Source organism: Rhinatrema bivittatum, chromosome 4, assembly GCF_901001135.1.
Source record: "Rhinatrema bivittatum chromosome 4, aRhiBiv1.1, whole genome shotgun sequence".
Lineage (NCBI taxonomy): Eukaryota > Metazoa > Chordata > Amphibia > Gymnophiona > Rhinatrematidae > Rhinatrema > Rhinatrema bivittatum.
In genome coordinates this window covers 277,040,643-277,549,943 of record NC_042618.1, presented here as the reverse complement: position 1 = coordinate 277,549,943, position 509,301 = coordinate 277,040,643, and the positions used below count along the sequence as shown (strand labels likewise).

The following is a 509,301-nucleotide window of genomic DNA, read 5'->3' as shown; positions in this document are numbered from 1 at the left end:
AATTAATTTGCCTCGCTCTCCTATGGTGATACTTAATGGTCCCTCCAAAAGTCAAGTTTTCCTGAGATGATATCTGCAGCTTCCTACCTCAGAATAGTGCCCTGGTCTGGGAGCTGGTTTTCCAGCATGGACTTAGTTGTAGAGAGACAAACAGCTGAGAGGCTGGCGGGTGCAGTAAGCAGAGCGTGGTGGTGAAAGCCTTTGCCATTTCACACTGCAGCTGGAGACAATCTCTGTATTCGGCTGGGATGGGCTGAGCTCAGGTAAAGAGTATATATATATTAAAAAAAAAAGAAAAAAATTAATTATCCCAGGACAAGCAGGCTGCTAGTCCTCACATATGGGTGACATCATTGATGGAGCCCTATTGTGGAAAACTTTCTGTCAAAGTTTCTAGAAACTTTTGACTGGCCCTGTGAGGCCACTGAGCATGCCCAGCATGCCATGACATTCTCTGCCACAGGGGTCTCTCTTCAGTCTTCGTTTTTTCACGCTGCTGTAGGCATCGCGGAGCAGGAGCCTTGTGAGAATTTCTCACAGTGTTTTTGCTGACTAAAAGTCATTTTTTCTCAAATATATTCTCCCACATGGGATCTCTCTCTCTCAGGTTTCCACTGGCTGGTGAGTAATCTTGTCTCGTTTTTACTCTCTGAGTAAAAAATTTTTTCTCTCACACTTTCTTCTCATCGACGGCTGTTGACATTAAAATGGCTACGGGATTTAAAAAGTGTCTCATCTGTAATCGGACAATGTCCTTTACAGACCCACACCTTGAGTGTGTTCTTTGGGGGAAAACATGATGTCACAACCTGCACTAAATGTGCAGAAATGACTCCGAAGGGACGAAAAGCCCGCCAAGAGAAGATGGGGCATCTATTCCATCTGCAACTTTTGCCATCTCCCTCTACCTCGACTAAATTGTCTCCGGCCGGAGTTTCAAAAAGAATAATTTTGAAAAAACATCGTCCAGAAGGGTCGGGGGACCATCCATCGCCGATGTCATCGATAGCATTGACGAAGTCAGTGATAGAACACCATTCAAAGCACCGACATCGATATACATCGATGCTTGCGGCGCTTCTTTTCCCAGAAGAACCGATCGCGAAAAGGCCAAGAACTCAGGAAACACCAGTACCTTTGATGCCGGGGCCTTTACCCCATGAAGACGTACCAGTAGTCGAACCTCCACAGGGCCCTGTGGAAATTCCTTCGACACCTACACCGCCATCGCATACAGCTGCTCTGCCTGCACCAGTTGTTACGCAGGAATTGTCAGATTTCATCAGACAAACAGTGCTTCAGGCCTTAAAAGAACAGACGTCGATGCCGGTGCCTCCACCGATGCCTGTTCCCGAACCGATGACGGTACTAGTACCGATGTCGGGGATTACACCGAAGCTGTTGCCCGCACCGATGCAGACAACCCCGTCGATGCTGGTGCCTGCACCATTGCCGACAACCCCGTCAATGCCAGTGCCTGCGTCGATGCTGGCACCGCAACCCAAGTCGATGCTGAGACGACCATCAATGCCAGCGCCGATTCCATCTTCGATATCGGAATCGATGCCGATGTTACCTGGGGCTCCAGGACATCCTGAGCTAGCGCTTTACCAGCTTCTCATGAAAAGATTCGATGAAGTAGTTGGTGCTCTTCCATCTATACCACAAGAAGAGGTTCCTGGACAGATTCCCTTTGATGACTCGCAACCAGGTCCATCAGGAGTTCTTCGTCCACCAAGATCCTCACCCATATCTCCTCATCAAGATGATCAGTACGATACTTGGGATGAGGGACAGACAGACACTTCCTATGAAGATTTTGTCGGATCCTTCACCACCAGACCAAAGGAAAAAATTTCCACCAGAGGATTTATCATTTACAAATTTTGTCCATGATATGGCGGACACCATACCCTTCACATTGGTGACGGAGGAGGATTCTAGGCAACAAACATTGGAGGTTCTCCAATTTGTGGATCCTCCAAAACAAGTAGTAGCCATACCTGTTCACCAAGTCCTCCTGGACTTACAGCATCGACTTTGGGAGCACCCATGCTCAGTACCTGCTGTCAATAAAAGAACGGACACTACTTATTTAGTACATTCTGTTCCTGGCTACCAAAAGTCACAGCTTCCACACCAATCAGTGGTTGTGGAATCAGCACAAAAGAAATCAAAAAGAATAAGGCCGCATTCCTCCACTCCCCTAGGAAAGGATCATAGATTCTTAGATTCTGTGGGAAGGAAGATAAGAACATAAGAAAATGCCATACTGGGTCAGACCAAGGGTCCATCAAGCCCAGCATCCTGTTTCCAACAGTGGCCAATCCAGGCCATAAGAACCTGGCAAGTACCCAAAAACTAAGTCTATTCCATGTAACCATTGCTAATGGCAGTGGCTATTCTCTAAGTGAACTTAATAGCAGGTAATGGACTTCTCCTCCAAGAACTTATCCAATCCTTTTTTAAACACAGCTATACTAACTGCACTAACCACATCCTCTGGCAACAAATTCCGGAGTTTAATTGTGCGTTGAGTAAAAAAGAACTTTCTCCGATTAGTTTTAAATGTGCCCCATGCTAACTTCATGGAGTGCCCCCTAGTCTTTCTACTATCCGAAAGAGTAAATAACCGATTCACATCTACCCATTCTAGACCTCTCATGATTTTAAACACCTCTATCATATCCCCCCTCAGTCGTCTCTTCTCCAAGCTGAAAAGTCCTAACCTCTTTAGTCTTTCCTCATAGGGGAGTTGTTCCATTCCCCTTATCATTTTGGTAACCCTTCTCTGTACCTTCTCCATCGCAATTATATCTTTTTTGAGATGCGGCGACCAGAATTGTACACAATATTCAAGGTGCGGTCTCACCATACAGAGGCATTATGACATTCCCTTTCTAATAATTCCCAACATTCTGTTTGCTTTTTTGACTGCCGTAGCACACTATACCGACGATTTCAATGTGTTATCCACTATGACACCTAGATCTCTTTCTTGGGTTGTAGCACCTAATATGGAACCCAACATTGTGTAATTATAGCATGGGTTATTTTTCCCTATATGCATCACCTTGCATTTGGATGCCTATTTTTCCCTATATGCATCACCTTGCATTTGGATGCCTAATTTTCCAGTCTCACAAGGTCTTCCTGCAATTTATCACAATCTGCTTGTGATTTAACTACTCTGAACAATTTTGTGTCATCTGCAAATTTGATTATCTCACTCGTCGTATTTCTTTCCAGATCATTTATAAATATATTGAAAAGTAAGGGTCCCAATACAGATCCCTGAGGCACTCCACTGTCCACTCCCTTCCACTGAGAAAATTGCCCATTTAATCCTACTCTCTGTTTCCTGTTTTTTAGCCAGTTTGCAATCCACGAAAGGACATCGCCACCTATCCCATGACTTTTTACTTTTCCTAGAAGCCTCTCATGAGGAACTTTGTCAAACGCCTTCTGAAAATCCAAGTATACTATATCTACCGGTTCACCTTTATCCACATGTTTATTAACTCCTTCAAAAAAAGTGAAGCAGATTTGTGAGGAAAGACTTGCCCTGGGTAAAGCCATGCTGACTTTGTTCCATTAAACCATGTCTTTCTATATGTTCTGTGATTTTGATGTTTAGAACACTTTCCACTATTTTTCCTGACACTGAAGTCAGGCTAACCGGTCTGTAGTTTCCCAGATCGCCCCTGGAGCCCTTTGCTATCCTCCAGTCTTCAGGTACAATGGATGATTTTAATGATAAGTTACAAAATTTAACCAATTTTTACCAAGGAGCCATCTTAAATACCAGGATTTCATCTTATCAATTACACATGACTCAATATCAAAGAAATCTGTGGAAACAGATGCAAGACTTTATTACATCATTACCACAGCAATATTAGGAAGCAGCCCAAGCAATTATCCACAAAGGGCTTGAAGCTGGCAAGCATGAAGTCTGAGCTGCTTATGACGGATTTGAAACAGCCTCCAGAGTAGCAGCCTCTGAAATAAGTGCAAGACGTTGGGCATGGCTAAAAGCCTCGGACCTCAGGCCTGAAGTCCAAGAAAAATTGGTTGACTTACCATGTCTGGGTGATAACCTCTTTGGTTCCAAAGTGCAAGATGCAGTTGCACTTTTAAAAAAACATACAGAAACCCTGCACCAACTTTCATCAATTCAGCAGGATTTTGCTGCCCAGTCATCTCGTCTGCCTCCCAGAAAGGAATATAGATGACCTTTCTATAGACAGAGGCGTTATTACCCTCCAACATCAAGAGGCAGATCTTCTAGGCCGCAGCAAAGAGCTCAGTCCAGACAGCCTAGGGCAGCTAGGCCTCAACCTCCACCGCAGACGGGACCAGCTGCAGGCTTTTGAGGTTCTTCCCAGAGACCAAAGCCATCTCTCCAATCCTCATCCAGAGCTTCTGTTAGGATGCTGAGTATCCTCCTTTTACAACCATTGGTTACAAATAACAACAGACCAATGGGTACTCGCAATAATATCTCGAGGCTACCAACTCAATTTCCTCTCAATTCCAAGAGATTCTCCTCCGAGACCTCTTCCTCTAACCGAAAATCACATAATTCAGTTGCAAGTAGAATTATCCACTCTTCTGAGAGCCAGGGCTGTAGAGCCGGTGCCCCAGACTCAGCAGGGCAGAGGATTCTACTCCTGATATTTCCTCATTCCAAAGAAAACAGGAAGCCATCCTAGACCTCAGAAATCTCAACAAATTTCTGAAGAAAGAATAGTTCAGGATGGTTTCTCTAGGCACAATGCTTCCACTTCTTCAAACAGGAGACTGGCTTTGTTCTCTGGATCTACAAGACGCTTACGCTCACATTTCAATATTCCCTCTTCACCACAAGTATCTGCGCTTCATGGGGGGTCATCAACATTTCCAGTACAGAGTACTACCATTCGGACTTGCCTCAGCTCCCAGAGTATTCACCAAATGTCTGGCAGTAATAGCAGCACACTTGCACAAGGAAAGTCTCTCATGTTTTCCCCTATCTAGATGACTGGCTCATCAGAAGGCAATCTCAACAAGGAGCTCTGGCTTCCCTCAATCGAACAATTACTCTACTTCACTCCATGGGCTTTCTCATCAATTATCAAAAGTCCCATCGCACTCCATCTCACCTGCTTCAATTCATAGGAGCAGAATTGAACACCATCCTCTCAAAAGCTTTTCTACCCGAGGATCGGGCAGAAACACTTTCCCTACTGGCAAACTCGATTCACTCAAGGAAACAAACAACAGCTCATCAGTTTCTAACCTTACTAGGTCACATGGCCTCTACAGTACATGTCAATCCTAAGGCACGGCTCGCCATGAGAGTAACTCAATGGACATTAAGATCACAATGGATCCAAGCCATTCAACCACTGTATTCTCCAATTCATGTAACCTACCACCTACGTTCATCTCTACTTTGGTGGGCGAACAAGGGCAACTTGCGCAAGGGCCTACCCTTCCAACATCCAGTCCCACAGATAACCTTAACTATAGATGCATCCACCTTAGGTTGGGGAGCTCACATAAACAATCTCCAAACCCAGGGTACTTGGAAAAAACTTGAAGCAACATTTCAAATCAATTTCCTGGAACTTCGAGCTATACATTATGCGCTGCATGCGTTCAAGGACTGCCTTACACACAAGACTGTTCTAATCCAAACGGACAACACAGTAGCCATGTGCTACATCAACAAACAGGGAAGTACGGGCTCGTATCTCCTTTGTCAAGAAGCTGCATAGATTTGGGACTGGGCCCTGATGCACTCAATGTTTCTCCAGGCCACTTATCTGGTAGGCATTCACAACGTAGTGGCGGATCGACTCAGTCGCCAGTTCCAACCACACGAATGGTCCCTGGATCCCTTAGTAGCGACCAGGATATTTCAACATTGGGGACAACCAACAATAGACCTCTTTGCATCACCCCTGAATCAGAAAGTGGACAAATTCTGCACAGACAGAATCACCAACTAGCCAAGGATGCCTTTGCTTGCCCTTGGAACTCAGGTCTTCTATACGCGTATCCTCCGATACCGCTCATAACCAAAACTCTAGTGAAGCTACAACAGGACAAGGAGTCCATGATACTCATAGCCCCTTATTGGCCTCGACAAGTATGGTTTCCCACATTTTTAGACCTCTTGATCAGAGAACCAATTCGCCTGGGTGTAGCTCCCACTCCCATAACTCAGGCTCAGGGTCGGTTGCGCCATCCCAACCTTCAATCCCTATCCCTGACAGCATGGATGTTGGAAGCTTGATTTTACAACCACTCAATCTTTCAACTAATGTATCTCAAGTGCTTATAGCTTCACGTAAACCTTCAACACGAAGGAATTATTCTTCGAAATGGAAAAGATTTGCTGTGTGGTGCATGTAATAAAGCATTGACCCTTTCTCCTGCCCCACACCTTCTCTACTAGACTACTTATGGCAACTTTTAGATTCTGGTCTCCAGACATTATCTGTAAGAGTTCATTTAAGTGCAATCTCAGCTTACCATAACAAGATGGGAGATGCACCAATATCTCTACATCCTCTTGTCAGTAGATTTATGAGAGGTTTAATTCACCAATTCGGCCACCAGTCACAGAATGGGACCTGAATTTGGTTTTAACAAGACTCATGCATTCTCCTTTTGAACCCATGAATTCCTGTGATCCTAAATTTCTCACATGGAAGACTATCTTCCTTATAGCCATTACCTTGGCTAGAAGGGTTAGTGAATTACAAGCACTTGTCACATACTCACCCTATACAAAATTCCTACATGACAGAGTGGTTCTCCGAACACATCCAAAATTGCTTCCCAAAGTAGTTACGGAATTCCACTTGAACCAATCCATAGTTTTGCCCACATTCTTTCCAAGGCCTCATTCTCACCACGGAGAACGGGCCTTACATACCATGGACTGTAAGTGTGCGCTAGCATTCTACTTAGACCGCACTGCAATCCACAGGAAATCCACTCAGCTCTTTGTATCTTATGATCCAAACAAACCGGGAAAAGCAGTGGGTAAACATACTCTATCCAATTGGCTAGCAGATTGCCTACAGTTTTGCTATGAAAAAGCAGGCCTTCCTCTCCAAGGGCGAGTAAAAGCGCATTCAGTGAGAGCAATGTCAACCTCAGTAGCACACTATCGTTCAGTGCCAATTCTTGACACATGTAAAGCAGCAACATGGAGTTCTCTTCACACCTTTGCAGCTCATTACTGTTTGCAAAATGGCGCCGGCCATACTGTTTGCAAAATGGCGCCGGCCATATTGCAAAATGGCGCCGGCCGTACGGCAACACGATTCGAGTGCAGGAGGTCGTTCCCGGACCCCCGCTGGACTTTTGGCAGGTAGGTCAGGAGGCCCCCTCAAGCTGGCCAAAAGTCCCTGGGGGTCCAGTGGGGGTCCGGGAGCGATCTCCTACGCTCGTGATGTCGGGGGACAGGAAGCAAAATGGCGCCGGCGCCATTTCTATCAACGCATCCGTGGCCCGAGAGTGGAAGATCACAATGGGACCCCCCCACTGGACCCCAGGTAATTTAAGACATTTTGGGGGGGTGAGGGATTTATTTTAAAGGGTCGGGGTGGGTTTTAGGGATGTTTTAGTGTGCCGGTTTTCCCGCCCTCCCCCTTCCCCCGATTTACGATTTTTTACGATAAATCGGGGGAATTCCTATTAAATATCGCCTCTAACGATTTTTGATGATTTAAAATATATCGGACGATATTTTAAATCGTCAAAAAACGATTCACATCCCTACTAATCACCCATATGTGAGGACTAGCATCCTGCTTGTCCTGGGATAAAGCAAAATTGCTTACCTTGTAATAGGTGTTATCCCAGGACAGCAGGATGTAGTCCTCACGAAACCCACCCACCACCCCGCGGAGATGGGTCCGATACGTTTTATTATTTTATTTTTTGCTAATGCATATTGCTACATATGAGACTAAAGAGAGACCCCTGTGGCAGAGAGTATCATGGCATGCTGGGCATGCTCAGTGGCCTCACAGGGCCAATCAAATGTAGAAACTGACAGAAAGTTTTCCGCAATAGGGCTCCATCAATGATGTCAACCATATGTGAGGACTGCATCCTGCTGTCCTGGGATAACACCTATTACAAGGTAAGTGATTTTGCTTTTTAGGACCTCCATCCCCCTTCTGGTCACCGAGCTTGGCACACCGAGCAGACGACTGTTCCCATCTCCGGAAGAGCTTGGGGAGTCGTGGCAGCTTGGGTTGAGCAGCCTTTTTGGCTAGGCCCCACTCTCAGATTTTGCTTAGATGCCGCTTGATAGGTCATGGTAGCTTTTCTGTGCATAAGGCTGCCACGAATCAGTGCCTGACGGTTCGCGCTTGCGTGCCTGGGTGTGTGCTCAGGTGGGAGCTTAATGGGGTGCTCTGGTGGGTACCTACCTGAACTACATATTGGGCACCTATATTTTGGGCGTCCATTGAATATGATTATTGGACAGAGCTCGTTTTTGGGTGCCCTGTTCTGGCAGCCATGCAGCAGGGCACACGGTTTTCAGACACTTTTGGGAGCATACTGATAGCAGGAGTTTATCCATGGCGCTGGTAGCAAAGAAGCCTAAGCACCTTACCCTTTGTGCAGCTTGCCATATTCGGGCATCACAGTCTGGCATCCTCTCTAATTTGTGTCTCCGACTGATTTTGCTAAGTCTGGTCCTTCCCAGCATGATGCGGGAATGGAACATGAGGGGGAACTGGGATCTCCCACACATTGAAAATGCTGGGGATGCCATGTGTTCATTCCATGTCTAAGCCAATGAAAAATCCCATTTTAATTTCTTTGCATAATGTATAATTTTTCTTCCCCATTATGGATGCTATTCAAGAATTGATTGATCTTGATTGGGGCACACTGAAGCTAATTTTAAAGGGGGATGAGCCTGGATCAGACTGCGAGAGAGCAGTTGCGCTTTCTGAAAGTGGATGCGCTTGTGTGTGCCATCTCCAAGCGAACAACTATCCCTGTAGAAGGGTGAGCAGCATTGAAGGATGCGCAAGGTAGGACAATTAAGGCTATTCTTAAGCAGGCCTTTGAGGCAATGGCAATGAATTTGCAGAAAAGCCTCTTATTGCTCCATGGTGGCTCACACTTCTTTGCTGCTCTGGCAAGAAGTCAATGAATCTGGTTTGAATTCCAGGGCAGTGATGGAACTGGCAGCTGCATTTTTGGCAGATGCAGGCTGCAACCTGGTCCGGACTTCTGCCAAAGGGGTGGCTTCAGTAATAGCAGCCAGGCATCAGCTATGGCTGAGGAATTGGTCAGCCAATACAATTTCAAAGTCAGATCTTATGAAATTACCCTTTAATGGATCACTCTTGTTTGGCAATGAGTTGGAAAAAATGACCAATAAGTGGTGTAAGTCCCAGGTTCCTCAGTTACCAGATGATAAGAAGCAGGCGCTGCATTCTTTTGGCACGAAAGATCATGCTAGGGGTTTCAAACGCTGTAGACCGTACAGAACAGCAGCTTAGAGGGCTCAATGTCTGTTCTTTTGTCTCAGGTGGCGCAGATGAGATGCAGGCTACAGGGGCAGTCCCCCCCCCCCTCCCAAATCTCTCAAAGAAGGTTTGCCAGACCCACCCCTTGGGAACAGGAGATAGGGGATTACCTCTCTGTTTTTATTGGAGGTGGGTCGAGATCACATCAAACCAGTGGGTTCTGGAGGTGATAAGAGATGGCTATGCTCTGGAGTTTCTCATTGTTCCTCAGGATGTTTTCATGGTGTTTTCCTGCAGCTTTCTGCAGAAGAGGCAGGCAGTGGAGTGTACGTGGTCAAGACTCCTCAGCCTGTAGGCTGTGGTCACAGTGCCCATATCACAAGAAAATATGGGCCAATATTCCATTTATTTTGTTTTATCCAAGAAGGAGAGTTCCTTTCGCCCCATCCTGGATCTCAGGGGAGTCAACTCATTTCAGCAAGGAAACTTTTCGCTCAGTGATAATTAGGGATGTGCATCTGTTTTCCATGGATTTGTAATCCACAACTTATTTTTTGCTATCTGTTAAATACGTGGGGAGGCGAAACGCATCGCGACTCCCCACGTATTAAACAGATTTCTGTTTTATTCGGCCTCCTAAATACAAATGTAAACCCCCCACCCTCCTGACCTCCCCAAGACTTACCAAAACTCCCTGGAGGTCCAGCAGGGAGTCCGGAAGCCATTCCTTGCACTCTCACACCCTCGGTGCTGGTTTCATCATGGCGCCGATAGCCTGTGTCACAGGGGCTACCGGTGCCATTGGTCAGCCCCTGTCACATGGTCACCGGCACCATCTTGTGCTCCTACCATGTGATAGGGGCTGACCAATGGCACCGGTAGCCCCTGTGACATAGTATGGGCAAAGGCTATCGGCGCCATTTTGAGTCCTGGCATCGGACGGCAGGTCGCTCTGGGACCCCCGTTGGACCCACAGGAACTTTTGGCCAGCTTGGGGGGGGCCTCCTGACCCCCACAAGACTTGCCATGACACACAAGGTGAGGGCAAAGGCGATCGGCGCCATTTTGAGACTCAAAATCGCCGTCCGATGCCAATACTCAAAATGGCGCCGATCGCCGTCATAGTGAGGGCAAAGGCGATTGGCGCCATTTTGAGTATTGGCATCGGACAGCCGGCGTGCAAGGAGGTCGCTCCTGGACCCCCGCTGGACTTTTGGCAAGTCTTGTGGGGGTCAGGAGGCCCCCCCCAAGCTGGCCAAAAGTCCCTGTGGGTCCAACGGGGGTCCCAGGGCGACCTGCCGTCCGACGCCAGGACTCAAAATGGCGCCGATAGCCTTTGCCCATACTATGTCACAGGGGCTACCGGTGCCATTGGTCAGCCCCTGTCACATGGTAGGAGCACAAGATGGTGCCGGTGACCATGTGACAGGGACTGACCAATGGCACCGGTAGCCCCTGTGACACAGGGGCTACCGGTGCCCGCTGGACGACCAGGGAGTTTTGGTAAGTCTTGGGGGGGTCAGGAGGGTGGGGGGTTGTAGTTAATTTTAATGGGGCAATAATTTAACTCGCTGTAATAACGTATTTACAGATCGACAACTTATGGAATTCTCCATACTTCCGCATGAAACGGAATTGACCCCCCATGAATACGTATCACGTACGCAATGAAAACTTTTTGGCTGCACATCCCTAGTGATAATGGCAGTATAGGCGGGGGAGTTTCTTATGGCTCTGGATTTGTCAGAGGCATACCTACATATTCCCATTTGGCTGGAGCATCAACGGTTTCTATGTTTCGCTGTTTGGGGGTAAAATTATCAGTTTCAAGCGCTACCCTTTGGTGTGGCCACCACACCCAGAATCTTCCCCAAGGTCATGGTGGAGGTAGTGGCAGTGTTGAGAGAGGATGGCAATCTAGTCCACCCATACTTAGACAATTGGCTAATTCAGGCCAAGACCATGAAAGAGAGGCTTCAGGTCTCACACAAGGTGATCTCTTTGCTACAGGAACTAGGTTGGGTGATGAATTTGGCTAAGAGCAAGCTGCAGCCAGCCCAATCACTGGAATATCTCAGTGTTCATTTCAACATGAAGCAAGGCAGGGTGTTCTTGGCAGAGATCCACATTCAGAAACTGATGGCGCAGATGTGACTATTGACAGAAACAATACACCCGATGGTGTGGACTTATCTACAGGTGCTCGGGTTGATGGCAGCAACCCTGGAGGTATTTTCTTGGGCAAGGGCACATATGTGTCCTCTTCAGCACACACTGCTGGCTCATGGGAGTCCACAGAGTCAGAACTACTAAATACGGCTTCACTTACCAGTGCAGATCACCATCCAAATTGCAGTGGTGGTTGCAAGCGGATCATCTAAGGCAGTGGTTCTCAACCTTTTTCCCATCGTGACACACCTGACAGACCACGCTCACATGTGTGACACCCTGCTCATTACAATTTACGACAGAAATAAAAAATAAAGGTCCAGTATTATGTTTATTGTTAAAAATGAAACAAGAAAAAGATATGTATTCTGTCTGAACAGAAATCGTATAAACAGTAAACATCCCACACCAAAACAGCACCAATTTCCAGCACTTAACAGTAACCACCTTACCTAAGAAAAGGCAACACTGAAAATATTATACCAGGCCTTAAGACACCAAAATATCTCCTATTAGGAAAACGGACCAAGTCCAGCAGAAAACCTCACCTGAATCACATGTGCTGACCCTCACCTAACAAAGAATAAAGAGACCAAAACGCATAACTAGAAGCATGCAGACAAAAATTGAATTGGAAACTGCAGCAAGCCAGAGTCTCTGTATGCAGTGCAACAAAGGAAAAAAAAGAAACATCACCCATCCTTATAAAACAAATCAAGAAATATAAAATCAGTAGCAGTAAAACCATACTAACAAAAAAAAACCGATTTCAAAACAGCGGATGAATGGAATATCCAATAATTAAAAACTCATAAAAAATTTCTAGATACCAATAAAATATTTCAAAATAGCAGACACAAAGACCCAGTAATGAAAAATAATAAGGATACAAACAATGTTTTTGCTCTGCATACCTGGGAACGTTTGATATCCAGGTGCCCTAAGATTGTTTTGAATTAGCAGGAGGAGGGATGGTTTGCTTGCAACTTTCTCCTCTCTCTCTCTCTCTCATATTTGCTCTCAATTGCTCACATATACATGTGCTTTTTCTCTCTCACTTATATAGGTTCTTAATTACACATTTACACATATGTTGTCTATCTTTTCAGGCTTACAATCACATACATGCTGAATTTTTTTTCTCACACACAGACTCTCATTCACATGCTTACAAACATGCTCTCTCTCTCTCATTTACACACATGCTCTCAATCACATACTCACACGCTCCCTCACCTAAACCAGCTCTCAATTACGCACAGACACACATGCTCTCTTTCACATGTACAGGCTCTCAATCATTCACATACATACTCTCACTCACACACACATAGGATCTCAAACACACATGCTTGCTCATTCACTCACTCTCCCCGCCTACCCCGAACTAGCAGCAGCCTCCTCCACTTCTAACCCTAAAGACAGCAGCAACCTACTTCATTTTCAGCCCTCACAGAGAAAGGAGTCCCATCGGCCACAGGGGTTGACGACGTTCTTTGTTTTTCTCCGAGCCGCGCAGCTCATTCCTCAGGCTGGGCCTCTCTTCTTTTCTTCGGGTCGATCCTGCCTGCACTAGCATGGACTCTTCTTCCCACTCACGCACCCGCTGCTCACCACTTCCTCTTCTGGGCCACGGGGGGGGGGGGGGGGGGGGGAAGAAGAGAGCATGTTGGTGCCGCTGACGCCAGCTGTCCTGCCATGTTACGCCCGGGCTATCAGCATTTTAAGCCTGGGCGGAGGACCTATTTTGCTCGGGACGGGGAACAGCTGGGTCAGCGGGGGAATGGGAAGTGTGGCGACACACCGGTTGAGAACCACTGATCTAAGGAATGGTGTTTTCCTATGAATACCAGATTGGTTAGTACTCACAAAGGATGCAAGCCTCCACGGTTGGAGGGCTCACTGTAAGGAGTTGACAGCACAGGGGCGCTGGAGTACAGAAGAGACTCTCTGGAGTATCAATCAGCTGGAAGTCCATGCCATTCGGTTGGCATGCATATGATTTGTCGACTGCTTGCAGGGTCGCGTGGTCTGAATAATGTCAAACAATGCAACAACAATAGCTTACATCAATCTCCAGGGAGGTACCAAGAGCCAGCAAGTGTTGCAGGAAATAGCCTAACTCATGGAATGGGTGGAAGTAAATCTTCTGGAGATCTCAGCCTCATGCATTGTAGAAAAAGGCAATGGAAGAGCAGACTTTCTCAGCAGAGTCTGGATCCAGGAGAATGGGAATTGTCCACTATGAGCTGGAAGTGTTCCAGCTCATAGTGGAATGCTGAGGCTTCCCGTTTCTAGAATTACTGGTGACATAACACAATGCAAAGGTCCCTCACTTCTTCAGTCGCAGGAGAGATCTAAAGTCCTTGGTCATCAATTCCCTAGAGCAGGAGTGGCTGGAAGGCAAGCTTCTATATGCCTTTCCCCCGAGGCCCATTTTGGGCAGAATGAGTCGAGAGTCACACAGGGATAGTGCTTCTGGTGGTGCAAGATTAGCCCAGGAAGCCTTGGTATGCAGATCTGCGAAGACTCCTGGTGGACTCTCCTCTCCAATTACCTGTCCACAGGGATCTGCTAGAACAGGAGCCTATCCTTCACAAAGATCCAACTCGGTTTTGTCTTATGGTATGGCCCTTGAGAGGGCTCGGTTGCTGAAATGTAGATACGCTACTGCTGTGATTGCCACTTTGCTTCAAGCGCAAAAATTCTCCACTTCCTTAGCTTATGCTCGGGTTTGGCAAGTATTTGAGGCTTGGAGTGAGGAATGAGGAGGTTCATCCTCATTCGGTTAAGATCCAGCTCATTTTGGATTTTTTGCAGAATGGGTTGATTAAGGGGTTGGCCCTTAATTTCTTGAGGGTAAAGGTGGCAGCTCTTTCCTATTTCCAAGGTCAGGTGAATGGTGAACCCTTGTCGGCTCATCTGGATGTGGCCTGATTCTTAAAAGGAGTGAAGCATCTTCATCCTTCTTTGTGGTTTCCGTTGCCTTGTGGAGTCTTAATCTGGTTTTGGATTTTTTTTGGCAGGTCCCACCTTTTGACCACCGTGTAGCCTCTCTTGAGGTTACTTACTTTGAAGATGGTGTTTCCTGTGGCAATTTATTCTGTGCATAGAGTTTCCAAACTGCAGGCCTTGTTTTGCCAGGAACCGTTTCTGTGAGTGACACTGGGGATGATATAGCTGCGAACTGTCCCATCTTTTTTGCCAAAGGTGATCTCGGATTTTCAATTTAATCAATTTCCCTGCCGTCTCTGGACAGGGAGAGTTAGGAGAGAGATGCAGATGAATATCACCTATTATGGACTTTGGATGTTAAGAGGTATTTGGAGGTTTCTAAATCTCTCAGGAAGACGACCGGCTGTTTATACTCTATGGTAGGAGTAAACAGGGTGAGCTGGCATCACAGGCTACAGTAGCTCGCTGGATTAAGAAGGTAATCACAGCCTTGTATGTGGATGCTGAGCAGCCATTGTCTAGTCAGGTGAGGGCTGATTCCACTAGAACTCAGGCAGTGTCATGGGCAGAGATTGGATTGTCTCCCATCAAAATTTGCTGAGCTGCACCGTGGTCCTCCTTACACACCTTTTCCAGGCATTACTATCTGGATGTGCAGGCCCGGGAGGATGCGGCCTTCGCACATGTGGTGTTGATTGGACTGTGGGCAGCCTCCCACCCAGTTCGGGAGTAGCTTTGGTACATCCCACTGGTGTGGATTAACCTGTCTGAATGCTAAGAAAGGAGACATTACTACTTACCTGATCATTTCTTTTTCTTTAATGAGGACAAGTTAATCCACCTTCCTGTCCTTGGCTCTGGATGGTGATGATATCTTCCTGAGTAGCCGCATTTCCGGGGATTACTAATAAGTGTTAGATCCAGTCCCTAGGTTAATATTATACTTTTTGTCTAAGTTCAGTGTTTTCTTGTTAACTGAGTGCTTTAATGGTTGTCTGTTAATAGTTATGTTCATGTATTGTTTAGTTGTCCACAGTTGGCTTTTGCAGAGAATACTGGCGGGCTGTTGGCAGTGCAGAAATATATACTGTGATATTCAGCTTTGCTCAGTTTCCATCTCCTGGTAGAGGTGCATAACCCACTGGTGTGGATTAACATGTCCTCATTAAAGAAAAGGAAATTATCAGATAGTATTTCTCCTTTTTTTTTAGTTTCCAAAGTCAGAAAGATCTTAATACCAAAATATTTATTGAATGATTGATAGAACTGATAACAGCTGTGATGAACTCTGTCAAAGGTCACTGTAGAGGAAGATGTGACTGCCCTCAGGTAGCAGAAACCAGCAGCAGGAGCAAAAGGAAGCAAGGTGAAAAGAGCAATGATTCTAAAAACCTGCAGTGGATCCAGGAGAGCTGCAAGCTTGTCCAGACCAATTCCAAACTGAACTTTCAGCAGGGTCTCCCAGGGAGTCCAAGGGGCAAAAGACCAATAGGAAGAAGTAAAAGAACATAGAGAGAGGAGGATCAAACAGGAACAGATACAATCAGATGCTCAGCAACATTTAAACAATAACCAATAAGGAGGATTAGCTCTACAACATGAAGAGAACTTAAGTTAAGCAATGACAAATTGATGCAGGCAGCAGTATAATAAATATATATTTATTCATTTATAAAATTTATATGCCACTGATCCACAAATCTCAGTGGGTTACAAACCACATGCAGAACTGAACAGTCATATTTGATTTTAATCAAATGCAACCAGATAACTATAAAACTCAACCCACTATGTTTCAAAATATCCAGTTACATTTTTATAGTTATCCAGTTGTGTGTTGGATAACTTCCCACTTAAGTAACACTGCTTATGCCAACAAACAAAAAGAAAAGCTGCAAATGGCTGCAGCTCAATCCTCCGCCTCCCAAAAATGCAAATAGTGCCCTGCCAGGTTACTCATTCCCCACCCTCAAATCCTCTCAAATCCACAATCTTGACCCAGTCCACAGATCATACATTTAAATATGCTGCGGAGGTAGAACACTGCCCAATTGGGATCATAGATACCATTATTTTAAACTTCACGTAATCAAAGAACTGTCAAAGTAAGCAAATGGTCGATAAAGTTCAAGCATTTTCACGAGACTTAAGGAGCATTGTCTCAGTGACTGCTCTGATGAATAACTTAGCAATTTTCATCAATGAAAGTGTTCAACTTCTAAAGAGGACTATCTTTGGGAATACTCTCGCACTTGGTAATACACTTGATTTCTTTGGCATGAACTTCTTGTTGTATGCAACATAAGGTAACATTTCTTAGTGTTCGATTAGGTGAATCAAGAACCAGTGGGTTATGCACCTCTACCAGCAGATGGAGACAGTGTAAAGTTGAAATCATGGTATATATACCCCTGCAGTGACAGCCCGCCAGTATTCTCCATCTCCAGCTGATGGTGGATGTGCATTTCCTTATTAGGACTGCTTAAATATAAAAGGATTTTTTCAAAGAAGAACAGAGAAATTATTTGCCCCAGTCTTCTGTGGTGATACTTTATGGTCCCTCCCTCAGTTGCGAATTCCTGAGGTAATTTCTTTGGATCCTTCCTTCAGATGAGGGTCCAGTAGCTGAAAGGCAAGCAGTTGCAGGAGGCCAAGCACAGTGATGAAGGTCTTTATGCTCTCCCCCTGCAGCCAGAGACCGATCTTGAACTCAGCCATTTCATTTTTTCATTTATTAAAATGTATTAATCGCTTAACGAAAATTTGTAAATCACTTACACCAATGTTCCATTCACAAATTAAAACATATAATACAAATAAAATACAAATATTAGATCAACAAAAACTTGTTCTATTGCAGCAAACAGTCACAGGAAGTCTTACTTGATGCATTAAGGGGAGGCTAATTTCAGTAAGTAATTTTTAAAATACATTTGGAGGAGCTAGGATGAGATGAGCTCAGGTAAAGGAGTAAATTAAAAAAAAATAGAAGAATGGGATTTAAGTAGGTGCTCTTATGCACGCAACCAGGTACACAACCTAGACGCACCACCTGCGCGCACAGCCAAGTGCACAAGCACAAACTGATGGAACTGAAGAGGACAGGCTTGCGTGCCGAAAAATGCACAAAAATGCTGCCATGGCCTACCACGTGGCGAACAAGACAAGCCTAAGAGCAGGGCTAGCCAAAAAAAGGCTGCTCATCCTTCTTCTCTCAACCTCAAGGCTTCTCCAGCACGAGAGGTCATACTAGAGGTTTTGAAAGTTTTCGACCCTACAGAGGATCGATTTTTCAGCGGGCTCGTCCTTTGGGTAGATTTCAGTCCTTGCATCCCAGGCAGCCTAGACGGGGCACTGGCTGTTTCTTAAGTGCAGTTTATTTATAGTGAAACTAAACAGTGTAAAACAAAACAAACAAATTAGGCAGCTCATCTAGACTTCAGGCAAGTCACAACTGTTAAACATAGTTCTTAAACAATGTCACTCTCAAACCTCAAATGTATCAGGTCTTAGGATACGGTGGGTTTCTGTCTGTTCCCCGGGGCCAGCTTAACCATTTTAGACTCTGAGGTCTTATATTCTGGTGAAGAGTTCCTCCCTTTACCCAGGATTCCCTGTGGATCTGAACCTTAAAGAGGACTGGGTGAGACTGCTGTGCCCAGTCCCTCAAGGTGGACTGAGGGAGTTTTCTGTATACTCCCTCACAAACAGGCCGATACAGTAAAGTCCGCGGGAGAGCGGGCATTTGCCCGCTCTCCCAGCGTGCGCACAGGCCACTCTCCTGTGCGCGTGATTTAGTATTCAAATTAGGGTCAGTGGTAAAAAGAGGTGCTAGGGACCTAGTGCCTCTTTTTGGACAGGAGCGGCTGCTGTCAGCAGGTTTGACAGCCAACGCTCAATGTTGCCAGCGTCGGTTCTCAAACCCGCTGACAGCCACGGGTTTGGAAACCGGACGCCGGCAAAATTGAGCGTCCGGTTTTCAACCCGCAAGCCGACTTCAAATTTTTTTTTTAACTTTTTGTAACTTTCAGGACCTCCGACTTAATATCGCCATGATATTAAGTCGGAGGGTGCACAGAAAAACAGTTTTTACTGCTTTTCTGTGCACTTTCCTGGTGCCCGGAGAAATTAGCGCCTACCCAAAGGTAGGCGCTAATTTCTGAAAGTAAAATGTGTGGCTTAGCTGCACATTTTCCTTTCTGAATCGCGCGGGAGTACCTAATAGGGCCATCAACATGCATTTGCATGTTGCGGGCGCTATTAGGTTCGGGGGGGTTGGACGCACGTTTTCGACCCCTTACTGAATAAGGGGTAATGCTAGCACATCGAAAACGTGCGTCTAATCGCAGGTGGAGCGCACTGTATTGTATCGGCCTGAAAGGGATCTGTCTGGATCCCCTACTCTATAGTTTGCTGTGGAGAGGGAAGCAGGAGGTGCAAGTGTAGTGCATGACACCTTTATGTATAGATATGGTTTTTCATGTTATTCCTTTTAGTTGATTTTCCATCTCGAGGGTGATTTTCACTGGTCACATCTGAAATGTCATTTGATGCACCAAACTTGAAACTCAGATCGTTTTTTCTCACTGTTTGATCCTGGTTAAACCTAGAGAAAACTGTAAATGAAAGAAAGGCAACATAATTCTTTACTTTATATCTAGAGTCTAGAGAAACTAGATTGCTATTTGGCAATTTTTGCACAATTGGCTTCACTCCACAAGCAGTTTCCAGAGAGCTGAAGCCTCGGAGCTATGGATCAGCTGTGGCTGCTTCCAGTTCCAAGATCAAATCTCCAAGTTCTTGTAATTTATGGTATCTCTGAGATTAATGGGAAGTTATCAATTCTTCGGAGAAGAGCATCTTTGATTACTTCAAGACTGCAATAATACTGTTCAATTCCTCTCCATATCATTGCCAGGACTGCTGAGGCATGTTCTATGTGCACAGACATTAACCTATTCACACACTTCTGAGGACTCGCTCCCCCACCATTTATTTATTTATTTTATTTCTTTTATATACCGTCAATCTGGAACAATCTCAATGGTGTACACTCAATTATAATAATACAATAAAACAAATTTCTAAAAGTTAATCATAGTAACACATTATTTGCTACATAATAAAATAATTCAAATAAAATACAAGAATTTAACTAATATAGGAAAAATAAGCTTAAACTTAAAAAAATTAAAAATCAAATCAAATCAAAGAACATAATAAAACACATAAGCCAGATATTATAGCTTTAAGTGCAAAGACAACCAGAATAAGGGATTATTGTTCGCACAGTCATATTGATTATTGCTCTGCTGTCAGCTCATGTGCATTTTTAAATAGTAGAGTTTTCAGTTGTTTTTTTTTTTTAAAGTATTAAAGTCCATTTCATCAATTGTCATGATGTTCAGATCTCTGAAGATGTTTCTTCACTTGTGGTGATGTTCAGATCTCTGAAGATGTTTTTCAGTGTTGATCTCCATGATCTGTCATTTTCACAATGGTCGTTAAACTTGGTGAGTCTTGAATTGACAAGCTCATGATAGGCCATTTACTTGGCCAGGTCTGATCTGTCTGATACTTCAGTTTTCAGGTAATGAAGTACTTGCGGGGCACTGTTGTGTGGCATGTCATTGGATTCCATTCTCACTGCATCAGTTCTCAGCATTGACATAGTGAGAGGTTGATCATGTTCATATCCTGTGGGGGACATGTGGCATATGTTCTTGCAGATGGCACACTCTTAGCAATGACTTAGTCCCAATCCATATAGGATGTTAGGATGTAGGTCTGAACAAAATGTCTCCTTGATCATGTGGACTTGGATTGTGAGCCAGTAGTAGTGCTTCCCTGAGCATACAAACTTGTGGATTGCTTTGGTGGCCATCAACATCAATGGTACACTATGCATTGAGCTGGTCTCGGCTATGTACAGAGAGTCTACTTCATAGATAAGCTGAGTCTCAACATCTGTCATTTCCTTTGGCTATGTCTGCGAGAATGAGCTGACATGCTCAAAGGCAAGTTTAAAGCATACGCTCTAGTAAGTCAAACAGGATCCTATGAGAGAACCTGATCAATCTGGATCACTCAGCTTTCTTATTTATTTATTTATTTATTTATTTATTTAAAAGTTTTTCTATACCACCGATACAAACAAAAATGCAGATCTAAGCCGTTTACAGTTAAAAAACATACATAATCAGCAGAATAGAACTAAAAATAAGCAAAGGCATACAAATAAAAACATAATACATAAAGCACAATCAATATACACTGTGGGGGCAGAATGAAGGATAAGGGGGGATAAGTTTAACTTCTTGAGATTGATATGGGAGAATACTCATGTTTGGGAGTCAGGGAAGGCTAGAGAAAATAGATACGTTTTTACAGCTTTCTGTCCTGCAACAGCTTCAAGGCTCTTAGCTTGGGCTTCTGCAGCATCAACCGTACTCTCTTGATGAAGCATGTCTATATCTGCATCCAGCTTGGCCTTCCTATGTGTGGTTGCTTCTTCGATTCTGGCTCTAGCTAACTTTATAGCAGCCTTTGTTTTCTGAAGGAAGCATGTACCCCTGCAGTTTCTACTTTGGCTCATGCCCTGGTGGTAGCCACAGTGAGGACAGATTTGAGTGGACTGATTTAGTGATCTTGAAGACATTTGGAAAAGCTAGCATGTTGGGAGACAATTTCCTTTAAGTTCTAAATTTTCTGCTGTATTTGTGTACTCACGCAGATCTCTTTCTTCAATATTCTTTTCTGTATTTAGTCTTGTAAGAAATGCAAGGTATCTGCATTTGATAACCATTTATAACTGCACTTGAATTGGTTTATAGCTTGTTGAATTTCTTATATAGAAGCACAAACAAGCGTATGTGTATCAGATTGCAACACTTTCTAATTTCTCTAGTGCTTTTGCTATAAAGACATGCTTCTGTATGTATACAAGAAGCTGCAGTGAGAACTGACAGGACAGATACATTTGCATTTTCACTGAGCAGGTATTCTATTGGACCAGCTCTATTCATGCTTTAGGTAATGATAAGCTGTGGCTGTATCAGGTTACAGCTCACATACAGGCCGATACAGTACAGTGCGCTCTGGCGAAGTGCTCTGTTAACCCGCATTTGGACGCGCGTTTGACGTGCTAGCTTTACCCCTTATTCAGTAAGGGGTAATAGCATGACGAAAACACACATCCAACCCCCCCAAGACTAATAGTGCCCGCAACATGCAAATGCATGTTGATGGCCCTATTAGTCATTCCCGCGCGATACAGTAAGTAAAATGTGCAGCCAAGCCGCACATTTTACTTTAAGAAATTAGCGCCTACCCAAAGGTAGGCATTAATTTCTGCCAGCGCCGGGGAAGTGCACAGAAAAGCAGTAAAAACTGCTTTTCTGTATACCCTTCGACTTAATATCATGGCAATATTAAGTCGGAGGTCCCAAAAGTTTAAAAAAAAGTTAAAAATAAAAAAATAATTTAAAATCAGCTCGTGGGTTGAAAACCGGACGCTCAATTTTGCCGGTGTCCGGTTTCCGAACTCGTGGCTGTCAGCGGGCTCGAGAACAGATGCCAGCAAAATTGAGCGTCAGCTGTCAAACCCGCTGACAGCTGCCGCTCCTGTCCAAAAAGAGGCGCTAGGGACACGCTAGTGTCCCTAGCGCCTCTTTTTACCACGGGCCCTAATTTAAATAAATTAATTTACTGAATCGCATGCACAGGAGAGTGGCCTGTGCGTGCGCGCGCTCGCCCGCTCTCCTGCGATTTTTACTGTATCGGCCCGATATTTAACACTTCTCTTCGAGGTACTGATATAATCAGAGATGGGAGAGAGGATATGAAAGTGCTTCCAAGCTGAGCAATGGATTTGCACAGCAGAAATGTCTTTTGGATACAGAGAAGAAGTTATACATAAGTCTATACTTTACTCTGAAGACAAGTGTGTACAACCAGACCTCCAGTAATCCTTGATTAAGACCTTCTTTAAATTCATGCTGTTTTCACTGTTCTGTGCTTAGCTCCTGATGTCCTAGTGTGGGAGCCTATACAGAAAGTTAAACCTCTTCTTTTTTAGCTTCCAAAGTCAGAGTGAACTCAGATCTTAATACTAAAATATAGGGACAGTAACTTTAAAACAAGCACACAGGCACCCATATACGCCTAAATTTTATATAGTCTGTGTAAATGCATGCACATTATTTAAAATATGCCTAGCACACGTTTGTGTGTTGCTAAATTTAAATTGTCTGTGATCATCGTATGAAACAGGTTGCAAAATGTTTGCCAAAATGTCAAACTTTAGTCTCAAGACGACTAGAGCTTAAGAGAAGAAGGCTTGAGTCACCCCGATACCAAAATAAAAGTTCTTCAACTTTTTCCTCACACTCCCACAGAGAGAAAGCAGAGTTGTTTACCTGTAACAGGTGTTCTCAGAGGACAGCAGGATGTTAGTCCTCACACATGGGTGACATAATTGGCTGGAGCCAAGCATGGAACTTTGATCTCAAAGAATCTAAAACTTTCAACATGTCCTGCTGACAGGGCTGGAGGAACCACTAGGTGAGCTAAGCCTGTGCCTAGGGTGCCGAGATTTAGGGGGCGCCGTGGCAGGCAGCAGAATTTTGAAAGGGCAAAAAGTGCCCTTTCAAAATTCTGCCAGCCCCCGACTCGCCCTACCTCCCCCCCCGACGCCCCCCCTGGTGGTCCAGCGGAGGACCCAGGAGCGATCTGCCACTCCCGGGGCCTCGGCTGCCACTAAGCAAAATAGCGCCAGTGACCTTTAGCCCCTACCATGTGACAGGGATCAACCAATGGCACCGGTAGCCCCTGTCACATGGTAGGGGCTGAAGGCCACCAGCGCCATTTTTGTTAGTGGCAGCCGAGGCCCTGGGAGCAGCAGATCACTCCCGAGCCCTCCGCTGGACCACCAGGGGGGCGTCGGGAGGGTGGCACTGGGGGGGCAGAGCGAGTTGGGGGCTGGCTGTCTGCCGCGGTGCCCCCTAAGTCTTGGCATCTGGTCTCTGGTTGCGCCGATCTTCCTTTCTTCGGCCACGTGATCAGCTAGACCGGCTGCGCCGATCTTCTTTGTGTGTGTGTGTGTGTGTGTGTGTGTGTGATGTATATGTGAGAAAGGAATGGTGCTTCTGTGTGTGTGTGTATATGTGAGAAAGGAATGGTGCTTCTGTGTGTGTGTGTGTGTGTGTGTGTGTGTGTGTATGCGATATGTATGTGAGAAAAGAATCTGCCAGTTTAAAAAAAAATGAAATGTGATAATACATATACCTCAACTTTTGTGCTGGTGGTGCAACTTTTGAAAAGTTGGATGAAAGATGAAATTACTGAATTTTAAGGATCCCTCTTCTGGAAAATAAAATTTAAGAAAGTGGGTAGAGGCAAATACTAAAGCAAAAAAAAAAATTAAAGTATTTAAAATGTTCATCTCAGCAAAATCATAAATTTAAGATACTGATGCCAGGTGGGGTTTGGGGTTTTTTTGGAAGCATAAATTAAGCATGAAGACTAGAATAGTTCCAATCTGAAATGGTTTTGCTTTTTTTTTTTTAAGCCTTTAGAAAATGCATATTTTTAAATGACTAAGACTGGAATCTTCCCATTTAAAAGGGAAGTTGACTAAGGATGTCTTTCTGTTCCATATCTCCCACATGAATAATCATATGACTGATAGTTTGAAGAAAGACACTTGCTTTATTGCCTGAAAGCGTAAAACAAGAGAAGCTGTACGGTGTGGGTGGCTGTCCCTTGGGAGGACAGAACCTGAAGGAAGGGTGTCATTTCGCCTTCTGTTAGGAATGTGGTTTTCTTATTGAACGGTTGGGAGCATCACTTTCACTTTTAGTAAAAGTGGAAAATGCTGCAAGTCTGAAAGCAAGGTGCTTCTGTGAGAGTAATGTGTATGTGAGACAGGGAGGGTGCTTCTGTATGTGTGTGTGGTATATATGTGAGACAGGGAGGGTGCTTCTGTATGTGTGTGGTGTATATGTGAGTCAGAGAGGATGCTTGTGTGTGTCAATGTGCGTGTGTGTGAGAGAGATGGAGCATGTTTTTGGCTGGCAAATCGTTTTCGTACGGAAAATGGCGCCGGCCATACGCGTATGGCCGGCGCCATTTTCCATACGGAAAATGGCGCCGGCAGGAGATCGACTGCAGGAGGTCGTTCAGCGAGGCGCCGGAACCCTCGCTGAACGACCTCCTGCAGTCGATCTCCTGCCGGCGCCATTTTCCGTACGGAAACGATTCGCGGCGGGAAATCGCTCCCTGACCCCCGCTGGACCTCCAGGAACTTTTGGCCAGCTTGTGGGGGGCCTCCTGACCCCCACGAGACTTGCCAAAAGTCCAGTGGGGGTCCGGAAGGACCTCCTGCCGTCCAATCTTTTTCGTCTATGGCCGCCGCCATTTTTCGGCGCCATTTTGGAAAATGGCGCCGGCTGAAGACGACAAGATTCAGAGCAGGAGCCCGTTCCGGACCGCTGCCGTTCCGGACCGCCGCTGGACCCGCAGGTTATTTAAGTTATTTGGGGGGGGGTTCGGGAGGGTGGGGGATTTAATTTAAAGGGTCGGGGGTGGGTTTTAGGGGGTTTTAGTGTGCCGGCTCACGATTCTAACGATTTATAACGATAAATCGTTAGAATCTGTATTGTATTGTGTTCCATAACGGTTTAAGACGATATTAAAATTATCGGACGATAATTTTAATCGTCCTAAAACGATTCACATCCCTAGAGAGCATTGTGTGATTGGGAGAGACTGATCAGGGAGATGACTAGTATGTGTGTGCTTGTGTGTATGAGAGAGAGAGAGAGACTGGTTGGGGAGATGATTGGTATGTGAGAGACAGAAACTGGTCCTGAGGGTGTGACTTGTGTGTGTGTGTGTGACGAGTGAGTGAGTGAGTCTGTGTGTGTGTGAGAGAGAAGAGACTGGTTGTGGTCCCTAAGGACAGCTTCAGCAGCTACTGCTGTTTCTGGTGTGGCCTGCAAGGGAAAGGAGTAGGAGAACTGCTGGAGAGGGTAAGTAAAGGTGGCTTTTTAAGTTCATTTTTCTTGATTGACTACCATTTTAATTATTGGGTAGTATGTGATGTGTCTGCTGTTTGAAATATTTTATTGGTGTTTGGTAAAGCTTTCAAAATTTGCATGAGTCTTTAATTATTGGATATTCTATTCATCAGCTGTTCTGAAATTATTTTATTTTGTATGATTTTATAATTATGATTAATGATTTATATATCTTGATTTTATTGATTTGTTTCACGAAGAATGGTGAAATTTTTGTTTTTCCGTTGTTACACTATATAGAGTCTGGCGTTTACAGTTCAGTTTTTGTCTGCACCTTTCTATTTATACTTTATGTGGTTTTATTCTGTATTTGGTGAGGGTCTGTTTCTGCTCTGTGTGTGTGACCATGATGAGAGATTCTGCTAGCATAGAGTGTCTGTATAGGGATCTATAGCAAACGGGTTTGTTTTGTTTCCTCAGTAGGTGGTGTATTGGTATTCTAGGACCCAGTGTAATATTTACCCTTGCTTTTTCACAGTTAGGGTTATTGTTGTTTGAGTCCTTGGTGTTATTACTGTTATGTTACGATGGGATTGCAGTATAGATTTTGAGTGTCTTTTTTGTGGGGTTTTGTGTTAGTTCACAATGTGCCTGGCAGTGGAAGGTGTTTGTGCTGCTGTTACTGTGAGGTGACACCAGAATTTGAAAATATCTTTTAGTATGATGAGCTGTAAGGGAAACATCGGACTTTTTTATTAACACTTTTTTTTTATAACCAGTTTTAAAGCAGGATCCATGCTATAGATGTGGGTGTGATGAAGAAATGTCATTTTGGCCCCCCCCCCCCCCCAATAATTCTTCTGTCTAGAGACACCACTGATTTTCTGTGACCTTAAGCATTAGTACAAGAAGGATTAAGGGGGGATGCTGGAGAGGCACACAAATGCATTGGCCCCCGGGCGCTGGAGAACCTTGGTGCACCACTGGGTGCAAGCCATATGGGGCCGCAAGCGGTGGCAAAGAGGAGTGGAGATTTGGCAGGCCGCGAGCAGTGCCCAAACTGCTCGTGACCCAGAAAACCACATAGTCGGCGGGCGTGATCAAGAATGAGGTAGGAGTCGGGGCCGAGACCAGGGGGTGGTGGTGCGACCCGGGGGGTGAAAGGGAGAAGGCTCGCCTAGGGAGCAAAATCCCCTTGCACCGGCCCTGCCTGCTGAGCATGTGCAGCTGTAGTCATCATCCTGCCCCCTAGGCAGAATCCCTCAGTCCATAATATAGCTAATTCATGGAGAAATCAACTCCCAGGGGAGGCAGGTGGGTTTCATGAGGACTAACATTCTTCTGTCCTTGGAGAACAACTGTTACAGGTAAACAACTCTGCTTTCTCCGAGGACTACCATCCTGGTAGTCCTCACACATGGGTGAATCCCAAGCTATAGGTTCTCTGAGCAGAACAAAGCATGAAACCTCCCCGTGCTGAAAGCACCACCTCTCTCCCTTTTGCCTGTGAGGCAGCCTACCCACAAAGGGGTCTAGGCGGGAAAAGAGTTGGGTTCTACAAAGAGAAAATTATTGAAAAGACAGACAAAACCCCGATGCATAGCAGGGGACTGGGATGTGAAGGTAGGCTTCGGAGAGGTCCAAGGAGGTTAAGAACTCTCCCGATTGTACTGCCATTATTACGGAGCGAAGAGTTTCCATGTGGAAGTATAGTACCCGCAGATGGCGGTTGACATTCTTGAGATCCAAGATGGGCTGGAAAGATCATTCCTTCTTGGGAACAATAAAATAGATGGAATAGCACCCCGTATTTTGTTGGGGCATGGGAAATGGAGTTATTGCCTTCAGACTGAGTAGCGGAGGTCCGGAACCCTCGCTGAACGACCTCCTGCAGTCAATCTCCTGCCGGCGCCATTTTCCGTACGGAAAACGATTCACGGCAGGAGATCGCTCCCGGACGCCCGCTGGACCCCCAGAGACTTTTGGCCAGCTTGGGGGGGGCCTCCTGACCCCCACAAGACTTGCCAAAAGTCCAGCGGGGGTCCGGAAGCGACCTCCTGCGGGCGAATCGTGTTGGTCTATGGCCGCCGCCATTTTGCGGCGGCCATTTTGCAAAATAGCGCCGGCTGAAGACAACACGTTTCAACAGCAGGAGCCCGTTTCGGACCGCCGCTGGACTCCAGGGTACTTTAAGGCATTTGGGGGGGTTCGGGAGGGGGGGATATAATTTAAAGGGTCGGGGGTGGGTTTTAGGGGGATTTAGGGTGCCGGTTTTCGGCCCGTTTCGGACCGCCACTGGACCCCAGGGTAATTTAAGGCATTTGGGGGGGGGTTCGGGAGGGTGGGGGATTTAATTTAAAGGGTCGGGGGTGGGTTTTAGGGGGTTTTAGTGTGCCGGTTTTCCTGCCCTCCCCCTTCCCCCGATTTACGATTTTTTGACGATAAATCGGGGGAATTGGTATTGTATCGTGGCCCTAACGATTTTTGACGATTTAAAATATATCGGACGATATTTTAAATTGTCAAAAAATGATTCACATCCCTAGTACATAACCGATTCACATCTACTCATTCAAGACCTCTCATGATCTTAAAGACCTCTATCATATCTCCCCTCAGCCGTCTCTTCTCCAAGCTGAACAGCCCTACCCTCTTCAGCCTTTCCTCATAGGGGAGCTGTTCATCCCCTTTATCATTTTGGTTGCCCTTCTCTGTACCTTCTCCATTGCAACTATATCTTTTTTGAGATGCAGCGACCAGAATTGTACACAGTATTCAAGGTGCGGTCTTCACCATGGAGCGATACAGAGACATTATGACATTTTCCGTTTTCTTAACCATTCCCTTCCTAATAATTTCTAACATTCGGTTTGCTTTTTTGACCCCTGCAGCACAATTTTAAAGTATTATCCACTATGATGCCTGGATCATTTTCCTGGGTGGTAGTTCCTAATATGGAACCTAACATTGATTAACTACAGCAAGGGTTATTTTTCCCTATGTGTAATACCTTGCACTTGTCCAGGGGGAGTTGGAGTAGGGGCCCCAGAGGTGCCATCTTGTGGGGAAGCCATCTTGGAGATGCATAGATCCGGGGAGTTATCGTCATTAGTTCTGGAACCATCTCCTGACAGTAAGGGACCAGGCTTTGGTTCCCCCTGGGCTTCTTTGCAATGTTGACACAGCAGGACTCCAATTCAGGCTGCGCAGCTCTTATGTGGCAGGCTGTGCAAAGAGTGCCTTCTAGCCTTCTTGGGCGCCGGTGTCATTGCCTCCAGTTTCAATGCGTGCGTGTAGCTGTGTGCGCATCTGTATTGGACGCATGCAAGTTAGACACATCAGCTGACTTGCCTGCCCCATGCGTACCGCTGGTCGAGAAGGGAAGATGGCACCAACGACTCCCGAAGATCTCCACGTGTGAGGACCCTTGCACCGGATTGGGGCCTAGCCTAACCATGGCTGCTCAACCCGATCAGTGCTGCCTTTTAACCTCGCTGGAAGAAGAATTCAGTATGGCAATCTGAGCTCTGGAGACCGAAGACCTGAATTTAAAGATTTTTTTCTTACCTGGTTTTGGCGCTTACCGATCGTGTGCCGGATGGTCTCCAGCTGCGGGGGGAGAGGGAATTACCTTCACCGCCGCACTCGGTTCTGCACCCGCTGCCTTTCAGTCACCCTGAGGGCTAAGTCCACGCCAAGAACTGGCTACCGGACTAAGGGACACCTCTGAGGGATATCGGAGATCACCTCAGGAATTCTCCGCAGGAGAGCGTGGCTCGATTTTCTTTAAGGTAAATTTTGTTTCTTCTTTGCTGTAATTCTTAACACTATTCTAGTGTGTGGGATAGGGTCTGCATCTGCTAGGAGACAGAGAGATACTGAAGAGCTGAGGCTACTGCAGGGGTATATCTAGAGTGACGTCAGCTTTGAAATTTGACTCTGTCTCCCATCTGCTAGCAGAAGAGCACAATACCCACTGGTCCTGAGTCCATCTGGCTACAAGCTAGGAAAAATGACTTACTCAAGGTCACAAGAAGTAGCAGTGAGATGTTTAGCCATTCCCATTACTTCAGCTTACGGCTTTAGAGTAGTATCTTTCTGTGCTTGAAAATGATAGTCTGCCAAAAACCACGCTAAAGATAGCAATGACAGCAATGTGATCACGATTTGTAAGCTTCTCCCCTTTCTGCTGAAAAGAGAACATACCTCTTCCTTTTCACTACTGTACTTGATTTTCTAACACTTTTCTCTGATGTATCCATAAGACTTACTATCATGTTTAAAAAGACTTACTATCATGTTTAAAAAGGAGATAGAGCAGCTTTTAAACTAGAACTTACTATCATGTTTAAAAAGACTTACTATCATGTTTAAAAAGGAGATAGAGCAGCTTTTAAACTAGAACAAAGGGGAAAGCCGACAGTCACTCAGCAGCGCATGGTTCGGAGAGATGTATCTTTAAAGGATACTAATGATGCATTAGAATTAGGGCATCCCGACAGTGAGGTTCCAATAATTAGAAAAGTAGTCCAAGTGCCTGTAACTAAAAACTCACCTGAGCTAAAAAATTCTAACTTATCCCTATCAAATAAAAAGCAGAATAAAAATACAAACAAAAAACAAACTTTGAAATGTTTGTATGCTAATGCCAGAAGTCTAAGAAGTAAGATGGGAGAATTAGAATGTATAGCAGTAAATGATGACATAGACTTAATTGGCATCTCAGAGACATGGTGGAAAGAGGATAACCAATGGGACAGTGCTATACCGGGGTACAAATTATATCGCAATGACAGAGAGGAGCAGTCGGGAGGAGGTGTGGCGCTTTATGTCCGGGATGGCATAGAGTCCAACAGGATAAACATCCTGCATGAGACTAAATACAAAATTGAATCTTTATGGGTAGAAATCCCTTGTGTATCAGGGAAGACTACAGTGACAGGGGTATACTACCGTCCACCTGGTCAAGATGGTGAGATGGACAGTGAAATGCTAAGAGAAATTAGGGAAGCTAACCAAATTGGTAGTGCAGTAATAATGGGAGACTTCAATTACCCCAATATAGACTGGGTAAATGTATCATCGGGTCACGCTAGAGAGATAACGTTCCTGGATGGAATAAATGATAGCTTTATGGAGCAATTGGTTCAGGAACCGACGAGAGAGGGAGCAATTTTAGGTCTAATTCTCAGTGGAGCACAGGACTTGGTGAGAGAGGTAACGGTGGTGGGGCCGCTTGGCAATAGTGATCATAATATGATCAAATTTGATTTAATGACTGGAAAAGGAACAGTGTGCAAATCCAAGGCTCTCGTGCTAAACTTTCAAAAGGGAAACTTTGATAAAATGAGAAAAATTGTTAGAAAAAAACTGAAAGGAGCAGCTACAAAAGTAAAAAATGTCCAAGAGGCGTGGTCATTGTTAAAAAATACCATTCTAGAAGCACAGTCCAGATGTATTCCACACATTAAGAAAGGTGGAAAGAAGGCAAAACGATTACCGGCATGGTTAAAAGGGGAGGTGAAAGAAGCTATTTTAGCCAAAAGATCTTCATTCAAAAATTGGAAGAAGGATCCAACAGAAGAAAATAGGATAAAGCATAAACATTGGCAAGTTAAATGTAAGACATTGATAAGACAGGCTAAGAGAGAATTTGAAAAGAAGTTGGCTGCAGAGGCAAAAACTCACAGTAAAAACTTTTTTAAATATATCCGAAGCAGAAAGCCTGTGAGGGAGTCAGTTGGACCGTTAGATGATCGAGGGGTTAAAGGGGCACTTAGAGAAGATAAGGCCATCGCGGAAAGATTAAATGATTTCTTTGCTTCGGTGTTTACTGAAGAGGATGTTGGGGAGGTACCCGTAATGGAGAAGGTTTTCATGGGTAATGATTCAGATGGACTGAATCAAATCACGGTGAACCTAGAAGATGTGGTAGGCCTGATTGACAAACTGAAGAGTAGTAAATCACCTGGACCGGATGGTATACACCCCAGAGTTCTGAAGGAACTAAAAAATGAAATTTCAGACCTATTAGTAAAAATTTGTAACTTATCATTAAAATCATCCATTGTACCTGAAGACTGGAGGATAGCAAATGTAACCCCAATATTTAAAAAGGGCTCCAGGGGCGATCCGGGAAACTACAGACCGGTTAGCCTGACTTCAGTGCCAGGAAAAATAGTGGAAAGTGTTCTAAACATCAAAATCACAGAACATATAGAAAGACATGGTTTAATGGAACAAAGTCAGCATGGCTTTACCCAGGGCAAGTCTTGCCTCACAAATCTGCTTCACTTTTTTGAAGGAGTTAATAAACATGTGGATAAAGGTGAACCGGTAGATATAGTATACTTGGATTTTCAGAAGGCGTTTGACAAAGTTCCTCATGAGAGGCTTCTAGGAAAAGTAAAAAGTCATGGGATAGGTGGCGATGTCCTTTCGTGGATTGCAAACTGGCTAAAAGACAGGAAACAGAGAGTAGGATTAAATGGGCAATTTTCTCAGTGGAAGGGAGTGGACAGTGGAGTGCCTCAGGGATCTGTATTGGGACCCTTACTGTTCAATATATTTATAAATGATCTGGAAAGAAATACGACGAGTGAGATAATCAAATTTGCAGATGACACAAAATTGTGCAGAGTAGTTAAATCACAAGCAGATTGTGATAAATTGCAGGAAGACCTTGTGAGACTGGAAAATTGGGCATCCAAATGGCAGATGAAATTTAATGTGGATAAGTGCAAGGTGATGCATATAGGGAAAAATAACCCATGCTATAATTACACGATGTTGGGTTCCATATTAGGTGCTACAACCCAAGAAAGAGATCTAGGTGTCATAGTGGATAACACATTGAAATCGTCGGTTCAGTGTGCTGCGGCAGTCAAAAAAGCAAACAGAATGTTGGGAATTATTAGAAAAGGAATGATGAATAAAACGGAAAATGTCATAATGCCTCTGTATCGCTCCATGGTGAGACCGCACCTTGAATACTGTGTACAATTCTGGTCGCCGCATCTCAAAAAAGATATAATTGCGATGGAGAAGGTACAGAGAAGGGCTACCAAAATGATAAGGGGAATGGAACAACTCCCCTATGAGGAAAGACTAAAGAGGTTAGGACTTTTCAGCTTGGAGAAGAGACGACTGAGGGGGGATATGATAGAGGTGTTTAAAATCATGAGAGGTCTAGAACGGGTAGATGTGAATCGGTTATTTACTCTTTCGGATAGTAGAAGGACTAGGGGACACTCCATGAAGTTAGCATGGGGCACATTTAAAACTAATCGGAGAAAGTTCTTTTTACTCAACGCACAATTAAACTCTGGAATTTGTTGCCAGAGAATGTGGTTCGTGCAGTTAGTATAGCTGTGTTTAAAAAAGGATTGGATAAGTTCTTGGAGGAGAAGTCCATTACCTGCTATTAAGTTCACTTAGAGAATAGCCACTGCCATTAGCAATGGTTACATGGAATAGACTTAGTTTTTGGGTACTTGCCAGGTTCTTATGGCCTGGATTGGCCACTGTTGGAAACAGGATGCTGGGCTTGATGGACCCTTGGTCTGACCCAGTATGGCATTTTCTTATGTTCTTATGTTTGCCCCAACACTAGCATCAAGTTTTGCACATATACAACTATAGTCTATATGCTCTTGAACATTTTTTTTTTACGTTTTGTATATCAAATGCATCAGGCTTGTGTTTAGAAACACGATGACAGAAAAAGACATTATGGCCCATCTAGTCTGCCCGTCCACCCAATTAATTTAGCTTTATAATTCTCAACACTCCCTTAGAGATCACATGTATTTATCCCATGCTTTCTTAAATTCAGATATCTTTTAAATTAATTTATTTCCATTCATCAATGCACTGTGCTCCACATCTTTCAGGGCCAAAAATGTTTTATTGGGGGACAAAGTACATATGTATCTTAAGAACAAAACTGAAATCCAGTTGGATATGTTTCCACCCTTCTGAGTCAATACTTAGTGGATGCACCTTTGGCAGCTATTACAGCTGCAAGTCTGTTGGGAGACATCTCAACCAACTTTGCATACCTAGCTTTGTCAATATTAGACTATTCTTCTTTCAAGAATGTTCAAGATCTGTCACGTTCCTTGGAAAGCATTAATGAACAGCAATCTTCAAGTCATGCCATAGATTTTTGATTAGATTGATGTCAGAGCTCTGATTGGGCCACTCCAGGACATTTACCCTTTTGTTCCTTAGCCACTTCAGCGCTATGCTGAAATATGAACGTCTGTCCCATTTTCAACTTTCCCACAGAGGGCAACAGGTTTTCCTAAATTTTTCTATTCTTTTCTCCATTCATTGTCCCTTCCTGACAAATACCCCATTTCTCATAACATGATGCTCTTACTACCATACTTCACAGTAAGGATGGTGTTCTCTGGAAGATGTGCTGTTTGGGTTTGCACCAAACTTAACCCTTTGCATTCAGGCCATAAAATTCTATTTTAGTTTTAGCAGACCAAAAAACTTGTCACATGACTACAGTACCCAGAGTGTTCCTTTGTATATTTCAAATGGGATTTAATATGGGTTTTCTTTCTTACCACTCTACCATACAGACCAGTTTTGAGGAGTGCTTGGGATATTATTGTCGCATGCACACTATGACCAGTCTTGGCTATGGAGGCATATAGCTTTTTCACAGGAGCTACCGGTGCCATTGGTCGGCCCCTGTCACATGGTAGGAGCAATGGACGACTGGTGCCACCTTTTTTTTTTTTTTGTTACCTGCCTTTGTCTTTTTCCTTTTTGGTTTTCTTGTTCCCTCTTTGTCTTCAACATGGCCTCTGTCTCTGATACTGCTCCTCCTGCTTTCACTGCCCCCTCTCGCCTCTTGGGAGTGGCGGAGAGCGTGCTCGCTCCTTTTTCGCCCTCCCAGGCGGAAGTGGCGAACCCTCCCGCTCCCGCGCCTGCTCGCTTGCTCCCCTCACCCCACCCTTCCTCGGGGGCCGATGCTCCTCCCCCCTCCGATCCATCTCAGGCGGCAGCACCGCAGGAGGGTGCGCCTCGGCACGCCGTCCCCGCCCACCCCTCTCGTCTCTTAGGGGTGGCGGCCAGTGTGCTGGCCCCGTTTTCGCCTTCCAGGGCGGAGATGGGGAAGCCTCCTGCCCCCGTGCCTGCCCGCCCCTCCTCAGAGGTTGGAGCTCCGCCCCTTCCCGTCCCCCCCCCTTCCGGCGAAAAGGAGGCCGCCTCGCGAGTCATCACCGCCACCCCCTCTCGTCTTATGGGGGAGGCGGCGTGCGTCCTTGCTCCACTGTTGCCTCCCCGGGTAGAGGGGGACGGCCCTCCTGCCCCCGCCGCCACCGGTTCCCACCCCCCGCCCCGTCCCTCTCCGGAGGTTGACGTTCCTTCCCCTGCCCCCTCGGGCGTCGGCCGCAGGCGCGACACCCGCCGGCAAGAGGGCGAGGAAGGTGAAGCACATCGCCTCGCCCCTACCCTCTTCTGGAGGCTCCCTGGCGGCCACACCTACCCCCTTCCCCTTCACCCCCATTAGCGAGCTCGTGGCGGAGGACGGGACCTTCGTCGCCCCCCTCCCCTCTTGGGCAAAAGGCAACCCGTTTCGTCCCCCGCGGGTCGAACCCGTTGCTCTTCCTCCTCCTCCTCCTCCCCTGCCGCAGAGGGCGGCGAGCGTCACCTCGCGGCAAGCCAAGGCGGCTGCTGCCGCGCCCGCTGCGTCCGCCGCCCTTCCTGCGGCGCCCTTTCCTCTCCCCCTCGCCACCGAGGCGATGGCCGGGGCGGTTCCTCCGCCCCGGCCATCGCCTCGACCGACCCTACAACCTCTGGGGGCCCCGCGACGCCTCCGCCAGCCACCCCCCCTCCCCGTCCCATGGCAGCGCAGGCCAGCTACGCCGCCGTCGCCGCGGCAAAGGCATCGAGCGCCGGAGGGCGTCCCGCCCTGTCGTTGGATCCTTATTCCTCGGTGGTGGCGGCGGGCTCCACTGGCATCATCATGCGGCACAGCCTGCGCTGCCAAGAGCTGGTCACCTCCGACCCCCTCCGCTTTTCGGCCGCCCTGGCCAAGCTGGTCGGGCCCACGGAGGTCGTGGCGGCGGGGAGAATGTACGGGAAGGTCGTGCTGTTCGTCCGGTCCCTCACCTCGGTGCACAAAGCCGTGGTCGAGGGGCTGGTCGTCGAGGGGGTGTACCACGCGGTGGAGCCCATTGTGGGGCAAGGGACGCGGGTAGTGTTTTCCAACGTCCCGCCCCACATCCCGGACGCCCTCCTCCAGCTCCAATTCGGTGTCCTGGGGGGCCTTCACCACCCCCGTCAAGGCCATCCCGGCGGGACACCGGGAGCGGGAGCTGCGGCACGTGTCTTCCTACCGTCGGCAGGCGTGGATACGTCTGTCGGCGGAGGTGATGTGGGCCGAGGGGTGGCGTTTTGTCACTTTTCAGGGGGTGCCTTTTAAAATCTATTGGTCGGCGGAGGGCTCTCCGGGCCAGCATGGCTGCAGGCTGGGGCATTCTTTCCGGGAGTGCCCCGGCCACCTCTCCCAGCTTTCAGGGCGGGAGAGGGCGGCGGCGCGACCCTCCGCCACTGACGCACCCCCTGATGCTGCCACCCCTCGTAGGGCCGAAGCCGCGGCTCCCCCGAGGGCGTCCACCCGGGGCGGGACCACGACGCCCGTGTCTGCCCCTACCCGAGACCGACAGGGCTCCACCGCCACCGCGGCATCCGCCGTTACCATCGCCGCACCCCCTCAGCCGGCCGCCGCCGACGTTCTCCCCGTCGCGGACCTGACGGGCCCGACCCCGAGGCCCTTCTCCCCATGACTGTGCCGCTCTCCTCCAGGCAGCGGCGCAAGAGGGAGAGGGCCCGCGCCAGGGCCGAGAGGGCGGCTGCCCCTTCAGACGGGGGTCTCCATGTACCATCTGGTGACCAGCAAGGGGTCGCCGATCCCCCGGTCCCTCCCGCGGTCGCCCCCGGGCCGCGGCCCACTGCTGTTATCATCCCGGAGCCCCCTGTCAAGGGGAGCTCTGAGGCCCCGGTTATTATCATAGATCAGGGAGAGGACAAGGCGAGGAGGATGAGGACAAGGCGAGGAGGATGAGGACGAGGCGAGGGGGACGGCCCCATAGATAGGGACTTAGGGCCAGCCCCCGCCTCCGACTCCGCACCTCCCCCATCTCCCGCCTGTTTCGTGGAGGTGGGCGACCGCGAGGATGACGAGGCGGCCTCGTCTCTCCCTCTGGTCAGCGAGGACTGCGTGAGCTTGCTGGAGGAGATGGAGGTGTCGCCCACGCCTCCTCTGCCCGCTTCCCAGTCGGAGCGCGCCGGCGCCGCCGCTCTTTTGACCAAGAAGCGGAGGAGGCTCACGCGGGGAGAGGCCCCGGGTGACGGTCCTTGGGCCGCCCCCTCCTCGGACGAGGAGGGACTCGACCCGGGAGCGAAGCCGGCCCTCTCCCTGTCACCCCCGACAGCTAGCTTAGCGGAACCCCGCCCTGCCCGCGAGGTGCCCCCTCCTTCTCTCCCGAGTCCATCGCCAGTCGACGAAGCGGTTGTCGTCGCCGCAGAGGCCGTGGGCGAGGGGGACGGACCCTCGGAGCCTCGGCCTGGTCTTCCGGGCGGGGAGCTAGAGTCGGCCCCGGGGATTAGCCCCGAGGCCCCAGAAAGCGGGGGTCTCCCCAGATGGCGGGGAAAACACCGGGGACCCGTCGGGCGGGATCCAGGTGGGATCCGAGGGTGAGGGACAGGTAGTATCATCCCCGCCCTTCCCCGTGGGAGGTATTTCGACTGCCTCCCCGGAGACCCGCCCTTCCCAGTCGCCGGTACAAGAACCCCTGCCACCGCCGCCTCCGCCCCCTCCTGGCAAGCGGTAGGCGGGTGAGTCTCCACCGCTGCCGCCCCCTCATGATCAGCAGGAGGCGGGTGAGCCCCCTCCGCCGCTGCTGCCCCCGGCCGGGGAGCCCCCTCCGCCGACCCCCACCGAACCTGACGTCTCCATCGTGGTCCCCCCTCCCGTCCAGACGGAGGGGGACGGCTCGGTGGGCGAGGCGGAGGAACCTCGGACCGTGGAGGTGTTGCCCCCTGAACCCCCTCCTATTGCCCTTCCTACCCCGGCTCCGCAGGTGGTGGGGCCGGTCAAGCTTCCGCCTCCGGAAGGGGCCCCGTCTTGGCGGGGTCCCGACCGGGCCGCAGGGCCCTCCGGCCTGCCCCTGACGGAGCTTCTGTCTGGCCTTCTCCACCCCCTTCCTCCCTCCCCTTCCTCTCCCCCTCTCTCTGAACTGGAGGAGGGGGAGGTCCTCTCCCTTCTGCCTCCGTCCCCTTCTCCCCCTTCGGAACGGGTCGCCCTCGGGCCCACTCTGTCGAGTTCCTTTCCCGTTCCCCAGACCCCTCTCCCTTCCGTTCCTATCTCTCCCCTCCCTTCCACTCCCCTCCCTTCCGTTCCTCCCCCTCTCGCTCCCCTCCTCTCTCCCATCCCCTCCCTTCTTTCTTTAGTTCGCCCTCCCTATCCCTCTTTCCCTGCCCCGGGTGGCCTGGCACCCGTCAGTGCGGGCCAACGCCCTGCGGGGGGTGGGAGGGAGGGTGAGCGCGGTCGTTCTTCCTCCTCCCGGAGGAACCGCCGGAAGAGCTCTCGTTCCCGGAGGGCTTGTTCCGAAGTTCGTGGGAACAGGTCCCGGTCTCCTCCGGGGCCGGGACTTGGGGGATCTGACGACGCAAGGGGGAGGGGGAGAGGGGCGAGTGCGAGTGGGCGAGCGGCCGAGGAAAGAGGGCCGTGCGTTGACATGGGACGCGCCGGCCTCTCGACCCCCGCTCTCCCCCACAGACGGCTCTGACTCCTTCCGCGATGGAGGTAGGTCTGCGCTCACGACCCAGTCGGGGAGGGGGACGTGGGGCAGGCGGCTGTACCGCTCCTCGGCCGCCCCCCCCACCCCGGCGAGGAGAGATCTTCATCGGTCATGACCGCTCGTGCGCGCTTCGGCCGGCTCTGTGACGGGGCCGGTCATGCGCGTGTTCCCTGAAACCCCCTCTTGACAGAGAATGGCTTTCACGTTCTGCACCTTTAACGCCAACAGCTGCCAGACTGGGTTCCGCAAGCACTGGGTACTTTCCGCCCTCAAGCGCGGCGGGTACTCGGTGACTTTTTTTTACAGGAAACCCATACCACTCCGGCCGCCGAAGCGTCCTGGCGACTGGAGTGGGACGGCGAGATGGCCTTCAGTCACAACTCGGGAGTGGCTGGCGGGGTGGCCGTCTTGATTTCGCGGGTCTCGCAGACGGAGGTGCTGAGTGCCGAGGCTGTCGTGCCGGGCAAGATACTGCACGTGAGGCTAGGCTTAGAGGGAAGCTGCACGGTGAATTGCGTTAACGTGTATGCCCCTTGCGGCTCGGCCGAACAAACGGGATTCTTTCGCCAGTTGTCCAACCTCTTGGACTCGCTGGACCCCGATGAAGAAGTGGTGCTCGGGGGAGACTTTAACATCACCCTCGGCCCGCTCGATCGTGGGGGTGCACGCAAGTTCTCCGGCGCGCAGGCGACCCTTCGGGAGGCCGTCATGCGCGGCGGTTTGGCAGATGTCTGGCGTGAGCAGCACCCGGACGCCTGCTCCGGCTTCACCTTCGTGAGGGTGGTCGGAGAGCGTGTGTGTCACTCCCGCATCGACCAGTGGTATCTGTCCCGTTGGCTGATGCACCGGGCCACGGAGTGTACGATGGAGCCGGCCGCCCTCTCAGATCACCACATGGTGGTCCTGAGGGTCGTGCTCAGCCCCGCGCAGCCCAGGTCGACCCACTGGCACTTCAACAACTCGCTCCTAGAAGACGACGAGTTGGTGGCGGCAGTGCGGGAGTTCTGGGTGGACTGGCGCCGCCGGGAGGCGGACTTTGCTTCTCTCGCTCAGTGGTGGGACGTGGGCAAGGTCCGTCTCTGGGTTCTCTGTCAAGAACGCGCCAGGGGCGTCAACACCGAAGAGCGCCTTGCCATCCGTCGCCTCTCGAGAGAGGTGATGGAGTTGGAAGGGCGCCTCGGCGACGCTCGGGGACCAGGAGGCGAACCGGCTGTGATTCTCGAGTATGAGGAGAAGAAGTTGGCCCTGCGCCACCTCGAAGAGTGGCGAGGACGCGGGGCCTACGCGAGGTCGCGTGTCCAGATCCTGCGGGAGATGGACTGCGGCACACCCTTCTTCTATGGCCTGGAGAAGCGGAGGGGTAACCGGAAGCAGATAGCGTGCCTGCTGGCTGCCAACGGGACCCCCTTCGACGAGCCGAGTGAGATCAGGGTGGCGGTCCGACCTCGTCGAGGCTCTGGGCCGCTTGCCGAGAGGGAAGTCCCCCAGCATCGACGGGCTCACCGCCGAGTTCGTCTCTTTCTTTTTTGACGTCTTAGGGCCAGATCTCCTGCGGGTCCTAAACGAAGCCCTCGAGACGGGGTGCCTGCCCCTTTCTTGTAGGCGAGCGGTGCTCACCCTCCTGCCCAAGAAGGGGGACCCGCGCTGCCTCAAGAACTGGCGCCCCGTCTCCCTGCTCTGCATGGATTATAAGATTCTGGCCAAGGCGCTCTCCCTGCGGCTAGCTTCCGTGCTGACGGAGGTGATTCACCCCAACCAGACCTACACGATCCCCGGACGTACTATTTTTGATAACATCTTTTTGGTCCGGGATCTGATTCATCACGCCCGTAGGTCTGGTCTGTCGGCGGCCTTTTTGTCCCTCGATCAGGAGAAGGCCTTCGACAGGGTAAATCACGATTATCTCATGGGTACTTTGCGAGCATTCAGTTTCGGACCCGGGTTCGTGGGGGACCTCCGCCTCTTGTACTCGAGAGCGGAGTGTCTGGTTAAAGTCAACTGGTCCCTGGCGGCGCCCCTGGCATTCAGGCGGGGAGTGCGTCAGGGGTGTCCCCTCTCGGGTCAACTCTACGCGCTGGCCATCGAGCCGTTCCTGTGTCTTCTGCGCAGGCGGCTTGTCGGTCTGGTGCTGCGAGAGCCCGAGTTGCGGGTCACCCTTTCGGCCTATGCCGACGACGTGCTCCTGGCGGTACAGGACCCGCTTGACCTACAGAGGGTGAGTGACTGCCAGCAGGTCTATTCCGCAGCCTCATCCGCTAAGGTCAACTGGGATAAAGGCTCCGGCCTCTTGGTAGGGCCGCAGGGGGTGGACGCCCATCTCCCTGCCCTGTCGTGGGGCAGGGAGACCCTTAAGTATCTCGGCGTCCACCTGTCCGTCGCGGATGCCACCGCCTCCGTTAACTGGAGCGAGCTTGGAGAGAAGCTTGAAGCTCGCCTCGGGGCGTGGATGGGTCTGCTGCGTCTGGTGTCATTCCGGGGTCGGGCCTTGGTCGTGAATCAGCTGCTGGTGAGCATGCTGTACCACCGCCTCACCGCCTTGAGTCCGCCCCCGGAGTTCCTTGCTCATGCTCAAAGGAAACTGCTGGACTTCTTTTGGGGCGGTGGGAAGCACTGGGTCTCTGCCGGGGTCCTGGCTCTCCCGTCGGGAGAGGGCGGTCACGGGCTAGTGTGCCTGAGAAGTCAGGTGCACACCTTCCGTCTACAGGCCCTGCAGAGATACCTGTACGCGGACCCCGCTCCGCGATGGCGACCCATTTTTTGCGCCAGACGGGCAACCTGCAGTACGACTGGCAGCTGTTGGTCCTCGACCCGAGCAGCTTCACCCCCAAGAGGCTCTCGCGGCTGCCGGGATTCTACCGAGAGATGCTGAAGGCTTGGATCCTGCTGGGACTGACCAGGGGGTTGCTGAGCAAGCCGGGCGAACTCCTGGGGGAGCCCCTCCTGCATAACCGCGCTCTTGGTTTGGTGGGGCTGGAGGAGAACATCGGCCTGCGACGCTACCTGGTCGGCGCCCAGGTGACCAAGGTCAGGGACATGCTAGATGCCCCGCCTCAAGTCGTCGGCCACATTCTCAAGTTTGTGCCCGACACTCTCCGTCTTCTAGCGAGAGTCGTGAGCGAGGCGGGCCCGCTGCAGCCCGGGGCTCCCCGCCCGACTGCATCCCCCGGCTCCCCGGTGCTGATTATAGGGCCTAGGTTTGCCGAGGATGGCGGGCCCCCTCGAAGAGCTGACGTTCCTCCTTGCGCCCCCAGTCTTAGCAGGCTGTGGGAAATGCCCGTAGCGGTCCTGGGTCCTGGGCCGGCTGGTGCTACATACCATGCATCGCCTCGCCCTCGCTCCGAGGCCCGACATTCCCTGGCGAGAGGTGTTGCCGCCGAGGAGCGGGGACAGGAGCGGGCCTCGCTGGGGATCGTTCTATTCTGGAGCTGATCCCCGGCTACGAAGGTGACCGCTCCTGGAGGTTGGTGCATGGGGCCGTGGCCACCGGTCGGTTCAAGGCGCGGGTTTTCCAGGAGGATCCCTCCTGTCCTTTCGGCTGCGGGCAGGAGGAGGACCTTTTCCACCTGGGGCTTCAGTGCCCCAGGCTCACCCCCTTCCTGTCCTTTTTGAAAGGTTTATTTTTGGGGTTTTGGTTACATTTCACCCCGCACTACCTCATTTACGGTCGCGCACTGAGGAGGGGGCCTCTGCGCCAAAGGGACGCCTTGGTCAACTATCTCCTGTCCGCTGCCAGATCCTCAGTCTGGCGGTCGCGGCAGGAGATGTTGACCGGGGGCCGGTCCCCGGGGTGCGAGGTCCTCTTCCGTTCGACGGTGCGCGCCCAGCTGAAAGCGGAGCACTTCTGTGCCTTGTCCGCCGGGCGGGTAGAGGAGTTTACCCGCCGGTGGGCAGTGGACGGAGTGCTCTGCTCCCCTCCCTCCCCTTTTTGAGTTAATCCCTTTGATTTGAGTTTTTTCCGTTATAGTTCTGTTTTGTTTTTGTGCACTTTTTGGGTGTCCCTTTTCCCCTTTGTTTTTATACCTTTCCTCCCCTCACCCCCCCGCTAAGGATCAAAGCGGTGGGGGTGAGGGGGCCCCTTCCCTTCCCCCCCCTCCCTTCCTTGGTCCCGCTCAGGATCCCTTCCCTTTTTTAATCGGCGACCCCTCCCCTTCCCTGCCCCATCCCCCGCCCCTCATGGCGGATCATTTGCGGGCCCCCTACCCCTGAGGTCATCGAACATCCCCCTTCCCCTTCCTTCCCCCCCTCTCTTTTTTCACAGGGTACGGCAGTCCTTCGCCAATTGGCGGCATCGGCGTAGACTGCCGCCCTGTGTCCCCCTCCCCCCCCCTGGAATGCCATCGGTATGGGCAGGTGTATCCTGCACGGTGGGCCTTGCCAGCAGGGGCTTAAGTGGCACTTGGAGGCAGGTAAGTGGATGCACACTCTGTTTGGACATGAGTAGTCCTGGGTTTTAGGCCACAAGTTTTCTTGTGGCCCTTTGTTAAGGTCTCCCCTTTCCCCTTTCCCTGCTCTTCTATTTATATTAGTCTCAGGCGCCTCTCTATGGGGCGCCTGAGAACTGTTTTCCTTTTTATTTATAGACTTCCCCTTTTTTGTTTCTTTTCGGGGGCAGAGTGGTCTTGCGGCCACTCTCGCCTCCTCTCTAGTCTTAATAGTCCCTCCCCTCCCCTTTTATTTTTATTAGTCCCAGGCGCCCTCCCCAGAGAACGCCTGGGAATTTGTGGCTCCCTTCCCTTTGTTTTTCTTTTTTCGGGGACAGAGTGGTCTTACGGCCACTCCTGCCTCCACCCTAGTCTTAATTAGTCTCCCTCCCCTCCCTTATTATTTCTATTAGTCCCAGGCACCCTCTCTAGGGGGTGCCTGGGAATTGGTGTCTTCATATTTTGTTTACGGTTCTTTTCTTTTTGTTGTTTCTTTTGGGGGCGAAGCAGTCTTAGGACCACTCCTGCCTCCTCTCTAGTCTTTTATGGTCCCCCTTCCCTCCCTTACTGTTTGTTTTTGTCTCAGGCACCTTCTTTCGGGGGTGCCTGGGAACCGTTGTTTCTTAATTTTGTTATCGTCTCTTGTTTTGTTATCAAACTACCCTTCTTTTGTTTGTCTTTTTCGGGGGGGGGGGGGGAGTGGCCTTTGGCCACTCCCACCTCCTCCTCGCTATGCCTTAAATAGGAACTAGGAAGTCCAAACAGCCAAGCAAGCTAGGCCTCCCAGGCCCTGGAGCAAATCCTGGATGGAACACAGGCGAGGCCCTGGCTTCGAAGCGGCCTCCAGTGGAAGGTGAGATACCACCTGTAGCGCAGCCACAGGGGGGATCGTAACAGTAAGGTTGGAAACAGAGGGTAGGTCAAATAGAGAAAATTCATTAGTGGAGTACCACGGGATTGGTATTGGGACTCGTGCTGTTTAACATTCATAAATGATCTGGAAAAGGTAAAGGTGAGGGAAGTGATGAAATTTATAGATGACACAAAATAATTCAAAGTGTTAAAACAGAAGCAAATGGTGAGGAACTATAGAAGGATCTTGTGAGACTAGAGATTGGGCAACTAAACGGAAGATGAAATTTTATGTGTAAAAGTGAAAAGTGATGCACATAGAGAAACATAATCCCACCTAAAGGGACACAATGCTGGGTTCTGTATTGGGAGTCACAACCCAGGAAAAGGACCTTGGAGTCCTTGTGGACATATGTTAAAATCTGCTCAGTGTGCAGTGGCAGTCAAAAAAGCAAATAGAATATTAGGAATGATCCAACAAAGAATGGAGACTAAAATGGAAAATATATTGCCTCTGTATTGAGCCATGGTTAGACCACTTCTTGAGTTCTGTGTGCCATTTTGGTTGCCCATCTCAAGAAAGACATAGCAGAATTATAAAAGGTGCAGAAGGCGGCAACAAAAATGATAAAGGGGATGGAACATCTCTCCTAAGATGAGAGGCTATGCAGGCTAGGACCCTTCAGCTTGGAAAAGAGATGGCTGAGAGGGGACACGATAGAAATTATAAAATTATGAGTGGAATGGGTAAATAAAGGATACTTCTTTATCCTTTCAAATATTAAAACAAGGGGACACGCCATGAAACTAACAACCAGAAGATTCAAAACAGATTGCAAAAAGTACTTTTTCACATAGTCAAGCTGTGGAATCTGTAGAGAACATGAACAAGGTGACTAGCATAGTGGAGTTTAAAAGGTTTGGCAAGTTCCTGGAGGACTATTCCATACCACATTATTAGCCAGATAGACTAAAGTTAGCTATTATTTCTGGGTGTAACAGGAATTAGATCTACTTTATAGTATCTGCTAGGTATTTGCAACCTGGATTGGCCACTGTCGGAGACAGGATGCTGGGCTCGATGGAACTTGGTCTGACCGCAGCATGGCATGTTCTTACGGAATAAGCGAGCTCTATGGCATAAGCTTAGAAACAACACTACCATACCATGGATTAATGCCATTTTTTTATGCCCCTCAAAAAACCTCAAGGTCTGCACAGCAGGGCATGCTGGAAGTTCTATCTATCTGACACATCTATTTTGCTGAAATGGGAGAAAGGGCTTTCTCATTTTCCATTATCAAAGAAATGGAACTAGTTACCTATTTCAACTGGAATGTTAACAGAGATGGAGGTGTTTAAACAAACAAAAAACAAACTTTAAAAAAAGGGCATCCCATGTGTAAGTTTGCACCCTTTGCCCAACACCAGTATTGTTCCTGACGACCTTTTTTCCACTGCCCCACCTTCCTTTTTTTCCTTGCCCATATCCCTCTTTCATCCTATCCTATTCCCAGCACTAGTATCCTCCTGTCTCAACCTACTCCCCTCACTCTCTACTCCTCCAGTACCTTCTCTGCCTCTCATTCTCTCTCCAACATCACCCATTCTTCTGGCTCTCATACTCCTTCATCCCCTCATCACCTTTTTCTCTCTCAAAACCTCTCTCACCCCTACACTCCTTTCACATCTCTGGCTCTCAGTCTCCCTCTATTGGCCACCTCCCAATCACTTCTGGTTCTATAACCCTCCTTTTGCTTTACCTCTGGGTCTGTCATTCTTCCTCCCCCTTATAATACTATTGCTCTGCCACCTGTCTTGCCCCTTCATCTCTTCACCAAGCATTCAAGAAGGCACTATAAACCTTGTTAAATTGTGCCTTTAAAATAGATTCTTAAGCTCTTGAAAGTGAGGATTACAGATCTCAGGCACCTACAGTAAATTCACTGGTTTTGACATCATAAATGTTTGTATGTCCTGATTTTATGAATATTTTTTCTGTTCCCCTCTACGAGCATTGGAGTGTGTGGATTACAAATCTTTTAAATTAAAAAAAACAAAAACAAAAAAACCCTCTCTGCTCCACCCTAACCCTGATATCATTTCTGATTTTTACCACCCGCCATACTCTCTAGCATTCTTTCACATGCATCCTCTCCCTCTGGTTTTTGCACATCACCCTATTATTTTTGCCCCAGTTCTTTTGAACCCCTTCTATCCCCAGGTTTAGTGCTCCCATTCTCCTCTCCCACTTAAGCTTTCATACAACCCCCCCCCCCCACACACACACACACACATCCCAGCCCTCTGTTCACAGTGTTTCCCCCAACCCTACGTCTCTTCACACCTGCTGCATAACAAGTGGCAGCATAGATCTTGGGGGAAATAAGGTGCCAGAAAAGCAAGTCTGCTTACCACAAACAATGTTTTCTGTAGACAGCAGGGTGAATTAGCCATGCTGCCTGGGAATATCCTCCGGTCCTCTAGGTGGCAGAGCTCCTCAAAGCACACAACCTTCTGTGTGCTTGCGTTTGTCCTCTCCCACGTGGCTCCCAGCCTGCCTCAGTCTGTTATCCAAGCTTGCACTGCACAGTTAGGAGACTATCCGGGGAGGCAGGTGGGTTAGCATGGCTAATTGACTCTATCTACGGAAAACAATGTTTAAGGTAAGCAAGCTTGCTTTTTCCCCCTGCAGATAAGCAGGCTGAATTAGCCATGCTGCCTGGGGAGTCCCCAGCTAGAAGGCTGCGTGGCCACATGGTCCCCAGACGTTGTGCACAGTCCATTCCGGTCCTTGTAGGAGGTGCGCTCAACCTGATACTCAGGTGCGGACACGGTCTCTTTAGTTGATCCTACCAGAAGGATGGCTCGACCCACCACAGCATCTGCAGCTGTCTGCTGGATGAGGCAGTAGTGTGAAGTAAAATTATGCAGTGACAACCACGTGTCGGCTTTGCATATGTCCTGGTTGAGCACCTTGCTTAAGTGGGCGATGGAGACTGCCATTGCTCTGACTTGGTGGGCCTTTGAGGTAGACAGGGTTTCCGCTCTTCTGTTGTAACAGAACAGAATGCATTGAGAGATCCAAGATGATTGGAGACAGGGAGTCCCCGGGCGTTTGGGTTGAAGGAGACAGAGTTGGGAGGCCCTGGACTCCAAATGTATGCACCATTTGTAGTAAGCTAAGGTGCACTTGCAATCCAACGTGTGAAGCCGTCTTTCCGTTTCGGATTTGTGCAGCTTCAGGAAGAAGGTTGGTATGGTGATTGTCTGGTTGAGGTGGAATGCTACCACTTTGGGGAGGAAGGATGGATGAGTTCTTAATGTCACCTTATCATGGTGGAACTCCAGGTATGGTGAATAGTGGACCAATGCTTGCAGTTCATTGACCCTCCTTGCTGAGGTGAGGGTGACCAGGAAGAGGACTTTCCAGGAGAGACCTCATGTGACTGCTGTCCAGAGGTTCAGAGTGTAGGAGCATCAACTGTTCTTGAACTAGGTTGAGATCCCACAGAACTGGTGGCTTCTGAACCGGTGGACACAGCCATAGAATGCCCTTCATGAATCTAGAGATGAGCGGGTGGCATGACACTGGGAAGCCATCATGAGGGAGGTGGTAAGCTGTGATAGCACGGACATGTATTCTGACAAATGCAGTTGCCAGTCCTGCCTGGTATAGAGTGGAGGTATTCCAGCAGGCATTCCGGAGGGCAGGAGAAAGGGCCTAACTCCGTGCTCTCCGCACCATTTCAAATATCTGATCCACTTGGCTTGGTAGTTTTTTCTGGTAGAGTACTTCCTGGAGGACACCAGTACATCTTGGATTGGTAGTGGTATGTTTAGATATGTTATTACTGACCTTTCAATCTCCACACTGTCAGATGGAGGAAGGAGCACATGGGATGAAGAAGGGACCCTCTGTCCTGTGACAGCAGGTTCCGAGCATGCCCGATGGGCACTGGCTGCCTGAATGATAGACAGACTAGGTAGGCATACCATGGTTGTCTGGGCCACGCCAGAGCTATATGAATGAGATCAGCTCTGTCCGTGATGCACCTTCTGAATAGTCCTTGATATGAGCAGGATGGGGGGAAAGGTGTATAGCAGTCCCTTCATCCTCGAGATGAGGAAAGCATCCTGTGCTAGGCGGTGCTTGCTGGGGTAGACTGAACAGAACGCGGACACTTTCCTGTTGTTTTCCATGGTGAAGAGATCTATGGAGGGGTGGCCCCATGCTTGAAAGAGGCGGTCTGCCACTTCCTGGTTGAGTTCCTATTTGTGGGAATGTAAAATCCTGCTGAGTCTGTCTGCTCTTATGTTCCCTATATCGGGGAGATAAGTCACTTGGAATGCAATGGACTCCCCTTCTGCCCACTCCAAGATGCATATGGCTTCTTGGCAGAGCCTCCATGAACCGGACCACCATTCCTTGTTTTTGTAAAACATCGCCACCTGGTTGTCTGTGTGAACCATGACTGTCTTCCCCCGGAAAGTGTCCCTGAATGTGTGCAAGGCATATCTGATCGCTCGCAGTTCAAACAGGTTTATTTGCTGCGTTCTTTCCCATTCTGACTATTGGCCTTGGGTTTGAAACTGATCTGTGTAGGCTCCCTAGCCTTTACTTGAGGCATCCGTGGTCAGGATGACCTGATGAGCCAGCTGTCAGAGGGGCATTCCCATGAACAGTGTTGTAGGGTGCAGCCACCACTGGAGTTAGCTTTTCATGCTCATGGTGACCTTTAGCTGTCATAACAGGGGGGTGCAGATGCTGTGTCCACTGTGTTTTTAGGCCCCACTGAAGTCAGCACCACATATGTAGGCACGTGCGTGGCACCACATACACTGACACTGCCATGTGCTCCAGGATGGTCAATACTTGTCAGGCTGGGGTGTGTGTATCAGCCAGCAGTTGTGTAGCCAGGGTTCGCAGGCCATGACCCCTGGATTCCGGCAGGGACACCTTGCCTGCTTTCGTGTCAATTTCTGCCCCAATAAACTGAAGGGTTTGTGTTGGCTGTAGGTTGGACTTTTCGTAGTTGATAAGCAAGCCCAACTCTTCCAGGCATCGTATGGTGATTCGCAGGCTATGTTGCAAGGAGGATGGGTCAGGGGAACCAGTAACCAGTCAAGGTAAGGAAACAGTTGTATCCCTTGTTTCCTGAGATGGGCCACAACCACTGCTAGGCACTTGGTGAAGACTCTTGAGGACGACGACAGTCAAAATGGGAGTACTTTGTATTGGAAATGGTGTCCATTGACCTGGAAGCAGAGGTACTGCCAACAGGTACAGTGGATGGGAATGTGGGCATAAACATCCCTTAGGTCTAGTGCACTCATTGGACTGTAAAAAGGGTAGGATAGACTTGAGGGATGTCATCTTGCACTTTTCCTTGCAAATGAATCTGTTGAGCATCCATAAGTCCAGGATGGGGCGAAGTCCTCCCAATTTCTTGGGGATGAGGAAGTATGGGGAATAAAATCCCTGATTCCACAGGAGACGGGAAGTTGGCAGATGCAGCCCTGGTGAAGCAGTGTGGAGATCTCCTCAAGGGCATTCCCACTGTGCGCTCCATCCCCCTGTATCCGATTGAGATGTGGGAGGGTCAGTGTTGTCTTGAAATTCAGGGTGTAGCCCTCCTTGATGATCTGAAGTACCCAGCTTTTGGTTGTAATTCCCTCCCAGAGTTGATAAAAATGGGAGAGTCTTCCTCCCACCATTAGTGGTGGAGATGATTTGGGTGTTCCTAAAATCCCTGCTGGGTCTTGGAGTTGGTTGGGTCCATGGGGTCACACGGCTGGCGTGAGTTGCGTTGTCGACCACGGCTTTGTGTTTGCTGTGTTCCCCTGGGTGGTTGGTACAACTGTGGGTAAAAGGAGGGGTAAGGTCTGCCCGTATACGATTGAGTGTGTGTTCTACAGGGGTCAGCATATTATCTTCTTCTGGACGATTGCTCTCGGAGAAATAAGGGGACTGCACCGCAATGTTCTCTTCTTTTAGCTGGACTAGTGTCTCCTGTAGCTTATCCAGGAAACAGGGGAGGTCGGCGAGCTTCTCATGCACATTCTAATAGCACTCACCCGTAGCCACGCCAAACGTCTGACAGTGATAGCTCTCAAGGAGATTCTGGCTTAGGTATCAAATGCCTCATAAATGGTGCGAAGCAGGTGGCATAGACCTTCCTCCATCGCATGCAGCTGGGCTGGTGGGTTGCCATCCGGGTCAGCGCTAATCACCACAGGCTTCAGGGATTGAAGTCACTCGTACAAGTACTGGGTGATATAAAACTGGTGCTGCTGTATCTTGGCATTCAGCATCGCAGCCTGGAAAGACCATCTTCCGAAGCTGTCCAAATACTTGTTGTCCCTCCCTGGAGGGGTATTGGATTGCAGCTGTGATTTCCTCGCCCTCTTCATGGCTGACTCCACCACGATGGAAACGTGGGGAAGCTGGACCATGCTATAAAAATGGTGATGTGTGCATCTGGAATTTCAGGACTGCTTTGTGGGATGTTGCTGGCCCTGACAAAGGGAACTGCCATGCTCTGATCATTAGATCATCCAGGACCATGTGCGAGGGCAACGCAATTCGCTCTGCCAGTGTCTCGAATATCTTAAGTATCCCCAGGACTTCCGCCTGGGGATCCGGCACGTCCTGGTTTCTATATTGAGGACACTCCCCACTAACCTGTCGAAGAACCAGGTGATGTACAGGAAGACTTATGTGGCAACCTTGGACCACGTCTAAAATTAAATAAGTCATGTATGTGGGAAATCCATAGACAAAAGTTTGTTATATAGTACACCTCGATGATTCGTGTGCTCCTTTTGAAGGGTCTTAGATATTTATTTTTTATTGTTTAATATAGTCAATTTTAAGTGAGTTGAGGCATGTTTGCAGTTTTATACTTTTTAGAGTATGCATCTCTAATGTTTATCATTTTAACTACTGTAGCTTTCATATTTCAGATGAGATGTGCATCAGACATATTGGTAAAGATTTTTGTTTTTCTAAGGTAATATTGTGCTGTCATTTTTTTGTACTTGTGTACTGCTTTTACACTTATTTTTTTTAGAGAGTTGGCTTGTAATATTTTATTTATTTATTTTTATTATTTTTATATACATCACACCGGTTTACATTCAGGTACTGTAGGCATTTCTCTATCCCCAGAGGGCTTACAATCTAAGTTTTTGTAGGCAATGTAGGGTAAAGTGACTTGCCCAAGGTCACAAGGAGTGACAGCGGGACTTGAACCTTGGTCTCCTGGTTCATAGTCCACTGCTCTAACCACTAGGCTATTCCTCCTACCATTATTACACTCTTAATAAAAAAAATTTTGGGTTTTTTTTGCACATTTTACAGACTTTGATTAATCTCTATGATTTGAGATTACAATCATATATGCTCGAGATATCACATACATTTTTCTATACATATCATTTGATCTGTTTGTCAAGTTTAGTTTTGTTTTCAATTTATATGTTCCATTTTTCATGTCTCATTTTATATGCTCCAATTTATATGTATCATTTAATTTGAATATGATTTTATGATTTATTTTTGTATGTCGTGTATATTTGTGTATTGTAGCCCCTGAGCAAGCCCCATTGTGTGGGCGAAACTTGGCCTGAGTCAGGCTGTATATTGGATGAACGAGTCTCCTTAATAAAGATTCTAAACGGACATTATTTGGCATTCAAGTTTTGTGTAAACCGATACGATGTGCAAACGGTTGTCGGTATATAAAAAATGCAAAATAAATAAATAAATCTAATCCACTTTGTTGCTTCAACAGCTTTCTTAGATCGCCTGCCCTCTTGCTTTATTGGACCATCACTGTTGAGGACAATGTCCTATTCACCCTGGAAGGACATATTGAGCTTTAATGATGGACATCTAAATGAATTGTTACCTGATGAACCATTCTTTAAAGAAGATGATAATAATGGATTTGTGGACTTTCTTAAGAAATGGGAAGACACGATTAATGTAAGCAAAAGCCTTGTAAGACGCAATCTTCATGCATCAACACTACCGGATTACTGTAGATATAAGAGGATACCAAGAGATCTACGTGTCAACAAACCGCCTAACATGTTTAAAGAAGATACTGAATTTATGATTGCATGGGAAGCAATTTTAAATAAATGTTCATTAGACTTGATGATTTTAATTATCAAGACTTCAAGAAAGAGAGAAGAAACTTTGAAGAGCAAATTAGATGAACAACTTGAATATTTGGAAAAGCATGATTTATGTTTTAATATAATTCATGAGGATTATAAGAAAAATCTAGATAGTTTTACACGTGAATTAAAAAGCATCAAATTTGAAAAATTCAAACATGACAAATGACTATAAAAATCATAGGGTATATAATTGGCATTGGCAAAATAAAACTGCATACAATGCTAAAAGTCTTTTCCACGTACAAAAGCCAATAATGAGTTGTTTAATGATAATCCAATAATTAATGAGAATAAGAAAGATAAAAGAATACATGATAGGCCAGAGCTAGGCAGGAACGCTAAAAGGACACGTAGCAATACAGACAGATATAGACCCTTCGGCATCTTTATTTTCCGATACTGTGAAAGATGATAGAAACAATGTTAAAAGTAGACCTATGACAAGGGCATATGAAGTTAACAATTTGTGGAGAAAAAATTCAGTTAAGGAAGGATTGCTGTATGATAAACAAGAAAGTCCTTTTTTGAAGGGTCACGGAGCAATGCGAGGGAGAGGGAAAGGGAGAGGCAGAGCTTATTACCACCAACAAGACAACCAATATCACAATCATTACCGGGTGTTTCAGAATTGGCAGTAGAACAGATTAAGCACAATAATAGCATTGTTAACATTTCATCACATAAACTTACAGAATATGAGGAAAAAGCTCTACAAAAAGGATTTTCCTTCATTCCTACTCCTGCTTATAACACTTTTAAGACACGAATTGAGTTATTTAAATTTACAAGGAAACTTAAGATTATAGATGCTTTTTCTTACAAAATATCCATTAACCAGGATATATCTATAGTCAAGAGACCAAGTAAATGGATTCCAGAGAACATCACTACTCCAACCATCCAAACATATGAGAGTATGATTTTACGAGCTCTAGAAGAATTAGAATTAAAACAGACCACCAAACAGAAATATTTTAATATGACACATCATGAAAGGATGGCACTTGACAATCTGGGTAAAGACCGAAAAATCATAATTAAATCAGCAGATAAAGGCGGTAGTATTGTAATCATGGACAAGGCGAAATACATTCAAGAAATCGACCGCCAATTATCTGATTGTAATTTTTATAAAAAAAACTAAAAAAGGATCCTACTGCCGAAATCAAAAGTAATATTGATAATGTTCTATCTATAGCAAAGGATGGTGGATATTTGACCAATAATGAATACAATTTTTGTAACAGTTAAATGTCCAATTTTACCAACTATATATGTTCTCCCAAAAATCCATAACTCCATCACTAACCCTCCCGGTAGACCAATTATCTCTGCCAATGGCTCGTTACTTGAACCCCTTTCTATTTTTGATACTTTTTTAAAATCAGAGATTAAAAAGATTCCATCTTTTATTCGTGATTCCACTCATTTTATCGCTTTTTTAAATGATTTTAAGGATTTTAATGAAGAAATTTTAATGGTAACATTGGACATAGAATCATTATACACCAATACACCTCAAGATGCAGCTTTGGATATTATTACTCGACAACTTTTAGTACGGGATATACACATGCGCATACCCAATAAATTTTTATTAGAATTGGCAGAAATTGTTTTAAAAAATAATTTTTTTGTTTTTAACCAGCGATACTTTTTACTAATAAAGGGTGTTGCCATGGGTTCGCCCATAGCACCGTCAGTTGCAAATTTGTATGTAGATAGATTTGATGAATTATTTTTAATGGAACATTTGTTTAAAGACAATATTCTCTTCTGGAAACATAGAAACATAGAAATGACGGCAGAAGACGACCAAACAGCCCATCCAGTCTGCCCAGCAAGCTACGCACTTTATCCATTTTTTTTAATTTCCCTTTTTCTCTCTCCCACCTGTTACTATTGGCTTCCAGTACCCTCCAGCCCTAATTCCCCTCCACCCCACCACAATTTCCCTCCACCCCATCACCAATGTAGAGAGCAGCGCTGTATCTGCATCCAAGTGAACATCCAGCTCAATTAGGGGTAGCAATCGCTGTAACAAGCAGGCCACACCCTTGCTCCATACTCTTACCCACCCCTGGTTTTTTTTTTTTGTTTGTTTTTGTTGTTGATGTTTGTTTTTTTTGAGATGGCAGCCATCCATCCTTCCGCTCCGTGAAGGTAGAACTCCAACCACTGGCATCCCGCTCCGTGAATGCCTCTGTGGCTACTGCCGCTCCGTGCAGTGTTTTGCTGCCTCCTCCTCTGCTACATAGATGACATTTTTATTATCTGGAAGGGTGGTTTAGACATTTTAAATTCATTTTATAATTGAATTAACACTTTGGATCATAATTTGAAGTTTTGTATGAATTTTAATAGTAATCAGATTCCTTTTTTAGATGTTTTAGTTTCTTTTAAAAATGGACTTTTTACTACAGATATTTATCGCAAGCCAACTGATACGAATAAACTTTTACACTATTCTAGTTGCCATAACAAATCTTTACAAAACAATTTACCATATTCACAGTTTTTAAGACTGAGAAAGTTGTGGTAGTGACGAAGATTACCTTTCAGGCAAGATCAAAGGAAATGAGTAAAAGATTTCTTGAAAAATCATACCCTAAAAGACATATTGTAGCAGGGTTTTGCTAAAGCATCTTTAGTAGATAGGAAAGATTTATTAACAAAGAAAAGAAATCCACAGATTGTATTGTGTGTCCAATCACTTATACAAACATGTCATTCCATATTACTAATATTCTCAAGAAGCATTGGTCCATTTTACAACTCTTACCCTGTTTTAAAAATAGGAATCTAATGATAGCCAAGAAAAGAGAAAAGAATATAAGAACATAAGAAATTGCCATGCTGGGTCAGACCAAGGGTCCATCAAGCCCAGCATCCTGTTTCCAACAGAGGCCAAACCAGGCCACAAGAACCTGGCAATTACCCAAACACTAAGAAGATCCCATGCTACTGATGCAATTAATAGCAGTGGCTATTCCCTAAGTAAAATTGATTAATAGCCATTAATGGACTTCTCCTCCAAGAACTTATCCAAACCTTTTTTGAACCCAGCTACACTAACTGCACTAACCACATCCTCTGGTAACAAATTCCAGAGCTTTATTGTGCGTTTAGTGAAAAAGAACTTTCTCCGATCAGTCTTAAATGTGCTACTTGCTAACTTCATGGAATGCCCCCTAGTCCTTCTATTATTCGAAAGTGAAAATAACCGAGTCACATCTACTCGTTCAAGACCTCTCATGATCTTAAAGACCTCTATCATATCCCCCCTCAGCCGTCTCTTCTCCAAGCTGAACAGCCCATAACCTCTTCAGCCTTCCTCATAGGAAGCTGTTCCATCCCCTTTATCATTGTTGGTTGCCCTTCTCTGTACCTTCTCCATCGCAACTATATCTTTTTTGAAATGCTGCAACCAGAATTGTACACAGTATTCAAGGTGTGGTCTCACCATGGAGCGATATAGAGGCATTATGACATTTTCCGTTCTATTAACCATTCCTTCCTAATAATTCCTAACATTCTATTTGCTTTTTTGACTGCTGCAGCACACTGAGCTGACAATTTTAAAGTATTATCCACTATGATGCCTAGATCTTTTTCCTGGGTGGTAGCTCCTAATATGGAACCTAACATCTTGTAACTACAGCAAGGGTTATTTTTCCTATATGCAACATCTTGCACTTGTCCACATTAAATTTCATCTGCCATTTGGATGCCCAATCTTCAAGCCTTGCAAGGTCCTCCTGCAATGTATCACAGTCTGCTTGTGATTTAACTACTCTGAATAATTTTGTATCATCTGCAAATTTGATAACCTCACTTGTATTCCTTTCCAGATCATTTATATATATATTGTAGGGATGTGAATCGTTTTAGGACGATTAAAATTATCATCCGATAATTTTAATATCGTCTTAAACCGTTATGGAACACAATACAATAGAGATTCTAACGATTTATCGTTATAAATCGTTAGAATCGTGAGCCGGCACACTAAAACCCCCTAAAACCCACCCCCGACCCTTTAAATTAAATCCCCCACCCTCCCGAACCCCCCCCCCCAAATGACTTAAATAACCTGCGGGTCAGCGGCGGTCCGGAACGGCAGCGGTCCGGAACGGGCTCCTGCTACTGATCTTGTTGTCTTCAGCCGGCGCCATTTTTCCAAAATGGCGCCGAAAAATGGCGGCGGCCATAGACGAACACGATTGGACGGCAGGAGGGTCCTTCCGGACCCCCGCTGGACTTTTGGCAAGTCTTGTGGGGGTCAGGAGGCCCCCCCCAAGCTGGCCAAAAGTTCCTGGAGGTCCAGCGGGGGTCAGGGAGCGATTTCCCGCCGCGAATCGTTTTCGTACGGAAAATGGCGCCGGCAGGAGATCGACTGCAGGAGGTCGTTCAGCGAGGCGCTGGAACCCTCGCTGAACGACCTCCTGCAGTCGATCTCCTGCCGGCGCCATTTTCCGTACGAAAAACGATTCGCGGCGGGAAATCGCTCCCTAACCCCGCTGGACCTCCAGGAACTTTGGCCAGCTTGGGGGGGGCCTCCTGACCCCCACAAGACTTGCCAAAAGTCCAGCGGGGGTCCGGAAGGACCTCCTGCCGTCCAATCGTGTCGTCTATGGCCGCCGGCCATTTTTCGGCGCCATTTTCGAAAATGGCGCCGGCTGAAGACAACAAGATTCAGTAGCAGGAGCCGTTCCGGACCGCTGCCGTTCCGGACCGCCGCTGACCCGCAGGTTATTTAAGTCATTGGGGGGGGGGGTTCGGGAGGGTGTGGGATTTAATTTAAAGGTCGGGGTGGGTTTTAGGGGGTTTTAATGTGCCGGTTTTGCGATTTTACGTTTTTTTCGATATTTCAACGATTTTCACGATTTTTCACGATATTTTTACCCCCCCAAATGGCAAACAATACGATTCCCTCCCCTCCCTCCCATCCGAAATCGATCGTTAAGACGATCGAGGACAACGATTCACATCTCTAATATATTGAAAAGCACCGGTCCAAGTACAGATCCCTGAGGCACTCCACTGTTTACCCTTTTCCACTGAGAAAATTGACCATTTAATCCTACTCTCTGGTTCCTATCTTTTAACCAGCTTGTAATCCACGAAAGGACAATCGCCTCCTATCCCATGACTTTTTAGTTTTCGTAGAAGCCTCTCATGAGGGACTTTGTCAAACGCCTTCTGAAAATCCAAATACACTACATCTACCGGTTCACCTTTATCCACATGTTTATTAACTCCTTCAAAAAATGAAGCCGATTTGTTAGGCAAGACTTCCCTTGGGTAAATCTATGTTGACTATGTTCCATTAATCATGTCTTTCTACATGCTTTAACAATTTTGTTCTTGAGAATAGTTTCCACTATTTTTCCTGGCACTGAAGTCAGGCTTCACTGGTCTATAGTTACCCGGATCGCCCCTGGAGCCTTTTTTAAATATTGGGGTTACATTGGCCACCCTCCAGTCTTCAGGTACAATTGATGATTTTAATGATAGGTTATAAATTTTAACTAATAGATCAGAAATTTCATTTTTGAGTTCCTTCAGAATCCTAGGATGCATACCATCCGGTCCAGGTGATTTGCTACTCTTTAGTTTGTCAATTTGGCCTACTACATCTTCCAGGTTCACAGTGATTTCATTCAGTTTGTCTGACTCATCACCCCCCTGAAAAACCATCTCCGGAACTGGTATCTCCCCAACATCCTCATTAGTAAACACGGAGGCAAAGAATTCATTTAGTCTTTCTGCAATGACCTTTTCTTCCCTAAGAGCCCCTTTAACCCCCTCTGTCATCTAATGGTCCAACCGACTCCCTCACAGGTTTCTTGCTTTGGATATATTTTAAAAAGTTTTTATTATGAGTTTTTGCCTCTATGGCCAATTTCATTTCAAATTCTCTCTTCGCCTGTCTTATCAATGTTTTACACTTAGCTTGACAATGCTTATGTTTTATCCTATTTTCTTCAGATGGATCCTTCTTCCAATTTTTGAAGGATTTTTTTTGGCTAAAATAGCCTCTTTCACCTCACCTTTTAACCATGACGGTAATCGTTTTGCCTTCCTTCCACCTTTCTTAATGCGCGGAATACATATGGACTGCGCCTCTAGGATTGTATTTTTAAACAATGTCCATGCCTGTTGAACACTTTTAACCTTTGCAGCTGCACCTTTCAGTTTTTTTCTAACTATTTTTCTCATTTTATCAAAGTTTCCCTTTTTAAAATTTAGTGTTAGAGCTGCAGATTTACTTATTGTCCCCCTTCCAGTTATTAGTTTAAATTTGATCATGTTATGATCACTGTTGCCAAGTGGCCCCACCACCGTTACTTCTTTCACCAAATCTTGCGTTCCACTAAGAATTAAATCTAAAACAGCTCCCTCTCTTGTTGGTTCCTGAACCAATTGCTCCATGAAGCAATCATTTATTACATCCAGGAACTTTATGTCTCTAGCAAGTCCTGATGTTACATTTACCCAGTCAATATTGGGGTAATTGAAATCTCCCATTATTATTGCACTGCCAAATTGGTTTGCTTCCCTGATTTCTCTTAGCATTTCATCATCTGTCTGACCATTTTGTCCAGGTGAACGGTAGTATACTCCTATCACTATACTCTTACCCAACACACATGGGATTTCTACCCATATAGATTCTACTGAGCCTTTAGTCTCTTGTATGATCTTTATCCTGTTGGACTCTATACCCTCCCGGACATAAAGTGCCACACCCCCACCAAGTTGATCCTCCCTATCATTGCGATATAATTTGTACCCTGATATAGCACTGTTCCATTGGTTATCCTCCTTCCACCAAGTCTCTGTGATGCCAATTATGTCAATCTCATCATTTGCTGCTATACACTCTAACTCTCCCATCTTACTACTTAGACTTCTGGCATTGGCATACAGACATTTCAAAGTGTGTTTTTTGCTTGTTTTAACAACCTGCTTTTCAGTTGTTTGGGATAATTCAGAAAAATAAATTGTTTCCTCATCCACCTTACCCATAAATAAAAGTATTGATATAAGACCTCCTGGTCATTGACTATGTGGGTATTGCTCTGTATGTCCTGTAAATTTAAAAATTAATAGTGTTCCAGATTCCAGGTACAAATAGGGAATTCAAACTGAAATCCTTTACCAATTGTAAAAGCATTGGTGTGGTATATTTGGTTAAGTGTCCCTGCAACAAATTTTATATTGGTAAAACCATCAGACAGTTTAATAAACACATTATTGAACAGAAAAGTAACAAACAGAAAAGCAGAGTCAAAGCCTTTAGTATTCCATGCACTATAGATGAATCATAAATTTACTGATTTTAAATTTTGTGTGTTACACCAACTAGTTCTTAATGCACGAGGAGGAGATTTAGATAAATTGCTACTCCAATTGTAACAAAGGTATATTTTCGAATTTAATACTATGGAATCTAATGGTCTTAACCTAGAAGTGGATTACTCTGTTTTTCTGTAATATACATGCTGCTTTAATATGATGGTTTGATTGATCATTCAGTAATCATTAGTCTGGTGTTATATATATATATATATATATATATATATATATATATCTGACGTTAGTTATTTTTATCTTCAATGTTTTTACAGTTGTTAGGTTTAGTTAATATATTAACGTTAGATTTGATGTAAGATTTTACCTATATTTCACTTTTATTAGTTTTATGTTTTTATTTTTATTTTCTTATTTATTAGTCTGGTGTGCATACCATTTAATATGGTATGTTTTATTGTACATATAATCTTTCTTTAATTAGTGCAATATTTCTCAACAGTTTTTTTAACATTTTCTTATGCTATTTTCAATGCTAATCTGTTGATATCGGGAGTATATATAATTTGGCTTTTATAGACATAGTGGTTTTTTTTATCTTATGCCCTTTTTTTAAAGTATACATTTCTATGAGCGATCCATGTTTCAATTGTTTGCCCGGAGGTCGAGCTGTCACATACGGGTGCTAGCTAGTCACATCCTCTTCATTGACTCTTAATGATTTTGGCACGGTTTTGTGCAATTTAAATACAGATCCATAGCGATTTTTGTTTTTAGTTTTTACTTCAAGTACAGATTTTATTATAGTTTCACTTTGTTAATTTATTTTATATATATTTTTATGAGTAATCTTGGTTTTAAACAGCAGCCCAATGTTAGAGCTGTCACATATGGGTACTGGCTGGACACCCCCCCATCACTGATTCACAAAGTTTTTGGCGTGGTTTTCAGCGTTTTAAAGGCTACACCATTAATCACATTCACGCTTACGTTTAGGAAGGAGACCCAAATGCTGCTCGAATGTATGGACAGTAAGTCTTAAAGCCTCACTTTTATGGATTTTATTGTTTTTAGAGCCACGATTATTTTTCCTGTCTTTGTATCGGCAACTAGATACCTTGGACCGCGTCTAAAATTAAATAAGTCATGTATGTGGGAAATCCATAGACAAAGCTTTGTTATATAGTACACCTCGATGATTCTTGTCATTATGATATTCTGTACTACACTGTGCTCCTTTGAAGGGTCTTAGATATTTATTTATTTATTTTTATTTTTTATTTCTGAATTTTCAATAAGAATTCATTAATAATTCATCACAGGCATACAGGTCATGATATTCCTCATAATTATACAGTAATTATTTACTAAAGTAATAATTTTACTCATTCACTGTTTTTTCTTAAAGCATTCCAAGGATAAGGAATTTAACATTAGCGATTTCTAAAGAATAACTTCTCAAAGAGGAAAGTTTACACTTTCACTACGAATTCAGAGATTAACAACTTAACCCTTAATTATTGCCCTATTAACCATTTCCCATCTTTGGGGGATGGGCTTCCAGGAAAGATTGCAATTGGGATATATCATGAAACACATATTTCTGTTCCTGATATTTTAACTCGCATCTGCAAGGATATTTCAATATAAAAGTAGCCCCCCTTAGTATGATCTCTGATTTCAGCTTTAGAAATTCTTTCCTTTTTAACTGAGTGGTCCTTGTCCATGAAATCTCTCAAGAAGACGCCTGAGAAATAACCGGAGTACAGTATCTCTCTCTGTTGAAAACAGAAAAGATACAAAACACTATTGTAAAAGCTGAAATAGTTAATGGGAAAAAATTGGAATTTCTTGAAAATTCATTAAAATACTCTAATTTGAGGGTATTGAATTTTCCCTTTCAAAAATTAATTACAGCTACTGAAATGTTCAAGGAATATATGCAATTTGTGTTAAAAATTCCTCAACAATCTTTACCAGCTTTAGCAAAAGCATACTATATACCCCTAAGATAGTATGAGTATGAGAGAAAAGTATGAGAGAAAGTATGAGAGAAAGTATGAGAGAAAAAATGAGTGAAGCTTGCTGGGCAGACTGGATGGGCCATTTGGTCTTCTTCTGCCGTCATTTCTATGTTTCTATGTTTCTATAAGAAATAAGAAAGATCAAGAGGGTAATTTACAATCAGAGGAGTCAATAAATTTAACAGGAGTATTAGAAACTTCAATTGATACTGATATATCTACTAGGTGTAACCTCTTAGATATTTATTTTTTATTGTTTAATATAGCCAATTTTAAGTGAGTTGAGGCATGTTTGCAGTTTTATACCTTTTAGAGTGTGCATCTCTAATGTTTATCATTTTAACTACTGTAGCATTCATATTTCAGATTAGATGTGCAGACATATTGGTAAAGATTTTTGTTTTTCTAAGGTAATATTGCACTGTCATTCTTTTGTACTTGTGTACTGCTTTTACACTTATTTTTTGGGGGGGGGGGGTTTTGCACATTTTACAGTGATTAATCTCTATGATTTGAAAATACAATCATATGCTCAAGAGATATCACATACAGGTATAATCATAATTTTTTCTGTACACACCATTTGATATGTTTGTCGAGTTCAGTTTTGTTTTCAATTTATATGTTCCATTTTTCATGTCTCATTTTATATGTTCAAACAAAACCAAAAAAAGAACCCAAAAAAGTCTTATCCGTCAAAATCAAACACAACAAAAAGACCCTATAGTATTGTAAGACAATGCTGTGCAATCATTTAAATTGAAATATGCCGCATCAGCAAGCCAGAAGACGGCAGTCATAAAACTTGCCGTCCGGACTACTCGTCATTGTTAAAAAATACCATTCTAGAAGCACAGTCCAGATGTATTCCACACATTAAGAAAGGTGGAAAGAAGGCAAAACGATTACCGGCATGGTTAAAAGGGGAGGTGAAAGAAGCTATTTTAGCCAAAAGATCTTCATTCAAAAATTGGAAGAAGGATCCAACAGAAGAAAATAGGATAAAGCATAAACATTGGCAAGTTAAATGTAAGACATTGATAAGACAGGCTAAGAGAGAATTTGAAAAGAAGTTGGCTGTAGAGGCAAAAACTCACAGTAAACACTTTTTTAAATATATCCAAAGCAGAAAGCCTGTGAGGGAGTCAGTTGGACCGTTAGATGATCGAGGGGTTAAAGGGGCACTTAGAGAAGATAAGGCCATCGCGGAAAGATTAAATGATTTCTTTGCTTCGGTGTTTACTGAAGAGGATGTTGGGGAGGTACCCGTAATGGAGAAGGTTTTCATGGGTAATGATTCAGATGGACTGAATCAAATCACGGTGTGAACCTAGAAGATGTGGTAGGCCTGATTGACAAACTGAAGAGTAGTAAATCACCTGGACCGGATGGTATACACCCCAGAGTTCTGAAGGAACTAAAAAATGAAATTTCAGACCTATTAGTAAAAATTTGTAACTTATCATTAAAATCATCCATTGTACCTGAAGACTGGAGGATAGCAAATGTAACCCCAATATTTAAAAAGGGCTCCAGGGGCGATCCGGGAAACTACAGACCGGTTAGCCTGACTTCAGTGCCAGGAAAAATAGTGGAAAGTGTTCTAAACATCAAAATCACAGAACATATAGAAGACATGGTTTAATGGAACAAAGTCAGCATGGCTTTACCCAGGGCAAGTCTTGCTCACAAATCTGCTTCACTTTTTTGAAGGAGTTAATAAACATGTGGATAAGGTGAACCGGTAGATATAGTATACTTGGATTTTCAGAAGGCGTTTGACAAAGTTCCCTCATGAGAGGCTTCTAGGAAAAGTAAAAAGTCATGGGATAGGTGGCGATGTCCTTTCGTGGATTGCAAACTGGCTAAAAGACAGGAAACAGAGAGTAGGATTAAATGGGCAATTTTCTCAGTGGAAGGGAGTGGACAGTGGAGTGCCTCAGGGATCTGTATTGGGACCCTTACTGTTCAATATATTTATAAATGATCTGGAAAGAAATACGACGAGTGAGATAATCAAATTTGCAGATGACACAAAATTGTGCAGAGTAGTTAAATCACAAGCAGATTGTGATAAATTGCAGGAAGACCTTGTGAGACTGGAAAATTGGGCATCCAAATGGCAGATGAAATTTAATGTGGATAAGTGCAAGGTGATGCATATAGGGAAAAATAACCCATGCTATAATTACACGATGTTGGGTTTCCATATTAGGTGCTACAACCCAAGAAAGAGATCTAGGTGTCATAGTGGATAACACATTTGAAATCGTCGGTTCAGTGTGCTGCGGCAGTCCAAAAAAGCAAACAGAATGTTGGGAATTATTTAGAAAAGGAATGATGAATAAACGGAAAATGTCATAATGCCTCTGTATCGCTCCATGGTGAGACCGCACCTTGAATACTGTGTACATTCTGGTCCGACGCATCTCAAAAAAGATATAATTGCGATGGAGAAGGTACAGAGAAGGGCTACCAAAATGATAAGGGGAATGGAAACAACTCCCCTATGAGGAAAGACTAAAGAGGTTAGGACTTTTCAGCTTGGAGAAGAGACGACTGAGGGGGGATATGATAGAGGTGTTTAAAATCATGAGAGGTCTAGAACGGGTAGATGTGAATGGGTTATTTACTCTTTCGGATAGTAGAAGGACTAGGGGACACTCCATGAAGTTAGCATGGGGCACATTTTAAAACTAATCGGAGAAAGTTCTTTTTACTCAACGCACAATTAAACTCTGGAATTTGTTGCCAGAGAATGTGGTTCGTGCAGTTAGTATAGCTGTGTTTAAAAAAGGATTGGATAAGTTCTTGGAGGAGAAGTCCATTACCTGCTATTAAGTTCACTTAGGGGCGGATTTTCAGAGCCCTGCTCGCGTAAATCCGCCCAAAACCGGGCGGATTTACGCGAGCAGGGCCCTGCGCGCCGGGAAGCCTATTTTACATAGGCCTCCCGGCGCGCGCAGAGCCCCCGGGTCTCGCGTAAGTCACCGGGGTTCTCGGAGGGGGGTCGTGTCGTGGGGGCGTGTCGGGGGCGGGGCCCGTCGCCGCGGCGTTCCGGGGGCGTGTCGGCAGCGTTTTGGGGGCGGGTACGGGGCGTGGCTACGGCCCGGGGGCGTGGCCGTGCCCTCCGTACCCGCCCCCAGGTCGCGGCCCGGCGCGCAGCAGGCCCGCTGGCGCGCGGGGATTTACGTCTCCCTCCGGGAGGCGTAAATCCCCCGACAAAGGTAAGGGGGGGGTGTAGACAGGGCCGGGTGGGTGGGTTAGGTAGGGGAAGGGAGGGTAAGGTGAGGGGAGGGCAAAGGAAAGTTCCCTCCGAGGCCGCTCCGATTTCGGAGCGGCCTTGGGAGGGGAACGGGGGGGAGGCAGTGCGGCTCGGCGCGCGCAGGCTATACAAAATCGATTAGCCTTGCGCGCGCCGATCCGGATTTTAGTGGATACGCGCGGCTCCGCGCGTATCTACTAAAATCCAGCTTACTTTTGCTTGAGTCTGATGCGCAAGCAAAAGTAGGCTGATCGCGCTTCTTTTAAAATCTACCCCTTAGAGAATAGCCACTGCCATTAGCAATGGTTACATGGAATAGACTTAGTTTTTGGGTACTTGCCAGGTTCTTATGGCCTGGATTGGCCACTGTTGGAAACAGGATGCTGGGCTTGATGGACCCTTGGTCTGACCCAGTATGGCATTTTCTTATGTTCTTATGTTCTTATGTCACTTGCGGCTGTGACAAGTAGTCCGGACGGCAAGTGACGAGTAGTCGGACTGTGACAGCTGTGACGAGTAGTCCGGACGGCAAGTTTTATGACTGCCGTCGTCTGGCTTGCTGATGCGGCATATTTCAATTTAAATGATTGCACAGCATTGTCTTACAATACTATAGGGTCTTTTTGTTGTGTTTGGTTTCATTTTATATGTTACCATTTATATGTTAACAATTCACCAAAAAAGACTGAAAACTCTAATATCAATTAGTGTACACCTAGTATAAGTGCTGAAATAACTTTTTCAAATTTTTTAAATTTTTCAAATTTTGTGTGAAACCGCATCAGCAAGCCTGACGACGGCCGTGATGCCACTTGCCGTCCGGACCTCTCGTCATGTGCGGTAGTTGATACTTTTATACTGTCCAAATTTGTTTAAACATTATACACACGAGCAAAATTCACTCACAGAGATTGGCTATTTTTACCAAAACCGATAGAAGAGACAGAGGTGCTCACTTGCGTTTTACCATTCTCATCAATGACTTCTGTCATGAAACGTATCATATCTCAAAATTGGCATCTATTACAGCTGTACGATGAATTTCAAGACATCCCCACGCTTTGCCTTCACGAGAAATTCTAGTTTTAAGGACTTATTAGTTCATTCGGACACTAAGATCCCTTCCGCCAGGGTTCAGATAGGCGCACACACTCCATGGGAGCATGCACTGTATGCCATGTGATGATAGACACATCTTCCCTGTACTTTTCTAAAGTTGATTTCACTTGGACTCTCAGGCAGTTTACAACTTGTCGTTCTTCGGCCTGATATATTTAATACAATGTCCGTGCAATCTTTGGTACGTGGGAAAGACTCAACGAGCCTTGAAAACCAGGCTAATCGAACATCGATCCTGCATCACCACTGGTAAATTGACTGCCCCATTAACATCCCATTGTCTTCAACAACATCATAATTTTGATGAATAAAATCTGTAGTATTGGAGCAATTGTCCCCCAGTTGGCGAGGAGGAGACTTTAACACGCGGTTACTACGCGCTGAACAACGTTGGATACATCGTTTAAATACAGTGGAGCCACACGGCCTGAATTCAGCATTAGAGTATCAAGTTTTCCTATAATTTAACAACAGTGACCCACTTCTAATTACTTGAATGCATCTTTGACCTTGCCACAATCATTCTTAATAACGTCATCACGTTAGTTTTCCGTCTATAGCTCTTTTTCACAGCTGTTTTGAGATCCTTCAATTGACGTTTTGACGTCACAACGTGCTGAAAATCACGGGCTTTTTAAAAGGAAGAGTTTTTCAGCGTTATTCTGTCCCGCCGAAATTTGTAGACAGGAGAGACGGAATCGTCCGGGATAAAGGTTGGCCAGTTGTGACACCTAAGCTAAGTACTTTTTAAGATACAATTCTTTATATGTTAAGATTTCATTATTTTCTTTATACAGCATCTGTTCCAAGATATCGCAATTGACTCCTGAAGAAGCGGATACCGATCGCGAAACACCGGCCGCTGTCGGGCTAATGAATTGTTATAGGAGAACAGATAATGTTTAAACAAATTTGGACAGTATAAAAGTATCAACTACCGCACATGACGAGAGGTCCGGACGGCAAGTGGCATCACGGCCGTCGTCAGGCTTGCTGATGCGGTTTCACACAAAATTTGAAAAATTTAAAAAAATTTGAAAAAGTTATTTCAGCACTTATACTAGGTGTACACTAATTGATATTAGAGTTTTCAGTCTTTTTTGGTGAATTGTTTACGGTGACAAGACTGTCTTGGGTTCTTTTGTTTACCATTTATATGTTACCATTTAATTCGAATATGATTTTATGATTTATTTTTGTATGTCCTGTATATTTGTGTATTGTAGTCCCTGAGGCAACCCCATTGTTGCCTCAGGGCAACCCCATTGTTGGGTGAAACTCGGCCTGAGTCGGGCTTTATATTGAATGAACGAGTCTCATAGAAACATATGTAGATAGATTTGATGAATTATTTTTAACGGAACATTTGTTTAAAGACAATATTCTCTTCTGGAAACATAGAAACATAGAAATGACGGCAGAAGAAGACCAAACGGCCCATCTAGCCTGCCCAGCAAGCTACGCACTTTATCCATTTTTTTCCCCTTTTTTTTTCTCCCACCTGTTACTATTGGCTTCCAGTACCCTCCAGCCCTAATTCCCCTCCACCCCCACCACCAATTTAGAGAGCAGCGCCGTATCTGCATCCAAGTGAACATCCAGCTCAATTAGGGGTAGCAACTGCTGTAACAAGCAGGCCACACCCTTACCCCATACACTTACCCACCCCTGTTTTTATTTTTTTGTTTGTTTTTTGGTTTTTTGGGTTTTTTTGGAGATAGCAGCCCTCCATCCTTCCGCTTCGTGAAGGTGGAACACCAACTACTGGCCGCTGGCATCCCGCTCCGTGAATGCCTCTGTGGCTACTGCCGCTTCGTGCAGTGTTTGAATGCCTCTGTGGCTACTGCCGCGTCCGTGCAGTGTTTTGCTGCCTCCTCTTTATTCACGCCCTCTAGACTTGATGGATCCACAGTGTTTATTCCCATGCCCCTTTGAAGTCGTTCACAGTTTTAGACTTTACCACTTCCTCCGGAGGGCATTCCAGGCATCCACCACCCTTCCGTGAAGAAATACTTCCTGATATTGGTTCTTAGTCTTCCTCCCTGGAGCCTCAGCTCGTGACCTCTGGTTCTGCTGATTTTTTTCTGACGGAAAAGGTTTGTCGTTGTCTTTGGATCATTAAAGTTTTTCAAGTATCTGAAAGTCTGAATCATATCACCCCTGCTCCTCCTTTCCTCCAGGGAGTACATATTTAGATTGTTCAATCTCTCCTAGTATGTCATCTGATGAAGACCCTCCACCTTCCTGGTCGCCCTTCTCTGTACCGCCCTCCATCTTGTCCTTGTCTCTTTGTAGATACGGTCTCCAGAACTGAACACAGTACTCCAGGTGAGGCCTCACCAAGGACCTGTACAAGGAGATAATCACTTCCCTTTTCTTACTCGATATTCCTCTCTCTATGCAGCCCAGCATTCTTCTGGCTTTTGCTATCGCCTTGTCGCATTGTTTCGCAGACTCCATATCGTTAGACACTATCACCCCAAGGTCTCTCTCCTGCTCCGTGCACATCAGCCCTTCTCCCCCCCATCAAATACAGTTCATTCGGATTTCCACTCCCCATATGCATGACTCTGCACTTCTTGGCATTGAATCTCAGCTGCCATATCTTTGACCACTCTTCAGCTTCCTTAATCCCGTCTCATTCTCTCCACTCTCTTCCACTCTGTTGCAGATTTTAGTGTCATCCGCAAAAAGACAAACCTTACCTTCTATCCCGTCCGCAATGTCGCTCACAAATATATTGAACAGGACCGGTCCCAACACCGATCCTTGTGGTACACCACTTAAACCTCCCTCTCTTCAGAGAGAGCTCCATTTACCATCACACATTGTCTTCTGTCCGTCAACCAGTTTGCAATCCAGGTCACCACCTCGGCACTCACTCCCAAGCTTCTCATTATATTCACCAGTCTCCTGTGTGGGACCGTATGAAAGCTTTGCTGAAATCCAAGTAGATGACAACGAGTGCTCTTCCTTGATCCAATTCCTTGGTTACCCAGTCAAAAAAGTCAATCAGATTTGTCTGACAGGATCTTCCCCTGGTGAATCCATGCTGCCTCTGGTCCAGCAATTCTCCCGAATGTAGATAGTTCACTATTCTCTCTTTCAACAGTGACTCCATTACTTTTCCCTCCACTGAAGTGAGGCTAACCGGTCTGTACTTACCAGCCTCCTCTCTGTTCCCACTCTTGTGAAGCGGAACCACCACAGCTCTTCTCCAATCACTTGGCACCACTCCGTTTCTAGGGATCTATTGACAGGTCACACAGCGGACCCGCCAGCACATCTCTGAGCTCCCTCAGTATCCTGGGATGAACCTCAATCAGGTCCCATGGCTTTGTCTACTTTCAGTTTCCCCAGCTCTTCCCATACATTTTCTACTGTAAATGGAGTTACATCTACTCCACTCCCCTCCAGTATCTTGTTAACTAGGGACGGTCCTTCTCCAGGGTCCTCCTTCGTGAACACAGAACAGAAGTATTCGTTTAATATTTCTGCCATTTCTTTCGTCTCTCTCCACACATTGATCCTTTCCACCTTTCAATTTCACTATACTACTTTGAACTTTTCTCTTTTCACTGATGTATCTGAAAAATGTTTTGTCACCTCTCTTTACTTCCTTGGCAATCCTCTCTTCTCCTTGACTTTTTGCTCTCTTGATTAATTTCTTCTTCGTCTCCCTCAGTTCTACCAGATATTCTTCTTTGTGCTCCTCTCTTTGGGATCTTTGTATTTCTTGAAAGCTGTTCTTTTAGCCTTTATTTTGTCAGCACCTCCTTTGAGAACCAGATAGGTTTCATTTTTTCTTTTGCTTTTCTTTACTTTTCTAACATATAGATTAGTTGACTTGGCAATTTGCTCCTTTTAAATTGGTCCACTGTTGATCCACATCTCTCATATTCTCCCAGCCTTTTAGTTCTTCCTCCAGGTACTTCCCCATTTCATCAAAGTTTGTGTTTTGAACTGCAGAACTCGGGTTTTTGTGCTTCTTTTCCCTATCTTTTTTGTGATATTAAACCATACTGTTTGATGATCACTTGTGCTGAGGTGGGCGCCCACCTGGACATCAGAGATGTTATCTCCATTAGTGAGCCACTAAGTGAAGTATTGCTCCTTCTCTTGTGGGTTCCATAACATTTGTTTGAACAAAGCTACTTGCAGGGCATCCACTATTTCTCCTACTATTTATTAGATTCGGCAGATTGGGGATTCTCCAGTCTACATCTGCATATTAAAGTCTCCAACGATCACCACTTCTCCCTTCTTTCCTATCCTGTGGATGTCATTAACCAGATCTCTGTCCAGCTCATCTTTTTGGTTTGGAGGCCTTAAACCACTCCAATAAAAATGGATGTCCCATCTTTTTTTAGGTTGGCCCATAGTGCTTCTTCATTGCCCCCATCTTCCTTGCAGCTCTGATGCTTGGATATTGTTTTCTGACGTAAAGAGCCACTCCTCCCCCTTTCCTGTCCTCTCTGTCTTTCCCTTAACAAGTTATAGCCTGGTATTGCCGTATCCCAGTCATGAGATTCCGTAACCACGTTTCCGTGACAGCAACAACATCCAAGTCCGCCTCCACCATTAGGGCTTGCAGATCTGGGATTTTATTGCCCAAACTACGAGCATTTGTGCTCATAGCTTTGCCAGCTTTCTTCATTCAAGGTTACTGCTGTTTCTGGACTCCTTTTGTGACCTCTTTAGTTGAGTTTTGTATATCCCCTTTTCCCTTGCTTTTGTGCAAGGGAAAGGATTAGTGCCTCTGATGGCAGAGTCAATCCATCACAGTGAGCCTTTTCCTTTGGTTTCTGATCTGGAATTTCTGTATGCATTGGGTTTTTTTCTCTCTTTCAGATAACATTTCAATCTTTCCTCAAAGAACTTCTTCAGTTATTTAATACAGAGAAGGCATTTTGTACTTGTTGCACTTGATACAGTGTGTGTCTCCCGGATCACAAGTCTAATTCTAACCCGAGCCCACTGTAATACTGTTTTTTAAGCTTCTCAATGCTCTGTGTGAGGGGGGGCGAGGAGGGGGGGGGGTAGAGTTGTGGGCTGTACAGCTGTCAATAATGGGTGTCTGTGGGTCACCGGTCTTATCCTATCTGAAGCCCACAGTAAATCTCTTTTCCTTGACTTTTGGTTATTCAGTGGTAATGGGAAATTAATTTCTGAATAATGTACCGTGGCTGAGACTTTCTTTATTGAAGCTAATTCAGCTTTACCTTCAGCCAGCTCCTTTTCCAAGGTAAAGAGTGGTGAACAAATGGGGCAAGCCTAAGTTTCCATATGATTACCCTCAATATAAAGGCTCCACAACAGTTGCATTGGATAGACCTCATTATGGTAATTTGTCTGATGAATAGCAAATTATGGAAATACTAATTTACCTTGTTGCCATTTATGAATTTAGGCAGGTTATATAAGAAATACAGACCTAGTGGTGGGTGGGCAGAGGGTAGGTGGGAGGGAGTCAAACAGGTAAAACAGACTACAGCACTCCCAAATTCTATTTCAGTTGTGGCTTCTTTTTAACAGACAGTGCACTAGTTTTGGCAAATATAATGCCCTACTTCTAAGCACAGATAACAACCAAAAATGGACTTAACTTTAGCAGAAAAGGCTCTGGCTCATGAAGATCCCAGCTCCAAAGTGATTCAGTTCCCAAAGCACATGAGACTCTGGCTACTTTAAATCCAATTATTGCCTCCCCCACAAACACTGGGCTGAGGAGGAGGAAGGGTCTGCTTTGAACTAATGGCTGGCACAGGTAAAACAGACTACAGCACTCCCAAATTCTATTTCAGTTGTGCTTTCTTTTAACAGAACAGTGCACTAGTTTTGGCAAATATAATGCCCTACGTCTAAGCACAGACAACAACCAAAAATGGACTTAACTTTAGCAGAAAAGGCTCTGCCTGGCTCATGAAGATCCCAGCTCCAAAGTGATTCAGTTCCCAAAGCACATGAGACTCTGGCTACTTTAAATCCAATTATTGCTCCCCCACAAACATTTAAAGATTCTAAACGGACATTATTTGGCACCTAATCCACTTGTTGCCTCAGAAGCTTCCTGAATACATCTCGAGGGGGGGCTCAGTACCGGTCGGGGTCGGTGTCCTTACTCAGTGAAGGTGGAGCCCTATGCGGGGGGGGGGGGGGGGGGGGGGGGGCAGGGAGGGGAATGCTCTCCCTGCCCATGATGTTGATCCAGCAATGACAAAAACTGTGTCAGTATTTGCGAGATATGTGTCATCACCTGGGAGGTAAGGCTCCCCGTGTCTAGGGAGGGTTCCCTTGGTGGCATTACCTCCCAGAGGTGTTATGGCCATCGGCAGTGGTGGTCATGAGCGGTGCCTGCCGCGGCGGTCTGCAGCCGGGACCAAGTACTAACCCGTGGTATCAGGTTAGAACCGAAGGCCCTGCTGGAGCAGGCAGGGCCCCTTTGGGCGCTCTTCCACGGCCATGGCCGCTGCTGAGGCCAGCCGCTGGGCTCTAAACGGCTGGATGACTCCTCCCCCTTCTGTCTACTAAAGAAGCTGAGCGCGCGGCTGAAGAGAGATTTAAAGGGGCCACAACAGGTGTGTCGTGGCTCCTTCCCAAGACTCCTCCCTCGCCTTGGGTATTTAAGGCAAAGGTCTGCTCCTCAGACCTTGCCTTGGTATTGAGGCTTCTGGTTGTTCAGTCTCCGTACTGGTGTTCCTGGTTCCTGACCTTCATTCCTGTTTCTGTTCTTCTCCCTCGGATTGATTCTTGGCTTCTGACCCTTGGACCGGCTGTCGTTCTTCACTTGGCTTGACCCTGGACTGGCTGAGGACCCTTCTCCTGGCTTGCCTTCTGGACTGGCTGTGGACCATTCTCCTGCATTGCTTCTGGAACGGATTCAACTCTTCTCCTGGCTTCGACCCTCGGAACGGCTCCTAACCACTCTTCGGCTTCTACTCCTAGACTGACTCAATCTGCTGGAGGCACAAAACCTATGCAGTTGGGTCGTGGACCTCTCTCTCCAGAGGAAAGGCAAAGGCGATGGAGACAGGCCTTTGTTTATATTGTGGAGGGTCGGGTCATCTCATTGCGCGTTGTCCTACACGTCCGGGAAACTACCAAGCCTAGGCTCTTTTGGGGGAGTAACCCTAGGCATCACTACTTCCGGCTCCCCCACTCACTCTGCAGAGAACTCTGCTTCTAGAAGACCACAAATTTTCTACATTGGGCGTTAGTAGATTTCCGGGGCTGGAGGAGTTTCATCCTGCAAGATGTGGTAGAACAACTGTATATTCCTACCCGCCTGTGTCCAAGACCATTAATCATATCTTCCATCCACGGAGACCCTCTGCCAGGGAGAATTACTCATCACACGATTCCCTTGGATTGCCATATTGCACCGAATCATACCGAAAGCATCACCTTTTATATTATCCAGAAAGCCATTCATCCAGTTGTTCTTGGGTAGGGATGTGAATCGTTTTTCAACGATTAAAATTATCGTCTGATAATGTTAATAATCGTCTTAAATCGTTATAGAACACAATACAATAGAAATTCTAACGATTTATCGTTAAAAAATCGTTAAATCGTGTTAGTGCGCACTAACTCCCGTTAGTGCGGCACTAACAGAAAATGATACAATTGACACTTTCCAGGTCACTGAAAGGTCAGTTAGGGAATGAATATGTATTCCTATTGGCTGGCTGCCCTCTTATCTATTGATGTTACCAAGGTTCCACTGAAGTGATGGTTGGGGGGATGGGAAATGGAACTGGAAACTCACGAACACCAACAGAAAATGAAACAAAGTGTTGACACTTCCCAGGTCAGTAAAGGTCACTTAGGAATGAATATGTATTCCTATTGGCTGCTGTGGCTCTTATCTATTGATGTTACCAAGGTTCCCACTGAGGTAATGGTTGGGGGGATGTGAAATGGAAACAGTTGGAAGCTTGACAAAAAAAGTAGTGTGATGATCAGCACTCACATGACTAGAACTTGTTTGTTTATTATTTTGTTAGCAGGCACGTGAAATGCTAGTGCATGTTGAATTTGCCAATCACTGTGCATTTTAGAAAGGTGGTCCTGGCTGGAACTGTACACAGTTCAATATATATAATTGATTGTTGGTAAGTGTATTTTTAAGTAGCCACACTGGCACCAGTATGTTTACTTTCCTCCTACTTAACTCACTAGCTCAGCTTTGTAAGAAGGGCTTCTCTGCTTGTGTGTTGCTTTTGTTGGTGTGAGGAGAGCAGAAACTCAGATCTTTATTCAATCTACTACAGTCATCTCTTATATTAACCTACTCAATTTTTTTTAATGATTTGTTATATCACTGAATTAATAATTCATTATTATTAGGTGGTGGTGAATGGTCACTGGTGTCCAGGCTAGTGTCACTGGTGAGGCTAGTGGCAGTTTAGCAGAATTATAATTTATTTTTATTAGTACTGCAGCATTAATATATTCAAGCCTAGGTAGGCAGCCAGTGCACTACTCCAGCAGTCACCTCATTGCTTCCTGTGCATTGCATTATGCGCACACACTGACTCCAGCTTGGGTGGGGACAAGGCAGGTCTCCTTTACTGCACACACTGACTCCAGTTTGGGGATAAGGCAGGTCTCTAGAGATGTGAATCTCCATTTGCGCAAAATGGCGCCGCCCGTAGACAACACGATTCGACTGCAGGAGGTCGTTCCGGACCCCCGCTGGGCTTTTGGCAAGTCTTGTGGGGGTCAGGAGGCCCCCCCAAGCTGGCCAAAAGTCCCTGGGGGTCCAGCGGGGGTCCGGGAGCGATCTCCTGCCGCGAATCGTTTTTTTGTAAGGAAAATGGCGCCGGCCATAGCGGGGTGGGTTTTAGGGTTGCTTTAGTGTGCCGGTTTCCCCGCCCTCCCCCCCACTGGACCCCAGGTAATTTAAGGCACTTTGGGGGGGTTCGGGAGGGTGGGGGATTTATTTTAAAGGGTCGGGGTGGGTTTTAGGGTTGCTTAGTGTGCCGGTTTCCCCCCGCCCTCCCCCCCACTGGACCCCCAGGTAATTTAAGACACATAGGGGGGGTTCGGGAGGGTGGGGGATTTATTTTAAAGGGTCGGGGTGGGTTTTAGGGTTGCTTTAGTGTGCCGGTTTCCCCGCCCTACCCCCCACTGGACCCCAGGTAATTTAAGGCACTTTGGGGGGGGGTTCGGGAGGGTGGGGGATTTATTTTAAGGGTCGGGGTGGGTTTTAGGGTTGCTTTAGTGTGCCGGTTTCCTCCCCGCCCTCCCCCCCACTGGACCCCAGGTAGTTTAAGGCACTTTGGGGGGGGTTGCGGGAGGGTGGGGGGATTTATTTTAAAGGGTCGGGGTGAGTTTAGGGTTGCTTTAGTGTGCCGGTTTCCTCGCCCTCCCCCCCCCACTGGACCCCAGGTAATTTAAGGCACTTTGGGGGGTTCAGGAGGGTGGGGGATTTATTTTAAAGGGTCGGGGTGGGTTTTAGGGTTGCTTTAGTGTGCCGGTTTCCCCACCCTCCCCCTTCCCCCGATTTACGATTTTTTGACGATAAATCGGGGGGAATTGTTATTGTATCGCGGCTCTAACGATTTTTGGACGATTTAAAAATATTGGACGATATTTTAAATCATCAAAAAACGATTCACATCCCTACGAGGTCTCCTTTACTGCACACACTGACTCAGCTTGGGGACAAGGCAGGTCTCCTTTACAGCACACACTGACTCCAGCTTGTGGAAAAGGCAGGTCTCCTTTACTGCAGACACTGACTCCAGCTTGGTGAAAAGGAGGTCTCCTTTATATATATATTCTTATCAATCAATCAGTGGACTGTATTAGCTGCAGCTGGTGATTGATTAAATAATACTGAAATATCAGTCTAACTACTAAACTAGTGTGTCGTCTTACACTAGCCAGCCACTACCCCTGTGTTGGTGCTGGACTTGCACGTGAGCCTTAAATTTATAAATAAATTGTTTGTGTTAGTAGTGCAAGTATAAGTAAATATAATAGTATGGGGTAGCCTAGTGTCATTGGCTAGTGGCTGGCTACTAGCCACGCCAGTGAGCCACTAGTCAGATTACTAATCACACAGTGACCTGTCACTGACTGACGAAGTCACTCACTAACTGTATTTAAACCCTTCTTTATATCTTATCTATTAGGTGCTGCTCAGTACACTGCTGTGCCAGCTTACTTCTTGGTACTGGACTGGACTTGCAGCCATAACGTTTTAAAAATGTTTGCTGGTAAGAAGAAGAGTGCTACTGGAAAGAAATTCCAGTCATTAGGAAAAAAACTGCGATTTGATGATACCCCTTCTACTTCAGCGAATGTAAGGAGCAAGGTAACTTGCAGGACAAGGAAGGAGCAAAATCTGGAAAGGTGAAAGTGAAATTTGTGCAGCAGCAGCAAAGTTTATTGATGGATGAAGTGCTACAGAAAGTGCTGAATAGAGAATCAGAGGACTCTGAGTCTGAGGAGGAGGATGACGATGATATTCAGGATGGAGGAGAAGAACACCACCAATGACAAGTGATAGTAGTGATGATGAATCAGATGATGGTAGTTCGATTGTGAAAAAAACCACTGTCAGTGCCAGTAGTATCCTCTCTATTCATAAACCAGTTGAAAATTTGCAGGTTACTACAACAACAACTTCTGCTACTTCTACTCCTAGTACTTCTACTCCTACTCTGATGACAACACTGACAAGGAAATGTCCAGCCTAGAGTAAGGGACAGTAGAAAAGCATCAAAGGTTTGGAATCATTTTAATGTTACTGATGATTGGAGATGTGCTCAATGTATCCATTGTAAAAGGATGGTGAGCCGTGGAAGAACTCTTGGACATCTTACTACCACCAACATGAAATATCACCTGGAAAGAGAACATAGAGCACTGTTGCTTGCAGAAGAAGCTGCAGGGAAGCCACAGAAAGGAAATTACTTCAGAAGATTGTGTGTATGTGAAGCAGAAGCAGTCTTCTCCTTCTCCTCATTACCACGGCAGCACAGCGGCAAGCTACTGTTGAGCAAGATGGGGTGGTGTCCTTCGTCCATTTCACAGACTAGGAAGCAAGTAGTATCCAAAGTGTTGACAACGACAAATTGCTGTAATGATTGCTGTGATGATCAGCCACTGCAGATTGTAGAGAATGATGGATTTAAGCAGCTGATGCATCTTGTAGCCCCTGAGTACAAAATTCCTTCAAGAACTACATTTACCCGTCAGGTGATTCCTTCCCTGTACTCACAATGTCGTGCTGAAATGCAGATTGTGATGGCAAGGGCAAAGGGAAGGAGCATACATCTCACCACTGATCTTTGGACTAGTAAGAATGCAACACATGCATATTTGTCTCTACAAGCAACATTGGTGGCAGCTGGATGAGGCATTAACTGACAGCACAAGCACAAGCAGTGGCAGTAAGCACCAGCAGCTCCAAAAAACTTCTCTCCAGGATACCGGTGGGCTTTACTGCATGCTCAAGTGCTAGACAAGAGACATACTTCTGAAATATCTACAGACAATTCAGGGGATGATGGAAGGATGGAAAGGGCTACTTAGAAGCAATGATATGGAATGTTTAAATGATATATCATTACTGACAATGCTGCCAATATGAGTAAGGCTCTGGGGATGGTGGATTCAAAGGCATCCGATGCTTTGCACATACACTGCACCTGGTAGTGAGGGATGCGTTGGGGCTAGGTGCCAGGAAGTGCAAGGTACTAGTCGTCAGCCCTGAAGCGGTTTGATTGAAAAGTGCCGCAAATAACTGGGCATTTCAATCGCAGTGTGAAAAGTGGGAAGGAACTCAGAGAAAAAAACAAAAAGCATTTAGGGCAACCATTGCATAACCTTGTTCAGGATGTGCCTACCAGATGGAATTCCACCTATCTTATGTTGGAAGGTTGTCCTGAACAACAGACACCTCTGCATGATTTGGCAATGGAATCTGAAAATTGGATTGGAAAATCCACTTGGATGTCAGGACTGACAAACATTGCACAGATGGTGTATGGTCCTCAAGCCTTTCAAAGAATATACTGATGAACTGAATGCCAGCTACAGCCACGTTAGGTGATATCATTCCTGTAATATATGATCTGGAGCAGGTATTACAGGAATTCTGCATCAGACAGATTTGTCGAAGGAAGTGTTGCAGCTTGTGAGATGCTTAAAAGAGCAAGTACGGAAAAGGTTGAAACTCTAATGGAAAAGGATAGCTATATGTTAGCTACTATGTGTGACCCACGTGTGAAAGGCAATGTTGCTCTCAAGTGCAATACTCTTGCATCCTGGACAAATAAGTTGATTCAAATGGTTGAAAAGATTTCAACTCCTCCCACGCCATCCTGCTCAGCTGCTTCCAGTTCCACCAGCTGCTTCCCTCCCATGATGACAACCCATTTCTCCTCCCAAATTTCATGAAACTGGTGCTATTTCAAAAGCAAGAGCAAGATGTGTCAGATTTGAGACTGGTGGTGCTGCTAACCAGCAGCAATACCTGCAAAGATAAGGTTGCCAGAAATTCATGTGAAGAATTTTCTCTCTGAGCCAGTTCAGAGCATGGAGTCAGATCCTCTGAGATATTGGGCAGAAAAAGCTACAATTGTGGCCTTATCTTACCATTAGTAGCACAACACTTTCTTTCCTGCCCACCCACCAGTGTGCAAAGTGAAAGAGTATTTCATTGACAGGGAACATTGTGAGTCCACACGTGCACGTTTGAATCCAGACTTAGTTGAGGAATTGGTTTTCATCAAAATGAACCTTCTGCTGCTTGATAATGTGAAAATTTGCTGTGACTGGGAGGAGGAGTGAGTCTCTTGTCTAGGATGGGGATGCAAGGTCGTTTGGGAACACAGCAGGATGGAGCATTCAGCATAAGCACTGCCTCATGATAGAACTGCCCCTGCCTCTTCACCGTCAGGTGTCTGCTGTGCTGTTATCATCTATCTGTCAGCTTGATGAATAAGGACTTTGTACGTGCAAGAAGAAACCTAAGTTTTTGTGTCTATCAAACTGTGTGCGCTTATTTAGCAGCTGTTTAGAAACAGGCAGTTTAAAGTACTTTTGAGTTTTGACACATTCGTCTCTCTAAGCAGTTAATGTATATGTGATAGGGCATTGGTTTATTTATTCAGCTGAGACAGTTTATAGCTCAGCTTACCAAACCGGTCCTGGGGATTCACAACAGCCAGTTGGATTTTAGAATATCCACAAAGAATTATGCATGAGATTACATTTACATATCATGGGGACTCAGTTATACTGCAATTTAATCATCTGCTAAAATCCGGCTTGAGTGAGATGTGTTATTTATTGGAAAACCCTGGTTTATAGGGACCAATTTGTCTCACTCTCTAGAAATAAGCCTGACCCACCTAAGTTAGTGCCTAAATCAAAACCATCTCCAGTTGTGTCATGAGTTACTTAACCTCCCTGTGGTCAGTAAAAGGTTCTCTGGCCGAGATTTAATTATTTCTCCCTGTGGAGCAGATACATGTTAAGTTGAATTTTCAAGTTGCAGTAATAAAAAAACAGCATTACGTGTGTATAAATAGCATATACTTCTTTATATAGTACAACATGAGTAAATCTACATGTGTGAAAACAAAAGGGATGGGTCTAGTGTTCCCAAGTGGAGGCCAACATTTATGTATGTTATGTCGCTATTTTATAAGAGATTTACTGTACTGTGTAGATTTGGGCAGCTTTATATTTTACTCTCGCTTCTTTATCTGGAGTAAGTGATAGTATAAGTCTTAACGTCAAATCATGACTAGGTTCGTGGTCTGGGAGAAAATGGGGGAAGCTGAGGCTGATCTTGATGAGTTGCAGATGGACTGGAGTGGAAAACTGAAAGACTATTGATAACACTGGTAATTTTATTGCTGTGTGCATGTTAGAAATCTCTTGACTATAAATCCCAATTTATAATAATTTTAATAATTGAGTCCACTAATATTTCTCAAATTAAAAACATTTTATTAACTACAAAACTATAACGAAAATTAAATAATAACTGTTATAAAAATATAACTTTACAATGACAAAATACAAAAAAAAAATGATGTGTTAGCACCCAGTACTCAAGGATGTGGAGAAGAGAATGGCAACCCGAGAGGAGGATCCTGCTCTGGAGCAGAGGGCAGTGGCATCTCCTCCTCACGAGGCATCTCATGAGGAGGAGATACCTGTGCCCTCCGCTCCTGAAAGGCCTCCTCCATGGCTGACAGCCTCCTCTCCACATCCTTGACATCTGCCCTGAGGCTGTTTTACACTCCCTGCAGGATCTCCTTCAGTATGCCAAACTGCGCATGTGCAGTGCATACGCAGCTTGGAGGAGATCCTGCAGGGAGTAAAGCAGCAGTGCTGGTGCTGGTGCTGCTGGGCCCGGCTGTGGCTGCCTCCATCCTTTGGGCACTGGCAGTGGCACTGGTGCTTGTGGCTGCCTCTTCTTGCCCTGTAAAGAAATGTAAAAAATTCTACAGAAGATATAGAACAGGGGTGGGCAGTTATGGTTCCTCGAGGGCCACAAACCAGTATTGTACGCACCAGCAAGTTTTATAATATTAAAATACATTCATAAACCCCTTAGTTTACTAAATTGCAGGGTTTTGGAAAAATGAGTTTATAGTCTACAACATCGGAGAGGGAGAGTGGAGGGATATCATTCTAGATAATTAGAGATAATATTATATAATATATAGCATAACATACATCTATCCCACCCTATATAACTGACTGATCACAAACAATAATTTTGAATTTCTCATGCCTCAGACAGATACTAGACAAACTACTACTACTAGTCTACAACATACGTACTGGCCCTGTGGCCCAAATACAAGTCATTAAGCCCGTACACACGTGCTACATTAAAAAAAAAATGTTTTTCAGTTCATTTTTAACATGCACTCTTCTACAGTTCTTCTTCCTCACTCATCCTCTTTCTCCCACTGCCTCCCTCCCCTCTCACAGTGACTAATACCACCCTTCCCTCAGTCTCACATTCATCCCCCCATTCACATTTGCAGCATGTTGGTCAAAGGTCAGGGCTCAATTATCTAATAATATAATACCTGCCCACCAGTGACGTTCCCTCCGTCCTCCTCTGCTGCAGCTACTGGGCCCAGGAAGCCCCGCCTCGTCCCTGCTGGTGTGTGGTTCTGTACGAAGACACAGATCAAATTTCGAGAACAACAGTTAAAATTTAAAAAAAAGGAATTGGAACTGACACAAACAATATTAAACACAAATTCCATTACAATTAATTGAATATATTTGTGTACTTGTGTAGTATTCTCAAACAACCTACCAGGCGAAGGACGCGCTAAAGTCAGGCGGACCTCCCTCTCAAGCCAATCACCCCGCGTGAAGTCTCAGATGCCGACCTGAGAATTAGAGGTAGAAAGGAAATAGAATAACATTAATTGATTAATAATTATTACAAACACAACCATGCCCTACTAGGTTATTTTTTATGCAATATAAAATTCAGTAATAAAAAAATACTTAGCTATTTTTAATGTGGCATTCAAAATTCCCAAATACAAATCCCATCATTTCAAAATGATAAATAAATATAAATAAATATAAATACACCACTAACCATTATCTCTCACCTTTCTTCTCTTGAGATCTTCGATCTCACGCGGGTAAGAGGCCTCCGGCAGAACTCCTCCTGGAGAGCCACCCAGGCTGCAGACTCCCTTTGAAGGTTAGGCCTGCTGCCTGAGGGGGGTGTAGAGATGCCTCCTCATCCGGAGGAGTAGCCGGCTAAGGAGGTCCACATCTGCCTGTGTGAACCGTGGCTTCCTGGACCTAGCATCACGATCTGCCTTTTGAGGAGGACTGTTGGGCTGACTCCCTATCATGATCCATCTACAATGAGAAAATAAAAAGAAGATGAAAAAAAAGTAAGTTCAGAGCTCAGAATGCAAAGGGCTGAAGTATCCCACCCTTCACATCCCCCACTGCTGGTATATGGGAGAGAAGAAGGGGAAGGGGAGGGGGGGGGGAGGTGAAGGGGCAAGCAGCCCCACTCCCTGGGAGGGATGGAAGGGAGAGACAGGCCCCACTCCCTGGGAGGGATGGGAAGGGAGAGACAGCCCCTGAATGCAGGGGCTGTCCTCTCCTTCCCATCCCTCCCCTCCCCCCCCCCCCACCACTCACCCACACAACACTGGCTGGGACATGGGGGAGGGGAGGAGTCAGGGTCAGGCAGCTCCCCCCTGTCTGTGAAGCCAGCCTCTCACTAATAATGCCGGGAGGGAGCTGTCTCCGCCTTCACCCCCCCACATTCACTGTGCTCAAGTTTGCAGTTTCCTGTGTTAAACTAAATGTCTTTTTTTCACTACAATAGCATAAAATAAAATGAAGTACTTGTTGTATTAAACTAGGAAACTTTACATAAATTGAAATTAAGTACTTCTCTATTTATTTACTTTAGTGAAACATCACATTAAATAAAGAAACTTGCCACCTGAGCTCAAAACATAACATACTATAAGAAAAACTAAACAAAAAAGTTTATTATTAATTGATTATACTTACAGTGGTGTTCAATTTACAGAGCACTGTCTGTTACACAGTGGGTGTGGGAGGTACTACTGCACTACTGACTGAGTGCTTGCTGTTACACTTTCCTGCTGCACTTTCCTTCTGGCTGGGCTACTGCATGCTTCTCTGTTATCAAAATGGCGAGGGGGAAACAGCACTGAGCATGTGCGACTGGCTGGGACATGGGGAGGGGAGGATCAGGGTCAGGCACTGTGTGCAGGAAGATCACAACACCCCCTGGTATCAGGGTTAGGGCACTGTTGTGCAGGAAGATCACAACACCCCTGGTATCAGGGTTAGGGCACTGTGTGCAGGAAGATCACAACACTCCTGGGTATTAATAGGGATAGGGCACTGTGTGTACAGTGAAGATCACAACACCCCTGGTGCCAGGGTTAGGGCACTGTGTGCAGGAAGATCACAACACCTCCTGGTGCCAGGGTTAAAGCACTGTGTGCAGGAAGATCACAACACTCCTGGTATTAATAGGGATAGGGCACTGTGTGTACATGAAGATCACACACACCCTGGTGCCAGGGTTAGGGCACTGGTGCAGGGAAGATCACAACACCCCTGGTGCCAGGGTTAGGGCACTGTGTGCAGGAAGATCACAAACTCCTGGTATTAATAGGGATAGGGCACTGTGTGTACTGAAAGATCACAAACACCCCTGGTGCCAGGTTAGGGCACTGTGTGCAGGAAGATCACAACACCACTGGTATCAGGGTTAGGGCACTGTGTGCAGGAAGATCACAACACTCCTGGTATTAATAGGGATAGGGGCACTGTGTGCAGGAAGATCACAACACCCCTGGTGCCAGGGTTAGGGCACTGTTGTTGCAGGAAGATACAACACTCCTGTATTAATAGTGGATAGGGCACTGTGTGCAGGAAGATCACAACACCCCCTGGTGCCAGGGTTTAGGGCACTGTGTGCAGGAAGATCACAACAACTCTCTGGTATTAATAGGGATAGGGCACTGTGTGTACATGAAGATCACAAACACCCCTGGTGCCAGGGTTAGGGCACTGTGTGCAGGAAGATCACAACACCCCTGGTATCAGGGTTAGGGCACTGTGTGCAGGAAGATCACAACACTCCTGTATTAATAGGGATAGGGCACTGTGTGCAGGAAGATCACAACACCCCTGGTGCCAGGGTTAGGGCACTGTGTGCAGGAAGATCACAACACCCTGGTATTAATAGGTATAGGGCACTGTGGTGTACATGAAGATCACAAACACCCCTGGTGCCAGGGTTAGGGCACTGTGTGCAGGAAGATCACAACACTCCTGGTATTAATAGGGATAGGGCACTGTGTGCATGAAGATCACAACACCCCTGGTGCCAGGGTTAGGGCACTGTGTGTACATGAAGATCACAACAACACCTCCTGGGTGCCAGGGTTAGGGCACTGTGTGCAGGAAGATCACAACACCACTGGTATCAGGGTTAGGGCACTGTGTGCAGGAAGATCACAACACTCCTGGTATTAATAGGGATAGGGCACTGTGTGTACATGAAGATCACAACACCCCTGGTGCCATGGGTTAGGGCACTGTGTGCAGGAAGATCACAACACCCCTGGTATCAGGGTTAGGGCACAAGTTCTAGTCACATTGACTGATCACATTACTTTTTTTTTGTCAAGCTACCAACTGTTTCCATTTCCCATCCCCCATATAACTGTCAGTGGGAACCTTGGTAACATGAATAAATAAGAGGGCAGCCAATAGGAATACATATTCATTTCCTAAACTGACCTTAACTGACCTGAAAAGTGTCAAATTGTATCAATTTCTGTTAGTGCGCACTAACTCCCGTTAGTGCGCACTAATCGGAAAAAACGATTTTTAACGATTTTTCAACGAAATAATCGTGCCAAACACGATTTTCTTCTCCTGCCACACGATTTCAATCGTTAAGACGATATGGCACACGATTCACATCCCTATTCTTGGGATTCCTTGGTGCAACGTCACAACCCACAGTTCGACTGGACATCACTAAGACTGGTCCGTTGGGGTCCAACCTGCCATGAAACCTGCATTAAAAAATCTAATGCCTCTAGTACCCTTATCTGCACCACTCGTCTGGAGGGCCTTCCTTCCCAATATGAACAATTCACCGATGTCTTCTCTAAGAAGGCCGCAGATATGTTGCCGCCGCACTGACAATTTGATTGTATTATTAACCTGGTTCCTGGAACTACCCCACCGCATGGTAGGGTTTATCTGCTATCTGCATTGGAGACTCGTGCTATGACTGAATATATCCAAGATAATCTACAGAAGGGATTCATTTGACGATCCAAATCTCCAGCAGGAGCTGGGTTTTGCTTTGTTGGGAAAAAGATGGTATGTTACGGCCCTGTATTGATTATCGTGGGCTCAATGCGATCACCATCAAGGACCAATACCCTCTACCGCTGATAGCGGAACTGTTTGACCGCCTTCAGGGAGCCAGAGTGTTCTCTAAACTGGATCTTCGAGGAGCATATAATCTAATCAGGATTCGGGAAGGGGACGAGTGGAAGACTGCTTTTAACCACCAGAGATGGTCATTATGAATATCTTGTTATGCCTTTCGGATTGACTAATGCTCCTGCAGTATTCCAGCATCTCATTAATGAAATATTCCGAGATCTACTTTATGTGTGCGTAGTAGTCTACCTCGATGACATTTGATTTTTTCTCCAATCTACAGACACATCGGCAACATGTTGTTCAGGTATTACAACGCTTAAGAGAGAACTGCTTATATGCCAAGATCGAAATATGCATTTTTGAACAGGAATCCTTACCTTTTCTAGGGTACATCATTTCCAAGCATGGGTTCCAGATGGACTCTTCCAGATTAAAGTGTATCCAAGAATGGCCCCAGCCTAAAGGATTACGTGCACTGCAGCATTTCCTTGGATTCGCAAACTACTATCGTAGTTTTATTAAGAACTTTTCTAAATTGGCTGCACCTCTTACAGCTCTCACCCATAAGGGAACAAAACATCAAGGCTGAATTGGCTTTTGAAGCACTTAAAAACTCTTTCCTCCAACAACCCTGTCTTCGGCATCCCGATCCCGAACGTCCATTTATCGTGGAGGTGGACACATCTGCTGAAGGAGTAGGAGCTGTTTTAAGCCAAAATGACATGTCCAGGACATCTCATCCCCTGCTCATATTTTTCAAAAAATCTTTCTTCAGCGGAATGTAACTACTCCATCGGGGAAAAGAGCTGCTTGCCATAAAAACTGGCCTTTGAGGAATGGCGGCAGTGGCTGGGAAGGAACTCAATACCATATAACGGTATATACAGACCATAAAAATTTGGTATATCTACAGCAAGCTCAATGTTTGAACCCACGACAAGCTCGATGGGCACTTTTTTACATGTTTTCACTTCAAACTTCAATATCGCCCAGCGAACAAGAATGTTAAGGGCAGAATGCCTTATCCCGATCCTTTCTTCGGATGACACTGAGGAACCCATTCAACACATTATAGATCCGGCTTGCATCATGCTCACTGCAACCTTCACTGTTCCACCTGGTAAAACAGTGGTACCTAAGAGACTACGTAACAAAGTGCTGGCCTGGGGGCACGATTCTCAGCTAGCCGGGCACCCAGGAAGAGCCCGGACTCAGACTCTTCTTCAACAGTACTATTGGTGGCCTGGAATGTGCAAAGACATACAAGCATATGTGGCTTCTTGTCCAACCTGTGCCCAACATAAGATTCCTACGGGGAAAACTCAAGGACTTTGACAACCATTACCCCGGCTCCCTCGAAGCCTTGGACACACATCTCCACAGACTTTATTGTGGACCTTCCGCCATCGGAGGGTAACACAGTAATATGGGTAGTAGTGGACCGGTTTTCAAAAATGGCCCACTTTACCCCACTGCCCTCCCTCCCATCGGCTCCTCATTTGGCTCAACTGTTTATCATATTTTCAGACTTCACGGCCTACCACAGCACATTGTTTCTGACCGTGGTCCTCAGTTCACAGCAAGTTACTGGCATAGTCTCTGTAAAAAATTTCATACCTCATTAGACTTTACCACCGCGTTTCATCCGCAAGCCAATGGCCAGGCTGAACGTACGAATCGTACCCTAAAACAATTTTCTGTGAATATACGTCAAACTCTCGTCAAGACGATTGTTCGACTCTTCTCTCGTGGGCTGAATTCTCCCATAATTCTCTCGCATGTACTTCTACGGGGGCCTCTCCTTTTCGGATTGTATTTGGATGGCAACCCAGGCCGCCCTTGCCTTTGCCGTTACCGGTTCCATCCCCAGCAGCCCAGCTCACTGCTACACAACTAAGACGACTCTGGATTCATACCCAACTCATGCTTCGTAAAGCGGCTCATACCGCCAAGACATTTGCTGACAGACATCGGCGACTGGCTCCATGGTTCCGTCTGGGAGAAAAGGTGTGGCTTAGCAACCAGGCACATCCCTTTGAGAGTTCCTTCCATGCGACTGGCTCCCCATTATATTCGACCCATTTCCAGTGCTACGACAGCTTGCCCCAGTAACCTAGAAACGTCTGCCGACCTCATTGAGAATTCACAATTCCTTCCACACGGCGCTTTTGAAGCCTTTGGTCCTCACCTGGCCTACTCGGAAGGTTCATGAAGCACTTCAGCTCAGGGCGGAGGAGGACACTTTATATCAAGTGCGTGAGGTACTAGATGTTCGGAAACGAGGCAACACATGGGAATACCTCCTGGCGTGGGAAGGATTTGGATCTGAGGAGAGTTCGTGGGAGCCTGCTAAGAACATCCTGGATAGAACTCTTCTCAAGAACTTTCACAATGAACATCCAGGTAAACCCAAGCCTTCTAGAGGGAGGCCTAAAGGAGGGGGTACTGTTATGGCCATCAGCTGCAGTGGGCCGTGACTGGGGCCCACTGTCATGGCCGCCGGCCGTGGCGGTCTGCGGCCGGGACCAAGTACTTACCCGGGTTAGCATTGAGGCCCCTGCTGGAGCAGGGGCCTCAATGCTAACCCAATGCATGGCCGCTGCTGAGGCCGGCCGCTGGGCTCTGCACAGCCGGGACGACTCCTTCCCCTTCTGTCTACTAAAGAGCAGCGCATGCGGCTGAAGAGAGATTTAAAGGGGCCCACGACAGGAAGTGTTGTGGCTCCTTCCCAAGACTCCTCCCTTGCCTTGGGTATTTAAGGCAAAGTCTGCTCCTCAGACCTTGCCTTGGTATTGAGGCTTCTGGTTGTTCAGTCTCCGTACTGGTGTTCCTGGTTCCTGACCTTCATTCCTGATCTACGTTCCTGTTTCTGTTTTTCTCCCTCGTTGGATTGATTCTTGGCTTCTGACCCTTGAACTGGCTGCCGTTCTTCGCTTGGCTTGACCCTGGACTGGCTGCGGACCCTTCTCCTGGCTTGCTTCTGGACTGGCTGCGGACCATTCTCCTGCATTGCTTCTGGAACGGATTCGACTTTTCTCCTGGCTTCGACCCTTGGAATGGCTCCTGACCACTCTTCGGCTTCTATTCCTAAACTGACTCGACCTGCTGGAGGCGCCAGCCGTCTGGAATTCACGACCTGCAGGAGGCGCCTGCATCCAGACCAATCTTCAGTCTTCAAGAAGTTCTTAAGTCCCAGTGGCCGGGTTCCTACAGGCTCCTCCTGGGAGAACCATGAGCTTCCAGGGCGAAGTCTTCATTCGACTGCTGAACCTTCAAGCCTTGCCCTCCGATGGTAGGGACCAGAGAGAGTTTACTCTCTTTGGTAACTCTAACTTACCTCGGAACAGGGGTCCACCTCCGGATTTGTAACAGAGGGCCTCCAGTAAAATATCCAAGTTTGGGCCTCTGGGCCGTATAGGCGTCTGTTCTACACGGGGCCCGCTTGTGTCTTTTTTCCAAGAGTTCTTGAAGATGTGACTCTTCTTGCTTGCGCCTCAATGCTGAAGACAGGTCGGAGAAGACCCTGGATGACTGGGAAGATCCCATCGACCCGAGAACTAACATTGGTTCCATGTCTAAGAATACGAGCTCAGATAAGGAACAGGGGCCCTATGAAATTAGGAGATTGGGCAGCTGAATGGCAGATATTTAATGTGGAAAGATAATTGCAATTACAGGTACACATTGCTGGGTTCTGTATTGGGAGTCAACACCCAGGAAAGACCTTGGAATTCTAATGGACAATACTTTGAAATCCTCAGCTCAGTGTATGTGATGGCTGTAAAAAAAACAAACCAGAATGTTAGGAATGATCAGAAAAGGAATGGAGAATAAAACGGAAATGGAGAAATTACTTACCTAATAATTTTGTTTTTCTTAGTGTAGACAGATGGACTCAGGACCAATGGTTTATGTGCTCCCCTGCTAGCAGATGGAGACGAAGTCGGGTTTCAAAGTTGACATCACCCTAGATATACCCCTGCAGTGATCTCAGCCTTTCAGTATTCTCTTCAAAAAGCCTTTGTGGACATATTGAAGAACTTGATTAGAATTTGGATAAGACTTGATTAAAACTGGAGACCGCAACTGTACTCAACCAACATAAGTGCTGAATCCCAGTAATATTATAGATGCCCTGAACTAGGGGTAGGGCAACGGCTTACCCGTAATCACATGGAATCTAGGTCCACCTCATGGCCGATTCCTTGGCGCCTCTCCTGGGCAGTCATGGGCAGGATGCTGAGTCCATCTGTCTACACTAAGGAAAATGAAATTATCAGGTAAGTAATTTCTCCATTTCCTAGAGGGGTAGCCAGATGGACTCAGGACCAATGGGATGTACAAAAGCTACACCCGAACAGGGTGGTAGGCTGCCCGTGGTCCGGTTAGCACTGCCCTTGCAAAGGCTGCATCCTCCAGGCCTGGTAGACTGAACAGTGGTCTGAAGGAAAGCCCTACCAGAATAGTCCAATGCTAGATTGAGGTTCCATAGGGGGACGGCAACTTTAAGGGTGGTTGTAGATGTTTAACCCCTTTTAGGAAATGGGCCAACTGGTTTCGCTCACCTCGGCCCTGAAGCAGGAGAGGGCTGCCACCAGGACCTTCAGGGAGTTGAGGGACAGTCCTGTAAAAATTCCAGGATCTTGGCCGTTCGCGGGGGCACCCTGTGCTCCCCGCACCAGGCCTTAAATATTCTCCATATCCGTATGTACGTCAGGGACGTTGAAAACTTCTGCGCGCGGAGTAATGTGGCAATTACGTCTGCTGAATATCCGTGCTTCATCAGGCGAGCCCTCTCAAGGGCCAGACAGTAAGAGAGATCGAGCTGGATCTTTGTGAACAATCGGGCCTGCTGGAGAAGATCCCTGTGCGGGGGGAGGCAAAAGGGGGCTCTCCAAGAGAAGCCTCTGCATGTCTGCATACCACGGGTGCCTGGGCCACCAGAAGGACTAGTCCTCTGTGGTGTTCAATCTTGTGCATGATCTTGCCCAGTAGAGGCCACAAGGGGAAGGCGTACAGTAAGTCCTCCTCTGGCCAGGTCTGGACAAATGCATCGATCCCTTGGGAGCGCCGATCTCACCTGCGACTGAAGAATAGCGAAACCTTTGCATTGTGAGATGTAGTCAGTAGGTTGAATGTTGGAAGGCCCCAGCAATCTACTAGGAGCTGGATTGATCTGGTCAACAGTGTCAATTCCCCCGGGTCCAGGCTTTCCCTACTGAGAATGTCTGCTCTGATGTTGTCTTTTCCTGTGATATGGGAGGCAGAGATCCCTTGCAGTTGTTTAACTCTGCCCATTCCTATAAGGTCTATTTCCAGAGACACTTGGTGGCTTTTGGTTCCTCCCTGGTGGTTGATGTAGGCTACCATTCTTGCATTGTCCGAGATCACACGGACAATGCTTGCCCCTGGAGCCTGTGGCTGAACTGCAGGCATGCTAATCTGACCACCCACGTTTCCAGGCAGTTTATGTTCCAGTTTGCCTCTTCCTCGGTCCATCACCCCTGGATTGTCAGTTCCTAACAGTGAACTCCCCATCCCCAGAAGCTCGTTTCCATCGTGAGGACTATCCAGCTTGGTGGGGAGAGGCTTACACCCTTGCTTAGGTGAACTTCCTGTAGCCAACACTGGAGTCGAGAGCATACTTCCATTGGTATGTGGAGGTGAATCAAGTAGTCTTGGGACTGTGGGTTCCAGCGTGACAGAAGGTAGTGCTGGAGAGGCCGCATGTGTGCCCTCGCCCACAGTATTACTTCCAGAGTAGATGCCATGAGGCCGAGGACCTTGAGATAGTCCCACACCCTGGGGGTCATTGTGTTCATCAATTGACGTACTTGGTCTATCACTTTCCTTCTCCTTGAGGAAGGGAGGAAGACCTTGTCCTGCTTGGTGTCGAATCAGGTTCCCAAGTATTTTTTTTTAAATTTTTTATTTATGCATTTCAATATTATAACATCCACATTATAATTGTATATAGATATGGTAATACAACCTTAATAAACCATATTTTCATATATCAGGTAATTGAGAAAACAATATCTGTTTCATTTTAAGGAAATCAGGGGAGAGCTAATTTTAAATGAGCAAAATATAGGAAACAGAGAAACAACTATTAAGGAGATTAACAAAAATCCCTTAACATAGCAATCAGAGACTACAGCCGATTTCTTCACTATACTCTTAGCCAGTTTCTGTGTTCACTAGGGGATGAGATTCCAGAAATACCTGGAGTTGGGAAACCTCAAAGAAAACAGGTGCCCAGGTATTCTATGGACTGGAAGGGTTTGAAGCTGCTCTTGTCCATGTTCATGACCCATCTGAGTTCCTGTAGGAGAGAGCTGACCCTGCTGGTCACATGGAGGCTTTCTTCTATCGACTTTGCCTGGATTAGCCAGTCGTCCAAGTAAGGGTGTACCAGGATCCCTTCTTTCCTCAGTGCTGCCGCTTCAACTACCATAATTTTGGAGAATGTTCTAGTGGCGTTACCAGGCCGAAGGGCAATGCCAGGAACTGGTAATGGCAGCCTAGTACTGCAAAGCGCAGAAAACGCTGTTGGTCTTGATGCATTGGAATATGAAGGTAGGCCTCCAAGAGGTCCAGGGAGGTCAAGAACTCTACTGGTTGCACTGCCATTATGATGGAGCAAAGAGTTTCCATGCAGAAGTGAACTATCCGCAGTTGACAGTTGATGCTTTTGAGATCCAGGATGGGTCGGAAAGAACCCTCTTTCTTAGGTATGATGGAAATAGATGGAATAACGCCCTGATTTACTTGGGGTGTAGGTACTGGATTTATAGCCTTCAGACTGAGGAGCCTTATCAGTGTGGATTCCACTTCCAGTTTCTTGTGCTGGGAGTGGCAAGGTGACATCATGAACTTGTCCCAAGGAATACTGCAAAATTCCAGAGCATAACCTTCTCGTATGATGTCCAGCACCCATTTGTCTGACGTGATCTTGACCCACCACTGATAGAAGAGGGATAGTCCGCCCCCTGTCTCCTCGTCCCGGGGAGTTCAGGTTGAACCTGAGCCCAAATCTATTCCTCTTTTTGGTTGTCTGTTCCAAAAGGACAGAGACCTTCCAGAGGGCCAAGGTGACTGAAATGACAAGTTTCTATAGAGCCAGAAGTGCTGGGAACCCCTGGTCTGACCCCTCATGCGTTAAGGGGCACTGTGACCTCTTTTTCTTATCTTCCGGTAGCTGGGGAACTAGAGATTTGCCCTACTTACTGGCGAGTTTCTCCAGTTCGCTTCCGAATAGGAGGGAACCCTTAAAGGGCATCTTTGTGAGGTTCGCCTTAGAAGTTGCATTCGCTAACCAGTTTCCCAGCCATAGTTGCCTTCTTGCCACTACCACAGAGGCTACTCCTCTGGCCGAGGTACACATCAGATCCGAGCTTGCATCCACCAGGAAGGCTACAGCGGGTTCGATCACCTCTTCGATGTGTGCCCCTGAGCAATCTGCCTCTCTCGAGGGGAGCAGACATGAGCGAACCACTAGAGCACAACAGGAAGAGATTTGCAGTGACACTGCTGTCGCGTCAAAGGCTTGCTTAAGGATGGATTCCAACCGCCTATCATGAGTATCTTTCAAGGCCGCTCCTTCCTCTACAGGGATAGTTGTTTGCTTTGAGGTGGTGCAGACCAGGGCCTCCGCTTTCGGAAAATGCAGGCGTTCCCTGACCGCTGGGTCCAGAGTGTACAAGGCCTCCAAGGGATGACCTCCTTTAAAACTTGCCTCCGGGGCTTCCCATTCCAGGTCAACCAACTCCTGGATGGCTTCCAGCATCAGGAAATAGCAAGAGGCATTCTGCAGAGACACCAGGATGGAGTTCTTTTTTGGTTCTGACATAGGGTCCGTGCCTGGAAATCCCAGAGTTTTCAGGGTCTGGGAGACTAAAGCTGGTAATTCAGGAGAGTGAATGGAGAAAGAGATATAAAGTTACCTTTTTTACCCAGCAGCTGTTTGAGTCCGGGGATGAGCTCCCTCGCTTGCCCCGATGGTAATCAGCAGCAGCCAAGAACTGTGACATCAAGGGGTGGGACCCGAAAGCGGCCCATTGCCAGCTTGCGGTTCGCAGCAGAGCCGGCACACGGCTTGCCGGGCTTTGCCTGGCTTCGTCTGCAGTATCCTTTTCAACTGGATAATTTACACTTACACTATCATATAAAAGGTAAATTCTGGATAAATAGTGTGGCTCCCTCCTAAAGTCAACAGAGACTTGGTTTGGCAAGATGGCTGCATAGTTTGAGGTGGAGCAGCGTTACTTCTAGCATTTGGGTTAAACGATTATCGTTAATGAACATGCCTGCAAAACGGAAAGGGAAGGTGTGGGTTTATCCTTCCCGCCCATTACTTTCACCCATACAACAGGAGATTAGCCGTTTTATGATCTCACCTGCACTAAAGAACATAGGCACCGAGGATACTGATGTGCTGGGCAGTCAGGGAGGACAGCCTGTGCCGGCAGAAGAGGCTTCCCTAAGCCCTAACATCGGACTACCACCAGCACAGAGAACTAGCGAGAGAAGTCCCGGAGGTGCTTCGTTGGAGGTCATCAGCTCCAGTCCCGAGGCGGGAGTTTTTCAAACCCGCAATAACAGACTGGGTGAGGAAGGAGCTATTGATGCTGCTAGTTTGACTCCAGAGAGGGAAGTAGGAGGACTGGTGTCATTGATTCCCCCAAATGGGGAGGAGGAACAACTAGCCAGTGGTAAGTTTTTGGGACCCCTCGTTCGTCCTGCTGTGGTAACATTAGACATTTTGTGGGAAATGATGGCTGGGTTGATGGTAAATATTAAAAGGCTGGAAGGAAAAGTGGATTTAGGAGAGGTCACGTGGGGAGATGTGCTGAGGAGGATGTGTTTCTCCACAGCTCCGGGCACCCCACCGCTCAACCCACAGGCATCAGGTAACACCGGCACTACAGCCACCTATTGCTAACCTCCCCCAAGAGTGGCATGTCTATCGTCACATACATGCAAAAATCGCCACAATTGATGGTTTCTCGGAGCGTTAGGAAAGAGAAAGATAAGGACAAGGATAAGGCCGCGGAGCCCAAGATGGCGGCAGCGCCCAGTGACAACAACCCTTCCTCGGCATGCACACTTACAGTGGAGATCCTACGAGACACTATTGCCGGAACTCTAGATGAGAAACTAGCAGGCATTTATACTCAGCTATCGGAGGTAAGTGCTGCCTTAAATGAGTTAAGCCCACGGATAGAACACGTAAAAGGAAGAGTGTCTCTGGTGGAGGACGAAATGGCAGCGGTTGAAGCAAAAATTTTAGCCCATGATAAATTGTTTACCAAATGCCAGGAAAAATTAGACGACCTGGAAAATAGATCGAGGAGGGCAAACCTCCGATTCCTGGGACTACCAGAATCGGTAGATGAAAAAGGCATGGGAGCCTTCATGGAGGGGTGGATACCGGAAGCGGTGGGCCTCCCGGAGCTGTCTGGCGTGTTAATGTTGGAGCGAGCTCATAGAGTGGGGCCACGCCGTCCGATGGATCAACACCCGCGGATAGCAATTGCGAAGATATTCAATTACGCACATAAGCAGAAAATATGGATGGCTTTTCGGTCCAAAAAGGAACTTTTATACTGCGACCACCATGTGAGAATTACTCAAGATTACTCGGTGCGGGTTTCGCAACTCTGACGGCACTTCTTGGCCACGTGCACACGCTTAGTGGAAAAGCGTATAAAATTCAGTTTACAATACCCCACGATTCTGAAGTTGTGGCATGCCGGCAAAATGTACACCTTCAATGCTCCTGAAGAGGCTCAGACGTTGTTACAGGCGGAATCAATTTGAATGGCTATGGCCGAAGTTCTTGTGCTGCATGGAAACACAGCTGGACTATTTACAGTTTCCCTGTGTTGGCTGCTGCGACCCGTCCACATTGAACTGTGGATCTTCGACTGTTTATAGAAACCGTAGCGGGAGGTATCGCTGGCCCAAGCGGAGTGGGCTGCAGCAGGGTATCCCCGATTTTCTCAACCACGTTTGCACCACGGAGGAACAGTACCGTCTTTGATCAGCACAGATGTATCGGGCCTAATGTTTGGCGCAGGAGATTCACCCAGAGCCTCCAGACTTTCTTACCGGAGTGCAAGTACTAGGGGTTTGCCTTCTTGGGGGGTAAAATCACCCCATAGCTACTGCCTCGAGTGTACCGGACATAGCGCAGCTGAGGTTTTTTGAAGCATGCCGATGTCGGAACTTAAGAGAAGTGTTTAAAGCCGACATTAACTCTGTTCATACCAGTTTCACATGTTTTAAGTTGCTGGGGCGGGGTGCCCGTACACCCCACTCATGATCCTCACTCCCGCTTGTAGATGAGTGGGAGGTGTTTGTCAATTAATAAGGGATTGGGGTTCAAGGGATAAGGGGGATGGGGGGAGGGCGGGGGGTAGCAGAAAAGTGGGTAGTAATTTCCCTCATTCTGTTTATAGCTTTCGATTCTTGAGCATTCCATGGTGTTGGTAAAGTGTTTGTATCATTTGCTGGTGTATCTCACAATATGACTCCTTTTTATCTTTTAGAAGGGGCGGGGGAGTGAAAAAAGGGAACGCTAGGCTGGGATCTTCTCTTTCTCGTGATTTTCACCCTGATTTCACACAGTACTTCACAAATTGTAATGTCTAAACTCATCTTGGAACATAAATGGCTTGGGAACCCCGATAAAGATGAAAAAGGTGTTATTTATTTATTTATTTATTTAAGGTTTTTCTATACCGGCATTCATGATAAGATCATATCATGCCGGTTTACATATAACAGGGGGTGCAAAAACTGTTCTTTTAACAAGTGCAACGGAAGCAAAAGTTACAATAAAACAAGGTTGTAGAACTGGGAGAGGAAGGAAATAAGGATAGTAGCGTAAAAATTTACAGAGGTAACTTATTTACATTGTGCAGTGATGTCTCTTTATGGATATTAACATTGTGCAGTGAGGTCTCTCAATGGATATTTGACTCCGGAAAGGCTTGCCTGAATAGCCATTTGAGGTGTTGTCCCACCTCAAACGCTTACACGCTGATATAGCATGTATCCAAGAAATGCATCTCACTGACTCTGAGAGTAAGAAGCTCCACAGAGAATGGGTGGGTACCTGTGTGTATGCCACCGCGGCCCACCGGAAAGCCGGGGTTGCAATACTGATTAATAAATCTGCTAACTTTCAAGTTTCAAAAACTATCCCTGACCAGGGGGGGTCGTTTTAATCCTCCTGATTGGGGTATGGAATGGGAAACCTGTCACCATTTGTAACGTATATGCCCCAAACGATAATAATCACATGTTTTTTGTGAACCTGAGTAACTTACTTCACACACATACCCAAAGCACACTCTATGTCTTAGGGGATCTCAACTGTGTACACGATATCTCCCTAGACAAAAGCCCCCCCCCCCCCAATTGCAACTATCGGGAAGGAAAAAAAGAGTAGCAGCTTATCTATGCCGTCACCTTGACTTACTGGATGTGTGGCCTGCACTACATTCCACTGAAAGAGATTATACTCACATCTTGAGATCTCATGGCACGTTGTCCCGCATTGATTACATTCTAACTTCCCAAGACAATTTTTTCAAAGTCACTTCTGCAAGCATCGAAACACAAGCTATATCGGATCACTCCCCGATCTCCATTGCAATAAACTCCCGGACATCTGCACATGGCACTCGTCTATGGAGGTTCCCTGTTTTTCTCAAAGACGATGCATGTTTTCAGGCTTTTCTGAGAGACAAATGGAAAGATTACACTACAAATAATCAACAACATGTCGATCAACCCCATCTTTTCTGGGATACTGAAAAGGCGGTACTCAGAGGTGAAATCATAGCCTATATTCATGCTCGCAATAAACAGTTAAATAAGAACATTTTGCACCTTGAGGAAAAGCTTAGACACGCAAAATGAGCACTAATACACCAAAACTCTAACAGAAATAGAACTGATTTTTACAGTGTGCTGGGCCGATTGAACACTCTTAGATTTCAGAGCCCAGTGCTACGTACAAAAGGGACAACGAAACTTATTCAGATTTGGTAATAAACCCAGTCGTTTGTTAGCAAATTTGACAAAAGCCCACAGACCGAAGATGTTTATTGCCCATCTAAAGACGAATTCAGGGGGGTTAACCACCAACGAAACAGAGATTAGCGAAGTTTTTCAACAGTTTTACAACACTCTGTATACCCCTGAATCCTCGGAGGCCAGTGCAGAGGAGGAGTTTTTCTTTCAAGACCTAAACCTTCCCACTCTCACGGCCTCGCAACTCGATTTTTTGAACCGACCTATCTAGTCCTATGAGGTTACACAAGTTGTCTCGTCCGCTCAATCCGGCAAATCCCCCGGCCCCGACAGGCTTCCATATTATTTTTATAAAATACTACTCCAGTACAGCGGGACACCACTGACAAAGTACTTCACAGAGGGCCTAAAACAACAACACTTTCCCACCCCCTTTAAAGAGGCACACATTATCGTTCTCCCTAAGCCGGGGAAAGATCTGTCGGACCCCTCTTCTTACAGACCCATATCGTTGCTAAACTGCGATCAAAAAATTCTAGCAAAGGTCCTTGCTGAATGACTGTCCGTATTTCTCCCGCACCTGATCTCTCCACATCAGGCAGGTTTTGTCCTGGGACGTAAGCCTCAGGCGAATATTATTAAACTGCTCACTGCCATGACTATTTGCCAAACTCAAGACATCCCAGCTTTGGCTATTGGGTTCGACTCAGAGAAGGCTTTCGACCGCATGGCGTGGCCTTACCTCTTCTCAGTCTTGCAATGGTATGGCCTCCGAGGCGACTTTTTCAATATATTGCCTTGCTTTATGAGAACCCAATCTCAAGCATTCTAGCTAATGGTTGTTTATCAGGTGAGGTAAAAATTCAGAGGGGTGTCCGTCAAGGGTGCCCACTGTCCCCCTTGTTATACATACTGTCGATTGACCCTTTACTGCGGAAAATTGATGCATGCAGAGCGGTGAAAGGCTTTGGTGGCCCAAACCATATTTTCAAAATAGCTGCCTTCGCGGATGATTTGTTGGTGTTCGTCACCCAACCCCAGCGATCACTGCCAGTGGTTCTAGATATCAAACATCCTATATCCTACTTATTGTAATTTAACTCTTTATCTAAGTATCTAACCACGCCTTTCTTTTGTAAATATCTCCTTCCTTTCTTCTCCCTTTACATTGTATCATATTTCCTCCCTCCTTTTGTTAAACTGATGCATATTTGTAATTTAATTGAGGAATCTATCTGTTAGAAATATTATGTTCTCGTTCTTTATTGTATATTAGGTTCAAGTTTCTCTTTAAAGCGCAGTTTGCTACATGTTGTTTTTTGTAAACCAATGAGATGTTCCCAATGTTCATCGGTATATAAAATCCTTTAAATAAATAAAATAAATAAACAAACATGATTTTGGCCTTTTCGCAGAGCTTAGGATCAACCCGGACAAATCTGAAGTCATCGACGTCACAGGGAAATTACAGGCCACCTGGCAGGGGACTTTTCCCCTCAGATGGGTGGTGGACAACCTCAAATACCTAGGCATACGTATACCGCTGAGAGTGAACAACCTATATAAAGCTAACATACGGCCACTCCTGACTCAAACCCTAACCTCCCTATGTGGGTGGACGCTACTTCCCTTATCGCTGTTGGGATGCATACAACTTTTTAAGATGATCCTTCTCCCCAAGTGGATATATGTTCTTCAGATGGCGCCCCTCTGGCTCACAAAACGAGACCACAATACAATACGTCAAGCCCTGCTGTGTTTCTTGTGGCATGGAAAGAAAGCCCTGTTATCCCTGGAAATTCTCACCCATCCTCCAGAATGGGGAGGTCTGGGTTGCCCGGATCTATCAATGTATAATCTAGCATGCATTATGCGATATGTGAAGGATTGGCTTTTCTCCACAGCAACATTCTCCCCACATAAATATCTACTAGAATGGTATGGCGTGACCTCCTTAAACCCCCTTTTACAACTTGATACCCACATGCTCCCCTCACACATCAAACCACAGGAATTACTCCTGATCGAGGGGTTAAAGGGGCACTTAGAGAAGATAAGGCCATCGCAGAAAGATTAAAAGATTTCTTTGCTTCGGTGTTTACTGAAGAGGATGTTGGGGAGGTACCCATACTAGAGAAGGTTTTCTTGGGCAATGATTCAGATGGACTGAATCAAATCATGGTGAACCTAGAAGATGTGGTAGACCTGATTGACAAACTGAAGTGTAGTAAATCACCTGGACCGGATGGTATACACCCCAGAGATCTGAAGGAACCAAAAAAATGAAATTTTAGACCTATTAGTAAAAATTTGTAACCTATCATTAAAATCATCCATTGTACCTGAAGACTGGAGGATAGCTAATGTAACCCCAATATTTAAAAAGGGCTCCAGGGGCGATCCGGGAAACTACAGACCAGTTAGCCTGACTTCAGCGCCAGGAAAAATAGTGGAAAGTGTTCTAAACATCGAAATCACAGAACATATAGAAAGACATAGTTTAATGGAACAAAGTCAGCATGGCTTTACCCAAGGCAAGTCTTGCCTCACAAATCTGCTTCACTTTTTTGAAGGAGTTAATAAACATGTGGATAAAGGTGAACTGGTAGATGTAGTATACTTGGATTTTCAGAAGGTGTTTGACAAAGTTCCTCAGGAGAGGCTTCTAGGAAAAGTAAAAAGTCATGGGATAGGTGGTGATGTTTTTCGTGAATTGCAAACTGGCTAAAAGACAGGAAACAGAGTAGGATTAAATGGACAATTTTCTCAGTGGAAGAGAGTGGGCAGTGGAGTGCCTCAGGGATCTGTATTGGGACCCTTACTTTTCAATATATTTATAAATGATCTGGAAAGAAATATGACGAGTGAGATAATCAAATTTGCAGATGATACAAAATTGTTCAGAGTAGTTAAATCGCAAGCAGATTGTGATAAATTGCAGGAAGACCTTGTAAGACTGGAAAATTGGGCATCGAAATGGCAGATGAAATTTAATGTGGATAAGTGCAAGGTGATGCATATAGGGAAAAATAACCCATGCTATAGTTACACAATGTTGGGTTGTAGCACCTAATATGGAACCTAAGAAAGAGATCTAGGCGTCATAGTGAATAACACATTGAAATCGTCGGTTCAGTGTGCTGCGGCAGTCAAAAAAGCAAACAGAATGTTGGGAATTATTAGAAAGGGAATGGTGAATAAAACGGAAAATGTCATATTGCCTCTGTATCGCTCCATGGTGAGACCGCATCTCGAATACTGTGTACAATTCTGGTCGCTGCATCTCAAAAAAGATATAATTGCGATGGAGAAGGTACAGAGAAGGGCTACCAAAATGATAAGGGGAATGGAACAACTCCCCTATGAGGAAAGACTAAAGAGGTTAGAACTTTTCAGCTTGGAGAGCTGAGGGGGGATATGATAGAGGTGTTTAAAATCATGAGAGGTCTAGAATGGGTAGATGTGAATCGGTTATTTACTCTTTCGGATAATAGAAAGACTAGGGGGCACTCCATGAAGTTAGCATGTGGCACATTTAAAACTAATCATAGAAAGTTCTTTTTTACTCAACGCACAATTAAACTCTGGAATTTGTTGCCAGGTTAGTGCAGTTAGTATAGCTGTGTTTAGAAAAGGATTGGATAAGTTCTTGGATGAGAAGTCCATTACCTGCTATTAATTAAGTTGACTTAGAAAATAGCCACTGCTCTTACTAGCAACGGTAACATGGAATAGACTTAGTTTTTGGGTACTTGCCAGGTTCTTATGGCCTGGATTGGCCACTGTTGGAAACAGGATGCTGGGCTTGATGGACCCTTGGTCTGACCCAGTATGGCATGTTCTTATGTAGGCAAGCTTGGAAAATGTACTGAACAGCTTAACTTCGTTCCTCTCCATTGCAGGGCACTCTTTGTTCACCCTGGGGAAAGGGGGGAGGGTCTTTCATCGCTGGGGAGGTAAAGGGCTCACATTTATTTTGGACCTATACGATAAGGTGACTGGGACATTACTTCCTTTTAATGTACATCAACAGCGTTTTACACTACCTGACATAATATGCATACTCCCAGGTTACACACTTTATAAAGTCAATGAAACCCCTTCTTGATGAGACCCCAGAGGTTCAAAAAAGTAAGCGATATTGTACAAGTGAGAACGCTTAAGAAACCTACCATCTCCCACTATTATAAAGAGATTAGGGACCTAGCAGAACCCCAGACCTTGAATGTACTCTATGTAAAATGGACGGCTTGAGCTCTTTTTTCGCTCACATTTACTGAATTTAAGGAATGTTTTAAGGAATTGATTGTCATATCGGAGAATGTTATTATGCGTGAAACGCAATACAAATTTCTTTGGCAAACCTATATTGCACCCATATGGGCCAAACAAATGAAACTTATGCAGTTCTCCCAATGCCCTAAGTGTGCCAACGAGGATGGCACCTATTTCCACAATTTTTGGGACCGTGGAGTAATTTCCCATTTCTGGGGGCAAGTGCACAAGGCATATTCTACCTTTTTACAAAAAACCCTACCCCTCGACCCTAACCTTTGGCTCTTTGGGTTAGACACCACATCCCAATTATACTTATCTACCCCAGAGAGACTGTTTGTCCTGAAGGCCGGTCTCGTGGGAAAGAATCATACTGGCAAATTGGCTGCAACCCCAATGTCCCAACCACAACCATTGGTTCAAAAGAATGGTTCACCTCTGCACGATGGAGTACATTTCCTTATGAAAGACATGCCAGAGGTTTGTATAAATTTCTCAAATTTGGGCTCCCTTTACAGCATATTTGGACCCAAAAATTGGAAAATATTTGGACTCATGATGCCCGACTCCAGGTTCAACTGGCAGAAAACGAGGACACAAGCTTCTGCTCACCGCCCAGAACTAGTCACCTCGGATATTTCGACCGACTCTCACCAACACTAACCACTGGACTAATTTTGTAGTCATTACTTTGTGTTGCTTCACGGACTTTGGGAAAAGGGGGGGGGGAGGGTAAGGGGGGAGAAGAGGTAAAACACAGAGTGAACTGCTGTTTCTTGTTTGACTTGTTATATTACCCTGAAAAATTAATAAATACAAATTTAAAAAAAATAGCAGATTTAATAAATGCTAGGAATCAACAAGATTTCCTTCAAACACAAAAGCAAATAAAAGATCCTCTGGATAGAATTAAAGGTCTTGAAGAACAGGAAAAATCTCAAGAATTTAATGTGGCTGTGGTTAAGGATAGAGAAATATTATCAAGAAGAATAGAATCTCTCGAAAATAATACCAAGCGCTTCAATTTAAGATTTCTTAACTTCTCCAGAATAGTTGGGGAAGTACCGTTAATTACTGTTAAGAAATTTCTAATAGAAATGCTTGGTTTTACATTGGGAGATTCTCCAGTGGTGAATATTTCCTTCCTAAACCCAGGAATTTAAACAATAGGTCAGAAATGATGTTTCAGGGAGATCTTACAAATTTTTAAGATTCCACCGCACAGGTTATTGATTGGGGAACTTTATTAGTTACTTTTTCTTCTATAAATGATATAAATCAAATAATGAAAAAGTATTTCAATAAATATCCCATTACGTATTTGGAAAAAGCTGTTAAGATATTCCCAGATTTAGCAATATCCACACAGGTGTAATGAAAAATGTTTACCACAGGACAGGACAACAGAAACAGTGTATTTCTCATAACCAAAAGCCTTTATTTCTTATGCGCATAAGGAAGTCAGCTCCTAAGTTTGAGAGACTGATTTGATTAGATATTCAATTGGTTAGCCTTAAATACAGTTTTTCCCTAGTAATTAGAACAACACTCCTTTGATGTAAGGTCACAAGGTGAAAAGAAACATTTGCTTACATCTGATATTCCAAAGAGTCCTGAGAAACTAACTAACCTTGAAGACATGCAGCTTTTATGATTCTTCATTGTGGGCCTAAGACTACAAAGAGATACATTATTTCTTCTGTTATCTAAGCATGAGACAGAAGGCCTCAAAAATTCAAGCAGTGCCTCTTGGAGTTCCACTAAATAGATGCTGCCTCCTGGACTTCCACTAAACAGATGCCTACCATAAATTTTATTATCACAGTCCATCCTTTAGGTCCAGGGGGCAATGCTTGCCTTAAAGTCTTACTATATTTTGACTCATATGGGCCGATACAGTAAAGTCCGCTGGAGAGTGGGCGAACGCCCGCGCTCCCGGCGCGCGCAGAGGCCACTCTGCTGTGCGCACGATTCACTATTCAAATTAGGCCTGGTGGTAAAAACAGGCAAAAGAAGGCACTAGGGACACTAGCGTACCCCTAGCACCTCCTTTTAGACCAGACCGGTGGCTGTCAGCGGGTTTGACAGCCGACACTCAATTTTGCCAGCATCTGTTCTTGAGCCTGCTGACAGCCACAGGCTCAGAAACCGGACGCCAGCAAAATTGAACGTCCAGTTTTCGACCCAACAGCCGCGGGCAGATTTCAAATTTTTAAATTTTTTTTTTACTTTTGGAAACTTTCGGGACCTCCAACTTAATATCGCCATGATATTAAGTCGGAGGGTGCACAGAAAAGCAGTAAAAACTTTCCCGGTGCCCGAAGAAATTAGCACCTACCTTTGGGTAGGCGCTAATTTCTGAAAGCAAAATGTGCGGCTTGGCTGCACATTTGTTTTCTGAATCGCGCGGGAATATGTAATAGGGCCATCAACATGCATTTGCATGTTGCGGGCGCTATTAGGTTCGGGGGGTTGGACGCGCGTTTTCGGCCCCTTATTGAATAAGGGGTAATGCTAGCGCGTCGAAAACGCGTGTCCAATAGAGAGTTAACAGTGCACTCTATTGGACGATAGTGCATAACCTATTAAATTCCTCATCTGAGGATGCATTCCGGGGCCTTGCAAATGTTGCTGAGACCATTATCTGAGGAATACTTTTTTTTTTTTCCACATAACATGACAATGCATTGAACGGATACACATAAAATAAGAAGAAATATTATTCCTAAACCAAAGACATCCGATGAGGGGTTTTCTGTGTCAGTAAAATGAGGAAGGTAGGACAATAAAGTATCTATAGCCTGCATGTGATTTCTAATACTACCATCATTATTAATATAGGAACAACAAGAAGAATTAATAAATTGGCAAACCCATCCTTTGTCAGCAAGCAACATATCTAGTGCCATATGATTATCTAAAATTACTTCATTAAGAGACTTGATCTCTAGTTGCATTAGTCCCATAATCTTCATTGTCTCGTTCATTGTGACTTCCACAGTGGCAGAAAGATTTTTTTAAAGCACTTTCAAGTTCAAAAATTCCTAAACCATGAAAAAACAGACCTCAAAATACGATGAAAGGATCCCTGTCCATCTGGAAATCGAATAGTGACTTGCTCCTTCTTTTAGGGGCAAATCAGTTCTGACACTGTTTGTTGAGAGCAAACAATGTATCCAAAGCAAAACTGAGCAGTAATATTAAAGGAAATAGTTTTTACTGCTCCCCACGGAGCAAAGAACCATAGTCCTCAGGTATCAGACTGATAGTCTACTGTCATTCTCTTTTACCTCAGAGGTGGTGAAGTAGATTTTTGATATGTTCCCTCCGGTAATAACAGGAAGGCCCAACACGGAACAGCCTTGCACTTCAATATAAGCCTTGGCAAGCAGAAACATGGGAGAAGGGGTGTACTCATCATGAGTATAATTCCCAGTACACCTGAGGGTGTGTCCATAACCAGTAGGGCAGGTTCCCCGAATCCTTTTCTCAGCCTCCATAGGGCAAATCGCATGGACTGACTGGCTGCTCTTGCTGCGGTCACAATGAGGTAGAGTCCTGTTAAAGCATGGAGGATACCTGGGGCATTTATGCTTATAGTCCCTGCAGTATAAAGGATGTGCCCCGGGGAGAGCCACCACCTTGTTGTAGACCTTGTACAGATGAACAGTCATGTTTAGTTCATGGTCAAAACATTCATGCACAAAGCTCCATCATGCAGACAGCTGATATTTCACCACATAATAGTAACCCCTTTTGTAGGTGACTGTCATCGTATCGGTGCAGTTTGCCCAGGGTGTGGCACCCTCCAGTTGAAAATACCACACTGGCTGTTTGGTGCACAGGGGTAGGGCATAAGGGTTAGCGTGGGTAAGAGAGACAGCAGTAGGTGCAATATAAGTATCTCAATTAAGGATGGAGGATTCATTAAAAGGTATGGGAACAAACCCAGAGCCATCTGGTTGTAGATGATAATATAGCCAACAATCTGAAAGATTCAGGGATTTCTGCAGTGTTCTAGTATAGGCCAGATAAGTCTGTACATGGGGCCCCAGATAGGGCCATGTTTCTGTGGAGTGCAAATGAATCAGAAGCAAAAGCAGGATTATGTCTGTTCCGGAGTTCTATATTCAGGAGCTTCCTGTAGTACTGTAAGCCTTTTTACAGTGGGAAAGATGTACCCAGGTAGGGTGTCCTTCCAATTTTACTGTAGAATGTGAAGTTAAGAGTACCTGATAGGGTCCCCTCCACCTGGGGGCCAAGGAGTTCTTCCATCAGAAAATCTTCAGAAAAACAAAATCACCTGATTGCACACTCTCAGTAGGCACAGGATCCACTGGAGGAAAAGATGCTCATACTTTCTGCCAGTATGAAGTCAAAACTTTCTGCAACATAAACAAGTAATGGTTTAGATATACCTCCTGGGAGAATATGAGAGCAGTGGAGGGTTTTGGTATTAGACCAATAGCCATTGGTCATCCAGTGACTATCTCAAATGGGGTAAGCCCTGTCTTGGAATGAGGTGATGTCCGCAGGGCCGTTAGTGCTAAAGGGACCCACCCTGAGAAGCAGCAAATCAGTGTTAGTGTGTACTTGTAATTTTGACATAAAGGCAGTTTGATAAAATCAATCTGGATTTGCAAGAAAGGGTGCAGGAGTGATGACCAGGCCCTTGGAGGCCTTGTACAAATTACATTGCATGCACTGAGAACATATGGTGATAACCAGAGTCTTGTCTACTAAGCCAATCCCCATCAGTGATGAAAGAACATGACCATTAATGCTGCAGGAGCTGTATGGGATGCCTGGTGTATAGAAAGTAAAATATCTGGGGCAGTGTATGTTGGGGGGCACGACCTCGCCATTTGGGCCAAATCATATTTAATTTTGTCCCTGATTTTGGATAGTGGCCCCTCCTTTTGCCCACAGCTTCCAATAATCCTTATCCTGCGCCTGCCACTGAATCAAAATGTTTTTAATATTAAAGTCTTTGTTTTCTCTATAGCAAATGGCATCCTGCAATTCCCACTGTATTGTTGGTCAGAACTGCATGCTTGGCTGTCTGATCTGCCAAGTTATTCCCTCTGGCTACAGTTGAGTCTTCCTTGCTATGCCCTGCACATTTAACTACTGCCATCTCAAGAGGCAACAAGATAGCTTCTAGCAAAGCTTTAACAAAGGACCCATTCTTAATCATTTCTCCATTTGCTGTTATAAATCCTCTCATTTTCCATAATGCCCCGTGAGACATAATCCCTTTCCTCTATAACAAGTCCGAGTGGGGGCTTCCAATTCTGCTGTCTATGCTGATCGTGCATGAGTGAGAGATCCTGCTTCCAGCACTTCACACTGGGTACATACAATATATCCAATCTTCAGCAAACCTGTATCATCATGGAGAGCAGAGCTATCTACAAAATAAACTGCGTCCGCATTAAAAAGAGGGATATCTTTTAAGCCTTCCCGGGGCTGTAATTCATACTCCATCAGTACTGCACAATTATGGTCTGGAATCTCTAAGTCAATTATTTCTGATTATAAAGTAGCAGGGGTGAGAGCAGAACAGTGATAAAAGATAATATTCCCTGATTGTAAAAGGAGTTCATACATTGTCATGCGTTCCAATGTGATTACCTGAGTCTTTGCATTATTTAAAACTGTGAACAAAGCGTAATATTTTATTTATAATTGACACATTTGAAGTTTACCTTTTAATACTTGAAGACCTAATGAATGCAGGAAACACATCTCTACTTCAGTATGGCCTAGGCAAAACTGGGTGAGACAATACAAAAAGAACATTAACAAACTAAAGTATCTTAACTTTTTGGGATAACTGTCAGGTGAGGTAGAATGCATGAGACTATAAATGCTGTAAGTCATGGTTAATTCTGAATCCTTATTTTTGTGTGATTAACTCTAATTATAGACACTACATTACCACGCCATAGTTTATTCTTCTAATGCTTCCCATCCTTCTAAATTACTGCACCTATTAATTAATCCTGGGGATACCAAGCATTACTTCCACTGGTTCCATATTCCACATCATCTAAAACCCATTTACCCCAGATATTTTCTCAGCAGCTTATTCTATCTAAAAACACTTTTCCCTCTTTCCGCTTATTTAATTCCTCCATCTGCCTAGAATATAACTTAATTGGGAGTTTATTAAATCTTCATCTCCTTTACTCTTTTCTTTCATATACAAATCACTATAATGACAAATATTGAGAAACGTTTCTAACCATAGTTTATTTTCCAGCCCTGGTCACAAAGAAAAAGGTGTCTGTAAGTTTGGAACCCACATGCTAGTACATGGGTTATGCACTGTTGTGCACAGGCCAGTGAAACTCATGTAATATCAAATCTAAAACCTTTAAAGCATAACAGTGAGTACCAGTTGGGTTTACCCAGCCTGCCTTCTTGCTAAAGGTAGAGCCTGCAGCTTTCCAGTTTCCTTTAAATTCATGCAGCTGCTGCACTGTTTGTAACCCTGCTTTCCTTTGTGCTCTAGTTTGTATACATTCCTTAGTTGCTAATTGACAAGATTGTTTAGTAATCTCTTGTGCTGCAAAGTTTGCAAATGTGAGAGAGGTTCTCCAGTAGCTGAAACAAAGCCTTTACTATTACATTTTCTTAAGTGTTTATTAATAGATGAAAATATATATATAATAGGGATGTGAATCATTTTTGAACGATTAAATTATCATCAGATAATTTTAAAATTGTCCTAATATTAGAGTGCATGATACAATACAAATGCCCTGATTTTATTGTCAGGGGCATTTGTATTGTATCGTTAAATAGGGCACGGGAATATTTGGGTGAGGGCGGAAAACCGGCACACCAAAACAACCCCTAAACCCACACCCCGACCCTTTAAAACCAATTCCTTACCCTCCCCCACCCTCCTGAACCCCCCCAAAATGTTAAATTACCTGGTGGTCCAGTGGGGGGGGGGGGGGGGGGGGGTCCCGGCGCGATCTCCCGCTCTCGGGCCATCGGCGCCATTTTGGCTGCCACTAATTAAAATGGCGCCGATGGCCCGATAAAAAAAAAAAACCACCCGACCCTTTAAAATCGACCCCCCTTAGCCTCCCCCACCCTCCCGACCCTTTGTTTTTAGGGAGGCCCGCGCCGCTAAAAAAAACCCCCATCCGACCCTTTAAATCGACCCCACCCTCCTGACCCCCCCAAAACCTTATTAAATTACCTGGTGGTCCAGGGGGGCCTTGGGGAGAGATTTCCCGTTCCCAGGCATCAGCTGTTCTAAAAAAAAAATGGCGCCGATGCCCCTTTGCCCTTACCATGTGACAGGGTATCCGTGCCATTGGCCGGCCCCTGTCACATGGTAGGAGCACTGGATGGCCGGCGCCATCTTTAAAGATGGCGCCGGCCATTTTTACTCATCAGCCCCTATTATAGAGTATAGTATAAAAGGGGCTGATGAGTAAAGATGGCCGGCGCCATCTTTAAAGATGGCGCCGGCCATCCAGTGCTCCTACCATGTGACAGGGGCCGTCAATGGCACGGATACCCTGTCACATGGCAAGGGCAAAGGGGCATCGGTTGCCATTTATTTTTAGAACAGCTGATGCCTGGGAACGGGAAATCTCCCCCCGAGGCCCCCCTGATCTCTCTCCTCTCCCCGAGGCCCCCCTGGATCTCTCCCCGAGGCCCCCCAGGACCACCAGGTAATTTTAAAAGGTTTTGGGGGGATCGGGAGGGTGGGGTCGATTTAAAGGGTCGGGTGGGTTTGTTTTTTTTTAGCGGCGTGGGCCTCCCTAAAAAAACAAAATTAGCGATGTGAATTGGAATCGGAAACGATTCCAATTCACATATCTTAATGATCAGATTCCCCCCCCCCCAGCCGAATCTGATCGTTAAGACGATCTGGCACACGATTCACATCTCTAATATATAATGTGAAGCAGTGAAAACTGTCAGGGGAACCAGAGCACAATTCATGAATTCTGCTCCCTGTGCAGACATTTCTGATGGTAGTGAGAACTGTTTACATCTAAACACTTGGTCTTCAGAATTATACTGAACAGCAGCAGATCCTGGGTTTGATTTTCTACAGGACCCATCTGTAAACCAAAAATCTCCTTCTGCTAGGGGTTCCTTAGATATAACAACCTTATTAGGTAGGGGCAGCCCAGTTATTCCATTTGGGGAATTGGGTATGCTCCCTCTAGAAGGACCTGAAGAAAATTAAATGTTGAATTAATTGTAACTGTCTAATGGGATACTATAGAAGTCAATAATATGGTTGAATATTTACCAAGACTCATAGATAAAGGAGATGTGGGCATCCCCTAAAAGTATTCTAACTTTATAGGAAATATGTAAATCAATTAAAATCCCTGGTACATGTGCTTGCAATTTACAGATAGCTTCTGCACATGCCACAATCCCTAATTCACATTTTGAAAACCCAAACGTACCAGAGAAATGTCATGAGGGTTATATTGTCATGCTGAGAAGCAGCCGCTGCCCATCCTTCAGACCCATAAACCAATCTCATAACTTAAATCAACAAGAGCCAAACTAGGTGCATTCAATACAAAATGCAATATATCTCCTATGTCTGCTCTAAAATCTTTCAAGTTTATTGTTTACAAACCTGATATCTTATTGACTTCTAACCAAATTCAATGTTAGCCAGCCAGAGAAAGCTGACGAAACCAAACTTTCTGAAAGAATCTACTAAATTAAATCACTTACTGTAACCTTTCCCACAACTTTAATTCCTCATCAGTCTGCTTATATCTTTCAAACAAAAGTCAAGTATACCAGTTCTCCTCCACTGTGTCCTACTGTGCATATGAATCGCCTGGAGCTTTACCCTTCCACCTTCTCTTTACCTGCCAACCCAGTTAACTCTCCAGCTTCCAGTGCCCTTTCAAGTGCTGAAACTGCCATAACAATTGTAATGCATTATACTACAGCAGAAATCAGACATAAATAAAAAAAACAGATTGCAAACTACACTTTCCCAACACTTTCCCTTTTTTTTTTATGTTCCTCTAATAATCCCTCAGCCTTGCAAGCAGGGCAAGGGCTTTAAACCATAGGCTAACTGGCATTGTTGTTAATTCTCCTTGTATAGTTTTTTCCTGTACACAGTTATTAACAAATATACAGACAAATAATTCACAATCACTTTTAATAAGTTCTCCTTAAGTAGAATAGTCTACAATGGGTGTCCCCAAAGTAGATCAAAAGAAATAGTGCATTTGGCCAAAAAGAAATCTTTCAAACCAATCTACCATAGCAGAAATTCTGTTAACTGCCATAACTTTTCTAAAGGTACCTTCAGCTGGAAATACCCCCCTTAGTGGCATGATGCCATTCAAACATATATCAGATTGATTCTGGTCCATAATTTTTCCACATATAATGGGTGGGGGTTTTAATGGTGTTTCTGGTATTTGTTTGTGGGTAAATCTCCCTTCCCCCCCCCAAGTAGCAATCTTTTGTCTGAATACAGACACTCTCCTTTCGTATCACAAACATTCCATGTATTCAAGATTTCCCAAGAAATCAGGATTCCCTTTGATATCCCGTTTACATTTTTATGGTCTACTTTTATTGTATTTTTGTTCCCCTTTTTCTATTACACACATTGTTTTTCTTTACACACATTGTTTTTCTTTACACACATTGTTAATTGTAAACCGGGTTGATGTGATATCTGTCATGAAACTCGGTATAACAAAAATAATAAATAAATAAATAAATAAATATTTTTTTCATTTTCTGTTTTTTTTATACCATAAGCAGGGGTGCACTTCCCATACTTATCCTAGCCTTTTCCTAGGCTATATTCCTAGGGAATTCATCTCCCTGTATCCCAGTCCTAGACTTTCCCAGAGAATTTGTCTCCCTGATTTTGGTCTATCTAGACTGTCCCAGCCTATTTATCTTAGGCTGTATAAACAGGGATTTCACCTCCCTGTATTTCACTGGGCCTGGTATTTTTCCTGGGAGTCTAACTCCCTAAATTCCATTTCCTGGAGCTTTACACCCTGTATTAAGCTGCCGGCTATGTCAGGTACCTTGTAATTCTGAATGCTTTGTAATTCATAGGAACACACAAGTCTCTTTATAATAGTGCAAAAACAATGAGTAAGCACACTTCCCTTAAAGGTCTCAATGTTAGTGCAATACAAATGGTACAGCACAAAAAACAAAGAGAAAAATATTAAAAATACCTTCAAGGATCCTGTGTCCTGTATTCCATTCGAATCAAGAGAAGGGCTTGTCGGGCTGTGCTGTCCTGCTTCAGGTCAGCAGGCATCCTCTATCCAGCTATCCTGCTTCAGGCCAGGCCAGCACTCCCTTCTTTGATTCCCGGAACAATGCACCATCTGTAATGAAAAAAGTTTATCAAAGGACAGGACAACAGAGACAATGTATTTCTCATAACCAAAAGCCTTTATTTCTTATGCGCATAAGGAAGTCAGCTCCTAAGTTTGAGAGACTGACTTGATTAGATATTCAATTGGTTAGCCTTAAATACAGTTTTGCCCTAGTAATTAAAACAACACTCCTTTGATTTAAGGTCACAAGGTGAAAAGAAACATTTGCTTACATCTGACATTCCAAAGAGTCCTGGGAAACTAACTAACCTTGAAGACATGCAGCTTTTATGATTCTTCATTGTGGGCCTAAGACTACAAAGAGATACATTATTTCTTCTGTTATCTAAGTATGAGACAGAAGGCCTCAAAAATTCAAGCAGTGTCTCCTGGAGTTCCACTAAACAGATGCCTACCATAAATTTTATTACCCCACAGGTAAGGTGGAAAGCCTTTTTAGCTTTCCAAGTAGTAATCTCAATGGGTTTCTCCTTTACGCTGCATTTCCCATGTAAGTGTTTGATTAAGAAACAGGATGACTTATATGTTTTCTTTATACCAGACCAGCTAAAAAACTTTGTTGAACAAAGAAGACTACCAACCTCTCCCCCAGTGTCTAATCAGTAAATTTAAATTTTAGTACAGGTTCTATGTTATAAGCCTTTACTTTTGTAATACTAAGGTTATAAGTTCTCCCCGAGATTTCTGCCACCATGTGGAGCGCCCTCATTTTTGTTTGATATGTTAAATGGAATTGGTATTAAGAGACAATGATATAAAATGATATTATACTTACTATATGTAACGATAACAACCATCCATGTTTTTTCGATTGCAAACTGCTAAGTTTGTATTTTTGAAAATTATAAATAAAGAATTTAAAAAAAGGCTGGTAATTCATCTCTGTTAAAAATCAAAGCATGGTCCGGTATGGTTCCAGGCCTGGAGGGATTTCCCTGTCGTCCAAATAATCCCCGTTGTCATCTGTGGTGTCAGGGATACCCTTGGTGAGGCAAAGCATGTCCTGAGGCCTGCTGACAGGGTGAGGCCTTCCCAGCTGGGGTTCCACTCAGGCAGGGGCTGACTGTATCTGAACAAAGGCTTGGAGGTCCTGGAAAAATTCCAGTTAAGAGAAGGCCACCGGGTCCATATTTGGCCCAAGAAGGACTGGGGTAGGCGCCGCTGAAATGCCCTCTCCCAGGGAGGACGCAGCCCCAGAATTGCTCAAGTCTAGGGTACTGCCTGATAAGGTCGTGGCTGACCTATCCTCCAACTGAGATGGGCCAAACTTGGAAAAGTTCTGCGAGTCCAGCCCTCCCTGGGCCTCCTCATAGTGCTGACACAGGCAGGATTCCAAGTCAGACTGTGCAGTCCTAATATGGCAGACAGCGCAAAGGGAGTGTCATCTCAGCTTCTTTGCCGCCGAGGCCATAACTTCTGTAGGTTGTGCGTTTAGCCAGTAGCTGCCTCTTGATCATGGATAAACTTACCTCAGCATGTGTAGAACCAAGTGGCCAGTTGCACGCTAAGGAGTGCGTGCACGTTAGGCGCACAGAGGGACAGCCCACACTGTGCGGAGGAAAATGGTGCCGCATAAACTGTGCGCAAGATGGCGCCGCCATGGATCGCCACGTGGAGAGTCCACAGAGTCGGAAGTGGGGCCTAGCCCATTGGGGGGCTGCTCAACCCATTTGGAAACCCTCTTTCCTCACCCAATTGGGATCTGGAACGATGTCAGTATAGCGTGCCAAGCAAGGAGACCGTAGGAAAGACTTATCGAAGTCATGGGATCGGAGTTCTTTACTTACCTGGTCTCAGCGTTTACCGGCTGAGTACAGAGACAGTCTCCAGCTGCGGGGGGAGAGGGCTCAGGCCTTCACTGCTGCGCTCGGCTTCTGCACCCACTGCCTTTCAGCTGCTTCAGCAGCAAAGTCCACGTTGGGAGCTGGCTACCGGACCAAGGTATACCTCTGAGGGATCTCTGAAATCACCTCAGGAATGCTCAATTAGGGGAGGGACCCTTAGGTAAAAGAGGTTTGGACAAGGTTCCTGGATGAAAAGTTCATAACACATTATTAACCAGGTAGATTAAAGAAAGCTATTGCTATCCCAGGAAGCAAGTAACAGAAATTATATCTACTTCATGAAATCTGCCAGGCACCTGCGACTCAAGACAGGCCAAAGTCTGAGACAGGATGCTTGATAGACCTTGGTCTAACCCAGCATGGCATTTATGTTCAGCTCCTCTTTGAGCTGCCCCCAGCATTCATCTCTCTCTTCAGCTCTCAACATTCACCCATTTACCTGCAACTACCCCAAAAGCATTTACCCCCTTTTGCAACGTTCTGCTTCAGCAGGCATTTACTCTTCTCACCACTTCCTGCATTGCTCTTTCCCCCAATCCCATAAGCATTCACTCCCTTTTTCCTTGGCACAAATCATTCTGACCTGACTGGAGCTCCAGGTGAATCCCTCCTCCTCTCTGCAGTTAGCTGAATTCCAAGTCCTGGGAACACAGTGACCTGCTGGGCTCTGTGCTGTGTTCACTTCAGATACTTGAAAGGTTTTAATGATGCACAAACAAACCTTTTCCGCTGGAAAGAAATCAGTAGAACTAGGGATCACGAAATGAAACTCCAGGGAGGATGGCTCAGAATTAATGTCAAGAAATATTTCTTCACATAGAGGGTGTGGATGCCTGGAATGCCCTTCCGGAGGAGGTGGTGAAGACAAAAACAGTGAAAGATTTCAAAGGGGCATGGGTTAAACACTGTGGATCCATAAAGGCTAGAGGATGGGAATAAAGAAAAGAGTACATGGGGGTAGTTTGCTGGTGTGGTGGTTACTACCCTTCCCAATAAGCCTTCATACTGTTGATACAACTCCATCACTGCTCTCTGCTTCAACGGCAGGGGAAAAAGAGGAAAAGGAGAATCAGACAGCAACCAACAAGGACATTGAATTGTATAGTCTGGAAAAACAAATAAGCATGGGGATAACTTGCTGATGCAGCGGTTACTGCCTTTAACCAATAAGCTTGATACTTTTGATGCAAGTCCAATGTTGCTCTCTGCTTCAACGGCAAGAGGTAACAGCAAAGTCAGGTAACCAACAAGGGACCTGACTTTGGGAAACATAAGTATAGGGGTGACTTGTATGGCGCAGTAGATACTATCATGAGCTGGCTGGTCCTTTTCTGCCATTATTTCTATGTTTCTCCCTTTCAGACAGCAGAACAAAGAACCCTTTACTCCAGACAGGAAAAGGATGAGGACAAGATGGGGAGGGCTGGAGCAAGGAGCTGATTGGAGGTACCTTGCTTTCCTGTCAGCTCCAGCCTTGCCCCGTCCTCCAGTCCTACTGGTTACAGATAAAAGGGGGAAGAGCAAAGCAAAGACAAGGCCTCTGCTCCCTGCTCCAGCCCTTGTCTTCCATTTCCACTGCTATGACAGGAGAGGAGGGACTAGTGCAGAAGAGCTCTGTTCTGTGTGCTTCTTGTTCCCGCCTTTTCCCTCCTATCCTCTGCAGTAGTGCTCAGTTGCCAAGGAAACAGCAGGGCAAGAGCAGATTTAGCTTGGAGAAGAGCCACAAGGTTAATCACCCCTGACCTAAATAGTTAAGTTGTTTAAACTGATGGTGCAAAATGAGGTACATGGTACAATCTGTTTCAATTTTAGATTCTTCCTGTTTTGCAGTTAATCCTTCTTATACTTTCATTGGCAAGGCCTTGATTTTCTGCAGCAATCATAGGGATTAATTCAATAAGGAGACGTGTAATGCTGTAGCCAAAATGTTAAAAAATTGCATCAGTTCAACAGCTTCAGTATTCAATATTTCTATATGCTGCCATCTGAATAGAGGAAGTGGCACAAGAAAAAATGTTTACGTTACTAATTTAAACCTACTAAAAGTGATGTCAAACTTCATTGGATTTCCTTTAAACTTGACGTGGGCTAAAATACTGTCATAACCAACTAAAATTCAAAATCTTCCCCATAATTAATTTCCCATCAGGCAGGATTAAATAAATTTCAGGCTGAGACTTACCAGAGATGATACAATGAGACAAGGATATAATGGTTCTTGATGATATTAGAAACTTCTTCATACTCAAATTGGAGAAATTGCTTACCTGATAATTTTGTTTTCCTTAGTGTAGACAGATGGAAAAGACGACCAGTGGGTTATGCTCCCCTGCCATCAGATGGAAATAGAGCAAACTGACATCACAGTATATATACTCCTGCAGTATCCCCAGTCCACCAATATTCTCTTGAAAAGCAACTGTGGACAGACTAGCAAAAAAGGATTAAAAACAGCCAACCAGAACTGTACTCAACCATCAATGAACACTGAACTCAAGTAAGAACAGAGGTACCCCAATCTAGATGAACACTTACCAGTAATCCCTTGGGATCCGTAGCCCCACAGGAGGACTATTGACACATTCATTCAGCAGCCAAGGGTGGGAAGCTGAGTCTACCTACACTAAGGAAAAGAAAATTATCAGGTAAGTAATTTCTCCATTTCCTAGCATGCAGACAGATAGACTCAGGACCAGTGGGATGTACTAGTACTATTCCCGAACAAGGTGGGCAGCTGTCCATGGTCCAGTCAACATCGCACGTACAAAGATTGCGTCCTCCTGGGCCTGCACATCCAGATGATAATACCTGGAAAAAATATGTAAGGACCACCTCGCAGCTTGGCAGATATCGATGGGAGACAAACTAACCTCCACCTATGATACCGCCTGAGCTCAAGTGGAATGAGCCCTAATCTGAGAAGGCAATGGCTTTTCAGTATCCACATACGCAGCTGTGATCACCTCCTTAATCCAGCGAGCTATTGTAGCTAGCGAAGCGGGAGTGTCCTGCTTCCTACAACCATTAAGGAGAAACAGGCGATCAATCTGTCAGAAAGGTTCAGAAACCTCCAGATACTGGGGGACTCTTAGGAGGAAAGAGGAAGGTGTCGCCGAGAGCCCTCCCTCCCCCGTTCATCCATCTGCGCCAGGGGCCTTTGCAACTGAGGTCACCCAGCTGTTTTCCATCCCGAGCCCTTGCTGCTTGAAGTGCCGGCTGGTGATGTCATCACAATGGGCGACCACGGGCCCTTTATTTTATTTTTTATTTATTAAATTATAACATTTACAAAGAAATGATATAATCAGGAATTCCGGAAATAGCAATCAAACATTACACATTTTTTCCTTTTTCAAACATTGGGATATCTAGCACACATCTAGAAGGAACAGGAGAGCTCTAGTCAAGCATGCATTATTTATTTCTTATACAACCCTTTCTCCTTAAACTACTTTAACTATTCTGAGACTTTTCCCGTAAGAAACGTTCCAAGTGTGAGGGATCAAGGAAAACATACTTATTATTTTGAAACATTATCTGGCGCTTATATGGAAATTTTAGGAAAAAACTAGCTCTTATATCTAGAGCTGATTGCTTATAGGACAAAAAATATTTCCTACATGCCTGAGTTGCATGGGAAACATCGGGAAAGACCTATATCTTTTGCCCACAAAAATTTAAATCTTTATTTTGAAAATTTTTGAAAAGAACAGGTCTTTGTCCTGTTTTAATGAGAAAGAGACTAACAATATTGCTCTAGAGCAGGGGTGGGCAAGTCCAGTCCTCGAGGGCTGCAAACCAGTCGGGTTTTCAGGATATGCATGAAATAGATTTGCATACAACTGAGGCAGTGTGTATGCAGGTCTCTCTCATGCATATTCATTAAGGATATCCTGGAAACCAGACTGGTTTGCAGCCCTCGAGGACCGGAATTGCCCACCCCTGCTCTAGAGGATATATTGTCCATAGAGTCTTCTAAAAAAGTAGAGACCCCAGGACTATCCAATATGTCTATACCACCCTCTTGTACTTGTAACGTTCTTCTTTTAGGAAAATACATTTTAGAAATAATTGGGATTTTCTCTATTTCAAAAGATAATATCTCAACTGCATATTTTTTTAACAATTCAATAGCTGACAATCTAGAAATTGGGAAATTTAATAATGGAGAAATTACTTACCTGATAATTTCATTTTCCTTAGTGTAGACAGATGGACTCAGTACCAATGGGTATAGTGTACTCCTGATAGCAGTTGGAGATGGATCAGATTTCAATCTGTCATCAGCCCTAGTACATATACCCCTGCAGGAAGTACAGCTCTTCAGTATTCTCCTCGAAAAGCATTGTGGATATATGAGTGACTGACTAATTTGATTAACTTGAATAACTTCATAACTTGGTTAAACTTTATAACTTGATTAACTTGATCTGGTTGAATTGGCTATAGCTGGAGACCGCCAGTGCCCTCAACCGGAAAGCGTCGACACCCAGTTGGATGGGTGTTCTAAGTGAAGGAAAGCATGGCTTACCCTTGAACCATTCAAAATTCCATGAGTAATGGCAGCCAAGGGTGGGATGCTGAGTCCATCTGTCTACACTAAGGAAAACAAAATTATCAGGTAAGTAATTTCTCCATTTCCTAGCGTGTAGCAGATGGACTCCGGACCAATGGGATGTATAAAAGCTACTCCCAAATCGGGTGGGAGGCTGCCCGTGACCCACTTAGTACTGCCCTTGCAAATTCCATGTCCTCCCGAGCCTGAACATCCAGGCGGTAAAACCTGGAGAAGGTGTGGATGGAGGACCATGTCACCGCCCTGCTAATCTCGGTGGGTGACAACATCCTGGATTCTGCCCAGGACACTGCCTGGGCTCTAGTAGAATGGGCCTTGACTTGTAGAGGCGGTGGCTTGCCTGCTTCTACGTAGGCCGCCTTGATGACTTCTTTGATCCAGCGGGCTATGGTTGCCCGCGAGGCCGCTTCCCCTTGTCTCTTCCTGCTGTGAAGGATGAACAGGTGGTCAGTTTTTCGTACGGGTTCCAACATTTCCAGGTATCTGGATAGGAGTCTGCCGATGTTGAGGTGGTGTAGACTTCGAGCTTCTTCCAAATTCTTAAACTCATCTGGTGATGGTAGCGAGATGGTTTGGTTGAGATGGAAGTGTGACACCACTTTGGGAAGGAACGAAGGGGACCATGTGTAGCTGGATGGTTCCCGGGGTGAGCTTGAGGAACGGCTCACGACAGGACAGAGCTTGTAGTTCTGAAATGTGGCGAGCTGAACAAACTGCCAGCAGGAATGCTGTCTTCAAAGTCAATAGTCAGAGAGACAGTCCGCAGAGAGGCCTGAAGGAGGCTCCTGCTAGAAATTCCAGGACCAGGTTGAGGTTCCAAAGAGGTACCAGCCACTTTAGGGGTGGGCGGATGTGTTTGACTCCTTTCAGGAAGCATGAAACGTCCTGGTGAGAGGCTATGCTGTCGCTCTCGTTGCCGTAGCATGACAATGCGGCCTTGATGGAGTTGAGGGACAATCCCTTCTGTAGCCCATTCTGTAGGAATTCCAAGATTGCAGGAATTTTAACTGAGCATGGTATGATGTCGTGGTCTTTGCACCAGGCTTCGAATACTCTCCAAATCCTTATGTACTTTGCACCAGGCTTCGAATACTCTCCAAATCCTTATGTACCTTAAAGATGTGGAGAACTTGCGTGCTCGGAGTAGGGTGTCGATTACAGCCCCCAAGTATCTGCTCTTTCTTAGGCGAGCCCTCTCAATGGTCAGGCCGTAAGAGAGAATCGAGCTGGATCCTCGTGGAGGATCGGCCCTTGTTGGAGCAGGTCTCTGTGTGAAGGCAGTGGCAGGGGGGTCCCTGCCAGTAGTCTTCTCATGTCTGCGTACCATGGTCTTCTTGGCCAGTCCGGGGCAACCAGAAGTACTAGTCCCCTGTGTAGCTGTATCTTGTGAATGATTGCGCCTAATAGGGGCCACGGCGGGAAGGTGTATAATAGAGTCCCCTGTGGCCAGGTCTGTACCAGGGCATCGATCCCCTGGGACTGAGGTTCCTGCCTGCGGCTGAAGTACCTGGGTACTTGGGTGTTGGACCGGTTTGCCAGAAGGTGATTGTCTGGTGTTCCCCATGGTTCACAATCAATTGGAACGCTGCAGTCGACAGCTTCCATTCTCCTGGGTCTAGACTTTCTCTGCTGAGGTAGTCCGCCATGATGTTGCCTTTCCCGGCGATGTGGACGGCCGAGATCTCCTGGAGATTTACTTCCGCCCACGAAATTAGGGGGTCTATTTCCAGAGACACCTGTTGGCTTCTGGTTCCCCCCTGATGGTTGATGTAGGCCACTGTTGTGGCATTGTCCGATATTACTCTGACCGCTTTGTCTCGGAGTCTGTGAACAAACCGTAGGCAGGCTAGTCTGACTGCCCTCGCTTCTAGGCGGTTGATGTTCCATCCCAACTCTTCTGCGTTCCACTGCCCTTGGGTGGTTAGCTCCTCGCAGTGCACTCCCCATCCTCGTAGGCTGGCGTCTATGGTGAGCAGGGTCCAGGTTGGTGAAGATAGTTTTGTTCCCTGGCTCAGGTGGCTGACCTGCAGCCACCATCGTAGCTGGATCCGAACTCTGCCCCTGAGTGGTAGGCGAACGGCGTAGTTCTGAGACAGTGGATTCCATCGTAATAGGAGTGAGCGCTGTAGGGGTCTCATGTGAGCTCGCGCCCATGGCACTACCTTCAGTGTGGATGCCATCAGACCAAGGACTTGCAGGTAATCCCATGCTGTGGGTTGAGGTTCGCTCAGCAGGATTTGTAACTGGTTCTTCAGTTTTGATCTCCTTGTGGGAGTCAGGCTGATCTTGTCGTCTTTGGTGTCGAATCTGACTCCTAGGTATTCTAGAGACTGTGAGGGCTGCAGACAACTCTTGTTTGTGTTGACCACCCATCCGAGGCTCTCTGTTGGTTGCCTGGTGACTTTCCTCTGGGGATTTCGCCCTGATCAGCCAGTCGCCTAGGTAAGGGTGTACGGAGGATTCCTTCCTTCCTCAGCGTTGCCGCCACCACCACTATGATCTTGGTGAACGCCCGGGGTGCTGTGGCTAACCTGAAGGGTAGTGCCCGGAACTGGTAGTGACGGTCCAGGATTTTGAAGCATAGGAAGCGCTGATGTTCCTGATGGATCGGAATGTGTAGGTAGGCTTCCGAAAGATCCAGGGATGTGAGAAACTCTCCCGGTTGTATCGCCCTTATTACAGAGCGTAGGATTTCCATGCGGAAACGGGGAATCCTCAGATGGCGGTTGACCGACTTGAGGTCCAGAATGGGCCTGAACGTCCCCTCTTTCTTGGGGATGATAAAAAATGGAATAATGCCCAGTATTTATTTCTTGTGGAGGTACTGGGGTTGTGGCCTCGAGGGCTAGTAGTCTGGTCAGTGTAGTTTCCACTGCCACCCTCTTGGAGGGGTCGTGGCAGGGGGATTCCACGAACTTGTCCGGAGGGGTTCGTAGGAAATCCAGGTAGTATCCCTCTCGAATGATGGTTAGGACCCACTTGTCCGAAATTATCTCGACCCATCTGTGGTAGAATAGGGCTGTCTGCCCCCTATGGCTTCTTCCCTTGGACAGGTTGGCTGAATCTCATTGTGAGGTGTGGCTGGGGCCTGGACCCGAGCTGGTTCCCCTTTTGTTGTGCTTGTTCTGAAGAGCTTTTGTTGTGCTGTAGGGCGGGGCGCTTGATAATTATTTCTGTATGGATTGAAGCCCTGTGAACCTCTGCCCCTGGAGGATAGGGGGAAGGATCACTGGTTTCTCTTGCTTTTGTCCTCTGGCAGCCGTGGTAGTGGGGACTCGCCCCATTTGTCAGCCAGTTTCTCTAGTTCACTGCCGAACAGGAGGGATTCCTTGAAGAGCATCCTTGTGAGTCTTGATTTGGAACACGTGTCGGCCGACCAGCTTCGGAGCCAGAGTTGTCTCCTGGCTGCCACAGCTGATGACACTCCTCTAGCTGTGGTGCGTACCAGGTCGGAAGCAGCATCCTCGAGGAACGATACTGCTGGTTCCATGGCTTCCCCAGGGGTGTTGCTCCTGGTCTGTGATAGGCAGGCATGTGTCACAACAGTGCAGCGGGCCGCTATTTGTAGGGACATAGCGGCGATGTCAAAGGACTGTTTAAGGATGGATTCCAGACATCTGTCTTGCACATCTTTGAGTGCTGCACCTCCCTCCACTGGGATAGTGGTGTGCTTCGAGACCGCGCAGACCATAGCATCCACTTTTGGGCATGTCAGAAGGTCTTTGGCTGACTGTCCAGAGGGTACATGGCTGCCATAACCCGTCCCCCTTTGAATGTGGACTCTGGAGCAGTCCATTCCAGGTCAATTAGCTGTTGAACGGCTTGTAACAGAGGGAAATGGCGGGAGGTCTGACGGAGTCCCTCTAGCAGAGGATTCGTCTTAGGTTCCCCCAAGGCACTTGTGCCCGGGATTGCAAGTTCCTTCAGGCTGCTGGTGACCAGGTCTGGAAGGTCATCCTTGGTGAAGAAGCGTCTCATGGTCCGATGAGGCTCTGTCCCCGGAGGGAGTTCCCCTTCCTCCAGGGACTCTGATTCCTCCACTGTGATGTCCGTGTCCCCGTAAGTGGGGCTTCCAGGTGGTGGATTCACTACCCTGGGCCGAGCGGGGCCCGGAGTGTAGCAGTCCTCTGGTGAAGGCTGTGGCTGTGTTACCGAAGGTGTGCAGGCCTTTGAAAATTCCACCCAGGAGATAGACGCTGGGTCCAAGCTAAGAGGCGCTGTGTCCCCGGGGGGCCCCGTTTGAGGGGGGGTCCCCGCTGGGGTTTGCTAGGTCCGGGGTACTTATTTATTTTATTTATTTATTTATTTATTTTTAATTTTTATATACCGGAATTCCTGTATACAATACAAATCAATCCGGTTTACATGAAACGATAAGTTGCCCTGGTCTGGGAGCTCCGACCGGGGCTTTATACAAGGAACATTGAACAATAACAATAAACCATTAAACGTTTTCGTATTTTAAAAACATTTTAAAATGTTTAAAATACGTTTAAAACGTTTAAAAAACGTTTTCGTATTTTAAAAACATATTGAGGAACTAGCACTCAGGCCCAGAAGGGGCTGGCCCTGGGCTTGATCCCCCAGGGCCTCCTTGCACTGGATACACAGGGCGTCGGCCTCTTCGTGTTGTGTGGCTCTGATGTGGCATGCTGGGCAGAGGCCTTGAGCTTTGAGCTCCTTTTCTGGTGGTGCCATAGGTATAGACGCAGAAATCTCTTGTGCGTCGAATATGTGCACGTGGATGGATGTGTGTGCTGGTGTGCACACAAGTTGTAGTTATGCGCCTGGCCTAGTACACGTGAGTTGCGTGCATAACTTGTGCGTACTGCACTGGTGTAACGTTGTGCGCACAAGTAATGTGGTGCATATGACTCGCCCTATGCGCACGGATCGAAACGGCGGTCAGGGCGGCGAACAGGGCCAAAATGGCGACGGCGACCACCTCAGAGGGTCCCCACATGGGAGAGCCCTTGGCTCTGACCAGGGCCGTGCCCTGCTAGGGCGGATCAACCCGGTGGTACTGGTCCCGGCTGGCGACCTATGCGACTCCTCGAGCTTCGGAGACCAGAGACTTTAAACAAGATTTCTACCTTACCTTGTCTCGGGGCTTCCCGGTTTTGTTCCGGGCGGTCTCCAGCTGCGGGGGGGAGAGGGCAAATACCTTCACTGCCACGCTCGTGGTTGCACTCGCTGCCTCTCAGCCTCGCCCGAGATTGGGGGCTAGGTCCTCGCCGAGGGTCGGCTGCCGTCCGAGGCTCACCTCTGAGGGACCACGGAAATCACCTCGGGAATTCTCAACTGGGGGAGGGACCCGAAGGTATCACCGCAGGAGAGCGGGGCTCACTGTTGAGGTAGGTTTTCTTCTTATTTTGGTTTTCTCAGATAAATTTGGCTCTAACGCTGTGAGAGTGTGCAGGTAGTCCCTAACTGCTATGGAGATGGAAAATACTGAAGAGCTGCACTTCCTGCAGGGGTATATGTACTAGGGCTGATGTCAAATTGAAATCTGATCCGTCTCCAACTGCTATCAGGAGTACACTATACCCATTGGTCCTGAGTCCATCTGCTACACGCTACATGCTAGGAAACTGAAGATTAAATTGCTTCACTTCATTCTCCAACAATTCTATCCTATTATGCAGTATCAAATTATCTTTAATGGATGATATACTAGTAGCCTGCAAATTATTTACTAATGGGTTCAGATTTGCTACTGCCTGTTCTACCTTATTAGTCCTACATTCTAAATCCTCAAATTTTGCTCTGGTTTCCACAGAAAAGGTATGTACTTTAGATATAGAACTAGACAAATTCTTGTCAGTTTTTGCAGATAACCTCCATACATCCAATAATGAAACATTTTCCGGTTCCACATTATTCTCACCCCTTCTTTACCCAATTCAGGAATTATTGTTGGACATAAGACCTTAGTATTACTAGCAATAGCCTCGCCAACCAATGTTATACTCGAATGTAAATTCCCTTCTGCAATACCCTCCACTCCATCAATGTTGGGGATTACTATCACAGAGGAATCTATAACATTTGCCTCTTATATACCTTCCCTTGTTGGTTGTAAGGGGGGTTGTGTGGACCTGGGACTTAAGGAAACCCCCAGTTGGGAGTTGTCTTCTAAATTGTCCCTTGCAGGGGACGCACCCATACACACTATGAAAGTCCATAGGTCCAATCCTTCTTGACACAGGGGTTGTTGGTGAGGAGGTGTAGTTTTCAGATTTCTGTTTTCTTCCCATAATAATTTTCTTACCCAGGAGCGTGCGGCTTCGTGCTGCAGGGCCCTTGATTTTATGCTGACCCGAGGGTGCCTACCAATGACGTCACTTGAGGAACCGCCCACTCGGTTCGGGCCTCCCCTCTCCTCGACCAGGAGTGAGTTTTTATTCCTCTTAAATTGCTTCAGGGCAAAAACTGAAGTAGAGTGCTTCCCAGCACACTGACCACGGTCTCCTCTCCTTGGGCCCTTTAAATCCCACAGTGGAGCGGGATTTAAAGGGAGAGAGAGAGGAGAGGAGAGAGGAAGGTGCCCCCCCCCCCCCCCGTTCATCCAGGGGCCTTTGCAACTGAGGTTACCGAGCTGTTTCCATTTGAGCCCTTGCTGACGTCATCAACGGGTGACCGCGCGGCTTTGTCCAACATTGGCAGCTTGGCTGGGGGGGACTGACTTTTTTTTTTTTTTTTTTTTTTCTGATTCCTGGAACTTTGGTTTTATAGGTAAGAAAAGGAAGGCTAAGATCATCACCTCTTCCCCTGCTTCCCTTGGTAATATCGGCCCAATGGATGCTCACTTTAGCAAACTAGTTACACTGCCACAGGAGGACTGCATAGGGGGCACTGAGTGTCTCTGAGTCCTGGCAATGGCCCTATCCCTCCTCAAACCCCAGGTATTACAGCTGTGGAGTCTTCCCTTGGATTTGAACCTTCGAATTTGAGTGGGGGTTTGTCTGAGTCTTCTCTGGCAAACTATCCTGCAATTGTCCATCCAGCTATACATTTAGTGGGAGTCTCCCTGTGGACATTGGAAGTCTTCAAATGAATGTTGAAGAACCACCCAATGTCACACTGGGTGATTTGTGGAGGATGCTAGTGAAACTGGACTCTAATGTATCCCAGCTTAATACTCATCTCTCTTCTTTGGTTAATATTAATAGATTATCAATTGAACAAAGTAAAAAGATATATGAGCTAGAATCCTCCGTTAAAGTTTTGTCTTCTAAAGTCCAGGTATGCAAAACGTTGAAAATATGCATATTAGTGATAGTTTAGCATTACATGCAGAAATTGAAAAATAGAGAATTTAATGAGATAAAAAAAATCTGCGATTTGTTAATTTCCTATTAACGAAAATTTCACCTTATGAGATGTTTAGAGAATAAGATTCCCCTTGTTTTGAAAATTTTTAATTTTCCTAGTCAGTCTAGTAAAATACCTAGTATACAAGGTGAGATTAATGAGAATAGTCCTGGCATCTCTACTTTTTTTTTTTTTTTTTTTTAGAAGAGTCATTGGATATTATCAACAAGAGGGCTACATTGTTTGTTTCTTTTTCCTTGGAAAGAGATAAAGAATTGATCTTTGAGAAATTTTTTAAAAACAAAGATATGTTATTTTGTGGACAGAAAATTAATATTTTTCCTGATGTCTCCAGACCCACTCAGGCCTGAAGGAGACATTTCCTAACCTTGAAGAGTAGAGTTTTAGTTCTCGGTGTGACTTTTTATTTAAAATTCCCTTGTACATTTTTTTTTTTAATTTTTCTAGGTAAGAAATTTATATTTTCTGACCCAATTCATCTTGAGTCCTTTTTGTTAGATACATCTGAGCTAAATGTCCTTCAATAGCAACTTAATTTAGGACCATAATTGATTTACTTCCTCTCTCCTGTGTTTGTTTTTCCCTTGGATATTTTTCCTCAATTGTCCCCCATCCTTATTGGGTTCCTGTGAAGCAGTAGTAAGTATATTGGTTGGATATTTTCCTTAATTGTGAGTACTGTACCAAGCTTTCTTTTGGATTTCTTTGTGCTTATGAATAAAAAGCTTAAGAAAAAAAAAGAAACCTCCAGATACCGCATGACAATCCGCTTAACAACCAAGGAACACAGGAGGCGATACTCTTCCACATTCCTGACCTTATCCAGGGACAGCAAGGAAATGGACTGATTCAAATGAAACTCCAAAACCACCTTAGGCAAGAAGGAAGAAGCTGCAACACTGCTGGAGTCACCTGAAGGAACAGCTCACAGCAAGACAAGGCCTGCAGGTTAGAAATGTGACGGGCAGAACATATAGCCACTAAGAACACTGTCTTTAATGTCAATAAACACAAGGAAAGGCTGTGCAGCGGTCAAAACATAGGGCCTGCCAAGAAGTCCAGCACAAAATTAAGATTCCACAAGGGAATCAGCAACCAAAGTTGCTTCATCCCTTTCAAGAAACGGGCCACATCAGGATGAGACGATAAGGAGACACCATTCACTGTGCCCCTGAAACATGCAAGAGCCGCAACCTGAACCTTCAACGATTTAAGGGCCAATCCTTTATTCAACCCATCTTGCAAAAAAATCCAGAATAAGCGGGATCTTAAATAAACAAGATGGAACACTACGCTCCTCGCACCAGGTTTCACTCTCCAAACCCGCACATACACCAGAAAAGTGGAGAACTTCTGAGTGCAAAGCAAGGTAGCAATCACCACAGAAGATTATCCATGCTTCAACAGGCAAGACCTCTCAAGGGCGTAAGTCAGGACAGAGATGGAACCCTGTGAAAAACCTGTCCCTGCTGCAACAGATCCCTGTGCGGTGAAAGACGACGGGGTTTCTCTACCAGGAGTCTCCGCAGATCTGCATACTATGAATGCCTGAGCCAATCTAGAGCCACCAGGAGTACGAGCCCTTTTGGTCTTCAATTCTGCAAATGATCCTGCCTATCATGGAGGAAAGACATACAGCAACTTGTTTTCCGGCAAGGCCTGTATGAGTGCATCAAGGCCCCAAGGAGCATGAACTCTCCCGCGACTGAAAAAATGAGGAACCTTCGCATTGTGAGAAGTCGCCAGCAGGTCTAGAGACGGAAGACACCAACGATGCACTAGCAGCTGAAACTCTCCAGACTTTCCTGCTGAAAAAGTCTGCTCTCACATATCTTTTTCTGCGATGTGGGAAAGCAGAGATCATCTGTAGATGTCTTTCTGCTCATTCCATAAGTTGGTCTATTTCCAGCAATACTTGCTGGCTCTTGGTTCATCCCTGGCAATTGATGTAGCCATTGTCGTCGTGTTGTCTGACATCAAGCGGACCTCTAGACCTGTAGTCTGTGGCTGAACTGCAAGCACACCAACCAGATCGCCCGTGCTTCCAGGCAATTGATGCTCCAGAGGGCCTCTTCGGCCGTCCAATTTCCCTGGGCCGCCAGTTCCTGATAATGAGCTCCCCAACCTTGGAGACTCACATCTGTCATGAGAGTCAACTAGTTTGGGGAGGACAAGGACATCCCCCTGCTCAGATGAGCCTCCTGAAATCACCACTGGAGGTGACAACAGATTTCCATCGGCAAGTGGAGGTGAACTGAATAGTCCTGAGACTGCAGGTTCCAACGAGACAGCATTGAGCACTGAAGAGGACACATATGCAACCTTGCCCATGGCACCACTTCCAGGGTTTCCACAATCAAACCGTGCACCTGTAGATAGCACTACACCATTGAGTATCAACTTCTGGATCCGTGCCTCCGGCAGAAAAACCTTGCCCTGCCTTGTGTCGAACCAATCTCCCAGATACTCCAACCACTGAGAAGGTTGGAGACTGCTCTTCGCCAGGTTCACCACCCAACCAGGCTCTCACAGCAAGGAGATCACCTTGTTGATCACCAGGCACCTCTCTTCTGAAGATTTGGCCTGAATCAGCCAGTCTTCCAAGTATGGGTGCACCATGATTCCATCTCTCCTCAACACCATTGCTATGACCACCATAACCTTGGAAAATGTTCTGGAGGTGATGGCTAGATCAAAGGGCAGCACCCAAAATTGATAATGGTGACCCAGCATCACAAAGCGCAGAAAACGTTGGTGCTCCAAACGAAGGGGAATATGAAGGTAGGCCTTGGACAGATTCAGGGAGGTCAAACTCTCCCTATTGCATGGCCATTATCACAGAATATAAGGCTTCCATGCAAAATTGAGTCACCCGCAGATGCCGGTTCACCCTTGAGATCCAGGATGGGACGAAAAGCACCTTCCTTCTTGGAAACAAAATAAATGGAATAGCACTCCGTATTTTCTTGATATGTAGACACAGGAACTACAGCCCTTAGCTGGAGCCTTAGAAACAGACTCCACCGCCTGCTTCTTCTAAGGGGAGTGGCAAGGAGACACCATGAACACGTCCTGAGGAATGCTGCGAAAGTCCAGCAGATATGTGAAAAAAACAAAAAACAAGACCGATGCCTTGGAAAGTGAATTTATTATATTGGATTCAGTTTAGAAAACGTAATGCTCGACTCCAGCTGAGTTTCGCCTTTTCGGCTGCATCAGGGGCTGTAAAAACAACAATTTAATATTTATTAACTACATATATAAAAACCATTCAACCCAAATATATCAAATAAAAACATTTCACAAATAGACGAGGTCAAATTTAGTGTATAAAATCCTTTTGATAAAACAGAAAATTATGCACACACATAAAACAACACAATAAGAAGAAAAGGATCAACATGTCACATGTACATGATAAGAACAGAGAAAAATTTATGCAACACTTTCCAAGGCATCGGTCTTGTTTTTTGTTTTTTTCACATTTATGGCTTCGCTAGACCAACTTCCATTCTGTTTTTAAAGTCCAGCACATATCCTTCCCATATCACTTCCAGGACCCATAGATCCAATGTGATCTCCACCCACCTCTAATTAAAAAAAAAAAAAGAGAGAGATTGCCACTTCCTGAAGGTGGGACAGAAAACCTTCACTGGGAAGCTCAGGAAAATTCGCCACCTGAGCCCGCTCCTCTCTGGGACTGTCAGGAATGAAAGAACAGACCTACCAAAAGGCCAAGTCCTCTGAAATGAGTTCCTGTAGGGACGAAAATGCTTGGAACCCCTGAGACGACCCCTCAAAGAAAAGGGGAACTGCAATTGCTTCGGTAACCGGGCAACTGGAGATTCACCTCATTTACTGGCCAGCTTTTCCAACTCGCTCCCAAAGTGTGAGCATTTAAAGGGCATTTTTGTTAGAAACGCCTGAAGCTGCGTCAGCGGACCAATTCCACAACTATAGTTGACATCTGGCTGCCACCACCGAAGGCACTCCTCTGGCCAAGGTACGAACCAAATCACAGCCTGCGTCTGCTAAAAAGGCAGGCAGCGGGTTCCATAACTACCCTGGAATCATCCACTTCCTGAGAGAGAAGCAGGCAAGAATGTGCCACCAGAGTACAACAGGAAGCAATCTGTAAGGTCATTGCCACTGTGTTAAAAGTCTGCTTAAGAGTGACTCAATCCGTATATCATGCACATCTTTCAAGGCTGCTCCTTCTTCCACAGCGATAGTCGTCTGCTTAGAGATGGCGTAGACCAGCGCACCCACTTTGGGGAAAATGCAAACACTCTCTCACACCTAGATCCAGAGGACACAGGCCTTCCAATGTTCGACCCCCTTTGAAATTTGTCTCCGGGGTGTCTCATTCAAGATTAATCAACTCCTGAATGGCATCCATAACAGGAAAAAAAGCAAGAGGCTTTTCACAATGAAATCAAAATGGGATTCTTCTTCGGCTCTGACATGGAATCTGCTCCAGGCACTCCCAGCATCTTCAAAGACTGGGAAATCAGGGCCAGCAGTTCATCTCTATGAAAAAACTGTAACATGGTCTGATACGGCTCCAAACCAGGAGGAATTTCCCCATCTTCCAAGGAATCAAGGATCTGCCTCTTCATCCGTGCCATCCGGGTCCCTACCAGGAATACCTGTGATGAACCGAGGCATGCCTCGGCGCTTAACCATAGGAGTGGAGGAAGGAGGAGCCACCAGCTGAGGGTCTGACCTCACGAGAGTGGGCGAAGCAGAGGACTGCGCCTGAACAAAGGCCTGCAGACTCTGAAAAAACTCCACACAAGAAAATTCATCAGCTGGATCCAGGCCAAGCCCAGATGATATTGGAGCAGGTCCTACTGAACTGCCATGCCCTGTGGAGTAGCCAGTCAAGGGAGTACCAAGATCTGGCGTACTTCCAGCCAAAGCCGAATCAGACCATGATCAGAATGGAGGATCCAGGCTTAGCAAAATCCGAGGAAGATAACTCTCCCTGAGCATCTTTACAGTGCTGACACATGCTGGAAGACAGGTCAGGCTGAGAAGCCCTAACATGAGAAGCAACGTATAGAGAAAGGTGCTTAGGCTTCTTATTTACCGGCGCCATCAGCAGTGGTAACTGTGCAACCACACGGCTCGCTCTTAAAAAAGTTACATGCACAAATTTTAGGTGTCCTGGAAATAAGCAGGGCAAGGCGCACACAACTTGTGCGCCAAACTGGAGCGTATCACCACATTTAAAAAAGGTTTGGGCACAAAAAGCTGCCTAACGCACTGTGCACACAGACATCCCATAGAGGGCAGAAGAGCATGCACAGAAGCGCGAAAGCGCCACAGTGGCCTACCACACGGCTTGCAGGCAAAAAGACTTACTGTGGGGCCTAGACCACTGGAGTGCTCAAACTGCCAGGCTGCCCAGTTCCCCTAACCCCAACGGAAGCAGGAACAAATGTTGGGACAGCGCGCTGAGCATGGAGAGCGGAGGAAGTCCCAAAACCTCCTGTCTCTGTAGGTAGGTAAAACATTTTTTTTGTAAAAACTTACCCAAGCTCAGCGCTTACCGTCTGAGTATAGAGATGGTCTCTGGCTGCAGAGGGAGAGGGCAACTGATGTCACCGCTGCACTCGGCTTCCTGCACCCGCTGCCTTTCAGCTGGACAAGCAACTACGTCCATGCCAGGAACCAGCTACTGGACCAAAGCACACATCTGAGGGACCATGGAAATCACCTCAGGAATTCTCAACTGGGGCAGGGACCTTTAGGTATCACTGCAGGAGTGTGGGGCTTTCCTCAATTTAAAATTCTCCTTCCAAAATTTACCGCAATTCCCATAGGGAGATGCATTTCTACCATCTGCTGGAGATGGAGAATACTGGTGGGCTGGGGTCACTGTAGGAGTATATATACTATGATGTCAGCTTGCTGTGTCTCCATCTAGTGGCAGGGGAGCATAACCCACTAGCCCTGAGTCCATCTGTCTACATACTAGTAAAATGTAAATTATTTTCATCTGGTAGTTATACTGATTGATCATGCAGTGTTATTACATAAGAGTTATCTGATTAAGAAATCGGAACTACAAGTCAGCTTCCGCTTATTTACATAGAGATATATGATAACTAACATAATGTGCATATGCCAGCATACCTCAATTTAGTGGATCATTTCAGAATGCAGGGAAGGAAATGAAGTACATGTAGACATCCACAATAACAATTTTATTTTATTACATTACAATAAATAGGAGCAGTACAATTCATGACAAAAATAAATGTGACAAATTTCAAATCACCACACAACATACTCCTATAAAACATTAACATGTTAACTTTTTCAATAGTGATCTTTATATAATGTCTAGTATGATGACCAACATTCCTAGTTCAGCACAACCAAATGATGTAACACAACTCAATCAAACTTCATATCTTCCAAAAACAAAAATAAAAAGCACAATGTATAAAATGTGCATTTTTTAGTTTACACTATACAAAAATAGTTAATATACATTCCAGGTAAAGATGTCACATTACGAAACAGTATTAGCGGAGATTGGAAGGACACATTACGAAACAGTTCATTAAGATGTTGGCACTCGAAAGAGAAACAAAATATTTAACATGAAAAATATGACAGTGGAATTAATAATCATATGAAATTTAATGTAGCGTATGTAGCTTTATGTAGACATTAAAAACATTTTCTGGCTCACTTTAACAGTACTAACAATGTTTATGTTGTCAAATGTTTACGGAAGCTAAACTAGCTAGGAGACAGTAATAAAAAAAAAAGTCAATATTTGTTTAGTACCTTATTCATTAAGCCTCTATTTTGTAAAATTCCTGAGTTGCCTAAAAGGATAACTATTTTGAGATTTTAAGCCCATATTTTTTGGGCTGGTTTGCAAATTGGTTTTATCCCATAGACATTTACTCCTGTGCATTCTGTAAAAATTTGGAGGTGTATAAAATTGAAGTCTATAGAGGCTAATTCAGACAATTTTTGGATCAATACAAGGTTTTTTACTTAATTAACCAATCTGACTGGTTGGCTCAGGTTTATCATGTAAATTAAACCTCTTAAATAAGACCAAAATGTGTAGCTGGATTCAATTCACATTTATTATGTACACAGAAAAGAAACTTTTAAGGGAAAATCCTTTACACCAATAGATTAATTGAAAACTATAATGCTAACTTTACATGCTCCACATGCTTTCAAAAGATGACAGACTAACAGACAACTCAAAGGACAAAGTTAAAATGTAATCCCCATTCCAACCCTAAAAAAAAATCCCACAAGATTCCATTATTCTCTACAGGCAGATATCCACTAATCACTTGTAAGAAAGTGACATGTGGAGCTTTTCCATGGGAAATTGGTAAGTTAAGGTATTGAATGAAGTATGTGATGTTTCAGTTGGTAGTCAAAATAAAAAGTGATATGGGATGTATTTGAAAACATTCTAAATACAGATAACATGTTGCTGAAAACCGTTAACACTGGAAAATATGAACAAAAGTGCCAATGACTGCATATTCTGCACAGCAAAACATTTATTTTATTTATTTATTTATTTAACGTTTCTTTTATACCGATGACCGTTTGCACATCGCGTCGGTTTACAGCAAACACAAACCATTGGGCGGAGCCCTTACATAAAACAGAATATAGTGAGCTAGGTAACATATAACAAATGTTTGGGAGGAGCCCTTACATAAAACACACAACCACGGTTAGAAGCCATGGGTATATGATAAGTACTTGAACTATAACAATAACTATATACACAGTTGGTGCGCAGTACAAAATCGATAGGCAAGAGGCGTTCATACCAGGATATCAGTGTAACATTCGTAGAGTAACATTCCTAGTGGGGAATTATGTAATGGGGGGTGTAGTGGAGTAAGCCTGCTGGAAAAGCCAGGTTTTAAGCTTCTTTTTGAAAGCGGGGGTGTAGGTCTCAGTGCGAATATCATGGGGAAGTGAGTTCCATAGCGTGGGGCCGGCAAGGGAGAAGGCTCTGTTCATTGTGGATGTGAGCTTAAAAGATTTGATAGATTGGGCTTGGAGTGTTCCTTGGAGTGCTGGGCGGGTAGGTCTCTTGGAAGTACGGGGTAAAAGGGGAGGGTTAAGCCAGTTGAGGTTGGAATTTAATAGACACTTGTGTATGATCGATAGAGTTTATAAAGAATTCGTGACTGTATGGGGAGCCAGTGTAGTTGCATGAGTGTGGGGGTGATGTGTTCTCTTTTCTTTGTGTTTGACAAAATCCGAGCGGCGGCATTTTGAAGGAGTTGGAGTGGCCTGGTGTGTATTGCAGGAATGCCAAGCAAGAGCGCATTACAATAGTCAACCTTCGACAAGATAATAGCTTGAAGGACCGTACGGAAATCATTGACATGAAGCAAGGGTCTAAGCTTCTTTATTGTTTGCAGTTTATAGTAGCAATCCTTTATGATGGATTTGATGAATGGTTTGAACGAGAGGTGATTATCAATAATAACTCCTAGGTTACGAGTGTGTGACGGGAAGTTGGTGGCAGAGTAGGCAGGAGGGATGTCTGGGAGCGGTTGCTTATTCGATATGACTAACAGCTCGGTTTTGTTGGTGTTAAGTGCTAGGTGCATGTCCTTAAGGAGCTGATTGATAGAGGAGAGACAGGATTCCCAGCTGTGTAGAGCAGTTTGGATGGTGTCTGAGAAGGGGAAGATGATTTGTACATCATCAGCATATATAAAATGCTTAATGTGTAGATTAGAGAGTAGTGTAGTGAGGGGCAGCATGTATATGTTAAACAAAGTAGATGAGAGTGAGGAACCTTGGGGAACACCTTGGGGGAGACTGATGGGATCAGATTCATTGTTGTCGATAGAGACAGTGAAAGTACGATCTTGGAGATATGATTGAATCCAATCAATGGCCTTGCCAGCAATCCCAATATTTCTGAGTATGTTGAGTAGGACATCGTGATTAACAGTGTCAAACGCGGCTGAGATATCAAGTAATGCGATAAGGAAGGATGATCCTGAGTCGATTCCTTTGATAAGGGTATCGTGTAGGGAGAGGAGCAATGTTTCAGTGCTTAAATGCTTCCTGAAACCATATTGTGTTGGAGGGAAGATGTTATTCTGTTCTAGGTGATCGGATAGGCGTGTGTTTACTAGCTTTTCAAGAACTTTAGCTAGGAGGGGTAGGTTGGACACCGGTCTGTAATTAGACAGGGTGGTGGGTTCAAGATTGGCTTTTTTGAGGATGGGTTTCACTATGGCTTGTTTCAGAGGAGTGGGGACGATGCCATGCTCTAGGGAACAATTAAGAATATTTGAAATGGGTTTAGCGATAACATTGTGTATAGAAAGTAGGAGTTTAGAGGGGATAGTTTCAGAGGGGTGAGTGGAGGGTTTCATTTTCTTAAGTATGTTCTCTACTTCGAGGGAGGAAGAGGACTCAAATGATGAAAGGGAGTTGGGGGAGTTGATGATGGGAAGAGAAATATTGAGATTGTTGTGCGAAAATTGTGCTGTGATGGAAGATACCTTGTTTTTAAAAAATTGTGCTAATTCGTTGCAGCGATTTGTGGAGGATATATCTGATTGTTGTGTGTGTATGGGAGAAGTCAAGTTAGCAACCATGGTGAAAAGAGCCTTGGGGTTGTATTGCAGACCGTTTATTTTATTGGCGTAGTATTCCCGTTTGGCATGTTGGATAGCATTTCTATAATCATGCATATGTTGATAGTAGAGAGTTTTGGTAGCGGGGGATTGGAGTTTGCGCCATGACCTTTCCGTGGCTCTGAGTTGGGTTTTGAGATTTCTGAGGGAAGGAGTGTACCAGGGCTTCTTGTTTTTTCTGTAGAGGTTGATAGTTTTCGTTATCAGGGGGCAGTGCTCATTGGCAATGTTGCGTGTGTAGTTAACCCAGGAGGATAATGCATTATCTGGGGATGATAGATCAATTTGCTTGTCTAAGTCTGAGCAAGCTGATGAAATGGTTTCTAAATCGCAGGATTTGCGAAATTTGAGGGAAATGGGCTGCCGGGGCGTGGGCAATGGGCTTTGGGGGAGGGATAGTCTGGTCTCGATAAGAGAGTGATCAGACCAAGGTATTGCTGTACAACGAGGAGGACTGTTCACACTGAAGGGCGAGTTTATAAAGATCAAGTCAAGGGTGTGGCCAGCCTTGTGTGTTGGGGAGTTTACTATCTGTTGGAAGCCCATAGCTTCAAGCGAGGCCAGAAAAGCTTCACAGGCAGGTGATTGTGGTGAGGTGTCCACATGCAAATTGAAATCTCCTAGGAGGATCGTGGGTAGGTCTGGGGAAAGTGAGTTTGCCAAGAATTCAATAAGGGGGGATGAGTCTTTCTCCAGTAGCCCAGGGGGTGTATATATAAGACACAGTTGGAGTAATTTCGACTTGAATAGGCCAATTTCATATTGATGAGGGATGTCGCATTTAAGAGATATAAGTTGGAGGTCCTTTTTTACAGCCAGGAGTAAGCCGCCTCCTCTCTTCTTTTTCCTCGGGATTGAGAAAATATCATAACTATCTATGGGTAGCTGGTTGATAAGGGGAGTGTCATGTTGTTTGAACCAGGTTTCAGTGATCGCGCATATTTCAGGATTCGAATCAGAGAGAATGTCTTGTAGAAGATGGGTTTTCTTTTGTAGAGATTGTGCATTAAAAAGGATGATAGAAATGAGAGATAGGCTGATAGCTTGAGTGCGAGTGATGGTGCGTATAGGTATGAGTCTTCTGTTTTTGAGAGGGGTTTTGTGGAATGTGGTTTGATGCGTGGATATATGAAAGAATAGGGGGGGACTAAATGGGTGGATTAATGTTTGATAAGCTACAGCACAATGCTCGGTAAAAGGAGGCATTGTGGACCAATAGTGTAAGGCTAGTAGTAGGGTAAGGGGCGTACAAGGAAGGAAGCAAGAACAGGATAGCATTCAGGGTCCAACACAAGTACACGTAAAGGTTTGAGTATCGGAAGGGCGCAGTGGCAGCAGTAATACATCACATACAATGCAGATTACATTATCAAATTAGTTACAATGAGTAGTAAGATTAGCACAAAGAGTCTCGTGCAGAGAGCTAAAAGTTTGTATCCTAACTAGTGTAGGGGGAGGGAGGAGGGAATGGGTGCATAGAGGGAAGGTATACTCTACACAGATTTATTCTTAATTATTTCTTACATTCGGAGTGCTTGCAATCGTCACCGGTAATCTTGTTTAAGTTAGTTTTCGTATGGGCTGGTCATCTGGGAAATAGGTTGAAGGCTCTTGCGCTGGTGCAATGCAAAACACGAAGGCGGTTGCAAACGGGTCGCCGCAGCCTGGGCACAATCTTATATTTTATATTCTTCTGGGCTGCCTGAAGGGGCTGCCCGAAGGGGCGCTCAAAGGGGCAGGCCCCTTTGATGCGCTCCTTCGGTGCGCGGCGCCAACGATCGGATGATTTAAAGTGCCTGAGGGCCTCTCCGGGTTGGTTGGGCGTCGCTGGCGTGTCGTCTGTGGGCGTGTACAGCGGCTGGAGGGCCGGCTGGAAGGAGGGCGAAACGGGACCGGATGCTGCATGATCGGCGGCAGACCCTTCGTGGGTGAAGCTGTAAGTTTAAATTATAAGATTTCTTTAAAAAGAAATCTTATAATTATTACAATCTCAGATCCCTATAGTTTCTGTATAGCAATCAGTACTAAGTAGCAGCTTAGAGATTAATAGTGTAAATGAAGCAAAGTGCATTTTATGTATACATCTCTCTAAGTAATATACAGCACTTACATTTGAAGAAATTGGGAAGAAATTATGCAAAGAAATTGAGGAGGAAATACCAGTATCCTTGGAAAGGATGAAAAGGAAGGGCTGAGAGATAAAGAGCCTCTTTTCCTATCTTTAGATTTTGTCCATTTATTACCCTCCCATTTCAATTTCTTAACTGTACTTTCTGCTGTCACCTTTTCTTACTCTCTTCGTTTCCAGTTCCATTTTCTCACACCTTCTCATTGTTAGGATTTTGTCTGCTATGTGGCTTCATCCTACCCTGTTTACTCCTGCAATGATGCCTCCCCACCAGCAGAGGCCTCTAACGAGTCCTGCTTCCAGCTATCTCCTCGTTGCCAGTCTGATTATCCCTGTGGTACAGTCTCCAAGTGCCCTCTGTGAGCTTAGCCACTTGCCTTGCCAAGCTCTACCTCCCTGCCTGCATCACTCCCAAACACCAACTCCATTTAACCCTGTCTTGTCAGAACCTCCTGGCCTTCTCATGGTGATGTGACCTGCCTGTTTCTTGTCTTACTCTGTGGCCTTCCTGCCTATTCCCCTTTGGGCCTACTCTGCCTTAGGGGTAACTTGCAGGTGTGGTGGTTACTACCCTTAACCAACAAGCCTTTATGCTGTTGATGCAACTCCATCATTGCTCTCTGCTTCAATGGCAAAAGGTAACGGGGAGTTGGACTTAAACAGCAGCCAACAAGAGCCCCGACTTTGACAGTCTGGGAAACTGATAATTATAAAGATGGCTTGTATGGCCAGTAGTACTACCATAAGCTTGCTGGGTAGACTGGATGGACCATTTGGTCCTTTTCTGCCATCATTTCTATGCTTCTATGTATCCTCACTGGAGGCCTTTGGGCATACTATCTTATATCCTACCTGGAGGCCTTCGGGCCTATTCTGCCTTGTATCTTGCCTTCAGGCCCCTTGCCAATTTGCCTTTGGGTTTATATGTTCTCTGTTCCGTGTTGCCCTAGTCTGCCTTGTCCAAGTCCTGCCCTAGTCTGCCTTGTCCAAGTCCTGATCTTGTCATGTCCTGCCCAGACCAGCCCTCTTATTCTTGCCTTGCTTAGTCCTTGCCTCAGTCAGTGTTCTTGTCTAGTTCCAAGTCTTGCCCAGTATCTTGCCTTGCCTGCAGGGTCCAAGCCTTTTCAACCAGTTCAAGCTTTGCCTAATCTGGTTCCACCCTTTATGGACGCACTTTCACGTTCTGCAGTTGCAAAGACCTCCTGGCTCCTAGAATCAAACTGGCTAGGCCGAAAACCCCAGCCCTGGTCTTATCCAGAGTCCTGCCTTGCAATCCCATGCGGCTCTGCAGGTGGATTTCCTGGATTCCAGAAACAGTGATACTCATTCTGGACCTCTTTCATTCTTTTCTACTCCATTTCCCAACACTCAAAGAAAAATCTGTTTCTCAGATCTCATTCCTTTACTAATTTTCACAGTGAGGCACCCTTTTATATTTACTTGTTTAATGGGGAAAAGATTAAATCAGAATATGGGTTTCCTCTTACTCTAAGACATTTCTCATTTATTAGGATTAATTCCTTCCTGCTTGCCAGATTACAATACTACACTGTAGCAGATTAAAATTTCCTCAGTTTTCAAAAACTTACTAAATGTTGATCACTTCTGCCTAGTCTAGAACAGCTTAACTGATTTCCTAATGGCTCCCTCTATCATATATATTGAAGAGAAGCAGTGAAGAATGTACTTTATATTCTACAAAACACAAGGCTACTGTATTAAACTGAAATCTGAGAATTTTCTTCATATTGCAAACTCACCCAAGACAAGCTCTGCAATTATAATTGTGTTAAATGTTAAAGAAAAGCAATTTGACCAAAAATTGTCTATTTTAGGCATCCTGATCCCCATTATAAGTAAGATATGGGTATATAGCACAACTTGCAAAAGGGAGGAGGAAAGGCTAGATTCATCTGTCAAAAGTCCCACTCCAACCTATAGAACCCAGCAATAATTTATTTATTTATCTATTTTATTTAATATATATTTCTATACCGGACTTCACGAATAGAATTCACATCAGGCCGGTTTACATGGAACTTAGGGGATAAACAAGTGTAACCTAGAACAAGAAGGCTGAATCAAGCAAAGTTACATAAAACAGGGGCATTGAACTTGGGGGCTAGAGTAGCCAGGAAGAAAGGTAGAGCGGAAATAAGCAACAAATAAATAATATATAACGGGTTATGAGATTGGAAATTATCTCATTCCTTAGGCTGAGTTCGAAGTGGCATTTTGACTAGGGGAAGGCTTGGAGGAAAAGCCACGTCTTCAGTTGTTTTCGAAAGGTATGAAGGCAAGCTTCCAGTCTTAGGTCAGTCGGAAGTCTGTTCCAGAGGACCGGGCCTGCTGTGGAGAAGGAACATTCTTTGGTGGTTTTTAGACAGGTGTATTTTGAAGGTGGGACTTGAAGGGTCCCTTTATAAGCTTCTCTGATGGGTCTTTCGGACGAGTGGTGTTTGAGAGGGTTCTGAAGGTCTAGTGTGAGCTGTTGGTGAATAGATTTGTGGATTATCGTGAGAGCTTTATATAGAATTCTATATTTTATTGGCAGCCAATGCAGGTTTCGAAGGATGGGGGTAATGTGAGCACGGCGGTTGGTATTGGTTAGGATTCTTGCTGCTGCGTTCTGGAGCATTTGTATAGGTAATTCAGGGCTAAGTATCAGCAAGGAAGTAGAAGATACATGTTTTGCCTATAGATAGGTATTTTTTTTCTTACACACTGAAACATAAAATAATTACAACTGGAAGAAAGCCTTATGTATGATATACCAACAAAATGGAGAAATTACTTACGTGATAATTTCGTTTTCCTTAGTGTAGACAGATGGACTCAGGACCAGTGGGTACTGTGCTACTCTGCTAGCAGATGGGAGACGGAGTCAGATTTCAAGCTGACATCATCCTGGGTAGATACATCCCTGCACTGACCTCACTTCCTCAGTATCCTCCTCGAAAAGCCATTGTGGATATATATTTGGCATAACTTGGTTATACTTATTAAACTTGGTTAACTGATTCAACTGATTTCAAAAACTGGAGACCGCCAATGCACTCAACTAAGTCAACGCAGACACCAGACTAATTGTGGGTGTCTTGAACTAAGGGTTGGCAACGGCTTACCCGTATTTGTTTAGTCTCAAGATTCGCTTTCCAGCTCCTCCTTCTCTGGGGGCAGCCGTGGGCGGGATGCTGAGGCCCATCTGTCTACACTAAGGAAAACTAAATTATCAGGTAAGTAATTTCTCCATTTCCTAGCGTGTAGCCAGATGGTCTCAGACCAGTGGGATGTACAAAAGCTACTCCCTGACAGGGCGGGAGGCTGCCTGTGGCCCACTTAGTACTGCCCTTGCGAAGGCTGCATCTTTTCAGGCTTGAACATCCAGGTGGTAGAACCTGGAGAAGGTGTGTATGGAGGACCACGTCGCTGCCCGACAGATTTCGGCAGGCGATAGAAGCTTAGTTTCTGCCCAAGATACTACTTGGGCCCTAGTAGAATGAGCCTTAACCTGTAGTGGTAAGGGCTTCCCTGCCTTTATGTAGGCTGCTTTGATTACTTCCTTGATCCAGTGGGCTATGGTTGCCCGCGAGGCTGCTTCTCTCTGTTTCTTCCCGCTGTGGAGGATGAACAAGCGATCTGTTTTGCGCATCGGTTCCGATCTTTCCAGGCATCATACCAGGATCTACCGACATTTTAGGTGGCGAAGAAAGGCTGAGTCTTCAGGGTCCTTATGTTCATAAGAGATGGTATGGAGATGGCTTGGTTCGATGAAATTCGGAAACCCACTTTTCGGTGGGAAGGAGGGAACGGTGCGCAGCTGTATGGTTCCAGGCGTGAACCTAAGGAAGGGTTCCCAGCAGGATAGTGCCTGTAGTATCGGAGATATGCCAAGCTGAACATATTGCCACCAGGAATACAGTCTTCGATGTTAAGAGGCATAGAGACAGACCGCGTGTTGGACTGAAAGAAGCCCCTGCTAGGAAGTCTAATACCAAATTGAGGTTCCATATGGGGACCGGCCACTTTAGGGGTGGCCGAAGTTGCTTAACTCCTTTTAGGAAACGGGTCAAATCCGGATGAACTGTTAGACGGATACCATTCACTTCAGCTCTGAAGCAGGAGAGGGCGGCTACTTGGACTTGAGTGAGTTCAGAGACAGCCCCTTCAACAAACCGTCCTGTAGGAACTCCAGGATCATGGGGATGGTAGCTGTCCGTGGGAGAGTCCCACGGTCCTCGCACCAGGCTTCGAATATTCTCCAGATCCGTATGTATGTTAGGGATGTGGAAAACTTGCGCGCTTGTGTCAATCAAGGGTTTCGAGTAACCGCGCTTCTTCAGGCAAGTCCTCTCAAGGGCCAAACCTAAGAGAGAATCGAGATGGATCTTCGTGAAGGATTGGGTCCTGCTGGAGAAGGTCCCTGTGTGGAGGATGGCACAGAGGGCTCCCCGCCAGGAGTCTTTGCATGTCTGCGTACCATGGGCATCTTGGCCAATTTGGGGCTACTAGTAGAACTAGTCCCCTGTGGTGTTCTATCTTGTGGATGACCTTGCCCAATAGTGGCCATGGGGGGGAAGGCGTACAGTAAGACTTCCTCTGGCCAGGTCTGGATGAGGGCGTCGATCCCTTGGGAGTATGGCTCTCGTCTGCGGCTGAAAAACCTGGGGACTTGGGGCATTGAGGTAGGTGGCCAGTAGATCCATGGCTGGTAGGCCCCATCGATTCACTACCAGTTGGAAGGCTGTGGTCAACAGCGTCCATTCCCCTGGGTCCAGGCTCTCTCTGCTGAGGAAATCTGCTGAGATGTTGTCTTTTCCTGTGATGTGGGAGGCAGAGATCCCTTGTAGGTTTATCTCCGCCCATGCCATGAGCGGATCTATCACAAGGGACACCTGCTGGCTCCTGGTTCCTCCCTGGTGGTTGATGTAGGCCACCTTTGTGGCACTGTCCGACACTACTCGAATCTCTTTGTCTCGGAGTCTGTGGATGAATTGCAGGCAAGATAGTCTGACTGCTTGAGCTTCCAGGCGGTTTATGTTCCATCCCGCTTCTTCTTTGCTCCATTGTCCCTGGGCCGTCAATTCCTGACAGTGGGCCCCCTCCCTCGTAGGCTTGCATCCGTGGTGAGCAAGATCCAGTTTAGGGGGGATAGGTTTACTCCTCTGCTTAGGTGGTCTTCCTGTAGCCACCACTGAAGCTGAGTCATATCTCTGCTGGTAGTTGGAGGTGAATTGAGTAGTCCTGGGACAGAGGGTTCCAGCGTGAGAGCAAGGACCACTGGAGCAGTCGCATGTGGCCCTTGCCCATGGAACGACCTCCAGGGTTGATGCCATGAGGTCTAGGACTTGAAGATAGTCCCATACTCTGGGGCGCGCATTGGTCATCAATTGTCATAGCTGTTCCATCAGCTTCCTTCTCCTCGGGGAAGGAAGAAAGACTTTGTTCTGTTTGGTGTCGAACCAGGCCCCCAGGTACTCAAGAGACTGGGAAGGCTGCAGGCTGCTCTTGCCCGTGTTCACAACCCGAGCTCCTGCAGTAGGATCTTGATGTTGCTGGTCACCTGCTGGCTCTCTTCTGAAGACTTTGCCCTGTTCAGCCAGTCTTCTAGGTAAGGGTGTACCAAGACTCCTTCCTTCCTTAGTGTTGCTGCCATGACCACCATAATTTTGGAGAATGTTCTGGGGGCGATTGCCAGGCCGAAGGGTAGCGCTCGGAACTGGTAATGGTGACCCAGTATCACAAAGCGTAGAAAACGCTCGTGCTCTTGATGGACTGGAATTTGAAGGTAGGCTTTGGAGAGGACCAGGGAGGTCAGGAACTCCCCTGGTTGTACTGCCATTATTACGGAGCGAAGGGTCTCCAGGCGGAAGTGTAGTATCCGCAGATGACGGTTGACGTGCTTTAGGTCCAAGATGGGCCGAAATGATCCTTCCTTCTTGGGAACGATAAAATAGATGGAATAGCGCCCCGTATTTTGTTGGGGCGCAGGAACCGGAGTTATTGCCTTCAGATTGAGTAATCTTGTCAGAGTGGTTTCCACTGCCAATCTCTTGGTATGGGAGTGGCAAGGTGACATCATAAATTTGTTCCGAGGGATGCTGCAGAACTCCAGGGAGTAACCTTCTCAGATGATGTTTAGCACCCATTTGTCCGACGTGATCTCGACCCATCTTTGGTAACAGAGGTAAAGTTGACCTCTTATTTCCTCTTTCTGTGGATGGATCGGCCCCATCTCATTGGGGGGCATGGCTGGAGCCTGCCCCTCTCTTGGTCTGTTGGTTCCGAAAGGACTGGGCCTTCTGGAAGGACAGGGTGCTTGGAACTGTGAGTTCCTGTAAGGTCCTAAAGCGTTGAGAACCTCTGCCCCTGGAATCTTCGGGCAAGGGGCGCTGGGATCTTTTTTCCCTTGTCTTCTGGTAGGCCCGAGGCAAGGGGGATTCACCCCATTTGCTGGCTAACTTCCAATTCGCTTCCGAATAGGAGAGATCCTTTAAAGGGCATTCTTGTGAGATTCGCTTTAGAGGTCGCGTCAGCAGACAATTTCGCAGCCATAACTGTCTTCTGGCTGCCACTACCGAGGCTACTCCTCTGGCTGAGGTACCACACTAGGTCTGAGCTTGTGTCCATCAGGAAGGCTGCTGCAGGTTCCATCATCTCACAGGTATATGTTCTGAAGTTATTTGCCTCTCCTCTCGAGAAGCAAGCAGGAATGTGCCACCAGTGCAGCAGGAAGCAATCTGCAATGTCACTGCTGTTGTGTCGAGGCCTGCTTAAGGATGGATTCTAATCTTCTGTCCTGAGTGTCCTTCACTGCAGCCCCTCCCTCAAACGGGAATGGTTGTTTCGCTTTGAGATAGCGCAGACCATGGCGTCCACTTTTGGAAAGCGGCAGGCATTCCTTGGCCGCTGGTTCCAGAGGGGTATAAGGTTTTCCAAGGCCCGACCTCCCTTAAAGCTGGCCTCCAGGGCATCTCACTCCAGGTCAATCAGTTCCTGGATGGCTTCCATCATCAGGAAGTAGCATGAGGCTTTATGAAGGGACACCAGAATGGGGTTCTTCTTTAGTTCCGCTTCAGAGTCTGGGAAACAAGGGCTGGTAATTCATCCTTGTGGAAGAACCAAAGCATGGTTCGGTATGGTTCCAGGCCTGGAGGGATTTCTCCTCCTTCCAGGGAGCCATCATCATCATCTGAGGATTCCGGGTCCCTGTCCGGGAGACTCTTAGTTAGGCGAGGCATTCGAGTAAGACTGGGAGGATTTTGTGCTTCTGGCAGGGGTTCAGCCTGTGTTGCAGCTGGGGCTGATTGAGCCTGTACAAAGGCTTGCAGCCCTTGGAAAAATTCTAACCAAGAGAAGGTCCCTGGGTACAGAGTTGCATAGGTCCGGGGAGCTATCGAATGTAGTAGCTCCAGACCCGTTCTCAGACAGTGACAGAATAGGCTTTGGTCCCCCCTGGGCTTCTTCACAAAGCTGACACAGGCAGGACTCTAGTTCAGGCTGCACAGCTTTTATATGGCAGACTGTGCAAAGAGAGTGCCTTCTGGCCTTCTTTACTGCCGGTGCCATTGAGTCTATGTCTACGTGCACGTTTCGCTGCGTGTGAAAATTTTGTGCGCGGCCGTAGTTATATGCACGGTATTTGTGTGCAGCCATAGTTATGCGCACGGAATGCGCTCCGGTGTGTGCACGGCTAATTGTGTGTGTGGCTGTGTTGTGCGCATGGCCCAGTTGTGCGCGCAACTCTATGGGATGCGCACAAGTTATGCGCATCGGCCGCCGGATTGTCCTGCGTGTACCACCGAGGGGAAGGGAAGATGGCGCCGACGACCCCCCGCGTTGTAAGATGGCCCCCCCCCCCCCAAGGGTCTCCACGTGTGTGGACCCTTGCACCGGATCGGTGCCTAGTCTAACCAAGGCTGCTCAACCCGATCGGTGCTCCCTTTTTAACTCACCAGAAGCAGTCGGTACAGTGATCCGAGCTCTGGAGACTGGAGACCTGAATTTAAAATTTCTTTCTTACCTGGTCTCGGCGCTTACCGCTTGTGCATCAGACAGTCTCCAGCTGTGGGGGGAGAGGGTTTTACCTTCACCGCCAGGCTCGGATGTGCACCCGCTGCCTTTCAGCCACTCTGGGGGCTAAGTCCATGCTGGGACTAAGGCACACCTCTGAGGGATATCAGAGATCACCTCAGGAATTCTCAACTGGGGGAGGGACCCTTAGGTATCACCGCAGGAGAGCAGGGCTCGATCTTCTTAAGGTAAATTTATCTTCTTGATGCAATTTTCCTAACACTGTGCTAGTGTGTGGGATAGTGTCCACATCTGCTAGGAGACAGAGTGATACTGAGGAAGTGAGGTCAGTGCAGGGGTGTATATATACACAGGATGAGGTCAGCTTGAAATCTGACTCCGTCTCCCATCTGCTAGCAGAAGAGCACATAACCCACTGGTCTGAGTCCATCTGGTTACACGCTAGGAAATTTTAAATTTTAGCTATATTCATACTACACCTCTGATGTAAACAATGAAACGTTGTGGCAAAAAAGATCTCATAGCTTATCTAGTCTGCTCATCTGCCAAACTAATTTAGATTTACAATTTCCATCACTCCCTCAGAGATTCCCCCATGCTTTCTTGAATCCCTCTACTGGGAGACTGTACCATTCATCCACTACCCTTTCTGTAAAGAAATATTTCCTGTGATTATTCCTGAGACTACTTCCTTTCACCTTCATTCCATGACACCTTGTTGTAGAGCCTCCTGTTCATTGATAGAGGCTCACCTCCTATGCATGGAAACCTTTAAGCTATTTAAATGTCTATATCACCTCCATCTTACCTTTCCTTAAGTTTCTCCCTATACGCCTTAGAATAAAGACCACTGACCATTTTAGTAGCAAATTTCTGAACAAACTGCAACTGATTTTTGAAGGTATGGTCTCCAATGTTTTGAAGGTATGGTCTCCAAAATTGTACACAGTATTCCAAATGAGGTCTCACCAGGGACCGATACAGGGGCAATATATCGCCATACTTTTTTTGCTGACCATTCCTCTCTCTATGCAACCAAGCATCCTTCTGGCTTTGTTGTCACTTTATCCATCTGTTTGGCCATCTTAAGATCATCAGATACAATCACTCCCAGAACCCATTCTTCTTTCAATACTGTATTACTTCCTTTTGCATCCTAAATGCATAACTCTGCACATTTTTTTTTTTAGCATCAAATCTTAGCTGCCAGACCCTACATCATTTCTTGAGCTTTGCTAGATCCCTCCTCATTCTCCATACCTTCCTGGCTGTCTACCTGTTGTAGATTTTGGTATCATAGGCAAAAAGATTAATCTAACAATTCTGCAATGTCACTCAGGAAAATGTTGAAAAGAGCTGGTCCAAGAACCAACCCTGAGGCACACCGCTAGTAGTGCCACCCTGAAGTGAACACCATTTACCACTACCCTTTGTCACCTCTCACTCATCAAGTTTCTAACCCAGTTAGTCACTCTTGGGCCCATACCAAGGACACCCAATTTATTTATAAGGTATGTATGCAGAACTGTATCAAAAGTATTTATGCATATAAAACCTAATTTTATGCATGTAAATTGGCTTTTGAAAATTGCCCAGGAGACTGTATGCGTAAAAGTACATGCGGAAGCGATTTTGTACCTAAACAGGTGCTCCTAGGAGTGGCAAAGCAAGTCTGCTTTGAAAATTCAGTCTGAAGTCATATGGTCTGCTACAAAATTACCCTGTAAATATTATGCCCAGATTTCTTTTTTCATATATTTTTTAAACTTTTTTTGCAATACAAAATTTTGTGAACAGATTTAGGGTCATCAAAGTTTGGAATTGCATTGTTGAAACAAAAAAAAACCTCACTTGTTTCATTTGATATAATTCCATATAAATGATTCTTATATTTGGTCTACTCTATCATCTTCAATTATATTCTTCTATCACTTTAAAACAGAAATGCTTATTTTCCCTGTACGTACCAGGATCAGTCCAGGACACCTGGGTTGTGATTCCGCACCAGTAGATGGAGACAGAGCAAGATCTGTCGGGCTCACCCATATATGGTCACTTGCCTGTCACAGCTCCTCAGTCTTACTCTGTCTCCAGTAGATGGTGCAGGTTTGGTCACAGCCCTGGTTCCCTGGGTTCTTAGCGGTCAGGGTTCTCTTGGGTTAGTTTAAAAAAAAAAAAAAGTTAGAGAGATTTCTGTACTAATCGTTGGATTCCCGCTGGTCCTGCCTCCCAGGGGGTTTGGAAGGTTCTGAGGGGACCATACCCCCCTGGTTGAGGCTGCTGCTAGGGTCGAGGACCCGCCTTGAGTAGTAGCAGCGTCGGGGGTGACACCGGGGAGCCCGGTTCACTCACCCCCGCTGGAACAGAAGTCTCAGGACCGAGGACAGCGGCAGCAAAAAAAAGAAAAAAAAAAGTTTCTTGACTGTTTTAATTTTGCGGCGGCCCTTTTTGTTCCGTGCCGGCTCTCCGTTCCTTCGGGGGGGGGGGGGGGGGGGCTGTTTTGCGCGCGTTCGATTTAATTAAATTTAATTTTTACTTTCCTTCTCACTCGCGCGGCATACCGAGAGGCTCAGTTTGCCGCGCCTGCGGCTCGGCGCGCGCGTCTTTCTCGAGACGGAGTTTGCTCCGTCTGCGTGTCCGGAGGCGAGGGTTCGTCTGGGGTCGCTGTTAGGGCCGGGTCCCGGGCACCGCGATCGCCACCGCGAGTCTTCGGTCGCTGAAGGCCCAGGGGACCCGTTCCCGCTCAGCGCGGGAGTGGCGGCCATTTTAGCTACAGGCAGGGAAACCACGAGGGAGGCAGCCAGAGATGGCGGCTTGCCTCCCGTGCTTTTCCCACAGCAGCGGCCCTCGGGGGGCGCCCCCGGGGGAGGCGGGTCTCCTGCGCACTCCGGTTCCGGGTCTTCCTACTCCTCCGATTTTGCGATTTTATTACGCAAAATTTTAAAATGTAAACGGCGGAGAAAGGCAGGGAAGGCAGGTACAGCGAAGGGATCTGGCAAGCCAGCCAGATCCTGGAAGAGGAAGTCCACGATGGACCCTGATGGGGGCGCCACACGGCGAAGCCGCCCCTTGCGGGGTATCCCGCAGGACACGGACTCCAGCTCTTCTCAGGAAGAGGATGACCCGGCCGAGGAGCCCCTGGGGGGGGGGGGGCTCATGGAGCGGTGGATGAAGGTCCTTCTCAGCCAGGGTCGGGGAAAGGAACCCCGGCCGTCGAGGGGGATGACCCTAAGGTGGTCCGCTTGTTCCGTAGGGAGGAACTGTCCCCGCTTATCCCGGCTATACTCCAGGAGCTGGGGGTGGAGGCCCCTACGGTGGTTCCCAGGCAAGGAGCTAACATGGATCCAGTCCTGCTGGGCCTCACGGGATCAGCGGTAGCTTTCCCGTTCCTCTTTACGGCTTCTGACATCCTGTTCCGTGAGTGGGATACTCCGGAGCTGGGCCTAAAGGTGAGCAAGGCTATGGATAGGCTCTACCCGTTGCCTGAAGAGGCGCTGGAACTTCTCCGACTACCGAAGGTGGATGCGGCGGTGTCCGCCGTGACGAAGAGGTCGACGATTCCTGTTATGGGAGCCACGGCTCTCAAGGACATACAGGACAGGAAGTTGGAGGTACAGCTGAAGAAAATTTTCAAGGTGTCAGCGTTGGGGGTCCATGCAGCCATCTGTAGTAATTTTGCCACGCGGGCCAGCCTGCGCTGGGCGCAGAACCTTCAAGCTAATGCAGGCCTCTCGGATGGGGAGGCCAAGCAAGCTGATCAGCTTGAGGCGGCGATAGCTTATAGTGCTGATGCTCTCCACGATCTCCTTCGTACCTCGGCCAGATCCATGGTCTCGGCAGTGTCGGCCCGTAGGCTCCTTTGGCTCCGTAATTGGGTGGCGGACAGGTCATCCAAGGCCCACCTCGGGGCGCTGCCGTTCAAAGGGAAGTTATTGTTTGGCAAGGAATTGGATGAGTTAATGTTGTCCCTCGGTGAGAATAGGGCGTTCAGACTGCCTGAGGATAGGTCAAGGGCCCGATCCTCCTTTGCTGGCCGTTCCCGCTTCCGCGGCAGCAGGAAATCGCGTCCGCAGAGGGCCGCCGGCTCTTCCTATCGGTCGGGGTCCTCATGTTTGTCTTCTTGGTCTCAGTCCTTTCGAGGGAAATGATTCGGCCGTCAGGGGGGAGCCCCGGGGGGCTCGGGGTCCAAGACCTCCCAATGAGATGTGGTCGATCCATCCCTCGCGGCAACTGCAGTCGTTCGTCCCAAACGTGGGAGCTCGGCTGCAGTTGTTTGCCAAGGAATGGGCCAAGATAACGTCGGACCAGTGGGTTCTCAACATGATAAATCACGGCTACGCGTTAGATTTTGCACGGACCCCAACCGACAAGTTTCTGGTGTCGCCATGCAAGTGCCCCATAAAGAGTGCAGCAGTAAGGGGAACCCTTCAATGCCTGCAATCCTTGGGGGCAATTTCCCCCGTGCCCATCGGGCAGCGAGGCCTTGGCCATTACTCCATTTACTTCATCGTGCCAAAGAAGGACGGCACCGCAAGGCCAATTCTGGATCTGAAAGGGGTAAACAGATGCCTTCGCGTTCCACACTTCAAAATGGAGACAATTCGGTCGGTGATTGCCTCGGTCCGTCCCGGCGAATTCCTGGCCTCCTTAGACCTCACAGAGGCGTACCTTCATATCGGCATCCAGCCGTCCTACCATCGGTTCCTCAGATTCTGTATCCTGGGCAGGCATTATCAGTTCCGGGCTCTTTCCTTCGGGCTAGCCACTGCTCCCTGGACATTCACAAAGGTGATGGTGGTGGTTGCGGCTCAGCTTCGGAGAGAGGGGCTTCTGGTACACCCCTACTTGGACGATTGGCTGATTCGAGCCAAGTCCGAGACTCAATGCCTTCAGGCAGTCAACCGAGTCCTCGCTCTCTTGCAATCCCTGGGATGGGTGGTCAACCTCAACAAGAGTCACCTGGTTCCCACTCAGTCCCTGGAGTACCTGGGGGCCCTGTTCGATACCAAGAGGGGCAAGGTTTTCCTGTCTATGGACAGGGTCCGCAAACTTCAGAGTCAGGTGCGCCGGTTGTTGTCTCTTCGGCTTCCACTGGTCTCCGATTATCTGACGGTGTTGGGTTCTATGGCTTCAACTCTAGCATTGGTCCCTTGGGCCTTTGCTCATCTGTGTCCTTTGCAATCAGCGTTGCTTTCCCGCTGGAAGCCTGTGTCGGAGGAGTTTCATCTACCGCTTCCACTCACGGACCAGGCACGGGTCAGCCTTCTCTGGTGGCTAGAAGCAGACCTCTTGACTTGTGGAGTGTCCCTCCTAGTGCCCAACTGGACGGTGGTGACCACGGATGCCAGTCTTTCTGGCTGGGGAGCGGTCTGTCTGGGCAAGTCGGTGCAGGGCAGGTGGCCCTCGACCCAGACTCAGTGGTCTATCAATCGTCTAGAGCAGTGGTTCTCAACCTTTTTTTGGCCGGGACACACCTGACAAATGGTTCTTATATGCGTGACACACTGAACATGTGACCATCACGGGGCTAAGTGTAAACATGCACTCTGCATCCACAGGAATCTCCTCAACCCTCAGCAATGAGTGCAGAGCAGATCTAGGGCATTACCCGTACAACTCACCATACAAAAAAAAGATATTCTGGTTCTGATGACATCTCAGTAAAAGCAAAACAAACTCCCTTTACTACCAGGCACAATAGCCTTCCTTATGAAAAGACAGTAATTTACCACTAATGCATATCCTATTGAGAAAACACATCAAATAAGATTGATACAAATGCCTACATGCTAGTAAAATACCTCACCTCAGTCACACACCCAGAACTGACCTTCACCAAGTACAGAAAAAACACAAATTATAAATATGGAGACAGAAACTGGAACGGAAAACCAAAAAAGCCACTCTGCATACAGTGCGAACCTGGAGAAATGGAAAGAGAAATATAGCACCTAACAGACTCAGGATTTGCAATAATGCACACAAACTAACCTGCACAAAGTTACACCTGTATTACGGAACACACGCAAACAGTAACAACCCTATCTAAGAAATACAACTATTAAACCAGGCCCTAAACACTAAAACATTTCCTATTGGGAAAACAGAATAAGCCAAGCTGCTACAGAGCCCCACACTGAAATCATTGTAAAGTTATACCAAAAATGTTACAAAGCAGCTGCTGAACAAAATAATATTCAATTAAATACTCATAAAAATTATTAAAACATGTCCAAATATCAATAAAATATTTCAAAACAGCAGACATCGCATAATACCCAATAATTAAAATGGCAGTCAATCAAGAAAAATAAATTTAAAAAGCCACCTTTACTTACCTTCTCCAGCAACTCTCCTACTCCTTTCCCTTCCAAGCCAATAGCACTAACCAGAAGCAGCAAGGGCTGCTGAAGCTCTGTCCTCAATCTTCTTCCTTAGCACCCACAACCAGTCACTCACAACACACACACCCCCAATTAGACCCCACGACCAGTCTCGGTCTCTTTCACACCAGTCATCTTCCTGACCAGTTTCTCTCTCTCACACAGAAACACATCACCTCCCTGACCAGTCTCGCTCTCTCAATCACACTCATGTTCTCTTATATACAAGCTCTCAATCACACACAAAAGCTCTTACACCCATTCACACCAGCTCTCACCCAGGCTTCCATTCACACCCCTACACACAAGCTCTCACCCAAGCACCCATTCACACCCAATGACACAAGCTCTCACCCAGGTACCCATTCACACCCACAGACACAAGCTCTCACCCAAGTACCCATTCACACCCTCCGACACAAGCTCTCCCCCAGGCACCCATTCACACCCTCAGACACAAGCTCTCACCCAGGCACCCATTCACACCCACAGACACAAGCTCTCCCCCAGGCACCCATTCACACCCTCAGACACAAGCTCTCACCCAGGCACCCATTCACACCCTCAGACACAAGCTCTCACCCAGGCCCCCATTCACACACAAGCTCTCACCCAGGCCCCCATTCACACACAAGCTCTCACCCAGGCCCCCATTCACACACAGACACATCAGCTCTCACCAAAAATAACTTCTTCCTTCATTGCAGGGATGGGCTCCGGTTCCGCCGTGGCTTTAATCCGGCGGGCCTTCTTTTTTCGGCGCCACAGGGATGGGCGCCTCAGTCAGAGGTTGGGTTTTCCTCTTCACCGCTACGGGGCTGGGCTCCCGTAGCGGCCTTGCACCGTCGGGGTCGGGTTTTTTCTTCACCGCTACGGGGTTGGGCTCCCGTAGCGGCCTTGCACCGTCGGGGTCGGGTTTTCTCTTCACCGCTATGGGGTTGGGCTTCCGTAGCGGCCTTGCACCGTCGGGGTCGGGTTTTCTCTTCACCGCTACGGGGTTGGGCTCCCGTAGCGGCCTTGCACCGTCGGGGTCGGGTTTTCCTCTTCACCGCTACGGGGCTGGGCTCCCGTAGCGGCCTTGCACCGTCGGGGTCGGGTTTTTTCTTCACCGCTACGGGGTTGGGCTCCCGTAGCGGCCTTGCACCGTCGGGGTCGGGTTTTCTCTTCACCGCTACGGGGTTGGGCTCCCGTAGCGGCCTTGCACCGTCGGGGTCGGGTTTTCTCTTCACCGCTACGGGGTTGGGCTCCCGTAGTGGCCTTGCACCGTCGGGGTTCTACACTGCTATTCCTCCCTCCCCACTCCCGGGCAGTGCCATGCCTGCCTCACCGGCCAATCAAAGGCTTCCTCCCTTCTTCCTACTCCCACTGGCAGGTGGCAGGGAGGAGGCTTCCGATTGGCCTGCGCGGGGGAAGGCAAAATGAAGGAGGCTTCCCATTGGGCAGTGGGGGTAGGAAGAAAGGAGGCTTTCAATTGGACCGCGGGGGCTGGAAAAAGGGAGAAGGAAAGTACAATGGGGCAGTGGGACACCGGGAGACGCGACACACCTGCCGGTGTTTGGCGACACACTAGTGTGTCGCGACACACCGGTTGAGAAGCCCTGGTCTAGAGACCAGGGCAGTACGCCTGGCGCTGCAATCCTTTCTGCCGCTGGTGCGGGGAAAGGCGGTTCGAGTGTTGTCGGACAATGCCACCACCATGTCCTACATCAATCGCCAGGGGGGAACGAGAAGTCCCCTCGTGGCAGAAGAGGCGCAGCTCTTGCTAGTCTGGGCAGAGCGCAACCTCAGCAACCTAGCAGCGTCTTATATTGCCGGGGTCGACAACGTTCAGGCGGATTTTCTCAGCCGTCATCATCTGGATCCCGGAGAGTGGGAGTTGGCGCCGGAGGCTTTTCACCTCATTTGCGAAAAGTGGGGGACGCCTCATATGGACCTCATGGCCACATGGCAGAATACCAAGGCGCCCAGGTTTTACAGCCGTCGGAGAGAGAGAGGGGCCGAAGGCGTCGACGCATTGGTTCTTCCTTGGCCGACGGATGTGTTGTTGTACGTGTTCCCTCCTTGGCCAATGATCGGCAAGATTCTTCGAAGCATAGAGTTGCATCCGGCCAGAGTAATCTTGGTGGCGCCGGAGAGGCCGCGGCGACCGTGGTTCGCAGACCTCATTCAGTTGTCGATAGCGTCTCCCCTTCGTCTCCAGGGGTTGGCGGGTCTCCTTCGTCAACGCCCCGTTTGTTCGGAAGATGCGGATCACTTCTGTCTCGCGGCATGGCTTTTGAGAGGCAGCGCTTGAAGAGGAAAGGTTATTCGGATGCGGTGGTCGCTACGTTGCTGCGGGCCAGAAAGCAGTCTACCTCTATGGCTTATGTTCACGTCTGGGTAGTCTTCGATGACTGGTGAGCGGAGCGCAATTTGGATCCTACCACGGCTCCCGTATCCGATATTCTATCTTTTCTGCAGGCCGGTTTGGCTAAAGGCCTATCGTACAGTACCCTTAGAGTCCAGGTGGCGGCTCTTGGTTGTCTGAGGGGCAAGGGGTACAGAGGCTCCTTGGCTCTGCATCCGGATGTTGCGCGTTTTCTCAGGGGGGCTAAGCATCTCCGTCCTCCATTGCGCCATCCCTGTCCGTCCTGGAATCTCAATTGGGTACTCTCCGCGTTGTGCTCGTCTCCTTTTGAGCCCATTAAACGGGCAACCCTCAAGGATCTCACGTTGAAGGTAGTTTTCCTTGTCGCGATTGCGTCGGCTCGACGTGTCTCGGAGTTGCAGGCGTTGTCCTGTAGGGAACCGTTTTTAAGGATCTCGGACTCTGGAGTCTCCTTACGAACGGTTCCTTCTTTCTTGCCCAAAGTGGTCTCGGCGTTCCACTTAAATCAGTCCATTGAGCTTCCAGCTTTTCACGTCGAGGATACGTCGCAGCCAAAGATGCAGGAGTTGCGGAGGTTGGATGTCCGGAGGGCACTCCTTCGCTATCTGGAGGTCACCAATCCGTTCCGAGTAACGGATCATCTCTTTCTTTTGTTCTCAGGTCCAAAGCGTGGGGGTGCGGCGTCCCGGACTACTATTGCACGATGGCTCAAGAAGGCCATTGGTTCAGCGTACATAGTTCGAGGAAAGGCTGTGCCGGAGGGTCTCCGAGCACATTCGACCCGTTCGCACGCTGCTTCCTGGGCGGAGTCTTCTCAGGTGTCGCCCCAAGAGATTTGCAGGGCGGCTACTTGGAAGTCGTTACATACTTTTACGCGGCACTACCGGCTGGATGTTCAGGACACCGACGCCGGGGGTTTTGGAGAGAGGGTAATCCATGCGGGACTCTCAGCTTCCCACCCTCGGTAAGTTGGCTCTGGTACATCCCAGGTGTCCTGGACTGATCCTGGTACGTACAGGGAAAGGAAAATTAGTTTTTTACCTGATAATTTTCGTTCCTGTAGTACCAAGGATCAGTCCAGGATCCCGCCTGGGCTGTTCTGAAGAAACAGAGAGTCCGCTCGTTTTGATTTCGGTTGCTGTTCTGATTTCTCGTTTGAGAGTTTTGTTCCAGTTGGGGGTTTGGAAATTGCTCCTGTTGGGGATGGGTTATGTAGTTAGTTTACCTGTCCTTTGCTACTTTGACATTACGTAAGACTGATGGGCTGTGACAGGCAAGTGACCATATATGGGTGAGCCCGACAGATCTTGCTCTGTCTCCATCTACTGGTGCGGAGTCACAACCCAGGTGTCCTGGACTGATCCTTGGTACTACAGGAACGAAAATTATCAGGTAAGAAACTAATTTTCCTTTCTTTAAGTGCAATAAATATTCCTAATTTTGAATAGGATCACATCATCATGCTGTACTTCCTCCCCCTACTCTGCAAAAATACTCGAGATAATCTTAATTAGCTTATTTCTTAAGTGGCATATTAAAAGAGTTGCTTACCTGTAAGAGGTATTCTCCAAAGATAGTAGGATGTTATGCTTCACACAAATGGAGCCCGGCATGGAATTTACTATAAAGTTTGAACATGCCCTACTGAGCTAGTTCAGTCTGCTATATCTACACACAGGGCCTCTTCAGCCCATTATTTAGCATATAGTTGGAGAAACCAACTCCAAGGGGAGGCTAGCAGTTTTTTTGAGGACCGACATCTTGCTGTCCTTACAGAACATCTGTTATATGTAAACAATTCTGCGGTCTCTGAGGCAGGCAGGCTGGCAGGCTTCAGATGGGAAATCCCTAGCTACAGACTGCCCCAAATGTAAATAGGGGAAAACCCTGCAAAAAAAGTGCCGACGCACAGAAACGTTTTTTTTTGGTGGCAACAAGCCATTTTGAGATTTGTTTTTTTTTTTAATGGTGGTTGCCTGGAACCAAAATAATGGGCCCAGGGAAGAAAGAAGGAATGGAGTTGGGCTCTGTACCTCAAAGAGACTCCTCAGGACAGATTGGCCAAACTTATTGTAACGTAGGAGTCCCTGTCCAAGCAGCAGTATGATGGAGATATATGTGGAGAGAACTGTCGAAGTTAAAAGGTTTTATTGTATCTCTCTGTTCAATTTAACGTAAAACAGAGCAAGAATAAGGAATGAAACACTATTTCTTAGATAAAACTGGATGTATTAGTTGTTGCAAAACTTGATCCCTGCACTAGGTAAAATACTGAAGTATTCTTAGATAGGCATAATACGACTATGCCAAACTTGAAGAATTGTATAGTAGAAAATAGATATAATGCTGAGTCATCCTTGTTTGTGAAAAAAAAAAAAGTGTGCTGCACAGGTATTTATTTATTTAACACTTTTCTATACCGACCTTCATAGTAAAAACCATATCGGATCGGTTTACATCGAACAAGGGTAAAAACTGTAGCGACAACTAAGTAAATAAACAGATGAAGTAGAAGAAGCAAAGTTACATTCAACAAGGAGTAAGAACTTGGAGGCTTAATCAGCTGGAAAGAGAGGTTAAAGCAGGCAGTAATTATAAATATGATACAATACAGAAGACAGGTTAAAGCATAATGTGCTTAGAAGTATCAGGGTCCATCGTTCAGGCAGAGAATAAGTCCATCGTTCAGGCGATGTAATTGCGAGGAGGGCCTGGGTCTTGCTCACCTGTTAATTTAATCATGATTTAGAATGAGATGATGAAACGAAATTTAAGTAGTGAAATTATGATTAGTTCATCTGAAATATGTTTTTAACCATGATTTTGTAATAGACAGAGAACCTATAAACTTGGTTGTCTGCATTAGTTTTTCAGAAGTACCCTGAGTGTACTTCTCAAGTAATATTACATTAAAGAAAAGTAGTTACTTATACTGTTTTAATGATTTGTCTATTTCTATTTTGGGGTAGCACAGAAGGAAAATGTTTTTAATTTCTACAGAACTTCAGGTTGCAGCCCTGCATATCTCCATGAAGGCCAATCTTAGGTGGGCTACAGATGCTGCCATGGGCTCTGACACCATAAGTGTTGACATGCTCCACCAGATTCAAGCATGCCTGGGTGTAACAGAAGGAAACACAATCTGCCTGCCAATTAGAATGGGAGTGCTTGGCAATGGCAATTCTGGGTTTGTTGGTATCAAACAAACAAAAAGCTGGATCGATTTTCTATAGGCTTCAGTCTGTTCCAGAAAGGCATCCAAGGCTCTCTTGCAGTGCAAATTGTGTAGCATTTGTTTAATTTCGTGGATATGTGGCCTGGGAAATAATGCTGGAAGGACAAAATGACAAGTTAAAATGGAACTCAGACACTACTTTAGGCAGAAAATTTGGATGTGTACACAGAAGTACCCTATTATGAAAAAAGCCTGATATAAAAGGTGGATAAGTTAGAGCTCAGAGATCACAGACATTGGGGCCGATGCAATACAGTGCGCTCACTAATCCCTTTATGCAATAAGGGGATTAGTGCCTCTACAATGCACGTCCAACGCGGAGTGAAATTAATAGCGCTCATCACATGCAAATGCATGTGAATGAGGCTATTAGCTATTCACTCCCAATGCAAAAAAAAAATGTGCGTCTAGGACGCACATTTTAGCGATCAGAAATTAATACCTGCCCAGAGCAGGCGTTAATTGCTGAACGTTCCTAAAACTAGTACAGAAAAGCAGAAAAAACTGCTTTTCTGTACTGCCTCCTACTTAGTATCGTTGGGATATTAAGTAAGAGGAACAACTGTTTAAAAAAAGTAAAAAAAAAAAAAAAAGCACGGCAGTTGGGTGCAGGAAGCGAATGTTCAGTTCACAAGCATTCGGTTCCTGAAGCCCTGGCACATCCATGGGTTAGGAAAACAGATGCTGATAAATTTAGTGTCTATTTTCCAAACCTGACACTGTAAGGAATGAAGAAATCAATATTAAAGTGTCAGGAACTTAATATTAATTTATTCACGCCTTCACTTATTGCCCATTGGTCCTTTTCACTAACAGTTGTCAGTGAAAGGACCAATCCCCTTTCAAGACAGCCTTCTGAAAGTGATTGGTCCTTTCACTGACATGTGACAGTGAAGGGACCAATGGGCAATAAGTGAAGGAGTGAATAAATTAATATTAAGTGCCCAACACTTTAATAGTTACTTATACACTCCGGTGCTGGTAGTCAGGTTGGGAGAATGGATGCTGAATTTATCAGCGTCCATTTTCCTGACCTGTGCATGTGCGCTGGTTAGGAAAAATCGGAGGCTGATAAATTCAGCCTCCATTTTCTTAACTGGCGGACAGCCGCTGACAGCGAACCTTTCTCAGGCGCATGCTGTCAAGGAAGTGCTAGGGGTGCGCAATCGCCCCATGTGCCTCAACAGCACGAGCCCTCATTTAAATATTGCCTGGGGGGGCATGTTAGGAAAGCGGGCGCTGAACACTCAGTGCCTGCTTTCAGCACAACATTTTTGCATCTGCCCCTCTGTGTGCCGAAGTGACCACCACTGAAAATATGACCTTTTACAGCTTTTAGGCTCAAAGGGAGTTTTCATCAACAGGGTTAATGCTACATTGAGGTCCGACGCTAGCAGGAGGATTCAAGTGAATTAAGCCCCATATTAATCAAACAACTAATGGCTGTACAGAGATGGATTTACCTTCTATATGGTGGTGGTATGCACCAGTTGCACTAAGGTGAACCTAACTGAGTTGGTCTTAAAGCATGACTTGGAAAGATGTAGAAGGTAATCAGGCAGTTGTGTGTGGAGCAGGGGAAAGGATTAAGGACTTTTCCCTTACACTAAAAGGCAAACCTCCTCCACTATCAACCACAGAACTTCCCTCATGGAACCCTTTCTGCATACCAGAAGAATACAAGACACATTTTGAGGAAGATTCAGAGGTTGCAGAGCTATCTCTCAACATCTAAGGCCAGGGACCCAATATTGAGATGGAGCAACAGCCCAAATCTTAAGCAATGAGTATTTGGAAACCAAATCTGTCTCGACCAATAGGGAGTTTTGAAAATCCCAGTTTCTCCCGAGTTTTAAAAGGTCTTTGCCATTACAGGAATTGACCCCAAATACCTATGGTACCTGCATGTAATCTGCTTTGAAGTGACTGAAAAGTAGAATATAAATCAAATAAATAATAAATAATAATAATCAAGGCAAAGGCATCTGAGCTAGTTTGCCTTGAGTCCCCCATCTGGAGCAAAAAAGTGGACATTTCTTTTCCAAGGGGACACAAACAGATCTACCATGGTCATATCTACTCGCGGAATATCTTGTTCCCTAATTCTCTGTCCAGAAAACATTCATAGGGCTCCAGGACCCAACTCAGTTTGTCTACCAGGACATGCCTGCTAGGTTTGTTGCTCTGAGGACTATTCCCCCCCAAAAATGGCCCAGTCCCACACCTGGACAGTCTCTTGACACAGGAGGTACGATTCTGTTACTCCCTGCTTGTTGATCGCTACTTGACTGTCCATCTGGATAAGAAACTTTGCTGGCTGAATAGTACCTCTAACATGAGCTTCCCATCCCAGGTTGTATGCATCTATGGCTAGCACAATTTATAATAAAGGAATTTGGAAGGGTATTCCCCTGGACAGGTTGGAATGAATCAGCCACCAGGACAAGCAGAGGGGATCTCTCAGGGTATGGTAGGGATTGCATACCTGAGCAGTTGTGTGGTTAGGCAGACTAAACAAGGTCATTTGGTTCTTTCATGAACTGAGGGTCCGAAGGCTCTTCTCTGTGCCAAGGAAGGAACATGGACTTGTGCCATTAGATCTAACAATATCTACACTTCCCAGGCTGATGCCTGCTGACTTGTTCTTATCCTCTTCACTGTGGATATCAATGTGGGGGGAGGAAGGCTCTCACCCAAATCATGTCTAGCAGCGCTCCAATAAATTCCAATTGAGATGATAGGCTTAAGTGGGGTAGTTTATGATGAACTCTAGCAACACCCAGATGGCTTTGCTCACTGATTCTGTCTTAATTTAGGACAAACTCTTGAACAACCAATACCTCATGTACGTAAACACATGTACTCCCAATTTGCATAGATACACTGCCAATGCCACAAGCCATTTTTTGAATATGTGTAGGGTTCTCAGGCCAGTGGACAAGTTGCCTAACAGTTAGAGCAGTGGGTTACGAACCAGGAAAACCAGGGTTCATATCCCACTGCTGCTCCTTGTGACCTTAGGCAAGTCACTTTACCCTCCATTGCCTCAGGTAGTAGGGAATATCTGCAGCACCTGAATGTAATCTGCTTTGAAGTGCCAAAAACAGAATGTAAATCAAATAAAAAAATAAAAGGCAATATGCAATATTTTGAGATGGTGTTTCCCCACTATGAATCTGAGATACTTTCTTTACCCTGGAAATATCTTTGTGCGTGTCAGCATCCTTCAGATCAGAGAGCCCAGTGAGTCCCCTTTTCGAGTAGGAATCAGGGTGCCCAGGAAAACCATCTTGAATTATCAGTTACTTGTTCAAAGCCCTTAGGGATCAGAAAGTATTTGAAGTAAAATTGCTGCCATCTTTCACTGGTGGAATGGGCTTGACCTCATTGGCATCTAAGAGGGAGGACAGCTTCTTTTGCAGTACTTCCTGATGCTGAGGCACCAACCAAGGGGGTTTGATGGGCAATTTGGAAGAACATTCATAAATGTAATCTATATCCACTTCGAATTATGGTGCGTATCCATGTGTCTGAAGTTATTCTGGGCCAAAAGTTTAGGTAAAAGCTTAGCCTCCCTTTGACAGAAGAGTTTTCTACCATAGTAGAATTGAGGGATTTTTCCTTCTGTTTCTCCCCTCATCAGTTATACTCTTGCCCAGATAAGTGATGGCTGGGTGGCATGCGGAACAATGTGAGTTGGACCCTATTGTGGTGTCAGATCATGCACCTATTCAGCTGTGATTTCATTGTGGGTCTGCTTTAATAAGACAAGGGCGATGGTCCTGAATCTTTAATGTTTTGGTAAAGAACTCCTTTTATAGCTTCAATAACGATTGAACTATTTGGGTACTGAAGCAATGGCACAAGTTGATAAAAGTGTTAACAGACATGAGCATGTTAGTAGCATGTAACTGTACAAGACTGCATTTTTGTATTAACTAGCAGCAATGAATACTCAATTAAAGCCACTCAAGAAAAACATGTTTTTTGCAAGCTATCCATTTGCCACTATCCATATTATAAAAAATATTCACATCAATGAACACTAATCACAACAGATTAAAAATGGAAAAGAAACTTCAAACTGGTCTTGTTTAAGAATGAGTGTCCCACAAGGCTCAGTTTTATCCTCTTCACGTTTCAATATATACATGGCTCCCATATGTAAACTGTTGGTGGGCCTTTGCTATGGTTGTAAAATCTATCCGGATAACATACAATTCTTTGTCTGTATTCAACCATCTGGACTGCAGTGATTAAAAGTATAAGACTTTGCTTGTTGGCAATTCAGAGATAGCTATTCTTCAATAAACTTGAATTAAATGTGTTAAAAACTGACTATTAGTGCAAAAAGTGCATGCTAAGCTGAAATATACCTCCATCACCATTGATGATCTAAACTTCCCTTCTATGCTCATGCATAGAAAAACCAGTGTCAATTGATTCCCACTTCAAATCTGGCTGTTTTAAATGGCCTGAAAAATGCTAAAATGACTTTTGTATGGTGGTGCAGGTATTTAAAATTGCCTTTGATTATTGTAACATTGCCTGCCTGGGCCTTCCTTCCTGCTTTGGTGTTAAACCTATACAGCTATTAATGAATTCTACTGCTCACCTCATTACAGAAAAAGCGAAGAGATCATATTTCTCCTGTGCTGATGGATTTACATTGGCTCCCTGTTGTTCAGCGACTTCAGTACATAGCTTGCATGATTGCTTTAAAATTAATCAGCTCTGATAAATTCCCATGGGCTAATGATCTGGGCTGTTTGCAGTGTTCTAACAACACGCACTGAGATCGCAACAGGGAGGCTTTTGGACATTCCTTCGGCTTGATAGACTTGCTTGGCTGTTATCAGGAGTGTGCTTTTTCCATTGCTGCTCCCAACTATTGGAATTCATTGCCTGAAGAGCTTAGGCAACTGGATTGTCTAAAAACCTTAAATAAATGCTGAAGGTATGTCTTTTTAAGCAGGCATTCTTTTGCAAGCTGCAACTAAAATAGCGTTTTAATAGTCAGCTTTTTCTGGTGGCAAGCTTATTGTACTATAAGTCTATTTAGCACAGCAATACTGTACATTGTTGCTTTATCTTCACATCCTTGCTTTTGTATTAAATTAATTGTTTTAATTTGTATATCATCTTGAGCCTGGTGCAAAGGTGATTTTAAAAATTTTGATAAACAAAACAAACCAACCAACCAGAGCAGGAGTGATTTTAGCAAAAATATCTCTTTAAAATTCAGCTTTTTATATATGTGATAATTGTAATTGATTCAAACAATACTGCAATAGTAAACCATGGATTCTTATGCTATTACAGGAATTTCATGAATACACAAGTATCAGAAATAGGAGCCTTATGCATAATCATTGATCCAATTCTTAATATCCATGTAATCCCAAATTTCTTTTAAGACTTTTACCATTTCCAATTAAAATTCTTTGCATTGTTGATACTTAACCCCTTCAGGTTCAATCCCAGAAAAGGGTAAGTGCTTCAAAAGTAACTGTTCCGCATCAGGAGGCCACTTTACCATATATAAGTCATATCTCTGTAAATAAAAGCCAAGTATGCTACATTGCAAAATATTTTTAATCCCTGTGCTGTACTTGATGTATAAAGATACCAAGTTCTGCAGTGAAGTAAAATGAGATATTAACCTAATGTTACAACATATGGTGAAGTCACCCCGATGCAGAATAGTTATTCTGAAACACAAATCTGTCTGGGTTGAACCTGAAGGGGATAAGTATCAATAGCATGAGATTCATATAATTGTCAGACAATCTTAATTTGTGTTTAGATTTATCTTTCCTTTTGGAATTTTGTTTACAGTACTTACTACTGTAGTAACATTAAAAATATTAAAAGGGAATGATTGTTTGCAAACACAAGAGGCTATGATTCTTGCCATGTGATCATTTATAGTAATAAAAAATATCTATACTAGTCACCATTATGCTTGGAAGTTGTAACCACATCTCTTGAATAAATTTTGCATGGGAAAAAAAGTTACATCTCATCTCAGTTTAAATTATTTTCGCTGAAATATTCCACCTTCAAGAACCCTCAAGAATACCACTCACAAGATTGTAAATCACAAGTGGTATTTTTGAGATTGTGAGCTGTACAGGTTTTGCTCAGTACAGCGAATTAAATTATTTCTTGGTCTATGTTGCAGCTCCATCCCCTCCTCCTGTGGCTCTTATTTGAAGAGGGTAAAGGATTATTAGATGTGTGAGGGAATCAGTCAGATTTGCTGATAATTTGAGTTGCCTTTATGTACTGAATTTATTTTCTACCTTTTGAATTTTTTAAAAATTATATATCTCTAGATAGATATCTAAATGGATTACATATATATATATATATATATATATATATATATATATATATATATATATATATATATATATATATATATATATATCATCTTGCCTTTGATCCTTCTTTTTTCATACTGGCATTATCACTCAAGAATCCAAAGAAAATAAATCTTGGTGGGTGAAGACCTAAGATGCTTTGTTTGGATTCTACAAAGTTCAAACAGTGGTCTTCATACATTTTTCTTTTATTCCCCCATGTGATATCTATTATTATATAAAGCAAACATGTTTCTTACCTACATAAAATTGAGAAATAGACTTATTCCACAATTATCGGGCTACCATGGATTGCATATGCATAAACCTCAAAATGATTATATCTTCATACATAGCTGCATACCTGCATTTTACTACTGGAAAATCTTGGTCAGTTACAATGTGGCTGCTTTGGAAAAATCCTTAAGCATTTTATTTAACCAGCTGTCCTCTAGAGCTGTAGTATTTTTTCATGGGAGACCACAAACGCAGGTTGTCTTAACAGAGATGCTAATTAAACATGTAAACAAATCCATGCAGCTTAAATTTATGTTGACTTCCATTGTCATTGTCCTCAGTTTTCTTTCAGGGCAAAAATGGTACATTTAAGGAGTAATAGTGCAAAAGTACAGTTAAAGATGTAAATATTACATGTTTACATTTATCAAGGAAGATACAAAGCTTTAAAAAACTAGAGATGTGTAAGCAGAATTTATAGGAAGACTACAAACATGTGTGGTGCTCAGTTAGTAAAGTCAGTCCAGCACAGACATTTGATCTGAAATCTTTTATCAGACCACATAAAATGCAGTAGAGTGTAATATACACATAGATCTCCAGAAGTTAACATAAAAGAAAAACTCATTAGCCATGCATGTACCAAAATAATCAATGATGAATCCTAGGTAATTATATTTGTTGTCATGGACATTGCCAGAAACCAACAGTCAAGGAATACTAACACATAAAAGCTATGTTCCTTTTAAGAAGAACTATTATGTACATGGTGCTCTCTGTGCCAGTTGAGGCTGCTGCACCCAGTCCCACTATGTTATGAAACTACTGATAAGAATGGCAATAATTACTTATCCACGGTTATGGAATTCTTTGAGCAACCAGGCAGTTTAGAGGGAGCACCTCTTAAGAAGAATAAATTTCCACTGTTTGTAGAAGCATTCAGATAATTTTTTTTCTGCTTAATGAGAACTCTAGGTAATGCTAAAACAAATGCTAATAATTTAAAGGTGAATTTTAAGACCTGCGCGCGGGAGCAAGTCTGCGTGTTTGCCAGCTTGCGTACATGGACACGGCGATTTAATAGTATACGTGTATTTGGGCACGCATAGTATAAAATCGGTTATTCGCACGTACATGTGTACACGATTTTACATTGATGCGCATATTGCTGCCTCGATTGCATAAGTTTGGGGAATTTTAGTAGATATATGCTTCGTTGCAATTACCTGTTTCCCTAATTTGTTCCCAGTAAAGGAGAGGACTTCCTAAACTCCCTAACTTGCCTTTTTACCCTATTAGCCCTGACCCTTAAAACCCCACTGACTAACCCACTTCTTTTTGTTTCCTGACTTACACGCTTGTCCATAGCAGAAGTAAAGTTGCGCGGATATGGACTTCGGCGCGCGCTAGTGTGCGTAAATATTTACATGCTGGTTTCATTCATATTTCCTGGAATGACCATATCCCACCCAGACCACACACATGCCCCGCCCCTTTAATACAAATTTTTTTTTTTTACTCACGTACCAGAAGATATGCACATAACTAGGCACCTCTTAAAATCCGTGCAGTGCATGCTGGGCCAACATACACACATCTCCTGGCTTTGGCGCACATAGAGCTTTTAAAATTCACCCGTTAGTGTAATGTACAAAAAAGATTATTTTCACAAATGTATGTTGCAGGTAAAACAAAACTATTCACATAATTATACACTTTGTCTTCGACTTCTTTTTTTTCTTTTTACCATCTTTGCTCATCTTTTCTTTGTGTTTTCGTATTTCTCGAACTAATGTGTAAAAGGCATCATCAACTCCCTGTAAAGAAGTAAAAAAATAAATTATATTAAGATCACTTTTTAGAATTTTCGCCTTTTTTTGTACCTTTTTTAAAAAATTTGTTTATTGAGCCAAGAGCAAACAAACGTACAAAAACAATGATCCTAATACATAGCAATGCTAACCGATATGCCATGACAAAAAGTATCCCAAGAATTAACAGTTAGGCTCAATTTGTTTTGCAGTAGTAACATGTACCCCATCATTCATACACTAAAGACATACCTCATTCACACTACCTATTGCCCCTTGTTTATCTTATAGAATAGCAAACAAGAATTTAAAACTCAATTACACAAGGGTGAGCCATTCAAGGTTTTATTCCAAATTTAAAACTGCAGATGTGCCTAGTTAATTTGCAACAGCTACAGCTAAGGGCTTCTCATCTTTAAGAGTATGGCTAGAAACTACAAAAACGGAAAGGGAATGTGGTTTATGGTCTTTGTATATTCATTTGTTACAGGCATGATGTTTTCACTTTTTGCATTTGCAATGTTATAGTTCATGTCCTGTATTCCTTTTTCCAATAAAAATTTATTTAAAAAAAAAAAAAAAGTATGGCTAAATAAACTCTGAGAAAAAGCTGGTATGTCTCAAATAGCTATGCAATGGAATTTTAATATATTTGCTTTAGGTCATTTTTATAGACTCCAAGTGGCAAAAAGCTGTAAGAGCAAAGCAAGTTTGCATACTATATACACATGTTTTTCCGTAGATAGCAGAATGAGTTAACCATGACATGTGGGTGATGTCATCCAGCGGCTCCAAATGGACCTCTCTTTCAGCTAGTAGAGGCCCCCTCAGTTGATTTTAAAACTAACCTAGCGAGGTAGTGGACTCTCCAGGCAGGCAGGTGAGTATTCAGCATGGCTTATTCATCCTGTTCTCTACGGAAAACACATTTGCTTTTTCCATCAATAAGCAGAGCTGAATTAGCCATGCCATATGGGAAGTTCCAAGTGGAGGGTTGCAGTGGAGCATTTACTGAGTACTCAACCTAGACCCCATGGTGGAAAATTTACTATCAGTCTTTGAGAGATTGTCCAGACAATAATGAACTGCAAAGGTGACCATGTTGCAGCTATTGTACATGAGCTGCTGAAACAGCCATGGTTCTGACTTGATGAACCCTGATGGTTATCCATGATCTGTAAGCCTGCTAGAGTGTAGCACTGTGTGATGCAGTCTGCTAGTCAACTGGACAATGTACATTTTTCTGCTATGGCTAGTTTGTTAGGACCATAGGCGATAAAGAACTGAGAAGCCTGACAATGAGGCAGAGTTCTTCTCTTGTAGTATGCCCTTTTACAGTAAAATATGAAGGGTTTTTTTTTTTTTTATCTTCATGAGCATGTGGCCTTGGAAAGAATATAGGTAACATGATAAGAACATAAGAAATTGCCATGCTGGGTCAGACCAAGGGTCCATCAAGCCCAGCATCCTGTTTCCAACAGAGGCCAAACCAGGCCACAAGAACCTGGCAATTACCCAAACACTAAGAAGATCCCATGCTACTGATGCAATTAATAGTAGTTGCTATTCCCTAACGAGCGGATTTTAAAAGCCCTGCTCGCGTAAATCCGCCCGGATTTATGCGAGCAGGGCCCTCGCGCGCCTATTTTGCATAGGCCGCCAGCGTGCGCAGAGCCCCGGGACGCGCGTAAGTCCCGGGGTTTTTTAGGGGGCGTGTCGGGGGCATGGCCGAACGACGCGGCGCTTTGGGGGCGGGACGCGGCGTTTCGGGGGCGGGCCCGGGGGCGTGGTTTCGGCCCGGGGCATTCCGGGGGCGTGGCCGTGCCCTCCGGAACCGCCCCCGGGTCGGATCTCGGCGCGCCAGCAGCCCGCTGGCGCGCGTGGATTTACATCTCCCTCCGGGAGGCGTAAATCCATGGATAAAGGTAGGGGGGGTTTAGATAGGGCCGGGGGGGTGGGTTAGGTAGGGGAAGGGAGGGGAAGGTGAGGGGAGGGCGAAAGAAAGTTCCCTCCGAGGCCGCTCCGATTTTGGAGCGGCGTCGGAGGGAATGGAGGCAGGCTGCGCGGCTCGGCGTGCGCCGGCTGCCCAAAATCGGCAGCCTTGCGTGCGCTGATCCAGGATTTTATAAGATACACGCGTATCTTATAAAATCCAGCGTACTTTTGTTTGCGCCTGATGCGCCAACAAAAGTACGCGATCGCGCTTTTTTTTAAAATTTACCCCTAAGTAAACTTGATTAATAGCAGGTAATGGACTACTCCAAGAACTTATCCAAACCTTTTTTGAACCCAGCTACACTAACCACATCCTCTGGTAACAAATTCCAGAGCTTTATTGTGCGTTGAGTGAAATGATTGCTTTGAAAAGATGATGCTACTTTTGTTAGAAACTTAGGGTGAGTGCAGAGTACTACCCTTCTGTGAAAGGATTGCCTATAAAAAGGATAATGAACCAAGGCCTAAAGTTCATTGACTCTTCTGGCTGATGTGACTACTACAAGGAATATCAGTTTCCATGTTAGAAACTTTAGCACGGTCAAGCCAATGATTCAAATGGCAGCTTCACTGGTTATGCTATAACCACGTTAAAGTCCCATGGAGGTTTAGTATTCCATAAGCCTTTCATGAACTTGAATACTAAGGGATGAATGGCATAGGTTTACACTCAATTTGGGTATGGCAAGCTGCTATGGAACTGAGATATACTCTCACAGATGAGGTAGCAAGACTTGTAGCAGAAAGAATAAGTAACAGTAACAGTAATGCCTCTATATCGCTCCATGGTGAGACCACACCTTGAATACTGTGTACAATTCTGGTCGCCGTATCTCAAAAAAGATATAGTTGCAATGGAGAAGGTACAGAGAAGGGCAACCAAAATGATAAAGGGGATGGAACAGCTCCCCTATGAGGAAAGGCTGAAGAGGTTAGGGCTTTTCAGCTTGGAGAAGAGACGGCTGAGGGGGAATATCATAGAGGTCTTTAAGATCATGAGAGGTCTTGAACGAGTAGATGTGACTCGGTTATTTACACTTTCGAATAATAGAAGGACTAGGGGCATTCCATGAAGTTAGCAAGTAGCACATTTAAGACTAATCGGAGAAAATTCTTTTTCACTCAACGCACAATAAATCTCTGGAATTTGTTGCCAGAGGTTGTGGTTAGTGCAGTTAGTGTAGCTGGGTTCAAAAAAGGTTTGGATAAGTTCTTGGAAGAGAAGTCCATTAACTGCTATTAATCAAGTTTACTTAGGGAGTAGCCACTGCTATTAATTGCATCAGTGCATCAGTAGCATGGGATCTTCTAGGTGTTTGGGTAATTGCCAGGTTCTTGTGGCCTGGTTTGGCCTCTGTTGGAAACAGGATGCTGGGCTTGATGGACCCTTGGTCTGACCCAGCATGGCAATTTCTTATGTTCTTATGTTCTCACTGAACACGGCATGGTTAAAAGGGGAGGTGAAAGAAGCTATTTTAGCCAAAAGATCTTCATTCAAAAATTGGAAGAAGGATCCAACAGAAGAAAATAGGATAAAGCATAAACATTGGCAAGTTAAATGTAAGACATTGATAAGACAGGCTAAGAGAGAATTTGAAAAGAAGTTGGCTGTAGAGGCAAAAACTCACAGTAAAAACTTTTTAAAATATATCCGAAGCAGAAAGCCAGTGAGGGAGTCAGTTGGACCGTTAGATGATCGAGGGGTTAAAGGGGCACTTAGAGAAGATAAGGCCATCGCGGAAAGATTAAATGATTTCTTTGCTACAGTGTTTACTGAAGAGGATGTTGGGGAGGTACCCGTAATGGAGAAGGCTTTCATGGGTAATGATTCAGATGGACTGAATCAAATCACGGTGAACCTAGAAGATGTGGTAGGCCTGATTGACAAACTGAAGAGTAGTAAATCACCTGGACCGGATGGTATACACCCCAGAGTTCTGAAGGAACTAAAAAATGAAATTTCAGACCTATTAGTAAAAATTTGTAACTTATCATTAAAATCATCCATTGTACCTGAAGACTGGAGGATAGCAAATGTAACCCCAATATTTAAAAAGGGCTCCAGGGGCGATCCGGGAAACTACAGACCGGTTAGCCTGACTTCAGTGCCAGGAAAAATAGTGGAAAGTGTTCTAAACATCAAAATCACAGAACATATAGAAAGACATGGTTTAATGGAACAAAGTCAGCATGGCTTTACCCAGGGCAAGTCTTGCCTCACAAATCTGCTTCACTTTTTTGAAGGAGTTAATAAACATGTGGATAAAGGTGAACCGGTAGATATAGTATACTTGGATTTTCAGAAGGCGTTTGACAAAGTTCCTCATGAGAGGCTTCTAGAAAAAGTAAAAAGTCATGGGATGGGTGGCGATGTCCTTTCGTGGATTGCAAACTGGCTAAAAGACAGGAAACAGAGAGTAGGATTAAATGGGCAATTTTCTCAGTGGAAGGGAGTGGACAGTGGAGTGCCTCAGGGATCAGTATTGGGACCCTTACTGTTCAATATATTTATAAATGATCTGGAAAGAAATACGACGAGTGAGATAATCAAATTTGCAGATGACACAAAATTGTTCAGAGTAGTTAAATCACAAGCAGATTGTGATAAATTGCAGGAAGACCTTGTGAGACTGGAAAATTGGGCATCCAAATGGCAGATGAAATTTAATGTGGATAAGTGCAAGGTGATGCATATAGGGAAAAATAACCCATGCTATAATTACACAATGTTGGGTTCCATATTAGGTGCTACAACCCAAGAAAGAGATCTAGGTGTCATAGTGGATAACACACTGAAATCGTCGGTGCAGTGTGCTGTGGCAGTAAAAAAAGCAAACAGAATGTTGGGAATTATTAGAAAAGGAATGGTGAATAAAACGGAAAATGTCATAATGCCTCTGTATCGCTCCATGGTGAGACCGCACCTTGAATACTGTGTACAATTCTGGTCGCCGCATCTCAAAAAAGATATAATTGCGATAGAGAAGGTACAGAGAAGGGCTACCAAAATGATAAGGGGAATGGAACATCTCCCCTGTGAGGAAAGCCTAAAGAGGTTAGGACTTTTCAGCTTGGAGAAGAGACGACTGAGGGGGGATATGATAGAGGTGTTTAAAATCATGAGAGGTCTAGAACGGATAGATGTGAATCGGTTATTTACTCTTTCGGATAGTAGAAAGACTAGGGGGCACTCCATGAAGTTAGCATGTGGCACATTTAAAACTAATCGGAGAAAGTTCTTTTTTACTCAACGCACAATTAAACTCTGGAATTTGTTGCCGGAGAATGTGGTTAGTGCAGTTAGTATAGCTGTGTTTAAAAAAGGATTGGATAAGTTCTTGGAGGAGAAGTCCATTACCTGCTATTAAGTTCACTTAGAGAATAGCCACTGCCATTAGCAATGGTTACATGGAATAGACTTAGTTTTTCTGTACTTGCCAGGTTCTTATGGCCTGGATTGGCCACTGTTGGAAACAGGATGCTGGGCTTGATGGACCCTTGGTCTGACCCAGTATGGCATGTTCTTATGTTCTTATGTTCTTAACATCTCGAGAACAATAACATTTTGTACCCAGCTCAATATGATTTCAGAAAACATCTAAGCATAGAAATCTGATTATTAACCTTGTATGATACAATACTTAGAGGATTTGATAGAGGTCAAAAATTTCTGCTGGTACTATTAGATCTCTCTGTAGCTTTCGATATGGTAGACAATAATATTTTAATTAACAGACTCACAGAAATCGGACTAGCAGATACAACCCTACAATGGTTCTCATCCTAACTAAACAGGTTTTTTTGAAGTAAAAATTCAAAGCCCCACCTCAAAGAAAATAAATTTAGAATCTGGTTTGCCCAAGGGTCTTCATTGTCTGCTACGTTATGTTACCAATCTGCCATCTGTTAGCAGGAATGGGCCTGACCTACTTCATTTATGTTGACAATATTCAGTTTCTGGTACTGATTAATGATTCCATTGAAAAAGAGCTCAAAACAACTTCCATGTACCTATCGGTAATAAAAACCTTACTAAATCACATGAAACTCATACTCAAATGTAAAGAAAACAGAAAAATATTTCCTGGATAGAAAAATGGTTACGGACAAACTCCCGCCTCTCAAAGTTGACGACACCCATACTGAAATTGAATTAACAACTTTCACCAGGGATCTTGGGGTGTTTTTGGCCACTGAACTCAATTTGAAAAAACATATTGCCTTAAAAGTGAAATACGGTTACCATAAATTATATCCTGAGACACCTAAAACCATTACTATCTGTAAATGACTTCAGGACCGTTCTACAACTCTTAACCTTTGCCAACACAGACTACTGTAACTCCATGCTACTCAGCCTGCCTGCCTCTACACTGCGTTCTTTACAGGTTCTACAGAATTCAGCGGCAAGACTATTAACAGGGAAAAAGAAAATTGATCACATTATACCCGTAATGATTTCCCTACACTGGCTCCCAGTAAAATAGCTAATCCAATTTAAAGTACTATGTTTACTGCATAAGATCATTAATGGTGAGCAAACAGACTGGCTAAATGCATCAATCAGGCTACATGTCCCAGAAAGAAATCTTTGTTCTGCCAGTAAGGGCCTATTAATTCTTTCCATAAGAACAGCCCATTTATGCGACGTTCGAAACAGAGCAATTTCCCTAACAGGCCACAACATTTGGAACTCACTACCATTACCCCTACGCACACATCCCAATTCCAAATGATTTAGGTCAAACCTGGCTTTTCACTAAAGCATTTGAGGAATCACTCCAAGACAGGAACTGAAAACTATCAAAGACATACCCCCTTTCCCTATGACCACTAACCAATTTTAGCTTTATTTTAACAAGTTTTAATTTATCTTTTATTGTGAAACCATTGTATTACTATTGTTATTAACAAATTTTTAAATTCTTGTTTTGGAAATAATTGTATCATCTAATGTTGCATTATTTGTAAACTGTTATGATGGTCCAACCGAATGACAGTATATAAAATCAAATAAATAAAAATAGTAAATGACAGCAGATAAAGACCAAAGGTCCATTCAGTCTGCCCAGCAAGTTGCTTTTGGTAATAACTGCTGCTCTGTGCAGCTTACCCCCTTGCCAACTGTAGTGCTTTTATCTTGAGGCTAACCATCTGGAAGCTTAGGGCTTGCCCCATTTGTTCATGAAAAAGGAGTTAACACCTTAAATCTGAATTAGCTACAATAAAAAAGGAATTAGAAACCACCAAGGAACCTTAACCACTTTACAGCATTCAGGATTCTTTCCTCAATTATCACAGAAGATTCAGAACCCAGAAACAAGTGGTTTACAGTGAGCTCAAGTCGGATAAGATATGTGACTCAGACACAGCCCAGATGCCCTCCCCCACTTGCACACAGTATCCAGAAGCCCAAGAATAAATGGTTTCCAATGGGTTCCAGTAGGATAAGACCTGTGATGCACGGACACCAACTCTCTCAAGTGATTCAATTACAAAATGTCTTCTCTGTATTGGAAAATGAAGACGCTCTAACAATTGAGACTGAAATGTATCTGAAAGGAAAGAAGAAATTATGTGCACACAAATTCCATAAGGCAACCAAAAAACATTAAGAGAAAGCTCATTCTGTTGGGGGAGAGTCAGAGGCACTAATTTTCAAAGTGAACACGATAGTGAAATGTGTTCCAGGATCCTCAACTGGTAGAAATGCAAATAGGTTAGGTCAATGCAATCAGTGAATAAAGTAAGGACTCTGAGGCTGACATTATCATCCATCCAGGAAACAATGACCTTGCTAGAAACAGTATCCAAGTGGTACGGAGAAATTTCCAGACTCTGGGGAAGCATATTAGGCACATGGTGAAGACTATTGCCTTTTCAGAAGTATTACGTGTTCATGGAAAGGGGAAGGAGAGCCTAAACTAACTAACTAAATAAATAAACAAATATATATATATATATCTTATGCTGCGGCAGTCAAAAAGGCAAACAGAATGTTGGGAATTAATAGAAAGGGAATGGTGAATAAAACGGAAAATGTCATAATGCCTCTGTATCGTTCCATGGTGAGACCGCACCTTGAATACTGTGTACAATTCTGGTCGCCGCATCTCAAAAAAGATATAATTGCGATGGAGAAGGTACAGAGAAGGGCTACCAAAATGATAAGGGGAATGGAACAGCTCCCCTATGAGGAAAGACTAAAGAGGTTAGGACTTTTCAGCTTGGAGAAGAGACAGCTGAGGGGGGATATGATAGAGGTGTTTAAAATCATGAGAGGTCTAGAACAGGTAGATGTGAATCGGTTATTTACTCTTTCGGATAATAGAAAGACTAGGGGGCACTCCATGAAGTTAGCATGTGGCACATTTAAAACTAATCGGAGAAAGTTCTTTTTTACTCAACGCACAATTAAACTCTGGAATTTGTTGCCAGTGGTTACTGCAGTTAGTATAGATGTGTTTAAAAAAAGATTGGATAAGTTCTTGGAGAAGTCCATTACCTGCTATTAATTAAGTTGACTTAGAAAATAGCCACTGCTATTACTAGCAACGGTAACGTGGAATAGACTTAGTTTTTGGGTACTTGCCAGGTTCTTATGGCCTGGAATGGCCACTGTTGGAAACAGGATGCTGGGCTTGACGGACCCTTGGTCTGACCCAGTATGGCATGTTCTTATGTTCTTATATATATTATATATATTTATATATATAAAACTTCAATGCATGGCTCAAAACCTTGTGTATGGAAGAAAGGTTTGGATATATTGGGGGCTGGGGCCATGAATGTAACAGTAAAAGGTTCTATGTCAAAGATGGCTTATATCTGTTTGTAGCAGAAAAAAGGATCCTAAGTGAAAAATTCAAAAAACATATGCCATAAGGCATTTAAACTACAGGACGGGGGTAGCAGAAAGAAATTGGAATGACACCCGTGACATATCCAAGAGATGGATGAAGAATACAAAATTCAGCTGAATAGAGCAGAAAAGATGTCCAAACAGAACAGCAAGCTGATGGAGAGAAGCTGGAAAGCTATGAGCACAAATGCCCGTAGTCTGGGCAATACAATTCCAGAACTGCAGGCTCTAATGGTGGAAGTGGATTGGGAGATCGTTGCTGTAACAGAGACATGGTTCACGGAGTCTCATGATTGGGATAAGTCTATTCCTGGCTATAACTTATTAAAGAAGGGCAGAGACGACAGGAAAGGGGGAGTAGCAGCACTTTATGTCAAAAATAATATCCAAGCAACTGAAATGCAAGGGTGTGGGGTAGGGAAGAAGCATTGGGGTAGATTTTTAAAAACGGCGCGTTCGCGTACTTTTGTTTGCGCTCCAGGCGCAAACAAAAGTACGCTGGATTTTAGTAGATACGCGCGTAGCCGCGCGTATCTGCTAAAATCCAGGATCGGCGCACGCAAGGCTGCCGATTTTGGGCAGCCGGCGTGCGCCGAGCCGCGCAGCCTGCCTCCGTTCCCTCCGAGGCCGCTCCGAAATCGGAGCGGCCTCGGAGGGAACCCTCTTTCGCCCTCCCCTCACCTTCCCCTCCCTTCCTCTACCTAACCCACCCCCCGGCCCTATCTAACCCCCCCCCACCTTTGTCGATGGATTTACGCCTCCCTCTGGGAGGCGTAAATTCACGTGCGCCGAGACGCAACCCAGGGGCGGTTCTGGAGGGCGCGGCCATGCCCCCGGGCCCGCCCCCGAAACGCCACGTCCCGCCCCCAAAACGCTGCGATCAGCCCCCCCCCCCCCCGACACGCCCCCGACAAAAAACCTCTGGACTTACGCGAGTCCCGGGGCTCTGCGCGCGCCGGCAGGCCTATGGAAAATAGGCGCGCAAGGCCCTGCTCGCGTAAATCCGGGCGGATTTACGCGAGCAGGGCTTTTAAAATCCGCCCCATTATGAGCATAGCTCCCTCTAAGCTAAGCATATGAATGATCGCACATACACTTTCACAGTGTCGCTCACAGGTTTTACGTGGTCACTCACATGCTTATTTTCTTTGTGCTATATACAGAAATGCAAAGCTAATACTGGTGCTGAAAAATTGTTGCTCACACAGAAAAAAATTTGCACACACCTAGTCACTCCTTGGAGGGAACATTGATTTTGGGCTGTTCTTTAAAAAAAAAACAAAACCCCCCCAAAAGGATTGTGCTTCCAGTTACATTGGTGTGGTCTATAGGCCTCTGATTCAATCAGAAGAGCCAGACAGAAAACTGATCAAAGATATCCAAAAAGTAGGAGAAAAAAAAAAAGAGAATTGTTGCTCATTGGAGATTTTAATCTGCCAGATGTAGACTGAAGTATCCCTTCTGCGGAATCTATAAGAAATAGAGAGATAATAGATGCCCTTCAAGGGGCTCTGTGCAAACAAACAGTAATGGAACCCATGATACTTGACCTGGTGCTCACAATGTGCGAGTAAATTCAGATACATATGAAGATACAGAGAAGTCGCAAAAAGATCCAAGTTTTGAATTTCACAAATACAGATTTTGTTGAAATGGGGATGTTCCTGGAGGAAGAATTAGCAGACTGGGAGAAAATGGGTGAGGTGGAACAACAGTGGGACAAATTAAAAGAAGCTATTACAAAGGCAACAAATCTATGTGATAGTAAAGTAAACTAAAGTAACAGGAAAAAAACCCAGATATGATTCTTAAAGGAGGTGGCTGAAAAAATAAAGGCAAAAAGAACAGCATTCAGGAAGTATAAAGGATCCAAAAAGAGGAACACATGGAAGAATACCTGATGAAACTGAGGGAGACAAAAAGAAATCAGGAAAGCAAAAGGTTAAGCAGAAGAAAGGACTGCCAAAGAAGTAAAGCAAGGTGACAAAACATTTTTCAGACATATCAGAGAAAAAAAAAAGACCACCTGAAGTGATATGGTGAAATTGAAAGGTGACAGGGAGTAATGTATGGAGAAAGACGAAGAAAGAGCAGAAATATTAAACAAATACTTCCGTTCAGTGCTCACTAAAGACCCTGAAAAAGGACCCTTGTTGATTAACAAGACCATGGATGGGAGTGGAGTAGATGCAACCCCCATTTACAGAAGAGAATATATGGGAAGAACTAGGATACTGAAGGAGCTTAGAGATGTGCTGTTGGGTTCGCTGAAAGACCTGATCAATAGAGCCCTGGAAAAGGATGATTGGAGAAGAGCAATTGTGGTCCTGCTTCACAAGAGAGGTAGCAGGGAAGAGGCTGGAAGCTACAGGCTGGTTAGCCTCATTTCTGTGGTGGGAAAATTAATAAATACTCTGCTGAAGGAAAGGATAGTGAACTATTTACAATCTGTTGGGTTGCTGGAACCGAGGCAGCATGGATTCACCAGGGGAAGGTCCTTCCAGACAAATCAGACTGATATTTTTGATTGGATGACTAAAGAAATGGATCAAGGAAGAGCGCTCGATGTGATTTACTTGGATTTCAGCAAAGCTTTTGATATGGTTCTGCATAGGAGGCTCGTGAATAAAATGAGAAGCTAGGGAGTGGGTGCCGAAGTGGTGGAGTGGATTACTAACTAGTTTACTGACAAAAGACAATATGTTTTGGTACCCACTCTGATGAGAGAATGTTGCTAAGTGGAGTACTTCAAGGATCGTTTTTGGGACTGGTTCTGATCAAAATTTTCATGAGCAACACTGCGGAGGGGTTAGAAAAGTGCCTTTTTGCGGCTGATACTAAGATTTGCAACAGGGTGGATGCACCTGAAGGATTAGTGAGAATGAAAAGTGATTTAAGAGAACTTGAAGAGTGGTCGAAGAGTCGGCAGCTGCGATTCAATGCCAAGAAGTGCAGAGTCATGCACTGATCTCTAGACTCTAGAATAGTGCACTGATCTCTGCACTGATCTCTGACTCTAGAATAGTGCAGAAATCCAAAAGAGCTGTATGTGATTTGGGAAGGGAGGGAGGAGACTCATCAATGGAGCAGGAAAGGGACCCTTGGGGTTGATTGGGTTTAGTGAGCTGAAGGTGGCAAAGCAATGTGATAAGGCAGCAGCTAAAGCCAGAAAGATTCTGGGCTGCATAGAGAAGAATAACTAGCAGAAAAAGGGAAATGATAATGCCTTTATACAGATCCTTGGTGAGGCCTCACCTAGAGTACTGTGTTCTGTTCTGGGGATCATATCTAAAAAAGGATAGAGAAAGGTCTAGAGGAAAGCAACCAACATGGTAGGGGATCAGTTTCAGAAGACACATGAGGAGAGGCTGAAAGATCTAAATATGTATACCCTGGAGGAGAGGAGGTGCAGGGGAGATATAATACCAGTTGGAGAGTTTGTTTGCCCACTGCAACTCCCAGTTTGTTTTTGTCAAAAGAAACAAAAAGAGTTGGATGGATTTCCTATGGACTGCACTGCTGTCTAGGTAAAATGCAAGTACATGCTTACAATCCAAAGTGTGTAAAACTCTCGCCCTGGTGAGATTGAGGCCTTGGGAAAAAGGTGGGCAAGACTATAGACTGATTCAAGTGGAAGGCAGTAACCACCTTGGGAAGAAATTTAGGGTGAGTTCGCAGGACCACTCGGTCATGTAGGAACCTTGTATAGGGTGAGTATGTGACAAGTGCTTGTAACTCACTCACCCTTCGAACAGATGTAATGGCTACTAGGAAGAGAACTTTCCATGTAAGAAATTTAACATCGCAGGAGTGCAAAGGTTCAAACGGGGAGTGCATGAGCCTTGTAAGTACTACATTTAGGTCCCATTCAGTGACTAGTGGCCATAGAGGGGACTTGAGCTGCATTAGACTCCTCATAAATCTACTCACAAGGGGTTGCGCTGTTACCGGGGCACCCCCAACTCCTTTGTGGTACGCAGAGATAGCACTCAGGTGTACCCTCACCGAGGAAGTCTGGAGACCAGAGTCTGAAAGGTGCCAGAGATAGTCTAATAGAGATGGCGTGGGGCAGGAAAAGGGATCGATATCTTTTTGCGTGCACTATATGGTAAATCTATTCCACTTAAAATGATAGGATTTTCGTATGGAAGGCTTCCGTGAAGCTACAAGCACTTGAGAGACATCAGTTGAAAGGTTGAGTGGTTGGAGGATCAAGCTTTCAATATCCAGGCTGTGAGGGATAGGGTCTGAAGATTCGGATGGCGTAACATGCCTTGGTCCTGAGTTATGAGAGTGGGCGCTGTGCCCAGGCGAATGGGTTCTCTGATCGAGAGGTCGAGAAGCATGGGAAACCATACTTGTCGAGGCCAATATGGGGCTATGAGTATCATTGACCCTTTGTCCTGCTGTAGCTTCACTATAGTTTTGGCTATTAGCGGTATCGGGGGATACGAGTATAGGCCTGTGTTCCAGGGGCGAGAGAAGGCATCCATGGCTAACTGGTTCTGTTGCCTGTGCAGGGAGCAGAATCTGTCCACTTTGTGATTCAGTTCGGATGCAAAGAGGTCTATCATTGGTTGACTCCAGTGTTGGAAGATTCTGGTCGTTACTACAGGATCCAGAGACCACTCGTGGGGATGGAACTGGCGGCTGTGGCGATCTGCTACTATGTTTTGAATGCCTGCCAGATAAGTGGCCCGTAGATACATGGAGTGTGCAAGGGCCCCGTCCCAGATCTGCGCGGCTTCTTGGCAGAGGAGATAAGAGCCTGTGCCTCCCTGTTTGTTCAATTACCACATTGCAACTGTGTTGTCTGTTTGTATGAGAACAGTCTTGTGTGAAAGGCAGTCCTTAAACGCATATAGAGCATAACGTATACCTCAAAGCTCCAGGAAGTTGATCTGAAATGTTGCTTCGAGCTGTGTCCAAGTGCATTGAGTTTGAAGGTTGTTCACATGAGCTCCCCAACCCAAGTTGTATGCGTCTGTGGTTAAAGTCACTTGCGGGACTGGTTGCTGGAAGGGTAGACCTGTTAGCAAGCTGGCTTTGTTTGTCCACCAGAGAAGTGATAAACGTAACTGGTTGGTTACTTGAATCTGGGATGAAAGTGGTTGACTGGCTAGGACCACTGAGATTTCAAAGTCCATTGAGTTATTCTCATGGCCAGTCTGGCCATAGGAGTGACGTGGACCATGGAAGGCATGTGGTCCAGCAACATTAAGAATTGATGGGCTGAGGTCGTATTCTTCGTACGCAGAGAGACAGCTAATCTGGAGAGTGTGTCTGCGTGGTCGTAGGGCAAGAAGGCCTTTGCCACTGTGGTGTCCAAATCTGCTCCGATGAAAGTCAGGAGGTGAGATGGAGTCAGGTGGGATTTTTAGTAGTTGATGAAAAATCTCAACGAGTGCAGGCTGACGAGTGAGCTTGAGAGCGTCGTGAGCTCCTTGCTTGGATTGGCTCTTGATGAACCAGTTGTCCAGGTAAGGAAAGACGTGTATGTGTTTCTTGCACAGATGGGCCGCAGCCACTGCCAGGCACTTTGTAAATACATAGAGAGCCGAGGCAAGCCTGAATGGCAGGACCCAGTATTGAAAGTGTCGATGTCTCACTAGGAAGCGCAGGAATTTGTGGTGATGTGGGAATATGGAAATGTGAGCGTAAGCGTCTTGAAGATCTAGAGAACAGAGCCAATCTCTGTTTTGCAGAAGTGGAAGCATGGTGCCCAAGGACACCATCCTGAATTTTTCTTTTCATAGAAATTTGTTGAGGTTGTGGAGGTCTAAGATGGGGCGGAGGCTGCCTGATTTCTTTGGAATGAGAAAATAGCGGGAGTAGAGCCCTCTGCCCTGCTGTGCTCGGGGAACAGGTTCCATGGCCCTGGTGCCCAGAAGGGTAGACAGTTCTAACTCTAGAATAGTTGTGTGATCTTTTTGCATCCACAGTGTATTGGGCGGTGAATCCGGGGGTAATGTGAGGAAGTTTAGATGGTATCCCTGGATTATGATAGATATAACCCATTGGTCTGCGGTAATGTTGAGCCAATTGGTTATGAAATGATGAATTCGACCTCCTACTGGTAAATATGGTTCTGGATTTATGGAGTGGCTGCTGTTCTCTGGAAAGGTTTCAAAAACCAGATGCTTGGCCTATTTATGAAGGTGGCTGAGACCTGGATGTTTTGGGCTGTCGAGGATGTACTCTCTGAGACGGCCTAACTGTCTGCACACGAGATGTAAGTGGGTAGTATCTGTGTGGGCGATAAAATGGTTTTTTAGGGTCCCTTCTGGTGGATCTTCTCACTGAAGAAGGGGTTTCAGTAGTCATTGTTAATAATTGATGCAGGGTCTCATTGTGGTCTTTCGATTGAGCCACTGTGTCTTGTATCTTGTCACCAAATAGATTTTCACTGGTGCATGGTAAATCGGCAAGTGTCTTGGATTTCAGGTCTCAAGTCAGAAGCTTTTAGCCAGGCCCACCTCCTGGCGCTGATTCCTGTCGCTGACATTCGAGAAGCTGTCTCAAAGGAGTCATAAGCAGCACAAACTTCATGTTTACCCACCTCTAGGCCTTTATGTAATATAGCATTGAGACTGTCTTGCTGCTGTTGAGGAAGAGAGTCAGCTACTTCCTGAACTTGCTTCCATAGATTCCTTTGGTATTGTGTCATGTACAGTTGGTATGCAGCTATTCGTGACACTAGCACAGAACCTTGAAACATTTGCGACCTAAATCGTCCAGGAATTTTTGGATCTTTACCAGGAGGTGAGGAAGAGTGCGGTCGAAGTCTTCTGGATTTCTTTTGTGCAGATTCAACTACCACTGACTGATGGGGCAGTTGTGGTTTTTGGAATCCAGCGATGTGTTGGACCAGATAAGTTGCATCTGTACTTTTATTCACTGGCTGAACAGCACAAGAATGTTCCCAGAGGCGATGCTGTAGATCTACTAGTACCTCGTGTACTGGGATGACTACGACTTCCTTTGGAGCATCAACAAATTGGAGAACTTTCAATGTTTTGTGCCTTGTGTCCTCCTCTGTAATAAGAACAAAGGGAATTGTCTCTGACATCTCCCTAATAAAATTGGCAAAGGAGAGGTCTTCTGGGGGAGATTTTCTCCTTTCCTCTGGAGGAGATGGTTCCGACAAAATATCCTCCGTGGATGCGTCTGTGTCCACTGCTTCCCATGTGTCAGAAAAGGTCGCTAGTCGAGATCCTGAAGGATGGAAGAAGGCTGGTGCTGTAGGACGTATTGGCACCGATGGATCCTTCGATGGCCTCAATTGATGCGCGGTGGCACTGATGGAGGTTTCGGAGTCACCGGGGGCATCAATGGAAGACATGGGCCTCTCTGTCCCGAGAGCCCTGATGGACCAGGCATCGGTTTAGGCATTGGTGAAATGGGACTGGAATCTAAGTCCTCATCGTCTGAAGAGCAGGGAATGGGAATTGGGGCTTTCAGAGGCTGCACGGGTTGCTTTGGCATCGGTGGCACAGGACGTGTTGGAAGGGTACCGATGAGTGTATTGAGTCTGGTTAGCAACAGTGCAAATATCTATGACTCCGGTGTCAGTGCCGGTATGGGGGCCGGTACCGGTGGATGTAGGTCTTGGAAAGCATTGAGCACTGCCTGGTGGATAAAACCATCCAGTTCCTCCCTGAAAGCTGGTGTAGATATCGCAGCTACAGGGGGTGGAAGGCTAGGCATTACTGGCACCACCGCAGGAACCTATGGGGGCTCAGTACCCGGCACAAATGTCGGTGGAGATCGCCTTGGTTGTTTGGGTGAAGAAGCTCCTCTATCCGTGTCCTCTTCACAAGCGGATCAATAGCCAACGAAGCTGATGCAGTGTCGGAACCGGCACCGGGGGTAGACTCGCGTTGGTGCTGCTGTCGGTGCTTCCCTCAGTGCTCGGCCTGGTCTTTCCCCAGTGCTGAGGTAGATGATGTCGATGCCTTTGACGGAGTCGGTGACGGATGGTCACCACTGCCCTGGCGCTTCCGGCGAGGTTTTATGACCAACTTTTTCGATGCTCCTACCAGTGATGATTGGGTGGACGTAGATGGAGTCAGTTTAATTTTAAACAGGGTGTCCATCTTGTCGAGGCGAGCCCGCCTACCCTTCAAAGTCATCTGGGCACAGCACACAGATGTGGGTCAGTAATCGACATGGTTCGGGGGCAATCCGGACATTTTTCGGAAACCTGTTGCCATAATGGCAGAGGTTGAGGCCCAAAAACGGTCGATGGCCTGCTGGTACCGAAAATAAATTGGAGCGGGACCGATCCGGGATAGTAATTTTTTACTCACTGAATGATGTAAAAGGTTTCCCGATGGGAGACCCTATGAGGGAATATTTTTCTGAGGAAATTAAGATTTTTCCATGAGGAAATTTGTGTGAGAATTCTCAGAGCTCCTAACTGCGAGGCAAACTAGAGCACGGAAAAAAAAGAGACTGAAGGGAGACCCCTGTGGCTCGAGGGATCATGGCATGCTGGGCATGCTCTGTGTGCCAATCAAAAGTTCTAGAAACTTTGACAGAAAAGTTTTCTGCGATAGGGCTCCATCCAGTGACGTCACCCACATGTGAGGACTACCATCCTGCTTGTCCTGGGATAAATATTTCTTCATGGAGAGGTTTGTGGATGCCTGAAATGCTCTCCCAGAAGAGGTGGTGAAGATAAAAACAATTAATGAACTCAAATGGGCAATGGACAAACACTGTGGATCCCTAAAGGCATAAAGAAAGGGATGGTGTAACATTTCTTCATTGGGGTAACCTGCACAGCGCAACAGTTACTACTCCAGATCACATAGTGTAACCTGCAATTACTACCCTTAACAGAACACATGGGGGGAAACCTGCACAGAATAGCAGATACTACCATAAACAAATTTCTGGGCAGACTGGATGGACCATCTGGTCTTTATCTGCTATCATTACTATTTTATTATCTTAAGGGTAATATGTGCCGCTCCGTGCAGTATGTAGTTCAGTAAGTCTATGTGAATGGATTTAAGGTGTTGTGATGACACCATGTGAAGAATCTTTTCTATTTAAAATCATATGTTTTTCTATTTGACAGTTTTCTGGCAGCTAGTATAATGTCCCCAAACTTAAGTAGAGAAAAACTGGAAATTAATGAGCGTGCAACATCCAAGATGTCAAGCTGAAAGAGGATAGGTTCAGGATGGAACAAACATCCTCCTTTTTGAGTCAATATTGATGAGTTTGATCCAAAAGGAATCAGAGGACTGATGGACAGCTGTACCAGATATGCGAACCAAACCTGTCTGGGCCATGCTAGAGTTACGAGGATCAGTTGGGCCTGATCTTTGATAACTTTTTGCACCATTCAGGTTATCAGTGGCAGCCCATTAATCAAAATAAGCACGACAACAGTTTTTTCCCCTAGCGATCATGCCCTTAACTCTTTCTTTGCCACACTTGATTACGTTTTTTGTAATTATTCTCATCTACATGTTCGACTTTAATCTGCACATCCAGGGGTCTTTAAAAATTCAAACATTCTGAGATATACACACGGCAGATTTTCAAAGGGGTACGCACGTAACACCCGAAAAGCTGCCTCTTCCACCCCCTGCGCACGCCAGCCCCGGGACGCACGTAAGTCCCGGGGCTTTCCCGGGAGGCGTGTCATGGCCGGTGCGTCATCGGGGGGGGGGGGGGGGGGGCGTGGTTCCGGCCCAGGGGCGTTCCAGGGGCCTGGACTCTGCCTCCGGACCAAAACATGGCGCTCCGGCTCAGGCAAGTGTAACTTTTGAAATAAAGTTGTGTGTGTGTGTTGGGGAAATTAGTTAGGGCCCGGGGGGCAGGTTAGTTAGGGGATGGAAAGGGAAGGTGGGGGGGTGCCGTAAAGAAAGTTCTCTCTGAGGCCGCTCCAATTTTGGAGCGGCCTCGGAGGGAAAGGAAGCAGGCTGCGCGGTTGGCGCGCTCAGGCTGCTGATTTTGTGCAGCCTTGCGCGCGCCGACCCTGGATTTTAAAATATATGTGCGGCTACGTGCGTATCTTTTAAAATCCGTCGTACTTTTGTTTGCGCCGGTTGCGCGTACTTTTTAAAAATCTACCCCACATTGTTTCAGACATATACGTGCTTCTACTACTGCTCCTGTGCTCACATTCAGGCCGATACAGAAAGAAACACGGGAGAGCCGGCATGCGCCGGCTCTCCCGGCGCGGGCACAGGCCAGTGTCCTGTGAGCGTGATCCAGTAAATAAAAATATGCTAATTAGGGCCCGAAGTAAAAGGAGGCGCTAGGGACACTAGTGCGTCCCTAGTGCCTCCTTTTTGACAGGAGTGGCAGCAGTCAGAATTGAGCTTCAAACCCACTGACAGCCGCCGCTCCTTTTACCGCAGGCCCTCATTTAAATACTGGATCGCGCGCCCAGGAGAGTAGCCTGGGCGCGCATTGGGAGAACGGGTGCTTGCCTCGGAGCGCCGGCTCTCCCACCGATTTTACTGTATTGGCCTGTAAGGGCATTACACTCACTTCATCTACTGAAACTGAAAGGTACTCGCAGTGTTCTCAAAAGCTAAATTGATGCTTTCCCAGAAAACCTGGACACTAATCTCTGCGCCGTGTTTCAGCAGTTTCACTCATATGTGCGCCATACATTCAGTTCAACAAAAACTTTAAAAACCAGATTCAGTCACGCTGAATTCTATAAAATAATTATAGAAGACAAAAGTGAGCATGCATTTCCAAATGCAGACATAGCCTTGCATATACTTTTAATATTAATGGTCACAAATTGCACAGCTGAGCGTTCATTTCTTAGATCAAACATATTAAAAATCCCAACAGAACAACTGAACGACAAGACAAGCTAGATGCCTTGTCTTTGCTAAGTATAGCAGTAGATTTGTTATGCTAGATTAGTTTTACGCGCTTGATTAACGACATGGCAATTTTAAAAAATAGAAGAAAACATCATAAAGTATACATACAATTATAAGTAGGCAATAATAGGCATTATTTTGCAACTTTTGATCCAAGTATGTTGAAATAATACGTACCTTCAAGGTTAGAAAGCAATGGAATAAAAGATGCTTTGTTTTGTACAAATAATATTTCTCCATTAGAATATCTTTTTAAAAAAATTGTTCAACATTGATTTCTGTAGAAAAAGGATTTTCAAAATTGAAAAGTATGCTCTTAAGATCATGCAATTTATGTAGAAATAATATCAATCTTATTTTGCCTTACAATCTTTGGGAGAGTGAATAAAAATAATTTACAATACATTTTTGTATTTGCATTTTTCTCCTTATAGCAATTTTAGTAAAAAATGCATTAAAACGTGTTAAAAATTTACATTTTTCTGTTGTCCTAGTTACAAATAAATAATTTGCTTATATTGTTTACTATTTAGTGTTAAATAAAAACAGAAAAACAATGAGTAGTGCAGTCATAGTTAAAGATCTATTATATGCAAATATATTGTAATCACATATAGAAGGCAGAAAATGTTTTTGATATCCCAAAATTCCTTGTTTAAAACCTTAGAAAACTGATATTCACAGATTTTGCTGAAGAAACTAATGGGACTCAGTTACTTATATGACATCTGTGAATATCAGTGTTCTAAGGTTTAAACAAGGAATTTTTGGATATTAAAAACATATCCTACCTTCTATATGTGATTTCTATTGCAACATTTGCATATAATGGATCTTTAACTGTGACTGCTGCACTACTATGTTTTTCTATTGAATACTTTTGTGGTGGAGTTCTTCTCCACTTGTTTCACTGAAAATAAATAAAAATTAAAAAAAAGTTGATATTTAATATAGTTGTGGGGGCTAGCTGGGGGATGGCCTCAAATAAATCTGAATTTTTACTCTTATTTTACCTTCAGTGCTTGAGTCTTAATTTCTTGTCAGTTAAGCAATGGAAGGGCCAAGGGGGCACCACTGTTGGACTGTGCTTAGGGCATTAGTTGGCCTTAATCTGGCCCTGATCAGTAGTATTGGTGGAAAAGCATACATAATATCTGCATTCAAACTGAGCAGAAAACATCCTGACAGGAGCTGAGTTTGCTGGGAAGAGTGGAGCAAACCTTTTCCAGTTTTCTATTTTGCTCTGACGCAAAAAGGTTGATGGCTGGAATTCCCCATAGTTTATCAGCTGTCAATTGCTGTTGGGACCATTCATGTGGTCAAAATACTCTGCTGAGGCAGTTTGCCAACTTGTTGGAGATCACTGGAAGTTAAATCACTTGCAGGACAGCTTGATGACTGCATGCTTACTCCCATAGTTTTATCACTTATTGGCAAAGAGTCCACACCCCTGTACCTCCCTGTTTGTTCATGTAGAGAATAGCTACCTGGTTGTCTGTTTCATTGAAAATACTCTTACCCTGGAGGAAGTAAGCGAAGGTCGTCACGTATGCCTCATTACTCTCAATTTAAGGAGGTTGATTTGGAATAGTTTTTTCATTAATGAACAAATTTCTCAGGTTCAAAAGGGGCTTGTGTGGGCTCCCCAGCCTTTATTAGAGGCATCTGTTGCCAACGTTACTTAGTGAAGAGGTAGCTGAAGGGAGTACTTCTTGAAGAATGAGGACGTCTAGCCACTAGTGTAATTCCCATTTTCATTTCTTTTGAAATCTGCCCTTTGGTTGACAAAGGCTGAGTAAGGTGGTACCACCTGGAACAAAGATCCCACTGCAGAAATCATATATGAAGGCAGGTATATGGAACCACATACATGGATGCTGTCATATGACCAAGAACAACCAATACGTCCCTGGCTGATGACTGGATTTGTGTTCAACAGGTTGTATACTAGGAATTAGAAAGTGTTCGCTTGATCTGTTGGAAGAAAAGCTCCCTCCTGGAGAGAATCTATCCAGGCTCCAATGAATTTTATTTTCTGGCAGGGAATTAGAGAAGATTTTTTGAAATTCACCAGAAATCCTAATGATTGAAGCAGTTGTATTGATTTTTTCAAAGAAATTAACACACCTTCCTGGGAATTTGTCATCACAAGCCAGTCATTCAGGTATGGGAAGACACTGATGCCTTGTTGCAGGTGCACTGCTAGTTCTACTATGCATTTGGTAAATACCCTTGGTGCTGCTGACAGGCCAAAGAGGAGCACACTACTGAGAGTGGAAGGAGTCCACCATGAAGCATAGATAATGTCAGTGGATGGGATGGATGGGAATATAAGCATCCTTCATATTTAGAGCGCATATCCACTCTCCTTTCTGGATTAAGGAAGAGTTAATTTTGAATGTCTCCCAAGGATATGCTTGTCTGGGCATCTTAAATCCAGGATTGGTCTCAATCACCTGGATTTTTGAGGGATGAGGAAGTAAGGGAGTAGAATTCTTGGCCATGGTAATGTGGAGGAACAGGTTCTATAGTCTGCTGTTCAATGAGCAACTTCATGTCCAGGTGGAGTTGCATCAAGTATGACAGATGGATCCAGATTGAAGGGTGACCATTGAGGCAGCATTGAAGCTGGAAGAAAGACAAGAGGTATCCAGACTTCATAATCTTGGGAAACCAACGATCCTTGGTGATCTTGAGCCATTCCTCAAAGAAGTGCTATATTTTCCCACCTACTGTAGAGGATTGTTGCAGGCATTACAGTGTGGTAAAAATCTTGGTCCATGCTTGGCCTGGGCTTGGTAAGCCTCTTTAGGCTGACTGCATTCATGCTGTCTAGGGCATGCTGGAAAGCTGCTGCTGTTGTGGAAGTAAAGGCTGCATCCAGTATCTTTGAAACTGACAGAAGAGGTTTCTCTACAAATACTATTATTTTAAAAAGTAGTAATTGCACCTTGAAGAAGAATGTCATTCTGATTCCGACAACAGGGACCAGACCGCTAAATTTTGTTCTTTTAAGAAACTGACCTTTTTGCCGAAAAGGTGATTACTTTGATCTAGGATCTCCACCAACTTGTCGTGGACATTGTCATGAAGGCTACTGGCTCTCAGCTAAGTCATGCGGCATGCTCAGGTGGACACTGTTGAGATATGTACTGTGGTGTTGAATGCCTTGTAAATAGAGCGAATAAGATGGCATATGCATTCCCCAGCATCTAGGAGTGGTTGAGGGTATGCAACTTTGCTTTTGCCAGATGGAATGAAATTGTATTTAGTTTTCTGAATACAATCATGTAAGTATTTTTAACCATATACAATTGGTGGGCAGAAATCCATGCATTTGAATACCTTCTTACCAAACTGTACAGCAATTTGAGATCTTTTCCTGGTGTAGTATTTGTGTATATTCTTTTCTTTGCTCTTTTAAGAGCTGATTCTACAACACATGATTGATGAGGTAATTGCACTATCCCAAATCCTGGAAATTTCTGTACTCTATATATTAAAGGACTAATTTCCATGTTACTGGAGCAGAGGAAATGGGATTTTCCTATATCCTTGTTTGAATTCTTGTAGGAACAGGGACAGGGACAGCTGCTGTTTCTGCCAGTGTCCAAAATTTGGTCACTGACCAAGCACTTGCCTCAACTTGTCCAGAAATCGGTCATAGGAAAGCTCTTCCAGTGAAGATAAATGCTCTGGAGGCTCTAGGAGGAAGTCAGCAGGGACTCCCATTGACCCCTTTTCAGAGTATAGAGGTGAGAGAACACTAATCCAGGACTTCAGTATAAAGTAGGTGACTCAAAGGAGTATACTCCTGGTTTATATCCTCAGATTGGCTGGACTATGCTTCAAGTGACTGCCATAGACTAGAACCACATGGCAGAGGTTCTAATAAAGTATCTACCTGAACTGAAGATACTGGGATTCCTCTTCATGAGAGCAGATCTGATATCCGAAAGGAGAAGCTAGAAAGTACGCTCTTTTTCTTTAGCCACCATAGAGATAAAGGAATCCTTTACCAACTGCACTATTTAGTCAATGGGCTGGGCTGGGCTAATATGCTCCTTCTTCTGGTATAGGTGGTGAGACATTCTCTTCTGATGCAAGTATGGATTCCTGCACCACATTTGGGCTCTGCAAAATTTGAACTGGAGGCCAATTAGATGTGATAGAGCAAAAAGGATCTGGAGTCTCTAGGTGCAGCCCTTCAGCCACTAACTTTCTTGGGCTAAGAGCGCTAGTAATTGGTAGGGATAAAGGAATCATATCCCACTCTGCATCCATTAAATTCTTGTGTAATCCATATATAGTTGTGTTGAAGGATTGACGGATGACTCAGTTGTGGAGTAACCTGCCCTGATGGTAAAGATGAGGATTAATGTGATTCATGATCCAGGGCTTGAAGAATCAAATGTGAAGATTTTCATGCTGACTGCATCAATTGCTTAGATGGTGCGATAGACTTTTTTTTATTCCCATAGTTCCATTGTCTTACGTTTTGATAGCACCAATTCACCAAACCTCAACAGTGCCGATGTACCTGAGACTCTGCGCTTTTTGTACACCAACTGCTCCAAGCAGCTTCGCAGAGTGGTGCCTATTTTTTGATGCATGATGCTCACTCGACCCAGAGGAATTGGCCTGTTCCACAAATGGGGAGATATTTTTGAGGAGCTCCTGTTCAACTCAGTTTTCAGAGAGGTAGACCAACTATGACTTCTAAGACACTTGTGCAGTTTCTCCATTTTCCAGGTCCTATATTTCTGAGTATGCAGGGACATCCATCCAGTTGTAACAATTGGCCTGATCATGGTCCGGTCTAAGGCAGTGGTAGCAGAGTATGTGACAAGTTATAATGGACATTATCCTACCACATATGTAGTCCTTTAATCCACTGACTGGATTTCTTCTTCCTAGACATTATGAGGAAAACGTATGTTCTTTATTTTTCTTTTCTTTTTTTTTTTAGTAGCACTGAACTGCTGTTTGGGGGTTGTTGAGGCAGTGAGGCAACTTTGAAAGACAATTATTGAGATTTTATAGAAAAAACAAAAATAAAGATATATGTCTGTGCTGGTGTTTGGATGAAAAAAAGACTAAGGGGGCTCACATACATGCCTAGGAGAGCAAAAGCTCTACTAGCTGATATACAGGTCCATTTGATACCACCGGATGACGTCACCCACATGTCATGGCTAATTCAGCCCTGCTTATCAACGGAAAATCTCCAAATCTACATCTTTCAATTCTCCTCTGCATGCAGATGCTGTTACCCAAACTATGAAAGACCAAAAGATTAAAGATATACAACAGCATGGTAAGGCTTTTATGTAAAATTGTATTAAATATATCACGAGTTGGAGCATTAACAGTTAGAGAATATTTTCATCTGTAAATCCCGCAAATCATGTCACCGGGTAATGTGGGGAGAAAGAACAAAAATTCCCATCAGAATGTCTTTAAAATACTAACGCTATGTTTTAGTTTCAAACATAGAGCAAGATTAGTATATTACTTTCCAACTGTTTACCATCATTTGTTTCTGTTGTGGGCTCTATTCCCTTAAAGCTGCATGACTGTCCAGATACTCGTCAACCCATAAATTAACAGCATGGGTCAAGTTAGAGTGTCATGGAAGAGACAACAGAGGGTTTTAAAGGGATATATATAGGGATAAGAAGATAGAAGTGAGAACTCATACAAGGAAATGATTAAGAGAATTAAAATGATAGATCAACAAAATTCAGGAGACATAGGATAACTGGTAGGATAACAAAAATAAAGTAATGAAATATAAAACAAAATTAAGAAAAAGTATTGCATTAAAACTGTGAAATAATGAAAATATAATACAGAACAAAGATGACAGCCAGACAAGGACAGGGCTTGGAAAACATTTGTTTAAAAAGAAGACTGAAAAAATTTAAAATTAGCTAATAAGAGTTGACATAAAATAAAGTTAAAAAATGATACTGCATTAGTGTACATATTTTGTAAATTCCATATGAGTCACCTAAATTACACATATACAAAGCTTTAATGGAATGTACACAATCATGCCATACTGGGTCAGATCTAAAGTCTACTAAGGATCATTGGTCAATACAGATTACAAGTATCCAGCAGGACACCAAGGAAAAGATTCAATCCCTCTTGTTCATGACCAGGAGTAAGCAGTGGCTTTCCCAAGTTTACATGGATGTTAATGTTTTATGGACTTTTCCTCCAGGACCTTGATTAAACACTTTATAAACCCAGCTGTGCTAACTGTTTTCACCACATCCTCTAGCAACAAATTCCAGAATTTCACTGTGTGCTAATTGAAAAACGCTTTCTCTGGTTTAAATGTTACCTATTAGCTTCATGGAGTGTCCATAGAAGTAGTACCATTTGAAAGGGTAAATAACCATTACTGTTCCATCTCACTCAAGATTTTATAGACCTTTAAAAATAGCTCCACCAAGATGAAAATGCCCTAACCTATTTAGTTTTTACTTATAAGGAAGGCACTCTATCCCTTTTATTAATTTTGTTCCCTTTCTCTGTACCTTTTCTAGTTCCACTGTATTTTTTTTAAGAGATTAGGCAACCAGAACTTCACACAATATTCAAGGCATGCTCGAACTATGGATCGATAAAGAGGCATTATAATATCCTCTTATTTTCCATTCATTTCCTATTACCATCTAACATTATATTTGCTTTTATTGACCACCACCATGCACTGGGCCAAGGTTTTCAAAGCACTGTCCACAGTGATTACAAGATCCTATGCCTGGGAAGAGATGCCTAATATTGAATCCAGCATAGTTTGCCTTACTTTTCCCTACTTGCATCACTTTGCACTTGTTCACATAAAAATTTCCTATGCTTTTTAGATGCTAAGTGTGATAATAAAATTTATTAGGGCCATCTGTTTAGTAGAAATTCACCAGGAAGGGCCCAGGGGGCACTGCTTGCTTGTAAATTAAGGGCACTGCTGTTCTTGAAACTGTCTCTGAAGCTGTCTCACACTTAGATAACAGAAAAACATATGTATCGCTTTGTAGTTCTAGGCAAGACAATGGAGTTATAAAATCAAGGTTAGTTAGCTTCCCAGGGCTCTGTGGAATGTGAAGTAAGCAAATGTTTTCCTGTAACCTTGTGACCCTAAATCAAAGGAGTGTTGTTTTAATTACTGGGGAAAAAGATATTTAAGAATGACCAATTCAATCACAAATTAAGTCAGGCTCTTAGGCTTACGAGCTGACTTCCTTATGCACATAAGAAATAAAGGCTATTATTCATAAGAAATACACTGTCTCTATTTTCCTGTTGTCCTTTGCTAAACACTTTTCATTGCAGATGGTGCATTGGCTGGGAATCAAAGAAGGGAGTGCTGGTCTGGCCTGAGCCGGGGAAGAGGACGCCTGGGACAGGACACGCACAGCCATTCCATCTCTTGATTTGAACAGAATACAGGACACAGGATCCCTGAAGGTATTTTAAATCTTTTTCTCTTTGTTTTTTTGTGCTGTACCATTTGTATTGCACTAACATTGAGACCTTTAAGGGAAATGTGTTTACTCATTATTTTTGCACTGTTATCAAGTGACTTGTGTGTTCCTATGAATAACAAAGCGTTCAGTATTACAAAGGTACCTGATAAAGCCAGTAGTAGCTTATACGACAGGGCACAAGGCTTTAGAAATACCTTGCAGCTTAAATAGACAAGGGCGCAAGGCAGTGGCAGCCTGCTGCTTAACGGACAGGGCGCAGAGCTCCAGCCGGCAACTTATGAAAAAGAAAATCCTGCTGCTTACGTAACAGGGCACGGGACAGTAAAGCCAGCTGCTAACAAACAGGGCGCTAGTCTTCTGGATAAAAATACCGGGCCCAGTGTACTATAGGGATGTGAACTCCCTAGATTTACAGCCTAAGTTTGGGACAGTCTGGGCAATCCACATTCAGGGAGACGAATTCTCTGGTATTCTCTAGGACTGGGATACAGGGTAGTGAATTCCCTGGGTATTTAGCCTTGAAAAAGGCTAGGATAAGTATGGGAAGTGCACCCCTGCTTATGATAAAAAAAAAAAAAGTGTGAAAAAAGGGGATAGCAAAAAGAACCTTGAATTCTTGGGAACACTTGCATACTTGGAGTATTTGTGATACAAGAGGAGAGTGTCTGTAATCCAAAGGATTGCTACTTGAGAAAAAAATGGGAGATTTACCCAGCAAAGAAATACCAGAACCAAGGGTCCCTTACAATTCATTTTCACCGAGCGTTGTAACAATCTAGAGGTTTTTTTTTCTATTAGATGGTTTGTTTAATCTCTGCATTAGCTACAACTCCTGCATACAGGGAAACGGTTTCTTATGATGCAGGCTATTTTTAAGAACTGCTTATATATCCATTAGGAAAAGTGTTATGCAAGTGTTGCTGCCTATTAACCAAATTTCAAATCTCTGCTATGGTAGATTGGTTTGAAAGATTTCTTTTTGGTCAAATGCACTATTTCTTTTTATCTACTTTGGGGACGCCCATTGCGGACTATTTTTACTTAAGGAGAACTTATTAAAAGTGATTGTGAATTATTTATCTGTATATTTGTTAATAAATGTGTACTGGAAAAAACTATACAAGGAAATTTAACAACAGTGCCAGTTAGCCTATGGTTTAAAGCCCTTGCCCTGCTGGCGAGGCTGAGAGAGGAACATAAAAAAGGGAAAATGTAGTTTGCAATCTGGTTTTTTATTTATGTCTGATTTCTGCTGTAATGCATTACAATTGTTATGGCAATTTCAGCACTTGAAAGGGCACTGGGAGCTGCAGAAGTTAACTAGGTTGGCAGATAAAGCTCCGGGCAATTCATATGCACAGTAGGACATGGTGAGGGAAACTGGTTTACCTTACCTTTGAAAGATATAAACAAACTGCTGAGGAATTAAAGTTGTGGGGAAAGGTCACAGTAAGTACTTTAATTTAGTAGATTCTTTCAGAAAGATTGGTTTCATCAGCCTTCTCTGGCTAGCTAACATGTGGTTAAAAGTTAATAAGCTATTGAGTTTATAAACAATAAACTTAAAAGACTTTACAATAGGCATAGGAGATATATTGCATTTTGTATTGAAAGCACCTAGTTTGGTTCTTGTTGATTTAAGTTACAAGATTGATTTATGGGTCTGAAGGATGGGCAGCGGCTGCTTCTCAGCATGACAATTTAACACCCATAACTTATTTCTCTGGTACGTTTGGGTTTTCAAATTATGAATTAAGGATTGTGATATATGCAACAGCTATCTGTAAATTGTAAGCACATGTACCAGGGATTTTAATTGTCTTAACCCCTAATAGGCAGAGATTTTTGATTTACAGATGAGTCCTGTACAAAATCAAACCCAGGATTTGTTGCTGCTTAGAGGTAAACAGTTTTCACTACCATCACAAATGTCTGCACAGGGAGCAGAATTTATGAATGATGCTCTAGTTCCCCTGAAAGTTTTCACTGCTTCACATTATATATATATATATATATATATATATATATATATATATATATATTTTCATCTATTAATAAACACTTAAGACAATGGAATAGTAAAGGCTTTGTTTCAGCTACTGGAGAACCTCTTTTACATTTACAGACTTTGCAGCACAAGAAATTACTAAACAAACTTAGATGAATCTGCTAATGCCATGGGGAGAAAAATAGTTGAAATTGAAAAGGTGCAGACAAATCTGATTAGATCAGAAAAGATTCATTCAGATAAATTAGAACAATTGGAAAACCAAATTAGAAAAGTCAATCTTAGAGTATTGAATTTTCCCAAGATACATTTGATCTCCCCTAAGGAGTTATTCAAAAGTTATCTGATTAATGTTTTGAAATACACTGAGACAGCTATACCTGTAATTTCCAGAATCTATTATTGGAGATTGGAAAATATACAAGATCAAGAACAGGGTAATCAAATAGAAAGTGATTTGAATCTTTCAGATTTTCTAGAAAAGTCTTCTGAAATGGATATTAAGACACGAGCTATATTGATAGTGCAATTTGTGTTCTTATCTCAGAGAGATTCAGTCCATAGACTTTACTTTAGACACCAAAACTCCAAATTTTATGGTCAGAGTGTCAGGATATTTCCTGACATTGCCTGAGATACTCAGATTAGAAGGAAGGAGTTCTTATCTATGAGAGAAAATGTAATACAAAGAGGGGCTAAATTTCTTTTAAGGTTTCCCTGCTGTTGCATTATTATTTTTCAAAATTCAAGATATGTTTTCAATCAACCGGATCAACTTCGCTCATATCTTGAATCCTATTCCTAAATTCTTCATTGATTTATCAGCTGGATAAATCAATGAAGACAGTCACAAACAATATGATTAAGTAATATTACATGTATAAAACTGCTCTTGGGTTTTCTATTCTCCAATTTTCCTTATTTTTTCTTATAATTGTAATCCTAAGATAATCACAGATTGTATAAATAATTACAGAGGATGTATTTTGTTCTGTTTATTTGATGGATACAAACTGTATAATGTCTTTTAAATGAACAAGTAGAAGTTAATAAAAATAAAATTAAAAAAAAAAAAAAATGACACCGCACAATGAATTAAGATTGCTATCCCACAGCTCTTTGAGGTGCCATGAGCAGCATACACCTGGCTGAGCCATTTTTTTCCATAATTTGTAGTGTTCTTTCCTGCAAACATTTTAACTTGTTCATATAAGCCAAAACTTTCCCTTTTAATTGCTGTTCCTAAACCAGCCATATTCCATTTAACTCATTTGATCAGGGTCCCCCCATCCCAACATTGGCAGTTATAATACCGAAACACTGAATACCAATTTAACAGGTGCCCATTTTGATGAGTTATTTATACACATCAGTTTCTCTTGAAATTACTTCTAATAGTAGGATAGTTGGTACCGAATTCAAACTATGCAATATTCATACAAGTGATTTGTTGACCCTCATAACATCCCGCAGTTGAACTGCACTCTGATCTCGTTGGAAGGGTAGCACCCTCCATGGACTGTGCTCCGTTCGAAAGGGAAGTATTCTTGAGCTAATTCACTCAAGGAATATTTTATTTAAATGAAAATTAAGAAAAATTGGCAAAACAAAAAATGAACAAAAAGTGTCTTACATACAAGTGAATCTATGACCTATGATTAAAGATGATCCCAATTGCGGCTTGACAAAGAGCAGAGATGCCCAAAGAGACAGCGGGATGTTATGAGGGTCAACAAATCACTTGTATGAATATTGAATAGTTTGAATTCGGTACCGACTATCCTACTATTAGAAGTAATTTCAAGAGAAACTGACGTATAATCTATTATTTGTTGTGATCTTCATTGGTTCGGAAATAAGCTCGGAGTCTTTCTTATAATTTTATACATATACCATGCTGACTCGCCTCACATTTGTTTCATGGGTTAGCTGCAACTTCATAAATATTTGTACCATACTAATTTCTTGTAATTTGACTGCAAAGGCTAAAATACAGCATTATAAACAGTAAATGCTAACACACTAGTACCAAATAGCTTCAAGAGATTTAAGCATTTTTTAAAAGACAATTTAAATGTGACTTTCCAATAATCTGAAAGTGCAAAGATACAACTAAGGTAGGGTATTCTCTTTTATTTAGAATTGCTTTTAATGACTGATTTGATTTTTACTTTTATTTTTAATTTTATAATTGTTACTGTCATCATGAAATTTATGAATTTTCATTGTAACCCGCCCTGAATGAAAGAAGGGCAGAATAGAATCATTTTAAAATAAATAACAACATACTACAAAATGACAAAATACGGTCGCTCAAAGTAAAGATTAAATAGTAGGAGATGCTGTGCTCTAATGTTTAGAGCTGTGAACTATGAAAAATGGAGACATCTTAGAATATGACACGACAAATGACCCAACTAAACCTGTCATTATCTCCCAACTTTTATAGAGTAAAAACATTGCTTTTTCTTCCCTCACTTTTAGCTTTTGTTCAATCCAGACATTAAAAATTTGATGGACAACCCATTCCAGAGATGGCTGTATACATTTTCCAAGTATTACTCCTTAAAGAGCACTAAAATACTATTTGGATGAAAAGCACACTTTCAACAGAATAGACATTTATCACATCAAAATCAATCCAGGCTCGTCCGGCCACTTTGGTGACTCTAGATAACCTCGGGCCGATCGGTGTTAGCGTGGGCGATCCAAAAGGACCGTGAGCCTCGTGTCAGGCCCCTTTAAGGGGGGGGGGGGGGGGCTGATGTCACGGGATGGCGCCGCCGGCGCTCCCATTGACGTCACACCCTGGCTGAGCTTGTGCGGGCAGCGCTCCAGGTCGTCGGCCGCGAGGTGAGTCGGGGGCATAACTGGGCAGGGCTGGCTCTTTATCTTGCGTTGCGCGCGCGACCCTCCCCCCGTTACGGCATCCGGCGTCGCCAGGCGTGCTGCCGTCAAGGGTGGGCTCCGATCATCCGGCACTGGGCCCACCGATATCTATGCAAAGCTGAACGCAAGTTTTAGTTACATTTTTTTTTCAATAAAAGGGTCTCAAACTCTCATCCATATGTATTGACTATGACAATTTTACTGCTAGATAAGCCAGGGGAGAGACAGGAAACAGTAGCCCTCATCATCAAGAGCAGCCACCATTAACACCTGAGTGCCAGCATGAACAATGCAGAGACTCTGACATAGGAGCTGTTTGATATACTGAGTTCAAAAACTGACACTGACCTGAGATGCCTGCACAGAGCCACTACACCTTCTTGACCAGCACAGAAGCAGCCATGCCAAAAGAGAGAAAAAGAAATTGCATAGCACTTCAATCATTAGTTTTTTCCCCAGAACAGTGACACTAATTGCATTAAGGTCAGAGAGTTAATTTTAAGTATTCCAGGATTAGCCTGTAATTTAACAAATCTGAACAGACTTAGTTAATAATCGGTTGTGCTAAGTTAGAAACTGTAAGAGTGCATCTATCTTGAATCACTAAAACAATTATATTAATGTGTAATACCTAATCAATTATGTGACTGCTAAAACTCATAATAAATTAATTACTTTTAAATCTTGACAAATCAAAGAAGTCCTAAGTATGAAACGGAAAACAAATTATATGCTAAGAAATATACCCTTAAAAATTTGTACTAATACTGCCTACTGTCTCCAGTACTAAATTCAAAAACTGCATTCCAATAACTCCAAGGACAAGGGCCTCTGAATGAATGGAATGAATGCTAATCAGATTTTGTAAACTTTCAACCACAGCTATGTCAACAACTGAAATCACACTGAGTGGTCCATCAATAATCCCACCCTGATGATGCATAGCATTTCATTATAAAGAACCAGTCTTATACTGTTTAAATTAAAATATTAAAAAATCTCCTTATGTTGATAAAGTATTATAGTATTGTATTACTATTAGTAGAAAAGTTCATCAAAAAATGAAGGGTAAAATGGGCTGAAAACATGTACCCTTGGTCCTATTAAAGGCCTCCCGTCTCTGTACATACTCAACCCTATCAACCACTAAGGACCCCTGTTTCCCCGCCCCGCTGAGCCTTCCCACCTAAGGCCCCTCACCTACCCAATAAACTCTCCCAACTCAGTACTACATCCAAGTAAACTCTCACCCCACCTCTTCCCCTCCAATAGCAGCCCTGAAGAGTAATGTTTCTCAATCAGGCTTTTGTGATACACCAGATTGTCACGAAGACCCAGGTGATTTGCAAAAGAAAATATGGGACGCAGGCAGGATATGACGCTCTTCTCATCTTTCCAGGTTCATCAAAATGCAGCTGCCTCCTCCTGTGCTTGGGCTCAGTGGACATGGCTGATTCTCTCTCTTCTGGATCCAATGAGAGGCCCCAGGCTCAGAAATGACACTACCAGTGCTATTCCTTCACAGGAATGCCAACTCTCTCTTGCTCAGTCAGAATGCTACTTTCTCCTCTTTTTCCTGAGCTCAGTGAGAAACTGATTCTGCCTCCTGAACTGGGGAGAGAGCAGTTTAATTCCTATGGTGCACACTGAAGGCGACTGAAACATATCTCCTGGTCCAGAATCCTCTACCATGCACTGCACTAGAAGATGGATGACGTCTCTATGCTAGCGTATCATTTTTTAAGTTAAGAATGTTGTAGCAGGTGAAGCCTTTCATATCTTACACTGATTTTAGAACTATAACCCATGCATTTGTTATTTTTACAGTAGACTATTGCAATGGCATATATTAGGCTGCCATAATCCACTTGGAAGGCATTACAGGCAGTGCAATGTGGCAAATTACACCTGCACTGCAGGAGCTCCACTGGCTGCCAGTCAAATACAGGAGCATGTTTAAAGTGCTATTACTGGTTTACAAAGCTTTGCAAGGAACAGCACCTAAATATTTTTTGGCTGATTTATCTCTTTACCAGCTGCAACATCCTTTAAAATCAGTCTAGATTGTTACTTGATATTCCCTCTCAAAATTTAGATAGACAATGAAACAAGGTCCTGTTATTTTGTATTATGGGTCCTGTCTGGTGGACTGCTCTTCCATTTGAGTTATATGCAGAAGGTACTTTGTTAAGATTTAGAAAGTTATTAAAAGCTCATTTATTTTCTCTTGCATTTGAGGGTGTCCATGAATAAAACTAGTTACAAGGTGGTCCTTTTGGACTTATTTCAGAGTATTATGACATTATGTCTTTTACTTTTTTTTATGTTTTGCCTGTATTGGCTTTGTTTATTATTGTCTTGACATGGTTTGTTAAGTATGATAATTTTATTGTGAATGTTTTGTTCACTGGTTATTTATTTATAACTCTGCAGGACTTTGAGCTGGATAATGCGATGAGGCAGTGGGCTATGGAATGAATAAAATATAGCAGGACCAGTAGGAGGCCTAGCTCAAGAATCCTATGCCTTGCTCAAAAGGCACTGGATTCGCTAGAACAGCGAAAGCAGACTGATCTCTGCCACATGCTTCAGCTGTAATAAACTGCCCTCACACTGCAGGAAATAATTCTGCAAAACAACTTCTCAGACAGGATATATTTTGAATAGTTTATAGCAGCACTGAATTATTTCATCCATCACAATAACCAACAAAAAGAGCTTCCGGGAATAAGATTGCTCACCTGAAGCCCAGCCCAAGTACATCAAAGATGGGAAACTATCACTGGAGGTGCTTACCTGACTGTTGGGAATCCATGAAACAATTTGTTGAAGTGACAGTCACTAAAGCAGAAAATGAAGAGGCTAGATTTTCACATATTCTCTCCAGGAACTGTGATGACCTCCACAAGACTCATGACAGTGAAGAGGCATAGCCTAGCCTAGTGTTTTAAGTGGCAGGCTAAGAGCCAGGGAAAGCAGGGTTGAAATCCTACTTCTCTCACTGATGATCTTTGTTACCCACAACAAGTCATTTCATTCTCTGTTGCCTCAGATACAAACTTAGGGCCCGATGCAAAAAGGTGAACTCAGTATAGTGCATATTTTACCTGAAGTTGTATGCACATTCTTTGTGTGCAAATGTTACTCCTGACAGCAGGATTTGCACATAAAAAATGTACATGTAAAACTGTGTTCTGCTTAGCACCTTTGCATGGAAATTCCATGCTAATGAAGGGATTAGCAATTACCTCTGAATGCAAGGCGCACTAGGTTAACAAAGTTTCTTAGCGCTGAAATTTTACTTCTGATCAGAGGTGGAGTAAAGTTTCTAGTGCTTGTGTCATTCTGTGTGTAGAAGCTGGAGGTCCAGCACTGGGACTGGTAATTGTGTTATGTGCACAATAAATGTTTTCTGTGCTGAAAACATTTGTGTGTGCATAAACTAAATTGTATGTGCACAAATTGTAAAAGTCTTATGTGCACAAAACCTGAGTTCAGTTCACATAAATTATGTTTAAGAGTGTACCCCACTCTCCAAAATTAAAATGTTATGCTAGGCGATGGGGGGAGCAGGAGGGAAAGGAAAGCAAGTTTGCTAACCATAAACTTTTTTTTTTCAGACAGCAGGATGAATTGGTCATTACATTTGGGTGAAATCATCCAGCGGTACTTAACAGACTTGTCTCTGAACTAGTAGAGGTTTGGACTCTGAGCATTGTCGGGGAGCTCCTACACAGGCATTGCCTCAGTCTCCTAGGTGTATACCAAAGCTAATCTAGACTCTCAAGGAAGGGCAGGTGGGTATTCCATATCTAATTCATCCTATCTATGGAAAACACTTTATGATAAGCAAACTTCCTTTTCATGTCAATAAGCAGGCTAAATTAGCCACTAAATGTGGGGAGTCCCAAGCTGAGGTTGTAGCAGAGTGTTTACTTAAAAAGCAACCTGGCCCTCATTGTGGAGAGTGGACTACAGCGAGAACAGAATTTGCAGGACTGCTTGTCCAAATTTAGTTAGTCTTTGAGAGGTTATCAAGACAGTAGAGGGATATAAAGGTATGAATGGAAGACCAAGTTACAGCTTTACAGATATCTTCAATAGGTACTTCTTGAAGATGAGCAATAGAGGCAGCCATGGCTCTTACCTGATGAGCCTTTACAGAGTCTGAGACTTACAGACCTGCTAAGGTATAACAGTGATGAATGCACTCAGCCAGTTAGCCAAGATAAGCTAGGCGACTGCTACTCCTAGCCTGTTGGGATCATATGAGACAAACAGCTGGGAAGTTTTATGATATGGCCAAGTTCATTTTTGTAATACAGTATGCTAGGCCCTTTTGCAGTCCACACTATAGATGGCTTTTTCTCCTTAATGTGTATGGGGCTTAGGAAAGAAGGTAGGCAATACAATGGATTGATTAATATGGAAAGCCAAGACAACCTCTGGCAAAAACATCGGGCATGGCTGGTGAACCACCCTGCTGTGGAAGAATTGCATGTATGGAGGACAGAGTGAATAAAGCTTGGAGTTTGCTGACTCTCCTAGCTAAAGTCACTGCAATGAGTAACACTACCTTTCTTGTCAAGTACTTCAGAGAAGCTGCTGATTCCAATGGCTCAAAGGGAGGCTTCATTAGTTGAAAAAGTGCCTCATTCAGGTCCCACGGAACAGGTGGCTTTTCTTACTGGGGACTTAACATGCCATAGACCTTTCATGATTCAAGCTATCAGTGGATGAGTAGAGATTGGTTTGTGGGCATGACCAAATGTCCAATACAGTACAGACTTACAGAACATAAATGTTGCTTGAAGACGGGCAGAACAGATGAACCTTTAGTATCACACTGTAAAGACACCAATCATGTTTACTCTGACCTTCGTTGGACAATATTGGAAATCATTGCAGCGCATTGGAGAAGAGGAAACAGAATCAAACGACTCCAGCTATTTATTTATTTATTTATTTATTTATTTATTTATTTAACACTTTTCTATACCGACCTTCATGGTAGAGACCATATCAGGTCGGTTCACATCGAATAGGGGAACTGAACCAAGAACAGTAACCAAAACAAAAGGTTGAACATGAAAAAGCAAAGTTACATTTAACAGGGAAATTAAACTTGGAGGCATAGACTGCTGGAAGGAAGGAAAGGCTAGAGATAGCGGAGAAATTATTAGTATAAACAGAGCAGTCAGAAGGCTCTTATTCTGGCCTTAGGGGTAATATGAACAAAAATGGATATTTCAATTACAGTCATTAGCCCCTCATGGGCTCAATAAGGACATAGAGTGGATTCACTTCATGTGAACATTCACTCACCAGGTTTGTCAATCACACACAGGTTCGTCAACCATACACAGGTGAGGTATGATGAATAACATATAAGCAGGCTCAATGCAGCAGTTGGCTCACATAGACGCCAGAATAAGGACATGGCGTAAAGATCGGGTGAGTTACAAACTTGCTGACACGAGGCCCCTGGGATGTGCATATTTACTTATTTGTTTGTCTTGAAGTTGTTGTGTGACTTAGTATGAAACTCTGTTTTTATAGAAATGTTGGATACAGATGTGGAGTTAAAAAGTATCTTAATCAATCGCTCTCTGAGTATATTTACAGTCCCTGAAGCAGCAACACTGCGAAATGTACGTCAGACTTCTGTGAACAGCGTGGCGGCGCTGGAACCAGACTTGTGCGGCAGCGCGGTGGCGCTAGCAAACAACAAACGGGGGACACATCCGTGCAGCAAAGCAGTAACGCCGAAGAAACAGGCAACCAATTGCTCATGTGCGGCAGTCGAAGTATCTGAGTGGGACCCATATGACAGCGAGACTTCGCTATATTAAGGGAAGTACTTTTTCCACATACTATATAATTATAAAACATTGAAAAAAGAAAAAAAAAAAAGTGCAAACACAAAAAAGACTGTTTAAGTTTTTTAGGACCGATGATTAAAGATGACCCAATGTGGCTGAGAACACAGGCATAAAATGCGTGTAGACCACGGGTGTTATGACGGTCCGTAATAAGCTAGAAAACGAATCATATTTAGTAAAATACACACATTAAAATTGAAATATTATTGTACAACGTCTTCTCAGAAGTGTTTACATAATCGTTGTATTTTGAATAAGCTTTGGATATTATTGGTAGACTTCAATTACCCCAATATTGACTGGGTAAATGTATCATCGGGACACGCTAGACAGATAACGTTCCTGGATGGAATAAATGATAGCTTTATGGAGCAATTGGTTCAGGAACCAACGAGAGAGGGAACAATTTTAGATCTAATTCTCAGTGGAGCACAGGACTTGGTGAGAGAGGTAATGGTGGTGGGGCTGCTTGGCAATAGTGATCATAATATGATTAAATTTGATTTAATGACTGGAAGAGGAACAGTGTGCAAATCCAAGGCTCTCGTGCTAAACTTTCAAAAGGGAAACTTTGATAAAACGAGAAAAATTGTTAGAAAAAAACTGAAAGGAGCAGCTACAAAAGTAAAAAATGTCCAAGTGGCGTGGTCATTGTTAAAAAATACCATTCTAGATGCACAGTCTAGATGTATTCCACACATTAAGAAAGGTGGAAAGAAGGCAAAACGATTACCAGCATGGTTAAAAGGGGAGGTGAAAGAAGCTATTCTAGCCAAAAGATCTTCATTCAAAAATTGGAAGAAGGATCCAACAGAAGAAAATAGGATAAAGTATAAACGTTGGCAAGTTAAATGTAAGACATTGATAAGACAGGCTAAGAGAGAATTTGAAAAGAAGTTGGCTGTAGAGGCAAAAACTCACAGTAAAAACTTTTTAAAATATATCCGAAGCAGAAAGCCTGTGATGGGAGTCAGTTGGACCGATAGATGATCGAGGGGTTAAAGGGGCACTTAGAGAAGATAAGGCCATCGCAGAAAGATTAAATGATTTCTTTGCTTCAGTGTATACTGAAGAGGATGTTGGGGAGGTACCCGTAATGGAGAAGGTTTTCATGGGTAATGATTCAGATGGACTGAATCAAATCACGGTGAACCTAGAAGATGTGGTAGGCCTGATTGACAAACTGAAGAGTAGTAAATCACCTGGACCAAATGGTATACACCCCAGAGTTCTGAAGGAACTAAAAAATGAAATTTCAGACCTATTAGTAAAAATTTGTAACCTATCATTAAAATCATCCATTGTACCTGAAGACTGGAGGATAGAAAATGTAACCCCAATATTTAAAAAGGGCTCCAGGGGCGATCCGGGAAACTACAGACTGGTTAGCCTGACTTCAGTGCCAGGAAAAATAGTGGAAAGTGTTCTAAACATCAAAATCACAGAACATATAGAAAGACATGGTTTAATGGAACAAAGTCAGCATGGCTTTACCCAGGGCAAGTCTTGCCTCACAAATCTGCTTCACTTTTTTGAAGGAGTTAATAAACACGTGGATAAAAGTGAACCGGTAGATGTAGTATACTTGAATTTTCAGAAGGCGTTTGACAAAGTTCCTCATGAGAGGCTTCTAGGAAAAGTAAAAAGTCATGGGATAGGTGGCGATGTCCTTTCGTGGATTGCAAACTGGCTAAAAGACAGGAAACAGAGAGTAGGATTAAATGGACAATTTTCTCAGTGGAAGGGAGTGGACAGTGGAGTGACTCAGGGATCTGTATTGGGACCCTTACTTTTCAATATATTTATAAATGATCTGGAAAGAAATACGACGAGTGAGATAATCAAATTTGCAGATGACACAAAATTGTTCAGAGTAGTTAAATCACAAGCAGATTGTGATAAATTGCAGGCAGACCTTGTGAGACTGGAAAATTGGGCATCCAAATGGCAGATGAAATTTAATGTGGATAAGTGCAAGGTGGTGCATATAGGGAAAAATAACCCATGCTATAATTACACAATGTTGGGTTCCATATTAGGTGCTACTACCCAAGAAAGAGATCTAGGTGTCATAGTGGATAACACATTGAAATCATCGGTTCAGTGTGCTGCAGCAGTCAAAAAAAACAAACAGAATGTTGGGAATTATTAGAAAGGGAATGGTGAATAAAACGGAAAATGTCACAATGACTCTGTATCGCTCCATGGTGAGACCGCATCTTGAATACTGTGTACAATTCTGGTCACCGCATCTCAAAAAAGATATAATTGCGATGGAGAAGGTACAGAGAAGGGCTACCAAAATGATAAGGGGAATGGAACAGCTCCCCTATGAGGAAAGACTAAAGAGGTTAGGACTTTTCAGCTTGGATAAGAGACGGCTGAGGGGGGATATGATAGAGATGTTTAAAATTATGAGAGGTCTAGAACGGGTAGATGTGAATCGGTTATTTACTCTTTCAGATAGTAGAAAGACTAGGGAGCACTCCATGAAGTTAGCATGGGGCACATTTAAAACTAATCGGAGAAAGTTCTTTTTTACTCAATGCACAATTAAACTCTGTAATTTGTTGCCAGAGAATGTGGTTCGTGCAGTTATTATAGCTGTGTTTAAAAAAGGATTGGATAAGTTCTTGGAGGAGAAGTCCATTTCCTGCTATTAAGTTCACTTAGAGAATAGCCACTGCCATTAGCAATGGTTACATGGAATAGACTTAGTTTTTGGGTACTTGTCAGGTTCTTATGGCCTGGATTGGCCACTGTTGGAAACAGGATGCTGGGCTTGATGGACCCTTGGTCTGACCCAGTATGGCATTTTCTTATGTTCTTATGGAAGCAGAGATAGTGTCAATGCAAAGGGTGGATGGGTACGTGAGCATAGGCATCCTTTGGATGCAAGGACACATCCATTCGTCCTGTATGCAAAGAAGTTCATATGAATTTCTCTCAGAGTGTATGTTTGTTCAGGCATCTCAAGTTGAGAATAGGCTGCAATCCCCGTTTTCTTGGGGATAAGGAAGTATCAGGAATAGAAACTCTGCATATGTCGACATGTTTGGATTGCCTCTATCGCTTGCTGTTGAGAAAAAAAAACTAGGCCTGTGGTGTAGTTCAGTTGATGGTCTTCTTTTTGTCAAGACCTGGCCAGAAGAAGCTGTTGATGCAGGGCCAAAAGGAGCCAGATAGAACTGTTGAAAAAAACCCAGTAATGCCTCCTGTGCAAGTATGATTGTTTGTGTTGGTAGATGTGACACTGCACTATGGAGAGTTGCTCAGGAGACATTGAGAGTGATTGCACTACCACATTTTGGTACTTTATCTGAGTGACAATCTCCCAGCTTTGAGCCGAAGAGACTTACCCCCAAAACAAGGGAGGTCTGCCAACCTTTTGTGAATGTCCTCCCGAAAGCTACTTGCTCAAAGCCATACCCCATACATCTAGCCCCAATGGAGACTGACTAGGTATGTGAAACAGAATTAATGGATTTGTATATTGATCAAAGTAGTTGGCAGATGCCTTCTTCTGCATCCAGGAATGGTCATGGATTGCAGTTGCCTTGCTCAGTGGCAGGTAGAAAGGCTTCAAATTTTGAATGCAGTCAAATATACTGCATTATATAGAATTAGTGGATAGTAATGCAAGCAGTTAACATTGCACTGTGGTCTTTTCCTGGAAGACACTGAGTAAATCCTTGTCTGCCGTTTTTCATAGCAGACTCAACCCCTACAGACTGGTGAGTCAGCTTGTTGATACCAAAATGCGGTGATTGCTGGACTCTGAATTTGAAGTCTAGCTTTCTAGCTGTAGGAGTGACAGATAGGAGTTTCCTATATTCTCATCTGTAGAATTTGGCCGGTTGAGGTAAGAGTGCTCCGGGGATGTAACTGGGAGGAGCTGAGTGGGCCAGATAAGTTATCAGGTTAACTTTAATATTAAAAGTTGACCATATAACTTATCTGGCTAAATATAGTTGTCCCATAAACCTATCCTAAAAAGTTAAGTCTATCTGGTTAACTTTAGGATAGCTGGATATATTCAGCAGTGCAGTTGCACCACCAAATATATGGGCTAAATTGGCCTGATAAATTTATCTGGCTAATTTGCTGAGCTGCACAGCAGCTTAAAATGGACCTCCAATAGGTCCATATTCAGAAGCATTTAGCCAAATAACTCAGAAGTTATCTGGCAAAATGAATATTTGAGCACTTATCTGGCTGAATACTAGCTTGATAACTTATTACCTGGCTAGAATTTATCTGAATAAGTTAGGGGCGTTGCGGAGGCAAAATAGGGAAGAGTTGAGTTAAATGGATAAACTTATCTGGCTAACTTTAAGATAGTCTGATATATTCAGCAGCACAGATGATTTCACATCAAAGCACCCTCTCCAACAACACTTGTCCAGTCACCACCTACCCCTTCAGGAATTTACGAGCTGTTGACCCTTGTATCCTCTGCACTACTTTTTCATCTCTCCTTTCTTCCACTACATTGTTTAAGTCAGTTGACAAAGCAGTTTCTTTTTATATCACTATACTCACTCAGCATTAGACACTCTTACCCCTCCCCTTACCTGTACTGTAAGGTGCACCAAAACCCCAGCCTTGGCTCAGCCCTTGACTTTTCTACCTATGTTCATGTGTCTGCTCTGCAGAATGTGTCTGGCTAAAATTCCATGCTCATGCAGATTTCATACATTTCAAATTCATGCTGGCCACCTTTAAGTCTGCTATTGCACTTACCAAACAAGACTACAACATTCATATGACAAAATCTCTTGCATCCAACCCTCACCATCACTTTGCCACACTCAATTCCCTCCTCAAACTTCTTAAGCCTGGTTGTCCACGTTCAACCTCATTTAGTAACTAATTTTAACAATTTTCTTACTCTAGGAAACTCCCCAAATATCTTTTGCCCTGTACGTTTCTCTCGATTAGATTGTAAACTCTATTGAGTAGGGACTGTCCCTTATGTGTGTGCTTGTACAACGCTGCAAACACTGAGTAGACTATACAAATATTTAGTAGTAGTAGAAGTAGAATATAGAGGATGTTGTGAACTGGATGTGCTGCTGGTTCAGCTGGAGTACCCAGTATCTGAAGGTGGCCAAGGAGTTCAAAACAAGGGTTTTTTTTTTCTTCCAAACATGGATGCTTGGTGCTGTACCCATCTTTTCCACAAACTTAAAACAGATAAGATCTTCTGGTGGCGAGGTGTGGTCTGGAGGATCCAGAAATGGGTCAGAGAGTATGCTGTTAGCGTCTTCATCTGAGTTTAAAGGTACTGGCTCACTAAATCCAGGACTCCCAATGACAAAGGGGGCAAATTGCAAAGGGCTCCTGGTTGACTGAGGAAGAGCAGACTGGTCTAACACCTCTGACCTGCTAGAATCTGCTACAATAGACTGAGGAAACCCTAAGCAAGGTTTCTGATGAGTTCACACAATAGGTGAAAATCAGGACTACGGTCTGTGGTAGTGCTGTCATGATACTGGAAAGGAAAGTCTGGAAGGTTCCTTCCATTCTCTTGGTCGAGCAACTGGTATGTCCTCTGGCCTGGCATAGGTGGTGGGACATCCTTTTCAGAGACCAGGACAGGCTCCTGCATGAGAATGTATGATTTGTTAGAAATAAGTGGTACTTACTTTCTTAGCTTCATTTGTGATCTCATGGAGATGTGTCTCTCTTCTGCCAAGGTGAATATCTAGTTATTACTGCTACACAAGAAGTGCTCACTTATCACTCAGAGAGAGTAAATCTGGACTATTAATGTTACAAAGACTTTCCTATATGCTATAACTCTAAATTTAAAATTGGCAAACAGGTGATCAATTGGCGTCTTTGGAATGCTAAATGTATTTGGGCCCTTGAAAGCATCTTTTCTGCAACCGGGTTTAAATCTTTCCCAGAGCTAGTTAAGGAGTATGGTCTTCCTTCTCACCAATATTTCACCTGGCTGCTGCTCAGGCACTGTATCCTAGCATGTAAATTACAGCCTGTGGCCCTTTTACAAATACCTCCTTCAAGGACAGTTTGTCATGCTATTTCATCATCAAACAAACATGCATCTGTTTTTTTCTATACATTTTGATAATTTTAAATTTACCCCAGATGCATTGGCTCTGAAAAAGTGTGGGGAATCCGATCTAGATGGGGGCATTTCAGCAGGATCTCTGGTCCAAATTCTGGGATAGGTCTATTCATATTTCTATATTCAGAGGGATAGCCACGTTAGTCTACTGTAGAAGAAATGACACGAGGCAGGCAGCACCTTATAGACTAACCAATTTATTGAGGCATGAGCTTTTGAGGACAGAGTCCACATCATCAGATACAGCATTGTATGGTACAGGATCCTGAGTACTGTGGTGACCGAAAGAGTAGATCTGGTGTGCATCGAGGCCACATGCTTCTGTGGCGTCAGTGCATTGGAATGCTGTGCATCTGTGGATCGTGTGTTGAACATCTCAGCGCATCATGTATCGAATGCTTTGATGCACCATGCATTGATTGCATCGGTGGAAGAAGTATCAGACAAGTCAATACATTTTACATTGGAAATGCTGATGATGGCCATATCAATTCACCCCTCTTAAGAGTGTGCATCTTTGACGTAGGCTGCAATGGCTCCAATGACTTTATACTGCTTTGTCTTCTTTGCAGGGTGATTTGGTGGAACTTGACCCCATGGCTTCGGCCAGAGCACACAGGTGCGTTATCGGCAAGGCAGACAAGGCTACACTGCGGAACAAGAACCTACTGCGACTCCAGAGAGATTTACACAGTTCCTCAATGTGAAGCGTCCTAGAATGCTGCAAGCATGGAGAACATCCCTTTACAGGCACAGCAGTTCTAAACATGTTCCGGACCAAGATATTGGTAACAGTTTGTGCCTGTTAGTGAGGGACTTGATCTTTCCACAGATACACCTCTTGAAACCGCTCACTGTAGTTGACTTGCTTTGGGCCTCGCAGGGATGGAAGAGAAAAACCACGCTTGTTTTGTTGGTGATTTTTTTTTTTTGGTAACACTGAAAATTGCTGTTGTGGGGCTGAAGAGAAGGCATGGCAACTTAAGAAGAAATGGAAGAAAAATATTGAATTTAACATGTAAAGGATTTTTACAGGAACAATATTAGGATAGACAGTTCATGTCCGTGCTGTGCTCAGGCAAAAAAATAAATGAGATAGACTCAAAACAACTCCTGCACCTGCTCAGTACAGCTCACAGCTCTACTAGCTTGGAAAGACAAGTCTGTTTGGAGCAGCTGAATGACATCACCCACATGTAAAGGAGCTGACCAACACTAGCTAAGGCGCGGGGGGAGGTGCTCCACCTCCTGAGCAAGGGAGAGGGCAGAGGCTGGGGGTAGACCAACTAACAATATAAAGTTGGGCTATCCCACTCTCCAGCCTCTTCTTTCGATGATTTTTTTGTTAAGAGTAAGGGGTGATATCCTATGCTTCCCTCTCTTCCTATTTATTTGCGGCCATCCGGTATTTCCTCAATGGAGGTCTGCGGCCTCTTGCAGTACTGGCAACTGACCCGGGCGCAAAATGTTTTCCATGAAATTCAGCATGGGTCCCATTTCTTGGGGGGGGGGGAACCCTTTCAGCTGGTGGGTTGCCTCCCTGGTGCTTGGCTGGTGTTAACCACTGATTCAAAGGCCTGCAGCCTCTTCAGGGATAGTGTGGTCTTCAAAACGGTCTGGGTCCTGACAACGTTGATAACTGCCTGTGCTTTCCGCAGGGCCGGCGGGAGGCATTAGGCGAACTAGATGCGCCTAGGGCGCCGGAAGCAGGCAGGGTGCAGTGGTCGATGTGAAGGCATTGTGTGTCAATATGCATACTTTGAAAAGATTGCCTGAGAGAGAGAGATCATGTGGTAGGGTAATGTCCAGCGTCTAGGGCACCTGAACATCTTGCACTGGCATTGCTCCCTGGCTGGACTCGGTGAAACAAGTAGGTGGTGCATAAGACGACAGCAAGCTGGGCCGGCTAGAACTCAGTCCCCCCTTCCTCGAAGGATCAGAGATACTGGGGACATTGGGCAGGCTTCTATTCCAGGCAGTCACAAGGTTTTTCCAAACATCGGAGTTCTGTTTTTCAGCTGCAGTCCAACCTCCCATCCACAGGGGTGATGATTACAAGGCCTGTGGCCTCTTCAGGTACTGCCACAAGTTCTTCCCTCTGCTCAAATAATTTCCAACAGCACTTCAGTCGGGAGGCTCAGGGCGCGTTACCCCTTGTGCCTCATGGTTCTTGGCATGCTGTTGGCTGCGGCAATGAGTCTCTTTTGCAGAGGCCACTTGGGCACTTCAGGAGGGCTTCTGGAAATGCAACTGCCCCTAGCTATGTGCAGGCAGCAGCTGCCTAACTCAGAGTATTCTTAAGGTCCAGACAGGTTCCTAATAAGGGGGAAGAAAGATCGTATCACAGGTTAGGTAGGTAGAGCTCTTCAGCTGCCATTAGTGCTTGTGGCAGTATGTGGGGCCTTTGGCCCCCCCCTCCCAGTCGGGCTAGTATTCACTTGGGGATCAGGAGAAAACTAAGCAGCCCCAGGCAGCTTTAGGGGGTGGGTGGGCCATGGTCCAGGTAGTTTGTACTGCCAGCCCGCTTTGGTGGTAGCAAGGGCAGCCACTTTTGTGCAACTTATATAAAAAAAAAAGACTAGGTAGATGCGGGCCTGTGGTCGTGACATCTGGAAGCATGCACGGTGAGGCCAAAGTTCCTTTCCTTGATAGAGCTATCACTGTGTTGTGTCTGGTGGGCATTGAAGTGGCAGTCTGGGCAGCATGAGGTCTCCGCCATGTGTGAAGTTACTGGATCTGGATCCTTGGAGATTTGAGGAGCAACGTTTATATGGGCTGAGATTCCCCATCCCACGCAAGCTCTAAATTGTTCCAGAAGCTTGCGGCCTTTTATAAAGTGTGCATGCCCATCCAAGGGGGACTTGCACACAGTTTCTGATCCCCTAGGCCGGTAGGAGAGTGAAGTGAGGCGTGGATCCACTGCAGAAGATGTGTGTGTGTTGAGGGCCTTTGGTTCTAGGGGGACTGTGCAGTGATATGTTTATTTTCCTCAGCAAGGGTTGGTCCCCCACCCCAGGCTGCCAATGTTGCCAGGATGGTTAGGATGGTAGGTCATCAGCGCAGGCAGCCACCCATGTGCCTCACCAGTGGCTTACATTAATAGAAATCAAATAATATGATCAGTGCTTGCAGCTGTTGTGGCCTGTGCTCTGGACTCCTCCTTGGTGCTGGGCTATTTAAAAAAAAAAAAAAAAAAAAAAAAAAAAGATAGAGGTGCACACCGGATCTCTACAGACTCCCCTCGCATTCATCTGGTCCTGCTCACTAAAAACTCCTGGGCACCACCAACCTATTTTGGGATGGATAAATGAAAAACTATAGGCAGGGGCCCTATCGGCCTCTTGCCTACAGAATATATATTAATAATTAACTTATCAACGTTTCCAAATTTGGTCTCAAGGCAAAATTACAATAAAATGTATATGCACAACGGCATATAGCAAAAAGGATTCGCAATTACCACCAGATATCCCAGCATTACTGCCAAAGCAGAGCTTTCATTTTGCTGGCTGGAGAAGTGAGTGCCAGGTAAAACACAGATTTCCATTGCATTTGGTGTGTTAGTAACTTAACAGTGCACAAAGTGGGGGTAGCACAAGCCAAGACCACAGTGCACCGCAATGTGGAATTGAATATATTGATATTTCCTAACTGCAGATGGACTCAGGACCAATGGGTATAGTGTATTCCTGATAGCAGATGGGAGACGGAGTCAGATTTCAAAGAACATAAGAACATAAGAACATAAGAAAATGCTGGCAACAAATTCCAGAGTTTAATTGTGCGTTGAGTAAAAAAGAACTTTCTCCGATTAGTTTTAAATGTGCCCCATGCTAACTTCACTGGAGTGCTCCCTAGTCTTTCTACTATCCGAAGAGTAAATAACCGATTCACATCTACCCGTTCTAGACCTCTCATTATTTTAAACACCTCTATCATATCCCACCTCAGTCGTCTCTTCTCCAAGCTGAAAAGTCCTAATCTCTTTAGTCTTTCCTCATAGGGGAGTTGTTCCATTCCTCTTATCATTTTGGTAGCCCTTCTCTGTACCTTCTCCATCGCAATTATATCTTTTTTGAGATGCGGGTGGACCAGAATTGTACACAGTAGTCAAGGTGCGGTCTCACCATGGAGCGATACAGAGGCATTATGACATTTTCCGTTTTATATTCATCATTCCTTTTCTAATAATTCCCAACATTCTGTTGCTTTTTGACTGCCGCAGCACACTGAACCGACGATTTCAATGTGTTATCCACTATGACACCTAGATCTCTTTCTTGGGTTGTAGCACCTAATAAGGAACCCAACATCGTGTAATTATAGCATGGGTTATTTTTCCCTATATGCATCACCTTGCACTTATCCACATTAAATTTCATCTGCCATTTGGATGCCCATTTTCCAGTCTCACAAGGTCTTCCTGCAATTTATCACAATCTGCTTGTGATTTAACTACTCTGACAATTTTGTGTCATCTGCAAATTTGATTATCTCACTCGTCGTATTTCTTTCCAGATCATTTATAAATATATTGAACAGTAAGGGTCCCAATACAGATCCCTGAGGCACTCCACTGTCCACTCCCTTCCACTGAGAAAATTGCCCATTTAATCCTACTCTCTGTTTCCTGTCTTTTAGCCAGTTTGCAATCCACGAAAGGACATCGCCACCTATCCCATGACTTTTTACTTTTCCTAGAAGCCTCTCATGAGGAACTTTGTCAAACGCCTTCTGAAAATCCAAGTATACTTTATCTACCGGTTCACCTTTATCCACATGTTTATTAACTCCTTCACAAAAGTGAAGCAGATTTGTGAGGCAAGACTTGCCCTGGGTAAAGCCATGCTGACTTTGTTCCATTAAACCATGTCTTTCTATATGTTCTGTGATTTTGATGTTTAGAACACTTTCCACTATTTTTTCCTGGCACTGAAGTCAGGCTAACCGGTCTGTAGTTTCCCGGATCGCCCCTGGAGCCCTTTTTAAATATTGGGGGTTACATTTGCTATCCTCCAGTCTTCAGGTACAATGGATGATTTTAATGATAAGTTACAAATTTTTACTAATAGGTCTGAAATTTCATTTTTTAGTTCCTTCAGAACTCTGGGGTGTATACCATCTGGTCCAGGTGATTTACTACTCTTCAGTTTGTCAATCAGGCCTACCACATCTTCTAGGTTCACCGTGATTTGATTCAGTCCATCTGAATCATTACCCATGGAAAACCTTCTCCATTACGGGTACCTCCCCAACTCCCTCTTCAGTAAACACCGAAGCAAAGAAATCATTTAATCTTTCCACGATGGCCTTATCTTCTCTAAGTGCCCCTTTAACCCCTCGATCATCTAACGGTCCAACTGACTCCCCTCACAGGCTTTCTGCTTCGGATATATTTAAAAAGTTTTTACTGTGAGTTTTTTGCCTCTACAGCCAACTTCTTTTCAAATTCTCTCTTAGCCTGTCTTATCAATGTCTTACATTTAACTTGCCAATGTTTATGCTTTATCCTATTTTCTTCTGTTGGATCCTTCTTCCAATTTTGAATGAAGATCTTTTGGCTAAAATAGCTTCTTTCACCTCCCCTTTTAACCATGCCGGTAATCGTTTTTTGCCTTCTTTCCACCCTTTCTTAATGTGTGGAATACATCTGGACTGTGGCTTCTAGAATGGTATTTTTTAACAATGACCACGCCTCTTGGACATTTTTTACTTTTGTAGCTGCTCCTTTCAGTTTTTTTCTAACAATTTTTCTCATTTTATCAAAGTTTCCCTTTTGAAAGTTTAGCACGAGAGCCTTGGATTTGCACACTGTTCCTTTTCCAGTCATTAAATCAAATTGATCATATTATGATGACTATTGCCAAGCGGGCCCCACCACGTTACCTCTCTCACCAAGTCCTGTGCTCCACTGAGAATTAGATCTAAAATTGCTCCCTCTCTCGTCGGTTCCTGAACCAATTGCTCCATAAAGCTATCATTTATTCCATCCAGGAACGTTATCTCTCTAGCGTGACCCGATGATACATTTACCCAGTCTATATTGGGGTAATTGAAGTCTCCCATTATTACTGCACTACCAATTTGGTTAGCTTCCCTAATTTCTCTTAGCATTTCACTGTCCATCTCACCATCTTGACCAGGTGGACGGTAGTATACCCCTATCACTGTAGTCTTCCCTGACACACAAGGGATTTCTACCCATAAAGATTCAATTTTGTATTTAGTCTCATGCAGGATGTTTATCCTGTTGGACTCTATGCCATCCAGGACATAAAGCGCCACACCTCCTCCCGACTGCTCCTCTCTGTCATTGCGATATAATTTGTACCCCGGTATAGCACTGTCCCATTGGTTATCCTCTTTGCACCATGTCTCTGAGATGCCAATTAAGTCTATGTCATCATTTACTGCTATACATCAGCCTACATATACCCATGCAGGAGGATCCGCTCTTCAGTATTCTCCTCGAAAGGCAATAGTGGATATATGTGTGCTCTAATAACTTGATTAACTTGGTTAACTTGATTAACTAGGACTGGTTCAACTGATTTCCAATTGGAGACGGCCGGTGCATTCAACCGGATAACGCCGACACCCGGCAACTATGGGTGTCTTGAACTAGAGGTAATACCTGGCTTGTTCTTGGGGCTTGTCACCCAAGGTTCCTGGATTCCGGGGCAGCTGTGGGCAGGGTGCTGAGACCATCTGTCTACACTAAGGAAAACGAAATTATCAGGCAAGTAATTTCTCCATTTCCTAGCATGTAGCCAGATGGACTCAGGACCAATGGGATGTACAAAAGCTACTCCCCGAACTGGGAGAGAGGCTGCCCGTGGCCCACTGAGTACTGCCCTTGCAAAGGTTGTGTCCTCCCGGGCCTGGGCATCCAGGCGGTAGAACCTGGTGAAGGTATGTATGGAGGACCATGTCGTCGCCCGACAGAACTCAGCAGGCAACAGCATCTTGGTTTCTGCTCTGGACACTGCCTGGGCCCTTGTAGAATGGACCTTGACTTGTAGAGGTGGAGGGTGCCTCTACGTAGGCCACCTTGATTACTTCTTTGATCCGGCGGGCTATGGTTGCCCATGAGGCCACTTCCTCCTGTTTCTTCCCGCTGTGAAGGACGAATAGGTGGTCCGTCTTTCGAACAGATTCCGATCGTTCCAGGTATCGGACTAGGAGTCTGCTGACATTTAGATGGCGAAGAAGGCATGAGTCTTCTGAGTCCTTATGTTCGTCTGGAGATGGCAGCGAGATGGTTTGGTTTAGATGAAATTGAGAAACCACCTTCGGAAGAAAGGAGGGGACAGTGCGTACATGAATACAGAAGTTTTCAACATTCAATCAAATACAAAAGTAATATACTTACAAGAATTAATGTTGAAATCCTGTTTCCCCCCCAGGAAAATACCAGGGCTAAACAATTTATACTGAGCGAATTACTGGAAATTAATAACTTGAGAAAAGTATCACTGAACTCCTCTCAAACACATTTAGAGAAAACTAGTATCTTATCTATTGCACCTAACCTGGTCCTATATTTGGGGGGTGGGAATCTAAAAAACTGCTGTAATTTAGGTATATATCAAAAAAGACATATTTATGCTCCAGATATTTAAGCTCACATCTGCACAGGTATTTCAAAGAAATGTGGCACCTCTAGCAATAACCTCTGATTTTATTTTCAAAAATTCTTTTCTTCTATTCTGAGTAGATCTTGTCTGTTCTGGATATATCCAGACCTGATCCCCATGAAATTTTTATAGTCTATTTCCAAAAAATAGACGAAGTACAGTGTCTCTTTCAGAAGAAAACATGAAAGATACTAAAAGTGTAGCTCTCGTCGGTATATCTGCATTAATTGAGGTTTCAATTACTTCAGATAGATTCTGAATTCCTACCTGTTCTTTTCCCAAATGTGTTTCTCTATCTGATTTTAAAGGAATATAGTAAGCTTTCGCTATGGCTGGTAGTGCTTGACTAGGCATCTTTAAAGTGTGTAGTAGATATTCTTTAAACATTTCAACTGCAGATATCAAATCTTGTTTAAGAAAATTCAGAATTCTTAAGTTGGAATATTTCAATTGATTTTCTATAAAGCAAAATTGCTTACCTTGTAATAGGTGTTATCCCAGGACAACAGGATGTAGTCCTCACATATGGGTGACATCAGTAATGGAGCCCTATGTACGGAAAACTTCTTTAAAAGTTTCTATGAAACTTTTGACTGGCACCAGAGTGCCTACTGAGCATGCCCAGCATGCCATGATATTCCCTGCCACAGGGGTCTCCCTTCAGTCTGTTTTGTAGCAATTAGCGTTAGCCAAAATAAAATAATAAAACGTATCAGACCCAACTCCCGCGGGGTGGCGGGTGGGTTTCGTGAGGAACTACATCCTGCTGTCCTGGGATAACACCTATTACAAGGTAGCAATTTTGCTTTATTTCCCAGACAAGCAGGATGCTAGTCCTCACATATGGGTGATTAGCAAGCTAGAGGCTGAGTCATTTGGGATTGAGGCAACAGTGAGTATTGTTTGTTGAAATGAATCAGCCGAGATCACAGCAGATTGGGATGTAGAAGGAGGTTGGGGGTTACACTGGAAACAAGTCTTTAAGACAGATTGTCCATATGCTGAATCTTGTCTTCCTTCCTTGTCCAAACAGTAGTGAGCTGCAAAAGGGTGTGAAGAGGAACTCCAAGTTGCTGCTTTACAAATGTCCAGAATAGGTACAGAGCGAAGGTGTGTGCTACTGAAGTTGACATCGCTCTGACTGAATGTGCTTTTACTCGACCTTGAAGAGTAAGGCCTGCTTTCTCATAACAAAACTGTATGCAATCTGCTAACCAGTTTGACAAAGTATGCTTACCCACTGCTTTACCTGGTTTGTTTGGATCATAAGATACAAATAGTTGACTGGATTTCCTTTGGACTGTAGTACGGTTTAAATAGAAGGATAGCGCCCGTTTACAGTCCAGGGTGTGCAAGGCTCTTTCTCCTTGGTGGGAATGAGGCCTAGGAAAAAGTGTTGGTAAAACTATGGATTGGTTTAAGTGAAATTCTGTGACAACTTTAGGAAGGAATTTGGGATGTGTACGGAGAACCACCCTGTCATGTAGGAACTTCGTAAAAGGTTCGTAAGTGACAAGAGCTTGTAGTTCACTGACTCTTCTAGCTGATGTAATGGCTATGAGGAAGACAGTTTTCCATGTAAGATATTTAAGGTCACAGGTATCTATGGGTTCAAATGGGGAACGCATAAGCCTAGCTAATACTACGTTCAGGTCCCATTGTATGCTTGGGGAATGAACTGGAGGTTTAATGTGAGGTGTTGAGATCTGCACCTATGAACTGCAATTGATGAGATGGTGTAAGATGGGATTTCTTGTAATTGAATGTGTCAGGGCCCAGTCCCAAATCTGTGCTGCTTCTTGACAAAGGAGGTAGGAACCTGTTCCCCCTTGTTTGTTGATGTACCACATAGCTACTGTGTTGTCCGTTTGGATCAGAACAGTCTTGTGTGAAAGGCACTCCTTGAACGCATGTAGCGCATAGCATATAGCTCAAAGCTCCAGGAAGTTTATCTGAAAGGAGGCTTCGAGTTTTGTCCACGTGCCTTGTGTCTTTAGATGACCAATGTGTGCTCTCCAACCTAAGGTGGATGCATCTGTAGTTAAAGTCACTTGTGGAACTGGTTGCCGGAAAGCTAGACCTTTGAGCAGATTGTTCATTGATGTCCACCAGAGAAGGGAAGAACTCACAGTTTGTGTTATCTGTATGAGAGTGGACAACGGTTGAATGGCTTGAATCCACTGATTTTTGAGTGTCCATTGCATGAGCCGCATGGTCAGTCTGGCCATGGGAGTGACGTGAACTGTGGAGGCCATGTGTCCAAGTAGGGTGAGGCACTGATGAGCTGCGCAAAGAGTGTGCCAGAAGAGCAAGCATTTGAGCCCGGTCTCTTGGAAGAAAAGCTTTTGCTGTGATGGTGTTGAGATCTGCACCTATGAACTGCAATTGGTGAGATGGTGTAAGATGGGATTTCTCGTAATTGATGAGAAATCCCAAGGAGTGAAGCAAATTTACTGTGAGCTTGAGAGAATTGAGAGCTCTGTTTTGAGTCTGACTTCTGATGAGCCAGTCGTCCAAGTAAGGAAATACATGCACTCTTTGTTTGTGAAGATGTGCCACCGCTACTGCCAGACACTTTGTGAACACTCGAGGTGCTGAGGCTAGGCCGAATGGAAGCACTCGGTATTGAAATTGTTGTCCTTCGACCAGAAATCGCAGGTACTGTCGATGAGGAGGAAAGATGGGAATGTGAGCGTAGGCATCTTGAAGATCCAGTGTGCAGAGCCAATCCCCTTTTTGAAGAAGAGGTAGCATGGTGCCTAACGATACCATCCTGAATTTTTTCTTTTTTTAGAAAATTTGTTTTTTAGAAATTTGTTGAGATTTCTGAGGACCAGGATAGGACGTAGGCCCCCGGTTTTCTTTGGAATGAGGAAATATCGGAAGTAGAATCCTCTGCCCCACTGAGGCCTGGGAACTGGTTCTATGGCCCTGGCTCTCAGAAGGGTGGATAATTCTGCTTGTAGGATTGTGGAGTGATGATTCACTGACCAAGATGAAAGAGGAGGATTTTCGTTTGGTACAGTGAGGAAGTCCAATCGGTACCCTTGAGCTGTAATTGAGAGTACCCATTGGTCCGTTGTGATGGAGGTCCAAGTGTGATGGTAATAAGTTATTCGACCTCCGACTGGTAAGTGTGGAAGAGGATTTTGATAAGGGCTTCTGCTCTCTGGCTGGTTTTCAAAAGCTTGATGTGGATGTAGTTTGAGCAGGCGGTCGGGGCCTAGTAGGCTTCTGTCGAACCTGAGAACGCTGAGTGGGGTGTGGTTGTCTCGCTCGGCCAGCAGGAGGGTAGTATCGCCGAGGACGATAGTACGGTTTCCTTACTTCTCTTCTAGGAGGCCTCCTAGAAGTTTGATGTGTCTCCTGAGGAAGTTGAGACAGTTGTTTTAGGGTTTCTGTGTGGTCTTTTATGGTCGCCACTGCCTCTTTGACCTTGTCTCCAAAAAGGTTTTCACCTAGACAAGGTAGGTCTGCCAACCTCTCTTGTACTTCTGGCCTTAGTTCAGAAGATTTTAGCCAAGCCCATCTTCGAGCCGTGATACCTGAGGCTGATAAATGGGAAGCCGTTTCGAAGCTGTCATATGTGGCTCTCACCTCGTGCTTGCCTGCTTCTAGGCCCTTATGCACGAGATGGAAGAAACCCTCTTGAAACTGGTCTGGAAGTTCTTGAGCAAGACCTTCTACCTGTTTCCAAAGGTCACGCTGATACTGGTTCATGAATAATTGATAAGAGTTTATCCTTGAGACCAGCATTGCACCATGAAAAATCTTTCTTCCTAGACTGTCTAGGAAACGACTGTCCTTTCCTGGAGGTGTGGAAGCATGTGTCTTAAGCCTCTTAGCTTTCTTCTGAGCTGATTCAACTACCACAGACTGGTGTGGAAGTTGAGATTTTTGAAAACCGGGTATGGGTTGGACGAGATATGTGGCATCTGCACGCTTGTTAACTGCAGCTACTGAGCCAGTATGCTCCCACATTCTGTACATTAGCTCTTGAAGGACTTCATGTACTGGTATAGCCAATATCTCTTTCGGTGGATCTACGAATTGTAGCACCTCCAAAGTCTTCTGTCTGGTGTCTAGCTCAGAAAGAAGTGAAAAAGGTATGGTTTCTGACATTTCTTTTATGAAGGTAGAAAAAGAAAGATCTTCGGGAGGCGATTTCCTCCTGTCCTCTGGTGGTGAAGGTTGAGATAATATATCTTCATCAGATGAGACATCTATCTCAGAGTCAGTACCAGTGTCCACTGGGTGACCAGATGGTCTGAGAGGTTTGAAAGGAATCTCAGGTTGTGGTGAAAGTGGTCTCATAGGTGGGATAATGCCAGAAGGACCAGGTACTGGTTCTGGAAGTGTATCCTGATCCACGCCATGAGGTGTAGTAGAGAAAACCTGGATTAAGGTGTCCAATTTATCCATGAGTGGCTGGAAAATGGAGATTTCCTGACCTGGCATCGATGGTTTTATCGGTGCCGGTACCGGGATCAGCATAGATGGCATCGGCGGTCCATGCACAGGAATAGCTGGAATCGGCATCGACGGCATCGCTGGCGGTGGCACAGCCGGAATCGGCATAGAGGGCACCAGTGCCGGAACGGGCGATGTCATCGGTATCGGGGGCGATATCCCTGTCGATACCGGAATCGGTGTCGATGGCATTGCTGGCGTAGAAGGCTGAGGCCTCGGTATCGCCTCGATGAATGCGTCTCTGACCGCTTGACGTATATATACATCAAGTTCCGCCCGCATGGATGGTGAAAACAGAGCACCCATGGGGGGAGGCGGTAGTGGCGATGCCGGTACCTCCTCAGAGCCCTGAGAAGGTACGGTTCCCTGCGCCGGAATCAGCGGGGATCGCCCTGTCGACGGCTCCGAAGCCGGATCCTCGAGCCGAGGTTTCTTAGTTGTTAAGCCGCTCTCCGTCGATGGCTCACCGGGAATCGGGACGGTAGACGCCGCATGCGGCCTACGATGCCGATGGTGATGCTTCTCCTTTTCGCGGGCTTTTTCACTACCCAATGTCGATGCCCTTGACAATGGAGAAGGGGAGGAAAGAGGAGCATCTCCCGACTCACCTGGTAGATGCTTTTTCAACACCACCTTTCGAATCGACCCAGCCGGAGACGATTGTGTTGAAGAAGATGGTGCTGGCAAGAGTTGTATTTCGAACAATTTTTCCATTTTCTCCAGCCGGAGACGACGGCCCTTCGATGTCAATGTGGCACATAAGGGACAAGCCCTAACATCGTGGGTCTCACCAAGGCAGAGGACACAATCTTGGTGAGGGTCGGTAATGGACATGTTTCTGGTGCACTTAAGGCACTTTTTGAATCCTGAAGCCATTTTGGGCCGGACAGCCGTCAACGACCAATGACCAGGGACAAAAAACTCGGTCAAAACGGAACGGAACCGCGAGAAAAGGGTAGAAAACTTACCGCGATGGTATACTGAGGGGAGACCCTTGCGGCTGAAGTTTTCTAAACTTTTTTGAAAAGTTAAAGTTGTGGAGATTTTCCACAGGACTCCTAGGAACCGCGAGACTAACTGCTTCGTGGAAAAAAGAAGACTGAAGGGAGACCCCTGTGGCAGGGAATATCATGGCATGCTGGGCATGCTCAGTAGGCACTCTGGTGCCAGTCAAAAGTTTCATAGAAACTTTTAAAGAAGTTTTCTGTACATAGGGCTCCATTACTGATGTCACCCATATGTGAGGACTAGCATCCTGCTTGTCCTGGGATAAATTCCAGTTTCTTTTGATTTATTATTTCTGAATTGACAAGATTACTCTGCACACTTTCCAACTTTTCTTTTTTTTTAATTTTTAATTTTGCAAATTTTCAATAATCAAAAACATATTACATGTCTTAGTAATGTGGGCATGTGTATTTCTATTTTTTTCTTAACACAAACTTTTACCACTTCCATATTTCAATAAAACAAAACATAAATCGAATTTTGCAATATTTTTGACTGGTAACAAAATTATAATTATACTACTTGCCCATTTAGTACTTATATACCATGTAGGAGAGATCCATTCTAACTTAGAGCAATATTCCCATACAATAATACCAAAAAATCTGAGAGTAAGGCAGTTAAATACTTAAATCGCTGATTCTTTTATCCTGGGTCTAAAGTCCACTGATATGTCTGGATGAAATTGCCCAGCTGATCTGGTTCATAAAAAACATATCTATTCCCGGCCAATTTCATAACGCATTTACATGGGAATCTCAGAATGATCTGAGCTCCATGTCTTCTTACTTGTGGCAATAATGTGAGGAACTTTTTTCTTTTCCTTTGAGTTTCCTTCGAAACGTCTGGGTAGATCCAAATTTTCTGGTTTAAGTATAAGACTGACCGGTTTTGTAGAAATTTCTTCATTATAGTGTCTCTATCCGAGGGTATTGAGAATCTAACCAATAAGGTACCTCTCCCTTCTATTTGTTGTTGCTGTGTTGTTTTCTAGAAATTCAGTAATATTCAATATATTCTCTCCTGTTTCCATCTGGTTCCCAGATACTTCCTTGAGATCAGTCACAAAATAAGCTTTATTTATAATTGGTTGTTCTTCAATAGGGATCTTCAATACATCTTTCAGGTAACTTTTAAACTGTTCCTTTGGAGAGATCAAATTACACTTAGGAAAATTTAATATCCTGATATTAGCATTTCTCAGATCATTTTCTATGATCTCTAACCTCCTATTTATAACTGCTTCACTTTTTATAAATGCGTTTTGGACTGTCTCAATTGTATTTGTTTTCTCCTCCAACTGGGTTATTTTTTTCTCTTGTCCAGCCACAGACGTTTTCAAGTTATCAAAGTAATTTAGCATTATTTTCATGGTTCCTGAAATAGTCATTAATGAATTCTGAAGCGTAGATATAGCGAACCAGAGAGATTCCAACGTTATACTCTCTGGTTTTTCTAATGGTTTCAATTCCGGGAAAGGTACTGTTTGTATTACGATATTTATATTCTCTACAGCTCCAGGCAATTCTGTAGAAGTTTCCAGGACCCTTTCCTCTCCTCCTACGGCTCCCAGGCTTTCGGAAGGTACCCCTCCCCCCTCCGGGGTGGACGCCGATAATCCACCCTCCATAGCCGTTGTTAAGATCTCCCCTGCTAAGCACACCTCGTGTGAACTCACCCCCGTCGACGTCTTCCGTTGCTGAGGCGTTTCTGTGCTCGCAGACTGTGTCCATGTAGGGGGGGGTAGGGGGTCAGCGGGGCTCCAGGGCTTAACGTTGTTTCTCCCGCATGCGACGGTGTCTGCTCTCCGGGCGACTCTAGCGCGGGTCTCTCTGGATTTCCTGCCGGGGAGTAGAACTCCGAGATTGAGGTTTGCAGCATTGGCGGATTAGGGGCACTCGAGGAAGTCACTCTAATCCGACCTTTTCTCTTTGTATGCGGCATAATGTCCGATTCCCAAAGGAGAGGTAATATTTCAGCAATTACATCTCAGGAGCTCCAACTCCGCGTCCTCTCAGGTAGGCGCCATCTTGGATCTCCCACTTTCCAACTTTTCTAATCTACCTTCACACTTAACCAGCTTATTTTCAGATTAAGAAATCATACTTTCAACATTCATTTTTTCTGTTGAGAATTAACAGTAGTCTGAGTTAGTTTATTTATTGCTAGTTCCAAGGATTTAATAGCTGACCATATTGTGTCCATTGTTATCTCAGTAGGTTTCTGGGGCAGACTTATGTCCAAAATAGTTTGTGATTCCACATTTCCCCCCCTCAGCCAGGATTCCACTCTTTTATCCATTCTTGGAAAAGGTAATAATTCCATCTGAACCCACATTTGAACCCACATCTAACTCTCAGGCCGATACAGTACAGTGTGCTCCGGTGAAGCGCACTGTTAATCGGTATTTGGACGCGTGTTTGACACGCTAGCTTACCCCTTATTCAGTAAGGGGTAATAGCAGTATTGAAGAAAACACGCATCCAACCTCCCGAGACAAATAGCGCCCGCAACATGCAAATGCATGTTGATGGCCCTATTAGTCATTCCCGCGCGATACAGTATGTAAAATGTGCAGCCAAGCCGCACATTTTACTTTAAGAAATTAGCGCCTACCCAAAGGTAGGCGTTAATTTCTGCGGCGCCAGGGAAGTGCACAGAAAAGCAGTAAAAACTGCTTTTCTGTGCACCATCCGACTTAATATCATGGCGATATTAAGTCGGAGGCCACAAAAGTTAAAAAAAAAGTTAAAAATTAAAAAAAAATAAATTTTAAAATGGCCCTGTGGCTCGCGGGTTGAAAACCAGATGTTCAATTTTGCCAGCGTCCGGTTTCCGAACCCGTGGCTGTCAGCGGGTTTGAGAACAGACGTAGGCAAAATTGACCGTCGGCTGTCAAACTCGCTGACAGCCGCCGCTTCTGTCAAAAAAGAGGCGCTAGGGATGTGCTAGGGTCCCTAGCGCCTCTTTTTACCACGGGTCCTAATTTAAATAAATTAAGTTACTGAATCGCGCGCACAGGAAAGTGGCCTGTGCGCGCGCTGGGAGAGTGCTCGCCCGCTCTCCCACGTGGTTTACTGTATCGGCCCGTCTGTTAGTCCAGAAGATATTCTTGTTTTTACTAATGCTGGAGAGGGAGTTTTAGGGGCACCGGGGCTTAAAGAGATGTCGACCAGTGACATTGCTTCTCGCTCTGAAGCAAAACTCACAGCGGTCCCTTCTCCCAGCATTGCACCAGTTGTCACATTGAAGAATGACGAGATTTGAGGCTGTGTAGGTATTGGTAAGGGAGACGAGGTCTGTGTCTCCCTTATGCAAGCCTTTCTTTTTGTATGAGGCATAAGATTTAATATAGAATTATTTAAGTTGAATTAGAATCAATTTCCCCTTCTGTTTTCCTCTAATGACATCAGTGAGGCGTCCTCTCTACATCCGGGGCCTGGGCGGCGTCCCCACCCTCAGGCGGAGTCAGGAATCAGCAAAAAATCCAAACAGGAATCAGGTAATGGAAAAACTCCTCAGGCTCCTCTCTTTCTCCTCACCCCCTGTGGTGTTCTATCTTGCGGATGATCCTGCCCATTAGTGGCCATGGGGGAAAGGCATACAGCAGGTCTTCCTGTGGCCAGGTCTGGACGAGGGCATCAATTCCCAGGGATTGCGGTTCTCGTCTGTGGCTGAAGAACTTGGGAACTTGGGCGTTGGACCGGGTTGCCAGTAGATCCATGGCTGGGGTTCCCCAGTGGTTTACTATCAACTGGAAGGCTGTGGACGACAGCATCCATTCCCCTGGGTCTATGCTCTCTCTGCTGAGGTAGTCTGGAGATACTTTGTCTTTCCCCACGACGTGGGCGGCTGAGATCCCTTGCAGGTTTGTTTCCACCCACGCCATGAGGGGGTCTATTTCCAGGAACACCTGTTGGCTTCTGGTTCCTCCCTGGCAGTTGATGTAGGCAACTGTTGTGGCATTGTCTGACATGGCTGTGACAGGCTCGCCCCAGAGTTTGTGGCCGAATCGTAGACAGGCTAGTCTGACTGCTCGGGTTTCCAGTCGGATTATGTTCCATCCCGCCTCTTCCTTGTCCCATTGTCCCTGGGCTGTCAGTTCCTGCAGTGGGCTCCCTACCCTCGCAGGCTCACATCCGTAGTGAGCAAGATCCAGTTCGGTGGGGATAGTTGTACTCCCTTGCTCAGATGGTCTTCCTGTAGCCACCATTGGAGCTGGGTCTGGACCCTGCTGGTAGCTGGAGGTGAACGGAGTAGTTCGGGATGTCGGGTCCCATCGTGACAGTAGGGAAACGTTGTAGTGGTCGATGTGGGCCCTTGCCCATAGGATGACTTCTAGGGTTGACATCATGAGAATGAGGACTTAGAGGTAATCCCATACCTTGGGACGAGCATAGCTCAACATCAGTTTCCTGCTCCTTGGAAGGGGAAGGACAACCTTGTCTTGTCTGGTGTTGAACCAGACTCCCAGGTACTCTTAATGACTGAGAGGGCTGCAGGCAGCTCTTAGCTGTGTTGATGACCCACCCGAGATAATGCAGCAGATTCTTGACTCTGGTGGTCGCCTGGTGACTTTCCTCTGGAGATTTTGCCCTGATCAGCCAATCATCCAGGTAAGGATGTACGAGGATTCCTTCTTTCCTCAGTGTTGCCGCCACAACCACCATGATTTTGGTGAAGGTCTGAGGGGCGGTAGCTAGTCCGAAGGGTAGCACTCGGAACTGGTAATGATGGTCCATTATTGCAAAGTATAGGAAGCGTTGATGGTCGTGATGGACCGGGAGGTGGAGAAAGGCTTCGGATAGATCCGGTGAAGTAAGGAATTCTCCCGGCTGAACTGCCCTTATCACCGAGCGTAGGGTTTCCATGCGGAAGTGTGGTACCCCCCAGGTAACGATTGACTGTCTTGAGGTCCAGGATGGGCCGGAATGTTCCTTCCTTCTTGAGAACGATAAAATAGATGGAATAGTGACCAGTATTTGTTGGTGCGTGCGCACCGGGGTTATCAACTTTAAGTTGAGTAGTTTTGTCAATGTTGTTTCCACTGCCATCCTCTTGGAGAGGGAGTGGCACGGTGATCTCACAAATTTGTCTGGAGGGATGCTGTGGAAGTCCAGATATGTTTCATTCTATAATTAATTTGGATTGTAAAGCTTGTTGCTAATTTAATGTTCTTTGTAAACCGAGGTGATGTTTGTTAACGAGCCGCGGTATATAAAAATCCTTAAATAAATAAATAAATGAAAATAAATATCCCTCTCGAATGATGGTTAGGACCCACTTGTCCGAAGTTATCTCGACCCATCTTTGGCAGAAGAGGGTAAGTCTGCCCCCCTATGACTTCTTCCTGTGGATGGGTCTGTTGATTCTCGTTGTGGGGTGTAGCCGGAGTCTGTACCTGAGCCTGCTCCCCTCTTATTGTGTCTGTTCCGAAAGGACTGGGCCCTGCCTGCGGGGCGAGGTGCTTGGTAGTATGATTTCTTATATGGTCTAAAGCGCTGGGCTCTTCTGCCCTTGGTTCTTCGGCGGGAGGAGCTCTGGGTTCTTTTGTTCCTGTCCTCCGGTAAACGAGGTACTGGAGATTCGCCCCATTTGTTGGCCAACTTCTCCAATTCGCTTCCAAACAAGAGGGATCCTTTAAAAGGCATTCTCGTGAGGTTCACTTTGGAGGTCGTGTCAGCTGACCAATTTCGTAGCCATAATTGTCTTCTGGCTGCCACTATGGAGGAGACGCCCCTGGCTGAGGTGCGCACTAAGCCTGAGGTTGCATCCGTGAGGAAGGTTATCCCCGGTTCCAGTGTTTCAGCAGACGTGGTTGCGTCTCTGGAGAGAAGCAAGCAGGCACGTGTCACTACGGCACAGCAGGAAGCGATCTGCAGGGTCATAGCTGCTACATCGAAGGACTGTTTAAAGATGGATTCCTGACATCTGTCCTGGGCATTCTTGAGTGCCGCCACTCTTTCGACTGGGATAATCATGCACTTTGAGATTGTGCAGACCAAGGCGTCCACTTTTGGGAACCATAGGAGTTCCTTGGCCATGGGTTCCAGGGGGTATAGGGCTTCTAAGGCCCGTCCTCCTTTGAAGCTGGCCTCCAGGGCATTCCATTCCAGGTCAATCAGTTGTTGTACAGCCCGCAACATTGGGAAATAGCATGAGGCCTGATGGAGGGACACCATAACGGGGTTCGACTTTGGCTCCACTGTGGTACTCGCGCCTGGAATGGCCATCGTCTTCAGGGTCAGGGACACAAGAGCTGGTAACTCTCCTTGGAGAAGAATCGCAGTATGGTTCGGTATGTTCCATCCCTGGAGGGATTTCCCCTTCCTCCAGGGAGTCTGTCTCGACCCTCGAGGTGTCTGTATCCCCTGAGGGGAGGCTCTTGCTTTGATGGGGCACGTCTCGAGAGGTGCTTAGAAGGTCTTGCGCTTCTGGTGGAGACTGGGACTGTGTCATAGGCAGTACCGACTGCGCCTGGACAAAGGTTTGCAGCCCTTTGAAGAATTCCACCCAGGAAAAGGTCCCTGGGTCCATATTGAGTCCAGGCGGGGTTATGGTGGAGGCCCCCCCCCGAGGTGCCTTCTTGCATAGGCGCCAAGTCGGAGATACAGAGGTCCGGGGGTACTATCATTAGTGGATCTGGATCCCTCTACTGGCTGTGGGGGGCCTTGCTTAGGTTCCCCCTGAGCCTCTTCGCACTGCTGGCATTGGGCAGAGGCTACTTCAGGTTGCGCAGCTCTCAGGTGGCAGGCTGGGCAGAGGGCTTGTCCCTTGGCCAGCGGTGCCATGATTTGTGCGCGTGGAGTGAATAAAAACTCATCTGTGCGTGTTGGTATGCGTGCCGGGAGGCTTAGTTATGCGGTCTGGGTGTGCAGACGATGTGCATGTGGGATGTGCGCGCAGGCTACTACTTTGTGCACCTGGCTGAGATGTGTGTGCATACGGTGCTATTTGTGCGGGCCGCTATGCACGCGGCACCGCACCGCTGTGCACACGGCTCCATTGAGCGGGCAATATGGCGATCAAGGGGAGGAAATGGTGCTGATGACCACGTGAACAAGATGGCGACCCCCCCCCTCCCCCGGGAGGGTCACCACGTGTGTGGACCCTTGCACCGGATCGGGGTCTAGCACAGACGGGGCTGCTCAACCCGATTTTACAGATGTCGGAAGGGATGATCTGTGCAGCAAATCGAGCCTCGGAGACCGGAGATTTAGAAGGTCTCGGCGTTTCCCTGTCTCGTGCCGGGCGGTCTCTGGCTGCGGGGGGAGAGGGAATTACCTTCACCGCCGCGCTTGATTCTGCACCCGCTGCCTCTCAGCCACCCCGGGAGCCGGCTACCGGACCGAGGCTTGCCTCTGAGGGATCTCGGAAATCACCTCAGGAATTCTCTACTGGGAAAGGGACTCTTAGGTATCACCGCAGGAGAGCGGGGCTAGTCTTCTTGAGGTAAATTTTCTTTCTTCTTTGGTTTAAAATTGCTAACACTATTGTAGTGTGTGGATGTGTCCCTATTTGCTTTAGAGATGGAGAAATACTGAAGAGCAGAGCCTCCTGCACTGGTATATGTAAGCTGATGTCAGCTTTGAAATCTGACTCCATCTCCCATCTGCTATCAAGAGTACACTATATCCATTGGTCCTGAGTCCATCTGGCTACACGCTAGGAAATTATAGATTTTCTGGCATACAATTAAAATTAAGCCATGCAAAGTTGTGCAGGTTAGGAAGATGGTTATCTATACGACGAATAACTGACAGCTCTTTTGCCAGCACTATTTCCCTGTCTGGGAACCATACCAAATAGGTGGCTAAATAGGTGATTAGAGTTATGGAATAAGTTCCTTAGCATAGTGAGAGGAACAGTCAGCAAAATACGGAGGCGATATACCCTGTAATTAAATTTCCTGAAGACCCCTCATTTGAAATGGATACAGCCCCAGAGACTACACTTTCAGAATACATAAACTGGCTGTAGTTGGTTCAGAGATTGGCTACAAAAAAATGGTACTGGCAGCTGCCAGTTGGAAGTGGCACATTGGTGCCTGTACGAAGATTGCAACATTGAGAGGCATGATCTTCATCAGTGCAGTCACTATTACAGGTGTGCCACACAAAATCACCACTGACATGCTTGGATACAGGCTGAGCCCAGGCTTTGTTACAAGAGTCACCAGTGGTGGCTACAAAACATGTATTTCTGTTCTGAGGACATGCATAATCAATTACCTTTTTCCTAACTACAGCACGAGCCCTGGTATGTGATAATTAATAGGCTGCATACAGAGCACAGATAGCTAGGCCCCATTTTGTGAAACACCTATAATGCACACAGCACCTTCCTCATCTTCGTCCTTTTGAGTCCTTTCAGCCTTTGTCTTACACACAGGCTGAGAAAGACAAGGACAATGTGCAGTAAGCCTGGGACGTGACTCACACCGAGCTTGAGCTCTGGCAGTCATATACAGCAGCCAAGGTACCTAAATGAACCAGCTGCCCACACCCCTATGAATTCCTACATTCTCCTGTATTTGTATGTAGTCTTGATTTATATATGGTCTTATTTTCAAATTTTTAGAATTGGCATGCAGAGATATTAAGTACGTTTATTAGTTGTATTTTATATGTATCCTCTCCCTGCTTGTCAGATGATACAGGCAGTTTGGAGTCATTCTATCTTCATGCCTGGTAAATAAGCTATTGCTGTCAATTTTACCTGCAGGCTCTGTAGTTAAATACTTTTCATCTCTCTGCATTAGGAGTGCTCAGTTATGCCTGATTGGGCATGTACCGGGGCAGAAAAGATAGTGAACCCAATTTTCTTACTATCACATGGCAACCAACATCGATAAGACTTGTTAAAACATGTACTGTCCTTTGAGTAGTTAAGAACATAAGAACATAAGAAAATGCCATACTGGGTCAGACCAAGGGTCCATCAAGCCCAGCATCCTGTTTCCAACAGTGGCCAATCCAGGCCACAAGAACCTGGCAAGTACCCAAAAACTAAGTCTATTCCATGTAACCATTGCTAATGGCAGTGGCTATTCTCTAAGTGAACTTAATAGCAGGTAATGGACTTCTCCTCCAAGAACTTATCCAATCCTTTTTTAAACACAGCTATACTAACTGCACGAACCACATTCTCTGGCAACAAATTCCAGAGTTTAATTGTGCGTTGAGTAAAAAAGAACTTTCTCCGATTAGTTTTAAATGTGCCCCATGCTAACTTCATGGAGTGTCCCCTAGTCTTTCTACTATCCGAAAGAGTAAATAACCGATTCACATCTACCCGTTCTAGACCTCTCATGATTTTAAACACCTCTATCATATCCCCCCTCAGTCGTCTCTTCTCCAAGCTAAAAAGTCCTAACCTCTTTAGTCTTTCCTCATAGGGGAGTTGTTCCATTCCCCTTATCATTTTGGTAGCCCTTCTCTGTACCTTCTCCATCGCAATTATATCTTTTTTGAGATGCGGCGACCAGAATTGTACACAGTATTCAAGGTGCGGTCTCACCATGGAGCGATACAGAGGCATTATGACATTTTCCGTTTTATTCATCATTCCTTTTCTAATAATTCCCAACATTCTGTTTGCTTTTTTGACTGCCGCAGCACACTGAACCGACGATTTCAATGTGTTATCCACTATGACACCTAGATCTCTTTCTTGGGTTGTAGCACCTAATATGGAACCCAACATCGTGTAACTATAGCATGGGTTATTTTTCCCTATATGCATCACCTTGCACTTATCCACATTAAATTTCATCTGCCATTTGGATGCCCAATTTTCCAGTCTCACAAGGTCTTCCTGCAATTTATCACAATCTGCTTGTGATTTAACTACTCTGAACAATTTTGTGTCATCTGCAAATTTGATTATCTCACTCGTCGTATTTCTTTCCAGATCATTTATAAATATATTGAACAGTAAGGGTCCCAATACAGATCCCTGAGGCACTCCACTGTCCACTCCCTTCCACTGAGAAAATTGCCCATTTAATCCTACTCTCTGTTTCCTGTCTTTTAGCCAGTTTGCAATCCACGAAAGGACATCGCCACCTATCCCATGACTTTTTACTTTTCCTAGAAGCCTCTCATGAGGAACTTTGTCAAACGCCTTCTGAAAATCCAAGTATACTATATCTACCGGTTCACCTTTATCCACATGTTTATTAACTCCTTCAAAAAAGTGAAGCAGATTTGTGAGGCAAGACTTGCCCTGGGTAAAGCCATGCTGACTTTGCTCCATTAAACCATGTCTTTCTATATGTTCTGTGATTTTGATGTTTAGAACACTTTCCACTATTTTTCCTGGCACTGAAGTCAGGCTAACCGGTCTGCAGTTTCCCGGATCGCCCCTGGAGCCCTTTTTAAATATTGGGGTTACATTTGCTATCCTCCAGTCTTCAGGTACAATGGATGATTTTAATGATAAGTTACAAATTTTTACTAATAGGTCTGAAATTTCATTTTTTAGTTCCTTCACAACTCTGGGGTGTATACCATCTGGTCCAGGTGATTTACTACTCTTCAGTTTGTCAATCAGGCCTACCACATCTTCTAGGTTCACCGTGATTTGATTCAGTCCATCTGAATCATTACCCATGAAAACCTTCTCCATTACGGGTACCTCCCCAACATCCTCTTCAGTAAACACTGAAGCAAAGAAATCATTTAATCTTTCCGCGATGGCCTTTCCGCGATGGCCTTATCTTCTCTAAGTGCCCCTTTAACCCCTTGATCTTCTCTAAGTGCCCCTTTAACCCCTTGATCATCTAACGGTCCAACTGACTCCCTCACAGGCTTTCTTGCATATTGTCTTGGCTCACACAGATAATATGATCGATCACTGACTGCTGTACCAGAGCTTTCTTAGCACAGGAGGCAGGGCATCATTCCTATTCTGAAGGACCTGAATCAGTCCTCAGAGAAGGAAGCAGTCAGCTTATTCATCCCCAGGAATTGCATGTCAGCATTTTCCGAGTGTCATCCTTTTCTTTTCCTTTAGGAGGTCATTTAAGGCAGTGGTCCCCAACCTTTTTTGGGGTGGGGGTGGGGCAGGGGTTGGATTTTAGTGCATACTTATTTAATTATGACATTTATAAATCCTGCACCTCCAGTTCTCTAACTCTGTGCATCCACTGAAATTCCCCCAAACAATGGAGCTTGGATGTTTCCCTTACAGCTCATCATACTAAAAGATATTTTCAAATTCTGGTGTCACCTCACAGTAACAGCAGCACAAACACCTTCCACTGCCAGACACATTGTGAAGTAACACAAAACCCCACAAAAAAAGACACTCAAAATCTATACTGCAATCCCATCGTATCATAACAGTAATAACACCAAGAACTCAAACAACAAAAACCCTACCTGTGAATAAGCAAGGGTAAATATTACACTGGGTCCTAGGATAACAATACACCACCTACTGAGGAAACAAAACAACCCGATTGCTATAGATCCCTATACAGACACTACATGCTAGCAGAATCTCTCATCATGGTCACACACACAGAGCAGAGACAGACCCTCACCAAATACAGAATACAAAATAAAGGAGCACAAATTAGAAAAAACTGAAATGGAAACCCCAAGAAGCCAGACTGTGTATTAACAATGGAAAAACAGAACCACCATTCCTCATAAAACAAATAAAATCAAGAAACAAAGCATCAGTTATAATAGTAAAACCATACTAATAAAAGAATACTTTAAAACTACTGATAAATAGAATTTCTATTAATTAAAATCATATACATTTTTTACAATTTCCCAAACACCAATAAAATATTTCAAAACAGCACATATATCAAATAACACACAATAATTAAAACTAATAAGGATTTTAAAAAGCCCCTGCTGTCCATACATGGGAGCTCTTGATTTCCAGTCACCCTGATATTGTCGAGGATTAGGAGGTTATCCTCTCTCTCACACATACTCACATGTCCATTCTCTCTCACACATACACTGTCACATACATACACATTCATGCTCTTATACCCAACCATAACCTCTTGCTCTCACAGACACTGACACACTCTCAGGCTGTAAGATACTCTCTCCCCATCCACACACACACTCTTACTCCCCTGGATTTTCTCATACACACTCATGCTCTCACTCTCACTGGTTCCCTCACAACCTCAGAGCCTCTCTCATTCCTCTGTCACTGCTGCCGCGTGGCTATTGGGGAGGTGCTGATTGTTGCTACTGGCACTGAAGTCCATTCTGCTGCCTCCTCTGTGCAGGCCCCGTGGGCTTCCAGTTCCTCCGTGCTGATCTCGTACATTGTGAGATCCACATAGAGAAAGTGCTATTCTTGCACTCCCAAAGATTACATGTGCCAATCAGTAAAAAGTAATTTTTTTTTTTAAATCTGCTGTCTGATCTTAGTTTTCTAATCGGTTGGTCGCAGGCTTTTTTTTTTCCCACCTTCCTTTTCTTATTTTGTTGCCAATTCCTTTTATATTGCCTTTTTTTCTATTTCTTTTCTCTCCATCTGTCTTCTTCCCTCAAACACACAGTCAGGTTCTCATTCTCACATGCTTTCTCTCTCTCTCATATACACACACACACAGGCTCTCACTCTCACATGTTGTCCTTCCCGGCGATGTGGACGGCAGAGATGTCCTGTAGATCTGCTTCTGCCCAAGACATCAGGGGGGCTATTTCTAGGGATACCTGTCGGCTTCTGGTTCCGCCCTGTCGGTTGATGTATGCCACTGTGGTGGCATTGTCCGACATCACTCTGACCGCTCTGTTTCGGAGTCTGTGGGCAAATCGCAGGCATGCTATCCTGACTGCCCGTGCCTCTAGTCGGTTGATGTTCCACCCCGACTCTTCTCTGTTCCACCGCCCTTGGGCGGTGAGTTCTTCGCAGTGTGCTCCCCATCCATTCAGGCTGGCATCTGTAGTGAGCAGGGTCCAGGTTGGGGAGGACATTCTTGACCCCGGCTCATGTGGCCGGGCTGCAACCACCACCGTATCTGAGTCCACAGTCTGGCTGGTACAGGTAGGTGTACGGTATAGTTCTGTGATCGTGGGCTCCACTGAGATAGGAGGGCGCGTTGTAATGGTCTCATATGAGCCCGCGCCCATGGTATCACCTCCAGAGTGGATGCCATAAGGCCGAGGACCTGTAAGTAATCCCACGCTGTGGGCCGGGTGGCGCTCAGCAGGGCCTGCAGACGATTCTGGAGCTTTGCTCTCCTCTTGGCGGTCAGACTGACCCTGTCTTCCTGGGTGTCGAATCGGACTCCTAGGTATTCCAGCGACTGAGAAGGCTGTAGGGAACTTTTGTTCAAGTTTACTACCCATCCTAGGCTTTCCAGAAGAGCTATAACTCTGTTGGTTGCCTGGTGGCTCTCCTCCGGTGACTTCGCCCTGATTAGCCAATCGTCCAGGTAGGGATGGACGAGGATTCCTTCCTTCCTGAGGGACGCCGCCACAACCACTATGACCTTGGTGAAGGTCCGCGGCGCAGTGGCTAACCCAAAGGGTAACGCTCGGAACTGGAAGTGTGGTTCAGGACTTTGAAGCGTAAATAGCGCTGGTGATCCCGATGGATTGGGATATGCAAGTAGGCTTCAGACAGATCTAGGGATGTGAGAAACTCCCCTGGCTGTACTGCATTTTTGACAGACCGCAGAGTTTCCATGCGAAAGCTGGGGACCCGTAGGTGTCGGTTGACTGACTTGAAGTCCAGGACGGGCCTGAAAGTGCCCTCCTTCTTGGGTACTATGAAATAAATGGAATAATGCCCATAATTTATCTCCCCTGCAGGCACTGGGATTATGGCTTTTAGGGACAGGAGCCTCCGCAAGGTAACTTCTAGTGCCGCCCTCTTGAGGGGTGAACAAGGAGATTCCACAAACTTGTCCGGCGGGAGCCGAAGAAAGTCCAGGTAATACCCTTCTCGGATGATGGCGAGGACCTACTGGTCCGAGGTAATCTCGACCCACCTGCGGTAGAAGAGGGTTAAGCCTGCCCCCTATGGCTGCTACCCCCGGATGGGTCAGCTGATTGTCATTGTGGGGTGTGGCCGGGACCGGAACCCGAGCCAGTTCTCCTCTTGTTTTGCTTAGTCCGAAAGGACTGGTTTCTGGACTGAGAACGAGGTGCTTGGTAGCGAGCCCTGTAAGGGTTGAAGCGCTGAGAGCTTCTACCTCTGGATGGCCTAGGAAAGGGGCACTGGCTCCTCCTTGATCTGTCTTCTGGTAGACGGGGTAATGGAGAGGCGCCCCATTTATTGGCCAGTTTCTCGAGGTCGTTGCCGAACAGGAGGGATCCCTTGAAGGGCATTCTCGTGAGACGTGTCTTGTAGGAGGAGTCGGCCGACCAATTACGTAGCCAGAGCTGTCTCCTGGCTGCCACTGAGGATGACACTCCCTTGGCTGCTGTACGGACTAGGTCAGAGGCTGCGTCAGTGAGGAATGAGAGAGCTGATTCCATCTCTTCTCCCGGGGTGTTGTTCCGAGCCTGTGATAAACAGGAACGCGTCACCACGGTGCAGCAGGTCGCAATTCATAGGGACATGGCTGCCACCTCAAAGGCTTGTTTCAGAATGGCGTCCATGCGCCGATCATGTGTATCCTTGAGGGCCGCCCCCCCCTCCACCGGAATGGTGGTGCGCTTCACAATTGCGCTAACTATGGCGTCTACCTTGGGGCACGCCAGCAGCTCCTTGGTTGCCGGGTCTAAGGGGTACATGCCAGACAAGGCCCGACCCCCTTTGAACGAGGCCTCCGGTGCATTCCATTCCAAATCGATTAGCTGCTGTGCTGCCTGTAGGAGGGGAAAATGGTGGGCCGTTTGGCGCAGGCCCTCTAACAGGGGATTCATTCTAGGTTCCCCTGGGGTGTCATGGCCCGGGATATCCAGTTCTGACAGGCATTGAGAGACCAGGCCTGGGAGATCCTCTTTCAGAAAGAAGCGCCTCATGGTCCGATATGGTTCAATCCCCGAGGGCAGTTCTCCCTCCTCGGGGGGCTCGTCATCTTCCTCAGAACAATCTGAATCCCCTTAAGTGGGGCTTCCGGGTGGCGAGTGGCCGTGCCTAGGCCTGGAGGGTCCAGGGGCCGGGTCGTCCGGTAAGTATGGATCCGATCGGGGAGCAGACTGCATTGTGACAAAGGCATGAATCCCCTTGAACAATTCCACCCAGGAGAGCGAACAGGATCTGGCCTTAGGGGCACCAGGTCTCTCGGGTTCCCTGGCTGCTCACCGTGGCCTGCTAGGTCCGGGGTGTTCCCTGAGGAACTGGCAAGTACGCTGGGCTGCGACCGGTCCTGGCCTGGAACTCCCAGGGCCTCTTCACATTGGGCACATAGGGAGTCTGCTTCCTCGCTCTGTGTAGCTCTGAGGTTGCATGCTGAGCAGAGGCTTAGAGCTCTTATGCCCGAGTCTGGAGGTGCCAGTTCTGCTGACGCATGGGCTCTCTTACGCTCCATCTCGTCTGTTACCTCCCCAAAGCTGGCGTCTGCGCTTTGTAATATGCGCGAAAGATGTGCGTCTACCAATATGTGCTTATCCATGCGCGCCTGTCCGCGTGCGCTTATCCACGTGCGCGTTTATCGGCTGGCGCCAATGAACGTGTGCCAATGAACAGGCGCTTATCAGCGTGCGCCTATGAACGTGCGCCTATGAACGCGCGCTTATCAACGGGCGCCTATGAACGGGCGCCAATGAACGGGCACCAATGAACAGGCGCTTATCAACGTGCGCCTAGGAACAGGCGCTTATCAATGTACGCTTAGCAACGGTCGCCTAACAGCGTGCGACTATCAACAGCACCTAACAGTGTGCACCTATCAACGGGCGCCTATCAACGTGCGGTTAGCAACATGTGCCTATCAACGTGTGCGTAGCAACGTGCGTGCGCTGTTCAACATGAATTAAGGTGACTTCAATGCATGCCTCTATCAAATATGCGCCCAAGTATCTTCGGGCGCCTAACATATATGCCCTTCGCCTGTGCGCTCAGTCTGGCCTGAGCGCTAGAGCGCGGCGACAAACCAGGGCAAAAGGCGAGCAGGCAGGCAAAATGGCGACCTCCTTGGCGGGTTGCCAAGTAGGCAGCCTCTATTAACCCTCGCTTCCTCGGAGACCCACAAGTAAAGATGTACGCCTTACCTTGTCTTCGGCGCTTCCCGGGCGGTCTCCGGCTGCGGGGGGAGAGGGTGATTACTGTCACCGCCGTGCTCGAGGAAGTGCACCTGCTGCCTCTAGGCCGCGCCCGAACTCGTCTTGCTCGGGGGCCAAGTCTGCCTCTAAGCAGCGCCCGAGCCCTTCTCACTCGGGGGCTAGGTCCCTGCCGCGAGCCGGCCACCGAACCGAGGCTCTTACCTCCGAGGGACCGTGGAAATCGCCTCGGGAAACTCAACTGGGGGAGGGACCGAATGGTATCACCGCAGGAGTGCGGGGCTCGTCTTCAGGTAGGTTTTCTTCTATGAATTTAGTCGTTAGAATTTGGAAAAACGCTCAGCGAGCGTGAGGTAGCTCCAAACTGCTTTGGAGACGGAAATTACTGAGTTGCTGCACTTCCTGTGGGGGTATATGTACCCGTGCTGACGTCAGATCAGTCTCCAACTGCTAGCACGAGCACACTATACCCACTTGTTATGAGTCCATCTGCTACACGCTAGGAAATGGTGCTATTTCTGGTGAATTTCCCTTCTAGCTAGGTGAATTCAAGTTTGATTTTTTTTTTTACCATCTATAAACTAGTCTCTAGTGCAGGTGGGCAAGCTTTAGAGGACCTTGGCAAAGCTACCTTGTAGGGTTCATGGGCATGTCATTTCTGTTTCCAGCATGCATTTCAATCTCCCTGTGTTTGCTGATGTTGCTATAAGTTATTTGTGAGATCCTGTGGCTCTTGCAACCTTGCACTATATAATAGTATTATTAATTCTTACTGCAAGCCTGCAGACTCAACCCTATGCGGTTTGGCAGATCTATTCACGTGAATCACTTAATCTAGGCTTCTCATTTTTCCTTCCAGAATGGGTTTTTGTTCCCGATTTGAGTGCCATATGCTGAGCTGGCAGAGGGAATTACTTAAGTGGCTCTGGCCGCAATGGCGATCTTCTGTCAGCCTCTCACCACTGAGAGGGTGGCAGATGTTTCAGTGGTTGCTGATACCTAGTGGCAATGTCTCTACCATTCTGCCCTTCCCCATATGGGTAATGCCCTTCTGTGACCAGGTATCTTGGGATGCCAGTCTCAAACATGATTCCTGCCCATAATAAGTCCTATGGGTGATTTCATCTGGTACCTGTAGTAGGAAAGGCAAGTTTTCGTAAAACTCCTAAGTAGGCTCCAAACTGAAAAATCTTTGCTTTAAATTACCACATGTTTTAAAATGCCAAGTTCATCAGATGAAACAATCATTAGAATAATCGTGTATGAATAAAAAATAATTTATAATCAGGTTGATTCTTCATTACCTTATTCAATATCACAATCTAGCAAGTCTACACCATCACTATCATTTCCAAGTTACTGAACTGTACAACAAAGATGTTTACCAGTAACAGGTGTTCTCTGTAAACAGAATGATAATTAACTACATTAAGTGGTTGATCTCATCCGAGGGCACAGATATGGAGCATTTTCTAAATAGTTTTGGAATGCCTAGAAGGCTAGCACAGAACTTCCTGCTCAACCATAGTTGTGATGGACCCCTTTAGTCCGATAGAAATATTGAAGACGTCAACTCCAAGGAGAGGAGTGTGGGAATTTTTTGATTGATTATCCCGTTATCCTTCGAGAACATCCAGCTACAGGTAAGCTGTTCTGTTTTCTTCAGACTAACAGAGCGAATCAGCCAGGCAAGTAGAAATCTCTAGCCAAAGGTAGTCTCTTAACAAAATGGAAAACAGTAAACCAGTTGCCAAGAGGCAAAGAACAATTTTTTTTTTTTTTTTTATGATAAACGAGAAGGCAGCTTAGTCCCTTTTTTCCTCTATCTCCCTAAATGAAAAAGCAATTGATTCTTATCCCATATCCAGGTAAAAATAATCCATATCTGGAGGAATAGTTAATAAAACTATATCGCTCCATGGTGAGACCGCTCCTGGAATACTGGGGCGGATTTTAAGAGCCCTGCTCGCCTAAATCCGCCCAAAACCGGGCGGATTTAGGCGAGCAGGGCCCTGTGCGCCGGTAAGCCTATTTTACATAGGCCTACCGGCGCGCGCAGAGCCCCGGGACTCGCGTAAGTCCCGGGGTTTTCGGAGGGGGCGTGTCGGGGGCGGGCCCGAACCGCGCTGCGTTTTCGGGGCGTGTCTGGAGTGTTCCGGGGGCGGGCCTGGGGGCGTGGCTACGGCCCGGGGCGTGGCCACGCTCTCCGGACCCGCCCCCAGATCGCGTCCCGGCGCGCTAGCGGCCCGCTGGCGCACGGGGATTTACTTCTCCCTCCGGGAGGCGTAAATCCCCGGAGAAAGGTAAGGGGGGGGGTAGACAGGGCCGGGCGGGTGGGTTAGGTAGAGGAAGGGAGGGGAAGGTGAGGGGAGGGCGTTAGAGGATTCCCTCCAAGGCCGCTCCGATTTCGGAGCGGCCTTGGAGGGAACGGGGGTAGGCTGCGCGGCTCAGCGCACGCCGGCTATACAGAATTCATAGCCTTGCGCGCGCCGATCCAGGATTTTAGTGGATACGCGCGACTCCGCGCGTATCTACTAAAATCCAGCGTACTTTTGCTTGCGCCTGATGCGCCAGCAAAAGTACGCCTATTCGCGTTTTTTGAAAATTTACCCCACTGTGTACAATTCTGGTCGCCGCAACTCAAAAAAGATATAGTTGCGATGGAGAAGGTACAAAGAAGGGCAACCAAAATGATAAAGGGGATGGAACAGCTACCCTATGAGGAAAGGCTGAAGAGGTTAGGGCTGTTCAACTTGGAGAAAAGATGGCTGAGGGGGGATATGATAGAGGTCTTTAAGATCATGAGAGGTCTTGAACGAGTAGATGTGAATCTGTTATTTACACTTTCAAATAATAGAAGGACTAGGGGGCATTCCATGAAGTTAGCAAGTAGCACATTTAAGACTAATCTTTTTCACTCAACGCACAAAAAAGCTCTGGATTTTGTTGCCAGAGGATGTGGTTAGTGCAGTTAGTGTAGCTGGGTTTGGATAAGTTCTTGTAGGAGAAGTCCATTAATGGCTATTAATCAATTATACTTATTTATTTTATTTATTTCAGATTTTTATATACCGGCATTCGAGACAGCAGTCACATCATGCTGGTTCACATAGAACAGGGGTGCATAGTAAACATAACTATAACAATGGTGCTGAAAAGGCAGTTACATATAACAGGGTGATAAGAACTTGGCTGAGAAGGAAGAGAAAGGACAGGTTATTAATTCACACAGGTAAACGATAGAAGATATGGTTAATCAAGGTGTAGTTGGAGATTAGTTGACCATGTTGGCGTCCGGGAAAGCTTGTATGAATATCCAGGTCTTTAGTCTTTTTTTGAAGGTTGAGATGCATGGTTCTGTTCTGAGATTTGAGGGGATGGAGTTCAATAACGGTGGAATGGCTGTAGAGAAAGCCCGGTCTCTTAGTGTGCAGTGTCTAGTAGATTTGGACGGTGGTACCTGTAGCGATCCCTTGTATGCATCTCTTGTCGGTCTTGACGAATTGTGTAGTCGGAGAGGGATCTGTAGGTCAATGGGAGCCAGTTGGTGGATGATTTTGTATGTGGTAAGAATGGCCTTGTATATTATTCTAAAGTGTATAGGTAGCCAATGGAGGCTCTTTAGAATCGGGGTTATGTGGTCCCTTCTCCTGGTATTTGTCAGAATTCGTGCAGCTGCATTTTGTACCATCTGAAGCGGTTTGGTGTATGAAGCGAGAAGGCCGAGTAGGATGGTGTTACAATAGTCTAATTTTGAAAAAATGATTGCTTGTAGAATGGTTCTGAAATCTTGGGCATGGAAAAGAGGTCTAATTCTTTTCAGCACTTGTAGTTGGTAGAAACAGTCTTTGGTGGTTTTGTTAATGGTGGCTTTGAAATTCAGGCGATTATCAATTAGGACTCCTAGGTCTCTCACTTGTGTGATTGTTGGCGTGGCTTGTTGTGCAGAGGTGATGGTGCTATTTTCTGAGGCGATGAGCAGGAGTTCAGTTTTGCCGGAATTTAATACCAGGTTTAGGCTGGTGAGGAGGAGTTTAATTTTTTGAAGGCATGTATCCCAGTAAGCCAGAGTTTTTGCGAAGGAATCCTTAATGGGTATCAGGACCTGGATATCGTCCGCGTAAAGGAAGTGTTTGAGGTTGAGGTCGGTGAGAAGTTGGCATAACGGTATAAGGTAAATGTTACATAAAGTAGGAGACAGGGAGGACCCCTGTGGGACTCCTACTGACGACGGATGTTGAGAGGATTCTTTGTTCTGTATCTTGACCTTGTATCCTCTATTGCTGAGAAATGATATGAACCAAGATAGTGCTGTGCCTGAGATACCTATGGAGGCTAACTGGTTAATGAGTAAGGAATGATTGACGGTGTCAAAAGCTGAAGAAAGGTCCAGTAGGATCAGTAAGAAGGCTTGACCTTTATCGAGGCCCAGGATGAGGTGATCTGTTAAGGAAATGAGGAGGGACTCCGTGCTTAGTGTTTTGCGGAAACCGTATTGTGATGGGAATAGGAGGTTGTTTTCTTCAATGTAGTTTGAGAGTCGGGTGTTCACCAGTTTCTCCATAATCTTAGCTATGAAGGGGAGGTTGGCGATCGGTCGGTAGTTGTTTGGGTCATTAGGATCTAGATTAGGTTTCTTGAGTAATGGTTTGAGAGAGGCCAATTTTAGGTCATCTGGGTAAGATCCTTGTGTTATTGAGCAATTTATGATGTCTGACAGGGATTTGGAGATGGAGTCAGGAATTGATAGAAGCAATTTCGAGGGGATGATTTTTAAAAAGTATGCTGGATTTTATAAGATACGCGCGTAGCCGCGTGTATCTTATAAAATCCGGGGTCGGTGCGCGCAAGGGGGTGCACATTTGAGCAACCTGCGCGCGCCGAGCCCAGCGCGAGCTGCCTGTTCCCTCGGAGTGAACTTTCCTTCGCTCTCCCCCCACCTTCCCCTCCCTTCCCCTACCTAACCCACCCCCCCCGGCCCTATCTAACCCCCCCCTTACCTTTGTCGGCAAAGTTACGCCTGCTGAAAGCAGGCGTAACTTTGCGCACGTCGGCTGGCAGTCCCGCTCCGTCCTTCAGTCCTGGGGGCTGGTCCGGAATCCTCGACCATGCCCCCAGGCCGGCGCCACGCCCCCGGGCCCGCCCCCGAAACGCCGGGGCACGCCCCCGAAACGTCACGTTGTTTCAGGAACGCCCCCGGACATGCCCCCTCCCGCCCCTTTTCAAAAGCCCCGGGACTTATGCGCGTCCCGGGGCTTTATGCGCGCCGGCGGCCTATGCAAAATAGGCGCGCACGGGCCTTTTAAAATCCGCCCCTTAGGGAATAGCCACTGCTATTAATTGCATCAGTAGCATGGGTTCTTCTTAGTGTTTGGGTAATTGCCAGGTTCTTATGGCCTGGTTTTGGCCTCTGTTGGAAACAGGATGCTGGGCTTGATGGACCCTTGGTCTGACCCAGCATGGCAATTTCTTATGTTCTTAGAAGTAAGAGATGGAGACTCCCAAGTCTATTTGCTTAATGGTAAAAAACTTGTCACCATTTTTTTTTTATTCATTTGTTTTAACTCTGTTATACTTGACCACATTCACTGGTAACAAATTCCATAGCTTAATTCTGTGGTGTCTGAAAAAATACTTTGGGAGCAGTAATAATTTTCTCCGATTAGTCTTAAATGTGCTACTTGCTAACTTCATGGAATGTCCCCTAGTCATTCTATTATTCGAAAGTGTAAATAACCGAGTCACATCTACTCGTTCAAGACTTCTCATGATTTTAAAAACCTCTATCATATCCCCCCTCAGCCGTCTCTTCTCCAAGCTGAACAGCCCTAACCTCTTCAGCCTTTCCTCATAGGGGAGCTGTTCCATCCCCTTTATCATTTTGGTTGCCCTTCTCTGTACCTTCTCCAACGCAACTATATCTTTTTTGAGATGCAGCGACCAGAATTGTACACAGTATTCAAGGTACGGTCTCACCATGGAGCGATACAGAGGCATTATGACATTTCCTGTTCTATTAACCATTCCCTTCCTAATAATTCTTAACATTCTATTTGCTTTTTTGACTGCTGCAGCACACTGAGCTGACAATTTTAAAGTATTATCCACTATGATGATGCCTAGATCTTTTTTCCTGGTTGGTAGCTCCTAATATGGAACCTAACATCGTGTAACTACAGCAAGGGTTATTTTTCCCTATATGCAACACCTTGCACTTGTCCACATTAAAATTTCATCTGCCATTTAGATGCCAATCTTCCAGTCTTGCAAGGTCCTCCTGTAATGTATCACAGTCTGCTTGTGATTTAACTACTCTGAATAGTTTTGTATCATCCGCAAATTTGATAACCTCACTAGTCGTATTCCTTTCCAGATCATTTATATATTGAAAAGCACCAGTCCAAGTACAGATCCCTGAGGCACTCCATTGTTTACCCTTTTCCACTGAGAAAATTGACCATTTAATCCTACTCTGTTTCCTGTCTTTTAACCAGTTTGTAATCCATGAAAGGATTTTGCCTCCTATCCCATGACTTTTTAGTTTTCGTAGAAGCCTCTTATGAGGGACTTTGTCAAACGCCTTCTGAAAATCCAAATACACTACATCTACCGGTTCACCTTTATCCACATGTTTATTAACCCCTTCAAAAAAATGAAGCAGATTTGTTAAGCATGACTTCCCTTGGGTAAATCCATGTTGACTGTGTCCCATTAAAATATTTCTATATGCTCTACGATTTTGATCTTGAGAATAGTTTCCATTATTTTTCCCGGCACTGAAGACAGACTCACTGGTCTATAGTTACCCGAATCGCCCCTGGTGCCTTTTTTAAATATTGGGGTTACATTGGCCACCCTCCAGTCTTCATGTATAATGGATGATTTTAATGATAGGATGCATACCATCCGGTCCAGGTGATTTGTAACTCTTTATTTTGTCAATCTGGCCTACTACATCTTCCAGGTTCACAGTGATTTTGTTCAGTTCGTCTGACTCATCACCCCTGAAAACCATCTCCGGAACTGATATCTCCCCAACATCCTCATTAGTAAACACGGAGGCAAAGAATTCATTTAGTCTTTCTGCAATGGCCTTATCTTCCCTAAGAGCTCCTTTAACCCCTCTGTCATCTAATAGTCCAACCGACTCCCTCACAGGTTTCTTGCTTTGGATATATTTTAAAAAGTTTTTATTATGAGTTTTTGCCTCTATGGCCAACTTCATTTCAAATTCTCTCTTCGCCTGTCTTATCAATGTTTTACACTTACCTTGACAATGCTTATGTTTTATCCTATTTTCTTCAGATGGATCCTTCTTCCAATTTTTGAAGGATTTTTTTTGGCTAAAGTAGCCTCTTTCACCTCACCTTTTAACCATGACGGTAATCGTTTTGCCTTCCCTTCCACCTTTCTTAATGCACGGAATACATATGGACTGCGCCTCTAGGATTGTATTTTTAAACAATGTCCAAGCCTGTTGAACACTTTTAACCTTTGCAGCTGCACCTTTCCTTTTTTTCTATTTTCCTCATTTTATCAAAGTTTCCCTTTTTAAAATTTAGAATGAACATGGAACGGATTTTCCTTTTAGGATCAGCTGGAGACTTCAAAGTGATCCAGATAAGTCACTGTCAGAGACATGATGCTGGACTCGACAGATCACTGGTCTGACCAAGCATGGCACCTCTTATATTTTTATGACCAAGGCAGCCCAAATCATAGTCTCTGAAGAGATATCAAATATGTAATTTCAGTTTGGGGTCATGCCTTCTTCTGGTAAAAATCAGAATTCATCACTTGTTCCAATATATAGGGAAAGCAAAGTTGCTTACCTGTAATGAGGGTTCTCCATAGGCAGCAGAATAAATCAGCCATAAACTGTGGGATGACATCAGATGGCACAGAACCAGACCCAGCTCTCAGCTTTGCAACAGTCTTTCCGAACATGCACAGGAGTTTCTACACATGGCTGTTGCTACATGAGCTCCTCAGTCTCTTCCAGCTTCATAGGCAACTCTCCAGGGAGATGGGCAGGTGATAAATATATGGCTGATTTATCCTGCTGACAAAGAACTGATATCCTCATGTAACTCACCAGGACAAGGACCAATCAGACAGATGGTCCTGTTGCAATATGAACTTCATGAGGCTGACTAGAGTCTTAGTCTCTCAACTCGTAGGAAAGCTTTCTACTGAAAAGAGATGATCCAGGCCCTATGAACTGGATCCTCTGGGATGGGATTGTTAGAATTTGGAAAATTAATGATAAATCCCAGGGACAGAAGAAGCTGAATTGTCATGTGAAGGGACACTAAGACACCTGTTGGTGAGGGGCCCATCACTAGCCAATCGTCCAGGTACAGGAATACACAGACTTACTGTTTCCATAGATGCAACACTACAACTACCAGAAACTTTGTGAACACACACAAAGTAGTTGAGAGACTGAACAAGAGCCTGTACTGACAATGCAAGCCCTCCACATGCAAACCAGAGAGATCTCCAATGGGCAAGATGAATGGGGATATGAGCACATATGCCCTTCAGGTCCAGAGCACACAATCAGTCCTTTGGATAAATGAATGCTAGATTTGTTTGGATCAAATTTATTTTGAACTTCGCCAGGACCAGTAAATTAGGGTCCTCAAATCGAGAATGGGTCCAACTGGGCCCAAATCGAGAATGGCCCAACTGACTTCATGGAAATTAAGTACTGAAAGTAGAACCTTATGTCACACTCCCAAGGAGCAACAGGTTCTATGGTCTTGAGACACAGAAGGAATATTACTTCCAGCTGTAGTTCAGGCAACTGGGTGGGGTCAGAACTGGAAACCAACATTTGCCGGCCTGGAGAGGTCACGTAAAGCACAAGCTGTATCTGTAGGTATTCCAGTAGGGAGTTATCCACCGAGAAAGAGCCCCGAGCCTGCTTGGAACAGCTGAAACAGGGAATTCCACAGGGAAGAAATCCAGAAACACTCCACTAAGGCAGGAAACCAGGGTGCTGCAAGTGGAAACCCCCTGTCGAACAGGATTTCTTCACCATCCTGGAAACTCTAAGGCTAACCAGGGCAGGGCAAGGGCTGATCCTGGCTTAGGTATTAATACCTCAGCCATAATAGCATATACTTCCCCCAAGGAAGCACATGGTTTAGTAACCGGAACAATTGTTGCATGAACCAGGACTCCCCTTTCTGCAGACAGGGTTATCCCTGAAAAAGGGAAGTATAGCTTGCAAGCCACTGCAACCAAAGAGCAGCACCTCTGTTGCGGGGTCCTTTGTCCCCCAACTCCCTCAGCCATAGATATGGCGATAGGTTGAAAGGCATACTCACCAGTTAGATGGATAAGTACCCTCCTCACTGAGGTAGGGTCTCGCAGGTGAAAAGGACTGGCAATAGCAGTCCTATCAAAAAACACCCATTGAGCTCAGCAGGTATCAAAGGTGACTCCTGGACAGGAGAAACCCCTAATCTTCATAGGGGAGCTACTCTGGAAAGGCTCCCTCACGAAACAGACCTGCTGTGTCTTATGACGACCTAAGGAGAGCGCTACTGTTCGACCGGCTCTCAGATCCCATGAGGGAAACTGAGAATGAGGGACACCCCCTTGCAGGGGTGGTCAAGCAGGTGTCCAGAGGGGAAACCATAAGAGTTGCCCTGGAACCTAGTCGAATCCTCTCTTCCTGAAGGAACAGGAAAGCAATGGGATTCGGGGCCTCCCGATCCCAAAAAGCCTGTCAACTCTCCAGTTGAGACACAATGGTGATGGCGTCTGTAGGGCCCACTGTGCTTTTGTGCTCACCAATGATGAATCACATTAAGGGCACCAAATGACGCTGCACCCAGGGCTTTTGGCAGCATTTGACCGAATCTTGATCAGTTTGACGGTATATAGCGCCATCCCTGGCGCCACAGGCACCCATGCACCTCACAAGCCTGGCAGCACCGATAGAAACCCTGGAACCCAAAGGCAGCGATGGACTGGAAGTACCAAGGACGCTAGGGGTGCCTGCAGGCTGAGGCTCTGCAGCCCCGACACACTTCCATCAGTGCCCAGAGGAACAGATGACTGCCAGCGCCATCGACTGCTCCCCTAGGCTCACCTATCCATCTGAGGACGTCAATGCTGTAAGCTTGATGGCATCCCTTGCCAGCGGCTATGGCTAACTATAGCCTTGCTAGCGCTCATTAATACAGATGGTGCAAAAATCCAGGTGGGGCCTCCGAGGGCCCCCAAGATTATAGTCATCTATGGTGCCCGATAGCCATAGGCCAGTGATGGGACACAGAGCAATGACCCTCAGTGCCACATTAGGACACCACCAAGGAGCCTCAAGGACACCAGACCACTGCACCTGGATGCCTCAGCGTACTAAGCTGCTTGAGTAAATGGCGACCCCAGCGCTCGATCTGTTCAAGGCTGAAATCGTTGTCACTCGAGGGCTTCAGTGGCACTCGAAGTTTCTCAATGGCGATTCCAGTGCCTCGTTGATGGTGCTCGACATTGTCGAGAGTGGCAATGAAAGGCACTGGTGGCCAACATGCCCGATGGCCTCCATGGCGGCCCCGCACCTCAATGGCAGAGGGTATCGATGGTATCTGGGCAGTTCCACACTGCGATGGCCTCGAGGCCACATACCGCAATGTCTCTGAGGGCAGCCACGGCATCGAAGTCACACAGTGACAGCATTGAGGGTGGCCACGACATCAAGGCCACACACCTCGTAGGTATCAAGGGCTGCAGTATGAAGGCCACATACCTTGACGGCATCACGGTTGGTAACTCACGCACTTCGATGGGATCAAGGGTATCGATGGCATAGAGCATAAACATAGAGGGGGACTGTAGTGCTTGATGGCAGACCTGGTCCCAGACACTAGAGGTCAGTGCCAAACTCCACCACATCGAGCCCAAGGTGCTTGATGACTCTGGTGCATCGAGACTTCATGTCCACAGATGACTATGGCACAGAAGTTCCTTAAGGCATTGAGGGCGGTCATGCATCCCGTTGGCAGGGGACACCCTGGCACCTCAACAGCATCAAGAGTGACCATGGTGCTCAACGGCTGTCCTTGTCCCTCACGCAGTGCTGACATCGATGCGTCAGATCAATGTTGTGCTAGTCACAGATGTGCACAGGCAATGGTTATTGGGCATGGCACTGAAGATGTGGCAGCAAGCTGCTTGCCCAGGCTCCTGCTCATCCTCTTTCACAAAGGCTACACTGTCATCACCGGCAAGCAGGAAGGGAGACTTCGTCATCCAGGTCTCCTGCCCATAGAGACTAGTTCTTTTGAACGGAGAGAGGATGATCTCTCTCTCCCCCCCACCCCCCAGGAACATTGTGGTCTTTGATCTCTGATCGGCATTAATGGAGGTTTAGACAGTACAATTAGTGAAAAGACATGGAACTCCTGCCAGGACAGAACTCGGGCGAGTCCCCAGGCTCAGCAGCCTTCATGGATCACCCAGACTGCATTCAGTCAGTCCTGCCAGCACCTGACAACGGTACAAAAACAGACAAAGCAAGGACAGGACACAGATACCAAACTGCTGGTGCAGAATTTATTTTTTTTTAAATAAGGGATAGAAATAGACTGACAGACTGCACAGCGACTAAGGCCCGCCATGCATCTGGCAGACAGAGGAAAGAAGAAAAAGGAAAAGAAATAAAACTACCATAAGGAAAAAAAACAGCTGTAGCCCTAGGAAAAATCACTTACAAAAACTGTGAGGAGAGAGCAAAGCTGAATACTGAGAGACACACGGCTCCCGCAATCAAACAGCTTCTTGGAAAATAAAGAGACTGAGGGCCTCTGCCTAGGAGGCAGGGTGATTACTACAACTGCACATGCTCAGTAGGGTATGTTTGAAAGTTCTAGATTCTTTGAGGTCAAAGTTCTGTGCCGGGCTCCATACAATGTCACCGATGTCTGAGGACCACCATCCTGCTTGTCCTCTGAGAATGAGGTAAACTGGAGGCCCGATGTATGTCAATTTACATGATGCATATTCATTATACATATCCTGAATACCTAACTGGCTATGGGGTCAACCAGGAAAGACTTGGAAAATCCTGTTCTAGACTTTTCTATAGCTGTAGCAGAAACATTATTTGGTGCCTTTGGAAGACATTGTTGACAGAGAAAGCAGAGTTGCTTACCTGTAACAGGTGTTCTAGGACAGCAGGATGTTAGTCCTCAGATGGGTGACATTAGATGGAGCCCAACATGGAAAACTTTTCTCAAAGTTTCTAGAACTTTGACTGGCACACCGAGCATACCCAGCATGCCACTAACCATGCGTCCACGCAGGGTCTCCCTTCAGTCTCGTAACATAGAATTTATGAGCGAAAAAGAAAACAACAAAACGCAGGAGAACCCAACTCTGTGGGGTGGCGAGCAAGTTTCCTGAGGATTAACATCCTGCTTTCTTCTAGGACAAGCAGGATGGTGGTCCTCACAGATGGGTGAATACCAAGCTGTAGGCTGCTCCGGACAATGTCCATGATCCACAGGCACTGAACCAGGTGCCAACAGGCACAAAAACAACTATGGTACTGTGGATAACATAGGGAGACAGCCTGAACCCAAACAATGGGCCCTAGATAGGGAAAGTTGGGATTAAGCCTGGAAGAGGTTGCGAAGGACAGATTGGCTGAAGCTACTGTCATGTCGACCATCCTTGTCCAAGCAGTAGTGGGCAGCGAACGTGTGTAGGGAACTCCACGTTGCGGTTTTGCAAATTTCAGCAACATGAACTGCTTGCAAGTGGGCAACAGACAACGCCATGGCTCTCACAGAGTGGGCTTTTATGCAGCCTCCAAGGACCGCCTGCGCAAAGCAGAAGGCAATACAATCTGCCAGCCAGTTGGGAAAGAGTTTGCTTGCCCACTGAAACGCCCAGCCTGTTCCTGTCAAAGAATATAAAGAGCTGCAAGGACTGCCTGTGGCCTGCTGTGCGTTCGAGATAGAAAGCTAAAGCCCTCTTGCAGTCCAGACTGTGCACAGCCTATTCTCCCTGGTGAGAATGAGACCTTGGAATAAACGGTGGGCAGAATGATAGACTGATTAAGATGAAAATCAGTCACCACCTTAGGCAGGAACGTAGTGTGTGTACGCAGGACCACCCTATCATGAAAGGATTTCATGTAGGGTGGATACGTAACCAATGCCTGAAGCTCACTAACCCTACAGGCCGAAGTGATCACCACCAGGAAGATAACCTTCCAGGTCAGAAACTTTAAGATCGCAGGAGCACAAAGGTTCAAAAGGGTCATGCATGAGCTGTGTCAATACTATGTTGAGGTCCCAGGACACAACAGGAGGCCGAAGGGGAGGCTTCAGCTGAAGCAAACCCTGCAGAAACCGCCCCACAATGGGTTGCACAGAGATGGGCATACCACCCATACCCTGATGGTAAGCGCTGATGGCATTCAGGTGTACTCTGACCGACTTGGTTTTTAACCCAGCCTCCGAGAGGTGCCACAGATAGTCAAGCAACCTCGGAGTGGGCAAGCGAAGGGATCCAAGCCATGATCCTTGCACCAGACAGAGAACCTCCTCCACTTCAGTTGATAGGACTTCCTGGTGGAAGGTTTCCTGGAAGCTACCAACACATAAGACACGTCATCAGACGTCCAGGGGCTGCAGGACTAGGCGTTCAACACCTGGGTCGTCAAGTCTAATGCTCTGAGGTTTGGTTGGTGCAGCCTGCCCTGATCCTGTGTGATCAGATCGGGAGAGGTCCCCAGACAGATGGGATCTCTGTCTGACAGGTCCCAAAAGAACGGGAACTAGACCTGTCTGGGCTAAAAAGGAGCCATGAGAATCACGATCCCCTGGTCCTGCTACAAAGTTCAAGAGTCTTCATGACCAGCGGAAAAGGAGGATATGCCTACAGGAGGCCCGTGCCCCAATGTCAGACAAAGGCGTCCTAGGCTGGAAGTCTGTCCGTCCTGAACAGGGAGCAGAATTTTCTCACTTAGCAATTTCAGGGGGAGGCAAAGAGATTCACGTCTGGAGTTCCCCACCGGCGGAAGATCTGGACCGCCACTACTGGATTCAGCGACCATGCGTGTGGGCTGGAACGCTAGACACAGCCAGTCCGCCATTACATTCACTGTTTCAGCTAGGTACATCGCTTACTGTAGCATGCCCTGTGACAGAGCCCAGGACCAAATCTGTACTGCCTCTTGACAGAGGAGGAACGACCCAGTGCCTCCCTGTTTTTTGATGTGTCACATTGCTACCCGATTGTCCCACAAGGCAGTCCTGATCTGGACAAAGTCTCGAAATGCCCAAAGATCATACCAAATTGCTCGAAGCTCCAAGAAGTTGATCTGACAGAGATTCCTGAGCCATTCACATGTGCACCCCAACCCAGGGGTGAGGCATCGGTGGTAAGCACCACCTGAGGCAGGGGAGCCTGAAAAGGGACCCCCCTGCCCCAGGTTGGATAGATCTTTCCACCAGGACAAGGAGACCTGGAGAGGTGGCATGATGCAGATACATGCTTCAAGGTCCTGGGATGCCTGCGCCACTGCGACTGCAGGGTCCACACCGCCCTGCACATGCACAGGTGGGCCAAAGGGGTGACATGGACAGATGCAGCCATGTGCCCCAAAAGATGAAGCTGCAGACTAGCAGAAACCTGTGGACGGCTGAGGACCAAACTTGCCACCGACAACAGGGCAAGTGCCCGATCGTGGGGCAGGAATGCCTTGGCCTGAACAATGTCCAGTCTGGCCCCGATGAAGCCCAGGTTTGGCGACAGGCTAAGGTGGAACTTGGGGTAACTGATGACAAACCCCAGAGATTATAGCACCTGGATGGTCACATGTAAGGAGCAAAGCGCCCCCTGCTGAGTGGTGCTTTTGACCAGCTAGTCAAGTAGGAAAAGACGTGCATCCTCTAATGTCGGAGGTGTACTCCCACCACTGTCAAGCACTTGGTGAAGACCCAGGGGGCTGACGCAAGGCTGAATGGCAATACTTGATACTGGAAGTAATCTTTTCCCACCACAAAGCAAAGATACTTCCTGTGATCCGAGAAGATCGCAATGTTGGTGTACGCATCTTTCAGGTCAAGGGAGCAGAAGAGCCAGTCTCCTCTTCCTAGGAATGTGATCAGGATGCCCAAAGAGACCATCTTGAACCTCTTTGAAGGAATTTGCTGAAGGCTCTCAGGTCGAGAATGGGGCATAGGCGCCCCCCCTGCTCTCTTTGGTATCAGGAAAAACCAAGAGTAGAACCCTCTGTCCTGCTGGCAGAGGGGAATGGGTTCTATCGCTCTGGCCATTAAAAGGGCAGAGAATTCTGTTAAAAGTATTTCCTGAGAAGCAGACAAAGCCCATGATGGACGTGGGGGAGAATCTGCAGGGTTGTCCGTGAAATTCAGGCAATACCTTCAGCAAACGATGGTGAGGACCCACTGGTCCAATGTGACGTGGGGCTAGTGGGCCACAAAAAGATACAGCCTGCCTCCAACCAGAGGGCAGGATGCCAAGGGTACAGCAATCTGACTTTCACTCCCTCGCTCCCAGTCAAAAACCCCATGGCGGGATTCTGCTGGTGGGCTGACTGAGGCCTGGGGGTCTGTTGCTGACAGGAATGAGCTGTGGAACTAGCGCGGGGTATGCGAGCCCGCGAGGCAGGAGAATAGCATTTCCTCTGGTGATAGAAGGATTTCCCTTGAGCTTTGTCGTGAGGATTTCCTGACAGAGGATGGTGGGTCAGAAGCACGGTGGGTCAGAAGCACTAGCCGACAAATGCTGAAAGGTCTCATGGTGGTCCTTCAAATTGGGCCACCGCATCTCTGACCTCAACCCCGAAGAGATTCACACTAGTATAGGGTAGATCTGCCAGCTTTTCTTGGACCTCCAGCCGAAGGTCTGAGGCACAAAGCCAGGCCATCCTGTGGGCACAGATACCCGCTGTAGCCACTCTCACTGCTGTTTCAAAAACATAAGTGAACCTCACCTCGTGTTTTCCTGCCTCCAGACCCTGCTGTACTACTGCTGAGAACGCCTCCTGTTGCAGTTGAGGCAGACACTCTGACAGCTCCTGGACCTGCTTCCACAGGCTCTGGTTGTACTGGGTCATAAATAGTTGGTAGGAGGCAACATGGACGATGAGCATAGCGCCCTGATACACTTTCCTACCCAGGGCATCCAACACCCTGTGCTCTCTCCCTGGAGGAGCAGAGGTGTGGGTGCGAGAACGTTTGGCTTTTTTAAGGGTAGACTCCACCACAACCAGGTTGTTCCCAGATCCTGAAGAGAAGCTCCTTAAAAATATCATGGACTGGGACTGCCACTATTTCTTTTGGAGGATCCACAAACTGGAGGACTTCCAGCATTTTGTGGCGGGCATCCTCTTCCGAAGGAGCTGAAATGGGATGGCTTCAGCTATGGCCCGGACAAAGCCCACAACGGAAATATTCTCTGGAGGAGATCTATGCCTCTCATCTGGTAGTGAAGGCTCAGAGGGAAGATCTCCAGAATCCTCCAAAGAGGTGTTGACCCCCCCAGGGGTCATACAGGAGCCTCTTCCTCATGAAGGTCCCTTGGGGCCAGCATGGAGGGCCTCTCAGTTTGGGCACAGAGGGCACAGAGATCTGACGGTCCCAGAATGGGAGCAGGAAACTCTGGCCGTGGGCCCAATGGCCCTGTGGGCGCCAAAGGCCATAGTGAGTCTTTCTCCTTGGAGGACCCAATAATGGGTATGCTCCAGAGAGGGGCATCGGAGGCCACTGAGGAACCAATGTACCGGTTGTGTTGGAAGGACGCCTAAAAGGATGTTCAGATGCTCTGGCAGGGGAGCTAAGAGAGACGGTGCAGGCTCCAGCACTGGCTTGGGGACCGGTGGCAATTTGATACTCCGCAGAGCTCAGAGCACCGCCATCTGTACCCTGCAGTCCATTTCTGATGAAGTTAGGATGGAAGGAAGAGGAGGCAGCAGCATCAGAGCCTCCTTGGAGCTCTGAGGAGGCTCTGTGCCCGGCACTATTATCAGTGGGGAATGCCTGGGACTCCTGGTTCTGATAGAGAACAATGCCTCTTCTTCACAGGGTCGCTTCTGTGCAGTCCCAAGGCCATGCGTCAACTGCGACCTGTGACAGTGTTGGCAGTGGTGCTTGGCCCAGTCTTTCCCCGGTGCAGAGAAGGCTGAAGATCTCTTGGAGTGCGACAACACCAGAGACAGCCTATCTCTGGCTCCTCTCTCTTGAGACGGGTTGAGGGAGTCGGAAAGGATGGTGTAATTAACGGCTCCCCTCGGCATGTAGATGTTGATGCCTCTGACGCTGGAGTAGATGGACCAGACTTTTTGGGCCCGCAAAGCTTTTCCATCTTATCCAGCTGGGCACAATGGCCTTTGGGGTGGGGGGGGGGGGTGTGTTTCTGATCGCAGAGATGGCACCCGTGGATGTCATGAGATGCCCCCAGGCAGAGGATCTAGACCTCATGCAGATCAGTGATAGACATGGTCCACGGGCACTGGGGGCACTGTTAAAAATTGGACATCATGAAAAACAGCCAGTGAGTGGTAGATGGCAGACAGCCACCGAGGAGTGACACGCCGGGAATAGACCACAACGAAGGAAAAAAATCAGACACCTACCACGCTATGGTACGGGCACTGACCAAAGAGGGACCTGGCACAGAAAAAGTCGAAAATGAACGGGAACATTTGAAGGAAAACTACTAAAGAGCAGAGCTCCAGAACTGCGAGGCAACTATTTCGTGGAAAAAAAGAGCCTGAAGGGGGACCCCGCATGGACGCATGGTTAGTGGCATGCTGGGCATGCTCAGTGTGCCAGTCAAAGTTCTAGAAACTTTGACAAAACTTTTCTGGGCCGGGCACCATCTGATGATGTCACCTATCTGTGAGGACTACCATCCTGCTTGTTCTAGGAGAGCTTACATTTCTCCAATATATATATGTCTGATTTTTTATCTATATAACAAAAAACATCCACATTGTCACTGCCATCTGAACACTGATAAGTTAAAACTTCATTATAGGTGTACTGTTTTCTATAACAGAGAATTATCTTGAGAGATGTGGTAAATTCATATTAAAAGGCTGGCATTTATTTCCCTACACACCAGCTCTTCAAATATTTTGCTTTATAGCTGTGCAGAGCAGATATTTTCTCTTAGTAATGTAAAATGTTCCTTATAGCTCTCTTGCCTGGCCAACCAGGCGAGCACATACTCTGCTTGAAAAGACCCTGGAATGGCCCTGGAAGGACTACTGCCATTCAGGACTGGGGGTATCAAGGTTGTAAGAAAACCAGTATATCTATCTAACCTTGACAAATCCCATTTCTGATGAGCAGCTTAAAGAATCTTAACTAAAATAATGGATCCACAATAACCTACTGTAGATCAAGCAAAAATGTTATAAGAAATGCAAAACAAAATAAGCAAAGAAGGACTATGATACAAACAGCTAGAAACGGATTGTTAAGAGGTGTGGTCAGGATTACAATGAATTATAAATGAGAAAAATTACTTAGTCAACCGACTAAGCTGTGTTTTCTGAAAGTTAACTTACAGAATTTACAAAACTTACCCTGTTACATTACAATGCATTTTTTTATTTTCACACAGCCAGGGGTCTTTTCTTCTTTGCTGATTTTTTTCAATCTGTATTGTCGAATTTCTCTCACCAATGTATAAAAAGCATCCTCCACTCTCTGCATTGTAAAACACAACTCCTTTACAGTCTGTTTCATTGAAAATGTGATGTACTGGGACTTGGATTGTGAAAAATAGAATCAAAATTATGAGCTTTTTTTTTGGAAGAAGGTGGCTGGGTATATCAGTCACACAGAAATGTAATCAATACAAACAAGAGTTACAGTTTATCTTTGGTTTTCAAGGGAGGAACCAGAATAACCACCTCACTACTTTCATGTTGATTTCAAAGTACATTGTGTACATAACACCATTACAGTTAGAAATCAAATTTTTATTTCTATGTTTAAAGTTTATACATACTTATATCTCAAAACAATAAGTAACTAGTTATTTCTCATCTTTGTTTATACTTTGATTTATGATATTGATTTTTCAGTTTGCACATAAAGCTTAATTTTAAAAAGTCTACTGTAGAAACTAGCTTGAACAATGTTTTACAATATTAACATCTTATAATTAATTTGATTGACTTCATATAAAACTCATATCACTGTCATAAGCAAAAGTTCCAAATGGATCATTAAGCAACAGAACTTTGAATCAATATTTATTTATTTAAAATTATTTGTGTCCTGCATCCTCCAAGATGCGGGCCGAGTAACAAAGAGTTCCTTCATACTCGGCTGAATTCATCCAAATAAAGAACTTAAAATAAATCAAATCCTATTTCACTTCAATTAATTTTGAGTCATAAATTTCTCTCTGTTTAAACACATAGCTCAAAAGCCTTGCATTTACTATTCACTGTTTTAATCTATGCTTCCGTAATTGTTTTTAGACTTAATTTCTCTCTTAGTATAATAGTTAAGTTTTAAAGCTACATTTATTTATTTCTAATTGATTTTAGCTGTTATCTTATATTATTGCTATTTTTTTTTCTTGCTTTTTTTTTTTTAATTGAATGTACACCGTTGTGATGGTTTTATTACTGATGTGATGGTATAAAAAAACCAAATAAACCATAAACCATATCTAAGAAAAGTCAAATATACCTTTAACAGGTGCTCTCCAAAGACACCAGAATAACCATTCATACAAATGAGGGACACCATCCAACAGTGTCGACATGGAGCATCAACCAGAGCCTACTGGAAAAGTCTAGAAAGGCTTTCCTGGTCATATGTGGGAGTTGCCATGCACTTGCCACCTCGTAGAGGTCACTCAGATGTATTTCAGTAAAAAATTCACAATTCCAGAAGGGCAGGAGGGACAGTTATGCATGACTAGTTAGCCTGCAGTCCTTGGGGAACACCTGCTACAGGTAAGCAACTTTATTTTCTCAGAGGACAAGCAGGATAGCCAGTAGGAATATACAGCTCCCAAACTTTCAGCTCAGTTTTTTCATTTTGAGTTTTTTTCTGTCTAGATAGATTTTTGTTTTCAGTTCAGTTGTCAAAAAAATAAAATTAAACTAGAACAACCCCCCCCCCCCCACTAAACCATTTGAAATAAACAGAAACAAAAAAACCCCCAGACCTCCTGACACCTTCAAAATGTTTGGAGGACAGCATCCGAGTGATGTCACTGAAGCGCCTTCCTCCAAAGTGGATGGTGCTATTTCGAAGTATGACTACACATCACAATGGCACAGTCTGCTATAGAGGAAAGTCCCACATTGACAACATTCCTGTGCTGTGGGATCTTCAAAACATGGCATCATGTTTTGAAGATCCCAGACAGAAGACAATGTTGGGAAGCCTGATCCTAGGGCTCTGGGTTAGACAGACCAGCCTCTGGCTGGGCCCTGGCACCAGGCCTAGGCCACGGCACTGCAACCAGGCTAAGGTGACAGAAAGAGGCTGAGACCTTGGTGCCAGGCCCCAGCATCAGGGCCAGGCCTGGGTGCTAGGACTAGGAGACAGGGCCAGGTGTTGGTACCAGGCCCAGGGCTCAGTGCCAGGCTCCAGGAACAGGCCTCTCTCCTGCCAGAGACCCGCTTTTATTTAAATTTATTTTAAAGCAACAAATACAAAAATAACTGAAAATTTTCAGGTATTTCTGAAGGAGACTATTTTTGATTTGTTCCATTTGGAACAAACCAAAGATGGCCTCATTTGTTGCAATTTTTGCATTTGTTAAAAACAACTGCACATGCCTAAAACCAGTGATGTAAGTGGTAATCCCAAGCTAAATTCTGTATTAATAAAGTGTGAACCCCTCACCCCCAACAAGACTGCCGATGGGCAGAACAACCTGTTGACTTTTTTTTTTTTTTTTTAACTTCTGTATTTAATAAAGAAATCCAAAATAAATGGGGGTATTTTGGGTTTGAAGGGTTGATTTGAAAAGCTGGATTCTACCCAGACTCTAGAGAGGACAGACTGACCAAAACTATTGCTGTGTCAGGGATCCACGTCTAAACAGTAATAGGATATAAATATGTGAAATGTATCCCTCGGCTTCGTAAACCTCCTTAATAGAGGTTGATCTAAGATGAGACACCAATGCAGCCATGTGCTTTGACATGACTTCCTAGGCATATAAGACACAACCTGCTATCCAATTAGAAAAGTTCTGTTTAGTTACTGTAATTCCAGACCTGATGAAGTCAAAAGAAACAAACTGAGTGGACCTTTTATGGGCTTCAGTTTGCTCCAGGCACAGAGAATGCCACTTCAGGGCTATGGGTTAAGGACAGGGATAGGACAGAAATTATTGGTGATTTCATGATTAAGAATGTAGATAGCTGCAAGGATTGTTTGGTAACTTATTTGCCTGCCTAAAGTGAAATGAGTGGACCTCATGCATCACCTAGGTAAGATTTTAGAGTGCATTAGAAAGAGCCAACTGTCACGGTTCATGTGGATACCAAATACATAGGAAAGTAAAGAAGGAAGACTGTTGAGGCTAAATTTAAGATTCTAGGTAGCAGACTAAGCACCATAACCCCCAGGGTAGCAATCTTGAAAATGCTCACAGTTCTACATGCAGGATCCAAAGGTAGGCTGAGCTCCTGAATCTCAATGCATGAATTGACACAATAATGCAGAGGTAAGGGGCTTTAGATTCATTAGGAATTGGGGAACTTTTTCGGCACAGAAGACTCCCATTCTGGCAGGATGGGCTTTACCTTAATTAAAATGGAACCTGGCTGCTGGTGTTAACAATTAACACGAAGATCTAGTTTAAAACTTGTTGTATCATGTAGGAAAGCAGACAATCGTTCAGGAGCATATGACTTGGTACAAGGTGTCTACCAAAGATACCATCAAAAAATGTAAATTAAAATATCCTGATAGTGAGGATGTGGGGAAAAGGCAGAAGTAGACCACATGAATTTAAAAATATAGCAGACATATTGTATGTTTGAATCCAAACTACCTAAATCAACTGCTAGCTACTGGATTGTAAAAAGGAATAAAAAGAATATATTTAGGTGGCCATATGCAAATATGAGAAGTCTAAAAAAATAAAATGGGATAGTTAATAGTGTATGACACTAGATTTAAAAAAAAAATGATAGTAAGCATCTCACTGACCTGCTGTATCCCGATGCTGAGAAGGCTTTTGACAAACTTAATTGACCGTTTCTGTTTCAAGTGCTAGATAAGGTGAGATTTCCTGAGGAGTTTCAGTTTTGGGTTACGGCCCTGTATTAGTGCGTGTATATTGACCAATGGGATTTGCTTAGGTCTCTTCCCTATGCTATGTGGTACAAAGCAGGGATGCCTGTTACCCCTACTGCTTTTTGACTTGGCCATTGAAGTACTGGCAGCAAGGATAAGAGATTCCTTGGATATTGAGGGAATTAAGGTGGGTGGACAGGAGCCTGTATTTCCTTATATGCGGTTGAGGTTCTCCTTTTTCTGTTAAATCCAAAACAAACAGGCCCGAGGGTGCTAGCAGCCCCTGCTGCTTAAAGCAAGGTTTTCAGATATAAGATCAATAACACAAAATCAGAGGGGTTCCTCATTGGTAATATGAAAGTTGAGAGCATTCCTCTATGTTTTTCAAATTTTAGGGTAGCAAGAGGGGATTAAATATCTAGGGATATGGGTAGCATATTACATGATGGAAATAGGGTATGTAGAGCAAGCCCACATATATCTTATACCATCAAGATTTGGAAAACGGTAAATAGATCCTTGGGGATTTCCTCTACAGATGCTGTCAGGAATTACGCCCATCAGGAGAAACCGGAAATTACTGTGCGCACAGCAAGGCTGTCACATGATGAAAGCAGGGCTTAAAATTTCTAGGTCAATTGTGGGAGGAAGATGATACTCAAATGAAATCCTTTTCAGATCTTAAGGAAGTTTATAAGGTTCCATGAGAGACAGAACCATTCTTTTAAAGGTTGATGGTAGTGCTGGGGAACAATGAGAGGAGAGGGTGGAAATGATAGGTACTTAATCCTGTTGAGCAATTTATTGCCCGAGAGGATATGCCAAAGCAGGGAATTTCCAAGTTTTATAGGACAGTGTTGGTATGCCAGATGGCAAGAGATCCCCCACTTAGTATGGAAGCACAGGGGAATAGAGGCCTACTTTTAGAATTAAATGTGACACATTGGAAGGCATTATGGCGAAAGGCACACAAGATTTCCTTGTGTAGCAAGAGATAGTAGAACTAATGGTGAAACTTATCCATAAGGTATATAGGTTCCCAGTATACTTTTCTAGATTCTCAGTGAGGGCATGAAATATGCTGGAGGGGGTGCAGGCAAGCTGGCATGTACCTACATGTGTGGTGGGCATGTCCTTTTAGTGGCAGACTTTTGGAAACTGGTGGGACAAGAAATGAGGGGTATTTTAGGCAGGGAGGTTAAATTAGATCCCTCTCTCTGCTTGTTGGGCAGATGGTATAAATCATAATTTAAGTAAAGAAAAGGGGCAACTTGTTAACCATCTGATTCATGCAGGACGAGCCTCGATTGTTCTGCTCTGGAAGGTTGCTCCTACAATAATATGCTGGTGCCTTCAGGTGCATGAAATAGCCTTAGTTGAAAAACATATGTATATAATTCATAAACAATTTTCTATGTATGATAAAGTGTGGGCGCCTTTCTGGTTGTACTGGACTGCTCACAATTGATGAATGGGAAATGTTTCTGTAGGGGTTGCCCTGAATGTATTCTGATGGGTGTGCTAGGTCTCTCGAACCTAGGGATGCTCTGTCATCTGATATTAGAAAGGAGACAATGTTTCTATAATCAAATCTAAGTCTCAGTGATGTATAAAGTAAAGATGAGAAATTGCCATGCTGGGTCAGACCAAGGGTCCATCAAGCCCAGCATCCTGTTTCCAACAGAGGCCAAACCAGGCCACAAGAACCTGGCAATTACCCAAACACTAAGAAGATCCCATGCTACTGATGCGATTAATAGCAGTGCTATTCCCTATGTAAACTTGATTAATAGCCGTTAATGGACTTCTCCTCCAAGAACTTATCCAAACCTTTTTTGAACCCAGCTACACTAATTGCACTAACCACATCCTCTGACAACAAATTCCAGAGCTTTATTGTGCGTTGAGTGAAAAATAATTTTCTCCGATTAGTCTTAAATGTGTTACTTGCTAACTTCATGGAACGCCCCCTAGTCCTTCTATTATTCGAAAGTGTAAATAACTGATTCACATCTACTCGTTCAAGATCTCTCATGATCTTAAAGACCTCTATCATATCTCCCCCTCAGCCATCTCTTCTCCAAGCTGAACAGCCCCAACCTTTTCAGCCTTTCCTCATAGGGGAGCTGTTCCATCCCCTTTATCATTTTGGTTGCCCTTCTCTATACCTTCTCCATCGCAACTATATCCTTTTTGAGATGCGGCGACCAGAACTGTACACAGTATTCAAGGTGCGGTCTCACCATGGAGCGATATAGAGGCATTATGACATTTTCCATTTTATTAACCATTCCCTTCCTAATAATTCCTAACATTCTGTTTGATTTTTTGACTGCTGCAGCACACTGAGCCAACGATTTTAAAGTATTATCCATTATGATGCCTAGATCTTTTTCCTGGCTGGTAGCTCCTAATATGGAACCTAACATCGTGTAACTACAGCAAGGGTTATTTTTCCCTATATGCAACACCTTGCACGTGTCCACATTAAATTTCATCTGTCATTTGGATGCCCAATCTTCCAGTCTTGCAAGGTCCTCCTGTAATGTATCACAATCCGCTTGTGATTTAACTACTCTGAATAATTTTGTATCTGCAAATTTGATAACCTCACTCATCGTATTCCTTTCCAGATGATTTATATATATATTGAAAAGCACCGATCCAAGTACAGATCCCTGAGGCAAGCCACTGTTTACCCTTTTCCACTGAGAAAATTGACCATTTAATCCTACTCTCTGTTTCCTGCCTTTTAACCGGTTTGTAATCCACGAAAGGACATCGCTCCTATCCCATGACTTTTTAGTTTTCTTAGAAGCCTCTCATGAGGGACTTTGTCAAATGCCTTCTGAAAATCCAAATACACTACATCTACTGGTTCACCTTTATCCACATGTTTATTAACCCCTTAAAAAAATGAAGCAGATTTGTTAGGCAATACTTCCCTTGGGTAAATCCATGTTGACTGTGTTCCATTAAACCATGTCTTTGTATATACTCTACGATTTTGATCTTGAGAATAGTTTCCATTATTTTTCCCGGCACTGAAGTCAGGCTCACTGGTCTATAGTTACCCGGATCGCCCCTAGTGCCTTTTTTAAATATTGCGGTTACATTGGCCACCCTCCAGTCTTCAGGTACAATGGATGATTTTAATGATAGGTTACAAATTTTAACTAATAGATCAGAAATTTCATTTTTTAGTTCCTTCAGTATCCTAGGATGCATACCATCCGGTCCAGGTGATTTGCCACTCTTCAGTTTGTCAATCTGGCCTACTACATCTTCCAGGTTCACAGTGATTTCGTTCAGTTCGTCTGGCTCATCACCCCTGAAAACCATCTCAGGAACTGGTATCTCCCCAACATCCTCATTAGTACACACGGAAGCAAAGAATTAATTTAGTTTTTCTGCAATGGCCTTATCTTCCCTAAGAGCCCCTTTAACCCCTCGGTCATCTAATGGTCCAACCGACTCCCTCACAGGTTTCTTGCTTTGGATATATTTTAAAAAGTTTTATTATGAGTTTTTGCCTCTATGGCCAACTTCATTTCAAATTCTCTCTTCGCCTGTCTTATCAATGTTTTACACTTAACTTGGGAATGCTTATGTTTTATCCTATTTTCTTCAGATGGATCCTTCTTCCAATTTTTGAAGGATTTTTTTGGATAAAATAGCCTCCTTCACCTCATCTTTTAACCATGACTGTAATCGTTTTGCCTTCCCTTCCACCTTTCTTAATGTGTGGAATACATATGGACTGCACCTCTAGGATTGTATTTTTAAACAATGTCCATGCCTGTTGAACACTTTTAACCTTTGCAGCTGCACCTTTCAGCTTTTTGTATGTGGGTTACTTTTTACTTATGCTTATGTCATTGCATTTGCTGTGATTGTTAAGTTTAAGAATTAAAAATGAAATTAAAAAAAGTTTAAAAAAAAACAACCCAAAAACCAAAACCAAAACCCAGAAACAATGGGGTAACCTGCATGACGTAGCAAATACTACTATAAGGAAGCTTGCTGGGCAGACTAGATAGACCATTTAGTCCTTTTTTGCCGTCATTACTATTTTATGTTATAAGAACATAATTGCCATACTGGGTCATTCAGAGGGTCCATTAAGCCCAGTATCCTATTTTCAACATGGCCAATCCAGGTCACAAGTACCTGGCAAGATTCCAAACAGTAAATAGATCCTAGAAGTGTTGGCAAGTTAAATGTAAGACATTGAGAAGACAGGCTAAGACAGCATTTGAAAAGAAGTCTGCCGTAGAGGCAAAAACTCAGTAAAATCTTTTAACATATATCCAAAGCAGAAAGCCTGTGAGGGAGATGGTTGGACTGTTAGATGATAGAGGGGTTAAAGGGGCACTTAGAGAAGATAAGGCCATTGCGGAAAGATTAAACAATATCTTTGCTTTGGTGTTTACTGAAGAGGATATTGGGGAGATATCAGTTCCGGAGAAGGCTTTCTGGGTAATGATTCAGATGGACTGAACCAAATCATGGTGAACCTAGATGTGATAGGCCTGATTGACAAACTGAAGAGTAGTAAATCACCTGGACTGGATGGTATACACCCCAGGGTTCTGAAGGAACTAAAAAATGAAATTTCAGATCTATTAGTAAAAATTTGTGGCTAATGTAACCCCAATATTTAAAAAGGGTTCCAGGGGCGATCTGGGAAACTACAGACCAGTTAGCCTGACTTCAGTGCCAGAAAAAATAGTGGAAAGTGTTCTAAATATCAACATCACAGAACATACAGAAAGACATGGTTTAATGGAACAAAGTCAGCATGGCTTTACCCAAGGCAAGTCTTGCCTCACAATCTGCTTCACTTTTTTGAAGGAGTTAATAAACATGTAGATAAAGGTGAACCGGTAGATGTAGTGTATTTGGATTTTCAGAAGGAGTCTGACAAAGTTCCTCATGAGAAGCTTCTAGGAAAAGTAAAAATTCATGGGATAGGTGGCGATGACCTTTCGTGGATTACAAACTGGCTAAAAGACAGGAAACAGAGAGTAGGATTAAATGGACAATTTTCTCAGTTGGAAGGGAGTAGGCAGTGGAGTGCCTCAGGGATCTGTATTGGGACCCTTACTTTTCAATATATTTATAAATGATCTGGAAAGGAATATGACGACTGAGGTAATCAGATTTACAGATGATTCAAAATTATTCAGAGTAGTTAAATCACAAGCTGATTGTGATAAATTACAGGAAGACCTTGTGAGACTGGAAAATTGGGCTTCCAAATGGCAGATGAAATTTAATGTGGATAAGTGCAAGGTGATGCATTTAGGGAAAAATAACCCATGCTATAGTTACACAATGTTAGGTTCCATATTAGGAGCTACCACCCAAGAAAGTTATGTAGGCGTCATAGTGGAAAACGCATTGAAATTGTCGGTTCAGTGTCCTGCGGTAGTCAAAAAAGCAAACAGAATGCTGGGAATTATTAGAAAGGGAATAGTGAATAAAACAGGAAATGTCATAATGCTTCTGTATCGCTCCATGGTTAGACCGCACCTTGAATACTATGTACAATTATGTTCGCCGCATCTCAAAAATGATATAGTTGTGATGGAGAAGGTACAGAGAAGTGCGACCAAAATGATAAAGGGGATGGAACAGCTCCCCTATGAGGAAAGACTAAAGTGGTTAAGACTGTTCAGCTTGGAGAAGAGAAGGCTGAGGGGGGATATGATAGAGGTGCTTAAAATCATGAGAGGTCTAGAACGGGTTATTTACTCTTTCGGATAATAGAAGGTCTAGGCGGCACTCCATGAAGTTAGCATGTGGCACATTTAAAACTAATCTGAGTAAGTTCTTTTTCACTCAACACACAATTAAACTCTGGAATTTGTTGCCAGGGGATGTGGTTTGTGCAATTAGTGTAGCTGGGTTTTAAAAAAGGATTAGTTAAGTGCTTGGCGGAGAAGTCCATTACCTGCTATTAAGTTGACTTAGAAAATAGCCACTGCTATTACTAGCAACAGTAACATGGGATAGACTTACAGGCCGATACAGTAAGGTGCGGTAGAAAGAGGTGCGTTAGTGCCGGGCGCACCCGCGTTTGCCGCACGCACAGTCTGGATCACATACCGCTCGATAATGTATTTAAATGGCATGCAAATGCAAGCCACGTCCAACGCGCGTCCATGAAGCGCAATCCATTTTACTGTATAGGCGCTATACAGCGCCTATACAGTATCCTGGGTGCACTGGTACCTGTCATTTCAAATGACAGGTAGCAGGAAGTGGATCCCAACTTTAAGCAAAAGAAAACCTAAAAACCTAAAATCCAACGCGCCGGGAAAGCCACTCTTCAGATCGCGACTAATCCCATCCCCTAGCCCCCGCTCACCTGCCCTGGCCGCGTCCATGGGTGCCGGTCTCTGGGGCAGCCCCAGTCCTCTCTCCCATCTTCCCAGGGGCAGCCGGCAGGGAGGGCGAGAGCAGCCCGGGGCGGATCGCGAGGCGGCTTCCAGCAGCCCTCGCCGGCGATGGTGAATGGGCGCACGTCGTGACCTCTGACGTCCAGCAGGGCGCTGAGGTCATGGCGTGCGTTCATGCACCCTCGCCGGCAGGGGCTCCTGGAAGCCGCCTCACGATCCGCCCCGGGCTGCTCTCGCTCTCGCCGCCGGCTGCCCCAGGAGGATGGGAGAGAGGACTGGGGGTGCCTCGAAGACCGGCACCCATGGACGCGGCCAGGGCAGGTGAGCGGGGTCTGGGGGATGGGATTAGTCGCGATCTGAAGAGTGGCTTTCCTGGCGTGTTGGATTTTAGGTTGGGCAGGCAAGAGTTTAGGTTATGCTTTCCCAGCGCGTTGGATTTTAGGTTGGGCAGGCAAGAGTTTAGGTTATGCTTTCTCGGTGCGTTGGATTTTAGGTTGGGCAGGCAAGAGTTTAGGTTATGCTTTCTCGGTGCGTTGGATTTTAGGTTGGGCAGGCAAGAGTTTAGGTTATGCTTTCTCGGTGCGTTGGATTTTAGGTTGGGCAGGCAAGAGTTTAGGTTATGCTTTCTTGGCGCGTTGGATTTTAGATTGGGCAGGCAAGAGTTTAGGTTATGCTTGGAAACAACAGGTCCTTCCTTCCTGCTCCGGAGCTATCAGTGCGCCCGCACGGGAGACCGGCACCATGGACGCGACCAGGGCAGGTGAGCGGGGGCTGGGGGAAAGTTTGCCCGATCCTGGCTCTTGTCCCGGGGGGTGAGGGGGTCGTTTGCCCGTGATATTTTGTCTCTCTGACCTGACGCTCCACACTAACAGAGGGGTAAGGGTAGGCGGTAAATTAGCAAGTTAAACATGCGGCAAAATTGCAGGTTAAAAAAGCGATAATCGGGGCGCACATTACTGTATGGGAGGAATAGCTAATCCGATCGTTTACATCTCATATACATGCCGCGGGCGGAAAGGGTTTCCCGTTGATTTAAAGAAGCGGTAAGGATGGGTTAAAAGGGATAGTGAATCGCGGGTTGGACTATCGCGGCCAAATTGTGAGTAGAAAGCGGGTTAGAAGCAGGGTAACCGCGGCCGCACTTTACTGTATCGGCCTGTTAGTTTTTGGGTACTTGCCAGGTTCTTATGGCCTGGATTGGCCACTGCTGGAAACAGGATGCTCGGCTTGATGGACCCTTGGTCTGACTCACTATGGCATGTTCTTATGCTGCCAATGCCCAGGGATAACAGTGGCTTTCCCCAAGCCTACCGTGTTAACAAACATTTATAGATTTCTCCGGGAACATGTCCAAACCTTTTTTAAACCCAGCTATGCTAACTGCCTTTACCACATCCTCCAGCAAAGAATTCCAAATCTTAATTGTGCACTGAGCGAAAAAACTTTGATTTGTTTTAAATGTGCTATTTACTAACTTCATGGAGTGTCCCCTAGTCTGTATTTTTTGAAAGAGTAAATAACTGATTCACATGTACCCCATTCTATTCCACTCATGATTTTATAAACTTAAGCTGTCTCTTCTCAAAGTTGAACTACCTTAAATCTTTTAGCCTTTTCTCATAAAGATACAGGATTCAAAATATATCAAAATGACAAAGCAGAGATAAATGGTGGTGGTAAATGTTAAAGATTTTACAAAGTCAAGTAGAATACAACTTCTGCAGGAAAAACTGGGGAAGACTATAGCCCTTTACTAAAAGGATGTCCAAACAGATTTTGAATTCTAGACAGGCCTCTAATCATGGAAACACAATAATAGGTTATTTAAATTATCCACATATCAACTGGGTGAATGTCTCATCAGGGCATGTCAGGGAAGAGAAATTACTACTTACCTCAATTTCCTTTTTTTTTTTTTTTTTTTAATGGAGGACAGGATAATCCACACCAGTGGGGCTGTGCACCTCTACCAGCAGATGGAGACAGAGCAAAGCTGACATCATGGTATATATATATATCCTCCTGCACAGACATCAGCCCACCAGAATTCTTTGCAAACGTCAACTGTGGACAACTAAACAATACATGATCATAACCATTAAAGACAACCATTTAAACAGTAAAATACATTGAGGTCAGACAAGAAGTGCAGTATTATAATCTACGGACTGGATCTGACACTTACCAGTAATCCCTGGAAATGCAGCTACTCAGGAGGACAATATCACCACCATCTGGCAGCGAAGCGCAGGAAAGTGGATTAACCTGTCCTCGTTAAAGTAAAGGAATTGATCAGGTAAATAGACATTTCTCCTCTTAGCATTCAGACAGGTTAATCCACACCAGTGGGATGTACCAAAGCTACTCCCAAACAGGGTGGGAAGCTGCCCATGGGCCAATAAACAACACACACACGAAGGCTGCATCCTCTCAGGCTTGCACATCTAGGTGATAATGCATGGAAGTTGTGTAAGAAAAAAACACGTCGCAGTTCAGAAAATCTCAGTAGGAGACAGCCATCTAATCTCCTCCCATGACACTGCTTGAGCCCTAGTGGAATGAGTGCTAACCTGACTAGGCCACAGCTGCTCAGCATCCACATATGCGGCTGTGATAACCTTTTTAATCAAGTGGGCTATCATAGTCCGCAATGCTGGCTCACCCTGTTTATTCCCACTGTAGAATATAAACAGCAGGTCCATCTTCCTGAGAGGTTTAGAACCTCCAGTACCTCATGATATTCTGCTTGACATATCAAGGTCCATAACAGGCAATATTCATCCACATCTTTTTCCCTGCCCAGAGTCAGTCAACTGTTCCACCTTTTGAATAGATTCAAAAGGTGGAACAGTTCACATCTGAACTGCCCCCGAAGACACTCGCAGACACGGTTCCCGGCAAGACAGAGCCCGGAGCTCAGAATCTCTACATGCAGAACACCGTCCTCTAGAAAAAACCTCAAGAAGAAACTATGCAGAGGTCAAAAAGTGGGACCCACCAGAAATCCAGAAACAGATTAAGACTCCAGAAGGGCACCGGCAACCACAAGGGGGGACGAAGATGCTTCGCCCCTTTCAAGAACCAGGCCATAACCGGATGGGCTGACAAGAGTTCACCATTCACATGACCTTGGAAACAGGCAAGAGCTGCTACTTGTACCTTTAAGGAATTAAGAGTCAAATCTTTAAACAACCAATCCTGCACAAAATCAAACTGAGCAGGATTGTAACCGAACAAGGATGAACTCCTCATTCCTCACACCAAGGCTCAAAGTGAATAACGTTCGTGCTCGAAGCAAGGTGGAAATCACAGTAGTGGACTACCCATGCTTCAGCAACCAAGCCCTCTCAAGGAGCACATTGTAAGACATCAAGTCCAATATTCGAGAAGAAGAGACTCCTGCAGTAGCAAATCCTTGTGGACTGGTAATCAGAGAATCCACCAAATGCCTCCATAGATCTGTGTACCATAGCATCCTGGGGCCAATGTGGCGCCACCAGAAGCACCAACCCCCATGTCTCTCTCAAACTCCTGAATCATTCTGCCCAACATGGGCCATGGGGAAAAGGCATATAGAAACTTGCCTGTCACTCCTGCATGAGGGCCTCAATGCCCCTAAAATTTCAGATCTCTCTTGCGACTGAAGAAGCGAGGAACTTTCTCATTGTGTGGTATCACCCGCGGGCCTAGAAACAGGAGGTACCAGCGGCCCACCATGGGCTGGAACGCTTTATTTACAATTCTCTTTCTCATGGATCCAGACTTTGTCTGCTGAGACCTTTTGAAGATGCACTTCCACCCATTCCATGAGTTGGGCTAGTTACTGAAACTCTTGCTGGCTCTTGGCTCCTCTCTAGAGATTGAGGTAAGCTGCACTGACCAACATCATTCGGATCGCTCGAACCTGCAAGCAGTCGACAAATTGCAAGCATACCAACCGAATGGCACAGGCTTCCAGCTGATTGATGCTCCAGAGGTAGTACTATGTTCTCCAGCGCCCCTGCGCTGTCAAATCCTGAGGGTGAGCTCCCCAACCCTGGAGGCTCACATCCATCGTGCATAGTAGCCAAACTAGTATTTGTAGGGGAACGCCTTTCATTAGATGATCCGCTTGCAACCACTACTGCAGTTGGATGTTGATCTCCACTGGTAAGTGAAATCGTATGAAGTCATTCTGAGACTGTGGATTCTAAACTTGCAAACAGTGTGCATTGGCGTGGATGCATATCACCCTTGCCCACAGAATCCCCTCTCGGGTGACTGCCATCAAACCGTGCACCCGAAGATAAGACCACACCACTGGGCGTATGGTTTCTGTTAACAGCTGCACCTGCACCATCAGTTCTGAATGCGGACCACTGGCAGGAACACCCTGTCTTGCTTCGGGTGAAAATGAACACAGAAATTCTGGATCTGACACCAGTAATCCCTAGAAACACAGCTATTCAGGAGAACAATATCACCATCATCTGGCAGCCAAGGGTGGGAAGGTGGATCCACCTGTCCTTAAAGAAAAGGAAATTATCAGGTAAGTAGTAATTTCTCCTTTTTAGCATATGGGCAGGTGGATCCAGAACCAATGGGATATACCAAAGCTACTCCCGAGCAGGGAAGGAGACTGTCTGCGGTCCAATCAACACAGCATGCGCAAAGGTTGTCCTTGCCCAGGTGTACACATCCATGCAGGAATACCTGGAAAAATGGTGTATAAGGAGGACCACGTCACAACTCAGCAAATGTCGACAAAAAAAATCTAATCTCCGCCCATGACACTGCCTGAGCCCTAACTTGACCAAGCAACGGCTGCTCAGCATCCACACACACGGCCATAACTACCTCCTTAATCCAGTGGGTTATTGTAGCCTGCGATGCCGGCTCGCCATGTTTACTTCCCCCGTTGAGAACAAACAGGAGTCTTCCTGAGAGGTTTAGAAACCTCCAAATACCACAAGATATGCCTCTTGACATCCAAGGGCCATAATCCTCCACATCTCTTTCTTTGCCAGAGACAGCATGGAAACTGACTTAAGTGAAAATCCAAGACCACTTTGGCAAAAAGGAACAGTACGCAGCTGTATCGCCCCCGGAGTCACCCATAGAAGGGCTCCCAGTAAAAAACAAGGCCTGCAGTTCGGATACTCTATGCGCAGAACAAACTGCCACAAGAAACACCATTTTCAAGGTCAGTAACCTCAAGGAAAGGCTACGCATTGGTTGAAAAGCGGGGCCCGCCAAAAAATCCAAAACTAGATTAAAAGCACTGGTTACCGCAAGGGAGTACGAAGATGCTTGACTCCTTTTTAAGAAACGAGCCTTATCTGGATGAGTCGACATGGGACCGCCATTCATCTGACCTCGAAACAGGAAAGAGCTGCCACCTGAACCTTTAATGAATTAATGGTCAACCCTTTACTGAGTCCATCCTGCAAATATTCCAAAATGAGAGGAATCTTATCTGAACAAGGAAAAACCTTTCAATCTTCACACCAAGCCTCAAATACTTGCCAAGCTTGCACATAGGCTAAGGAAGTGGATAACTTTCTCACTCATAGCAAGGTGGCAATTACCGCAATAGAATATCAACTCTTCAGCAACCGAGCCCTTTCAAGGGCCATAATGTAAGATAAAAACGAGTCAGATCTTTGTGAAGAACAGGCCCCTATGCAGCAAATCCCTGTGAACCAGAAATTGGAGGGAAGAGTCCACCAGGAGCCTTCGCAAATCTACATACCATGGTCTTCTGGCCCAAGCTGATACCACCAGACGCACCATTCCCGAGTGACTCTTGATCCTTCAAATCATTCTGCCCAATATGGGCCACGGGGGAAAGGCACACAGCAGCTTTACTCCAGCCACTCCTGCACGAGGGCATAGATTCCCAAGGACATTTGATCTCTCCTGCGACTGAAGAAGCGAGGAACCTTCGCATTGTGAAAAGTCGCCAGAAGGTCTAGAAAACGGAGGGCTCCAGCATCCACTATGAGGTGAAACACCTCGTTTGTCAATTCCCATTCTCCTGGATCCAGACTAACTGTTGAAACAGTCAGCTCTTACATGGTCTTTTCCTGCAATGTGCGAAGCTGAGTTCTCCTGAAGATGCACTTCCATACATTCCATAAGTTGTGCTATTTCCTGTGACACTTGCTGGCTCGTGGTTCCTCCCTGCCACCGTTGTCACATTGTCCAACATTATCTGAACTGCTCGAATCTGCAAGTTGTCACCAAATTGCAAGCTTGCCAATCGGCTTCCAGCCGATTGATGCTCCAGAGAGATTCTTCTATACTCCTGGGCCCTTGCATTGTCAACACAAGACAGTGAGCTCTCCAACCATGGAGGCTCGCATCCATCATGAGTACTAGCCAGTCCAGTGATCTCAGGGAAACCCCCTCTCTTAGATGATCTGCTTATAAGCAGATAAGTTGTATGCAGGCTTCCATTGGAAGAAGAAGCCGAATTGAACAATCCTGAGTGTGGGCTCAAACAAGCCAGCTGAGTGTACTGAAGGAGGCACATATGCACCCTTGCCCATGACATCACCTCCAGGGTTGCTGCCATCAATCCGAGTACTTGTAGATAAACACTATACCCCACAACAGTGTGGTCTTAATAGACGCACCTGTGCCATCAGCTTCTGAATACAGCCTTCCGGCAGGACCACCTCTCCCGTTTCGTGTCGAACCGACACAGAGATACTCTAAGGTCTGGGATGGCTGAAGATTGCTCTTGGCCAGGTTCACCACCCAACCTAGCTCCTGCAACAAGAAAATCATCTTGCGTGTGACCCAAAGCCTTTCTTCTAAACTCTTAGCCTAAATCAGCCAATCATCTAAGTATGGATGAACCAGAAACCCATACTCTCAGCTCTGCCACCACCATAACCTTGAAAAAGGTCCTGGGCATGGTAGCTAAATCAAAAGGCAGTACTCAAAACTGATAATGTCGCCCAAAAATTACGAAACGCAGAATTAATTGATGCTTAAGCCAGATGGCAATATGAAGACATGCCTCAGACAAGTTCAGAGACAGCAATTCAGAGGAAGAGTTTCTGACATTATCACGGAGTGTAAGGTTTCTGTACGAAAATGAGTCACCCGCAAATGACAGTTAACCCCCTTGAGATCTAGGATGGGGTGAAAAGAGCCCTCCCCCTTTTTGGGCACAATGAAATATGGGATCACATTTTCTTGTGATGTGGGCACTAGAACTACAGCCCGCAGGCTGAGGAGCCTTGACACCATACACGCTACTTCCTGTTTCTTAAAAACGTCCTGGTAAATACTGCGAAGCTCCAGGGTAATGCCTCTCTTTATCACTTCCAGAATCTGCTGGTCTGACATGATCTCAACCCCCTCCGATAAAAAAGAGAGGCGCACCCCTATCTCCTGCTCCCAGGGGTGGGTCAGCACACCTTTATTAGTAGGCTCTGTGGGCTCCATTACCCGAGCCTGTGCCCTGGTCTGGACTGCCTGGGATGAAAGAACTGAGACCTATCCAAAGGACAAGCCCTCTGAAAGGTCGCTTCTCTGTAGGGTGGAAAATGTTCGAAACTCCTAGTATGACCTCTTGTGCTGGAGAAGCGTGGCATCTGTTTATCTTCTGGTAACAGAGAGTGACTCACCCCACTTATTGGTGATATCTTTTTTCTTTTTTAGCTCACTCCCGAAGAGTGAACCTTCAAAGGGCAAATTCGTAAGGTTAGACTTTGAAATTGCATTGGCTGACCAACTTCCAAAGCCATAGCTGACACCTGGCCACTATTACCAAAGCCAGCACGCTGGCCGAAGTGTGGACCTAATTGCAACCCACATTTACCAAAAAGGCAGCTGCTGGTTCCATCACTGCCCTGGAATTCACACTAGATTCGTTGACCTCCTGAGGGAGAAGTAACCATGAGCAAGCCTTCAGGGAGCAACAAGAAGCTATCTGTAAACTCATTGCCATTGCCTTAAAGCCTGCTTAGGGATAGGATCAATTCTCCTATCCTGTACATCCTTCAAGACCGCTTTCTCTGCTACAGGGAAAGGCATCCTCTTGGTAACGGCACACACAAGCGCATCCACTTATGGAAAACGCCAATTGCTCTCGCGCAGCTGGATCCAGGGAGTACAGTCCTTCCAAGGCTCGTCCCCCTTTAAAATTAGCTTCCGGGGCGCTCATTCAGGAACAACCAATTCTTGAATGGCTTCCATAATAGGGAAGAAAAATGGGATCTTTCTTTGGCTAAGACAAGGATTCAGCCCCTAGTATCCCAGTATCTTCAATGTCAGGGAAATCAGAGCCGGTAATTCATCTCTATGAAAGAAACATAGTTCTATATGGCTTCCATCCTAGAGGAATTTCCCCATCCTCCAGGAAGTATCTGTATCATCATCTGTGCCATCTGGGTCCCTATCAGGGAGACCCGCAGCAGGTCTAGGCGTATGCCAACACTTACCCACAGCACCAGGCATGCAGGAATCTGCAGGCTGCAATCTTGAACCGCGGAGATTGGCCGAGGACTACGCCCGAGGTCCATGCCAAAACCAGGGAGGTGTCGGTCCTGTGCCCACTTAACTAACTTCCTCTGCTGAGGAAACAGTCAGGGGAGCTCCAAAATCAGGCAACATCTCTGACAGCTCTTTTTTCATTCCCACATCAAGCTGGGAGCAATTGGGCTTAGTAAAATCAGACAGCGGCAATTCTCTCTGAGCCTCCAAACAGCGGTGACACAAGTTAGAGTGAACACCAGGCTGAGATGCCCAAATATGGCAAGCAGCACAAAGGGCAAGGCACTCAGGCTTCTTTGCTATTGGCGCCATCAGGTTGCAGTACACTCTAAACAGGTATCTGAAAACAGTGCACCCAGCTGTGTTAGCGCTGCACAAAATAGGCACCCAAAATGTATGTACCCAACAATTAGGCACTCAGTGTCCCGATATGCTCATGAAACCGAGCTCCCACCAGGATGCACAGACAGTGCATGTAAATAAGTGCAAACGTGTGCCTGCATGCACAACTAAGCACCCGGGCAGATGTCCCTATGCGCCCAACTAGGCTCACAAACTGGATACACAACTGGACGCACAGCCGAGCGCATAGGCACTAACAGACATAACTGGAGGGCAGTATAATGCGCAAGAAACAACCGTGCAAAAATGCTGCCTTGGTCTACCATGCAGCAAACTCAAGCCTGAAAGCAGGGTCCAGCCAAAAAGACTGATCAACCGGCCATGCTGCCCATGTCCCCATAGCTCCCATGTAGGCAAGAACGAAAATTGGATCAACACTCCGAGCAGGGAGACTGAAGGAGAAAGGAATCCCTACTTAATTCCCCCTTTTTTTTTTTAAATTACCTGAGTTCAGCCCGTCTGGCTGAGTACAGGGTCAGTCTCCAGCTGCGGGGAGAAGAGGGCAAGAACCTTCATTACCATGCTCTGCTTCCTGCACCTGCATTCTTTTCAGCTTTTTTTTTTTTTTTTACACTTAATCCACGTTGGCTGAAAACCAGCTACCAGACAAGGCACTCATCTGAGGGAGGGACCCAAGGATATCACCTCAGGAATTCTCTACTGAGGGAGGGACCATAAGGTATCACCACAGGAGAGCGGGATGAATAAATTTTCTTCTTGTTTTCTCCTTTAAAATTTTCAAGCAATCCCCATTTGGGAGATGCACATCGTCCATCTGCTAGAGACAGGGCTATATATACTGTGATGTCAGCTTTGCTCCGCTCAATCTGCTGATAGAGGTGCATAACCCACTGATTCTGGATCCACCTGTCCGTATGCTAAGAAAGCCAAGAAAGCCAATTTTTCAAAAGAGCTCCAGGGGTGACTAGATTGTAAACTCTATTTCCCAGGGATTATCTCTTGTGACTATCTACACACTGTGTACATCTAGCAGTGCTTTAAAAAATGAAAAGTATTAGTAGACTCCAATAACTACAGACTGATAAGCCCAACATAAGCATCAAGTAAACAACAAAATATGGTGAAAATTACTGTTAATAAACAAAATGACTACTCATATGGATAAACAGTTGTGGAAGAGCCAGTATGGATTTACCAAAGGGAAATAATGCCTTACTAATCTACTAGAATTTCTTAAATATGTGAATAAGCATGTGGATAAAGATGAGCTGGTTAATATAATGTATTAGAGAAATTACTTACCTGATAATTCATTTTCCTTAGTGTAGACAGATGGACTCAGGACCAATGGGTTATATGCTCCCCTGCTAGCAGATGGAGATGGAGTCAGGTTTCAAATCTGACATCACCTTAGATATACCCCTGCAGTGACCTCAGTCCTTCAGTATTCTCTTCAAAAGCCATTGTGAACATACTATTGAAAAACTTGATTAATACGGAAAACCATAACTGTAGTCAACCAAACATAAGTGCTGAATCCCAGCAAGATCATAGATGCCCTGATCTAGGGATTGGGTGACGGCTTACCCGTAACCTCTTGGAATTAATATTCCTCCCCTCATGGGAGATTCCTTGGCACTGTTCTTGGGCAGCAATGGGCAGGATGCTAAGTCCATCTGTCTACACTAAGGAAAATGAAATTATTAGGTAAGTAATTTCTCCATTTCCTAGCGTGTAGCCAGATGGACTCAGAACCAAAGGGATGTACAAAAGCTACTCCCGATCGGGGCGGGAGGCTGTCCGCGGTCCGGTTAGCACCACCCTTGCAAAGGCTGCATCCTCTTGGGCCACAACGTCCGGGCAATAGAACCCGAAGAAGGTGTGCAAGGAAGACCACGTCGCCGCTCGGCAGATGTCAACGGGAGACAGTAGCTTAGCTTCTGCCCAGGATGCTGCCTGAGTCCTAGTGGAATGAGCTTAAACCTGAAAGGGTAATGGCTTCCTTGCCTCTACATAAGTTCCCGTGACCACCCCCCTTGATCCAACGAGCTATGGTAGCCCGCAAAGACTTGCCTCCTTCCACCGTGAAGAACAAGCGGTCTATCTTGTTAACCAGTTCTGAGAGTTCCAGATACCGCACCAAAATCCTGCTGACGTTTAAATGGGGGAGGAGGCAGTAGTCTTCTGTGCCCTTGTGCCTGTCTAGGGACGGTAACGAAAAGCGCAGTTGCTTACCTGTAACAGGTGTTCTCCTACGACAGCAGGATGTTATTCCTCACATGTGGGTGACATCATCCGATGGAGCCCAACACAGAAAACTTTTGTCAAAGTTTCTAGAAGCTTTGACCAGCACATTGAGCATGCCCAGCATGTCGCTATCTGCATGTCCATGTGAGGTCCCCCTTCAGTCTCATAATATAGATGAAAAAATACAAGTGAAAAATAAAACAAATTGAAAGGAGAGCAACGCTGTGGGGAGGCAGGCAGGATTTCCTGAGGACTGACCTAGAACACCTGTTACAGGTAAGCAACTGCGCTTTCTCCTAGGACAAGCAGAATGGTAGTCCTCACATGTGGGTGAGTACCAAGCTCCAGACTGTCCGAATGAACAGAGAAAACCAACAGAAATCAAACAAGGTGCCAACGGGCACAACTCGACGCTGCAGGTAAGCTGAGGACTGTCTGGTTCCCAAAGAGCACGGGATGAAAAGTTGGGTTCAGGACTGCAACAGGTTGCGGAGGATGGATTGACCAAAGGCACTGTCCTGATGCCCGTCCTTGTCCAAACAGTAATGAGCCACAAACGTGTGAAGAAAATTCCAGGTTGTGGCCCAGCAAATCTCGGCGACGGGGATGGCGTGCAAATGAGCTACGACGCTGCTGTTACGGGCGCGTCCGCCACGCCGCTGACGAGCTGAGGGTTTGGGTGCCCTCAGGTACAATCGTAGGCGCGAGGAGCACGGCCGTCTCTAGAGCAGGTGGTGTGAGCCCTTGGGCCACGGCGAGAGCTAGGGAGGAGCCCCAGCCACACCGTGGGAGGTGAGCCAGTGCTGGCATGGTGAGCCAGGCGGGTACTGAAGCAGGGGTTAAGGAGCGGAGTCTGACCCTCAGCCGGACCTGCACGCCCATGACAACCAGCAACGCAATGTTGGTTGATGAACGGTCCTCCGACTGTTCCAAGCCCTTTCGGACCTGCCGCTGGGTAACAGCAAAGGGCGGCAGGCCGGACAGAGGACGAGGGCAGACAGAGTCCTTAGTACATGGAAGACATCTTAGACGAAGGCTAGTGCAGGCATCGTAGACAAGACTGGTGCAGAGACATCAGAGGCAAGGGCTGGTGCAGAGACATCAGAGGCAAGGACTGGTGCAGAGACATCAGAGGAAAGGGCTGGTGCAGACACATCAGAAGCAAGGGCTGGTACAGAGACATGGGCACTGTCCCTCAGGGCGCCCTACTCAGCTCACCCGCGGGACTGAGTCGCGGACCACCCTGTCCCATACGCGCCCTACACAGCCCAGGAAGGCTGGTCGCGGACCGCGCTGAGAACGGAAGAGCGCAGGGAAGATCCAGGCGAAAAGGATCTCCGATGCCGGGACCAATGACATCCGAAGCCCATCGGCTGGCAGGAAGGGAAGCTCCAGAGCACAGGGACGAATCCCTCCTGTTGGCCACTCCAGGGCCCAACAGGACAGAAGGCTCAGGAGCCCGACGAAGACATAGGGCAGAACATCCAGAACTGGATCAGGTAACTTCAGGAACAGACATCAAGGTAGAGACAGGACCGGACAGGGAGCCATCAAAGCACAGACGACCATGGAGGACCTGTATCAGCAGACAGAACACAGCTATGTGCAAGCTAATCCGAATGCAAGGAGCAAGTGAAATGAGAGTCCTTTTATACTGCAGGATGTAGGCAACTCCCTGGGAGGAGTTTGCCAGGACCGCCCCTTGCTGGCCCTATAACTGAGGTGGAGAGCTGCGGGCCGGCCCCTGGGGAGAAGGGCGTGGCCAACCAGGAAGTCCAAACGCAGCCAAGCAAGCCACAGGCAGGCCTCAGGAACAGCTAGGCCTCCCAGGCCCTGGAGCAAGTCCTGGATGGTGCACAGGCGAGGCCCTGGCTTCGGAGCGGCCTCCGGAGGGAAGGTAAGATACCTCCTGTAGCGCAGCAACAGGGGGGATCGTAACACGCTGCCATGGCCCGCACAGAGTGAGCCTTTACTCTGCAGGTGAGTGGGAGGCCTGCTTGCTGATAGCAAAAGGCAATGCAATCCGCCAACCAGTTCGACAGGGTCTGCTTGCTCACCGCCCTTCCCAGTCTGTTGGAATCAAAAGATACAAATTGCTGGGTGGATTGACTGTGGCTTGCTGTACGATCCAGAAAGATAGCCAAGGCCATTTTGCAATCCAAGGTATGAAGGGCTTGCTCCCCCCGAGTGAGAATAAGGCCTGGGGAAGAAGGTGGGTAAAAAGATGGAATGATTAAGGTGGAAATCTGATACCATCTTGGGCAGGAACTTCGGATGCGTACGCAACACTAGACAATCATGGATTACAAACTGGTTAAAAAGACAGGAAACAGTAAGTAGCATTAAATGAGCAATTTTCTCAGTGGAGGGGGGTGGGCAGTGGAGTGCCTCAGGGATCTGTATTGTGACTCGTGCTTTTCAATATATTTATAAATGATCTGGAAAGGAATACAGGTGAGGTAATCAAATTTGCAGATATTACAAAATTATTCGGAGTAGTTAAATCACAAGCAGATTGTGATAAATTGCAGGAGGACCGTGTGAGGCTGGAAAATTGGGCATCCAAATGGCAGATGAAATTTAATGTGGATAAGTGCAAGGTGATGCATATTAGAGAAAAATAAACCATGCTATAGTTACACGATGTTAGGTTCCATATTAGGAGCTACCACCCAGGAAAGAGATCTAGACGTCATAGTGGGTAATACATTGAAATCGTCGGCTCAGAGTGCTGTGGCAATCAAAAAAGCAAACAATGTTAGGAATTATTAGGAAGGGAATGGTGAATAAAAAGGAAAATGTCAAAATGCCCCTTTATCGCTACATGGTGAGACTGCACATTGTATACTGTGTACAGTTCTGGTCACCACATCTCAAAAAGACAATTGCGATAGAGAAGGTACAGAGAAGGGCAACCAAAATGATAAAGGGGATGGAACAGCTCCCTTATGAGGAAAGACTAAAGAGGTTAAGGCTGTTCAGCTTGGAGAAGAAACGGCTGAGGGGAGATATGATAGAGATGCTTAAAATCATGAGAGGTCTAGAACTGGTTATTTACTCGGTTATTTACTCTTTCGGATAATAGAAGGACTATGGGGCATTCCATGAAGTTAGCATTTGCACATTTAAAACTAAATCGGAGAAAATTATTTTTCATTCAACTTACAATTAAACTCTGGAATTTGTTGCTAGGGGATGTGGTTAGAGCAGTTAGTGTAGCTGGGTTTAAAAAAAAGGTTTGGTTAAGTTCTTGGAGGAGAAGTTCATTACCTGCTATTAATCAAGTTGACTTAGAAAATAGCCACTGCTATTACTAGCATGGGATATACTTAGTATTTGGGTACTTGCCAGGTACTTGAGGCCTGGATTGGCCACTGTTGGAAGCAGGATGCTGGGCTTGATGGACCCTTGGTCTGACCCAGTATGGCAATTTCTTATGTTCTTATGAAGAACTTTGTGTATGGTTGATAGGTCACCAGAGCTTGAAGCTCACTGATCCTACAAGCTGATGTAATCACAACAAGGAACAAAACTTTCCAGGTGAGGAGCTTCAGGTTGCAAGACTGCAGCGGCTCAAAAGGGGGGAGGGGGTGGCATGAGCCATGCCAAGACAACGTTGAGGGCCCAAGGCCACGACAGGAGGCCGAAGAGGGGGCTTCGGCATGAACCAGCCTACCAGAGGTTGCACAGAAACCAGCATGCCAGCGACACCCCGAAAGCATGCACTGACAGCACTCAGGTGGACGCTGACCGAGCTGGTCTGAAGGCCAGACTCGGAGAGGTGCCATAGGTAGTCCAACAGCTGAGGTGGTGGGGGGAGTCAGGAGAAGGGATCCAAGCCATGCCCCATACACCAGATGGAAAATCTTTTCCACTTCAAGCTGAATGACTTTCTGGTGGAAGGTTTTCGGGACACCACCAATACCTGGGAGATGCAGTCTGAGAGTGCTAGAGCCTGAAGGACTATGTGCTTAATATCCAAGCCATCAGGGCCAACGCTCAGAGGTTCGGATGGTGTAGGGTGCCCTGATTCTGAGATGAGATCGTGTGCCATTCCAAGCCAGATGGGGGCCCGCACCGACAAATCCTGCAGAAGCGGGAACCAGATTTGACGTGGCCAGAAGGGCGCCACCAGGACCATGGTCCCGCCAGCCATCCTGTTGAAGCTTCAGCAACATCTTCAGCAGGAGTGGCAAAGGTGGGTATGCATAGAGCAGGCCCCTCCTCCAGTGGAGGGAGAAGGTATCGCAGGCCAGATGTCCATCCCCCGACAACAGGGAACAGAACTTGCTCACTTTGTAGTTATGAGAGGAGGCGAAGAGGTCCACATCCGGCGTGCCCCAACGGTGAAACAGCTTGGCCGCCACTCCTGGGTGAAGGGACCACTCATGGGGCTGAAAAGAGCGGCTTAAGCGATCCGCCAGGCACAGCAGAAATGAGCCCGTGCCTCCCTGTTTGTTGATGTACCACATTGCAACTTGGTTGTCTGTCCGAAGTAAGACTTCCTTGGATGACAACTGGTCTCTGAACGCCCACAAGGCGTACCAGATTGCCCGAAGTTCCAGGAAGTTTATCTGACAGCGGGTTTCGGAGGCAGTCCAGAGACCCTGTGCATGTGCATACCGTTCACATGAGCTCCTCACCCTGAGGGGAAGCATTGGAGGTGAGAATCGCCTAGGAAGGAGAGGCTTGTAAGGGAAGTCCTTTTTCCAGGTTGGAGAGATCTTCTCACCAGGATAGGGACACTCGCAGAGGATCCATGATTGCGATGGGAGCCTCGAGATCCTGGGAAGCCCATCGCCACTGGGACCATAAGGTGCATTGGGCCTTCCTCATGCAGAGGTGAGCTAGAGGGGTCACAAGGACAGAGGCCGCCATGGGGCCCAGCAGATCCGGCTGTTCCGGATAAGGGTAGCCAGTGAGGCAAGGGCGATTGCTCAGTCCCTGAGCAAAAAAGCTTTTGCCTGTGCCGTGTCCAGTCTAGCACCTATGAAGTCCAGCTGAGGAGACTGGCAGAGATGCGGCTTGGGGAAGTTGATAACAAACCCCAATGCCTGCAGTATCTGCACAATCAGGGCCAAAGCATGCAAGGCTCCTGAGCAACCAATCGTCCAGGTACGGGAACACATGCACTGAGTAACACCTGAGGTAGGCGGCCACCACCGCTAGGCACTTGAAAAAGATGCGAGGGGCCGATGCCAGCCTGAAGGGCAGCACTTTGTACTGGTAATTGCATTCCCCACCACGAAGCGGAGGTACTTCCGGTGGCTGGACAAGATAGCATTGTGTGCAGAAGCCTCCTTGAGATCGAGAGAGCAAAGTCAGTCTCCTCCTCTGAGAAGTGGGAGCAGTGTGCCCAGAGAGACCATCTTGAACTTTGCTCTTACGAGAAACTTGTTCAACACCCGGAGGTTGAGAATAGGGCGCAAGCCACCATTCTTTTTCGGGATGAGGAAGTACCTCGAATAGAACTCTCGGCTCCACTGAAGGTGAGGGACTGGTTCCATCGCGCCCACCACAAGGAGGGCGGCGAGCTCTGTCTGAACTATGACCTGATGGGCGAACAAACCCCATGATAGACATAGGGGAGATGTCTCTGGGAGCCGACTGAAGTTTAGATGGTACCCCTGACAGATGGGGGGGGATCCGATGTTAGGGGTACAGGCAACTGGCATTTGCTCCCTTGCCGCCAGTCAAAAGCACGTGGCTGGGGCTTGCTGGGGCGCTGGCTGGGACCTAAGCACATGTTGCTGCCGAGGGTGGCCCCTGGAGCTGGTACGAGGCGTGTGAGCCCTGTAGGCTGGAGGATAATACTTCCGTTGCCTGTAGAAAGACTTCTGGAATCCTGGACGAGGATGGGGCATCAGAAGCTCTAGCAGAAAGCTGTTGAAGGGTGTCATGATAATCCTTCAATTGCACTACCGCTTCCTGGACCTTATCCCCAAAGAAGTTTTCAAATGTGCAGGGGAGATCGGCTAACCTATCCCAGACCTCCGGCCGGAGGTCAGAGGCTCTGAGCCATGCCATTCTCCTGGTGCTGATGTCAACCACAGCTACCCGGGCCACTGTCTCAAATACATCATAGGTGGAAAGCTCTTCATGCTTCCTGGTCTTCAGACCCAGCACGGCAATGGCCGAGAGGGTCTCCTGTTGAGGCAGGCCCTCTGCGAAGTTCTGGACTCGTTTCAGGAGATTGCAGTTGTATTGAGTCATATAGAGCTGGTAGGTACCTAGGAAGACTTTCCTGCCCAGGGCATCCAGTTCCCTGTGATCATGTCCCGGAGGGACGAAGGCATGGTTGCGGGACCGCCAGGCCTTTTTCAGGGCAAACTCCACAACCGACTGGTGGGGGAGGAACCACTTCGCAAACCCTTCGGCCTGCTGCACCAAATAGGTGTCGTCAGCCTTTCTATTGATGAGGAAGATAGAAATGGGGTGCTCCCACAAGTGGAGGTCCTTGAAAATGTCATGGATAGGAACCGCCATGATCTCCTTAGAAGCACAATGAACTGGAGGACCTCCAGCATCTTGTGACGTACATCCACCTCAGTGAGCAGTTGAAAGGGGATGGCCTCGGCCATGGCCCTGACAAATCCTATGAAGGATAGGTCCTTAGGGGGCGACCAGCGTCATTTCTCCAGAAGGGAGGGCTCCAAGGAGGGGTTATCTAAATAAACTGAGGAGGACTCTGTGGATTTATCACCCCAAGGATTGTAAGGCCCTTTTTCTCCTCAATGGGACCAACATGCCATGGGTGAGGTCCATGAGGGGCATCAGCCCTAGGCTCCAATGCTTCAGAGGCCTCGAGGGCACCACAGGAATAGATGGTTCCCCTGGCATCGCGGGGACCAGAGGCTATGGTAGTCCGGAAGGACCCGGCAAGGGTTCGGGGAACGTGGTCTAGGAAATATGGTACCTGCCGTATCTTCCTCCTCGGAGGACCCGATAATCGGGATCGCTCAGGTGGGGGGGCATCGCTGGTCGCTGGGGAAGAGGGTCCCTTGGGCACCAGCTGTGTCGGAAGGGCACCCAGGAGGACATCCAGACACTCTAGGAAGGGTGCTAGCATTGATAGCAGAGGCTTTGGCACTGCTATGGGGGCCGGGGCAACTGCAGCTCAATGCTTTGAAGAGATTTGAGCACCGCGGACTCCACCCTGCGGTCCAACTCCTCCTGAAAGTCCAGAGTGGCCAGGACTGAGGGAGGGGTACGAGGAGTCACCAGCTCTTCCTCGGGTCTCCGAGGTGGCACGGTGCCCAGCACAGGTGTCTGTGTGGAACGCCTAGGACTATCAGGGGCATCGGATGGCCGGTGTTGATCGATAGTAGCCCGGCGGCCAGCGGTGCCGCTACGGAAGTGGAGCCGTGCACAGAAGGCAAACGGTGACGATGTTTTCTGGATCTACCTTGGTGTTCAGCCCGGTCTTTCCTCGACGCCAAGGAAGCGGAAGATCCTGATGTCCGGAAGAGCGGTGAAATCAGAGACCTATCACTGTCTCCGCGATCCTTGGAGGTACTGGCGAGAGAAACAGCCAGGGGAACCCTAGAATGCATACCATCCGGTCCAGATGATTTGCTACTCTTTAGTTTGTCAATCTGGCCTACTCCATCTTCCAGATTCACAGTGATTTCGTTCAGTTTGTCTGACTCATCACCGCTGAAAACCATCTCTGGAACTGGTATCTCCCCAACATCCTCATTAGTAAACACGGAGGCAAAGAATTCATTTAGTCTTTCTGCAATGGCCTTATCTTCCCTAAGAGCCCCTTTAACCCCTCTGTCATCTAATGGTCCAACCGACTCCCTCACAGGTTTCTTGCTTTTGATATATTTAAAAAAGTTTTTATTATGAGTTTTTGCCTCTATGGCCAACTTCATTTCAAATTCTCTCTTCGCCTGTCTTATCAATGTTTTACACTTACGTTGACAATGCTTATGTTTTATCCTATTTTCTTCAGATGGATCCTTCTTCCAATTTTTGAAGGATTTTTTTTTGGCAAAAATAGCCTCTTTCACCTCACCTTTTAACCATGACGGTAATTGTTTTTTGTTTTTTTTTAATTCTTTATTTATCACTTTTCTAATACAATTGTATCACACGTGTAAAGGAAACATGATACATTACATTAGCGTGTAAATAACAACATAATAGTCTACAATTCCCAGAGATTAAATTCTAATGTAGTAACCAATTCTCATTTTATATTAGAGTTGGGGGACAACTTTCAAGGAGATTATAGGAAATAATAGTAATTAATTAATTAGGACTTAACCTAAGAGGGGAAGCTGCTTCTCCTTTATTCCCCTGAAAATACAGTATTCCCTGAAGGGGTTTGAGAATCTAAATAAAGCCTTAACTGTTCTGGGGAAAAAAAAATATAGGTGTCTGCATCTCTTTTTATGATACACTTACAAGGGTATCTAAGTAGAAAAGTAGCCCCCAAAGATATCACATCCTGCCTCATACTCAAGAAACCCTTCCGTCGTTCCTGGGTTATCTTTGAAATATCCGGAAACATACGAACCTTCCTGCCATGAAACAATATATTTAAGTTCTTAAAGTATGCTATCAGTAACCTGCTAACATCTTGTTCCATTATCAAAGAAACTAATAAAGTCGAGAAATCAATAATCTCAATGGCAGAAGATTTAAGAAAAGTAGTGAGATTTTGTAAATCCATAGGGGGTGCTGCCTGTTGATTTGAACGGTTCTGTCTTAAAAGGAAAAAAGCCTTATTTATTAAAGGAAATTGGGTTTCAGGTAATAAGAGAACCTCAACAAAATATCTTTTTTAAGTGGTAATAGGCATTTCCCCCATAACTCTAGGAAAATTAATAAGTCTTAAATTTAAGCGGCGATTCCAGTTCTCCAGCAGTTCAAGTCTTCTAGAGAGAGCAGCTCTATCTTGGATGGTAGCCATATTAAATTCTTTAATTTTTGAAATTTCGGTGTCTACTTTTCCCACTGCAGTCTGAAGCTGTGTCAAGGTATTATCTTGAGCAAGAATTTTATTATTCATTTGAGAAGCAAACGAGTCCAATTTTGTATTGCAATCACGTACAGCTAATGTCAACCCTGCAGAGAGTTCCTATAAATTTTCAAGGGTAACGACCGCTGGCCTTACCAGAGAGGTTCAGGTCGTACTCCGGGTGTTATGGGGGTCGATTCAGAGATTGCAGATGAAATTGCAAGTTCAGCATGGGATAAAATTTCTCCCCCCGCTGAAATTTCTCCATTTCCTGATTCTTCGAAGCTCTCCCAGCAGTCCTACAGCTGGGAGAGCTGTAGGACTGCTCTCCCAGCAGTCCTACAGCTGGGAGAGCAGTCCTACAGCTGGGAGAGCAGTCCTCCCAGCAGTCCTACAGCTGGGAGAGCTGTAGGACTGCTTCTCCCAGCAGTCCTACAGCTGTGACCTCATCGGTCTGCGTCGGTTGCTGTGCGTCCGGGGTCGAAGTTCATCTGGCTGCCGGTGGATGTGTATCGGGGGGGGGGGGGGGCTGAGGGAAACCTCGGTCCCAGGTGAATTCGCCTCTCCTCCAGGCATTTTCACAGTGGGATTCACCGCCTCAATTTGTACAGCTCCCTGGGTGAGGAAGGACGTTATCAAAGCTTGCTCGGTTAGCTGGGTAGGTATTGAGGGAAAAACCCTCAACTTCCCTTGCCAAGGAGATAAAAAATGGTGACAAAACATTTTTCAGATACATCAGCGAAAAGAGAAAAGTCCATAGTGGTATTGTGAAATTAAAAGGTGGTAATGATCAATGTGTGGAGAGAGACGAAGAAATGGCAGAAATATTAAACGAATACTTCAGTTCTGTGTTCACTAAAGAAGACCCTGGAGAAGGACCATCTCTACACAACAAGAAACTGGAGGGAAGTGGAATAGATGAAAATCCTTTTACAGAAGAAAATGTATGGGAAGAGCTAAGGAATCTGAAAGTGGACAAAGCCATGGGGCCTGATGGGATTCATCCAAGGATACTGAGGGAGCTCAGAGATGTTCTGGCGGGTCCACTGTGTGACCTGTTCAATAGATCCCTAGAAACGAGAGTGGTACCGAGAGATTGGAGAAGAGTGGTGGTGGTCCCGCTTCACAAGAGTGGGAACAGAGAGGAGGCTGGTAACTACAGACCGGTTAGCCTCACTTCAGTGGTGGGAAAAGTAATGGAGTCACTGCTGAAAGAGAGAATAGTGAAATATCTACAGTCCGGAGAATTGATGGACCAGAGGCAACATGAATTCACCAGGGGAAGATCCTGTCAGACAAATCTGATTGACTTTTTTGACTGGGTAACCAAGGAATTGGATCAAGGAAGAGCACTCGATGTCATCTACTTGGATTTCAGCAAAGCTTTTGATACGGTTCCGCACAGGAGACTGGTGAATAAAACGAGAAGCTTAGGAGTGAGTGCCGAGGTGGTGACCTGGATTGCAAATTGGTTGACGGACAGAAGACAATGTGTGATGGTAAATGGTACTTTCTCTGAAGAGAGAGCGGTTTTAAGTGGTGTACCGCAAGGATTGGTGTTGGGACCGGTCCTGTTCAATATCTTTGTGAGCGACATTGCGGACGGGATAGAAGGTTTGTCTTTTTGCGGATGACACCAAGATCTGCAACAGAGTGGACACGCTGGAAGGAGTGGAGAGAATGAGACGGGATTTAAGGAAACTGGAAGAGTGGTCGAAGATATGGCAGCTGAGATTCAATGCCAAGAAGTGCAAAGTCATGCATATGGGGAGTGGAAATCCGAATGAACTGTATTTGATGGGGGGGGGGGGGAAGGCTGATGTGCACGGAGCAGGAGAGGGACCTTGGGGTGATAGTGTCTAATGATATGAAGTCTGCGAAACAATGCGACAAGGCGATAGCAAAAGCCAGAAGAATGCTGGGCTGCATAGAGAGAGGAATATCGAGTAAGAAAAGGGAAGTGATTATCCCCTTGTACAGGTCCTTGGTGAGGCCTCACCTGGAGTACTGTGTTCAGTTCTGGAGACCATATCTACAAAGAGACAAAGACAAGATGGAAGCGGTACAGAGAAGGGTGACCAGAAAGGTGGAGGATCTTCATTGGATGACGTACGAGGAGAGATTGAAGAATCTAAATATGTACACCTTGGAGGAAAGGAGGAGCAGGGGTGATATGATTCAGACTTTCAGATACTTGAAAAACTTTAATGATCCAAAGACAACGACAAATCTTTTCCGTAGGAAAAAAATCAGCAGAACCAGAGGTCACGAGCTGAGGCTCCAGGGAGGAAGACTAAGAACCAATGTCAGGAAATATTTCTTCACGGAAAGGGTGGTGGATGCCTGGAATGCCCTTCCAGAGGAAGTGGTGAAGTCTAAAACTGTGAAGGACTTCAAAGGGGCGTGGGATAAACACTGTGGATCCATCAAGTCTAGTGGGCATAAATAGAGAGGAGGCAGCAAACACTGCACGGAGCGGCAGTAGCCACTGAGGCATTCACGGAGCGGGATGCCAGTGGCCAGTAGTTGGTGTTCCACCTTCAGGCAGCAAAACACTGCACGGAGCGGCAGTAGCCACTGAGGCATTCACGGAGCGGGATGCCAGTGGCCAGTAGTTGGTGTTCCACTTTCATGTAACAAAACACTGCACGGAGCGGCAGTAGCCACAGAGGCATTCACGGAGCGGGATGCCAGTGGCCAGTGGTTGGTGTTCCACCTTCACAGAGCGGAAGGATGGAGGGATGCCATCTCAAAAAAATAAAAAAAAAACAAACAAGCAAACAAAACAGGGGTGGGTAAGGGGCAGGGGTGTGGCCTGCTGGTTGCAGCGGTTGCTACCCCTGATTGAGCTGGATGTTCACTAGGATGGCGCTGCTCTCTGCATTGGTGGAGGGGTGGAAGGGAATTGGGGCCGGAGGGTGTTGGAAGCCAATAGAGACGGGTGGGAGGGAGAAAAAAGGGGGGAAAAAAAATGGATAAACTGCGTAGCTTGCTGGGCAGACTGGATGGGCCGGGCCGTTGGTCTTCTTCTGCCGTCACTTCTATGTTTCTATGTTTCTTTTCGGTGGCATTTTTAGGAAATTTCTCAAAAGTTAGAGCAGCTCTCTTCCGTGCACCCGGTCAGGACGCCATCTTGCCCCAAGTGACGGTAATCGTTTTGCCTTCCTTCCACCTTTCTTAATGCGCAGAATACATATGGACTGCGCCTCTAGGATTGTATTTTTAAACAATGTCCAAGCCTGTTGAACACTTTTAACCTTTGTAGCTGCACCTTTCAGTTTTTTTCTATTTTCCTCATTTTATCAAAGTTTCCCTTTTTAAAATTTAGTATTAGAGCTGCAGATTTACTTATTGTCCCCCTTCCAGTTATTAATTTAAATTTGATCATGTTATGATCACTGTTGCCAAGTGGCCCCACCACCGTTACTTCTTTCACCAAATCTTGCGTTCCACTAAGAATTAAATCTAAAATAGCTCCCTCTCTTGTTGGTTCCTGAACCAATTGCTCCATGAAGCAATCATTTATTACATCCAGGAACTTTCTGTCTCTAGCAAGTCCTGATGTTACATTTACCCAGTCAATATTGGGGTAATTGAAATCTCCCATTATTATTGCACTGCCAAATTGGTTTGCTTCCCTGATTTCTCTTAGCATTTCATCATCTGTCTGACCATTTTGTCCAGGTGGACGGTAGTATACTCCTATCACTATACTCTTACCCAACACACATGGGATTTCTACCCATATAGATTCTACTGAGCATTTACTCTCGTTTGATCTTTATCCTGTTGGACTCTATACCCTCCCAGACATAAAGTGCCACACCCCCACCAAGTTGATCCTCCCTATCATTGCGATATAATTTGTACCCTGATATAGCACTGTCCCATTGGTTATCCTCCTTCCACCAAGTCTCTATGATGCCAATTATGTCAATCTCATCATTTGCTGCTATACACTCTAACTCTCCCATCTTACTTCTTAGACTTCTGGCATTGGCATACAGACATTTCAAAGTGTGGTTCTTGCTTGTTTTAACAACCTGCTTTTCAGTTGTTTGGGATAATTCAGTTGTTTGGGATAATTCGGAAATCATTAGCTTTGGTGATTTTTTACATATAGGCATATGAACTATGTTTGCTTTTGATGGAACATCTCTGTTGGGATGCCCTAATTCTCCTGTTTCATTAGTATCCTTCAAGGATACATTTCTCCGAACCATGCACTGCTGAGTGACTGTCGGTTTTCCCCCTTGTTCTAGTTTAAAAGCTGCTCTATCTCCTTTTTGAAAGTTAGTGCCAGCAGCTTGGTTTCACTCTAGTTAAGGTGGAGCCCGTGCTTTCGGAAAAGTCTCCCCTTTCCCCAAAAGTTTCCTCAGTTCCTTACAAAGCTGAATCCCTCTTTCCCTGCACCATGGTCTCATCCACGCATTGAAACTCTGGAGCTCTGCCTGCCTCTGGGGACCTGCACGTGGAACAGGAAGCATTTCAGAGAATGCCACCCTAAATTCCATGAATTTAGCAAATAGCACATTTAAGACTAATCGGAGAAAATTATTTTTCAATCAATGCACAATTAAGCTCTGGAATTTATTGCCAGAGGATGTGGTTAGTGCAGTTAGTGTAGCTGTGTTTAAAAAAGGATTGGATAAGTTCTTGGAGAAGTCCATTTCCTGCTTTCTAATAATTCCTAACATTGTTTGCTTTTTTGACTGCCGCAGCACACTGAACCAAGGATTTCAATGTATTATCCACTATGATGCCTAGATCTCTTTCTTGGGTGGTAGCTCCTAATATGGAACCCAAAATTTTGTAACTATAGTATGGGTTATTTTTCCCTATATGCATCACCTTGCTGATTATCCACATTAAATTTCATCTGCCATTTGGATGCCCAATTTTCCAGTCTCAGAAGGTCTTTCTGCAATTTATCACAATCTGTGACTTAACTATTCTGAACAATTTTGTATCATCTGCAAATTTGATTACCTCACTCGTCGTATTTCTTTCCAGATCATTTATAAATATATTGAAAAGTACGGGCCCCAATACAGATCCCTGAGGCACTCCACTGCCCACTCCCTTCCAACTGAGAAAATTGTCCATTTAATTCTACTCTGTTTTCTGTCTTTTAGCCAGTTTGTAATCCACAAAAGGACAATGCCACCTATCTCATGACTTTTTACTTTTCCTAGAAGCTTCTCATGACGAACTTTGTCAAATGCTTTCTGAAAATCCAAACATATTACATCTAACGGTTCACCTTTATCTACATGTTTATTAACTCCTTCAAAAAAGTGAAGCAGATTTGTGAGGCTAGTCCTGCCTTGGGTAAAGTCATGCTGACTTTGTTCCATTAAACCATGTCTTTCTATATTGATATTTAGAACACTTTCCACTATTTTTCCTGGCACTGAAGTCAGGCTAACTGGTCTGTAGTTTCCCGGATCACCCCTGGAGCCCTTTTTGAATATTGGGGTTACATTAACCACCCTCCAGTCTTCAGGTACAATGGATGATTTTAATGATAGGTTACAAATTTTTACTAACTTGTCTGAAATTTAATTTTTGAGTAGCCTTCAGGAACTCCGGTCCAGGTGATTTACTACTCTTCAGTTTGTCAATCAGGCCTGCCATATCTTCTAGGTTCACCGTGATTTGGTTCAGTCCATCTGAATCATCACCCATGAAAATCTTCTCTGATACAGATATCTCCCCAACATCCTCTTCACTAAACATCGAAGCAAAAAAATAATTTAATCTTTCCGCGAAGGCCTTACCTTCTCTAATTGCCCCTTTAATCCCTCGATCATCTAACAGTCCAACTGACTCCCTCACAAGCTTTCTGCTTCTGATATATTTAAAAAAGTTTACACTGAGTTTTTGCCTCTACGGCCAACTTCTTTTCAAATTCTCTCTTAGCCTGTCTTATCAATGTCTTACATCTAACTTGCCTACACCTATGCATTATCCTATTTTCTTCTGTTGGATCCTTCTTCCAATTTTTGAATGATGATCTTTTGGCTAAAATAGCTTTTCACCTCCCCTTTTAACCATGCTGGTGATCGTTTTGCCTTCTTTCCACCTTTCTTAATGTGTGGAATACATGTGGACTATGCTTCTAGGATGGTATTTTTTAACAAAGACCACGCCTTTTGCACAAGTTTTACCCTTGTAGCTGCACTATCAATTTGGTAAGCTTCCCTAATTTCTCTTAGCATTTCATTGCCCGTCTCACCATCTTGACCAGGTGGAGAGTAGTATAGTCCTATCACTAAAGTCTTCCCCAACACACAAGGGATTTTTTATCCATAAAGATTCGATTGTGCATTTAATCTCATGCAGGATGTTTATCCTGTTGGATTCTATGCCATCCCGGACATAAAGCGCCACACCACCTCCTGGATGCTCATCTCTGTCATTGCAATATAATTTGTACCCCGGTATAGCACTGTCCCATTGGTTGTTCTCCTTCCACCATGTCTCTGAGATGCCAATTAAGTCTATGTCATCATTCACTGCTGTACATTCTAATTCTCCCATCTTACTTCTTAGACTTCTGGCATTAGCATATAAACATTTCAAAGTTTGTTTTTTGTTTGTATTTTCATTCTGCTTTTTAATTGATAGGGATAAATTAGAATTTTTTTAGCTCAGGTGAGTTTTTAGTTACAGGCACTTGGACTACTTTTCTTATTATTGGAACCTCACTGTCGGGATGCCCTAATTCTAATGCATCATTAGTATCCTTTGAAGATACCACCCTACGAACCATGCGTTGCTGAGCGACTGTCGGCTTTCCCCTTTGTTCTAGTTTAAAAGCTGCTCTATTGGAGAAATTACTTACCTGATAATTTCATTTTCCTTAGTGTAGACAGATGGACTCAGGACCAATGGGTATTGTGCTCTCCTGATAGCAGATGGGAGACTGAGTCAAATTTCAGTTGAACCAGTTCAAGGTTAATCAAGTATTAAGCAACATATATCCACACTGGCTTTTCGAAGACAATACTGAAGAGCTAGGCATGCTGTACGGGTATGTGTAGGCTGACGTCAGCTTTGAAATCTGTCTCAGTCTCCCATCTGCTATCAGGAGAGCACAATACCCATTGGTCCTGAGTCCATCTGTTTATACTAAGGAAAACAAAATTATCAGGTAAGTAATTTCTCCAATAGAGTAGCTTTTAAACTAGAACAAATGGGACAGTCACTCAGCAGGGCATGGTTCGGAGGGAGGTATCTTCAAAGGATACTTTTGGAACTGGAGACCGCCAATGCAACAATAAACACCGACACCTGGGCAACTACGGGTGTCTTGAACTAGAGGTAGGCTGTGGCTTACCCGTGCTTGCTCAGTCTCTCTATTTCTAGGGCAGCCGTGGGCGGGATGCTGAGTCCATCTGCCTACACTAAGGCAAACGAAATTATCAGGTAAGTAATTTCTCCATTTCCTAGCGTGTAGCCAGATAGACTCAGGACCAGTGGGATGTACAAAAGCTACTCCCCTACAGGGTGGGAGGCTGCCCGTGGCCCACTTAGTGCTGCTCTTGCGAATGCTGTATCCTCCCTGGCCTGAACATCCAGGCGGTAGAACCTGGAGAAGATGTGTAGGGAGGACCATGTCGCCGCCAGACAGATCTCAGCTGGCGAAATCAGCTTGGTTTCAGCCCAGGAGACTGCCTGGGCTCTTGTAGAATGCGCCTTGACCCGTAGAGGTGGTGGTTTTCCTGCCTCTATGTAGGCTGCATGAATTACTTCTTTGATCCAGCGGGCTATGGTCACCCGTGATGCCGCTTCCCCTTGTTTCTTCCCACTGTGAAGAACGAACAGGTGATCAGTTTTGCGCAAAGATTCCGTTCTTTTCAGGTATCAAACTAGGTTCTGCCCATGTTCAAGTGGCGAGGGAGGCTTGAGCCTTCCAAAACCCTGTGCTCATCTGGTGATGGTAATGATATGGTCTGGTTCATATGGAACTGGGAAACCACTTTCGGAAAGAAGGATGGTACCGTACACAATTGTATGGTGCCCGAGGTGAACCTGAGGAACGGCTCCCGAGAGGATAATGCTTGAAGTTTGGAGATACGCCGAGCCGAGCATATTGCAATCAAAAAAGCTGTCTTCAAGGTCAAGAGACAAGCCGCTTTTTGGTCTGAAGGACTCCCCTGCTAGGAAGTCTAGTAGTAGGTTGAGGTTCCATAGAGGTACCGGCCACTTTAGTGGTGGTCTGAGTTGTTTAACTCCTTTCAGAAAGCGAGACGTCAGGATGAGTTGATAGTCTGATGCCATTCACTTCGGACCTGAAGCAGGTCAGGGCTGCGACCTGGACCTTGAGGGAGTTAAGGGGCAACCCATTTTTCATGCCGTCCTGTAGGAATTCCAGGATCGAGGGGATTTTGGTTGTCCTCGGGAGGAGACCGCAGTCTTCACACCAGGCTTTGAACACTCTGCGTGCCCGGAGCAGGATGTCAATCACGGGTTTTGAGTAGCCGCGCTTCTTTACCAATCTCACCACAACCATAGCCAATGAAATTTGCCCTATCGTCAATAAAGAAATACACCACTCTCATACTTCAAAAACAACAGCAGACTTTAATATGGTATAGGGTCACTTTACTTTGTTTAATTTAATTATTTTTGTTCATTTTTTTAATATATTTTTCATGTTTGAATAAAACCAATCTCCAAAGTTTGCTGACGAACTCCAGGCTATAACGCACCCTTGGCAACTAACATATTATGTTCTGAAGCTGTAATAGTCACAGACTCAAACAGTAATACTCATCACATTTTGCGTCCCAGTCCCGACACGATCGTGTTTCAGACCAAAAAGGTCTTGCCTCAGGGGAATGACTCCTTCCAAACTGCTTATCTGTGACATCCAAGTCCATCATCGTTCCATCAGCATGTTTCACAAATGGCTATTCCTGTATCCATTTCTTTTTTCGCGGTTTGCATTCAGACTCGCTCCATAAGGTTATACACCTCTACCAGCAGCTGGAGACGGAGCAAACTGACAACACAATATATATATATATATATATATACTTCTCAGTGACATCAGCCTACCAGTATTCTCCATCTCTAGCAGATGGTGGATGTTTGTTTCCCTACTGAGGACTTTTTAACATTTTAGAGGAGAATTAAGATTCGATTTGCCCCACTCTTCTGCTGTGATACCTAATGGCTCCTCTCCCAGTTGAGAATTCCTGAGGTGTCTTCCATGGTCCCTGAGATGAGTGCCTTGATCCAGTAGCTGGTTTCCTCAGCCAGCATGGACTTGGCTTCCTGCACCCGCTGCCTTTCAGCTATTTTAATGAGCTGAGTGTGGCAGTGACTGTATATATACCCTCTCCCCCCTGCAGCCAGAGACTCTCTCTGAACTCAGCCAGGAAAGGAGGTAAGGTTTAAAAAAAAAAAAAAAAAGAGAGAGAAAGAGAGCAGAGGGGTTCTTGTAGACCTTTCTCCAGTCTCTGTGCTCGGCACGAAATTCCGATGTTCATTCTTGCTCCCGGGGGAGGTTAAAGGACTTGGGGGCAGCCTGGTGGGTTGAGCAGCTCAGGTGGGCTAGGCCCTGCATTTGGCTCTTTTCTGTGTTCCCTGTGGTAGGCCACGGTGACGTTTTTGCGCACTTTTTTTCCTGCACATAGCCTTGGGATGCCTAAATTTTGTGCACATACGTTTTGTGCACCTTCATTTTTCAGCATGAAATTCAGCAGGATGCACACCTTCACTCACCTGTTAAGCATACCACTGGACTAATGGTGCCAGCGGCAAAGAAACCTAAGCGTCTTTCCCTCGGTGCTGCCTGTCAATTTCAGGCATCTCAGCCTGGAGTGTTCTCTAACTTGTGCCAGCGCTGCTTAGAGGCTCAGGGAGAATTATCTTCCTCTGATTTTACTAAGCCTCGTTCTTCCCAGCCTGATGATGGCCTGGACATGTCAGGAGGGAAGCCTGATCTTGGAACTCCCTTAACCGGTTAATCAGTGGGGGACGGTAGCTCAGTGGGCACAGCACAGGTGCCTTCTGGTTTCAGCATGGATCCCTCTGCCTTTTCTTGGGTAGAATTTTTTCCAAGGATTGCAGTCCTTTCTTCAGGCACAGTCCTCAGCCCCATCTAATCCTGTCAGGTCAGATCCACAGGAGGTAGCCTCTCACTCTTCTGGTACTACTGCTAAGCACCGAAGTACACCTAAATTGGCAGCAGGTACTCCTGATAGGAATCCAGATGGCACTGATCAGGCCGATCCTGACTCTCTGGAGGATGGGGAAATTCTTCTGGGACTGGAACTGTATAGGACTATGTTGCGGTTCTCCACACAGAAGCAGCAGGTTGTACTGAAATATGTACATCCGACACCTTTATGGAAGGTGGCTACCGCACTGACATGTACCCTTATAGAAGAAGTTTGGAGGCCTGACTGACAAGTGCCAGGGTAGTCCAAAAACTTCGGTGTGGAACAAGTGAAGGGATCGATGGACATGGAAGTACACCATACCGCGAACCTGTTCCATTTGTAACGATAAGACTGCCTTGTGGAAGGCTTTCATGAAGCTACTAGGACACGGGAAACCGGCTCTGAAAGGTTGAGAGGATGAAGTATTAACCTTTCAACATCCAGGCAGTCAGGGAGAGGGCTTGGAGGTTGGGATGATGAAGGCAGCCGTTGTTCTGAGTGATCAGAAGCGGGTCCTTCCCCAAAGGAATGTGCCGGTGCACTGATAGGTCGTGGAGAATTGGAAACCAGACCTGGCGTGGCCAATGAGGGGCTATGAGAATCATTAGTCCCTTGTCCCTTCGCGACTTCACGAGAGTCTTTGAAATGAGTGGAAGTGGAGGGTACGCATAAAGGAGACCGCTGGCCCACGAGAGGGAGAAAGTGTCTCTTTGCTGAAAGTGTTGGCTGCTAGTGAGAGAGCAGAAGTTCCCTACTTTGCAGTTGTGAATTGACGCAAAGAGGTCTATGTGAGGGTAACCCCAACATTGGAATATTGAGTCTGCTACAGTGGGGTTGAGGGACCACTCGTGCGGTTGAAAAGTGCGACTCAGCGCATCTGCCAACACATTGTCCACTCCCAGCAAGTAGGTAGCCCTGAGGTACATCGAGTGGGAAAGGGCTTCTGCCCATATCTGTGCAGTTTCCTGACACAGGAGGTAGGAGCCCGTTCCCCCTTGCTTACTGATGTACCACATGGCCACCTGGTTGTCTGTTTGAATCAGGATGTCCTTGTTGGAAAGGTGATCCTGAAAGGCCCTGAGAGCATATCTGATTGCACGAAGCTCCAGGAAATTTATTTGGTGTTTGGCTTCCTCTGGAGACCAAATACCCTGAGTTTGCAGGTTTCCAACATGTGCACCCCAGCCGAGGTTGGAGGCATCTGTTGTCAAGGTTAGTTGAAGTTCTGGAGCCTGAAATGGAAGGCCTTGAAACAGATTGGATTGGTTTATCCACCAAGCCAGCGATAAGCAGAGCTGGTTGGTGATGTGGACAATGGTGGACATTGGCTAAGAAGACTGAATCCACTGCGATTTTAGAGTCCACTGCATTACTCTCATGGCAGGAGGCCATATGACCTAGTAAGATTAGAAATTGATGTGCAGTTGAAGTTGTCGAGACTGCAGTCGATGGGCCAGAGAGGCGAGAGTGAAAGCTCGATCCTTAAGTAAGAAGGCTTTCGCCTTTAGCGTGTCCAAGTCGGCCCCTATGAACGATAGGGTTTGAGAGGGAACTAGCCTGGATTTTGGATAGTTTATGAGAAACCCTAGGGAGATCAGGGTATGGCACGTGAGACGTCGAGACATCAGTGCAGTTTGCTGAGTGGGAGCCCTGATCAACCAATCATCAAGATAGGGGTAGACATGGACACCTTGACTCCTGAGAAAGGCAGCTACCACTAGAGGCAATTGGTGAAGACTCGAGGGGCAGATGCTAGGCCGAATGGTAACACTCAATATTGGAAGTGTTTTGGGCCTACTAGGAACCACAGGAATCTGCGATGTGACGGAGTAATGGCAAAGTGTGTGTAGGCGTCCTGGAGGTCTAGAGAGCAGAGCCAGTCTTCCCTTTGGAGAAGGGGAAGAAGAGAACCCAAGGTCACCATCTTGAACTTTTCTCTTTGAAGGTATTTGTGTAAGGTGCGAAGGTCCAATATTGGGCGAACACCACCTGACGTTTTTGGTATCAGGAAATCGGGAATAGAAACCTTGCCCCTGTTGGGAGGGGGGCACTGGTTCTATTGCTCGGGACTGGAGGAGGAGGGAGACGACCTGCTCCAGGAGCAGTGAGTGGTCGGATGTTCCCCACATCAGCCGAGGTGGGGAATCTGGTAGAACAGAGAGAAAGCTGAGGTAGTAACCTTGGATTATTACAGCGAGTGCCCACTGATCTATGGTGATTGTGTGCCGTGGTTTGGAGAAGTGGCACAACTGGCCTCTGACGGGAATAGTCGGAAGTGGAGGCTGGGTACTGCTTTCTAGGAAGGAGTCAAAAGCTAGCCACTGGACCTGGCTGGGAGGCTGGCTGTGACTTCTGTACTCGAGGTTGCTTGGACTGGCCTTTTTGGTAAGGCTTAGAAGCTCGAGTCCTGGATGCCGGGGGATAGAATCTCCTTTGCCGGTAGAATTGACTCTTAGAGTCTCTTCTAAAAGAACGTTTGGAAGAGGAAGCAGTGGTGCAGCTCAAGGACCACCAAGAGACTCTGCGCCAGAGTCTCTTGGTGGTCCTTGAGCTGCACCACTGCTTCTTGAATCTTCGCTCCGAAAAGATTATCCCCAGCACAGGGCAAGTCAGCTAACCCGTCCTGTACTTCTGGTCTGAGGTCTGAAGACTTTAGCCAGGCCCATCTCCTCGCACTAATTCCTGCCGATGAAACTCTGGAGGCGGTGTCGAAGATGTCATATGACAAACGTACTTCATGTTTGGCAGCATCTAGGCCCTTTTGTGCTAGGGCATGAAGTTGGTCCTGGAATTGCAGAGGTAAGGCTTCAGCAAATTCCTGAATCTTCGTAAACAGGGCCCTATTGTACTAGGTCATATATAATTGATAGGAAGCAATGCGAGAGATGAGCATTGACCCATGAAATACTCGTCTTCCAAACGCACCAGAAATTTCAGTTCCTTTCCTGGAGGAATGGAAGAGTGGGGTCTGGCGCGTCGTGCCCTCTTCTGGGCTGACTCCAAAACAACTGAATGATGATCTAGTTGAGCTCTCTGGAAGCCAGGGGCTGGCTGAACTAGATAGGTGGCATCTGCCTTATGGTTAACAGGTGTCACAGAGCCAGGGAGCTCTCAATTTCTCTTTAAAAGGTCCAAAAGGATGTCATGAATAGGGAGAGACATGATTTCCTTAGGAGCATCGAGAAACTGGAGAAGTTGCAACATCTGATGCCTAGAGTCCTCTCCAGTCTGAAGCTGGAATGGAACTGTTTCAGACATTTCCTTAACAAAGTTGATAAAGGACAAGTCCTCTGGAGGAGAACGCTTCCTTTCATCAGGAGGAGAGGGCTGCGAAGGAAGATCGTCTGAATCCTGGGCCGAATCATCGATCCAGGGATTGTATGGCTCATCATCCATATGTTCATCAGAAGGGAGTAACTGTGTTATTCCGGAAGATCCGGGCCTAGGCATCGATGCTTTGGACCGAAGGCATCGATGGCATCGAGGGAGGCACCGATGGAAACTGACATCGAAGGATGTGTCGGTGGTAGCATTCTGGAGGGTGGAATGGAGATTGGTGATTCTTCTTCCGATGACAAGGGTATCAGTGAGGAAGGAATAGGGGCCATCGGTTCTCTCGGATGCACCGGTGGAAGGGCACCGATTAACTTGTCCATTTTTACCAATAGTGGTGCAAGCGCCATGGATATCGGATTGGTGGCCGGCTCAGGAACCAGCACCGGCATCAATGGAGGTTTAAACCCCTGGAGTGCCTTTCCGATGGCCTCTTGGATCATCCGTTCCAATTCCTCACAGAAAACTGGGGCATGGATACCCGGTTCCGGAGTAGGAGGCAGCACCTGCGTAGCCGGAAGGTCCACCGGTGAAGGTGGAATCGCGGATCCCGGTACCTGTCCAGGTGGGGAACACCTCGGTGACCCATAGACAGAAGAGGATGGGGCCTTTTCTGTTCAGGACTTCTTTGCTGAGGGCTGGCCTGTATCAGTGGCCTGAGCTTTACGGTGACTATGTTCTTCTCGATGTTCCCCTCAGTCATTCTCCTGAGGAAGAACAGAGGGGGCCAACACCCGCGGAGTCGTCGAAGCCGGTCGGGCAGCAGCGGTTTCCCAGTGCTGGCGCGAAGTAGACTGTACCGGTTCAGATGACGTCGAAGCTATTGATGGCGTCGGGGTTTTTGGCCGAAAGAGAAGTCCCATCTTCTCCAGCCTAGCCTTGCGACCCTTTGGTGTCATTTGGGCACATTTGGTGCAAGTAAGGACATCATGGTCGGACCCCAAACACATCACACAGACTGTGTGACGGTCAGTGATGGACATCATTCGAGTGCAGTCGGGGCACAGACGGAAACCCGACGCCATGGCCTCGACAAAATTTAGCCGCGGTGCGGTCGATGGCCGATAGGATGCAAGAGAAAACTCGATGGTAATCGACCGCAAGCAGGTAAAAAAAACTTACCATTCGACCGCGGAGCAAAGATATTGATATGGGGACCTCTGTGGGGTAAAATGTTTTGAAATTTTTGAAGACGTTCCGTGAGGAAAAATTCCTGTCAGGAATCTCTGAAGAGCTCCTTAACCTGCGTGGCTACTGCTGTGCGGAAAAAAGAAGACTGAAGGGGGACCCCTGCTGGCTGCAGGGTTGGTGCTATGCTGGGCATGCCCAGTAGGTGCCAGTCAAAGTTCTAGAACTTTGACAAAAGTGTTCCGTGATTGGGCTCCATCCTGATGATGTCACCCATATATGAGGACTACCATCCTGCTTGTCCAGTGAGAATGAGAAATTACTTCTTACCTGATAATTTCCTTTTCCTTTTTTAAAATTTTTAATTATAGAATTTTTTACCGTACATTACAAGTAAATTTAAAGGAAAAATACCAAATAGGAATTGCAGTTTACTCTACCCATATACATAGAAAGAAAAAAAAAAAGAAAATCATATCTAACATAATTCTAACTGCTAGTTCGTCTTATCCTTTGTAATATTAAAGTAAAGGAAATTCCAAGATATGAATAATTAAGCGGAGTAATAAAGAAATAAAGTATAATGAATTTTAGAGGCTGTCATAGATCATTTTTCATTACATTCCATAATCAAAGACAATTTAAACTGGAGACATTGAGGTACGTGCATCTAGAAAATTATGTAAAAGTTCAGGTTCAAAGTAAACATTTTTAACACCCTGCATATTCACTATACATTGACATGGAAACCTGAGATTAAACCTGGCCCCCATACCCACTACTTCAGCTCGCATAGCTAAGAATTTTTTTTCTACATTCCTCAGTGGAGCGTGTAATGTCTGGGAAAACCCAAACCAATTGACCAAAAAACTGAGATGTTCTATTACGAAAAAAAGCTTTCAATAACATTTCTCTACCTTGAGAGAAAACACATTGTAGAAACAAAGTTCCTTCTCTAGTTATCTTTATTTCTGTGGATGTCTCCAGGAACTGTGTCAGATCTAAATCAGGTTCAGACATCTGATCAGGTTGTTCAGTCCCTTCGGATTTTGTCATATAGACCTTGGCTATGGTAGGCATCATTTCCAAGGGAGGTATCCACTTCAAAATCGGAAAATTTAATATACGCAGATTTTAATATCTGATAGAGTTCTCTATGTTTTCCAATTTACGTTGTTGCATCAAATCTGATTTTATCAATTGTTCTTGATTTTGTTGCAAGAAGGAGACTTTAGATTCCAAAGTTGTAATTACAACTTTGGAATTCCTTTTCCTTAAACTAGACAGCTGGATACAGCTTCCCACCCTTGGCTGCCGAATGACTGTGTTTTGGTCCTCTTGCGTGGCTACGTGTTCCAGGAGTTACTGGTAGGTGTTAATCCGATCCCCAGATTAGTGTTCATACATTCTTTGTCAGAGTTCAGTGTTTCCTGTTGGTTAAGTACTGAAATGGTTATCTGTTATTAATCAAGTTTTTGTTATAGTCTGTCCATAGCTCGCTTTTGAAGAGAATACTGGCAGGCTGACGTCACCGCAGGAGTATATATTCTGTGACTTCAGTTTGCTCCATCTCCATCTGCTTGTAGAGGTGCATAACCCACTGGTCCTGAATCCATCTGTCTGGTTTTAGAAAAAGGAAATTATCAGGTAGATATTAATTTCTCATCTTGTGTTCAGCAAGATTGCCGTTTACTGAAATGCCTAGTTCTTTGGTCAGTCAATGAGATTGAAATTAAAATATTTGGGAACAGTGGACACTTCCCTGTCTCTCCACTCATGTAAGCAAGGTAGTGAAAAGTGTTTTCTATAAACTACGTTTGCTATGGAGGCTGCTTCTCTTTTTAGTAGAGACTGATTTAAAACCATTGTACACACTCTAGTTATCTCATCACTGGACTACTGTAACACCTTGTACCTTGGTTTGTCCCAGGCAACTTTACGATCACTTCAGTTGGTATAGAATATGGCAGCGTGGGGAGGACGTAACGTCATCAGGGCGGATGGAAGCCTGAACCTGAGCTCCTCTCCCTGGCGAGCGAACATCTACATCCATCGCTATTTTACAACGCCAATTATACCACCATAATTGCGGTGATTAACAGAATGCGAGTTGCCAGTGTCTGCCAAACAAAAATCAATGGACTTTAAGAAGTTTTCATATAAAAAATCTGACAAAGCCCAGGAGTCCACGTTGGACAAAATGGCAGAGTCTGTTGAGGAGACCGAGGGTACAGTGGACCAAGAGCTGGAAAACGAACTACAAACTCCTACCACAGAAATACCCATGAGAGCAGAATTTAGAGAGTAGTTCTGTGAATTGCGCCAGGATATAAAAAACCATAAGAAAGAAATCATGAGTGCTATTTGCAATGTTAAAGAGGAAATGGTAGACATTGAGCCTAGACTCGACGAAACAGAAAACAGAATTGACTCGCAAGCAGAAGAAATCAAACTACTGGAGTCTGACCTTAAAGGAATGCAGCAGAATTGCAAAGAATTATCCTTGAAACTCAAAGACCTGGAAAACAGGTCCCGTTGGAATAATCTCCACTTCTGGGGGATACGGAAACATCAGAATACTTGAACTGCAAAGATATACAACAGATATGCGGGAGCATTTTATTAGAGGCCCCACTATCGGAATCCCAGGAACTGAGAACAATAAAAATTGACAGGGCCCATAGAGTGACTGGACTAAGGCAATCAAATCCACCTAGGGACAATTGCTGCTTCCATAACTTCCAGGATAAAGAGGCAGTTTACAGACTCACTCGCCAGCAAGCTACGGTGAAATGGAAGGTGAAGGACAACCATTTTTTCTGACCTTGCAGCCATTTCTCTCTGTAAACGCCAGGAATTCCAGGAAGTGACCATGCTACTCCATCGCAAAAATGTGAAATACCGTTGGCTTTATCCACTTGGGCTGCAATTCTCCAAACAAGGGAAGTCATTTAGAATTTAAAAACCTGCGTGAGCAGCCACAATCCTCCTCGAAGCTGGTTATTTGGACCAGGAAGTCAAGAAATCCACCCCAGTTCCATCCATCCATTATTTCCCTCGCTAAGCTTACTGTTCCTATATATCCATTCTATATAAATAAATAAATATACCATGTAGCCCCCCCCCCCCCCCCCCCCGTTCAATGTATTATCGGTATAGAAAAGTTTATAAATAAATAAATAAATCTACACGGAGAAATGAATATCTACGCTGGCAAAGAGTTGAGAGAGGGGGGCAGTCGACTCAGAAGAAACTCTCTCAACCAGACAGCCTCCAAAGGTAACACTTGAGATTTCACCCCCGTCTAGAACTGGACATAATGCTCGTCTAATGCAGTTTAGGTTATATTAGGCAACATTGTGGGGTAGATTTTCAGACGAGCGCGAATAGCCTACTTTTGTTTGCGCTCCAGGCGCAAACAAAAGTACGCTGGATTTTAGTAGATACGCGCGTAGTCGCGCGTATCGGCTAAAATCCTGGATCGGCGCGCGCAAGGCTATCGATTTCGTATAGCCTGCGCGCGCCGAGCCGCGCAGCCTACACCCGTTCCCTCCTAGGCCGCTCCGAAATCGGAGCGGCCTAGAAGGGAACTTTCCTTTGCCCTCCCCTCACCTTCCCCTCCCTTCCCCTACCTAACCCACCCGCCCGGCCCTGTCTAAACCCCCATCCTACCTTTGTCGGGGGATTTACGCCTCCCGGAGGGAGGCGTAAATCCCCGCGCGCGAGCGGGACTCCTGCGCGCCGGGCCGCGACCTGGGGGCGGGTACGGAGGGCGCGGCCACGCCCCCGGACCGCCCCGGGCCGTAGCCACGCCCCCGTACCCGCCCCCAAAACGCTGCCGACACGCCCCCGCAACGCCGCGCGCTCCGGCCCCGCCCCCCGACACGCCTCCCGACACGCCCACTCCGAAAACCCCGGGACTTACGCGAGTCCCGGGGTTCTGCGCGCGCCGGTGAGCCTATGTAAAATAGGCTCACCGGCGCGCAGGGCCCTGCTCGCGTAAATCCGCCCGGTTTTGGGCGGATTTACGCGAGCAGGGCTCTGAAAATCCGCCCCACAATGCCTAGTTAAAGGTTTGTGGTTAGAAAGAGAGTGTTTTCTACCCTGATAAAGCAAGGCTTCTGTTTGTGCTCAGAGTTAGTATTCTCTAGTTTAACATGATGTTCGCTCGCCAGGTGAGGGAGACCCGGAACCCCTGGTGACAAGTCCTCTCATGGGGCTTGCGGTCAGCCCTACGGGGCAGGCTACTTGGATGGGAGAGGGGCGGAAAACTAATCCAAACGTGGGGTGCAACTCCAGTATCTTTCTCATTAATTGTACTTTTTGCCAAAATAAGCTAGAGGTAGATCTCAGCCTACATATATTACCGGGCTTTTTAGAATGTAATTGCATTGCTTTAAACATAGATATGAGAAATGGCTGAGTTTAAAGTCATGACATTGAATGTTAAATGTTAAAGGATTTAACTCACACAGAAAATGCAGGTTATTTTACAATGATCTACAGCAGATGCAAGAAGCCAGTGCAAGAGGCGCACTTCACAAATAGACATGCCCATTTGATGAAATCTGCTATGTATCCCAACCAGTACTGGGCAGCCTGTATAAAAAGATTCAAAATATGCAGGAATAGGAATACTTTTTAGAAAGGATTTCTTTTCAATCTGGTTAATTGTGTAAGAGATCCGAATAGGAGGTATATTATATTAGTAATTTCATTGATAGATACTCCTGCACACAGTAGAAGGCCCAATCATAATGGGGGGAGATTTTAATATGACTCTTAATCCCAATCTAGATAACTCAAGGGGTTCGAATTTAGTGTTACACAAAAACCATAAGGCTTTAAAGACTGTGTTGACTAGATTAAATATTGTGGATGTGTGGAGACCCAGGTACCCGAAATCCAAAAATTATAGCTTTTACTCCCGTCTACACAATTCCTACTTAAGAATTGATCTGCTGTTAGTAGATAAGAGATTACTACATTATATCACACGGTCTGAAATAGACCACATCACATGGTCTGACTACACTCCAACTTGGCTGTCTACCACGTTCACTGCTTTTGACAGAGGTCATTTATACTGGAAGCTTATTGACAGCCTTTTAGAAGTTCGGGACTTTGCTACCACTTTAGAGGGGACAATGTAGAGATTACTTACCTGATAATCTCGTTTTCCTTAGTGTATGCAGATGGACTCAAAACAAGTGGGTATAGTGTGCTCGTGCTAGCAGTTGGAGATGGATCTGACGTCAGCACGGGTACATATACCCCCACAGGAAGTGCAGCAACTCAGTAATCTTCCTTGCAAAGCTTTATGGATATATGTGTGACTGACCGATCAATGAAATGAACAGGATTACCCTGACCGATTGGATAGTAGCTGGAGACCACCAGAGTTCTCAACCGGAAGGCGTCGACACCCGGCAGGGTGGATGCCCTATATAAGAAATCATGGCTTACTGTGAATCGGTGAATCCCCATGTATACCGGAAGCCGGGCAGGATGCTGAGTCCATCTGCATACACTAAGGAAAACGAGATTATCAGGTAAGTAATCTCCACATTTCCTAGTGTGTAGCAGATGGACTCAAAACAAGTGGGATGTACAAAAGCTACTCCCGGACTGGGCGGGAGGCTGCCTGAGGTCCGTTTAGGACTGCCCTCAGAAATGCTGTGTCTTCCCTGGCCTGGACGTCCAGACGGTAGAATCTGGAGAAGGTATGGAGGGAGGACCACGTCGCCGCTTTACATATCTCTGCAGGCGACAGCATCCTAGTTTCTGCCCAAGAGGCCGCTTGCGCTCTGGTAGAGTGAGCCTTGACCCATAGAGGTGGTGGTTTTCCCGCTTCTACGTAGGCTGCCTCGATAACTTCTTTGATCCAGCGGGCGATGGTTGGGCGTGAGGCCGCTTCCCCTTGCTTCTTCCCGCTGTGAAGGACGAACAGGTGGTCTGTCTTTCGTACCGCTTCTGACATTTCCAGGTATCTGGACAGCAGTCTGCCGATGTCGAGATGTCGTAGTATTCGACCTTCTTCCGACCTCTTCAAACCTTCCGTGGAAAGCAAGGATATGGTTTGGTTGAGGTGGAAGTGTGAGACTACTTTGGGTAAGAAGGAAGGAACCGTGCGAAGATGGATAGCCTCTGGAGTGATTCTGAGAAACGGATCATGGCAGGACAGCGCTTGTAGCTCTGAGATGCGGCGTGCTGAGCATACGGCCAGCAGGAACACCATCTTCAAGGTTAACAAACGGAGGGACAGGCCTCGAAGGGGTCTGAAGGCGGGTCCTGCTAGAAATTCCAAAACTAGGTTGAGGTTCCACAGGGGCACTGGCCACTTCAGTGGCGGGCTAATGTGTTTGACTCCTTTCAGGAAACGTGAAACGTCTGGGTGTGTGGCGATGCTGTTGACGTCACTCCGGGGACCGTAACAGGATAGTGCTGCCACTTGAACCTTGATGGAATTGAGGGACAGACCCTTCTGAAGTCCATCTTGCAGGAAATCCAAAATGATAGGGATCTTAGTGGCATGTGGATTGGTGCCGTGAGTTTCGCACCAGGCTTCAAATACTCTCCAGATCCTTATATATGTTAGGGATGTGGAGAACTTGCGTGCTCGGAGGAGTGTATCTATTACCGGCCCCGAGTATCCTCTTTTCTTCAGTCTAGCCCACTCAATGGCCAGACCGTAAGAGAGAATTGAGCTGGATCCTCGTGGAGGATGGGACCTTGTCTCAGCAGGTCCCTTTGTGGAGGCAGGGGAAATGGATTCCCTGCCAGTAGTCTTCTCATGTCTGCGTACCAGGGTCTTCTTGGCCAGTCCGGGGCCACTAGAAGAACTAGGCCTCTGTGTTGCCGAATCTTGTGTATAATGTCGCCCAGCAGGGGCCATGGAGGAAAAGCATATAGCAGGATCCCCTGAGGCCATGGCTGTACCAGGGCATCGATCCCCTGGGATAGAGGATCCCGCCTGCGGCTGAACTATCTGGGTACTTGAGCGTTGGACCTGTCCGCTAGTAGGTCCATGCCCGGCGTCCCCCACTGATCCACAATCATCTGGAAAGCTGTGGGCGACAGCTGCCATTCCCCCGGATTTAGGCTTTCTCTGCTGAGGAAGTCTGCTATGGTGTTGTCCTTCCCGGCAATGTGGACGGCGGAGATGTCCTGTAGATTTGTTTCCGCCCAAGACATCAGGGGGGCTATTTCTAGGGATACCTGTCGGCTTCTGGTTCCGCCCTGTCGGTTGATGTATGCCACTGTGGTGGCGTTGTCCGACATCACTCTGACCGCTCTGTTTCGGAGTCTGTGGGCAAATCGCAGGCATGCTATCCTGACTGCCCGTGCCTCTAGTCGGTTGATGTTCCACCCCGACTCTTCTCTGTTCCACCGCCCTTGGGCGGTGAGTTCCTCGCAGTGTGCTCCCCATCCTTTCAGGCTGGCATCTGTAGTGAGCAGGGTCCAGGTTGGGGAGGACATTCTTGACCCCCGGCTCATGTGGCCGGGCTGCAACCACCACCGTATCTGATTCCGCATTCTGGCTGGTAGAGGTAAGTGTACGGTGTAGTTCTGTAATCGTGGGCTCCACCGAGATAGGAGGGCGCGTTGTAATGGTCTCATATGAGCCCGACCTACGAGCAGAGGTGCAGGCACCAATGGTTCTTGATGGGGAACTACAAGTCTTGGCATCTCCACCGTCCTCTGCAGATATTCCACCTCGGAGAAACCGGCGGCAACCATCGTATCAGTAGGGGGAGGACCTCAGTGCGCCGCCGGGCACTGGTGCCATCCTAAGAAGCGACACTATCTAGGTTGGTAATACACCAATAAGCACACAGTTTCTCCAGAAGTGATACGAGGACCTTTGGCACTGGCTCCTGTGCAGTCGGTGCCACAGGACCGAAGCTCTGCAGTGCCCACTCCACCACCAGCTGGATTCGACGCTCCAGCTCCTCATTGAAAGTTGCTAACTCCAACTCCAACTGGGAGGAAGGAGGGATAGCCAGATTTTCTCCTCAGATCTGCGAGGGGGATGGGGGACTGGCACCAGGACTGTGGATCGTCGCAGACCCTGGGCACTGAGAGGATGGGTCCTCCTTGCCACGGGGTCACTTTGTGGGCATTGCAGCAAAAGCCAGTGCATCCCCGTGCCCAGCATTATGTATCAACAGAGACTGTGCTGATGCTTCTTACGCTTCCCTCGATGCTCGACCTGATCTTTTTCCCGGTGCCAAAGACAACAAACCCAACGTCCTTGGACCGGAGATAGAAAGTTGTCTGTCCGGCGTCCTTATCATCGGTGACCTCAGTGAAATTGATGATCCTGTCAAATGTTGATGGTGTGGTGTCCATCAGTGCAGCTCTGAGGTCCTTCGATGCCGACGGTTCAGACTTCTTCGACCCGAAGAGCTAATCAATTTGTTAAGTCGAAGATGTCTCCTTTTCGGGGTCATCTGGGCACATAAACAGCAACCCTAGAAGTCATGCAAAGCCCCCAGTTAGAGGATGCAAACATCACGAGATTTGGTGATCGACATTGTCCTTGGGCACTGGAGAAATTGGCAAAAACCAGACATGGGAATGACAGGGCGAAATAAAAGGGTGGAAGGACATAACGATGGTGGCGGGCATCGATGGCCGACGAACACAGCCACTATGTGGGACACCAACTGCGAAAATAAACTTACCCGAATGCCAAAAACCTTGACTGGGGTCACTACAAGGAGGCACCAAGAAGGACCAGACGATGGACCTGAAGAAAATGGGCATGAAAAGCCATGAAAATTTTTTTTTCCACCTAGCGAAAGCCAAGTTTTTAGAGCTCAAACTGCGAGGCTCACAGTTCCACAGAAAAAGAGAGACTGAAGAGGGACCCCCTTGTGGACATGTAGTATAGGACATGCTCAGTGTACCTACTCAAAGTTTCTAGAAAATGAGAAGTTTTCTGCATCAGGCTCCATCTGATAATGTCACCCATGTGCGAGGACTATTATCCTGCTTGTCCTCAGAGAAAATCTTAATTTTCACCATAAAACAGAAATGATGGAGAACACTACATGATGTAATCTTTCTTTCACTAATTTTCCAGAAGTTTTATCTTTGAGAGAAAAATTTCATAGAGTGATATGCTTACATTTTCTTCTGAATCATTACTACAACCAAGCAAATTCAGTATCTTCCTGGTTTTATTACACAAGGAGCTGGAAATGTTCGAAACAGGTGTTCACAGGTTTCATCTCAAGCAGCAGGTCTTTTATTTGCCCGAGTCCCAGAATGATGTAGTTGTTAGAACAATCCTATTAGTTTCCATTGCTTTAGAACTTGATAGGAATTGGACTGAGCTTTTTTTCAGAATACATTTTTTTTAATCAGTAGGTCAGGATCTATCTAGATCTCTGTAAAGTTTTCCAAGATAAGAGAAAGAAGTTTTTGGCTAAATATAATAGGGTGTCTTTGGGTGGTGAATTTTTTCTTAAGTTTCTGATTTTAAAAAATTAATTATCAAGTATCAGAGAGTTCATTTTGTTTTTTTATGAGCTCAATTGGATATGTTTCTAGAAGAAAGATCATCTTAGCTTGACTGTGGTATATAGCTTAAATTGTATGTTGTGGATCATTATAATGCAATGTCCATTGTCTTTTTTCCCTGTAATTATGATTTTCCATGTACTATTTTTCTCTTTTTTCTCTCCCCCTTCTATCTTGAAATAATTATGTACATGTAATATAAGGTGATGGTTTTGGCATAAAGTTATATTATCATATTCTTGTATTTTTCTTTTTGTTACATTTATTTTTGGCTAGCTGAGCAACTGCTTGGCTTTAATTTGAAAGCTATAAAAAATGTTTTTTTTAATTTTTCTATGTAACAAACATAAGCAAGTCAAGATTTTGTTCTCAACGTACAGACACTCACTTTGTATTCACTACTCAAGGCTGCCACTGCTGAGTGATAAAAAACCTTTATAGTTCTAAACATGCATATGAAACATCTTAATTTACTCCTCTCACCAGGGGTTTTCAACCCAGTCCTCGGGACACCTATCCAGTCAGGTTTTCATGGCTATCCACAATGAATATGCATGAAATAGATCTGAATGCACTGCTTCCATTGTATGCAAAATCTACCTCATGCATATTTATTGTGGATATCCTGAAAATCTGACTAGGTAGTTCTGTTCAGAGGACTGGCTTGAGAACTATTGCCTTATGTAACTTTGCTGGTTCTTTTAACTTATTTTGGAGAGCTAACATTGGACTGCATCTCTTCATTCTGAAATTTGTAATTCTACATTCCATGGATGAAATCAATACTAAAAACTATGTGCCATTATAAGTCACTAATTATTTATCACTTCCCAAACAAAACAATACTGAATACTGTGTAAATACTATTTTAACTACTGCAAGGCTCTCAAATTTAAAAAGAACAATGAACTAGTTTTATAATTCAATGTATTCCATGTTTTTTCCTATAGTTGGCTATCCATAATAAAAACCAGTTGAATATATTTTACCTCATATTCAAATAGATCAAAACTAGTTAGTCACTTTAAATGATTAGTAAGTATTTGTATTTTTGTGAATGTAATTTCTAACTAGTTCCAATGAGACAGAATCTTTACAACAGTAAATTTCCTCAGACAAAAACATAAGACAGACTGATTCATAAGATCTATAATTGACAGTGGTCATTTTTGAACAGACTATGAGGCTAAAGGCCTACCAGAAAACTGTGACCTTTTATTTGAAGACATTCTGCATTTTGTCAACAAAAGTTGTACAAAGCGGATTATGGCTATAATATAAAACATCTATTCACATTAAACAACATAAGAAGTGCCATGCTGTGTCAGATCAAGGCGTATCAAGCCCAGCATCCTGTCTACTCTGGGTGACGAGTACCTGGCAGATCCCCAATAGTTGATCTATTACTTGTATCTCATGCTCAAGGAGAAGTGCTGGCTTTCCCAGTTCTACCTGGCTAATAACTGATTTTAATTTAAAAAATACTTCTGTTCTGCCCATAGCAAACCAGATGTAAAGAGTGGATTACAACAATACATTCAAAATAAAATTAAAACCAAAATACTTCTATTCTGCCCCTAGCACACCAAATGTACAGATCAGATTACAACACATTCAAAGTAAAATTACAAACCATAACATTACAATACAATGACCATTTCCATAAAACACATATGTACTGCACAATATCTGTTCTTGTCATCTCACTCTAAAATATGACCAAATGCTTCCTAATACAGTAATGTTTTAAATTGTTTACAAACAGGATGAGTAAGGCATTCCAAAGTGTTGGGCCTATAACAGAAAGGCTCTATGACAAGTCTCATGTGGACAACCTGGTTTACTGAGGGTACTACTAGAAGATGTTTATCAGCAGAACGCAAGCTCCATAAAGGGAACCTACTGGGTAAATAGATTATCCAGGTATGAAGGGGCATTCATTCTCATTTACTTTTAAACCAAAACCACAATTTTAAATTTTATTCTTTGTAGATTAGGTAACCAATGCAGCAAGAGAGTCACATGTTCCAAAGGTAAATCCCCTAAAACAGGGGTCGGGAACCTATGGCTCGCGAGCCAGATGTGGCTCTTTTGATGGCTGCATCTGGCTCGCAGACAAATCTTTAATAAAAAAGTAAAAATCTAACAAAATCCCCCACCCTCCTGACGCCCCCCAAGACCTCCAAAATTAATTTACTACAACCCCCCCACCCTTCTAACCCCCCCCCCAAGACCTGCCAAAGGTCCCTGGTGGTCCAGCGGGGGTCCGGGAGCGATCTCCTGGACTTGGGCTGTCAGTAGTCAAAATGGCGCCGACGGCCCTTTGCCCTTACTATGTCACAGGGGCTACCGCCGCCATTGGTCGACCCCAGTGACATAGTGAGGGCAAAGGGCCGTCGGCGCCATTTTGACTACTGGCAGCCGACAGCCCAAGTCCAGGAGATCGCTCCCGGACCCCCGCTGGACCACCAGGGACCTTTGGCAGGTCTTGGGGGGGGGGGGGGGTTAGGAGGGTGGGGGGTTGTAGTAAATTAATTTTGGAGGTCTTGGGGGGCGTCAGGAGGGTGGGGGGTTTTGTTAGATTTTTACTTTTTTATTAAAGATTTGTCTGCGAGCCCTGGACCCCCGCTGGACCACCAGGGACTTTTGGCAGGTCTTGGGGGGGGGGAGGTCAGGAGGGTGGGGGGTTGTAGTAAATTAATTTGGCAGGTTTTGGGGGGGGGGCGTCAGGGGAGTAGGGGGTTGTAGTAAATTAATTTGGTAGGTCTTGTATGGCTCTCACGGAATTACATTTTAAAATATGTGGCGTTCATGGCTCTCTCAGCCAAAAAGGTTCCCGACCCCTGCCCTAAAAGAAGTCTGGCAGCGGAGTTCTGTAACAACCTGTAAAGCCTTTGTGCGGGATTTAGAAGTCCCACGTATAGTGAATTATAGTAATCAAGGGTGGTTAACAGAAAAGCTTGAACTACAGTTTGGAAATCATCATGCGTCATGATATATTTAAGATGTCATAACATTTAACATTTATAAAGCTCAGAATTTAATAAAGCCCTTTTCAGTGGTTTAAAAGATAGATCATAATCTTGAACGTCACGTGGATGGCCAAAGGTGCAAACTTCCCTTGGGGTTCTCACAGTCCCAGCAATAAAATCCTGAAAACGAGCTTTAAAAATTGAGCATATATACTAATCTTTCCTTGTGTGTGAGAATTTGAACCTAATGGCTACAAGACTGAAGCATAAAAGGTTCAAATTCCTCTGCAACAGTCAGAAAACCTGCAAAAATGACTTGGCAGCAAATTATGATGGCATAAATATCTAAACAAGATGGTACAGGGCGAGCTCCAGCATCGGACTCCCCTCATACTGCTCACAGCCTCTCTCCTTTTGTAAAGTCAGGTTCGGCTCAGAATATGGAGCTAATTTTAGCAGAAATTAAAACAAAGAATGCTACACTAAATGCAAAGCTAACATTCAAGCAGACGTTGCAGGGATCAGAGGTGAGCTTAAGGTGGTCTTTAATAGGGTTCAGGAGATAGAAAAAGGTATATCAGGCACAGAGGATGATTTGGCAATTCTGAAGAAAGATTCAGTTGGCTTTAAAACCTGATGATCTTGAAAATAGCTCCGGGACGAGCAATATATCAGTGATTGGGGCCCTGGAATTCATGGAGAATTTCCTTAAGGAACTGTTTTGAAATCCTCCTCTCAGACTTTGTAATAGAGAGAGCTCATCGTGTTCTAAGAGGAAGGGCACCTCAGTGGAGCAGACCATAAACTATTCTACTTAAGATGTTAAACTTCAGACAAGGATCTCATCTTATAGCTTGCATGGAAGGAAGAAGAGCTGCATTACAAAGGCAACAAAATAATGTTGTTCCCAGATTATAGCTCAGAGATAGACAGGAAGAGACAGTTGTTTAGAGAGATGAAGCAGTGTTTGCACTCTCATAAAATAATATCGGCAATGATTTATCCAGCTAAATTGAGTGTGCAGGGGCAAACTGGCCTATTTCTTTTTCATTTTAAAATGTATGAGAAATTTAACAGTTAGATTTTTGATATGACTGCTATTTTGAAATATGTATTATTTTTATTAGTATAGTTTCACTAGTATGATTGATATTTTATACTTCTTGATATTGTTTTATGAGGAATGGTGATGTTTCTGATTTTCAATTGTTGTGCTGCAGTGTCTGACTTGCTGCAGTTTCTAGTTTGATTTTTCTCTGCAGGTTTCTACATATACTTTATATTCTCTTTATTCTGTATTTGGTGAGCGTCTGCTCTGCCTGTGTGACTGAAGTACAGTATTCTGCTAGAGTGTAGTTTCTCTGTAGGGATCTATAGCAGCCTAACGTTCTGTTTTCCTAATAGGAGGTGTGTTGGTGTTTTAGAGTCTGGTGTAATATTTGTAGTGTTGCCTTTTGATAGTTAAGGCTGTTACTGTTTGAGTGCTGGCAGTTAATGCTATTTTGGTATGGTAGGTTTAATATTTTGTAATTTAATTTTACTATATTGTAATTCAATTTACTCAAGACTTTGAGGGCCATATCCACACCCAGTACGTGTAACAAATCTAATACCAAATGGGTTCAAAATGTCTTTTTTGCAGGGTTTTCTGGTTGGCACAATAACAGTGCATATAAATATAATAAATATGTAATATAATGTACATGTTGTAAATTATATTTTTACCTCAGACTAACATGAATGTCCTTTTTCATGTAAAATCTATTATAAATGCATAATTTGTAGTCGTGTGTGGGGAGTTCAAGGCTGTAGGTTTTACCTAGGGTGTCTAATACCCATGTACTGGCCCTGCTCACTAGTTCCATGTGGAAAAGCAGGATTCCATCTCAAGCTCTGTCACTGGTTGTCCCCAATCTCAGCTGCAGCAGGGATGCGTGCAGTCTTGACCATGGCTAAATTTGTTTTTAAAATATCAGAAATATCTGGCAGCATGGATAAGTTCTGGTCCTCCCTTCCTTGGAGTAGGCAGGCAGAGCTTGGAGAACCATAACTATAAAAGCAGCACACAATCAATGGGAAGGTACTGCAGTAGGGGGTGAAAGGGGAGGGGGGGGGGGGTGCAGAGAAGGGGGGGTGCAGAGAAGTGGAGGCAAGCTACAGTTCTAGTAAGGGAGGGGGTGAGCTAGAGGGAAATGCCTGTGCATTGATAGCGAGGCTTCTGTCTGAACTAGCTGGGCTGTGGAACCACCGAGTCTCCTAGAGAGTAGGGATGCTGATGATAGAAAACAGAAAGAGAGGGGGTGCTGCAAACTGGGGAAGCAAGCAAGCAAGAACACGGGAATACTAAGGAGTTCATTTTCAAAAGTTACACATGTAAATGTAACATACTATTGTAGCAATTTTCAAAAACCATTTACCCATGTTTAGTGCACTTAACATGGGTAAAATCTATTGACAATTCAATGGCCTAAACTATAGCAATTTTCAAAAGTCCACTAACAGGGATAAAGTGCATTTACATGTGTAAAACCCAGTTTTAAGCGTGTAAATGCTTTTGAAAATTAACCCCTAAGTAAGCACATGAGCAGCAGCATAACAGCAGAATGTGTATATCTGTGTCTGAGCCACTGATTGGCAGTTTGTTGCCTTATCACTTGACAACGGGTACAAAAACTGATTGGTTGGCAAGAGACTTTAGCAACAGACCAGGAATCCAGGATAAAAATACATGAGAGAGACCATCAAAAGGGTTAGAGACAGGATGGACACAGACCAGAGACAGGCAACCAAAATGATGTGGGGTTTGTTTGCATCAAAAGCATATGAGACTGAAGGACCTCAATATGTATACCATGAAGGAGAGGAGAGATAACGCAGATATGATATAGACCTTTACATTTCTGAAAGGTATTAATGCACAAGTGTGGGATATTCCAATGGAAAGAAAGCTGTGGAACTAGGGGTCATGATATGAAATTCCAAAGGGGTAGACTCAGGAATGTCAGGAAATATTTCTTCATTAAAAGGGTGGTGGATGCATGGAATGCCCTCCTGGAAGCAATAGTGAAGACACGAACAGTAAAGAAGTTCAAAAGGGTGTAGGATAAACACACAAGATCCATAATGGTTAAAGGATGGAAATGAAGAAAAGGGGTAACCTGCACGGAGTGGCAGTTAGTACCCTAAAAGAAATAAAATAAACTTGCTGGGCAGGCTGGCTGGACCACTTGGGTCTTTTTCTGTTGCAATTTACTGTGTTAACCAGACTTGTGGGGAGGCAGGAGGCCAACCAGTTGAATGGATGAAAGGGGGGACTTCAGTTTGCTTATGCTTGGACTAGGTGTGCTCTACTTCTTAGTTATATAGGAAAAATGTGAAATTTATGTTAAGATACTTTGGCTCCATATCGCATGATAGGTCTCTGAAGAGTAAGCTTGGGATGCTTTTGGGAGCTACTGATGCACTTGCTGCACAGAAAGCTCACAAGGGAGTCAGACATTTAACTCGTTGGCCTATTTTGAAAAAATCCCCCCCAGGCTGATATCTTCTTTCAAACCGCCCCTGTGTGTGAGGTCTAGAAGGGGACTTCTGTGAAGAAGGGGACTTCTGTGAAAAAGCTCAGAAAATTCTACAACTACTCTTCCCTGATGACCCTTCTTTCTCAGCAAGCCTTAAGCACAGGGAGATAGTGCTCCCAGACACTAACTAGCTTCCAAAAAATATGTAAAAGCAGTTCAAAAAGTTATTTAGTCCTTCTTTGAATAACATACTTGATGGTAGGATAATCACAAGATGGATAGGTTTCTCTAACTAAGCTGGTTATTAATGCATCTGTCTACTCTTGGAAAAGAACCGTCTGTGCTGGCGTGGGAGCCCTCAACAGTTATGACCTTTTACAAAATGTACTTCTTGTGCGGTGACTACAGAGGTTTCTTCATCTTTTGTCTGTCTGGGGTGCCTTGCCAGTCTAGCAGGCAAATGTATTAGTGCCTACAGTGTGAAAAAGGCTATCTGCCTGGATCCCATCTGGGTGGGGTTACCCTGCCAATGGTTAATATATTTACTGTTATGGTTTACTGCCCCGTTTTTACTTGTGCAATTTCAGAGTCTTTACTTTTTGTTGTTGTTATACAGAGGAATGTTAAGACAGTAAGACACAAATAATAAACCAACTGGCTTCACAAACTGTTATATCACCTATAACACAAATGAACAAAAAATAATCTTTAACAAACTTGATTATCAAAGCAATATTTCATATCATAATAAAATATTAACTACCCTTATTCAACAAGATACCCCTGTAACCAAACTACAAACAGTCAGCACTTTCCATCCAAACACAAACACTCATATACATATCTAAAAACAATTGTGTCCCAACATGTTTCGCTCTACAAAAGCTTCTTCAGAGGAAAAAATGCATCTGATAATGTTAGAACTTTGAATCAATGCAAAGATTACTTATACATTTGCAGTCTTCAGCTATTTTTTTTGGCCTTAAATGCCAAAAATGCCTTTGATAGGATGGAATGACCTCTGTATTACTGAAAAAGTTTAAAGTTGGTCCAGGTTTTCTCAGTTTACTTGCATCATTATTTGATTAACCATCAGCCAGACTAAAGATCAATAGAGATTTGTCAGCTCTCTTTTTATTAAATAGAGGTACAAGGCAAGGGTGCCTCTTTTCCCTATTTGTTATTTGGATGAATCCTTTACTTAAGCAATCCATCAGTGCAGGGATAGTACAGGAATCTCTGTGCATAAGACTGCACTGTATAATGATAATGATATTTTATTCTATTTTGAGAAACCACTTATATCGCTACCTAATATTTTGGCACTTTATAGACTAAGTTTTATTTCTGGGTATAAATTAAATAAGATTTGCCATATTGGGTCAAAGTAAAGATCCACCAAGCTCAGTATCCTGTTTCCATCAGTGGACAATCCAGGTCACAAGTACATGGTTAGATCCAAAGGATAGATTCCATGCTGCTTATCCCAGGAATAAGCAGTAGATTTCTGCAAATCCAGCTTAATAATGGTTTATGGATTTTCCCTCCAAGACCTTGTCTAAATCTTTTTTTTTTTTTTTTTTTTTAACACAGCTATACTAATAGTTTTCACCATATCCTCTGGCAATGAATTCCAGAGCTTAAATATACGTAGAATGAAAAAATATTCTCTCAGTTTTAAATGTCAACTTAGTAATTTCATTGTGTGTCCCCTAGTCATTATACGTTTTGAAAGAGTAAACCACTGACTCACGTTTACTCATTCCACTCTACTTATTTTATAGACCTCTATCATATCTCCTTCCTCAGCCAACACTTCTCCAAGCTGAAGAGTCCTAACTACTTTAGTCTTTCCTCATAGGGAAATAATTCCATCTCCTTCTCCTTTATTATTCTGGTTGCCCTTCTCTGTACCTTTTCTAATTCTGCTATATCTTTGTTGAGATGTGGTGACCAGAACTACATATAATGCCCAAGATGAGGTTGCATCATGAAAAGATACAAAGGCATGATATTTTGTTTTATTCTCCATTTCTTTCCTAATCACTCCTAGCATTCTTTTTGGCATCTTGGCTTCTACTACACACTGAGCAGATTACTACAATGTATTATCAATGAAGATGCCCAGATCCTTTTCCTGAAAGGTGACTCCTAATATGGAACCTTGAATTATTAACTATAATCTGAGTTAGTCTTCCCTAACTGCATACTTTGGAGCTGTCCACTTTAAATTTTATTTCCATGCCCGGTTTCCCAGTTTTGCAAGGTTCTCTTTCAACTTCTCACAATTCTTTTGCGATTAAATAATTGTGTATCATCAGCAAATTTGATCACCTCATTTGTTGATCTCAATGTCAGGTCATTTATAAATATGTTAAAAAGCAGTGGTTCCAGAATAGATCCCTGGGGCACTCCACTATTCACTTTTCTCCATTGGGAAAACCAACCATTTAGCCCCACTCTCTGTTTTCTATCTTTTAACCAGTTGGCAATCCACAATAAGACACTGCCTTCTATCCCATGACTTTTTAATTTCCTAAGAAGTCTTTCATGAGGGACTTTGAAAAATGCTTTCTGGAAATTCAGATATCAACTGGCTCACTTTTATCCACATGTTTATTTACATCCTCAAAAAAATGTAGCAAATTTGTGAGGCAAGATTTTCCTTGGCCAAACCCATGTTGGCTTTGACCCATTAAACTATGCCTATCTACAGAGAAGAGAGACCATAATGACAAAGGGCATGAAATAGCTTGCCTATGACAAAAGGCTTAAGAAGTTAGTTAGGGCTGTTCAGCTTGGAGAAGAGACAGCTGAGGGGGGATATGATAGAGGTCTACAAAATCTTGAAAGGACCTGAATGGGTAAATGTGAATCGGTTATTTACTCTTTTGGATAATACAAGGACAAGGGGGCACTCCATGAAGTTATCAAGTAGCTAATTTAAAACAAATCAGAGAAAATTATTTTTCCATTCAATACACAATTAAGGATTGGAATTCAATGCCAGAGGATGTGGTTACGGTAGTTAGAGTAGCTGGGTTTAAAAAGGTTTTGATAAGTTCCTGAAGTCTATAAACTGCTATTAATCAATAGGGAACAGCCACTGCTTGTTGCCAACATTAGTAGCATGGGTTCTTTTTAATGTTTAGGTACTTGCGACTTGGATTGGCCACTGTTCGAAACAGGACACTGGGCTTGATGGACCCTTGGTCTGACCCAGTATGGCATATCTTATGTTCTTGTGTTCCTACATGTTCAATAATTTTGTTCTTTATGATTGTGCCAGGCAAAATGGTAGAAACTGACATCAGATTTACTGGACTGTAGTTTCCTAGATCAGTGGTTCTCAACCTTTTTTTCTGTTGGGACACACCTGACAGATGGTTCTCACATGTGTGAAACACTGAACACATGACCATCATAGGGCTAAATGTAAAAGTACAGTTTGCATCCACAGGAACCCCCCTGACCCACAATTATGGATGTAAAGCAGAATTATGACATTTCCTGTACAACTCACCGTACAAAAAAAGATATTCTAGTTCTAGTGTCATCTCAGTAACAGCAACACAAACTCCTACTACCAGGCTCAATAGCTCTACTTATGAAAAGACAGCAGTTTATCAACAATTCATGTCCTCTTGAGAAAATACAACAAATAAGACAGATACAAATGCTTACATGTTAGTAAAATACCTCACCTCGGTCATATACACCGAACCGACCTAACATACTCCCAGGATCTACAGTAATGGATATAAACTAATCTGCACACAGTTACACCTGTATTATGGAATGCACTCAAACATTAACAACCCTACCTAAGAAAAGAAAACACTAGAAATATTAAATTAGGCCCTAAACACCAATACAACTATTAGGAAAACAGAACTAGCCAAGCAGCTATAGATCCCAACACAGAAATAATTGTATAACTCTACTAATAAACAGAATAAATGTTTCACAACAACTATGAACAGAATAATATCCAACAATCAAAAACTCAAAAATTATTTAAAATTCTTCAAATACCAATAAAATATTTCAAAACAGCAGACACATCACATAATATTCAGTAATTAAAATGGCAGTCAATCAAGAAAAATAAACTTAAAAAGCCACCTTTACTAACCCCCTCCAGCAGCTCTCGTACTCCTTTTCCATGCAGGCCAGTAGCACACACCAGAAGCAGTAGTGGCTGAAGCTCTGTACTCATGGTCCTCTTCCTTAGGGCCCACGATCAGTTTCTCTGTCTCTCACACACACACACATACCAGTCACACCCCCATGACCAGTTTCTTTCACACAGCAATCATCTCCTGACCAGTCTCTCTCTTACACACACCAGTCACCTTCCGGAACAGTCTCTCTCATGTTCTATCTTACATATACAGGCTTCTCACTCCCATGCTGTGTCTCACACATACCCAGGTTTCTCACTCCTATGCTAGCTTGTGCCACATGCACAGGCTTCTCATTCCCATAATCACTTTTCTCTCACACACATATACCAGTCACACTCACATACCAGTTTATGTGTCTCACACACCAATCATCTCCTGACCAGTCTCTCTCTTTCACACACACACACACCAGTCACCTTCCCGAACAGTCTCTCTCTCTCACACACTCCTGCATCTCCCTGACCAGTCACTTCCAGTGTCTCTTCTATATATTATATATATATATACATACACACACACACACATATCACCTCTCTGACCAGTTTCTCTCAATTACACACGTTCTCTCTCTCACACCACTTACACAGATCTCAATCAAATGCTCTCAATCACAGTTACACATATACACTCACTTCCTGCCCGGCTGGCTGTCTCTCATTTCCTGCCCCTCCTCCCCGAGCACAAATGGTAGCTGCAGCAGCCTCCTCCTATAGGCAGGCCAAGAAAGAAGAATCCCATCAGCCAAGGGAGGCTAATTCTGCTGTCTCCTGTGCCGATTTCTGGCTGCTTCTGATTTTGCTCCAGGCCCATGCTACTGCTCGGGGCCTATGCTGCCGCCACTACTTTTTCATGCAGAATGGCTCTTTTTCCTTCCCGCGCACTCCACTGCACATCACTTCCTTTTCCAGGCCAGGGGGGCAGGTGCAGGAAGAAGAAGAGACCCAGCTGCAGTTGCCAGCTTCCAATGACACTGCTGCCGTTCCCATCCAGGCAGAGAGCTATGCATATCCAGCATAGCTCTCTGATTCAATGGCAGGGGGAAATGAAGAAAAGTGGATCTATATACAGAGAACAACCAACAAGGACTGAATTACATAGTCTGGGTAAACAAATAAGCATGGTGTGGCTTGCTTGTTGCGGCAGTTGCTACCCATAACTAATTAAGCTAGATATTTTGCTTAGATGCGGTTCCAATACTGCTCTCTGCATTAATGGTGTGGGTGGAAGGGAAATAGAACCAAAAGGTTACTAAGAGCCAAGAGAAACAGATAAGTATGAGAAGAAAAATAAAGTGTGAAGCTTGCTGGGCAGACTGGATGGGCCGTTTAGTCTTCTTCTACCGTCATTTCTATGTTTCATATGTTTCTATGAATGTGCTGATTGCCCGGGCGGCAACAGCAGCAGTGGAAGATTGTCTGTCTCTCACTCTGTGAAGGAAGAAGAGGGAAGAGCAGCGGGAGACCGGTAGCACGCAACACACCTGCCGCTGCATGGCAACACAATGGTGTGTCGCGACACACCGGTTGAGAATCGCTGCCTAGATCACCCCTGGATCCCTTTTAAAAAATTGGCGTTACACTGGCAATCCTCCAGTCTTCAGGTACCATAGACAGTTTTTGATAGTTTACAAATTACCAATAGCAGAGCCACAATTTCATTCTTCAGTTCTTTCAGCACTCTGGGATGTATACCATGTGGTCCAGGAGACTTGCTACTCTTTAATTTGCCAATTTTCCCTATTACATCTTCTAGTTACACTAAAATTTGTTTCAGTTCCTCTAAATCATCACCTTTGAATATCATTTCTGGCATGGGTAACTCTTTTACATCTTCCTCAGTGAATTCATTTAGACTCTCTGCTATGGCCTTGTCATCCCTAAGTGCCACTTTTACTCCTTGATCATCTAATGGTCCAACTGACTCCCTCACAGGCTTTTTACTTAGAATGTACCGGAAAACGTTTTTATTATGAGTTTTTGCTTTCATGACAAGCTTCTTTTCAAAGTCTCTCTTTGCCTTTCTTATCAATTTTTTGTATCTGTCATGCTTGTGCTCTTTCCTGTTTTCTTCATTCTGATCACTTTTCCATTTCTTGAAAGATGCTCTTTTAGCTATTATAGCCTCTTTCACATCACATTGTAACCATGCTGGATGTAATTTAGCCTTCCTTCTGCCTTTTTTAATGCATGGAATATATCTGGTCTAGGTTTCCAAGATGGTATTTTTAAACAAGTCAAATAAGGTGGAGAGGATGAGCGGTATATATGCTGGTGACTAACCATGTGTCAATAGCATAGCACTAGAAGTTCTGGGATCCTTGTAGAAAGCCCAATAAAGATGTAGTCAAGCATTTCCAACTTTTATTCAAAAGTACAGTAGGTTTCGATCCCTCGACACAGACTGTGTTTTGCCACTATAGTGGAGAAATTACTTACCTGATAATTTCATTTTCCTTAGTGTAGACAGATGGACTCAGGACCAATGGGTATAGTGTGCTCCTGATAGCAGTTGGAGACGGAGTCAGATTTAAATCTGACGTCAGCACTACATATACCTGTGCACGAGGCTCTGATCCTCAGTTTTCTCCTCGAAAAGCAATTATGGATGTGTGTGTGTTTGGATAATTTTGATTAATTTGGTTAACTTGATTAACTTGATACTTGATTACTCAGATTGGTTGACGTGGTTTCTAGCTGGAGACTGCCAGGGCACTCAACCGAGAAGTGCTGACACCTGGTATTATGGGTGTCTGAACTAGAGATAAGGGTTGGCTTACCCGTGCTTGTGTTGCACTCGGGGGGAGGTTCCCCCGAGGATTCTTGATTGCGAGGCAGCCATGGACGGGGTGCTGAATCCATCTGTCTAAACTAAAGAAAATGAAATTATCAGGTAAGTAATTTCTCCATTTTCTAGCGTGTAGCAGATGGACTCAGGACCAATGGAATGTATATAAGCTACTCCCGAACCGGGTGGGAGGCTGCCTGTCGCCCATTTAGTACTGCCCTTGTGAATTCTGTGTCCTCCTTGGCCTGAACATCCAGGCAATAGAATCTTGAGAAGGTGTGGATGGAGGACCACGTTGCCGCCCGACACATCTTGGTTTCTGCCCAGGACACTGCCTGGGCCCTTGTGGAATGAGCCTTGACTTGTCGAGGTGGAGGCTTGCCTGCCTCTACGTAGGCCGTCTTGATTACTTCTTTGATCCAGCAGGCAATGGTTGCCCGCGAGGCCGCTTCCCCTTGCTTCTTCCCGCTGTGAAGAACGAACCGATGGTCCTTCTTTAGTACAGGTTCCGATCTTTCCAGGTATCGGACTAGGAGTCTGCCGACATTCAGGTGGCAAAGAAGGCGTGAGTCTTCAGAGTCCTTATGCTCGTCTGGAGATGGCAGCGAGATGGTTTGGTTTAGATGGAAGTGAGAAACCACCTTTGGCAGGAAGGAGGGTACAGTGCACAGCTGTATGGATCCCGGCGTAAGTCTGAGGAACGGCTCCCGGCATGATAGTGCTTGAAGTTCGGAGATTCGACGGGCTGAGCAGATTGCCACTAGGAACGCAGTCTTCAAGGTCAGGAGCAGTAGGGACAGGCCACGAGTTGGTCTGAACGAAGCTCTCGCTAGGAAATCTAACACTAGATTGAGATTCCATGGGGGTAACGGCCACTTTAGAGGTGGCCGAATGTGCTTGACCCCTTTTAAAAAGCAGGAGACATCTGGGTGGGCCACTAGGCTGGTACTGTCCACCGTGGATCTGAAGCTGGCCAGGGCGGCCAGTTGCACCTTGATGGAGTTGAGGGACAACCCTTTGTTCACACCGTCCTGCAGAAATTCCAGGATCATGGGGATTTTGACTGTCTGTGGAAGGATGTCGCAGTCCTCACACCAGGCTTCGAATATTCTCCATACTCTTATATATGTTAAGGAGGTGGAGAAATTGCGTGCTCGGAGCAGTGTGTCAGTCACTGGGCCTGAGTATCCACTCTTTTTCAAGCGAGACCGTAAGCGAGAATCTCATTGGGTCTTCATGGAGGATCGGTCCTTGCTGGAATAGATCCCTGTGTGGAGGTAGGCGTAGAGGGTTTCCCGCCAAAAGTCTTTGCATGTCCACGTACCACGGTCTTCTTGGCCAGTCCGGGGCCACTAGAAGTACCAGCCCTCTGTGGTCTATCTTGCGGATGATTGTGCCCAGTAGTAGCCATGGAGGGAAGGCGTACAAGTAGGTCCTCCTGAGGCCAGGTCTGGACGAGGGCATCGATTCCCTGGGACAGCGGTTCCCATATTCGGCTGAAGAACTTGGGAACCCAGGTGTTGGACCCGGTTGCCAGAAGATCCATGGCTGGGGTTCCCCAGTGGTTTACTATCCGCTGGAAGGCTGCTGTAGACAGTGTCCATTCCCCTGGATCCAGACTCTCTCTGCTGAGGTAGTCTGCAGTGACGTTGTCTTTACCCGCAATGTGGGCGGCTGATATCCCTTGTAGGTTTGATTCTGCCCACGTCATTAGGGGCTCTATTTCCAGAGTCACCTGCTGGCTTCTGGTTCCCCCCCTGGCGGTTGATGTAGGCCACTGTTGTGGCGTTGTCTGATATGACTGACTGATTTGCCCCTGAGCCTGTGACTGAACCGTAGGTAGGCTAGTCTGACTGCTCGGGCTTCCAGTCAGTTTATGTTCCATGGTGACTCTTCTTTGTCCCATTGCCCTTGAGCTGTTAGCTCCTGGCAGTGGGCTCCCCATCCCCACAGACTCACATCCGTGGTGAGTATGGTCCATTCCGGAGGGGATAGGCTTGTTCCCTCGCTCAGATGGTCTTTCTTGTAGCTACCATTGTAGTTGGTTCCGAACCTTCGCCGGTAGCCGGAGGGGGGCGGAGTAGTTTTGAGACATCGGGTTCCACCGTGAGAGTAGGGAGTGTTGTAGGGGCCGCATGTGGGCCCTTGCCCACGGGACAATTTCTATGGTTGATGCCATGAGTCAGAGGACTTGGAGATAGTCCCATGCTGTGGGGAGAGTGGAATTCAACAATGCTTGTAGTTGTTCCATCAATCTCCTTCTCCTTGTAGGGGGAAGGGTGAATTTGTTCCATTTTGTGTCGAACCGGACTCCCAGGTACTCTAGGGATTGGGAGGGCTGCAGGTGGCTCGAGGGTGTGTTGACGACCCACCCGAGGTTCTGCAGTAGTTCCTTGACTCTGGTGGTTGCTTGATGGCTTTCCTCTGGCAATTTCACTCTGATCAGCCAATCGTCCAGGTATGGATGCATGAGGATCCCTTCTTTCCTCAGTGTCACCGCTACTAACACCATGATCTTGGTGAACGTTCTGGGAGCCGTAGCTAGTCCGAACGGTAGGGCCTGGAACTGGTAGTGATGGCCCAATATCGCGAAGCGTAAGAAACGCTGATGGATGCAATGGATCGGTATGTGGATATAGGCTTCTGACAGATCGAGGGAGGTCAGGAATTCTCCCGGTTGTACCGCCTTTATGACCGAACTCAGGGTTTCCATGCGGAAGCAGGGTACCTTCAGGTAGCGATTGATGGTCTTGAGGTCCAATATGGGCCGGAATGTTCCCTCTTTCTTGGGCACGATAAAGTACATGGAATAGTACCCAGAATTTTGTTGGTGCGGGGGCACCAGTGTTAATGCCTTTAGGGTGAGTAGTTTTGATAGTGTGGTTTCCACTGCCTGCCTCTTGGAGGGGTCATGGCACGGAGAAATCACAAAATTGTCCGGGGGGATGCTGTGGAAGTCCAGGTAGTATCCCTCTCGGATAATGGATAGGATCCAATCGTCCGACGTTATTTCGAGCCATCTTTGGTAGAATAGGGCAAGGCTGTCCCCTATGATCTCTTCCTGTAGATGGGTCTGCTGATTCTCATTGGGTGTTGCGGCTGTGGCCTGGTCCTGAGCTGGCTCCTCTTTTGTTGTGTCTATTCCGAAAGGACTGCCCCTTGCCGGCGGGGCGGGGGGCTTGGTAAGTGTTTTTGTATGGTCTATAACGCTGGGATCCTCTGCCCTTGGGTGCCTGGGGAGAGGGGCGTTGGTTCCTCTTGTTCCTGTCCTCCGGTAGACAGGGTTCTGGGGACTCGCCCCATTTGTCAGCTAAGTTGTCCAGGTCGCTTCCGAATAGGCGTGTTCCTCTAAAGGGCATTTTCGTGAGCCTCGTCTTAGAGGTCACGTCGGCTGACCAGCTTCGGAGCCAGAGCTGTCTTTTGGCTGCCACTATGGATGAGAGGCTCCTGGCTGAGGTGCGTACCAGGTCTGAGGTCGCATCCATGAGGAATGATATTGCCGGGTCTAATGCCTCGATTGGCGTAGTTGCGTCCCTGGCCATGGCTAGGCAGGCGCGAGATACCACGGCACAGCAAGCAACAAACTAATACATCACAAGACTGCTTGAGGATGGATTCCTGTCGTCTGTCATTGGCATCCTTGAGTGAAGCTCCTCCCTCAACTGGTATGGTAGTGCGCTTTGTGGTGGTGCAGACCAGGGCGTCGACCTTGGAAAACCTCAGGAATTCCTTCGTCGTGGGGTCCAAGGGGTAGAGAGTTTCCAGGGCTCGACCTCCCTTAAAGGTGGCCTCTGGCACGTCCCATTCCAGGTCGATCAGTTGTTGTACGGCCTGTGGTGTAGGGAAATGGCATGAGGTCTGGCGGAGTCCGGCCAGGAAGGGCCTCGCCTTGGACTCTGCTGTGTTGCATGTGTCCGGGATGGCCAATGCCTTCAGACTCGTGGCTACGAGATCTGATAATTCGTCTTTTGGGAAGAAGCGCATCATGGTGCGATACAGTTCCGTTCCTGGAGTTCCCCCTCTTCCAGAGGTTCTGATTCCTCCTCCGACTCATCTGTGTCCCCTAGGGGGAGGTATTTGTCCAGGGGAGGCTCATCTGGTGGAGGCCGGGAGGGGCCTGGGAGGTTCTGGACCACTGGCAGGGGGTTGTGGTTGTGCCGCTGGTGGCCCTGTCTGTGCGTGGACGTAGGATTGCAGCGAAGAATCCCACCCAGGTGAAGTTGCCTGGGACCGCATTGGGTCAGACGGTGCTCCCCGAGGGCCCCCACTGTGGAGGGGCAGAGTCAGGAATAGAGAGGTCTGGGGTAGTCTCACTGGTGGATCCGGAGTCCTCTACAGGCTGAGGGGGGCCTAGTCTCTGCTCCCCCGAGCTTCTTCGCATAGCAGGCACAGGGCGGAGGTCACCTCGGGCTGTGCCGCTCTCAGGTGGTATGCCGGGCAGAGGCCTGGACCTTTAGCTGTCTTGGACGGCAGTGCCATGATTTGTGCATGTATCCTGTATAGCTGCGCGTGCCAGGTGTGCCTACATTGTGTGCGTAGAACAGAGATGCGCGCGGGCCTAGTTGTGCGTTTGGCACCCCTGAGCGTGCCGCTGTGTGCCCGGCCCTGATGTGCGTGTCGCTGTGCGCGTCGCTGTGCGCATGGTGAGATGCGTGCGCCGCTATGCGCCCGGCTGACCGTTGTGCGCATGGCTAGGATGTGTGGACGATGCGGCAACCGGGGGGGGGGGGGGGGAGGCGCTGGCGACCATGCGGTAAGATGGAGGTTCCCCCCCAGGGGGGTCTCCACGTGGGAGGACCCTCTTGCCGGATCGGGGTCTAGCCCGGATGGGGCTGCTCAATCCGAATGTACAGACCCTGGAGGGACGATCTGTGCAGCTGTCAGAGCCTCGGCGACCGGAGACTTAGCTAAGGTTTTCTACCTTACCTTGTCTCGGCGCTTCCCAGTCCTCTGCCGGGTGGTCTCCGGCTGCGGGGGGAGAGGGAATTACCTTCACTGCCGCACTCAGTTCTGCATTGGCTGCCTCTCAGCCGCTCCCTTTTCAGGGGGCTAAGTCCACGCCGGGACCGAGGCTTACATCTGAGGGATCTCGGAAATCACCTCAGGAAATCTCGACTGGGGCTTAATACTTGCTGGCTACAGATGTCATTTCCTTGATCTTAGCTATTACCCAGCCTATTAGCTACACCATGATAATCCTCAAAGGGGTGAATACTTCTCTAGATCTCCCCTTCCCACATAGGAAATTTTTAGACTTTATGATAACAGTGGCTTTCCACAACATTATGTCTAACTGGAAGCATAGTGACTTGCTCTCTCAACATCTATGGTGGAATTCTGTATGTCTGTATTATAAATATGAGAAAGCTATGGCTATCAAATTTAAGATTAGCAAAATGGTCTCAGGTGTGGAAGCCTCTTGATGATTATGTATCTTCCCTAATGTAACATTATGGTAATGGTCAACAATCTGGTCCTTTAGGACAGTATCCGCATCTCTTCCCCTTTGCTCTTCTTCCCTGCTCACTTTTTTCCCCTCTCTCTTTTTCTCTCTATTCTTCTCCACTCTTTCTACCTTATTACTGATATGTATAGGCGATGTTATGGTTCCGTGCATAGATAACCATGGTACACCCTCTATTGTTTTTGCCAGACAATGTGTGTAGCTTACCTTTGCTTTCTTGTTTGATTTCTCTATGTATGCTTTTATATAAAGTTCTAATAAACATATTGAAACACACACACAAAAAAAAAAATGGCACAGACCAGCGTATCCACTTTCGGAAAACGCAAACGCACTCACCGCTGGATCCAGAGGGTACAGGCCTGCCAATGTCCAATCCCCTTTGAAATTTGCCTCCGGAACATCCCATTCAAGATCAATCAATTCTTGAATGGCTTCCATAACAGGGGAAAAAACAAGAGGCTTTATGCAAACAAACCAAAATGGGATTCTTCTTTGGCTCAGACATGGAATCTAACCCAGGTACTCCCAGTATCATCAAGGTCCGGGACATCAAGGCTGGCAAGTTCATCTCTATGAAAGAACCACAACATGTTTCTGTTCCAGTCCTGGAGGAATTTCCCCATCTTCCAGGATCTGCTTCATTATTGCCATCCGGGATCTTGTCTGGAATACCCGCAGCTAACAGAGGTGTGCTTTGGCACTTAAACATAGGACTGGAAGAGGATGGGGCCACCGGCTGAGGATCCAAACTGACAGGATTGGTCAAAGCAGAGGACTGAGCCTGAAGAAAGGATTGCAATCCTTGAAAAGTCTACCCAAGAAAAGGCAGAAGGATCCAGGCCAAACCTAGAAGGTACTGGAGCTGGGCCCACTGAGTTGCCATTTTCTGCAGAGGAACCAATCAAGGGAGTTCCAAGGTCTGTCGAACCTCCAGACAAATCCTTAGCCAGACCATCATCAGATTGGGAAGATCCATGCTTAGCAAAATGAGCGGAAGAAAACTCTCCCTGAGCCTCTAAGCAGTGCTGACACGTTAGAGGGCACTCCAGGCTGAGATGCCTGAATGACAGGCAACACAGAGAGAAAGGCGCTTAGGTTTCTTGCTCACTGGCGCAATCAGTTCGTCAGTCATTGAAAATGCATGTCCAACAGGCTCGCGCTGAAAAATTTCAAGCACACACATTTTGTGCGCACAAAAATTAGGCGCCCCAAGAGTAAGCGCCGTGAGATAATAAAATTTATTAGAGGCATCTGTTCAATGGAAAAGTACCAGATAATGAAAAGACAAATATATCTCTTTGTAGTTTTAGATATCACATGAAGAGCTGTAAAAAATGCATGTCTTCAAGGTTAGTTAGGCTTCCCAGGCCATTTAGGAATGCTAATGTTAGCAAATGTCTTCACCTTGTAATCTTAAATCAAAGAAGTGTTTGTAATAACATCCTGGGCAAAAGTGTATTTAAGTAAAGTCAATTGGATACCTGATTATATTTTATTTATTTATTTAAAGAGTCTTCTATACCGATGTTAGTCGAAACATCACCTCGGTTTACATGGAACAAAAGCAATGGAAATTACAAGTAACAGGGGAAGGGTAAGGGGTACAAAAAACCAATAGGAGAGCAGAGAAGCATAGGAACAAACAACAAGTGAACTATAATGTCATAAGAACAAGGTCATAGTCAAATTCAGGTCATGATCCATCACAATTCAATATTCATCAAGGGTGTTGGGGAAAGGCTTGTTTGAATAGCCAGGTTTTGAGCTGGGCTCTGAATTTGGTGATGCAAGGTTCAAGTCTGAGGTGGGTTGGGAGTGAGTTCCAGTGCATAGGTCCAGCAATGGAGAGCGCCCGATCCCTTGTAGCTGTGAGGTGTGCTTTCTTTAGGGATGGCACATGGAGGGACCCTTTGTTAGTGGTCCTTGTCGGTCGATTCGAGCAGGCAAATTGGAGGGGATCTACCAGCCAGTTGGAGTGATGGGAATATAAGGCTTTATGGATAATGGTCAGGGATTTAAAGAGGATGCGGGAGGGAATAGGGAGCCAGTGTAGGTCCTTCAGTATAGGGGAAATATGGTTGTATTTGTGAGCGTTGGAGAGGGTTTTGGCTACAGTGTTCTGTAGCATTTGGAGGGGTTTTAAGGAGGAGTAGGGTAGGCCAAGAAAGAGGGAGTTACAGTAATCCATCTTGGATGCCAGTGTAGCCTGGACGACAGTGCGGAAGTCACTAGCGTGAAGGAGAGGTTTCAGGTTTTTTAAGACTTTAAGTTTGAAGAAACCCTCTTTGAGTATGGCACTGATATGTTTTTTGAAGTTCAGTTGTTGGTCGATTAGGACCCCCAGGTTCCTTGCGCAGGGCTGTGCATGAGGAATCTTGATAGCAGAGTCAATTGTGAGTGCGGGATTGGTAGGGGGGTGATGGGATATGAGGAGGAGTTCAGTTTTGGCAGTGTTTAGAGCAAGGTGGAGGTTGGTAAGTAAGGAGTTGATGGCAGCGAGATGGTTTCCCGAGGATTCAAGGGCGTCAGATAGGGAGCCTTGAATGGGTATGATGATTTGCACATCATCAGCGTAGAGAAAGAATTAAATCAGACTCTGCAACTTTAAGTGCCGACTTCCTTATGTGCATAAGAATAAAAACTTAATTCTGAGAAACATATAGTCTCTGTTATTGTGTCCTTGGTATAACTTTTTATATTACAGATAGTGCATTGATCCAGGAATCGAAGAAGGGAGGATGCCAGCTGACCTGAAGCCAGACAGCACAGCCCGAGAGCCCTTCTCTTGATTTGAACAGAATACAGGACACAGGATCCCTGAAGGCTTTTTATCCTTTTTCTCCTTGTTCTTTTGTGCGGTGCCATTTGTATTGCACCAACACTGAGACCTTCAAGGGAGATGTGCTTACTTACAGGCCGATACAGTAAGGAGCGGTAGGAAGAGCTGCGTTAGTGCCAGGCGCACCCACGGTTGCCGCACGCACAGTCCAGCTCACCTACTGTTCGATACTGTATGTAAATAGCTTGCAAATGCAAGCTGCGTCTAAGAAGCGTCCATGAAGCGTTAGGCCTGCGCAACCCATTTTACTTAGTTTTTGGGTACTTGCCAGATTCTTGTGGCCTGGATTGGCCACTGTTGGAAGCAGGATGCTGGGCTTGATGGACCCTTGGTCTGACCCAGTATGGCATTTTCTTATGTTCTTACTGTATAGAGCGCTATACAGTATCCTGGGTGCGCTGGCCTAACGCTTCACGGACACGCTGGTATCCGCTGACACTTGAAATGACAGGTACCAAGAAGTGGACGGTTCTCCTATGCTCGGGATTGCCAGTCCTCTCTCCCCTCCTTCCGAAGCAAGCAACGAAAGCGGAAAAAAAGCGAAAAAATGAAAAGAAAAAAAAAGTAGCAAGAGAGAGGGGAGAGAGGACGGGCAATCCTACGCTCGGGATTGCCAGTCCTCTCTCCCCTCCTCCCGAAGCAAGGCACGAAAAGCAGCGGAAGGGGTTACCCGTAATTTAAAGAGGCGGTAAGAGTAGGTTAAAGGGGATAGTGTATCACGGGTTGGACTAACGCGGCCGAAAAGTGAGTAGAAAGCGGGTTAGGAGCAGGGTAACCGCGGCCACACTTTACTGTATTGACCTGTTATTTTTGCACTATTATATGGAGACTAGTGTGTCCCTCTGAATTACAAGTGAGATTAAGGTCCGATATAGCCAGCAGATTAATTCAGGGAGCAGGTCTCCAGGAAAGGAATTTAGGGAGTTGGACTCCTGGGTAAATACCGGACCCAGTGGATTACAGGGAGGTGAAATCCCTGGGAATACAGCCTAGGTAAATAGGCTGGGATAATTATGGGAAGTGCACCCCTACTAATGGCTGCTCTGACTCCCGCTCGTGAGATGCCCAACAGAGCCCGGTCATTTTTTGCCTTGAAAATACCCCACTCTGGCAGAAAAAGAAGAACCAGAGATTGGGGCTTACCTGCACAATTACCGATGGTGGAGACTCTGGGTCCTATGGACTTCCACGTCCGTCACGAAGGACTTCATCGGGAGTGAGCTCGCTGGAGCAGAGCCGGCAAGCAGAGGAAGTTGGTTCGCTCCTTGAGCTGTCAATCTCTCTTTCCCCGGAGGAGCGGTGCCCCCCTCCAACCCTGCTGAAGCACACGCTGTGGGCTGGCCCGAGGGAGAGCTGGCCGAGAGAGATCATGGAGACGCCACTGTGCTGCCAGACTCGGCGTTTTTTTCATACAGCGCTGGATCTGAATGCAGGAAAAGAGACGGCTTCTTCTGCCGATGGAGTGAGCAAGCAAGGAGAGGAATTAACGTCCCTCCAGGTCGTTTGCCAGTCTGTTGAATTGATAAGGCCTACTTCCATCACTTTGGACTCTTTATGGGACTCTATTCAGGTCTTAAATTTGAATCTGGTTTCTCAACTTAAATTTACCTCAAATTCTTTTTCAACATTGGATACCCGCATTAAATGTGTGGAGACTGAAGTGGCAGAAATAAAGAAGAATTGTGAATTTAATAAAGCTGAGACAGGAAAAGTGATTAATTTGCAACAAAATTTAATGAAATGCTCACCTATAGGCTAGAAAATCTAGAGAATCAATACAGGGGGAAAAACTTAACGATTTTTTAATTTCTCCAGGGATCCAACAACTCCCACAGAAATGTGGAGGAGATATAGCAAAATTGCTTACCTTGTAATAGGTGTTATCCCAGGACAGCAGGATGTAGTCCTCACATATGGGTGACATCAGTAATGGAGCCCTATACGGAAAAACTTCTATCAAAGTTTCTATGAAACTTTTGACTGGCACCAGAGTGCCTACTGAGCATGCCCAGCATGCCACGATATTCCCTGCCACAGGGGTCTCCCTTCAGTCTGTTTTGTAGCAATTAGCATTAGCCAAAAATAAAATAATAAAACGTATCGGACCCAACTCCGCGGGGTGGCGGGTGGGTTTCGTGAGGACTACATCCTGCTGTCCTGGGATAACACCTATTACAAGGTAAGCAATTTTGCTTTATCCCAGGACAAGCAGGATGCTAGTCCTCACATACGGGTGATTAGCAAGCTAGAGGCTGTGTCATTTTGTAGTGAAGCAACAGTGAAGTATTGTTGTTGAAATGAATCAGCCGAAGATCACAGCAGGTTGGATGTAGAAGGAGTTGGGATTACACTGGAAACAAGTTCTTTAAGACGGATTGTCCATAGGCGGAATCTTGTCTTCCTTCTTTGTCTAAACAATAGTGAGCTGCAAAGGTTGAAGAGAACTCCATGTTGCTGCTTTACAAATATCCAGAATAGGTACAGAGCGAAGGTGTGCTACTGAGGTTGACATTGCTCTGACTGAATGAGCTTTTTCTCGCCCTTGAAGAGTAAGGCCTGCTTTCTCATAACAAAATTGTATGCAATCTGCTAGCCAGTTTGACAAAGTATGTTTTCCCACTGCTTTACCTGGTTTGTTTGGATCATAAGATACAAAGAGTTGCCTGGATTTCCTTTGGACTGTAGTGCGGTTTAAGTAGAAGGATAGCGCACGTTTACAGTCCAAGGTATGTAAGGCTCTTTCTCCCTGGTGAGAGTGAGAGCTTGGAAAGAATGTTGGTAAAACTATAGATTGGTTCAAGTGGAATTCCTTGACTACTTTTGGAAGGAATTTGGGATGAGTACCGAGGACCAACCTGTCATGTAGGAACTTTGTAAAAGGTTCGTATGTGACAAGTGCTTGTAGTTCACTGACTCTTCTAGCTGATGTAATGGCTATGAGGAATACAGTTTTCCATGTAAGAAACTTAAGGTCACAGGTGTCTATGGGTTCGAATGGGGAACGCATGAGCCTGGCTAATACTACGTTTAGGTCCCATTGTATGCTTGGGGGATGAACTGGAGGTTTAAGGTGAGTTAAACCTTTCATAAATTTACTAACGAGAGGCTGTGTAGAGATAGGTGCGTGTCCCAGCTTGTTATGGTAAGCTGAGATTGCACTCAAATGTACTCTTACAGATGAAGTCTGAAGACCAGAGTCTGAAAGATGGTATAGGTAATCTAGTAGTGAGGTAGTGGGGCAAGTGAAAGGATCTATAGATTTCTGAGTGCACCACAAAGTAAACCATTTCCATTTGTAGGAATAATTCTTTCTAGTGGAAGGTTTTCGTGAAGCTATCAGCACTTGAGATATAGAGGTTGGAAGGTTGAGTGGTTGTAAGATCAAGCTTTCAACATCCATGCTGTTAGGGATAGGGATTGAAGGTTGGGGTGGCACAACCGACCCTGATCCTGAGTTATGAGATTGGGAGCTACTCCCAGGCGAATGGATTTCCTGACCTAGAGTTCTAGCAGTGTAGGAAACCATACTTGTCGAGGCCAGTATGGGGCTATGAGTATCATGAGTTTTGGTTATGAGCGGTATCGGTGGATACGCATATAACAGGCCTGAGTTCCAATGGTGAGCAAAGGCGTCCTTTGGTAGGCTGTTCTCCTGTCGTAGCAGGGAGCAGTAATTGTTCACTTTGTAGTTCAGATGGGACGCAAAGAGATCTATTGTTGGTTGACCCCAGCATTGAAAGATCTTGGTTGCTGTCACTGGATCCAAGGACCATTTGTGTGGTTGGAACTGACGACTGAGGCGATCGGCTATTATGTTGCGGATGCCTGCTAGGTAAGTGGCCCGTAGAAGAACTGAGTGTGCTAGGGCCCAGTCCCAAATCTGTGCAGCTTCTTGGCAAAGGAGGTAGGAACCTGTTCCCCCTTGTTTGTTGATGTACCACATGGCTACTGTGTTGTCTGTCTGAATCAGCACAGTCTTGTATGAAAGGCAGTCCTTGAACGCATGTAGCGCATAACGTATAGCTCGAAGCTCTAGGAAGTTTATTTGAAAAGAGGCTTCGGTTTTTGTCCACGTCCCTTGGGTCTTCAGAAGACCAATGTGTGCTACCCAACCTAAAGTGGACGCATCTGTAGTTAATGTCACTTGCGGAATTGGATGCTGGAAAGGCAGACCTTTGAGCAAATTGTTCATTGATGTCCACCAGAGGAGGGAGGAACGCAGTTCCTGCGTTATCTGAACGTGAGTGGACAATGGTTGAATGGCTTGAATCCACTGTGTTCTAAGTGTCCATTGCAGTAGTCGCATGGTCAATCTGGCCATGGGAGTGACGTGAACTGTGGAGGCCTTGTGACCGAGTAGGGTGAGGCACTGATGAGCTGTAACTTGAGATTGATTTCGGAGAGAGTGTGCCAGGAGAGCGAGTGTTTGAGCATGGTCTCTTGGAAGAAAAGCTTTTGCTATGATGGTGTTTAAATCTGCACCGATGAATTGTAGTAGGTGAGATGGTGTGAAATGGGATTTCTGGTAATTGATGATAAACCCCAAGGAGTGAAGCAAGTTGACTGTGAGCTTGAGGGAAGTGAGAGCTCCTTCTTGTGTCTGACTCCTGATGAGCCAATCGTCTACATAAGGGAATACATGCACCTTTTGTTTGTGGAGGTGTGCCACCGCCACTGTCAGACACTTTGTGAATACTCAAGGTGCTGAGGCTAGGCCGAATGGGAGCACTCGGTATTGAAAATGTTGTCCTTCGACCAGAAATCACAGGTACTGGCGATGAGGAGGGAAAATGGGAATGTGAGCGTAGGCGTCTTGAAGATCCAGAGAGCAGAGCCAATCCCCTTTTTGAAGAAGAGGTAGCATGGTGTCTAACGATACCATCCTGAATTTTTCTTTTTTGAGAAATTTGTTGAGATTTCTGAGGTCTAGGATAGGACGTAGGCCTCCGGTTTTCTTTGGAATGAGGAAGTAGCGGGAGTAGAATCCTCTGCCCTGCTGAGGCCCGGGAACCCGTTCTATGGCCCTGGCTCTCAGAAGGGTGGATAATTCTGTTTTTAGGATTTTGGAATGGTGGTTCACTGTCCAAGAGGAGGTTGGTGGAGTTTCTTTTGGTACAGTGAGAAAATCCAATCGGTACCCTTGAGCTGTAATGGAAAGTACCCATTGGTCTGTGGTTACGGAGGTCCAGGTGTGATGGAAAAAGGCTATACGACCTCCTACTGGCAGGTGTGGGAATGGATTGTTGGATGGGCTGCTGCTCTCTGATTGTCTTTCAAAACCCCGACGTTGATGCAGTCTAAGGAGGAGGTTGAGGCCTGGCAGGTCTTTGCCTAGACTGGGGACGCTGAGCTGGGCGCGATGGTCTTGCTCGGCTGGTTGGGGGATAGTAGCATCATTGGCGGTAGTAAGGACGCCTTATATCCCTTCTAGGAAGTCTCCTGGCCAGGGGTTGTGACTCTTGAGGCAGTAATGAGAGTTGTTTGAGTGTCTCAGTGAGGTCTTTTATCGTGGCAACTGCTTCCTTAACCTTGTCTCCAAACAGGTTATCTCCCAAACAAGGAAGGTCGGCCAGTCTCTCCTGTACCTCTGGTCGCAGATCGGACGCTTTAAGCCAGGCCCATCTATGAGCAGTTATTCCTGAAGCCGAGAGACGAGATGCAGTTTCAAAACTGTCGTAAGTCGCCCTAACCTCATGTTTGCCTGCCTCTAGGCCTTTATGCACCACTTGATGAAAGGGTTCCTGATATTGATCAGGAAGTGTGTGAACGAGCTCTTGGACTTGTTTCCAAAGATTTCGTTGGTACTGGTTCATAAAAAGTTGATAAGCTGCAATCTAAGATACCAACATAGATCCCTGGAAAACTTTACGTCCTAAATTATCCATGAATCTGTTGTCCTTTCCTGGTGGTGTTGAGGAGTGAGTCTTTAACCTTATTGCCTTTTTCTGGGCCGACTCCACTACCACAGATTGGTGAGGTAGTTGGGTCTTTTGGAATCCAGGAATTGGTTGGACTAAGTAGGTTGCATCTGACCTTTTGTTTACCGATGCCAGTGATCCAGGATGTTCCCATATTCGGTATATGAGTTCTTGTAGTACCTCATGCACTGGCACCACCAAAATATCTTTTGGAGGGTCTACAAATTGTAGAACTTCCAGTGTTTTTTGCCTGGAATCCATCTCTACCTGCAACTGGAAAGGAATAGTTTCCGCCATTTCCTTTACAAAGTTGGAAAAGGATAAGTCTTCCAGAGGAGACTTCCTACAGTTCTCAGGAGGTGATGGTTCAGACAGCATGTCCTCTTCTGAAGAGAAATCTGTATCGGTATCTGTGCCTGTATCTCTTGGGGACCTCACTGGTTGTGGCCTAGTAGGTACCAACGGTGTCACTTTTGGTATTGGTGGAAGTAAAGGAGATCGTGGCTAATGAGGCCTAGGAACTCCTGAGGGTCCTGGAATAGGTTCATCCTCGATGTCTTGTGTTTTTTTCGATATGGCATCGAGTAACGTGTCCAGTTTATGCATCAGAGGTTGAAAAATAGAAAACTCTGAGGGTGGCACCGATGGAGTCATCGGTGGAATCGATGCCGGCATCGGGCGCGGTACCGAAGGCATCGGTGGCGGAATCGATGGAGGTATTGGCATCGATGGTGATGGATCCGACGGCATTGGAGCTGGTGTCGATGGCGACATCGGTGTCGATGGCTGGACTGGTACCGCATCAAGGAGCGTTTGTCGAACCGCTTGACGGATATATCCATCAAGTTCCGCCCGCATAGCTGATGGTATCAGAGCAGCTATGGGGGGAGGTGGTGATGGCGATACCGATACCTCCTCAGAGCCCTGAGGAGGTATGGTGCCCTGCACCGGTATCGGTGGGGATCGCCCTGGTACCGTAGGCCTCGGAGACTCCGCGCTCATCCGAGCTTTCTTAGTGGAGGAGGCTGACTCCGTCAATGGCTCAGCAGGCACCGGTTCGATGGCATGCTGGCGTTGATGCCGATGCTTTTCCTTTTGCTTTTCACTGCCGGAGGTGGACGCCTTCGACGATGGGGAGGGAGTAGAAGCATCTCTGGCCTCACTTGGAAGTCGTCTTTTCAGAACTACTTGCCGTATCGATCCAGAAGGCGATGACTGGGCTGACGTCGATGCTGTTGGGAGCAGTTGAATTTTAAAGAGATGCTCCATTTTCTCCATCTGGAGCCGACGACCTTTCGATGTCATCTCGGTGCATAAATTGCAGGACCTGACGTCGTGTTTTTCGCCGAGGCAAAGCACACATTCCTGGTGCGGGTCCGTTATGGACATATTTCTCGCACAATTCGGGCATTTTTTAAAACCCGAGGCCATTTTAGCCGGACAGCCGTCAACGGCTATGGCTCAAAAAACCGGTGTGGAACCGACAAAAATAAAGGAGAAAAACTTACCGATATGGTATGGAAGGGAGAACCCTTGCGGTGGAAAGTTTTTCCTAACTTTTTTCTAAAGTTTTGCGTGTAGTGAAAAATCACCACAGGACTCCAGATTAACCGCGAGGCTAACGGCTCCACGGAAAAAAGAAGACTGATATTCCCTGTGGCATGATATTCCCTGTGGCAGGGAATATCATGGCATGCTGGGCATGCTCAGTAGGCACTCTGGTGCCAGTCAAAAGTTTCATAGAAACTTTGATAGAAGTTTTTCCGTATAGGGCTCCATTACTGATGTCACCCATATGTGAGGACTAGCATCCTGCTTGTCCTGGGATAACTAATTGAATGTTTAAAGATACCAGAGAAAGCGGTACCACCTATTTCACGTATATATTATATTCCCTCTTTTATAAAGAAGGGTTCTGGAGAAATGCATGAATTTGTGGAATTATCTCCTATTATCAGCTCTCTGCTGGATGCAACAGCCTTGCTGGAAACTACACAAAGATCTGGTAAAACCTGCCACATTAGTAGTTTCCTTTTTATTGGAGTCGGATAAGGACTCGGTCCTAAGAATGTTTTTCCGCCATAGGCTGGAGCTTTTCCTGAATATGAAGGTCTCTGTATTTCCAGATTTTTCAAAACAAGCCCAAAAAAGAAGAAAACAATTCTTGCTTTTGAAACCAAAGGTTCTGGAACTGGGTGCCTTTTTCATACTTAAGTTTCCCTGTAAATGCATAGTGAAATTTCAGAATGCCTCATGTCTTTTTTCAATCCTACCAATTGTCTACCTTTTTGACGAGTAAAATAGTATCTACTCCATTGTTTGATAACCGTCAAGGGCAGAATGAAAGACCACCCATTATATAAGTCCTTTACTTAGTCAGTTTTACCTTAAATTAGTAACAAGTTTACTATTTCTGAAAGTTTTGACCTTGATATCCCCTTAATTGTGGACTTGGGAGTGGTGATTTACCTCTTGTATTGTATATTACATTTTGTGAACTTATTTTCCTTTTTTTGCCACAGAATTTCAAATCAAGTGTATTGTCTTAAGATGTAATTGAAAATGCATAAATAAAACATTTAAAAAATAATAATAATAATGAGAAGGGAACCCCTGCTCCCATTCCTTCCTGCTTGGGAGATCTTGAATGCACAGAGTGTGATACGAAAGGGGCTGTCTGTTGTCAAGCATGGGAGATTTACCCAGCAAGGAACATCAGGCTACTAAGGGGGAAATTTCCAGCTGAAGGTACTGTTGAAAAGCTGTAACAATTAAGAATTTTTTTTCCTGTTAGTTGGTTCCTGTACAATCTCCACATTAGTTACAGCTCCTGCATACAGGGAAACGGTGTCTATTATGATGCAGGGTATTTTAGAGAACTGCTTACATATCAATTAGGAAAGTGTTGTGCCAGTAAATAAGCTAGTGGTTGAAGAATAAAGTGAAATATTTTTCATCCATTAGAAATTCTAGAGTTGCTTCTGCAGTAAGAAAGCAGTTTTACTATTTACCTTTATTTTGGATATCTGCATTCCTGCTCTGCACTATAGAACTGAGAGACATGTTTGTGCAAAATGTGCTCATCTGAAGCTATTTTCATATAACAATTAGATTTAGAAAGGCTATGAGTATTTAATTTATTAACAGAAAAGGATATATTGCTTTTCCTTGTTTCAGAATTAAAAAATTCCTAAGGGAATTAATTTGTTTTCTAGAGTTATTAAACATATTCAGAATGTGACAAGAAGAAAAAGAATGTGTCCCCTTTTTGTTGTTAATGCTGGGATCATGCTTAAGTCTAGCACTACTCCCGGTGGCCAGGCTTTTGATAGCATGTCTGGCTGGACTAATTATGAACAGTTTAATATTCCAGCACAATTACTAAACCAAATAGAGACTGCAGATTTAAGGGAACTTATAGCATTAGGACAAATTCTGATTTGATTTCAGAGATAGTTAACTGTCTTTTCCAGAGAACGGTGGCAAATGTCAGGAACTGTTTGGGGAACATGGAGGGCTCCTCTATTGGGGATATTGACAATTTGATTGCTGAAGAAGCAATTACTAGTGTTAAAGTTTAGAATTTGAAAGGACAAGGCAGTTAGCAGCAGAGAGAAAGGGGGTGAGGAGGGGATGATGCAGGAAAGATTTCTCAGGTGAAGACAGAGGAGAAAACTCCATTTAATGAATTGATCTTTCAATTTAAAGACAGACTGGTGAGGAATTAAGAGATATTAAAAATAACCTTGATTTAGCAAGAATGGTTAATTTCATTTACAGGAATTGAAATCTGTATCTTGTCAGTACAGGGAATAAATACATAATTGAATGAGCTCTTTTTAGAAAGTTTTATCTATCTGAACAGGGGGTTACTACTGTAAGTTTTTTTTTCAGGGTGCGAGTCAGTGTAACTGATGGAGTAAGTTATGGTATGGTAATATTAATTATATATATATATATATATATATATATATATATATATTCAATGCTAAAGTATTTATCAATTAAAAATGTCATATCCTAATGATACCAGATGTATCACACTCCTGGTTTTCTAAGTGTATGTAATTAGAGTTAATCACACAAAAATAAATCCTGGCCAGTATTAAATTTAAGGAGTCAGAATTAACCATGACATAGTATTTATAGTTTCACGTATTCTACTTCAACTGACAGTTATCCCCTGGAGTTAAGATACTTCAGTATATTAATGATCTTCTTGTATTCTCTCACCCAGTTTTGCCTAGGCGATACTGAAGTAGAGCTGTATTTCCTGCATTTATTAGGTCTTAAGGAATTTAAGGGTAAACTTCAAATGTATCAATTATAAGTGAAATATTTAGGTCTTTCTCTGTCTAAGGGGAAGAAATGCATGTCCACGGAGTGAATTGAAGCTGTTTTAAAGGTACAAGACCCTACAACATTAAAAGAAGTTACAAGCAGTTCTGGGTATTTTTTTTATATACCGACATTCGATCTCAATCGGGATATCACATCGGTTTACATTCAGGTACTGTAGGTATTTCTCTATCCCCAGAGGGCTTACAATCTAAATTTTTGTAGAATGTGGCTTCCTGATTTTACATCCTTGGCTAAACCTCCTTACCAAGTACTGCAAGACAGAGATAAAGCACAAGGCAGTCATTAATCCTGTATCACCCTTTGCATCTCTGCATGCCACAGGCTTCATTCACAGTTTTAAACAATGCAAGAACCCTGGTAATTACCTTAGAAAGCATGACAAAATATGAACTTTTCTTACAGTCAGGGAATATTATCTTTCACCATTGTTCTACTCTCACCCTTGCTACTTTATTGCCAGAAATAAATAGACTTAGAAAACCCCTGACCATGATTGTGCAATGGTGATGGAATATGAACTTCAGCCCAGGGAAGGCTTAAAAGATGTCCTCCTTTCTAACGCTGATGCAGTTTATTTTGTAGATGGCTCCGCTCTCCATGATAATACAGGTTCACTGAAGGCTGGAAACGCTGTATGTACGCAGTGGGAAGTGATGGAAGCTTGACTTCTCACTCATGCTCGATCAGCACAAACGGCAGAATTAGTAGCCCCTACTAGGGCTTGTTTTAGAGGAAAAGACTTATGCCTGTTTACACAGATTCTTGTTATGCCTTTGGGATGGTCCATGATTATGAGGTATTATGGAGAATGAGTGGATTCTTAACAGCTAATAGGGAGATGATTAAAAATGGATCCTTTGTTAAAGATTTGCTGGAAGCAATTCAGCTGCCTTCTGAACTGGCGATAGTTAAATGTGGCCAGGGGAAATAACTTGGCAGATAAGCATGCGGCTCTAACCACCCTCACTGTGGAGGATGCTGGATACTACTTAACAAAATGAAAACTTTATTCTCGAAAGATTATTGTAAACTATGGGCTAAAGGAAGGGCCACAGTAAAAATTCAGGGACAGAATAAATTGTGGTTTGGTCCGAATGATGAGGTAATGGCCTCCCAATTTTGTATTACGCATACATCAGGGCTTTGGCCACTAAAACTACGCGATGTCCTCAATGCATGCAATGCAAAGGTTTGGTCATCACACCTGTACATTTAAAGCACCCTCCCTAGGCTCCTTTTTACAAATCCAAATTTTCATCGAATTACTTTTATGTAAAAAATAAATATGCATTAATGATGGTTTGTTATTTCTCAGGATGGGGGGAGGCTTTCTCAGTGGTGAAGGCAGATGTGCAATATAGTCTGTGTGTCTAACAGCAAAGATCCTGCTACAAAGGGGAGTCTAGATTAAAAGAAAATTCTTCTGGTCCTGAATCAGATCGAAATGCCTGTCATGTGACAATTTAATCAAAACTGACAAAGAGAGAAAAGGATCAAAGTCCAATATATAAAAATCTCAAACCCACTCAATGGCAAATGACAATATCATAAAAAACTTTTGCTTTGAAATTTACATCTGCAGCCTCTCGCCTCGCAATGGGCCACAAGCTTCAATCAGCTTGTAAAGCAGAATGTAATATCTTTAATCATTTATTGTCATATTGCTCATCTCAATTCTAAACTTTATTCAAACAAATTACTTACCACTAATCTAACTTCATTCAAAACACCCTAAAAAAGGTATATCCATATGAAAAATTTATACTTCTCACTTTCCACTATTAATTTGAAAATTTAACCATAAGTCTTGTAAAGAGGAATACTTAGCCAATTCATCGTGAAGTGTAAGTCAAATTGTTCCCGACATGAATCACGTTTCGATTGTAAAAAACAATCTTCCTCAGGGGATTATTTCACAATGTTTGTTACTTGAAACGGCCAATATTCTTCAGTATCCTTAAAAACAAACAAAAACCCATTAAAAGTGCACCTACCCTTAACCATACAAGCCCCGCACAATCCCCCCTTTTTATCTATCCAAAAATGGTTCACACAAACCTTAATCGACTCTAGCAAAAGTAAAAACTTACCCGGACAAACAATGTCTCACCGAACACTTTCAAAAATGGCGCAAAGGCGTCTCTAATCATCTCCCGACCCAACTACTTTTAAATCTTGCTTCCGTTGCTTACGTCACCGGAAATTGTATCTACAAGGTACTAAAAGACTACAAGTCCCATACTACCACAGATGATCCAATTCATTATCTTGTTTTACTTATGTAAACAGACAGCATAACCACGCTCTACCTCCAGCTGTTCGCTCAAAAAACAAACCAATCAATTTCTCAATTCAAGCCCTTAGGAGCGACAGTGTCGAAATAATATATCCATTTCTGCTCCCTACGTAAAAGGTAATTATCAAAATCTCCTCCTCTGTTACTAGGTGTCAACTGTTCAATAACTGCAAACCGTAGTGTATCAAAAGAATGATCATGTTGCAGACAATGTTGTACCACCGGCGCTTCTAATCGTTGTCGCACAAGAGCACTTTTATGTTCAATTATACGAGTTTTTAAAGCCCGTTTAGTTTTGCCAATGTACAATAAAGGACATGGGCACCACAGGCCATAAATCACTCCTTTAGTTTGACAACTCGTATATGAGTTGTGAAACTAAAGGAGTGCAATATAGTCTGTGTGTCTAACAGCAAAGATCCTGCTACAAAGGGGAGTCTAGATTAAAAGGAGTGATTTATGGCCTGTGGTGCCCACTCCTTTAGTTTGACAACTCGTATATGACTTAAAAGGGAGCAGAAATGGATATATTATTTCGACACTGTCGATTAAGGTTTGTGTGAACCATTTTTGGATAGATAAAAAGGGGGGATTGTGCGGGGCTTGTATGGTTAAGGGTAGGTGCACTTTTAATGGGTTTTTGTTTGTTTTTAAGGATACTGAAGAATATTGGCCGTTTCAAGTAACAAACATTGTGAAATAATCCCCTGAGGAAGATTGTTTTTTACAATCGAAACGTGATTCATGTCGGGAACAATTTGACTTACACTTCACGATGAATTGGCTAAGTATTCCTCTTTACAAGACTTATGGTTAAATTTTCAAATTAATAGTGGAAAGTGAGAAGTATAAATTTTTCATATGGTTATACCTTTTTTAGGGTGTTTTGAATGAAGTTAGATTAGTGGTAAGTAATTTGTTTGAATAAAGTTTAGAATTGAGATGAGCAATATGACAATAAATGATTAAAGATATTACATTCTGCTTTACAAGCTGTTTGAAGCTTGCGGCCCATTGCGAGGCGAGAGGCTGCAGATGTAAATTTCAAAGCAAACATTTTTTATGATATTGTCATTTGCCATTGAGTGGGTTTGAGATTTTTATTTATTGGACTTTGATCCTTTTCCCTCTCTTTGTCAGTTTTGATTATAATAGAGAGGTGTTCTGCTTCTTTGATTTTTGATTATGTGACAATTTAATACATTTTTATATTTTATCCCTATTATACGTAATGAAATATTATAGATACTGTTTATTTACGACAGAAAGAGAGTAAATGGCGTAAAGCACCATCCCCCATCACCCTCTCTGCCTACAAGCTCGCTCTTCACTACTACAAGAGCTCCACCTTAAAAGCAAAAAGGGACTTCTATGCTCATAAGATTCATGACCTCATCTTCGACGCTAACGCTCTCTTTGCATTCGTATCTAACTTAACACAAATCAACCCTCCAGACATTCCACTCAACCAAGCTCAATCAAAAGCAGAAGAATTGGCCCTCTTCTTCTGAAATAAAGTCACTAACCTCCTAACACAGCTTACTTCCAACAACACCTCCCCTTCCAGTACATATCACCACCCCCACAAAGACATATCTCTCAAATCCTATTAGAAAGGTGAATAAAACGGAAAATGTCATAATGCTTCTGTATCGCTCCATGGTGAGACCACACCTCGAATACTGTGAACAATTCTGGTCGCCGCATCTCAAAAAAAATATAGTTGCGATGGAGAAGGTACAGAGAAGGGCGAATTGGTTATTTACTCTTTCAGATAATAGAAAGACTAGGGGGCACTCCATGAAGTTAGCATGTGGCACATTTAAAACTAATCAGAGAATGTTCTTTTTCACTGAATGCACAATTAAACTCTAGAATTTTTTGCCAGAGGATATGGTTAGTGCAGTTAGTATAGCTGTGTAAAAAAGGATTGGATAAGTTCTTGGAGGAGAAGTCCATTACCTGCTATTAAGTTGACTTAGAAAATAGCCACTGCTAATACTAGCAACAGTAACATGGAATAGACTTAGTTTTGGGGTATTTGCCAGGTTCTTATGGCCTGGATTGGCCACTGTTGGAAACAGGATGCTGGGCTTCATGGACCTTTGGTCTGACACAGTATGGCATGTTCTTATGTTCTTACCCCAAGCATTTTAATGTCCTTACCTTGCGACATCATCACTCTAAGAATCCTTAGCCATTAGCTCCCAAATAAGCTTCCTTAAGCCCCATATGGAACCTCACCAGATCTGTTTCTAATCTAAGTTGAAAAATTGTTCCAGAGCTTTAGTCCAGCAAATGAGAAAACTCAATTTAATACAATTTAGTTGACAATTATTTTACTGATGCAATGACTTGCTCCTGTTGATCCTTAGATCTTAAGGCTTCGGCTAGAACATAAGAATTTAATAGATGACAAATTAGTCCGGAATCTCAAAGAAGCTTAAACATAAGGCATTTAATCTTTGCTCTAATAGCAACAGTTAACCAATGCAACCTCATCAAAATGGGGGTAAATATGCTCCCTTTTACCCAAACCAGAAATCAGCCTTGCAGGAGTATTTTCAACTATCTGTAATACCCACATATATTTTTTTTGAAAGTCTTAAATAAACTGCAGTATAGTGCTTTTCTATATATATATATGATCTGGAAAGGAATACGACAAGTGAGGTTATCAAATTTGCGGATGATACAAAATTATTTAGAGTAGTTAAATCACAAGCGGACTGTGATACATTAAAGGAGGACCTTGCAAGACTGGAAGATTGGGCATCCAAATGGCAGATGAAATTTAATGTGGACAAGTGCAAGGTGTTGCATATAGGGAAAAATAACCCTTGCTTAGTTACACAATGTTAGGTTCCATATTAGGAAAAATATCTAGGCATCATAGTGGATAATACTTTAAAATCGTCGGCTCAGTGTGCTGCAGCAGTCAAAAAAGCAAACAGAATGTTAGGAATTATTAGGAAGGGAATGGTTAATAAAACGCAAAATGTCATAATGCCTCTATATTGCTCCATGGTGAGACCGCACCTTGAATACTGTGTACAAATCTGGCCGCCGCATCCCAAAAAAGATATAGTTGCGATGGAGAAGGTACACAGAAGGGCAACCAAAATGATAAAGGGGATGGAACAGCTCCCCTGTGAGAAAAGGCTGAAGAAGTTAGGGCTGTTCAGCTTGGAGAAGAGACAGCTGAGGGGGGACATGATAGAGGGCTTTAAGATCATGAAAGGTCTTGAACGAGTAGATGTGACTCGGTTATTTACACTTTCGAATAATAGAAGGACTAGGGGGCATTTCATGAATTTAGCAAGTAGCACATTTAAGACAAATCGGAGAAACTTCTTTTTCACTCAATGCACAATAAAGCTCTGGAATTTTATGCCAGAGGATGTGGTTAGTGCAGTTAGTGTAGCTAGGTTCAAAAAAGGTTTGGATAAGTTCTTGGAGGAGAAGTCCATTAACGGCTATTAATCAAGTTTACTTAGGGAATAGCCACTGCTATTAATTGCATCAGTAGCATGGGATCTTCTTAGTGTTGGGTAATTGCCAGGTTCTTGTGACCTGGTTTGGCTTCCGTTGGAAACAGGATGCTGGGTTTGATGGACCCTTGGTCTGACCCAGCATGGCAATGTCTTATGTTCTTAAGTCTATAGTAGACAAGACCAATCGCTGTCTGAAAATTGTTATGACCAAGCAAAAACCTCAGCCACCTTACCTACCATAACTTAAAAGAAGGTAGATTAAAATTTGTTTTACTTGTGGCTTAAAGGATATTTTGGTGTCCATAATAACAATTCAAAAAATCTTTGACTGAAGTGGAAAGGTCTTCTCCTTAATTAGGAATGGTGGCATATCATCTGAAGATATATTTTGACTAATCCATAACAATTCGGTCTTTGCTTTTATTTATTTATAAAATCTTATACAATTAATACTTTGTGAAACTGATATTTCCAATTTCATATTTGACTAGAAATTGCACTTGTATGGAAAATGCTAGTTAACACTGAAGGAAAGCCTTACAGATCAGGTTTATCGGTATGTAAGCTCCAAAAAGAATGCCAGATTTCCCCTGCAACACTAAGGGGTAGATTTTAAAAGCCCTGCGCCGGCGCGCACAAAGCCCCGGGACGCGCGTAAGTCCCGGGGCTTTGTGCGCGCCCTCCAAGGCCGCTCCAATTTCAGAGCGGCCTTGGAGGGAACGGAGGCAGGCTGCGCAGCTCAGCGCACACAGGCTGCCGATTTTGCGCAGCCTTGCGTGCGCTGACCCTGGATTTTAAAAGATACGCGCGGCTATGCACGTATCTTTTAAAATTCGGCATACTTTTGTTTGCGCCGGTCGCGCGTACTTTTTTAAAATCTGCCCCTAAGCTTTCAAATCAAGAGCCCTGAGACCAGATGTCCCAACATGGCAGTACAGAATGCCAAAGGATAAAATACACAGAAAAGGATCCCTGAAAAATCAGTTCCGAAAAGTAATAGCCTCTTGTTTGCAATTCTCCTTAAATTTTTTCAAACACAATAAGGTATGATTTATTGCTGAAATCTTTGCTTATAAAATACAGAATATTTATTTGTGCTGAAAGGCTAAGGATTTACCTCGCTCCTAAACAGAATGCACATGCTTGAGAAGAAAAAGAAGACTGGACTAATCTAGTCTCCATATATGGGATACACAAACCTTTTGCAGGATTTTGATAAACTGTAGTTTATGCTATAGCAGCTCTTACCCTATTTTTTAGCAGTATTTTTGCTGTACAGTTAACACTTGTGCCACCCTAGGCACGATATCTAATTTTGAAAGATATTTTCAGAGCAAAAAGCATATGTCATGTCCTAAACCCTTATGGAAATGTGTTGGATTGAAGGATAAAATGAAAAAATATCTATTAAACCTTTTTCTCTTTGATGAAAACATAACACTATTCTTCAAAGACAGATTATCAACTTGATTGATCCTACCCTAGTATTCATATAGTTTATAGTTTATTTGGCTTAGACATTGCATTTTAGAATCTGTATTGATACTTGGAATAGCTCTTTAAAGTCTCCCAGGAGAATGTACAAATCATACCCCAAAGCAAGCCAGAAGCAATCAAAATCACCACCGACTGATTTTTATACAAAGAAAGATATAGTTTAACAGAAGTGAAAAAGATGATTTAAGACAAGTAAATCTTGTACAAACAGGTATCAAATTCAGAAATCAAGTAGATATATTATGATTTGAAATAATCATAGTAGACATTTAATATAAAAATTCTAACGTACTGATGAAATCCTTAAATACCATATTAGTAATTAAACATACACACATTTCATCACAAATGAAGAGTAAAGACTTAAGGATAAATACTTATCCACTTCTATTTCAGAAGTCTTCAAACTCACATTCTTTCACAGAAATTTTTTTTTATTGCTTTAAACATTGAAAACATTTACTTTGTGATTTCTGGATTGTTTAGAATTGTTGTAGTTTTGTGTTATATAGTTTAATGTATGTGAGCAAGTCATTTTTCTTCAAAATTTCCCCTTTTTCGCCTGAAGGTCTTCAGAAATGTTGAAAATGGAAACTACCTCATTTTATTTTCCCCAATAACATGAAGTCCATGTTCAGGTTTTAATTTTTCCATTTTAAACCATTACCATTTAACCTTTTTATATGATGATGATAAACTAAGGCAGCAATTTTGAAACCCCATGGGCAGATTGCAAGTACCCACAGACCTGAATGCTAATTTTCAAAGAGAGCCTCTCCAGGAAGTTTTCCTTTGGAATTTCAGGGCCAGCACAAAAATACCCACAGCCTTTGCACCTGTTGTAATCTTGGGATTTTAACACACAGGGTTTCATTTCATTTTCTTTCTATAACCCTGCTCATTTTAGTTTCTGGGGGTAGGGCAATTATTTACCCAGGAAATTTACATTGGTAAATTTACATGGGCAAATCTTTTGAAAATTTCCCTCTAATAGGTTAACAACTGCTTGGTTAATAGCTTACATTTTAATTAACTACACTGAAGGTACAGATCACATGGTAAATCAGATCACTTTTTGGATACATTCTGCCAGTCATTTCTGCAGAGGGCCATTGAGACTGGACATACCAAAATTACTCTACTTCTGCTTTGTGAATAGTCTGCAATGTACTCAGAGGGAGATAGTTGAGTAGACAGATCATGATTATGGGATCTAGATTGTTAAAATACTTTACAATTAGCTAATTACAGCTTTTGGTATCTCTTTAGACAAGATACTATGTAAGAATTGTGTTTTGCAATATAATGGAAAGGGGCCTTCCGTTTTCTGCAATCAACCATAAATTACATGTCTGGTAGCTTAAATGCTAATACTCTTCTGTACTGTTTTTTGGTTTGTTTTTTTTGAGGGGAGGATTGATAGTCACACACCATTCTCTCATGGTCACAAGTATGCTCTTCAGTATTTTGCCTATATGTGGAAAAATATAGGAGAACAATCTGAGGACTACCTAAAGTTCTTTTATTTTCTAACAGATTTTGTGAATCATAGTCAAGTGTGGTGGCAGGGGGGGGGGAGGGACACAAAACTGGCCTCCATAAACATTATAAACCATCCTTTTATTCAGTTATGATAATTTATCAATTCCACAAATTAATTCATATTCTATGCACTCCTTAAAAATGTGGTAAATTTCGTCACCTCCCCCAAACTCTAAACGTGTTACCTTGCATTTTTTCCTTACTTACTTGTCTAGTCTTTGCTGATGTTTCAATAAAAGGAATTCCATAACTTCTTGCCAAGTCTTGAGCTTGTTTGGTATCTACTGTTCTGGATGGCAAATCACATTTGTTTCCTACTAAGACCATAGGGACATCTTCAGAATCTTTAACTCTCTTTATTTGTTCTCTATTAAAAATACAGGAAGGAAAAAGAAGGCTTATTCCAAAGGTTTAATGCGAGCAAATAATGTAAAATGTAATTTTTTAGATTATATAAACTAATCTAACAGTGGCCCTAATATAATCTTAATGCCATATAGAATCCAATGTCCCTAAACTAGGAACAATTAAGGCACTTTGTATATTTTCACATATATATTTTAGAAATAAAAAGAAATAATCAATTTATGTGTTGGTACTGACCAATACAAACTCATTTGTGCACACTACAAAAAGTACCTAAAGGCTAATTAAGTAAATTCAGTTAGACCAAATCCTGGTCTCTGAAAGCATACTGTAACTTAACAAAGCAGAGTGTTAATCTGATTTCAAATGCTGATCTTTAACGATTTGTGTAAAACAGAATTGCTTACCTGTAACAGCTCAATTTTCTTATATATCAGTTATATACTGAGTTATATACTAGAGTTCGAACACATCCATATTCCATTCACCAGACATGCAGATATTTGTTTTATAACAATGTATATAATTACAGTATAGAATAAAGTTCCCGGTATCTGCATACAAAATAAAGTTTCACATTTTTGTGATGCCTCTACTTAATTATCCTCAAAACAAAATATATATATTTCTAGCCCTCTAAAAACATTTTGTACTAATAGCATTCTCCTTAATTCCTCAAAATAGAGGGCCTCACAAACTTGGTTGAGGTTTTCTAGTAAGGATATACTATTTTGACAAAGGCCAGTTAGCAATCCCAGCCAGCAGAGTATCATGGCTAGAATTGGCCGAGCACACCGTTCTGTATCGGCCTGTATATTTGCAAATACTTTGCTACAGCTTATAAAATTGTATCCCAATTTAAAAAAAAATGCATGCCTGTCCCAACTTATTCAAAGCTTCTTTAGCAGAGATTTCAGAGATGATGCTAAGGAAAACAATGCAGTGAGAATGCATTCTATTGTCTTAGAAGTACAATTCAGGTTTACAATTCATCTGTCCAGAATTCTCTACATTACACTTCAATTACAAAATGGGCCCTTTTTGCCACCTTCAATATTCAACCACTGGCTAGTGAATTAAAAACCAAATTCTAAAGATGTTTTATAGAACTGTTCCTGTGAAAATGGTTTGAATTAATATCAAATTTACTGAATTTAATGGATTTTATTTATAACTGCTCAAAACATTGCCCTAACCTGTATGATGGCCTCCATCCACCTTATAACCACCTACAGCTGTTCCAGCTGTCATTTGAACCACACAGAGCCTCATATGGTTCAAACTGTGATATGCTGGCATATCAGGGCAGCTGGAGTCCCATGGTAGGTTACCTGCCTTTTGCAAGAATGGATATATATTACCAACAAAAGGGCAAAGTAAATTAGGACATGTTTAATGTAGTTTAGGGATAAGCTCGGCAAATTCAATTTTTATATTTAAGGACTACAGATGTGTTTTAGCAGAAATGGCTTAAATATTAACTGAATATAGTGCATTATTTTGTAAAGATACTCTAAAATGATGAGATTTGAGAGAAAAAAGTCACTTTAATGATAACACAAGCACCAACACTTAATGTTAGTGATCACAGACACCTGGCACAAGTTATCCCCATTTAAGTAGGATGAGAAATCAAAGTTTCTTACCTGTAACAGGTGTTCTCCATGGACAACACAACAAAAAGGTGATGTCATCCATCAGCATAGAGTAGGATATGTGGTCTCTATAACTCAAAAAGATCAAAAGCTAGTGTCAACTAAATGGAGAAGGTGAAGGCATTGCTTGGCTGTTTTATTCTACTGTCCACAGAGAGCTCCTGCTACAGGTAAGCAACATTGCCTTCTCCATAGATAAGCAAAAACAAGCCACACAAGTTGGGATTCCCAAGCTGGGTCTTGCTCAATCTTAAAAATCTTATTTAAATGTGATCTAAACATCGAGCAACCTTGTCAAAGGGATAGTGGGAGTTGAAACAACTATTTAAATAAATTCTGTAAAACAGCTTGGCTGAAGCTACTGTCTTACAAGAGTCTTGTTACAAACAGTAATGCTACATAAAAATCTGAATGGATGACCAGATGGCTGCTTTGCAATTATCTTGGATGGACGCTGAAGACAAATGTATCATAGAGGTTGCAGTTGCTCTATCTTAATAAGCCTTTATTTTATGCATAAGATGAATTCCTGCATTTTTTTAAACAGAGTAACACAGTGGGAAGGCCAATCTAAAAGTTTGTGTTTTTGACTGGATCTTCTGTTCTATTGCTGTCATGTGAAAAAAACAGCTGCAAATATTTTCTGATGGTTTTATTCTATTCAAATATAAAACGTGAGTTCTTCTGCAATCCAGAGCAGTGGTTCCCAACCTGAGGTCTGCGAGACCATCACAGGGGGTCGGTCCACTGGAAGGAAGACAATCAAAGAGCACCTGCTGAGAAAAAGTGCAAGCAGACATCTCCTCTAAGGAGCTATGCTCTAAGGGGCGGATTTTCAGAGCCCTGCTCGCCTAAATCTGCCCAAAACCGGGCGGATTTAGGCGAGCAGGGCCCTGCGCGCCGGTGAGCCTATTTTACATAGGCCTACCGGCGCACGCAGAGCCCCGGGACTCGCGTAAGTCCCGGGGTTCTCCGAGGGGGGCGTGTCGGGGGCGTGTCGGGAGGCGGGCCCGGTCGTTGCGGCGTTTCGGGGGCGTGTCGGCAGCGTTTTGGGGGCGGGTACGGGGGCGTGGCTACGGCCCGGGGCGGTCCGGGGGCGTGGCCGCGCCCTCCGTACCCGCCCCCAGGTCGCGACCCGGTGCGCAGGAGGCCCGCTGGCGCGCGGGGATTTACTTCTCCCTCCGGGAGGCGTAAATCCCCGGAGAAAGGTAAGGGGGGGTGTAGACAGGGCCAGGCGGGTGGGTTAGATAGAGGAAGGGAGGGGAAGATGAGGGGAGGGCGTTAGAAGATTCCCTCCAAGGCCGCTCCGATTTCGGAGCGGCCTTGGAGGGAACGGGGGTAGGCAGCGCGGCTTGGCGTGCGCCGGCTATACAGAATTCATAGCCTTGCGCGCGCCGATCCAGGATTTTAGTGGATACGCGCGGCTCCGCACGTATCTACTAAAATCCCGCGTACTTTTGTTTGCGCCTGGAGCGCCAACAAAAGTACGCCAACGCGCCTTGTTTGAAAATCTACCCCTAAGGCTTCTGCTGGCTGATTTCATCATTGCCTAATACCATGCTGCCCATGCCAAGAGGAGAGGAAGATCACAGCCTCAAGGAGAACAAACCCATTCAGAGAGGAGGTGGGGAGAAGAATGAGACCGATTCTTCCTACAAGGAACCCAAATTATCATGGCAAAGAAGCTGGGAAGAGCAATGAGGAGCCTGAACCAGCAGAGAAGGGAAACGGGAAGAATCTACTTGATCCCCATCACAAAGAGCTTGAAGTCATATGAAGAAGAGGAGAGGGAAGCACAATGCCTCCAGCATCCAAATTAGCTACTGCTTCACATGGCTGGAGGAGGAGGCAAGCAGGGTTATAACCCTGAGGAGTGTTTGTAGGTGCTACTTTATATGATTTGACTGCTTTCCTGGGCTGATACTAAGGGACAAAAGCTATACAGAGTGATTAGTATGGCTATGGGGGGGGAAGAGAAGGAAAGCAGGAGAAAGTGATCATTTGGAAATCAGCACATGGGGTGGGAGTGAGGCAGTAAAACAAACACTTAAAAGGACAGAGAAGGGACCAAGGAGAGGAAGAAGCCATGGAGAGAGACGGCAGAGCACTTGTGAAGGTGCTCTGGAACGGGGGTAGCAAGGCAGGAGGGAAGGCACTCAGGAGGAGGATATAGAAAACATGCAGGAGGGAGAGAACTGGGGGTGGCAGAAGGAAGGAGCCGTCAGTGGTCGCACAGAAGAGAAAGCATTCAAGAAGAGTTTAAGTGGGGAGGCTAGGCAGGAAAGGACCGGGAAGAAGATGCAGGGGGGACACGACAAGAGGAAAGGGACTCAGGAAGGGATCAAGGATAGGGGGAAGCAGGGCAGGAGAAAAGGCATTCAGAAAGGGGCCACAATGGGAGAGAACCAATGAAGGGGACCACAGTGGGATATGGGAAGAAGGAAGGTATTTTGAATGAGGTAATGGGGGAAGGGCAGGAAAGAGAAATTACCACCAGGGATCACAAGGAGGTGGGGATGGATGACTGCCAGGGGTCAAGGAAGGGAAAGGAAAGGACACACTTTCACCAGAGATGATTTTGAAATCTCTATATGTAAAGTCTGCAGGTTTTAAAGTACCTGAGTGCCACCAGCCATGAAATACTTAAAGGGATACCCTATGGGGGAGACTGGTGGGAGGAATTGGGGTGGAGGGATTGGTGAGGATGAATTGGGAAAGAGGAAGCTTGATGGGGAAAGGATGGGGGCCTCTAAAACTTTTAGATATTGAAAAGGGGTACCTGCACTCAAAAAGGTTGGGAACCCTTGATCTAGAGTATGCAGAAACTTCTCTGCTGAAGAGGAGTAAGGCCTTAGAAAAAAAAACTGGAAACTTAATTAATCGATTCAAGTGGAATTGATGAACTTTTGGAAGGGGAAAATCTGCAAGAAGGGAGTAGAGACTACTAAAGTTTAAAGTTCACTTAATTCTATGAGTTGACATAACTATAAGAAATAGTAACTTCCAAGCTAGGAATTTAAAATTCACTTGATGCCAAAGATTTGAAAGGGAATTTCATTAACAGAGAGTCTACACTGATGGAACTTTGATTGGTGTTCTTAAAGAAATATAGACCTTTGATACATTTTGCTACCATGGCATGTTGCGATATAGGGAGATCCTGTAAATAATGACTATGCTGCTAATGCACTGAGTTATACTCACTGATTTCAATCCCGTATTTGAGAGATGGAGAAAGCACACAAGGAGTAAGGCAATAAAACATGAAAGGGGCTCTTCATTCAGAAACCACTTCCAAAGGGAATATCTTTTCCATTTGAAGTTATATGATCTTCTGGTAGTTTTTTTTAGCTGCTTGAATTACTTGCCTTACTTTTGCAGAAAAAAGTAAAAGCCTGCACTACTTAACTCTCAGTACCCAAGCTGTGAGTACTAAAGATCAAAGGTAGGTTTGAAGCAGTAAATTGAATTGTGTCAAGAAATCTGGAAATATTATGAAGTAGAATGGAGGAGCCACAGTCAATCTTTCTAATTATGAGAACAAAAAAAAAATTATGTGCCAAAACAGGATTACAAGAATCATCTTTTCCCTGTCTTTTCTCAACTTGACCAGCATCTTTGTAATGAGAGGAATCTAAGAGAATGCATAATCAATTTTCTGCTCCATGGGATGGAGAACAGATTGGCCTCTTGAAGCAGTAGAGTGGTAGCCTGTGGTTGTACAAAGATTCAAAGAGGTCTATGTAAGGAGTTCCCTAATTTTAAACAACTTAACTAGTCTGCTAACATGTGTTTGCCCAGAAGGTATACTGCTGTTAAAGATATGTTTCTAGATATTGCCCAGTTCCATATTTTCAGTGCCTTGTTGCAAAGTTTCAAGGAACTTGCTTCTTCTTGCTTGTTTATATAGAACATTGCTTCTTGATTGTACCTAAATTCTATTGTCTTAGCCACGGCTTGAACACCTGAAGAGCTCTGAAAATAGCTTTATTTATTTATTTATTTATTTATTTATTTATTTAAGTTCCAAGAGACTGATATGGACATGTGCTTCTGACAGGGACCCTAAGAACAAAGCACACTGAAATGGTCTCTCCAACCTTGAGGAGAGGAGTATTTGTTGGGAATGAAATGCTAGACCATAAAGAGAATTTGATGGCTTTGCTCACCACTACAATTACTGAATTAGAGTTCTGGTGATATTTCCACTTTGTGCAATAGCAGATGCTGATTCAACCACATTTTTAGATGCCACTGAGCTTGCCTCATATATAAAATGTACAAATAGGATAACATGTATCATTGTTGCAATGTGCCCTAGAATCTTTCTGAAGAATCTGACAGTGACCAACTGGCGATTTGCAGAGAGAGTGTGAGCTAACATTTTTAAGACCTTTTCCCTTTCCACAGGAAGAAAAGCTTTTCCAATTCTGTATCTAGAAAGGCTCCTATGAATTCCAAATAAGTCGGAATTAATTGATATTTCTGGAAATTTACAACACATTCCAGATACTGCAACATTTGGAGGACAAAACTGACGCTGTACTTTGACTGCTGATATGTCGTCCTCATTATTAACCAATTGTCTAAATAGTATACTGTACTTTATGTGGACTGCTACAACTACTAAGCATTTGGTGAAAACTCTTGGAGTTGCTGCTAGACCAAATCGGGGAGGGAACCTTACAGAGAATCCAATATTTCCAGTACAACAAACCATAAGTATTTTCTGTGAGACTTGTTATTTGGTATGTGAGTGTAAGCACTTTTGAGATCTACAGTTTTCAGCTAATCTACAATCTCTAGATGGAGTAAGACACTAGTTATAGAATTTATCTTGACTTTTTCTTTTGAGATATTTGTTTAAACCTCTGAGGTCTGAGATCACGTGATGTGATGGGCCCGATAGGCTGTGCGTAGATCGAGCTCCACTCACTCACCCTGCTTAGCTTTCCTAGAGCTCTCACTCAATTCCCTTGATACCTGGGTTTACAAGCGAATGACTTTGCTTGATTTGAAGTGCCATCCCAGTCTTTATGGCATCTAGAATCGTGCGGAAAGATAGAGATAAGGTCAGAGGCACGGATTCCAAGATGGCCACTGCTCTTAATACCACCCCACCATCTCCAGAGGACTCGCTGGAGGAAAACATTTCACAGGCAGTTGTGAGTGCGCTCGATGCGAGACTTCACCAGTTTTCCAAGCAGAAGGCAGAGTTCAGATCCGCCATCGGTGAACTTGATAACAGAATAGAATGAGCTGAAGGCCAGGTGGCCCTCATAGAAGATGACATGGGAACTCTGGAGAGGAAGGTGGCTTCTCTGGAAAAAGCCGCAATTGCAAGGCATGAAAAAATTGACAACATGGAAAATTGCAATCGGCGCAATAATCTCAGATTTATTGGTTTTTCAGAGGCGATTGCAGAGCCTGACCTCGTGCGCACTTTGGAGACCTGGTTAGTTGCGAATGTTACGGCGTTAGCGGGGGCAGGGGCAGGTCTTCTTGAAAGGGCGCACTGTATGGACAGAAAGCCTAAGAGCCAAGCCAATCCGAGGCTGCGGGTGGTAATTGGTAACTACGTGAATAAAGTACTCGTTCTGAAACACTATCGGAAAAATCACAACATTATGTTTGACAATAAACGGATTCTGATTTCCCTAGACTTCTCTATTAGAGTCTCCCTACAGCGGAAGGAGTTTACCTCTGTATGTTCGGATTTGGTATCAAAGGGGATCCGATTTGCTTTAATCTATCTGGCGAAGTTGAAAATTAATCATGGGGGCACCACACACTTGTTTGATACTGCCATGGCAGAGCAGGAATTCCTGGTAACACTGGTGGCTGATGATACAGCAGTGAAAGGCTGAACATGGGCTTCCTAAGCGGTACTGTTCTAACTTACATTTCTTCTTTTTTATTTTTCTCTTAATTACTGGTCCGACTCAATACTACTGCACAGACTGTGGGGATTGGTTCAGTGTTTTGGGCAGTCTGCCTGATTGTTTTATTTTTGCTTTTTTTTTTTCTTCAGGAACCTCCCCAGATTTATGTTGCAGGACTATTCTGCCCAACAGTAGCGTGTTCATGTATGGTTTGGGGGGAACTGTTGCTTAGTGCAATGAGTATATTTTTTTTTCTTTCAAATGTTTGGGGACTCAATAACTCCTTTGAGTATTGTGACCTGTGAACTGTAATTGCGTAGTATTTCAAGTGTTTGGGGGCAAAGTTGAGACTTTATCAGATAATTCACTAATTTGCCTTACCCTAACTATAAACAGAACGCCCTTAACGCAGAATGGTCAGAGTTTCAGGTAATCTCCAGCTACCATACAAAAAATTGTAAGTAAACAAAAAGCTTCCAATTCTCCTATTAACCAATGTTCGGGTGCGCTATTCAAAAATATTATCGAAAGCTGCCCGGACTTTATTTGCTTAATTCTTAATCAGTCACTAAAATCCGGAAAATTCCCTGATATATTAAAACAAACTTCAGTGTTGCCTATATTAAAAAATAACTCTCATTCTTTTCTGGAGTTTTCTAACCTCAGACCAATTGCATCTTTGTCATCTTTAGCAAAAACGCTAGAATCTGTAGTTTTATTTCAGCTAAAAGATTACCTAAATGAACATAGTATTTTAAACCCAAATCAACACGGATTTCGTAAAGGCCATTCTACGGAAACTGTTCTTCTTTCTTCATTTGATACCTTTTTAAGAGGATCTGATTCCTACATGGACTATTTGGTGATTTGTTTAGATATCTCAGCAGCATTCAACACCCTGGACCATAAAATCTTATTATCCATTCTTCAATATATAGGAATTCATTCTACTGTACTAAACTGGTTCGAAAGTTTTCTTGCTAATCGTTCTTATCAAATAAATATAGGGCCTCATTCTTCTTATCACTATTCTCAATCAACTGGTGTACCTCAGGGCTCTTCATTATCACCCATATTATTTAACATATATTTGCTTCCGTTGTGTCATTCTCTCATCACTAAATGTTCAATATAAAATGTACACCGATGATATCCAACTTTTCGTGCCTTATAAGTCCTCTTGGTCAGAAACAATATCCATGATTCAGTTGTACATCAGTACCATCGAACAATGGATGGCCCACAATCGTCTAAAACTCAATAAAAAGAAAACAGAAATTTTGTTATTGAGTTTTATATCAAATTCCAAGAATGCTCCACCAGAGAACATTACATTGGGAAAAGACATTCATGTTACAAAAATTGCTTGGAATTTGGGAGTCTGGATTGACTCAAATCTATCACTCTCACAACATATCTCTAAGGTCGTAAAAAACTCATTTTTTAAATTGCACGTGTTAAAACGATTACGACCTTTATTGTTCCTTAGTGATTTTAGATCTGTCTTTCAAGCTTTGATTTTTTCCGGTATAGATTACTGTAATGGTCTATACTTAGGTTTGCCTGAATCGTCTATCAAGCCCCTTCAGTTAATTCAAAATTCAGCTGCTAGACTCCTTACTGCGACACCGATGAGATAACACATCTCTCCTATTCTGCAGAAACTACATTGGTTGCCGGTTAAATATCGAATAAGATATAAAATTCTTACACTTATTCACTCTCTATTAAACAATATTGATACTATCTGGCTTTGTTCTGAATTAAGATTGTATAAACCCTCAAGGGATCTTAGATCAGTAGGAAAAAATTTACTGGAAGTCCCTTCAGTAAAAAAGGCTGCTTTAAACATGACAAGACAGAGGGCGTTTTCTGTTGCCGGACCTATACTGTGGAATGCGCTACCTGATCCCTTAAGACAATTTTACAATAGGAAAGAATTTTAAAAAGCTTTAAAAACTCACTTTTTTAAAGAAGGATTCGAGAACCTAGATTTTACTTAGTCCTGCTTAATCTAGGTATGAAAGTTAGTCACGTGTTGCCATAGTTAACCAGGTTTTATTATTTGTTATTTCTATCCTTTATTTGTAAGATAGTGGTTAAAGTTATTCTATCATAATATGTTTTGTTGATATTGATCATGATGTTAATTGTACTTTTTATTCTTTTTTATTTATTTTAATTTTATCTCATTTAATTTATTTTACTTTAATTTTATTAATTTTTTTATTTTTAGAAAAATGATTGTAAACCGTTTCGGTCATTCGTGTATTGGTGAAGCGGTATATAAATGTGTTAAATAAATAAATAAATAAATAAATAAATAAATAAATAATGGGGTGAGTGGTGATGAGCACATTGGACATCGAGGTGATCCTGGTCCCGATCTCAGGGACACATTCAAATTTGGGGGTAAGGGAGAGGGATCTAAACTGCCTTACTCATGGGTTCATGTACCTGTTTACTGTGTTTCTTAGGAGCAAAGGAACAGGGGGAGGGGCCTTCCATCACATATATTCATCTTATCGCTAATTTCATTTAGGGATAATAACCAGGGGAGAATGGTCCTAAAAGGGGTGGTCCACAGATTCTATTATAAATGTCATCAGCTGGAACCAGGGTTCTGTGGCTATTTTATATTACAACATCCATGCGTCTCATGTGTTCTTATTCTGAATCAGCATGGCTCTTGACATACTGACGTGGAATATAGCTGGCTTGGGGACACCCATTAAGAGGGAAAAGGTCCTGGCTCAGTTAAATAAATTACGAGCTAAAGTGATCTTTTTACAAGAAACTCACCTTCTAGATCGTGAAGCCCTTAAATTAATAAAAAGGGGGATTACCCAGCTATTTCACACAGGTTCTTCCAAAAGTCAGGGAGTTACGATTTGTATTCATAAAGCCGCAGATTTCAAAGCCCAAAACACAATTATTGACGCCCATGGAAGGTATGTTTTAATACTGGGGAAATTGATGGGATTAGTGGTCATTCTGGCATCAGTCTATGCCCCAAACTCCTACGATCATTCCTTTTTTGTGAAATTGATGGCTCAGTCAACTAGCTTGGGAGACTACCCAATCATTTTGGGAGGCAATTTAAATTTTGTGGTTGACCCTATACTGGATAGACAACCCCCACGTGGTGGACACCAAATCAGCACAAACAAAGGTACAAATTTTTTGTGTCGCCATCTCAAACTCCAGGATCTTTGGCATACTTTGCATCCGGGGGAAACAATTTACTCATATGGCAAGAGCGCATCCCACATGCTCTAGAATAGACTATTTGTTAGTCTTCAAATTTATTTTTTCTAAATTTACTGATTCCACTATCCAAGGCCTAACTATATCAGACCATTGTCCAGTGATGGGGACCATTACTTGTGGGACTGCAGCAGGACAGTCTCAATGGAGGTTGCCCAGTTTTCTCGTGACTGACCCTGAATTCCCTGTGTATTTATGAGGTAAATGGAAGGAGTTTATGGTTTTTAACGAGCAGCATGCAGATTGGCCATCTTTACTGTGGGAAACAGCAAAAACAGTACTGAGGGGGACATTATTAGTTATGTGAGTTACAAAAAAAAAATGGATGCAGATATTATTGCCTTAGAGAAATGGATGGCTATACTCAATTGTTCAATGCTCGTGGGGAAAGACGCGAAGGCTCCCTCCTAATACAAAATAGCACAAACAGCTCTGAATACCCTCCTTCATGAGAGGGCCGCACAATCCATCAAACATCGCCAATGTTGAGATTACTTACCTGGTAATCTTGTTTTCCTTAGTGTAGACAGATGGACTCAGGACAAATGGGATAGTATCCGCGTGCTAGCAGTTGGAGACGGATCTGACGTCAGCACGGGGGCGTGTATATATCCCCACAGGAAGCGCAGCTGTTCAGTAATCTTCCTTGCAAAAGCTGTTATGGATGTGTGTACTGACGCTCAGTGAAAAGTAAAGAAAAAAGTGAAAACAGGCCTCCCCTGACCGATTGACAGTGGCTGAAGACCGCCAGCCTTCCCAACCGGAAGGCGTGGACATTGGCAGAGTGTACGCTCTTAGGAAAACAAATGTCAAAGGCTTACCTGGAATCGGTGAAAACCCATGTACACAGGCAGCTGGGCGGGATGCTGAGTCCATCTGTCTACACTAAGGAAAACAAGATTACCAGGTAAGTAATCTCAACATTTCCTGGCGTGTAGCCAGATGGACTCAGGACAAATGGGATGTACCAAAGCTTTACACCCCGCCTGGGCGGGAGGCTGCCTGAGGACCATGTAGTACCGCCCTCGCAAAAGCCGAGTCCTCCCTGGCCTGGACATCCAGACGGTAGAACCGAGAAAAGGTATGGAGGGAGGACCATGTCGCCGCTTTACAGATGTCCGCCGGTGACAGCATCCGGGATTCAGCCCAAGACGCCGCTTGGGCTCTGGTAGAATGAGCCTTAACCTGTAGAGGCGGAGCCTTCCCAGCCTCCACGTAGGCGGCTCTGACAACGTCTTTAATCCAGCGGGCAATGGTGGGCCGAGAGGCCGCTTCACCTTGCTTCTTCCCGCTGTGTAGGATGAACAGATGGTCTGTCTTCCGCAGGTCTTGAGTCATTGTCAGATACCTGGGCAGCAATCTGCCGATGTCGAGATGGCGTACTAAACGGCCTTCTTCAGATTTCTTCAAACCTACCGTGGTAGGCAAGGATATGGTTTGGTTAAGATGAAATTGTGAAACCACTTTAGGGAGAAAGGAGGGAACCGTCCGAAGATGGATAGACTCCGAAGTGATACGTAGAAAGGGATCACGGCAGGACAGTGCTTGTAGTTCAGAGATGCGGCGTGCGGAGCATACGGCCAGCAGGAATACCAACTTCAGGGTTAGAGACCGTAGAGACAAGCCCCGAAGGGGTCGGAAGGTAGATCCCGCGAGGAAATCCAGAACCAGATTAAGGTTCCATAAGGGTACAGGCCACTTTAGTGGCAGACGAATATGCTTGACGCCTTGCAGGAAACGAGAAACATCAGGGTGCTTGGCAATGGTCTTGCCACCTCTCCTGGGCCCATAGCACGATAGTGCCGCTACCTGAACCTTGATGGAGCTGAGGGAGAGACCCTTCTGAAGCCCATCCTGCAGGAAATCCAACACAATAGGAATAGTGGCGGCATGTGGACTGGTGCCAAGAGAGTCGCACCATGCTTCAAAAATTCTCCAGATCCGTACGTAGGTGAGGGATGTGGAAAACTTGCGAGCCCGGAGGAGTGTATTAATCACAGGCCCCGAGTAACCCTTTTTTCTTCAGTCGAGCCCTCTCAATGGCCAGACCGTAAGAGAGAACTGAGCCGGATCCTCATGCAGAATGGGACCTTGACGTAGAAGGTCCCGGAGAGGAGGCAGGGGGAGAGGCTCCCCTGCCAGTAGGCGTCTGAGGTCCGCGTACCAGGGTCTTCTTGGCCAGTCCGGGGCCACCAGAAGAACTAGGCCCTGGTGTGACCGAATCCTGTGGATGAGGGCACCCAGTAGAGGCCACGGGGGAAAGGCATATAGGAGAGTCCCCGGAGGCCATGGCTGGACCAGAGCATCGATGCGGTGCGAGCACGGGTCGCGTCTGTGGCTGAAGTAGCTGGGTACCTGAGCATTGGACTTGTCTGCCAGTAAATCCATGTCCGGAATCCCCCAGTGATCGACAATCATCTGGAAAGCTGTGGGGGACAGCTGCCACTCGCCTGGATTCAGGCTTTCTCTGCTGAGGAAGTCTGCTGTGGTATTGTCCTTCCCGGCAATGTGGACGGCAGAGATGTCCCGCAGATTCGCCTCTGCCCAAACCATTAGTGGGGCGATTTCTAGAGATACCTGTCGGCTTCTGGTTCCGCCCTGACGGTTGATGTAGGCCACCGTGGTGGCGTTGTCGGACATCACTCTGACAGCTCTGTGCCGCAGCCGTGGAGCGAAACGAAGGCAGGCCAGTCTGACTGCCCGGGCTTCCAGGCGATTGATGTTCCATGTGGACTCCTCCCTGTTCCAGCGCCCTTGCGCGGTGAGTTCTTCGCAATGTGCTCCCCAGCCGCTTAAGCTGGCATCCGTGGTGAGCAAGATCCACGTGGGCGCGGACATCCTCGACCCCCTGCTCAGGTGGTCGGACCGCAACCACCACCACAGCCGGGTCCGAACACGGACCGGTAGAGGGAGGTGCGTGGAATAGGCTCGGTGATGGGGGCTCCAGCGAGAGAGCAGGGAATGCTGAAGTGGTCTCATATGGGCCCGTGCCCAAGGCACCACATCCAGGGTGGATGCCATGAGACCCAGAACCTGCAGATAATCCCAAGCTAATGGCCGACTGGTTCCCAACAGATACTGGATACGCTGCCGAAGTTTCAACTGTCTCTTGGTCGTAAGACTGACTGTGTCCGCCCGAGTGTCGAACTGTACCCCCAGATACTCTATGGACTGGGAAGGCTGTAGGCAGCTCTTGCTGAGGTTGATGACCCAGCCCAAGCTTTCCAGAAGGGCGATCACCCTGTCGGTCGTCCTCAGGCTCTCCACTCGGGATTTCGCCCTGATCAACCAGTCGTCTAGGTAGGGATGGACCAAGATCCCTTCCCACCTGAGTGCCGCCGCCACAACTACGATCACCTTGGTGAATGTCCTTGGGGAGGTGGCCAACCCGAAGGGGAGAGCTCGAAACTGGAAGTGGCGGTCCAGAACCTTGAAGCGTAGGTAGCGCTGATGATCTGGATGTATCGGAATATGAAGATAGGCTTCGGACAGGTCTAATGCCGTGAGGAACTCTCCGGGCTGGACTGCGGCTTTGACGGAGCGCAGAGTTTCCATGCGAAACCGCGGTACCCGTAAGTACCGATTGAGGGATTTGAGGTCCAGAACAGGCCGAAAAGTGCCCCCTTTCTTGGGTACTATGAAAGAAATGGAATAGTGTCCAGAATTCACTTCCCAGGCAGGCACTGGGAGGATGGCGTTCAAGGTCAGGAGCCTCGTCAGGGTGGCCTCCAATGCTGCCTTCTTGAGCGGGGAACATGAAGACTCCACAAACTTGTCCGGAGGAAGATGATGAAAGTCCAGATAATACCCCTCTCGGATAACTGCGAGGACCCACTGGTCCGACGTGATCTCGACCCATCTGGGGTAGAAGAGGGTCAACCTGCCCCCTATGGCTTCGTCCCCCAGATGAATCGGCAAATTCTCATTGTGGGATGCGACCGGGACCCACGCCCGGCCCGGTCCCCCGTGTGCGCAGCCTGGACCGAAAGGACTGATTCCTGGCCGGAGGACGCGGCGTCTGATAGCGCCCTCTATATGGAACAAATCGCTGTGAACTCCTGCCCCTGGAGGGCCGTGGAACGGAGCGCGGTCCCCTCCTGGACCGGTCTTCTGGTAGGCGAGGCACAGGAGAGGCACCCCAGGTAGCGACTAGCTTATCAAGGTCACTGCCAAACAGAAACGAGCCCTGAAAAGGCAATTTGGTGAGGCGAGACTTCGAAGGTGCATCAGCGGACCATGGCTGGATCCATAGGTGTCTCCTGGCGGCCACGGAAGACGAGATCCCCTTAGCCGTGGTTCGAACCAAATCCGATGCGGCATCGGTGAGGAAGGAAAGAGCGGGCTCCATGTCAGCCGCCGGAGCGTTGTTCCGGACCTGAGACAAGCAGGCACGAGTGACCACCGTGCAACAGGCCGCAATCCTCAAAGAAAGAGCTGCCACCTCAAAATTTTGCTTCAGAATGGCGTCCATCCGCCTGTCATGGGGCTCCCTGAGGGCCGTACCCCCTTCCACAGGAATGGTAGTGCGCTTGACCACAGCGCTAATCAAGGCGTCCACCTGAGGGCAGGCCAGCAGGTCCTGGAGAGCCGGTGCCAATGGGTACATGCCTTTCAGGGCCCGGCCCCCTTGAAATGAGGCCGCCGGTGCTGCCCATTCCAAATCAATGAGTTGCTGAGCCGCCTGCAAGAAAGGAAAATGGCGGGCTGTAGGACGAAGACCTTCCAGCAGGGGGTTCTGCGCAGAAGGAATCGAAGCACTGGGACCAGTGATATCCAACTCCGCCAGACACTGAGACACGAGGTCCGAGAGGTCCTCCTTAGGGAAAAAGCGCCGCATAGTCCTATATGGCGCAATCCCCGGGGGGAGGTCCCCTTCGTCCGGCGAAACCTCCTGGTCCGACTGATCGGGACTGTCCAGTGGCGGGAGGTCCCGCTCCCGAGAAGGCTGCGAGGGCCCAGGAACAGGATCCCTAGGGGCTGCCATCATGGCGGCAGCCGCAGCATGCGCCGTAGACGCCGCCACCGCAGGAACCGCAGCAACCGCCGGAAGAACAGGCGCAGCAGGGACCATAGGGCCTGGACGCGAAGTCGTCTGCATCTGGACAAAGGCATGAATTCCCTGAAAAAGATCCACCCAGGAAATGGAAGCAGCCTCAAAACGCCGGGGTACAAGCTCCCCCGGGATTCCTGAGCGGTCGAGACTGCCTCCCAAATCCGGTGTAGCCGCAGGTGAACTGTCAAAAAACTGCGGCTGAGATTGGTCCTGGCCGGAGGGTCCCCCAGCCGCCGCACATTGGGTACATAGGGAGTCGGGGTCAGTACTGCGCGTGGCACGAAGGTGGCATGCAGAGCAGAGGCCTAGAGCTGAAACGTCTAGGGCAAGCGGCGGCGCCGCTGCGGCCGCGGCCGCGAGCTGATCCATGAGCAAAATATAGCAAGCGTGCTCTTCTTATGCGGCAGCAATAGGCGCGGGATAGAACAGGCGCACAATAGCAATAGTATGCGGCAGCAATAGGCGCTGAATAGAACAGGCGCACAATAACAATAGTAAGCGGCAGCAATAGACGCTGAATAGAGCAAGCGCACAATAACAATAGTAAGCGGCAGCAATAGGCGCTGAATAGAACAGGCGCACAAGAACAATAGTAAGCGGCAGCAATAGGCGCTGAATAGAGCAAGCGCACAATAGCAAAGGCAAGCGGCAGCAAATAGGCGCTGAGCAAAACAAGCGCACAATAGCAATAGTAAGCGGCAGCAATAGGCGCTGAGTACAAACAGGCGCACAATAGCCAGAGTATGCGGCAGCAATAGGCGCTGAAAATAACAGGCGCACAATAGCAACAGGCTGTGGCAGCAAGAGGCGATGAGTAGAACAGGCGCACAAGAGCAACAGTGTGCGGCAGCAATAGGCGCCGAGCAGAATAGGTGCACAATACTAAGCAGGTAGCAATATACACCCAATGGCAGTCAATAGACATACAGCAGCAATATGCGGCACATACTCACAGTGGCAGCCAATAAGCAAGAACAAGGAGGAAAGAAAGCCGCGCCCATTACAGGCGCGGAATACCTGAGTAAGGCTACAAACGGCGTCCTCCACGGCTTGCCATGCCGCCGGTCCTCTAGATAGCGGAGATCTGGGTGAAGAGACGTACGCCGTACCAAATCTTCAGCGCTGCCGGGCAGGATCACAGGCGGTCTCCGGCTGCGAGGGGAAAGGGCCGATACCTTTCACCGCCGTGGTTGAGGCACTGCACCCGCTACCTCATCCACGCCGGGAGCGAGGGCCTCGGCGGGACCGAGGACTTCCACCTCCGGGGGATCATGGCAGTCACCCCGGGAAACTCAACTGGGGGGCACGGCCAGAACGGCCCCTGAGGAGCGCGGGGCTCAAAAAGGTGTTGAAGAAAGGTAAAGTAGAATCTAGAAGAGAAGAAAACAAAAATGAAAGTAGTCTTGAAAAGCACGCTGAACCAGCGTGCAGGCACTCCAAACTGCTTTGGAGACGGAAATTACTGAACAGCTGCGCTTCCTGTGGGGATATATACATGCCCCCGTGCTGACGTCAGATCCGTCTCCAACTGCTAGCACGCGGATACTATCCCATTTGTCCTGAGTCCATCTGGCTACACGCCAGGAAATTTAAATTCTTCCAGTGTGGAAATAAAGCTGGTAAACTCTTGGCCATGCTTTTAAAGAAGCAGGAGGTTTCTAAATTTATTCCTACATTGCAAAATTCCCAGGGGCAATTGAGATCTGATTCAAAAGATATCGCCCAACGTTTTTTGGAATATTATCATCAGCTTTATTCTGCTGAACCCATAGACGATGAGATGATAAATATCTTTTTGCAAGATGTCCCCCTACCAGCTCTCACACCAGGTATGCGGGAGTCCCTAACCGAGAGATACAGCCAGAGGAAGTTCTGAATGCTGTCAAATCCCTCGCTGACAACAAAGCACCTGGGTCCTGATGGCCCTATGGTAATTTTTTATAAATCTTTAGGTTCAGTGCTAGCCCCTGTACTATGTTCCCTTTTTGAATCTATAGCCGAGGAAGGGAGCATGCCTTCAACGATGTGGGCTGCTACGTTAGTAGTTTTACCTAAACCAGGACGGGTCCCTACACTTTCCTCTTCCTATAGGCCAATTTCCCTACTAAATTTAGATATTAAAATATATGCAAAAATTTTAGCTTCCAGGCTAAAATCCCTTATGCCTTATTTGGTAATGATGGCTGTGGAAATGTGTCACTTCTTTGATTTACCTCAACCATTAATAGTTACATGTGACACAGAAAAAGCCTTTGATCGGGTGGTATGGCCCTTTTTAAAAAGAGTTTTGCACAAAATTGGATTCGAAGGGAAAATGTATCAATATATAACCATTTTGTATTCAAATCCCACAGCTAGAATCCTGGTCAATGGTCTATTATCTGAGGAATTCATGCTAGCCAGAGGAACCCATCAAGGCTGCCCACTATCCCTACTCCTTTTCATTCTCACAGTTGAGCCATTAGTCCACAAGCTAAGGAATGACCCGTTGGTGACAGTTATAAAACTTACAAAACTCTCCTTTTTGAAGATGACATTCTGTTATTACTTACACAGGCCCGATGTGCCCTTCCAGCAGCTATTAGAATTTTTGGACAGTTCCAAAAGGTGTCCGGCTTTAAACTTAGATAAAAGAGAGGCCTTGGATTTGATGGGGATCTGCGGGCGACTTGGTTGAATTTTCCGGTAAAGTGGGCTACCGACTATCAAGTACTTGGGAATATGGCTACATAAACACCCAATAAATGGTATTCTTTCAATTTACCCCCAATAATTGGGAAAATTCAGCAGAAACTGGCCAGTTGGCAAGCTCTCCCTTTATCGCTGTCCGGTAGAATAGCAGTTATAAAAATGGTGGTGGCTCCGAAAATCCTTTACTTTTTCCTTATGGTGCCCTGCTTTTTTCAGGTTCAGGAGTGCTTAAGATTACATAAAATCATTCAAGGTTTCTTGTGGCAGGGCAAGAGAGCTCAACTCTCTTATGCCACCCTTTGTGCCCCAAAATCCCATGGGGTTATGGTTTACCTGACTTCCGTATGTACTCTTGGGCAGCTAATTTAAGATTTCTGGGAGAATGGTGTAATAACACCTCTGAATACACTCTCGAGGACTATTGTCCTCGAGAGTCATAATCAGGCTTTCTTTCAGCATATCCAAAATGAATATTCATGAGATAGATTTACATGCACTGCCTCCACCATATGCAAATCTACCTCATGGATATTCACTCTGGACATCTTAAAAACCTGGCCTGTTTGTGCTTCTTGAGGACCGGAGTTGACCGACCCTGAAGTATAAGCTCATTTTTTTTCGGAAGCTAACAGCTAACAGTGTGGCCACTGTCCACTATTGTCAGCCCCTGACAAATTCATCCTCAATGCATTTTTTCTGTGAAGCTTTAAGCAGAATATTTCTGATCTGGAAGCTGCAAAACAATATCATGTAGACAACATTTTGTAAAAAATTTAAAGTTACTTTTACCCTTTGAGGCATGCTGCAAAAAAACAACAAACAAAAAACAAACTGCAGCATAAAAATAACTAATTGTATCCATACTTGGTATATGAAGATGCTAGGGTCTTTTAACTGCACAATTATGGCTGTAGCTCCACAAAAGTTTGTCTCCCCAGATAATCTGCAAGTAATGTATCACTACTAAATTTTGAATGTGGCTGGAAAAAGTTCCTCAGATAGAATTTTTCTATGAGCAATTTATCCTAAACCATTAGACATCCATTTGGATAGCAAGAAAACAAAATTTTCTTCTGTAAAAACTAATCAACAATTACTAAACAGTTCTTTTAAAGCCCACCTATAATGGTGAATATCTTCAAATGATTTTGTATTATTTATGGCAAACACGCATAGGAAGCCCTCCCCTGTCCTCATGTATTGGTCCCTCATTGCACTGTACTCTTCTTGACCAGCTGTGTCGAGAATGTCCAAAAGACAGGTCTCTCCATCAATTACTACTTGCTTTCTGTAGGAATCCTGAGAAGGGAGAAAATAATTTGTTAACATACAGATTCAACATTTTTACAAGTTTGCTCTTACAGAGCATTTTACATAATCTATCAGAAACTATTAGATTCTGTCAGAAACAAGAAGGCACAGGCAGTATTCTATTAAATTAGAAAACACAGGCGACAATATTATGACCAAATACTGTCACACTGATTGCTCGATGTTAAACTAATGAATCTGTTCAGCTGAAAAAAGACCCAATTTCATACTGAATAACAATATTACTATCAGTTTTATTGGTATGCACAGAGTAAAATGATATAAACAGTCTCACTTCAGTAAAGCTATAACGCTGACCTGTGTTCCCTTTAAGCTGCTGACGGGAGTGGAAAGCCAGATCTAAAGATGCTGGAAATGTCAGACTCCAAAGAATATGATATAGGAGTGAAAAAAAAAAGGAACAAGACAGACAAGTAGGTGAGGGATGGGAAAAAAAAAAAAGGAAGCAAGCAAGAAAAAATGGAAACAATGAACAGAACAAAAAGGAGAAAACCAAGCTACCACAAAATAAAGCAAAAAATTGCTTACCTGTAATAGGTGTTATCCCAGGACAGCAGGATGTAGTCCTCACATATGGGTGATGTCACTGGACGGAGTCCTATCACGGAAAACTTTGTCAAAGTTTCTAGAAACTTTTGACTGGCACACTCAGCTCACTGAGCATGCCCAGCATGCCATGATTCCTCGAGCCACAGGGGTCTCCCTTCAGTCTCGTTTGTAGCAATAAGCGTTAGTAAAAAATAAAATAATAAAACATTTTGGACCCAACTCCGCAGGGTGGCAGGTGGGTTTCGTGAGGACTACATCCTGCTGTCCTGGGATAACAACTATTACAGGAAAGCAATTTTGCTTTATCTCAGAACAAGCAGAATGATAGTCCTCACATATGGGTGATTAGCAAGCTACAGGCTGAGTCATCTTTGTGTTGGACCAATAGCGTACAACTTGTGCAACGGGCACAACAACTGGTGTACTGTTGGAAAAAATGAGGCAAACTGAAATCACAGCAGGTTGGATGTGGAAGGAGTTGGGATTATACTGGGAATAAGTTCTTTAAGACAGATTGTCCAAAGGCTGAATCTTGTCGTTCTTCCTTGTCCAAGCGGTAATGGGCTGCAAATGTGTGAAGAGAGCCTGGAGAGAAAGGCCTGCTTTTTCATAGAAGAAGTCTATAAATCTGCTAGCCAGTTAGAGAGTTTTTATTTGCCCACTGCTTTGCCCAGTTTGTTCTTATCAAAAGAAACAAAGAGCTGGGTGGAATTCCTATAGGCTTTAGTGCGGTCTAGATAATATGCTAGCGCGCGTTTACAGTCTAAGGTTTGTAAAATCTTTCGCCTTGGTGCGAGTGAGGTCTGGGAAAGAATGTGGGCAAATTTATAGACTGATTCAAGTGGAAGTCAGTAACCACCTTGGGAAGCAATTTAGGGTGAGTATGGAGTACCACTCGGTCATGTAGGAACCTGGTATAGAGTGAGTATGTTACAAGTGCTTGTAACTCACTAACTCTCCTAGCAGATGTAATAGCTACTAGGAAGAGAATTTTCCATATAAGAAATTTAACATCGCATGAATCTATGGGCTCAAGAGGAGAACGCATGAGCCTTGCTAGTACTACATTAAGGTTCCATTCTGTGACTGGTGGCCGCAACGGGGGTTTAAGTTGAATTAAACCTCTCATAAACCTACTGACAAGGGGTTGCGCTGAAATGGGGGATCCCCTACTCCCTTGTGGTAAGCTGAGATAGCATTCAGGTGTACCCTTACTAACAAAGTCTGCAGACCAGAGTCTGAAAGGTGCCAGAGATAGTCTAATAAAGATTATATGGGGCAGGAAAAGGGATCAATACTTTTCTGCATGCACCACGTGGTGAACCTTTTCTACTTACAACGATAGGATTTTTGTGTGGAAGGCTTTCGTGAAGCTACAAGCACTTGAGAGACATTAGTTGAAAGATTGAGTGGTTTCAGGATCAAGCTTTCAACATCCATGCTGTGAGGGATACAGTTGGTAGGTTGGGATGGCGCAACCTGCCCTGATCCTGAATTATGAGAGTGGATGCTCTGCCCAGGAGAATTGGGAAATCATACTTGTCGAGGCCAAATACGGGGCTATGAGTATCATTGACCCTTTGTCCTGTTATAGCTTCACTAGTGTTTTGGTTATTAGTGATATCGGGGGATACGCGTATAGAAGACAAGTTCCAGGGGCGAGCAAAGGCGTCCTTGGCTAACTGGTTTCTCTGTTTGTGCAGGGAGCAGAATCTGTCCACTTTGTGATTCAGCTCGGATGCAAAGAGGTCCATTGTTGGCTGACCCCAATGTTGGAATATCCTTGTCGCTACTAAAGGATCCAGGGACCACTCGTGGGGTTGGAACTGACAACTGAGACGGTCTGCAACTATGTTATGTATGCCTGCCAGATAAGTGGCCCGGAGAAACATGGAATGTGTCAGGGCCCAGTCCCAAATTTGTGCGGCTTCTTGGCAAAGGAGATAAGAACCCGTACCTCCCTGTTTGTTCAGGTACCACATGGCAACTGTGTTGTCTGTTTGTATTAGAACAGTCTTGTGTTGGAGGAACCTGGAGGAGAAACCTCTCGAAGGAGAGGAACTGGCTTGAAAGAGCGTGTCTGGGGTTCCAGCTTTTTGCGACGCTGGAACTTTGAAAAATCATTGGACCTTTGGAAGCCCCCCCCCCCCCCCCATGACGTCACCATACAGGGACGGTGAGCCTCGGGTATAAATTCGGGGAAGGTGTGGTGCGCAGCCGCCAGCGGCGCTGCCAAAGGGGCGCACCCCTTCTCAAGGATTTTCTATATTTGAATTTACCTTTATGGGAAGGAAAAGAAAGGTTAAAACTTGGACTTCGTCACCAACGGTACTAGTAGTGAGGGGACCAATGGATATTCATGTTGCGAGAGGGGTAAGTCACCCTGTTAGAGGGTCTATCCCTGAAATTATCCTTTTCATCTGGATCCACAGGCAGCCCAGGGCCACAGCAGCAACCTCAAACCTCGGTGGGAGAGCTATCCCCAGCAGCCCAGAGTTTAATTATGGGACAGAGGAAATAGAAAATGTAGTCTCTGTGCAGCCTTCTGTAAGTGAGGCTACAGAGGAAAATGGGGGCCAACAGGGGTTTAGGGCCTCAAGAGGTAGCCATAAATCCTATAGACCCCCAAAATATAACACTGGGAGATGTATGGAAGGTTCTCGTTAGCTTACAGAAAACTATGTCTAGTTCTATTGTTCAAAATAATAGAACAACGGTTGAGATAAAAAAAAAGTGATTGAATTACATAATACTCTATTGAATCATCTAGAAGAACAAGGTAAAAATGTAGTAGCCCAAGTAAAAGGTATTACAGGAGGTTAATAACTCTACTATTAAGGACGGATTGGTGATTCATAGGCAGATAGAGAATCTGTAAAATTATAATCGAAGTAGAAACTTGAGATTTTTCAACTTTCCTGAAACTAGGTTACTATCTGCCACTGAACTGTTAAAAAAAATATTTGGATGAGACACTGGCTATTTCAACAATAGACGAGACTAGTATTTCTAAGATATATTATATTCCTAGGACTAGGTTAAGGATTCAAGAAGGTGAGGAAGGTATGGATCTTGTCCAGCAATCTCCCAATTTGACTGCGTTCTTGGAATCATTAGTAGATGATATCCCACAAAGGGCAACCTTATTAGTTACCTTTTGTAGAGAAAGAGAAAAATCAGATTTTGCAAAAATATTTCCTCAATAAGGATTACCTTTTCTGTGAACAAAAGATCCAAATATTTCTGGATGTGTCCCGTGAAACACAGTTAAGAAGGAAACAGTTTTTGGCACTGAAGCCAAGAGTTTTGTCTATTGGGGCAACATACATTTTAAAGTTTCCCTCTAAATGTTCTATAGCCTTTCAAAAGAATAAATTTACATTTCAAGATCCTTCCCACCTAGAATCATTCCTGGTAGCCAAGGAACAAGGTTAAGGTTAAAAACTGCAAATAAAATTTAATCTCCTTGTTTTGTAATATTAATATTACAGTTACCTGATTTAGAATTTTTATGGAATATCCTCCCATAATGAGGACCACAGGTATTTTTTGTTAACATGTAAGATGGTGTAATGTACGCGATTAATTTTGTTTCCTGTTACAAAAAAACTATTTCTTGATTTTTTGCAAATGTGAATTTGTTTAAAATCTTAATTAAAAAAAAAAAAAAAAAGTCTTGTGTGAAAGGCAGTCCTTGAACGCATAGAGAACATAACGTATAGCTCGAAGCTCTAGGAAGTTGATTTGAAAGGTTGCTTCAAGACTCGTCCAAGAACCTTGAGTTTGAAGATTGTAGATATGCGCTCCCCAACCTAAAGTGGATGCATCTGTAGTCAAGGTTATTTGAGGAACTGGTTGCTGGAAAGTTAGGCCGGTGAGCAAATCGTTCATGTTTGTCCACTAGAGGAGAGATGAACGCAACTGGTGAGTTATTTGAATTGGAGATGACAGTGGTTGAATGGCTTGGATCCACTGTGATCTCAATGTCCACTGCATTATTTTCATGGCTAACCTGGCCATAGAAGTGACGTAACTGAGGAAGCCATGTGGCCTAACAGAGTAAGGAACTGATGGGCTGTAGCTGTTTGCTTTGCACATAGCGATTTCGCTAACTTGGAGAGCGTGTCTGCGCGATCTTTTGGTAGGAAAGCTTTTGACACAGTGGTGTTCAACTCCGCTCCAATAAATTGTAGAAGATGAAAGGGTAGGAAGTGGGAATTTTGGTAACTGAGAAGAAATCCCAGCGAGTGAAGCAGATTGATTGTGAGCTTGAAAAAAGTGAGAGCTCCTTGTCTTGATTGGTTTTTGTTGATCCAGTCATCCAGAGAAGGAAAAACGTATATGTTTTCCTTGCATAAATAGGCCGCTGCCACCGCCAGGCACTTTGTGAATACTCGGGGTGCCGAGGCAAGTCTGAATGGCAGGACTCGGTATTGAAAGTGTTGATGACCCACCAGGAAGCACAGGAACTTGCGATGAGGAAGAAATATTGGGATGTGAGCGAGAGCGTCTTGAAGATCCAGAGAACAGAGCCAATCTCCTGTTTGAAGAAGGGGAAGCACAGTGCCTAAGGATACCATCCTGAGTTTTTCTTTCCGCAGAAATTTGTTGAGATTTTGATGGTCTAAGATGGGACGTAGACCTCCTGGTTTCTTTGGAATGAGAAAATAGCGGGAGTAGAATCCTCTGCCCTGCTGAGGTTGGGAAACTGGTTCCATGGCCCTGGCTCTCAGTAGGGTGGATAATTCTGTTTGTAGAACAATGGTATGATCTCTGGGTACCCAAAGAAACTTTGGAGGAGAGTCTTTTGGCTGTGAGAGAAAATCCAGATGGTAACCATGTGCTATAATGGTCAGAACCCATTGATCTGTGGTTATGGCTGACCAGTTGGGTAGAAAATAGGAAACCCGGCCTCCGACTGGCAAGTTTGGATTCAGGTTCCTGGACAAGCTGCTGTTCCCAGGGATCACTTCAAAAACCAGATGCCTGGCCTGTCTGAGGGGAAGGCTGAGGTCTGGATGTTTTGCTTTGTCTTGATTGACCTCTTTGTGATAGTTGTATATAACTGTTTATGCTGCAAACCTGAAAGACACTGACCTGTTGGACTTTGCACGCTGATCATGTTAAAGAATGGCACAAGTTGGAATCAGGAGAGCTGCACTATACACATTAACCAGAGCTGAAACGAGGAAAGTTGCATGTATACAGAAATCTAAGTTGAAACTTGGCAGCCTGTGATTGGATGTTGAAACCAGCCAAGGCGTGAAGAGTGCAAAATGAAGAGCCTGAAAAAATAAGTTACATATAAGTAAAAACATATGCGAGCCATGTTTAACAGTCTATAAAAGGGTAATGCGAATTTAAAACGAGGAGTAAACTGGTATTGCTCAGAAAGCAGTACATTCTGTAAGCTGGGCTCTGTTTACTTCCTTAAGGAAACACAATCTTGATTTCCTTATAGGTTCCTCTATTTTAACTTTTGTATGCATGAATGAAATACACAAATTCTGTCAGCTCTTATAAGATCTCTAAACTACTTAATAAATGTTATGTTTTATTTATTGTCTTTTCTATACCGTCGCTAAGTTATATACCATCGCAACGGTTTACATGTAGGCACATAAGTAAGTTTGGAGTAAGCGTACTATAGTACATTCTAACAGGTGCCATTAAGTTTCGGTTACATTAAATCATAAAAATACGTACAAATGTTTAGTGATGTAGGTTCTGGCCAGGTGTACCTAGAAGGTACTTTTACAGGTAAAACAAAAATCACATTTACTGTGTTATATTATTACATTCATTGTGTACTCAATTTGTTAAAATATTGTAATGCAGATTTATGAGAATAGTGCTGTGTGCTGGTGCTCTTCTGTTTATTCCAGTATATTTTCTATTCTCCGGTCTCTTTATAAAAGGCTTGTTTAAAAAGCCATGTCTTTAGACTTCTCTTGAATGTTTTGGGGTCTCTCTGTAATGTGTTCCAGAGTGTGGGTCCTGCTAAAGACAATGCCCTTTCTCTTACCTGGGTTAGTCTCGCAGTCTTGACTGAGGGAATGGTTAAGAGAGCTTTGTTTACTGAACGAAGGTTCCTGTGTGGTACGTGTACCCGTAGTGCAGTGTTTAGCCAGTCTGCTTTTTCATCATGTATTAGTTTACGTATGGTGCATAGTGCTTTGTATTTTATTCTTTGTTCTATGGGTAGCCAGTGAAGTTCGGCCAGTTTCAGTTATATGGTCTCTTCTTCTTTTTCCAGTTAGTATTCTCGCTGCTGTGTTTTGTAGAATTTGAAGTGGTCTTATTGTTGTATTTGGGAGTCCTAGAAAAAGTGCATTACAGTAATCTGTACTGGCGAAAACAAGTGCCTGAAGCACTGTTCTGAAATCTGCAGGAGTTAGTAACAGTTTAAGTATTCTGAGGATCATGAATTTAGCATAGCCTTATTTTACTTTTAGCGATATGTGTTGTTTTAGATTAATTTCGGGGTCCATTATTATTCCGAGGTTCCTTACTTTTTCCGCTAGTTCTATTTTCTGGTTGTTTTTGAGTATAATTGGGGTTTGAATGATTTCAATATTTTTTCTTTCTAAGTGTAGAAATTCCGTTTTTTCAATATTGATCACTAGTTCCATTCGGTTTAATAGTTGTTTTATGATGTCTAGGTAAATATTAGCTAGGTTTAATGTTTTTTTCTATTGTGTCGTCGATTGGTAGAATGAATTGAATGTCATCTGCATAGATGTAATGTATGATTCCTAATCCTGCTAGTAGATGGCATAATGGAAGCATGTATATGTTAAAAAGGGTTGTGGACAAGGCTAATCCCTGCGGTACACCTGTTTCAAGATTGAATTTGTCTGATAGTGTGTTGTTGATCTGAACTTGAAAGAACCTATTTTTTAAATATGAGCTGAACCAGTTTATTGTTTCGTTGTGTAGTCCAATCTCTTCTAATCTTTTTAGTAGAATGTTATGGTTTACTGTGTCAAAGGCTGCTGATAAGTCTAACATTATTAGAATGTATTGTTTTCCACTATCAAAACCTCTTAGGATGTTGTCTGTAAGTGAGAGGAGTAGTGTTTGCGAAATCCATGTTGTGACGAATATAGTAAGTTATTGTTATCAAGGTGTTCCGCTAGTTGTTTGTTCCATTTTTTTCTATTAATTTAAAATGGAAAGGCTGCTTGTCCTCTCTGGGGAGGAAACTAGGCGGGGTAAGTTTTGAAGTTTATAAGATGGTCTTGATGTTCTACCATGAGAAGGTGGTGGATAATATCTACGTGGTCTGTAGAAAGGTTTCCTTGTATCCTTTCTGGAGGGTTGCCTTATAGAAGATGAAGTTTCCGCCGGTATCATGGAGAGTTGGCGTAAAGTTTCGCTGTGATCTTTCAACTGTCAACTGCTGCTTGCACCTTATCACCAAACAGGTTTTCACCTGTGCAGGGTAGATCTGCCAATTTTTCCTGAACCTCAGGTCTGAGGTCAGAAGCTTTGAGCCATCTAGGAGCGCTGATACCAGTTGCTGCCATTCTAGATGAAGTTTCAAATGAATCATAGGCTGCACGGACTTCATGTTTTCCAGTTTCTAGACCCTTATGAATGATAGAGTTGAAAGAATCCTGATGCTGTTGTGGAAGGGTTTCTGAAAAGTCCAGCATTTGCTTCCACAAATTCCACTGATATTGTGCTATATATATATATAGTTGACATAAGGCAATATGGGATAATAAAAGAGAACCATAAAATGTTAAAAATGTTTAATCTAAAACGACAATGTTCCATTGTAAAACAAGACGTCTACTCTAACAGACTCCTCTGTATCCACTATAAACCGGTGTGATATGTCCGATGAACATCGGTACAGAAAAACAAACAAACAAACACAGGTCAAATCAATCTAGCCTCATGAGCAGGGCACCAGTCTTTGACCATTCAGACGGTTTCAATCCACCAAATATCTTTTTGCCCTGACATCACCCCTTCTCCAAAGGTAACTTCTGGGTACCCCCATAGGCCCTCCCTGAGTCTCAAAGCTCCTATCTTTTCCAAACTGCAGAGCCCTAGCCTGCATGGCCTAACATAGGAGAGATGTTCCATCCCCTTTATTATTTGTTGCCCTACTCTGCACCTTTTCTAGTTCTGCTACGTCTTTCTTGAGATGGGGTGATCAGAACTGCACACAATACTCAAGATGCAGTTGCACCATGGCTCGATACAGAAGCAATATTTTTTGTTTTACTCTCCATTCCTTTTCAGATAACATTCTATTTTCTTTTTTGACCATTGCCATGTGCTGAATTGGTGTTAATATTGCTCACAAGAACTCAAAGGTTCTTTTCCTGGGTAGTGACTTCCAATGCAGAACCCAGCATCAGGTATTTGGGATTTTTTTCTCTATGTGCATCACTTTGAGTGGCAGATGTATTTAATTTGGAAAGTACAGTGTCCCCCTGCAGATGACGAAACTTGGAGGCATAGATAAGGACCAAACCTCTGCCTTGTTTCAGCTGTTGGATGCTAAACTCTGAAGAATGTATCTAGTGTGGATCTGAAAACATTCGCTAAAATTCATCATGCAATTCCTCTCAGGACAGGTCCTGGTTTCATTCCATGAGGGCAATAGCCCATTTCAGAACATCTCCTATAAACTAGGTTATTGCCCAATGTATCCCCATATTCTCTTTCTAGAGGTAACTCTGGATACAGTCTGAAGGGAAGCTTACACTGGTGTAGGAACTCTTGGTAAAGTCTCCTGCTCAAATCAAAGCATTCTGGTGGTGATGGGCTGGGGACTGGTTAATTCCTCTGAACCATGCCCTCAAATTGCTCACATCTCTGGATAAGCTTTCAATGCCCTTGGTATCCCTGCTGCAGGCATAGGTTCTATTATTGCACCTCCTGAACTCGCTGCTGTAGTCCCTTTTAGTGCAACCATTTTAGGGTGCTTAATACAATCAAGCAATATCTTAAGGACAGTCTTAAATATATATGTAGATGTTGCAAAGTTCCTCAGGGAGAAAGTGCTAGTCACTTTTTCTCTTCCTGGTAGAGTGCACAACCAGGATTCAGAACTGAGTTGTACACTAGGATTGCACTGAAAACTTGGTGAATGCAAACTGCACGATGGGCCAACTTACTGGTGCATAGAGACTTAAAGCTAAACTACTGCTTGCTTCCAGGACCTGGGTGAAGTCCTCTTTTCTTTTCAGAAATAAAACAAACAAAACAAAATTCTGACTCCTTCTTTGGCTTACTCACTAACTTAAGATGAAGTCTGGGTATCAGAGGAAGGGCTAGGCCCTTTAGCCCCAAAACATAACAAACCCCTCCCCCCCCCCCCCAAAAAAAACCCCAAAACACAAAACCCTCACATACTAAAATTTGTATTCCTCTTTAGCTGTTTCCTGCAGCAACTCTGACCAGAGTTAGTCTGGGAACACAGAATGGGGTTCAGGCAAACTATCAGGTTAGGAACCCTTCTGGACACAGTTCTCCTTCATATTTAATGCCAGGGTTCTCTTTACAATTCACACAAAACCTGGTTCAGTAATATTACTCTCTGTGGGTGTTTTTGTCCAGATCTGGTCATACCAATTACTTCACTAGTATTCCCTATCCAGAATCCAAGCTTGTCCTGCAGTAATGGAGCTTTGCCTCCCAACTCCACTGTACAGCCCTCGGGAGCATGACTATGTTCTGGGCTAATAAGTCTCAAGCTGCTTCAGTTTAAATCATCCTATAGTGACATGAGCAAGGTACCAACCTTTGACCAGGTAGACCTTGGTTCAAGACCTGCCCTGACACTTGATGAACCTTTAACAGAGTCTATAATGAGTAAGCCAGCTAGCACATAGCAGTGCACAATACAGTCCCACTAACCTTTCCAATCAGCATGAACAAAAACACCCACTGAATATTACTACTAAACCAGGTTTTGGGTTAATTGTAAAGAGAATCCTGGCATTAAATATGAAGGAGAACTCTGTCCATTTCCAGAAGTGTCCCTAATCTGATGTTTTACCATAACCACTTTCCCAGTACCTAAACTAACAGTATTCAGAATTGCTGCAAGAAACAGCTAACAAAGAAAAATAAAAATTTTAGTTTGTGAGATTCTTTTTCTTTTTGCTATGTTTTGAGGCATAAGAACATAATGTAAGAAACTGCCATACTGGGTGAGACCAAGGGTCCATCAAGCCCAGCATCCTTTTCCAACAGTGGCCAATCCAGGCTACAAGTACCTGGCAAGTACCCAAAAACTAAGGGGCCGATGCAATATTAAATGTGGAAAGCGGGCGCTGACTTTTCAGCGTCTGTCTTCAATGCGGCCGGCTGAGGTTATTTTTTTTCTTTTTTTTTTACCGGTACTTTTAAAGAAGTACAGAAAAGCAGTTTTTTCTGCTTTTCTGTACTTTTTTTTCAATGCGCTCAGCTATTAACGCCTGCTCCAGGCAGGCGTTAATAGCTGAGTGATAAATGTGCATCTCAGACGCACATTTATTTGCATTTGGAGTGAATGAGTAATAGCCTTATTCACATGCATTTGCATGTGATGAGCGCTCTCTCATTCACTCTGCGGACGCGCGTTAAATAGGCGCTAATCCCCCTATTGCATTAGGGGGTGGATTAGCGCCTATTTAACCTGCGTCCGACTGCGGGTTATACAGTGCACTCAGCTGAGCGCACTGTATTGCACTGGCCCCTAAGTATATTCCACACTATTGATGCTAGTAATAGCAGTGGCTATTTTCCAAGTTAACTTGATTAATAGCAGGTAATGGACTTCTCCTCCAAGAACTTATCCAAGCCTTTTTTAAGCCCAGCTACACTAACTACGCTAACCACATCCCCTGGCAACAAGTTCCAGAGTTTAATTGTGCACTGAGTGAAAAAGAATTTTCTCCAATTAGTTTTAAATGTGCTACATGCTAACTTCATGGAGTGCCCCCTAGTCCTTCTATTATCCGAAAGAGTAAATAACTGATTCACATTTACCCATTCTAGACCTATCATGATTTTAAACACCTCTATCATATCCCCCCTCAGCCATCTCTTCTCCAAGCTGAACAGCCCTAACCTCTTTAGTCTTTCCTCACAGGGAAGCAGTTCCATCCCCTTTATCATTTTGGTCCCCCTTCTCTGTACCTTCTCCATCTTATCTTTCTTGAGATCAGAAATGGACACAGGATTCAAGGTGCAGTCTCACCATGAAGCAATACAGAGACATTATGACATCCTCCGTTTTATTCATCATTCCCTTCCTAATAATTCCTAACATTGTTTGCTTTTTTGACTGCCTCAGCACACTGAGCCGATCTTTTCAAAGTATTATCCACTATGATGCCTAGATCTCTTTCCTGGGTGGTAGCTCCTAATATAGAACCTAACATTATGTAACTACAGAATGGGTTATTTTTCCCTATGTGCATCACCTTGCTCTTATCCACATTAAATTTCATCTGCCATTTGGATGCTCAATTTTCCAGTCTCAAGGTCCTCCTCCAATTTATCACAATCCACTTGTGATTTAACCACTCTGAATGATTTTTATTACCTGCAAATTTGATTACCTCACTTGTATTCCTTTCCAAATCACGTATAAATATATTGAAAAACATGGGTCCTAGTACAGATCCTTGAGGCACTCCACTGTATACCCTTTTTCACTGAGAAAATTATCATTACTTTGCCACTCCCAATCTTTTGGGATCAAAATACAGAAACAGTAGAGAAGCTCTATGATAGGGTCAAGTTCTTAAATACACTTGGGCTCTCCTGCAGTACAAGGAGTGAAGAGCCTTTTCTTCATGTGCATGTAGTCTCGGAAAGAAGGCAGGCTGCACAAGAGCTTGATTAATGTGAAAGGCTGAGACTACTTTTGGAAAGAATTGAGGGCAAGAATACAACCACCATGTTGTGGAAGAATTGAAGGTATGGTAAATGAGACCAGCACATGTAATTCACTGATGATTCAAGTAGAAGTGACAGCTACAAGAAACACCAATTTCCAAGTGAGAAATGTCAAACTCGCCAATGCCAGAAGTTCAAAGAGGCTTCACTGAATCCTATGGTACTGGAGATTTACTGATCGAAGGCTCGGAATGCCTTCATCAACTTGGAGACCAAAGGGTGGACAGAGATTGGAGCTCCTTCCACCGGCTGCTGATATGCCACAATAGCATAGAGGTGAACTTTCACTGATGAAGTACTAACATTTGAAGGTGAAAGGTCAAATACTGGAGTAAATCCATCAGACTACAGGAGAAAGCTGAGCTGTTTACCTGTAACATGTGTTTTCAGAGGACAGCAGGATGTTAGTCCTCACGCATGGGTGACATCAGATGGAGCCCCAATACGGAAAACTTATGTCAAAGTTTCTAGAACTTTGACTAGGCACACTGAGCATGCCCTATACCCCGGTCCACACGGAGTCCCTTTCCAGGCTTGTAATATAGAATCATGATTAAAATAAAAAAATAGGAGAAACCCAACTCTGTGGGGTGGGGGGCAGGTTTCGGAAGGACTAACATCATGCTGTCCTCAGGGAACACCTGTTACAGGTAAGCAACTCTGCTTTCTCCGAGGACAAGCAGGATGGTAGTCCTCACACATGAAAATCCCTAGCTACAGGCTGCTCCCCAACACAAAAGGGGAAAAACTGACACCCAACTAGGTGCCAAAGGGCACAACATAGGACATAGGTGCATTTTGTAAGAGGGGGAGACAGCCTGAACCCAAACAATGGGCCTCAGGTGGGAGTGTTGGGTTCTACACCTCAAATAGGTTCCGAAGGACAGAATGGCCAAACCTACTGTAGCATCGGCCATCCCTATCCAGACAACAGTGAGATGTGAATGTGCAGAGAGAACTCCACATTGCAGCCTTGCAGATCTCCTCCACGGGAACTGCTCACAAGTGGGCCTCAGGTCCTGGTGACTTCTAGAAAGTCCTATGGACTGAAGCGGAGGAGGTTTTCATGCTGCCATGGCTCTGACAGAATGAGCCTTGACATGAACCCCAAGATGCAGTCCTGCCTGGGCATAACAGAAAGAGATGTAATCTGCTAGCCAATTGTATAGTGTCTGTTTGGCAACACAATGCCCAACCTATTCTTGTCAAAACAAATAAAAAGTTGGGTGAACTTTCTATGGGCTTCTGTCCACTACAGATAGAAGGTTAAGGATAGCTTGCAGTCCAAACTGTGCAGTGCTCATTCACCTTGGTGCAAATGGGGCCTTGGAAAGAATATTGGCAGGACGATTGTTTAAGATGGAAATCTATCACCACCTTAGGCAGGAACTTAGGTTGCGTATGCAATAAAACCCTGTCACGATAAAACTTAGTATAAGGCGGATAAGTCACTAAGACCTGCAGCTCGCTGACCCTGTGAGCAGAAGTGACTGCTGCCAAAATATGACCCTCCAGGTCAGATACTTCAGGTCACAGGTGCGCAGTGGCTCAAAAGGAGCTTTCATCAGCTGAGCTGCCACCACACTGATGTCCCAAAACACAGCGAGAGGCCTTAGGGGAGGCTTCAATTGAAGCAAGCCCTGCATGAAGCGTACAACTATAGGCTGTACAGAGATGGGCATATTATCTAAATCTTGGTGGTATGCACCAATTGTACTGAGATGAACTTTAACAGAGTTTGTCTTTAAGCCAGCCTCCGATAGGTGTAGGAGGTAGTCAAGCAGTTTTTATGTGGGGCAGGAGAACGGATCTAGGGCCTTCTGCTCACACCACATGAAAAACCTCCTCCACATCAGTCCATAGGACTTTCTAGACGTCACCAGTACCTGAGACACATCCTCTGAAAAGATCAAGCAGCTGCAGGATTAACCTCTCAATATCCAGGCTGTAAGCGACAGGGCCTGGAGGTTGGGATGCCACAGCCCGCCCTGATCTCGAGTGAAGAGATCTGGGGAAGTCCTCAGACTGATCAGTCTGGATGGACAACTCCTGTAGGAGTGGAAACTAGATCAGCCTCGGAAATCAAGGGGCTATGAGGATCATAGTCCCCCTGTTCTTGCAAAGCTTCAAGAGAGTCTTCACCACCAAGGAAATCAGAAGATATGTGTACAGAAGACCCTTGCCCCAAAGATGGGCGAGGGCATCAGAGGCTGGTTTGCTGTCTGACCTGTACAGGGAACAGAACCAAGGCACCTTCCTGTTGCAGGGGGGATGTGAACTGATCTATGTCTGGGTTCCCCCAGAGGTGGAATATCTGATTCGCTACCCCCTGATCCAGGAACCACTTGTGGGGTCTGAAGACTCAACTCAGCCTGTCCCCTATCACGTTCTCCGTCCCGGCAAGGTACATGGTCCTGAGCACCATTCCGTTGGACAGGGCCCACGACCAGATCTGGACCGTTTCCCGACACAGGAGGTACAATACCATACCTCCCTGCTTGTTGACATACCACAATCAGAGAAAATTCTTTTTCACTCAACGCACAATAAAGCTCTGGAATTTGTTGCCAGAGGATGTGGTTAGTGCAGTTGGGTTCAAAAAAGGTTTGGATAAGTTCTTGGAGGAGAAGTCCAATAATGGCTATTAATCATCACAGAAACATGGATGAAACCAGAAGACACAGCCCTTCTCAACCAACTTCCGATTCAATCCTACGATATCTTCTCTATCCCTAGATTGAAAAAAAGAGGTGGTGGTCTTCTACTTGCAGCCAAAAAAAAATTTAGGATATCGTTTCAAGCATCCAGTTCTTCTCAAAATTTCGAATTCGCTCTCTTTAAATCCTCACATTTGCAAATCGGCCTCACCTACTCCCCCCCTGGAAGGTTAGACTCAGATCCTTCGCCCTTAATTGAATGCATTGCTAAACACATAGACTCCGACTCACCTGCCATATTAATGGGAGATTTCAACATCCATGTGGATACTACACCTCGCTCATCTAACTGTGAAGCATTCCTCAGCTCCCTCAATTCCATGGGTTTCAAACAACTCAAACAAACCCACACACAAAGCTGGTCACACCCTGGATCTAATTTTCATAAATCAAAATCTCTCCCTCAACTCCAATATTACCTGCCTTTCTATACCTTGGTCTGACCACAAGTTAATCAACTTATCTTTACTAAACCACCACTCAATTCCCACTGCCCCCCAAAAAAACACAATCCATTTCAGAAAACTCTGCAAACCAGATACCCTTTCGTTTCATCTCACTCAGGAGTTAAATACTCTAGATCTCACAGACGCTAACTCAGCTTTGGCCTCTTGGTCTAAAATTACTAACAAAGTTGCAGACCTTACTTGCCCACTTATCACCAAAAATAGTCAAAGCAACAAAGATCCAAAAAAACCTTGGTATACTCCTACTCTCAAATCTGTTAAACGTGAGCTTAGGCATAGAGAAAAGATCTGGCGCAGGAATCCTTCAACTTCAAACCTCATAGCCTATAAAACTCTAATGCATCAATACAGGATCTCCCTTCTTCGGATAAAAAAGGACTTCTACGCTCAAAAAATTCATAACTTTATATTCGATCCAAAAGCCCTCTTCGCTTTAGTGACATCACTCAACAAACAACCCGCTTTCTCATTCCCAGACGACAAAGCAGTAAGTAAAGCCTCAGAACTCGCCACCTATTTCAAGAACAAAATTCCTAACCTCCTGGACCCTCTCAAGACAAAGAAAGCTTCTTCCCCTCCTCTTCTACTCTCCTCCCCTCCACAAATCACTGCAAGCCTTGAGATCCTGGAACCGGTCTCTTCGTTGGAAAATGAAAATGTTCTAAAAAAACTCAAACCTTCTTCCCACCCACTAGATGTAATTCCAGCTAATCTCCTTATCTCAATTGCCAAAGACATCTCTTATCCTTTATCACATATCATCAATGCCTCCTTATCACAAGGTCTCGTTCCTACCCCACTCAAACTTGCCATTCTGAAACCTTTACTAAAAAAACCAAATCTCTCTCCAGATAATCCAGCCAACTTCCGCCCTATAGCTAATCTTCCAATTATCTCTAAAATCATGGAAAAATTTAGTCAATAAACAACTTTCCGAATACCTGGAAAACAACAACCTCCTTTCATCATCTCAACTTGGTTTCCGTAAATCCAGAAGCACTGAATCCCTCCTTCTATCTCTATCAGACAATATTCTTTTGAACCTAGAGAAAAAACATTCCTGCCTCCTCATTCTTCTCGACTTATCATCTGCCTTCGACACGGTGAACCATGATATCCTCTTAGATCGTCTATCAGAGATTGGCATAAAAAACACAGCACTCAATTGGTTTTCTTCTTTCCTCCAAAATAGATTTTACAAAGTCAAAATTAATAGTAAAGAATCACCTCCTTTCAGATCCACCATGGGAGTCCCACAAGGTTCGTCTTTATCTCCTACATTATTCAATATTTATCTTCTCCCCCTATGTCAGCTCCTTTCCAATCTTAATCTTACACACTTCATTTATGCTGATGAAGTCCAAATCCTTATCCCAATTAAAGACTCATTACAAAACACCTTACAATTCTGGAATTCCTGTCTACTATCCATCAACAATCTCCTAACAAAGCTTAATTTGATACTTAACTCCAATAAGACAGAGTTTCTGCTCATCACTCCAGATGGCAACCATTCCTCACTCAACACACACTCCTTATCTCCTCCAGCCTTCTCCACCCAGGTCAGAAATCTTGGAGTCACCATGGACAATCTGCTGAACTATAAAACTTTCATCAATAATATCATAAAGGATTGCTTCTTTAAACTTCAATTATTAAAGAGACTAAGACCACTCTTATATTTCCAAGACTTCAGATATGTTCTACAAACAATAATATTCTCGAAAATAGATTATTGTAACTCTTTACTGCTTGGTCTACCCGCTAACACTTTGAAACCTCTACAATTATTACAAAATGCCACTGCGAGGATTCTAACCAAATCTAACAAAAGGGAACACATTACACCCATCTTAAAGAACCTTCACTGGCTCCCCATCAATCAGAGAATCCTCTATAAAACTATAACAATAATCCACAAAGTCATCAAAAACGCTTCTCCAATTGAACTCACCATCCCTTTACAATTTCACACCTCTTCCCGTCCAACGAGGCTAGCCCAGAGAGGCACGCTAAAGGCCCATCCGCTCAAAACTTCACTCAGTAAAAGAGCTCTTTCCACCGCTGGACCTAAACTCTGGAACTCTCTCCCTCCTGACCTGAGATTGGAACAATCAACACCCACCTTTAAAAAGCGACTCAAGACTTGGCTGTTTAATCAAGCATTCTCCTTATCCCAATAACTTTTCTTAACTTTTCAACAATCGACCTCAGGCCCAACTCATTCAATTCCGAATTTATCCTCCTATATTATATTGTATTTAAATTGTACTCTCCTTGCTTCATTGAAGTTATTTATTGCTCTCACTAAGTTATTTTATTTATTTCCAAGTTAAATCTTCCCTGTTCTCTGTAAGACATAATTCTATATTCTGTCAATTTTTATTGTTACAATGTAAACCGAATTGATTAGTAACTTTGTTACTAGAACTTCGGTATATAAAACTGTTAAATAAATAAATAAATAATCAAGTTTACTTAGGGAATAGCCACTGCTATTAATTGCATCAGTAGCAAGGGATCTTCTTAGTGTTTGGGTAATTGCCAGGTTCTTGTGGCCTGGTTTGGCCTCTGTTGGGAACAAAATGCTGGGCTTGATGGACCCTTGGTCTGACCCAGCATGGCAATTTCTTATGTTCTTATGATTTTCAGTGTGGATCAGGACAACTTTGTTGGACAGCTGATCTCCGACAGCCCATAGCACATACTTGCCCGAAGCTCTAGTCTAGTTGATTTGACAAGAGAGTTCCTGGGTGGACCAGAGACCCTGAGTGGTGAGCCCCCACCCCAGGGTGGATGCATCTATGGTTAGGACAATTTGTGTAGGGGGACTTCAAAACGGGATCCCTCGTTCCAGATCTGAAAGTACATACCACCAGGAAAATGAATCCCAGAAAAACAGGGTGACTCAGATGTAATCCTGGAGGCTCTAAGTGGCCTGGCACTACCATGACCTCAGGGTCCATAGTGTTCTGCGCATGTGTAAACGTGCCAAAGAAGTGACATGGATGGTTGTGGACATATGGTCCAACAACCTCAACATGTGCCAGGCTGAGACCTGCTGTTTCTGTTGGACCTGACCTTCCCACCGGGGGAAGGTCAGGTCAGTGTGCGGCCTCCCCACCCGGGGGACCCCGACGCCGACCGCGATCGCCGAGGCCGTTTCCGGCGAAGGAAACCTTTAAAAAATTAAAAAAACGCGCCTAGGCCCGCCCTAAAAAAGGAGGGCAGCCAACCAGAGACAGCCCGGCAGGACTTTAAAACCTACCCGGCTAGGCGCCATCTCTCTCTCTCTTCTCTCCTCTCCACGCGGCGACCGAGGACCTGCGCGGCCGGCGCCGGAGCCCCACCGGGGGAAGGTCAGGTCAGTGTGCGGCCTCCCCACCCAGGGGACCCCGACGCCGACCGCGATCGCCGAGGCCGTTTCCGGCGAAGGAAACCTTTAAAAAATTAAAAAAACGCGCCTAGGCCCGCCCTAAAAAAGGAGGGCAGCCAACCAGAGACAGCCCGGCAGGACTTTAAAACCTACCCGGCTAGGCGCCATCTCTCTCTCTCTTCTCTCCTCTCCACGCGGCGACCGAGGACCTGCGCGGCCGGCGCCGGAGCCCCACCGGGGGAAGGTCAGGTCAGTGTGCGGCCCCCCCACCCGGGGGACCCCGACGCCGACCGCGATCGCCGAGGCCGTTTCCGGCGAAGGAAACCTTTAAAAAATTAAAAAAACGCGCCTAGGCCCGCCCTAAAAAAGGAGGGCAGCCAACCAGAGACAGCCCGGCAGGACTTTAAAACCTACCCGGCTAGGCGCCATCTCTCTCTCTCTTCTCTCCTCTCCACGCGGCGACCGAGGACCTGCGCGGCCGGCGCCGGAGCCCCACCGGGGGAAGGTCAGGTCAGTGTGCGGCCTCCCCACCCGGGGGACCCCGACGCCGACCGCGATCGCCGAGGCCGTTTCCGGCGAAGGAAACCTTTAAAAAATTAAAAAAACGCACCTAGGCCCGCCCTAAAAAAGGAGGGCAGCCAACCAGAGACAGCCCGGCAGGACTTTAAAACCTACCCGGCTAGGCGCCATCTCTCTCTCTCTTCTCTCCTCTCCACGCGGCGACCGAGGACCCGCGCGGCCGGCGCCGGCGCCCCACCGGGGGAAGGTCAGGTCAGTGTGCGGCCTCCCCACCCGGGGGACCCCGACGCCGACCGCGATCGCCGAGGCCGTTTCCGGCGAAGGAAACCTTTAAAAAATTAAAAAAAACGCGCCTAGGCCCGCCCTAAAAAAGGAGGGCAGCCAACCAGAGACAGCCCGGCAGGACTTTAAAACCTACCCGGCTAGGCGCCATCTCTCTCTCTCTTCTCTCCTCTCCACGCGGCGACCGAGGACCTGCGCGGCCGGCGCCGGAGCCCCACCGGGGGAAGGTCAGGTCAGTGTGCGGCCTCCCCACCCGGGGGACCCCGACGCCGACCGCGATCGCCGAGGCCGTTTCCGGCGAAGGAAACCTTTAAAAAATTAAAAAACGCACCTAGGCCCGCCCTAAAAAAGGAGGGCAGCCAACCAGATACAGCCCGGCAGGACTTTAAAACCTACCCGGCTAGGCGCCATCTCTCTCTCTCTTCTCTCCTCTCCACGCGGCGACCGAGGACCTGCGCGGCCGGCGCCGGAGCCCCACCGGGGGAAGGTCAGGTCAGTGTGCGGCCTCCCCACCCGGGGGACCCCGACGCCGACCGCGATCGCCGAGGCCGTTTCCGGCGAAGGAAACCTTTAAAAAATTAAAAAAACGCGCCTAGGCCCGTCCTAAAAAAGGAGGGCAGCCAACCAGAGACAGCCCGGCAGGACTTTAAAACCTACCCGGCTAGGCGCCAACTCCCTCTCTCTTCTCTCCTCTCCACGCCGCGACCGAGGACCTGCGCGGCCGGCGCCGGAGCCCCACCGGGGGAAGGTCAGGTCAGTGTGCGGCCTCCCCACCCGGGGGACCCCGACGCCGACCGCGATCGCCGAGGCCGTTTCCGGCGAAGGAAACCTTTAAAAAATTAAAAAAACGCGCCTAGGCCCGCCCTAAAAAAGGAGGGCAGCCAACCAGAGACAGCCCGGCAGGACTTTAAAACCTACCCGGCTAGGCGCCATCTCTCTCTCTCTTCTCTCCTCTCCACGCGGCGACCGAGGACCTGCGCGGCCGGCGCCGGAGCCCCACCGGGGGAAGGTCAGGTCAGTGTGCGGCCTCCCCACCCGGGGGACCCCGACGCCGACCGCGATCGCCGAGGCCGTTTCCGGCGAAGGAAACCTTTAAAAAATTAAAAAAACGCGCCTAGGCCCGCCCTAAAAAAGGAGGGCAGCCAACCAGAGACAGCCCGGCAGGACTTTAAAACCTACCCGGCTAGGCGCCATCTCTCTCTCTCTTCTCTCCTCTCCACGCGGCGACCGAGGACCTGCGCGGCCGGCGCCGGAGCCCCACCGGGGGAAGGTCAGGTCAGTGTGCGGCCTCCCCACCCGGGGGACCCCGACGCCGACCGCGATCGCCGAGGCCGTTTCCGGCGAAGGAAACCTTTAAAAAATTTAAAAAACGCGCCTAGGCCCGTCCTAAAAAAGGAGGGCAGCCAACCAGAGACAGCCCGGCAGGACTTTAAAACCTACCCGGCTAGGCGCCATCTCTCTCTCTCTTCTCTCCTCTCCACGCGGCGACCGAGGACCTGCGCGGCCGGCGCCGGAGCCCCACCGGGGGAAGGTCAGGTCAGTGTGCGGCCTCCCCACCCGGGGGACCCCGACGCCGACCGCGATCGCCGAGGCCGTTTCCGGCGAAGGAAACCTTTAAAAAATTAAAAAAACGCGCCTAGGCCCGCCCTAAAAAAGGAGGGCAGCCAACCAGAGACAGCCCGGCAGGACTTTAAAACCTACCCGGCTAGGCGCCATCTCTCTCTCTCTTCTCTCCTCTCCACGCGGCGACCGAGGACCTGCGCGGCCGGCGCCGGAGCCCCACCGGGGGAAGGTCAGGTCAGTGTGCGGCCTCCCCACCCGGGGGACCCCGACGCCGACCGCGATCGCCGAGGCCGTTTCCGGCGAAGGAAACCTTTAAAAAATTAAAAAAACGCGCCTAGGCCCGCCCTAAAAAAGGAGGGCAGCCAACCAGAGACAGCCCGGCAGGACTTTAAAACCTACCCGGCTAGGCGCCATCTCTCTCTCTCTTCTCTCCTCTCCACGCGGCGACCGAGGACCTGCGCGGCCGGCGCCGGAGCCCCACCGGGGGAAGGTCAGGTCAGTGTGCGGCCTCCCCACCCGGGGGACCCCGACGCCGACCGCGATCGCCGAGGCCGTTTCCGGCGAAGGAAACCTTTAAAAAATTAAAAAAACGCGCCTAGGCCCGCCCTAAAAAAGGAGGGCAGCCAACCAGAGACAGCCCGGCAGGACTTTAAAACCTAACCGGCTAGGCGCCGCGCGCCGAGCGTCGCGCGCCGAAGGTGCGCGACAAAGGGGGCTGCCCCTTTGTCTCGCCCCTTCGTAGAGCCCCGAGGAGGCTCGAGCCATACCTGCGGAACAACCTAAACCCCTAACATAGGCAACAGCCAGCAAAGTTCTGGAACAGACCGTTTCAGCAGTATGGAATAAAAGTCTACCTCTCCAGCAACTCTCCAGCCACCTCTGAGACCCCATGCAAAGGGCATCATCCCCTACCCTCCCGAAGCGCACAACGCTCAGCCCTCCCATCCAGACAGACTCAAACAGCCCGCTCAAACATCCAGCTCTTCAGCAGACAGACTCATGCTTCACTCTCAATTTGCCCTAAGCTCTTATAACATTCCTCCCACAGTCAGACTAGCCTTCCACCACGACCCACATTCCTCCTAGAGAAGTCAACATGCAAATCTTCCCAATCCCTATCATATACCACCGCCACCACCATCACACAAAAGCCTTTCAACAACCATCAAGACACACTACCAGATCTCTCATTCCAATCATGACGTCTCCGCTCACGCAGATGCTAGGTCTCACCATGTTCTCCCTTACCTTTCTCAACGCACAATCTCTGACAAAGAAAACACACGTCCTCAATGACTTCCTCTCAGATTCAAAGCCAGATATATGTGCCATCACAGAAACCTGGCTAAAAAGCTCAGACACAGCCCTAATAAACCAGTTACCGATTCACCTCTACGACATCATCTCGATCCCCAGACAAAAGAAACGAGGAGGTGTTATTCTTCTAGCTACCAAAAAGGAATTCAAACTTAATTCACTTCCAATCAAAACCATCACACCTACAAAACTCGAATTAGGTCTTTTCAAATCTAAACTCCTACAAATTCTTCTAATATATGCTCCGCCAGGACTACTGGACTCAGATATCTCCCCCCTAATAGAAACAATAGCCAAATACATCAACATGGACTCGCCAGCCATAATAATGGGGGACTTCAACCTCCATGTAGACGCCTCTCCCCTCACCCCTAACTGTGAAGCACTCCTTACCACCCTGGGTGCAATGGGCTTTAAACAAATCATAGAAAAACCTACCCATAAAGCAGGACACACTCTGGACCTCATCTTCATCAATTCTAATATATCTTATAAAAATGATCCTATCTGTACCATAATTCCCTGGTCAGACCATTCAATAATTACAACCACACTCATGACTCAAGAAAGCCCTAAACCTCCTCAACCACCTTCCACCATCCAATTTAGGAAAACCTGCACTTCTGACACACTCAGTGATCATCTCACCAAAGAACTCCCCAATCTGGACACCACTAGCCCAGATGCAGCCTTCCTCTCCTGGCACAATATCACTGAGGCAATAGCAAATAAATTATGTCCTAAAACGGTGAAAATAATCAACTCAATACAGAAGAAGAAACAACCCTGGTTCTCCCCAGAACTCAAGCAGATGAAACAAAATCTCAGACACAAAGAATACGAATGGCGTAAGATCCCCAACTCCACTAATTTATCTGATTACAAACGCACTCTCCACAACTACAGGATCACCATCTTAAAGACAAAAAGAGACTTCTATGCCCACAGAATACACGACCTTCAATTTGATGCCAGGACCCTATTCTCTTACGTCTCCCAACTCACAAAATCACCTACACCCACCATTCCAGACGACCAAGCACAAACCAAAGCAGACGAATTAGCACTCTACTTTCAGAAAAAAACTGCAGACACATTAGCACGCCTACCGAACAATGCAACTCCACCCTCCATAATTTTCAATTCCAGGACTTATATTGGGGCCATCCTTGATTCCTTTGAACCTACAACACCACTGGAAATCGAATCTATACTTAAGAAACTAAAACCATCAAACCACCCAACAGATCACATTCCAACTAAACTACTGCTTCTCATCCCGAATACTATTTCCAGAGCATTGGCCAACATTATAAATTGCTCACTCGCCCAAGGAATCTACCCGGACAGGCTGAAAACCGCATCCCTCAAACCGCTCCTGAAGAAACCTAACCTCGACACAAGTGAACCCTCCAACTTCCGCCCCATATCCAACCTCCCTTTTTTAGCAAAAATCATGGAGAAAGTTGTTAATACACAACTTTCTGTATACCTGGAAGAGCACAATATCTTTCACCCATCCCAATATGGCTTTCGTAAAGCAGCTAGTACAGAAACCCTACTTATCTCCCTTGCCGATCACATCCTCATGGGCCTAGACAAAGGTCAATCTTTTATCCTAGTCCTTCTGGACATTTCATCCGCATTTGACACAGTGAACCACGCCATCCTACTAAATCGCCTAGCAGAAATCGGATTAACAGGATCTGCACACAGCTGGTTTAACTCCTTTCTAAGTAACAGAAGCTTCAAAGTAAAAATCAATAACAACGAATCCCCAGATGTCAAATCAACATTAGGAGTACCACAAGGCTCTTCCTTGTCACCCACACTATTCAATATATACCTCCTGCCCCTCTGTCAACTGCTTACGGACCTAAAATTAAAATTCTATCTCTATGCAGATGACGTACAGATTCTGATTCCCATTACAGAATCTCTCCCTAAATCTCTCGCCTTTTGGGAAATCTGCCTCAAATCTATAAACAGTCTGCTCACCAACTTGAATCTAGTTCTGAATGCAAATAAGACTGAACTCCTAATCATCTCCTCGGACCACTCGGCCTTAATCAATCCACCAGCAGGCAACACCCAGATCACGCAAGTAAGGGACCTTGGAGTAATCATTGATAACCGTCTGAATCTTAAGAAAGCCATCAATAACACTACCAAGGACTGTTTTTATAAATTACAAGTCATGAAAAGGCTCAAACCCCTCCTCCACTTCCAAGATTTCAGGACAGTGCTCCAAGTCACACTCTTTTCCAAAACAGATTACTGTAACTCTCTTCTCCTCGGGCTCCCTACTTCATCTATCAAACCATTACAGATGCTCCAAAATGCTGCGGCAAGAATCCTGACTAATACCAACAGAGGAACACACATCACTCCCATACTACAGAACCTGCACTGGCTGCCAATCAAATATAGAATATTACACAAGGCTCTCACTATAATCCACAAAGTCATTCACAACCAACAACAACTAGACCTCCAGATTCCCCTCAAATTATACTCATCAGACAGACCGATTCGAGAAGCATATAAAGGCACCCTGCAACCCCCTACAACGAAATCTACTCGCCTATCATCTACCAAAGAACGAACCTTCTCTACAGCTGGCCCAACCATCTGGAACAAGATGCCCACAGAACTCAGATTAGAACCATGCCCGTTTACCTTCCGCAAAAAACTTAAGACATGGCTCTTCATCCAGGCCTTCACTTAACCTACAGTTCCAGCAATTCCTCACTAATTCAGACACTGACTCCTACCTAAACTCTCTGACAAGTGTAGCCTATACACTTATGCCTCTTCTCATCATATTATTGTATTATCTAATTTGTTCAGTTATGCCTTCTATCGCTCCGGCTATCCTAGCCCTCCAGGTTAATACCCCTTGTTATATGTAACTTTCATTTCTTGTTATATGGTTGACTTTGTTATTCCCCTCATGTTATCTGTAAACCGATCTGATATGAATTTTCTTTCATGAAGGTCGGTATATAAAAATGTTAAATAAATAAATAAATAAATAAATAAATAAATAAACCTCAACATGTGCCAGGCTGAGACCTGCTGTTTCTGTTGGATCTCTGATGCAATGGTCATCAAGGTGATGGCCCTCTGGCAAGGCAGGAAGGCCTTGGCCTAAGCTGTGTCTAGCAGGACTCCTATGAAGTCCAATTGAAGTGACGAGCTGAGATAGGACTTTGGGTAGTTGAGAACGAACCCTAGTGACTCCAACACCCAGATGCTCAAGCTCATGGTCCTGGTGGCCCCTGCCTGAGACATGCCCTTGATTAGTCAATCTTCCAGATACGGAAAAACATGCACTCCCAGCCTGAAGTGCGCCAAAACCATGGCCAGGCATTTTGTGAAGACCCATGGGGCTGATGCGAGCCCGAACAGTAACAACCGTAGTGGAAGTGCCATTTTCCCACGACAAAGCAGAAATACTTCCTGTGACAGGAGAAGATCTTGATATGAGTGTATGATTCCTTTAGGTCGAGGAAGCACAGCCAGTCCTCTTTTTGCAAAAGGGGGGAATCAAGGTGCCCAAGAAAATCATCTTGAACTTTTTTTTTCCTAGAAACTTGTTCAAGGCCCTTAGGTCTAGGATGGGACATGGTCTTCCTGTTCTCTTTGGAATCAATTAGAACCTGGTGTAGAATTCCAACCCTCTTTGCCCTGATGGTATGGGCTCGACTGCTCTGGCCTTTAAGAGGAAGGACAGTTCCGTAGTGCCTCCTGATGCGCTACTGGCCCCCAAAACGGGTATGGAAGGCAATGTGGCAGGACACCCAATAGGTTCAATCGGTATCCCTGACAGACAAAGGACAGAGCCAACTAGTCCAAGGTTATACTGGGCCACTGGTTCGCAAAGAACTGCAGCCTTCCCCCAAAAGGACAATACATCATCCCGGGTACAGGCAACTTAGCTTATGCTGCCTACGATCCAGTCAAAACCCCATCCCCAGAGTTGACTGAGGATCCAGCTGGGACTTGGGGGCTTTCTGTTGCCTACGATGGCTGCAGGAGCCCTAATGGTATTAACGGGAGCAAGGGGGCAGAGGATAGTACTTCCTTGGCCCCTGTCTTGCCGGCTTCCTAGGAGGACGGATCCGGAGTAGTGTCGGAGAACTGATGGGTTTCATGGTGGTCCCAAAGCTGGGCCACAGCATCCCTCACCCTCTCTCCAGCAAATCATTCCTGTACCTCTGGTCTGAGATCTGAGGCCTGCAGCCATGCCATTCTGCGGGCGTCAACTCCCACGGCAGAGACTCTCAGTGCCATCTCAAAAACACTGTAGGTCGCACGGACCTCATGTTTTCTGCACTCCAGGCCCTTATGCAACAATGACATGAAGAGGTCCTGCTGTTGAAGCAGCTGCTCCGCCACCTCCTGCACCTGCTTCCAGATGTCCCATGAGCAATAAGCATGGTGCCCTGGAACACCTTCCTCCCAAGAATATCCATTGCTCTGTGGTTCTTCCCCAAAGGCTCCGAGGAGTGGGTCCAAGAATGCTTGGCCCTCTTGAAGGCGGATTTGACCACCACAGACTGGTGGGGCAGCTGACTCATCGAATCTGGCAGCTTTCTGGACCAAGTAGATCCTGTCTGCCTTATTAATGGGAGGCATTATGAGGGGCTGTTCCCGTATCCTCAGCAGCAACTCCTTAAGGATCTTGTTCATCGGGAACGCCATGATCTCCTTAGGAGGCTCCATGAACTGGAGCATCTCAAGTATTTGTGCCTGGCATCCTCCTCCGTCAATAACTGAAATGGGATGGCTTCCGCCATCACCCTGACAAAACCTACGAAGGTTAAGTTCTCAAGCGGAGACCTCCTTCACTCCACTGGAGGAGAAGGTTCTGAGGGGAGATCCTTGCAGCTTTTAGAGGAGGACTCTGAACCTTCATCTCCCAGGGGTCATAGGGTTCCTTATCTTCACTGTAAGCCAGAGAGGATAGATCGCCTAGGTGCTCAGCCTTCGTCCAGGGCACCGATAGAACTAGGGGGGGGGGGGGGAGGCAGTCCTCTGCATCTTTGCTGGCATCTGTGGAGCTTCCTCGGAAGAGGAACGAGCAATGACCAACGTATCTGTAAGGGGAGACCTTGGTGCCCTGCAGGGCACTGGTGCTGTCCCGGGAACCGGCACCAGCTGGGTCGGTAACATACCAATGAGAATACTGAGCACTGAGCTTCTCCAGAAGCGGTATGAGGATGGGCAGCACCAGGTCCATGCCGTCAGTACCACAAGACCGAAGCCCTGCAGAGCCTGATCCACCACTAGCTGGACTCTGTGCTCCAGCTACTCTTCGAAGGTTGCCAATGCCAACACCAACTGAGAGGAAGGAGGGGTGGGCAGATTCTCTTCGGAGGTGGATCAGTGACTGGCATCAGGACCAGTGGAAACAGACAGTCGTGGACCCCCAGCACCAATGTTGAATTGGCTCTCCTCGCCTCAAGGTCACCTCTGGGGTGTTGTGGCAAAAGCCGGTGCATCCCAGTGCCCAGGATCGTACATCAACAGGGACCGGTACTGATGCTTCTTTGGCTTCCCACGATGCTCCGCCCAGTCCTTCCCTAGTGCCAAGGCCAATGATGAGGAGCCCGATGTTCCCTGCCTGAAAGAGATTGATGGCTGATCTCCAGCGCCCCTGTCCGCTAGCGGAATCGACGGAACGGATGATCTTGCCGATGTCGCTGGCTCTGAGTCCATTGGTGAGGCTCCTTGATCCTTCGATGCCGATGCCACTGATGGCTTGGACTTCTTCGACCCAAAAAGCTGTTCCATCTTGCAGAATCAAAGCAAATGCCCCTTCAGGGTCATCTGGGCACATAAGGAGCAACCCCAGATGTGATGTGATGCCCCTAGGCAGAGGAAACATATCTCATGTGGATCTGTGATGGACATGGTCCTCAGGCACCGGGGCATTGCTGAAAATCGGATGTGGCCATGATGGATGAAACAAAAGGGGCACAAACCCAAGGCGATGGCGGCGAGGCACTGATAGACATTGGGCACTGTTCCACTGCCGCCATGGGGAATCAACTGCAAAAGGAAACTTACCTGAATATCCGAAAACCCTGACTAGGAGTCGTTGCGGGAGGGCACAGATAGCGACCTGGCGACAGAACGAGGAAAAACCACGAAAACCACGAGAAAAGCCAAAACTTTCCACAAGGCCAAAACAGCCAAAGTGAGCTTACTCACATCGCAAGGCTTACAGCTCTGTGGAAAAAGACTGAGAGGGACCCTGTGTGGACGGGTGGTATAGGGCATTTTGGGCATGCTCAGTGTGCTAGAAACTTTGACATAAGTTTTCTGCATCAGGGCTCCATTTGATGTCACCCATGTATGAAGACTACCATCCTACTTGTCCTCAGAGAAAGGCTCCAAATTACTGAACTGATACCAGGAAGATAACCTCTTCCACCAAGATGTAACACCTAATTAAAAGCCATCTGCCAAAATCAGAATATCATCCACTCCCTTTCAGGCAGATGCAATGTGTGCTCAGGCTAGCGCACAGGTTAACCCATGGTTGGGCACACATTTTGAACACACGTCCATAACCCCTGATCCAATAAATGAAACAGCACGTCCAAAACACGTGTAGCTAATAGCACTCATCACATCTAAATGACATGTTGTTGAGGCTATTAGCAAGTACCCATTGCATACATTTTAACACTCAAAAATTAACGCCAGATCCAACGGCTTTTCTGTGGTCCTTCTGACTTAATATCATTGCAAAATTAAGTCGGAAGAATCACAGGAAGCAGCGACATGGAAAAAAAATTGTAAAAATTCTTGATGGATACCAGGTTGGAAAATGGACGCTCAATTTACGAACTTCCGTTTTCCTAACCCGCGCACAGTCACTTCTCCTGGGTGCCCAATGCTGAGGAGGTGCTGGAGGAGCACAATTTCCTCTAGCGCCTCCTATTTAACGCAGTAGCTCATTAGCATACTGCACTGCGCATCCAGGAGAAGTGGATGGGCACATGTTAGCAAAGCGAGCGCTCATCACTGAGCGCCCGTTTCTTCGTGCACCAATATTTCATTGGCCTATTTGGAAGCAGCAAACATACTACTATGCATTCAACATCCATGTTGTGCAGGCCAAGGAGGACAGATAAGGTTGGCTTAGCATGCAGTTCTCTTGCATGATAAGAGTTGAAGATGTTCCCAATGGGACTGAAGATTGCACAGACAGCCAGATGAGATACTACTCTTGCCGTGGCCAGGCCATTACAATGAGAATCATCTGTGTATGATCCCAAAAGGACTTTATGAACAGTCTGTGCAATTAGAGGTACTGGTAGATATGCAAACAGAACAGCGAATGGCCCAGTTTAGTAGAAAGGCATCAGGAGCTGAACTGCAACTGCTTGGATGTATGTTGCAGAACTCTGACCTCTCTGTTGCTTTCCAAAGCAAATAGGTCAATTGTTGGCTATCCTGAAAGATTGAATGAACTGTCTGCTACTCTTTGATCCAAGGACCATTCATGCAGTAGTATTCGGCTAAGACGGTCCACTAGTATATTGTGAATTCCTGTAAAACAGGATGCCTGGCAGTTGGCTCTGTGACAAAGAGCCAATGACCAAATTCGGACAGCCTCCTGGCAGAAGAATGAGCCTGTGCCCCTGCTTGTTCACAACAGATGAGAGAAAGATTCAAGGGCATAACAAATGGCATTCAGTTTCAGTAGGTTGATATTCGAGTGCCTCTCCACTAAGAACCATATTCCTTGTGTCTCTGACACTCTGGAATAAGCTCCCCCTCCCTCCCCCAATCCATCCCTGGTAATGCTGTTAAGAACTTAAGAAATTGCCTTGCTGCATCAGACCAAGGGTCCATCAAGCCCAGCATCCTGTCTCCAACAGAGGCCAAACCAGGACACAAGAACCTAGCAAGTACCCAAACATCAAGAAGATCCCATGCTACTGATGCAATTAATAGCAGTGGCTATTCCCTAAGTGAACTTAATTAATAGCAGGTAATGGACTTCTCCTCCAAGAACTTATCCAATCCTTTTTTAAACACAGCTACACTAACTCCAGTAACCACATCCCCTGGCAACAAATTCCAGAGTTTAATTGTGCATTGAGTGAAAAAGAACTTTCTCCGATTAGTTATAACTTCATGGAGTTCCCCCTAGTCCTTCTATTATCTGAAAGAGTAAATAACCAAATCACATTCACCTGTTCTAGACCTCTCATGATTTTAAACACCTCTATCATATCCCCCCATAGCCATCTACTCCAAGTTGAACAGTCCTAACCTCTTTACTCTTTCCTCATAGGGAAGCTGTTCCATCACCTTCTCCATTGAGATGCTGCAACCAGAATTGTACACAGCGGGCTCACCATAGAGCGATACAGAGGCATTTTGACATTTTCCGTTTTATTCACCATTCCCTTGCTAATAATTCCTAACACTGTTTGCTTTTTTTTTTTTTTGACTGCCACAGCACACTGAGACGATCTTTTCAAAGTATTATCCACTATGATGCCTAGATCTCTTTCCTGGGTGGTAGCTCCTAATATGAAACCTAAAATTATGTAACTACAGAATGGGTTATTTTTCCCTATGTGCATCACCTTGCTCTTATCCACATTAAATTTCATCTGCCATTTGGATGCCCAATTTTCCAGTCTCAGAAGATCCTCCTGCATAAGAACATAAGAAATTTCCATGCTGGGTCAGACCAAGGGTCCATCAAGCCCAGCATCCTGTTTCCAACAGAGGCCAAACCAGGCAATTTATCACAATCTGCTTGTGATTTAACTACTCTGAATAATGTTGTATCATCTGCAAATTTGATTACCTTACTCATTGTATTCCTTTCCAGATCATTTATAAAATACTGAAAAGCATGGGTCCCAGTACAGATCCCTGAGGCACTGAGCTGCCCACCCCTCCACTGAGAAAATTGTCCATTTAATCCTACTGTTTCCTGTCTTTTAATCAGTTTGCAATCCACAAAAGGACACAGCCACCTATCCCATGACTTTTTACTTTTCCTAGAAGCCTCTCATGAGGAACTTTGTCAAATGCCTTCTGAAAATCCAAATACACTACATCTACCGGCTCACTTTTATCTACGTATTTTATTAACCCCTTCAAAATAGTGAAGCAGATTTGTGAGGCAAGACTTGCCTTGGGTAAAGCCATGCTGACTTTGTTCCATTACACCATGTCTTTCTATATGTTCTGTGATTTTGATCTTTAGAACAATTTCCACTATTTTTCCTGGCCCTGAAGTCAGGCTAACTGGTCTGTAGTTTCCCAGATTGCCCCTGGAGCCCTTTTTAAATATTGGGGTTACATTAGCCACCCTCCAGTCTTCAGGTACAATGGATGATTTTAATGAAAGGTTACAAGTTTTTACTAATAGATCGGAAATTTCGTTTTTTAGTTCCTTCAGAACCTTAGTCTGGTCCAGGTGATTTACTACTCTTCAGTTTGCCAATCAGGCCCACCACATCTTCTAGGTTTACAGTGATTTAGTTCAGTCCATCTGAATCATTACCCATGAAACCTTCTCCAGAATGGGTATCTCCCCAATATCTTCTCAGTAAACAGCGAAGCAAAGATCCGATCATGAGACCTTCTTCCTCCAAGGCAGCACCAGGGCTGCCAGTCTGAAGTTAGGACTTGGCTACTATGTCCCTGAAGGTCTCATCTATATACCTCTCTGTCTGCCTCAGCTCCTCTATGTCTGCCACTCTAGCCTCTAGCGATCGGACTCGTTCTCTGAGAGACAGGAGCTCTTTGCATCGGATGCACACATACATCTTCTCAGCGGCGGGTAAAAAATCATACATGTGACAATGCAAAAGACTTGCTGCTGGACTGCTGCCTTCATCTCAAATTTGTTCAGATCCTAGTTAAATTTTAGGTTGCTATGGAAGTAGGAATGTGTCTAATTAGGGTCCTTTAAATGTATCAGTGTATTCACTATATGTCTGGTTGTGGACTACAGGGGAATGATCAAACTCTCAATGAGGTGTGGGGAATTCCTGAAGTGAAGTTAAAAGGCAGATTTTTTTTTTTTTTAGTTTGAAAATGGCACTTGCCTATAAATTAAAGGATGAGCTAGGAGTGGGAAATACAAACACACTAACTTCTGTTTATTAGCTGCCTTACTATTAAAAGCACAAACACATAAACACACTAAATAATAAACCCCAATAGTTTACTTCTCCCCAATAATTTTTAAAAAATTTCCCAAGCAAAAAACGTACTGATTCCTTTCAGCCACCAGCAAGGTGATCTTCTCCTCACAGTGCTCCCACTGAATTATCATTTTGGTCGCTCTTCTCTCTTCCTTCTCCAGTGCAATTGGAGAAATTACTTACCTGATAATTTCATTTTCCTTAGTGTATGATGGACTCAGAACCAATGGGTATAGTGTGCTCTTAATAGCAGTTGGACACAGAGTCAGATTTCAATCTGATGTCAGCCCTAGTACATATACCCCTGCAGGAAGCTCTGCTCTTCAGTATTCTCTTCGAAAAGCAATTGTGGATATATGTGTGACTGAATAACTTGATTAACTTGGTTAACGTGATTAACTTGAACTGGTTGATGTGGTTATAGCTGGAGACCGCCAGTGCACTCAACTGAGAAACGCCGAAACCCGGTAGGAATGGGTTAGAGGGAAGCTTGGCTTACCCATGTTTGTCTTGCTCTTGGGGATTGTCACCTGAGGTTTCCGTGTTTGTCGGCAGCCGTAGGCGGGATGGTGAGTCCATCTGTTTACACTAAGGAAAACGAAATTATCAGGTAAGTAATTTCTCCATTTCCTAGCGTGTAGCAGATGGACTCAGGACCAATGGATTGTACAAAAGCTACTCCCGAACTGGGTGGGAGGCTGCCCGTGGCCCACTTAGTACTGCCCTTGCGAATGCTGTGTCCTTCCGAGCCTGAACATCCAGGCGGTAGAACCTAGAGAAGGTGTGAATGGAGGACCATGTCGCCGCCCGACAGATCTCGGCGGGTGACAGCATCATGGTTTCCACCCAGGACACTGCCTGGGCTCTAGTGGAGTAGGCCTTGACTTGTAGAGGTGGAGGCTTGCCTACCTCTACGTAGGCCGCCTACTTCTTTGATCCAGCGGGCTATGGTTGACCGTGAGGCCGCTTCTCCTTGTTTCTTCCCACTGTGAAGGACGAATAGGTGATCCGTCTTTCGTACGGATTCCGACCTTTCCAGGTATCGGACTAGGAGTCTGCAGACGTTAAGATGGCGGAGGTGGCGAGATTCTTCCAAGTCCTTATGCTTGTCTGGCGATGGCAGCGAGATCGTTTGGTTTAGATAGAAGTGAGAAACCACGTTTGGGAGGAAAGAGTGGGACCATGCGTAGCTGTTTGGATCCCGGTGTGAACCAGATGAGTTCTCAACAGGACAGTGCTTGAAGCTCGGAGATGCGATGGGCAAAACAGACTGCCACTAGAAATGCAGTCTTCAATGTTAGTAGTCAGAGGGACAGACCGCAGGTGGGTCTGAAGGAGGCTCCTGCTAGGAAGTCTAGGACTAAATAGAGATTCCATAAAGGTACCGGGCCACTTTAGGGGTGGTCGGATCTGTTTGACCCCTTTCAGGAAGCGGGAGACGTCCGGGTGAGAGGCTAGGCTGCCGCCCTCCACCTTGGCGCTGTAGTAGGCCAACGCGGCCACCTGCACCTTGATGGAGTTGAGAGACAACCCCTTCTGTAAGCCGTTCTGCAGGAATTCCAGAATCGTGGGAATTTTGGCTGTCCGCGGAAGAATGTCGCAGTCTTCACACCAAGCTTCAAATATTCTCCATATTCATATGTAGGTTAGAAATGTGGAAAACTTGCGTGCTCGGAGCTGAGTGTCACTCACCGCCCCAGAGTATCCGCTCTTCTTCAGGTGTGTCCTCTCAATGGCCAGACCATAAGAGAGAATAGAGTTGGGTCTTCGTGGAGGATCAGGCCTTGTTGGAGCAGATCCCTGTGTGGAGGTAGAGGGAGAGGGCTCCCTGTTAGTCTTCGCATGTCTGCGTACCACAGCCTTCTTGGCCAGTCCGGGGCCACTAGAAGTACTGGTCCCCTGAAGTGTTCTAACTTGCAGATGATCCCGCCCAGTAGCGGCCATGGAGGGAAGGCGTATAGCAGAGTTTCCTGTGGCCAGGCCTGGACGAGGGCATCGATTTCTTGGGATTGTGGTTCCCCTCTGCGACTGAAGAAGTTGGGAACTTGGGCGTAGGACCGGGTTGCCAGGAGGTCCATGGCTGGTGTTCCCCAGTGGTTTACTATCAACTGGAAGGCTGTGGCCAATAGCCTCCATTCCCCTGGGTCTAGACTTTCTCTGCTGAGGTAATCCGCAATGACGTTGTCTTTTCCCACGATGTGGGCGGCTAAGATCTCTTGTAGGTTTGATTCCGCCCACGCCATTAGGGTGTCTATTTCCAGAGACACCTGTTGGCTTCTGGTTTCTCCCTGGCGGTTGATGTAGGCAACTATTGTGGTGTTGTCCGACATGACTCTGACCGATTTGCCCCAGAGTCTGTGACTGAACCGTTGGCAGGCTAGACTGACTGCCCGTGCTTCCAGCCGATTGAGGTTCCATTCTGACTCTTCCTTGTCCCATTGCCCCTGGGCGGTCAGTTCTTGGCAGTGAGCATGATCCAGGTCGGCGGGGATAGCTTTACTCCCTTGCTCAGATGGTCTTCTTGTAGCCACCATTGTAGCTGGGTTCGAACTTCCTCCGGCAGCTGGAGGCGAACGGCGTAGTTCTGGGACATCTGATTCCATCGTGACAGTAGGGAACGCTGTAGGGGTCGCATGTGAGCTCTTGCCCATGGAACCACTTCCAGTGTGGATGTCATGAGACCGAGGACTTGGAGGTAGTCCAACACCTTGGGGCGAAGACTGCTTAACAGGTTTCACAATTGGTTCATCAGTTTTGTTCTCCTTGTAGGTGTCAGAATGACCTTGGCTTGTCTGGTGTCGAACCAGACTCCCAGGTATTCCAGAGATTGGGAGGGCTGCAGACAGCTCCTGTTTGTGTTGACAACCCACCCAAGGTTCTCCAGTAGAGTTTTGACTCTGGTGGTCGCCTGATGACTTTCCTCTAGGGATTTTGCCCTGATCAGCCAATCGTCCAGATATGGGTGTACGAGAATTCCTTCTTTCCTCAGTGTCGCAGTCACTACCACCATGATTTTGGTGAACGTTCGAATCATTCGCTCGGTCTGCCCGTTGCTCTGAGGATGGAATGCCGTGGACAGATTTAACTGTATTCCGAACTTTTTGCAGAGGGCCCGCCAATATCGGGCCGTGAATTGTGGCCCCCGATCGGACACGATACTCTGAGGGAGCCCGTGGGCCCAAAAGATGTGTTGCGTGAAGAGGAGAGCCAGCTCTGGTGCCGAGGGCAGTTTAGGCAAGGGAACGAGGTGAACCATTTTAGAGAAACGGTCAACGATGACCCAGATTACGGTGTTTCCTTCAGAGGACGGTAGATCAACCACGAAATCCGTGGCAATGTGAGTCCACGGCTCGGTGGGAATCGGTAGAGGTTGTAAGAGGCCCCAAGGCTGACCACTGACTGGTTTTTGTTGAGCACACACCGGGCAAGACTCAACATACGCACGTACATCCTGACGAACCTTGGGCCACCAGTAGTAACGATTCAGGAGATCTAGCGTCCTGTCTCTGCCGGCATGACCTCCTATGAGGGAGTCATGGGCCCACTCGAGAACTTTTGTGCGATCCCGACGAGGAACCACTACTCTCCCCAGAGTGTGGACGCTGGTACTGGCGAGGCAGATTTTGGCTGGGTCGATGATATGCTGAGAAGGATCTTCTTTTTCCTCAAAGATAGTACTGCGGGATAAAGCGTCTGCCCGCACGTTCTTCAAGGCAGGCCGATATTTGAGGACGAAGTCGAATCGACTGAAAAATAATGACCAGCGAGCCTGCCTGGGATTGAGCCGTTGGGCTTGAGTGAGAAATTCCAAATTTTTATGGTCAGTATAAACAGTGACCGGGTGTTGAGCCCCCTCCAGCCATTGCCTCCATTCTTCAAAAGCTAACTTGATAGCTAACAATTCTTTGTCACCTATTCCATAGTTGGCCTCGGCAGGAGTGAATTTCTTTGAGAAATAAGAGCATGGTAGAAGGTGTCCAGTACTGGAGCATTGAGAGAGCACCGCTCCAACGGCGACACTGGAGGCATCAACTTCGACAATGAAAGGGCGCGATGGGTCAGGATGTCGTAAACAGATGTCCAGTAGAAAGGCCTCTTTCAAGTCCTTGAATGCTTTACAGGCCTCAGTGGACCAGTGTCGAGTATCCGCGCCCTTCTTGGTTAGGGCGGTCAGAGGAGCAACTAGTTGCGAATACCATGGTATGAAGTGCCTGTAGAAATTCGCGAATCCTAAGAATCGCTGCAGTGCTTTTAGGCCCACGGGTTGGGGCCATTCTCTGATTGCGGATATCTTATTAGGGTCTATGAAAAACCCCGTGGCAGAGATAACATACCCCAGAAAAGGTAAAGTGTCCTGTTCAAATAAGCACTTCTCAAGCTTTGCATAGAGATGATGGTCGCACAGGATCTGAAGTACTTGCCGGACGTGGTGCCGGTGGGAGTCCAGGTCTCGGGAAAAAACGAGGACATCGTCCAAATATACAATTACGCAGGAATATAGTAGTTCTCGAAGTATTTCGTTCATCAGATGTTGGAACACAGCAGGCGCATTACACAAGCCGAATGGCATGACCAAATACTCGTAATGTCCGTCCCGGGTGTTAAAAGCGGTCTTCCATTCATCCCCGGGACGGATCCGAACCAGGTTGTAGGCGCCTCTTAAGTCCAACTTGGAAAATACCTGTGCTCCCTGGAGTCTATCCAATAGTTCAGGAATTAGAGGTAACGGGTAGCGATTCTTTTTAGTAATGGCGTTCAACCCTCGGTAATCGATGCACGGCCTCAAAGTCCCATCTTTTTTGGCTACAAAGAAAAAGCCTGCCCCTGCAGGTGACTTAGAAGGGCGGATGAACCCCTTGGCGAGATTCTCAGTGATGTAGTCCGACATTGCTCGAGTCTCCGGCTGAGAGAGAGGGTACACTCTTCCCCGAAGCGGAATTGCGCCGGGAAGCAGATCAATTGCGCAGTCGAAGGGACGGTGTTGAGGCAAAAGTTCCGCTTTTTCTTTGGAAAACACGTCGGCAAAGTCCGCATACTGAGACAGAAGCAGAGATCCAGTGTGAGCCAAAGGAATCTGATGAACCACACCTGATTTGATGCAGGATCGAAAGCAACAGGAGCTCCATTGGGTAATCTGCAAATCATCCCATTGAATCACCGGCGAATGTTGCTGAAGCCAGGGTAGTCAGAGAACCACTGGGTGTACAGACTTTTCTAGGATCAGAAGTGAAATCTTTTCTGAATGTAATAGCCCTGTCTGAAGGGTGATTGGGACCGTAGTAGTAGAAATACTTCCGGTTAAAGGAGTACCCCGAATTGAGGTAACCCGTAACGGTGGCTCCCGAGGTTGAGTGGCCAAGCAGAGTTGTTGCACGAGTTCACGGGTAATGAAGTTCCCTCCGGCGCCCGAGTCGATGAGGGCTCTCTTGTTAAAGGTACCCCCCGGGAACTTTAGAGTTATAGGAACTGTACATTGAGGAGTAGCGTTGAGGCAGCCTAGGAGAGGCTCCTCCCTTACTCCTAGGCGCGAGAGTTTTCCGCTCGCTCCTTGCACTGTGAAAGGAAGTGTCCCTTTCCTCCGCAATAAAGGCATAGCCCTAGGTTGCGACGGCGTCGTTTCTCCTCTGGAGTCAAAGAGGCCCTTCCCAGTTGCATAGGCTCTTCCGTGGAAGATTCAGAAGGAGTACTGGTACTCCGGGGACTCGGAGAAAGTGGTCTCGAAAAGGCTGGGGCCAGAGGAGCCATACGTCGAGGAGGTCGTCCTTCCTTCGCCCTTTGCTGCAGACGGCGATCAATGCGTCCTGCGAGGTCAACCAATGCGTTGAGATCCTCCGGAATGTCCCGGGTGGCCAGTTCGTCTTTTATCCTGGCTGCTAGACCCTCCAAGAAGATTCCTCGGAGAGCGTCGTCACGCCACCCTACCTCTAAAGCAAGCATGCGGAACTCCAGAGCATAATCCGCCAGAGTCCGAGTTCCTTGTCGAAGCTGGAGCAACTCAGAGGTTGCCGAGGTTTGGCGCGCAGGCTCGTCAAAAGCCGCCTTGAAATTCTCTACAAAACTAATCAGATTGCTGAGGATGGCGTCGTTCTTTTCCCACATGGGTGATGCCCAGTTCAGGGCCTTACCGTCCAACAGGGAGAATATGTAAGCCACCTTGACGGCATCCATCGGGAATTGATTGGGCAATAAAGCGAACCGCACGAAGCACTGGTTCAAGAATCCCCTACATGCCTTGGGGTCCCCGGCATAACGTGAGGGTGCCGGAAGTTGGGTAGAAGCGTGGAAAGGTACCACTGGTGGTGGTGGTGCGGACACAGGTACAGGAGGTTCCGCATCCATCCAAATAGCCAACCGCTCCACAGTTACTGCCAAGGAGTCTAGAACTTGTTGCTGGTGCACCAGGCGTTGAGCGAGTCCCGGAATGGCCTGAAGACCAGTGAGGTCTGCCGGATCCATGGCCTTGCAAACTGTTGTAATCCGGAAGTGGATCCTTGGGCCGACCGACGATGGAGGACGGTCGGGAGGCAGACACACGCTGCTGGAGCTGAATCTTCACCTGGAAACCCGTGACCCCCCCAGAGGAGCTGTTGGGATCCGGATCGCTAGGACTTAGGTGGCTTCGCCCTGGAAGTCCGCGGTCCCCCCAGGAGGAGCCTGTAGGGACCCGGACCGCTGGGACTTAGGAGATAAGGCGCTGTGGAAGAAGACCAGGAGCGGAGTAGAAGCTGGATGGGTCACCAGAGGCAGCGAAGACAGACAGACCGAGGTCTGGGCAGAATACGGAGGTCTGGGCAGAATACGGAGCGATGAGACAAGTCGGAGTCAGTTCAGGTAAGCAGGCAGGCAGGTAGACTGGCAGGCAGTGGCAGGCAGGTAGGCAGGCAGGCAGGCAGACTGAGCAGGAACAGCAACTTTCTAGGTGACTGCATTGCAAGGCAAGGGAACCTAGCAGACACCGGGTTTACAACCCCCAGCATCTGAGGTCACAGAAGGGGTCTGATGTCACAGAAGGAGGCGTGTCTGGCTGACGTCACAACAGTCAATCCCGGGCCTCAAGAGGCCGTTCTTTCCACCAATGACAGACCAAGGCAAGTTAATTCAAATTAATGTCATCCAGTCTATAGATTCATTCATACCATTTGGTACCCGTGAGGACAGTTTAAAAATCCACTTCTGCTCACAAAAATGTTATTGACTTTGACGATTACCTCCCTGTTCCGAACACTGTAATTGATCCAGAATGGTCCACTTTAATTGATCGAACTTGTGCTAATTTTGAATGCAGTGTCTAACCATAGGGGCCTCAACGTTCCCCGTATGTATCCGGCTTCTATGTTCCCTCAAGCGTACTTTGATTTGTCTGCTAGTACGCCCTACATAGATAGAGGGGCAGGGACATTGTATTAAATAAATGACGTTGATAGATTCACAATTTGTAGCCTTTTTCTCTTTAAACAGTTCCCCTGTTATAGGATGTTGCAAGACCTCGCCTGTACTAGCATTAGCACACATATCACATTTGCCGCATATTTCATGATTACCTATTGTAAACTCAACATTTGCTGTTCGCAACGTAGCATGCACTACCTGATCTTTGATATTTCTACTTCGTTGGTAAGAAAAAGAGGTAATCCGAAAAAAATGCCCATATGTAATTGCAGAATATGCCAGTGATGTCTGATACTTTGTGCTATGAGGTATGATTTGTCTGTGTGCTGTAAACACAAACATCCGTAGTTACACTTCGTCTCGACTGGTATTCCAATAACGCTGATCGGGGTGAATACAGGGCGCGTTTGTATGCTTTACGTATCACTGCATATGGATACCCTCATTCGAAAAATCTTTTTGCCATTTCTTGTGCTTGAAATTTGAATTCATCATTAGTGGAACAATCTACGTATTCTGAAAAATTGGCTAACTGGTAAGCCGTTTTTTAAGGCTTTGGGGTGGAAGCTATGATACCTCAAGAGGTTATTACGCACAATCGGTTTCCGATGTACAGTCGTGTGCAGGATATTGTCCTGCTTACTGATTACAATGTCCAAAAAAATTATTTGTCGTGAACTATATTGAAAGGTAAATTTCAAATGGGGATCGATAGTATTGATCCATACCAAAAAATGCTTCAATGTTTCTTCGTCAGATACCCAAAAAAACAACAGGTCATCTATATACCTAATCCAGAATATGATATGTTTAAACCATGGTGAAGTATAAATGTATTGGCGTTCTAAGCAATCCATCACTGGATTCGCTATAGATGGAGCTGCAGACGACCCCATTGTGATCCCATGTATTTGCATGTAAAAAAATACCATCAAATGTAAAATAATTGTGTTTCAGCACTAATTCAGCAATTTGGAGCATGAACGAAACTGGTATTCTTTTGCCAGACTGATTTATTATAGTTTCGGCTATATATATATATATATATATATATATATATAGTTTCTATTTAAACAGAAACAAAAATTAATAGTATACCTATTAGGCATAACACTGGCTAAAAACAAAAAGACAGTATCAAGCTTATATACTACTTACAAGCAGTTAAGGTGATGTATATTCCATCTCCATTTTAAACTCTGCCACTATCAACAGATTTATCTGTCCCTGGAAGAGTAAACCAATTTATTAGCCAACCGCTAAATGACATTATTAAAGTACTTAATTCATAGTGCAAACCGCACAGCTCCGAAAAGTTGTAGAATGAGAAAAATTCTCACCTTTTAACCGGGGGGGGGGGGGGAATACCAACTGAAGAGGCAGCAAGTTGCTTCAAGACGCCGCGCATGCATTCTCACTTACACTTTACCAAATAGAGCGGAAACGATTCCTTTGAACATGGTTCTGATGTGCCGAGAGGGGCTTTTTCTTTTTCAATGATTTTTCTTATAATTGGATTGGGTATCTTTTATATGCATACATTATAAGATTGGTAATAAAAATATAAATAAATTGTATTGTAACGTGTTTGTGGTTACTATAATATAAAATAAAACCATTGTATATTTTATGCTGATACAATAAAACTTATTATCGACCTCTAAAAGGTATAGGCATTCTGCTCCTTTACATGGAGTTGAGATGCATGCTATCTGATTTAAATAAGTTATATAATCCATAACTGTAATGATTCAGGAAACTACAGTCCAAATGAGCCTGATGTATGTTCTGGGCAAAATGGCACAAGTTATTCTGAAAAAAAAAAATTTCTGGCCATAAAGACAATTATGGCTTAATCTATTAGATTTTTTCCAGTGCTACTTCTTGGGCTACACTGGTATACAATGATACCATGATGGCCGACTGTACTAGGAGCTCTCTTCGTTTGCCAATTTTTTAAGTACCCGAGTTGTATCTTGTACGTAAGACTTCATCTTTTTTACTTGAGGTTGTAAAAAGAAACTATAAGTGTTTCCTAATTTTTTTTGTCACTGATGAACTTGAATTAAAGTATAAAAAAATGTAAAAGATCAAAACATTAAAAAAAAAAAATCAGGTGCATGGAGACCAATAATTATATAAAGTAATAGAGTCATGAATGATTGACCTGTCTGTAGTGGTGATCACAAAGTATCCACACAGTTATCAATTGAGTGTTACAACAAAGCAACTCTCGGTATTTTATATGAGGTCTCCATTCACAATAAGAAAAACAGAGGTTTCCTATGAATATTAATTTTTTTTGGTATAATAAGTATTTATATCATAGAGGCAGTTTTTTGAGAAATATTCTCTCCTTAAGAACATGCATATATGTACCAGCTAAGAAGTAGTCATATCGAAAGCCCACCAATCAAATGCTAGTGGATGTGGTAATATCCAATCAATATCAACTTTTGGATCATATGCATGTTATAAAATCCTGATGAAAGACAGACAGACTTTGGACTACCACACAGCTTGTTGCCATTCATGCAAATGTCACATGTGTGAACTTTGCACTTAAGACTTCATGAAGTTCAAGCTTAAGCTTCAAGACTGGGCTCCCAGCTCAGCCCTGCACCATTAACTTTGGTGTACTTGATGATCTCATTCTTGCCTAAGCCCTTGCAATTCAAGCCAATCTGCATTCCTATTCCCTGCCAGCATAATTTACAGAAGCTTTTGAAAGCACTCTGCCTGCCAGAGGTCCAAATGATGATCTCATTCTTGCCTAAGCCCTTGCAATTCAAGCCAATCTGCACTCCTATTCCCTGCCAGCATAATTTACAGAAGCTTCTGTTTTCAGACTAAGGTACACCAAGGAGATAACCCAAGAACTGGCTTATCTTTGCTATAGACTGACCGGAATTTTCAATACATCTCACGCTTCTATTTAAACAGAAACAAAAATTAATAGTATACCTATTAGGCATAACACTGGCTAAAAACAAAAAGACAGTATCAAGCTTATATACTACTTACAAGCAGTTAAGGTGATGTATATTCCATCTCCATTTTAAACTCTGCCACTATCAACAGATTTATCTGTCCCTGGAAGAGTAAACCAATTTATTAGCCAACCGCTAAATGACATTATTAAAGTACTTAATTCATAGTGCAAACCGCACAGCTCCGAAAAGTTGTAGAATGAGAAAAATTCTCACCTTTTAACCGGGGGGGGGGGGGGGGGAATACCAACTGAAGAGGCAGCAAGTTGCTTCAAGACGCCGCGCATGCATTCTCACTTACACTTTACCAAATAGAGCGGAAACGATTCCTTTGAACATGGTTCTGATGTGCCGAGAGGGGCTTTTTCTTTTTCAATGATTTTTCTTATAATTGGATTGGGTATCTTTTATATGCATACATTATAAGATTGGTAATAAAAATATAAATAAATTGTATTGTAACGTGTTTGTGGTTACTATAATATAAAATAAAACCATTGTATATTTTATGCTGATACAATAAAACTTATTATCGACCTCTAAAAGGTATAGGCATTCTGCTCCTTTACATGGAGTTGAGATGCATGCTATCTGATTTAAATAAGTTATATAATCCATAACTGTAATGATTCAGGAAACTACAGTCCAAATGAGCCTGATGTATGTTCTGGGCAAAATGGCACAAGTTATTCTGAAAAAAAAAAATTTCTGGCCATAAAGACAATTATGGCTTAATCTATTAGATTTTTTTTTTTAAAGATATGAATAAAACATTTAAATCCAATTTTCAAATGCCTTCTGAAAAGCCAAATACACTATATCAAAGTCCCCTATGAAAATTAAAGTCACGAGATAAGAGGCAATATTCTATTGTGGATTGTTAACCGGTTAAAAGATAGAAAACAGGAAGATAAGGCTAAATGGTTAGTTTTCCAAATGCAGAAAGATCTTTAGTAGAGTACCGCAGGGATACAGGACCTGTGTTTAATATCATAAATGATCTTGAATAGGAAATAAGGAGTGAGGTAAGCAAATTTGCAAGTGACAAAATTATTTAAAGTTGTTAAAACAGCAGCAGATAAGGAACTGTTAAAGGACCATGTGAGATTAGGAGACTGCATTTTTCCACTTTAAACTTCATCTGCCAAAGTGATGCATATATTTATTTATTTTTATATACTGACATTTGATCTGAGATATCACATCGGCTTACATTCTAAGTTTTGTACTGGAGGCAATGGAGGGTAAAGTGACTTGCCCACAGTCACAAGGAGGACAGCAGGATTCAAACCCTAGTCTCCTGGTTCATAGCCCACTGCTCTAACCACTAGGCTATTCACTACACAGAATAAAAGACTTTCGAGTCCTTGTGAACAATACATAGAAATCCTTAGCTCACTGTGTGGCAGTAATCAAAAATGCAAATAAAATGTTAGGAATGATCTGAAAAGGAATGGAGAATAAAATTGAATATTTCACATTGCCACTGTATTGATCCATGGTGCGACCACACCTTGAGTACTGCAAGAAAATTATTCTTTACCTGCTAATTTTCGTTCCTGAAATACCATGGATCATTCCAGATGGTGGGTTATGTTCCATGTCCAGCAGATGGAGTCAGAACACAAAATTCCCAGGGGAGGACCCATATAACCACGCCTCCCCTGTAACAGCTCTCAGTAACTAGACTAACAAAGCCCAAAAGAGAGAGACTAAAAACAGAGGGATCAAGTAATCAAAGAAGGAATTGAAATATCCGCTGTTCAAATAAACAGCAACTAAATTCTGAACAGTGAACTTGCAAACAGCAGTGCGTGAACAAAAAAGGCACGCAGTATTCGAAATACAGAGTAGAAGATTGTTAAGACAGGTAGGCAGGATGTCCCACAAACAAACCCCCAAACCAAGGGAGGGTGTCTAGAATGATCCATGGTATTACAGGAACGAAAATTAGTAGGTAAGGAATAATTTTCTTTTCCCTGTACATACCAGGATCATTCCAGACGATGGGATGTACCAAAGCTTTCCCATCACGGGTGGGCCGCAGACAGCCCTGCTCGTATTACCTTGTCTCCAAGCTGACCACCCGACGGAGCACCGACGTCCAGGCGATAATGTCTAGCAAAAGTATGGATCGACTTCCAGGTGGCTGCCCTACAAATCTCCTGACTGGAGACGGAGGAGTTCTCCGCCCAAGATGTCGCCTGGGCTCGAAGAGAATGAGCCTTGACAACCAGCGGAGGGGACTTACCTACGCCAAGGTACGCCGCTATGATCGCTCCCTTCAACCACCGTACTATAGATTATTTGGAGGCCATGCAACCCTTCCGGGGTCTGGACCAGAGGATAAACAGATGATCGGAGAGCCGAAAATCATTAGTCACCTCCAGATAGCGTATCAGAGACCGCCGTACATCCAGTCTACACAGGTCTCCAGACTCAGAAAAGGCAAAAGATGGTAATTCCACCGATTGGTTGAGGTGGAATGCCGAAACCACTTTAGGGAGAAAAGAAGGAACCGTCCTCAGCGAAACCCCTTCAGGCGTGAAACGAAGGTATGGTTCACGACAGGATAGGGCCTGCAGCTAGGAAATACGTCTTGCTGAACTGATTGCCACGAGAAAAATGGTCTTGAGAGTGACGTCCTTGATGGTAGCCGAGCTTAGAGGTTCGAACGGCGAACCACAGAGGACTCGGAGCACCAGATTCAGATTCCACGACGGACAAGGTGGGCGAATAGGAGGCTTCAAGTGTTTCACTCCTTTAAGGAAACGGGAGACGTCCGGATGAGAGGACAGAAACTCCTTATTTCCACTGCGAAGAAAAGCCCCCAAGGCTGCCACCTGAACCCGAAGAGAATTGTAAGCAAGACCCAAATCCAAACCTGCCTGCAAGAAGGAAAAGACTTGTGGCACTGAGGCCTGCATGGGAAGAATGTCATTCACTCCACACCAATCCTCAAAGACCTTCCAGACTCGAACATGGGTAACAGAGGTGGACATCTTACGTGCTTTCAGTAGCGTTGAAATAACTGGCTCCGGATAACCGCGCCTCCTCAACTGACGCCTCTCAAAAGCCAGGCCGCAAGACAGAAGCGATCTGCCTCCTTGAAAAATACTGGTCCCTGGCATAGAAGACGTGGCAGCTGACCGAGACGAAGGGGACCCCTCCACCGTCAAATTGCGCAGATCCGCGAACCACGGTCGTCAGGGCCACTCTGGCGCCACAAGGATCACCGGCCCTTGGTGTGCCTCTATCCTGCGGATGACCTTGCCCACGAGGGGCCACGGTGGGAAAACACATAGGAGACAGTGGCGCGGCCAGGGCAGGACCAGCACGTCCACGCCCTCGGCGCCGCGCTCCCGCCTGCGGCGGAAGCAGGCGGCCTTTGCATTTCCGGCGGTTGCCATTAGGTCTACGTGCGGTGTCCCCCATCGCCGTACTATTATCCGCATCGCCTGCTGCGAGAGCTCCCACTCTCCGGGATCCAAGTTTTGTCGGCTGAGAAAGTCCGCCTGTACGTTGTCCACTCCCGCTATATGCGAGGCCGCTAGTCGGAGGTAAAGTTCTGCCCACTCCATCAATTTGTCAGTTTCCAGAGAGACCAACAGACTTCTCGTGCCTCCCTGGCGATTGATGTACGCCACTGTAGTCGCATTGTCCAATAGCACCCTGACTGCTTGATGGCGTACTATGGGGAAGAAACCCTGTAATGCCAGACGGACCGCCCTGGTCTCCAAGCGGTTGATGGGCCACTTCGACTGTTCCTCCGTCCATCGACCCTGGATTGAGCTGTCCCGACAGACCGCTCCCCAGCCTGTGAGGCTGGCGTCCGTGGTGTTAATCACCCAGTCCGGGTCCTCCAGCAACACCCCCTGAGCTAGGTGCCGCGGTTCCAGCCACCAATGGAGACTGATGAAGGTTCCTCTCGGAATCGGAAGGATTGCCTGGAAATCTCTCGACACCGGCTGTTGCCTCTGAGGACGCGCTCTCCGCTGGTTATGATAACGGTTTCTGGAGTAATTATATGATCTTGACGAACGGGGGTCGATCTTCAGGCAACTTGTGCACCGCGTTCTCATTAAGGGACTTGATGATCTGATCCAAGTCTTCACCAAAAAGATACCTACCCTTAAAAGGAAGGGACCCCAAACGTGTCTTGGAAGAGGCATCAGCCGACCAATTGCGAAGCCAAAGGAGCTGACGCGCTGAGACCGCCGCCACCATGGTTCGGGCTAGGATCCTTAAGAGATCATATCATATAAAGCATCCGCTCCATAGGCAACCACGGCTTCCAGTCTGTCCGCCTGGTGAGCCTCAGCATCTGGTAAGGACTGGGAGGTGAGAAGCTGCTGCACCCACCGAAGACCCGCTCGCTGTGCGAGGGAACTGCAGATAGCCGCTCACATCCCTAAGGCCGAGACCTCAAAGATACGCTTGAGGTAAACCTCCAGCTTCCGATCCTGCATATCCTTCAACGCCGTCCCTCCAGTGACAAGAATAGTGGTATGCTTTGTGACCGCTGATACCGCAGAATCTACGGCAGGAACTTTGAGAACTTCCAAAAAATCGGCCGGCAGAGGATACAATTTTTCCATGGCTCTACCGACCCTAAGGTTGGCCTCCGGGGAAATCCCATTCCCGAGTGATCAACTGCAAGATCTTGTGATGAGTGGGAAAAGACTTGGCTAGTGGCCGCAGTCCTGCTAGGAGGGGGGTCCCCCTTCTTGAGAGCCGGGTCAGGCCCCACCGGTTCCGGAGGGGGATCAATATCCATTTCCTGAAGGATGTAGGGAATGAGGTCATCTAACTCCGCCACTTGGAAGATGCGGAGGACCCTAGGGTCGTCGCCCTCCACCTGGGCCGCCAAGGTGGGGTCGTCCACGTCAGGGTCCTGGGGGGTCCCCAGGTCCCGAAGGTCGTGTCTCTGCTCTGAAGAAAAGCCCTGTGCATCAGGACTATGAATTCAGGGGAAAAGGCCTGGCATCCTGAGGGGTCACCCCCCGGGGGATCCCCCCTCTGCCTACCAGGATTAGACTCTGAGTAAGGGTCTAAAACGGGCCTAGAAGTGGGGAACGGATTATCCGTGTCCTCCTCAGAAAGCGCGGCATCAGAATCTTGCAACAAAATGGCCGCCGTTCCCGCATTGAGAGGGAACAGGGCCTGGCGCTTCCTTCCCATGCGGTCTGCAGCTCGAACGTCCTTGCTAGTAGCTGGAGCACATTCCCCCTCAGGGAAACAGACTGAGCACAGACCCTCTTCAGAAAATAATCCGGCCCTGTCGGAGCCCTCACAAGGCGCCGCGGACTGCATCGCCGCAAGGAGAGAGAGAGGGGGGAGGCTCTACAGGTGGCTCATGCCTAAAATGTGCGCCGACCTAAAGAAGAACTGATGGGGAATTACCCTCCCGACAGCAGGCGGCCCCGGGAATGGTGCTTCGCGGGGCCGCAGGTCGGGACGTCTGTCGCTCCCCAAAAGGGAGGGGGGAAAACCTGGGTCAGGAGGGAGAGGCCGGCGCTACCGACTTTCACTCAGAGAGCCGAACGGAGTCCAAAAAATTGCAGTTTTCTGCTGAAAAAGAAAATGAAACAAAAATACACTTACCCCAACTGAGCCCTCAGTGAGGAAAATGAGAAAAGAAATAAAGAAAACAGGCAACAGCCTGTCAGCAAGTCACCAGGCTAGAGAGCGATGAGCCAGCACCAGCGGAGAGCTCTCCCCCTGCTGTAAGAGGAGCCTTAGCAAAGTGACCTAAACTGTAAATTTAAAACTTTTTTTTTTTTTTTTTAAACTTGATTCCCCTGAGGAGGTAGCCCTAAGCTAACAAGCTGGGGACCACAAGTCCCCTGCTCACATCTGCTGGAGTCAGAACGTTACAAAGAAGCTGTTACACGGGAGGCGTGGTTATATGGATCCTCCCCTGGGAATATTCGTGTTCTGACTCCATCTGCTGGACATGGAACATAACCCATCGTCTGGAATGATCCTGGTATGTACAGGGAAGTGCAGTTCTGGTCACCTGACCTAAAAAAAAAAAAAAATACACATATAACTAGAAAAGGTGCAGAAAAGGGCAACGAAAATGATGAGTAGATGGAATGACTCCCCTCTGAAGAGAGGTTACATAGGATCTTTAGCCTGGAAAAGATGGAGCTGAGAGTGGGGTAGGATAGATGTTTACCAAATAATGAGTGGGATGAATGTGTAAATAGGAGATGGTTATTTATCCTTTCAAATAATAATACAAAAATAATGTGACACTCCATTAAACTAACAGATTTAACACAAATCATAGAAAGTACTTTTTCACTCAGTGTGCAATCAAACTGTGGAATTCTGTTGCCAGAGAATGTGAGCAAGGCAACTAGCATAGTTCAGTTAAAAAAAAAAAAAATAAACGGTTTGGACAAATTCCTGGAGGAAAAGTCCATGAACATTAGCCAGGCAGACAAGGGAAAGGCATTGCTATTCCTGGGAATAACCAGAAATAAATCTTTTTGCGATCTGCCAGGTACTTGAGATCCAGACTGGCCACCATCAAGACGAAATGATGGGCTCAATGAACCTTGATTTAATCTAGTATAGCATTTCTGAAATATTTTCTAATGTTTCTTCCAAATCTACACATTGGATCCTCATATCATGATCTCTTGTTCAAGAGCTTTCCCTTTCACTAAAAAAAAAAAAAAAAGGAGGTATGCCTTGTATGGGAGTGAAACATTCCCTGGCACCAGGGCATCTGCTACTGGCCTGGGAAGGGCCACTGTGGCAGACTACAACCTGAAGAGAGGCCCAGATGGAACAGTTGTAGCTATGGACTGGGCCTGTTCTTTGCCTGCACAAAAGAAAGAGACACTACAAGAAATGGGTGAGAAAAGAAAACAGCAAAAAAATAAAAAAAAAAACCCTAAAAAAGAAGAAAAAGAAAGTGAGAAAAATAAATGGAATACACCTTTCCCTACCCCACCCCCCACCACAGGTGACAAGAAAAATATTGATTTTGGCTCCTTAAAATTTTGCCTGGTGTCCAAGATTTCTAAATATTTCTCTATCATTTTTCATGCATTATGCCTTTCAGGCATGTCTCTGTCATATCTCCTATGTGGTTGAGCGTTTTCTTTAGCAACAAAGTAGCTTTTACTATAGCTAACATCAAAAATTATGACTACTTGTCTTATATACATGATAGTGTTGAACTACAACAAGCTCTCCTGATTCTTGTAAGTGAAACTGTAAATATTACTACAAAAACATGGTTATACCAAAAAGGTAAATAATATTCAAAAGATGTAAAAATATCTGACTTGACTTGAAAATTTTGCATTTAAACCAAGGAAAGCACAATCTGTCATTTGCAATAAATACAGCTCATGATTTCAGTGAGAAGGGAAATAGACCTATGATATTCATGCTAAATAAAACATTTTTACCTCTATTGTAGGATCATATTCATCCACAAAATGATTCTGAATTAGCTGTATTGTTAAGGCGCTCTTGCCTACGCCACCAGCTCCTACCACCACAAGTTTATATTCCGTCATATTGGGCAGACCTTGCAACAAAATAAATGAAGATTAGAATTACCTAGTTCTATTTGTAAGTCTCACTCTTTACATATATTCTATACTGAATGTGCTCACTACAAATGTAATAACAACTTTTACAAAAAAAGTGAAAAATTACTGTTTTAGTTATAGTTCTATAACCAGCAAAATGTGACAAATGTGTTTTGGTATTTATTTGCTATCATTCAAACCAGCCAAAAACAGTACAACCATACTTGAAGCAATCAGATAATATGGAGATATAGATGTATTTTCAAGTATAGCAAGGTAAAAACTACTAAATTAAACCCAGCAAAAGTCAAGAAAAAAAGCAAGTTTGCTTACTGTAAAATGGGATTCTCCATAGACAGCAGAATGAATTAGCCATGACATGCGGGTGACTTCATTGACAATGCTGAATGGACCTTCTTTCCTAACTCAGAGTTTTTGCTCTACTGAGCATGCGTGGGAGATCCTGCATGGGCGCTGCCTCACGAGCCCATCAGTTGATTGAAGAAGCTGACCTTTAGCTTGGTCGTTTAAACTCCAGGGTAGAGGGGCAGGTAATAAGCATGGTCAATTCATTCTACTGTCTACAGAGAATCCCATTTATGGTAAACAAACTTGCTTTCTCTGTTGACAAGCAAGGCTGAATTAGCTATGACACCTAGGGAGTCCCAAGTTAAGGATTGCAGCAGAACAAGACCTACAAAATCAACCTGGCCCCTTTGTGGAGAGTAGACTACTGGGTGAAAAGGCTACACAAAATTGCTTGTCCAAATTTACTATTACTTCTTGATAGATTGCCCAAAATAGTAATGGGACATGAAGATGTGAATGGATGTCCAAGTTGCAGCTTTGCAGATATATTTAGCCATGGCTCTCAGCTGATGAACCTTGATAGAATCTGTGACAATTGCTATGCCCAGTTTGTTAGAATCATACAAGACAGTAAGTTGCGAGGCCTAATGATGTGATTGAGCTCTCAAGCGATCATAACCCAAGGCACTTCTGCAGTCTAATGAATGAAGAGCATTCTCCCTCTTATACACAAGTGACTTCGGAAAGAATGTGGGCAACATGATTGTTTGATTTATATGAAAAGTAGACACCATTTTTGATAGAAACAGGTTCAGTGTGGAATACCATTCTGTTGTGGAAAAACTGCATGTATGGTGGGTAATGCATTAATACCTGGAGCTCAATGGCTCTTCTAGCTGAGGTAATGTCAAGTAGGAATAACAGTATGCAGAAGAGAACTAGAAAGCTCATCTACACACCTTACCCAGCACCCAGAGAGAGACCTCAGAGGTAAATGCGAGTTAGCCAGACTTCAGTCTCCACAGCCCCAGCTTTCAGAGGCCCCACATTCTATTCAGCAGAAGAGGACTGGAACGCATTACTATAAATTTACTATAGATTTGATATGGAAGGAATTTAATTCAAAATAAGGTGAGTAAATAGGTAGTTATAAATAGATTAATTGCAGTATTTTACAAGTCACTGACAGAACAATAAGCAGAGTTGCTTACCTGAAACAGGTGTTCTCCTAGGACAGCAGAATGTTAGTTCTCATACATGGGCGACATCACTGGATGGAGACTGGCACGGAACTTTGATCTCAAAGATTCTAGAACTCTCAAACATGCCCTACTGAGCATGTCAGCTGTAGTCATCACCCTGCCCCCTAGGCAGAGTCCCTCAGTCTTTTTTTTCCCGTGGAACAGTGTGATCGCAGAAGCCATGTGCTCATGGTATTCAGCTTTGCTCTCTTCTCACAGTTCTTGTGATTTTTTTTTTCTAGAGCCACAGCTGTTTTCTTTCCTTTTCTTGACAACCGTATGCCAGCCAAATGGTGGGCTTTTCCCTGTGCAGCCAATGTTAGTTTCCCTGTGCAGAATCTGTTAGTATCTTTTTTTTTTTTTTTTTTTTAAATTAAAAAAGAGAAACAAAGAAGAAACAAAAAACTGCAAGGTAGTTTCTGTCCTCTCCTTGCTCTCTCTCCTTTTTCTCCCTTTCCCTGGTGCTGACAGGACTGACTTATACAGTCCAGTGATCCATGTACACTGCATAGCCTGGGGACTTACCCAAGTTCTACTCTGTCTGGAATTCCATGTCTTTTCCCCAATCACTCGGCATCGATGGATTCATATGGTGCCGGGATCGAGGACCATGACGTTCCTGTGGAGAGCTCATTCTCCCCACACCCCAAGGAGCTAGTCTCCATGGGCGGGAGCCCTGGAAGACGTGGCCTCCCCTCCAGCTTGCCATGCATGGCAGTGCAGTCTGCTTAGGAGAGAGGGTGAGCAGGAGCCTAGGATAGCAGCTTGCTGCCGCACCTCGGTGCCATGCCCAGTAATGGTTACTCATGCACAGCTGTGACCAGTGCACCATTCATCTGATGCATCGATGTCAGGGACCAGGCCCACCATTGTGCAGCAGGGATGATGCCGTAGAGGCCCATGATGCCGTAGAGGCCTTCTGTGCAGTTGGCATTGGTGGAAGTGGAGACTCATAGCACCGGCTTGAGCATCAACGTGGTGGAGTAGCAGTTCAAACCGATGCTGTTGATCGAGGCCACGCTGCCATTGGTGCCGGGGCACCATCGAAGCAGCAGTGCCTTCAATGCCGTGGTTCCCTCAGTGCACTCAAGGCCGTAGTGCCGTTGATGCCGCTGTGCCCTTGACACCTGTGGTGTAATTGTTGCCATCAATGCCCTCTATCCCATCAAGGTGTGTGCTTGGCCACCCTTGGGGCTATTGAGGTTGAATTGGTGGCAAGCCCTCCATGCTATCGGTATGCAGCTTTGATGCCGAAGTGTGTACCCTTGAGGCCACGGCCACTCACCGAGTCGTCGTGGTGTGTGGCGCTCTATGCCAATGCAGGACGTGGCCTCAATGCCATCGCGATGCGGTGCTGCTCCAATATTATTGATGCCTTTGAGGCAATCGCGGTGTAGGGTCACTGTGGAGGCCCTTAGACCACGGATGCCTCTTGCTCCCACCTCGACTACGTCTAGCACCACTGACCAGGTGCTGGGTTTGCTATTGACCACCTTGGTTGTCCTTGAGGCTATCGACCGCTGGGGCTCTTGGAAGCCACCGTGTGACCCTGCAGCCCTCGGGTGGAAAGGATTTTTTGGCCTTGAGTGGATCGAGCGCAGGGTTCGCCATCTACTCAAGGTACGTTGGGGCATCAAAGCGCAGTGATCATGTGACCTCTAAGGCTCCTTGGTGGTGTCCTCTACAAGGCACTGAGGAGCTCTGTGCTATTCCTTCATGGACTATGGCTGTTGGAGCCTTAGTACTTGCGAGATCATAGTTCACTGCATCGGGGCCCTTGGATGAATAAGTGAACTGAGGGGAACAGTCTGGCACTGGCGGTCATCAGTTCCTTTGGGCATCGGTGATCTGTGTATGGGCTGCAGAGCTCCTCCCTGCAGACACCCATGGCCTCCTTGGTACCATTGGTACATTGATACCTTCGGGCACTGGAATCTCCTGCAGAGACACTGGGCAGTTGGTGTCCATGGGCACCTGAGGCTCCAGGGATGGCGCTATATGCCATCGAACCTATTTATGGTTTGGTCAAGTGCATTCGAAGCCCTGGGTACAGAGTCACTGGGTGCCCTTGTTCTGGCTTTGCATTGGTGAGCGTGAAAGTGCCATGGTCCCTATGGACACTCACTGCTCTGGGAACCAGTGACTGCGATTGGTGGCCGCAGGACATAACCGCTGAACCCCATGGGCACCTTCGGTTGCCAGGGACTTCGCTGCTGTCATTCCCTGAGGGAATAGAAGGCGAGTCGTTCACAACGCAATTTGAGGTCCTGCCTCTCACAGCGTATTCAGGACTTTACCGAATCGGCCCAATAGTTTACAAGTTACTAAAAGAAGGTCCACAATTTAATTTTCAGTTCTTTCAGCACTCTGGAATGTATACCATATATCCAGATTTGCTATTTTTTAGTTTTACAATTTGCCGTATTATATCTTCCAGGTTCACTGAGATTTGTTTCAGTTCTGCAGAATCAATACCATTGAATATAATTTCTGGCATGGCTCTCTCTTACATCTCTTCCTCAGTGAAAACCATCTGTAAGTGCCCCTTTTACCTCTTGATCATCTAATGGTTGAACAGACTTCCTTGCAGGCATTTTATTTCGAATGCACCGCAAAAGATTTATTAAAGTTTTAGCTTCCACGGCAAGTTTAGTTTCAAATTCTCTCTTGGCTGTCCTTATCAATGCTTTGTATCTAACTTGCCCATTGTTATGCTGTTTCTTGTTTTCTTCATTCAGATCCCTTTTCCATGTCTTGAAAAATGAACTTTTATCTATCATAGCATCTCTCATCTCACCTTTTAATCATTCCTGTAGTCATTTAGCCTTCCTTCCACCTTTTCTAATGTGTGGAATACATCTGATCTGGAATTCCAAGATGATATTTTTAAACAATGTCCATGCCTGATGTAAGCTATGGAATGTGTTGCCAGAGGACGTGGTTATTGCAATTAGTGAAGCTGGGTTCAAAAAAGGTTTGGATAAGTTCTTGCAGGAGTCCATTAACTGCTATTAATCAAGTTTACTTAGCTAATAGCCATCGCTATTAATTGCATCAGTAGCATGGGATCTTCTTGGTGTTTGGGTACTTGCCAGGTTCTTGTGACCTGGTTTGGCCTCTGTTGGAAACAGGATGCTGGGCTTGATGGACCCTTGGTCTGACCCAGCATAGCAATTTCTTATGTTCTTAGGTATTCTCCTAGTATAGCAGAATGTTAATCCTCACTCATGGGTGACATCATCGGATGAAGCCTGGCACAGAACTTTGATCTCAAAGATTCTAGAACTCTCAAACATGCCCTACTGAGCATGTGCAGCTGTAGTCATCACCCTGCCACCTAGGCAGAGACCCTCAGTCCATGATATAGCTAATACATGGAGAAACCAACTCCCAGGGGAGGCAGGAGGGATTCATGAAGACTAAAATCCTGCTGTCCTAGGAGAACACCCATTACAGGTAAGCAACTCTTTCTCCTAGGACAAGCAGGATGATAGCCCTCACACATGGGTGAATACCAAGCTATAGGCTTTCCAAGCTGGACAAAGCGGTAAATCGCACAATGCTGGAGCACTACCTAGGTCCTTTGCCCGCGAGGCAGCCAACCCACCAGGCTGGAGAAGAGTTGGGTTCTACAAAGAAAGCCAAGAAAAAGACAGACACAAATCTCGGTCCCCAACTTCCTCAGCCATGGACATGGCAATAGGGTGAAAGGCACAATCGCCCAACTGATGAACTGAAACTCTCCTCACAGAGGAGGGTTCCGCAGGCAAGAATGACCAACGATAACAATCCTTAAAAACTCTCACCGAGTCCAACAGATTCCAAAGTGACTCCCAAATAGGGGGAAACCTGGAGGGTCACCCGGAAGCAACACTGGACAGGCTCCCTCATGGATAGACCTGCTGCGTCTTAGAGCACCAAGGGACAGTGGTATTCTCGACTATTCTCAGGGCTGGTGCCAGTCAGTCAGAGTAGTGCCATCCCTTGTCCGGGAACGGAAAATGATGGACACCCCTCGAAGGGGTGCATAGTCTGGTATTGAAAGGGGAACCCAGATGAGTCTCCCCTTCCAGAGAGGAGAGGGAAGCAGCAATATTGGGGCCTAGTAACCCCCCCGTCCCCAAAAAGCAGAGTTGAGGCACAATCACCAATCGCTGAGGCACCAACACGACCAACCCATCACAGGCAGCCAGTCTCTGATAGGGGAGGTTGCTACTGCAATCCCCAGAGGGGCCCTAGCTGAAGACGGTCTGACTGCTGATGCCGCTCCCCGGCCCTATCCTCCAAGAAAACATGCTGATTCAGAGGCTCAGGATCAGAGAAAAAAACATTTATCAGGGATAGAGCCCCAGGGACTGTTCCACAAGAACATCGTAGAGTGCGAAAGACACATAAGAAAATGCCATACTGGGTCAGACCAAGGGTCCATCAAGCCCAGCATCCTGTTTCCAACAGTGGCCAATCCAGGCCATAAGAATCTAGCAAGTACCCAAAAACTAAGTCTATTCCATGTTACGATGTCCACTCACCTCAAGATCAGACCAGGAGTTCAGTCCTACGGCTGTGGAACACAACCTGTTGTGACTGCCCAGAGGGAACAAGCTACACACACACACACACACACATCAAAGCCCAGGTGACAGAGGGCAATTGGAAGCACTCCACTGCGAAAGCATGCTGGGTGGACTCTTGCTGTGTAATCATCCACGGATTGTGGCACACCCATGATCCTGAGTGCCAAGCTTGTGGGAGAAATCTCAAGCCCCAGCAGGGACCAAGAACCAAATGCCTGAGTCTGTGGCTACACGCCTCCCCTGCCAGTGCTCCTCAGCACTATGCAGTACAGACTGATTGTAGAGGCTGAGACCATGCTGAAAGATGGCAGAACTCTAGTGTGGCTGAGGACTGCACAGCCAGGGAAAATGCAACAACCAAGGTCCTTGGAACAGATGCCTAATCTGTCCCAACCACGTCACTGCCACAATAACTCCAGCAAAGTGTAGAGGACAGTGTAACGATGGCATCCCCAGCACCACTGGTGCTCTGGGAATGGCATGGTTGACGGTGGTGGTCTATAGCGTTGCCCCCTTCGGTATCGGAGAATGCTCCCTCCCACGGGCCATCGAAACTGTGGCAGAACCGGCTCACCTGCGAGACCTACAGGGAACGACTGCAGCGAAGTCCCTGGAGAGCACACGTGCTTATGGAGGACTGCGGACATGTCCTGTACTCTATTCACAGTTTGCCAGTAAATAGCTCCATTCCTAGTGCCACAGGTGCCCACAGATATCAATCGCCCAGGGGCCCTGGCACCCGAAGGTATGGACCAAAGAAGCCATGGGCGTCTGCAGGGAGAGGTCCTGCAGCCCTACAACAAGTCATCGATATCAAAAGGAACAGACAACTGTCAGTGCCGACAGCAATTTCTCTCGACTCCCTGATTTATCCAGTGGTGTCGATGCTGCAAGCATGATGGCTTCACAAGCATTACAGCTGACAAGAGTCTTGCTAGCGCCCATTAATATTGATGGTGTGCGCATCTTGGCGGGGCTCCCAACACTGGGATAGTTAGCTGAAGCAGTGATTCTGTGCTCCCCAGAGAACACCACCCAGGAGCCCTGAGGGCACCAGGCCACAGTGTACAGATGCAGCAGTGTGAGGCACACTGCTGCATCTGTACACTGTGGCCTGGTGTCGCCACAGGGCTCCTGGGTGGTGTCGCCATGTACTCGAGGCGAGTACATGGCGACCCCTGCACTCAATCTGTAAGAGGCCAAGAACTCCTGCCCCCCCCCCCCCCAGACCTGCAGGGGCCATGCGGGGGGCTTCAGAGAGTCCCAGTGGTCAACGGCCTCAGTGGCACCAAGGTCACTCAATGGCGAACCCAGAGCCTGGTTGGTGGGACTCGATGTAGTCAAGGTGGTAATGAGAGGAATCTGTGGTCTGAAGGCCTCTCCAGTGGCATGCTGAAAACTCTAGAATCTTTGAGATCAAAGTTCCATGCTGGGCTCCATCCGATGATGTCACCCATGTATGAGAACTACCATCCTGCTTGTCCTAGGAGAAAATTCTTAATTTTTGTAGCTGCTCCTTTCAGTTTTTTTCTAAACATTTTCCTCATTTTATCAGTCATCCTTCTGAAAGTTAAATGCTGTCACACTAGATTTTTTTTTTGTGCTCCCACCAGTTAAGTCAAATTTGATAATGTTGTGATCACTATAGCCAAGTGACTCCAACACTGTTACCATGCCACTGGCATTGATTACAAAGTGACAGCAAAACCTTTAGAAAAAAATCTAAAAACCTGGCTCTTTAAACAAGTTTATCAAAAAGAGAAGGAAGAATAGTACCCAGGGAAATGCAAGGTAAAAACAATTTGAACACCCACACACATAACAAAATCAATATGCGTGTAGTTTTTATTTTAGTTTAATCTTCATTTTTTTTCGTTCACCTATAAAGGATAAAAGTACAATGATAAAGCTAATCTTGTAACCAAAACTGATACAATGAGAAATGGACATGATTTATCACACCAATTAATATTATTTACAAACTGTTACTGAACCTTAATGGCACCTGAGTAATTTGATATATTTTAACATTTATGTGCCTTACTGTAAACTGTTGACACAGTACCCATCTGAACGACGGTATAGAAAAAAGTAAAATAAATAAATTTCATGTGTTCTGCTAAGAACTAGGTCTAAAATAGTGCCCCCTCTTGTTGGTTCTTGTACCTGCTGCTCCACGAAGCAGGTATTTATGTCATCTAAGAACTTAACCTCTTTAGAATGTCTTGATGTGACATTCAGCCAAGTCAATGCTGGGGGGGGGGGGGGGGGAGGTCATTGAAATCACCCATTATTACTGTGCTGCTGATTTTGTTAGCTTCCCTAATTTCTTTTTACATTTCATTGTCTGTCTGTTCATTCTGGCAAAGTGGACAGTTATATACCCTCACTGCTATTTTATTCCCTTTTTCACTTGGAATTCCTATCTATAAAGATTCAACACTGTGTTTTGTTTCCTGCAGAATTTTTATCCTGTTTGACTCAATACTCTTTCATATAGAGTGTCACCCCTCCTCCAAATTTGGTATATCCTATCATTTTGATATTGGTTATCTTCCTTCCACCAAGTCTCAGAAATGCCAATTACATCTACCTCTTCTTCAGTATTACACTATTTTTTTTCAGACTTCCAGAATTTGTATATAAACATTTCAAAGTATGATTTTTTTGTTTGTATTAATCTGCTTATCAGTTGATAGGAGTAATCTGGAATCTTTCTGCTCTGTCTACTCTTTACTTAAAAAGGCACCTGGCCCACTTTAGCATTTAATGCAACTTCTCTACTGTGATGTCCTAACTTCCCTATTCTGTTAGTATCCTTCCAAGATACATCATTCTGAACCATGTGCTTCTGCGAACTTACTTTCTCCATCAACAAGCAGGGCTGAAGATGCCAAGACATATCACTGAAGAAAAACAGGGAGATAGGGTACATGTCTGTACGGACATTTGGATGAAGGAAAAAAAAAAAGGCTGAGGGGTTCATGAGAAAACTCCTGCACATGCTGGGTAGAAAATAAAGTTCTGTCTGTTTGGTGCCACTGGACGATATCACTCACATACATGGCTAATTCAGCCTTGCTTGTTGAAAGAAAAACATTTAAACTACTAAATTTAAAATAGTGAACCATTTAAATGTTATCAGGAAGGTGAGAGGTAGCAATATGCACAGCAGGCTCCTCTGCTGACCCCATCCCTTGCCCCCAGGATTCCTAGCCTCAAGTCAGCACTGACTGGCCTCACATACATAGAAAACCCTGTGCAGGAAGGCAAAGTAATGTCACATGAGGAGCATAATCTAGACCAGTGATGGCAAAATCCTGTCCTCAAACAGGCCAGGTTTTCAGGATATCCACAATGAATATGCATAAGATAGATTTGCATACAATGGAGGCAGTGCTTGCAAATCTCTCTCGCGCATATTGATTTTAGAAATCTTGGAAATCTGGTCTGTTTGGGACACTCAAAGACTGGAGTTTGCCATCACTGATCTAGACCAAGGCTTGGAACATATGAGCTGGTTTCTATTACCAAGGCCACAGCAAGGAAGCAGCAAAGTTATACCCATGCCCAAATCATTCCTACAGCAGTTTGAATGGTTAAATGGAAGACATGAAAATTGGTTCTTACCTGCTAATTTTCGTTCCTGTAATACCACAGATCAGTCCAGAGAAGTGGGTTGTGTATCCCTAACCAGCAGGTGGAGACAGAGAACAATTAGAACTTTGGGCACGGCTACACAACAAGAGTGCCACCTGCAGTCACTCAGTATTGACCTGTACCCAAGCCCATGCTAACAGAACTAAATAATGAAGGGTAGCACCCAACCAAATTTCCGGACTACCACTTCGTTGCTGGCAAAAACCAGACCGAAAAACTGCTAAAAACTGCTCCATGAATCATGTCTGCAAAAAAGGAACTTCACAAATAAAAAACGTAAGCTGGTTCTGACCAAGACAGTCTTTCGGTTTCTGAAGAAAGGGGTGGGCCTCTGGACTGATCTGTGTTATTACAGGAACGAAAATTAGCAGGTAAGAACAAATTTTCATTTCCTGAACATACCCAGATCAGTCCAGAGAAGTGGGATGTACCCAAGCCACCCTACACTGGGCGGGAACCCAAAAGACCCGCACTCAGGACACTCTCACCGAAGGACGATTCATCAGAAGCCTTAACGTCTGGTCGATAATGTTTAGTGAAAGTGTGAAGTGAGGACCACACAGCCGTCCTACAGATTTCCTGAGGCTACAGCAACTGACATTCTGCCCAGGAAGTAGCCTGGGCCCTAGTGGAATGAGCTCTGAGCCCCAAAGGCACTTGACGTCTGAGGGCTATGTATGAAGAACATGCTTAAAGCGCAGGCAGCACACATGGAAGCTGCATCTAGTACCTGACTGACTGCGTGCCCCACACGCGCGGCAGGCCGGCGATTTTGAGCAAAGGCCCATAACACAGACCGCGCAGCCACGTGATCAAACAGTGAGAAGAAAAGTCGCTGCTGGAAAAAGGCGCGCTGTCAGTCGGCGCGGAAAAAAATAAATAAAAAATTCAATGCCAGCAGCCCAAACAGCACGAGCAGTGCTGAAAACGTGGCGAAACTCGGCGCAAAGCCCAACTCACCCTCTCCCTTCAGGGAACACCCCGGAGCCCAAGGAGCTGAAGGAACACGCTGCCAAACTCCCGAAACAGCCGCTATAGGCAGGCCCCCACTGCACTGACTCCTTACCTCAGAGGAGAAGAATGGCCGCTGGCTAAACTTTTTTGTTTTGTTTTTTTACATAAAACTTTACGGAGCCAAATTAGTGCAGGAGGAGAGGGAGCAGGTAAAGCAGCCTTGGTGAGGCGTAGTCAGGAGCCCCTGGCCTTCCACCACTGAGCTGAAGCGGGCGAGATCTAGACAGGGGTGTCCAACCCCCCCGGACGCCTGGCTTCCACTGAGGGATGGCCCACGAAGGTGCCTAACACCTCAGGAAGTGACATAATCAAAAAGAAAAATCTCTTTAAACTCTAACTAAAAAAATAACTAAGAAACTAGGAAGACTGCAGGAGTGCATCTCTACCACCTGCTGGAGTCAGAGAAATACTGAGTGACTGCAGGAGGCACTTTCGTTATGTAGCAGTGCCCAAAGTTCTAATTGTTCTCCGACTCCACCTGCTGGTAGGGATACACAACCCACTTCTCTGGACTGATCTGGGTATGTTCAGGAATAAGACTTTACTTACACTGGTTTACCGTTTAATATTTTATATCCCTAATCCAGACAAACAGCAAGGTAAAGAGGGAGGAAAAACCAAAATACAGTGCATAAAGGTGGGGTTTTGGAATGTTTAATCAACAGTTGTTGCTGGCCCCTTCTCAATGAGGTAGCAGATTTCATATACCTGAGATAAAGTGTAGGTCTGTAATGTACTCCTGGAGGGATTCTGCACAAAAAAATGTAAAATTCTACGCACAATTCCCCCAGGACTAGTAATGACTACTTGTCATAAGCCTTGAGGCTTCAGTGGAGGGCTTTTGAAAGAGTCCCTAAGATGCTGGAGTCACCATATCTTGAGGTTCCATGGAAGCCATTACTGTACTTTGAAGGAAAATATTTTGGAGTTTGAGGTTTGAGTGGGAAGAAAGGTACAAAGAAAGACAATCACAGAGATTCTATTTAATCTGAATGTGCATTTAGGCTACAAGGTTTCTCAACTGCATAATTCCAAAATGGAAAGGATCTTTGCTACATCAGTTGATGTAACATATTTCAAAACAAAAGCTGTCACCTATAAATGCCTTAATCCCACTCCTTTCACTTTAAGAAAAAAAAATAAAGAGGGAGCACATATAGGTGCCCAGAAATCACAGAAATTTTGTTTTCAGAAGTCCACATTCCTGGTTTACCAGACACACTACAGACACCACAAATTGCACTGTATTACATTCTAAATGCATCCTTTTATGGAAACCCTGCCCAATCTGCATAAAATATATGCAAAAGATTAATGTGAAAACATTTTTGCAGAAATACTTTATTTCATTCAATATTATTGAAATTGCATATACTATTACATTCGAGTCTGAAACTGCATTTTATTTTAAATTCTATGAGAAACTCGTTACATTCATACATGTGCATCGAGTGTCAAATGTATGATTTTTTACCCGCCGGTGAGAAGTTGTACATGTGAATGTGATGCAAAGAGCTCCTGGCTCTCAGAGAACAAGTCCGATCTCTGGAGGCTAAAGTGGCAGACCTGGAGGAGCTGAGGCAGACAGAGAGGTATATAGATGAGACCTTCAGGGACATAGTAGCCAAGTCCCAACTTCAGACTGGCAGCCCTGGTGCTGCCTTGGAGGAAGAAGGTCTCATGACTGGAGAGCATCAACCTGGTGCAGCAGGAAAGGATCCTGTAGCAAGGACCTGCTCTCCAGGTGATGCATTGTCCTTTCGCACCGAGGATATCTCCCCAAGGCCTACAGCCCCGGAGGGAAGGGTTAGGTCGGCCGCCATAGTTGGTGATTCGATTATTAGGAATCGAGACAGCTGGTTGGCTGGTGGGCGTGAGGATCGCCTGGTAACATGCCTACCTGGTGCGAAGGTGGCGGACCTCACGCGTCACCTAGATAGGATTTTAGAGAGTGCTGGGGGAGGAGCCGGCTGTTGTGGTATATGTGGGCACCAACGACATAGGAAATTGTGGGAGGGAGGTTATGGAAGCCAAATTTAGGCTCTTAGGTAGAAAGCTTAAATCCAGAACCTCCAGGGTAGCATTCTTTGAAATGCTCCCTGTTCCACGCGCAGGTCACCAGAGGCAGGCAGAGCTCCGGAGTCTCAATGCGTGGATGAGACGATGGTGCAAGGAAGAGGAATTCAGTTTTGTTAGGAACTGGGGAACGGGGAGTCTCTTCCGAAGGGATGGGCTCCACCTTAACCAGGATGGAACCAGACTGCTGGCGCTAACCTTCAAAAAGCAGATTGTTCTAGTTTAAAAGCTGCTCTAAGGAGAAAGCAGACAGTCACTCAGCAGCGCATGGTTCGGAGGGAGATATCTTCAAAGGATACTAATGATGCATTAGAATTAGGGCATCCAGACATTGAGGTTCCAATAATAAGAAAAGTAGTCCATGTGCCTGTAACTAAAAACTCACCTGAGCTAAAAAATTCTAACTTATCCCTATCAATTAAAAAGCAGAATGAAAATGCAAACAAAAAACAAACTTTGAAATGTTTGTATTGCAGTGACTGATGACAGACTTAATTGGCATCTCAGAGACATGGTGGAAGGAGGACAACCAATGAGACAGTGCTATACTGGGGTACAAATTATATTGCAATGGCAGAGAGGAGCACTCGGGAGGCGGTGTGGCGCTTTATGTCCGGGATGGCATAGAGTCCAACAGGATAAACATCCTGCATGAGACTAAATGCACAATTGAATCTTTTGTGGGTAGAAATCCCTTCTGTGTCTGGGAAGACTATAGTGATAGGAGTATACTACCGTCCACCTGGTCAAGATGGTGAGACTGACAGTGAAATGCTAAGAGAAATTAGGGAAGCTAACCAAAATTGGTAGTGTAGTAATAAAGGGAGATTTCAATTACCCCAATATTGACTGGGTAAATGATTCATTGGGACATGCTAGAGAGATAAAGTTCCTGGATGGAATAAATGATAGATTTATGGAGCAACTGGTTCAGGAACAGACAAGAGAGGGAGCAATTTTAGATCTAATTCTCAGTGGAGCACAGGATTTGGTGAGAGAGGTAACGGTGGTGGGGCCGCTTGGCAATAGTGATCATAATATGATCAAATTTGAATTAATGATTGGAAGGGGGACAGTAAGCAAACCCACAGCTCTCGTGCTAAACTTTCAAAAGGGAAACTTTGATAAAATGAGAAAAATTGTTAGGAAAAAACTGAAAGGAGCAGCTACAAAAGTAAAATATGTGCAAGAGGCATGGTCACTGTCAAAAAATACCATCCTAGAAGCACAGTCCAGATGTATTTCACACATTAAGAAAGGTGGAAAGAAGGCAAAACGATTACCGGCATGGTTAAAAGGGGAGGTGAAAGAAGCTATTTTAGACAAAAGATCTTCATTCAAAAATTGGAAGAAGGATCCAACAGAAGAAAATAGGATAATACATTTAAGTTGCCAATGTTTATGCAAGACATTGATAAGACAGGATAAGAGAGAATTTGAAAAGAAGTTGGCCGTAGAGGCAAAAACTCACAGTAAAAACTTTTTAAAATATATCCGAAGCAGAAAGCCTGTGAGGGAGTCAGTTGGACCATTAGATGATCAAGGGGTTAAAGGGGCACTTAGAGAAGATAAGGCCATCGCGGAAAGATCAAATGATTTCTTTGCTTCGGTGCTTACTGAAGAGGACGTTGGGGAGGTACCCATACTGGAGAAGGTGTTCATGGGTAATGATTCAGATGGACTGAACCAAATCACGGTGAAACTAGAAGATGTCGTAGACCTGATTTACTAATCTTCAGTTTGTCAACCTCCTGGACCGGATAGTATACACCCCAGAGTTCTGAAGGAACTAAAAAATGAAATTTCAGACCTATTAGTAAAAATTTGTAACCTATTATTAAAATCATCCATTGTACCTGAAGACTGGAGGATAGCTAATGTAACTCCAATATTTAAAAAGGGCTCCAGGGGCGATCCGGGAAACTACAGACTGGTTAGCCTGACTTCAGTGCCAGAAAAATAGTGGAAACTGTTTGAAACATCAGAATCACAGAACATATAGAAAGACATGGTTTAGTGGAACAAAGTCAGCATGGCTTTACCCAAGGCAAGTCTTGCCTCACAAATCTGCTTCACTTTTTTGAAGGAGTTAATAATCATGTGGATAAAGGTGAACCGGTAGATGTAGTGTACTTGGATTTTCAGTAGGCATTTGACAAAGTTCCTCATGAGAGGCTTCTAGAAAAAGTAAAAAGTGATGGGATAGGTGGCGATGTCCTTTCGTGGATTACAAACTGGCTAAAAGACAGGAAACAGAGAATAGGATTAAATGGACAATTTTCTCAGTGGAAGGGAGTGGGCAGTGGAGTGCCTCAGGGACCCTTATTTTTCAATAAATTTATAAATGATCTGGAAAGAAATACGACGCGTGAGGTAATCAAATTTGCAGATGATACAAAATTGTTCAGAGAGCAAAATTGCTTACCTTGTAATAGGTGTTATCCCAGGACAGCAGGATGTAGTCCTCACATATGGGTGACATCAGTAAGATGTAGGATTAAATGGACAATTTTCTCAGTGGAAGGGAGTGGACAGTGGAGTGCCTCAGGGATCTGTATTGGGACCCTTACTTTTCAATATATTTATAAATGATCTGCAAAGAAATACGACGAGTGAGATAATCAAATTTGCAGATGACACAAAATTGTTCAGAGTAGTTAAATCACAAGCAGATTGTGATAAATTGCAGGAAGACCTTGTGAGACTGGAAAATTGGGCATCCAAATGGCAGATGAAATTTAATGTGGGTAAGTGCAAGGTGATGCATATAGGGAAAAATAACCCATGCTATAAATACACGATGTTGGGTTCCTTATTAGGTGCTACAACCCAAGAAAGAGATCTAGGTGTCATAGTGGATAACACATTGAAATCGCCGGTTTAGTGTGCTGCGGCAGTCAAAAAAGCAAACAGAATGTTGGGAATTATTAGAAAGGGAATAGTGAATAAAACAGAAAATGTCATAATGCCTCTGTATCGCTCCATGGTGAGACCGCACCTTGAATACTGTGTACAATTCTGGTCGCCGCATCTCAAAAAAGATATAATTGCGATGAAGAAGGTACAGAGAAGGGCTACCAAAATGATAAGGGGAATAGAACAGCTCCCCTATGAGGAAAGACTAAAGAGGTTAGGACTTTTCAGCTTGGAGAAGAGACGACTGAGGGGGGATATGATAGAGATGTTTAAAATCATGAGAGGTCTAGAACGGGTATGTGTGAATCGGTTATTTACTCTTTCGGATAGTAGAAAGACTAGGGGGCACTCCATGAAGTTAGCATGGGGCACATTTAAAACTAATCGGAGAAAGTTCTTTTTTACTCAACGCACAATTAAACTCTGGAATTTGTTGCCAGAGGATGTGGTTAGTGAAGTTAGTATAGCTGTGTTTAAAAAAGGATTGGATAAGTTCTTGGAGGAGAAGTCCATTACCTGCTATTAAATTCACTTAGAGAATAGCCACTGCCATTAGCAATGGTAACATGGAATAGACTTAGTTTTTGGGTACTTGCCAGGTTCTTATGGCCTAGATTGGCCACTGTTGGAAACAGGATGCTGGGCTTGATGGACCCTTGGTCTGACCCAGTATGGCATTTTCTTATGTTCTTACTGAGTGCACTGAGCATGCCCAGCATGCCATGATCCCTGCGTCCACAGGGGTCTCCCTTCAGTCTCGTTTGTAGCATTATGCGTAAGCGAAAAAATAAAAGAAAATAATAAAACGTATCGGATCCAACTCCGCGGGGTGGCGGGAGGGTTCTGTGAGGACTACATCCTGCTTCCTGGGATAACACCTATTACAAGGTAAGCAATTTTGCTTTATCCCAGGACAAGCAGGATGCTAGTCCTCACATATGGGTGATTAGCAAGCTATAAGATGAGTCATTTTGTAGTGAATCAACAATGTAGTATTGTTGGTAAAAATGAGGTAGCCAAAATCACAGCAGGTTGGATGTGGAAGGAGCTGGGATTATATTGGAAACAAGTTCTGTAAGACAGATTGTCTAAAGACTGAATCTTGTCTTCCTTCTTTGTCTAAACAGTAATGAGCTGCAAAGGTGTGAAGGGAACTCCATGTTGCAGCTTTACATATGTGAATAATGGGCACTGAACGATAGTGTGCTACTGATGTAGACATAGCCGTTACTACGCGTGCTTTTACTCGCCCTTGGAGAGGAACTTTTGCTTTTTCATAACAGAATTCGATACAGTCTGTTAGTCAGTTGGAGAGAGTCCGTTTTACTACCGCAACTCCTGGTTTATTTTTGTGAAAAGAAACAAAGAGTTGGTTGGATGTCCTATGGACCGCCATGCGGTTCAGGTAAAAAGCTAGTGCACGTTGTTAGTCTAAGTTGTATAAGACACTCTCTCCCTGGCTAGAGAGAGGTCTTGAAAAGAAAGTAGGCAAGACTATTGACTGATTATGTGAAAATCTGTTACTACTTTTGGTAGGAATTTGGGGTGAGTGCAAAGGACTCTCTGTCATGCAGGAACCTTGTGTAGGGTGAGTATGTGACGAGAGATTGCAACTCACTGACCCTTCTAGCCAATGTAATGGCTACTGAGAAAAATACTTTCTATGTAAGAAATTTCTTGTCACAGGTATGTAGTATTCTTAGGTCCCAGTCAGTGACCGGTGGTCGAATGGGATGCTTAAGGTGAAGTAAGCCTCTCATAAACAGACTTACTAGGGTTTGCGCTGTTATTGGCGCATCCCCTATTTTCTTGTGATATGCCGCTATGGCACTTAGGTGTACCCTTACAGAGGATGTCTGGAGACCAGAATCCGAAAGGTGGCATAGGTAATCTAGGAAAGGAGTGGGACAAGAAAAAGGTGAAAACCTGTTTGTGTACACCACTTGGTAAATCTAGTCCACTAAAAGTGGTAAGGATCACGTGCGGAAGGCTTTCATGAAGCTACAAGAACTTTAGAGACTTGTGTTGAAAGATTAAGTGGTTGCAGAATTGCAACGTTCAAGCTGTCAGAGCAAGAGTTGTTAGACTGGGATAACACAACTTGTCTGATTCAGAGTTACGAGAGTGGGCGCTGTGCCCAGGCGAACTGGTCTCTGATCAAGAGATAGAGGAATATGGAAAACCATACTTTTCGAGGCCAGTATAAGGCTAAGAGGAGTATTGTTCCTCTGTCCTGTTGTAGGTTCACGACAGTTTTGGGTATGAAGTATGGGAAGCATACTGGTCTTGGGCAGGACGTGGGCCTGAGGAACAGTGAACTCCGTCCCGGTTCAGCATTATAAGAGTGCTGGCTAAGAGGTAGCGGAAGTTTATGGGAACGCATTGGAACCATGTGTAGGTAGTAGAATCTGTGCACCGTATGGTTCAATTCGGAAGCAGAGGGCAAGTTCGGTTGACCTCCGCACTAGAAGATTTTTCTCTCTCACATGTCCAAGACCATTCAAGAGGATGGACATCTATCTGGAGAAGGTCTGCTAGTGCGTTCAGTAAGTGTCTGAGATCAGTGGCCTGAAGATGCATAGAGTGAGCAAGGGCTAAGGATAAAGCTGTGCAGCTTCATTGCAGAACAGCTAAGATGTTGTTTATGCTTGTATGTGGGAAAGCACATTGTCCCTGTGCTGTCTGTCTGTATGCACAAAGAATTGTTGCAGAGGCAGTATTGGAAGGCATAAGGGTATAACTCATGGTAGAAGATCCAGGAAGTTTATGTGGAACTGCTTGGAGTGGAATAGACGCAGATTGGGTTGAGAACATTTGTCATCAAACTTACAACCTGAAGTAAATGCGAGCATGAGCAGGATCAGACTAGGATTTTGGTTCTAAATCCGTGATATTGAGAGGGACGAAAGCAGTTGAATAGCTTAGACTCACTGATAATGGAATTTCACTGAACCTAACCTAGAGCAGTTTTGGTCTATGAGGGAAATGTATAGTGAAAAAACCTTAGAGCCCGATTAAAAAAAAAATTTTACATTTTTTTTGGGGGGGGGGCTAAGTTATGGAATATGCGCGCAGGGACATGTAGGAATGTATTAGAATGTCTGCGCGGATGCTGGACAGGAAGGTCATTGTGACTATGTTGTCCAGAAGTGTATAAGGGAATTATAGCAGTGACAGTAATCCTAGATAGTGGACTGACTGTGGTTATGCAGCTGTCCATGCAAGGAAAGCATGAATGATGTCGGACTCCGTAGAGAAACAGCAATCACCGATATTGGTTCAATGAAATACCTCAGTTGCCGAAGCTGATGCCACCGGCAGAGCTTGGAATTGTAATATTGTTGACTCACCAGGAGGCACATAGAAAGAATAGAGGTAATGTACTTACTGTATTTTGGAAGCATGGTAACGAGAGATACCATTTTACCTGTGCCTTCTGAAGAAAGTTGGTATTTCTTAGGTCCAGGATGGGTGGAGAGTAACTACTTTCTGTTGAAAGTAAGAATAATGTAATGAAAACTCCACAACCTCCCTCTTCCCCCTCTGCGCTTTATAGCACGTAGGGGAGTGTACCGGGAACCTTGGTACAAGGTGGGGTGGCTGCTCTGATATCCGGCCAGTTGGAAAACCGGGAGGTGTCCAACTGGAGGGGTTGATGTAATCTGGATATCATGTAACCTCCCACGGGAGTGAGAGCGGTAAAGTTGTACCTGCATTTCTGAGTGCTATACAAGGAGACATCGAGACCTGTCATCAGGCTTCGAGGTGGACTTGCACTTGAGGCAGCATTTGCTGGATCTCATGTTTAGCAGAACAGCGAATGCACCTGGAACTTTGGTTCTGAAACAGGAACCAAAAGCTAGAGCATTAATCAGTACAGAGCCACGTTGCTGAAAAAGGGAGGAAGACCTGATGCAATCCCAAAGAAAAGAAAGAGAGGTTCTCCTGGTATTGTGGCTGACATAGCTGGTATAGCGATATGTGACACTATTAAAGTTCTTGGAAAGTACATGGCCTAGAACTTTTCAAACCACGTGGCCCGAATTAGAGAACACATCTCAATGGGAATGCGCAGAAGCAGGTACTTACCATCCGACATGAACCGCCGAAGGACGAGCAGGTGAAGATTGCTGGCTCCGTGGATTTCCGGAGTCCTCGAGGGGTAGCATATGGACGTAAATGTCAGACTCAACTCTGATACCTGGTATGGTGGCGCAGGTATAGAGGAGACAAGGCTGAGCGTGGCTGGCGCTTAGACCGTAATGAGCGGAGGGCCAGAATCCCGCACCTATGTCGGTGGGGCACGCCTGGGAACAGGGGAGCCGATTAACGAGCTCGTAAACCCGACCCTTGTCGCAGCGGCTCGATGTCTCTTGACACCAGTGCAGAATTCTTCGGACCTCGATCCGGTGTTTCTGGAGCAGGAAGGACTGCCAAACTGTGCGGAAGAGTGCTTATGCCAGTGGTGATGTTGCTCAGTCCAAGCATTGTCCAGCATTGAGAAGGATAGCAGCAATGTGCTGGATGGCGTCGGTAGCGGACGGTCATTGTGTCGGTGACGATGGATGCCACGGTGCTCGACCTGGTCTTTCCCCAGCGCTGAGATGGAAGCCCTTGCTGTCCTGGATGGCGATCGATGATGGACTGTCAGCATGCCTGCTGCACTCCTGATACGGGGCTTTAATAAGGACCCAAAGCATGAAGCACTGTGTTCAGGCGAGGGCATTCCGTGGCGGTGTTATGTCGGCATGGACGGTGTCGATGGCGACCAAAGCGGCCTAGAGAGTAACGTAAAAATGGATATGAAAAATGTTGATGACTCGTCCAGCAATGTTGACAGTGACTGAGCACTGACATCAGCGTAGGTATCTATGGGAACGATGTGGCATCGAATAATCGATAAAACATTGCTGGTTTCGGAAAAAATGATACCGGCAATGGCGGAGTCAATGACCGCATCCATAAAAACATTGAAGATACCGATGGGAACGACATGAGGGTCGAGATCATCGATGTATGGAGGCGGGCGCCGACAATATCTGTGGTATGGCCATGGGCATCGATGGTATCGATTGGATCGACTCGGGCAACAATGACGTCCATGGCATTTATGCCATGGACATGGTATAAGTGGAATCCACTTTGGCCTCAATGTCATCTATGGCCTTGGCATCGATGCCATCGATGGAATCGACCTGGCATCGATGCAATCGATGAAAGTCCTGGGCATCGATGGCATCCATAATTTAAAGGATGGCATCGATGGAAGTGCCCCGGGCAGCAGTGGCATTGACTCAAATATGGATGGCAGCGACGAGACAAGGTGTTCGTTGATGGTATCCACCCGGGCAATGATAGCACCGATAAAAGCTAAGGAAAAAAATCATTGCCATGGATGAAAACATAGATGGCACTGATAGAAACGATGTAGGGAGGATGGCATCAGGGTACAGCAGGTGGAGGGATACCTGTGGCATCAAAAAATGCAGGTTGGCTTGAAGGGGTACAGACGGTAGCGATGGGGTATCGACTGCACGAAGGTACCGAGGAAAATAAAGGACCTGAATCTATAGGGGCCGTGGCGGCACCCGTAACCGTGGAAGTCCCTGTCCCACTAGCGCTAATAGCTAAGCAGAGTGTCACAGAGGGACACTTGCAGGCTATGTGTGACTAACTGAAAAATAGGGAGAGGGAAGGCCACAGTCGGTTGGCAGCCAGAAAGGTGACAGGAACCGACCGAAAAAACATGGCATAGTACTCACCGAACGTCGAATAAAGCCAACGCGGAGAGAGACCCGTGCAGGGAAAAGTGTTTGTGATGTAAAAATGTAAATCTTTCCGTGGGGAAAAAAGTGTTAGAATTTCTCACAGAGCTCCTAATCGCTATGCTTACTGCAGAGCAGAAAAATGAAGACTGAAGGGAGCCCCTGTGGACGCAGGGATCATGGCATGCTGGGCATGCTCAGTGCACTCAGTGTGCCAGTCAAAGCTTTTTAGAAACTTTGACAGAAAGTTTTCCGTGATAGGGCTCCATTACTGATGTCACCCATATGTGAGGACTAGCATCCTACTTGTCCTGGGATAATAGTTAAATCACAAGCAGATTGTGATAAATTGCAGGAAGACCTTGTGAGACTGGAAAATTGGGTATCAAAACGACAGATGAAATTTAATGTGGATAAGTGCAAGGTGATGCATATAGGGAAAAATAACCCATGCCATAGTTACATAATGTTAGGTTCCATATTAGGTGCTACTACCAAGAAAGAGATCTAGGCATCACAGTGGATAACACATTGAAATTGTCAGTTCAGTGTGCTGCGGCAGTCAAAAAAGCAAACAATGTTGGGAATTATTAGAAAGAGAATGGAGAATAAAACAGAAAATGTCATAATGCCTCTGTATCGCTCCATGGTGAGACCGCACCTTGAATACTGTGTACAATTCTGGTCGCCACATCTCAAAAAAGATAATTGCGATGGAGAAGGTACAGAGAAGGGCTACCAAAATGATAAGGGGAATGGAACAGCTCCCCTATGAGGAAAGACTAAAGAGGTTAGGACTTTTCAGCTTGGAGAAGAGACTGCTGAGGGGGGATATGATAGAGGTGTTTAAAATCATGAGAGGTCTAGAACGGGTAGATGTGAATCGGTTATTTACGCTTTCGGATAATATGAAGACTAGGTGGCACTCCATGTAGTTAGCATGTGGCACATTTAAAACTAAATCTGAGAAAGTTCTTTTTTACTCAATGCACAATTAAACTCTGGAATTTGTTGCCAAAGGCTGTGGTTAGTGCAGTTAGTATAGCTATGTTTAAAAAAGGATTAGATAAGTTATTGGAGAAGAAGTCCATTACCTACTTTAAATTAAGTTGACTTAGAAATTAGCCACTGCTATTACTAGCAACGGTAACATGGAATAGACTTAGTTTTTGGGTACTTGCCAGGTTCTTATGGCCTGGCTTGGACACTGTTGGAAACGGGATGCTGGACTTGATGGTCCCTTGGTCTGACCCAGTATGGCATGTTCTTATGTTCATTGTAAAACAAAAGTAGTATACATACCAATGCTGAATCTTATTTCAAGAAGCAATTGAGGGTCACTGGTGTGTTTGGCCCCTTGGCTTAGACTGCAAGGGAGATCCAAGTTTGGAATCCCCCCTTCAGGAATGGCTCAAGTATGTCAGGTGGGTAATGCACTCAGGCACTTGGAGAGAAGACTGCTGCTACTACTGTGTGTGTGTGTGTGTGTGTTGGGGGGGGGGGGGGGGAGGGGGTTTGCACTCCTATCAGCCAACAAGAAGTTGTAAGGAAGTATCTTGAATAAAAGTAATACTCAAACTAATAAGGGTTCTTCGAGTTGCCCAGGCATGCCATCTGGGGACAGAGTGATGACAGACTGCCCAGAGAAAAAATGGGGAAAATGCAAAACACTAATTCATCATTAACAAAATTTAAATAAAAATCCCAATGATTTCTATCAAAATGAACACTTCAAAGGTTTCAAATACAAAGAAAAGAATTATATCAAGTTATGAGAAAATAAAACAAAATGTCCATCATGATAGACTGACTTTTTTTTCTCTATTTAGCATAATATTACACTTTACAATATGGAGAAAAAAAAATCTCATCCCATCCCCCAGTTCGTAGTGCTGAGAAAAGAGAAAAAATAGAAATAGGTCACAGAACAGAAGTCAGTACCCAGAATGGGCATTTCAAAATCCCAAAAGCCATATAGGTGCCTGGAACAGTTATTTAGGCACTATTAAGAACAGAAACACCAAGCTAAGTTAGACTAAATGATCCACTAAATGATCCACTGAGCCCTGCATCCTATCTCCAATAGTGGCCAGTTCAGGTCACTCTAAGTACCCATCAAATCCCAAAAGGGAAGACTCATTCCATGTTGCTCACTCTCAGATCCAAGAGGTAGAGACACCCAAGTCTAACTAGTTAAATAATGGTTAATGGTTCTTTTCTGCTATTTCTGCTTTTCTCCCACCTCTGACTATCACTGCCACTGCCAGTCCAAGATGGAAATCTGGGTATCCTGTCTCCCCACCCCTATGGCAATCACTGCTGGAACCTCCTGTACCCACTTGAACTACCACTAAGACCACTAATGTTACCAGCCCAGGCTGGAAATGCTGCATCCTGCTCCCTTCCCCCCAGTGGCTGTAATCACTGCTACTACGAACCTGACTGGGAAATATGAGGTCCTACTCCCTGCTCCGTGGCCGATCACCACCACTACTAGCTGCAGAAGAGGAGGAGCTAATTTAAGGCACTCAACCGTGTTTCTCCTCCTGATGGCTCTGATTGCTGCATGGAGCAGGAATGTTTTAAAAGGGGGACATGAAGGCAAGGAGATGAGTCTGCTGCAGTAGTGTTGCTATAGTGGAAGAGGTATCCAGGGATGGCAAGTGCCTCTCGCCTCAGAAAATGGCTTGCAGAATTCAGCTTAGGTAGGAACGGGAAGAAATAGCGACTGGATGAGGATAGGGCCTGAGGGGACTTATTATCCACTGTCCTCCTAATCCCTAAGTAATTAATTAGGTGGGCTGTATGTATAAGAATATGCTAGATGGGATGATGTGTGAGAGAGAGGGTATAGAAAGGTGGGATGCGATAAAATGAGGGTGTGACCATCTGGGAAGAGAGCAAGACAATAAGAAAAATGGGGGAAGGATTCAGAGACAGAAGAAAGGGTGGAGGCCACGGAGCAGATTAATGACAGCTGGGACTGGTGAGGAGATTAAAGGGAAAGGAAGGAGGATGAGAGATGGGGAAGAGGTGAAAGAAGAAAAGAGCTAGATGCTAATAGGGGATGAGTGACAGTAAAGCAGATGGGGCTAATGAGGAAATGAAAGAGGAAGGTAGATAAGAGGGTGGAAATGAGAGACTAGGGAGTAGATGAAAGAGGGAGACTAGAAGGCTGGGTAAGCAGAGAAAGGGGGAATGAATTGACTGGGAGGAACGAGAGTTGAAAAGATGGTAGATAGGTGAAAGGTAAAAAAATAAAGAGGGAGATTAAGGACTGGGAGTTGAGGTGGGGATAAAGAAGCAGAGAAAAGAAATGGAAAAATAAGTAGAAAATAAATGTCCGAAACAGGTGCAGGGAAGGAATGGTGAAGACATGCATTTAAATTGAAATACCTGCCTTGCTAAACCGCAGCTCAAGGAGAGTTGTAACCAGGTACAGGAGGTATTTCCCTGCCTCAGAGGGCTTGCAACGTACCTAAAGCAATGGAGGGTAGAGATGTGAATCGGAACCAGAATCGGATCCGATTTCAGTTCCGATTCACATCTCTAATGGAGGGTTATGTGACATGCCCACAGTCACCAGATGAATGAGAAAGGTAAGATTTGAACCCAGCTTATAGCTTACTGCTCCAACCACTACGTTATTCCTGCACTCTATGAAAGAACTTGGAAGACCAACAAAAGGAAAATGGAAAGCAGAGATCCAAACTACCCTAATTAGAAAAATAAAATGGCCATACACCAAAGATAGAAAAAAGGATTTTTTTTTCAATTGTTATTTATTTATTTATTTATTTCAGGATTTATATACCGGAGGTTCCTGTATAATATACATATCACCCCGGTTTACAATGAACAGTAACCTTCGCTTCAAGTTAGCGGTTTACAATGAACATAGTTAATCCAAGAAACAGAAAAAATATATATATAACAATGCTAACAATTAATTAAAAAAAACAAAAAAAACCAATAAATAAAATAACAATTAATAAATAAATAAATAACAATAAATAACAATAAATGAAAAAAATGGCAATAAATAAAATAGCAATTAATAAAATAACAAGAGGGTTAATGAGAAAATAACATGGTTAAATAACAAGGTTATGTGAAATATGCTGGGGTAATCGGATAATATGTGACTGACTTTCTTCCTGCTCTTAGCTCTATGGGAATGCTTGTTTGAATAACCAAGTCTTGAGTTTCTTTTTAAATGTAGCGTGGCATGGTTCAAGGCGAAGGTCTGGAGGAAGCGAGTTCCAGAGTGAAGGGCCCGCTGTGGTTAGGGTGCGTTTCCTCAGCGAGGATTTAGCCGGTTGGGTGATTAGTCTGTTATGATAAGCGCTTCTGGTCGGTTTCATGGATGTGTGTAGTTGAATTTGGAATGTTAACTTGAGCGGCGTGATGTTGTACAAAGCTTTATGTATCATCATTAAGGATTTGAATTGGATCCTGAATTTAATCGGGAGCCAGTGGAGATGAAGAAGGATTGGGGTAATATGATCTCTTTTTTTGGCATTTGAGAGGATTCTTGCTGAGGCATTAAGGACCATCTGAAGTGGTTTTGTGGTGCATGCTGGTAGGCCTAGAAGGAGGGAGTTGCAGTAGTCCAGTTTTGGGAGTATGATGGCCTGTAGCACCATGCAGAAGTCTCTGTATAGGAGGAGTGGTTTTAGTTTCTTTAAGGTTTGTAGTTTAAAGAAACATTCTTTTGTAGTGTTATTAACGAATTTGTTGAGACTGAATCCGCTGTCTAGGATGACTCCCAGGTCTTTTACTTGTTGCGAAAAGGTATCCAGGCTTTGGCTAGCATTAAGAGGTGTGGGTGGGACATAGTTTTCCGGTGCTATAATGAGAATTTCAGTTTTTTTTGTGTTTAAGACTAGGTTGAGGCTGGTGAGAAGATTGTTGATAGCTGAAAGACATTTATTCCAGTGTGACATAGCTTTGTGTAGTGAGTCTTCTATAGGGATGAGGATTTGTATGTCATCCGCATATAGAAAATGAGTTAGCTTGAGGTTGGTGAGTAATTGACAGAGCGGGAGAAGATATATATTGAAGAGAGTTGGGGAGAGGGATGATCCTTGCGGTACTCCCCTTTTGGATTCGATGGCGTGAGACTCTTTGTTATTTATCTTGACCTTGTATGATCTGTTTTCCAAAAATGATTTGAACCAGTTGAATGCTGCTCCTGTAATGCCTATGTCCGTTAGTCGTTGCAGGAGGCACTGGTGGTTTACTGTATCAAACGCTGATGAGAGATTGAGGAGAGCGAGGAGGCAAGGTTGGCCTTTTTCTAGATTAAAGATAATAGTGTCTGATAGAGTGGCTAATAACGATTCGGTATTCCTAGTCTTACGAAAACCAAATTGGTTTGGGGTGAGGATGTTGTTTTCTTCAAGAAATTCTGTGAGTTGTTTGTTAACAACTTTCTCCATAGTTTTGGCTATCATAGGGAGGTTTGCTATGGGTCTGAAGTTAGCTGGGTCTGAGGTGGGAAGGTTGGGTTTTTTAAGGAGCGGTTTGAGCATGGCTAACTTGAGTTGGTTAGGTACATGGCCTTGGGTGAGAGAGCAGTTGATGATGTCTGTGACAGGTTTGGCTATAGTGTTGGTGATCAGACTCAGGGTGTTTGATGGAATATGGTCTGATGGGTGAGAGGATGGTTTTATCTTCTTGAGGATATTCTCTATTTCTAGTGTGGATGTGGGCTCAAACTTGTGGAGCACTGTTGTGGTTGTGTTAGGTTGTAAAGTGGTTGAGTGCGATGGTTGTTGCGTGTGTGAAGGCGAAGATTGCTGGACGATAGAGTGCGAGGTTTGTTGATCTGTTGCGTGCAATGATTGTTGAACGGTTGAGTGTGATGATTGTTGAATGTGGTTTGGAAGTGTAGCTGCTTCCTTGAGGGGGGCTAGGAGTGCTGTGATTTTGTTGTCGAAGAAGTCGGCTAGTTCATTTGCTTTGTTGAGAGCTTGATCATCTGGAACGGAAGGCGCAGGGGGTTTAGTAAGAGTTGAAACATATGAGAAAAGTGCCCTTGAGTCAAAGATGAGGTGGTGGATTTTTTTGGAGAAGAATTCTCTTTTGGCTTTGTTGATGTCGTTTGTGTATGAGTTGAGGCACGCTTTGTAGATGAGGAGGGTGGTTGAAGATGGGTTTTTTCGCCAATTTTGTTCCTTGCATCTCAGTTCTTGTTTACGTTTTTTCAGCTCCTGGGTGAACCAGGATTTCCTGTTGTCTTTGTTAGGGTTGATATATTTAGTCGTCATGGGGCACATTTGGTCTGCAACCTTTTTGGTGATGTTGGTCCATGATGAAGTTGCAGAGTTGGCGTCTGAGAGGTCCAGGTGCACTAGTTCCTTGGCCAGGTGTTCGCTTAGTTGGTCGCCAGAGCACTGTTTCCTGACGGATATAGTTATTGATTGTGTGGATTTTGGAGGGAGCTCTTTTATTTCTAATACCGAAGATATGATACAATGGTCTGTCCACGGTACCGGAAGGCAAGTTGGGATGGTGTGTGTTGCGATTCCCTCGTTTATGAAGACGAGGTCCAACGTATGACCTGCTTTGTGGGTTGGTTCTGTCACAATCTGTCTGAAGCCCATATTGCTGAGAGAGGCGAGAAGAGTTTTACAGTTGGTGGAGTGAGGTTGTACATCTACGTGCAAGTTAAAATCTCCCAAGAGGATGGCGGGTTTTCCGGAGTTTAGGTGTTTTGCTGTGAGTTCTATTATTGATGAAGGGTCTGTTTCCAGTGCTCCAGGCGGGGCATAAATTAGACCGATTGTCAGGTGTTTCAAGTTGAAGAGCGCAAATTCGATATTTGATATGATATTAGAAGTCTGCAATGTCAGACCTAGTGTTTTTTTGGCTGCGAGGAGGAGTCCACCTCCTCTTTTTTTGGGCCTGGGTATAGAGAGAAGATCATATGCCTGGATGGGAAGCTGATTTATTAGAGCAGTGTCGGTGGGTTTTAACCAAGTTTCTGTGATGGCACAGATGTCAGGTTTTGCGTCGGATAGTAAGTCATTGAGTATATGACTCTTCTTAGAGATGGATTGTGCGTTAACAAGCGTGAGAGAGAAGAGAGCCAGCCCAAGAAATTGAGTGATCGGTGTCAGCAGGATAGGCCTAAGTCTCTGCTGACGGTTATGATGGGGAGGAGTGGGGGATTGGGTGCTCTCAAGTTGTAGTTGTGGATGATGGGAATAGTGAAGATTCCCATGTTAGATGTGAGAGGGTGGAGGTGGCTGAAGTCTGAGTGACTGAAGTTGTCGTTGCGTTCAGAGGATTGCTGAGCGAATGCAGTCGTAGTAGTCAGAGGAATGCTGGGCCAATGCAGTCAGAGGAATGCTGGGCCAATGCAGTCAGAGGAATGCTGGGCCAATGCAGTCAGAGGAATGCTGGGCCGAATGCAGTCAGAAGAATGCTGGGGCGAATGCAGTCAGAAGAATGCTGAGGCGAATGCAGTCGTTGCCGTCTGAAGAATGCTGGTTGGTATCTGAACGAGTGAGCGTGAGAGTCTGATGTTAGGGGAGAATGGCCGTCTGGGGGTTGTTCGGTGTACAGTAAACGGGATTCGGTGGAGACGTTGTTGGTGCGAGATGGAGAAGTTTCCAGATGTTTGAGGATCCTGTATTGTAGGTTTGTAGGTTTGCTCTGCTCTTCGGGTCTGCACGAAGGGGCGCACGAAGGGGCGCACAAAGGGGCGGGCCCCTTTGTCGCGCTCCTTCGACGCGCGACGCGCGACGCCGGTCGGGAGAGCCCTGAATTTAAGGGCTCTTACCTGGAGGCTGGTTGCAGATTCTTGGCGTCACTTCCTTTTTTAAATTTAGTGTTTGGCGCTGCTTCTGACTGCTGGCTTCCGATGGGTCGGGTGCCGGCTGAGGTCCCACGTGTTCGGTGCGCTGCAGGCGGAGATTTAGGCCGCGGTCGGGTCGGCGGGGCTTGGTTCCCTCACGGGGCGGCGCCGACTAGGAGGACTTAAAGAGCGGCTCAGGAGGTAAGGCAGCGGGCAGTGGAGACGCCGGAAAAGGGCGTTGATTGGAATACATCATCTTGGGAATATACATTTCTTATACCTTTATAGTTGCTACGTAAAAAAAGTAATGCATTTCTGTTTCTCTTTATCCAGGGTTGCACTTCTCACTTTCAGGACAACTTTCAAAGGCACTTCTGCAGGCAAAACAATGTTTTCAGTTTTTATTTTTCCTGGGAATTATTCAGTGTTTTTACATAACCAAAAGTGATACTTCCCAGAAAAACAAGTTATTTTTCCACCCGATTTATCCCATTTTTGTTTTTATTGTATTAAACCCAGATAAATTTTCTGGTGAGAATACAATACAAATGGAACATGACGGTCCTTGTGCAAAAATGGGGACTTTGAAAATTGCCCATCCTATTGGCAGATAAGCTTATGCTTGTAATGCCACTATAAGCATACATTTATCCACATGTAGCATGAGTGGACCGGGAAGCAGAGAAAGGGTGGAGTTAGCACTTACACACGTACTTTTGAAGCTTCCAAAGAACCGTCTGTTTTTAGTCTGAAAAAATACCCCCACAATAGCAGGTGCAAGTCTGTGTACCCACAGACTTTAGATTTCTTTGCACAGTTTGAAAGTTTTCCCTAGAGAGTCTGGCTTCTCATGGTTTCCATTTCAGTATTTTCCTGCATGTTTCTGTTTTTAATTTATAGTCCTTTAGTCCATATGAGGAAAGACTAAAGAGGTTAGGACTTTTCAGCTTGGAGAAGAGACGACTGAGGGGGGATATGATAGAGGTGTTTAAAATCATGAGAGGTCTAGAACAGGTAGATGTGAATCGGTTATTTACTCTTTCGGATAGTAGAAAGACTAGGGGGCACTCCATGAAGTTAGCATGGGGCACATTTAAAACTAATCGGAGAAAGTTCTTTTTTACTCAACGCACAATTAAACTCTGGAATTTGTTGCCAGAGGATGTGGTTAGTGCAGTTAGTATAGCTGTGTTTAAAAAAGGATTGGATAAGTTCTTGGAGAAGTCCATTACCTGCTATTAAGTTCACTTAAAGAATAGCCACTGCCATTAGCAATGGTAACATGGAATAACTTAGTTTTTAGGTACTTGCCAGGTTCTTATGGCCTGGATTGGCCACTGTTGGAAACAGGATGCTGGGCTTGATGGACCCTTGGTCTGACACAGTATGGCATTTTCTTATGTTCTTAAGGCTCAGTCTGTGTTCTGCATGTGTGAGAGAAGTGAGGAATTCTGCTAACTAGCATGTAGGCTCTGCATAATGATCTATAGCAGTCTGACTTGTTTTATTTTTCTAATATGAAGTATATTGATATTGCCTTGTCATAAGTAGAGTCCTGGGTGTTCGTGAGAAAACCAAGAGTTGTACTGCATCTCTCTGTCCAATATAGTCCAATTTAGCTTATTAAGTTTAGCAATCAGAATAGACAAAAGGGGGCGCTGTTCGGCAGCCGATGAGAGCGGCTGTGTAGCTGACTAGCGCCGATCCCCCACGAGCCCAAAACCCGCAAAATTTGGCGATTATCCTTCCGAATTAATACTGCACCAACTGGACAACTAGCTGACTCGATTTTGCTGTGAATCCAGATGGCTTCGAAGTGAAAAACCACTGATCTTAGACATTTCTCTTATGGCAAACTCCCGCCCGACCCAGAACAAGATGGCGCCGCCACGGAAAGGCCTGCACTGGGAGAAGCTGGGGCTTCGGAGGGGCATCTAAACATCGAACCCTGCCTACATACCTCTGTCTCGGGATGAGATCCGACAGTGGTTTATGGAGTTAAGAGGGGACCTAAAGCAGCACAAAATGGACATAATGGCTTCGGTCACGGACCTTAAAGAAGATTTAGCTGCCTTGGGGACCCGAGTCGACGACATTCTAACTAGAGTTGATGGTCATGGGGACGCTATCAACCATTTATACACCCAGTGCAACACCTATTTCACCGAGATAACAGCGCTTCAGGAGAAGGTGGAGGACTTAGAGAACCGGAGTAGATGGAACAACCTCCGTATACAAGGGGGTGCCGGACAGCCCGGACTTTGCCGATGCCCCGGCAGTGGCCCTACAAATTTGCAAGTACCTTCTCTCCCTGGGACGGGAGACCACGGCAGAAGCACCTTCAACAGTCCCAGAGGTGCGCCTAGAACGCGCACATAGGGTGCTGGGCCCCCACAGAGACCAACGACCTAGAGACCTAGTGTTGTGTTTCTATAGCTTCTCACTGAAGGAGCAACTTTACGCTATCACACGACAAATGAAGGAGATACAGTGGAACAATCATTCAATATCCATTTATCAAGATCTTGCCCCTGCAACGCTGAAAAAAGAGATATGATTTGCGGGAAGTCACTTCCAATTTGAGGGCAAATGACATCAAATATCGTTGGACTTACCTTTTTGGGTTCTCTTTCCAAGTGCAAGGAGTGACCTACAGGGTGAAAACTATCGCAGAGGCATTTGAAGCCTTCACCAAAGCGCAGATACCAGCCTCTTTTCAGGCTCCCAAGATGGGGCCGGTGAAACTGGATACTGCACTGCGCTGGCACAGAGCAGACAAAGGTGGGAAGAGGCTCTGGCGAAAGTCTGATGCACGCCGTTCTCCACAGACGGACCAAGGCTGAGGTATCGACCGGAGATGTCCTGTGGAGCTTTTTGCGGGTTGCATGTTTGGAGAGGAAGATGGAGACTGTTACGCAATAGTAATTCTTTACTGGACGGTTGGTTGCGCAGCACACCACATACTATTTTTTGAAATGTTGATAGGATGAACATTTTAGTTATATAATACAGAGTTGGGTTTTCTGTTTATGTTGACATTCTTATATTATCAGAGCTTGGGTAGTGGGGGAGACGACAGATGGCAGTTCACTGTCAGGTGTTACAGACCCCCATACTCATGGTATCCCACAGGAAGTTGGAGGGATACTTTAGGACCTTTTGGGGACACTCTAGGACACATTCTTTTCTCTACAAATGCTAGAAAGGGAAGGGACAATTAGGAGGGGTTCGCCTTGAGGGTTGGAGCATTTCTTGGGTTGGGGACATTGTGATTCTCTTATCGGCCATTCCTCAATACATGCTAAATGGCGACTAGGATTTTCTCTCTTACAGGTCGGTACAGTTAAGCCACATTAGAAAGAGTGCGGCAGTGCCAGGCACACCCTCGTTCCCCGCACGCACAGTTCTCTTCACCTACCGCTCGATACTCTCTTCAAATTGCATGCAAATGCATGCCGCGTCTGCGAAGCGTTAGGCGAAGGTTAGGCCCGCGCAACCCATTTTACTGTATAGAGCGCCTATACAGTATCCTGGGTGCGCGGGCCTAACGCTTCACGGCCACGCTGGTATCTGTCATTTCAAATGTCATTTCAAATGACATTTGAAATGACAGGTACCAGGAAGTGGACAGTTATGTTCTCCGATGCTCGGCAAACTTTCCCCCAGCCCCCGCTCACCTGCCCTGGCCGCGTCCGGTCTCCGGTGCAGCCCCAGTCCTGTCCCCTCCTCCTGAAGCAAAAAAACTCCAAAAAACCGAAAAAGTAGCAAGAGAGCGAGGGGAGAGACGGGCAATCCTAGGCTCGGGCCTGCTAGTCCCTTCTCCTCTCCTCCCGAAGCAGGGCGCAAAAAGCAGCCTTGCTCCTGGAGGAGGGGGGGGGGGGCAGTTTAAAGCGACTTACTTTTGCAGCCCCCCCTCCGGACATCAGCAACGACCGCGGCTCCAGCCTCCAGCTGTCAGACAGACGCATCGCACGTGGGAAAGCGGCCCCTATGCGTGCAATTGGCTGCTCAAGACGTGACGTCACGACGTTTGGCGTCACGGCATGTGACGTCATGTCTTGAGCAGCCAATTGCACGCATAGGGGCCGCTTTCCCACGTGCGATGCGTCTGTCTGACAGCTGGAGGCAGGAGCCGCGGTTGTTGCCGATGTCCGGAGGGGGGGGGGGCTGCTAAAGTAAGTCGCTTCGTCGCTTTAAACTGCCCCCCCCCCCCTCCTCCCGGAGCAAGGCTGCTTTTCACGCCCTGCTTTGGGAGGAGAGAACAAGGGACTGGCAGGCCCAAGCGTAGGATTGCCCGTCTCTCCCCTCGCTCTCTTGCTACTTTTTTTTCGGGGTTTTTTTGCGCTTCGGGAGGAGGGGACAGGACTGGGGCTGCACCGGAGACCGGACGCGGCCAGGGCAGGTGAGCGGGGGCTAGGGGAAAGTTTGCCATCTACCCTTACCCCTGCCTCTAACACTGGGGTAAGGGTAGGCGGTAAGTTAGCAGGGTAAACGCGCAGCAAAACGGCAGGGTAAAAAAGCGATAGTCGGGGTGCGCGTTACTGTATGGGAGGGAATAGCTAATTCGCTCGTTTACATTTAATATACATGCCGCGGGCGGAAGGGGTCACCCGGGGATTTTAAGAGGCGGTAGGGATGAGTTAAAGGGGATAGTGTATCGCGGGAAGGGCTAACGCGGCCGGAAAGTGAGTAGAAGGCGAGTTAGGAGCAGGGTAACCGCAGTTGCACTTTACTGTATCAATCTGTGAATGTGAAGGGGTTGAACACCCCTAGAAAACGTATGTTGCTTCATCAACGTGAGAGTTACAAAGACAGAGGGCGGGAGTAGCATTCATTCAGGAAACGCATGTGCGTAAGCACCACGAGCGCCTGCTAGTCTTTTCTCAATATCCTGTTCATTTTTCGACGGCTAGTACAAAGCTCAACAGATATGCTGGAGTAGGGATTTTGTACATGAGGTGCTGTTTAAGGCAATACATCCACATGGTAGGTATATATTCTTGAAAGTCAGGGTGGGTAAACACATTCTCTCATTCCTAAATGTTTATTTTCCACACACAGGCCAGCTAGCATTTCTGCGATAACTGGATGCACTCCTCCAACAACATTTAGATGGAGACCTCATTATGGGAGGTGATTTTAATGCCACCTTAAATCCCAATCTGGATACCAGTTCAGGCACTGCACCAGCCTCTCGATTTCGGAATCAGTGGTGCCAATTTTTGGATAAATGGTGTATTATAGATGCTTGGCGGAGGCGTTATCTACACTCGAGGTCCTACACTTTTACTCCAACCCCCATAGCACGTACTCTAGGATAGATTATCTTTTTGTATCTACCCAATCTCAAAATCAGATTCAAAACGTGGGTATAGATAATATAACCTGGTCTGATCACGCCCTAATCTGGGTTGAGATCCTAATTCAAGACTCTGAGAAAGGATACAGACCGTGGACACTTAATGAGTCTTTAAAAGACCATGATTTTGTTGTTAATTTATCATGTGATTCTCTAGCTTATTTCAAGGAGAATCAAACAGAAGGCATGACTCCGATTATTTGGGAGTGCTCAAAAGCAGTCATTAGGGATCTGTGTGTTTCCCAGGCCTCATATTGCAACAAGGAACGGGAGAGAACACAAACTGCCTTACTGGCAGACTTACAATCTTTGATCCAGAAACACAGCGCAACATCCTCCCAGGCCATTTATCAAAAATTATTAAAAGTTAAAGATCAGCTTCGCTCCTTAGAAGACACTGCCATTAGTCACCATCTATCTCTATTGAAGCAACAGTTTTTTGAAGGAGGGAATAAGGCGGGAAAATATCTAGCCAACTGATTGCGGGCTGCTAGGGCACAGACGGTGGTTACAAAAATCAATACAGCACTGGGCCAGATTGTAACAACTTCTGAAGGTACACGGCACTCTTTCACAGAATTTTATTCTCAACTGTACTCACGTGATACTACTATAGCAGAGGAGGCTATTGACTCCTATTTACAATCGGTAGCACTGCTACTCTCACTAGCTCACAAAGGGAGGTTTTGGATAAACCCATTGAGCCAACAGAGGCATTCAATGCTATCAAAAACTTAAAACCAGGGAAAGCGCCGGGACTAGACGGTTTTACAGGCACATATTACCGTAAATTCGCGACCACTTTGGTGGGCCCTTTAACGGCAATGTTTAACTCCTTGTTGCAAGGCGCATCTCTTACTAAGGATTCAAACACAGCAGGTATAACTGTGCTGGCCAAGCCGGGGAGGGACCCTACAAAGTGTAGCTCTTATAGGCCAATTTCTTTGATTAATATCGATCTCAAGATATTGGCCCGTGTTTTGGCTGCAAGACTCAACGGGGTATTACCAGGGTTAGTCCATAATGATCAAGTGGGTTTTGTTCCCGGCCGTTTAGCAGCGGATAATGTCCGGAGAATAGCTGATGATATAGAGCTGGTTCATTATGACAAGACACCTGCTGTTCTCCTCTCATTGGATGCTGAAAAGCGTTTGATCGTGTTCACTGGCTCTTCCTTGTATGTCATTTGGCACTTCCTTCTTGGCTTGGTTGATGAAGTTATATGAACAGCTTTTTGCCAGAATTAAGACTAATGGCAGCTATGGCGACTCATTTGAGATACACCGAGGGACTATACAGGGGTGCCCGCTTTCCCCCTTACTGTTCGCTCTCTTCTTAGAACCTTTTATAACAAAAATCAGGGGATCCCCGGGCATTCTGGGAGTGAAGAAAGTTGATAATCATTTTAAGATATCCCTTTTCGCTGATGATGTGATGTTTACACTTACAAACCCAGAAATATCACTTCAGGGAGTCATGTTGGAGTTATTGAGGTTCACATCAGTCTCAGGCATGAAGGTCAATTATGATAAATCTGCGCTCCTTAATTTAACTTTGCCACAAGAAGTGGAGCAGTCTCTAAGTCGGCGATTTCCATTTAAGTGGGCATCATCCTCCTTGAAATATATGGGGGTTCGATTGGGGCCTTCCACTAATCAGCTCTTTGCTTTAAATTATGATCATCTTATTAAAGCTATACAAATGGATTTAGCAAAGTAGCAGCAACAAACCCATTCGTGGTTGGGGAGATTAGCAATAGTCAAAATGAACGTTCTCCCACGCTTCCTGTATTTTTTCACCACCATCCCTATATGCATACCTAATTTCATACTTATGTGGCAACAAATCATATGCAGCTTCATCTGGCGCAAGCGCCCTCCTCAGGTAGCAAGGGCCACTATGTATCAGCCCAAGACCAGGGGAGGATTACAATTGCCTAACTTGATGTGGTACTACTATGCTGCACAGCTTCAGGCTCTTGTAGCTTTACACCGAGTACATGACATGCCACAGTGGGTACAATTGGAACAAGCGCTGTTAGGGGTAAGCGCTGTTAGGCGGAGGGGAGCAACCCGCACTCCCCGCCGCCGCAAGCCTGACCCCGCCGACCGGACCCACCTCTATGGCAGGCCCGGTCCGAAGCACAGCCACGCCAGGCCGCTCCTGCGACCCAGCCACAGGCCGCAGAAGGCAGGCCCAACTACTGCTGATCCCGCCCTCCAACGCTCTCAAGGTGGCGCCGAGGGACCAACATAAAGAAAAGGGAGCACGCCTTTGGCGCCGCGTGCCTGAGGAGCGCGACAAAGGAACGCGAAAAAGGGGCATGCCCCTTGGCGCGCCCCTTAACGCGTCCCCACTGAATCTCTACCCAAAGAACCCATATAAAAAGTTTAAACCCCACACAACTCTAAGAAAAAGTGATCCAAACATCCCATCACTCCAGACGTTATACCCCTCCACGCAAGACAAACAAGCTAAATAACCTTTCAAACTCCTCAAACCAGAGACACATAGGAAAATAACCTCCGACTTAAACTCCAAACAAAGATGACCAATTCACCTAACAGGATCCCTCATGAGAGACACAGACAGCTAATCAATATCCTTATCAACAAATCACTAAAATACATGATCTTCCTCACATTCTTCCTTATAAATGCTCACTCTAACCAAAAAAAATTCATGCTTATTTCCGATATTTTACAAGAACAAAACCCGACTTTTGCCATAACTGAAACATGGCTCAAAAATACAGATCATTTAATCACAAACCAACTAGACAACACAGATTACGACCTATTCTCAATCCCTCGAAAATCCCGCAGAGGAGGCGGATTACTATTAATCATAAAAAAACAGTTTGCAATGAAACCAATCCCATATACACTCCCGAACCAATATGAAGTAACCATATTCGATTCAGAAAACCTTCAAATTTGCATTGTATACTGCCCCCCTAAGCTGCTAAACAACGACCTTTCACCCCTACTAGAATTCATCATATCAAACATTAGCCTGAAGAAACCAACAATCATTCTCGGAGACTTCAACCTCCACATGGACGTCACCCCTCATTCTCAAACATGCCAAACCTTGCTCGACGTTCTATCCACCCTAAAACTCACCCAACAGGTGACAAACTCAACACACAAAGCCGGTCACACCCTCGACCTGATATTCACAAACTAATTTCTATCAAACACAACAATCTCTTACATACCAGTCCCTTGGTCTGATCACTTCCTCCTTCACTGCAAAACTCAAGCAAACGTCACCATCACTGGCAAAACAAAACGCACCATTCTCCTTTACCTACCGATCCCCCTTCCAACCTGACATCCTTAAACAAGAACTTGGAAAACACCTAACAAATCTGGACTTATCCAACATAAACAATACCAACCAATCATGGCACCAACTCACAATGGAAACCGCCAACAACATAAATCCCAAAGAACAAAACAGATCAACAACAAAAGAGAAAAAACAAACCCATGGTTTAACACCCAACTGAGAAACACCAAATCCACACTAAGAAAAAAAGAAAAAGAATGGCGGAAAAACAAATGCCCACTAACACTGGAAAGATACCGCACACATCTGGCGATTTATAAAAAAAAAATGATTAACAACACTAAACGAGACTACTACAGTAACAAAATCAAAAACTCCACTAACAACGCTAAAGCACTCTTTAACATAGTAAACAAGGTGTGGGGCGGAGCCAAGATGGCGGCGGAGTAGCAGCACGGCTCTAGACGCTCTCTGTTTCGCTAGTTCTTGTTCGAATTTTTGCCTTATTGTTGCTTCAAATGCCTCCGAAGCGAAAAGGCAGAGTAAGGGTGTACCCCGCAGCCCCAACTTTACCTTCAGGACAGCGTACATTAACAGAGCAGGCTGCTGGCTTTTCAATACGGGGGGAGCAGTTCTCCACTGAACGGACCGCGGGAGGAGCCGCGAACGATTCTGGAGAAACCACCCTTAGCCCCCCAGACTCAAGGATGCCTCCGGTGCCGATACCCCAAAACTTCTCAAGTCCGGTGAGTGCAGAAGCGACCCAGATGGGATTGGAAGATGCAATTGCGGGTGCCACCGTGGGAAGTGGGAGTAATGTTCAAGGCCCGGATGAGGGAAGCATGGCTGAATTACAAACGACAAGCCCCAAAATTGAGGCAGTTTTTTCTATCAACACCTTAACGGGTGAAGTTCTGGAATCTGAAGTTGCAGACCATGTTTCCTAAACCCCCGACAGTGACTATGGATTCCTTATGGGTGCTATTGGCTCAGATGGGGGTTGCACTACAAACTGTTTCTATACAGCAAAAAACTGTTTCTTTAAAACTGGAAGCTGTTACCCAAGACGTCAATTCAGGGACTGAGAATCAAATACAAAGGATCCAAGCTTTGGAAGAACAGACTGATCCAAGATATTCAGGTGGCACTAATCCAGGATCAAGTTATCCTAAATAGAAAAATGGAACAACTGGAAAATAAAACCAGGAACTTGAACCTTAGGTTTATTAACTTTCCTAAGGTTCTTGGGGAACAACCAAGGATAACTCTAAGGAAATATTTGATAGAGGTACTAAAGATTGCACCTGAAAATATACCGGTATTTAATAAAGTATATTTTCTCCCTCATATAAGAACGAGAGAAGAAGCAGTGACACCTACTATTGATATGGCAAATTTAACTGCCTTCCTAGAGACTTCTACGTCTGAAATAATAGAGAGGGCAACCCTCCTTGTGTCCTTTATATATTCACAGGATCTTAGTTTAATCATGAGAAATTATTTTCAAAATATGAGAATGGAGTTTATGGGTAAGGTAGTGCAAGTTTTCCCCGACTTGGCTAAGGTAACCCAGGAAAGGAGGAGAGGGTTCCTTGCCATGCAGCAGGAGGCCCGCTCCATGGGAGCTGTATTCATTCTAAGGTATCCATGCCGTTGTATCTTAAAAATGGATAATATTCCCTATGTATTTTTTGTTCCTGAACAATTGAAGGCATTGTTAGAAAATAAGAAAAAAGTGTTACCTAGTCCCCATATCCAGAGTAACAGTGAGTCATAGGTAAATAATGGAAAAGTCAACCGCTAAGCTTATACTTTAATATAACTATTTCCTTTTGATTAATCTCCTCTTAATCTAGGCATAAGCCCCCCTTAACTTGAGGACAATGTAACTGAAATGTTTTCTGTATTTAAAATGTTAAACAGTATGTACTGTGTACTAATATATGATTTGTTTCTTTGTTTCTGTGCAAAGAGGATATTCTTTGTATAATTTGAAATAATTTAATAAATTAAAAATTAAAAAAACAAAAAACAAAAAAAAAACATAGTAAACAAACTGATATCGAGCAACAACAACTGCACAACTCCCCAAACCAAAAACCTCAGCCAAGATCTGGTTCTATTCTTCAAAAACAAAATTAACAAAATTACAAGAAACTTCATCAAAACCACAACCATTGATGACCTACCTTCTCTCAAAAACATTTCGCCCTGGTCCACCTTCGAACCCATATCAACAATCGAAAAACAGAAAAACTTCTCAGAAACCTAAACCCAGCACGCCATGAAATAGACACAATCCCAATTCTTGATCTAAAGGAAATAGCACACATAATTGCTCCTCCCATCTCTGCAATAATAAATAAATCACTCGAGGAAGGCGAACTGATAAACTGAAAGTGGAAACAATTAAACCCATTTTAAAGAAAAAGAAACTCCGTCCAGACAATCTCAACAACTATCGCCCAATATCTATACTACCCTTCCTCGCCAAACTGACAGAGAAAGCTGCACTCAAACAGCTCAACGAATACCTCGAAAACAATAACATCCTACACCCAGCACAACACGGCTTCAGAAAAAAATCAGAGCACAGAAACCTTACTACTCAACCTATCCAACACAATAAGAGGTTTCGACAACGGCCAAAAACTCATACTCATACTACTAGACCTCTCTGCTGCGTTTGACACGGTAGACCACAAAAACCTAATCTCCAGATTAGCTGACATCAGTTTATCCGACAAAACGCTTGACTGATTCACATCCTTCCTTAAAAATCGATACTTCAAAGTAAACATTAACAACCACAGCTCGGATGCCATAACCCTGGAAACTGGAGTACCCCAAGGATCAGCACTATCAGCCACATTGTTCAATATATACCTATTGCCCCTCTGCACGCTTCTCTCGAATCTCGGCATAACATACTACATGTATGCCGACGACATCCAATTAATCATATCCGTAACCAGCACCATCGAAAACGCAATCAAAACATCAGCCACATACCTTGACACAATAAGAAACATGCTAAACCATATGAAACTATGTCTTAACATGGAAAAAATCGAGTGTATACTACTCGAGAAAAAACAGAGATAAAACACGAAACACACCATACAAATCAATAACGCAAACATCAAACTAAAGGACAATGTGAAAGATCTCGGAATATGGTTAGACCCTGAGCTTAATTTTAAAAAAAACAACAAACAAAAAAAAAAAACATCACTGAAAATAAAAGAAGGTTTCCACAAGCTATTAATCCTCAAACATCTAAAACCCCTACTGCACCAATCTGATTTCAGAACCATACTTCAAGCACTAATATTCTCCAGCTTCGACTATTGCAATTCACTAATGCTAGGTCTACCCAAATCTACCATTCGACCACTCCAACTGCTACAGAACGCATCAGCCAGAATCCTCACAGGGCACAATAGATCTGACCACATCACCCCAGTCCTAAAAGCCCTACACTGGTTACCTGTGGACAGGAGAATTGAATATAAAACCCTGACCATAATACACAATGCAATTCACAACGTGGAAAACACAAGCCTAAACAACATAATGCAGATTCAGGTCTCGCAACGCAACACTAGAACAACAAACAAATCAAAACTTGACATTCCAACAATTTAAACCGCCAAACATACTACTGTAAGAAACAGAGCCATCTCAATCGCAGGACTGCACCTCTGGAACTCACTACCGGATCACCTAAGATTACAAAATAACACGAAAACTTTCAAAAAAAGAACTTAAGACCTGGCTATTCAGACAGGACTTCAAAAACAGGATCAGTTAGCCCTCCCGACCTAATCAACACAGCACACCTGAAAGGATATTTAAACCATACATACTCTTCTTTAAACCATACAATCACAGTTACTTAAACCTCATAGAGACATACCCAATGCGAATGATGTCTCACTCGCATCCACTGTTGTCCTTTTCTGTTGATCATCCCCAAATTTGTGGAAGTACCATTCATCTCGGTACAATGTTAGATCTAGGTACTAGTATATGTTACTATTATATCTATTCATAACTCACTACATCCCCTTACTATGTTACCCCCACACTGTATCTCCCCCACACGGTGTTACATGTTATCTCGTTTTATGTAATTCATGGTTCAGACAGTTAACGTTGTGTTTCCAATGGTTTCTACACATGTAATTTGTTGTTGCAAATGTAAACCGGAGTGAAGGCATCTAGCTGAACTTCGGTATATAAAAACAAATAAATAATAACTAATTAAAAAATAATTCCAATATCTGCCATCCCTTGGCAACCTCAAACGACATGGGGCTCTGTTTCGTATTTCCCTTATGCCTTGCGGACTACAGTGGAGAAATTACTTACCTGATAATTTCATTTTCCTTAGTGTAGACAGATGGACTCAGGACCAATGGGTATAGTGTAATCCTGATAGCAGTTGGAGACAGATCAGATTTCAATCTGACGTCAGCCCCTAGTACATATACCACTGCAGGAAGTGCAGCTCTTCAGTATTCTTCCTTGCAAAGCATTGTGGATATATGTGTGACTGACTGATTAACTTAATATGGTTAAACTTAGATAACTTTGTTAGAACGTTAAAAACTTGATTAACTTGAACTGGTTTATTGACTATAGCTGGAGAACGCCAGTGTGCTCAACCGGAAAGCGTCGACACCCGGCAGGGTGGATGCCCTAGGTAAATGAAAGCATGGCTTACCCTTGATTCGTTGAAGGACCATGTATAACGGCAGCCGAGGGTGGGCTGCTGAGTCCATCTGTCTACACTAAGAAAACGATATTATCAGGTAAGTAATTTCTCCATTTCCTAGCGTGTAGCAGATGGGCTCAGGACCAATGGGATGTATAAAAACTACTCCCGAACTGGGTGGGAGGCTGCCAGTGGTCCACTTAGGATTGCCCTTGCAAATGCTGTGTCCTCCCGAGCCTGAACATCCAGACGGTAGAATCTGGAGAAGGTATGGATGGAGGACCACGTTGCCGCCCTGCAGATCTCGGCAGGTGACAGCATTCTAGTTTCTGCCCAGGAAACAGCCTGGGCTCTGGTAGAATGGGCCTTGACCTGTAGAGGTGGTGGTTTTCCCGCTTCTATATAGGCCGCCTTGATGCCTTCCTTGATCCAGCGGGCAATGGTTGCCCGCGAGGCCGCTTCCCCTTGCCTCTTCCTGCTGTGAAAGACGAAAAGGTGGTCCGTCTTTCGTACTGGTTCCGACATTTCCAGGTATCTGGATAGGAGTCTGTCGATGTTGAGTTGGCGCAGACTACAGGCTTCTTCCGACTTCAAGCCACCCATCATAGGTAGTGAGATGGTTTGGTTGAGCTGGAAGTGAGAGACCACTTTGGGGAGGAAGGAGGGAACTGTGCGTAGCTGAATGGTCCCCGGGGTGAGAGTCTGAGGAATGGCTCACGGCAGGACAGTGCCTGTAGCTCTGAGATGCGGCGGGCCGAACACACGGCCAGCAAGAACACCATCTTTAAGGTTAACAGACGGAGTGACAGGCCTCGGAGGGGTCTGAAGGCGGATCCCGCTAGGAACTCCAAGACGAGGTTGAGGTTCCACAGAGGTACCGGCCACTTTAGTGGTGGGCGAATGTGTTTGACTCGTTTCAGGAAGCATGATGCATCTGGGTGCGAGGCTATGCTGTCGTCCTCGCTCCTGGAGCCGTAGCAAGACAATGCGGCCACCGGTACCTTGATGGAGCTGAGGGACAGACCCTTCTGCAGTCCATTCTGTAAGAATTCCAGGATCACGGGCACTTTAGAGGAGCGTGGTTTGACGTTGTGGTCTTCGCACCAGGCCTCAAAGACTATCCAGATCCCTATGTATGTTAGAGATGTGGAGAACTTGCATGCTCGGAGGAGAGTATCTATTACTGCCCCCGAGTATACCCTCTTTCTCAGGCGGGCCCTCTCAACGGCCAGACCGTAAGAGAGAATTGAGCTGGATCCTCGTGGAGGATGGGACCTTGTTGTAGCAGGTCTCTGTGTGGAGGCAGGGGTAGTGGGTTCCCTGCCAGTAGTCTTCTCATGTCTGCGTACCAGGGTTTTCTTGGCCAGTCCGGGGCCACCAGAAGGACTAGCCCCCTGTGCCTCTGAATCTTGTGAATGATTGCGCCTAGCAAGGGCCACGGCGGAAAGGCGTATAGCAGGGTCCCCGGTGGCCAGGCCTGTACCAGGGCGTCGATCCCCTGGGACTGCTGATCCCGCCTGCGGCTGAAGTATCTGGGTACTTGAGCGTTGGATCTGTTTGCTAGAAGATCTATGTCTGGAGTCCCCCACCGATTCACTATCATCTTGAAGGCTGTGGGTGACAGATTCCATTCTCCTGGGTTTAGACTTTCCCTGCTGAGGAAGTCTGCCGTGGTGTTGTCCTTCCCGACGATGTGGACGGCGGAGATGTCCTGGAGATTTGCTTCCGCCCAAGCCATCAGAGGGTCTATTTCTAAGGACACCTGTTGGCTTCTGTTTCCGCCCTGCCGGTTGATGTAGGCCACCGTCGTGGCGTTGTCCGACATCACTCTGACCGCTTTGTCTCTAAGTCTGTGGGCGAACCGCAGGCAGGCTAATCTGTCCGCCCGTGCTTCTAGGCGGTTGATGTTCCACCCCGCCTCTTCTTCGTTCCACCGCCATTGGGCGGTTAGCTCTTCGCAGTGCGCTCCCCACCCGTGTACACTGGCATCTGTGGTGAGCAGGGTCCAGGTTGGGGAGGATAGTCTTGATCCCCGGCTCATGTGGCTGGTCTGTAGCCACCACCGTAGCTGGGTCCGGACTCTGCCCGGTAGTGGTAGACGTACGGGGTAGTTCTGGGATCGTGGACTCCACCATGATAGAAGTGATCGTTGCAGGGGCCTCATGTGGGCTCGCGCCCATGGCACCACTTCCAGTGTGGATGCCATTAGTCCGAGGACTTGAGGTAATCCCATGCTGTGGGACAAGAGGCGCTCAGCAAGGTCTGGAGCCGGTCCCACAGCTTTGATCTCCTCGTGGGGGTCAGGCTGACCTCGTCTTACTTGGTGTCGAATCAGACTCCTAGGTATTCCAGCGACTGCGAGGGCTGTAGAGAGCTCTTGTTTGTGTTGACTACCCATCCTAGGCTTTCCAGTAGAGTTATGACTCTGCTGGTTGCTTGGTGGCTTTCCTCCGGTGATTTTGCTCTGATCAGCCAATCGTCCAGGTAAGGATGAACGAGGATTCCTTCCTTCCTGAGTGTTGCCGCCACCACTACTATTACCTTGGTGAACGTCCGGGGTGCCGTGGCTAACCCGAAGGGTAGTGCCCGGAACTGGTAGTGATGATTCAGGACCTTGAAACGCAGGTAGCGCTGGTGTTCCTGATGAATTGGGATGTGTAAGTAGGCCTCCGACAGGTCCAGGGAGATGAGAAACTCTCCTGGCTGTATTACACGTATGACCAATCGTAGGGTTTCCATGCGGAAGCGTGGGATCCTTAGGTGTCTGTTGACCGACTTGAGGTCCAGGATGGGCCTGAATGTACCCTCTTTCTTGGGTACGATAAAGTAAATGGAGTAATGTCCAGTATTTATTTCCCGTGTAGGTACCTGGGTTATGGCCTCGAGGGCCAGAAGTCTGGTCAGTGTAGCTTCCACTGCCGCCCTCTTGCGGGGGTCGCGGCAGGGAGATTCCACGAACTTGTCCGGAATGGTTCGAAAGAAATCTAGGTGGTACCCTTCTCGGATGATGGCTAGGACCCACTTGTACGAAGTTATCTCGACCCATCTGCGGTAGAATAGGGTTAGCCTGCCCCCTATGGCTTCTTCCCTTGGATGGGTCGACTGAATCTCATTGTGGGGTGCAGCTGGGGCCTGGACCCGAGCTGGTTCCCCTCTTGTTGTGCTTGTTCCGAAAGGACTGGTTCCTGCCCGTAGGGCGGGGCGCTTGACAGTTGTTCTTGTAAGGGTTGAAGTGCTGTGAGCTTCTGCCTCTGGCGGACCTGGGGAAGGGACGCTGGTTTCTCTTCGTCTTGTCTTCCGGCAGGCGAGGTAACGGGGAGTCGCCCCATTTGTTGGCCAGTTTCTCTAGTTCGCTGCCGAAGAGAAGGGATCCTTTGAAGGGCATTCTCGTGAGGCGTGTCTTGGAGGAGGCGTCAGCCGACCAATTTCAAAGCCAGAGTTGTCTCCTGGCTGCCACTGTGGACGACACTCCTCTGGCTGATGTGCGCACTAGATCGGAAGCCGCGTCAGTGAGGAATGATAGTGCTGATTCCATGTCTTCTCCTGGGGTGTTGTTCCTGGCTTGGGATAAACAGGAACGTGTCACCACGGTGCAGCAGGCCGCAATCTGCAGGGACATGGCTGCCACCTCAAATGATTGTTTTAGTATGGCTTCGAGGCACCGGTCGTGTGCATCCTTGAGCACCGCTCCTCCCTCCACTGGGATGGTAGTGCGCTTAGCCACCGCGCAGACTATGGCATCCACTCTAGGGCACGCCAGAAGCTCCTTGGTTGCTGGGTCCAGGGGTTACATGGCCGATAAGGCTCGACCCCCTTTGAATGAGGACTCCGGCGCATTCCACTCCAGGTCAATTAGCTGTTGTGCCGCCTGTAAGAGAAGAAAATGGCGAGACGTCTGTCGAAGGCCCTCCAGCAGGGGGTTCATTCTAGGTTCCCCCGAGGTGCCTTGGCCCGGGATAGCGAGCTCCGATAGGCATTGGGATACAAGGTCTGGGAGTTCATCCTTTGAGAAGAAGTGTCTCATGGTTCGGTGTGGCTTTGTCCCCGAGGGAAGTTCCCCCTCCTCAAGGGGCTCGGCTTCCTCTTTGGAGAAATCCGTGTCCCCGTAGGTGGGGCTTCTGGGTGGTGGGAGCCTGTGCCTAGGCCTCGAGGGTCCTGGGGCCTGAGGGTCTTCCGGTGGCGCATATGGCTGGTCTGCCCGGGGTTCAGTTTGCATTTTGACAAAGGCGTGAATCCCCTTAAACAACTCTACCCAAGAGATCGATGCTGGGTCTAAGTTGAGGGGTGCCGGTTCCCTGGGGGTCCCCGTCTGTGGGATTGAGTCACTGGGGCCTGCTAGGTCCGGGGTGCCCCCTGAGGAGCTAGCACTGGGCGGGACTGGCCCTGACCTGGATCTCCCAGGGCCTCCTCACAGTGTGCGCATAGGGCGTCGGCTTCCTCGCTCTGTGCGGCTCTGATGTGGCATGCTGGGCAGAGGCCTTGAGTTTTTATTCCTGTTTCTGGAGGTGCCCTTTCTGTGGACACGTAAGCTCTTATGCGCTCTATTGCGTCTGACATGTGCGCCTTGTACTGTGCGCGTAACTTATGCACGTAAGGTTTTATGTGCGCCTAAGATTATGCGCACAAATAATTTTGTGCGCTTAGCTTAATTTGTGCGCTCAGATCGGACGGCGGGCGGCACGGCGAACAAGGCCAAGATGGAGACAGCCAGCATGCGGGCAATATGGCGACCTCGGAGGGTCTCCACGTGGGCAGACCCTGGAACAGCCGGGGCCTAGCCCAGCTAGGGCGGATCAACCCGGTGGCACAGATTCCAATCGCCGACCTGTGCTCCTCCTTGATCTTCGAAGACCGGGCTAAAGTAGAAGCTTTCCACCTTACCTTGTCTTCGCCGCTTCCCGGTTTCGCTCCGGGCAGTCTCCGGCTGCGGGGGGAAAGGGCAAATACCTTCACCGCCTTGCTCGAGGGGGTGCACCCGCTGCCTCTCAGCCGCGCCCGAGATCGGGGGCTAAGTCCTCGCCGCGATTCGGCCACCGGACCGAGGCTGCCTCTACGCCGCGCCCGAGGATTCGGGGGCTAGGTCCCTGCCGCGAATCGGCCACCTCCGAGGGACCACAGAAATCACCTCAGGAAACTCAACTGGGGGAGGGACCAGAGGGTATCACCGCAGGAGTGCGGGGCTCGTCTTCAGGTAGGTTTGTTCTTTAAATTTCGGGTTTTTGTTCTTTAATTTTGGTCTAACGCTCTGAGAGCGTGCAGATAGTCCCTAACTGCTATGGAGATGAAAAATACTGAAGAGCTGCACTTCCTGCTGGGGTATATGTACTAGGGGCTGACATCAGATAGAAATCTGATCAGTCTCCAACTGCTAACAGGAGTACACTATACCCATTGGTCCTGAGTCCATCTGCTACACGCTAGGAAATCAAGATTTGGCATCAGTGGAAATCTCGACTGGTAGGGGCAAAACTATACTCCCCAATGACACACCTCTTTTCTAACACTGTATACCCAACTTCAGATTCATCACAGACATCGAGGCTATGGGTTAATACTGGCATAGTCAGGTTGGAGAAGTACAACAAGGTACTCTTATGTCTCTTGATCAAATTTGCACTAAATACTCCCTGGCAGGGTAGACTTTCTGCACTACGCTAAACTGTATCACTTTACACGCCGAGGCTTACAAGGGGGTACTCTAGGACTGACTGGTACTTTGAGAATTATTGTAAAAACGCCTCGACCCTTCGGGGGAGTCATCTCCAAAATATATGCCCTTCTCAATGGTAAATTATCCGGGCCACATAAACATCGTACTTTATGGGAAACAGACTTCCAATGCACTTTGGAGGAGCAGGATTGGGATCTTATCTATTCTACGGCTCATAAATGCTCCATTTCTTTGGGCTTACAGGAAAACTGTTACAAGTTGATATAATCGCTGGCACTACACACCAGTGCAGTTACACAGATTCCAGAGTGCTCTTTCTGAATTATGTTGAAGGGGATGCGGGCACATTGGCACCTACTATCATATTTGGTGGGAGTGTCCACGGATGAAACAGGTATGGATGACAGTGACTGATTGGATCTCACATGTTGTCTTGGTACCGCTGGAAGTCAAACCTTGGCATGTGCTATTGGGTCTTCCCATTTCAGGGCACAAGAAGGACACGCAAAGGTTTATGTTACAAGTTTTTATTGCAGCTCGATCAGAAATAGCATTATATTTATTTATTTATTTAAAGGTTTTTATATACCGATAACCGTTTGCACATTGTATCGGTTTACAGAAAACTAAAACTTTTTGACAGTGTCATTAAACAGAATTTTTTGGCACTGCCATTACATAGAACAGTAAACTTTGCATACAATAGATAAACATCAGCAAACAGAAACTGGGTAACTATTTACAGGGAACGATGGTTCCTAAATTGGGAGCAGATGAAGGAAAAATTAACAAGCATACATTGTGAAGGTAATACATGTAAAGCACTGTAAATATATAATGAAATAAACGGGGAGAAGGGAGTTGAGAGAAAAGTCAGCAGAAGCACATTGTAAATGGTGATACAAGGAATGCATTATACACCGCTTGGGGGGACATCAGGAGGATGGTTGTTGAGGGAGGGGTAGGCCTGTAAGAATAGCCAGGTTTTTAGCTTTTTTTTAAATTTGGGAGTAGATGTTTCAGTGCGCAAGTCTGGGGGCATAGAGTTCCACAGGGTGGGGCCGGACAGGGAAAAGGCTCTGTTCATTGTGGAAATAAGTTTAGTGGATTTGATAGAGGGGGTACGGAGTGTCCCTTGGAGGGCAGTATGGGTGGGTCTAGTGGATGTACGGGTAAGCAGAGGGGGGTTGATCCAGTCAGTATTTTCGTTTGTGATGCTTTTATGAATGAGGGAGAGAACTTTGAACAGGATACGGGACTGTATTGGTAGCCAGTGGAGTTCGATGAGGGTAGGCGTAATGTGGTCACGTTTCCTAGAGTTAGTAAGGATACGTGCTGTGGCGTTCTGTAGGAGTTGCAACGGCTTAGTATGTGTAGCAGGGAGACCAAGGAGGAGTGCATTACAGTAGTCTATTTTGGAAAATATAATAGACTGCAGTACTGTACGGAAGTCAGTGAGGAATAAGAGGGGCCGGAGTTTTCTGATGGTTTGTAGTTTGAAGTAGCAGTCAGTAAGGATAGATTTAATGAAGGGTTTGAAAGAGAGCTGGTTGTCAATGAGGACGCCAAGGCTGCGGGTGTGGGAGGGGAAGGGCGTGGAGGAGTACGCAATGGGAATGGAGGGAGAGGAATGTTTGTTAGAGATGATGAGGAGTTCAGTTTTTTTGTGGGTTAATGGCAAGGTGCATGTCAGTGAGTAGTTGGTTGATAACCGTCAGGCAGGATTCCCACTTTTGTAGAGCAGTTTGGAGGGAGTCAGTGAAGGGGAAAAGGATTTGGACATCATCTGCGTAGATAAAGTGTTTGATGCCAAGATTAGTGAGGAGGGTGGTAAGGGGGAGCATATAAATGTTAAATAGAGTGGAGGAGAGAGAGGAACCCTGGGGGACGCCTTGGTTAAGGCTAACTGGGTCGGATTCATTGTTGCCAGTGGATACTGTATAATGGTGATCTTGTAGGTATGATTTAATCCGAGAGGGCAGTGCCGGAGATTCCTATTTTACTGAGAATGTTGATTAATATGATGTGGTTAACAGTATCAAAAGCTGCAGATATGTCTAACATAGCAAGGAGAAATGAGTTCCCAGTGTCAAATCCTTTAATAATGGTATCTGTCAGGGATAGCAGCAGTTTTTCAGTGCTCAGGTTTTTCCGGAAGCCATATTGTGTGGGAGGGAGGATGTTGTGTTGTTCTAGGTGGTCAGATAGGCGAGAGTTGACTAATTTTTCCAGGATTTTGGATAGGAACGGGAGATTAGAGATAGGTCTGAAGTTAGCTAGAGTAGAAGGGTCAAGGCTGGGTTTTTTCAGGACTGGTTTCACAACTGCCTGTTTCAGGAGTGTAGGGACTGTACCTTGCTCCAGGGAGCAGTTGCAGATGGATGAGAGAGGTTTGGCGATAGCTTTGGGAATAGAAAGGAGAAGTTTAGTAGGAATGGTTTCAGAGCGGTGAGAGGAGGGTTTCGTTTTTTTTAAGATGTTTTCAATTTCAAGGGAAGAGGATAAGTCGAAGGATGAGAGGGTAGTGGTAAGATTGAAAGAAGGCAGTTTCACCGTGTTTGGGTTGGCCGCAAAGCGTGCAGTGAGAAAGGACACTTTGGTTTGGAAGAAGTGAGCAAGGTCATTACAATGTTTTTTTGTAGTGGGAGTAAGAGGTTGAGTGGGGTTGGAGCTGGTCAGGTTGGAGATCATGGTGAAGAGTGCTTTGGGATTGTATTGGAACCTGTGAATCTTTTTGGCATAGTATTCACGTTTAGTTGAGAGTGTAGTATTACTGTATTGGTGCATAAGTTGGTAATAGGCGGTTTTGGATGCTGCAGAGGGGTGCTTGCGCCATTGCCTTTCTAAGGTTCTGAGACGGGTTTTGAGGTTCTTGAGCTCTGCGGAATACCATGGTTTCCTGTTTGGATGGGCAGGTTTAATGGTTTTTGTAGTAATAGGGCAGAGTTTGTTAGCTATGTTGAGGGAAATGCACAGATACACCAAGTTTGGCTAAAGTCCAACATAGGCTTCATACATACTATCTGTTAAGTAGACTCACTGCAGTGAGTTGTATGGGAGCATTCGCAAGAATGTGGGGACCTTATGCCAAATGGCTAGATAATCAGGTTCTTATACCTTAATGCTCCCCTTTAACTTTAGAGATTGGGTGATCCTATCATTTTATTCTACATTGTTACCCCTTTTCACTGAGATTTGCTTATCACTTTGTTTCCCTTTCAGCTAAGTACTTTTCATTGTATATATCATTACTAGACATGTAGGGCACTTCTATTAATGTGTTCCCGGATGTGAGGGGGGGGTGGGGACTGATGTTATCTATGTAATGGTCAATCATACTATGCTTGCACATGCAAATCAGATGTATACTTCATGTTATGATTGTTCTGCTATTTGCTTATGATACTATTTTGATTGACAAACTAATTAAATACAAAAAAAATGAATAGACAAAAGATATTTGGATCGTGCAAATAGAAGCTACTATTTAAGATTTTAATGAGAATAAAAAGATATTTAAATTTGCTCAAGATTGTACTGTTAGACTTTTTGGCTCCATGGACAAAATAAAGGTCAATTATAATTGGTAGAAAATAGATAAGAAGGGATCACACACCATTCTATCAGTAAAATGTGCTGTGCTTGTACATAATTGCAATTAGATCCTAGGCTGTGCTGACCTATTGAGTAATCATGACCTAAGACAGCTGTTACTTGATTGGTCAAGTTAAAATAAAATGCTTAGGATATTTTGCTTTATCATGTTGACTTTATCTAGAAACAAATATATGTCTAATTGTATGTTCTGGATTTTGAGAATGCTCACAGAGGGGCCCATGCAATAAGCACTGACTTAACATGTGCATGGTGAGCACAAGGGGGGCGCCATGCAACAAACAAATTAGGGGGTGTCGTGGTTACCGGCATCTGCCGGTTATGAAAACAGATGCCGAGCATATTGGCGTCTGTCTTCAAAGCAGCCAGCAGAGGGGTTTTTTAATTTTTACTTTTAAAAAAGTACAGTAAAACAGGTTTTTCTGCTTTTCTGTGCTTATTTTCAATGTGCTCAGGCAGGGGTTAATAGCTGAGCAATGAATGTGCGTCTGAGACGCACATTTATTTTTTTTCGTTTGGAGTGAATGAGTAATAGCCTCATTCACATGCATTTGCTTGTGATGAACACTATCGCATTCACTCAGAGTCGGACGTGCGTTAAATAGGCACTAAAAATCTCCCTATTGCATTAGGGGGTGGATTAGCACATATTTAACCCGCGTCCGACTGTGGGTAATACAGTGTGCTCGGTTTAGCGCACTGTATTGCATCAGCCCCAGAGTCTGTTTGAAGTGTGGTCTTCTCCAATGTTATACTGTAATTTTGGGTGTAGAATAAATCTGGAAACATTGTACTGCAACAGATTCATCCTTAGTCTATTTTAAATTATGGAAACAATACCATGGCATAGAAAAAAATCTCCACATTATTATGCTAATAGTATGACAGGTTTGCTATACAGTTTCTTAATGTCTTTTTTGCAGGATTTTGTATTACTTCACAAAAGGATTCTAAGCTACTGTTATGGAGGTGATACCAGAATTAAAATATATTTTTCTATGGCAAATTGAAAGCAGAAACGTCCTAATTCTACTCTGTAGGAATTCCAGAATAGATCAAAATATTTTGATGTTGACAACGAGATACACAAGAGTTTGTCTACCATTCAGCTGCATATCAAAAAACGTTGTACAGCACATCAGTCACAGCTTTTTCCCTGATGAAGTAAGCAAAGATTCAAAAACTTGTGAAAAAAATAAAATTTAATAACTTCAGTAAAAGTTTGCAAAAAAACATTAAGAATATTTTATATTTCCTTTGCATCATTTAACAAAATGTTTTAAGATTTCTTTTAGTTCAGATGCAATGTGGAGTGTACAGTGTGTCATGCAGTTAGTTCAACACCATCTGTCAGGTTTATTGCAATGGAAAAGAAAAAAAAAAAAAGGTTGAGAACCACTGCTCTAGAAACTTATCCAAACCTTGTCAAACTCCACTAAATTTCTAGCCTCACACAAGGGATTGTCATCTAATGGCTATAGTAGTGGGCAGCAAACCAAGAAAAGAGTGACTTTGGACAAGTCACTTTAATCTCCACTGCATCAAGTACAAATTTAGAGCCTCATTTACTAGGCATTTTTCCCAGAGACATAGGGGCAGATGCAATACTGTGCACTCAGCTGAGCGCACTGTATAATCCGCAGTTGGACGCGGGTTGTATAGGCGCTAACTAATCCCCTTATGCAATATGGAGATTAGCGCCTCTACAACTTGCATACAATGCTGAGTGAAACTAATAGCACTCATCACATGCAAATGCATGTGAATGAGGCTATTAGATATTCACTCCCAATGCAAAAAAAAAAAAAAAAATTTTAGTCTAGGATGCACATTTTAGGGATCAGAAATTAATGGCTGCCCAGAGCAGGCGTTAATTGCTGAACTCTCCTAAAACTAGTACAGAAAAGTGTTACGATATTAAGTAGGAGGAACAACTCTTTAAAAAAAAAAAAAAAAGAAAGGCACAGCAGTTGGGTGCAGGTAGCGGATGCTCAGTAGACAAGCATCCAGTTCCTGAACCCCTAGCACATCCGCTGTTAAATTCAGCATCCATTTTCTGAACCTGACTGCTGGCATTGCAAGGAGTGAATAAATCAATATTAAAGTGTCAGGCACTTAATATAAAATGTATTCACTCCTGCACTTATTGCCATTTGGTCCTTACCAAATGGCAATAACCAATCACCTTTCAGGACAGCCTTCTGAAAGGTGATTGGTCCTTTCACTGACATGTGACAGTGAAGGGACCAATCAGCAATAAGTGAAGGAGTGAATATTAAATGCCCCACACTTTAATGTTGAGATTACTACCTGATAATCTCCTTTTCCTTAGTGTAGACAGATGGACTCAGAACGAATGGGATAGTATCCGCGTGCTAGCAGTTGGAGACGGATCTGACGTCAGCACGGGGTATATATATCCCCACAGGAAGCGTAGCAACTCAGTAATCTTCCTTGCAAAAGCTGTTATGGATGTGTGTACTGACGCTCAGTGAAAAGTGAAAACAGGATTCCCCTGACCGATTGATAGTAGCTGGAGACCGCCAGCATTCACAACCGGAAGGCGTTGACACCTGGTAGAGTGTACGCTCTTATGGAAATAGATGATTAGGCTTACCTTGAATTGGTGAAACCCATGTACACAGGCAGCTGGGCAGGATGCTGAGTCCATCTGTCTACACTAAGGAAAAGGAGATTATCAGGTAGTAATCTCAACACTTCCTGGCGTGTAGCCAGATGGACTCAGAACGAATGGGATGAACAAAAGGTTTACTCCCAGCCTGGGCGGGAGGCTGCCTGAGGACCATGTAGTACCGCCCTCGCAAATGCTGAGTCCTCCCTAGCCTGGACATCCAGACGGTAGAACCTGGAAAAGGTATGGAGGGAGGACCATGTCGCTGCTTTACAGATTTCCGCAGGCGATAGCAACCTGGATTCTGCCCAAGATGCTGCTTGTGCTCTGGTAGAATGAGCCTTGACTTGTAGAGGCGGAGACTTCCCAGCCTCTACGTACGCTGCTCTGACAACTTCTTTAATCCAGCGGGCAATGGTGGGCCGCGAGACCGCTTCACCTAGCTTCTTCCCGCTGTACAGGACGAACAGATGGTCCGTCTTTCGTAGGTCTTGCGTAAGTTCCAAATATCTGGGCAGCAATCTGCCAATGTCGAGATGGCGTAATAAACGCCCTTCTTCAGATTTCTTCAGACCCGCCGTGGTAGGCAAGGATACGGTTTGATTAAGATGAAACTGTGAAACCACTTTAGGTAGAAAGGAGGGAACCGTACGAAGATGGATAGCCTCTGGAGTGATTCTGAGAAAGGGATCATGGCAGGACAATGCCTGTAGCTCTGAGATGCGGCGGGCTGAACATACAGCCAGCAAGAATACCATCTTCAAGGTGAGAACGAAGAGACAGGCCCCAAAGGGGTCTGAAGGTGGATCCCGCGAGGAAATCCAAAACAAGGTTGAGGTTCCACAAAGGTACAGGCCACTTCAGTGGCGGACGAATATGCTTGACCCCCTGCAGGAAGCAAGAAACATCCTGGTGCTTGGCGATGGTCTTGCCATCCCTCCTGGGACCATAGCAAGTCAGCGCAGCCACCTGAACCTTGATGGAGCTGAGGGAGAGACCCTTCTGAAGTCCATCCTGCAGGAAATCCAACACAATAGGGATTGTGGTTGCATGTGGATTGGTGCCGTGAGTGTCGCACCATGCTTCAAATACTCTCCAGATCCGGATGTATGTGAGGGATGTGGAAAACTTGCGAGCTCGGAGGAGGGTATCAATCACGGGCTCCGAGTAACCCCTCTTCTTCAATCTAGCCCTCTCAAGAGCCATACCGTAAGAGAGAACTGAGCCGGATCCTCGTGAAGAATGGGACCTTGATGTAGAAGGTCCCGGAGAGGAGGCAGGGGAAGGGGCTCCCCAGCCACTAGTCTTCTCATGTCCGCGTACCAGGGTCTTCTTGGCCAGTCCGGCGCCACTAGAACACTAGAACTAAACATGCCGAACATTTACCCACGTCCGGTTGACGAGTTATTATTATTATTTTCTATGTAATATTTAATTTTATTATTAATATCTATATGTTATATGTTATTTGCTATATGCCATATGTTATACGTTATATGTTAAGAAACGCTGTTCCATGTAACGCCTTTTGTGCGAAAGTTTTGTTATATGTAAACCGACCTGATTTGATACTTGTATTGAGAATGTCGGTATATAAAAATCCGAAATAAATAAATAAATAAATAAATAGAAGGACTAGGCCCCGGTGTCTCTGAATCTTGCAGATGACAGCGCCTAGCAGAGGCCACGGAGGAAAGGCGTATAGTAGGGTCCCTGGAGGCCATGGCTGCACCAGGGCATCGATTCCGTGGGAGCACGGGTCGCGCTTGCGGCTGAAGTATCTGGGTACTTGAGCATTGGACTTGTCCGCCAGTAAATCCATGTCCGGAAACCCCCAATGATCCACGATCATCTGGAAGGCCGTGGGTGAGAGCTGCCACTCTCCCGGATTTAGGCTTTCCCTGCTGAGGAAGTCTGCTGTGGTATTGTCCTTCCCGGCAATGTGGACGGCGGCGATGTCCTGAAGATTCACCTCTGCCCAAGCCATCAGAGGGGCGATCTCCAGAGATACATGTCGGCTTCTGGTTCCGCCCTGACGGTTGATGTATGCCACCGTGGTGGCGTTGTTGGACATCACTCTGACTGCTCTGTTCTGCAGTCTGTGGGCAAAGTGAAGGCATGCCAAGCGGACAGCCCGGGCCTCTAGACGGTTGATGTTCCACACCAACTCTTCTCTGTTCCACCGCCCTTGTGCGGTGAGTTCTTCGCAGTGTGCGCCCCAGCCGCTCAGGCTGGCATCTGTGGTGAGCAAGATCCACGTGGGTGAGGACATCTTCGAGCCCCTGTTCATGTGGTTGGACTGCAACCACCACCGTAACTGGGTCCGCACTCGGGCTGGTAGAGGTAGGTGCGTGGAGTAGGTCCGTAGACGGGGGCTCCAGCGAGAGAGCAGGGCGTGTTGTAGAGGTCTCATATGGGCCCTCGCCCAAGGCACCACTTCCAGGGTGGATGCCATGAGACCAAGAACCTGCAGATAATCCCAGGCTGTGGGTCGACTGGCTCCCATCAAATACTGGATATGCTGCTGAAGTTTCAACGTTCTCTTGGTTGTGAGACTGACCGTGTCTGCCCGGGTGTCGAACTGTACTCCCAGGTATTCCAGTGACTGGGAAGGCTGTAGGCAGCTCTTGCTGAGGTTGATAACCCAGCCCAGGCTTTCCAGAAGGGTTATCACTCTGTCGGTGGTCCGAAGGCTCTCCTCTCGAGACTTCGCCCTGATCAGCCAGTCGTCTAGGTAGGGATGGACCAGAATTCCTTCCCGCCTGAGCACCGCCGCTACTACTACTACCACCTTGGTGAATGTCCGTGGCGACGTCGCCAACCCAAAGGGCAGAGCCCGAAACTGGAAGTGGCGGCCTAGAACCTTGAAGCATAGGTAGCGCTGATGATCCGGATGGATCGGGATATGCAGGTATGCCTCTGACAGGTCTAATGCCGTGAGGAATTCTCCTGGCTGTACTGCGGCCTTGACGGAGCGTAGAGTTTCCATGCGAAACCTCGGGACCCGTAAGTATCGATTGACTGACTTGAGGTCCAGGACAGGCCGAAAGGTACCCCCTTTCTTGGGTACCATGAAATAGATGGAATAATGGCCAGAATTCACTTCCCAGGCAGGTACTGGGATGATGGCTTTCAAGGACAGGAGCCTCGCCAGGGTAGCTTCCAATGCTGCCTTCTTGTGTATGGGACACGAAGGCAAACTTGTCCGGAGGGAGATGATGAAAGTCCAGATAATATCCCTCCCGGATGACGGCGAGAACCCACTGGTCCGATGTAATCTCGACCCATCTGGGGTAGAAGAGGGTCAACCTGCCCCCTATGGCTCCGTCCCCCAAATGAATCGGCGGATTCTCATTGGGAGGCGCGGCCAGGACCCGCTCCCCTCTTGCGCTGCTTGGTCCGAAAGGACTGATTCCTGGCCGGAGGACGTGGTGCTTGGTAGCGACCCCTGTAAGGAACGAAACGCTGGGAACTCCTGCCCCTGGAGGGCCTTGGAAAGGCGCGCTGGCCCCTTCGGAACCGATCTTCCGGCAATCTGGGCACTGGAGAGGCGCCCCATGCACTGGCCAGTTTATCAAGGTCGCTGCCAAATAGAAAAGAGCCCTTAAAGGGTAATCTGGTGAGGCGGGCTTTAGAAAGCGCATCAGCCGACCATCTTCGGATCCAGAGCTGCCTCCTGGCGGCTATGGAGGATGAAATTCCTTTAGCTGTTGTCCGGACCAGGTCAGATGCTGCATCTGTAAGGAACGAAAGAGCGGATTCCATGTCCGCCACTGGAGCGTTGTTTCTAACCTGTGACAAACAGGCACGCGTCACCACCGTGCAGCAGGTGGCGATCCGTAAAGATAAAGCTGCCACCTCAAAGGCCTGTCGCAGAATGGCATCCAATCGCCGATCATGCGGCTCCCTGAGGGCCGTCCCCCCTTCAACCGGAATGCTAGTGCGCTTGACCACAGCGCTAATCAAGGCGTCCACCTGAGGGCACGCCAGCAGGTCCTGGATAGCCGGTGCCAATGGGTACATGCTCTTCAGAGCCCGACCCCCTTTGAAGGCTGCCGCTGGCGCCGCCCATTCTAAATCGATCAGTTGTTGCGCCGCCTGTAAGAATGGAAAATGGCGGGCCGTAGGACGAAGACCTTCCAGCAGGGGGTTCTGCGCAGAGGGTACCGAAGCGCTTGGACCTGTAATATCCAATTCTGCCAGACACTGAGACACCAGGTCGGAGAGATCCTCCTTAGGAAAGAACCGCCTCATGGTTCGATATGGCTCAGTTCCTGGAGGGAGGTCCCCCTCGTCCGGGAGTTCGGACTCATCCTGCGAGACCTCCTGGTCTGACTGATCCGGACTATCCATCGGAGGGAAGTCCCGTTCGCGATAAGGTCGTGATGGTCCAGGAACCGGATCCGCAGGAGCTGCTACTGCAGCAGCCGCCGCAGGCGCAGCCACCGCAGGAACTACAGGAACAGCAGGAACCGCAGGGCCTGGATGGGCAGCCGTTTGCATCTGTACAAAAGCATGAATTCCCTTAAAGAGATCCACCCAGGAAATGGAAGCAGCCTCTAATCGCCGGGGTACAAGCTCCCCCGGGATGCCTGATTGGTCGAGACTGCCCCCTGACTCCGGGGTAGCCCCTGGGGAACTATCCACAAATCGTGGTTGAGACTGGCTTTCAGCAATAGGCGGGCAGCAATATATATTCAATTTGTATGCAATAGGCATCCCACAAGAAGCGGGCGTCAACATATGTTCAATGTGCAGTCAATAGGCTTTCATCCATAAGCGGTCAGCAAGATACGCTCGGTGTGCATTCAATCAGCTGTCAGCAATAGGCGGCCAGCAATACGCGCTCAACCATACACCGAAACCAAGCCAAGGAGGAGGGAAGCCGCGCCTATTACGGGCGCGGAGTACCTGAGCAAGGCCCCACAATGGCGTCCTCCACGGTGTGCCACGCCGCCGATCCTCTGTGCTTCGGAGACCCGTAGGAAGAGAGGTACACCTTACCAGCTTTGGCGCTTCTTGGCTGGAACACAAGCGGTCTCCGGCTGCGGGGGAAGGGATCACCTCACCACCGCAATTGAGGATATGCACCCGCTACCTCGTCCACGCCGGGACCGAGGGCCTCGTAGGCTACACCCGAACGTCGTCCGGGGGCTATGTCACTGCCGCGCGTCGGCAGGACCGAGGACTTTCACCGCCGGGGGAGCACGGCAATCACCCCGGGAGCTCGCTGCGGGAGGAACCCTTGGGTATCTACCGCAGGAGCGCGGGGCTCTAAGTCGAATAGACAGGAAAAACAAAGTAGAATCTAGAATGATAAGAAAAGAGAAAAATTAAAGTAGTCTTGGAAAGCACGCTCAACTAGCGTGCAGGCACTCCAAACTGCTTTGGAGACGGAAATTACTGAATAGCTACGCTTCCTGTGGGGATATATACGCCCCCGTGCTGATGTCAGATCCGTCTCCAACTGCTAGCACGCGGATACTATCCCATTTGTTCTGAGTCCATCTGGCTACACGCCAGGAAATAGGAGCTTAATACAACAGGCGCACAATAAGAATAATATGCGGCAGCAATATGCGCTTAGTACAATAGGCGCACAAAAATAATAAGTTCTCAGCACTAGGCGGTCATGAAAACAGCACAATTGTATGCAATATACTCTCAGCAATATGCCGCCAACAATACACGCTTAAAGGCTTTCAAGAAGCGCTCAGCAATAAGCGATTAGCAATATACGCTCAATGGCATTCAATAGGCTCTCAGCAATAGGCGGTCAGCAATACACGCTCAGTGGTATACAATATGCTCTTAGCAATATGCGGGTAGCAATACACGCTCAATGGCATTCCATAGGCTTTCAGCAAGAAGCGTTTAGCAATACACGCTCAGTGGCAGTCAATATGCTCTCAGCAACAGGCGGTTAGTAATACATGCTCGGTGGCATATGCACACAGCAATAAGTCAATATACGCACAAGGAGGAATAGAGCCGCGCCTATTACGGGCGCTCAATACCTGAACAAGGCCCCAAAATGGCGTCCTCCACGGCGTGCCACGCCACCGATCCTCTGCTCCTCGGAGACCAGAAATAAGAAATGTACGCCTTACCTGATCCTCGGCGCTTCCCGGCTGGAACCCGGGCGGTCTCCGGCTGCGGGGGGAGAGGGCAAGTACCTTCACCGCCGCGTTTGAGGATATGCACCCGCTGCCTCGTCCACGCCGGGACCGAGACGCCTCGAAAGCCTCACCCGAACCTCACCCGGGGGGTGGGTCCCTGCCGCGATTCGGCCGGACCGAGGACTTACACCTCCGGGGGATCACGGAAATCACCCCGGGAAACTCTACTGGGGGAGGGACCTTAGGGTATCACCGCAGGAGTGCAGGGCTCGATGATATAGAAGTTTTAGTAAGTAGAAAAAAAAAGTAGATTTGGAAAACACGCTCAGCTAGCGTGCAGGCTCTCCAAACTGCTTTGGAGACGGAAATTACTGAGTTGCTACGCTTCCTGTGGGGATATATATATACCCCGTGCTGACGTCAGATCCGTCTCCAACTGCTAGCACGCGGATACTATCCCATTCGTTCTGAGTCCATCTGGCTACACGCCAGGAAATACTGATTTATACACTCCTTGGGTGCCGGTGGTCAGGTTCGGAGAATGGACACTGAATTTATCAGCGTCCATTTTCCTAACCTATGCATGTGTGCTGGTTAGGAAAACGGATGCTGATAAATTCAGCGTCTGTTTTCTTAACCGTCAGACAGCCGCCAACATCGGACCTCTCTCGAGCGCACGCTGTCAAGGAGGCACTAGGGGTGCGCAAATGCCCCTAGCACCTCCTTGACAGCACAAGCCCTAATTTAAATATTGCATCACGCCCCCAGGAGAGCTGACTTGGGGGGGGGGGGGGGGGAGTGTTAAGAAAGTGGGTGCTGAACACTCAGCATCCGCTTTCAGCACAACTTTTTTGCATCGGCTCCATAGAATGGGAGAAAAGCCTTGGTAAATCAGGCCTTTCAGGGATAGAGAAATAGCTACAATACCTGAATATAATCCATTTTGAAGTGCAAAAAGACAGAATATAAGTTAAATAAATACAAATACCACATTGTCTTGGCAGCAAAATTCCATCATTTAATTATGCGTGAACTCAAAGAAATACTTCCTGGAATTCATTTTAAATCTATCAGTTCATTTCATGCAGTATCCTTAATCTTATTGGAAAGCATAAATAAGTAAGTGTTTGCTATCAACTTGTGTGTGCCACACCACTCATGATTTTCTACGGCTCTATCATGTCTCCTCTCCAAGCTAAAGAACCTGTTGAGCCTTTCATACTGAAGCTGTTCCAGCCCCTTAAAGTTTTGTGCGTAAAAGGGCAACCTTTTCTAGTTCTACTATAATCGTCTTTGAGATGTGATGACCATAACTGAACACAATACTTTGATTTGTACAATAGTTGCTTAGAATACATAGATATCATTTCACCCTCCATTGCCTCAGATACAAAAACTTACAGGTCAATGGAATATCGTGTGCTCAGGCTAGCCCGCAGTTGGATGCGCATCCACAACCCCTGATGCAATAAAGGGGGATCAGTGCATCCAAACTAGCACACAGCTAGTATCACTTATCACATGTAAATACCATGTTGATGAGGCTATTAGCTATTACCCCCTTATGTACAAAATAACCATGAGCCTCAAAAGTTTAACAGAACAGCAGAAAATACTGTAGTTCCTCCAACTTAATATTGGGTTAAGAAAATGTACGCTCAATTTATAAGCATAATTTTCCTAACCCGTGGCTGTGCACAGGTTAGGAAAAAACGGATTATCTTAAAATTGAGCATCTGTTTTCTTAACCTGCACACAGGCTCCTGGGTGCCCGATGCCGAGGAGGCGCTATGGACGCACAATTTCCCCTAGTGCTACCATTTTAATGCAGCGGCTCATTAGCCAAGGCAAAAAAACAGAGGGGACTACCTTACACCGTGGAAAGACTTTTATTAGAATTGCCCAAAGTCTTTCCACGGTGTAAGGTAGTCCCCTCTGTTTTTTTGCCTTGGCTACGTGGGACCACCTTCCGGTTTGTTTCATTAGCGGCTCATTAGCCTACTGCATCACGCATCCAGGAGATAGATGGGCACACATTAGGAAAGTGGGTGCTCAATCATGAATGCCCATTTTTCCTACATGGATATTGCATCGGTCTGAATGACTGTGAGCCATCTGGGGACAGGAAAATACTTATAGTACATGAATGTAATCTGCTTTGAAGGGGCTAAAAAGCAGACTATAAGTCTGAATAAAATATCAAGTTGGCTTGTCTTCTGATCTGACCCTTATTTTGACTTCAGTCTAGACCAGACACATACACATTTACAGCTCGATACTGTAAGACCACGGTAGAAAGAGTGCGGCATTGCCAGGCGCACCCTTCCTCCCCGCACGCACAGTTCTCTTCACTTAGCGCCCGATACTCTCTTCTAATTGCATGCAAATGCATGCCGCGGCTGTGAAGCGTTAGGGAAGGGTTAGCGCCTATACAGTAACCTGGGTGCGCTGGTACCTGTCATTTCAAATGTCATTTCAAATGACAGGCACCAGGAAGTGTAAAAAAAAAAAAAACAAAAAAAACAAAAAATATGTAAAAACCTGAGTGTTATAAAAAAAAAAAATTTTTTAAATACCTGTCACTTTCGTGCGGTCATCCAGGCAGCGGCGGGAGCCGGAGGGCCGCGTGGGTCCAGGCAGCCGGCGGCGGGAGCCGGGTGTTTGATCGAGGCCGCGGGCGGGTAGGCGCGTGTTTGATTGGGCGGACGGCGGCAGCGGGATCCGGGGGGCGGGTGGGCGCGTGTTCAAACGAGGCCGCAGGCGGGCGGGTGGGCGCCTGTTCGATCGGGCGGGCGGCGGGCGCGTGTTCAAACAAGGCCGGGTCGCACAGGCCCGCATTAATTCAGGCGGAGGGAGCCGGCGGCGAAAGCGGCCTCCGGCAACCCCCACCGGCAGTGAATGAATGCGCGCCTGTGCGACCCGTGTTATTCGGCGCTCAAGGCGTGACATCATGTGACTGCCTTGAGCACCGAATCGCACGGGTCGCACAGGCGCGCATTCATTCACTGCCGGTGGGGGTTGCCGGAGGCCGCTTTCGCCGCCGGCTCCCTCCGCCTGAATTAATGCGCGCCTGCCGCAGCCCGCCCGATCAAACAGGCGCCCACCCGCCCGTGGCCTCGTTTGAACACGCGCCCACCCGCCCCCCGGATCCCGCCGCCGCCGCTGCCCGCCCGATCAAACATGCGCCTACCCGCCCGCGGCCTCGATCGAACACCCGGCTCCCGCCGCCGCCCGCTGGCCGCTTGGACCCACGCGGCCCTCCGGCTCCCGCCGCTGCCTGGATGACTGCACGAAAGTGACAGGTATTTAAAAAAAAAAAAATTTTCTGACAGGTTTTTATGTGTCCCAAAGTATTACATTGTCTCGCTCATCTCTGTATCGCTTTTTGTTTTATTGTGTTTTATTGTGTTTGTGTATCTTAAGTGGTGTCGATGGATTTGTTACTAGACTCACAGACCTAACACCTACTAGGGGGAGGCAGTAAACTAACACGTTAAGGCCGCGGCAAAACAGCGGGTTACTAAGGAGATAATATCAGCGCCCGTTACAGTATCGGAGGGGAATAGCTAATTCCTTCATTATACAGCTAATTCGTTCATTTACACATCATATACATGCTGCGTGCGGAAAGGGTTATGTGTCTATTTTAAGAAGCGCTAAGGACGCGTGAAACTGGAGACTGTATCGCTGGTTCGCCTTACTCGTCTGTATTGTGCGCTCCCAGCACGTTACAGACGGGAAATCTTCAACCGCACGTTACTGTATCGAGCCGTTAATTAGATTGAAACTTTAGATCAGAAGCCCATTTAATACAACCGCAATTATTGGAAAAAAAAAAACAACAACTTGTTTCCTGGCGATAACCCACATCTCTGGACAACTTTGTGGTGCCTGCTCAATTACAGAATTTTCATTTGTTTGTACTTGAGACCTGCACATTTAACTACATTATTTAAAGTTTCATCTTATAGGGTGAGGTGCAATACCAAGTTTTCCGTGCAGGACTTACTAGCATAGCATAGCTTCTTCAAGATGGCCAAATGTTATGTATTTAGACTAATACATTTTCACCTTGCAAACAAGCACTGCATCACCACCAGTTATTGGTTGTGTTGTCATGTTGCATGCTATTATTATCATGCACTCCTACCTATCAAGACGCGAGAAATCAGAGGTGGCATGATGTCAGATGAAGTGGATTTTATTAAAGACTGTCTACAGAGAACACTATAAAGACTGTAAACACTGTAAAGACACAAAAGACTGCCCGACTCGGCCGAGTTTCGCCCATATATAGGGGCTGTTTCAGGGGCTATATAGTTCAGACTTTATCTGTGAAAAGATTGTAGCCAATATTTCTTAATCAGGAGAGTTGTGCACAACTCCAACTCTTCTCTATTGTGGTAGTTGAGCTTGCAGCAGCGGTGCACCAGCTACCAACAGAACTCTGCATTTAGCTACTAGTTATAAGAAATAACTAGTTCCACCTCTGGTTTCTCGCGTTCTGCTATATTGAAGCGACTTCCGCATTGCTTTTTGAGACCCTCCTACCTATCAATGTACTGATTCCTATGTCAACAAACCAAGCTGTATGCTCTTTACTTCGGTTACTATTATAAAACAATGAAAAGGCTACAGAAATGCTCAAGAACGATGGCTTACCCTGCAAAACGAAAATTAGGACTTCTCAGTTTTAGAATAAAGAGGTGCACAGGTACTGCAAAAAACGTTGCCGTTCTCCATGATTAACATATTCAAAAGCCTCGGAGAAACATCTGACGTATTAAAATCCCAACAATGCCTAAAATATTCAGCAATTTCACTGCTACCTACTTAAAGCAGTCAGCCTATAATATCCCTGTTCGAAGACAGTTGTGGAGGCAGCAGCCTGACCACTAGCTGTGCACCGAATCTCCAGCGGAGTGGGAGTAGGCCGGTGACTGGAACACCAGCGGAAACCACGCTCCGCTGTGACGTCAGTGCCTAACTCCCCTCCCCACCCGACAGTCTCCGGCACAAGTCCTTGAAGGATGTAGACTGGACTTCCCACTTCATCATACCCGAAACACAGCTACTCACATGCAAACACGCCACGAAGTGTCAAATCCAACTCATGCAGCCAATGGCACTGGCCGTAGATCGTAGCCCGTAATCTTACTGTCCCAAGCACCACTGCTTCCCCTCCACGTGATATCCTACCCGGTTCCAGCCCCCACCGCCTCCTTCCTGTTCTAGAATGGCGACAATAGAGGGAAGGAAAATTGAGCCCAACTAATCGATGGCGCTAGAAGCCATGAGTTAGAATACAGAGATAATCGATTCCAGCACCAGCTTGTCTGCACACTGCAGGTGTGCTAGTTTATGTTCAAGCTGCACTTAAAGTCTCTTACTATACAGAGACGGGCTAATTTATTCCCTGATCTCAAGGGCAGCTAAAAGATCGGTTTTTTAGTATATTCCTAATACACTTGCCTGAAATAGAGTTGCATGCAAACTGCCTCCATTGTATGCAAATCTATCTCATGCATATTTATTAGGGGTAGCCTGAAAATATCTCATCTACATGAAATTTACATGTGATGAGCGCTATTGGCTACACAGTTTGGATACACTAATCTTAGATTGTAAGCCCTCTGGGGATAGGGAAATACCTACAGTAGCTGAATGTAAACTGATGTGATATCTCAGATCAAATGGCAGTATGTAAACAATAATGAATACATTAAATAAATAAATAAATATTGTATCAGGTGCTAGTCTAGCACATCCAAACATGTGTAAGCCTACATTCTAGGCTGGACACCCATTATTGCATGGCCTTTTAGGTAGAGAAGAGCTTATTTAAATAGACATAGGCATTTTATTAAATTAGTGATACTCCCTCATGATAGGTGTCAACATCTACATACACCTCACACCTGTCATTGCACGCCATTGGTCTGGAATGGCTAGCTCCAGTCCTCAAGAACCACAGACAGGTCCGCTTGTCGAGATATCTACCAGGAACATATATGACAGATTTAATGACCACACTGCTACCTACTGCTGCATCCTTGTATGATGGTTCTGTGGCACTCAGCACCAATGGTAGCTTGTCTCTTTTAGCTAGTAATACCTGGTCTCCACCCTGCTGCACTACTCAGCATCCAATCTTCAGCAGCAGCCAGGGCCAGGACTCTCCCAAGAGGCAGGTTGCCTACATTACATCTTCTCTTGAATGGCTAACTCAAGGAGTTTACAGTACCTAGTGTAGTGATAGTCAGGAGCTCCACTGCTAGCATTGCAGCCTCTATTCCCCTCAAATAAGAGTATTATAAATTAGGACTTCTCTGTTTTAGAAAACTTTTTTTTTTTAAGATTTTCAATTAGCTAAAAAATGTCGAGCAAATTTGCCAACTGTAAACAGTGTTCACTGTAGACAGCAGGATGAATTGGCCATAACACATGAGTGACAGCATCAAACTGCACTAAACAGAACCCTCTCCTAGCTCGCAGCACTTCTGCTCTAATGAACATATGCGGAAGTTCCCACACAGCACTCCAGACAATTTTTAGAGCTTAGCTTTAACTAGGTGAGCATTTCCAAAGCAGTGTGCCATGAAAAAAGCCCAATACGAAGGAGTTAAGGAGCAGCTAAAGTGTCCATTTCTTTTCCTTCCTGGCCTGCAGGATGTCCTCCTGCTATAGGGGAGGGGGAGCAAAAAACAGCACCTTATCTGATACTTTTCTTCTGTAACAAACTGCACAGGGCCCTGTAGCCTTGCGAGACCTGCTGGGCCCCTGCAGTTCTAATTGCAAAGGGAAGCTGGCCAAAGGGGAAGAAGCAGCACCAGGATCAACAACTACAGTTGAATGTGCCATGAGATGTTGGGGGAGAGGGAAAGGAATATATGATGATGCTAGAGGGGTGGAGGGAGTGGGCTTTGAGAGGTAAGGTGCTTATGCTAGAGGAGAAGAAAGAAGTGAGGATGTCGTCAGGGAGTGGAGGAAAAGCAAAGGAAAGAGAAGGTAGTGATAGTGGCAGGGGATTGGGAGAGAGAGGAAAGGGAGGAGGTGGAGGGTAGGCGATGATATTATCACCAGGGAGGTTGTGTGTGGGGGAAAGAGGGGGGGAGGGGGACAGGGAAGAGAAGAGAAAATGATGGTATGTCACACTGATGTGAATTTTATGCCAGATATGCCCTGACAAAAAAAGTTTGGGAACCACCAAGACAGGTTGTTGACTCTCCAGGGAAGCGGGAAAGTATTAAAATATAGCCTATTCGGAGGAAGTGACGTCACGCTTCATGCACGCAGCCTAAACCTTAGGCTCCATGCCCCGCGGTCCCTGCAAAGCCGGCGAATAGCGGCGGGAGCCCGAAAAAAATCAAAATAAATATCAGACCGGCATTCGGAAGCTTTGCTGCAGATTTTTTCAATGACGGCAAAGAGAAAAATTCCGGACCTGCGGCGCTTTTCATACTTGCAGGAGCCGGAGGAGGAAGCCACCAAAATGGCGCCCGTGGTGGAGGTAGAGGAAACGGAGGGGGCTGTCCACGCGGCGCGGGAGCGGGACTGTGACTGCCCTTCAAGGGCTGAGATGCGCGGGTGGTTTGTAGAACTTCGGCAGGATTTAAAAAATTATAAAATGGAGGTCACTGAGATGATTGCAGATCTCAGAGAGGAGACTGCAGAGCAGGGGAGGCGCCTGGAAGAGCTGGATGTGCGTTTGGATACACAGGGGGAGAGCTGGCTGCAACTTAAGAAGGACCAGGAAACTTTGCAGATGCAATCCCAAGCCTTGGTGGACAAACTAGAGGACATAGAAAATAGAAGTAGGCGCTCGAACATCCGCATACGGGAAGTGCCGGAGACGGAGGATTATAGTGATTGCATGGCTGTCGTGGAGCGGATCTCCAATTTCTTTCTGGATCAGGATGCCATGACAAGCGAGGAAGAAAGACCTACGGTGCAGATAGACAGAGCGCATAGATCGCTGGGGCCTAAGCTGGCTAACAGACCTCGTGATATAGTGGTCTGTTATCACCAATTTGCACAGAAGGATCAAATTTTCATGATCGCCAGGAAACAGCGCTCGTGGTAATGGGAGGGCCACGAGATCGGGGTCTTTGCGGATTTGGCGGCACTGACGCTGAAGAAGAGACAGGAGTTCCGCTGCGTCACTACTAAGCTTATAGCAGCTAATGTACGGTATCGCTGGCTTTTTCCTGGGGGCATCTCCTTTCAAATACAGGGGGTGACCCATAGAGCTCTTACTGTCTCTGAAGCGGCAGGGATTCTGAGAGATAACGGCATGCCTGTGGATTTGCCAGCTCCAGATGTCCGTACAGCGCGTCCTGTGAAGCCAGCTACCTACCTGCCTACCCGGTGGCAGAGGGTCCACAACGGGAAGAGGAGGTTGCAGCGAAGCTCCGCGGGACGAGATCGGACAGAGCCGCCAGCCTGAAGCTTCTCCAGAGAGACGAAGGATCGCAGTTGGACACTTCAAGTTCGGTTCCGTTATGAACTTTCGTTAGATTTCTACAGTGAGACTTTCTTGTTATAAAGGTTCCCGGTTCAGGTTTAAAGTTCAGGTTTAAACTGCTAGCTGGCAGCTAATGTTGAAGGAGTTCAATTTTATGGACGACCGATGAACGAGATAACTGAAGTTCTCTGATTAACCACGCCAGCAGTGAAACGCACAGCCATATTGAATGTATTAACATTTGAAACGCAATAACATGCACTACGCAATTAAGTGCTTACGTACTGACATTCAGTGGAACGCACCACCATCTTGTAATTCTAATAATTTGTATTGTATTAACACGATCACCGCTATAAAATGTCTAACACGTCAATTAAGTGACGAAACAATAGCCTGATTATAAGCTACACCTACTAGAAAACCATGCTAGAAAATGCTTGTTCAGCAGTTTGTAGAACGCATGTGTGAAAGATAAGAAATATAGAATGTATAAGAGCCAGCTCCGGAGGGGGCGTGGCATGCAGTTGTACTACGCCTTTGTCTTAGCTGCATCTTGCTGGCAATAAAAGTCTATCTTTACGAATCAGTTGTCTGGGCCTCCTTTCTGACTTTTAGAGACGGTTACATTTGGCGAGCCAGCCAGGAGGTACCGGGGACGCTATTTTAGCCCCCCAGGTGGTCCGGTAGTTGGTGGCGGAGCGATCCCCCAGACTCACCTGGTGAGTGGCCACCGCTGAGTTCAGCGATCAGGTTTCTGAGGGGACCATTCCGCAGGAGACCTCTTGAGACCTCTGGGCAGGTGATTCGGGAAGAAGGCTTACTTCGCGATCGAGAGAACGTTTCAGGCAAGTATAATTTTAGTCTCACATGAATGAGAATTAGCGGGAACTTGAATTAGAGATAAGATAAAGCTGAAATTACTAGCCGATCCTGAAAGACGGATCGAGGGGGCGTTGATCAAACCCCGCGCAGTGGTTAGTAGGGGTTTCACTCCGAAGACCACGCAAATTGAAATTGGAATTGGCATTTTAGAGATTTTCGGAAATCAGTAGGAATTCTTGGGAATAGGTTTCTTGTTGTGTGAAAGAGAGTGAATGGCCTCGCAGTTCTAGGCCGGGCGACCGCGTTCTAGTCGAGGCGAGTGTGACCCTTTTGTGTCTGGCAGATACGGACCCCTTACCTACCTGCTATCCCTTCCCTTCTTTGTCTGTACCTCTATTCTAAATGGGTGGGGGAGGTTCCACTCCGCTAAAAGCCATGACAGAGCACTTTGGCGAAGTGTTCGATAAACATGTTTGTACTAAACCTGGCATGATCCAGCGCTGTGCCTATCGATGGCCGAGTCTGTGCGTTAGTTGGCCCCCGAAAGGAACTTTTGATTTTTCCACGGCCTCTAGGGTTCGAATCATAGTTACAAAAGAGGGCCAGCCAGGTTTCCCCGAAGATGTTCCATATATCAATGCCTGGATCGCAGTTACTCTAGACCCGCCGTCTTGGGCAAAAAAGTTAGTGGAGGGAGCCGCCCTCATCATGGTGGCGCATATGCAGAAGGCGGGCAGCCGGAAGTCCCCAAACCGGAAGAGAAAAGAGAAGTCGGCCATATTGGGCGCAGACGACGTAACGTCATCGGAGGTGGCCATATTAGTAGTCCAAAAGGATGAGGAAACTACAGAAATAAAAAATTAAACCCCCACTTGCAGCAGCGGCCATATTAGCTGACGAACCGGAAACTTTAGCACCGCCACCCTACATTCCAATCTACCCGCCGTTGCATAGTCTACCACAGACTCCTGCTTATGAGCCATCTGAACCCTTTCCTAGTGTGTCATATGAAACAAAAAGAGAATTAGAACCGGCAAAAACAGAGGACGAGCCAGGACTACCAGTCTCAGCCGGCACTCGCAATAGGACGCAAGCTGCTAGTCTACATCTCCCAATCAGAGAGACCGTGACTGTCGTACCCGTGGCCCCAACAGAGGACAATGCGTTCCAAACTACGCAAACTATAAGACTGTACACCTACGTGCCTTTCTCATCAAGTGATCTTTTCAACTGGAAACAACTTGGCCCTTCCTACGCTGAAAAACCGGATCAAATGATCGACTTCTTAAACGGAATTTTCTCCTCACACAATCCCAATTGGAACATGCTTGAAGTAGGTTTTCATCATTTCACAGTGAGAAAATCACTTTTCTAAGGTTTCACTTAAAACTTGCATTTTCACCTCAGAGATGTCCAAAATAGTTGAAAACTTGTTTCTAACATGCTTGAAGTAGGTTTTCATCATTTCAGAGTGAGAAAATCACTTTTCTTAGGTTTCACTTAAAACTTGCATTTTCACCTCAGAGATGTCCAAAATAGTTGAAAACTTGTTTCTAACATGCTTGAAGTAGGTTTTCATCATTTCAGAGTGAGAAAATCACTTTTCTAAGGTTTCACTTAAAACTTGCATTTTCACCTCAGAGATGTCCAAAATAGTTGAAAACTTGTTTCTAACATGCTTGAAGTAGGTTTTCATCATTTCAGAGTGAGAAAATCACTTTTCTAAGGTTTCACTTAAAACTTGCATTTTCACCTCAGAGATGTCCAAAATAGTTGAAAACTTGTTTCTAACATGCTTGAAGTAGGTTTTCATCATTTCAGAGTGAGAAAATCACTTTTCTAAGGTTTCACTTAAAACTTGCATTTTCACCTCAGAGATGTCCAAAATAGTTGAAAACTTGTTTCTAACATGCTTGAAGTAGGTTTTCATCATTTCAGAGTGAGAAAATCACTTTTCTAAGGTTTCACTTAAAACTTGCATTTTCACCTCAGAGATGTCCAAAATAGTTGAAAACTTGTTTCTAACATGCTTGAAGTAGGTTTTCATCATTTCAGAGTGAGAAAATCACTTTTCTAAGGTTTCACTTAAAACTTGCATTTTCACCTCAGAGATGTCCAAAATAGTTGAAAACTTGTTTCTAACATGCTTGAAGTAGGTTTTCATCATTTCAGAGTGAGAAAATCACTTTTCTAAGGTTTCACTTAAAACTTGCATTTTCACCTCAGAGATGTCCAAAATAGTTGAAAACTTGTTTCTAACATGCTTGAAGTAGGTTTTCATCATTTCAGAGTGAGAAAATCACTTTTCTTAGGTTTCACTTAAAACTTGCATTTTCACCTCAGAGATGTCCAAAATAGTTGAAAACTTGTTTCTAACATGCTTGAAGTAGGTTTTCATCATTTCAGAGTGAGAAAATCACTTTTCTAAGGTTTCACTTAAAACTTGCATTTTCACCTCAGAGATGTCCAAAATAGTTGAAAACTTGTTTCTAACATGCTTGAAGTAGGTTTTCATCATTTCAGAGTGAGAAAATCACTTTTCTAAGGTTTCACTTAAAACTTGCATTTTCACCTCAGAGATGTCCAAAATAGTTGAAAACTTGTTTCTAACATGCTTGAAGTAGGTTTTCATCATTTCAGAGTGAGAAAATCACTTTTCTAAGGTTTCACTTAAAACTTGCATTTTCACCTCAGAGATGTCCAAAATAGTTGAAAACTTGTTTCTAACATGCTTGAAGTAGGTTTTCATCATTTCAGAGTGAGAAAATCACTTTTCTAAGGTTTCACTTAAAACTTGCATTTTCACCTCAGAGATGTCCAAAATAGTTGAAAACTTGTTTCTAACATGCTTGAAGTAGGTTTTCATCATTTCAGAGTGAGAAAATCACTTTTCTAAGGTTTCACTTAAAACTTGCATTTTCACCTCAGAGATGTCCAAAATAGTTGAAAACTTGTTTCTAACATGCTTGAAGTAGGTTTTCATCATTTCAGAGTGAGAAAATCACTTTTCTAAGGTTTCACTTAAAACTTGCATTTTCACCTCAGAGATGTCCAAAATAGTTGAAAACTTGTTTCTAACATGCTTGAAGTAGGTTTTCATCATTTCAGAGTGAGAAAATCACTTTTCTAAGGTTTCACTTAAAACTTGCATTTTCACCTCAGAGATGTCCAAAATAGTTGAAAACTTGTTTCTAACATGCTTGAAGTAGGTTTTCATCATTTCAGAGTGAGAAAATCACTTTTCTAAGGTTTCACTTAAAACTTGCATTTTCACCTCAGAGATGTCCAAAATAGTTGAAAACTTGTTTCTAACATGCTTGAAGTAGGTTTTCATCATTTCAGAGTGAGAAAATCACTTTTCTAAGGTTTCACTTAAAACTTGCATTTTCACCTCAGAGATGTCCAAAATAGTTGAAAACTTGTTTCTAACATGCTTGAAGTAGGTTTTCATCATTTCAGAGTGAGAAAATCACTTTTCTAAGGTTTCACTTAAAACTTGCATTTTCACCTCAGAGATGTCCAAAATAGTTGAAAACTTGTTTCTAACATGCTTGAAGTAGGTTTTCATCATTTCAGAGTGAGAAAATCACTTTTCTAAGGTTTCACTTAAAACTTGCATTTTCACCTCAGAGATGTCCAAAATAGTTGAAAACTTGTTTCTAACAAGCTTGAAGTAGGTTTTCATCATTTCAGAGTGAGAAAATCACTTTTCTAAGGTTTCACTTAAAACTTGCATTTTCACCTCAGAGATGTCCAAAATAGTTGAAAACTTGTTTCTAACATGCTTGAAGTAGGTTTTCATCATTTCAGAGTGAGAAAATCACTTTTCTAAGGTTTCACTTAAAACTTGCATTTTCACCTCAGAGATGTCCAAAATAGTTGAAAACTTGTTTCTAACATGCTTGAAGTAGGTTTTCATCATTTCAGAGTGAGAAAATCACTTTTCTAAGGTTTCACTTAAAACTTGCATTTTCACCTCAGAGATGTCCAAAATAGTTGAAAACTTGTTTCTAACATGCTTGAAGTAGGTTTTCATCATTTCAGAGTGAGAAAATCACTTTTCTAAGGTTTCACTTAAAACTTGCATTTTCACCTCAGAGATGTCCAAAATAGTTGAAAACTTGTTTCTAACATGCTTGAAGTAGGTTTTCATCATTTCAGAGTGAGAAAATCACTTTTCTAAGGTTTCACTTAAAACTTGCATTTTCACCTCAGAGATGTCCAAAATAGTGGAAAACTTGTTTCTAACATGCTTGAAGTAGGTTTTCATCATTTCAGAGTGAGAAAATCACTTTTCTAAGGTTTCACTTAAAACTTGCATTTTCACCTCAGAGATGTCCAAAATAGTTGAAAACTTGTTTCTAACATGCTTGAAGTAGGTTTTCATCATTTCAGAGTGAGAAAATCACTTTTCTAAGGTTTCACTTAAAACTTGCATTTTCACCTCAGAGATGTCCAAAATAGTTGAAAACTTGTTTCTAACATGCTTGAAGTAGGTTTTCATCATTTCAGAGTGAGAAAATCACTTTTCTAAGGTTTCACTTAAAACTTGCATTTTCACCTCAGAGATGTCCAAAATAGTTGAAAACTTGTTTCTAACATGCTTGAAGTAGGTTTTCATCATTTCAGAGTGAGAAAATCACTTTTCTAAGGTTTCACTTAAAACTTGCATTTTCACCTCAGAGATGTCCAAAATAGTTGAAAACTTGTTTCTAACATGCTTGAAGTAGGTTTTCAGCATTTCAGAGTGAGAAAATCACTTTTCTAAGGTTTCACTTAAAACTTGCATTTTCACCTCAGAGATGTCCAAAATAGTTGAAAACTTGTTTCTAACATGCTTGAAGTAGGTTTTCATCATTTCAGAGTGAGAAAATCACTTTTCTAAGGTTTCACTTAAAACTTGCATTTTCACCTCAGAGATGTCCAAAATAGTGGAAAACTTGTTTCTAACATGCTTGAAGTAGGTTTTCATCATTTCAGAGTGAGAAAATCACTTTTCTAAGGTTTCACTTAAAACTTGCATTTTCACCTCAGAGATGTCCAAAATAGTTGAAAACTTGTTTCTAACATGCTTGAAGTAGGTTTTCATCATTTCAGAGTGAGAAAATCACTTTTCTAAGGTTTCACTTAAAACTTGCATTTTCACCTCAGAGATGTCCAAAATAGTTGAAAACTTGTTTCTAACATGCTTGAAGTAGGTTTTCATCATTTCAGAGTGAGAAAATCACTTTTCTAAGGTTTCACTTAAAACTTGCATTTTCACCTCAGAGATGTCCAAAATAGTTGAAAACTTGTTTCTAACATGCTTGAAGTAGGTTTTCATCATTTCAGAGTGAGAAAATCACTTTTCTAAGGTTTCACTTAAAACTTGCATTTTCACCTCAGAGATGTCCAAAATAGTTGAAAACTTGTTTCTAACATGCTTGAAGTAGGTTTTCATCATTTCAGAGTGAGAAAATCACTTTTCTAAGGTTTCACTTAAAACTTGCATTTTCACCTCAGAGATGTCCAAAATAGTTGAAAACTTGTTTCTAACATGCTTGAAGTAGGTTTTCATCATTTCAGAGTGAGAAAATCACTTTTCTAAGGTTTCACTTAAAACTTGCATTTTCACCTCAGAGATGTCCAAAATAGTTGAAAACTTGTTTCTAACATGCTTGAAGTAGGTTTTCATCATTTCAGAGTGAGAAAATCACTTTTCTAAGGTTTCACTTAAAACTTGCATTTTCACCTCAGAGATGTCCAAAATAGTTGAAAACTTGTTTCTAACATGCTTGAAGTAGGTTTTCATCATTTCAGAGTGAGAAAATCACTTTTCTAAGGTTTCACTTAAAACTTGCATTTTCACCTCAGAGATGTCCAAAATAGTTGAAAACTTGTTTCTAACATGCTTGAAGTAGGTTTTCATCATTTCAGAGTGAGAAAATCACTTTTCTAAGGTTTCACTTAAAACTTGCATTTTCACCTCAGAGATGTCCAAAATAGTTGAAAACTTGTTTCTAACATGCTTGAAGTAGGTTTTCATCATTTCAGAGTGAGAAAATCACTTTTCTAAGGTTTCACTTAAAACTTGCATTTTCACCTCAGAGATGTCCAAAATAGTTGAAAACTTGTTTCTAACATGCTTGAAGTAGGTTTTCATCATTTCAGAGTGAGAAAATCACTTTTCTAAGGTTTCACTTAAAACTTGCATTTTCACCTCAGAGATGTCCAAAATAGTTGAAAACTTGTTTCTAACATGCTTGAAGTAGGTTTTCATCATTTCAGAGTGAGAAAATCACTTTTCTAAGGTTTCACTTAAAACTTGCATTTTCACCTCAGAGATGTCCAAAATAGTTGAAAACTTGTTTCTAACATGCTTGAAGTAGGTTTTCATCATTTCAGAGTGAGAAAATCACTTTTCTAAGGTTTCACTTAAAACTTGCATTTTCACCTCAGAGATGTCCAAAATAGTTGAAAACTTGTTTCTAACATGCTTGAAGTAGGTTTTCATCATTTCAGAGTGAGAAAATCACTTTTCTAAGGTTTCACTTAAAACTTGCATTTTCACCTCAGAGATGTCCAAAATAGTTGAAAACTTGTTTCTAACATGCTTGAAGTAGGTTTTCATCATTTCAGAGTGAGAAAATCACTTTTCTAAGGTTTCACTTAAAACTTGCATTTTCACCTCAGAGATGTCCAAAATAGTTGAAAACTTGTTTCTAACATGCTTGAAGTAGGTTTTCATCATTTCAGAGTGAGAAAATCACTTTTCTAAGGTTTCACTTAAAACTTGCATTTTCACCTCAGAGATGTCCAAAATAGTTGAAAACTTGTTTCTAACATGCTTGAAGTAGGTTTTCATCATTTCAGAGTGAGAAAATCACTTTTCTAAGGTTTCACTTAAAACTTGCATTTTCACCTCAGAGATGTCCAAAATAGTTGAAAACTTGTTTCTAACATGCTTGAAGTAGGTTTTCATCATTTCAGAGTGAGAAAATCACTTTTCTAAGGTTTCACTTAAAACTTGCATTTTCACCTCAGAGATGTCCAAAATAGTTGAAAACTTGTTTCTAACATGCTTGAAGTAGGTTTTCATCATTTCAGAGTGAGAAAATCACTTTTCTAAGGTTTCACTTAAAACTTGCATTTTCACCTCAGAGATGTCCAAAATAGTTGAAAACTTGTTTCTAACATGCTTGAAGTAGGTTTTCATCATTTCAGAGTGAGAAAATCACTTTTCTAAGGTTTCACTTAAAACTTGCATTTTCACCTCAGAGATGTCCAAAATAGTTGAAAACTTGTTTCTAACATGCTTGAAGTAGGTTTTCATCATTTCAGAGTGAGAAAATCACTTTTCTAAGGTTTCACTTAAAACTTGCATTTTCACCTCAGAGATGTCCAAAATAGTTGAAAACTTGTTTCTAACATGCTTGAAGTAGGTTTTCATCATTTCAGAGTGAGAAAATCACTTTTCTAAGGTTTCACTTAAAACTTGCATTTTCACCTCAGAGATGTCCAAAATAGTTGAAAACTTGTTTCTAACATGCTTGAAGTAGGTTTTCATCATTTCAGAGTGAGAAAATCACTTTTCTAAGGTTTCACTTAAAACTTGCATTTTCACCTCAGAGATGTCCAAAATAGTTGAAAACTTGTTTCTAACATGCTTGAAGTAGGTTTTCATCATTTCAGAGTGAGAAAATCACTTTTCTAAGGTTTCACTTAAAACTTGCATTTTCACCTCAGAGATGTCCAAAATAGTTGAAAACTTGTTTCTAACATGCTTGAAGTAGGTTTTCATCATTTCAGAGTGAGAAAATCACTTTTCTAAGGTTTCACTTAAAACTTGCATTTTCACCTCAGAGATGTCCAAAATAGTTGAAAACTTGTTTCTAACATGCTTGAAGTAGGTTTTCATCATTTCAGAGTGAGAAAATCACTTTCTAAGGTTTCACTTAAAACTTGCATTTTCACCTCAGAGATGTCCAAAATAGTTGAAAACTTGTTTCTAACATGCTTGAAGTAGGTTTCATCATTTCAGAGTGAGAAATTCACTTTTCTAAGGTTTCACTTAAAACTTGCATTTTCACCTCAGAGATGTCCAAAATAGTTGAAAACTTGTTTCTAACATGCTTGAAGTAGGTTTCATCATTTCAGAGTGAGAAAATCACTTTTCTAAGGTTTCACTTAAAACTTGCATTTTCACCTCAGAGATGTCCAAAATAGTTGAAAACTTGTTTCTAACATGCTTGAAGTAGGTTTTCATCATTTCAGAGTGAGAAAATCACTTTTCTAAGGTTTCACTTAAAACTTGCATTTTCACCTCAGAGATGTCCAAAATAGTTGAAAACTTGTTTCTAACATGCTTGAAGTAGGTTTTCATCATTTCAGAGTGAGAAAATCACTTTTCCTAAGGTTTCACTTAAAACTTGCATTTTCACCTCAGAGATGTCCAAAATAGTTGAAAACTTGTTTCTAACATGCTTGAAGTAGGTTTTCATCATTTCAGAGTGAGAAAATCACTTTTCTAAGGTTTCACTTAAAACTTGCATTTTCACCTCAGAGATGTCCAAAATAGTTGAAAACTTGTTTCTAACATGCTTGAAGTAGGTTTTCATCATTTCAGAGTGAGAAAATCACTTTTCTAAGGTTTCACTTAAAACTTGCATTTTCACCTCAGAGATGTCCAAAATAGTTGAAAACTTGTTTCTAACATGCTTGAAGTAGGTTTTCATCATTTCAGAGTGAGAAAATCACTTTTCTAAGGTTTCACTTAAAACTTGCATTTTCACCTCAGAGATGTCCAAAATAGTTGAAAACTTGTTTCTAACATGCTTGAAGTAGGTTTTCATCATTTCAGAGTGAGAAAATCACTTTTCTAAGGTTTCACTTAAAACTTGCATTTTCACCTCAGAGATGTCCAAAATAGTTGAAAACTTGTTTCTAACATGCTTGAAGTAGGTTTTCATCATTTCAGAGTGAGAAAATCACTTTTCTAAGGTTTCACTTAAAACTTGCATTTTCACCTCAGAGATGTCCAAAATAGTTGAAAACTTGTTTCTAACATGCTTGAAGTAGGTTTTCATCATTTCAGAGTGAGAAAATCACTTTTCTAAGGTTTCACTTAAAACTTGCATTTTCACCTCAGAGATGTCCAAAATAGTTGAAAACTTGTTTCTAACATGCTTGAAGTAGGTTTTCATCATTTCAGAGTGAGAAAATCACTTTTCTAAGGTTTCACTTAAAACTTGCATTTTCACCTCAGAGATGTCCAAAATAGTTGAAAACTTGTTTCTAACATGCTTGAAGTAGGTTTTCATCATTTCAGAGTGAGAAAATCACTTTTCTAAGGTTTCACTTAAAACTTGCATTTTCACCTCAGAGATGTCCAAAATAGTTGAAAACTTGTTTCTAACATGCTTGAAGTAGGTTTTCATCATTTCAGAGTGAGAAAATCACTTTTCTAAGGTTTCACTTAAAACTTGCATTTTCACCTCAGAGATGTCCAAAATAGTTGAAAACTTGTTTCTAACATGCTTGAAGTAGGTTTTCATCATTTCAGAGTGAGAAAATCACTTTTCTAAGGTTTCACTTAAAACTTGCATTTTCACCTCAGAGATGTCCAAAATAGTTGAAAACTTGTTTCTAACATGCTTGAAGTAGGTTTTCATCATTTCAGAGTGAGAAAATCACTTTTCTAAGGTTTCACTTAAAACTTGCATTTTCACCTCAGAGATGTCCAAAATAGTTGAAAACTTGTTTCTAACATGCTTGAAGTAGGTTTTCATCATTTCAGAGTGAGAAAATCACTTTTCTAAGGTTTCACTTAAAACTTGCATTTTCACCTCAGAAATGTCCAAAATAGTTGAAAACTTGTTTCTAACATGCTTGAAGTAGGTTTTCATCATTTCAGAGTGAGAAAATCACTTTTCTAAGGTTTCACTTAAAACTTGCATTTTCACCTCAGAGATGTCCAAAATAGTTGAAAACTTGTTTCTAACATGCTTGAAGTAGGTTTTCATCATTTCAGAGTGAGAAAATCACTTTTCTAAGGTTTCACTTAAAACTTGCATTTTCACCTCAGAGATGTCCAAAATAGTTGAAAACTTGTTTCTAACATGCTTGAAGTAGGTTTTCATCATTTCAGAGTGAGAAAATCACTTTTCTAAGGTTTCACTTAAAACTTGCATTTTCACCTCAGAGATGTCCAAAATAGTTGAAAACTTGTTTCTAACATGCTTGAAGTAGGTTTTCATCATTTCAGAGTGAGAAAATCACTTTTCTAAGGTTTCACTTAAAACTTGCATTTTCACCTCAGAGATGTCCAAAATAGTTGAAAACTTGTTTCTAACATGCTTGAAGTAGGTTTTCATCATTTCAGAGTGAGAAAATCACTTTTCTAAGGTTTCACTTAAAACTTGCATTTTCACCTCAGAGATGTCCAAAATAGTTGAAAACTTGTTTCTAACATGCTTGAAGTAGGTTTTCATCATTTCAGAGTGAGAAAATCACTTTTCTAAGGTTTCACTTAAAACTTGCATTTTCACCTCAGAGATGTCCAAAATAGTTGAAAACTTGTTTCTAACATGCTTGAAGTAGGTTTTCATCATTTCAGAGTGAGAAAATCACTTTTCTAAGGTTTCACTTAAAACTTGCATTTTCACCTCAGAGATGTCCAAAATAGTTGAAAACTTGTTTCTAACATGCTTGAAGTAGGTTTTCATCATTTCAGAGTGAGAAAATCACTTTTCTAAGGTTTCACTTAAAACTTGCATTTTCACCTCAGAGATGTCCAAAATAGTTGAAAACTTGTTTCTAACATGCTTGAAGTAGGTTTTCATCATTTCAGAGTGAGAAAATCACTTTTCTAAGGTTTCACTTAAAACTTGCATTTTCACCTCAGAGATGTCCAAAATAGTTGAAAACTTGTTTCTAACATGCTTGAAGTAGGTTTTCATCATTTCAGAGTGAGAAAATCACTTTTCTAAGGTTTCACTTAAAACTTGCATTTTCACCTCAGAGATGTCCAAAATAGTTGAAAACTTGTTTCTAACATGCTTGAAGTAGGTTTTCATCATTTCAGAGTGAGAAAATCACTTTTCTAAGGTTTCACTTAAAACTTGCATTTTCACCTCAGAGATGTCCAAAATAGTTGAAAACTTGTTTCTAACATGCTTGAAGTAGGTTTTCATCATTTCAGAGTGAGAAAATCACTTTTCTAAGGTTTCACTTAAAACTTGCATTTTCACCTCAGAGATGTCCAAAATAGTTGAAAACTTGTTTCTAACATGCTTGAAGTAGGTTTTCATCATTTCAGAGTGAGAAAATCACTTTTCTAAGGTTTCACTTAAAACTTGCATTTTCACCTCAGAGATGTCCAAAATAGTTGAAAACTTGTTTCTAACATGCTTGAAGTAGGTTTTCATCATTTCAGAGTGAGAAAATCACTTTTCTAAGGTTTCACTTAAAACTTGCATTTTCACCTCAGAGATGTCCAAAATAGTTGAAAACTTGTTTCTAACATGCTTGAAGTAGGTTTTCATCATTTCAGAGTGAGAAAATCACTTTTCTAAGGTTTCACTTAAAACTTGCATTTTCACCTCAGAGATGTCCAAAATAGTTGAAAACTTGTTTCTAACATGCTTGAAGTAGGTTTTCATCATTTCAGAGTGAGAAAATCACTTTTCTAAGGTTTCACTTAAAACTTGCATTTTCACCTCAGAGATGTCCAAAATAGTTGAAAACTTGTTTCTAACATGCTTGAAGTAGGTTTTCATCATTTCAGAGTGAGAAAATCACTTTTCTAAGGTTTCACTTAAAACTTGCATTTTCACCTCAGAGATGTCCAAAATAGTTGAAAACTTGTTTCTAACATGCTTGAAGTAGGTTTTCATCATTTCAGAGTGAGAAAATCACTTTTCTAAGGTTTCACTTAAAACTTGCATTTTCACCTCAGAGATGTCCAAAATAGTTGAAAACTTGTTTCTAACATGCTTGAAGTAGGTTTTCATCATTTCAGAGTGAGAAAATCACTTTTCTAAGGTTTCACTTAAAACTTGCATTTTCACCTCAGAGATGTCCAAAATAGTTGAAAACTTGTTTCTAACATGCTTGAAGTAGGTTTTCATCATTTCAGAGTGAGAAAATCACTTTTCTAAGGTTTCACTTAAAACTTGCATTTTCACCTCAGAGATGTCCAAAATAGTTGAAAACTTGTTTCTAACATGCTTGAAGTAGGTTTTCATCATTTCAGAGTGAGAAAATCACTTTTCTAAGGTTTCACTTAAAACTTGCATTTTCACCTCAGAGATGTCCAAAATAGTTGAAAACTTGTTTCTAACATGCTTGAAGTAGGTTTTCATCATTTCAGAGTGAGAAAATCACTTTTCTAAGGTTTCACTTAAAACTTGCATTTTCACCTCAGAGATGTCCAAAATAGTTGAAAACTTGTTTCTAACATGCTTGAAGTAGGTTTTCATCATTTCAGAGTGAGAAAATCACTTTTCTAAGGTTTCACTTAAAACTTGCATTTTCACCTCAGAGATGTCCAAAATAGTTGAAAACTTGTTTCTAACATGCTTGAAGTAGGTTTTCATCATTTCAGAGTGAGAAAATCACTTTTCTAAGGTTTCACTTAAAACTTGCATTTTCACCTCAGAGATGTCCAAAATAGTTGAAAACTTGTTTCTAACATGCTTGAAGTAGGTTTTCATCATTTCAGAGTGAGAAAATCACTTTTCTAAGGTTTCACTTAAAACTTGCATTTTCACCTCAGAGATGTCCAAAATAGTTGAAAACTTGTTTCTAACATGCTTGAAGTAGGTTTTCATCATTTCAGAGTGAGAAAATCACTTTTCTAAGGTTTCACTTAAAACTTGCATTTTCACCTCAGAGATGTCCAAAATAGTTGAAAACTTGTTTCTAACATGCTTGAAGTAGGTTTTCATCATTTCAGAGTGAGAAAATCACTTTTCTAAGGTTTCACTTAAAACTTGCATTTTCACCTCAGAGATGTCCAAAATAGTTGAAAACTTGTTTCTAACATGCTTGAAGTAGGTTTTCATCATTTCAGAGTGAGAAAATCACTTTTCTAAGGTTTCACTTAAAACTTGCATTTTCACCTCAGAGATGTCCAAAATAGTTGAAAACTTGTTTCTAACATGCTTGAAGTAGGTTTTCATCATTTCAGAGTGAGAAAATCACTTTTCTAAGGTTTCACTTAAAACTTGCATTTTCACCTCAGAGATGTCCAAAATAGTTGAAAACTTGTTTCTAACATGCTTGAAGTAGGTTTTCATCATTTCAGAGTGAGAAAATCACTTTTCTAAGGTTTCACTTAAAACTTGCATTTTCACCTCAGAGATGTCCAAAATAGTTGAAAACTTGTTTCTAACATGCTTGAAGTAGGTTTTCATCATTTCAGAGTGAGAAAATCACTTTTCTAAGGTTTCACTTAAAACTTGCATTTTCACCTCAGAGATGTCCAAAATAGTTGAAAACTTGTTTCTAACATGCTTGAAGTAGGTTTTCATCATTTCAGAGTGAGAAAATCACTTTTCTAAGGTTTCACTTAAAACTTGCATTTTCACCTCAGAGATGTCCAAAATAGTTGAAAACTTGTTTCTAACATGCTTGAAGTAGGTTTTCATCATTTCAGAGTGAGAAAATCACTTTTCTAAGGTTTCACTTAAAACTTGCATTTTCACCTCAGAGATGTCCAAAATAGTTGAAAACTTGTTTCTAACATGCTTGAAGTAGGTTTTCATCATTTCAGAGTGAGAAAATCACTTTTCTAAGGTTTCACTTAAAACTTGCATTTTCACCTCAGAGATGTCCAAAATAGTTGAAAACTTGTTTCTAACATGCTTGAAGTAGGTTTTCATCATTTCAGAGTGAGAAAATCACTTTTCTAAGGTTTCACTTAAAACTTGCATTTTCACCTCAGAGATGTCCAAAATAGTTGAAAACTTGTTTCTAACATGCTTGAAGTAGGTTTTCATCATTTCAGAGTGAGAAAATCACTTTTCTAAGGTTTCACTTAAAACTTGCATTTTCACCTCAGAGATGTCCAAAATAGTTGAAAACTTGTTTCTAACATGCTTGAAGTAGGTTTTCATCATTTCAGAGTGAGAAAATCACTTTTCTAAGGTTTCACTTAAAACTTGCATTTTCACCTCAGAGATGTCCAAAATAGTTGAAAACTTGTTTCTAACATGCTTGAAGTAGGTTTTCATCATTTCAGAGTGAGAAAATCACTTTTCTAAGGTTTCACTTAAAACTTGCATTTTCACCTCAGAGATGTCCAAAATAGTTGAAAACTTGTTTCTAACATGCTTGAAGTAGGTTTTCATCATTTCAGAGTGAGAAAATCACTTTTCTAAGGTTTCACTTAAAACTTGCATTTTCACCTCAGAGATGTCCAAAATAGTTGAAAACTTGTTTCTAACATGCTTGAAGTAGGTTTTCATCATTTCAGAGTGAGAAAATCACTTTTCTAAGGTTTCACTTAAAACTTGCATTTTCACCTCAGAGATGTCCAAAATAGTTGAAAACTTGTTTCTAACATGCTTGAAGTAGGTTTTCATCATTTCAGAGTGAGAAAATCACTTTTCTAAGGTTTCACTTAAAACTTGCATTTTCACCTCAGAGATGTCCAAAATAGTTGAAAACTTGTTTCTAACATGCTTGAAGTAGGTTTTCATCATTTCAGAGTGAGAAAATCACTTTTCTAAGGTTTCACTTAAAACTTGCATTTTCACCTCAGAGATGTCCAAAATAGTTGAAAACTTGTTTCTAACATGCTTGAAGTAGGTTTTCATCATTTCAGAGTGAGAAAATCACTTTTCTAAGGTTTCACTTAAAACTTGCATTTTCACCTCAGAGATGTCCAAAATAGTTGAAAACTTGTTTCTAACATGCTTGAAGTAGGTTTTCATCATTTCAGAGTGAGAAAATCACTTTTCTAAGGTTTCACTTAAAACTTGCATTTTCACCTCAGAGATGTCCAAAATAGTTGAAAACTTGTTTCTAACATGCTTGAAGTAGGTTTTCATCATTTCAGAGTGAGAAAATCACTTTTCTAAGGTTTCACTTAAAACTTGCATTTTCACCTCAGAGATGTCCAAAATAGTTGAAAACTTGTTTCTAACATGCTTGAAGTAGGTTTTCATCATTTCAGAGTGAGAAAATCACTTTTCTAAGGTTTCACTTAAAACTTGCATTTTCACCTCAGAGATGTCCAAAATAGTTGAAAACTTGTTTCTAACATGCTTGAAGTAGGTTTTCATCATTTCAGAGTGAGAAAATCACTTTTCTAAGGTTTCACTTAAAACTTGCATTTTCACCTCAGAGATGTCCAAAATAGTTGAAAACTTGTTTCTAACATGCTTGAAGTAGGTTTTCATCATTTCAGAGTGAGAAAATCACTTTTCTAAGGTTTCACTTAAAACTTGCATTTTCACCTCAGAGATGTCCAAAATAGTTGAAAACTTGTTTCTAACATGCTTGAAGTAGGTTTTCATCATTTCAGAGTGAGAAAATCACTTTTCTAAGGTTTCACTTAAAACTTGCATTTTCACCTCAGAGATGTCCAAAATAGTTGAAAACTTGTTTCTAACATGCTTGAAGTAGGTTTTCATCATTTCAGAGTGAGAAAATCACTTTTCTAAGGTTTCACTTAAAACTTGCATTTTCACCTCAGAGATGTCCAAAATAGTTGAAAACTTG

General features: G+C 45.1%; 2 protein-coding genes across 5 annotated transcripts; one reads left to right on the top strand and one right to left on the bottom strand.

Moving 5' to 3' along the window:
• Nucleotides 1-34,763: 34,763 nt before the first annotated feature.
• LOC115089399 (SKI family transcriptional corepressor 1-like) lies at nt 34,764-37,358 on the top strand. Its single transcript, XM_029597491.1, has 3 exons — nt 34,764-35,082; nt 35,290-35,852; nt 36,819-37,358. The coding sequence occupies exons 1-3, from the start codon at nt 34,764-34,766 to the stop codon at nt 37,356-37,358; spliced, it is 1,422 nt and encodes a 473-aa protein (XP_029453351.1).
• A 126,608-nt stretch (nt 37,359-163,966) lies between these two features.
• Nucleotides 163,967-489,488, bottom strand: KRAS (KRAS proto-oncogene, GTPase). 4 transcript variants are annotated; one of them, XM_029600136.1, is made up of 6 exons: nt 489,387-489,488; nt 423,413-423,534; nt 372,499-372,677; nt 352,672-352,831; nt 257,262-257,385; nt 165,229-165,324 (listed from the first exon to the last, which is right to left on the bottom strand). In XM_029600136.1, the coding sequence occupies exons 2-5, from the start codon at nt 423,521-423,523 to the stop codon at nt 257,266-257,268; spliced, it is 570 nt and encodes a 189-aa protein (XP_029455996.1). In that variant the 5' UTR covers nt 423,524-423,534; nt 489,387-489,488; the 3' UTR covers nt 165,229-165,324; nt 257,262-257,265. The 4 variants fall into 4 exon arrangements, with proteins under 4 accessions (XP_029455999.1, XP_029455996.1, XP_029455998.1 ...); XM_029600138.1 differs by lacking the exon at nt 489,387-489,488 and adding an exon at nt 489,141-489,264; XM_029600137.1 differs by lacking the exon at nt 489,387-489,488 and adding an exon at nt 488,970-489,249.
• Nucleotides 489,489-509,301: the final 19,813 nt, after the last annotated feature.

Excerpts from the sequence above, each read along its gene's own strand:
- LOC115089399 (XM_029597491.1), top strand. The coding sequence starts at position 34,764 with ATGGGGAAGCCTCCTGCCCCCGTGCCTGCCCGCCCCTCCTCAGAGGTT. Across the intron at positions 35,083-35,289 it reads CCGGCAAGAGGGCGAGGAAG|AGGGCGGCGAGCGTCACCTC; the intron begins GTGAAGCACATC and ends CCCCTGCCGCAG. Across the intron at positions 35,853-36,818 it reads TTGTGGGGCAAGGGACGCGG|GTGGGCGACCGCGAGGATGA; the intron begins GTAGTGTTTTCC and ends TGTTTCGTGGAG.
- KRAS (XM_029600136.1), bottom strand. The coding sequence starts at position 423,523 with ATGACGGAATATAAACTTGTGGTGGTAGGAGCTGGTGGCGTAGGCAAG. Across the intron at positions 372,678-423,412 it reads AATATGATCCTACAATAGAG|GATTCCTACAGAAAGCAAGT; the intron begins GTAAAAATGTTT and ends CTCCCTTCTCAG. Across the intron at positions 257,386-352,671 it reads CATCAGCAAAGACTAGACAA|AGAGTGGAGGATGCTTTTTA; the intron begins GTAAGTAAGGAA and ends TTTACAATGCAG.